Consider the following 522,310-nt stretch of genomic DNA (forward strand, 5'->3'; position numbering starts at 1 on the left):
GAAATGCAGGACGGCTTCCATTGGCCAAGGTAACCTTAATCCACGTGGCTATTGATCGGGCACATTTTTTATTATCATCTCTTTTTTAAAAGTACTTCAAAGAAAGGAAGTAAAATTCCTGTCGCCTTAAGAGTGTGAATCATGAAGAATTTGTGTCACAAAGTTGTATACATTGCGACAGCCCAGGGCTGCTTTGAAAGAGTCCAAGGTCACAAGCGATGTGGAAAACCACCAGGTCAACCCATCAATTTGGAGCTATCACAAATATAGCGAGCCAGGGACCTGCTGAGAACGAACATGTGAGATGGAGAAGAGCTACAGGGGTGACTTGCAAAGACAGAGAAGGGCTGGCATATTAGAGGGCAGTTAGGGCTTTGTAAATAAGAAGTAGCAGAAGATTCATATTGATCTCCTGATGGCACAGGAAATATGTCAGTTTACACTTTCTTACACTGCAGCCACACCCTGCAGTGACTTTTTAGGCAGTTGTCAGCTGCCAAGAAGCGTCAGAACATGTTGATTTCCATGTCTAAAAATTGCTTTGTTTCTTGCCAACTTGGGCACTTACAGCAGCAGTAGCTGAGAAGCACTTGTGGGAACCGCGAGCTCCAGAGTGCCACGCTGAGCAGGAGAGCTTCGTGCACCTCCTTCAGGTGAGGTCGGGGTCTCCAGAAACCAAGCAGGACACCGAGAGGTGCAAATGTAGAAAGTCCTAGTATTTCCAGCAGGCAGAGATGGCCATGGCTGTGGCCTGGGAGCCTGCACGTCATCACGCACGCACCGGAGCTCCAGCCGAGGCACCAAATCTCCACAGGGAGCAGCAAGTGATGCAGCAATATCACACTGCTTAATCCTAGCCCTCCCGAGAGCAGTCTGGCTGGGTCCACCCTCACATCCGGCTCTGTAGCTCCTCTGGCCCCACATGGTGAGGCCATGACCATAATTACTATTTTTGATATGCTTTTGTTTGGTTTTCAGTTTCAAAGCCCGAAAATAATGCGAGGGCCATTTTGCAGCCTGCTGGAGCTGGTAGCGTGAAGGAGAGGCTGCGTGTGACGTTGGAGGGGTCAGTGCCTGCTGCGATGGGTTTGGATGTTTGTGTGAAGCCAGAACTGGTTCAGCCTTGTCCGCGTGGCGCTTTGGCAGTGTCTGTGTTACCAAAACAGCAGCTGGGTTTCATTTCAGGGAGAAGTTGCTGTTTCACTGCAAACGAGAGTCTGGGAACAACCCAACACTTACATATTGGGAGATGATGAGAGGAAAAGGACTTGGGAGCAAGGGTGCTTGACAGTGCGGACATGCGAGAGGCTTCTGCTAGAGGAATTTATTGCAGGAACTCATTGAACCACCCCAAAAAACGCCTTCTGGAAATGCTGGAAGTTCCTAGGCATCTGATCATATGCATCCCATGCTCTTTATGCCTGAAAACGTTTCTCTGTCCAAGTCTGTCTCCTCCCTTTATGTCACGTAACTGACAGTTCTAATGGCTTTTCTTACGTCTCAGGATGATTTTTATTGCTGCTGTGGAGTGGAGCAACACCCATCACAGCTGTTGCATCAGAGCAGTTGCTATTTCTGGTATGAAGTGTATTGGAGCACATAGTGATAGGTATAAAATATGTATAGCTAGATTATCTGTGAACGAATAAATTGTAGAAATGTCTTCTAAATTCTTACTCTTACAATTCTGCAATTACAGAAACTACAGAAATTGCAGAAAATAAACTGCAGATTATATGAAAATATTTTCTGCATCAGAAAGAAAAAAAAAACATGAAAGAAGATATTGATGTGATCTGCTTTAGGCAGTGTTGTGTTTGCAGTTGCATTATATCCATTGAAAGTTCTTTCAGCAATGAGAAAAATAAATGTAGATTTATAACTTAGGAAAACTGGTACAGGAAGGACACCAAGCTCCTCTCATCTTCAAAGAGCTGAGTTTGGATACTGCTTTTAAGAAACACAGATTTTGGTGAGTGTCCTCCCTAGTCTGTCTGTGTCACAAAACACTCTTGGTGTAGCCTGAACAGTCACCCCTCAGAGGGTGACGGTACCACACGTGTGAGCACAGCAGCGCACAGCAAGCACATCCCTGTGAGAGGTGCCTGTGCTACACCTGAGCTCATCTGCTCATAGTCATGTGTTTCCATTTGCCAAAAATGCCTTTCCTTTTAGCGAGGAGGAGGATGGAGGGAAGAAGGAAAATGCCCCTGCTCTGGAGGAGCACAGACCTGGGTGGATCAGAGACCGTACGCTCAGTCTGCCAGTCCTGTGCGTTATTTCTCTGCAGATACTCTGCAGCATCTCAAATGGCTTTAGGCAATGAATCGCACTTCTGTCTGACTGTCAATCTAACAATAGAGGGTTTTTTGGATGGATTTTAAGCACACTGTAAAGCACAAGCCCTCCTCTGAAAGTGGAAATCCTGCATCATTCTAACCCAGGCCAATCACTTGAGAAATCCCTGGGCTGATCTTACTGCCCATCCCTCCTGTGGCTTGAGGACTTTTAATTTTACTTCTTTGAATTGGATGCCGGGAGAGGCTGAACCTCTTGAAGTCCTGATCTTACTTGGAGTTGCAGGTATGTGTAAGCTTTTTTGGTTGGTGTTTTTCTGCCCAACTTGTTTAGCTGTCAACCAACTCTACCTTTTCTTACTTGCAAATACTGTGCCAGATGTAAACAATATTTATGTGGATTGCCTGAATAGTGGTAATTTTCTTTGGGGTGTCTTTTTCTGCATATTGGCCCACTGAAGTTGGGTGGAAGGTGGGTTAGAGGAATAACAGGTATATTTTCACCACCCACCCAAAATGTAGCTCTTAAGCATGTGGCCAAAGACTTGCTGTATAAGGAGATGGAGAGGGAGGTTTTGCCTGAGGGCCAGTCAGGGCTACAACTTTGAACTTCTCTGCAGAACTGCCTTTTACAGGAGCCTCTGCAGCCCGGCGGCTACTGAGATGTGGAAGGTGAATGTCCTCCTTGGTGTCCGCAGTGATGTGTAGCCACATACCTCCCGTGCAGCCAGATCCTCCTTGGTGTGACTTTCAGCCGAGCTTCTCCTCTGAGCATATGTACACCATGGGAACCTGGTTGTTGCCTGCCAGCTTTTGCTTTTTTTTTTTTTTGTCTGAGGTTAGTTTATTATTCTTAAAACATCTTGTTCTCTCTTTCTTGCCTGAAATGATGTCGGCGTTTTTCCTTTTTTTCTTTTAACCTTCGCGTGGAGCTTGTTGTGGTCCTTCCCCCATCACAGTTCTTTAACACATTGTTTGTGCCCGTTGGGTCTAATGAGCAGGTTTCTCTTGCTCGCACAGTCTGCGAAGTCTGAGCTGTAAGAAGTGACCCCTTCTTCAGCTATCAAACACCTTTCCTGAGCGCTATGTTCGCACATTAAAGTGAACCCTTGGATACTTAGAGAACCTTGGAAAAAAAAAAAAAAGTTCTTTTGCTACTGAGAACTAATAGCTGAGCTGTTCTCATCCGTGTGCAGAGGCTTTTGTCTGGTTTCACTTGCTTCTCGTGACCCTGGGCTCCAAATTAAGAGCCCTGCTATTCCGGACCATGTGGAGGAGTTTCTTGCAAGCGTCTGTCAGCCTGCGTGCGGGTCATTTCCAGTCAGACTCCAGAAAATCATTCATTTTCGCAACTGCAGTAGGAAACCACAATCGTTTGAGTATGTCAGATGTTTAATTATAGACTCGTTTCGTGTTGAAGGTAGAATGGTCAGGCCCTTCCTAGAGGGAAGCTGTATTTCATGCAGGCAATGTCTTGCCTGCTCGATGCTGTAGTTCAGGATCAAGGGGAACACGGAGCAGGAGGGCTTTGCTCCAAGCTGCCTGCAAATACACCCTGCTTCAGAAGCAGGAGCAGCTCTGTGCTTGCAATTATTTGTTGAGGTAAAAATAGGCGATGATCCACAGTGGATTTTATTCACATGAAATATTCTGATGAGAGCTATAGAGTATTGTGGAAATCTAAGGAAAAGGGAAGGTGCGGAGCAGTGAGGGAACTTCATACTACAAGAATTCGGTGAACACATATAAGGAAAACAAGCAAATTTTCTCCTTGCTGCCTCTCACTTCTGTCTACGTCTCCTGGTCACCCTCTTTAAGAGACTGTAAGAGACTAGTCACTTGTTATTGGTAAAATGAACTTTTTTTTTCTTTTTTTTTTTTTTTTTTACTTTTTATGAACTTACGTGGTAGTTTATGTCCTTTTTTCTGTTTGTTTGTTTGCTTGTTTCCTCTCTCCTAGCTTTAATTTTAGCCACAATGCAGACAGTGCTCTGTGCTATGTAATCAGCCTTCCAATTTTTGGTGAGTGCAGCAGATATATTCCTTTTAGGGAGTAACTATCAGAGGAACTGCTTTCAAATCTAAGTTTCCTGTGCAATGTAATTATTCCTATTTAAATAAAAGACTCCAGCAGCGCTACTCAGCAGCACCTCTCTATACAAAGCAAGAGTTCCCTCTCAACCCAGTTTTCTTTCTGTTCAGAAAATTATGCAGAATCAAACTGACTTCAGTCAAAGTGACTAACAGCAGTGATCATATTATATTCAACTGAAACCTTATTTTTTTAATATCACAATGAAAGCACTTTATTTTCCCTTATTGTTACTATCACCACAATGGAGAAGCTTCAGAGAGAAACAGCTGTCTCCCCTTAGCCTCTTTCTAAGACGTAGCTGGGTCATGCTTCATGCTGCAGGAGCCTACGCACCCATTTGCAATATGATCAATAGAAAATGGCTTGATGAGATTTGATGTTTGCAGAACCTGAACGTAGTCTGCCCACTGATGGAAACATGTTTCAATGTGAAGTCTAACACACTTACAGCTGTGTGCTGTGGTGTCAGAGACTTTAGAGCCTGTGGTTGGGCTCTTAGAGCAAGATCCGCAGCAGTGAGGCTTTGCAGGGATTAAAAAAATCTCACTGTACCTGCAGGTGCAGCCGAGGCGCTTGACGCGCGCGTTACATGTGCGCCCGTTCTTGTGCCTGTGCTCTGCAGCGGTGACGAGGGGGCTGCTCCGCAGGGGAAACCGTCCAAGGTGGGTGGAGGAGAGCGTGGAGCCTGTCCCGCTGTAATGAGCTCTCTCAGCATCGCCAGACGTCGTCTCTTTGTGACAGTGGGCACGTGGATGGCCTGGCTGGCCATCAGCAAAGTGTGGATCTGTACCAGACGGGTGTGCTTGACTGATCGGGTGTCACGGGTCCTTGTCTTGCGCCTGCTGTTTTGGGACATAACTAATTTAGCCATGTGCAAAGTCATCATGTCTGGAGTGGATGGGTGAAAAATAATAGATGAGGAACTTGACATTTGAAACTGGGGAGCCGCTCTGGCCAAGCAAGCGTCCTCTTGTCAAATGGGACCACCCCAAGTGCAATTACTGCCGTGTAGGCTTATTTTTATCCCAGCCTATAATAATGAGGCGCACGCGGTGGTGACTGGGGAGAAGGAGCCACCTCAGTGTTGGGGACACCCAACTGAGACCCCTGCTGAGTGGGGACCCAGGCAGCTGCCTCCTGTCACCAATGCTCACACTCTCCTCCTGTGATCGAGGTATGTCACCACGCTTGGGTTAGCCAGTAGGGCGCTTTGTAGCTTAGTTTACTCGTTTCTTTGTTTTTCTCTAACTAACCCCTGAAAGTCCTTGGTTTCCTGCGCAATATAAATAAATTGTGTGATATCGCACCCGAGATGGAGTGTGTGTTCCCTTGCTGCCCGGAATCCGCAACACCCTGCTACAAGATCTCCTCAGTTATCCAAATAAAACAGTTTATCCCACTAGCCAGTGCTCGCTGGCCCTCCTTGCTGTTGCAGCAACAACAGCCGGCCTGCACAGCCCGGGCTCCCTCCCTCCTGTCCCCAAACCTCTCCGTGTGGAGAGCAGCAGGTCTGGGGAGCAGGAGGGTGTCGGTGGCGTTTGCGCACATGGAATCTCACAGCCCTGCCCACCCCGAGCTCATGTGGCAATTTCAATGCACGCTGCTGCTGTGGTAACGGCCTGGGCCCTCCGTCCCCACGCTGCAAGGTGCCGTTAAGTAAGTGGCAAAGTTCTCAGAGCCCTGCTGGCTCCCGCACTGCAGAAACAGGGCTAGTGCACAGTTGTTCTGGCGTGGCTGAAGGAACACGGAAACGAGTAACAATAAAAATCTTAGAGGTACTGGGTTTTTTAAAAATCAGTAACAATGTGATTTTTCTTATAGCACTCAGTAACTGGGAGTGCTTGCAGTGGGCAAGCAGCGATGTGAAATGATCTTGCGGTGGCTGCGTCGCAGGAAGCTCTTCACATTGTCATGGTTTCATACATTAAATGAACTTGCATCAGAGGCTCGGGGTGTTTAGCTGCTGCAGTTGCAGTGGCCTCCACAGCTGTCTTGTACAGTGTTCCCGCACAGGTGAAATAACGCTGGACCAAATAACCCGCCAATGTCCTCTCCCCTTCAGTGTCAGCAATAGGAGGACCCCTGTAAGAAGCTGGGGTATGAGAAAGGAAAGCGTGGGGCCTCCACAGTGAGTCTTCTGATTTCTCACTGCAATATCCCTGCTGCATCCAGGAGCTGCCTGGCCTTGGAGCCGTCTCGTTCTGCCATATTCCCTTCTTGCAAAACACTGAGGGACAATAAAGAGAAATGTAGATACCTCTATTCCTGCTGCTCACTCGCAGATCTGGGGGAACAGGAAGGTTTTACAGAGCTGGTTCAACCAGCCAGGCGGCCTGCTGAGCTGCAGGCCCTTCAGAAGCAAGAGGCTGGTTTTAGACCAATAAGTTAAGCAGGTCGGAGACCCAGAGACCAGCGGGCACTAGACATGGACCAAGTGGGAGGCGGCTCGATGAGGCAGGCGCCTGCTCTGTGCGGGCAGCTCCATCGGCTGCGGTGACGGCAGAGGCCATGCTTGGGCTCCCGCTCCTTCGGGAGAGCGGGACCAGGTCTTCATGGAATTCTCCCCACCTTGGATCCTGTATTAACAGTCCCTGGGCTGCTGCTTCACGGGAAGGTTTCTGGACACCTGCCTCTGCTTCCTTCTCTCCCTGGGGTTTCCTCAGTCTCTTCTCATCACATTTCCTGGTATTTCTTCAATCCTCTGCCTTAGGCCCTAAGCCTGCAGCTGCTGCACTAACAAGCCAAGCCCTCCCTCCACACGTCTGTCCTCCTGGAGGCTTGAGACGCAGGGTGATGAGGGTTGGGTTTGCTTTTATGTACTAGGAATGGTCTGAAGGACCCATTCAGAGCACTTGTATCCATTTAGGGGTGAACTTTGCCTTTGTTTTGATGAAAAGAACATAGAGACAAAAAATGTGACAACTCTGCATGTGGGGCCCTGCAGATGGAGCTGGTGGGACGCACAACTGTTGTGTTTTGCCCTCACTGTCCTGCAGTGGGGCTGAAGCCCCCGCGCCGGAGTCGGGTAAGCGCTACAGCGCTGCAGGAGCAGCCTCGGCTTTTCCAGTTTTAGCCTTGGGAGACAGTAACATTATTGTTCCTCCTGCTCTTGCTCCTCCTTTCTCTAACTATTTCAGTGTCCAGATAGGTGATTGCTGACGAATGGTCGACTTGGAGGAAAAAATTGTTACTCTGCAGTCATCCATCCAGCAGCAGGGCTCGTCCTTCACTCTGGACTCAGTGCCCGAAGGCTTGGCCTTGGTCTGTGTGGGCTACAAAGAGACGTCGTTTTTAGAATGGCCCCTCTCTTCATTGTTGTTCTCAACTCCAAGATGAAAATGGCAACACTCAGGAGGGCATCTGGGTGTATTTTGGGTCTCTTCCCTGCTTGCTGCCTCTATATGGTGCTGCATAAAACCGGGAGCAACGCCTAAGGTCGAGGGAGGAGATCCTGCCCCTCTACTCAGCCCTGGTGAGGCCGCATCTGGAGTATTGTGTCCTGTTCTGGGCTCCACAGCACAAGAGGGATGTGGAGCTGCTGGAGAGAGTCCAGCGCAGGGCCACAAGGATGATCTGGGGCCTGGAACATCTGCCCTATGAGGAGAGGCTGAGGGAGCTGGGCCTGTTCAGCCTGGAGAAGAGAAGCCTGAGAGGGGATCTGATCAGTGTCTGTGAGTACCTCAAGGGTGGGAGTGAGGAGGATGGTTCTGGCCTCTTTTCACTGGCAGCCACCAACAGAAGTAGAGGTAATGGCCACAAGCTGAAGCACCAAAAGTTCCACAGGAACTTAAGGAAATTTTTTTTAACAGTGAGGGTGACAGAGCACTGGAACAGGCTGCCCAGAGAGGTTGTGGAGTCTCCTCTGGAGATCTTCAAAACCCGCTTGGATGCAGTCCTGTGCCACGTGCTCTAAATGACCCTGCGTGTGCAGGAGGTTGGACTAGATGACTTCTAGAGGTCCCTTCCATCCTCAAGCATTCTATGATTCTATGATTGTATGATTCTAAGCATTGCGCCAGCATTGGACCAAAGCATCATTTATTCTGACCCTGGCAGTTTGAAGGCACTAGTATTTATACAGTAGCCCCACAAATCCCAGAGGTCATCTCCTCAGGGCACATAAGCCAATGTGCTTTAAGTTATTGCAGTTTAGGCCAATTTATAGCAGCTGAGGCTCTGTCAGAAAGTTTGCAAGGCCATGGAAAACACTGCAGCTAAGACTATTCTTGGTCTTCATTTCCCTTAGGTGGTGTGAAATAGATGTTTGTATCAAGTGAGTCTGTATGACAGTATATCAACATCAGAGGGACAATCCATTTCTTGAGTACTAAAATACAATAGAAAGGAAATAAAGGAGTGCAAAGAGCTGTAAATAGTCCGTTTAAGCAAAGCAGGCCTCTCTGCCTTCAGTTTGAAAATAGGGGGTTTTTTGCCTTAACTATATCATTTTTTTTTCTGTAAGTCTATCTAATTTTAAATATGAGACAATATTTATTTCCTGTTCAAATAGGCAAGAATAAGCCACGTTATAAAAAGTTGTGATCATGACCGGGTTTAAATATAACACAGCAGTGTCGGAGCCTGTGCACATCTGCATACACACGCCCAGAATACATTTAATGTATAGACACACACATTTACATAAAACATGCAAATTGCATTATCACTTCTCAGAATAAGAAACAGATTTTTTCAACATGCTTCTAATGAATTAAAAATAATTTTGCAGTAAGTATAATGAAAAGCTTACTTACATGAGCGTCTTATCAGAAGTCCTTATTTAGACATGCAATGGCTGATCTTCTACCAGGATTTTTTTTCAGTTGTATGGATGCAATTCTTAAACTTCCATGATTCATTTATAACCAAATGGTAGCTTGGATAAAAGAGTACACTTGACAAAGCAACAATGCAAACCTAAGGATTTAACCATAAGTTTAAAAACATTATTTGGCCATGTACACTATTAACTAGTTTTCGTTTTTAATAAATAATAATAGATAATAACAAACAATAACTCCTTGCATCCGAGCTTGCTAAAATCTAGTTTCTTCTGTAATTAAAAATAAAGGCAATACAGATTTATTGTACCAGGACATAATCCAGCAACTGGACACTTCTTAGTGGACTATATATGGAATAGAGAATGATTATTAGCTGTGATGATGATACAAAGCTGGGAAGGACCTGCACATATGTTGGAGGACAAAATCAGAATTCAAAATGGTCTAGGCAAATTGCAAGACAGTAGTATGAAAAATATGTTACAATTCGTTAAAGACAAGTGTTGGAGCCTTGAGACTCTGCATCAAATGGGAGAGGAAGCACGGGGATTGACATGGGGAGTAGCTGGGGGAAATGGTAGGACTCCTGTCCCCTACTGTCCCTGTCAAAACTAATGGATCGTGACGATATGGCCTTGGCAAAGATGACTCACGAAGACACTAGATTAAAAAGGGCCAAGAAATCACATGACAAAGAGAAGTTTTCAGTAAGGTAAATCACAGAATCCCAGAATGGTTAAGGTTGGAAGGCACCTCTAGAGATCATCTAGCCCAACCCCCCTTCTCCAGCAGGGACACCCAGAGCACATGGCACAGGGTGGCATCCAGGCGGGTTTGGAAGATCTCCAGAGAAGGAGACTCCACAGCCTCTCTGGGCAGCCTGTTCCAGGGCTCTGTCACCCTCATAGGAAAGAAGTTCTTCCTCACATGGAGATGGAACTTTCTGTGCTTCATCTTGTACCCATTACCCCTTCTCCTGTTGCTGGCCGCCACTGAGAAGAGTTTGGCCCCATCCTCCCTACATTCTCCCCGCAGTTGATAAGACCCCCCTCTCGATCTTCTCTTCTCCAGGCTAAACAGGCCCAGCTCGCTTAGTCTTTCCTCATACGATAGATGCTCCAGTCCCTTAATCATCTTCGTTGCTCTACGCTAGATCCTGTCTGGAAGCTTCATGTCCCTCTTGTACTGGGGAGCCCAGAACTGCACCCAATACTCCAGGTGCGGCCTCACCAGAGCTGAGCAGAGGGGCAGGATCCCCTCCCTCCACCTGCTGGCAACGCTCCTCCTGATGCAGGCCAGGATCCCATTGGTCCTCTTGGCCACAAGGGCACACTGCTGCCTCATGGTTAACTGTTGTCAACCAGGACTCCCAAAGAGTGAAGAAGCAAGAAGACACCACAAACAAAGCAAGATAATCTTTCTTGCACTGAGGCGTAATACTTGTTATTTAAGTAAACAGAAAAGATTCTGTTTTTTTTTTTTCTTGCATTGCTAAGTAACTAGACAAGAAATCCAAGGGCGATAAGAGCATTGACTTGGAAGATGAAAGGAGAAATAAGAAGAAACTAGCTGACACAGCCTTGAGAAGACAACCAAGGGTCAGGTCCAGCTGATTCATCTCTCATCTAAAAAGCCTGCTACATTTGTCCCAAACCTACTAGGAAATCTTGCTTGAATCTGCTCCCAAAAGTCTGATAAAGCTCATCTCTGTGCAGTGGGACCACATCTCTAAGAAAGTTCCTGAATGAGTTGGGAAAATGGTATTTGAAACTAAAATAATAGTTTGGTGTATTCTAAGTTGCTCCCAAACTATTCTTCAAGAATTTGCTTGCAACCTAATCATCCTTTACTGAAAGGAAATCCAAAGCAAGGCTGAGGCTTGTTCTTTGTGCGAGTTTCCTTAAGGAAATGAACTCTGATTCTTGCTGTATTAACAAATGCTTTTCCCCTGCCTGCACTTCCCAGTTTAATACAGCTCTGAAAATCCGGTAGGAAGTGCTAGTGACAGGGTAGCATTCTCACACAGTACCAAAGGCTTCAAGAAAGGAGTTTAAGAGAGCTTCCTGCTAGAGCTTCACAGCCCTCTCTAGGTCTGTTCCCTTTTTTTTTTTTTTTTTTCTTCCCTTTTTATGACTCTTCTCTCTGTACTTAAAACCTCTGATTTTATCATGGATTTTTGATACCGGGTCTTAAATCACTATTAGATCACCCAAACAGAGCATAAACCTTCTGGCTTCTGTTTAAAACAAACAAACAAATTCATGAGGGTGTAGCAAAAAGAAGCAATAAGGACTAAAAGGCGAATTTAGTATTTGGTGTTAATACCCAAAGCCTCATGCTTTTCAGGCCTTTATTGCTTGTCTTTGAAGGCCAGTAGTTAGCAATGCTTACAGTGATAAATATTATATATAAAACTGGATTCTGAAGCACTGAATTAAACTTCTGGCTCAACTAGTTGGAGGTTCAGTTCAGCAAGTTCCCTGAAGTGGCAACCCTAAAAGAAGAGAGAGTAACTCTACACATGAAGCTTGACTCCTAGCCCACATCCGTACCCAAAATGACCTCATCTGTAGATATTTACATTTACTGAGGGAGGGAGATGGGGTCCCTAACTTGGTCTGGGCACATGTGTCCATCTATTTGTAGCAGGGACACGTGGCCAGCTTGCAGACAAATTGGCTGCAGAGAGTTTTTCAGAAGGGACCTGATCTCCCTTCCCACAAAGCAATTTTCGGCCCCAGCTCAGTCTGCCCTTGAAACCCACCTCCCTTCACTGCCCTTTCAGGGGTCTTGCATTGTTTGCTGTGGATACTCTGCAGAGCAACCGCTTTAACTGCCGGGAATAGATGATGGGGATCCAAACACCCCGAACAAATGTGTCTACTCAAACATGCACCAACTCACGTAAAGCCTGGTTTGAGCGTTTCTGGGAGATGAAGGTGAACTACTACTTTGTGTTAGGAAAATGCATATGTAAGAAATACACATATGAGAAAAAAAATGTGTTTGAAAGCTTAATTTGCACTGAAACTCATAGCAATTTTATAATTTGAGTTCCCAATGTTTTGCTCAAAGTAGCCAACCATGTAAAAACCTGTAATACCTAATATAAGATTTTTATTGACACCTATAAAATCTAATGCCTGTGAAATACAAGGCCCTGATGCTAATACACTACTTGTTAAAAAAGAGGAGTTAAACATTACAAGCCTGATTCAGAAAAATATGGCTATGTGACTTCTGACAGGTATTCTGAGATTTTAGTACCTTAATAAAAAGACTACCATTATCTTAGCTTTCTCTTTAAAATTTGTGATTGATTTTTGAACATCCTAAGGAGAAAGAAAGAGTCAAATGATTCCATTTGACTAATAAATAAATTAATAAATTAGCTGCTCTTAGTTCATTTCACTGTATTTTTAAATCTTGAAAGTTCCCCTGTTTTGAACCTACATCTGAACTACAGTTATTTAACTTCACTGGCAGATCGGTATTTCTTACAACACTTAGATAAGCAGGGGAAGCTTTTCATTAAAATTAGTAACACTACCAAGGTTTCTCATTTTATTTTGTTGTGAAACACTATAATAAATCAGAAGCCCAGCAAAACCCCACTAAAATAATAAAAAACAGGTCACAAGCTCAAGCAGAATATTTTCACCTGCATTTCTTGGTGCTTTGGGTGATCAAATTTACATATATATATATAAGAGGGGCCAGGAGTAATTATTCTTTTTAAATTTAACCAATATCTTCAATTAAACACAATGAACTTTTTATTTGACAAGAATGGAGAACCATTGCACAAAGTAGTTAAAAGATACCGGATAAAAGACACCAGAGCTGCCCATCAGTGAGTGATCCCCTTGCTTTGAGGGGTTAATTTTCAAGGAAAGAGCATTAATGAGATGGTAACAACCAAAAGCAGTGCAGATTTGCAGAGGTACTCACCTAGTCACCCTGTGGAAACAAAAATAAAACAAACAAACAAAAGAACACATAGGGCTGAAGCTTGCATGCTCCTTTCCCATTAGAAAATTCCATTGTGGTTGAGCCTTTGGGGCGCCTGCACCACACAGACTCACAGGACGGTTGAGGCTGGAAGACACCTCTAGAGATCATCCAGTCCAACCCCCCCTGCTCCAGCAGGGACACCTAGAGCACGTGGCACAGGGTGGCATCCAGGCGGGTTTTGATTGTTTAAAAAAGCCCTAGGGATGGGAGCACGGGATCGACGGTGACAGAGCCACGCAGTGAGTGTTTATTGGCAGAGCATTGGTAATTGTGCTCATGCCTGTTGTCCTCTCTGGCTGTAAGGTGCAAGGCACTAATTTGATCAAGTCCTGCCGGGATCCACCCTGGTTTGGTTTTTTTTCACCAAACAAGTTGCTCCCTGGGTGAGCAATAGGTGTGGGATCAAACTGTCTCGAGCTGAGGATGGAACTAACTCCCATTCTTGCCTTGTGGTCCCCAGCAGCTGGCAATTATCAAACAATTACTTCAAAGATGCTTAAGTGAAGGCTATGAGCAGGTGCCTGCAGGCCGGCCCCTGGAGTGCTCTTTTCCCATGTTTGTCCATATGCCCTGACTTCGGGAAGCTTGAAGCAGGGATCAGCTCACCCAGAGCATGCACTGGCCTTCGGAGGCAGCGCAGCCCCTACAGCTGGGCACGAGCCCCAAGCAGCAGGGCCGCCTGAAAACGTGTTTGCATGCCAAGATCAGGTGCAAACATCAATCCCTCGCTGGCCTAGCTGCATCCTGACTTTGGTAACCACCTAATGAACAGCCCTAATGAGACAATGAATGTAACAAGAAATATCAGATGAAACATTAAATATACGCTGGATCCGTCATGCCTGTCCCTTAATGCTGTGCACGGTTCCCGAGGTAATTGCGAGTGGAAGGAGCAGTCTGTGGGATGCCAGGACTGCAGTGCCCGCCTGAACGTAACAATACGACACCAAGCAGAAGGACTCCTGGCCACAGAAAACGAAATTACACCAGAGCAAAGCTTATGGAGATGGCAGGTTCCTTATTCCACTCAGTCTCTCGTGCTTAGCTGCTTGCAGAGGCAGGGCTACAATTTTTTTTCTGCATTTTGCTCCAGTTTAAATGACACTGCACAACTCACAAACCTTGGATTGGGAAGATGCGAGAGGCCTCGTTCCTCTTTCAGGCACATGACCCCTGCATAGCCAGAGGCTGAGGCAGCTAACAAGAAAATTACGCAAGCGCCAGTTGTTTTCAGCATAAAATTCACCATTTATTGAGGAGCTCCGGCCTATGACCACACAGTGCGGTTAGCCACAGGCTGCTGGCGTCTGAAACGTGACAGTCCAGCACAGGAGATGAAAGGCTTGCGAAGGAAGGCCTCTAAATCCGAGGCAGCAGCAGCCTCAGCTGTGTGGTTCAGTGGGACCACCACTCCAGCCTGGGGGAGCCACAGGGGACATCGCGCTGGGGAGGGAACTTGTCCACCCGTCACGCGCAGACCAAGATGCCGCCCTGGAACCTGAGGTGCTTCCTCAGGCCCTGTCCGTGCCAGCCTCGTGAGGAGGGATGTTTCCCTTCCCTGGGAACTCACTGCTCTTTCACTGTTCTCGGCAGAGAACAACCAAGCGCACATAAAAACCCGAGGCCAGAAAAACTGACATCGCCCGCACAGCCCCATGTGCTCCTGTGAGTGAGCACATCTTGTAAATCTTTTAGTGCAGGCACTCATTGCTGAATTGTCATCCTTGGCACTCATCCAGACTTGACAATCCCTTTTCCTGAGGAGTAATGAGCAGGGGGAGATCGCTCTAGTCTCAGGATGCGTAAACAGGGACACCCCATCTCCTCCCCTCCTCGCAGATCACTCAAACCTGTCCTGTACACGACTGCACACCTCCCTCTCCTGAAACACAACATGCTTTATAGTCCCTCAGACACTTCTGCCTTGCCCTAGTCTTACTGGAAGGTGAAAATCCCAGTTGCAGGAGTTATCCTTTAGTTTTCAACGCAGACTTCTAGGCAGTTCAGACACCTGCTCCTCTTTCAAAACCGTTCTCTGCTTTACAAGCCTACTCGTTGACTCTGCCCTCCTTTACTCATTACAGGCAGCCACATCCCTCTGTCGCGTTCGGTTTTGGCAGCTTAATTAAACAAATACTCCCACTGCGCACCTGCGCGTAAGCTCCACTCGTTTCCAAGAACCTCCCCAGCTGCCCCGCCGCACAAGCTCCTCTTTGAAGGGCGACCTCATAGCAGAGCAGGGCCCAGGCTGCGCCCCGGGCCGCAGCACCGGGATTGCAGCACCGGGATTGCAGCACCGGGATTCCGACGCGGGCCCCTCGCTGCCCCGGCGGCGGCGGCCACCCCCATCCGGCCCCAGGGCCCAACGGCCCCAACAGCCGCCCCGGGGCAGCCACTTCCGGCCGCCAGACAGCCGCCCTGCTCCTTCTCTCCCCGCCCCCCCAGGCGCGCCGCGATTGGCTGCTGTGGCGCGGCGCGTCACGGCCACGCTGGCGCTCATTGGCTCCCGCGGAGCGGCTTCGGGGCGGGGCTTGGCCGCTGTCGCCCTGGCGACAAGCCCCGAGGAGACGGGCGGCAGCCGCTGCCGGCATCACGTGGCGCCCTCGCCGCGCTCGCGGATTGGCCGGCGGCTGGGGGGGGGTGGGGGAGGCGCCACGTGACGAGTGGCCCCGCCCCGTCCTCTCCGCCGCTCTTTCTTCCTCCGCGGCGCGGCGCGGCGGGGCGTGTCGCGCGCGCCGATTGGCCGTCGCCGTGGCGACGGGGCGGGCGCGGGCGTGTCGCGGGCGCCGATTGGCGGTCGCCGTGGCGACGGGGCGGGCGGGGGCGGGGCGGCGGCCGCGCCTCGCCCGCGCCGCAGCCCCGGAGCGGCGCCGCCGCCAGGAGCCGCCGCGGCCGGAGCAGCCGCCGCGCGCGCGGGCGGGGGCGGGCGGGGAGCGCGGGGCGGGCGGGCGGCCCCGGCCCATGGCGGGCGGGTGAGCGCGCGAGCGAGCGCGCGGGGCCGCGGGCAGGTGCGGGCGGCGCCGGGCCGGGCCGGGCCGGCCGGCGGGGCGGGCGGGAGGATGCGCGAGTACAAGGTGGTGGTGCTGGGCTCGGGCGGGGTGGGCAAGTCGGCGCTCACGGTGCAGTTCGTGACGGGCACGTTCATCGAGAAGTACGACCCGACCATCGAGGACTTCTACCGCAAGGAGATCGAGGTGGACGCGTCGCCCTCCGTGCTCGAGATCCTCGACACGGCCGGCACGGAGCAGTTCGCCTCCATGCGGGACCTCTACATCAAGAACGGCCAGGGCTTCATCCTCGTCTACAGCCTCGTCAACCAGCAGAGCTTCCAGGACATCCGGCCCATGCGCGACCAGATCATCCGCGTCAAGAGGTGACTTGAGCCGCGGCGCCCGCGGGCCACCCGCATCCGCGGGGCCTCCCCCCCGGCCGGGCCCGGGCGCTGAGGAGGAGCCGATCGCCTCCCTTGGCCCCGCAAGTCTATTTTGCTCGTAGATTTTGGCTTCGAGGGGGTGTCGGGGCAGCGGCCGGGGCTCGGGCCTTGCTGCTGCTGCTGCGTGGGGCCGCGGCGGCGGGGGACACGCGCGGGACGCGGCGCTCCGAGGCGCGGGGCTGCCTACGGGCGAGCGCCCGGCCAGGCCGCCCCGCGCCGGGGGCCGCGGCTGCCGCCGGGGGCTGCTGGAGGTGCGGCCCCCGGCTGGCCGAGGCCTGGGCGCCCCGCGGGGAAGCGCCAGCGGATCGCTGGGCTGGAGCGCGGCCGCGGGCTCCGCGTCTCGGTGCGCACCGGGGCCTGTTGCCGCTATTGCCCCGGCGAGGTCCGCTCGGGTGACGGGAACGGGCTCCTCAGCGGCGCTGAGGCCTGGCCGAGGTGCGTGCTAAAACTAGAGGCGGGTGAGCAGAGGAGGGAGGAGACGGCTCTGGTATTTTTGGAGACTCGCAAGTTTCTTCTAGTAGGTGTTTCTTGTGTCCTAAACTTTCCACAGGGCACTTCTGGCGTAATTAAGTGGAATTTAATATCAAAAATGTACTTACAGTGCCTCTGCAATCCTTATCGATCACAAGTACTGTATTTGAGGCTTTTTTTTAGTAGTTGGACTTTATTCCTTAAGGCTGCTGCTTTCCTGCATTTGATTAGTGATTTTAGTGCAGTCAGTCTGTGAATGCCTAGCTGTGGCTTCTGCACCTTACGTGGTACCTTGTGACGGAGCGTCTGCGTTCGGACCCGAGCGGAGGATACACGACAGCGCATGAAGCAAGAATAGAAAGCGGCTTCTACGTCCATGGTTGTATTGACTCAGCACTGCTGAGCACAGGTCTAAAAGCAACTCTTGTTTTTCCTGTGTTATCTATTATCCGTTTTGTTGCAAGATTTCAACTTCTGGTTTTCAGTGAGGTGCTATGTGGAAGACACATGCACAGTACCTTAATATTAAATTGCACTTATCTAATCTCTAAAACAGCTGAAAGACTGGATTTAGCCAATCCCGAAATCTTTGAGTTGTAGCTGAAAGGGATATGTTGTTGACCTGCAGGATTAAGCAGTGAATTAAAAGTAATTTAGCAACTGCCATAGATATTCCCTAGTCAACTTGTATCTTAAAGGAAAAAAAAAAAAGAGAGAAATTTGAGGGTAATCTGACTCAAAATTAGCCATTTGCAGACAATGTGCGATCCAATGCCCCATTCAATTAACTATTAGAAAGGGTGCAAGCTTAACTGGAGGAATGCATATTTACGGAGATTGTATGTATTTGTACAAGGTAATGAGTTGTAAATAATTGCAATTGACAGTTGCAGAAGTGCGCTTGGTTCATGTTGAGATAAATAACCATAGTGATGTTTACTTAAGGATTTCGCATGAGTTGTACCTGAAATCCACAAGTATGTGTTTTATGTGGACTTGATACAAAGCAGTGAGCGAAAAATCTTCAACTTTCTGCTATACCTGGAAACTGATGGAGGAAGTCTCTGGCCTATTACATAACATATTTGTAGGTAGCACTAATCTTTGCATTTTAGATGTTGCCCTCACTACATTTTTTGTTATGAAAAAATCTCTTACATAATGAGAGAGTGACTACAATTATTCTCCCAAGAAACAGAAAAAAAAATGAAATTCCTTCTTCAGGTGGAGAGATTCAAATGTGAGTCTTCTATTTCCTGGTCCAACCTGTACCCAGGTACAAGGCCAGGGTAAGCTAGGGAGCCCTTTATTCCACCTGGTGAAGTTGAATCACTTTATAGGAATGAATGTAGTGTTTACATGGTGAAAAGAGCCGTATACCATATAGTTTATGGGTGTGTTATGGACCTTTTACTGTGGAGCTAGTGGTTAGGTCACTCTGGTGGGAAGGGGTTCAGATTGTGACTGCCAGTACAGCTTCTGCTCTCATTCACTGGCAATTTAATATTCAAACCCTGGAAACAGGGCCAAAATCCACGTGTCTCAGTCTGTGGAAGACTTTCCTAATGGCAAAACTATAAAGTTGAGTTTCCTTTTGCACTGCGTAGTGAGGGAGCCTTGCAGCCCTTTCAGGCATGGAGCACCACATTAACAAGAACAGCAGAGAATGCCTCTGTAGCCCTTAAGCAGGTAATTAGTGTTCTTTCCTGGGAAATGCCGGTTGAAATGTAAACCATGTTCCTCTTTTACAAGCAAATACAACATTTTGTCTAGATCTTTCTTCAGCAAAGCAGTCCTGTCAGCCCTGAGCGGCTGGATGCACCTCCAAGCAGTTTTCTCAGAAGCACAAATTGAGGAGGAGAAGGAGAGGTTTGAGATGTGCTCCCTGCTCCTTGCTCTAGGCCAAAGATTCCCACAGCTAAGCGTGCCGCCGGCGCAGGCTGCAGGATCATGGTGGTACAAAGGCACAGCTGCTCTTCCTCCTCCTCCAGATGCTGCTGCTCACAGTGGCTTCTGCTCATTCCCCGGGACCTGTAGCTCATGCAGCAGCAGTGGCTTCTCCACTGAACTCTACAGAGGCTTTATAGAGCCTGCAGTAAGCCCTGCTTATCTGGAGCATGTGCTTTAGGATATGGGAGCAGGAGTTTGAGGGCAAGGGATGTGCCCTAGGTGAGTGAAGCCTTGTTTGCTATATGAGGAATGTCAGTAGGAGGAGAGAGGGACAGAGGGGTTGCCTTTACCGTGGGGAGCATCTCCATGCATGTTTAGGTTTGCTGGTGATGGTAGCTAAGAAAGCTTACATTTATGTTACCTTTCTGAACAGTCAAAAGCTTGTGCCTTGTTCCTGCCACATGGTCTTGGCGTGATCTTGGCGGTTCGGCACCCAGGAGCAGCTTCTGGATCCCACTTGTGCCAAGTCTGTTCCCTAAGCCTTGCATCTTCAAATGCTCGAGGACATGAACTTCCAAATGCCAAAAGGTTTTAGTGGTGGGAAGCTGGAGTGTACATAAATGTAGTACTTTTCACATGGTAGCTTCACAGGGCACTTTCTGTGTACAGGAAGGGTGAGGTGCTACTTTGCTGCCTCCGGTGAGAGATTATACAAAATATATTATCTGAGCATTTGTAGGTGCTGCAATTCTGAGACCTTCTTTCCCTCCAAAATGGATTTGCAGACCCAGCAGCAAAGAAACGTCTGTTGTTTATGTGCAGCTATAGCCCACTCTGGTTTCAGAAGAAGCTGAGCTTTCTGAGCAAGCCTTTAGCTGTGAGAATGAGGCTAAACTGGATGAGTGGGCCTGTGCAAGTAAAGGTCTGCAGGGAGGTAAGAACAGAAGCTGTCAAGTGAAACAGATTGCAAGTGATACACCCTGGCTAGTCATGAAGGCTCGGAAAGAAGTAATGAGCGTGCAGATTAGAAAGTACAGTTTTTTATTTATTTATTTTTTATGGAGGGGAGTTAGGTAACTTCTAACACTGATGTATTTGTCCTTTGCATGTTTAGAAAGCTCTCTGAAGAGAATCTGTTGATGTGTATCATATGCTGAGCTTTAATATAAGATCCGGCTTTGTCAGTATCTTCCTCCCATCCTGAAGGCATAGAGGTCTAAGCCTCATTGGTGAAGTATTTTAAGTGCTTGTGCAGCTCCAGTACCATAATTTCACAATCTGCCTTCAACGGTCTTTAACATAGATATTTTTAGCAAGTTCCCATGAAATAGAAAAGGATTATTATTTCTATTCAAGCAGAAAACTAAAGCACAAATAAAGGACTGACAAAGTTAATTGTGTTCCTCACTTGCAAGATCTGCTGTTGACATCTGGCCAGTGCTTTAGAGGCAGGACTGTTCTTGGGCTCTTGAAGCAGTATAGCAAGTTCTCCAAATAGCTCTACACTTGAGAATTCTTTTTCTCAAGTAATAAAAAATGTAAATATAAAGTTTTTGTTAATCTATTGCTTTTTCTCTAGGAAACAAAGGCCAAAAACAGACTTAACTAATCATGACTCTTTGAAAATGTGAATTAAACAATACAGGTGTATAGAGACAGAATATCATGGAAATGTCTCCAAGTCGATGATGCTCTTCATAGAGGTGTTTGCCCTAAAGATGAAAATCTGCCTCCCAGTCAAGGGATTCTGCATGGTAATTCAAAACATACAAGAGACATAATTAGGGAAATTTATTAATTTTGAAATCAGCATCTCGAGTCAAAGATAATTGATGTATTTAGTAACTTAGTGGTGATTAAGTCTGGAAAACTACAGTTGAAATTGCAGAATTGCTCAAATATCTGAGTACGTTGCTTTCCAAGTACTATGAAAACTAAATGCTATTTTATCTAGTGAGTGTTTAGCACATTGGAGTCCTGATCCTAATTAAAACTGGATAATAGGACCATACAAATTACTGTAAACGTAGACTTTTGAGGAGATGGCATAGTTTAATTTGTTCTACAGCTCTTCAGTTCAATAGGTGCTATGTAAACTAGGTTAAATTTACTGATGCTCTGAAATTTTATGGTTTTCTCATTTCACTTCGATTTGGGAAAATATTATCTTTTATCTTTGAGTGCTCTGTCATGCAGGATAAGATGTATTCAGAAACAAACATGGTTCAAACCTGCCAGAAAGAAAAAACTAAACATTCAATGGAAGTGTAACTTGGAGAATACTGTTCCTTCTGAAGTGGTGCATGTGAAAAGTTAACAAATATCTAGGGGCTTTTACATACGTAGTAATGACAGAAAAAGAAGAGACTGGTATTCGTACATTTTTAGCAAGATTTCTTGTGGAAAATTCAGTGTAGTAGATTGACTAGAATACTCTTATTTACCTGGGCAAGGCAGGAAGCAAAATCTTGTTTCCTACATCCTCTGTAGGACTTATTGCAACCTCGTGGCCAAGCTGCCATCCTCTCTCTTGTGCCCTCGTCAGATAAAACTCTGTTTATTGCTCTTTATTGCAAGAGCAGATGAATAAATTCCGTGAAAAACTCATGCCTATTTCTAAGAAAAGAGAGGATGCAGGATGGAGTTCTGGCATGTTTCGTGCAGACATCAGGCATCATGTTAAAATATTTTCCATCTAGTGGCAGACCAGTTCTAGCCTTTCAGTTTGTGGCGAGGGACCCTTGCAGGAGAGAGTTCTCTCAGCTGAGAACTTCACAGCGTTAACAGGAAACAAACGCAAATATTTTAAGTATCTGTAGAGGTGGAAGGAAGTGAAAAATGCAAGTAGCCAATCTGATCGACTTGATCTTGTTTATTACTTTGAAGCCTTCAGCACTGAATATATGCTGATCTCCTAGGTCTTTTGGGTGGGTTCGTATGCAGATCATCTAAAAAGCACCTATAATAAAGTACAAGGTTGTAGGATATAGGACCTTATTGTAAACCTGAAGACTATTTTTTTTAGTGTTTTTATTTTTGTTCTCATGCTTTGAAGTTCTACATAACCAGAAAAATATTGTAGAATTATTTTTATTAGTATTTTTAGTGAATCTACCCTTAAATTTGCGAGCTAATGGACTAATTCTGTCAGACAAAATGCTAGGCTTCTTGATTAGTTTATGGAATTGAAATGCAGACCATCCTCTAGAAATTCTGAGCTATACAAGATTACCTTTTAAAGTTGCATGACTTAATCTTAGACTCAGGTGTTTCAAGGTGCTCAGTGCATTTTTGGAACTTATTCCTTCTAATGTTTTTGCATAGAAGCTTTTAATTAAATGCCGTATTTGCTGAGTTCCCTTGGATTTCTTTTTCCTATCTCAGTTTCTTAAACATCTGAAGTATTCATCTTACTTTGTGTTTTTTTTTTTTTTTTTTTTTTCCCTATGGAAGCCACAAAAAAACAAGTCTTACAAGCAGGGAGTCCTCTAATGGCTTTTTTGGCTATTTTTTCTCCCTACTTAATCCTATAGGTATTTCTTTTGAGATTGGGATTCTCCTCCGCCACTACCCCACTGAGCCAAGGTAACATGACAGTTTGCATGGGCACTGAAAATAGATCTTTTTATCCCCTGCTGGTGTTCTTTGAACTTTCTTTGCAAATGCCAGGTAGGCCAGCTCCTCTTGTATGTGTGTTTAGGTGGATTGTGCTAGTTTAGAGTACAGCACTTTTTTTTTTCCTGATGCCTGTATCGCTTAGTGTCGTCATCTCTTTCCAGGTTTTAATTTTTCCTCTAGCTCATGTTGTTGTAGAGATGTACAAGTAAATATAGATAGCAAAAATTATCATGTAGTAGAACAGTATGCAACAGGGCTTCTTAAATTTGCTTTCAGCCATATAATGTTACTTGATTGTGTCAGAAAAATGCTCCTTGATGTGTTAAAGTCACTCTTATGTTTAGTCTGCAATAACTTTCATAGTTTAGTATAACCGCAGTAGTGCTTGGGGTTGAATATACTCTAACTTGCTCTTGACGGAACTGTTTTGACACAGGTTTTGCAATGAATAATTGAAAATTTTTATCAAATAGTGGTCATAAAGATTTGTTAGCTTTAGCATTCACATGTAGAAAGCAATAGTTCTTAAATATTTTTATAGTCAACACAGTTGGCAGTAACTTGCAACTTAAAATAAAAAGACAATAAATAAACATGAATAAACATGATGAGTAGCTAAGTAGTATGTGAAACAACAGTATGTGAACAGAAACAAATTCTGTTAGTTGCTCATAAATGAAACATTCTGAATAACAGCTTATTGTATTAATACTTTTGCTAGAAGTGTACTCTTTAGACTGAAATTTTAAACGTACATATTCCTTGACAATTGAGAGAGAGGCTTTAGATGAGTGGAAATTGAGGTGTCTGAGAGTATGGCTATGCAAAAAATAAAAATAAAAATAATTAAATCCTTTCCTTTAGTAGCTTCCCCTAAATAATGCAGTTTCAGAATTATGTTCCCCTAAGAGCAGGCGCAGGGTTACTGATGGGTTCCCTTCTGAGATATTGCAAGTGTTGCTCCAAGCTTTTCTGCTGGCAAACCGCGTAGGTGGTTCGCGATGATAACGTTTGGAGAGAGAATAGGGAAGCAATCGGGGCTGCGCTGCTAAATTATCTTAGCATGTAGCGACTTGTACAAAGATTTACGTGATTATTAGGGTAACAAGAACCATAGATGTCTGCTCCTTCAGGTTCTTATTCATTAGGCGTCTGCTTTTCTCGAGGTTTTTCATAGAGACACGGTCTTCCTTTTTTGCTGCAGTAGTGCAAACAGCCTAGGCTGGGCAGTTTACGGTGGTGAGTGCGGCTCAAACACTTTCCTCCCTTCTTCGCTGGGGCTGCATTTGAGCAGCTGTGATTCCTTAAGTCCTAGTCTAGACAGGAGACTTAAAGGTGTGATAGGAGCACGTTATCCTTTCTCAACATTAATGTTATGCAGCCCGCATGGTTAGTTGGTGCTGTATTTCTTAAAAATGGATGAGTAACCAGTATTTTATTCTTGTCTTGGTCAGGCCTAGATGAGGTGAGAGATCTGGTGAAGGACAAAGAAGGAGAAGTATCTTTAGAGTTGATTAGCTTGTGTTTTGAAACATGGCTTGAATCATGTAGACAGAACATTGACTCCTTTTAAAATATAGACGTTATCTTCTGTAAAACGTCAGGCTAATGATGCAGACAACATAATAGTATTTCAAGGTATTAGAATGTAATAGCTTATCATAGCGGTCTGTGGTAAAATAAAACATAATTTTTTACTTTCTGCTATGATTTGGTGGCTTCCCGTTATTGTTCTGGATAACAGGTAGTCACCTTAGCTAAAAGATTAATGGTGTTTGAGATTCTCATGTGAGTATCGACTTGACCACAATTCAATTTGAACTGGAAATGAATTGGATAAGGGCACTGAACTCGCAGTGCTCAGGATGTTAGGAAAAAAGCTTCAGACCTGCATTTCTGATTAGCTGCAAGAAAAGAAAGATCCATTCAAGAAATAACTACATGGATCACTTCTTGCCTGCGTGTGTAACTGATGCGACAAGATAGTTTTGTTTTGGGTAGGAGCAAATTTATGCTCTTTGCCTTCTTACTCCTAATATATTTTACCGTATAGGGAATGAGACTGGACTAATCAACTTCTAATTAGATTTGGTTGTGGTTCCCCCCATTGCAGTAATCTTTAACTGCTGTGCTAAATCTTACTTCAAATGTTTTATAAAGGTGCAAGTAAACTTCTTTTGAAAAAATTATTTTTGTAACACCTGTCTAGTAGTGCATAAATGAAATATTTTCTTAAGAACAGCTTTCCATTTAAAATGTCCGTTTCACGTTCTTAATTCCAGTTTTAAAATGTCAAAACGAGATTCTCTCTCCATCTCACTCGGCCCCGCCACTCTCCGGGGCCTCAAGCAAGAAATGGGTCTTGCAAAAGAGCTTGCTGTTTCTTTTCTGTGACAGTTCTTTAGGAATCTGCTCTGAGGGGGGTAGTCCGGCTGCAGCAAACCAAGGCATCCCTTTGGTTACATATGTAGCGCCTTTCCCCTGGGAGGCAACCCTTCTGCCCTGTTTTAAAACGAATGGGAGTAAAATAGCCATCAATCTGCCAGCATGAAACAGCAATTGATGTGCATCTGAAATACAACGGTCACCTGGACTTAGAGGAGGCTTCTGGTTCCCATTCACTGCATGGGATGTTGATTTTGGATTTTGGCAGAGAATTCTTAACTTAAAGTGGATAGACAGACCTGAGAAATCTGAGTTTCAGTCCTTAATATCTTTCTTTCGGTGACTGTCCACAGTGGCTTGTGCACCTAGCTATTTCTTCTCTCTGGGCTTATGAATTTGAATTCATGTTCATGTTTCCCTTTGCAGTGGCTCATCTTCAACAGGAAGATGGATGGCTGTTTTCTCAACTTTACTTCTAGGCTGCTTAGGGCACTCCTCTGAGAAATACAAATGTGAAAACGCCTGTGGCTATGGAAGGTGCATGGTCCAGGTCTCTACCCTCCTTGACCAGTGTTGCAGTCACTGCACTGTTAGGTAAAATGTCTGAAACAGCCCTGCTGCTGCATCCTTTCAGTCCCATGCCCAAAAGAGATATTGGTTGTGGTTTCTGCTATTTGCATTATTGCCGGTGTAGGTTGCTAAGACTCACGGAAGCGTGTGTAGGGAATTAGGCATCCCTAGGGACTCAGTTGCTTCCATGCCTGATCTGTAAATCCCTAGTAAGCCCAGGAGAGTGTGCAGCTCTGCCTGGGACTCCGCTGTGTGGTTCAGATAGTTTTGCACAGTCGTAGGCAACTAAGTCATTTTAACAAAAACCTTAGGTTGCCAGGGCTTGTCAGCTCTCGTAGTAGAAGCGGATCAGGCGCTCAGCGGTGCCGCGTTATCATGTTCTGCAGAACCATGTGGACCCTCCCCCCAGCGAGGTGTCTGTCCAGGTTTAAGTACACATATTCAGGGCATTCCCGTTCATAGGCATGCCAATGCAAACAGGGAAGGTCATTCTCTTTGGATGTCCCAATGTTCAAGCTCTCCTTTGAAAATCCTATTTCTGCTCTGTGACTTGTCAGCCCCTAAAACTGACAGGGAAAATTCTGGCTTTGACTGTCAGTCCCTAAAGTTGACTTTCCATCAGGTCGTTAAGAATACATTTAGCAGGTCTCTAATGTCTCCCTTCTCTAAAAAGTTCTGTGCACAAATTATATTTTATTGCTGATTATAAAATTATATTTGGAGTAGAATCTCCTTAACTGCACCTTGTGCAAATAGCTGTCTGAAAGATGATAGATTCTCCCCTAGGAAGAAACGTGATATACTAATTTTCATATGCATCTCTTCTGTATCTTCACAAGTCTGGAGATCTCTCCCTTGCCTGCAGCCTCACTTAGCCTGCTCAGAGTCCATAGCTTTTAATGTTATCTCAATATCATCTGTTTTTCCAGTGGTTGTTATGAGTTGGCCAAGTGAGAGATACAATAGACTTCTGCTAGTTGATCCTGGATGGTGTTCCAAAAATTCAGGCATTTCTGCTGTTACGGACTTTCACTCTATTCAAATAGTCCCAAATTCTGTTCAAGTTATGGAAAATTAGGCTGCCTATTTTTGATGCTGGTGAATGTGTGATTACATTATGTTAGAATTAGGTTTAGGGAACTCCGACACGGTTTTGTTTTTAAATGTTGGATCAGATCATAATTTTTCCAAGACTGTTTGAGTATGAAATGTTACATAGTCTTGCCTCAAATCTGACACGATGTAAGTTGTAGTCTCTTCATCTGGGCTTGTCCAGCCTCTGTTGCTTCTTGCTGAAGCGTCTCTTTCACTTTCTAATAACTAAAAATTTCTGATCACTTGACATCTAGCAGCTCTTAGCTGAGCATCTTCTGACCCTTTTATTTCTAGTACTCGCTGTAACTGGCTTTCGTAGCGACCGAATCCAGGTGCTTGTTATTAATCAGATGAGGAATCTGAGGCAGTTTTTAACAAGAAATGCTGTTCATGTTACCACTCCAAGTACTGCTTTTTGTTTCCCTCGAATCTGCCATTATTGTGGAATGAGTTTTGCTGCCACCAGGCCCTGTTCCTCAGCTTTGTTTCTGACCAAGTAACTGAAGGGTTGTTGGGTTTGCTCTGCCTCTGGGTTAGGCTGGTTTCCCAGAGCCCCAGCACGCAAATGCAGTGCTGCTCTCTACCAGCACCAGTCCTTCCAGAGCCGTCTTGGGTGTCTGGGGGATGCATTGATGCGTTTGCGACTGACGCAAGAGGCACCGGCAGTGTCCCCGTGCAGCAGCGTTACTGTTCATTGCATCTTCCTGCCTTGCGTTTTAAGGCAGTTGCATTTGTGATTGCCCAGAATTCAACTCCTGGACAACTGTAATTGTTCGTAGGAGATGCAACACCTACAGACAGCGTGAAACAACAGCTCTGAGGAATAATCCCTCAGTGAGTCCACTGAAGTATAACAGACATGCTTGAAATATGAAATGCTTAAGGATTTTATCACAGGAGGCTCAAGATCAGCATCATGGTAGTGCGATCTGGTGATGGAAAGGTGGTTTCTCCTGAATGCTCCCTCTTTCTACTTCAGTAACTCTCTGCTTAAGCAAATCCACATAATCCAGTTTTTAACCTATCCAAGTTTACAGTGTGGCTGTGCTCTAAAAAGGAAAGGGAAATGCACAGCAAACTGGCATCAGTGTATTTGAATATAGTATATCCAGTTTCCTCTAGACATGAGGAAGGGGGAAGGGGAGTAAAGCACAGGCCATATGTTGCAAGGATTACTACTTGTACATTACCCAAGGCCTAATATAGGCACACTGGGCAAAAAGTTGTGCTTACAAGGTTCTCACCCCTGCAGAGTTACTTACCTTGTAGACTCAACATGGGAATAATAGGATTGTTTTAAATAGTTTAACAGTATTTGTTTCATGGCTTCTCAAGAGCTTGAGCATTTAATGCAATTTGATCTTTATTGCAGGATCTTGAGATTTTCTTGGTTTTCCTATTTTTGACCCTAGAAAATTGTATTTGCCCAAAGTATACAAAAAGGCATCTGCTCCTTGTACAAAAAAAGAATCCACCTCTTAATCAAAATGAGGGCAGTCAAGGAGGATGGGGCAGATTGCCTGTTGAGTTCTCCTGCAGGTGGTTTCTGGTCTGAAATGAAGTGACCGCCATGGTGTTACCTCAGTGTGCCAGAGGGGCAATGGAAAGCTCCATTGGGAATGAAAGTCAGGAAGACACATCTTGCAAGTCCCTTATTGCTCTAAAATTAAGCAGTCGTATTGCTCTGCTCGCCAGGATAATTGGCCCCGTAATTGAAGTCTTCATTCTGCTCCCAGAGATGATCAAAACACCTTAATCTGAAAGACTCTGTCTGTCAGCGAGGAGTGTGGTTAGATTAAAAGGACTGGGAACAGTCTGGCCTTCACACCCCCACACACACCTTCATATTAATTGAAATGGCCTCTCCACATAGGACAACTTAATATGAAAAAATAATTAGCGGGCCGTTTTCAGGAAGTTCTAGCTGCCTGCCGATTAGTGATTCAACACGGAACATCTTCTGGGCAAGGAAGTTGCCATGGGTGTGTGGCACCTTTAAATACAGGCCTTAAAAGAAATCCCTCACCCCCACTTCTTTTAATAATACTTTCTGAGCAGTGTTAATGTTGTTTGAAGGTTAAATATACTCTTGTGTTCATTCTTTCTGTATCTAGACTGTGACAAACAGATGTTTAAATATTGGGGTGATATTTTTTCCAAGAGACATCAGAATTTAGTGTCTGTCACAAACAGTTACTTACTGAAATGCTTCAGCTCTAAAGAGTAAGCTTGCCCAGGCAAAATACAGTTAAAATGTACACGTAAACGTATGTGTAGAAAGGTTTTTCAAACCTCCGGAGTTTGGGGGAAGAAGGAAGGACACACATAAAAAAAGTGGATTTCATCAGGTTCTTAAAATGTGTTCTGTTTACAGTGGTGCAAAATAGCAATGAAATTTCCATGTGCAGACTAAGTCTACACTACTTTCTAAATTAGTTTAGTTAAACCTGTGTAAGTCATTGTTTGATCTCGGTTCAGACGAATTTAAGCATATTCTGAATGTAAGCAACATTATAGAAGGTGTCCACGTGGGAATTTGCGGCGTTTGAAAGAAATTATTTAGGCAGGCCTGTTTTTTGCATTTTGGGCTTTTTTTCTCTCTGTAAAACAGTCCCTTACACGCATAACCTTTTGTTGCCCATTCCGCATCCCAGGCATTATTTTTGCGGCCCGAGAGCACCTTGTCACCCTGGCGGGACCATGGCGGGTGGCAGCAGCCGGCGCGGCCGCGTGTGCCCGGCCCTGGTGGCCCCGCGGCGCCGGCCGCCCGCAGCGAGGAGCCTCCAGGCGTCTGGAGGCAGCGGGGCGGCCCTGGGGAAGGCAGGGTGGCCGCTGCTCCTACAGGGGTAATTCCTTTGGAAAAGGGTGGGTTTTAAAGCCTCGAACCAAACCAAGAGAATGCTTGAGAATTTCTTTGTGTAAAATAAAATGAACAGCTCAAAATAAAGCACAAGTAGTCCAACATCTGAGATGATGAGAATTTTAATTTCTCATTCTAGCCAACTTCATTTTAATAGTTGTTTAAATATTAGTTTTGGTATATACGTATACACATATAAGGAAGAATGAAAAGACTGGATATTAGCATTTTATGTGCTGCTTACCCTCTCTCTACTGTCTCTTTATAAACACTAATTTCTGCCTAGGGGAATTCTGGAAGCTAGAGTAGTTAGATGTTAGTTGCAAGTCTTACAGTGCATTTAGGATGTTGTTTTAGAAGAAACTATTATTTGTGGATGGTTGTTTGTTTGTTCACTTTTTAATACTATAATTGGCACTTGTCCCCTTGGAGGAAGAAGAAAGTTCCTAAGAAAATATTTGTGGTCAATACAGAGGAGAGATTATCAGTAAACCATCGTGTCTTCAAGGCAGTGGGAGGATATTTCATACTTAAAGATGAACCAAAAGCTTAAATATTAATTCAGGATCTGGGGAGTTCTTATTTTTGTGTATTCATCTTTACATATGAAGACAATTTGACTTAAATAAATGCTGTGCTCTTTCTGAATCAGATTGCTTGAGTTATGAGGTTGAATTGCTAAGGATGGAGGTTACTTCAGAAAAGGGCGAGGAAGAAAACGTTCTTGGTCCTCTATTCATCCTAAGCAGTCCAGTGTTCAAATTCTTTAAACTATACTAAAAAGTAATTAAATTGTTCTATAAAATAAGGTCCAGCAGCTTTCCAAAGTCATGGCAGATATTTTTTTTTCTGAGTTTCAAATCAAGTGTTCCAGTGGAAACTCAGCAGGAGAGAAGAGGCTTCCACAGCCGCTAATGAAACAGATTGGGGGTCTTCAGGCTCCCTGTAGTAGTGCAAAAGTTCCCAAACTTCTTCATAGTGACAAATTTTAGTTTGGTAAAAGAGTGTATGAAACCATAGCACTGCTTCTTAAATAGAAGAGAAAATAAAAATGCTATGAATTAAAATTGTCTCCTAATTCGGATCTCTGTAACAATGTTGCCATTCCTTATAGTTTATGTAAAATAGTCTGTATTCTGCATAATTCCCAGAGAGTTGTAACTTAACCGTACTCCTGCAAGGAAAATCTCCTTCAGGGCATTTTATTTTCTGTAAAGTTTTCTTATAAGCCATGTAGGCTATTTTTAATAGCTTGAAGGACGTTAAGCTGTATTTTTCTGTGGTTACTAAGGTAACAAAGAACTGTTTCATACTAGAGACCGATTTTCATGAGTCTGTGCAATATTGTATAAACTCGGGTGTCTATTTACCTTAGTTCCAACAAGTGGCTTGATGAGAGAGCAGAAATTTATGCCAGATTGTTTGTCACTTAATCCCCTCTCTTTTTTAATTTAGATAACCTGAAGCTAGGCCCGCTGCAAAAGGTCAAGTTCTTTAAAAAGTAAATAAATACAAGCAACTCTGGCAATGCGGTCATACCCGTGTGTGGCACTTGGTTACGTAGCTCAGGCAGTGGCAATCCAACTGTCCCGGATGAATTTTGTCATCCGAGCTTGCCTATGTTTTCAGCAGGATGCGTGTAAATAATGCAGAAAATCAGGTGGTCTGACTTACCAGAGTAACAAGGCTGTAACCTCGATATAGAGAAGAAGCTGATATTTTGTGTGGTTTTAATTGGGCAGCATGACATGGTAGTTCCTCTATTCTAATCCCATAGAAGCAGGTGATGCTGCTAAGAAGGTTTTGAATTAATTGTTAGGCCTATTCTTAAAGACCTGTAAAAGTGTAATTTTAATGAGCTGTAGAAAATCCTATTAGAACAGTTTAAATAAGTTTTGTAGTGTTTTTTTTTTCCCTCCTGTGATTATAATTTGGTTAAAGGTCTATAAGATTTTTTTTTTTTTACTTTGAAGACTGAGATAATATACTCTTACAAGAGTATAATCTTCTGGTCCTTCTAAAGGACTTAAGCATTTGACAATTTATGTTTAGCCAAACTTTTTGCTTTGCATATTCACTAATAATTTCCCCTTTGTAAAGTTTAAATAAAACAAGGATAAGGAGATTGAAGTTGTCATTAACTTATGCATTGAGTTTTAGTTAATTCTGTAAAATATTTACTTTATTTTCGTCATGGAAAATACTTTCTAGGCTGTATGTCTACAGTCAGTTGTGTAAGTATGATTGTCAGTTCCTAGACACAGATATAGTTTTGGCATTTTTGTGGCCCCGTTGAAGCATTTTAAGCTTTGGGCTTGAACTAGACGTGGCAGTGACCAGCCTGGTGGAGAGCTCCTGCTCTGATCAGGAGGTTGAACTAGAGACCTCCCAAGGCCTCTTTCTGCCCAAGTGAAGCTTTGCTTCCAAGTCCGACAGGAATTAGAAGGCAAAATGATGATTTAATTTCTAGCCAGACTGTAGGCAAGAAGGATGTTGTAAGTGCTGTGAGAGTGGATAAATCCAGCTACAGGTGTGAACTTTGATACATCTGAATTGGTGCTAACCTGTTTGGTCAGTTCTTCTCTCCCTCCTTGTCAGTGATCCCTTGTTTAGGGTAATCATTAAAATATTGCAGAGTGTTTTATCTAAAAGTTCATGTGTGAAAGGATGTGTTTTTTCTTGTGACAGTGCATGGACTGATAGATAAATGGCAGTGCATGTTAAGGTCACTCTTAATTTTTATTGTACACATCAATTTAATAAATCAAAGATAGAAAAATCTGAATCCATAGATTTGTTGTATGATGTATGAGAGCTTCTTTTGCCTTTATTAGGTGTCAGCTTTTTTATTTCATTGCACTTACGAAGAGATATAGTCAAACCCACATCAGCAGAGCAGTCAGACTATCTGACCTCGTGAAAATTCTGTGCGGAAAAGGAAGGCAGAGAAGAAAACCCTCTTCTCTGCATGTGTTTGAAGATATTGTGAGGCCTTGCAATATCTGTCCAAGCCTGTGCAGTTGTCCTGAGGTAACAATCTTGATTTTTGTCGCCATGCTCATGTTCTTCGCTCTCTGCTGAGACTAGTTAGGATATAGGACTTTCTCTTCCCCTTCACTGTAACTAGATTAAAACTGTTAACAAATTCTTCAGGGGATATTCAGGCTACCTCAACTCAAAGGACGGCAGGCCTTAAGAAGTGTTCATGTGTCATAGGCATCCTGAGGTTAAGGCCAACTACTGTTGGATTTCCAAGTGGGGAGCAGAGATACACGGAGCTTACGGGACTCGTTAGAAATCACACAGGGTGTCTGTGGCTGGGTAAGGAACCGAACCCACTCCTCCCAAATCCCTTGTCAGCGTCTGCCACTTGAATCTTGATGTGCATTCTGCACAGTACTGAAGGATAAAATCCAAGTGATCTTTGTCTCTAAGGTGAAAAAATAGTCATTTTAAAGAATGTCAAGTCATTCTGGCACCCTTAAAATACAAATAAAAAATAGATGGTAGTTTATTTAATTCTGATGTCTTCTATATATTGTTGGTAGGTACTGGAAGCTTTGACATATTCATTACATTCATTTCACTGCAGTGTATATTGTTTATAATGTATTAGTATGGCATATAGTTCAAAAAACTTCTGAGGTCAGAAAGCTCATGCAATCATTAAGAATAATTTCCAATTACAGACCCAAAATTTACACATTGAAATATGCAGCCTAATTTTCAAGAAGTTGTGCTGTGCTTACAGCTAGTAGCAGCAGTTTTTGACAAACCAGATACCCAGCTTCAGATAATCCGGTCTGGAAATTTTGAGCAAAAACTTTGTGGCAAGACAGCTGCACTGTGCCTCACAATGTGTTCATAGTTTTCTTGACAGCTAGATTTCTTTCAAAGCAAGTTGAACGTAGAAGGAGGAGCCAAGCAAAATCGATGCTCTTATGAGAGTGTCAGATTTGCAGAGAGTTTTAACTTTCATGTTGCTTTGGAAGTATTGTGTAAGAAATAAGAATTGGTCATGATGAAAAAGCCAGGTAGCAACACTTGCATTTTTTTATTGAAACTTTTGAGATTATTGTTTCTTAAATGATATCATGGGATTGAAAATTAGAGTGTTTGAGTGCTTAATGTGGCCAGTACTTCAGGATTCAGTCACTTGTTGTGGATGTTCAGTTGTTAAAGACAAGAGGTCAGATTGGCAACCCTGCTGCTAGGTGGGTGGATATTATAAACTACTTAGTCTTTTTAGTGTTTAGAGACTTCGGTTGTAGATGTCGATTGTAATGATAAATAGCAGAGGAAGGGTGTCATACCTAAGGTGAAAGCTGGGCCTCCTGTCTGCTAAGGCTGTCAAGGGATTAAAGTAGGTGAGAACTGCCAATGCTCCTGTCATGGATCCTTGTTGTCATCCCTAGGGATGAGGGTGCTCTTGGCCTGTTGCCTCCTATGCCAGAGTCTCATGTGGATGGAACTGATACTGTCATTGGACATGGTACAAACATGGAGTTTGTACCATGGAGTGGTAGTTCTGCTGACCCGCTGAGGAAAGGCCTCCCTAAGGGCTTGATGATTAGTGGTCATCTTTTCTTTAGGACTGGTTAGATGCTTCAAGTCAATAGTGAATCCTTCTCCCATAGGGCAAGTTGGCAGACCAGCTTGGTCTTTCACTGTGTGCATCAAATAGTATCATCCATCCTTCTTGTTAAGGATTTCTCTTGCACAGGTTCTTGGCTGAAAGCTGCCTAGAAGTAACGTGCTCTGGGTTGAGAATAGTGTGTTGGGTGTTGTTATTCCTTGGTCTTTTGGTTGGAAGACAGCTGTTTCCTCTAATGGTTTATAGGCACCATAACCAGACTGAGCCTGCCAAACAACTTCTGTACAAAACTGGCAATGGGTATGACTTTTGCTAGACCTAAAACCGAAACTGGAAAGTGTAAGCTGACTATAATAACCACAGAACTGAATTTGCTTTAAAGTGTTTAATTCACTTTGAGGTGGTTATTTCCAGAGACTTCCTAGATAGGTTCTGAGCTCTTTTCGAAAGGCATGTGGTCTGGTTGTTATTTATTATACTAATATTATTCTTGAAGTTGTTTTACAATTATTATTTAATTTGATGTCCCATGAGTAAGTGTGCCTCAGTCTACCTATCTGAGTTTTCCTCAAAGGCCAGAAGAAGGAGGTCATGTCAAAGCCTGCAATAAATTGTTAGATCCGCAGTCCTGCAATTAGGCCACAGGCTAGTCTCTATAGCAAAATAATTCATGACTCAGCCATCCGATTGCAGTGGGGCTTCCCATAAGCCAATAAGCTCTTTAACTACTTCTCATTTATAAAAATGATTCAAAACTTTTTAGTTGGGAGTTGTTGCTTAACTAATTAAATCCTTACACAACATAGCTTACAAAACAAAATATTAAATGCAGTTAATTGGTAAACTGTAGTGACATGTTCATGTCATAATAGTGGGATTTTGGTGTTTTATATCTGTTCTGTGTGGATTTACCTGAGAAGCTGGAGAGATTTTCATGTCGTGAAGAGCAAACCACTTGAACTTGACAGAAACCTAGTTGGTTTTTGGATCTCTCTCTCTTTATGTCTATGTATTTTGTGTATATATAAGGGAATAGACATGTCTTTATTGGTGTGCATTTGCAGGACTGTGAGCAAAAAGGTAGAGCTGTGCAGACTTTCAACCGGCCATTAATTTAGTTCATAACATGAAAAAAAAAATTAAATGCGAAAATACAAGAAATAAGGATTTAGACAAAATAAAATGTCCTCTGTGCTTAAATTTCTTAAAGTGAGGTAGTGATCATTTTACAGGCTTTTTATTAATTTTATTTTTATCTTTTATTATTGCTTTGGTTCAAGAATTGCAAGCTACAACAAATGATAAGTTTGTTTCCGCTTGAGGAATCTGTAATTTTACTGCTTCTCTCCCTAATGCCTGAGAGGCCCAGAGTCAGCCTGGAGAACGCCGTGCGTCTCGTCTTAGCCCTCGAGGACAATGTGCTTTTTAGCTGTTGAGGATTTTGCTTTAAACACCAATGAGTTGTTTGAAGGGGATAAGAAAGCCGTGGTAGTTAAACTGGGAATTAATTGTTTTTTTTTCTAGCGAGGAAACTTCCAGTTCAAGTTATGACAGATTTTACTCTAGGCAATTAAAGTATGCAAGTTACATTATTAAATAATGCTTAGTAATATGGTTTATCACTTGTTATATATAATACATATGTATATATTTAACTGTCCATCTTTAGCTGTTTTTGATACTTTATTTCATTCTGCTTAGAATTTTTCATTCTTTGCTAGGATTCTTGCCAGAAATTTTTAGAAGTATTAAGTGAAGAATAATGATTTTTCCTGTGTATCCCATATTGTTTGTATCATTATTGGCCCTCCTGAGGTCTTAAGGCCTTTAATGACTTTCCTTTTTGACATATCAAAAGTCCACAGGAAATACGTTCTGCGAAGAAGCCTGCAACCAAAAGAAAGAACTAAGGGTGGTTTAGAGCTCCTCTTGAAAGTCCTTTTGATGAGTAGGAACAGTTGTCATTGACAACAGGTATAGATGTCTGTCAGTCGTCCCAGTATGTAACAAGTAAAAGCTAGAAATCTTAGTTTCTTTCCATAAACTCCAGCAAGGCTAATCATAAAAATAGTCTTTAAGAATACATGTTCTTAGTTCTTTTTTATTATACAGAAAGTTTGTGCATTTTTGATTGAACATGTTTGACTTTGCTATGAAGCACAGGCAAAAACCAGTTCTTGAAAAGATGCACTCTATCCTGGACATTAGAAAGTAGGAATCCTGGTAATTTTAAGGTCTTCTGCTCTACTCATCCAGTTCATTAATACACTTTTGGCTTTCCTTTTGTTCCCTGGTGTAGGGGTACTCAGCAATCTGTAGCACAGCTTAGGGGAACTGAATCTGTTCATCAGCCTTGGTGTACTTCATTTTTTAAATTCTTACTCTTTCTTATTCTTCATTTTTATTGTTTCCTCTTTTTACTTCATGTCATATTTGTTTTCATTGCCATGCCTGTGTGTTTTCTCTCTTTGAATAAGATTGAAGGTGGAAAAAAATGTGAGCTAAAAATCTCTGAAGATCATTTACATACCATTCATCTAGAGGCTTTCTAAATGTTTAACAAGTTAATTAAGCTGGCATTCAAAGCATACATATTGATCAAAACAGAAGTGTGGGTGTACGTGCCATGCAAGGTAAGGTGAAATGCAGAGACTGTTTATGACCATGTGGCGTGCAAGGCCATGTGGACAGTAGGGCATTAAACATGAAAACCTCTGTATTTATTGGTTTCTTGTGGGTCTGGTGTCCATTTTTTTCGGGCAATCCAAAGGATTCACTGTGATCTGCTTGTTGCAGAAGTTTGTGAAGATGGATGACTTTTTTTAGCATGACTTTGTGCCAGGGTCTTCCATGGGACTATAAAGTCATGCTGCGTCTTCGAGTCGTCGCTGCTCAGCATCCATCGTATCGGAGCCCGAAAAGCTGAGATCATTTGAACAGGCTGAAGCACCTTGTTCTGCGAGCATGCCTACAAACATGTGTAACCAGCCTTGCAAAAGCTTCCTCCTGAAGAGGAGCTGAGAAGTCGAGTCTTGCAGAGCTGCCTTTCAGCGTGTTTATTTCTTTGCCCTGTAATGCCCATTTCCCTGTGCGGTGCAGGGCAGCGGGCAGCAGCCCTCATTTGCTGGTTGCCCTATTGCTTTTCATTCGAGAAGGTTGATGCTGCTCCAAGCCTTTCAGCAGCACTGAGAAAATTAGGTTTTTCTGCTCCAGGGATGAGGGGCTCTGCTCCTTCTAGGTTATGAGGGGACAGGGAGGAGGACTTGGCTGTGCTGCAAGGTGAGGGATCTGCCCAGCTCCCACTTGATGCATCCTCTGATGGCAGGAACTCTCTGGCTCTGATGCAGGTTTTTAGCTTCTCTTCTTTTGTTAATAGACTGATGCAGTCTAAGACACAGCCCACTGTGTCTTAGAAATGTTATTTGTGAGTGGGTTAGATCCCATTTGAAGCTCTTGAAGGCATTTGAATGCCAGGCTTTAATTTTCTGATTATGCAGTTAAGTTTGCATTGCTGCTTGAGAGTTGCAAGGCAGCTCTGGCAGGGTGTGGGGGTGTTTTGGTTTAGTTTGGTGGTTGTTTCTAAGAGGCTGCAACACCTTTTTTTTTTTTTTTTTTTTTTTTCTATTTTGGGTCCCTGAAATTTAACAAGCTAAAAAACCTGTGGGGAAGAGATGTTCTTCTTCCCTTCCAATTTTATGACAAATCTTGTTATTCTGCCACATCTGACAAGTCACCCCTTCCCATCCCTGGCCTGTGCTGCTGCGTGCGACTGGAGCAGTGTGCCAAAATGTGAACAGTGGAAGGCTCCGAACAGCAGTGAAACTTCCAGGAGCAGGAGGCAGAATTAGCCTCCTGCGAGACCAGCAGCAGTGGCAGAGGAGAGTGGTGAGCCTGATGCTCCCCCATGCTCGGGATGCCATCACCCAGGGTCCTGTGTAAGGCAGGAATTGGGAAATAAGGATGGAGAGCCACCTCGATACCTTCTCAACAGTGTTTGTACTCAGCACAGGGCTTTCAGTGTCTGTCACACAGAAAGGTGTCACCAAAGCATGGGAACACATCCTTTTTGGTGAAAGGAAACCAATGATGCCAAGAATAGAGAAACTGAACCTCAAGTCTTCCAGGAGTTTGCTTGGGTTTGGAAGGTCACATAAGCTCCAGCGTGTCGTGTGTGGCTGTACTGGTTCCAGGGTCAGAGCTTGCACAGACTGATACTTCAGCTCTTGCAAAGCCTGTTTTGATGAGGAATCGATGTGCCGCCAGAAGCAGCGAGGTGGGAGGTGCAGCGCAGAGGCCCTGAGAGGCTCTGCGTGAAGGCAACCAGGGGTGGGCATGAAGGCAGCGGTAGTGTCTCACTCAGGGTCCAAAGGGGCACATCCCAGCAGCGTGATTGCTTCTGCAAAGACGTTACTAGTTCAGCTATGGAGCTGTCTGCTGTCGCTAGACCATCGTCTTGGCATTGGAGAACAGAGTGCGCAGGCTCCTGGCATCACTCCGTGCAGCCCTCGTCTTGCGCCCGGCAGCGCCGGTGCTGAACTGCAGCAAATAGGGCCAAGCTGGAGCCAGCTCTGTTCCCACAGCTTGTCGCCTTTTTTCTGCTATTTGAGGTTTATTTGAGCCTCCATTATTCTAGATAATGGTGACTGACTTTTCTATGCAGGCAAAATCTGTATTACCTTTTTATTATTATTGTTATTATTTTATATATAATAAAAGAGCCCTGCAATTACTTGCCTTGTAAAGTTGAGTATTCAAAAATTAGGTAGCGCAGAAATGTGTTTTGCAAGAGCAACCTTTTTTTGCCCTTGGAGGAAGCATTTGATAAAATGATTTAATTAGAGGTTTGGAAGAAACATATCTCATAAAATTGAATGTTAAAAGTGGTTATCGGGTGAATCTGGATTATGAAGTGAAGAAGGCTAGTGACTATAGGATTCATGTCTGATTTTAGGTAGAGAAGGCTTGTAGTGAACTATGCAAAAGCAAGAGGTTAAGGCAGGGGAAAGCAATACAGAAAAGTGGTTCTGTCTGTTCTGCCTTACAGTTCCTAGGTAATACTGTGCAAATAACTAAATTAGCCTTTTCACATGCAGCCCATCATCCCATCAATTCTGTATTTGGTCCCAAAGTATGAAAGTGATGTTTACTCCCCCATGCATTTCCCAAGATGCAGAGTAATCTTTGCAAACAGATCCCCAAAGATATTAAGAAGGCTGCCCAGCCTTCTTAAACCTATTAAAGCATTTAAATATCTCAGTGGAACTGTCTATAAATCTGCAACAGGAGTGCGTGTGGTGGTGCTGGGGGGGCTTCGATATGTTTCTCAGTAAATTGCAGTGATCCTGCAGATTGAGGAGAGAGACAATGATCCTATATTCAAATTTTGGCTCATCCATTACTTCACTGAACACTTCTCAAGTGGTTTACAAAGGGTTTAGGAAAGGTTTATGTTCGGGGCCCTTGGAGAGCAAAGCAAACCAAAGGTGTCCCTGATTCCACCTTGGCAGAGGAGTTCTAGTGCTGTGCAATAAATCCGATAGGGTCCATGCGTTTGAGTAACAAAGGTAAAAAGTATGGAGTTACTGTCTCATCTCGTCAACACTGGCTATTTTATGCAGTCAAAGATTATGCCGTGGTGTGTTTAAATGCAGAAGGGCAGATTTCAAGATGCTTTTGTGTATTTTGGTAATTAATGAGTGGCAACTTGGCTCTTGTAAGAGATCCCAAAGGCTGCTGCTCGTTGTGCTAAGCTATCTATAGGGGAAGAAATGAGAGGAACTGGGTGTGATTATTGACAAGAGCCTTAGACTCTGGAATAAGTGACATTCCCACAGCTATTGCAGGGACCTAACAAAGTCAAGAACTTAAGTTGCACTGCTGTTTTTGATATTGCTCTGGTGGTGTAAGAGTTGCGGAGGCGATTGGAGAAGTTGCCGTCCCCTTGTGAATCAGTGGGAAGTCACCAACCCCAGTTAACGGGATTATGTGGGTTCCTTGCTCCTGCAGAGTCTCTCGACTGCTTAGTGTGACCGTTGCTGGTGTTTACACCCCACTGCCAGATGTTGCACCCGAACAGTGGAGCCACACGCAGCAGCTCCGCTCTGCTGCCCTCCCGCAAGGGAGCATAAAGGCAAAAAGGAGGAGTCTTGAGGGTGGTGACACCTTAAACTGCTGGCACGTGTTGGCTGTGGACGTTGTCTGACCACAGCTTGGTCTTGCTGAAGTGACTTGGCTCAAAACAGAGTGCTAAACTAATAGAAAGTAGGAATTTGGTTTAAATGAACAGGGAGGCATCTTGTTTCTCTTAAATCTCGGTTTGGTTTAAGTGCTAAATTCTTTAATCACTTTTGTTTTGTCCTTATTGCTTTCATAAGAAAATCCATGCAGGAGCGTTTTGGAATTAGGCCCAGTGTTTTCTTCTCTGTTATGGCATATGCGTAAATTTAAAACCTGAGTGAACACTTGTTCAGTTCAGTATCTAGAGAAGGGGTTTATGTATGTGAGGGTGGAAGTAAAAAAGAGAGATGGGCATTTTAATTAAAAAAAAAATAAAATTGGCAAGGATCCCCTCCCTGGGAGGTGCAAAGTGATAAATTCCTTCATAACTTATATAATCTCTTCTACTGTCCAAGTTGATCATGCAGCAGAACTGTGATAGTATTGCCTGGTACTTACAAATTTTGCTTTTCGGCTGGTTTAACTGGCACAGTGATGTGAATGCTACAGGGAGATGCTCTGTATCTTCTATATTAGCTAATACATGTTTTCATGTAACATTTTTGTATATACAGTGGCTGAAGCAGATGCACTTCTTGAAATTTCAAGCTACTTTGGTGACCCTTTAGTTTTCTCCCTTTTGGTTTTCTCCCTTTTCTTGCGTGAGTCCTGTGTATTTTAACCAAACGTGGATCTACCCTTGAAAGGGAGAACGATGCATCTCCCTCATCCCAAGCAGCAAGCGCAGGATGATTTGTCAGAGAGAAAGAATGTAATGTTGGAGGGAGGTTGGGCCTCCATCCTGTTCTTACCCCTAATTGAGATTGCTAGGATACAAATATGACATTCCCAGTTTTTGTAGTGTGGAAGTGTTCCAGACACATTTCCTGGTGGGGGGAGGAGGGGAAAAATCGGAGGAAGAAGCATTCATTCAAACTGTAAGAAAAGGCTGAAAGAGATGTGTAACACACTCCCGGGTGTGAAAAAAATGTTAAAGCACTTTTTAAGGTTATCTGGATGTATCTGTCTCTTGGGTCTGTACTGTTTGCAAATACATGTTTATATTTTGGATATATTTTAAAAGTAGATCATTATTGCTGTTTTCTTTTCTTTCTTTAAATGTAGGTATGAGAAGGTGCCGGTAATCCTCGTTGGTAATAAAGTGGACCTGGAAAGCGAGCGAGAAGTGTCGTCGAACGAGGGCAGAGCCTTAGCCGAAGAGTGGGGCTGCCCCTTCATGGAGACCTCTGCCAAGAGCAAAACGATGGTGGATGAGCTCTTTGCGGAAATCGTCAGACAGATGAACTATGCAGCACAGCCAGACAAAGATGATCCATGCTGTTCTGCATGTAATATACAATAGCATTAAGAATTACCTAACCTGGACCTCATTTGCAGAAATTTTGTAAGGTGGTAAAACTGTCTACTTCACTTCCTGGTCTGTGGGTCACTTGAAGTACATCTGTAGTGAAGTAGCGACATTAACTCAGAGCTGAGCATTGGAAGTCAATCACTGACTCTGAATACAATTGGGTTAAATGACCACATCTCACCCATTTTTCCCCTTGAGCACCTGCAACTTTATGGCACAGCCAACTGATCTACAGGGTCGTTCCCGTTGAGTTCCTTGCGCTGTCACGTGAGACGGCGCCGGCAGCAGCTATTACGCTGAGAAGTCAGAAAACTTCTGGTGACAGGAAGCAGAAGCAGAAGAGAGAGTATCAGTGAAGAGCACTCGCCCCTGGCATGAGCGCCGGAGGAGAGGCAGGTCTCGGAGTGTCCGCTCACCGCGCGTCATGGCCGCTTGTGGCCACGTCTGCTCCGATCTGTTGATTTCACCTGAACTTCTGACAGTGTTAGAGGAAGAGGCTACCAGAGACCTACCTAGTTTGGATTTTTTTCAAAATCGACGCTATTATTTCTACACGTTATCCCACGTCTTGAAATGGAAAACATTGCATCGGCGTATGAAGCGAGACGCAAGAGCTGAGAACGAGTGACGGGTGAAGAAACCAAGTGTGGCATTGGAATGTTTTAAATCTTTTGTTTTGCTGCTCGAAAATGGAGGATTTCTTCAGGTTTTGGTCAGACAAAAAGCCAAACAAACCCTCTGTTTACAAAGCAGGAAGCATCTTTATCACTTTACTGAACCAGGAGGAAGCAACTGTGATGAAAAAAAAATGCTGAGCCTTACTAACAAGGAACACTTTAATAGATTAACTAGTACCATCTTGTAAGGAAAATTAAGCCATGTTGCATCCATATGTTCCCTTCTGCAGAAACCTCGTGGGACAGTATGAACATCCTGCATTTTTAAGTTTGTTAGACAACACTTTTTCTTGCCTTTAAGGGCTACGTTCTCTGGTGTGATCCCTAACTAACCTTTGAAAATCAAGATTGCTATTTCATAGCTTTAATGTTGAAAACATTGTTAATTGAATAACCATGTGAAATCATTCGGTTCAGAGGTAAAGTAGTTACCGTTATAATTCCTTAGGTGAGCGTGGAAATGGTTCTTTAATTGCCTGTCACACTATTCAGAGGTTGCCCGAACTACTGGAGTGTTAAATGGTGGGAGCAAATATTTTATTTTGAGAGGATGCTCGAGCTCTGACTTGCTAGTTTCATAGCAGTGAAGTATTTATCATTTGCATGACTAATGGCACAGAAATACCTATTCTGAAGTCTTACAATCAAAGTATAGAAAAGATTTCAATCAAAGTGTTTAGATTTTAAATGCTGGAGAGATTGCTTTGAGCTGGATTTTTTATAGGTAAGATTGGCCATAAACGTATAAATCACTGAGCCTGTGGTCTAAATGACATCATGCATTTTTATTAGTTTTCAATCTCGTGCAGTAACAGTGTAGTTCCTTGTGTTTAAATGAGTGAACCCAGGGGTTCTGGGGTGTGTGTGTGTGTGCTGAGGGTGTATGTGCGTGTATATGGCCCTTAGAAATGCTGTAATTGGAGTTAGGTTCGAGAGTTTTGCCTCCATCTGCAGAACTTCCTGAAAATGCTCTCATCTCCTACAAAGGAAGCTTGAGTACAAAACACCTTGGCAGATTTTCATACATAAATATTTTTTAACGTTTTAAAACTATTTAGGTGGATAACAACTAAAGAAAAATCACATTAACGGAAGAGAACTGGCCATCTCTGCCCTTACTCCTCCGAAACCTTTCCATAACCGATGTATCGAAGGGCATTAGATGTCACAAACATTAAGCCTTACTAGAGCGTTAGCGCAGTCCTCCTTCCCGCCTGCCTTGCAGCGCTTCTGCTGCTGCAGGGAGCCGTTTGCACCGTTCATTTCTGGCACCCGAACGCCCGCTCCGGGTGCTCCGGGTGCTCCGGCCGCCCTCCCCGAGGCACCTACCTCTCTCCACTGACTCGCAGGGAAGCCTGGGCTCCTCGCTTGGCTCCTCCGAGCCGCGTTTAGCCGGCGAGCCCAAACCAGGGGGTGTGAATGTCGGCTTTCCCCCTCGCCCGCCTGCCCGCGTGGTGCCAGCCACCGCCTGGAAGCAAAATCCGACACATTGAACCAGTTATCTCTTAATTTTTGAAATACCGCGGTTGGGAAAGGGTCATTTGAGCAGTACAACCCATCTGTGGAATAGCTCGTCGGCGTGAGACCCGCTGCACGAGCATGCAGAAGTACCAAATTTAAAACACAGTTTGGAGTACGTGTTAATACACCGTTACTTACAGAAGTCTTTTTTAAAAAATACCCTTACCTCACAGATGGTTCAACAACACCCAACAAAACAGCACGACGTACAATGTGAAGGGCCTAATGTGAACTTAACGATGTAAACCACATGGGCTTTAATAGAGGAAAAATCGCACGGTGACACTCCAAACAGAAAACATTCCTGAAAAGATCGTAGTAGTTTTTACATTTTCCAAAGCTTAGGCCATCTAAGCTCCCACACGATACTGCGGGGTCGGGGGGGAACGGTAGGTGTTGGTTTTTTCGTTGTGTAATTCTGAGGAAGTAGTTATGCACTATTTGTATTTCCACTAATGTGAATATAGTGGAGCTTGAATCAATGACAGTTGCACTTGACAGATTTTTCAAAACGGGAGGCTGGCGGAGGGGTAGCTCCGTGAGGAGCCCTGTAGGAGTCGATGGTCGTGGTTTAATTTGTGCCCTGCTAGGACTACCGATTATAGTATTTGAAAGTTTTTTATAACATGCCTTAAAATATTATGATTTATTCCAAAGACCCACTTTTCCTTTGGCTGTTCTTGTAGAACTTTGTGCTTTTCTACAAAAACAGCATCTCTCCGGTTTCATTGTTTTCTTTCTTTTTTTTTAAGTGTTGCAACTTTTATTCTTTTAAGCTATGATAGTGATAGCAACTGTTTCCTCCTTCCCTTAAAAGACACACAAAACTAGGCAAAACAAGCCAGAATCAGGTCAAGAGTATTAAGCATAATTGCGCTTTTTTTTTTTTTTAACCCTCTTTTCCTCCTTTCTCTTTACCTTTGTCCTTAAGAGCATCAAAAAGATTTTGGTGACTTTTTCTGTTCTGGTTCCAGCCTCTCTCTAACCCCAGTGCTACAGTTGCCATTACTTTTTCTGTGGGAAAACTACTGGTATTTGCTTTCCTGTATAGAATGTTGCCTAAAGATGTCAGCCATTTGGTTGGGGGGTTTTGTGCATGTTTGTTTTTTATTTTATTTTGTTACCAGTGTAGGGTCGACGCACTGGTTAGGCTTTAATTGTGAAACTCCGCGACAAAAGCAAATGTTTGACAACTGCAGGGGGCTTTTATCTGCATTGCTGTGCACCTGTAATTCTTGATCAGGGTTTGAAGAGTGACCAGAGGGGTTTTGGAAGCAGCCTCACCGCTGTCGATGCGTTGATGTGGAGTTTCCCAGAGGTGGATAAGTGTATTTCACAGGTAACTGTTGAGCTCTAATGCAACTGGCAACTTAAAAGGGGGCAACAGTTTGTTTTGTAACAATGTCAGTTGTTTAAACCTTGATGTTTCAAATAAAACAAGAATTGTACATAGAACTCAATGCAAACTCAGCAGTTGTATTTGGAGTTAAATTATTTTAACAAATAAATTTATTTAATGAAACCTCCCTTGGATTTCCTCTATTGTCTGTCTTGATTTGGTCAAAAAAGTTTGCCCAAAGCCAACTAGAGCCATCCAGTAATTTCAAACACCATTTCTGTCAGTTATTTGGAGTTCAGCAAAGTGTCTGCTCCCTAATTGCTCTTCTAGTACAAATTAAATAGCAGTAAGGCAAAAGCAAATGCAGTTTCATTTTACAGATGCGTGTTGTGATTTAAGCTGTAGGCTTGATAAAGAACCATGGCAAATCTTTTTTTTTCTTTTTTTTCTTATAGCAGTAAGAATAGGTATTTGAGGTGTATATCTTGTTATGGCAGGAGAATAGTGTTTACTGCAAAATGAAGTAAAATGTATTAACTTTGTCAGTACAGTATACTGAATATGCAGCAGCACTTTGGTAACATTGAGGTTGCGAAGAGTTAAAATGAGGGTTGTTTGTTGTATCAGCTGGTCAGTGGACCAGGCTTTGCAGGCTTTCATGGGGCACAAAAGGAGTTTGTGTTTGTAACAGTTTCAAATACAATTAGCGTTGCTGAGATTTATAAACGAGCAGTTGAGCTAATGCTAACAGGATTATTCTAGATAATTGGCACTGATCAGCAGTAACGTTTTAATCATGCCAGTATCTGTAAAATGCAGTGTTCTCATTAACGAGGGGCTACCGGTTGATCTCTTGTTTTCATACCGTGTATGCTATAAAAAACAGGAAGCCTGAGGCTTGCTCATCTTACGCACCAAGGTTGACACATGCTGTTAATTTTATGTCTTTGACTTTGCCCATTCATTCCGAAAACCAGTTCCCAGAGGAGCATTTGCTGATGAGTTCTTGCAGTGCCATTAATTTAGCAATATCCTCTTGTGTTGCCCAAGAAGATACCATTACCGGCACAACAGGTGTTTTTTGGGCTGCTTTGAACAGTTTAGGAAAACTCCAGTGCTACGGGTGCTTGTTTTGTGTACTTGTTTTCCAACTACTGAACAGCTGGTGAATTTTGAATATTATAATCTTAAACATCTTCCCTACGCCCATTTTTTCTAGCTGTACTTGCTGACTCTGATAGAAACGCTTTATAACGTGCTAACGCTGGGCTATCTGGCCTGCCAGGGAGCCATCCTCCCGCATCACCATTTTGGTCTCTCCCGCCACTTCACTGGGCGATCACTGGCCTAGATCTTCCTAAGCAAGAGCATCTCCTGCAGTCGAACTGCTGCCGTGCGCGATCTCCCTTCTTGGAACAGCGTCCTTCTCCCGAGTCACGGAACCGCAGAATCACAGAATGGTTGAGACTGGAAGGGGCCTCTAGAGATCATCTAGTCCAACCCCCCAGCCCCAGCAGGGACACCCAGAGCACGTGGCACAGGGTGGCATCCAGGCGGGTTTGGAAGATCTCCAGAGAAGGAGACTCCACAACCTCTCTGGGCAGCCTGTTCCAGGGCTCTGTCACCCTCACAGGAAAGAAGTTCTTCCTCATATGGAGGTGGAACCTCCTGTGTTTTAGTTTGTACCTGTAAGTCCTGGTAGCAAACTTCTTGAAATTATGTTGTTGGCCTCTCTGTCTAGCAACAATATAGTAATCTGCCTGCCAGCTTGATCAGTCTCTATATAAATTTCCAGGCTCCTGGTGTTTCTGTATGGATAAGCTTATTGCTCTACTCAGTCATCTTACTCTACATAATTCCTGTTTTGCTGTGGACCTACAGAAGGCCCTTTTCTGTTTTCCCATGCTAAATGCAGTCTGTAAATTTGTAGACATTTTGAACTGTGGTTTTCTCGTCCTTCTTCACGCTGAGGTCAGCTGCTGCCTTGCGTGAATACAGCTGGATCCAGAGTTTGGTTGTTACTTACTTGGATTTCTTTGGGATTTGCTTGTCTGTCTGTTGTTTGACAGGACAGATTTTTCTTACTTCATTGCACTCAGGATAAAAAGATAGTTCAAAATAGTAGAGTTTGGGTTTTTTTTTTTTATTTTGGGGGCATTTTACCTCAACTCCTCTATGCCCCTGCTTATGTGGGCCTTAATATTTTTAAACTTTGCTTTTGCTTCAAAAGTGACGATAAAAGTTCTATCTCTGTAACTGGGCTATCTAACAGCATTCAGAATTTGATCTGAATTTTTACTACATTTTTGTGCCGATTTGCCTAGCAGAAAGAGCCCAGCTGGGAAGCAGGAGTTGGCCTTGCCCTAGCCCTGTCTCTGAGGCACAAACCGCACCGACTTGCAGACCTGAAATAGTGTGGGAATCACCAAGATACTAGACATTGTTTTCCCAGTGTTTTGGTGGCACAGTGACCGCATGGAAGACAAGCGGGGAACATGCCGGGCTGCTCTGACAAGGAGTGTTTGCAAGGCCAGCAGCCCCACAGTGATCCTGGGGAAGGACATTTTATAAAAGCGAGGCAGTTAACGGGCTGGAGTGGAGAAGAAGGGAGGTGGATCTGGGCAGCAAGGTGAAAATCTGAAATTGAGAGATTACTGAAGAAGAAAGGGGGTATACCAGGAAGGATGATGCACTGGGCGAGTATTATCTAGACTGGGGAAAATGCAGCATTTATCACTAACCAAGGTTAATGGTGTTCCCAAATCAAAACGCATCTTATCTCTGACTTAGGAGGCCAGTTGGAAAAGTGAATCTTAACTGCGGCCTTGTACAAGAAAAACCTTTAGTCCAAAGGAAAGAAGCAAAAAACTGCCTCTTGAAGTGTTGAAAGGAGAAATTCTAAATATTTGGGGGAATTTTTAGTCTTTGTACACTTCGATAACCAAAAGACGTGCATGAAAATACATACATCAACTCCAAATGGTTTAGGCATGGCTCCTCATTGCTCCAGTCATACAACACAGTTGCACCCCACTGCTGAGTTTATAGATTAGATTACAACAGTTTTGCTTATTGAAGAAGCTTCTTTTTGCTATTCGCTATCGATTCTTGCAGGTAGCATAGGTAATAGAACTGAATAAAGGCTATCTGGTGCTTTGTCATTGCAAGGCAGTGTGTGCAGTTATTTATCATTCTCCAAACAATCTAACAGAGCTCAGATTTTCTCAGTGGCACCTATCTGTCTCAAATTTGAGAGGTTTGTTTTTTCTTTTAATATTAAGCTAAATGGATCAGCTGTTTCTCAGGTTTAAAAAGAGGAATATGCATCATTTCGCATGTGCTAAATTCTTGAAAATACTCTGTTAAGATTTGGCACCCTCCTGGTTTGAACTGTAGGGAAATTGCCCTGCAAAACACCTTCTCAGAGCACACAACAACTTGGCCACGATACCACCCATGAGAAGAGGTGGCTTAGCCGGTCTCGGGAGAGCTGAAGTTGACATCCAGGTTCTTCTGATGCTGCTGGATGTGCTTTTGGCCCTTTGCAGTTAATGCATAGTTAAGTCCTGCGTGCAAGGAACGGTCCTCACGTGTGCATGGGATCGTTCAACCTGGGATGGTAACTGCTAAGCCAACCAGTTTCTTCCCATTCTCCTCTCCTCCTCCAGCTTGTTGTGTTCACAACAAGCAAAGCCGAAAGTCTCTCCTGGGCTCTTGATGCTCCTGCTGCTGTCACCAGAAAGCTGATGGACCTCGGAGAGGAAAACTGAGGGGAAAAAACTCAAGGCAGGGTCAGGACAGGCCTTTTACTGGGGCTGAAGAGTCTCTGTAGAGAAGCAGCTGGGGGCCAATAACTATCTATCACCTAGAGAGATATACACACTAGGTCATGGTGGAAGGAGGAGGATGAGACTGTCTAACAGGGAGGATTCCCGATCATAGATTTTAATGTATCTATCCGTCTTGGTCCAAAAATGGCAATCGCAAGCTGACCGTGTATCCTCGATCCTTGAGAAATGGCTTCAGAGGAGGATTTCATTAACACCAGTGGTAGAGGAGTGGTCTGAACACACAGAATCACAGAATCCTTCAGGTTGGTCATCTAGTCCAACCCCCCTGCACACGCAGGGTCACCTAGAGCGCGTGGCACAGGACTGCATCCAAGTGGGCCTTGAAGATCTCCAGAGAAGGAGACTCCACGAGTTCTTTGGCAACCTATTCCAGTGCTCTGTCTCCCTCACTGTGAAGGAATTTTTCCTTAAGTTCCTGTGGAACTTTTGATGCTTCAGTTTGTGGCCATTACCTCTAGTTCTGTCGGTGGCCACCACTGAAAAGAGGCCAGCACCATCCTCTTCACTCCCTCCCTTGAGGTATTTATATACACTGATTAGATCCCCTCTCAACATGAGCATCATAAGCTGCCCGATGGCTCATGACCAACACAGGGACTCTTGAAAAGTTTTCAAAATGTGTTCGCAAGATTTTTGCTTTCAAGTCTTGCTCTCTTTAAACAAATAATAAGTTGACATTTACATTTACATTTACTGTGGGAGCTTTTAATTACAGGAACACACGTAATTAATCCAAAGAGGATGAGATGCTGTAAAGCAAAGCTAATGACACATAAGCGTCCTATTGATTAAAAAGTTGTGGCTGAGACCGCTCAATGCAATCTTCAGTAACACTCTTCTCAAGCTCTCCATAAAGACTCAAAAAGAGCTGTCCCTGGCAGGGTATAGTGAAGCAGGATTTTGCAAAGACCTATGTGCTTCTATCATCAGTCTCTAGCTAAAATGTACAGTTTCCCTGTGTAGCTTTACTGCAAATTTGGGGAAGGCAACCCGCAAAACGAGTGGGATGCACTGTTGAATTTGATTTGACGGTCAGATTTGCCTTCCAATGTGGAGGTAATTCCCATAATTCTGCTTAATTTATTAGGGAAAAAAATATCCTTGCAGAGATGCAAGGCCTTCCAGAAGTACATAAGAAGTAAATCCAGAAGTGGTGCCTCTGAAGGAGGTGGACTTGAGTGCTGTTTCTGGATGGAGATGCTCTGTGTGCCTTTCCTGAGAACTAAGACCATTAAGTGTGGGCGGGCATTTACAGCATGTCTATTTGCTCCCCTTTTGAGCGAGAGGGTGGTGCTATACGTGAACATGCATGATCATTTACTCAGGTTGTTGCTGATCTCTGTTTATAAAGTCTGGTAACCCCTCAGGTGGATATCCTTAATTTAGTAGAGCTAGTGCCCTTCCATTCTCATCTGAGCAGGCTACATCTGAACAACATCCACCCAGAGACAGGTCTTAGGACAGGGAGGAAGGAGCCTCCTACCTCTTCTTCAGATCTAAAGCAAAATCCTCATTTTCTGAGCCACTTGTGGCTGCATGGTCACAAGAAATCTGAAGAGCAGCAGATATTGTTTACTCTGTCCTGGGAGAGTTTCAAAGAATGGTTTGTTCAGAAAAATAAGTTGTCAAGAACTTGCCAGTTCTTGACTGGCAATATTGCCAGCGTGGAGAAGGGATAGTGAGCGGGAAGATTTCTGTAACCAAAGTGCACAGGTTTTCCCCCTAGACAAGCTGCTTCTACCGTTCAGGGAATCCTGTTCTGCCGTTTGGCTTTGCACAGACAGCTTACTTGCCTTAGGGCAAAAGATACTACCTGTGTGGGTTTTGTTTGTTTGTTGGTTTGTTTCTTTACTCTTGTGCTTGCTTTGCACTTGGCTGACACTGTTTGTGAAAATATATGCTGATATTCTGGAATCAGTAGTTCTAAAGTTCAGAAAAACAACAGTAAAAAGCCCGCACTGCCTTGCTTCAGTGGTGGCATGAGGGCTTGGCCGCCAGCAAGCCATGAAAGGCACAGGAGATTGAACAAGCCTTGTGCCAAGGTAGATTTCTTTTCGCTGAATGTCCCTCTAACAGCGTATCTCAGACTCTTCCAAGCATGGAGTATCTCCTGCCTGTATCTGCTCTATTCCCACCTTGTTACCCCAGACACCAGTACAGGCTGGCGACCGACCTTCTGGAGGGCAGCTCTGCAGAGAAAGACCCGGGTGTCATGGTGGACGACAAGCTGACCATGAGGCAGCAGTGTGCTCTTGTAGCCAAGAAGGCCAGTGGGATCCTGGGGTGCATTAAGAAGAGCGTCTCTAGCAGGTCGAGGGAGGTGATCCTGCCCATCTACTCAGCCCTGGTGAGGCCACATGTGGAGTATTGTGTCCAGTTCTGGGCTCCACAGTACAAGAGGGATGTGGAGCTGCTGGAGAGAGTCCAGCGCAGGGCTACAAGGATGATCAGGGGCCTGGAACATCTGCCCTATGAGGAGAGGCTGAGGGAGCTGGGCCTGTTCAGCCTGGAGGAGAGAAGGCTGAGAGGGGATCTAATCAGTGTCTATAAGTACCTCAAGGGAGGCAGTGAGGAGGATGGTGCTGGCCTCTTTTCAGTGGTGGCGACTGACAGAACTAGAGGTAATGGCCACAAACTGAAGCACCAAACATTCCACAAGAACTTAAGGAAAAATTTTTTAACAGTGAGGGTGACAGAGCACTGGAATAGGTTGCCAAAGAACTCGTGGAGTCTCCTTCTCTGGAAATCTTCCAAACCCACTTGGGTGCAGTCCTGTGCCACGTGCTCTAGGTGACCCTGCTTGTGCAAACGGGGTTGGACTAGATGACCTCTAGAGGTCCCTTCCAACCTTAAGCATTCTGTGATTCTGTGATTCTATTACTGTGGCTTTCAGCATACTCAGAGTTGGCGATTCTAATCCGGACCCAACCGCTGAGCTTGAGGGCAGTGCGGGGGCTCTCCCCACGCTTCGCGGAGCAGCCTTGGAGCCCACAGGAATTTTGGGGGCTCCTACAGAAGAGCTGGATTAAGATGGAGTGAAGCTTGGTGAGGATTCTCATTCAGTGCTTGCAGCATAGCAGCATTTGAAATGTGTTGCCAGGAGCAGTGAACTGCCAATGGCTGGAGGAAAAAAATATATATATATATATGTATATATGTACACACATATATATTATATAGGTTTTGAAGTCTGTTATATATATATATCAGAAGTCTGTTAAAATCAAATACCCTGGTAATGTCTGGATGAATGTTTTTAGGAAGGTAATATTTGATCCTCAGTTAAAGTGAACTTAGTTTCTAGCTATGAAGACTGATTTTTTAATTTATTTTTTTCAGATTTCTTTCTTTTGTGCAACTACTGTGAAAAGACTCTGGAAAAATGAGCCTTTCCTTCCTCTCAACTGAATGTCTTGGAGATAAGTCAAGCTCAGGACTCTGAAACTGGGATAGCTCAGATGACTCTTCCTTTCAAACCTTAATGGCAGTATGACACTTCACTGTCTTGGCCTCGCCTGGGTTGCCTTGCCCAAGTTTGGGAATCAGAAATCCTTCTTTTTCTGATTCTTGAGAGACTGTTTATAGATCCATTGTTAACTTATCCAGACACTTATGCCTTTATCCATCATTCTTTCACTTTAATAGTGTAACAATCTCTTGAAGTGAGATTTATTTTAAAAGCCATACATTTCAGACTGCTCTTTGCTGAATTGCACTCCATGTTTGCCTCATGTTTTTAGACACTGAACTGCAAACTTCCGTAAGATGAATGTGTAATATTCTCATTCCATCCTTATGGAAAGCAAGCCTTGGAGACCATGAATTTGCCCAAAGGAGCAGCCCGTGGCATGATGGATCCCCCCAGCTCCAGTCTTGGAATCGAAATAGGTAGAGATGCAGCAGCAATAAAGAAAATAAAAATTAAAATGCAGAAAGTAAAAGAGCTCATAAAAAGTCTTTGTTTTTAGAATCACCTTACTTCTAAGTATATTAACATGTGGACAGTATATAACAGCAAGGGAGGAAATTAACTTTTTTATTATTTTTGTTTGTTTCTTATGAAAGTGCAGAGCTTCAATCTTTCTTCCCTTGTTCAAAAATCATTATGAAAGCACAAGCATCTCTGTGGGTCTTGTACTTATAAAAACAGCCTGCGAAAACATAAACTCTATGCTGATCTTTTTAGTGTTTTCTGTGGATAAAGACACAAAAAGAATTTTAAGTGCTCAGATGGGGAATCTCCTGGAAAGGGTCAGGCTGAGCAGAGCCAGCCATTATGATTCCTGGAAAAACAGAGGTCAGGCTTAACAAAGTGGCTGGAATTATTCAAAAAGGGCTATTGCAAACCCGGGAGGAGGGGCTGAGCGTGTGTTGTGGAGCAGCAGAACAGTACATTGCTGGTGGGAGATGAGACTTTATTTCATTTTTTTTTTGATTTTCGTGTTCTAGCTTGGTGAGTTGGAAAAGAGAAAGCAAGGGGAGAGATGGTCCTTAACACATGCAGATTTGGGTCCTGCACACCAGGTGCAAAGCAGCCAGGACATGAAACACCTTGAGTGTTTCAGGGCTGAGGAAAGTCTAACACGGTCGGTCGTAGATTTTATGTGCCATAGAAAAAAAAAAAAGGCAGAGAAAGCTCAGATTAAAGTTTATAGTATTAGTAACCACTTTTATTGATGGAGAAATTTGCAATTGGAAAGGGGGCCATAGGAGAATTGCTATAGGGCAGGTGCCAGCGTGTGAAGCTTCCCCTGCACAAGCAACAGCAATCAAAAAGTGCTCTAAAGAGGAAAGAAAAGGCAATAGCTGACACATCCCCTCGCCCCCATCCAAACGGACCCATTCTCCAAGCTTCTGGGGGAGGCCCTTAAGAGGTGACTTGGAGTAGTCAGGTCAGGAAAACACGTTTTAGAGCTGCTAAAAATTGGTTTGACAAACCAAGACAAGAGAACACAGCTGCCTTCTAGCAAGCCCATTTTTACCTGAAATGGCCCACAAGCAAAGGCAAGTGCCCTCTCTCCTCTGTGTGTGCTGAGGTGGGATGGGAAGCTCAGCGCTCAACCATGCTCTTCCTCACCGCGAAAGCCATGCCCAGAGGAATGATTGGGCCCCAAATTTCAAGGCAAAAGATGGCAAGGATCTGGGTTTTAGGCGATATTTTTTCCCTTCCATCTCCCATGGTGGGAGAGAGGTGTGGGAGGAAGAGAAGCGGAATCCACAGTGTTGGTGTTGCCTTGTGGCCGTGGAGGTCTGGGGTTAAAACCAACAATTTAAAAACATGGAAAACCAGAAAACAAGCCAACAAAACTGCTGCCTTTGGCTTTCTCCAAGTACTTACAGTGGCAGGTCATTTGAAAGACTTCATCATGGAAAAAGTGGGGAGGGTTTGCTTGTGATGGCTTTCTGGAGACGGTTTTCTGGGGATGTCCCAAGGTGTGCTACCAGCTCAGAGTAGTCCTCGGCCGAGGATAACACATCCATCCTTTCTGCTGTTTTGCTGAGTGGCATTTTCCCAGACTTCCATGAAGAGTTCTTTAGAAAATGAACAAACAAGGAAAAGAAACTCTAAAAACTGGCAGGAGGAAAGCCTTCCCGCTATGCGGTCGCGCGATGTTCTGCGAGAGCCCCATGGCTCCCACCACCCTCTCCCTGCTGCCAAAGCTGCCAGTGCCTCTCGCTTCATGAAGGGGCTTTCTGAAGGCGAAGGATGTCTCTGATCATTGGCGAAAACAGGCGGGGACAGAAGAGGAGAAAAACTAAACTAACTAACTGATTCATTTTCCTACCGCAAGAAGCAAAGAAGAACAGCATGTGCTCAGCTCTTGGGCTGCCCATATTGGGCTGATTAATAGGGTTGCTAATGTCCTGCAGAGCTGTGCAGGACAAAACTTGCTGCTAGCTTGCTGTTATAGAGTTATCTTTGTAAGTCCTGGGCAAGACTGAGGGTCTAAAGTCTTAAAAGTTAGGTCTGATGCTAATTCATGTCACGTTGATCCGGCCATCATGGTGCTTAGTTCATGTGTATTCAGTAATGTGGACTAGGAAGGGCCAATAAACTGCTGGGCTTCACGGCAGCTCTTTTGCACCCCCTCACTGGAGATGCTGTGCCAAGTTATTAGCACATCGTTGCATAACGTTTATCAGAAACAGCGAAGTGAGTCAGGGACAAGACTGAAAAGGATTAAGGACACACAAAGACTTCTGTACATCAGGAGTGAAAAAATTAGTGTTATTCAAGTCAGAGGTGAGACTGTTAAGATGAAATTAAGGAAAGGCAGGGGTAGACAGTGAGCAGGAGCAGACCGAGCAGTCCAGCAATGCACAAGGGGGAAAAGCTCTGGAGATGACACAAATGCAAGGCATGCACATGTGCTGTGTGTTTGTTCTGGGGGGTTTCTTCCATATGATAACTACCGTCAAGAAACTGGTGGTGCTAAGAAATGTAATGCAGTACTTTAGACTATGATTCAATTGAGAAAGTGTGGAGGAAAAAAAGAAAAAAAAAAAAAAAGGTATAAGCCCCCAAATTACTACCCGTTGCTTGTGCCCAGGCATCCCGGTTGCCGTCGACGTGTCCTCCTTATGCCACTTGCCTCCTGCCACTGGGTTTCCCCGAGCACCAACCCTCTGTGCACCAGAGGGTTCAGAGCCAGCCAACTGCCCACGGTGGGTATTTTCCGAGGAGATTGGGACCCTGGAGCACATAGCAATGCCAAGGGAGAAGAGGCATAGGAAAATGGAGGCAAAGTGCTAGATCCCAAAGCCCACCTTGTTGAACAAAATGTGTATTTTTTTCGTTGTAAGAAAGCATCATGCAGCACTCGCCACACGATGGGAAAGGAGGGAAGCCAGCCATGCAGCACACTAGAACTCTGCTGGGCTTTTCCAGGGTGCACATCTCTCATCTAGTGCCATTACAAGCCACGGGAAACTTGCGGACTGGATTTGGCAGGTAGTAACAAGCCTCAGAGCAAGGAACGTAAAATAAAATATTTTTAAAAATCATCTAAACATGTTAAAGCCTTTGCACGCATCAGACTCTCTGCTGTCACGTTCTATAAGAGCTGACAAGAGCAGCAAAATGCATCTAAGCTTTAAAAGCAGCTTCTTGATAAGAGACACTGTGCCAGGCTGGGACTTACTCCAGCGTATGCTGTACGCATACGGCAGCACTGACCTTGTGTGACCAAACAGAGAGATGCATTTGAGTCTTGCATTATAATACTGTGCTCATAAGTGAAAAAGAAATAATTTCACCATCTAGTTACTGTTTGCTTCACCAGCTGTCCCTCAAAGTGCTGCAGTAGATTATCTGAGTAGCTTGATGGCAATTGCTTTGCAGAGCAGTAGTCCATTAGCACACAGGCAGCTGTGATTAACGGCAAGCAAACCTGGGTGTTCCTGGAGGGCAACCTCCCTGGCACTGGCAGCAAACAATCATTTTTGCCCTTTCCTGGTCCTCATGGGCCACCCCTCCAGTGCAATTTTCTCTGGGCTGTTCTCACCGCGCTGTAGCTGTGCCAGAATGATCCAGGTTGTCTCTGGCAGCTGGGATGCCCCCATTTATGAGTGGGCTGTCGGGTCCGCAGGCCAGCCCATGTGAGTCCGAATCCACGCCAAGGTATGTTGCTGGCTTTCTTTTGTCCTTCCTAGGCTTAGTTCATTGTCCATTTGGAAAATTCCAGGCCATGGTTACAGAGCAGAACCGATGGCCTTGGCCGATAACAGCACAGTGAGCGGTATGGCCAACAGTGTGGTCAACAGCATGGTCTACGGATATCAGTACAGATGTTCAACAGATAACCAGGTGGAAAGGCCACAGTAGCGAGATGCTTACAGTGGGAGTCTGTAGTACATTCCCCTTTGCTGACAATGTTCGCTCATGAAGTCACAGGAGGGCTACCACAACCCACCAGTGCAGTGGCTCCAGCGTGGCGCACCCGTGGCTCGTTAGCCCCCAGAGCAAGCCCCTCTGCTGTGGGTTGCACCATCCTGAGACCCTGGCTCGCCTGTGTGGTGCCAGTCTGCAGAACACACTGCTTTTGCTTCCGTGAAGACACTTTTTCATATTCAGTATCTGGGTTTGACTCAACCTCTCCAGCATCCTCCCTGTGGACCCACTTTCTATCTCCTCTCCCATTTCCACTTCCAAAATACTTTTAGAATAAGTAATTTTTCAGGAACAGGAAATCAGGTCTGAATGAAAAATAAAAACAACTCAGTATCACTTCTGCTACTCAAGCGCAACAGGGTGACTTAACTAATGTTCTAACAACTTATGTCACTAAAGAAAAGCCTAATTATTTCCTTCCACTGCTAATTTCAGCTACACATCTTAGAGTTTAAACAGGCAAAATGAGCCACTTTTAATAAGAGAACTTTGCACCATTGGAAAAATGTGCCTGGCAGTCTCCCCAAAATCCTCATCATTTTTATTACAACACTCATGTTTGTTTTCACTTTCCCCTTTGTTAACATTTTAGGCAACTCAAATGAAGCCCTCACCATCAAACGAGCCTTTTAACAGTAATGACATAAATTACATTGTTCTCGAGAGCCTGCAACACCCAGCTATTAAATCTAACTATGTGAGCTTGGCAAATCTTTTCATAAGCAAGGCAGCTGGCTCCTTTCTCCTCTGCCTCCAACCCACCCCCTTTTCGCCTCGTGATGTGCACTTGGAGGGTGATAATGTGCCCAAAACACCTTTGTCTGAGCTGCTCAGCACTGAGCCACATCTTTAAAATACCTAGCGCCTACACCAGGTGCAGAGCTGCCCTTTTGGCATGGCAGGTTGCACCCCAACGGGGTTGCAAACCAGGTGCTCTGTTCACTCCTGGCCCTGGATTTGCTCTCTGCAGTTGTCTGCACTGGACAGGCCGCCCTGGTCAAGCTTGCAGAGGACATCCTTGCGCCTAACCTGTCTCAAAGGGCCCTTTTCTTCTTTCTTCAATCACCATGCCATCAATGGCAATTTTCACGCTGTGCACAGTTATTTAGTGACAATACTCTAATGTAGCCTAAAAGGCTGTTAATTTGCAATCAGCGCTGTCTAATGTACACATGAAAACAGGAACCCGGAACGTGCTGATGGTGTCCTTTCTCTCGGGATGGATGCCTCCCAGAGGTATGTGACTTCAGGCTGCACATGGACCAGCACCACAATCTGGCCAGCACGTGGGCCACTTCTGGCTGTCCTTAACCCAGTGCAGGCTCAGGGCCAAGAATGACCCACCGAGTTCAGGAAATGTGCCCAAGGCCTCAGACCTGTTCCCCATGACCAGCTGGGTGGAGATGGGGCTGGCTGGTACTCACCAGGCACTGGTGGGAGCAGAGAGACTTTTCTTTGAATGAAATTTCTTTTTTTTCTTTTTCTTTTTCTTTTTTTTTTTCTGCAGCCACAGCTGAAATGGAAAGCATAGTACTTAAATGAGATTTGTTAAAAGATAAACAAGGTTAAATGGATTAAGCTGTGGAAGGAAAATTCCTGCACTCAGATCTTTAAGCAAGTAGATGCCTGAGTATCAGCATCAGGGAAAAATGTTCCTGTGAGACTTATTTCAAGGAGCCAGGAAGAAGGAAAACCCATGTGTCACCCTTCATGTCAGCAGGTCATGAACTTAACATTGCCAGATTTTTGCTGAAAGAACAGGCTTTTCCAGGAACAGGACTCTTCTCGGCAGATGGGCTCCACCCAAATAGCAGAGTTACCACTCTGGGGATCAATGGGTGGGATAAGTGCTGGAGACACGAAAGTTTTGATAGAAATAGGAAAAGGGGATTAGGTGAGGCATACAAATTGATAAGAAAAAAATGAAGGAAAAAGAATGAGAAGAGGAACAACAGAGAGAAAATCTTGTTATTGAAAAAAAAAGGCCTTAGTGTGGCCAACAGTGCAGAAGGCAACGGCATTGGGCTGCTACAGGTAGGGACCTGACCCAATCGAGGGAAATAACAGCAGCATTTGCACACTCATTCAGCAAGCTGTTCCACAGGGGAACAGAAGGAAGGACACCAGGATTTTGTATAGATAACAGTGGAAGAGTAGCAATAACAAGAAGAGACAGACCGATATAAAGAACAAGTGAGCAAGCTGTAGAAGACAAACCAACTGGTCATGAGCTTGTGATTGATTCATGGTGGCCCAGACCCAGGGGTGTGAATAAGAGCAACAAGCAGATGCCCTTAGGTACCACAGAGAAAGGGGGAAATGGGCACAAAAAGCTTCCTCCAGTCTTAGCAGCAAATGCAGCTGTCTCCTAAAGGCTCTTGGGAGTAGAGAACAAGAAAAAAAAAAAAAAGAGAGAGAGAGAGAGAGGAAAAAAGGATTATAAAAAAGTCACGCATTTGAGGTCGAACTGTCTCTAGATAATGTGCAAAATAGCAGAACTCAAGCATGGGTAGCCCCTGCAAATAAACAAAAAGAGCAGAGCTCTCTGCAGCTGTCCCATCCTAGAGGAAGTGTTAAACAATGCTAAAATGCTGCATATCACTGAGGTGGGCAAGAAGTGAGATGCCCTGCAGCTAAGACGGGTTTGGATGAAAGCTAGGGCTGCAAAAGCCAGGTTTAAGCTAACGGCTTCCTCTTACCTATCATTTAAAGGACTTGAAAGAGGATGTTACTAAGCACGTTTCCTTAAAGACAAATGAAAAGCTATGCAGAAGTTTGAGTGCTCAAGCTAGAGACATTGTGAGTGGCTGTTGTTAGAGAAGGAAGTATGGCTGAAGGACACGTATGGCTGAAAGGCCACCAGGATGGGAAAGACATAGCACATAGGACAAGGATCTGCAGGGTGGAGTGGCCAGAGTGGCAGTGGCTCCTGGCTCTGTGAGAAGTCATGCTCAGGTGCTGGACATCCAGGGGCTGGACCACAAGCCAGCAACCTGGCAGAGCGATTTGTTTAGGATTTTGTATGTTCCTCTAAGCAAGCAAGCTGAACTGCACCAAAGTCACTTGATTCCTTCTCTTGATTTCCACTTCTAATCAATTATCTATGTGATCCCAACCTTCAGCTTTCTTCTCTGGTCAAAAGGAGTACTGATTTATTTAGGTCTTAGAAAATTGACTTTCTTTCCTCTGCTATTCGGTATGAAGAGTTATCTAGACTGCACAGTCAGAGCCAGGATGACTAATGGAAATGTGTAGATAAATGGAAATTACCCCATCACAAACTGAAGCAAATCTCAGATTTTAATATACTCTGGCTAGAAGGACCAGATAATCTCTATCCCCAATGCTGTGAGAACTGGCCTGTGAAATTGCCATTCTGATAGTAAGGCTTTCTGGTCTATCAAATCAGAGACGGATACCATAACACTGGAATCTTGCAATTGTTAGAAATGGGATGGAGAGAGTGATCCAAATCATTTACATGCTCGTTAAACCAACCACAGCATTTTACAACTCTGTAAAACAAATTCTGAGTGAATGAATAATTGAAGACATGGCATAAAGCGGGGCTAAAATGTAGCATGTGCTGATCAAGAGCTGGCCGCACGACAGTTTTACCGGCTCCAGAGCTCGGTGTCAGTAGATTTGCTGAATAACTAGGTTAGTTGGAAATGTTGCAGCAAATATGTTGCCCATCCTGGACTAGGTGTTAAAGCTGGAGAGTGGAGGTGGCACATGCTTTCCTCCAGTAAAGGCAGTCTGGCTTTGCTACAGACCAGCAGCCAAAGGGACATGAGACACCACCTCACAGAATCACAGAACGGCTGAGGCTGGAAGGGACCTCTAGAGATCATCTAGTCCAACCCTCCTGCTCCAGCAGGGACACCCAGAGCACGTGGCACAGGGTGGCATCCAGGCGGGTTTGGAAGATCTCCAGAGAAGGAGACTCCACAGCCTCTCTGGGCAGCCTGTTCCAGGGCTCTGTCACCCTCACAGGAAATAAGTTCTTCCTCATATGGAGATGGAACTTCCTGTGTTTCAGCCACCTCAGCCATCTTTTCTGTGGTCTCACCCTGCTGCTTTCATACAAACAAATGGCATTCTCATTCTAGCAAATATGGGCTTGAGAAAGCAGCATCCAAGAATGAGTCAACTCATTGAGAAATCTCCTGGGTATTTTAAGCTAGTGTGTCAGAGCAAAGGCACTTTGCAAACTTTCTAAAAAGTCCCAGCTCAAAGAATTCTGGTTTTACACTTTGAAAAGCTTTCCGCTTCGAAAGGGCAAAGCTGCTGAAGCCTGATCCTGCATTTCTAACCAAGGCAGCTGAATACTCTCATGCTTATGAAGGAAGGGCCAAGCCCTGCTCTACAGCCAGAGACCTTTTTTTATTATTATTTTGGTGCTCAGTAACTCAACTGTAAGTAGCTTTGTTGACATACACAGTCTTGGTGTTTGACTCAGTAAAAAAGTCACTTCTCAGTACAGAAATCCAGATTTTTATACACAAGCCTTGCATATGTATAAGCAACACTTTCCTTCCTTTTACCTTACTTTGTAAAGATCTATATTTTTGTGGTCTTTTTAGAGGCCACTGGCAGACTATTTTTAAGGCGGTTTATTGTTTGTAAGATGGAAATTTTGCTTAGCTAGACTATGTTTTCCTGATAAATGCTTCCCATGGTTAGTCGTCTGCTCTGAGAGAGCAATGCCACTGCACAGCCACACAACATCCGTGTGGGCAAGTGTCAGTAGGAGAGATAGAAGGGGAGGATGTGCAATAGCATGACCTACACCCACCCTGCAACATGCAGGTCACCCAGCTCCTGCACGGCCACCAGCTGCCACACAGAGCCCTAAGTGGCATTTCCAGGTTTTTCAACCTTTTAATACTCATCACCCATGATGGTCTGAATGGAAGATTGTCCAGGTGTGACAACTCTTCATCAAAAAAGCCTCACCTGGAAATGGTAATTACAGCCTGAGACTCTCTGTATGTCGCTGCAGCTTTATGGGGCCCGTCCTCCAGGCAGCAACACGTCTCGCTGCACTTTACTGCCAAAACACTTTGGCACTCTTCCAACAAAGAGCAGGCAAAAATGAACTCCAGGATCTTCTAGGGCTAGGCTGGTCAATTATTCCTGAACTCTGAAGCTCCCTCCTAGCCCTGCAGTGATTTTTCAGTGGACAGCATTACTATAGCCTATTGGTATGCAGAGAATTAAGTTTTTAGTCTTGCGTTAATTGTACTAATGAAGACAAGTTAGTGTTAGATCAAGGAAAAAACAACCGAAAAAAAATAGAAAGTATTGCTGCAGCTGTTTTTCCAAACCTCTTTTCTTCTGACCTGAGCCATGACCTCGGAACAAAAAAAAAGCACAGACATCTCCATCCCCATCTCCATAAACACACACAACAATTCCTTGCATAGAGCTGAACGGCCGGAAAAGGGTTCTCTAAGGGACAGCTTTCCCATATAGCCTCATTTCCTTTCCTAGCTCCAGATGTAGCACTTCTCAGAATCACTGCCCTTGTTCTTACAGGCTTTTTGTACTTTTGCTTCTTTAATTAAATAGCAGAACCGTTGTTGTCCTCAAGTGCAAGGAGCTCTAGGGAGCGTGCATGAGCACACAAGAGCTGAGTGCCAAAGCACGGGCGCCGCTCGTCAAGGCGGCTGCAGTTTAAGAACATTTCTATTAGCTCATGGCCTGGAAAAGTCGTCTCTTGGCTACGCACCGGGTCAACACCAGCATCTGAGAGAGTACTGCTGCCCAGCATTTATTTCTCTTGCAACTACAAGAGCAGCTGCAGTTTGAGTTGGGACTTGGCTGAGAACCTGCTGTCCCTTCTTCCTTGCAGATGATGCTCCTGCCACTCTGGTGGCTGCTGTGGGACCTCTTGGGCACAAAACCCAAGGGAATATATTAGGAAGCAAAATCAGGCGAAAGCTATTCCAGTCAGGTATTTTCTCTCTCAGACAATTTTGACAATTCCAAAATGTCCTGTTTGGACATATTATTTTGTTTGTTTGTTTGAGAGGTTTTTTGTTTAGTTTTTGTTTAGTTTAGTTTTTTTTTTTTTTTTTTTTGGAGGGGGGAAATAAAACGTTTTGAAAAGACAGAAATGTTCCATCTTATTTTCTTTTAGTATGGAGATGTGTAGAGAAGAAGACATTTTTCTGATGCGTAATTGCAAAAGAAGCATTCCAAAACTATTTTCCTATGAAAAAGATGCTCGTTTAAAAGGAAAAAAAAAAAGTGGCTGTGTGCACACAAAAAAATATCTAACCAATAGCCCAGCTACTTCCAATACTTTTGCAACAGAGTTATAATCCATTTGTCTTTGGTGGCATAAAACCCAGTTTCATATGCTTTATGTATATATATTTATATATTATATAAAATATAATACATATATAAATGTATATACACACACATACACACATTTGGGCACATCTACTTACCATTACCTACACATATAATGCATGACACTTGGAGTTTTAGGCATAGCAGAGCTGTACCCTAACAAGGCCCATTTCACCAATGGTCAGGATAAACCATAGACATTTAAGCACATGAATATTGTATTTGTATTTTTCCTCACCTCATTAGATACCTATCCTGAATATGGTTTTACAGAGGACAGTGAGAGATGCCAAAGAGATCATCTCCCTTACATCCTTGGACAGAAATACAGATCTTTGAAAGAAAGTAAGTGGAGAGAAAAGAATGATACAGACCACCAGCTCAGACTCTGCATGTTTGAGGCCACTGGCAAATACCCTTAAAGTATTTCACATGCAGATACAGCACCCACTCAGCCCCTGCTGGCTTCTCAGGCGTGTTGTGGAGCCTCCGCATGGGAACCACATCGGACATGGGCTGCACAGGTGGAGAAGGTCCTTCTGGGCGGGTATCGGCACCGCCAGCCGTCGTGGCAAACGCTTAAGGTCCCTTTGCCTTTTCATCCCGCCTGCCTGGCGCCCACTGGGACGTTTGGGTGACGGCTTAATCTCCCTTGAGCAGCCAGCCAGGCGTCCAGAGGCTCCACTACAGGCACTTCATCAGCACATGAAGGAGCCCCGGTCTGCACCTTGACGTAACATGATGCTCCAAAAACCCTTGTCTGTCACCTGGAACGGCTCCTGCCTTCCCAAAGCAGGTAGCTGGTGCTTGCCGAGGCTTCAAAGCAGGACAGCCGAAGGGTCTTTCAGCCTTTCTTTCCTGTTCTTGGAGCATGATCGAAGAGCAGAAAAACAATTTTGTCACTAGGTGACTGGCTCATGGAGAAAGGAAGTCATTAAAATCCTGTAAATTTGCCTGGGTGAGGCAGACAGGACACTCTTATATACCTTTACCCTCTTTTAGATCTTAAAACAATATGTCTGTTGTGTACTTATCCCTAGCTAAGTGGGGGCTCCAAGCATGCCTGAGCATATGTCTTCCTTTCATGCGTCACCAGGTTTGCTGAAAAAGCAAGCAGAATAGGTTTTTAGATAAATGCTAATACAAATATTTCTTGTCTTTTAACTGTGTTTTTTCTTCATGTCTGCTTGATAGTTTAGTTCCTTTTCCCCTCCTATGACTATTTCTTGATGCTCCAGGAAGCTCTTGAATACATGTATTTTCAAACTACTTTTGCTTCATTCTTTTTTATTTCAGGTTATTCTCCCACTGCAAAGTTTGAAAGACAAAAAAGATTAAAGAAATCTCCTCCAAGCTGTGGACTCACTAAATAGTCTTTCGTCCAAAAAACATCCTGCATTTTGAGGAACTTGACTGTCTGGGACCCCCTTGTCAGGTATCAGCTAGAACAGCCAAGCAGTGCAGAGCGAGGCAACCCAGGCTATTTTAGATTGCCTGGGCCCATTACAGACCACTGGAAACTTGTTTTACCCTCCTCAGGGATGTGAGGTCTAAGCCTGTATCCATAAGCCATCTAGAATTCTCAAATATTGCTATATTCTTCTGTTCTCCAGCTTGCACTTGCATTTTGCTAAATGTACAGAAAATCCCCTGGCTTGGGTGAAACTATGTGTTCATGTGCCAGCAGTCGGTTGCAGTGACAGGCAGAGTACCCAAGTGGTTTGAGCCTCCCTTTGTGAAGAAAGGTGACCCAGCACAATAGAAGTAAAGCCCCAGCAACTGTGGTACTAACAACATACACAAAGATATTTGTTTTCATAAACCCAGATGTGGGGCACCAAGAGAAGAAGTGATCTCACCTATTAGAAGCAGATCCTGAAAACAGGTCCAAGATGATGAATGAGGAACTGCAAAGGGGAAGAAATTTCCATAGTGGAAAGGATACTCTGTGAAAGACTGTGCGTATGACTCGAATAAAAGATAGGAAAGATGATCTGGGAAAACCATTAAATATTGCAATGGGGATTTTAAAGCTGGTGTTAAACTGCAAGCTGAGCTGATGAAGCAAAAGAAAAATGTGAATTGTTAAGGAAAACAGAAACTCAAGTGTAATGGAAGAAGAGATTTTTTTGTAAGCCCAACATAGACAGTTTTGCTGAGTACAGACAGAAAAGAGAGCTGGATTTTTCAGCTGTCTTTCCCAAAAGCAATTTCAAGATTAAGCAGCCCTGCCAGAAAGTCCCTGCAGTTGGGCTGGTGCCCACTCTCCAGAGGAGCCTGATTCTTGTGGAGGAGAGGGCCATGTACCCACAGCTCCTCCGTCACCCTGGGGACCTGCAGATAGACCCGTCACTCTGACCTATCAGAAACTTCTGCCCTCCTGCCCTGCCCTCTGGGCAGGAGATCCTGGGGAAAATGCTCCTGCTGAAGGTGTGAATGCATGGCCAAGGCTAGGAGATGCTCACAATGTGTAGGATTTGAGGAGCAGGGCTGACCCTGGGTGCCCGGCACCCGCTTCCCCCCATCTCGACCTGTGTCGGGTGGTGCGACTGTTGGGGGCTGCGCTGTATTTCCCAGCTGCAACATCTCGCTCCTCCTCTGCAATCCCTAACCCTGTGCTGTGTCAGAGAATTCAGATCATACAAAATTGCTGCGCCAAGCAGCAGCACCAAAACCCTGGGCAGGGCAATGCCTGACCGGTGCAGCCAGGATGAGGTCAGGAGCAGGGTCAGCAGGAGAGATGCACATGGAAAGGTGCTGCAGGCTGCAGGATAAGGGAGGAGAAAGACTGAAGGAAGAAGGCAAAGGCTCAGGATTTCTGCCAAGCAGCTGCCTAGATGGTTATAGAAAAACTCCTATTCTTCACGTGTTTCTGTTGTAGGGGACCTGGACACCCATCGCAAGCACGCTGCCAGAAAGCACCGCTGCTACGGCTCGGAAAACTCCCGCTGAGCAAATCCCTTGAAATAAAGATCAAAATCTGTCAGATACCAGCTGTGGGACTGTCCCTATTAACCTGCTGGCAGCCCATGAGCTGAAGAAGGATAACAGGCCAATATTCAGAAGCCTCTGAGCTTTCTGCTATTAAAGAAGCTCTGAAAGAGGACAGCAGTGCCCAACACTGGGAGCTAGAGATGGGTGCCCATGAAAACCCTGGTGAGAGGTGTTGTTTCCACCCATGTCACTGAGGCTACAACAGGGCTGACGTTGTGTGATGTTTCCACAGGGTTTTCTTGGCTGAGGCTAATCCAGGGGGCCACAGGAGCTATTTTGTCTTAACCGGCATGTGCTATCTTATATATAGTAACAAATCTCTTAGTCAGACAACTTCCTCCGTCTGAGTATCTATGCTGCTGAGGCAGCCTAGGAGTAAGCTCAGACCGCGGGCCGCAGTCACGATGGCTGCTGACATGTTAAATCACAGGTCTGTCTAAGATCCCTCCAACTGACCCTCCTGCAAACTAAGCCTGGCCTAATTCTCAGCGATAACTCTCCTCAAGAGGCAGGATGGGCAAGGCTGTGAGAGCCTTGAGCCTCTCCATTCTTCATGAATGCCCAGCACCACCCCAGTGATTTCTGCCCCTCTTCTTCCGTATACTCTCAGGCACCCATGTGCACAACACACACCAAGGTTGGGGCTCCTTTCTGGTGGGCTAAATGCAAACAAGAATAAATTAAAATAAGGATAATCACTGCCTTATCACTAGTGTATCAGAGACACATGGCCAGGTGGCTTTGCTGTGCAAACAAGGACAACTCTGCTGCCACTGGCCATGGGGACAGGTGCCACTCCTTCACTTAGCAGCTTAAACTGAGGAAGTATTTGCAAACTCAGGTAAGGATCTCTGAAAGGATCAGCCTTGTAGACCCATAGAGACAGGAGCATAAGAACCAGAGGCAGCAAGGACTTGGCAGAAGGAAGTGTCTTGGGAAAGGGTCCCCTCTTCCACAAATCCATGGAAAGCAGCTGTTTGCTTGCTTGCTTGCTTCTGTTTGCTTGAGCTTCAGAAATTTCCACACCATCCACATCATTGTTTTGCCTTGAGCTCGCTGAGGCAGCAATAGCCAGGACAGAGCTGCCTCGTGTCCGGTCTTTCTCAGCCTCTGCCCGTTTGGGGTGGGAGGTTGACCTTCCGTGCTTGGGTGCATACCAAAAAATATAGGTATGAAATATCTGAACAGAGACTGCAAGGGTTGCAGACTGAGGACAGACCATTCTGTCTTATGGCACTCAGTTTTAATGTCATTTAAAAAAATATTTGCAGTATTTTAGCGCTCCGGCTCCATTTTACTAGGAAGAATATAAAGGTGTGTATATAGGAAAGAGGAAACAAAGACTCTCTCTCCAGAGCCTTGTACAAATTATGTCCAAAGAGAAGTGGACTGGCATAAAAGCAATTGATTCATATGAGGATGCTTCATTTTTTTCTTTCTTTCTTTCTTTCTTTTTTTTTTTTTCCTGTGGCTAATACATTTGTTGCTCAAGGTTTATTTTTAGCTAAAAGAGAAATCATTGTTATGCCATGGCAACCAGAATGGGGAGGTGAGCTAGAGCAACCCGGTCTGACTAAAATATATCTGAAATCAGCCAAATTCATTAAATACCCTAAAAATAAAGACAATGGCTGTTACCATAACATGATGCTGATGTTTGTGATTTAGAAACACAAACCATTTCAGTTGCAGTATGTTTTTTTCCCCCCTAGTTACTGGCTGTGAAAGGAGGCCTGGCAAAGCAGCGCTCATATTCGTGAATGACCAACGCCGCTGAAGAATTTGCAGAACTGGTGGGATGTTCTGCTGGAAATGCAAGGAAATGGGGCTGTATGGGCTGGGACACAACAGCAGCCTCCCCGCAAGCTCGCTTGAATAACTGGCAGCGCGGAGCAAAAAGGCTGGCATGGGGCATGGGATGGCGGGTCTGGAGCCATGCGGAGAGCGGGGCAGCACCCGTGGGAAGCAGCTATGCCAGCAGGATCTCCCATCCCATGTGCCCCGTGGGTACATCGGCCAGGAGCTGCTGCGTATTCCTCCCTCGTGGAGCTGGCAGAAGGGGAGCAGGGACTGTGCCATGCTCCCAGCTTTGAGGAGAAGTTGTTGTGAGATTGTTTTATGACAGGTCCTGATTGCAGCAATGAGGGGAGAGGCTCCGCTTTGCACTGCCAAGCGTTGCAGAGTACGAGGAGCACAGGGATGACCTTGACTAGCACAGGGTCCTCTTCAGTCCAGGATGGTGGTGATGATGGGTTTACAGTTGGACTTGATGATCTTGAAGGTCTTTTCGAACCATAATGATTCTATGATTCTGTGCTGCAGAGGAGGCAGGGGAAGAGGCAAACTCTTAGGCTGGCAGATGGCACGGGTCACTGCAAAAGCAGCGATAATGCACTTTAGCTTCTTGCTGGTTGTGGAGGCAGCTCAGGGAAATGAGATCAGTGGGGATGTCATATTTGTTCCTCTAGCTATCCTGGGTGTTGGAACTTGCAGGCACACCACAGGTCTACCAGGTTTTCTTGTGTGGAGAAGGTCTCCCAAGTGTTCGTGTGTGCAGAGGAGCATCAGAGCTGCCCTGGATCTGACCAGAGCCCATCCAGCCTGCCTCCAGCAGTGGCCGAGGGATGCTCAGTGTCACAGATGGGAGCAAAATGTGGTGTCTCCTTTGACAAACACCCTACAACTGAGTATTTCAGGTTGCAGATTACAAGTCATCTCTATTCTTTCTGTTTCATGTAATGGAGAAGAAAGGGAATGAAACACCAAGAATGAAACTCCCCCACTGCTGGTGTGACCTACAAGGAGTGCTGAAACAGATGAGCATGGCCAACTCTCAGCTGACATCATCTGGGATTGGGGTTTATCACTCCAAGACCACTTCCACTTTAGTCTGTGGTAGACCTTTGGTAGAGCACAGAATCTCTCTGGCAGAAAGGGATCTCAAGAGGTCCCTAGTCCAACTTCCGGCTCGGAGCAGGGTCACTGCTGAGTTCAGATCTTTGTGCAGTTGGGTACTGGATAGAGCTGCACAACCTCTCAATGCTTAATTACCCTCATAGCTACTTTTTTCCCCCTTATCTCCAATATTCCCATTTCAGTCTAGCTTCAGGCTCTTCCACCACAACATTCTCCAATGGCAAATGCATTTAAATTCTTCCTCTTTATCCCCTCGTCTAATCTACTAATCGAGCTCTGAAAGTTCTCCCTCGTTGGCCCTGGTCCTAGAACGGAACACATTTAGCCAAAATTACAGTAAAGGCTCTGGAATAAAGCCTTCTTTCCCAACAATTCAAAATTTGGCATTGTATAAGTTTTACCACCACGATACTACATGTTCAAATCAGAAAAATACTCAGTGAGTGAAATACTCAGTGAGTGTTACCATGGTTCAGACAATAAATTAGACCATACTTTTTGGTTCTGTTTGCAGCAGACTATCTAGTGATATCTTAAGTTTCTGATAAATTATGGCAGGATCCATGAATAACTTTCTGTTTTTAAAAAGCATCTGACCTGCTCTAGTATGTTTTAAATGACATATGCAACACAATTCTTACATTTTAAATTATGAAATCTTCACATTTCATTAGTTCTAGTTAACACAGAATTAATAAGCTCTATGTATTTTTATTTAAAAATCTAATCCCAAATTCTAAATCAACTTCTTTCAAAATTTGCCTGATAATTAGAGTCCTCTTGACCTGTTCCTCATAAAAGCCGTTTTGCACCTTTTATGCATATTAATTTGGTTGACCCTCTGTTCTGATGTGTATTTAGCTGTTGCCTCGCTTTTGACACCAGCCAGGAAATACTCTTAATGAATATGTTAATAATGATGCACTTACTTACTTAGAGAAGCTGCATTATGCTGTTGGGATATGTGGAGAGCTGAGGCAACTGAGGCAACAAAGTTTTAACATAAGCACTTTGGGAGCTGGTATTATTTGCTCTGCCAGCAACTACAAGCATGACAAGCATTTTATGAAAGAAGACAAAGTCTTTGCCTCAAACTGGTCACAAAGAAAAGCCTTGTTCCTGCAAGTGGCTTTGAGCAGCTCTGAGCTGCAGCGCGGAGTCAGTTGTGGCAGCACCAGTGAAGGGCCCAGCTTTGTGCCTGCAGTTGTTCTATTTTGAGGGCTGGAGATTTAGATGTGAACCTGTGCCTACAGGCCAGGAGAGCCATGTTTGCACCCTCAGCTGTGCTGTAGGCTGACCCCAATCCTACTGCACTCATGACAGGAACCACAGCATGCACTGAACGTGGCCTGGAGTTGACATGCAGGGTCTGAGGATGTGGTGGTCCTCTCAGAATGTAAACACTGATCCAGCTAAGGGTATCCTGTGCTTGGGGTGAAACCATACCTAGAGGGTGTTTCTGACAAGCCTCTCTCAGATGGATTTTCCCTGGGGTTATGAACAGGTGGAGCAGCAGGACTGGGGGGAGACCATCTGCGGTGCCTCCTTCCCATAGAGCTGCTGGCTGGTAGGCCAAGCATGGCATCCGTGCCGGGGTGAGTGGCAAAATTCCACAACCTTCATCATTCCCATCATGTCAAACATGATAAAACCCCACGGTCTTCATCATCTCATCCCACCGAGCGTGCAAGGCTCAAGTGCCTCCTGAGTGTCCATTTTGTGCTTTCTCCCACGGCACATTTGCTCCTCAGACATGACAAGCATCATCTCCTCCATGGATGAGACTCCATCAAACCTGTGGTTGCAAAGCTCCCTCCCCTCACCCAGGGTCTCCGTAGGGCTGCCTCACCCTCTGGCCCCCAAATGTTGGCATCCTGACTCCTGACCGGGCATCAAGGCCTGAATGCTGTGTCTGGGGTTGAGGCTTTGCTCTCCACTTGCTGAGCTCTTGTCACTGTCTGGACTTGCAGATGCTGGGATAAGGAAGATAAGATGTAACAGCGCTTGGTTCACTTGTCAAATTCCTATACGGTAAAGCTAAAATTGATTTTTAATTTTTAATAGGTTGACTCATCACTCGTGGGCATTGCAGACAGTAGTTAAAAACTGCTTTGCACTGGAGTCAGAAAGTCAGAACTAATTAAAGAATATGTCCACAAAAGCACTACTAATAGAGTAAAGGGAAGATCTTAATTAGAAATTTAGGAGGTAGTAACCCTCCTGTTAATAATGCTTAGACGATGTTTGGGAGCAATGCAAAATAAGCAAACAGCTCCTCTCTGCATAACTACAGTCAAAGACAAGAAAAAGCCAAAATAAAAATCCCAGTAGGGTCTGGAGGCTGCCACCCCAGAGCTAAAACAACCTCCTCTATAAAATTGTCCTCAGTTTTGTTCAGCCTTTAGTAACAAACAGCACTGCAGTACTTTTACTTAAATAAAGATCTGTAGAGTAAGGCAACAAGGTGACTTCAAGGACTACAACGCATTAGCAATATTATGCAGAAGATGGGACTCCTTGGTGACCTAACTTTGCTCCTCAAGCAAAGATCCAATCGCATCTTTGATTGTCTGGCAAATGCAGACAGTTAAGACTCGGGAGAAATGTATCTGAAACAAACATTTTAAGCATATAAATGATGATGATGCAGTAAATATGCAATGACCCATGCTGGAAGAATAACTGCGATGAGTAAAATGCAGTGCTTTAAGAAGTGCTTTATTTCCATTCAGAAGAGAAATACTGCCAGGTGTCCATCAACAGCAGGGCACAGCCTGAAACACTTCTAATTGCACGTTAACAAACTTTGACGGTGCCGTAAGTCGGAAGGCACTCTCCCGTAGCCTGCCGTGATTGACATTGATGTGAACAGCTTGCTCCTCTGGATTGCCTTCCTCACTTGTCTGCAAAACATACTGATCCTCCCACCTGCACGCAGGCAGCCACTACGACAGCATCATTTTAGGGTGCAGAACCTGCTGTCATAGCCTGCTGAAACCTCCATTTCTCTCCCCACTCCAACCCCTATATATGACTGCGGTGCTTGGGCTGCAGCCATGCATGTGCTCGGGGCTCGCTCCACTGTCCGTGTCCCAGCATCGAGGCCTCTCGGGGTGCCAGGCACCTTGTAGGATTAACCTTTTGATGCACATTATGTCAGCAGAGACATTGAAAATAACAGTTGACATGTTTCAGCATGATATCTCTCTTGTAAAAGAAGCCCTTTGAATTCCCTCACACCTTTTGTGTTGTGACTGCCAATGCAGAAATTACCTAAATTATCATACTGTTTGAACAAAAACCACTGTGTTGATGTAAAACATAGTGAAACAACTCAAACATATGCTTTCCCTTGGTTTTAGCATCTTACTTGAGGTAAGATGCTATTCCCTTGCAGTTCTAATCCATGAAGCAGCAATAGTTTGAGGTTGAGGTACTTCATGATCTCTGGGCGAGAGTGAGCTATATGAACACAGAATCTTACTAAAACTTTTCTATATCTGGCCATTGATTCCTGAGAGTTTCAAAGCACCCTTTCCTAGGCACTTGTTGCTGCTGGCCATAAAAGTACTATATCAGATACATTAAAAAATGGAAAATTTCAGCAAGGTTGCAGTTCTCACATCTCTGATTTTCATTAGCAAGCGGACTTTAATTCCGTGAATTTTTAAAGTAGTGAACTAAAAAATATAAAATATGGATAATTGCATGCCAGAGCGTGCTAAGAAGTTTACTGTGCAGCTCCACCTGGAGAAATCTCATGAGCTTTGCAGATTCAAAAGCTGCTTCTTTCCCACCCCAAAGCCCACCCTGACAGGGGAGAGCAGATCCCATGCTAGCGTGGAAGCTGGACACTTAGGGCAAAGGAAGGAGGACCAGTGAGATCTAACCAAAATGTGCTCGGGGCTCGCTCCACTGTCCATGTCCCGGCATGGGACCATGCCAACCAAAATGTGGGCACTAGGACTGGGACACATTTGGGAAAAGAAATGCCATCCACCTTGCTGAATGCCCTGGAAGGTCTCTGTGGTCATTGTGAGCCACTATGGCAGGGTATCTCCAGAGGTGAACGCTCTGTGTTTGGCCATGCTAGAGACATACTACTCAGAGAGGGACTGCAGTAAGCTTCATTTTACCATCATTTGGTGTAAAACAAAGGTCGTTTGGCCTTGGGATGTGTCTGGTGGCTGTCTGAGTACATTGGGTTGACTCTCATGTACACCCAGCCCCTCTTGGTGAGGTCCTGTGTCAGGGGGTAGTGGAGAAGAGCTGGGTGCATTTCTGTAGCTTTCTGGGTCATTAAATGCTTTTTGTGCACTTGTGACTCCTCCCTATCTGAAAATAAATAAATAAAAATAAATAAATAAAAAAGATAAGTCTCTCCACACACTATTAATGCTGTTCAGCAGTGACCAAAAAAAAACCCAAGCTACAAGTTTTAAATAACTTTGTATCAGGACTCACTTTTTTTTTTTTTTTTTTAAAAGTAGGGGGAGGCTTCTTGTCACTCTACATCTTTCAAAGCAGAGCTAATGTCGTAATGTATCCATATGTGCTGCATCACTGCCCCCGAACACTGAACGGAAGAAATATTATCTAAATTACAGCCAGGGAAGATCATTTTAAATTGCTGCCCAAAACAATTATTTTGAATCTACCTTGCCATAAAATACAACGTGTTTAATTTGTGTTAAAACCTCTCCATCATGCCCAAAGGTCCCACAGCAAAAATATGACAGACATCAGCAGAGAACCTGGCATCTTATCATTAGGTAAAGGGGAGCGCTGAGAGCAATCTCCTATGCATGTGTCCTTGCTTCATTACCCAAAGGCCTGCAAGAGAAGTGAAGAAAAATCCAGAAGGCTGGTGTTAACCAGCTCAGACACTCAGCAGAATTATCAACTTAGTCTGAAAAAGAAGAGAGTCCAGAAACAGAGCACTGACAGTAATTAACAACTACACTTCATGGGTTTTCAGTCTAATGAAGATGCAAATGAAAAATCAATGGAGGTGGCTTCCAAAAAGGAACATGGCAACAATGTTAGTATCAGAGCTGGCGGAAAGACAGTTCCACACAAATCATCTCGGAGGCTGTGTTCTTATATAAATTTGTGTTACTTCATTTTGCAGCTTTCTTTCTGCAAAGGACTCATTAGTCCTTATGTTGGTAAAACAAATACGAGTTTAATTTTCAAATTAAAAGCATTAAAATAATTGCATCTCCAAAACATCTCCAAATTTAGCTCAAAAATGATAAAAAATTAAATCTCTCAAATGCAAGAAATGCTTCCACATCTTCTGAGGGTCACTTGGTAAATTTGCTCAGAATGAAGCAGTCACACTGCATGAAACTTTAAATGAGGGGGATTAAGCCCTGCAAACCACCAAACTCAGCTGAGGCTGCAATTCAACATTATAAATTGCCAGCTTCATCTCTTTTTAGCTGGAGAAATACAATATACATTTGTCTTTGTTACAAAAGGGTTCTGCAGTTTTGAGATGAATACACTATAGGATGTAACAATGGCTAATCACATCCAGAGGGTGGGGGAAGTCACAACTAGCACTGCACGGTCTTTTCGCCCTGGGGTCATTGTACATGCTCCATTATCTCTTTATGGCACAATCTGGCAGAGTTCTGCTTTATATCGGGTATCACTCCTGAATTATGTCTTGCCTGGAACAAGATTTTGGCAATGAAAAATTCAATTTCGGCCAGACTGAATTATCTGCGAATTCTGGGAAATACTCACTGCTTGAGAGAAAATTCGAGATATGTAACCGCCAGTCGGAAAACCGAGCTGGATGAGGAGGCACCTCAGTGGTCAGGGCATGCTTCTGGAATGTGACTTGACTCATATTTCCTTCCTTCATTTATTTGTGAGCCCATATTAGAACCTCAGACTATCTGCACTCTCCTATAATCTCCACACTTCTGGAGACACATGCCCTATACCAGTGATGCAAGCCAAGCCCATTGCTCTGATTAAAAAAAAAAAAGGTGTTAAGGGAATCACTTTGCGGGGAAGTGAATAGCAGGTTTAGTTTGGTTCAAGAAGTACTTTAAATCTGACCGGAATTCAGAAATATTTTGATGTAGGGTGGATTTTAAATGAAATTTTGCATTTGGTATAGTCACAATATTGTAAAAGCAGTGATGCCCACAGACTCTCCTCTTCTGCCAGAAATTGAATCTGATCTTACATAGCACATTTTGTCTGCTGCTGCCTTCACTGATTAAATTTTTCTGCAACCAAGAAGGTGCATCCATATGCAAGTAAGAGAGAAACATGGCATTATCTTTTCAGGTACTTTGGGTCAAGTGATAACTTGGCTCCCAATAGCTTGGAGGCAAATACACCTGCTATTATCCACTCAGCAGCAGTTCATCTGCCTCAGCTCTCCAGCCATAGAAAAAAACATTGCAATTAAGAGGCCTTGGGAGAGAGGTAAGTGATTGGATACAGACTCAGACAGGCATTTTTCAATATATTTGTTGTTTATGCCAGTATATGGTTCTTGTTTTCATCCCACTCATTTATGAGCGGAGAGTCGAAGTAGCAGAGCTCCATCACCTTCAGCACAGGGGCAAGCAGACACGTTTGGACAACTCCAGTTTATTTCTTGTCTTTTTAAACCGACAACCCCCTACTCCTAAATCTCTGTGGTTTTCTTACCGTACAAATGTCATTTATGGATGGCTAGTCCCTGCAGCAAGCTCAGGACTTGCTATGCATTGCTTGGTGTTCAACACCAGTTTTTCACCTCGTACAAGTGGCGAGGTTGGGTGGTTTCTTGCAGCACAGCCTGAGGAGGACCTGTGGCTCATCCTCCAAGCCAAGTCTGCCACCTCCCTGCTTGTGAGGGCTGGACCACTATTTCACGAGGTTATCTAAAACTGGACAAGCCAAGGAAAAATCTCTTCAAGTTCCCTTTAAACCATGGTTCAAGCATGACAGTTGCACGAGCCAAACAGCAAACAGCAAAAGTTCTAGTTTCACTCTGTTGCATTTCAGTGAACACCCAAGGAATAAAATCAATCTTTCTTTCATTTAACCCTTGTTAATTCATGATGCTCTGTTTCCATAACCACTGAAGGAACTGAACCTTGGAAGACAGTTACCCTGACCCTAGCTCCTCGTCTTATCCAAGCTCAAAACCTCTTCTTCCCTAGGCTGGGATCATCAGGGTTGCTCTGTTTCTGTGCAACGTGCTGATACCTCTCTTTTCACTGCTTTGGGCTAAGCTGTTTCTTCTTATCCTCCAAAATATCTATCAGTAAAAGACCTCTTCTTCCAATCACACAGCTCAGGTTTTGAGGGACATCACAAGGAGGTCTCATTTCGTTTTGTCGCAAGATCCTAGGACTTGCTTTGGAGCCATCACTCGTTTAACAGAGGTGATTGATTAACTGTTTCTTTAGAATGGTCTTTTGTAAATTGTGATATAAATTGTGTTTTTTACTCATACTTTTTCAGGGGTGGTTTTTCCTCAAGCCTCTACACAAGTAGAGAACAAGACCTTCTCATTTGCAATAGCTGGGAATTGCCGGGTGAGGCTTACGACTTTCACTGTATCTACTTAATTTCCGCTTAACTGCTCTGGATTTATTGTTCCCTGCCAGTCCAGAAGGTATTAAAGAAGAAAGTTTTGTTTATCTGGTCTGATTCACTGCATGCATGCCTACCCTGCACATTTGAAGAAGCAAGAGGTAGGTAGAGTCTGACTAAATGGAAGTCCACAATGAAATGCTTGTGTTACTCCTGGCCTTCATTGGGAGTGGGTAGGTCAGATCAGTCGAGAATAAACTAGAGATGGTCTGAAGGAAATTAAACCTGGTGAGTCTATGTAGGTACCCAACAGCAGAGAAAAGTTCTCAACTCACAGTTCTATGAAGTAGAGAAGTTAAGTATAGCTTATCCAGATTAAAGGACTTTTCCTCTGAGAACATGAATTAACAAGCAAGTCATAACTGGTGCTTGTGCTTCTAGAATGTGATTAGCCAGAATTCTCCTCCTTTTAGATTTCTAAAGCCATGAAAGCCATTACCCTGGTGAGATCTACATGCCAGGCCCGGCTGGAAAGTGTTGTGCCCCCACAGCACCCACCTGTGCCCCAACAGTCAAGCATCCTTTCAGGCACAATGTAGAAATAAATCCCACAGAAATGCAAATCCTTTCTGTGGGAAAGATGGGCGGAGAAGTATTACAAAAATACAAATGTTCTGCATTAAAATAAATCCTTGTTCTTGGAAATGCAAATAAAAGAGATTTCATGTTTTTTTGCTCTAATACTGTACAGTAGTAGTTAAAGCTTATTAGGCTGTGGAAGTTTCAAAGTAGCTGTATGATGAGATCACCTTTCTTCAAAGATCCGTGTTTGGGCATGATTTGGTAGGAAGATGCTGCTAGCACTAGATTTTGCCCAGCTCCCACTAAGGTCACTGAGCCGTTGCTGCTAAGTGCACCAGGACTAGGGCAAGCAGGTCTGTTCGCTGTCAACGGTGCAGTGCCTGGTGAAGGTAAGACAGTTTTTATCCATATAACTTGCAGCATGCAGTGCATAATAAGCTTATTGAAAGCAGTCACTACCTAAGATCATTAGCCACTTTCAGACCCGTATTTCAACCACAGTTATGCAACGCACTCAGAAATTGAGCATGATCTTCACTTCTGCCGCAAAAACACACACAGTGATTCAAAAGGAGTGAGGGTCTGCTCTTCCTATCTCTTGTGTGACTGTCAAGAACTTACAATTTAAAAAGATAGGGGAGACAAATGATGAGAGGAAAGAGCAGCAGTCAGGCACAGGAGGATGAAGGATGGGACTCCTGCCACTTTGTTTTGACTCTCTGGAACTTGAACATCTGATCTAAATGACCCTCCCTCAGCATCAACGGGAAGAGACAGGTTATCTCACAGCACCTTTAAAGGACAACTCATCCTGTCTTAGGTGTCTGCTCCAGAGTGAAATAAATCCCCTCTTGGATTTAATAGCTAGGAAAGAGCCTAGCTATTTCTGTTAGCTTAGGAGAGGCTGACATGACTAGCTTAGATTAGAAGACTAACCTTAAGTCTAAAGGTGATGTGAAGTCTGTACCGACTGATTCACACAAGGAAGTCTGTGGCAAAGCGTGGAACTGACCCACTGTGTTCTCCAACTCCATTTAGAGTCTTAATCATGTAATCAATACAGGCAAACAATGCACTAGATTAGCTGAACTTGAAATAATATTTGAGTATCATAAAGCAAAATCGTGCACAGACTGTTACAGTAGCACCAGTGTATAATGACTTCAAATTGATCTATTCAACTGTTTAGAAATTTTATTTGAAAGAACTCACTCCCCGGCAGATTGTTTTTCAGCAAAATATAGCTGCAGCATAAATGTTTATGGTTGTTTTGCACATCTCCAGAAATAAGCTGATAAATGAAAGTCTCGCCCCATGCTTCGTACGCCTTTGTGGAGGCTTGTTCAAAGACAATAGTACCTTGTTAGCAGATAGTTAACCACAAGGGTGTCAGTCTTTGCAGCAGATGGGGGACAGAGCCGAGAAAGACGAGGACTGAGGAACACCTCCCCCTGCCTTGTGTGCGACGTGTCTTGCCAGAAGAAAAGAAACAAAGCCAGACAACCGCGCAGGTGGCCAGATGCTGATTGGTTGTGCGCTTTGCAACACTTGTGTTAAGAAAGTATAAAAAGAAGTCGGTTTGGAAATAAAGTTGTCTCACTCTGCACCCCAGACTGAGTCCGTTTCTTCACAAGGTGCAACAAATGGCGCCCAACGTGGGGCACGAAGACTAGCTGTCTCTCCGGTTGCACCGCCCAGCTGAACTCCCGGGAATCACGCTGAAAGGAAGCGTAAGGATCAAGCTGAAAGGAAGCTTACTTTGTGTGCACACTAAAAGCCTCTTGAAAGGAAAGAGGTAAGCGGCTGGGAACTATGGGTTCATACCTAATGAAGGAACAAAAGGACGATTTAGAAGCTTCTCCTAAAAACTTGAAACCGCAAAGAAAAAAATTAGGTGAAGAAGAGCTGCAAAAGGTTCTTGCATGGGCTTCTAAAGACGATCCTTCGGTGAATAGTAAGAATGTTTTTAATCTGGAAAGATGGGACCAAATTGGGGTCCGACTGTGGGATAGTGCCACGCGCGGTGATAAGGCTGCTGCTAACCTGTTGCCACAATGGCGAGTTGTACTCGAAATATTGAAATCTCATAGTGGGTTGCAGTCGAACATAAATGACGGGATCGGGGCCCCTGCCATCCCCTCCGCGCCTCCTTTACCTCAATCGTGTCCTGATGAGAATCAGAAAAGAAAACGTGCTGCAAAAGCCTTTGCGGTACTGCCACCTGATGAACAGGACGATGATCCTTTTGGTCCGGGTCCTATTGACCCTGGAAAGGAGCCAGACCTATACCCCCCGGATCCTCACGATAAATGGGCCTCAGTAAAACGAGGAGCAAAACAGGCGGGGGATGTGGGCATGCTGAAAGCCTTTCCCGTTATCTGTGCACCAGACCAGAATCCGCGTTGGGAAGGTTTGTCGTATAATCTTATTAAGGACGTGCGACGTACGGTGACAGATCATGGCCTTGGCGCACCATATACCACCCACCTTATACAATCTCTTTGTGATTCTTCGGTTTTTACTCCCCATGATTTTAAAACTTTGTTTCGCCTCATTATGACTGATATGCAATACACGATGTGGGAATCGAAAATGAGAGAGCTTGCTCGAGCTCAGGGGGAGGAAAACCAGCGGCTGTCGAAAAAAGGTCCTTTACGGGCTGTTACTGTGGACGTGCTAATGGGGGAGGGCGATCACAGTGCTACAACAGCACAAGCAGAAATCCCCCCTGAGGGCTTGCAACAAGTTAAGGCACTTGCTCTCCGCGCCCTTAAGGCCGTTCCGGAGAGTGGTAAACAAAGACAACCTTTTGTTAGCATAAGACAAGATGCGAATGAGCCATATATGAAGTTTTTGGATCGGCTTAATGAGGCTCTGGAGAAACAAATTGATAATGAACAAGCACGAAGCTACATTTTTAAGCAACTAGCAGTTGAGAATGCTAACCCTGATTGCCAGAGAGTTTTGCGGCCACTAAAGGATCCTACTATTGATGACATGCTAAAAGCATGTATTAATGTCGGTACCAAACAGTATGAATATTCACTGATGGCCGAAACATTTGCAACAATGTCTATGAAAAGGCCATGTTTTGCTTGTGGCCAATTTGGGCATATTCGTAAATACTGTCCGAAAACACAAGCAAACAAAGGAGCGCCTGGACTATGTCCGCGCTGCCACAAAGGACAACACTATGCTAATCAGTGTCGATCAAAATTTGATAAGGAAGGTCGACCGCTAGCCCCTTCGGGAAACTTCAAGCGGAGCGCGGCAAGGGGTCGCGCCATGACGGCAAATCACCCCTCGGAGTGGCTCCCACCGGGAAGCAGCCGCCGCTTGTGCGCCAGCACAAGCGGCAGCGCCGGGGTGGACCTGGCCACCACAATAGAAGTGCTAATTACTGATACATCAGTTGTGCTAATTCCAACTGGTGTCCACGGCCCCCTGGGGCGAGGAATGGCAGCACTATTGATTGGGCGATTTTCAACAACGAGACAAGGGCTGTTTGTGTTACCTGCAGTTATCAACGCAGATTTCAAAGGAGAAATTAAGATAATGGTATGGACTCCGATACCACCCTGTACTGTGCCAGCAGGAAGCCAAATAGCACAATTAGTATACTTTTTACCACAGACACCAAACGCTGCAAACATTAACCATGGCACAGGCTCTTTTGGGTCCACAGGGCATGAAATTTTCTGGACTCAACAGATAACTATGAATCGCCCGCAGATATCCTGTACGCTACAAGCAGGACTGATAAAATTTAATGTACAAGGAATTTTAGATAGTGGAGCAGATGTTACAGTCATCGCTGCCTCACAATGGCCAAACAGTTTACCCCTAGTTAAGGCACATACATCGCTTTCAGGAATTGGTGGGCAGAGTACTCCAATGCAAAGCAAAAGATTGATAAATATTATTGGCCCAGAAGGAAGAACTGCAAACATTAGGCCATTTATATTGCCTGGATCCATCACCTTGTGGGGGAGAGACTGTTTGAGTCAATGGGGCATGCAGTTAAGCACGGATTTTTCTTAGGGGTCACTATCCAGCAGCAGGTCCCACCCATGATTTGGAAAACGGACAAGCCAGTGTGGGTAGATCAGTGGCCCCTTCCACAAAATAAACTGCTGCAATTACACAAGTTAGTAGATGAACAATTGCAAGCTGGTCATATAGTTCCTACTACAAGCCCCTGGAACACGCCAGTTTTTGTAATTCAAAAGAAAAATAATTCCTGGAGGCTGTTACATGACCTTAGAAAAATCAATGAAGTCATCGAAGATATGGGAGCCTTACAGCCTGGACTCCCTTCTCCAGCAATGTTACCTCAAACATGGACTTTGATAGTAATCGATTTGAAAGACTGTTTCTTTACCATTCCACTTGCACCGCAAGATGCACCTCGGTTTGCATTTTCTGTACCTTCCATCAATGCTATGGAACCGCATAGCAGATACCATTGGAGAGTTCTGCCACAAGGCATGAAAAATAGTCCTACATTATGTCAACAATTTGTGGCAGCAGTTTTAAGCCCAATACGCAAATATTTTGATAATGTCCTCATCTATCACTATATGGACGATATATTGATTGCTGCAGAGCAAAAGGAAACAGCAGAAGAGGCTCTGCATCAGATTACGCGAGCAGCATCAGCTGCAGGATTAAGAATTGCGGAAGATAAAGTACAGGAAAGTCCGCCTTGGCGATATTTAGGATGGAGAATTTCTGATCATCAAATCCGACCACAATCATTGACCTTAAAGACAGACATAAGGACTTTGAATGATCTTCAAAAACTTTTGGGAACTATTAATTGGATCCGTCCCTCCTTAGGAATTTCCACAGAAGAATTACATCCTCTATTTAAGCTCTTAGAAGGAGACACGAGTTTGACATCCTCAAGAAAGCTCACCCCTCCCGCGCGAGCTGCGCTTGGTAAAGTTGTGGACAAATTAACCACTCAGACTGTTCACAGACGAAAGCAGAATTATCCTGTCAGTCTTTTTGTTTTTTATTCTAGCTTCCAACCTTATGGCCTATTAGCACAATGGATACCACAGGACGCATGTCCATTAATAATCTTAGAGTGGGTGTTTCTGCCTCATAATTTTGGCAAAACTGTCACCACCGCTATTGATATGATTGCAATGGTTATTCAAAAAGGAAGAGAGCGTTTGATGTTTCTAGATGGCACAGAGCCTAATATTATTTATTTACCACTTGATACAAAACAATTAACCTTTTTGACTCACCAGTCTTTTGTTTTTCAGTGTGCCTTGGCAGATTATCCAGGACAGATAAGTATTCACTTTCCAGGACATAAAATCATACAGTCTTTCAACTCTCTTTCTCTATTACCTCTTTGCCATTTGAGCCTTACGCCAATACCTGATGCTCTTACAGTATTTACTGACGGCTCGGGTAGGACAGGTCGTGCAGTTGTAGTCTGGAGAAATGATGAAGGGCATTGGGAGAGCGACATACATGTTGTCACAGGTTCACCGCAAATAGTGGAATTATCTGCAGTCATCCGCGTCTTTACGCGATGGCCCTCTGCAGTTAACATTATAACAGACTCTGCCTATGTTGCAGGATTAGTCTCTAGGTTAGAACATTCGTTTTTAAAAGAGGTTTCAAACGAGACCCTCTTTGCGCTTCTTTGGAAGCTTAGATGGCTATTAAACAGAAGGATTTATCCGTACTTTATCCAACATGTACGCTCGCACACCTCACTGCCTGGACCTATTAGCGAAGGTAATGCTCAAGCAGACAGCCTTGCAGGAGCTGTAGTTCTGCCAGATCGCTTTGCACAAGCACGTTTGTCGCATGACTTTTATCACCAAAATGCAAAAGCGTTACGGAGGTCGTTCCAGTTGACTCAGGAACAAGCTAGACAAATCATACAGTCATGCCCAGACTGCCAGCGCATTTTACCAGTACCATCCATCGGTGTAAACCCTCGCGGTCTTTCTGTGCTTGAAATTTGGCAATCAGATGTAACGCATATCCCTGAATTTGGCAGATTTAAATATGTACATGTTTCTGTTGATACCTTCTCATCCTGTATCTATGCTTCTGTACATACAGGTGAGAAGGCCAAGGACGTATGTCGACACTTTATTATGGCCTTTGCAATATTGGGAGTGCCAAAAACTATAAAAACTGACAATGGTCCAGCCTATATAGCGCAAAAAACACAAATATTCTTTCAACAATGGGGAATCCAACACATCACAGGTATCCCCCATTCACCCACAGGCCAAGCTATTATCGAGCGCACACATGGCACCCTTAAAAATATGTTACAAAAACAAAAAAGGGGGAGTGTAGGCTTATCCCCACAGGAACACATAGCGAAAGCTTGCTATGTGTTGAATTTTTTAAATCGCTGGACAGAAGAGGGCCCCCCTATATACCAACATTTTGATTCACAGAGACAACACAAAGTTCAGGATAAAGCCCAGGTTATCATCAAAAACCCACAGACAAATCAGTGGGAAGGGCCTTTTTCTTTAATAACCTGGGGTAGAGGATATGCTTGTGTTTCTACAGGCTCAGGGCCAAGATGGGTACCTGCTCGATGGATTAAGCCTTTTTTAACACAGTCATCACCATCATCCACACCACCGTGACATCATCCACACAGCAGTGGATGCTGTCCCAAGCTAAAACCTACATATGGGTAATTCTGGCCAATCAAATTTGACAGGACATGTTATACTATCTAGTCCAGTAAATCCGTTTGTAACCTGTCTAGTAGGACAGCCTGTTGATGTTTGGCATATTTCGTTTATTGTTAGTGTGCCTGCTTTGTTTCTTGTTATGTGTTTAAGGATAGATCATTTAATTAAGTCATGGCTGTTCAAACAAAAACAAATAAAGAAGGGTGAGATGTGGAGGCTTGTTCAAAGACAATAGTACCTTGTTAGCAGATAGTTAACCACAAGGGTGTCAGTCTTTGCAGCAGATGGGGGACAGAGCCGAGAAAGACGAGGACTGAGGAACACCTCCCCCTGCCTTGTGTGCGACGTGTCTTGCCAGAAGAAAAGAAACAAAGCCAGACAACCGCGCAGGTGGCCAGATGCTGATTGGTTGTGCGCTTTGCAACACTTGTGTTAAGAAAGTATAAAAAGAAGTCGGTTTGGAAATAAAGTTGTCTCACTCTGCACCCCAGACTGAGTCCGTTTCTTCACAAGGTGCAACACGCCTTGACGACCGACTTGGAGGGTGGTGCTAGACATGACTGTGGGCACTGCCGAGGCTGGCAGCCCCGAGGCTGCCAGGTCAGCCTCAGCCAAGGTGAGTGGAAGGGAAAGCCACGGCCATCTGCCGCACAGTTGGTTGACCCGTCTGGAGTTAATCTGTTCTTCAGAGGGCTTGCAAGGAGAGGTGTCAGTGCCCTCCAACCTAACTCCGCTAATTAACTGACATCTTTGCTGATATTAATTGATATCCTTGCTGTTGCCAGAGAGAAACCAGGAGCTGGACAGGACTGCATCTGTCTTCTCTGTCCTCAAACAAGTCGCTTGTGACATGGGCTGAGGTGTGCTAGCAAAAAGGTGAGAAGAAGCCAGGCCCAGCCTCTGCCCAGATGGTGTCTGCTGCATGGCACCACTGAGGACATCAGTGCCAGAAACACAGTGTTTGAAGAGTCCAAAAATTGATACCTCCTGCCGATTTCATTAAAGCCCAGCAATGCAAGGCAACAAGTCTTCAGTGTTATTTCAGGCCCAGGTAAAAGAACTGCCTCACTTTATAGCCACAGAGGAGAGTCAGATATCGCTGTTCTGCATGTCTGCTGCTCGAAAAAAAAAAAAAAAAAAAAAAAAAAGTGCTCCGTTTTGTAGGAATCGGAGCTTGCTTTTAGGAGCTAATGATTCAGACCAACTTGCCCAAGATCACTGAGGACTTCTGAGTAAAAAGAAAAGTCTTTATCACTCTTCAGCAGCCAAGGTAATGTGATGCTGAAGCCTACGATAGGAAACAGGCCATGGCTCCCCTTGGGAAACCTGAGTGCTGGCTGATGTTAAACTCCCTGAAACAACTGAGCAGCTTTCCGTGCAAAGAGCTGCTGCAGAACGAGGCTGTGAGTGAACGCTGTGCAGATACGGCTGTGCTGGTTGTGGCTGCCCACGCAGCCCGTGCTCCCTGAGGTGCCTCAGGTTGAGTGAGATGGGCTGGGCAACCAGCCAGGAGGAGGCAACTTGAGCTTGCATGGAGTGCCTGAAGAAGCTCTTTTGCTGTCCTTTCACTGGCAGAAGCATGAGGGGGAGGTGGTGGCTTCCTGTGGAGAAGTCCTGACATACAGCCAGCTCTGCTGATTGAAAAATGCATGTTCCTCTGTGGGTAGGAGGAGCTGAAGCAGGACGGTCAGGGCAGGTGTCAAGAAGACTGGTCCATTCCACTGCCTTCCCAGCGCCCGTTTCCCCATGCCCAGGCTTTCAGCTCAGCCTCCTCCTGTCCTCTGGCTCCAAAAACCTCACAGGAGCCCAGCCTGCAACCTCTGCATGCAGCACAAAAAATGAGTCAGTCATTAGGGCTTTTAAAGATGACGCAAGCACAGCTGATGCACAGGCACCCAGTGTGTAAGATGGGCAATTGACAGAAAAAAAAATGTAGAAATGAGTGGTGTGCCAAATTTGTGTTTTGTAGCAGAAAAAAAGAAGTCCATTTCAGAGGAGCAAGAAGCTTTTTTTTTTTCCCTTTGGTAGCTGCAGCTCCATAGAAATGTGTTCCACAAATGAACCAGACTGTGTTCTTGCATGGGAAAAAAAGCAAAGATGTTTTTATTTTTGGAAAGATCAGGAGCAACCAAGCATTCAGCTGGGTTCAGCTACTCTATTTCATGTATTTGGTTTTGATGTCTATCCTGAAAAGAGGATTTTAGACAGTGGACTTTCTTCATTGCTCCCCTGAAATTTGGAGCAGGTCAGTCTTCTCTTATTACTGTGTGCACTGGCCAGTAGCTGTCAGTCTTACGGTAACAAAATGAAGATGGGTGATCTCAAATGGTGATTTGGATGCCAAAGAAAAGCACTTCTTAAATTTCATCTATGACTAGATATTGAATCTGACATGCAATGTACTTTGTTCATCTGTTTTCAAGAAGTCTACAGCAATGTTGTATTCTCCATTGTCAGGAAAAATTTTGCGCTTTTTTGCATGTAAAAGGCCCATGGATTATTATGGTTCAAGGTAAGGATTTTCCTCAAAATTCACAGCTAGACTCTCTTACCCAGAGAGAGACACGTTTATCCACGTACACAGTTCTGGAGTCACTCAGTTCATCCTCAGCCTGGGTGCATAGACCTACAAGCTGGTTCTGCCTGTTTTCCTCCCACAAAAATTTGCCTGTTTTAGCACGAAGAGCCTCAGACACAACATTCATGGGCTGAGGAGTCCATGAGAACCAGATGAGGATCTTTCCCCTTATCCCTGCCTGTGGTTGTGGCTGATCCGGTGGCACATTATAGGGCATCATGTGGCAACGCTTGGAAACCCGAGACACTTTCTCCCGGCGTCACCAAGGGGCCTGTGCAGGAAGAGCTGGTGCTCCCCAAAGCACCTCCCTCTGCCCCTGCGCGAGCTCTACATAAGAACCACGCAAACAGCCCATCGCTGGCATGGCTCGGGAGAGAGAAAGTGTCCCGTACACTGAAAACACAACCCCCTTGCAGAAAATATGTGGCAATTCATCTCCCCCTCTCAAAACTCCGCTGTTTACCAGGGCACAAACTGGGATCCATGAACATCCTCGGCATGTTTTCCAGCAGAAGACTATAACTGTTTGCACTATATCTAATACAAGCCTCTCTGCCATGTGGTCCTTGTCTCTTGAATAGCTGGAAAACATTTTAAGAGTTAAAATAGATTAACAATTTCCACAGCTCTTTTCCTCCTTTTACAGCACAGCACCCCCACGAATTTAGATTTTGTAAGTAGATTTAGATTTAGAATTTAGATTTTTGTAAGTAGATTTAGATTTAGAAGTAAAAATTAAACAAGCCGGGAACATTTTATGGACCTCTGACTTACAACATTGGCAGCACATCACTGGAGAGGTCTGCCCTTCCGTTTCAAAAGACCATGGAATCATTAAGCTGAAACAGGCTGAGATGTTCAGCCAGCTGTCAACTATTCGAATTCTATGAAAACTCAAATACAGCTGCAAATTCAACTTTGTTCTGGTCAAGTACAGCAGTCTGGGAATGGCCTCTTTTTCCCTGGGACATGAATAGTGTCAAAATTAATGCTGTTCTATAGCAGTATGGATTAAAAGCTGTTTGACAGTTCTCTGAAAGCATTTGTAAATGGGGAATTATTCAGGAGCAGATTGGTTTCCAAGGAGGTCTTGCAAAGATCAATTCTTGACTTTTTTTTCTACTGAACATTTTAATCAGTGATTTGGAGAAAAAATGGAAACCACAATCAAGAAATTTCAAGGTGGCACAAAATCATTCAGCAGCATAGATACAGGCAACCCACAGGCATTTTAAGAAAGCCAAATACAACGCGGTGAATGTAGAACTTCAGAACATGGGCTGCATTTTCAGGGCCAGAGCTTGGTTCCCCAGGTATGCTGAGACCCTGAAAAAGGCAGGAGGATCATGAAATATCCACATCAGTAGCTGCTCTTTGGCATCTACCACGAGCAACTGTGGTGAGAGGTTGAAGTGGCAAGAGGCTTCTCCAGCAGGAAGGTGCACCCGCTACATCAAACATGACCATCACCAAAATATACTGCCCATTACCTGCATTCACTAGTCCAGAAGGACACTGAAAACATGAGGACAGTTCAGGAGAAAAAGCCACCAAATAAAGAATATGACTGGAAAAACATACCAGTGCAAGTGAAAAGTTCAGGATCTCCAACAGTTTTAACCTGGAGGGGAAAATGTTCCCAGTCTATAACTTACTGACCCAGGGGATAGAAGTCAGAAGACTCTTTATTCAGCAAAGAAAAGCGTAATGACAGTCAGTGGCATGATGTTGAAAATAGAAAACTTTGGATGAAAAATAGGGCACAAATCATTAAGTGTGGGGGTTATCTGTGTCTGCTTAGCTGGTTGGCTCTACAGTACTGGAAATTTTAAGATCAGTTGAATTTTTTTTCTGGAACAAATGCTCTTCCTCCAATTAGTTTGAATAAAACTTGTGATTTGCAATATGCAGACAGTCAGATAGACAGTCACTAGCGGCTCTCCTCTTTATGAGAATAAAACCCCAATTGTTACATGTGCTCAATATGCATTTGAAGAAACACAGAATGTGAGCTGCTGATTTGCAGCTGCTGCAGCAGGGGCTGGCTGGCTGGCTTGCTTAGATACCTAAATTCTGCTCACAGCCTATTTTGGGCACTAGTGCTGTGTTGGCAGCACCTTTTGCAGGGAGACACAGGTCTCATCCTCCCACTCCAGCTGCCTGGAGCTGGATGGAGCAGGACAAGCGTGGCCGAGGTGTCCCCGCAGGGCTTCCTTGTGTCCGCTTGCCAGGGCCCACAGAGACACCCCAGGTTTCGCGCGATTTCACACCAGGACTTGAGAACAACAGGGGTTTGCTTTGTAGTGCATGGCCTTCATGTTCTCCCAAGAGCCGGAATTAATTCCAGCGACATGCATATGGCTTTGAACAGACCAAATAAAAGGTCTGTGAACAGCTCCTGAGCTGGTCTGCTGCAAAGAATGGCAAGCAAAGACACAGGAAAGGATGAGGCACTCACATTTTTGTGGTTAAATCAGTTGGTAATGCTGACATCCAGGAAGCACAACACTGTTTTTCTTTTCTTTTTTTTTTTTTTTAAGTGCTATGTCCTTGGTCGGAAGGAAATGCTACCCCGGAGTGAGACTATAGGAAACATACAATGGCTTTTATTCATACTGACAAACCCAAAACACTCCAGTGCTAACAAATTGAAAGAAAAAACGAAATGAGGAAGCTGATAGATGTGTAAGACACATTGTGAATGACACACTGCTAATAAAACTAATTCCCTCTCTGAACAACTGCGAGGCTCACAAAAGCATCTTTCCTTTCAATAGAAGAGCCTGAATGAACTAAAAAAGTACGTCTCTCATATAACTTTTTTTTTTTGTTTGTGTGAATGAATCATAGGTCTGGCACAGCAAGTTAAAAAAGGGTCTTTTAAATAAAAATTTACAGCGAAGTAACAGCAAAATTTCTCTGTAAAGCATACAATGAGTTCTTTTATAAATCTTTATCTTGCAAATCGAGCAGTATTCTTCCCTCCTGTTTTAATCTCATTTTATTTCCTGTCGAAAGCCAAAAAGCTGGAATTCCAGGGTTGCTTTAATGCATGCCCTGAGTGTTGTGATATTTGCATAACAGTAGCTTTCAGGGGGCCTCTTGTTCACAAACTGCTCTGCTTGCTTGCGCTGGATGGGAGTCGTCATTGGATTTATAGCTAATTTTGATTCTGTTCCATAGGTGCCCGACACCACGGCGCATCTTCCCTCTCATTAATAACCCTATTGAAGGAAACACAACAAATAAAGGGTATGCAGTTGGGCACCAGCGTGCCCAGGATCAGGCTCTCAGTTTCAAGCATTCCTTCAAAGCAATCAATGGAAGGACGAGGTGACAAGGATGCTGCTTGCACCAACTCCCTGCAGTGGCTCTGAACCGTTAATCTGAGTTCCTGGTGGTGAAACATGGTGAAGGCCTGAAGGCAGATGAGGATCTGCTCTGTCATTTGATCCTGTCAATTGTCCAGCAAGACTGAGAACCAACCGCTTGTGCTGAATGTGACTAGCACATTTCTGAAAGTTATATATATGCCTTGTGGACAGGGTGAGCTACTCCTGAACATTAATGATCCTCAGTAGTTATTTTTGACAGTAGATTGATATCTAGTAATGGATAATGACAATCTATTACTTGGGAATTGACACTGAGGAATACCTGTGAATTTCACATTGATTAAATTATAGTATATTTAGAAATAACTAGTGCTTCCGTTATTAATATATTCAAATGAAAAAAATCTCTAAAATATCATGACATTTTTATTCTATGTCAAAAATAAAGATTTCATTTGGCTCAATAGGGAAATTATTTACCTATATAAGAAAAAAAACTATGAATGAACTAACAGCGTGATTGATGAACCATGACGAGAGAGCTTCTATTAACTGAGGAATTCAAGGCAGATATTTTATTTCACAACTGCCATATTAGGATATCTATCAAGTAAGACATTTTAAAATATTAGAGCATTCTGAGTTCATAAATGTCTGTAGGAGAAACCTCCCGAAGCTAAGGGCAAAGCTCACTGACATACCTGCAAACAAGCTACCACCTTTCTGAAATCATCTTGCACTTTGGATGCAGATGTCCTTGTCTGTCTTTCTCTCAGGCTGGGAGCACCAACAGATCCACTGCGGTGCCCTTTTTCTTGAGCAGAACAAGCTGCCTCCATTGCACTAGCAGCAACTTTTCAGAGTCTTGTGCCAAGGTCCATCTCTATTTTCCATACCGAAGATGAAGTGTGATGACAATCCTTAGCAGAAGCCGCAGATGTTGGCACTCCAGGAAGAAAGACACCCTGTCACCTTGCTCGCTGCAGCTTGCCTCTTTACGAGGCACTGAGCATATACTATAAACTCTGCAAAATCTGCCTGCATGCCAGCCTTGGCCATCTTTCACACATCCCTTTGTTTATAACATTCAGCACAAGAGTTGGACTCATATTATGTCCATTCCCCATTAAGCAAATCACACATTATCATGACAAACAACCCCCCTCTGGCCATCATAGTTCCAGCTATTAAGTCTTCACAGAATCACAATCTGAGAAGTCTTCTTCTTCAGTCTATTTATTATTCGGTCACACACATTTGCCTTATGACTACATTTATTTCTTCTATTTTGACATGCAGATACGCAGTATGTGATGATGACTCAGCTGTCATTATCTCCAAAATGGCTTCGTCTTTAAGTATATGGAAGGTTTCAGCATCCATATACAGTTCTCAGTCTGTATTGCACTTTCTTGCAACAACTTTTGCACACTTGTCTTTTCATTTTCTAAGTACATATTTCTTGTATTAAATTTAAGGAAATCTGATAATTCTGAAAATGTTCTAACTTGAAAAAATACTGTTTTAGTGAAGTAAAAATGTTTTTTAAAAAAATGTTTTACATGAGGGCCTGAGGACACCTCTCTCAGCTGTGGTGCCCTCGAGAATGTGAGCTTTTCCTAGCAGGGCTCATGTGCCATGGCTCTTCCTTAGGACTCAGTGGTCCTGTTTGGGAATATAGCAGTGACTGCAAAAGGCCCTGGCCAGAAAGAGAGAGCCTGGCATGTGTAACAACATTTAAAAGGGTATTTGGCAAATGTCGGGGTATTTTGTGCAAAGTATATCAACTCATACATATACATAAACATATTAAAGGATATTTTTAGCAAAAGTGAGATTACTTGTATGTCCTGCTTTAGGAGGATGGGAAGCAGATGGCTGCAGGTCTCAGGCTCAAACTTTCCCCATGTTTCCTGTGCTACTGCTTCACGCCTTCCCCATCCTCACCATCTTTCTCCACTGTCATGCACTGACTGGGCTCATATATTTGTGTTCCGGGTCTGATTCTTAGGAGGAGGAACTTTATCTTTCTTCTGTGTTACTTACGAAGTGCCCCAGTCACAGGAATTTTGTACATAAAAGAATATGCGTGTACTTACAACAGCGAAGAGCAAAATTATAGCAAACATCATTTTTAGACAGCTTTAGAATTTGTCACAATGATTATTGTAGCCTTGAAAAGTATCCTTTTATATTTAAACTTTGTAGTGTGAGCATTAAAAATAAGAATAAGCTCTTAAAATGAATTTTACAGGTTGAGGAGAGGCAGTAAGCATTTCACAGATGTTCCTCTCAGCAGAGCACAAGGAATATGCTGCCAATGGACTGAAACCAAGTGTCCTTCCATGGCATGTCTAAATGGGCACCCATTCTTTGCATTTGATTTACCCAGCATTCTCACTGATTTTTTTTGCATATAAAGGAAAAAAATACATTGGTAAAAAAGTATTCATTCCACTTCAGGAAGCCCTAAGTCCTAGTAAATCTCTGTCAAAAAGAATTGCCTGGACAGACATCATAGAGAAGCACAATCTCTTTCCTTCTCTTTTTCCTTGTATGGCTTCTCTCAGGTGCTCTGCTCTTTTTGCCTGGTCCCTTCCAGAAGCTTTTCTGAATCATGCACAATTTCATTTGACATTTTGAGCCTTCCACTGCATCATTGATCACATACAGAGGAATACAGTAGCCTAGTTTCCGGGCTTGGTCACTACCTCAGCTATTGCTGCAGATTGAATTGAGCATATCTTTGTTTTGATGAATTTGAACTGTATAATCCCATCTCAGATGAAAATGTAGGAAGCAAAGTTTAACAAAATACATCCAGTGATATATTTCACCATTTCAATGGTATTTATATTTTGTCCTCATAACTCACATTTGATTTCTAAAGGCTTTCCAGAAGACTTTCTTGCATATTTCTGTGGGTGTGCAGGAGGGTTTGCATATTTATTTTTATTTTTAGGGGTGTTTTCATGTATAATTATTACTTAAAGTCATTTCCACGGTGTTGGCATTTGTGCTGCAATATAAACTTGGGTTAGCTTTTCTCTGATGTGGACTGATTTATTTCCCTTTCCTCCTTTGATTTATAGTTAAACTGGGGACCATGACAAAAGTTGTTTAGTAGGAAAAAAGCCTCATGCTTTCAGGTAGACATTTATTTCCCTTTTTTTTCTTTAGCTCAGTGACAGCCACTGTTCTTTTTATGAACAACCTGGGTAGATCTTGCTTTAATATTCTGACAGCTTAGTGTAGATCTCAAGGAGCAAGGAAAATGTCATTTGTGGTTTTGGTTTTAATATTTATTTCGGGTATATCAATTAGAAAATCCATAGTTAAAGTCCACAGAGATTTCTTGTGGTTTTACTTTGGAATGCCACCTTAGATTTCCTGAGAAATCTGTAGAGGTTATTTAGTGGCTTGCTGCTATTTATCTTGCAACCAATTTAGTACAAAGTGGCCTAAGGGGAAATAGAGTTGCTATTCTATTTGGCTTAGTCTGAAGTTTGCAGTATTGCAGTCTAGGAATGGTCTATTTTCTGTAATTTTCTCAAGAGTCTACTGAATTCAACATGAATACTTTTCCAACATAAAATCTTGGTATTGAGCTTTCAAAGAAGGCATCAGCCTAACGCTATCCTTCAATACATAATGGATATGGCAAATAACATCGATGCCAGAAGAATTGCTGTACTTACTTCAGCATGCTAATAGTTTGATTTTTTGCTAATTGCTAGAATTAGACCTTTGTTCATGTTGTGCATCTACAGGTGCGAAGGAGCCACAAAGAAGAGGGCATTGTCAGGCCAGTGAATCAAACCTAGTAATGCAGAGGAACAATCTTTCAGTGTCACCATCAAATTCAGCTGTTCACTCTATGAAGCTGAAATCCATGACATAGTTCATTTTTCAGCTGCTGAGCACATTCACATAATGTAGCTCATTCACTATGTTTTGCCTACTTCATGTATGAATATGCATTCACTTGAAAAGCCCATGAATACCCTTAGGTTCACAACACAGATATTGTAGTGTGGTGCATTCAGCTTATCTGCATAGCTCTAGGACCTGCATGGCAGTATGAATTAATCAGAAGTAGAATGGTTTTGCACTTGAAATGATACCAAAATACTATTAAGAAGATTTAGTCAGTTTGTAAAATTCAGGAAAGGAACAGAAAAAGGATTCTATTGCACGGAATCTGAGTTCTAAATTTTCTCCAAACTGCGGCTGAAGAAGAGCCCTCCCTTTCTCTACATCTAGAAAATACACCCCAAATAAATCCTCAGAAATATGTATAGTAATATATATTATTATATTAGAATATTAGAGGAGGTGTTGCAGGTTCTTTCTCTGCATCTGAGGATATAAGGAAGGAAGGGTTGGCAAGTAGAGTGAATATTAGTTACTGCAATAGAAGTATGACATCTGCCTACAAAGGTTACCTTGATACTATTTTCTGTTTCACTTCATCATTGACTTCTAACACGTGTTTATCTCTAGAGTAAAAAGGTGCATACCATCTGAAATGAAATCTTGCAACTCCGTGAGTAAAATGCAAGAAAACTATAATCCTATCCATACTTTGTAACTAGATAGGCCTGCTACTTTTTCAAATCTCTCCTCATGTTGTAATTATCTTTAATCAATGTATTAAATGCTATGAGGGCAGAGTTAGCACTTAACAGACGGAGGAAGCCCTTTTGCATTTTCAGCAGCCAATGCCTCTGCATTTGGTGCAGAGCTGACTGTTTTCAGTTACGCAGAAGTCCCTGTGCTCTGTGCTATGGCCAGGTCAATACCTACTCTGAAGCCAAAAAACTGAAAGGCTCCTTGTGGGAATCTGGAGCTTACTTCTTTCTCCACAACCTGCTGTGCCTGCAGTAGTGGCAAAGCACTGGCTGCCTGGCTCTTCTGCCTCTATCCCTAATGGAGAATAACCAAGACAAGTGCACATAAATTTTCTTGCTAGCAGGCTGCACGAGTCCCTGCTTTCTCTAGGAGGAGAATAGGATTTGCTATCCCGACTTATTACAAGAGTTCTGAGCTGAGCCTCTCTCTTGGGATCAGAATACCTATTTGTCAAAAGGTGACAGTTCTTTAATCAATGGTGTATTATTTTACTTCAACAAGTCTCCATTGTTCTGATGTGGCCAAAGAATGATGTGAAAATCTCTGCAAAAAAATCTAGAAAAAAAAATATAAAAATCAAAAAGTAAAGTAAATTGTGGAAGATAAGGAAACACAATTATGCTCTACTAGCTGCATTTTGAGACCTCTCTTTATTTCATTGCCCTAATGGATGGGAAATATAATTGCAGATGAAGCAGGGACCCCCAAGCATCTAAGAGGTATAAGGTATAGTGTCCTGGACAAGTATTTCTTGGTAACAGAAGTGAACATGTAAATGTATTGTAGCATGACTGTGTGGAGATGTCATGAATCATCCATAACGCCTGAGACACCCTGAAAAATCCCAAGGGACTCGACCAGGTACAGGAATAATCATTTTCAGGCTTGCAAAACAAAAATAAAAATAAAAACTGTGTAGAAGAAAGATTGAAAGTTCATTTTATTTTTTAACAGAAAAAAAAAAATCCTATAACTTTTAATATTTGAATACTCTCTCCCCGTTTACTCCTTTCTCCTGCTGTTTTTCCTGTGATTTTTGTAGCATCTGTCCTAGTTCAATAGTATTTACTATTGAAGTAGATCAGTAGCATGGAGGCCAGCTGTGATACCCTGGGCATCTGACATGTCATTATTGGCCAGATCTCCATTACTTTCCACAGGGTGCAGATGCCAACATTTTGCCACTTAATAAGGTGTCCAAAGATGCCCCAAAGCAATCTGTTGCTGGATCTGCGAGCGGGAATCAGGATGGTGGACTGTGCAGGTCCACTCCTACCGTTTCGCAGAGGCGGCTGCTCTATATAGGAACTTCTGAATAAAAGTATTAAACATGGGGAATCTCAAACGGTTTATCTTGGAAGAGATGATACATATTAAGAATCATGCCTGGGGCTATCTATCTGACAACTTCTGTGGAGAGATTTGACACTTATTCTGTGGGATGGGAGATTTCTTTTGGAACCACAGACAGTGAATGACTCAGGGGAAGATTACGAATATATCCAAAGTACGGAAAAAAGCTCAAGAGTCAGTGACCTCTCCAGTAATGTGGTCTGGAAGTCCCAGAATCCAAGCCCACATGTAGCCTGTAGCTATTTGGATCACAACCATTCAGCTGGATGGAAAGGACAGGAGTCTAAGATACTATATGTACTATGCACGAACTCAGGGAATGTTTTCCTTGTGTTTTCAGCAAGGAGAAAGACATAAAATATGAAGGTAAAGATCACATCAACAGTTAAAATGAGAGAGTCTCAACAACAAGAAAAAACTCAGAGAACTGAAGGTGCTCAAGTCAAAAAGGACAGACGGACTCTAGCCCAACATTCAGAAAAACATGCACGTACAAGGGTCTTCAGGACATTTTCAAGTTTGGATGTGGTGTTATTTGAGTACAGGGTAGTATATGGGGCCCCTATTCCACATTTCCTGTGAAAATGCCTAAACAGTCTGTGATCTGATCTCAGTAAACCTGGTGGATCATTGCTGTGGTCTCAGCAGTGTACAAGGCTTTAGAATGGATTTTAAAGGTGAGAATAATGAAAAGTATGGAGAAAGGTGAAAAATGAGATAAAAACAACACGGGCTTTCCAAAGATAGATTATACCTGCTATCTTTCCTTGATAGGATTGTTTTTTCGGACAAAGAAAATCTATTGTTCTATCTATCTATTGTTTTATAAAGCCTTTGGTACTGTGCAGCACTGGAAATCATCAGTAAAGATGGAATCTGGGTTGGAAACGTAAGACTGAAGAGACCAGATAAGCATAAGATGTGAGCAAACTAGTGAAATGAGAGCTGTGGGCAGGAGCGAGGTTATGAGTAGAGTTATGAGTCAGAGTGTTCTAATGAAATGTGCTAGAGACACTTAGGAGCAAGGTTTTAAATATCACACAGGAAAGCCTGAATGACTGCAAACTCCCATGATGGAAACGGAATGAAATGTAATGGCACAAAAGGCAGGAATCAGGTACATCCACACTAACACCAAAAAGTTCTGCTATTAATGGGGGAGGCTATTATGTAGAAAAGGCAAAAGAAGTAAAAAGAGATGGCAGCATTAGCTGTCCTCCTGATTATGATGAGTTACCAATTTGATGAGACTGCTAAAAAGGCAAATGCAGTCCTTGAACACCGATATGTCTAGCAGAAATGGAGAAGTATTAATGCCACGGCATCACACACCAGTGAGACATTGTTTGTAGGATTGTGTAATAAGTTCAAGAAAGATGAATGTGAGTAGAAAGAAAAGTTCTGGAGAAGCTAAAAGAAATAAAGAGAGTTTATTCTAAGAGGAGTCTTTAAGACCATGGTTTGCTCAGCCTGAGTAAGAGAAGGCTCAGGGCGGATATACAGGAGCAGTGAAGTGAGGCAGAGAGAATAGAAAAAAAATGTATTGACACAGTAACAAGTAGGGCTAAACTGGCAAGGGAAAACATCAAGTTAGCTTCTGAATCTCAAAGGCAGCAAATTTCTACAGCATCTTTCCAATAGGAGATTTAAACTGGACTTTGGTAGGTTATTGGAAAGAACATGCAATATGAGACCTACATAGGTGAAGACTGGACTCAAAGATATTGGAGTTCTCTTTGTCCTATGCACTGAAAATAGTATTTTATTTCAGCTCATGATGCCATGCAGTTGCATACATTCAGTGGGGTTGTGCTGCTCAATCTGCCCTATAAACAATTAAAACAAATCTTCTAAACTCAGAAAAATCGGGCATCGCAAAAATGCTAAGAACAGCATTAGTGCATGTGGTTCTACTGACTAAGAAGTCAGTGGTGGTTTTAGGGGACTTACTAACAGTTAAGCCTTCTATCTGTTGAGCAGGCTGGGAACTTCTCTGTAGATGGGCTGGGCACTTGGAAAGAAATCTCATGAGAGAGATTCACCATGAGATAACAGTCAAGAGATACCGAGCCCATCTCAAGGCATCTTGAGCTGTGATATCACCAGTGATCGTAATAGCAATAAACGGATTTCTCTGCTTACAGAACTGTGAAGAATCAATTTCAAAGGCCAGCATCAAAGCTGGAGTTTAGATGAGTAGCTGCCGCTAGCTGATGAATGACAAGGCAAGCAAGGTAAGGTAGGACAAGGTGGGCAAATCCACTTCGCAGTGTGCTTCAGTCCTTGAGGGATGATATTTTATATGCAGTGTTTGCAGTCAGCTGTGTTTGAGGCTCTGAATATATGTGTGTGTATATATAAATATATATATAGTTCTTCTTTGAAAGCATCTTTGAAAGTTCTTTTATCTTGTTAAATGTGGTGGGTATCCAAACACATATTGGCACTAATGATATCATTCATCTTAATAAGAAAGCAGCTCGATATATGAAGAACTACTTGAATGACTCAGCCAAAAGAATTGAGGGTTGTTGAGGCTGTTTGCAATCACTCTGAGCAGGGAGCTGGCTGCCAGCCCTGCTCCTTCTTCATATCAGCACTTCCTTGCATACTTGCTTGAATGCTATTTGCTGTGTAGATGTTTTCCTCCATCCTTACCCTGAGATACTGGTGACTCTGCAGTATGGCAGGACAAGTAGCAGACCTGCTCAGGCTAGAAACTCTGAAAGGGGACCATGAGGCACTTGATACCAGCCAAGCACGAGAGCATCCAGTGTGTCTGGAGCGGATCCAGTAAAACCACCCCAAATTTTTCTCTCCCAGAGCTAAAGGGAGCCCAGAGCTCCCATAACTTGAGTTCTCTTTGCCAGCGAAAGCTATGGCTGCCACCAGGAACAACCAAACCACTGTGACTAGTGAGGATTAGGGATCTTTCATGCTGCATCCACAGTAGTTCTTAACTATCTCCCCTGCTTGGGTCACTTCCTGGCTGTCTTTCCTCCTTCCTTTCCTATTTATATGCTCTACAGAGAACGAGTTAGAAAATAGTCTGTCTCTGTGGTGTCTTTTCTCTAGAACAAGACAGTGCTGCTTCCTCCTGTGAGGAGCAGGAAAGGTGTGAACCACAGTGCAAAGGCATGAGGCAAAACATAGTAGGGAATCTTTGGGATGTTTATCCATTACTACATAATCAAAGAAATTGAGAAATAAGAGAGAAATCAAGTAGGTGGTCTGCCAGAAAATACATCCTAAAATTGTCTTGTTTTAGGAAACATGGAAAAATATAAAACGTGAAAGAAAAAAATAGTCAAGATCCTAAGAGAAGGAATAATTTCTGGTTCTTTTATGGTTTGCATTCATCAGTACTAACCAACATTGCCTGGTCCTGCATTTTATGATGTTTGGGGAAGCTCCCAGTCACTTCACCTAAGCCAGAGCTTGTCCAGCATTGAATAATATAAAACGCTCAGGCTCTGATTGCTCATCCTATTCTGATATGCAACCGCTTCTCAGGGTATGGTATTGCATACCATACAAGGCCTATAAGACAGCTCCTCGTGTGCTGACAAAAACTAATCTGATAGGTAAGCAAAGTACTGAGTTTCTGCATAGAAAATGTGAGAACAAATCAAGGGGAGAAAAGTAAACTTGAGGGGGAACAAAGGACAGGAAAAGACAGCTGGCGTGTATATTTAGTCCAGAACACTTTAATGTATATAATCACGTCATATAATCCACATGGGACAAATCTTGGAGTGATCATTCAAGGAAAATTCCCACTTACATCACATGCTCTATGCCTGGAAGGTCAAAGGACCACTGTTTTCCCAGAGTTCCCAAGTTTTATATATATGTGCTCTCTCTCTCTAAATATATATATATATGTATAGGATGACGCTTCCCAGGGGATGGCACCTAGAGGTGGTGGGAATGCTTATGCATTTCAGTGACCCTGAACGCTGTGCAAGGGAGGAGGGGGAGGGTTAACTCTTGACGAGGCTGCTCAGGCCTGACTAAGCTAAATAAACCCTCCAATAGGAAACTAAATTACAGAAACATAGGAAAGTAGCCACTCCTTTAAATTAAATAGTAAGTAGGAATGGCAGAGGCTCTGCTCACACAGCAGGACTCAGTTTATTGCATGGAAAAACACATTGGAAAGAAACATTCTGTTAGAATTAAAACCACAAAGAGAGAGATAGTGTGTCCAAGCATCACTTTTCCAGATAATGGGTATTAGTGCATTCTCCAAACTTGGACTGAAACCCATCTTTTTTTCCGACTGTAGTGTATGATGAAGCCTCTGGAATAGGGTTTGTCTTCCTTTTTCCTTCTTTTTGTTGAAACACAAAACTTTGCTATATACACTTGTGTTGAAGCCCCCCACCTTGACACACACACATATATTGGTATGAATTTTGTGTAAAATCCTGATTTGTTAACCATCTCTGGGGGTGTACTTTTATTGTACTATAGCTCTAGCTCTGTAACTCTTCTATTTTCAAACACAGTGCATCTGAGCATGTACAAAAATATGGAAGATCTCTTTATGGAAAGCCATTATGAGAAGTTGATTGATGTCTCCTGAGGCTTTTCATAATCAAAAGCAAACAGCTGAATAGGTTGTGTCATCACACCTCCGAGTCATTCAGGACGAAATCTGTGCCCTAATCTACATTATGAAGCATTACATCAGGAATGCATTTTTGGGGTCCAAATTATTCTCCCTGTATCTTAGAGCCACTATGTGTGTTCTGTATACCCTGTATGTTCTATATGTATTACATACACATATACTCATATGTATAGTAATAAATATAGAAAGATATGATGTAGGGCTTATAAATAAATAGCCCAGAAACATACGCAGGGTTACCAGTCATTGTGTTAATCCTTATGGTTGACTGTGAAGCCCATCAGATGGGTAACCGAGGGCACAGCCATGTTGTTAAGTAATTGAATGATCAACATGTTGTGCCAAGACCAATGGACAAGAAGTAATTTAAGTAACATCTGGCTTGTTTAGGAGTTTGCTGCAGGTTTGCTGGGTAACTCCAGGGAGATGCTCTAAAGAAAACAGCAAAATTGAAAAGCGAGTTGGTGGAAAGGAAAGATCCCCAGTGGTTGGGACATCCCTGTGGAAGGATGAGAATGCTTAAACCCTGGAAAATTGAAACAAAGTGTAAGCTGTCTGTGAGGCTGAGCCTGCGAAGAGGAGCTGCAGAGCAACAGACACTGGAGGAGCTTTAGCAGAAGCTGCGCGACATGCAGCACCCGTGCGACGGAGCCCAGCATAGGGAGACTCCTGCATCGCATGGTCACCCTGTGGGCCCAGGAAATGCTGAGTGCAAAACTGTCCCTGCAGCCAGCCATGGCCACGTCTTCTGGATTAAGATCTAGCCAACCTTCTGCTCCACCCGCAGATGCAACCTTACGCAAAGGTTTGCAAAGGAAGCATCTATGGGCTCATCCTGGGCTTGCGCCAATTCACTATGCAGCCGCACAGTAAAGCTATCATTATCTCTCTTGCAGAGCTCCCCCAGCCTGGGGGGTGAATTGTCTTGGAAAGGTCTGTGGGATGTGGTTCGCTGTCATCGAGATCATATCACTATAAATTACTGTCATATCCTCAGGACAACATGACAAATCCCATAGACTGGCTGAGTCACTATGAAACTCTCCAAGGATTCCATTTTCATTTCCAGGGTTGAATATATAAGGCTTATTATAACAGTGCTGCTCAAAAACTGTGTGTGAGAGGTCTGAGTGAGTGTGCATTTGTTAAGTTAGTAACAAGTGAGAAATCCACTTTTGAGGTACATAACTGTCTAAAATCATTGCTGTGTTTAATAAGGGAGCAGTTGCAGCAAAGACAATTACGCAGAAGTGAGTGTACAGTTAAGTTTAGTAGTCAGTCAGCCAAGCAAATAAGCTCTCAATGTTCGTCATTCAGGGGAAATCCTCTAGTATTAAGGGTCTTGCTGCAAAGCCCGGCACTGTCTCAGATACCTGCACAACCTGAGGTACAACCTGTGCAATCAGTCTGGCCACGCTGCTGCATGTTTCTTCTGCCAGGCTAATTTATAAGCTCTTCCGTACACTTACTTCATAGTACTCTCCCACTCCGAGGACTTAATCAAAGTTGGGAAATAGATTTTGCAACAAAGCAAGGGAAATTATGAATCTTCATTTTACAGGGTGGAAAGTAAAGACAGTCTGTGTCAAGAGTCAAGATTGCTACAGAGGCTCGAGATCAGATCACAGGCTATAGTTTATTCCCTACTTATAAAAATGCAACCAAGTTGCTAGAGGCACATAAAAGGGCATGGAGGGGAGCTAAAACTGAGCATGGATCAAGTGTCACATGTATTTCAAAAGGTGTATAGTGTGTCTTAACTACTGCCACAAAAGCAAGAGAAGATAGATATATATATATATAAAGCTGGCTAATGTTTGCAACAAGCAGCAGAAACAAATTCCCTATCTGAAATACATGCAGTGCTTCTGCCTGGGCATGTGCACATGTGCTGGATGCGCGTGTGTATATTGAGGTGAACATAACATCTCACCCCTTCCCAAAACAGGAGACTTCTGCTTTATATCTTGAAAAATAAGAGCAGACCCTCATCCTCAGAAGCAGCCTAGCTGATGGGAGTGACTTGCTAAAACTCTCGAATAATGAACAATGTTAATTATGGACTTGCCGGGTTTAATGTTTGTTTACAACAGCAAAGATGAGCTCTGCGGGTTCCTGTATGTTTTTGGACGCTTAGCTTTTGTGCTCCCTCCGTTGTGTATAACTGCACCATTGTGTAATGCAGCCTCCTGAGGAGCAGGGGAAATGTATAACGATGGTATTTATTGATGGATCCCACTCAGTTAGTTAAGGGAATAACTTTAAGGGAATAACTGAAGGCAGTTTGCAAAGGCTATGGGTAAACTCTGGACATGTATCAGGGCATATGTCCTGGAGGACTGATAACTTAACCAGGGTCCCTACTGGAGCCAAGCACACAGCATCCCCAAACCATGTGTGGTATCTACCTAAGAGCATGTTACATCTGTAACATACAAACTCAAATCCACTCTCATTCACCCAAAGCTGATAGCTCTGATCAACCTGCCCCTTGCAGCCCAGACAAGGCCTTAAAGGAAGTATCCTGCCCCTCACTCCCTTTTCCAGATGACTCTGGGGCCTTCCTGTGCTCCTCATACAGACTCCATGGGGTTGGTCCAGCTGGCTTTTTCTATCTTTTTAGGAGAGTTTATGGAGTAGATATCCATCCATACGGCTGTTTGGCGATGAGCAAGCCACCAGTAAAACACTCATACACTTGTCCTGTTTACAACCCCTTTTTTTACATCCCTTCCTGTTTAACGCTCCCAGCTGCCAGGTAGTTCTGTTTTTTGGCCTCTCAGCTGTTTTTCAGGACTGTTGCCCAAACTGCTCCTCTTCACAACACCATGGCATCATATCCTGAAGCAATCCTGGTGCAAGGCAGTTTCACATTTGAGGAAGCTTTTTGTTCAACCAGGAAGGATGATTTCTTCCCATCAGCCCTCCAGGCTTTCATCCAGTGATAAACCTGGAATTTTATATTAATTGTTATAATGATGAATCGTCAAGCAGAGGTTCTCAAGGAATGTAAATCAATATGTCTTTGCTAGCTTCAGAGGAGCCATGCTGATTTACTTCAACCAATGATGTATCCCTCACTGTCTTCCACAACAGAACACTTTTCTCAGAAGCAAATTAAATATAGTAGGATTTCAAATGGTTGGGTGACTCCTTGGATTGCATCACTTATTTCTCTATTATTTTACCATTATTTCTGCATTCTCTAAAGCTTTTTGCCCAATTGGGTACGGTCATGATTCAGGCTTGGCAAAAAGTGCTTTAACTTTGACACATAGCACATGCCCTACCTCTGACTTCTGCACTCCCATTAGTCAGGCAGGAAAATTAGCTTTGGAGCTGGTGGTTTCCCACTGACTCTCCCTGAGGAGTCTGGAGATAAGGCTTCCTCTCCCGTTCCACCCACGGGGAAATCGCTAGCACTGCTTCCTTACAAACGTGAATTCCCTCTAACAGGCTGTTCCCAGGCACTCTCTCTCTTCCTGGATATCCTCAGTATCATGGAAATATGACTTTTTTTTCCCCCTGACCCCTTAGTATTCCATTCTCAGATGAGCTTGAGGTTTGCCATGGTATACTAAAATAACATATGCGAGTCCTGGACTCTGGAGACCACTTCGGACTTAATTTTTCTATATCAAGCACATGATTCTTTAATACTTTCTCAACATTTTAAACTGTACATTACCACGGTGTCACCCATTTGGCAGCATGGTCCTGAGAAACACTAAAGAGCTGGGAAACCTATTTGTCCTTAACCAGTTGTTTCTTTTTTGAACGTTGGCACTAAAATTCCAGTCACATGCCAATTTGGGGACATTTTTATTTTTCAAATAAATTAAATACAAAAAAAAAAAAAAAAAAAAAAAAGCCCAAAGCTGCTGGCCTGCAGATCCTAGATGAAAAAGAAGTTTTCATCCTCTAAATGCTTTTCTTATTTTTATTCCATGGTTCTGAGACATCTGTGGTGTTTTTTTTTTTATGCCTAGAGTTGTTTCCTGGCTTCTTCTGCTAAACATTTTCACATCCTCCCCTCCCTGAGCGGAGTTTTCAATCAGTGCTCTGCGGGAAAGCCTTCCTCACCTTCCATGACCTCTGCCTGCCTCCTCCTCAGCTGCTCTCCTGCTCTGTGGGCCTCACCACGCAAGAGGCCAAGGCAGCCTGAATAATTTATATTAGGTTAAGCATTCAAGGAGATACTGAACTAAAAACTCCGCAGGTCTTCATGGAAGAATGAAGGGATTCTTTCACATCTGGGGGTTTTCACTGTTTTAACTATCTGCAAAATAAATGATGTATGGCAGTTTGCCACCATCTCTGTAGCCTTGCACAGGCCCCAAAAGCCCCCTCCCAGCTCCATTGCAAGGGTACCAAATATTTGGTCTTTACAGATATACCTTAAAATGAAGGCATCCTGAATTTCCATGCTTAAATACGTTATTCACACATACCTACAGCTCTAAACAGATTAATAATTAATTGGCAATAGACAGGCAGTAATGATCTGCAGAAAGCTTTGCAGACGTATGTATCCTAAAAAAAAAAAAAAAATCTGCATTTCTGCTCTTCTTTGAAGAGCCGTTGTGTCTGTAGAAGCAGTTGAGAACTATTACCCTATAAAGCCATTAAGATCAAAAGGCTTGTCCAAAGGACACGAGAGAAGCAGGTGACAAGAGAGGAGTGATTCCCCAAGGTCTTGTGTCTCCTGTGACATACCAGAGAGATGACTGTCAACTCATCCCATATTTGTGATACAGGGTTCCTGCTATCTTGCTTGTGCTTGTTGTAGTGTATTATCATGGCCTCTTCTCTGTTGCAGGACATGAATCCATATAAATGTCCTCTAGACAAACCCTATTCACATACCGTGACCCACATGAGGGTTAGGGGGGAATATTTTATTCTGGAAATACCAAAACAAAAACACGAGGTCAGTGAAAGGATAAAGGGATTTTTACACAGTGTAATTATTTGGAGATCTCTTATCTCCCCTGTGCTAGCAAGTGTAAGGCTTGGTCATCTACTCTTCTTTAGAATGAAACTTTCATATCCAGCATTCAGTTGCAGAAGTACAGACAATGAATTAACATGGGAAGAGCTCCTAGCAGCTTCTGCAGTTCTCTGACAGATTTGTACAAACTAGATGTGACATCACCAGCAGCCAGCCACGTCTTGCTCCAATGAACACTGTTATTCATTATTAAGCCAAAGGAGAGTTGCTCAGCAAAGGCTGGAACACTGAAGACTTCTGGCTCATGCTTAGAGGAAGCAAGTGGCCTCCAAATGTGGAGGTCTTGCTCAGATCTGGGCAGCAACAGTGATAAGTCAAAGACAGAAGCAGACACAAGGTCAAAGTTCTTCCTTCAGTTCAGAAAGTTAGGTTTGGGGGAATCATTCCCCAAAGCATAATTACTCTCACCCTGTACCTCATACATGTACAAACTCTGTGCACTAGGCTATGCTCTAAAAGTTTCTTTCGTGATGTTCCCCATTTCCTCCCTCAGAAATTGAGTGGCCATTGTGCTAACCTTCTTCTTTCAATTTCCCAGTGGCATCCTTCAGCTCTGCTCTTAACTTCTGCTTCCTGTCTAACTTTGGATTAGGTAAGAGAAGGCCCAACCTTGGTGTTAGCAGGTAGGTACAGCACTCTTCCATACAAAAGAGGAGGGATGCTCCGCTTGACTCAGTCATCATGTTGGGAAAGATGCTCCCAAAGTCCTTCCTGGGATACTACATGGACTTGCCAGTTGCCTGAGGTGGGGTTCCGGTTTCTAGTCTCACCGTTCAAGTGTCGTGCATCCCAAGGACTTCTGCAGAGTAGCCACTTGGTTTCTGAAACCAAGGACCTCTGTAGTTCCCCAGGGAGTGACAGGGACAAAGAACTGGCTGTACCTAGGCTTGAGGAAGGAAGAATCTCTGGAAGGGCAGGAGAAGTGTCCTAAGAAATGAGATCCCAAAGAGATCCCAAAGGAAGCACAAAGGGGATCCATGAGATTTCTGGACACAGGATCCACAGGGTCCTTTTTGAGGAGGGATAAGCTAGATCCGAGTCGTGACAGGTTAGGTCTTTGACGTAGCGTTCAGCAAAGGAGCACTCTTAAAGGCCAGGGAAGATATCCTGCAGGCTCGCTTTGAGCATGCAAGATGTCATGGGCAGTCTGTCTTGTGGTGCTGTGCACCATCACAGTGACTAATCAAAGCCATTTCATGCCAGCCTTGCTGGAAATAAAGGAAGATCTGGGGAAACAGAGGCCGTAGGAGTTTGTAGGAGTAGTCAAGAAACAAGGGACTACTTTGCATGTGTTCCTGGATGCTCCTAGGTGGTGGAGACTGAAATAAGGCTACTGGGAAGCAGTTTACAGCATCACATGAACGAAAGAACCATTTGGTTTTCCAGAGAGAAATTTGGGCGAGTTATTCCCCAAGGAGCTGGGCCTGTTCAGCCTGGAGAAGAGAAGGTTGAGAGGGGATCTAATCAGTGTCTAAAGTACCTCAAGGGAGGGAGTGCAGAGGACGGTGATGGTCTCTTTTCAGTGGTGGCCACTGATAGGACTAGAGGAAATGGCCGGAAACTGAAACACCAAAAATTCCATAGGAACTTAAGGAAAAATTTCTTAACAGTGAGGGTGACAGAGCACTGGAACAGGCTGCCCAGAGAGGTTGTGGAGTCTCCTTCTCTGGAGATCTTCAAAACCCGTTTGGACGCAGTCCTGTGCCACGTGCTCTAGGTGTCCCTGCGTATGCAGGGGGGTTGGACTAGATGATCTCTAGAGGTCCCTTCCAACCCTGAGCATTCTATGATTCCATGATTCTATGAAGGCTACCACTGAACTGAGTCCAGGCTGGGATTTGGGAAAAAGCCACCGAGTGCAGTGGGGCATGGCAATGCAATGGCAAGGGGTAGCAAGCCACACTCGGACTAGAGGCATTGGGCTGCTGAGGAAGAGGAGAAGGAGTGTCATGTTGTGGAATACTAGGGAGTCAAGGGCAATCCAAGAGACTGCCTCCATGTTAGGAAGCAGATGCTGTGGAGGGTGGCTCATAAATCCCTGGAAAGCCAACCTCAGTGAAAGTTTGGCCTCATTACTAACAGGTTTCTCATGGAGAAAGCGAGACAAGGTGTTCCCAAGGGTTTCAGGCACCCCTGTGTAAGCCTGGGAGAGGTGTTCAGGCAACAAGGGGGGTGTCTAGGTAGAGGGCAGAAGCTAAGGCAGGACAGTTCTCATTCCCCTGGAAAGGAGAGCCCAGCACCTAGCATTAACACAGCTGCATTTTATCCCAAAGGTGCTTCTTTCTGAAAGGGAAAGTTGTGACAAGAGCAGTAGTGCTATTATTCCAAATCTTTACCTTTCCATATTAAAATCATAACTCCTTTCACAGTCTCACCCTTGGTTCCAGCAGGCCATGTGACAAGATATTTTTAACTATGTCCCTATGAAATCTCGAGACTATTATCCAAAAATTTACCTCACATCTGCTTTTCAGCACAGTGGATATTGATGTGCCTGACAGGCAATGGTTCCTTCACACAGGCAAGTGTACTATAAATAATATTTTCAGGAGCAGCAGGACAGCATGTTCTGAGGGGCAAGATGATGGCAAATTGGGTAGCTGTGACACATGGCTCTAAAGCTCACACTGAATTTCGTCATCCAGGTACGTTTAGAGAACAGATTTAAATTTTGAGGCAGAAAAGCAGGTTAAGGAAGTTAATTGGCAGAGAGGGATTGGGTGGCTTACATAAATGACATTGCTCCTCAAGTCATGCTTCCAGCTGGGACCCCACTTGCCCTCCCACTCACGCGCCTGTAGAGCCACGTTCTGGCAACCCCACTCATACCATTGAAGTCTCCCTTTCTAACCTACTTTTCCACCTACCAACCAGATCTCTTAATTATCCCCTTCTCTGTTTCCCTGAGTAAGTCCCAATGACTTAGGATACACCTGCAGGGAGCTTATCCTGCTTTGAGGACTACCCATCCACAAAGATACCTTTCTTGAAAATGATGTACATGGAAGGTATAGTCTTGCACCATAGATCAATAGATCTCTCTCTTTTAGATTAGATTAGAGGGAGAATGACACTTTGATATTGTATGAAAAATAAGTGAGGATAGGCCTTGACAGACCTCAAAAAAAGACTTTTTTTTCATTGTGATACACTGAAAATAAGAAGCTAATGAAGAAACACATAGACTGCCAACATCAAGGCACCAGACCAAGAAATTACCTTTGAAACATCAGACACATCTGATTGAGATTCGCTAATGGCCCCTCCAAAAGAGTAAGGCTAAAGAAATACATATGTAGTGAGTCTTGAAAAGGACATAATAAATAAAAGAATCTGTCCTATCTTATCTAGCCTATATGAGTCATTGCAAAGAATAAAGATAAGTTAAAGGTGGATTTACTCTAGAATAAAACGAACATTGTCAAAAAGCAAAGCCTCTGCCATTCTCCTGGGAGTATGTCATCAAAAACAAACAAGTACTCTGTCCTTATGAGATACCAGCCAACGACTTGGTCTTGATCTAAAGCAACTGACCATTCATATGCACTTTAGCCCACACTAATTGCAAAGTAAAACACATTCACTTAAACCACCAGGAAAGAAAGCAACTTATGACAGAGTTTAAGTGCATCTGTAATTTGGGTGGTAACTGAGAGATGGTAACAGGTCACTAGTTTTTGAGCATGTGGTCACACCTTTTCCTCTCTCCCTGCAAAAACATTTCGCTTAGAAAGTTTCTAACCCTTTATAAACATTAAATACTTGCAAGCTGCCTGCTCAAATTTTTGCAGTTAATTTTTCTCTCTTTCTTCTCTTTCTCTGCCTAAATATTTTCAGGCTCTTGAATGACTGAGACCCACTAAAAAAGACAGACGGTCTTTTGATAATTTCTATTGGAATGTGTCATATGGGATTCCCTCCCATCCTGAACTCTGTGACCCAGTATGAATATGTGCAGATTTCAGAATTCTATTTCAATAATTAAACTGAAATATAGTAAACTAATTTAGTCATTCTCTATTGCAAGGTTACACAGATGGCTCCTAACATTGAAGCAAAATTGAAGACTCTACATGGGCAATGACTTCTAGAACAGAATCGTGTATAAAATATATGAAAAATGTAATCTAGGCTTTTACACCAAACTATATGTAGGGTAGTCTTTCCAAAATAGTTAACTAATTGCATAGATTAGCAGGGTCATCAGGATACTCAAATGCATTATGGTCTATTATTTCAAATGCAATTAAGGGCATTCAATTTAAGAACTAGTTTAAATGGGCTCATTTTACTCCCTTATTTCAATCTAGCTAAGAGTAAATCAGTGAATAAATCAACATATCACTATTAGCTGATTGTTATGGGATTAACAGGAAGCTGATATTACCAAGATGTTCCATATAGATTGGCAGTCTCATGTAATAAACCATGTTCCGACTAAGCTGCTAGTATGCTTTTGCGCTATTTTGTATTTCTGCATGTTTTTATTTGCTTTTAAAAAATGAAAGTGACTAAAGAGGATATGGGATGTAGTTCAAATAAAGCCCTTGCTGTTCTGCACAAGATATTGGTTGGCTTCTTCTTTGCAGTGTTTCTCCTATGCATGACAAACGAGGCTCACTGGCTCTCTTTCTGTATCTTACAGGCTCTGCGGTGCTCAATATATAACTAGAAAGAGTTAATCAGGAAAAAAAAATCTTAAAACCCCAAACACTAACTTCCTGAGCTAGAAAAATGAATGTCCTGCCTGCTAAGAGTAATAACCCTTTTTCTTTTATGTAGATCGGCTCATGGAAGGAGACATGAAGCACTTACCCAGCATGTTCCACATGTGTAAGCATCTGACAGCATGCTGTGGGCAGGCTCTGACCTGTCACATACAATATTGGAAAGCAGCATTCAAGTACAGTCACAGGAATTCCTCTGGAAGTCTTAATATTCACTTCATGCTTTCAAAGCATTTGACATCTCAGCAAAGAGGACTCTCGCCTAGGAGCTGACTGAATTAGCAAGAGTTAGAGCAGCAGAGAGCAATAGTAGTTCTTATGGACTTTTTCCTTCTTCTTCTTCTTCATCTTCTTCTTATGATTCTGCTTCTTTTTCTTCTTCTTCTTCTTTTTCTTTTTTTTTTTCATCTTCCTCCTGAAAGTTGCTACATGAGGCATTTCTATGAAAACAGAATCGGATTGTGCAAAATGGCAAAGGAAATCTTCAGCAAAACTACCAGATGAGCTGCTCAAAAGTCCGCCACTGTTGAGACAATTAGAAGTAATGGATAGACTACTAAATATTAACAGTTTCAGGAAGAGATCACTACATTTATTCGCATAACAAACTGGATGTCAACTGAGACTTTGCAGTAAGAGCATGTTTTATGTCTACAACATTAACAGGGCAAAGGCAAACAGACTTAGTTTTCCTGGACAGAACAGGTTCAGAGCAGAGCAGCAAATGTAAAACTTGCTGACAGATTAGAATGACCAATAAATAAATGACCCTCCAAAGAGAGCCATCCCAAATGAAGGGCCACACACATCTCAGAGTATAAACATGTGCCTTCTAACATCTCTGGAAACATGTGAGTGGAGCCAAACTATCCCCACAAACCAGAATGAATGGGATTTCATGCACAAGGACAGCACTATCTACCCTCCAATAGCATTTTTTTTCACAAAACAGCCAACTTCTACTTCACAGTCTTCATCCTTAGGAAGTATCTACAAATTTCCTTTAAAAAACAGCTCTGGAAACTACCACTCACGACTCAGTTGATCACTAGAAATTGTAGGCTAAGGAAGTTACTGATTTTGCAATACTCCAAGCTTTGGTTAATCTTTCCACAGAACCTTTCCGACAGGGTTATTTCCAAATTTTACATGGATGCAGATGGGCAGCACACCACTGCTGCCAGTCTGAAAAGTGAGCAGCTGTTTCAATTGTATTTTTGACCGACCTAAATTGTGGGGTGAGCAACTGGCCTGGGACTGGGACCTCTGAAGACTCGGACAAGGAAAGCCTAGTTATGGTCCTCGCTTGGGCTCAAGTGTGAGATGGATAAGTTAAACTCTTAGCTCTTCCCAGTGGTAAGCAGACGTGGACACGGCCAGAGGTACAGCTTAAGAGGCTTTGGGAACATCAGAATAAACAACTAAAGCATGTACAGAGTTTAGGCATCTCAAGGTTTACTGATGTTCAGTTCTAACAGTGACTCTGAAGGCCAAGTTAAACTCATGTCCAAGTCACAGAGCCAGTTATTAGCACATTTATCACTTCAAGATGCAAGGGCAGTGACTTGTCATTTATCTAATTTTTTATGTTGTGCAATGCAGAGAAAACGAAGAGGGCTATTTCAACAACATATAAAATGTTCTTAAAGTGAACACTTTCAGAAGAAAAATGATTTTAGGGAAAGGTTTGTGTCTTCGAGTTTGGAAAATAGAATATCAACTGAAATGAAATGATAAAAAAGAATATAAAATGATAAAAATAATAAGATACCAATTGTTTGGTACTACTTCTTCAGATAGTTTATCAGGAGCATAAGCTAGTTGTTGTCTTTCTGAAATGAAATAAAGCCAGCAGTTACTGTCTTTAAAAAATACTATAGGAAAGAGAAAATTAAGGTCAAACATTCAGGGCTTATACTAACAAAATTATCCAAAGTAAATGATACAGTGATATAAATAAACTGGGGAGAGTTGTTCAAACTAAACTGACCAAGTAACTCCCTAGCCTGCTCTCTTCTGCATAATTAACTATCTTATTAACTAGATAATTGATTCGCTGCCTTATTGATTGATTGTTGCATTCACTGTCTGCTTCTGCCTTTTGTTTTGCTGCCAAATCTATCAGTTTAATTGTGCAACTTTTTCTCCTAAGTGATTCATTCCCTAATCAACTCTCTTAATTCACTGACAAGCCGGTTTCTCAGCCGGTTCACCGCTCCACTGAATCGTAAGCCTTCACCTGCCCAATCTTGGCTTGTGTGACAAGCTGGGGGCCCCTCGGGGCTCAGCCTGCAGAGTCTGTTTGATGTTTGGGGCATCTGGAGATCTAATATTTAGAGTATTCTGCACGGCTGATGAAAAACTCCATTTTAAATTGTCAGTGATGCACTTTCTGTGTTCTGATGATAACTGGAGTCACAAGAAGTCACAATAAAGGGCTTGCAAAATGCTAGGGATTCTCTATTCTGATGAATAGCAAATATATTTTAGCCAATACATTTGTCTAAATGACAACTGACCACTGTCATATTGTCCAAGGAGAAAATGCTTTTAAAATCTTAATTCCAGAGGACAAGTAAGTATGCTTACTGCAAGCACAGTGGAGGACACTTCAACCACCTACCCAGCCCATCTAGCTGGCCACCTAACAAGAGCAGGAAAAGCTACTTCAAAGCTAAATCAAGTTCCCTAGGGTCTTGTCCTTCAGTGATGAGTTTCTCCATGGAGGGCAGACCCACAGGCACTCTAGGCTCTTTTCCAGTGCTTGACCGTTCTCAACAGAAAAGCTTTTTTCATATTTCCAGCCAGCATTTTCTTTGATGCAACTCCTGGCTGCCTGTGCCTGTGCCATTTCAACCAAATTTGAGGGGGGCCAAGGATGACTGAATTCCTAAAGGATCTAAGGAAGCCCATAGTCAAGTAAAAGAGAGACCCAAATCTGTTCTCCCACTGGCAGAAAAGCAGGCCAAATTTCCACATTATATATTGTCTGGAGCAGCTGGCAGGCACACAGCTGCAGACTAGCTACAGTGCCTGCTGATTCTTGCCTAGCAGGATTATCGCCGAGACATAAAGGAGAACTCAAATAATTGCAAAGAGACAGGTTAGATGAGAAGGGACACAAGTCTGCAGGAAATTCTGTGAATCAGAGAATGACTTGGCTTTTAAACCCCTGGTATGCTGCAAAAAATCGTTCAGATACATGAAATATTCTCAGTGTTAAAGCTATTGTTTTCAGGGTTTTACAGATGCCAGATTGGAATTATTTGCTTAAAATCAGACATGTGCTTAAAATCAAACTTATGTTGTTTGAAGCTCATAGTAGCGGGTTTTTAAAAATTAATTAAAATGAACTTTAAAATAATTTTTAAAATGCTGTTGCTGATCAAGTGCCCTATCTGAATTTGAAAAAAGTAACTACAGGCAAAAGCACAATTGAGCAGTGCATATGTATCTTTACCTGGATAATATTCTCACTAAGTTTGGTACTTAGCACTAAAGCTAAGCATGCACAAATGGGTATGCATCAGCAGGTACTAACATTTTACCTTTATTTAAAAAAAAAAAAAAAAAATTTACTTGCAAAATTTAACAAGGATGCAGTTTTGCTTTGAAGTGACAAAGAACAAAAAGCTGCTTAGATTCCAATGCACAAAGCCAGTGCAGATCATTTTGTTTCAAAAAGGCTGCCAAGATCCAAACTGAGAATTTGTTTCCTACACTCCTATCTAGTCACCCTCGAGGAGACATCCTGAAGGCACCTGGATGACTTTGGTGAAGCAGCCAGGGCTCCTGGATGAGAGCCTTGGGCACTGCTGACCTTCGCTTCCTGGCCTTCTTGGTGGGAGGAAATGTGTCCCACTGGAGGTTATCTTCCCAGAAACTTGCCTTCCGTTTCTTGTACAAATGTATGGCTTTCTTATAGAACGGATGCTGATAAAACCCTGGCATGGACCTAGGATGTCTCTTTTTACAGCATGTCTGAGCAGGGGATTTCTGAGAGCAAAGTAATTTCTCAATGAAATGTGAAATTCTAAGAGGAAACAGATTGAAAACACGACCATGGATCTTCCACCTTTGAAATTTAAGGTGACAGAGTGTGAATGATTATGTGCACTTCAACTTCCAGAAGGCTTAATCAGTAAATCAAAATTAAATCTTCCACAGATCAGTTTTCCCGCTCTCTCTACGCTCATTCCTTACCCTCCCAGCCTTTTCTGGGCTTTCTGCCTCCACCTCCAGGCTTGCCACCAGCAGGGCTCCCCAAACCCCCTCCTCAGCCTGAGCTTCTTCTCTAGCTCCCTCTACTGACTTCAGCCTTGGGAAGACACCAAATTAAAGCTTTTTGAATTAGCTCAAAAAAAAAAAAAGGATTACATGTGTGAAATAGCCACTTAGTCTCTAGTGACCAAAGTGGACACACTTTCCCACACACTTGCCTTTGGGCACATGTCACCAACTCCTTCCCAGTCCCGTCAGGATCCCCCAGAATGATACTCCTTTCTCTCACCCATGCCCTGATGACCCGGATCCATTAGAGTGTCCGCAGATCCAGCACACCCAGGTGGCATCAGACTCTTCCCTATGATGGTAGTCACCTCTTCTTAAAATGGGCTTGAAAAGGGATTTTTTTTTTTTCACATAGTACCCAGGAGCTGCAAGCCAAGACTTCCATAGGAGCAAGAGCCTCAGGATACATCTTTTGGAGATGGAGATGTCAGCAACCAAATGAATGATTTTGGCCTATGCCAGGCCCAGCTTACAACTCTTTCCATTGCAGAGCCACCAACAGCAGGCATGGAAAATCACACACCTACATTTCTCCTCCAGTTCAGAAATCAGTAAGCTATCCAGAAAATGCATATTTTGTCTCCTTCAATTTATGATCTACATTTTAAGCCTGTGTTTATATCCGCAGCCACATCTCTGCATCTGGGTCTAAGAACATTACCATAAATATGACTTGCACAAATCTCAAGACACCAGGAGCTCAGTACAGAAATCACACAGCAAATGCCATAAAATCCATGATAAAAATAGGAGAACTAGTACAACTGGTTTGGGCTTCTGTGCAGAAATGCTTATGCCACCCTAATTTTTTCTTTCTTAGTCTTCGTTGTTATGTGAGGGATATTTCCACATCCTGGAGAAACACCTGAGATCCAGCCACTTCTACACAATATCTGCCTGGAGGGAACTTGCCTACACCTGCCCTGCATAGGAGGAGACCTTCCCATCCCAGCAAGTCTGTCCCAGCAGGTTCCCAACCCACCTGCCCCCCATCAACAGCAGCCCCCAGTCTGGGGGCACAAGGAAAATACAATGTGGCTCCAGGCTTTATTAATCTGGGCAAAAGGAGTCATGAAAAAGGCATATCTAACCCTTCCGTGAATATGGGCCAGCCACTGCTCAGACAAGATGTTTACAAGCTTCGGCATATTGCAGCCCATGCAACTTTTGCAGAAAATCTGAGTAAATACATATGTAACTAATCTTTCAAGTTCCTTGGGACTGACTAATTACTGGAACAAATAATAATAAAATAAAATTTAAAAAAAAACATGATTTTGGAATCAAGCAATTTTATTTGGTATATTTTGTTTTCCAAACAGAAGAAGTATTGTTTCTCTAAAATTAAGGACAGATTGAATGTTGTGTGAGGTCTAAAGAGGACTGAATGTGAGATCAGCTGTGGTTAGCAAAAGACAGTAATGGGCCTTTCCTTTCCTGACTAAGGCATATGAGACCTTTTATTTTTATTTATTTATTTATCTATCTCTGGCTCTTCACAGATTGTATCTGCATTCAAAAAGAGATGTTTTCATAAGCAAGCTTCTGTGTACAGGGGTGCTTCAGCTGTATTTCAAAAATTAAGTAATCCATCTGAGATCTGCTTTAATGACTAATTTTCCTACCATAGATTTTAAAATACAAAGAGTGGCAGCTAAATTGCAGAACCAAGCTTTCAGTTGCTATGCAACACCACTGTAGCATGTTTCCCCTTCATCTTTTAGCGCTTTTACTCGCGCTCTGTTCTTCATGGATGAAAGTTATGCAATGCTTTCTAGATACTTAACAGCAGATGTATTAAATTTCTAATCTGATATAAACCAGACTGCAATTTTGCACTGAAAAAGTCACATCAATGAATTTAGTAATGTTTTAAATTATAGTCTTTGATAGCAGAGTATCTAGTTTTCAAATTTACATTATGCTGATTTTGCTAGAAGATATGAATCAGTGATAGTCCCTTTTTGCCTATGCCTTCTCTTAAGTGTATGTGGGATTTTGCCAATATTTTGGGGAGGGAAAGGGGAAATATCTCCTCTGAGACCTTGTACACGGCCTGTTGATGTAGTGCTTGGAAGTGAGAGCAGGAGCCTTGCTCGTGAGGAGGCAGAGATCAGTGCAGCACCTCCTGCAATGGTGAGTAGCGGCTGGTCCCCTGTCCCTTCTGGGCTGACCAGAACAGCAATGGCAGCTAAAACCTCTTCACCTGAGCCACCATCCTGATCAGGAGCAATGGATTTGGGTCACTTGCGCCTTGGATTCGCTTTGAAACAGTCAGGTAGACCTAAAGGGCTCCGTATTTTCCGATGAGATTCTGAGTCAGAGTTGTCCCTGCCTTTACACAGATAGAGAATATTTTGGAAAATTTTTCTCTTTTCCTATTTTGGAAAAGGGTAATTTAGCATTATTAGTGAACTGGAACCCCAAATTTAGAGCAGCTTGGATGTGCTAGTACAGCTAGGCTTTCACTCCTGCTTCGGAGCAGGTCTGAATTGGCACAGGCTGGCATTTCTAAGCACAACAGGCACTAGTCATCCATGAAAGCAGTGCTGTCACATACATAAAGATGATTTTCCTTTCTTTTCCCTATATGGGTGAATGCACAGTGTTTCTGAAATCTGTTCTGAAAGCATAAGAATCTAATTCTATAAATTAGCAGAATAGCTTAAATTTCACACAGGGTGAAACTAGTGCTAAATATTGTCTCTTTGCCACGATGCTGAATATTCATAACTTTGTTCTGCTAGTTGGATACTAGAATATTACCCATATTAGACCTTACTAGTGCTTTTATAATAAAATACTTTTTCTAGTAAACCATTTATAAAATTTAAATTATGTTGAGAAATAGCCTATATGTATGCTGCTTATCCACTTGTTTTCTTCAGTCCCTGAAATTTTAGCATATGATTAATTTGTACGAGATCAATGACTCTCTTTTAATACAAATATTAGGTTATGGAAGGCATAAACCTTAATAGCCTAAACCTGTTTTTAAGGGCAATAGCACTTCAGTAAGTCAGCATTTTATAGAGTAGGAATTGTTTTTCCCCCACTGAAAGCTGTGTTCTGTGGCAGAGGAAAGCACCGATGAGTCAAGAAAACAGAACAATTTTCACTGCATCCAGAGTCTTTCAGTGAAAGCTAATGTGTTCCCTGCTTCTCAGAAACAGCATGTAAATCTTCTCCTGAGCAAACTTTTGTACCAACCCTTCTGGCTTTTACAGGCAGCTTCTCTTCCTGCTCCCAGTCGTTGGGTGGCCAAGGCTGGGCCAGCCCCCACCATGGCTCTGGGAGCTTAAGGCCCGGCAGTCCCGTGCAATTCCCCTCCCTGCATTTTGGTTCCTATGGAAAAGAAATATGTGTGGGTCAGAAAGGAGCCCTGCTGAGCCTGGCACCATGTGCAGGGCTGAGTACCCAGCCCTGACTTCAGTCTTGGCCGCGTGCTGATGCTAAAAACCAAGCCAACTGCTTTTAAAGCAATCCACATTAAGCTGGTGTTCTTAGCATTTTGTATCCCTTCTTTCTTTACAACTTCCTATTTTTTGCACCCGTTTTTTTCTTTTTGTAGCAAGGCTTCGTAAAAAATCGTGGCCTTCACCCAGCACGCAGCAAAGATTTTCTTTTGGCGCTGCGTCATTGTTGCTGGCAGATCGATAGTAAACTCTGTGCATTATATATTCTTTATGCAAGTTTGGGAAGAGCAGTCACCGTTCAGCTGATAAAGTCAGTACATCTGCATGTAAAAGATTCGGAGAACCTGACTCCTGCTTGGGCAGATAAAATATAGCAGCTAAACATATTTATTTGACAAATACAGGCCGAGCATAGTACACAGGGGAGAGCATAATACATGGGCTTTTGCTAAGGTGTGCTTTAATTTGACAATAACGGCCCATAAGCAGATATTTTCTCTTGTTCTGGAGAAAATCTTTACCCCTACTCTTTTCTTAATGTTTCTCTGAATTTTAGGATTTGTTCTTGTAACAAACAGCCTAATAGATGGTTCTCAAGTCTTTCAGTCCCTGAAGGGCAGCGCTGGAGGTCTTCACTCACCATCTCACAGAACAGAGATCTTCCCTGCTGCCATTCTCTTCATTCACACAACCTGTGCCCTCTGAGGCTCTGGCAACAGTGGGACATCTCCGGACAAACAAGGTCTTCATCCTTCCTGCACAAGAAAGCAAGGTCAGGTGCTTCCTCTTCCATGTCACTGCCCTGGGGAAGGGCCTCCATCATGAGCAGGGAGGTAAGAGGTACATTGCATTCATGGCTGCAGCTGGCCGTCGCAGTGGGGAGGATGTATAGCAAGGCAGAGCTCCCGAGACAGTTTCATACAGGATGTATATTAGCAATAATGGGCAGTTTTAGGGCAACAGAGGCTATATTAACCCTTAAAAGCAAAATCTGGAGCCCATTTTACAGTGAGCAACCCAATAACTTCAGCCTTACCAAGCTACAGGGCAGTAGGCCAAATTTGACTACTCTTGGCCCCAGTTTTGCTTATCTGCACTTAACCTAGTAAAAAATCATGGTCAAGGCAGGGCCTTAGCTGACTTTTAATCATTCATTCTGTCTGTTAATGTGTTTTCTGCCTGTTTTGGACTGTGCTGACCATCAGTCTCCTAGATGATGCCCAGGCATGGACATATCCTGGAGGGTTTCCACTAGTATGGACACAGTGTGCCATACCATTTCCCCAGCATTTAGGCCCCAGTCTGCTTTGTTCAGGGGTGCAAAGAGAGCCCATTTGCCTACTGCCAGGTTTGCATGGAGCTGTCACACTCGGGAATGCGCAGCTGCCAGCTTCTGCTGTTTCCAGGATGCGGATCTTGACTCACAAGCTGGCGGCGCTCCAGCAATGCACAAAATCTTTCCTTTAAATATAACAATGTGAAGAATTGTTGGGCTTTACTGCATAAAAGGTGGCTTTGTATACGAGTGTGCCCCCCCACCATCAAAAGCAGCAGCAATGTAAAGCAAATTACAGAAAGCTGACGTGCAAAAAATATGTGCAGTAACCTAGCAGTTACAGTGTGCTTCCCATTCGCTGGTGATGCAAAAGCTGTACAAAACATCGCACTGAAGATATTTGGGCATCAGGATGGATGGATGTTTAAATATGCACCTGTGTACTTGCCCATGTGCCAAAGGAAAAGGACCAATCATTCTGGTGGGCATTGTTACACACAGTCCCGTAAGTCCTGCTACATTTCAGCACCTTCTTTCTGCTATTTCTTTCTGGGGGACCCTACAAAGAAGAGGAATGTCTCTCTGCTTAATGTCTAACCAGACCTAGGAAACAAGTATTAGCAGTTTTGCTGAAAATACTGGAAGAGAATCATCTATACATCATTTAAAATAATCATGTCAGCTTAAACAATTATGGTAAGAAATGAGATCGCAGATGTGTCTCCCAACGATGAAGCCAACATCTAAGGTTGGCTAATCAGCTATTGCTCTGGTGAGATTGACGTTGAATAGACAGACAAGTCCATCTTAGCAGTGAATGACAAAAAGGACACGAATATAACAAAATGTGTAGTTTGTAAAGTGTCGTAGTGAACATGGTGAAGGACAAAATGAGAAAGATATGAGGGTACAATACAGAGAAATACAGGATAACAGACAGTATAGAGTCACATGCAAGACTTGTGTTTCTGTAAGTTGTGTAAGTTAGGAAATTATGTCTCCATCTTCTTCTAAGTTTGCACTTAGCAGAGGAGTCAGAGAACGTATTCAGTCACTGCCAAAAGTATCCCAAAACTCTGTGAGTTTGAACAGTATATTGTTTGAATTCTAGTTCAAAGCACCAGTTTTTAAATTTGTTCAAATTAATGGCAAAAGATGAGGGGAAATCAAGATTAAAATGACTAGAATTCCAATTTTATTTTCTAAAATATAGGCAAGTGTAAATTAATTTTCTACCTTGGGCACAAGATTAAACTATGGTATTGCAGTGCTCCTTTTCTTTAGAATTTAAAAATTTCTGCAGGTGATATATATGAAGTAGCTTTCAATGGTGGCACTGTAACTGAGACAACAGAATCATAGAATCATAGAATCATAGAATGCTTAGGGTTGGAAGGGACCTCTAGAGATCATCTAGTCCGACCCCCCTGCATACGCAGGGACACCTAAAGCACGTGGCGCAGGACTGCATCCAAGCGGGTTTTGAAGATCTCCAGAGAAGGAGACTCCACAACCTCTCTGGGCAGCCTGTTCCAGTGCTCTGTCACCCTCACTGTTAAGAAATTTTTCCTTAAGTTCCTATGGAATTTTTGATGTTTCAGTTTCCGGCCATTTCCTCTAGTCCTATCAGTGGCCACCACTGAAAAGAGACCATCCCCGTCCTCTGCACTCCCTCCCTTGAGGTATTTATATACACTGATTAGATCCCCTCTCAGCCTTCTCTTCTCCAGGCTGAACAGGCCCAGCTCCCTCAGCCTCTCCTCATAGGGCAGATGTTCCAGGCCCCTGATCATCCTTGTAGCCCTGCGCTGGACTCTCTCCAGCAGCTCCACATCCCTCTTGTACTGTGGAGCCCAGAACTGGACACAATACTCCAGATGCGGCCTCACCAGGGCTGAGTAGAGGGGCAGGATCACCTCCCTCGACCTGCTGGAGACGCTCTTCTTAATGCAGCCCAGGATCCCATTGGCCTTTTTGGCCACGAGGGCACACTGCTGCCTCATGGTCAACTTGTCGTCCACCATGACACCCAGGTCTTTCTCCGCAGAGCTGCTCTCCACAAGCTCGGTCCCCAGCCTGTACTGGTGTCTGGGGTTATTCCTCCCCAGGTGCAGGACCTTGCACTTGGCCTTGTTGAATTGCATGAGGTTTTTCACCGCCCAGTTGTCCAGTCTGTCCAGGTCCCTCTGGATGGCAGCACAGCCCTCTGGGGTATCGGCTACTCCTCCCAGTTTGGTATCATCAGCAAATCTCTTAACAATATATTTAATGCAGATAGGAGAAAGGAAGAAATTTTGATTTTTCTAGAACAGCTAACAGCACAAAAAGGCCTGAGCAAAACAAGATTTTCCTTTAAAAAAATCTTTTTGGTAACTGCTCTCACTTGTTTATTTTCAGCTATAAATATCAAGATCCAGCACCCAGTGCATGTCTGTCAAGCTATTGTTCCTATGAGCTATATAAATACCTTTTGCAATGTATTACTTATAACTGTGCCTACATATATAACCTCATATGAAATATAGTTAGATATTCAGAATGACAGTAATAATCTGAACTATACCAGTGACAGAGCAGAACACAAACTGGGCATGGGTTTGCAATGCAGTGTTTGGATTCGCATATGCAGAGATCTGTCCTTTTTTGAAGAGGTGCTAATGCCTGGCATTCCGGGAATATTATACTTCACTAGAAAGAAAGCAGTGCTGGGAATTGGAACAAACCACAAAAATCTCACAAATTTACAAGTACGAGCTTTGCCTGGCATATTTTTTCTTCTGCTAATAGACATGTAGCTTTGGATGCATATGGTCTTCTACTGTGGGGCTGAGCGTACAAAACATGCTGTACGGAGGATCCTGACAGCAGGTCCCTTCTGCTTTGCTGAAGGCAGCAGCCTTCTGTCCTGCTCACCAGATAGATACAAGTTTCACCTGTTGGGCTGAGCTTATTTCTGTGGGTCAAAGTAAGAAACGAAAGTGCCATGGCTAGGTCTTCTCAGCTTATCCATCTTATTTTTCAGTAGGAAATCACAACAGTTACTTATCACGAGAGAATTATTACTTAAAATTTGTCAAAAACAAAAGTCTTGACTATTCCACAGTTTTGTTCTGTTCCTGCAGGTCTCTTCCTGAAGCAGAATGGGCACTTTCACTGCATATAATCTCAGCAGTACCCAGGATATCTTGTTCTGGGTTGTAATCGTTGTGTTCTTTTCTATGTGTCCTCTAAGGACAGAGGAAAAATTAAAACCCTGCCTGACGTGGTCAGAAGGGAGAAGGAGCAAGTGCCTCCTAGCACGACCAGAAAGATTCATTCAGCATTTGGTGTGTAGCCCTAATGCAGCCAAGGTGCAGCAGCTGAGGTACAAGAGCAGAGCAGCCCTACTGTGCAACACGATTGCCTGGCACCACTTCAGCTGGTACTACTTTTCGGCACAACGTGGGTGTCCTGCTAGATATCAGGCTGTTCCTGCTCCAGGAGTAGCCAAGAACCTTCATTTCCCAGCAGATATCAGGGCTACTTTCTGCAAAGACAGTGCAAACCCAGTCCCTCCACCACAGGCCAGTAAAGCAACCTCCATAAGGACTGTATTTATGCTGATGCTGCTGCAGAAATGTGCAGAAAGACACTGTCTTCTTAGTAAACAGGCCACTGGGCAGCAACCATATCGGTCTGTTTTTAAGTAATATGATCTAAATATCAGTTAATTCCCAGCTTGAGTTAAGGATGTCAAGCTACCTGCAACTCCTAAATAGTTCAGAGCTTTCAATCTGTCTGCCTTCATGTGGGAATACTGCTAGCATGAGAAGAAACTCAGAATGGGTCATCCCAGGGGACCAGCTGGCAAGGGAGATTGGCCATCAACTCCAAACCATGCTCCCTCATCTTCTGTACCTCAATGCACCTCTTCTGCTCCTTGCCTTTAAGCTCCTGTGCATTTGAACCTCCATCCTAAGTAAAGCGCTGCACAAGGGGAGCGAAACCTGGCTACGCGAGAAGGGACAGTTGGATAATTCCCCATATTTATGTCACTTCCTGAAGAGGAAGGAAACAAACATTGGGCAAGGAGAAGGGAGCTGGAGATGCTGAAGCTATGAGGCCACCTTGTCTCTGTGAGGGTATGAGCAGTGTAGGCTGTAAAATGAAGGCAGTATTTTTCTGCATGGTAAATAGTTGTGCTGCTGGGACTACTGCAGGACACTCCTCAATGGATTATTTTTCAAGCCATCTTCATCTTCTAAAGCCTGACATATTTTATAACACAGCTCCCAGCCTACAGGCTCCCTTTCTGTGTGGCTTACACAGGACAAAACTTTGAGAGCCTCCAGGCTAGACATGGGGCCAAAAACACCTTCTCTGCTACACTGTTTTTCAGAAGAATTTTCCCAACTCACCAAAAGCAAAATCTGTCTTACCCACAAATACTAGGTGGAAGGACATTAATGAGGATGTCCTGATTAATACTCAGCAGTATGGACTAGTGACAAGCAAGCCCCAGGTTTCATTGCAGTATAGTCCAGACTGATTTTTCGCTCCCCAAATGCTACTCCTGCTCTCAACACCTTTCCAAGCCCTCTGGGCTGCTGCTATGCAAATGCCAAGGGATGGAAATGAGAGCTGCCTCACAGAGTGGAGCCATTTGACCTACTATGTCCCAGGTTCTGAACTGCCATAGTTTTTAATTCAGAACTAAGTTGAACTGCTTCATTTTTTATTATCAGCCCTCCTAAAGTAGTGACTTTCCCCTGTGGATATGTGTTCCTTCTACCTCATATTCACAACCTTTAGTCTCCAAAGCTTTTGATGAAATCAGGAACCTATGTTTGAGGAGCAAGATTGTTGATCTCTGTTCTCTCTACCTAAGCTGCTGTCAGTCCTTGACTTATCTATCTGAAAATTAGCTCTGGTATTTCTGTGCTACATGACTATCATGGCCATGTACCCAGAATAGTAAGTTCTGGAGTACCTGATGAGATTAAGCAGATCAAGGCTGAGTTTGTGAATGGTGGTGCTCAGAATTTCCCTTCTTCCCAACACAACAAAATCTAACCGCATTTTGCTCTGAATGGCTGATTAGTCTTCTCCTATTAGGTGCTGTTATTCCTATGCTGAGTACTTTGCTTATTGTATTTGGTCTTATTTATAACAAATTTAAGAGACTGCATCAAATTAGTCTTAAATTCAAAAAAAAAAAAAAAAAAAAAAAAAAAAAACAGCAGTACTAATTAGAGGGTAGTTATCCCAGCTGGTAACCTTTTATCTTTGCTGGATACTTCCATCTACCAGCAAGGCAAAAAAATAGATTACTGCCGTCACTAACATTATAGCAATCAATGTTGCAAGCTGCCAAATGCATTTTTTCCCTCAGATAAAACTTGTTTCTTTTAATGAGAATAAATCTTTCCAAAGCACATTTCTTTCTGATGTGAATAGGTAGTTTGAAACAGAAGCACACACATGCCTATATGACGTCTTTTTAACATCAGACATCCGGGCTCCAAGGAAACCAAGCATGTACATAGTGCACAGAAATACAGAGGATTTTATTTCTTTGTTTTTTATGTGCTATAGAGACATTCTTTTATTTACCTTGTGCTTTTCGACACCTTTTTGAGGTACCTACTAGTGGCAATATGTTCACTCTGGTCCAACTTTAGGGAAAACCATTATACTGCTAGGAGAATTGGTCTCACAGGTGTCTCAAGGGAGGAAAGCTTTTGCCAAGTGTCTCTTCCCATTTGCCACATGTCTCTTCCCATTTGCCACACACCATCCAAATAGGAGAAGGTTAAGAATGGAAAAATGCTGGGGACCTGTTCGGGATGTTCTACAATTCAGGGAGTGCTGCAGGATTTCAGAGCACCCCTGTTCAACCCAGGGCTTCTAGGCCATTGCATTTTGCAGAAAAAGAATGTGCTGCTGCCTTAATCTTCAGAAAAAGAGTCCAGTCCCTATGTGCTCCCCAGGCATGTCCCTCATGAGTGGGATCCTGCAGATAGGCACATGCTGCTGCACTGTGAATGCATTTTATTTGAGCAAGAATATTATATGTTTGGTGTATCTGGATACAGAGTGGCAAGGGATTTCACATTGCAGGAACTGGCAGGCTTTTGCTTTGTTTTCTAGCTTTGTTTTCTGATTCAGGTGAAGAAAAAATCCTGAACTCTTGAATGCTTATGTGGAGCCAAAATTGTTTTCCCTCAGGTTCCACCCATATGAAAATGGGCATTTTTAACCAAGCAACAGGCACAAGCAGGTCAGCCACCCAGAAATGCCCCTTCCAACAAGCAGCTGCCCAGGCTTGAACAAAGGCCTTCTTGGAACTAAAATTCTTATTGATAGAGAAGAACTGAATGTGAATGTAAAATAGGGAGTTTTAAATGAGAAGTCATACTTGAACTTGGCCCTACAGCTCCCCAGCTAAAGGAGGACAGAGATTTGTTAATGTGCAATGCAGATAGCTGCCCAGAGGTTACCTTTAACCATGAGTTTAAAGGAAAAAGCTGTAATGGAATTGAAAGAGGGAAAAGGCAAAAAATCTAGAAAGTGCAGGGTCAGTCATCAGTGAGTCAGGGAAAAAAATAGATCCAAAAAAGTCCAGATCACTTCTATCCAAAGGAGTGAAGGGAAATTAAAAAGGGCATTTTACAAATACCAGGTGAAAGGGGTTTCTCAATAAATCAATGGGGATTCTGAAATGAATCAACAGGGATTCTGAATCAACATTGTGAGGATTCTGAAATGCAGTAATATTAATTTGTATATTGGGTTTGCAATATAGACATATGGCAAAATAGACATCAAATGCCTGGGTTTAAATTATTTATGAATCTCCTCTTCTCCAGGTTCAGCTCGCTTAGTCTTTCCTCATACGATAGATGCTCCAGTCCCTTAATCGTTCTTGTCGCTAGACCCTCTCTAGAAGCTTCACATCCCTCTTGTCCTGGGGAGCTCAGGACTGCCCCCAATACTCCAGGTGCGGCCTCACCAGAGCTGAGCAGAGGGACAGGATCCCCTCCCTCCACCTGCGGGCAATACAGGCCTCATTGCAGGCCAGGATCCCATTGGCCTTCTTGGCCACAAGGGCACATTGCTGACTCATGATTAATTTGTTGTCAACAGGACTCCCAAATCCCTCTCTGTGGAGCTGCTTCCCAGCAGGTCAACCCCTAATCTGTACTGGTGCCTGGGGTTATTCCTCCCCAGGTGGAGGACTCTCCACTTGTCCTTGTTGAACCTCATGAGGTTCTTCTCTGCCCAACTCTCCAACAGTCTAAGTCCCTCTAGGCAGCACAGTCCGCTGGAGTGTCGGCCACTCCTCTCAGTTTTGTCTCATCTGCAAACTTGCTAAGGCTGTGCTCTATCTCCTCATCTGAGTCATTGATGAACAAGTGGAAGAGCACTGAGGGACACCACTGGCCACAGGCCTCCAACTAGATTTGGCCTCGTTTATCACAACTCTCCGAGGTCTGCCATCCAGCCAGTTCTCAATCCACTTCAATGTCCACTGATCTAATCCACACTAACTGAGCTTCCCCATGAGGATGTTTTGGGAAATGGTATCAAAAGCCTTGCTGAAGTCAAGGTAGACAACAACCATGACTCTCCGTTTATCCATCCATCTTCCCATCATAGAAGGCTATCATGTCGGTCAGACACGACTTCCTCTTTGTGAATCCATGCTGACTACTTCTGATCACCTTCTTTTCCTTCACATGGTCTAGGATGAGCTGCTCCATCATCTTTACAGGGACAGAGGTGAGGCTGACCGGCCTGTGGTTTCGCGGCTCCTCCCTCTTGCCCTTTTTGAAGACTGGACTGATGTTGTCTTTCTTCCAGTCCTCCAGCACCTTGCCTGTTCTCCATGACCACTCAAAGATGATGGAGAGTGGTTGAGCAATAACTCTTGCCAGTTCCCTCAGCACTCTTGGGTGCATCGCATCCAGGCGCACAGATTTATGGGTGTCCAGTTTCCCTGAATAATCCCTAACCCAATTCTCCTCAACCAGTGGAAAGTCTTCCTCTCTCCTGATTTTCTCTCTTGTATCCAGGCTCTGTAGTTCATGGGGACTAGCCTTAGCAGTAAAGACTGAAGCAAAGAAGGCATTTAGCAACCGTGCCTTCTCTGCATCCTCCGTCACCAGGGTATTCACTCTGTTCAACAGCAGGCTCACATTTTCCCTTGTCTTCCTCTTGCTGTTGATGTATTTGTAGAAGCCTTTCCTGTTGTTCCTGACATCTCTCACTAACTCTAATTCCAAACGGGCCTTGGCCTTCCTCATTGCTTTCCTGCATCCTCTGACCATGTTCCTATATTCTTCCCATGTGGTCCGACCCTTCTTCCACATTATGTATGCTTGCTTTTTTCTCTTTAAGTTTTCCCAACAACTCCTTGCCTATCCATAAAGGTATCCTGAACTCCTTGCTCAACTTCTTTCTTGTAGGAATGCACCGATCCTGAGCTTGGAGAGAGTGATGTTTGAATATTAGCCAACTCTCCTGGATCCCCTTTCCTTCTAGGACCTTTGCCCGGGGGATTCCTCCAGGGAGCTCCCTGAAGAGGTCAAAGTCAGCTTTCTTAAAGTCCAGGGTTGCAATTCTACTTCTTGTCCAGTTTCTTCCTCGCAGGATCGTGAATTCCAACATCTCGTGGTCGCTGCAGCCAAGACTGCCCTGAACCTTCACGTTTCCCACTAGACCATCTCTGTTTGTTAGCATCAGGTCGAGCAGTGCCCCTTCCCTTGTTGGCTCATCAACCACCTGCATCAAGAAGTTATCTATCTGCAATGTTCTGCAGGAGCCTCCTGGGCTATCTGCTCCTAGCTGTGTGATTATTCCAGCAGACATCAGCATGGTAGAAGCCTCCCATAAGGTCCAGGGCCTGGGATCGTGAGGCTTCTTGCAGCTGCCTGTAGAAGGCCTCATCCATTTCCTCTTCCTGGTCAGAAGGCCTGTAGTAAACTCCCACGACTGTATCGCCTGCCCTTTAATCCTCATCCACAGACTCTCGGCCTGCTCTTCATGCTCCCCTACACAGAGTTCCATACATTCCAGTTGCTTTCTCACGTAAAGAACGATTCTGCCACCTCGCCTTCCTGGCCTGTCCTTCCTGAAAAGTCTAAAGCCATCCATGGCCACATTCCAGTCATGAAAGCTGTCCCACCATGTCTCAGTAACTGCAATGAGATCATGGCTCTGCAACTGCACACACATCTCCAATTCCTCTTGTTTATTCCCCATGCTGTGTGCATTTACACAGAAGCATTTGATTTGGGCTTCCTCTAGAATAGGCCAGCTGTAACTTGACTATATAATTCTTCAGTAGTTCTCATGTTTTGCTGTTTTCCCTCTCCAGGCTTCAGGCATCCTTCACTGGCTTTGGATTTAGGCTAGTGATAGTGGCATGGCAGGCCATCACCTACCTTAACACCTTAACACCTGCTTCCCTGATGATACCTCCCTCCCACCTCAAATCTAGTTTAAAGCTTTCTCAGTGAGTCCTGATAGTTCATGACCTAGGACCCTCTTTCCCCTTTGGGAAAGATGAATCTCATCTGATGCCAGCATGCTTGGTGCCGTGTAAGGCTTCCTATTGCCGAAAACCCAAAGCTGTGGTGATGACACCAGCCATGGAGCCACATGTTGATGGACTGTATCCTCCTGTTTCTTTCCATATTGCTGTCAGCACCAGAGAGAATAGAAGAAAAGTTGACCCACACACCCAAGTTCCTGATCGTCTGACCCAATTCCCTAAAGTCCCGTTTGAACGCCCTCAGGCTACACGTTGTCACTTCCTCTGCTCCCACATGTAGGACCAGGAACAGATAATAATCTGTGGGTCAAACCATGCTGGGAAGTTTTGTGGTGACATCCTCAGTCCAGGCCCCAGGAAGGCAGCAGACTTCCCTTAGAGGAGGATACCTTCTACATATCAGACCCTCTACTCCCTGTGCTAAGGAATCCATGCAATCCACTGCACATATGGGAGAAAAAAACTCTTCCATTTGCTGCAACCCAGTGGGTTGTAACAGACCTTCATCCTCATTTTCTTAAGAAACATGGTCCAGTGAGTGTTTTCTGTGTAAATCACACTCTTCCCTGCATCTACAGCACTGTTTGCAGGACCCCTGTGCCTCAGAGCAGCTCCACTCCAAAGTGAGGTGAGGCCCCCAAAGCCTTAAAGAAGCTCTGTCCATGACACTCCCTCATGCTCAAAGGAGGCATTGCAGGAGCTGGGTCTCCCTCTTCAGCATGTTCTTCAGGAAAGTAAAAGTTTTCCTATCAAAAATCCAGGTAGGAGCAAACATCACTCAGAGATTCCTCTTAGACTTTTCAAAACCCTGAGCACATTGCTGAATGTTGAGTATGCTTGCTTTTTTTCTCCATCTCGCTTCCAGGACTTGTCTGTAATCTCAAGAGTTCTGGGTAAAAAGGCTTTTTTCTTTAACAAGAAAAATATTTAGCAGCTACTACCTCATATTTGACCAATCACCCATGTTATGTAAAACAGCTGCAGCCTTTTCTCCCAACCCTTTTACAATAGTTTTAAGAAGAACAGAAAAGTCCCACTTTTCCCAGGAAGTCTTTGACCTGGTTCTCTGTTCACTTCAGTGGAATATGTCCCCTCTAATAGGGGAGAAAAATGAAGTCTTCTTGTTGGAGTGAACACCTGGGCAAAGTTCAGAAATGGGTGCTACCTCAGAAGAGCAGCAGATTGGGAAGGGACATCATGGTAACAGGGATGCAGTCACTACCTGAGCGTGGTCCTGCTCCTACCTCCAGGAACAACCTCTCCATATGCTGCAAGGGACAAACCGTCTCTGAAACAACCTTTGTATTGCAGTGGAGCCAAAATCATGCAGTAGTTTTGTAAATCTAAAAAAGGAAGTAGAGGGCTACAAAACTAAAATTTTAGAAGTAATTGTATAATTATAAAATAAAACAGACCTCCCTAAGGACTCCAGTCTTTTGATACCAATCAATACCAACACATATACTGCACTTGCACATTGCCTGGGCATCTTGCTGTATTTCTCTGATTAATTTCTTACTATTTTTCTCCTTGATTTTGACAAGTTTCACACAAATAAAATTCAGAAAGACTACTGCACTGAAAAGATACTCACACAGAGATTTATTTTCATAACACAGTGAGCTACAAAGGAGGAGCAGTAAATTATTTAACATGGACAGTAATGCCTGTCTGAGACTTACTTTTGTGAACCGCTTATTGTAGGCAAAATGTTAATTAATTAGGTATTTCAAGGGAATAGGCAGGCCTCCAGGAAGCCCTCAGATTTGTCTGACACTAGCTAAGACTTTAGAAGCCAACATTTGTCATCAGCAACAATCACAAATACATTTTTATAGTGGAGTTTCTTCTGTGCATTAAGTGGATTGTGTTTAATCCCCTGATGACATGCAAAATGGCATTAGTCACTATCACTTATATAATGAATCACAAACACATCATTACAGAGTCAGCCTCCATGAGCACAGGCTCTGGCAATAAAGAACAACATGCCAGTCTAAACAAATGGACACTAACTGCTGTGATAGAGAAGAGGTGGGGGTTTCACCCTCTTTGTTACTGCTCTGCATACAAAAGAGTTTTCTCAAGGCAACTGGAATTCTTCAGGATCTTCTGCCCTTGAAATGCACCCGTAGAAGTTGGTTTTCAAGGCAGATTGTGCCTTTGCCCTGTCACATGCATCATCTCCACTTTGCAAAGCCTCTGCTAGTAGACAGTCCATGGAAGTCCCATGGATGATCTTCCAGACCTTCCAGACCATCTTGTTGGCATAACTTTGTTTCACACATGCCAGCTGCTCTGGCATTTAAGAGCTTTGATCCTAAAGAATTCCTGCCTCAGTATCCCTGGGTGATTTTATCCCAGTGTATGGGAAAAGCAGGCTCCATTTTAACAAGATAAACTTCATAGAAATTAGCACATTCATTAACAGTCTGGCTACTAACAGCACAACAGCCTCCACCCCAATGATACATCAACAGATATAAAATGAGTACAGACAGCTCCCACATTCTTCAGACATACCCAGTGCTCATTACTTTCTGGGCTCACCAGAACACCTCAGAAATAATTTAGTGATTCAATAAACTCATTAACTACTTCCATTTACAATTTAGGATGCTATAATCTGGTCTTGCTGGTTTGCATAAATTAAATCTTTCTGACTCATATCATACCTCTTTCAACCTCAGTCTTTGCTTAAGAGGTTTATATTACTTCCTAATTGTACATACATTTTATATTTTTTTATTTAAAGGCAGATTTTCCTTAAGATAATAAAGTAATTTTAAAGATAAGCAGTACCTTTTCTCATTAATGTGCCAATGTCTCCCTTTTTCCTATTTCTAAGATGTGTTTTTAAAGTAGATTAAAAATTCTTTTCCTTACCTTTCATTACAGCTATTGCTGCTGCCCTTGCACTGTTGCTCACTGTTAGCATTTCTGTGCAAGGCACCTTGCATCAAAGATGGTCTCTGCTCTGAAGGGCTCAAACCTAAGGGCAGACAAAGAAACAAATGGAAGTTAAAATGAGGAAAACAAAAATACAGTCAACATACAAAGCAATTTATTTCACTGTAGCCAGGAGGTTGTTTCTGAAAAGGCATCAGTTTCAAAATTCCTTCATATTCAACAAAATTCTCAAGCACAGGATATATCCCAGAACAAGGTGAGACTTTTATTAAATAGGAATGAACTTATGCTCATGATTGTCTTATCTGCTGAGCTGAGGCTTGGTGCTGTTCAGACTGAAGTCAGTAGGAGAACTGCTCCTGAAATAGAGCTGGATACAGCTCTTGGGAACTTCAGAAAAAAAGAGTTTCCAAATCACAGAATTGAAGATTTGAGGTCTTCACCTAGAGACAGGTGAATCACAACTGCCTTTAAAAGAAAGAAAAAGGACCAAAAAAAAAAAAAGTTTTTCACAATGTTGGAAAGCTAGAAAACTTGACGCGCTCATTAACTGAGGACATGTTTGCCCCAGGCTTGTGTGCTCTGAGTTGACAGTATAGACCTTGCCTATAACATTTAAAGATCAAAAGGCAAAGAACCTAAATGTATTACTTTAAAGACTTCAGGATTTTTAAGCTGCTTTGAAGACTTGGAAGACTTGAATCAAGAAGATGGATGATCTGTGATGGCAGAGTCCTGAGTCACAGATCCCTTCTTCTTTGTGCAAGGCTTTTACAGGGCCGAAGCGTCCATCACATGTCCCCGCCATCTATTCTACTCTGGGCTAGATGACACCATTACACATTTTAAGAAACCTAGATCATGCCTGTTTCTTTCCTTGATCCTTCCTGGATCCATTGAAAATCATGCTTCTTCCAGATCTACAGTGCCAAAATATCCCATGTAAAATGGGATCCTGTAAAATCCCGTAAATTGGACACCTGTGAGGACTTCCTTGTCCTGAGTAGAGAATTATTTCACATATCTTGCAGGCTATGCTCCTGATTAGACATTCTGGTAGGACACTTTCCCTTTAGCAGCATTATATTGTCCCCTAGTATTCAGTTTCCTCTCTCTAGTCAGCCCAAGTCTTCTGTAGAATTGCTAACCTCCATTAGCTCCTTGCCTCCTATGACCTCTGTTACTGAAGTTCTGATAATAGGAAATGCTTGTAGCACACTGATTAATTTGATTTTATTCCATCATTTTATTAAAAATAAGCTTGAATAATATTTAAGCTTTAAGAAATGATTTCATATTTTCTACAGTTCTTATATGACCTTTTTAATTTCTCTGCACAATTTGAATTTAGAAGATTAAATTTGGTGCACAAAGAGCTTTTCTGTCATCAGGAACAAATGCAGTCCTCATGAAGGGTTTATTATTTACCTTTCAGTTGAAATTCTTTGTAAAATGCCAAAGAAACAACAAATTAACATAGAGGTGTGCTTGCTCATATAATAGTCCCAAACAGAAAATGCACATTGTGCTGTAAGAACTATAGAATGTTTTGCCTTGTTTTTTCTTTTCACCTTTTCTTTTTAATACTGAATTTCACTACCCTTGCACTTAGGGTGGAACCAAATCATTAAATGGAGCTTTACATAAGAAGTCTGTGGCAGAGCATGTTACCAGTTCCTGCAAGGAGGCTAAAATGAGCAAACCCCTGTGCGAGTAAAGCAGTCTGACTGGAAGGCCTAATATATAAACAAAAGATGAGCTTTCAGATGCCTCCTCCTGGGCATGTTGATAGTATGTTTACTTTCTGAAATGGGGGCTACCAGCTGTGTAAGATATACACAAAAACAAAGGGTAAGTAGGTTCCGCTGGAAAAGATTAGCAGAGTTTTGCTGAAGTTGGTCAAAAAATCAAATGAATAAGCAGCACAACTTTGAAATATGTCGTGCATGTATCTTTTGTGCTCTCTAGCCCTACAGCAAATAATGAAAAGTAACTCTAGTTATGAGTCATGGTATTTCTTTAACAATGAGAATTTATTTTTGATATCTGCAATGACATTATTTAGTTAGGTACTGTGCAGTCTTTAATCTGCAATGTTTCTGTGTACTCTTTGTACAAATAAAGCTATAGAAATGTACTGAAGGGTATTTAAATCCTTTTATTTTGAGATCTATAAGTCCACATGAGGTGTTCTGCATTAGATATTTTTATATATATATATATATACATATATACGTATATATATTTGTTGAGAGCAGCAGCTAATATTCAGCACAGTGTTGCTTTCTATTCAGTGTTATTTTAGCTGGGCTGACTGAAGGTCAGTGAAGATGAAGGACCTGCTCTTGGTTGCGTTGTACCTCGAATCTATGGCTCAAAAGTTATTGATCTTTTTTTAAGCACTAGTCACAATACCATGAAGCTGCTTCAGGCAGAACATGGAAACATTGGGAGGATCTAAATGGCATCACCAAAGAGGGATGAAACAGCAGGATGCCTATGTATTTGACTCCTCTTAGGCCTCAGAGGATTTGAGTGAGCTGGTTCACATCAGAAAAATGCTAGGGACACAGTCTGGGTCTTTATTATATGGGAGCAAATGATAGAAAGAGTGGAAACTAGGTTACCAAGAAAAAGGAAGAAGTTTTAGTGACATCCACACTTCAATTCATGGAGCACACATTTTCTTTGCAGTACATAGCAACAGTTAACTAATCAGTTAGCCAGCCAGTTTATTTCGTTTGCCACAGACAGGTATCTAAGTCATTCCCTTGTGTGCCTTCTCACCGCTTTTGGCTACCCTAACAGCTTAGTAGACATGCAACAACCACTATTTCACTGCTCATGGTGGTCTGCAGTAGTGATGAAGCCTGCACACCTTCTACCTTCTGCCCTACCAGTGTGCCTCAAACCTGTCCAGATGCAAAATCACATTTAAGTTTAGCTCCAGCATTCACTGTCTCTCCACGGAAGCAAGATCCTGCTGTGCTGTTGCACACATCGTGTTTTTCTTTCAGAGCTCTGGTGAGTTACCGAGTAGTAGGGACTTTGGGACACCAGAATCTTGCTGCAAACATATGGCACTATGCCTTATGCTATTCAATATAGATATATCCCTGGATTACGTTTTCTTTCCTTGACTGGAAACCTTCTGCCATCCAGAAGACTATGCTGGCCTATGTCTATTTTCTGATCTGTGTCTCCTCTTGTCAAATGTTCTTATTATTTAACTGTGCTGTAATCGGTTGTCATCTAGTCATGTGTTTATAGCATATATTTTATACCATTTTAGTGATAAGAAATGATTACTGACACACACACCTTCATTAATTCACTGACTGAGGAGTAATAGTGAATACAACTGTGAAGGTAAAATGACAGAATATATCAGCATTAGGGTGATCAAACAATGCAGGCAAATAGAGTCCATAAACATAAACCTGTTACAACAGCAGTACTTTATGACTTTTGGCAGCCACAAAGTCATCAATAAGATCCTAAAAGCCCCTGTGACATGTGAACTCACTCTCAATAGATATGTTGTCAGAGCAATTTAATTTGCTTTGTGGTGGTGTCACTCTTTGTTGGAGAAGGACCTTTCTCACTCTCAGAGTTCATTAATGGCAGTGTCAAAAACAGTCTTATTGCCATGACAACATTGAAGAAAGTTGGAGGTAGACTACTGGGTAGCAGAGAGCAGATATTTCACGTGGCTGTACTTGGCAGGCATGTTCATACCAACCTAACTGCTACTGTTTCCAAAAAAATATCAAGATGAGTTCAAATTAAATATGCACAACAGCTCCTGAATCTTTGTGAATATCTCTCTGTGCATGAACTTTTTAACATACACTAAATTTTATATTTTTTATCAGAAAAATAGTAAAAACTACTCAAAGAGTTAGATTTAAAAGCCTGCTCAGTTTCATCATTTGTAGATGAAAGTATTTCTAGGATACTTTTTCTTTTTACATATCTGATACTGTCTTTCACAGCAATTATGACCTTGTTTATATTGTTGGGTAGTAGTTATGGTTGCTCTTTTACTTTGCAATTTAGTCACACAATCAACATTTGATAGAGTATTAATGGCAAACACAACTCTGGTTTAATGATTTTTACAGTCTAATTATTTTTTCTGTGACAACAAGATTCCTCCCTATCACTTTGCAATTATTTTCTCTGCTGGACTCATTGACTGTCCTTGGTAATGTAACAGGAAAAAAATAAGTGGGTAAACCCAGACAATTTGTGTCCCAAGCTGAGGAATGAAAGTGAGGAACATACTGTACTACCCAAATTAGATGCGAGCCGATTCCAATTAGCTATATTTGCCTTTATGCATACTGTTGATTTTCCCATATTCTTGTGTTACAAGAAAGTTTAAGTAGATGTTCCCTAGCTCAATTCTATAGATCATCTGCTGTTTTACATTTTGCTAGCATACTTCCACTTCCCCTTGTTTCAGAGGCAAACAGTCTTGTCTTTTAAAACATGATTTCTGCTAAATATTTTCACATGCTTCTGATCATTCCCATCACCCGATGCAGAAGGTGACATAGCTCTTTGTCGCTATTAAGAGACTGAGTAACCAGCCCTACACATGGTCTTCCAGATGGGGTCATATCGCTGCAGATACAAACATGGTCATTTTTTTCTTCGTTTTATATCACTACAGGCTATGATCTTATTTCCTTTTTAACTGTGTCTATACACAGCTGTCCTCTGGCATATTGAGGTCTCTTTCCTGATTTACTAGTGCCAGATCTGTATAAGGTTAATGAGAAAATCATGTTTTGCTCTCTAATTAGTATCATTTTGCATGTGTTGACACTGAGCTTAAGCTGTGATTTTGTTCACCTTTGTTCAGTCTCTGGAGTCCCACACCAAACCTCCTCACTCATGACGCACTCCAAGAATATTATTCAATAGATCAGTACTTAAACTTAAATAGATCTGTTCTTAAACTTTTGCCATGTTGGAAATGGATTAATTTGATTCTTCATTCTCTATTTCTTGGTTTTTGGTTCTAGGCAATACACTGGTTCTCCGAACAGAAACAAGCTGTGTCTTTATAGCTTCCTCTAAAGGAACCATTTTAATCACTATTTAAGACTCAAAAGTTATTTTTTCACACTGCTTTACATCTTTCTTTACTTTATTGACAGACTCAAAGATTTCTGTCAGTATTGGTGAGACAGATTCCCATTGCAGAGATCGGTTGCCTGCCTTTTCCCCTTAGTAGTTCAATTTTAATATCTTTCTTAATACTTCTTTTTCTAGAGGTATAAGATGTGATTACAAAAGCTCTTACTGTAATTTTCAACAGGAGTAGCTTGAGAATATTAGGAAAAAGAAGAGGCAATTCTAGGCTGGTCCTTGGCATCTCCCTGAGATGTTATTCTGGCTTTCTTGGCTGGATTCATCTGCTGACTGCAGGTTGATTAATCAAATTCTTAAAATATTAAATTGCAATGCAGCCCAATTCTGCTAAGGTATCATCAATTCAAACCACAAATTGTAGTCCATAATAGTCCATAACAGACATACAAAATGTTTTCAACATAAAACGTAAAATAAAAAGCAAGGGGAAACTGAAAGGAAACACTATTTATTGAGTGAATATGAGGTCACAAGAACTTAAGTGCTCATGTTTGCTTCTACAAAATTAGCTCCTGATCCATGAAAGCCCTGGGATGGACCAGCCTCCTTCTATTTACCTGCTGTCAAATATCTGCAGGAGACCTGTGGTCCTCACTGACCACAGTAGTTTCTACCCTGACAGTTTCCTGACTTTGCAAGTCAGGAGTATGATTTTCACTAAACATTAATCAGTCTAGCAAGTGATGTTCTAAAAACACTATAAATTGCTCAGCTGGCTCTTCAGCCACGTATACTACTTAGTGAGGTGAGGATGCCAAGCACTGCTATCAAGTGGCAAAGGAGCCAAGCACTAGCTCATGGTGCATCTGCAGAGCAAGGCAGTCGTATGGATCTGTGGTAAAGGTCTGTGGTATATTTGTATAGAGTGGAAAATAAAATATATTTCATTGCAGCCAATTTTTGTAACCATGACCTGTTCAGGGGAAAATATTCTGTGTGATTTGCTTATGCACATATGAATATCTGAGATCAAAGCAAAATAAAAGGCCAGGTACCTAGTAATTAATGCTAAGGCTCTATTAGAGAAAGATTCCAAGTACAGTAATAACACAGTAATAAAAAGAAATCAGCACAAATCCTCTATAGATTGTGTCTTTTAAAATTGAGTTTCCACCTTCAGAACAACTTGCACCCACATTCTGTAGCACTAAGTAAAAGCTTTTAGCATGATTTCACTGCTTGACTAGATTAGTCCCTCTGTGAATGAAGGTGTACCCATGGTTCAAGCACCATGCAGGCTCTAAGCTGCTTACTGCTGCATCGCACACGTTCCCGCTCAGAAAGCACTCATAAAGGCGGGCTGTTGCATCTCTTGAGTGTGGTGCTCTCCCTTCAACCTTTTCCCCACCTCACTGCAGAATGACAACATCACCACATTTTGGAATATTGAGGGCACGAAGATGATAACTTTCTTTATCTTGTCTAACAAACAGCAGTGTTGGAGTGACAAGACTCCTGGCACAAGCCCTCTGCATATTCACTTCTCCATGCAGTGACACATTTAGCTCCGTGTCCTCTGTTTGTTTGTACTGAAACAAAAGATGCAAAGAGAGCAAAAAACATGAAATGTGGAAATGTGATATAGGGATGTATGAATGGGAATGCTTCAACGAGGCAAATGAGTATCAGGCTTTTGTAGATGTCTTATTGGGCTTAGTTTTATAAATGCAAGTCATCTGGCTTGAAAAAGCCTACTGTTACCCTCAATTTACAATGATACTCACTGTAATCATAAGCATGTGGCTCAGGCCTGCAATACTTCATGAATATAACTCTTTTTTCTTTCTGAAAGAATGATCTTAGTTCCAGTGAGTTATCATAGATGGCACCATGTATGAAACATGCTTGAGGCAAGGCAGGCTTCCCTCTTGCCTGGCCAATACACCTACATATCACTGTGTCTTACAATACATGAAAAACTAAATAGGATTCATGCTCTGCGCCTCTTCAGGCAAATGCACACCAACACCAGGTGTTGGTGTCTATGTGTAGGCATCTACATGAGAGCTAGATGTCTACAATCTTGCTATAGTCAGTCAGTACAATTAGGGGAGCTTGCAGTTATTCAGCTAAGAACACAGGTGAACTTAGCATGAGCTGAAGTCCTCATGTTGACTAAGGACTTGACTAAGCTGTCTAAAGATAGTCATCTCGTGCTGTTGAAGGTTCCTGAGGTGTCCTGAGTGGCCTATAAATGCTTTCCTGGAAAGGAATAGATCTTATGTCATTACTCAGCCCAATTCAGATGTCTCAAATACCAAAGGACATCCCCAATGGCACCAGAAATCTATGTGTAGGAAGCTGAATCAAACTCTAGCTCTTGACTGACTATAAAGGACACTGACACTTCTGGCTCACATACAGACACACATATACACAGAAAGCAATTAAATGGAGACGTTTTGATCCGTCTGCTCATGAGAAAGATCTGAGTAGTTTCATTATGTCTGGAAGCATTTAATTATATTAGTTTGACGTTTTTCTTTTTGATAAAATAACTAGCTTCTTAGGTGAGGTTAATGTACTAGATTTAATCTGCTTAAATTTAAGCAATGCATGTAAAATGGAGGTGGTAGGAGAAAATACAGGAACTGCAAGGGCTCTAAAAGGAGATTGGATGCCTATTTGTTGAAAGGGTAAATTTGCATGCTTTTTACATGATCTTTAATTAGCTTTCTTCTTCAGGGTTTCTACTAGTTACTTGCAATAGGCAGAAAGATTGTTAAGATTGTATTTGTCTTGGCTTCTTTTTTTTCTCCTCCCTTGAAAGCTGGAGGCATTGCCTAGCTCTGGAAATGAGAGAACAAGCACATCGGCATAGATAGGGGTATTGGAAATTTCCAACGAGGTGGTTTATGCATCTTGATCACAAGCTAGAACTGATAGGAAGACTGTGGGAGAGGGAGGGATTTGCTCCCCAGGACAAAGTGACGGGACTTCTGAGGAAAAGAGTCATTGCTTTTTTTCTGCACCATGGTCATGGTCCAGTTCCCAGGATCATCTGGGCCTTTATTCCTTAGAAATGATCTCCCATTGAAAGCAGTCCAAGTCACTGGGTCGAGATCCTTCCTTTACACTCTATGTGGCTCTTCACTGAACTTCTGGTGTCTCAGCTTCTATACTAAAATTATTAGGTTCACTTGTGAGGGGAAAAAAAAATGTTTTTCTTACTTGTGGTATCTATTCCGTACAGAAGAGAGAGTCTGCAGACTCTCAAAGATTAAATATCTACTACTAGGTGTGTTATGATGTTAAGGCATTGAAATGATGATTTGAGGGGCCCCCCTAGTCCTCTATCCCTAAGAAGTCCTACAAAACTCTGTGTTAGCAAAGTCTCTGTGTTAGCAGATGCTGAGAATGAGGAACTGTATCATAATAACCACAGAGTCAGGCTTCTCTTCCCAGGAGAAATTGTACAGTTAGTTAAGGGTAGATATTTTCAAAAACTATTAATGAGAATACTTTCTAAAAAATATACTTGTAGGAACATGTTAGGGGGAAGAGTTAGGGGGAACAGATTTTTCAGCACTGGATTGAAAAAAAATGTAGGTTTGCCTCAGGCCAGATTTCCTTCCTGCAAAGGAGTCATCGCAGCATTGCGTTTTCGCTCATTCATGTCCCTGGCAAAGCGTACTGGTGATCCCGGCTAGTGCCTCGTGATCCCTCTGTGGAGTCATGAGGCCGGAACATCCCACGCTTTCCGCTCACAACAACGTCTGTGCCACCAAGTTCAGGAGTCTGAGACTGGCAGGAGAGAAATGCAGTGCCCTTAGCCACTGCCTGCAGCCAAATACATCGAGGTACCTCTCTCGGGCTTGGATGCCTGATCAGCACCATCAGTGGAAGCACAATCGGTGGAAGATGCACGTCTCTGTTGCCTTTATTGCCCAGACATCCATTGCATGTGATGAGAGCTCAGGTTTCTGCTCCATGCAGCCCAGCATTGCCCGAGATGCCCTGGGATAGCCAGGTGAGGCTGGACGGACATAAGCTCAGCCTGTCTGCAGCGGTGGCTGGAGGTGATGTGGGAAGATGACATCCCAAACAGCACCATGTGCATATGAACAATGCAACACACTCATGTGCCCATGTACATTCACCATGGAATATGTTATACTATATTGGCCTAAATCCTACTCTCAATGCCTGCATCATGTGTGGCTTTCACCAAAGCTAGTCTTAAAATGCTTCTTGAGCACAACCATTCTCAGCCTGTTCTTTAAATAAATGGGTGCTTCAGTGCAGCTAGAGTGCAGGGAAGATATAAAAAGAAGAAACAAGGTAGTTAAAAGGTGCTCTGTCCTCCCTGTTTTCTAGATAGGGAGCACTGGGATATTTTTGTCTTCTTCGTCAGCAAGGATCCATATGGATGCACCAGTTGCTTCAAAAATAATTGTCAGCTTTCACCAGCATTCAAATGGGCCCTATTTCAGGCCACAGGCACAGAGCAAACAAAAGGTGCCATCTAGTGTCTCTCAGCAGCATAATAAACCAAAAAAAAAAAAAAAAAAGGGAAATCACTCAACGAGCTTATTTAATATTTGCTTTTTCATTGGCAGGCACAAAACTGATCTTCAAAATGAGTAACCTTTCATTTCAGGGAAATATAAGCAATTCAGGATTCACTTCCTCTCTTTGCCTCTGCACTGTCTTCTTACAAAGTCTATGTCTGAACTTGTTTAGTTCAAGTTAGGAATGCCGAGGAGCTGGACCCATCGGTTCCAGTTAATTAAACAATTTTAAATTACTCTAAAATGATAATGATGAATAATGATGCATATTTCAGGGAGCCAGTGCTTGAAATATAGTTCAGTATCCTGCTACTAACTTTCTGCCCTCAGATGGTTGAAATGAGGCCCAAGAGGATGGGTATCCCATGCGAACTCAAGTCAGCTCTCATCAGGGCAGAGCCTGAGTAAAACAGCTGAAAAAGGCAAAAGAAAATGAAAAAGTCTGCAAAAAATATATATTTCTGCCTTTCCTCCATTCAGGATTAGCTACCATACAACCTCTCTGTCTGCTCTCTATTGTTTGTTGCATAGATTGTGTTCTTAAAGCTAAGTAATCAAGCATTATTCTGTGAGAAACAAATGCTATAAATTATACTGCTATTTTTTTTCCCAGAATTGTTCAGCTTTTTATTTAGACAAAAGCAGAGCTACTGGGAGCCCTTATGTGGTAGTTATAGCTCTTTTGCCAAAAGCAAATTATATATAAAGTATTTTACAACACATTTTACTCTGCAAATCTTTTCCTTGATTACTAGGATATCTATATGTATAATTAGAAGCTGCTTGTTTTGCATGCCTGATTCATTCAGCAATGCCACCATCCAGTGTTCATGATGCTTCACTGACATTGCGGTGATTATAAAACCGTAAGTATTGAACAGGAACATCCCTGATTTATTTCACTAGAGGGCAGAACCTGACAAAATAAAGGTTTGAGAAAAAATGCACTGACAAGCACATTAAAAGGAGGAAAGGGTGAGTCTGCAGAGTATTGAGAGTCACATTTACTTTCCTTATTCACAAGCCTAGTCCCATGGTGGGACTCCTGTGGGCTTAAAACATCATCTGTCTCCTTTCAGGAACCAAGGGTGATACACACATAAGATTCCTGGAAGGGACTTTCCAGATCCTCAAGATGAGTCTCTCAGTTTCACAAGAAAACATGCAACATGCCTTCTTAAGCCAATCCTATTGCAGCTCAAAGGTGGTTACATTTTATTTCACAGGGAAGACTTTGTGGATGATTAAAAACCTTTTTTCTAATTTCCAGTATAATGTGTGTAAGGTCTGAATTTACAGGCTCTTTTGCCTGTTGTTCTTAACTAATTTGTCTTTTCTATTCATTTATAGTGTACTAATATGGATTCTTGGAATAATAAACCTGGAGGAAATTGAATAGGCTTGACCTATTAGCAACTAAAGGCTTTCTGTAATGGCGAGTATAAAAACTATTTCAGTAGCCTATTTCAGTCTCCACTAGAATATAATTTTATATATATATATATATGTGTGCGTGTGTGTGTCTTATCTGCATCTTCCCTCCTGAAAAATTAGGTCCATTTCTTCTTGTCCTATCTACCACAGACATGGAAATATTTATACAAAACCTCATTTTTACAAGCAGCTTTTGAAAGCTGTTACCATGCTTACTTTCTTTTCTCTAGAGTGAGCCATATAAATTATTCCAATCTTTTCTAATAAATCACATTTCAGACAACTACTCCTGGGCTGGTTCTAGTCTTATGAACTGTAACGTCTGAGCTTGGACGCAGTACTGCAACCAAAACCTTACCATGCTGAGTAGCTTGAAAGACCATATCCCTTTTTCCATATACTAATATGACGTTTGAATGTTTGAATCTTGATTTCTTTGGGATCCACTTTAGCTCCTGTATCGATTTCTAAAGAGCTGCTATATAGCTACTCTATCTCAGAGAGTTACTGCAAATTGATCTGCATGCTGTTTTCCACCTAGTTCCTAAGAAAACAAAACACACACACATTAGACAGTTATCTGTTTGAATGGTGCTTTTCCACATTTCATTCCATTTTCTTGGAACCCATGTGCGTTTCTATCTAGTTTGTCCAAAAAGCTGTACAGAGGCTAAGTTCTTCCAAGTGCCATGAAAACAGATGGTTCAGTAGAAGAGAAAGATCTAAATTACAGCCACTATAGAGGGAACTGTTGCAGTGCAAACTCATTTACTTTGTCCAGACCACCAGCAGAAGCTCAGGACTAGCCCTGTTTTGGACTTTCCCTCACCCACCTCAGAGATGGGAACCATGAGGAAGATGCAGCCATATGGCAGTGTGGAGCCCCTAGAAGACTTGGTGAGGGAAAAAGGGATCTGGAAAGGAGGACACAGCGGACAAGAGGAAGAGTGGTTCTATGTCTACCTAACATGCAAGGTGCAAATATAGGAAATAAACTCCCATCTCCACGGGTTGGCTTGTTTTCAAATAATTTCTCCCATGGCCATTTTGCTCAGGTTTCAGCGATCAGCAAATGCAATGTACGTATCCTGTTTCACCAGCCAAATCATTAATAAAAATCCCAAGTCCCCAGGCACCAAGGACAGGCACCTGGTGAAGTTTTGACTGAAGCCTTCCCTGTTGGCAGTATAGCATGGGTAATGCCCCCTGAATATAATCTTTCAAACCAGTTTTGTTCCTACTCTCAGGTTTCTTAAGCAGACTAAGCAAGTAAAGCTTTCTCAATTGCTTCTTAAGAAATCAAAGATTATGGTCCTAATAGCAGTTTGCATTTGTCTTTATGCTGTCATGCTGTCTTTATACAGCATGAGTCATTCAACTGAATTGGATCTGGTCCAGATGAGTTCCTGCAGGAACAGCAACAGGAGCACAGGCTGCTTTATCACCGCTGGAAATTACTTTGCTCAACAGGAACCAAGTATTGAAGAGGTACCACTTGCTGTTCCACTATCTCCCCATCTTCTTAAAATTTTCATACAATAACCTGCATTCAACTACTACAGAAAAGTTTTCTACATTTCTGCCATTTCCAAGTGATGCTTTCACAGCTTACAGGGACTCATAATATGAATTTCTACCTAGTCAATGACCTTGTACTGTTCCACTTTACCTCTTTTTGAATGATGCTTGGGAAGCAGTTTGGGAAGCCAAGTCTGAAAACTCATAAAATGTTAAATAGTCTGATTCTTCTCTGTATCAAGAATGCCTGTTGCTTTTATGTCAACAGCAAGTTCTATTTGCATACTGCAGACATTTACAACGCTAATAACATGGTGGTTAAAACCTCAGCAAATTTCATGGATGATACAAAACTGGGCGGAATGGCAGACTCTCCAGAAAGGTCTGCTGCCATTCAGAGGGCCCTAGACAGGATGGAGAGTTGGGCAGAGAGGAACCTCATGAGGTTCAACAAAGTCAAGTGCAGGATCCTGCACCTGAGGAGGAATAACCCCAGGCACCAGTACGTTTTAGAGATTGACCTGCTGGAAAGCAGCTCTGTGGAGAGGGATTTGGTAGTCCTGGTTGACAAGTTAATCATGAGTCAGCAATGTGCCCTTGTGGCCAAGAAGGCCAATGGGATCCTGGCCTGCATGAGGAGGAATGTTGGCAGCAGGTCAAGGGAGGGGATCCTGCCCCTCTGCTCAGCTCTGATGAGGCCGCACCTGGAGTATTGGGGGCAGTTCTGGGCTCCCCAGTACAAGAGGGACATGGAGCTTCTACAGAGGGTCCAGCGAAGAGTAAAAAGGATGATTAAGGGACTGGAGCATCTATCGTATGAGGAAAGACTAAGCAAGCTGGGCCTGTTTAGCCTAGGGAAGATTGAGAGGGGATCTTATCAATATGTACAAATATCTGAGGGAAGAATGTAGGGAGGATGGGGCCAAACTCTTCTCGGTGGTGGTCAGTGACAGGACAAGGGGTAATGGGTACAAGTTGAAACACAGGAGGTTCCACCTCCATGTGAGGAAGAGCTTCTTTCCTGTGAGGGTGACAGAGCCCTGGAATAGACTGCCCAGAGAGGCTGTGGAGTCTCCTTCTCTGGAGATCTTCCAAACCCAGCTGGATGCCACCCTGGGCCACATGCTCTAGGTGTCCCTGCTGGAGCAGGGGGTTGGACTAGATGATCTCTAGAGGTCCCTTCCAATCTCAACCATTCTGTGATTCTGTGATTCTGAGAACATCTCTTAGGTCTGACCACTTATCTTTAAACACATCCTCTTACCATCCTCTATTTAGCTATCCAGTGTCTAGATTTTTAAAATCATTCCATCAGTTTTAAATAACAATTCTCCATGCACATTGTGACATTTGCTCACTTACCCAGAGGCAGCTGACTTTCACATCACTCTTCACATCATCATCTCACTAGAGTGTATATATTTTTGTTCATATAATTAATAATCATAATAACAGGACTATGCAACCTACTAATAGAGCGATATCCAGGGATCCAGTTATAAAGAAATAATGGGCATTGTCAGAGTACAGTAACTGAGATTTTCATTCCTCCAGATTGCTCTCAGAATTTTTTTTTAGATTAGTAGCCTCTATTCAACACCTCTCTGCTGGAATAAACCCATAAAAGTTTCTCAGTCTTGGATCATGACCACATTTGAAGCCTCCTAAGTATCACCAGTCACTGACCTGCATTAGCGAGTCTGGAGTTAGACTGACCCATGCCAACCTGCGTGTCTCTGCAGCCCACTTCATTTCACATTGTGCAACTTTACTAAATGATTCCGTGAAATAACAAAATGCATTTCTTTTCCCAGGAAGGATTTTTTTTTCCAGCCATATTATAGCTCTGTATTTAATTCAACACTAACCCAACAAGTCTTACATTCAAGCAGTATAACTATACAGTGAAAGCTGAGAAAGTTTATTTTCATGATTTAACACATTATTTAACCTGTTAATGTGGCCTTCACTGTTTCCATTTCTATACTGGCAAAAAGAAGAAATTACTGAAGTACCATTACTACTAGAGCTGAAAAAGCTGGAAATAGCTTGGAATAGCTGAAAAAGTCCAATTTAAGTGTGTTTGGATTAGCATCCAAAATGAACAAGTACAGGTTTTTAGCTTTATTTGTGAGAAGCTGAGTAACACCTATTCACCGTTTTGATTTAGCTCCTGGAAGTCTAGGTTTCTTCCTCCCTCAATGTTTTATTTTACTTCTGAATATTAGATTTGAATGATTGACAGAGAAGTGTATTCATAAATCCATCCTAAAACCCCTCTGTTCTTGGAACAGAAAGGTAAACATTAGGAGAACATGAGTTTTTTCAAGACCTCACTATCATCTCTGACTAAATGATTTTAAAAGCATCTCTCACAATTCAGACTGCATGGGGAATGGGCAAAACAAACCATTTCATTTAATTATGAGACACAAAGATTCTTTTTTATCTCCTAAAAATTGTTGGTCGACCTAACAATCCGTTTTCAAAGACCAAGAATGCACATCTCCACTGTGTTCGCAGAACACACTTTACAATCACTTTTCATCACTTATTATACTTTTCATTCCACATGACAAACAATGCAGAAGAGAAGAGCATTCCCTTACATGCTGCTTTGAAAATAACAGTCAGAAAAGCAGCTACAGGAAAACGGGAAGGACACATGCTGCTACTGTTGTTCCCACTCTAGGATAAATTCTGCATTTGCAGGTATATTTTGCTCTTTGTTAAAATGGAAGTTTCAGGTAGAGGGAAAATACCACTCAGACCCTCTTTCAAGGACTGTGAGGGAAGGTTTGAAGGTTTCTATGCCCCCGTGCCGAGTCGTTCGGCTGCCACAGTGCAGAAGGGTCATGGCAGTCAGCAGAGCTTGGATTCAAGAAAAAAACCAAGAACCACGATGAAAATGAGCTTCCTATAGACCCACCATTAAATCTTCTGCAGAAAGCAGGTCTCAAAGAGGGAAACTACTATTCTATCTCTGAATCACGGCAACCCATGGTACGGCAGTCTTTTCATGAAAAAACTCTGTGCCTTCAGACTCTAGGTCTCAGGAAAGGACATAGAGAAATGATTTGCCCCTAAGGTGCTGCTGAATGAAATGAGTTTCTAGAGGAGCTATTCATGGCTTCTACAGTTCTGCTTTCCTGATGTGGACTGACTTGCTTTTTATTTTTAAAGGACCAACCAGATATTTCAGCCACTGCTCAAATGGGGACTTGAGCAATGTCCTGCTGACACAAAGTAATCAGTCCTTCCAAATAAAGTATTTCTTTTGTTTTTTAATCTTTATTTTTCTTATTTCTCTTTTACTTTGTCTGGTTGGGGACAATTGGAAAATTGACTTATAAATTATCCATTTTTCCTTCTTTTTCTTCTCCTGGTGAAATAGATAGCAATCCTTCAGAAGTGACATCAATATTCACTATAGACAAGCGTGATGTCAAGAAGAATATCACTTCACGAGAAAAATGTTCTGTGGGAAGTGAAGGCATTTAAAGCATCAAAGAGCAGCCTTTCATATTTTTCGTTATTAGAAAAGCTGAAACATCACTACACATCCGAATGATCAGAAGTATTTGTAAACAGAATATAAAGGGCTTAACTCTCTCCTTAGGCTTCTGGAGGGATTATAGATCTCCCTTTTGTTTACTGAACAGCTTGCCTATTAAAATACAAGAAAGCCAATGCCTCCGAGCAAAAACTTAGATGCTCTCCTCAGCTGCACTGACTCTACATCTATCTGCATACACAAATGAGTATTTAGGAATGCTTTGTGTTATCTTTTTTTGAGAGCTGATATCCAAATAGAACTAAAGCTTTAAATATTATGAATAATTGATAGAATCATCCAAGAAAACAAAAGATCGTCCTTTCAAAAAAAGCTGTAAGTTCCATCCTTCCAACATGCTAAATTTTCCTATCACCTCACCACACAAATATTTCAAAGTGAAATGTAAGCGTAATGTTTAAAAAGAAGGAACTGAATTTAATTTTAAAAGGTATCCTTAAAGATGTTGCTTATTTGAGTGGCCCAGTCTGTAATGTCTTGCCAGTGAGTACATCAGGTGGGTGAAATAAACTCTAATCAATGTCTATGTGCTTTATGGCAAAATCACCTGAAGCTATACATCAAAGCATCTGGACCCTTAGAACTCTGGTGCAGTGAATCTGAGATCCTTTTGAGTTTAATGAACAAGAACAGAGGTTACAGCAATGAATAGTGCTATTACAGTCCTCTTTATGTCATTTATCCTTGATATTACTTTCAATTAATGGCATTATATTTAAAAAAAAAATAACTGATGTGCTGCAGAATGCTGCATAGAATACTGAACTCTAGGATGTGAGAATTGGTTAAGTAGTACTTTTAATGCTCTAAAAACTATTGATTCAACATACCTTTAGTTGCTTTCCAACCTAGAGGGGCTCACCTTCAGTAGCATAGTACAATTCTACCACTATAAAAATGCTTAGCAGGGGTGAAGGAAGATAAATATTGCTGGTCAAAGGAATTTTTCTATCACTACAATTACCCCTTATAATGGGATTTGCCAATTTTATCACCCATGATCAGACTCATGGAAGTCTGATGCCTGAAATATTAACAATAAAAGTGTAGCTAATTTTAGAAAAGCATTGCTTTTGCAGCAGTCATGCTCATAGTCCAAATTGCAGAGGGAGAAAGACTTTTAAAAACCTCTGATGTGCAGCCATGGGAATAAGAATGTGCACTAACACTGTGAATGAGGTGACTCCAGTTTGCCAAACTAGATGCAATTATTTTTGTGAACAATTGCCACTTTCTTGCAACTGTTCAAGACTCAGTGCTAGTGAAGGCATTTAAATAACCAAAAATGTTTGCAAAAACAGCATGTAGCAGCACTGACCTCCTGAGAAGGGGGGCGGGGAGGGCTTAATGGAAAGTACAAAAAGCAGCAAGATAAAGGTGTTTTATCTTAATCAGAAGTAACAAGTGGTCGAGAACCCAAGACTACCTGTATAAAGACAATATTCAGACTCCTTGAGGAAGGAAGAAGCAGAGCAGCATAAAAAAGCACTGAGATTCAAGAAAGCGAGCTTCAATATACACAGAAAGTTCATAGCTAAAATCTCACAGGCCACAAATAGACGGTGTGTTTGTTTGTTTGTTTGTTTAAAAAAAAAAAAAGCATTTAATGGCTCTTCAGAAATATCATTAGGATGTAGATATTGGTTTGCAAGTGACATAGTCCCAAGGGAGAGGAAGGATAGAAAGTGCAATGAGAATCCAGTTTGCCTGACTAGAGAGCTTCCTGATGATTTCAAATGCTGGAAGTAAGCACACAGCAGTGGTAAGTAGATCGAATTGGTTAGTTAATCATAACAAATTAGGGGGAAAATCAGAAGCGCCTAGGACAAAAAACAAAGAGGAAATTCAAGGAGATGAGAGATTTCAAAGGTAACAACAAATCTTCCTGTGGGGATGTTAAATAACAGGACAATGACCAAGAAGAATGTTGATCTATTGCTTAATTGAAAAGAAATCTATTGCCAGGTGGCACCAGGAAGGATCTAATTCCTTTCCGCATATATCTGCATGCGTGCACACACACACACACACACACACACGTCAGCTAATGTAGAAAAAAAAAAGCAGTAGCAGAAGGATAAGATCACAGTTTAGAATAGGGAAAAGGTATTTAAAGATTAAATAAGCTAAGTTAAACAAGCTAAGTGTTTTTTTTCAAATCAGAAGGCCTTGTGAATATTATCCTAAGGGATTTCAAAAACTAACAGCAGCCATCTTTGAGAATATTTGGAAGACAGATGGATTACTTTAAAAGGAAGACTGTGGTACTTAGTTTTAAAAGGAGACTGAAAAAAAATAGTAAATATGCAATGATAGCTAGTTGATTTCAGTTTTCTCCCAGAAAAAAATAATGAAACCATTAATCATATACATTTAAGCACCTATAAAACCTATAAAACAAGGAGATAAGTACCAGCCAAGGTCTAGGGCAAATCGTCTTGAACTGACATAGTTTCCTTCCATGTGAAGAGAAGAAACAATCGATGTCACATAACCTTGACTTGAAAAAGAGCTAATGTACATACAAATCTTGTAAGTGAACTACAGACACAGCCATGAAATCACAGAATGGTTGAAGCTGGAAGGGACGTCCCTTGACTGCCTGGCAATGCTCTTCCTAATGCACCGCAGGAGGCTGTTGGGGTTATCGCTCTCTAGTTGCAGGACCCTGCACTTGCCTTTCTTGAACTTTATGAGGTTCCTCTCCACCCACCTCTCCACTTGTCCAGGTCCCTCTGAAGGGCAGCACAGCCCTCCAGCGTACCGGCCGCTCCTGTTAGTTTCGTATCATCAGCAAACTTGCTGAGGGTGCACTCTGTCCTTTCACCCAGGTCACAGATTAATACATTGATTAAAAGTGGGCCCTACATTGATCCCCAGGGACACCACTACCTACAGGCCTCCAGCTAGACTTTGCACCACTGATTCCAGCCCCAAGATCTTCCTTTCAGTTGGTTCTCAGTTCACCTCTGCTCATCTAGCTCGTACTTTCTGAGCTTGTCTATGAGGATGTTATGGGAGACAGAATCAAAAGCCTTGCAGAAATTAATGGAAACAAGATTCACTGCTCTCCCCTCACCTACCTAGTTAGTTATCCTGTTATAGAAGGTCTGCAGTTGGTTAAGCGTGATTTCCACTTGGTGAATCCATGCGGACAGCTCTTGACCACCTTCTCACTCTTCCTTTGCTTGGAGATGGTGCTCCACCACCTCCCCAGGGATGGAGGTAAAGCTGACTGGCTCGTAGTTCTCTCCTTGCCCTTTTTGAAATTAGGATAGGATAAGAGCCCAAGGAATTGGAAAACTATTCAAAACAGAACTATCATGGAATGGAAATGCGTTTCTGCAGGACTGCCCTGGACCTAATACTGTCTAATACTGAGGGATGGATATAAGATTTTTTCTATTAAACTTCCCCAAAATGAGCAGGGACAAATATCAGATTCTGCACCTATGTAGGAACAAATGGTCACATGAAGAAGGGAAGGAATAGGTAACAGGTCTGCACAAAAAGATCTGGAGTTCTAGTGGGTCATGGGCAGAACAGGAGTCAACAATATCATGCTATTGCCAAAAACTGGATATCCCAGTGAAAACATTAAATGACTCATCCTCTCTGTGAGTTCTCTGGTTAATTCTCAGTAGAAGTCGTGTCCTCTTTTCAACTCTATTTTTCAGGAAAAATATTGAAGAAAATCCAGAGGACAGCAATCAGAACAGCAGACATCTAGAAAACATGACCATAAGGGAAGATTGAACAAACTGTGGTTGATTAATCTGGGGAAGAAAATGCGCACCCAGGAGTATTCCAAACTGGAGACAGGACTGTCTACAGGGGATACACGAAAAAAAAGAAAAAGAAAAAAAAAAAAAAGGCCTTTAGGTACAGCAAAGAGGATTAAGTCTGGATATGAGAAAGAAGAAGAAGAAGAAGAAAAAAAGATGATACAGAGGCCTGGAATAAGATGTAGCATGAATGTGGAAGATCAAACTTTTCTGATATTTAACAACAGGCTGTATTACTACTTGTCACTGAATGTTGCTGAAATAGGTGCTGCTGCCCTTGGGCACAGAAACAGGCTACATGACCTTTTGGAGCCTTTCCCAGAGGTGTAATTGTAGGATGATGTGCTTCCGAGATGATGTAGCTAATCAAACAAGCAATTAACATGACTTTATGCTTCTTAATTCTGATCTCCATTTGCACCAGGCTCTTTCTAGAAACCCAACTCTACTAGATTTGCTTTGAAGCCCTAATAGATTTAAGTGAAAGCTGATTCTGCACTGCTATTCTCTACCAATTCTGCAGGAAAATGGTGAGATTGTAGACTCATGCACTAAGGCATCTTGACCTGGAGCTAATGCACATCCGCGATATCCTCAGGGCTGTGCCAACCCCATCCAGGCTGATCTTGCCCAGGGCATCTGGTGAGTCCTGGACACAGGGACTCAAACTGGACATGGCTGAGGACCCAGGCAGCTGTTGGCAGCTCCAGCCAGCTTGGTATCTCACAAGGTCCTTCTAGTGGGAAATTCTCTGTAAGGGCTATTTTAAAGCCAAAAAAACCTGCCACAGACTACAAAAAAAATTTTTTTTTTTTTGGTGCACATGACCTGTCATCTAATGGTGTGATCCTACCATTAACTGTATACATACAAAAAAGTTAAAGTTATTTATATTTAATTTTTAAACTCCTGAGAGCTGATGGCTCAACAAACAAAATATCGATAAATCCAGTGTAAATCCTCCATTCAGTGATTTTTAGGAAGGGCAGCACAAATTCACCTAGACCTTAAAATACACATATTATAATTAAAAATACATAATAAAAAGATTACAGGGTATACATTTTATTGGCCACTAGGTGGGAGTGGAACATAATCTTCCAGCTAATCTTAGGTAGCGCATCAATACAGAAAGTGAAAGTAAGACAAACTAGCTTCTTAGTTGGTTACTTTAGTTACTTTACAAGAACCGTTCCGTCAACAGAGAATTACTTAAGTCATGATAAGGAGGCTATAGCTACAAGTGAGATTGCATTTGCTTTTAATCTTTCCATGAGGATTTTTTAACTCATACTTTGATTCCTTCTCTGAGTGGAACATTTTTGTTTTATCGTTTCATTTAATCAACTTACAAGAACTTTAAAGACAGGCTTACCTCTTTTTATGAAACTTTATGTGTATCCAGCTGATACGAATTTCCAAAGAGGTGGCCTTGAACAGTATAATACTGCTCAGACCGATCACCTATTCATTCAGGGCTTTTGTTTGTTTATTTGTTTGTTTTGTACTGCGAACACTGTATAGCTATACAAATGTATATACAAACTATACACATTTCAGGAGCATTTTTTATAAATGTTGTGATCATGCATTTTTTTTTTAACACAAAGCCCACTCATGTTTCCTCATGACCTATGACATTTAGGATCTACTTTGAAAGTCCCCACATTGTAAAGGAGGAAGAAATTCTAAGACAGACAGAAAGACGGATTGGAAAGAGAGAAAGGGAGAAAAGAGAGAGGTGCAAAGGGAAGGAGAGAGGGAAGAAGGAAGGAAAAATGAATAGAATGAATTCAAAAATCAAATTCCTGAGGGATAAATCTCTCATTCTGGGGGCAGTCGTGGATTGTTTTAAATGTTCAACACTATTAAAAACAATGGTCAAAACGGAGACAAAGGCAGCCTCTCTCGAGAGTCCACCCCTGAGAGAGCCCCTACAGAGCCTTGGCTGTGGGGCAGGTGGGGAAGGATCAGCTTCGCTGCTCACTGAACTACCTTCCCGCTGCCTCTCTCTCCGTTTTCCCTTTAGTGTTTCCTGTCTTTCCAGTGGTGACTTTGCCTTCCTTATCTCGCTCGCTTTGCTCTGTGGAAGCTCTGCATCAGACAACCATCTAGCCTGAGTTCGAGATAGGGCCTGCGGTGAAAATGTTAAAATATCTCCCTTGAGCTCTGCTGACATCTTGCCCCCTCCATGCCATGAGATTAAAAACTGGGGCCAAAAGTGCAGCTAACCCTGAGGAAATCAGGAGACGACAAGCTGTTCAGCATGTCCTCAAGTGATACAGCAAATGCACCCACCAGCTCGGGCTGTTCTTGATGGCATCTCTCAGCTCAGCCGTCAGCCCAAGTGATCTGGGTCAGTCAATCCCCATGCGCCTGCTCAGGAGCCTAAGCTGTGCCGGGACCCTGAAGTCTCAGCACCATTTATCTTCTTCCTCTCAAGTGATGCAGGACTTCCCCCACCTCATCTCATCTCCTTCCCCTTCCCTCTGGCATCACCAGGATCCAGCATCCCCTCCTCTGCTTTATGTTTTAGCCTGAATTTTTTTTTTGTGCTTTCTGCTTGTGGCCATGAGCTAATGTGAAAAAGGGACAGTTCCATAATTAGCAGGTTTTCAGAGCAGAAGCAGCGCTTTGGGGACCTTGTGGCTTCTCTGTGCAGCCACTCTCACAATTATAATGGGTGACTGACACACACAGGCATGTTTGGGGACAGGGAGGACAGTTAGTAGGACAGAGATGACAGCGCACGCAGGCACCGTGTCAGAGGAAGCCTGCTCGTCCAGGAGGCGTTTTACTAAGGGAGGTTAAGTTTCTTCAGTAACAAAACGTACAAGTTTTGCCAGCTTGGAAGGGACAAGCTGCTCAAAGCATTTCATCTCACAGATACTCACTCTTGGCTATTTCCACTAGAAAGCAAATAAAGAATCTGAATGCATAGCTGAAATGCTCTGTTCATGAGCTTCATTTCTGTGCAGTGAGACATCATTCATTTGTAATACTTACCATTTTTTATAAACTTCATTGAGTTTGGTGAGCAATTCCCTTTAAGCATTCAGAGGAAATGATTCAAGTACCATTAAAGGAAGAGTTCAAAGGATTTTTTTAAGATCATAGTTCCAGCCAACAAAGCACTGATACACACTAGTTTGAAAATTATGGGCCTAATTTTATGGCAAGTCTCATGAAGAACAGGCAGAAATTCATATGGAAAGGAAAATTGCAAAATATGTCTGATCAAATTATCTAAATGACAGGAAAAAATATTTTTTCCCTCAAATAGTCACTGCTATAGCTCAAGTGATAAAATAGCTTTTCTCCTGACATTTTGAAATAGTTGTGGAAAGAAAAACTTCAAATACTTATTACTTCAATATATATATATTTGGAAGAGGGGTGCTCCTGGTGACTATTGGTTTTGAGAATTTCAGTTATGACAAAAAATACGTTATAAAAACAAAAAATTAGAGTATACAATAGTTCATCAAATTAGCTCAGTCAAGGACAAGATTTGAACAAAAAGAACATGAGGATATAAATAAATTTGGTGATCATGTCCATTTCACCTTTTTATCAAATAAGAGGTTTTTACAGGTACAAGAGAACACAATGAAAGAAAACTTTCCTGCATATTGAAAAAAATAATGCAAAACTCAGGGGAAATGATCTGAAAGTCAGTCAAAAGGACTTACTAACTTACACATAAATTTGTACTACTTTTTAAGCATCACTGGAGGATAACTATACTTTTTACTTTTAGATTGCAAACAAAATCTATAATCCTGCAATAAGCTGCACCTCTGTGTTCATAGAAATCTGTGACTCCAGCAGGACTCGTGTCCTACAGGGTCAAAACCAGCAAGGGACATAGCACAGTAATTTGGAAATAACAACTTACTTTCAGGAAAAAGATAATACTTTAATAAATGTAAAGCTTTCTAGTATTTCCAGTGGAAAATCTTTAGAAAGTAGAACTCAGTATCGAAGTTTCTCGCAGACTTTACTGATGTTGCAGTTTTACAACATGACAAAATGAGACTAAAGAAAAAATCTTTTTTTAGAATTTGGTATTTGAGAACAATTATAAAACCATAATGAATACTATGAGATATAGCATGCATCATAGACAGAGCAACACCTCTTCCTCTTGCTAATTACTGCACAGGCCCCCCAAAATTTAATAGCAATAGTTTTTAAAGTTGCCAACGAGAAAGCTGCCTTGAGTTAGGTATACTCTTCTAAGTAGAAAAGAGAAACTCCCACAAATCAGAGGCATGAAAGGATGGATCTACATACCCATAAGGTTACAGAACGCAGTAAGAAAGGCAAAAGAAAGAGAAATACAGCTTTTTAAATGTTCTCAGATCAGCTACGACAGTGATAATGCATTGGCAGAACACATTAGATGAGCTGTGCAGATGCATACAAAAGAAGGGACTGAAGCCCGGCCCTGCTCATCCTTGTAGAATCATAGAATCATTAGGTTGGAAGGGACCTCTAGAGATCACCTAGTTCAACCCCCTGCACATGCTCATCTAGAGCACATGGCACATGTGGCACAGGGTGGCATCCAAGCAGGTTTGGAAGATCTCCAGAGAAGGAGACTCCACAACCTCTCTGGGTAGCCTGTTCCAGGGCTCTGTCACCTCACTATCAAGAAATTTTTCCTTAAGTTCCCATGGAACTTTTCGTGCTTCAGTTTGTGACTGTTTCCTCTAGTCCTGTCGGTGGCCTCCACTGAAAAGAGTCCAGCCCCATCCTCCTCACTCTCTCCCTTAAGGTTTTAATATACACTGATCAGGCCCTCTCTCAGCCTTCCCTTCTTCAGGCTGAACAGACCCAGCTCTCTCAGCCTTTCCTCACAGGGTGGATGCTCCAGTCCCCTGATCATCCTCGTATTTCTGCACTGAAGTCTCTCCAGTCGATCCACGTCCCTCTTGCACTGGGGGGAGCACTGGACACAATACTCCAGATGTGGCCTCACCAGGGCTGAGTTGAGGGGCAGGATCGCCTCCCTCGACCTGCTGGAGACGCTCTTCTTAATGCACCCCAGGATCCCATTGGCCTTCTTGGCCACGAGGACACACTGCTGCCTCATGGTCAACTTGTCGTCCACCATGACACCCGGGCCCTTCTGTAGGACCTGCCTATTTGGAGGAAACAGCAAGGGACCATGGCAAGCACAGCCCTCCCAGAACAAAGCTTTGCACTGCTGAGCAGCCAGCTTAGCTGCTGCTGATACAGTCCCATGTTGGTACCTCATGGAATACCCCCTGTTGCTGCCCCTTTCTACCAGGATTTAATAAAGCTTTGGGAGAAGGTGGTGCTTTTTCCATCACTGAAAGGGACCTGTCATCCCTGATATGCGGGAAAGCATCTTTCTCCCCTTTTCCAAAGAAGGAAGTATCTTTATGTCACAAATCCTTTCATCTCACGCAGATACATAGAAAATGTAAGGAAACCAACTGTGGATTTATTAAAGACTGTCCTTCCTCTTGTTCTTTGCCCAGTGGAGCTCTAAACATGGAACCTGCTGGCTTCCATGATGATGCTTCTTGTAGGAAACCTGCCAGGAGAGGCAAGAGACTTCTTGAGAAGCTGCTTAGCTTTTGACCATAATTACTGCATCTCAATCCACAGTGAATCCAGAATGGCCTATTCAGCGAACACCTTTCTAGTTGTTCTAGGAAGTGACACAGCAAACTGCTGTCACCTAGGCAATTTAATTCTGTTAGTTTGATAGAGTCAGCTCTACTGGTTTACCTCTCAAACTGATGCTTGAACAGGCTCCTCTGCAGGATCTCAGAGACAGGCACCAGTGACAGATCTTGCAAGCTATGCCTATACAAAGTCCATATGCTGATTTCTGTAGCACTGATCCTAATCTCTCTACAGGATTTCTAGCAGAGAGACAAGTGCATATGGCTTTGGCAGGTAGGCACCTATCCTCCAGTTGCCTACACAGACCAAGGAACTTCTCTCATACCCTAGTATGGTCAACTAGTCTGTTCAAAACACAGAATAGCCATCAGTTCTCTGGGGCCAGGGTAATACTAGCAAGTATGGAAAAGAGTCTTGCTTGTCTTAGCTTCTGTGGAATACCACAAAGCATCATCTAGATCCATCCCACCCAAATGATGTCCCATATTTTGGAAACCTAGCCATTCGAGGCGTCATCTACGGAAGAGAGAGAGGAAATCCAGGTGATGATGTCAGAGCCAGAAGGGCCCTTGGCTGGTAGCTACTTCTCTTCTTTGAATGAAAAGAGAGCCTACAGCAACCAAGCACAGGTGCCCCATAGGAAGATCTGCGTCAGTAAGTACAGAAACAGATAAAAATGAAGGGAAACAGGATGCACACTGGTTTGATAGTGAGGACAGCTAATTTCCTTTCTCTTAAGAATCAGAATGTTCCAGTTCATTATTAAATTTGTCTTCGTGCATATGTGTTGGTTCAATGACACTGTTTTTTTAACCACATATTGTTGTCCATTTAATTGCAGAGAGATAAGAATTGCTTGTCAGAATTAAAACTTTATTTGAAGCATAATAAAGCAGCAAGCAATGCACACAAGCCAATAAAATCATGCCCAGTGCACTCAAACTGCCAAGTGGGGAGAACTACATGTTATGCTTGGCAAATAAAACTGATATTTTGTTTGGCAAATAAATCAGCCATCATTCAATGCAATACAAAAATTGAATTTGTCCCAATAGATTTATGAAAAATAACAGTCCTCACCCCACTTGGCACCCTGTCACTTCACCACCACCACAACCACTGCCACAAGAGACGCACACATGTATTCTTAATCCCAAAGCAGCATCAATACATCAATATCAGCAGCAATATACATCAATAATCAATTGTTCACTGCAGTTTTCACATGCAGCATGGATATGTGCACTGACTACAGTGTTTTAGTGGAGACTTTCCAGTCTTTGGGTTTCATTCCATATCAAAACATTTACCTCTGGCTTCAGAGGGTTTTCCCCGGGTGACTTGGCTGATCTGGAAAACAGTCCTTGAGGTAAAAGCTCTTCCTCAACAATAAAACATTACACAAGAAAAATCTTTAGTCAAACTTGTTTGGGAAGGTTTTGTGGTGCAGACCACTGACAGCATTGAGCCTCTGCAGGTTTTTGCGTATCCAGGACATTGCAGAATTATTCTGTATGAGCTTCAAAAGCCTACAGTGAAGGCTCAAGGTAGTTAGCTCCCATCAGCCCAGCCATGCACCACAAACCAGCTGGCAGACTGCTGATAATCACAGGCACTCAAGGAAGGTGGTGACATTGCTGGAGGGAAGAGTCAGCCTGCTGTACAGGCTCTGGGTGGCTTTGGCATGGAAATTGATGTCACATTGCACAGACATTTAGAAGAAGGAGATGAATCAGGCCAAGTCGTAGTGCCAAAGCTGCAACAACTGTGTGTGCCACATGTGCAGGAGAAGCAATACTGATGTCCTTCTGAGTCTGATCAACTGAATGTGGGTGGGTGGTGGTTTGAGAGGTCGTGTGTGTTTCTTAGAAGTGGACTAATCCACAAGATAAATCACTGCCAAGCATTATAACGCCTAAAACATCAACAAGCATATGATTTTAGTCGAACAACCACACCTCGCCTGTCACGTCTTCAAAAGAATTAGACAGAGTTTTATCTGGGAAATTGAACCTTTGTCTGTCACAAAAATTCTTGCCAGTTCTAGATTTAGCAGAAAAATAATCTCCTCCTGCTGAATCCTCACTCCTTTCTATATCTAGCTACTTAACAAGTCCTTGAAAAACATACTTCATGAGCAAGCGCTTTAGTGGGACTTGCAGCACATGCAGCACTTGCACTGCAGCATATGGAAACAACTTGGAGAGGTGTTGGAGCACCACTTGGTAGAGGCAAGGCAAAGCTTCTGAGCTTGCCTGGAGAATGTTACATGCAAAGCAGGACTCTGGTGTCAGCAGGCTGGTTTCCTGCCTAACAAAACTGAGGATAAGCAGGTAAAAGTCAGCATAAAATCTAAACATACAAATGTGGGTTACAGTTACCTCAAGATACTGTTGGGGCGATACTTTTTATACTTCAGAACAACCAACTCATTATGCCAAAAATTTCTGCTTCCGATCTGAACACAAAAATTGCCTTATTGAATCTGGCTTAAAATCCTTCTGGCCTAGTATCCGTCTGGAATGGGAATCAACACTGGGTATCTTCTGGGGAGCAATGAGAAAGGAGCACTCATCATTCTCCCTTTTTAAAATCTGAAGATGACTTTGAGTCCAAATGCCTATAGTTTACTATCACTTTTAGACGCTTTGTTACTGCTCCTTGACAGATATTCCAGAGGGGTAGATGCCTGATGGTAGGATAGGGTCTGCTCCCAGTAAGGAGGCACAAGCCATATGCAGAGCAGCAAAGTTCACAGGAGAGAAGGCTGGAGTGAGTCTTTGGACTCCCAGAAGGAATCTTAATACAAGTATAAGTTTTCATCCACCATCCCTGCCACTGAATTTGTCCCAGGCTACTTTATTATCATTTTCTTACTGATCTTCATTGTTATTTAAATGCTCTTGGATGCTCCAGAACAGAATTTTGCCTGAGTGTTTTCCAAAAAAAGACCTTTATTTATGACCATGGCTCCAAAGGAGGCCCGAAATAGGAAGAGTCACAGGAATGAGTCTGCAGTTGTCCCACTTCCCAGTCAAACCACCCACTTTTCAAGCTATGCATGTATTGCCTAGAAATACTGCTAGCATTATAACAACACATCCAGGACCAGAAACTTGGACATCACCAGAAGAAGAAAACAGTCAATATAACATGTCCAGTATCCAAATAACCAAGCACACTAAGCACAGATGTAAAATATCACACATCCATGTTTTCTATAGATTTTCACTTTATAATGCATGATATGCTTAAGGTGTAAAATCTGGGGCAGAGTATGCTGCCAGTCTAATGTGTCATCGATTCCCTTTGAGGATTTTTACATACTTTACATACTAAAATCAGAATTTAAATACACTGTCCTATGAAAATTTCATTAAGTAAACATGAGCTTCCCAGAATGACCTTTTCTTTTACCCATAATGACAGTGTCAAAATCAAACAAGGATTGGTCTGTTAAGGTTAACCACAAGCGTGGTGATTTCTGAAGCCATGTAAACACGAGCGGTGGCTACATTTTGTCACTTCTTATTACTTGCAATATAACTTACCTGAAACACATAAACTACAGGACATGCAGGACCAGCTTTATCTACTGTTTCAAGTATTATTCTTTTTGAAAAACTCTTTCATCAAGCACCTTTCTTTCTTCTTATAGTTAAAAAAAAAAAGAAAAAGCAGCTCTACATGATATAAACATTGATACATCATCCCTTTATAAAGGGTGATAATGTGTAATTTTTTTTTAGTTTGCTTTATCCTTTTCAAAACTCTCCCACAGAAAGAAGACAAGAAAATGGTAAAATGTTTTACCAAACCATCTGAAAAATAGAGCTTTATTTACATATTATATTAAAAATGCTATAACCAATTGCTCACATAACAAGAGAATACTGTTAAAAACACACTCCTGTTGCTGTATAAACAGAGCAGTTTTATTTTGGACTATATTATTAAATAGCAATTGACATGCAAACTAAAAGTTTAGCATCCTGACATTTTAGACTAATCAGACTAAGGCAAAATTAAGAGATATTTGAAATGTTTTTTTTTTCAAAAATTTAGTCATAAATGCTTTCAGGCAAAGTTGGAGAAGTTATCAGAAATAATAAGGGACAGTAACAACTGTTAGCATAGGAAGAACAAATAATGTACATTCCTCCCCAAACAGCATGCTTGATGCAACAATATATTGTTCAAATTCTGATACTGGCTTTTCAGTTTGGATGAAATGACAAATATTGTGCCATATCTTTGACATACAAAAGAATTACAAACCTGAGTTAGGGATGGCATACATGAGATTTATTTGATTAAAAAGAGCTAAAGAAATGTAACAAGTAACTAAGAGAAACAGGAAGAAAAACAGAGTACTTTCTAGACTTGTAAGATAAGTTTGGAATTCAGGGCAATTAAAAATAAATTAAATCCAAACTAGATTAAACTGAAACTCTTTGGAGCTTAGTAGGCTTGCAGACAGTTTCCATCTCTATTTTTAAAAAAATCTTCTTTTAATTAAACGATTTGACCTTCATTCTTCTTCAGGAACAACTTTCAATTTCTAAAGGATAATGAAAAATAAGTGACTGGAACCAACACTACTGCATATTCTATGTCTAACAGATCCTAAGAAAATAGAAGCAAGAATGGAATTTAGTGGGTGGAAGAGAACAGATGATATAACTATGCATATTATAAATGAAAAGCTAATTAGAGCACGATATAATCTATTTTAAATTTTATTGGACTGTACAACTTGACCTGAGATTTTCTGTATCTCTGGTTTTTGTATCTACCTTTTTTTTTTATTTTATCCAGAACCATTCAGTCATCTCCAAGAATGGGACAAAAGTATGTGGATTTTTCTTTTTGTCTTTATGACTTTTTCTTTGAGACATATCTATTTGGAACACTGAAATTTGAGCTGGAGGACAGGTTTATACAATGATACAAAATTAACTGTCCCTGGGAAAAAAAAAAAAAAAAAGTCACACTTTCAAAATATTGGTCAACCTTCAAAAAAAGTCACAATTCACATATGCTCAGTAGAGATTTGCTATGAGCTTTTGGGGTAAATTTCTCGAGGATGCTGATTACACCTCTCCAGGGATACTAGCATATTCAGATACCTCCCTGAAGTGCCTGTACACAAATAGGGAATAAACAGGAAGGAACAGAGCTCTGTGCGCAGTCACAGGGCTGTGATCCCCTTGCAGTGATAGAGACATGGTGGGATAGCTCAGTGACTGGAATATTGCCATGGACCATCTAGGAAGGTGAGGTGGGGAAGGCATCCTTTATGTCAAGGAGCAACAGGAATGTATGGAGTTCTGCCTCGGGGCAGATGATGAGGACGCCAAGAGCTTGCAGGTAAGGATTAAAAGGCAGGCTAATATGAATGACATAGAATTACAGAATCAAAGAATGGCTGAGGTTGGAAGGGACCTCTAGAGATCATCTAGTCCAAACCCCCTGCTCCAGAAGGGACATCTAGAGCACGTGGCACAGGGTGACATCCAGGCAGGTTCATAGAATCATAGAATCATAGAATGCTTAAGGTTGGAGGGGACCTCTAGAGATCATCTAGTACAACCCCCTGCACACACAGGGTCACCTAAAGCACATGGCACAGGACTGCATCCAAGCAGGTTTTGAAGATCTCCAGAGAAGGAGACTCCACAACCTCTCTGGGCAGCCTGTTCCAGTGCTCTGTCACCCTTACTGTTAAAAAAAAAATTCCTTAAGTTCCTGTGGAACTTTTGCTGCTTCAGTTTGTGGCCATTACCTCTAGTTCTGTCAGTGGCCACCACTGAAAAGAGACCAGCAACAGCCTCCTCGCTCCCTCCCTTGAGGTACTTATATACACTGATTAGATCCCCTCTCAGCCTTCTCTTCTTCAGGGTGAACAGGCCCAGCTCCCTCAGCCTCTCCAGGGCTCTGTCACCCTCACAGGAAAGAAGTTCTTCTTCACATGGAGATGGAACTTCCTGTGCTTCAACTTGTACTCATTATCCCTTGTTCTGTCGCTGGCCACCACTGAGAAGTTTGGCCCCATCCTCCCTACATTCTTCCCTCAAGTATTTGTACATGTTGATTAGATCCCCTCTCAATCTTCTCTTCCCCAGGCAAAACAGGCCCAGCTCTCTTAGTCTTTCCTCATAAAGAGAACAGGGCCAGACTCTTCTCAGTGGTGCCCAGTGACAGGACAAGAGGCAAACGGGCACAAACTGAAATACAGGAAGTTTCATCTGAACACGAGGAAGAACTTTTTCCTGTGAGGGTGACTGAGCAATGGAACAGCCTGTACAGAGAGGCTGTGGAGTCTTCTCCCTTAGAGATATTCAAAAACCATGTGGACGGGGCCTTGGGCAACATGCTATAGGTTACCTTATTTGAGAAGGGGATTGGACTAGATGATCTCCCCTTCCAACTTCAACCATTTGTGATTCTGTGATTTTTTGTTTGTTTGTTTTAATAGCCTAGAAAAATATTTCATGCTGCAAAGTCAAGAACTCAGGAAAATACTAAAATAAATGTTACCCGAGCAACATTTTATTTCAGACCTTTTATCCATCTGACAGGAAAGTCGCTTACATAAACAACCTCATATGAATGAGGAAGCTCAAAGGAGTTTTTCCAAAAATATAGCCAAAGGTTTTTTTCTCCTTTAATTTAGCCCGTGTAATACATCATATAATTCTTAGCTGTATAATGCTTGTTTGTAATGCTATTGAATACATTATAGTAATTAGTAATTATCTCTTTTAGCTTTTCCTTTTAAATGCTCTCTTTAGTCCTCTAATTCTAGGTTAGAGTGTTTACTGTGATAAGCACATGCAATTTTCATCAAAGGAAATGGAAATGCTGTATACAGAACTTGTAATCTGTGCTTAGCTTGCTACTTTCCTCTCATCACACTAGGTGATGCTTCTGCAGCAATGATCATCTCTCCACTTAAGGATGCCATGCTCCTCCTACAGCAAAACAAACTTACACGGCTGGTTTCACCACTGTATCACATCACAAAATCACACCTAATTTGCTATCCATATTGTGTGCATACATCTTTCCACCTGCTTACCAAAGATTTTCACTAACTGTTCGAATTTCAGGTCTTCCTTTTTTTATATATTTTTCCAGATAGGATATCTAATAGTTTCTATACAATGAATCACTCTTTCTTGTTTTTCTTAATCTTTTATTAATACTGGTAGTTATAAACTTGCAGTTAATCTCTTCTTAAATCTAAAAATCTGCACACATTCTTGTTGAAAAAAAGTTATCAGTAGAGAAACTTTTAAGAAGGTGTGATAAATGCAACAAGTGATATACACAAAAATAGCAACAGATTTAAGGATTGAATGGATGAAATTTAACATTCAAGACATGTTTTGTGTATCTTAGTAATTTGGAAATTCACTGTGTTATAATTATACACTTACAGAATTAGATTTCCCAATCATAAATCAATTTATCTGCCAAATGAATTGAAGTTCTGCTTCATGCACAAACAATTGCAAATTTGATTCTTGCTGGAAGCTTTATTTTTCCATCAATATAGCAAATTGGGTTGAATTTTGAGTATGTAGCAATCTCTTTTCCCTGAAGCCTAGGAGAGATGGAAAAATTATGCAACAATAATTCAGAATCAGTTTTGGAGAAAAGGAACTACAACTGACTCCTGAATTCTGGCAAGTTAATACAAATACAGCAGCAGTGCACTTTTCATAATTTTTCTTGATTTTTGAAGAATATCTGATGAAATGTCAAACACAAAGTACATTTGACAGCAAGAAGGTTGTTAAGCAGTCTTTACACAGGAGGCAGCTTTCAGCTTCTTCAGTAGGAAGGAGCTCAGAAGGCAATCCCATTCTGCAGTATCTTGTTAGCTTTCTCAAAAAGAAAATCTGTTTACTCTCGTTCTGTGTCGTTACAGAACTCACTATACAGTAACAAGAAAATAATAGTGAGTAACTAATAGAAATGCACAAAAAAAAAGTTTGTGAATCTGTCTCTTCCTGAGCAACTTCACAAGACCACAGAATCACAGAATGGTTGAGGTTGGAAGGGACCTCTAGAGATCATCTAGTCCAACCCCCCTGCTCCAGCAGGGACACCTAGAGCACGTGGCACAGGGTGGCATCCAGGCAGGTTTGGAAGATCTCCAGAGAAGGAGACTCCACAGCCTCTCTGGGCAGCCTGTTCCAGGGCTCTGTCACCCCCACAGGAAAGAAGTTCTTCCTCACCTGGAGATGGATGCTTTAAGCACAGAAGCTTGCCAAAAAAAATAAATATGTAATCAAACCTGCCAACACTCACTCATTCAGAATTTTATTCGACCATATTGTATTAATTTTAAAGTTGTCAAGTTTCTCCCTCTAGGTGTAAAGGACAATTATGTATATATTGTGAGACATTGACAAAAATCTCACTGCTCCCCATTCGCTGGAGACCCTCAATTTGCGATTCAGGGAATAGTATTTCAGCTGTCTAATAACCTACTCAATGTGGGCAATTTGGAGTACTTCTTTTCATGATTTTTTCTTGTTTCCTTTCCATGCCAAGAAAAGCATCAGCCATAGAACTGCATCCAAAGCACCAGAATGTGGTCCCAATATTTTACTATCGTCTGTGCTAAGACAAGTAGGATCAGAAAGTTTCTTTAACCTGGTCAAAGCTTCTGTGATAAGGAGCTGTTCAGATTAACTTCTCAAGCTGATACTTTCTGCCAGCTGCACTAATAAGAGCAACAGTGTCACTGAAGTTACCTGTTGTTATGAAGAGAATCCTTCAATAATAAATGAATTCCATGATATATAATTCAATTGTAAGAACTGAATTCTATGAATGACTAATTAATTGTTTGTTTTTGGCACAAGGTGATCACCAGAGTCTTTATTTTGACCTCTTAGAGAATAATTACTTCTCATCTTACCATCCCCTGCCATTATCCAGTTAAATTCGACATCCAATTTTATATTTACACTTTAATACCTTACCTACTTTTTTCAGCACAAACTCCATGTGTTTTGCATTCTTCCAAAACTCTGCATTGCCAATGCATCAAAGCATGCAGCCCTATAAACACTTGAGTCATAGTCTGGGAAAGGTGACATCTGAATTAGTCAGATCAGATGACCTTGTCTTAAAATCAAAAGTCTACATTCATGCTGAATTTGCCTTCTACTTCTCAAGTGGGATTTGCAGTGAAGTTCAGCAGATAGTAGTACTTGGTACAATTCTTGTTCATCAGTAAATTACCCATCATGGTTATGATACACCAGGCACAATGGCATTGCAGGATTTTCTGTAACCCATACAAAATCCTTGTCTTCCTGTTTTTCCCCTGTTATCTTTCTTATGTACAATGATAAATGGAGAAAAAAATGTCCCACTAGTAGCTTATCTCTGCTTATCTCCCAGTCCAATGCACTTCAGTCCATACTGCCTGACATAGCCTTACTAATGTAAGGCTAACCTAAACTATTTTATTGGTTATATCTGGTTGATCAGAAAATACTCCCTGACATCTACAGAAATCCATGAGAGTTTTGCTTTTTGGATGAAGCTAAATTCCCACTGACTGATGTCCTTTAAGAGAGGTTTGACTTTCAGTGAGTAGATCTGGCAGGGGAGAAGTGTGAGACACTTCTTCCCAATGATATACAATGTTCATAGCTTCTTCGTAGGTACAATAGCTTTTTAAACTTCTAGTATGTAGGATCTGCAGTTCAACCTCCCTGCGAAGTTTCCTTATCTTGCAATTTAGCTTAGTAATCATTCCAATGACCTCAGAAGATTCCCACCCAAGAATTTTGGATCTCAGTAGTAGCTGATGGCAATTCTCCAGGCTCACAGAATACGCACCACTCTCATTCTCCTCTGAGCTCTTGGGTAGGCCCTATTGTATCACCTCCAACAACCCAGCTCTGCTTTCCTACATAGAAAAGCAGCAGGATGACACAAATCAGGACAGCATGGAGTATCTTATAATAGTCAAAGAGCAAAAAGAACAACTCTGTCAGCACCCTTTTTAGTGTGCCATGTGTCTGCCAGATAGCCTGAAGCATTACACTGAACTTTTCCAGCAAGTCAGTTAGTGATAGGGACTGAAGTCCTTTACATTATCTCTGTAACTCTAAAAAAAACCACCTCCATAAAAATAATGACACATTTTTTCTGACACTGGCAAGGCTGGTTTAGCACTGACAACAGCATGACTAGCATATGCAGTACCGAAAAAGCCAAGCCAATTACCATCTTTCTCCCATACCCCATGCTTTGGACATGGCACCTGAGCGAATCCATCGTGAGCTTTGATAACAAGTAAGAGATGAAGAAAGTATTTGTGAAATCTGTAGTCTACTACCAATACTCATTACAGATAGGGTTACAACCCTTTACCTTACCCTGAACTTTGGCCAGAACAATTATGAGACATCATGTCCTATTTGTAGATAGCTTGTTCTGCCAAGACAGTTTTGGCCACCCACCCACTGGAACATAGCTTGCCACTGACATCAACTTACTCTATTGCATATCCTTTTGCTGTAAATGTGTATGAATGCACTTTTCTAACTCCTCTTCAGCCCTCCAGGCTATCATGGTGGCATTTGTTGTAGAAGATCTGTGTCCGCCCATATCATCCATCCACAAAGGCTCTAAATGTTTGGTAGATTTCTGCATATGACAGAGGTAACTTTTTAAGGACTCTGGATGTAGCTGGCCTGCAACTCTGCTTGGAAACTAGGTTTGGATTTAGGATTCATTAAGGCTTATTTTCTTGCATGCTCTTCTCACAAACATAGCTCCCCTCCCTTCAACTTATTCTTTGCTCTGAAGGCTGTAATACACACATGCCAACCCCCTCACAAGCAAGTCAGTATCAGCAAGTATTATACAGGAGTCTTGAAACTCTTTTCCTCAGATTGTTATCCCATATGCCCTATGACTGATCCAAACTTCACAGCACTCTTCAGATATAATAAAATCATTGACTGCATTGCCTCCCATCTTCCCCTTCCACTAATCAGCAGAGTTTAAAAGATACTTCCATAAAGATTTAAATTTCTGTCTCAAGAGTTTTAAAATGTCAGCAAAGATGCTTTGGATAAAGTATAATTCAATACGCCTCTTTGGGTCTAGACTGCTAGCAGTGGTCTAGATAGCCTCCTTCTTTGGAGAACAAAATGAGCATTGTGCCTACTTAATGACATCTTCCTTCTTTTCAAAACATACGGAACAGTTTTTAGCACTCTGCATTCCTCTCTCTGTAATTGAGACAGACTGCAGAAGCTGGGCAATGTCCAGCAGCACAAACGTTGCTGCCAACTCTTTTGTTTCTGTGTCTCTCTGAGCTCTTGTTCCTCAGGTACTCATTCAAACCACTTTTGGTGCTGACCCCTGCTTCTTCAGCACTGGAAACTTTAGTTTCTGACTGCTCCCCACATTTCAGCTTTAAACCTGTCCTGTGTTATAATGGAGCACCTGAGTCGGCATGCTCTCAGATTAGGTTGCATTAGTGACATTTTCCATTCACTTTACCCAATATTTTACTGCCTTTTTTTTTTTTTTAACCTAAGCAATGTTTTCAGTCTGCTTTCACCAAACTCTGTTAATATTTTAAACTGAGTATCACTGATCGGCTGGGTTTACAGGCAGTCAGGTTCTCCTTACCCTTGTGGAGATGTTCTTTTCTACACTGGGGATAGAACAAAGTATTCAAATGCACCCTACAGCATCCTGCTACCTGGCTTTAATGATCATCACACACACTGGGATGGACACGCACAGCACCAGATCTTCTTGCTGGGCTTCTCCTCCCAAGTTGCACGGGGCAGTTTCTACCTTCCCTTTTTAAGGGAGCTCTAACTCATTCTGATGTCCAGCCCTCGCAAAGACAATCGAGCAGCTGGTGCTTACCTCTTAGGCAAAGCACCATTTTCACTTGCCTGGCTGTTTCTCAAGGATTTAGATAGTTTTTAGGTACAACCCACTCCTCATACCTATGGAGAGGGGAAAAACACAGAACCGACAAGACAAAACAACCTTCCACGTTGTGCATTTTACATTTACTCACCAAGCCCTCTCAGATACAGCATTCCTTGCTAACAAAGATATCTGTTGAAATCCAGATTAAGAGAACTTAACATGAAAGCAAATATATGTATTTATTTACATATGGAAAGCAGGCAGCAGGATTACTAAGTTTATAAAAAACAGAGATGATAGGCAAGAGAAACATACTTATCTCAAGATCAAATCCTAAAGGCCCTTCATAGTCTATGACAAGCTGTAAATACCTAATACGCACAGTTAGGATCTGAGGATATTTACAGAAGAGTTATTCATATGAGAAACTAGGCGTGCTTTTATAATTCACTTTTTACAATTTTATAATGACTATTGGTCCTTCTGAGCTTTCATTCAGCTTATTCCCTAGCTTTGCCCACAATTCTTTCTTAATTCAGTCATGAAGATGTCTCTATCTTTTTCCCACCAGCTCGCTGGCTGCTTTGAAAGTGCTCATCTCCCTGGGGCATAGCCCAGCTGCAGTGGTATCCAGATGGTACCAGATTCAGCTAGCGACTGCTCCGCTGCTTGGCTAAGCCCCAAACAGCTCATTAGTCCACCACGAAGCAGAAAGCCTTTTACTAGTAAATTAGGCAATATTCAAATCCTCTAATGGTACAGATTATGAACTTACATTCCACACAGACATAGGCCTCGCTAATTATGTTTCATTCAATCACATAATGGGGATCAATGAATGGAGCATATTATTTACTCTGGTTTGAGATCAGACACAACCTGGGTCAAAACATCTCATGAAAAAACATAAAGGAGTGTAACTCTTCTATCTTTGGGGGACACTGCGGCTCATTTGAAACAGACCTACATGACAGTCTATACAGATGAATAGAAAGTAGACTATATATTGGATCCTACATCCTTATGCCTTTGATTCGTATTTGCATCTGCAGTGCAAATAGATCAGTGAAAATTCCTACTGTATACATATTCTGCAACTGTGCAACTGTACAGTGGGAATAATGGTTCCTGTCATATTGTATGAACACATGGTTCAAAGAATTACTGTTAATAAACTGTGGCTTAGCAGGTGAAATCTGGTTAAGCTACTGCCTGCAATGTCTTTACCTAAGCTAACTACCTACCAAGAGTGCTGAGGTTGCTCTCGATCATCTTTGAAAGGACATCGTGATCAGGAGGGGTGCTGGAGGACTGGAAGAAAGCAAATGTCTCTCCAGGCATCAAAAAGTGGCAAGGAGGAAGACCAGGGAACTAGAGGCCAACCCTGGGAAGCTGATGGAGCAGCTCGTACTGGCACCACCTTGAAGCACAGGATGGGAAAGAAGGTGGTCAAGAGTAGTCAGCATGAATTCACCAAGGGGAAATCACACTCAGCCAACCTCAGCCCTCTATAATGGAACAACTGGCAGGCAGGCTGGCTGGAGAGCATGGCTGTCTACTGTGACTTTAGCAGTGTTTTCCACATGCTTTCCCATAACATCCTCATAGGTAAGCTCAGAAAGTGCAGGCCAGATAAGTGGTTAGTGAGGCAGACTGAAAACTGGCTCTACTGCCAGGCTCAGATGGTTGTGATCAGTGGTGCAAAGCCCAGCCGGAAGCCAATCACTAGTGCTGTCACCAGTGGGGGACTCGTGGGTCGGCTACTGCTTAATCTCCTCCTTAATGACCTGGATGATGGGACTAAAGCCACCCTCAGCAGGTGTGCAGGTAACACAACACTAGGAGTGACTGAGGCATCGGAGGATGGTGCAGCCTTTCAGAAGGACCTGAACAGGCTGAAACTGCTGGACAGCAGCTTCATGAAGTTCAAAAAGGCAGGTAAAATGTCCTGCCACTGGGAAAAAAAAAATAACCCAGGTCAAGCTGGGGCCTGGGCAGCTGTGCAAAGGAAGGACCTGGGGTCTTGGTGGACAAGTTCAGCATGAGCCAGCAATGTCCTTTTGGGTTCAAGAAGGCCAACGGCATCTTGGGCGGCATTAGGAAGAGCACTGCGAGCACGTCGAGTAAAATAGTCCTTCCCCTCTACTCAGCTCTGGTGATGCCACATCTGGAGTGCTGGGTCCAGTGTGGGGCTCCCTGGTGCCAGAGAGATATGGAGGTCTTGGAGCAAGTCCAGTGAAGAGCTACTAAAATGAGATGAAGGGACTAGAGCATCTGTCATATGAGAAAAGGCTGAGATGGGACTCTTCAGCCTGGAGAAGATTTAAGACATCTTACCATATTATTGGAACAGAAAAACAAAGGTGGAACTAGGCTCTGAAAGGCAACGGGCACAAATTTTAAACACTGGAAAGTCCTTCTTAGTGTAAGAAAGAAACACTTCCTCACTGCGAGGGTGGTTGAACGTTGGAATAGGTTGCTCAGGCCGTGCAGTTTCCATCATTTGAGATATTCAAAAACCAGGCGGACACTTCGACACAGTGAGCTGCAGAGGGGTTAGACCAGATAATCTCCAGAGGTTCCTTCCAGTTCAACTATTCTTTGAGTGTGCAATTCTTAAATTCTGCAAGATACCCAGATTTTTCTCAAGTGAAATGTCTTTATTCTTGTATTTTAGGGACATGGCTTTATTCAGACTAATTGCCATTTCTGACAAAAACATAGACATGGATATACACAGATGTTCTTGCAGTTATAAAATCTCAATCAGAGCTAGGAAGAAATGCATTGTTCTGTTATATTATGTCACTGATTCTGGGCATCATCCTACGTATTCTTGCTGGGGAACTTCAGTGATTTAGGAATCGCTGCCCCTTAGCTGACAAAATTCAATGGCAAAAGCGTGTAATTCAGCCTTGATTTTGAGGATACACATATGCAGAGAAGCACTCAATCTTTCCATGCAAAGTACAGCACGGTGGGGTTGCAGCGGGCAGACAGGCAGGCCCCAACATCCCCCTCAGCATCACACAGAAGCACTTCTCATCCTCCACAACCCAGACAAAGCCCAAGAACGAGTCACATCAGATCACGGATGCCAGCAGACGTCATGCTCCCCTTTCCCATTGCCATGCAGGGCGGGAAAGCGCAAGATGAGCAATTGCCTCCGAAGGGGCTACACCCTCCCCAATTTCTCTCCAGGGATGAGCGCAGGGCCGTGCGGTGGCTCGCAGGGCGCTGAACCGTGTGAACCCAGACCCGGTCCCAGACCGGGACCCCTTCCCGCGGGCGCCCACCACCTCCTTTCCCGCGCGCGCCACCCGCCGCCACGCGGGCGCGCGCCGGGGGGCGTGGCCGCGGCGCGTCACTGGGCGCGGAGGGGCGGCACCTCGCGGTCTCCCGCGCTTTCCCTCCCGCGCCCCTCCCCCGCGCGCGCTCCGCTCCGTGTCGCGGCGCCGCCCCGCTCGTCCCTTGCCGCCCCACTGCGCTCCGGCCAATCCCGCGGAGACTGTCAGAGGGCGCCGCCAATGAGAGCCGCGCTCTCGGCGTTAGCCCGCCTCCGCCGCGGAGGCGGACCAATCACAAAAGAGCAGGGAGGCTTCCATTCAGAGGCGGCCTTCGGGTCTCTCCGCTTCGCCTCCCTCGCCATACACACGACGTGAGTCATTATGACGGCACAACGGGCGCCGGCCAATAGAAGGGCGAGGCTCCGCGCGTCCGAGCCAATGGGAGGCGCCGCCAGCGCAGCGGCCGCGGCCGGCGAGGCGGCGGCGGGGGGGGAGGGGGAGGGCGGCGGGCGCGGAGTGCCGGCTCCGCCTCCATTTCCCTCGCTCGCAGCGAGGCCGGCTCTCCCCCGCCCTCCTTCTCCTCCTCCTTCTCCTCCTCCTCCTTCTCCGCCGCCCCTTCCCCGCCCGGCCGGCCTCGCTCTCTTTCCCTTTCGCAGCAATGGCGGCGGCGGCGGCGACGGCGGCGGAGCAGGAGCAGCAGCAGTTCTACCTTCTCCTGGGCAACCTGCTGAGCCCGGACAACGCGGTCCGCAAGCAGGCCGAGGTAACGGCCCGCGCCGCCGCCTGTCACCCTGCCCGCCGGCGGCGCGCAGGGAAGGGGGCAGGGAGGCGGCGGGGCCGCCGAGCCCCACGTGTGAGCGGTGGCGCCGCCGGCGCGGCCCGTTGCGACCGTTTATCCCCCCGGCCCCGCGCGCACGCGTCGGCGCCGGGCTGAGCGGGCCCGTGTCCTCCCGCTCCTCCGCGGGGCTGGGGGGGTCCGCGGGGCGCCCCCTCCGCGCTCTCGTCACGCGGGGCAGACGCCGCGCTGCGAGGCGCCGCGCTCCCGCGCGCTCCTTAGGAACGGGGATCAGAACCAAAAAAAAAAAAAACTTTTTTTTTTCCTCCCTTCCTACCCCTTTCTACCCATCCTTCCCCCAACCCCCGCCCGTGGCGGGCGCCTCTTTGTGGTGCCTCGGCGCCGCTGCCGCCCGCCAGGCCGGCGGCCATTGCGCGGCGCGGCCCGCGGGCCCGGGCGGCCGCTGGGGGCCGCCGGGCTCCCCCCGCGCCCCGCGCTGCCCCCCGGTCCGGCGCCCGCCGGGCACGTACGGGAGAAAATTCTCGCGGGCTTTCGTTGCCGTGACAGTGCCGGGCAGCTCGGGCCGCCCGGTTTTGTGCAAAAACGCGGCTTCCTGCGTAAATTGTGCGAATCTGAGGTTGGCTTCTGCGTGCGTCAGGTGTATTGGGAGCGTTTTCCTGGCACGGGGTCCTTCAGGTTGGAGGGGAGCTCGGGGATTTCCTGCTGGAAGCAGAGCCAGTGCTGAGGTCAAAGCAGGTTGTTGGGGGCTTCCTCCGGTCGGATGCTGGAAACCTCTGAGGATGGAGCCTGCGCAGCCCCTATGGACACCCTGTTTTCCCACCAGGCATCGAGGGGGTCCTTCCTACATCCAGTGTGAGCCGTCTCCTCGTGCCTGCGGCCTCGCGTTGTCCCCCCGTGCACCACTGTGAGGAGCCCAGCTTGGTGGCAGAGTGATGTGCTGGTACCCAGCCAAACACATCCCTGTCCCCACAGCGTGGATGGGTTTGGGTTAAACTGCTCCAGAATTGGTGTGTTTGCTGGAGCAGGGCTTTCTCTGGACAAAGGGGAGGTGTCTTTGGTCTTCAGAATATCTACTTGGCAAAAATTGCACAGGAGTCTTGCAATATCTGACCTCAAACATCTGTATGGCTCCATCTTTGTAGTATGCTTACTGCTGGAAGGCAATATTCAATGCTCCAGGGATTCCAGTAACTGATAAAGAAAAGGCTTGAATAGCAGAATAGCAAGTTTTGATTTTTCTCCCCCCTCAGTGAAAAACAGTGAGTGATAAATAGATGGGCTGGGAGCTGAAGGAAACAAACTGTTTCTGCTAGGTCTGTTCACTGAATGTAGGATGGGGATATGTGTGAAAGACTAGACTTGAGATGGAGATGAGAAGTCACTTTTTTTTTTTTCCTTTTTTTTTTCTTTTTTTGTGGTCTAGAACTTGGGGAAGGCTTAAAAAAGCTTTAGGAATGTAGAGAATCTGATTGCTCAGAAGCCTTTTTATTTAAATATTTGTGTACATATATATATATATATTTGTGGATTTTATATATACTAGCACATATATATAGTACGAGACTACTGGCACATACACGGATATATACATATGTATATACATATATGTACATATATATATATATATGTATATATCCGTGTATGTGCCAGTACTCTCGTAACTGATTCTGACCGGCTTGCTGAAATCTGGTTAGTTCATTCATCTCTTATTAAAAGTTACTGAACTGGAATGTTGTCCATTGGCTACAGTTCAAACCCTGTGTTTCTCCTAGTTGTATCTCTGTCTTTAGATGGATATAATCACTTTTGTTTGCTGTGTTTTGCTGAGTTTATGCTTATTTTTTATTTGTTTGCTCACTGGCTTTCGGACAGAGTAGATGCATATGTTCTAGAAAGTTAGCCGTAGCCCATAGGAAGGTCTTGCCTACCAGTGTAGTAGCTGCTATTGAGAAGTTCTTGTTTATGATTTAGGAACCTGCCTAAAAGATGTGCAGTGACAACGCAGTGGTTTGCAGGATTAGGGCAGCTCCTGCTTCTGGCCGTGCTTTCTTCTTGCCTACCCGGCACCAATGCCCTGGTGCACTCCAACCTCCTCAGAGCCTAATGTACTGAACTGGCAGAATCACCCCACAGAAAAACTAGACAGCTTGCAGCCATCTCCAGTGGGGTAAAGGAGCTCCAAGAGGATTTCTTGATTATTAGAATCCATATGAAAGAGTTACAGGGATTCACCTGCCCCTGATGAGAGCATAGCTTCAGACCTGAGTTTAGGAAATCTTCTTTTTTTTCTGGACTTTTCTCTAAATTATACTTGTAAATAGTAAAGCAACATAGATGAATTAATGGAAATGGTTAGCTTGTGTTGACTTTCCATTATGAGGCCAAACCTCATTTAATTATTCAAACTTCATGGCACGACCGGATTAAACACAGGGCTTCACAGGGCGTCAGTAATTGTGATTGTGTGTTAGCATCTAGAGAGAGTGCCAAGTGAGAAGTGAGGCCTGCTAGGAAATAGGTAAAGGAAGGGGAAGAACACGAATGTCTTGTATTAAATGTGAGATGAAGAAACCGTACTTCACAAAAATAGCTTGTATAATGTCAAGGTGCTTTACGATTGACTATAAGGAACTTGGTGGAGTCCTTAGTAAGAGCTGGTCCCAGTGCAAAGTAATCGGACAGGGAGCTGAGGGAGATGAACCTGGACAGTGTGTGTTGGATTTATACACTGAGCTTGGGAGGGAAGAAGGAATGTTTGGAAAGGGTCAAGTGATTTATCTCAAGGATAAATTTGTTCATGCAAAATAATTCTTCCAGAATTAATAGGTAGAGATTTTCTTTCTTTTTCTGAATACTGGTGTGGTTACTTTTTAGCATATAATTCTCCTGCTTCAAACTGCATAGACTGAGTTTATTCAAAATAGTTTCTCTCCTCTGAAATTGTTTGAAGATGCTCATATATACTGCTTTTTGATGATAAAAGTTATCTTGTGTTCTTGGTCTAACTAGCAATCTAGCTAAAAGAAGTCACAGTGCGTGTGAACTGTGTGCTAGAAGACAGTCTAACCACACCTTTCACAAAACCTTACTCTTTATTGAGAGGATTTTCCAAGAGGGGATACAAAATGGTCTTGCTTTCTGACAAGGGATGCTTTAAGAAAAATACAATTAAAAATTTTGTAAAGTTAGAAGTAGGCAATACAGTATGTAAACAAAAGTTAAGTAGGAGTTTAAAAATGAAAAATATTTATTCAAAATAATTGAGTTGTGTAAGTGACTGCTGGATGACTTTGTAAAAGCCAAAAATAAGTATTGATTCAAAAAAAAAAAAAAAAAGCTGATCAAATGTATGGGCTATAGATTTGTCAGTGATAATTAATCTATTTGTCATAGTTCGGTCTCAAGTCTCTGAAGTTTTTAATGCTTTGGTGCCCTAGAAGCGAGGGTGGGTTCCCAGGGGAGAATGTGTTCCGCATGTGTTGTACTTCTTAGCTCATCTCGTAAGTGTCCAGGAGTAATACCGCAGTAATGCACATGTGGAAGGTCTTGCTGTGTAATTAATTCATGGATTTAAAATTGATCAGAAGTTTTCATAGGTGTAAATGGTTTTGTAACGCTCTTTTCATTTAACTGCATGGATGCTGAAATTAGACTATTTAAAAAGAGAAAGTATTTTACATTAGTGCTTAACATGCTTTTTAGTAATTACTTTCAATAACATGCTCTTTTGTTTTGTTTTTAATGTAGGAGACGTATGAAAATATTCCAGGTCAATCTAAAATCACGTTCCTCCTACAAGCAATCAGGAATACTGCTGCTGCCGAGGAGGTAGGTCTCAAGAATCTTCTAAGTCTGCAGATTTTCAAGGAAACTTGGAGGCAGTTAGTGCCCATCATTTTGGGAGAAATGAATGAATTTCTCCCAATGAATGAGCATCTTAATGTGTACATGCAGAGAGGCCACTTGTCTATTCTTTTTTGTGTGTGTGTGTGTCGAGTTCACTTGAACAAACTTGCAGGATATTTAATTTCAAAAGCAGTCTTTCATAAGTGACTGCTTAGATCTGCATTGTTTTCTAGTTGAATACTTTTAGTGAATGAATTCTTTGCTTGAAGTGTATAATTAGTACCTGAGTGTTACTGTGATGTTCCTTGAAGTAACAGTTAGGAAATGCCTTCCATTTGGGATTCTCGTGCCTAAATGCGTTAAACTTTGCTCCTGTCTGGAACTTCTTGTGCCTTTTAAATCGGAACTAAAGTTTCTAAAAGATTGATACGTTTTAATCTAATTACTTCCAATGTGACTATAGGGACTGGGAAGATGTCCTAGGAGTTGTTTTCTGTGGTTCAAAGGTGGTTTTGTTTTGTCTTGTTTGTGGGAGGTTATGTTCATCAAATCACCTAGCTGTGTTGTGGAATGACTGGATAGCAGTTCCAGCAGCACATAAAAAATGTGCCTGTGGCAGTATAGAAATGGTACCATTTGGATATTCCTCAGTTTGTGTAAAGGCTTGTACACGCTAGTGATTCAGCAATAGGATTTCTTGGTAAGATTCAATCTTGTTTTGGATTTACAGTTCTCTGAAATATGTGATGTTTTGAAAGTTTCATAGTCAAAGCGTTTGCTTTTCAAATTTGGAGCTCTACTGGACAAAGAAGGATGTAGCATTAAGATTTTCTGAAGGATATCATAAGGAGCAAATAACAGCATTGCTTCTCTGAACAGAGTGCATTCAGATTAGAGGTAGACAATATTTGTGCTTTTTGATACTTAGTTTCAGTCTAATATCCGTGTTCACCTACGTACAGAACTATGTTCTTCTGACAGAATCCTTCAATGCTATGGTGGTAACTGGTTGCATAAGAACTGAGGGTTAGTCGTTCCTCCTGTCCCTCTGAATCTAGCGATAGAAAGCTGAAGAACACTCTCCCCTGTATTTAAATTTGCCACAAAAAAGATTTTTTTTGGTGTCCCTTTTCCTTAAGAAGGGAATGTTGTGCCTCATCTAGCATGAATATACTTCTGTTTTGTTTAGAACACATCTGATAAAGTCTGAGCTGACAATTGACAAAGTCATGCTTACCTTTTTCATGCTTTTATTGATTTTTTTTTTTCTTTAAACTGCCTTTATACCAATAAAGCAAATAGCCCAGAATCTAAAATTTTTTAAAACTCTCTGGATAACTTGGACCACAATTTACTCAGTTGCACTGAAACTTCTCAGCTGTACAAGTTACTCTTTCAAAAGTTGCTAAAGAGTAGCATTTGTAGAATACTTTGCCACTCTTATTTCCAGCAGTGGGCAATTCAAAGAAAGGCTTAAATAGTTGCCTGCAACTTAAGACTACAAAACCCCTGAATGAAAAAAATCCGCAGCCATCCTCTCTTTGCCAAAAATTCAGCAAATACCCCACAGCCCGGTTGCAGAGACATCACTAAGCCTGATCTGAGTGCTTTGTGTAAAAGTGCAGGGAAGCACTCTGTGCTTGCTGACAGTGATCCTGCTCTGAACAGCTAGGCATTCCCTAGCTGTGTGTGTTTTCTGTAGATGCAGAGCGGCGCGTGCGTCACCCCTGGCTAGGGCTTGGGGCCTGGTGTGTGTCCTGTGAGCACATGTAGTGCGCGGGCCCCACGGAGCGTGGGCTGCAGGAAGAGGTGCTGGAACCACCTGCTTTCCCAGTCGCTTTCCCAGGTTTTGGCCAGGTGGAGTTCAGCCTGAGGCCTAGCTGTCCCTTCGCCCCCTCCCTTGGAAGGAACCGGGTTGCAGAGGTGGCTGGTGAAAATCTCCCACTCTGTTTGCTGGAGCTGTGCTGGAGGATGCGGGATCTTGGACAGCAGTGGAGAGGAATCCTGACTGCAACACAGTCATTTAAGAAGTCTGGCTGTGTAATTTAGGTTTCCTCATAACCAAATGAACACACTGTTGAAATAATCACCTCTTCCCTCTGTTTTTGCTTCATACTTTCCTGATGGAAGAGTGACACAGGTCCTAGAGAAGTGTCCTCCCTTAGCAGTTAGGATGCTTTTCTGCTAGAGGAGATGTGAGTTTGTGTACCTCAGGCTAAGGAGGGAATTGAACCCAGGTTTCCCACTTCCTGGGCAAGTACTTTGTTATGTAATTAGGGCTCCACTTTTTCCTCTGTAACTGCATTTTAAGGAGGTGGCCTGAAAGTTGATACATATTCAAGGTTTATATGGTGATGTTTATGCTCAGGGTAGGGTTTGGGCTCAGTCCTGTTGGCTTACAGACTGTAAGGCTTTGCAGTCCTGATTAACAGCTTAAAAATCTTAGTTATGCATATTCTTTTTTTTTTCTTTCCCCTTACTGATTAACTCTTGATTAGCAGTTTTCAATTTTTTTTTCTTACAATTGAGTAATTTCAAGCACTATGAAATATTAGAACAAACACTGGACAAGCTGGATTTCTGCCGTCCTTGCAACCTACTTAGGAGGTTTCTCTGACCTTTCCCTTTTTTCTCTCCTTATTACCACCCCATGGGGTTACATGTCTGTCTCAATCTGAAAAATGCTGCTCTGCTCTTGCAGCTCCCCATCCCACATTGGAAGGGTAACCCATAAACTTCTTTTTATGGTGGGTACCTTGAGCACTATGTGCTTTGAATTCCATGGGGGACTGGTTCCTCAGCTGATCATGTGCAAGCCCATCTTTGAGCAGCTCCTAAATACTGATCACCTCCACCCATGCGTGCTTTTCTTCTCAAGAGCCCAAAAGGATCAGGGAAATGAAGGTAAGAATTACTTCATAGTGCTTCTCAAAATAGGTTTATTATTATTAGAAGTTTAGGTAATCCTTATGTTTCTCAGCAGTTTGAATGGTGGTGTAGAACATAGCTGTCCCAGATCTATGTTCATAATTACTCTGCTTCTTGCTCAACAAGTTGCTTTGCTTCCTGCGCCTTTGTCTTGCCATTGGTATTTTTTTAAAAGTACTTTAAAAGTATTTAAAATTCTGTTAATAGAAAGAAACACATTTAAAAATTGAGAGTTGTGACTATTTACTTTTTATGCTACTACCCTCGATATTCCCATTGTTATAATGTGCAAACCTTGGTAATTTAGATACACAAAAAATGCAGTTCTAGGAGCGAATTCTGTGTGTTTTTTTTTTTTGTTATTGTTGTGTGTTTTGCTTTTTATTTTCTTTTTGGTTGATAGATAGAGGTTCTCCTTTCAGAGTGTGTGATTTTTTTGTATTCTTTCTGTTCCTATCAAAATCTATAGCTGATAAGTTGCAAGATTTTAAAATATTTGTTCAAATTTGTGTCTTGTAATACCTTATATAAAGGAGCCTTTTGGTGTGCATTACTTGCTTCCTTAATGCAGAAGAAACAGAGTCCCATGGTGACCATTAATCCAGCTGTGTTCATCATAATTAATTTGACAATAGGAATTTTCTTCTGTAGATAGATAATTGCTGAGGTAAATTTGCTACTGATGTGAGAAGCAGTTGCTTCTATTGACTCCTTTAGGTATTTGAATTTGCTTTAGGGAATTATGGCTTTTTTTCTAACTTAGCAATAACAGCAGGAGCCAATTCATTTATTCTCAGTCTTGTGTTCTGTATATCCTGTGGCTTGTGTCTTACTTTGCAATCGCGCAGTGTTTGTTAGTTTTCTAATATTTTAAATTCTAATATTTCTGAATTCTGGAGAGGTGGGAATTCTTATCTTTGAGACGAGATGTTTTAAGAAAACAAACTCTACTCCCTATCTGTCCACCTATTAATATTCCGGTAAGGGAACAAATATAATGTGAGCTTGGTCATTATCAGAATTTGGAGAATATGCGCAGAAATATTATGATGCCCCAAGCTTGGAAAAACATCGAATCAGAGTTGATGCCTTGTTTAATCCCAGCAGATGCACTCACCAGCTCGAGCCTCTGCTAGGGAAAATCACCCTAATAATGAATAGAAATTTAATCTTTAGCAATTTTGGTGCCTCCAAGGAGGGGAGAAGGAGGTATTGTAATATTGCAGTAGTCCTGTTAAAGAACTTTGGCCACCCTGTTAGTGGGATTCTCAGGATAGTGGGGAAAGAATCTTTCTCTGTATTACCTTGTATTTCCTAGTAGTGCTTTTTGCTTGAAGAATGTGCCTTGTGCTGGGAGCAGCAGCATAGGTGGGTGCTGCCATCCTGTTTATTCACCTCTGACTTCCTTAGCTCTTCTAAATCTGCATATCTGGTGGCTTCAGTCTACACAGTCTGCTAAGGAGAAGAGAGGGGATGAGGAAGCCTGTGGTGTAAAGCCCAAGTCTAGTCCTTCCTTTTTGCTGGTGTAGAGACACTGTGTGCAGGATTTATAGCCACAGTGAAAGCAGCCTGGTGGATTGGGGCAAAGCACAGTGGAGCCTGCAGAGCAGCAAGCACAGCCCCTTGTGGGATGTTTTATCAAAACCTGATTTTCACAGGGCCCTCATGAACATGTGGCGCTGCTGCAACGTCAGGATCTCTTGTCTTTGAATTATGCTGTAGTAATGTCACTGAGGGAGGTCTTCTGGGAGGTGGACAGCATTGGCTCTGCTGCTTGTTGAGAATATTTGTGAACGTCATCGTAAATGAAACTATTTTTCATCTGAGTACACGTTAAACTGAGGCTGTCTTAGGAAAAAATGAGTATGTGTTGCATTGGAGTTCAAGTAGAAGTGTTTTATTTAAATTTTGAAGCTAGTATATTTTTGTGAGTGCATGCACATTTTGCTATGCATATTAAACTTCAAAAGTTTGGGAGTTATTTTTAGTTACTGTTTGCCTTTCTGGAACCACTGGTTTGTGAACAACCTACTTTCTCAATTTATTCAGTGTGCTTGATGTATCGTTTTGCATTTACTGCAGGTTTTTTTTTTCATTTTGAGTTACTGTGCTGCACTTTTTGCTTCTGCTATATATATAATTATAAATAATAGAAATAAGTCATATTCTCATAAATTGCTGCTTGCAAGCAGCAGTTCAAGCAAGGGACCATAGAAGACTAATATTTAGTATTTAAGGTTCCTATATCCAACTTAGATTTAAAGGAAAAACACTTCTTCGTGCCTCTTCAACAGGCTGAAAGTTATATGCTTGTTGTCTTCATTTAAATTTGCACTACAGGTGTGGAGCTGCTTTTTTTTGTTGTTGTTGTTTTTGTTTTTTGGCTTCTTTTTTTTTTTCCTCTCCCCAAAATGTTGTTATGTTCCAAATTCTTAGAGTTAAATGTGGCTGTGTGTTGAGAATGGGAATAAGGGTTTAATAGAACACAAGGATTTACCATGTAACTGGCAAAGTTACAAAGACTTTTTTTTTTTCATTATGTCACTCAGATTGTAGGTAACTTAGTAGGTCCTTTTAAAAATAGCAGAAAAGTGTTTTAAACATTTTTCAGTAATGTGACTACATCCTTAACTACTTGCAAAATACTGTATGCAAGATTCAGGAAAAAAAAAACATAAAACCTCAATGAATTCATGGTTATTTTGTTGAATATTTTAATAGTTGTGATTTTAAAGAAACACCAACTTCAACATATGTTTCTGACAGTGTTTTTACCTGCTATCAAAACTGACGTATTATTTGACGTGTTCATTCACTTACCAAAAAAATCTACTCAGTAAAATTGTGACATTTGGAAGCGTGATGTCAGTCATCTGTCATATTCATAAGAGCACAACTGTTCTTTTTTCAGTGCAATTTAGAGGTAGGCGTTACAGAATAGAGAAAAATACTTGAAGCCACAAACGCACAGGAACCCACCAAGCCTGGGTGCCAAGCGCCTGGTGCTTTTAGTTGATTTGGTTGTTGAAGAATCGAGTGGTTTATAGTACACTAATTATCTGTAGAAATAGGAATTCTGTCTTGTTTTTCTTGCAGTTTTCTGTCTAAACACTTTAACATGTGTTTTATTCAACAGGCCAGACAAATGGCAGCCGTCCTTCTACGACGTCTTCTGTCTTCTGCTTTTGAAGAAGTTTATCCAGCTCTCTCACCTGATGACCAGACCTCTATCAAAACTGGGCTGCTGTTGATTATTCAGTTGGAAACACAGTCCAGTATGAGGAAAAAAATCTGTGACATTGTTGCTGAGCTGGCAAGGAACTTAATAGGTACTTTATATGTGCTGATATTGTGACACAAAGCTTATGTATTGGTAATAGTTGTATTTTTATCCCTTACTCTCTAGTCTTTTCTAGTCTGTTTCTATATATATGATCTATTAACTGCTCTCAGCCATCAAGCATAAAATGAAATTTGGTCTTTGTTTACATTATCCTTGGTCAGATAAGATTCTTAAACATTTGTTTTTTAAAATGTTTGATTTCAGGTGAGATTGTATAAAATTTTTAGAAATTCAATTCGATTTAGTTTCTAGTAAATGTTATGCTGAATGTCCATATCAGTTACTACTTTGAACACTTATGTGACTGAAAATAGTGATTTTAAATTAATGATTTGCTTATCAGTGCCCTTCTGTTTACGTCGGGCATGTTTTGTACCGTGGCCTGGAAACATCTTCAGATTAGTTGCTTGGAAATTTAAGAAACAGGGATGACAGACTGCCCTGCATAATTAAGATCTAACTACCTTAAAGTTTGCTCATCCTAAACATTTTTTTCTATTTCATCTAGATGAAGATGGCAACAACCAGTGGCCAGAGGTTCTGAAGTTCTTATTTGACTCTGTCAGTTCTCAGAACGTGGGGTTGCGGGAAGCTGCTCTACATATTTTCTGGTAAGCTTTGCCATGTTTCCATGGGTTGGCCAAATCATCGGTAAAAATGTAAGAAACTTGGTCACAGCTTACTTAGGTAATCACTTATTTCATCTAATTGGTTGTGTTGTGGTTTACTTGATCGCACCTGTGTGATTCCTGCCTGTAGCTAACGCAATGGAGTGCATACTTAAGGTTAAAATAATGTGAATTTATATTCATGTTTTGATCTTATCCTTAGGAATTTTCCTGGGATTTTTGGGAATCAGCAGCAACATTACTTGGAGGTCATTAAACGAATGTTGGTTCAGTGTATGCAAGATCAAGAGCATCCATCAGTAAGACCTTTTTTTTTTTTTTTTTTTTTTTTTTTTTTCTCCTCTCTCTCTCTTTCTTTTTCCTTGTGAGGAGACAAACAATGCAGTAGTCTCAAACAAAGATTGCAACATAGATACTAGCCAAAGAATTGTGTATTGCCTGGAACCTGGAACTGAGGGAGTTTGGACTCTGCCTGCTGCAGAATAAAAGGGCCAAAACCTTTCTGTGGTCCCCAGGCTAAGCAATACTGGCTTACATCTGCACTGCTTAGGTGCCTCTTCCCAAGCAGTTTTCCCAGGAGAAATCTAGCAGCAGGGGCCCAAAGCAGAGCTGGGGTGTTAGCCAGCAATGTGGGAGTCAGGAGCTGCACACTTAAGCTTGCTTTTTATCCCTCTCATTTAACGTTATAGATATGTTCTGTATGTCCCCAAAGTCTGTCCCCCACAGTAGTCCCAACTACTGTGTATGCCTGCTTGGCTGTATAGACATGTAGCAGGTCTCACTTTTCTAAAAGACTTCAGGATCATTGGTTCCTGCAGAGAATTGTGTTTTGAAAATATTTTGTTCTGGAAAACACTGAGCAAGAATAGGAAGCCTCCCCTGGTGTTTTGTGGGTTCAGTTTGCTGCTCCTCCAGGGTTTGCCTTTTTTAACCTGTGAAAGTCACCTAGGTAACATTTTTGGAAGTACCGCAAGGTCTTACTTTTAAAGAAGCGTGTTTAAAATGCTTAGATCACACTTTTGAGTAGCGAGGCTTTGTCACTTGCAGGCACATTTGAAATGGAAATAAAAAACTAAGGATACAGTACCTTTTCCTGCTTAAAACTGGGTAATTCTCACTGCTTCAGAAGAATAATGTGGTGTTTTTGGAGGGTATCATAGAGGATATAGATAAAGGGGTAATGAAGGCCCTTTGTATCTTAGTTCGAAGCCAGATGGAAAAGCCTACGTTAAAACCGATTGTTATATCTATGGAAAAGGAAAAAGATCATCCAAAGTATAGTGTCATAATGAGGCTGGTATTAAAAGAGGACAAATGCATGTTTCTGAATACCTGATTTTCCCTTCTGCCTTTCTTCTAGATCAAGACACTGTCAGCTAGAGCTGCAGCTGCATTTGTGCTTGCTAATGAGCACAATCTTCCCCTCCTTAAACATTTTGCGGACTTGCTACCTGGAATCTTACAGGTAAGAAACCAAAGAGGTAACCTTAATGGGCCATTATCATCTGCACTGGCTGTATGTGAGCATAAATTTCTGATTTGTAAAGTTGTGTAGCACGTGAATTTTTGCCAAGACAAAATAACTCTGTATTGGTTTTTCTAACATCCATCACCAAAAAGATGTGATGGAAGCAATAATGAGGAGTTTTGTGGACTAAGAATGCACTGCTAATTGACAGGATTTGGAGGAAAATAGTTCAGTGCTGATGAATTTATGCACTGTTACCTGGTACACTAGTTAGTATTCTTTGTAAGGTATTTGACTCAAAATCACACAGCTGTTTTAATTAACACTGAAATATACTTTAAACTAGTCTAACCTGAGGTTTCATATAGTTATCAATAACTGGGAAATTCTTTGGCCCATGCTATGCAGTATCTCTGATTTATTTAAATGAAGGTGTAGATTTATTTTTGACAGAGACCACTGACTGAACCTTAGTCTGGACCAAATGATTTTGATAAATTATGTACTTGGAAACAAAAGGTCTTGTTATGCTTTCATATAACCTCTGAAGCTGCATTACATTCTTGTCAAGAGGGCTGGAGTTGGGCAGAAGTTGGAGTTTACTACAAGGTGGTTAACTTTCTTGGGGAAGCCTGTTTTAAACCAAATCAGAGGCAGACACTATTTGAGCTGTGAGGACTGCTCTTTCACAGTGCAAGTTCTTTTCTGCAATAAGAAAAAGTAGGAATAGTTTGTGAAAGTACCTGTGGAAATAGTCACAGTGAATCTTAGCAATTTGGAATTGGATAATATACTTTAGGTTAAAGAGAAAGCTACTGCCTCAGCACAGCTGGTTCTTGCTGGTGGTGTAGGCTGTAAGCCTTGTCTGCGGGTGCTGTGCTGCAAGCTGAAGAAAGCCTGTGCCAAGTTTACTGGCTTCTGCAATTGATGGAAATCCACTTGACTTGACTTAGGAGAACGGAGAGGAATTTTATAGTATCATGAACTAGGTTTGGAGATGTGTACTAGTTTGTATAGGATGTGGATCTTGATGTTTTATTTCATCTTCAGTGGTTTTCATCTGTGACTTTGGCAATGAAAATGGTATTGTTCAAAAAATGGTAACTTATTGAGAGGACTTTGGCTGCTGAATAGTGTCTGAGTAGGAGTGAGGCAGGATGTGGGGTGGGCATGCCATTTGTCTTGATGCTCAGCAATTAAATAGTGTGCTGTTTTTAGACTTCAGACTAACAGCCCACCTTTAAATGTGTGATACAAGTCTCAAAGCTACTATTATAGGCTGTAAAAGCATATGCTAAACACTGCATTATTGCATTTGGCTTGTATTTTCAAGCTTTATTTTGGAACTGTAGAGTACAGAATTGTGTTATAAAATCTGTCTCAAAATATTTATTGCAGGAAGGACTAGATTATCTGGCTGTGGTAATACAAGCTGGATATGTAGATCTGAGTTTATAAATAGGAGGTGGGATATGTTAGAATAGTGAGTGACCTTTGGAGTCAGTTGGATACTTTTTGTTGTTGCTGTTGAAGTTCTATTTGTTGTTGTATTAGAGAGCTTAAAACAATCTAAAATTAAAGTTCTGACTTAACAATTCCGTCTTTGCAGTTAAACGTCTATAATGGTTGTGGTCGTAGTTGTACTTTCAGAATTCCTAGTAGAATTCTTGCATCCGGGACATTTAACTTGCTGTAAAGGTAAAACTGCTTCAACTGACCTGTTATTGCCTGTGTTCCCTGCTGCTGAAAACTGCCACTGCCTCTTGAGGCTCCCTGTGCCTTTGGAACCTATTGCTTCAAAAACAAAGACTAAAAATAGCAATGAACTTGCTTTAACACGCTGTCAAGTTGTAGTCAGTATAAAACACAGAATTTAAAATAAACTTCCAGTAAATATCACGTTGGCTAGAGGAAGAATGATAACAATTATAAAGAAGATTTTAACAAAGATACAAGAGAGCCTCTCAGTTCTTACATTAAACGGTGCTTCTCTTCTAGAAGTGGAAGTGTGGGTTAATTGAGTGGCATTATGAGAAGTGATGGATTCAAGATTAAAGTCTTAAAACTTTACAGTTAGTAGCTAGCAACTAGTACTTCACTTTTTAAAACATTTCTATATTAGAATATGAGATATTTTGCTAGTAAAATTTCCTTTCAAAACCCCAAAGGTGTTTTTAAAGATCTTTTTATTTCCTATTTGGGGTTTTCCTGTCCTACTTCTAGAAGAATTTTAACATCACTGAGTAACTTTGTGGTGTTGCGGTACTAGAATATCAATCTGGTAAGTTAAAAATAAGTTTTAAATTACATTTCAGAATGTGGCTAAGGGTCAGAAAAGGTGTTTATAAGATCTTGATTTTTCCTGTGTCCTGTGACTAAAACTGAAAAATCTGTTTTAGTTCAGTGGTTATCTGGAAAAAAATGGGGATTATGAAAACTTGATGTTCTTGGTTTGGTAAGCTTAGGCCATTCAAAGCTGTAATCACATAACACTGTGAAAGCAGTTAGGAGTTTTATTTCTTTTTGACAGATTTATTTTGAGTTGTTCTTTATTGAAAGTGCTTTTTGAAGCTGTACTTGTCAAAAAATAGTATCGTGTGTTTGTGTGTGTGTGTTAGCACCTCTGATTTGTGACCTTATTTTTTAGTTTTGGTGATGTGGGTTAAGTTTAAATATTGGTCAAAATTGGAGGTGTGCAGCAGTATAAACATAAAACTTATTTCCAGAAAGCTTGCTTAATTTTTGATCCTTTGTTTTATCACTTTATAATTCCATTCATAGCATTATTTGCTTTCTTTTTATTTAGTCTTATCTTCGTCTTATGTCTTTTATAGGCTGTAAACGATTCCTGTTACCAAAATGATGACTCTGTCCTGAAGTCCCTTGTAGAAATTGCTGATACTGTTCCCAAGTATTTACGACCACATTTAGAGCCTACCTTGCAACTAAGTCTCAAGGTAAACATAGGAGTTTAATTGCAGCTTTGTCTTTTATCTTTTTCTTCTTGAAACTTTTGTTGTAACCATTTTGCTCTAATCTTCTGGATTAGCTGTGTGCAGATGCCAGTCTCAGTAACATGCAGCGTCAATTGGCACTTGAAGTAATTGTGACCTTGTCAGAAACTGCTGCTGCTATGCTGAGGAGACACACAAACATTGTTGCACAAGCCAGTAAGTACTGTGCTCATTTTCTTTCCTTAAGTATTTTGCTTTCCTTTACAGTGTTAAACTGATTTTGCAGGTGTTAAGTAGCAAAACCATGCCTGAGTTTGTATTTGCTGGTGCTGGCAGCTCTTAGCAACATCCTGATTTCCATTTTCTTACGGAGAAGGCCTTTTCTCGTGACTTTTCGTAAATTAATCTGTGCTTATGCAGCCACAGCAATTTGCATAAAATGGCAGTGTACTCCTCAGTAGGTGTTTCCAAGGAAAATACTAGTTTCATGCTTTTCTGCTGGTTTTGGAAATTTGGCCTGTAAAGAAAGGCTGGTGCATTGAGTGCTGAAGTCCTACGTTTAAAGTTTGGTATGTAGGCCAGATACTCTGTGGTGCTGGCAACTCGGAGGACTGAAGGAATTCAGCACGCATGTTGAGCCTCAATGTTGAGTTAAAGCTGCGAGTTAAGAAATGAGACACTTAAATAAGACTAACTAGCCTAAGTATTTATATAAAATGTAGACTGTAGATCCTTTGAGGAGGCTTCTTTAATCATGCAGTATCCTTTAAGATATTAAAAAGTAGCTTCATCTTCTGGACAATCCCAGCAGCAGTGCTTTTAAATGGCATATACTCTTATAATTCTGTGTGTTTTATCCCTTTTTAAGGACTGGTCATGGCACTGACCCAGCAGTGTGGCCTGCTCTTAGGAAGGATTCCCTTCCCTCTTGCCCCCCAGTCACACTTGTGCTTGTCTAGATATGTGTGTTATTATGTGGGAAACAAAGACAACGTTGCATGTTTGAGGGACTGAGGGGGAATGAAATGCCTTTGGTTTGCAACCCACCTTAAAATCACTTGTAATATTAAACAATCACTAAGGTAGAAGAAGATAATTTTGCAGAGTTCTTAAAGCAATTATATTTGGAGAAAAATACAAAGGTAGACCGAGAGGATACCTTCTGTCTTGTTTTTGTGCTTATGTTTAAAAGCTTTTCTTAAAAAAATCACTTTAGTTTTCATAGCTGGAATTGAGTCTTAAGCAAAAACATCATCTAAGGTTGATTTGCGAAACCTGGTGCTGACTTAGAAGTGAGTCTGTGTCTTGTGTACCTCTCCCCGGAAATGCACTTGGACTCAGGCTTCCCTCCTTGAGCTCAATATTTAAGATACCAAAGGGTTTACTGTTCTGTCTGGAACAGTTCTGGCTGCTTCTTAGCTCTGTCTCCAGAAAATGGCTGGTCCTGACACATTCAGACAGTAAACGGGGCTTAGCAGCCTGTCTCTAGCTTGACTATAACCAAGTATAAATGTTGTTGCCAGTGAAACCCCGGAGACTTTTTGGAACAATGTCAAAAGTTGAACACACAATTCTTCCTAAACAATGCTTCTTTGAAAAACTGGTGTTATTGACAACGAAGTCGATATTAATCATAAAGAAGAAAACGTTTAGAAGATTGTGGGTTCTAGATGTGATCGTAGCCAGGTAGCTTTGAGTGGCCGTTTCCAGCTCTACCTGTTGGTAGTAATGGATGCAATGCTGTTTTTGGTGCCGTGTAGCATTTGTGGCAGATTATAGTAGATCTGCTGTCTTTTGATTGGGTTATAATGTGTTACATGTATGCTTATTGTGTTTGAAAAGAGCTTCTGGGCAGTATATTTTTTACTTTTGAGGAAACTATTTTCAATGACAAGTGTGTAGTACTCGGACATCTGGGTATCGCACTCAAGACTTCGTAGTGTCCATGAAGTTATCCCAGTATGTATACAAAAGCACTTTTAAGCTTGCTGCAGCCATGGCATAATTTATAGCTGAAGAAACATGGCCATACCAAGCAATTCATGCTGTCAGTGAGTAGTAGTTTCTTACATCATCAGCTAATGAGGAGTTTATCACCTGTCTAGGAGAATGGAGATGTTGAGTTTACTTAGGATTGTGCCTCTGTGTAGATCATAGTAACACGTATGATGACTTCTTACCTAATCAGTTGCAATAAACCCGAGCAGCAGCACGAGCTGCCGTGTGCCCACCAGTTTGAGCTGGGTTTCTGAAAGCTTAACTGCAATGCTTGGTTTCAGAGTGTGCTCTAGACTGTCCTAAAAAAGTTCTTAAAGCTCAAGGACTGAGTATTTGACTGAAAATTTGTTTGTAGGGCGAAGTGAGGCTTTTTGCATGGGTGATCTTAACCTCAAGAGAATGGTCTGAGCAGTTAGGGTGGTGAGAAGTAGGGACCGCTTCACCGCACCTCTGCTCCGTGCGGAAAGTGCAAGGAATGCTTTTCACTTTTTGGCTTCTGAAATGCACAGTAGTGGGCACTTACCTGGTCATAAAGTAGACAACAGTACCAAATGACTGCACCTGTGTTTGCTTTGTGAACAAGTCAGAAAACTGGATGTTATTTATTGTATGGTGCTTGGATAATGTGATAAAGTTTGTAAAGAAAGATTTATATCGAGAAGAGCAAACCTCTGGTCTGCAGAGGTAGAAGTAGAAAACTGATGGATTGTGTGCAAGGGGCTGGGTATATCAAGTTATGAGTCTATTACATTGTTTTGGGGACTACCTCAAATTCTAAACTACTACTTTTTCTAAAACTAAGACTTTATGCCAAGTGGTGAATTTTACTGTTAAATGACTGTGATCGTGTTAGTGAAACTGAGCAGCAAGCGTTATTCCTCCATAGTGGGTATGTTCTCTTTATCAATATATATTCCAAGGATGATGTCAGAGCCTCAGAGAAATAGATGAAGTGCTTCTGACTTCTTAAAATATATTTACTGCTTTAATTTTCATGCACGTTACAGACTTTATAAATGGAACTCAACTCTCAAATCTCATTGTCTTAAAAAAAATATATATATTTTAATATGAGTCTTGGTGAGAAAATACCAGGGTGTTTTTTTTTGTTATTAGGTTGTTTTTTAATGTATTTGAATATTCAGGAAATACTCTCCTGAATAACCATGCTGAACTATTGTATGATACCCATCTGTCAATTTGTGTCAGATAGACGTAGCTGTCTATTATTGGAAGATGTTTTTTATTTTGTTGTTTATTTTTGAAGGAAGAACTACTTGCAACTTAGGCTTGTTATTTGAGAATATGTTGTAAGAAAGTAACTGTTTTTTTTTTTTTTCCCCCCAGTTCCTCAAATGTTAGCGATGATGGTTGATTTAGAAGAAGATGAAGACTGGGCAAATGCAGATGAGCTTGAAGATGATGATTTTGACAGGTAATTGAAACTAGCTTGTTCACTATTCTGTAAAGACTGTCTGACAGTTTGTAACAGCAGGATGCAACCAATTGCTTTTTTGACTCTATCTTAACTCATCTAATCTTACTCCCCCAGTTGAGCAATATTCTTATCTCTTCCTAGACCATAGGGGTGACAATTAAAATCATAATATGAATTGACACTATAAGCAGCAGAAAACTAATTTAAGTGGCTTAGAATTACAAGTAACTATACCTGCATTCAAGTACAGTTCATATGTGGGTTATTTGCGTACTGTTCAACTCTGCTTAGCTCTTTCAGGATTCATGTATTGCTGTAATTCTACATTCAAGCTGCATATCTGATTGCCTGTTTCCTTTTTCCTTTTTCAAGTTTTCAAACTTTTATTCCTTCTGTAACTTGTTACTCTGTTCATAAGTCATTACTCCTAGCCTTCTAAGTATGGGGCATATCCTGGTGTAGCTAGAACCCAGGCTGAAGGATATATTGACCTGCTCAGTCATCTCCAACCAGTCTTTACTAGGTCTGTGCCCTTGTGGTGGCCTGGAAGGACATCAGAATGCACAGTGGAATTGATCACTGGTCATCTAACTGAAAACTGTACATTAGGCTATTATTTTAAATCTGCTAGTATGGCTACAGGTAGCTTTTCCTGTTGATCCCGAGGTGAGAAACATCTATTAAAGATGCCTAGTCCTGTTGTTTTGTTCATCTCTGCCTGCTTTGTAGCTTGCCCCGGCTTTTCCCTGGAATGATAGCAGTTTGTGTGCTTTTGTCCAAGTACGGATAGAATGAAACATGAAATAATGTAGTAGTTATCCCCACACTTCTGCAAAGACACTGGTGTTCATTTACCAATTTTGACACTTTTGTCAGGTCTAGAGTCTCCAAGACTCAGGTAGTTGTAACTAGTAGTTCAGAATAGTTTGTCACAGAGTACACTAAAATTTTACCAAATGCGTGAAAGAGAAGAGAATCCTGAAGGAGGAATACTGAGGAGAAGAACTTTTTATTGATGCTTCTTTACTAATGACTGATCAAATCAAGTTACTAACTGTGCAACTTTCTTCTCTGAAACAGTCTCCCAAACTTGGTCCTGTGCACTTCTATATGCATTTGTCTTGAAATATTTCCTGTTCAGTCTTGCCAATCCTTTCCCTCCCCTCAGTATTTAAACGTACAGTTTCATTTGAAATCTTTGTAGGAAGACAGGCTATAGAAAATGTCTTAATTTGCCACTGAGTTATATAGAGAGACTTCTCCTAGGTACCAGGCATGCAGAGCCACTTTGAATAGGAATTTATGGAGGAGCCTGTTTAGTCTGTTTGTTTGGGAATATTTGTTGTTGTTATTGTTGTTCCTCTTGCTAACTGAATTCAAAGAAACTCTTTCTGACTCCTTCTTTCTCATGATGCAGTGGGACTTTTTGACCTGTTTTCTTTCCTCACCTTTTTTTTTCCACATGGGTAGAACTGTTGGCCCCACTGTATTAAGGTTTGTTAGGTTTGACTCTGTCCAGCTAAATTTCAAGGGGAAATAGCATATAATCTTTAAGCTAAGAGGAAAAAAAGTTAAATGCTACTAGTCTTTCAGGGTGTGGAAACTTATTCAGATGACTTGTTTTTGGCAACTTAGTATGTCCTCAGTATCATCCTCATGAGGCCTGCAAATTTGTCCTTTTTGTCAGTGTAAAAAATTTTGTTCTTTTAAATGCAAGTTAGTTGACTGTGGTTTTCCATGTGAAGTTTTTTGGTTTTGTTTTGGGGTTTCTGTGTGTGTGTGTGTGTGTGTGTGTGTGTGTGAGAGCAGGGGGTAGAAATTGCAGGTAGGGTGAGCAAAGACCAGAAAACAGGTTCTGCTCAACAAACTAGGCCTAAGGGAGAAACTTTGCTTCTCTGGCCCTGTGAATAATTGGAGGAATTGAGGCTCAAACGCAAATACTAAGTAGCAGTTATTTTCTGGCGACTGAGCTCGTGGTCATAGTTTATTTTTTTGGCAGGGGCGTCCATGTTGTTGTTTGTTCCCCCCGCCTGCAGTGCCGGTTACCTCACGGTGCCAACTTGTCCTTGTGCTGGCGTCTCCGTAGCTGTGGAGGAAGCTTGGGATTTTGTGCAGTCCCAGAAGCAGGGCGATGCTTACTGCGGCCTGGTTAGGGTGTGCTTGCTCTGACCAAAGGGGATGTGAGTCAGCCCCCACACAAAAATCAGAATGTTTTAGTGTTTCCAGTTTCTAGTCTGACTTCATAGAGCAGGAAGAGATTAACCCAACTTCCTCTTCCCTTGGCAAAGGCAAGAAAATGTTGCAAGGAGGTATGTCATCACTCTCATAGGATCATTATTTCCTCGAGTTGTTTGTATGAGTTAATGGTGAAAGCAAAGAGCTCAAGGAATTCGTGAGAGAGCTGCTGTTATTTTTGTACATTTGCTGCAATGAAAATGTTCAGCACTCATGCTCCGTTTTCATGCTGTTGATGGTTCTGTTTGATTAAGCTGCATCTCTGAAGAAAAATACAACATTGTGGGTATCTTTGTCCACCTTTGTGAATTTCTAGACGGCTTATGGTTTGTTATGAGACTTGGGGATTCGGGCAGGCTAGTTTGAAGACCTCTGTATTTCTGACAGTGGCTGGTGCTTGTTTTTTATTTATTTATTTTCTGTCAGCAAGGGTGTTCAGGATGCACTGTAATAACTTTAAGTCATTACTCTGATCATATCCAGACTGTAACAGCAGTTAGCTGTGTCCTGGAAACTTTTTTCCCCCCTTTTCTGAACAATTCTATTGGGTGGAGCAAATCACTTTGCACAGATAATGTTTGGCTGCTCTCGGTTCTGGAACTGGCTGCAAGTCACAGATTGCTCACCTAGATTGGATGTTTTCTGCCTGAGTCACTGGCAAGAAATGCATGACAATAGAGTACTGGTACTGCAGCTTCACACATGCACACAAAGAAACACTTCTTAAATGCTAAAGCTTGTGTTCTGCTGGTTCCCTTGGTTTTTAGCAATTCCAAACTGGGCCATGTGGCTTCTCACGACTTTTATACAAAATATGCTGGCCAGAATTATTGCTTAATTGATAGCAATTTAAATTTATTGCTTTCTAAATACATGCAGTTATTGTAAAATTCTTCCCATAATTTCAGTCCTAGACTCAAGTTCCTCAGATATTAGGCTTAAGCATTTATTATTTGTAGCCCATTGAATAAATGCGATGTGAGTGTAAATGAACATTTTGTAACTGAAGCATTCCTGATATAAGTGTGTATTTTAGATTGGGCATGCTCTATTTACTTATGGAGAATCATATATATTCAGATGGTAAAAGTTTGAAGGAACATAACTGCAAGGGAGGCACCTTTGTGCCCTGTTGAACTGTTTGATTTATTGTGGATATCAAACCATTGATATTTTTATAACTGTTATTTAGCAATGCAGTTGCTGGTGAGAGTGCATTGGACAGGATGGCATGTGGCCTTGGAGGAAAACTTGTTTTACCCATGATTAAGGAACATATTATGCAAATGCTTCAGAACCGTAAGTAGTCATAAATTCTTACCATTCTAACCTTTCCAAAAATGTTCATAACTTGTAAAGCTTCCTGTAAAGTTTTTTTTTTCTTTTTTTTTTCTTTTTTTTAACACTTCCTCTTTTGAATTCAGTAACAAGAACTGGAAATGCTGTAGACTTGGAAATTCAGACCTTTTGGACAGAAGTCCATCAAACTTGCATGCAATGTATTTTTTCTACACACCATGGACAACTAAACGAAGATGTCAAACTGCAGTCTTTAACCTTGCTGTCTGTGAATTAAATGTGAACAAGAGAAGACGTTCTCTTCCTTTAGAGCATTCTCTCTAAATCTGTGTACTGTGCTGCACAGTACATTAAGCGTGCCTAAGCTGCTGCTCTTTAAGCTATAGCTCAGATTTTTTTTTCCCCTTTAGAAAAGCCCCTTTTATAGTGAAGCATTAATACCTTACAGCCCATCCAGGAGAACTTGTTTCTGGTGGAATTTAATGCATCCCAGAGCAGTGGAACTCGCTGGTGGGCTGGCTGTGGTTTTGGTATGCTGATTCTAGTGTTTGGCTTGCAAGCACATTCCATATATTCTTATCAGTTGCTCTGAATTCTTCATTTTTCAAATATCTGTAATTGCTTAAATATTCAGATAACCACTGTGCATTGGTTGCATGCACTTTCCAGTGACCTGTGCTTGCAGCCTTCAAAATAGAAGATAACACAGAACTTCTGAGTTCTTTTCTTACCTTAACAGTTTAAAACACAGTTTGAGAAAGGCTGCTATATTAGATATGGGATATAGGGTACTTAGATATGGAATATAGGGTACTCAAAGAAGGTACCAGCTGCAAAGCTTAAACATTTATTAAGTTTACTGGAGGCTCATTAATCTGACTTGTCGGTACTTACATCTTCAAGGTTAGGAAATATCTGGTTCTGTTGTACCTGTAGAAGGGAGTTAAGGCCTGTAAGACCTGTCTCTTTTAGAGGGATGAAATCACACTGGTGATGAGTCTGTTTCCTCTGGTGCTAGGAATTCTGTTCTGATAATGTTCAGAGGAGGAAAGTAAAGTGGGAGTGGGGAATCGTTATCCTGATGTTTCATTTGTTTGCTTCATTTAATTAAAATGCAATTCTCAAGCATTGTCCTAGATGCATATTTGTCTCAACAGTTCAGAACTTTCTTCTAGGTCTGGATCAACTAACCAGATTTGGTTACGTGCACCATTGCAGTTATGCATAAGGAAAAGTATCTTAAAAAAATAAATAAATAAATTGCTTAATCAATTCTCCTTCCCCCTTACTTTCCATCCCAAAGCAGGTGATTTGTGTGTCTCGTGGTATGTAGTTTCCAAAATTATGATTGCTCTTGTTGTCTCCTGCAGCTGACTGGAAGTACCGGCACGCGGGCTTGATGGCCCTCTCAGCCATTGGGGAAGGTTGCCACCAACAGATGGAAGGAATTCTGAATGAGATAGTTAATTTTGTTTTGCTGTTCCTTCAGGATCCTGTGAGTCTAATTCAGATAATTATATCAAAATGTTTTTGCTTCTGCTGTTTTGACTGCTTGTTAATTCTTTGAGGGGATTGTTTTTTTCAGCATCCGAGGGTAAGATACGCTGCTTGTAATGCAATTGGACAGATGGCAACAGACTTTGCACCTGGTTTCCAAAAGAAATTTCATGAGAAGGCAAGTTGTAGATCAACAGGAAAAAAAGTGATTATGCCATGTTCCACTCAGAAATTTGCCTCTTTATCTGAAAACAAGTTTTCCTGTTGCAGGTGATAGCAGCTCTTCTGCAGACCATGGAAGACCAAGGCAACCAGCGTGTCCAAGCCCACGCGGCTGCTGCACTCATAAACTTCACTGAAGATTGTCCCAAGTCGCTGCTTATTCCATATTTGGATAACCTAGTGAAGCATCTTCATTCCACTATGGTGATAAAGTTGCAAGAGGTATAGTATACTGAATGAGTCACTTTGTGGAGGGTAGTTTGTCACATACCTGAAGTCTCTGTAGCTGAACATAACATTTGAAATAAACCAGTAGACATATCTGCTGACATTCTTATCAGCTGATAAGAATCAAAACACACAGAATTTTAGGTGTGGCTTGCTTAAAATATAACTTGTGGTTTAGAAATATAATCCTTTCTTCTTATTTTTTCCCTCTCCAAGTTGATACAGAAAGGTACTAAGCTAGTTTTGGAGCAAGTTGTGACTTCAATTGCATCAGTTGCAGATACAGCAGAGGAGAAGTTTGTTCCCTACTATGACTTATTTATGCCCTCTTTAAAACACATTGTTGAGAATGCTGTTCAAAAGGAACTCAGGCTTCTACGAGGAAAAACTATCGAATGCATCAGCCTAATTGGTCTCGCTGTTGGTAAAGAAAAGGTAAGCTGGTGTCGTTGAACCTTTGAACTGCCTAAATATGTTTTAAAATACCCTTGTGTTCGTTTTGAGGTATTGTTGCGTTCATCTGTTAAACACCTAGGGTTGGATGGCTGTCGAAAGTGAAGCTGACTTTTTATTTCTACTTTTGTTTCCTTTCCCAAAAGAAATAGTGGAAAGTCTCATTCAGGCAGTGTCAGAATAGAGACTAAAATGTGCATAGCTAAAAGGATGCTTAACATTAACATAGCTTTTAGAAGCAGAAAACTAAGATGATTTGAATGTGCTTCTGGTAGCATTGCCATATTTTTTGTTATGAAGTTTGATATATTTAACAACAACTTTCCTTGTTGTTATGTTGGTTAAAATGCACATCTGTAAAAAGGCTGAGGAACAACTGTAATGGACTATATAGGAGCTTTACAGCTCCTAACAAGTTTGAATTGTCTGTAGTCTTTAATTTTACTGAGTCCTGAAGACAGGAAAATTAGCATTTTAAATCAAATGGCATGATGTACATATTAGGAAAACAGTACTAGTAAAATAATTTCTGTCCTTTCCCTTGGCTTAGAAGAATGTCTGCCAAGCAGACTTAGCCATTTATGTAACTAAATTTAAAACCTATTATTAAGTGGAAGTAATCTCTGATAATTTTTGCTTGGAGGACTGCTAGAAATCCTTTTAGTGTCCATTCTTAGAAGTGGATTATAGTATTTAGCACAAGGAAGGGAGTTGAAAGCTGGTAGGTATGTAAGATCATGGGGGCACCTGACATGACCTAAAGTACTACTAGCTTATGGATAGTGTGCTCGTGTTGTTGGCTTATCCCACTATCACAGAGAAGTCAAAATAGTAGGGAGGGTACTTGGGGAAGTTAGAATTGTAAGATTCTTTTTGTGAACATTAATCCTCATGTAGAGCTTTTCTAATAGTTGTCCATTTGCTTTCTCGTGTGTGAATAAAAGTATGGTGGCTTAAGTGCATGATGACTTCGTGGTGCAGCCAAGAGAAGAACTTGTGTTTTCACTTTCATCTTCATTTCAAAGCACTTCCAACTCCAGCTTGTGCTTTGAGTGTGTTGGGTACTAATGATCACTTAACCTGTTTGGTTCTGAGTCCTGGAAAAGGACTAATTTGAAGTCAAATTTGACTTGAAAAACACTTATGGTTGTTTCCTATTTCTAGTTTATGCAGGATGCCTCGGATGTCATGCAGCTGCTGTTGAAGACACAGACTGACTTCAGTGATCTAGAAGATGATGATCCACAGGTAGATTAAAAAGTATCTCTTTATAGCAACGTCACTTGGCTAGTATTTAACGTACTCTTTATACTTGTGACATTTCGAAGAAATGTAATTACACTATTAAAGCAACTGTTCACCCCGTCTTACAAAAACTAAGACTTGGTGCCCTAGGTATGTCCTAGAATCTGCTTAGTAAATCTCATAATTACCAGATATTTCTTCAGAGCGGTGCATCTGGTCTGCCTTGCAGGGTCTGTATTTGCTGAGGAAGTTTTAGCGTGTGTGCAGTCATTCCTCTTCTATTAGTAACTACTTTATTTGACATTGTATGGTCTATTCATTTGCTGTCACCTTTTATAAATAGTTCCACGAGTTTTATTAGATGGCTCTTCTAATAAGTGGACAGTTCTTTTGACATGGTCCTCTGAAAACACAATAGAATGGTGTCTCTCAGTTTTTGGGAATGGAGCTCATTTAAATTAAGGAAATTCTGTATTTCTTATTGAAGTTTTACTTTTCAAGACAGTCATGATTGCACTGCAAGTACATCCTTTATTATTACCCTTTTTATGTATATAGAAACTTTTATAAGATATACTGTCAGTGCATGGCTACTTGCAACTGTTTTGGAGATGTTTGGAAGATGCATTTTTATATATCTTGCATGTTAAACTAGCTTTTTTCCTCCTTGAAATGTTTTATGCACCGTTGACAAATTCTGGAAAAAAATAGTCCTATTGTATAATGTTTTTCTCTTACACTTTCCTTTTAAACAATCATGAAAATAAAATATGAATCATAAAGTCTGACTGCAATCTTGTTTGTAGATTTCTTACATGATCTCGGCATGGGCCAGAATGTGTAAAATCCTTGGAAAGGAATTTCAGCAGTACCTTCCTGTTGTCATGGGACCTCTGATGAAGACAGCTTCCATTAAGCCTGAAGTAGCTCTTTTAGACAGTAAGTTTAAGATAATCTTTTCTTTGAAAAGATACTGAAATAAAAGGTTCTGTAGCATTTTTAGAATTCTTTTGCTTTGTGTAACAGCACAAGATATGGAGAATATGAGCGATGATGATGGCTGGGAATTTGTAAACTTGGGAGATCAGCAAAGTTTCGGAATTAAAACTGCAGGCCTTGAGGAAAAAGCAACTGCGTGCCAGATGCTGGTGAGTAATAGAACAGTCTTAGTGATCCACTTTATTGCTGGACTAGCAAATTTGAAGCCAAAATGTGTAATAAAAGTACTTGTTATGGTATCAAATTAAGCCTGTGTTTCTTAGGGTGAAACACTACTTGGATTTTGGGCTGTTTACTATGCTGTTTACTTGATTAAACATTTCTTTGTACTTGGGGCTTGAGTTTTTAAGATGAGCAGATGTTTTTCGCTTACTTCAATAGAACTCTTAAAGAATTGGCAAAGTAAAGAATAAACAGTTTATTTTTGAAAAAAAAAATGAGGTTTCTGAATTTGATTTTTAAAAAGAAAAAGAAAAAATATGGATTAATAGCAAGAACTCATGTTGCTATCTGGGTCTCTGTAAAGTACCTTAAGTACCCACCTTAATGTGTGGGTAAACACATTATTGCATATCTTCTTTCAAAAACAAACTCACTCAACCTTTTAACCATCTCTTTGCTCAGCTTTCCCCAATTGGTTTTTCCATAATTTTAGAATATTAGTAATAATATTTTCACTCAGCGCTGGCACTGCTGTGTTTTGGTTTCAGGTTTGCTATGCAAAGGAGCTAAAAGAAGGATTTGTGGAATACACAGAGCAAGTAGTAAAGCTGATGGTTCCCTTATTGAAGTTCTATTTCCATGATGATATCCTTTTCATGAATTCTGTTGTGAAAATGGAAATGTAGTTTGGAAGAACCAAAAGGTTGTGCATATTCTTCTCCTACATACATTGCAAGTGTGAGGCAGCAGTTTTAGATGGTGTGTTACAGGTTTTTTTTCCGAGAACCTCTTTTTACACACAGCATTTTAAGTAATGAATCCAGTCTCTCCCCCACCTTCCCCAGTTTCTCTTTAAAAGTAAGGTTGTCTGAGGTGTTGAAAGCAAACAATACAGAAAGTATAGTTTGTGTCAGTGAAGCAAGCAAGACTTTGGAAAACTGGGCTGTCGTGGCCTGAGACAGGTAACAACATTTAAATAGCAAACAGTTCAGTTTTGCTATGATCTTGATGTGCGTCTAATGGGGAAACCAAATGCAGAAGAGCGTGGTAACATAACAGTTTGGGTAGGAAAATAGTAAGTTTGCAGTAGTAATTATTGTTTGAGTTCTAAGCACTCCGTGCTGGCCATGCTCATGCGCTTTCCTTAACGCCCCAACGTGTGCGGGTGGCAGCGGCGGAGTCGATGCCCCTGCTCCTGGAGTGCGCGCGAGTGCGCGGGCCCGAGTACCTCACGCAGATGTGGCACTTCATGTGCGACGCGCTCATCAAGGCCATCGGCACGGAGCCCGACTCGGACGTGCTCTCAGAAATCATGCACTCGTTTGCAAAGGTAACCGAGTTTCTCTTAGAAACGTTGGGGTGCTGCTGTTGGTAGCTTTTTGCAGTGAGAAAGAAAACTCGTGTTGTTTTAAATGACTAGCAGAAATGCAGAGGCACCGCTGAATGTGTTCTGGTTATGGTTTGCATGTGGGAGTGTATGTAGCTTGACTATAAACATTGCCATAGCTGACTGAAACTTAGCCTTACACTGGCATTTTGATTCTTGCTTAAAAAATAGAAGTGAGTTAGCCTAAAATGAATACCAAATTTCTCCTAATTTTAACTACAAGATACCAACTCATGTGGCTGAAATGAACATGGGTATTATGCCTTATTTCTTTAATTGGAGAATTGATTGCAATATAAATGTTCTGTTAATTCTTTTTTCTGCTGATGATCACTTAAAGCAAAACTTGTATCAATACATCTACTGCATGTTTTAGTTCCACTGTGACTGCATGTTTACTTCATACTGAAAAAATATCTTTGCTTCACTAGTGCATTGAAGTAATGGGAGATGGATGCCTCAACAACGAACACTTTGAAGAACTTGGAGGGATATTGAAAGGAAAACTAGAAGAGCACTTTAAAAATCAAGAATTAAGACAAGGTAAGTTATCCTGAATTCATGTTAGTGTGTGATAGAGGGAATTCTTAAAGCAGAACATGCCTGTAGCATCCTGGCACTTTTACAACCTGAACTCTGCAGTTTTCTTAAAGCAGCAGTGTTGTCCTACCTGTATGCACTTCCCTGTCCTTGCGGTGTGTTTACTTCTATTGCTGGTTTCTCATGCTGTTTTATATGCTCTGTCTGAAATATGTTTTTTTTCTGTTTCTCTGTGAAAGCTCTTTAAAGCTTATTTAAGGACTAGAAACCCTTGTTGCATCTTCAGATATTATGTTCCTCTTTCAGCATCCTTTTTGCCCTTCCCAGGCTTCTCGCATACTTGCAGCAGTATTAAAATGGTTTAATACTTGTTCTTTAATTTAGTGAAAAGACAAGATGAAGACTATGATGAACAAGTTGAAGAGTCATTACAAGATGAAGTAAGTTGATCTAGGAATTTTTTTTTCTGCTACAGAGTATCAGGACAGAAATAAATAACACAAATATGACACACTGCAGAAAGCATAGCACATATTCTCAGAATTATTTTTAGCAGGGAAAGTGTACTGTTGGTATATTTCTTCAAAACTTCCGGTGGGAATTATCCCTTTGGGTCACACTTGCATGTCTGAAATTGGAATATGCAAAAGGAATCCTTGTCCAGTGTGTTGAAAGTAGTTGCTCGGAATGTAGCTTTTCATTTTCTTCCTCCTCAAACAAGATAAACCTTTTCTTTTTTCTTTTTTTCTTAAGCAATCTGCTGGTGAGTTCTTTATCAACAGTGCCTGTAATGCTATTGGCATTCAAAGTTCGTCTTGCAGGCTTGTTTCTTATACGCTTTTGTAGGCTGGGGTTGCTTTTTAGTTTTGATCATGCTCCTAATGCCTGGGCTCCGACACGTTAGGTCAGGAGCCTGTCTCAAAAAAGACCTAAAAATTAGTGCTGGAGAAGGACAGCAGGATGAATAGCTGTGCAAAATGTGCTTCCTTCCGAGAGGGTCCCAACATGACATGCCTGCTCAGATGCTGATCCTACCTCCTAATTTGAGGTAGAGATGACTGAAGAGGGGATACAATTGTTCTATTGAATCTTCCCTGTTATGGGGAACATAATTAGAAATGGTAATTCACTACTGCTTATAAGAAATGGACGCTACCCAGTAAAAATTAGTAGGAAGTATTTGTACTACATGATGCATAAAAAAAATAGTGAAGTTTATGTACATGAGTTTAACCTGTTCTTGGACTCCAGATTGCATCCGAGCGGGTCATGCATCCCTATGTAAATATTTCCTTAAATAAGAATATAGTTCTTATGCCCCTTTTAGGAATATTGGCCAACGTTCAGAAGTGTTAAATTCTGGTGTCTGCATACTCCTTGTGGTCAAGTGATAGTAAATATCAAGTGATATTAATATATCAAGTGAAATATTGTATGTGTATATATAGCTACATAGCAGTATAGTAATATATATATAAATATCAAGTGAATAAATACCAAGTGATAATAAAACTCAAATCTTGCTCAAAAGCCTCTTCTGATTTTCTGTTTTGGGAATGAACAAAATGGACAGCAGAAACTGTTCAATGTTCTTGCTTCCAAATGGCCTCTCTTACTGTTTGTAATCCTTTTAATGTATTTTTTTTGCATTGGTAAGACATTAAAAAATTAGCAAAAAAGAGTAGTTCCACAGCAGCTATATCTATGCTCTGCATAGTTTCAAAGGATTTCTTTAAATGCTTTTACTCACATTTGATCTCATTGATTTTACTAAGTTACCAGGCATGGCACTGCTTTAAGTAGTTGTTGAACTGGCTGTTAGCAGGAATTGCATACGAAGCCAGATGGGCAACCTGGTTTAATGCAGCAGCATTGTGGGGACTTCTGTTTGTTTTCTGCTTTCATTTGCCTGTGTTTTCCAGAGGTATTGCTCAAATTATACCTTGGCAGTGCAGCAATTGTCTAAACTGGAAGAATTTAAATTTTCTGTGATGGTACTGTGCCCTTCGTGTTAGAAATATGTTCTAGCTTCTCACTGGAGAAGTTTTCTTCTCAACACAAGCAGGTCCAGGGAACAACTTTCTTTCTTCATTTGCAAATATAATCTGTTGGTAGCTGAATCTGAGCTAGAGATCTTTGCTTCCCCAGCTTAACGCATCAGTGTAAATGTGTCAAGTTAATGCATCAAAGTAAACGCTGAAGCTGAGGGATAGAGGGAAACAATATTCCTTATTTTTTTTTGCCACAGCCTTCTGTCACAAAGGCAGTTTAGTTATTTACTTTTCAATAAAGGCTTGTTACAGTATTTGTATGCTCCAGGAAAGGGTCTTCTGTCTTCTATAAAGGGATCCTTGGAACAGTGCTTAACAGAACAAAAAGTGTCCTCGAACAAACCTTTTAGTCCATGATTGAGCACTCTAAATAGCAAGCAACTTCAGACATAATACCGAGAGTTGAAAAACAGTGAATTTAAGATGTTTTTAAATTTGGCTTTTTAAAAAAAGATCTTAAGAGCTTTATTTCATTAATTTAGAGATTTTGGCATTTCATATGACTCCGGTTATTTTAAAGGCTGTTTGTCTCAATGTGAGTTTCATTCTTTTCCCATCAGGATGATAGTGACGTTTATATTTTGACTAAAGTGTCAGACATTTTGCACTCGATATTCAGCAGTTACAAGGAGAAGGTGTTACCATGGTTTGAAAGGCTATTACCACTAATTGTCAACCTAATTGTAAGTACTTTGGATTGTTTTCATTTGACTTTGATTTGTTCTGATATGTGATAGGGCTTCCCTGCTGTATCCTCAGAGAACTTGGTAGACAAAATGTAGCAATCACTGCTTCCCTAAAAAGAGGCATTTCAAAGCTTTTATTGTGGGTCTGGTGTGCATTGTGCAGGCTGTTACCTGATGCTTTTTGAGCATCTGCAGTGCTGTCCTCATTGTGCCTGTTGTGTTACAAAATCATCAGAATCATTGATACAATAAAACAACAATTTTGAGAAATTTAGTTTGCCTTAGGAGTGTTTGGGCCTCTCTAAAGGAGATTTCAAAAAGAGGACCCAGAAATGTTTGACAGATTAGTGGGAATAACTGTATGGAATGGGTAACTGAGCATAACGTAGATGTAAGAGATTTAGCCTAAAGCCCATACCCCCTTAGTGACATTTGGTATTTGCCCTGATTTTATTTTGTTTATTGTACTGCTGCTAGTATAATTGTAAAAACTGTCTGTAAGACTAAATTTAATCTGTGGAGAACTAGCTAACAATTCTAGACTACTGCTACACTGAACTTGTTGTGCTGGTAGAATCAGTGACTGTTTGAAAAGAGCGGATGTCAGCTGGCTTACATGTTATCTGTTTCTGATGCAGTGTCCACATAGGCCGTGGCCAGATAGGCAGTGGGGCTTATGCATTTTTGATGACATTGTAGAGCACTGCAGTCCCTCCTCATTCAAATACGCCGAGTACTTCCTGAGGCCCATGCTGCAGTCGGTCTGCGACACCAGCCCGGAGGTGAGGCAGGCGGCCGCCTACGGCGTGGGAGTCATGGCCCAGTTTGGCGGCGACAGCTACCGCCCCTTCTGCACAGGTACGTGCGCGCGCGCCGAGGGACCCTCCCGACGGGGCTCTGGTCGCGAGCGATGCCGCGTGCTCGTCGGCAATGACGTAGGCTGCCCGGACCTGGCGCTTCCGTAATGGCGGTGCGAGCAGCCCCAGCTTGTGTGGACGTGTGGAGAGCTCTGGGAAGGAACCTGCTTCCCAGGGAGGCCCAGCTCCCTTCACCCTCCATGCACAGCGCGAGCAAGTGGTTCTCGGGGACCCACGTTGGTGCTGTTCTGTAGTGCCTACCGGCCCCATAAAACTATCTGTTTCCAACTCTGGCTTAATCATGTTTTTCCATAGCTGCTGAACTCTTCAAAAACCAAATTAAGTAAAGTAAATGTGTTGCTATGTACTACTTAACTGCAAAGCTGCTACTTGCTCATCAGAATGTAGTGGGGTGAGATCTCACACTTCACTATAAAATGTGCTTTCTGTACGACTTCAGAACCTTCCAGCTTTGCTGCTGTAGAAGTTTTACAGTCCTAGGATTTTAGATTATATTTTAACAAAAGATTACAGGAACCATTTCATTTTTTCCCACTTCTAGAGTGCTTCTGAAATCACCATGGATGCTAGTAACTAAAAGCACGATGCTAACCTTCATTAAAACTGTGTGTGTGTGTGTGTGTATGTATGGTTGCCTGCATGACCTTAAAAATTGCTTTCAATCTAGAGAAAAAACAGGTGTTTTTCTTAGGGTTTAGATGGTCAAAGTAGAAACAGCTACCAGGTGGGGTGATCAGGTGAAGTGATTCCCATGAGTCTTCCCTAGTGCAAACAGGATGTGTCTGTGTATGTACATTATATATAACGTGTGTACAAGTAAGGGATATACAGCAGGCATACACACCACAGGCATGTATTGCAGTCTGAATTTGTGAAAGTTACTACATTCCTGCTTTTTATCACCCATGTTTATCGACCTTGTGAGGTTACAATGCTAATGTCTTTCTACGTTTTTTTTTTTTTTTTTTACTATAAATTACAATGTATTTTATACTACAGATTGCATAATTTCAATGGAGAGATACATGAAGGGTTTTTCTTCACTGTATTTATCAAGCAAACCCAAACTTCAGTAGCAGACACTTTCTTGTGTTGCCTTGCAAAGCTGTATCTATCTGTGCGTTTCATATGATAACCACTAGGGTTTCATATGATGATTGTTCAAACCTAAAAGCTACAAAATTTGGGGGCATATGGATTACTGGAATTCTGGTGCTTAGGTTATAAAAAAAAAAAACAAATTATGTTTATTAAAGACAGTTAATGAATTAGTGTTTTCATGTGCAGTTTGTGGTGCTAATGTAACTTTGTTGCACATTAAATTCTCGTTTTGTCTTGTTTGCAATTAGAGGCACTTCCATTGCTGGTGCGAGTTATTCAGTCCCCAGATGCCAAAACCAAAGAGAATGTGAACGCCACAGAGAACTGCATTTCAGCTGTAGGAAAGATCATGAAGTTCAAGCCCGACTGTGTAAACGTTGAGGAAGTCCTGCCACACTGGTTATCATGGCTTCCCCTTCATGAAGATAAAGAGGAGGCTGTTCATGCTTTCAATTATCTGTGTGATTTAATTGAGAGGTAAGGTGAAGCAGAACACATATTAATGCAGAAAATAAGCCTCTTTGCAGGATGGTGTTTTCTTTTCCCATGCATTAATCTTCCAAATTTGAGGAACTTTCAGGGTAATCTGCATGTGCTGTAGAGGGGATAATTTGCCACAGCAATACTGACCTGTGTACAGTGTTACTGCTGTTTATAAGCAGCTGCTGTTCTCACCCTGGACGGCTTCAAAAATTTACCTGTGGCTTTGTGCTTGTGGTGGGAAAGGATCAGCCAGGAGCTTGGAAAGGAAAATTGAGGAAGCCTTTTGCGACGCTGCTTGCGTTGCTTGTACCGGCAGTGCCCTGAGCGCAGCGGGCAGCAGCTTCCCGGCCCTGCCAGGCTGCAGGGGACGGCACTGCGGGGAGATGACGTTTCCCACCGGGTCCCTGGTTGCCAGCACTCCTCTGCTGCAGCACCTGGCTGCAAAGAGCTGTTTCCTCGTGGTGTCAGCGGTGTGCTGGTGGGACTGTGCAAGCAGGGGTGCTCTCTAAAGCCAGTAACACAACCTCCTGTCCCCTGCAGCCCGTGGGGAGAGAGAAAAGTCAGTTGTTTTAGGCAAGGTGTCTTTGTCACACTCTTTACAGTTCTGTCTGCGTGGAACTTGGTAATTCTGCGTACAGGTACAGAATTTCTTTTAGGTAAAGTATAGTCTGATAAAATACTTGGCTGGCTAGCTATTAATGGCCAGGGAAATGCTCTTCCAGCAGGCAGGCAAGCTACAGATACTTATGGATGAAAGTTGCCCATGAAACTTGGATGTAAATAAGCAAGTTTGAGAATAAAATGTTGAAAACCCACTCAGTCTACATGTAAAATACTTGCTTTGTTTGGGTTAAACAATTGTTTATTTGAAATATGTGTTCTGATTGTAACAGCAACAACCCAGTTATCCTCGGGCCCAACAACTCCAATCTTCCCAGAATATTCGGTATAATTGCGGATGGTGAGATTCATGAAGCCATCAAGCATGAAGACCCCTGCACCAAGAGGTTGGCTAACGTTGTTCGCCAAGTGCAGGTAAACACACGCTCAGCAGCTGCCGAGGGAACTGCGGGAAGTAGCTGAATTGTTACAGCACTTCTGAGCCTTTTTTTCCTTTTTAAAAAAAGGATGCTTCGGTGAATGGTCTATCTCTTGCAGATGCTTGGATGCATATTGAACAATTACTGATGCAACTTGGCGATATTTCAATTTGAATAAAGCCTGTCTCTCTTGATAAACTTCTCAAAAGCTGATGAATTGATAAGGTTGGAGTTTGGCTTATAGGGTTTGAAGCAGCAGCCGTTCAATCACTGTCCGTTTGGCTTGGCATGTTGCCCCAAAACTCAAGTTCGAGTGCTACAAATCCGTTATTTTTGGAAATGATTCGTTTGGATTAGAGTGACAGCCTGCAAGATGTGTTATGTCTAGTACAAAATGACATTATTGTTAAAGCTCTTTAAGAAAAGGCATAAAAGGAAATAGAACCAAGCAAAATCTCAAAGCAAAACATTTTTAGAAGAGGCTGGTTTAGATTCTGGTTGACAGATAGAAATTTGCTGCTGTTTCTTTCTATAGTTAAAATCTAGTTATGAACCATTTGTTAATCTATGCTTTTATCTTTGTTCAGTATCTTAAAAGCTCAGAGAGTTGCGTTTGACCAATACAATGGCCCTATGTAAGTCTGCAGATGAGCTGTAGATGGAGAAAAAGATCTTGTTTTTGCCAGGGAGGATGTGTGGATGACCAAAGTGATACTCTTGCCTTAGTTAATTTACTGTCATGCTATGGGGCAATCTTAAAGGTCTATTATTATTTTTATGGAATTTTAGCTTTTCCTAATTGGTCTTAAATCTCTCCACACAAAATAATATGACTTCAGTGAAGCCCTGTTAGTCTATCAGGGAAGGTACTTGGGAGGATACATAGTCACCAGCAGTTTTCTGGAATCTGGGAAGAAGCAGCGGAACACAAGGAGAGACTGTTGTTTTGCAGTGATCTGAGTAAGCTGTTCCACTGCCAGCATCTCTCCTGAGTAACAGCATGGCCGCAGCTGGAATTAAATATGAACTTCCTCTTTTCTTCATCCTTAAGTATTCCTGGAGCAGAAACAGCATTTCAGAGGCAGTTCCAGTTTAAATACTGGAATTCTTTAATTCTGCAGTATTCCATTATCAATTGATCATCAAAATGCCTAAGCTCATTAAAAAGTTTATGCAATTCTCATTAGAATTGTGATGCCTTTTTTCATTGATTTAATTATCCTTAAAAATTAGTGTGAGAAGAGTTACAAGCATTATAATTAAGCTGAAGAGAGAATATATCAAATTTAAGTAAAGCAAACAATATTTTAGAATGGATTCGAGGTACACACCAATCACACAGGCCAGTGGAATGACTTAAAGCCAGGTATGTGTAGTACTTTTCTATCACTGTCATTCTAAGGCAAGATGCCAATTATTCCCTAATTCTGTTGCATACACAGAATTTGTGTTATTTATTTGTTTATTCTTTTCACTTTTCAGTATATTTTGGTAGTATTAGAACCAGTCTCTTTGATGATGGCTTTAAAAGGTAGCATCTCAGCAGAGGGCCGTGGTCACCCAGATGAGGTGGTGTGAGGGAAGGAGTAGGATAGATTTTGCATTTCCCAAGATAAATGCTATGTGCACGTTTGTCTCTTTGGGTGGTAATTCACCATTCTTCTCACTGAATGAAGAGTTAAATTTATTCCGAGTTGACCCACAGGGTTATGGAGAGTTGTGAGAAACTTCAGTTACTTTGGTTCAGTCTAACCAAAGCTTGCTTGCATTTAACATTTTAGGGCATCTCTAACTGAACCTGTGTGGGGTCTTGTGTAACTTGAAGCCTTAAGTCTCTTCTCTCGGAAATGAGCCTAGGTCTACTAGGCTTTGTAAAAACCTACTGGGCTTTGTCAAACCTGGGGATTTAGTATGTGCTGTAGAAGCTTGTCAGCCTGCGTAAACACGACTTCTCGCTTGTTTTCCAGACCTCTGGAGGCCTGTGGACAGAATGCATATCACAGCTCAATGCAGACCAACAGGCAGCCATACAGGAGCTCCTGAACTCTGCTTGAAGGGCCTTAATTATCATCTGCAAGAAAACTAACTCCAAATAAACGTTTACCCTATTGTTTAGGTTTCTTTGTTTCTTTCTTGAGTAAAGCAGAGCTGGAGTGCGCGGAGGCCGCTGTTCTGCCCACTCCAGGCAGTGGCAGCAGGAAGAAGCGTGCTCCCTTCTCTCAGAAGGGTGTTTAAATCGGTTTCTATCCCACAACACTGAAGAAGTTTCCTGTAGACCCTACAGTAGCACTGAAGAATATTTTTCTAACGGTATAAGCCATCCGTATGATGGCGAAAGGGAAACAAGTTGAATTTTTCTCATTAGACGTAATAAATTAAGAAACAGCTTTAAGAGCTTGTATTCAGCAGTAGATGTATGTTATAACAGATTAAAAAAAAACCTCTACATCTAGTGTTAATTGTATTAATTGGAGTGTGAATCTTTGTAGGGTAGAAAGTGTCCTTCTGCCCAGCAAGTTAGTAGATCAAAAGATGAATAACTGAAGACAAAAACATCAAGCATGAAGACCTCATTGATCGCACTTTCAGATTCCCCAAAACAACTTGTACAGTGACTCAATGAGGAAAGCTGTCCAGCTTCCAGCCCTTGAATGTGAAGTCTCTTTGGCATGTCTGACAGTATCTCATTCACTCCTCAATAAATGACATTGAAACACAAGAAGCTTGTGTAGAAGTTCAGTGATGTGTGGTTCTTTTAATTTCTTCTTGTAAAAAGATGCAAGTAACAAACTAGACAAGTCCTCATTTTTTTATTTGGAACTTTGTGTGTTGTTGTCTGTTACAGATTTTGTGCATTTCTGTTTCTTGACTTTCTCACAATCTTTTCACCCAAGTGTGTACAACTGAAATTCAAAGGCATTCCTCTTACAAGAGTGAATTTACATATCTTGACTTAGAACTGCTTTATAATATTCTGATGTGTTTGCATTTCATAACTTAATGTAGTCTTGCTCCAGCTGCAAGTGTGCAACGCCAGATAACATTATAGCAGTATGTGTTTTGTTAAAAAACAGATATAACTGACAGCTTGACGTGAGAAAATCAAAACTGTTCCAGGTATAAGTGCGTATTTGAGGATAGGGTGGGAGGATTGTGATCATTCAACAGCAATACACTAGAAATACACACTTCTCCTTTTAACAAAGTATCTGATTTCTCACAAATTTCTGTGAATTTTTTCACAGTGGTATTACTTTGAAGATGTTAATGTAAGCATTGACTTTGAAGAAGAATTTACTAAAGAACTGAAACCACAGGCAATTACAGTCTTGAAACAGGATTTTTTTTTTGAAAGAGGGTTTTCTTTTTTCTTTATAACAAGAAAAAAACAGAACTTTCCACACAAATTCTTCAACTGCAAAATAATTGAAACTGTGTTTTTAAAATCTGTTTAAAACAAAAGAAAATTAGTTATATTAAAGTGCAAAACTATGTCCGATAACATAACTAAATGTCTTAATCATATGTAATAACAATACCCGTTTAGAGGCAGATGAACTCATCTGCAAGACAAAGCATCTATTGCTGCAGCTCTCGCTTGGTTAAACATTTGCTATCTTGAATGTGCCCAAGTTTGAAATTCGTGCAAAATGATTTTCTAAGGATTAGATATCAGCACTGTGAGAGAATGAGTAAGTCAGGTCAACTCCTCAAGCACAGATACTCAACTACAATAATAGGTTATTTTCTCTGCTTGCCCTTTCCTGTGTTTTTGAAGTTCTTTTATTTCTAGTATCCCCTTTGGTATCTCTGGGGAGGCGGCAGTGGCTCCAGCACAAGCGAGCAGCCTGGGCTTTGCAGCCCCCCATGCAGACCTTGGGCTTCTCCTCTCCCCGTGAAGGAGACCAGCCGGGAGCAGGAGGCCCCGGGGAGGGCAGCCTTGCACACTTGCTCCCACCTTGCCAACTATCCTTTTGTCAGGAAAAGGGCTTTGAATTAGTCAGTAGAGTGGACAGGTCCATTTTGCTGAGTACCTGGATTCGTGCCTTGCTGTCTTTTCTGAGCTTGTCATGGTTAATTCCAAAGTTTCTGTAGCATTCCTTTCTGATCACACAAACTTTTAAAGACTCTAGACACTGTCTCCATCTATTTCAGTTGTCTGAATCAGTGATTTTAGCTGCTCAAGTCCCTTACTTGATGCTTATGGGAGCAGTAGGCTGTTGAAGCTTTAAAGCACTCACAGTCTTCCCCCATGCTGCAGTACTGATACCCAAACAGCAGATCTTGTGCCCAAGTAATGGTAGCCACAACTCCGCAAAGCTGAGAGGCCGTCCTTGGGAAGGGCGCTGAAGGGCTCTATGTGCAGAGCTAGTGACTCCTGCTGCGGAAGGATGACTGTTTTCCACACAGTTTTCTTCAATTTATGGCTCTAGATCATGCAAAACATCTAGCCATTGCATTAAGGGATCATAAGAACACTTGTAATGTAAAGAGTTCTGCAAGGAACAGCAGCCATCTCCTTTGTCAGCACCTACCCTGGGTGTCCTGGCAAAAGCGCTCAAAAGCCGTATTCAGTTACAAAACCTGGAATCCTCCCACAGGCGCTAAAACAATCCCGTATTTTAGTTTTATTAGCTTATTTAACCATGAGGTGGTGATTGGCTCTCCTTAGTGTCCTTGTCAAAAGCGGCCGAGGGCTGCTCCCGTTTAAACTCCCGTCCGCTCGCGTTGCTCTGGCCGCGGAGCTGCGCGCGCTGCGCTTGCAGTGCCAGCGTGCTTACAAAGAGCGCTGCTGCAGGTAGGTGCCCACTCACCTCTGCCCGGCTTCGTAGAGCAGAGAGATGAGCTGAGATCCTGTGCAAGAAAATGACCTATGGGGCTGGCTCCGTGTTTTATCCCAGGCTTCGTGTGCAGCTCTGTCGTCGCCTGTGCAGACGTCCAAGTCCTGCGGAGAGCAAGGGCTGGACTCTGCAGTAGAGATCAGCTGTATTGCTGTGCCAAACGTTGTGGGCTGTTCTCTACATATCTACATCTTTTAGCCTCGTGTGGAGTACATGCATGAGAATTAGGTGTGCTGATGAACACATTAGATGTTTTCGTGATGAAATAAAGAATTAAGGAAGGTGACTTTCCTCGTGACTGTGTGTCTGCATGTATGTATTGGGCGTGCATCTGCATAGGCTCTCCAGTTAGAACTTTATTTTTGCCTCAGTGGGATCCATAAGGGTGCATCTTCCAGATACAATGCTGGTGCTATTAAAAATAATAAAAAAGTCAAGTATTCCTCACACTGTATTTTTTCAACACTTGGTTTGAAGCATTTTGCTAATCACCTTTGGGCAGCAAGATCAGTCTTTGTTATGTTGTCATTGTTATGTTGTCATTCACTCTTTATTTTATTTATTTGCTACTTATATAAAGTTCAGTGACTTGCTTGGGGCATGAAGGTCCCTTATTTGAAGAAAGGCATTTTTTTTTTTAGCTCCAGGAAAGCAGTAAACAAGATGTAAACTTCTATCTAGTAGAGATCCTATTCCCTTCTTTTGATCATCACGAAATTATTTGCATTGCTTCCAAGAAGAACATCTTTCAGGACAGTTTAGCATCTACTGAGACTTCAAAGCTCTGGAATCAGTATGGCATAAGATGTATGAGATTCATCTTCCCTGATATCAGATACCTATGGCGAAGTTGGTACACAAATAGCTGTCTGCACCTTCAGCCACTCCTGCTAGTTCTGTGTCACCTGCACGCTTGCTGAGGGGACATTCTGTCCCTCTGTCCCTCCATCCAGGCCACCGGGGAGTGCGTGGAACAAGACCAGACCCACCATTGACCCTGGGGGACACTACAGCCCTCCAACTAGACTTTGAACCACTGACCACAACCCTCTGAGCTTGGCTGCTCAGCCAGCTGGGGAAGCCAGGGAAGCCTCAATGACTTGACTTAAAGTTGTGCAGTCACAGATGCCAAGCTGCAGGTCTCCATCCTGCCAGAATGGATGGATTAGGAGTGATTTTCTGCCTCCCAGCACTTCGTGTAAGGGGCTTCATGCTTTCTGGCAGGGCACCAGCACCACACCAAAGCACCACCGTGTTGCAGGACCGTTCGGCTGCCCTCGTGCAGAGGAGAAGGGCACAGCTGGGGAAAGACAACACATAACACTAATAAACGTGTAGCGTAGTCAGGCTCATCAAAAACTAGCAGTAATTAAGAGCCAGTTTTCCCCTAGCTGATGCTAGCCCCACAGGTCACAGTTCAGACTCCTACACAGGAGGGGAGCAGTGTTGTGCGCACAGATGGAGGTGCTGAATCCCTTAACTCACCACACACAGTTGCATTATGAAACAGCCGCGGATAACAAAATATTGAGAGACATGTTTAGGGTGGTTATTTATCATGATAATTACTTGTATATAAATTATCATGCAAAAATTGTCTGCTCAGGAGTTGACATTTCTGAAAAAAGGTTTTAAAGAAATTGACAAAATCGATAAAAAACAACAGCATAGCTTAAAGGCTATGGGCCCTTAAGCTATGGCTTAAAGGCTACACCAGTTCAGTGCTTCAAGTAAAGCCGCTTGTGGCCAGTAGATGGAGATGATACAATTGCCATTAAAATAGAACGCGTTCAGGTTAGAGAAGCTTCTTTACTTTTCAATAGTCCCTGGATTCTTTCCATTCAGAATAGAACGGCAATACTAAAAGTCTGAAGGAGAGACTTTTTTCTTAGGAGTTGCTAAATAAGAACACTTTGTACTACAGATGTAAAACTGTAACTTTTATTTACTGACAAATTGCATGTAGAGGGCAGCTAGTTTGTCCTAAGAACTGCTTACTGCAGCCACAGCGGAAGAAAATCAGAGTGCTGCAATATTTTAACTGAGTCTTCTCTCTAGTCCCATTTCTCCCATCATCAAAAAGTCTGAATCAAATATATGTTGGTCCATAAAAACAGCCTCACTGTAGAATGAAACGGTTATATTAGCTCCCTCCTTGCCACTGTTAAGGCAGACACTACATCTCCTCATCCATAGGGGAGGAGGAAATGAATTTCATTCTAGGTTGCCTGTCAATCTCTGGCAGCAAGTGAAAAGGAACTGGGACGAGGCAGATGAGCTCCTGAGGCTCTAAATTACCATCAAAAAGTGCAGACGCCTGTCCTTAAAGTGAACAAAAGCTTAAGGCTGACATGGTTGGGAGGCAGGATAGAGATAAGAAAATGCATTTAAAACTGAAAGACGCAAATGGGTAATGGGAAAGAAAATGGATCTAAAATCAAGAAGATTAAGTCTCTTGTTTGACCCTATACCTATTAAATAAAATCTTTTTCACAGAATATTTTTACCCTGAAAAAAGTCATACCAAATGGCCTAGACCAAAACACCAGATTCCTGGGAATCAGTCTTATCCTCTCACCAGTTTTATGGCTGAATACAAAAAAAGAGGCTTAAGTAGTTGACCACTGCACCACTTTTTTTTCCTAAAGTGAACATTTAATAAAGTTTTATAGGTCCTAATATAAGTGAAGCAGATTTGTCCTGGCTCATTTTTCAATAATCTTGTCTGTCGTTTTTGATCTGATGGAATTGGTGTCCCTTATCAGACCCATGGAATCGATCCTTTGTTTTCAGAGGTGTGTTTTGAGCTTGCTTTTCCCTTTTTTAATGCAGCTGGCAACATTTTTTACTTATGAAAAGGGTGCTGAAAACTCAAACAATTTAAAAATGAACTTCATAGCAAGAAATATCTGGCTTCATGCCTCAATTGTGAGACTTGGACACTTAAAAGATTTTCTCTTTTAAGAAAAGACGAACAGGGAGCTGTTTGCTTTTTCTCCTAATACAAAAGTAAATGGGAATCCAATAAAGTATTTCACAGGACGTGTGAAACCATCAGGAAGTCCTTTTCCACACGCTGCCGTTAAGGCACAAAACTCATTGCTGATGGACATTCCTGGAAGCCAAAAAAGCAGCAGAGCAATTCCTTGTGGATAGGATTATTAAAGGTTATTGAACATAGTGCTCCTGGTGAAGCATTTTGCTCAAGAAGTCTATCAATCTGGTGGTCAGAAGCTGGGAGAATATGCGAGGAAAAGGATCACCCTATATTTGCCCTGTTTCTTGTGTCCTTTCCCTCAAAGTCCTTTTCTCTATTTCCCATTAGACACACAATTCTTTGATTAGACTTACATTCATCATCCTTCCAGACTTCATTACACCACCCTCAGGACACCATTCCTGTTGTTCCCTTTTATCCACGTAGTTTGCTTACACAGATCAGAGTCTCTTGAGACATAGGTTATCTTTTAAATGTTGTTGCAGTGCTTCGTGAGACAGACTTGTTCACTTAGGTTGTATAAGACCAACGAGAATAAGAATATTTTATATAAAACATATCTCATCATTGCTAATATTCATGCAGGCACTAGCTCTGTGGCCACTGAAAGAAAAAAATACCTTCTCATCCTGACAGTGCTGAGCATCACATGGATTCTACTCAAAAAGCAAAGGAGAAATAGCTAATCCTATGAAGCATATTCCAACTTTCTATTCTTTGTCTGCACTGTTTTCAAGGTTTTTCAGGTTGGAAAATCTTAATGCTTACTTTTAGTAAATAACTTACTTTCCACCGCACTTTGATCTTTTGTGTAATGCATGTGCAAGGCACTCTGGCTTTCCCTAGTAGAAGATTAAACTATTTTAATATACTGTAGTTTCATGAGAACTGCACCTCCTTTGTTACTGGTCTGTCTCTTTAGGAGGAGACACTGGAGCAGGGATTCAGATTTCCTCTCCCGTGCCGGAGGGAGATACAGCATCATCCACAAATGCAGTAGCCAGTGTCGCCAGCAACTACAGAGAGACTGTGGATGGAACAAACTAAAGAGACAGCGATGAAGCAATTAGAAGTATCAAAGAATGCATTTCAGAATTCAAAAGCACGAGATCATAGGCATCTTCGCATGAAGAACTGGATAAATTTAGTATAACTCTTATTAAAAATCCTGGCGCATTAAAACATTTCCTGGGAACTGCCTAAGACTGCCCTACTTGAGTGCAGTGAACTTCATCCAGTTATCTATTAAACTCATGTTCACTTTAAAATCTAATATTTAATAAATAGCATTATTTTTCTTTTGTTCTGCTTGTTTTCCTGAAAATAACAAATACTTATCACAGAAAATGAAAAGATTTTTAGAAGACAAACGTATCCTAAAGAATACTCACAATTCAGAAATCACAGCTTTCTGTGCGTATTTGCCAGAGTAAACAGGCAATATCATATTTGGAATAATTATGAGGTGGAAAATGCACAACAAAAGGAAAGACTATGGAACACTATCATACTAAAGCCATACCAAAAAAGCATGTATGTGTATATATGGTATGCAGCCTACTAACTGAGGAAACACAAAACAAGTGCTCATAGCAATAGGCTAGGGATTTGTTTTCCTCTTAAATATCAAAGAAAAATTATCTAAGTGGAAGCATTGAGTGAATTCTGGAAATGTTTGTATGAATGTATTAGGAGAGGAAACTGGACATGGGAAAAAATCATACCATCTTCACCTGTACCTTGTGTCTGAGAAAACTGAAAGACTCACCTCATCTGCAAATAAAAACTGTTTCCTGGACATCCTTCAGCATCAGAATCTAGAAAATCTGATACGCTTCATCATTCACAGTTAAAAATAACAGGAAAAGTCCAAGTTGCTATGGACATACAACAGGTGAAATAGGATCTTTGGACAGACTAGCTAACATATGAAAAAGAGGATCTACAACTCATCATCGACAGGCTGATAAGAACTGATAGGAGAAAAATTGTAGACTAAAGCTAAAGATCCATAAGGAAACTCTTTTTTTTTTTTCCCCTGAATTTGAAGGTAGGCTAAAATAGAAGGTACACTATGAAGAAATTTGTGTCATGTGTAAAACGGGAATGCTTCCTATTTCTCTCAATTCTGCTTTTTAGAAATGTTCTTGTGTCTTCATCCACTGGAATTTTAATTCTGGAAAAAAAAATAATTGCAGTGGATGGGAGATAAAAGCAGGAAAATAAATGCTTTTCAACTCTCTAACTGCTTGATTATTTGAATTATTAAACATAAATTATGCAGATCTTGCTAAGCTATCCACAGTGAAATATTATTCCTGTAAATTATTGAATACCCTCCACTTTTTGAAAAGAAAGTTTCACAATTCCCTTTTGAAGAGGAATTTCATCAACTGTATTAAGGCCAAGTGGATAGATTTGCTTCTCTTCACTCTGATAGCGTATGAGAAACAAATAAATTATCTGGCCTCTGGTCGAGCCTCCAGGAGAACTGCATGATTTCAGGGACTGCACTCTGAGGCAGCAAGATTGCACACTGAACTGATGCTCGTCTTGACAGCTTGTACAGTTGCTCCCTCCAGCCAGACTTATACAATCTAAAAATTAAAAAAAATGTAAAAAAAAAAAAAAAAAAAAGGCAATGTGTAAAAGGTTATGTTGTCTATTGGAACTACCCGCTTCGAAAAATAAACTGCCTATCACCCAATATGAAGTTAGAAAGGACCCAGGAGATGCCTTGCCAAAAGTAACAGCAAAAATACCAGTTTGGGGAGGGGATGCCAAGAGGGCTGCTGCTTTCATGGGAATCCTATGGACTTATTTCAAATAATAGTTTTTTTTCTTCCCTAAAAGTAGCACTGAAAGATTAAAGTGGTGGTTTGGTGGAGGCTATTTTTTTCAAGATACATTCAGTGGGAGATTCTTGGCTTTCACTCCCATCAAACACATTGTACTATGTATGACAGACCTGAGCGTAGCTCTTCTGTATTATTATTTTTATTTGCTCCTCAACAACTGCAAATATTTTCTCCTTCTGTTGATGCTTCTCTTCCTTCATCAAATGATGCATTGCTTCTAATGGGAATGCTGACAAAGAAGGAAACTAATTTCTCCCAATGCCCAGTGTTCTTTTTCCCTTCATTATGGAGAAAAGGTAAAAGTGGATTGTAGGAGAGGAAGCTCAGATATGAATAGTTGGGGGATTACTGATTTTTTTACAGTCTCCGTATTTTTCCTTAGTTTTAAATTCATTGACATTTCTAATATCTGTAATTTGAAAAAAAAAAGTAGCTAACTCAACTTCCTTGTTTTATATGTTTTACTTCCATTGTAATAATTGACATTTTTGTCCATTAATGAATGCTTCCCAAACATCAATGTAATTTAAAAAAAAAGAATTTTAAAAAAAAAAGTCTTTTCTTGGATGTGCCACAGGGAGCACGAGAGCATGAAGCAAGTATAAGCTGATGCAGTCTACACAGTTTTGAAGAATCCAAATTGTTCACTAATTTCAAGTGAACCTTTTAACTCGAAAGCTTTGGGTGTAATTCATCTAACAACTATTTCACCGGTGATAATCTTAGTACAAATATACAGCTAACAATAACTGCATTAATCTCAAAATAGATATATCAGAACAAAAGAAAAATAGTATTATTTTATTGAATAGCAGGTTTCAAAATGAACATGAGCCTAACAGATAACAGGCTTGAATTCACTGCACTCCAGTAGGTCAGGCTTAGACAGAATAGTTCCCAGGAAATGTTTTAATGATAATATAGTGTAGGTATTTTCCCTAGACTTTTTCCCTACAAAAACCATGATCTGTTTGAAATAAAAAAGCGCTTAATATCATAATCTAACAATATGAACCGATTAAAAGACATTAAAGTAATACAAAAAAAATCTCTTGTTTTCCTGTTACATTAGAGACTTTTTCAATTTATTTTTATCCATCTCTCTCTAATATATTACAGTCACAAGCATGTATACAGACGTGTGTATGTATGTGTATGTATGCATATTACATAAATATATATAACAGATATAAAACGAGACATAAAAAAGTTCATAGCACTCAAGAATTTCTATAAAGGGAGCTTTTGCATATCACATTAGACAAGATCATCTCTCTCTCTTCAGCATTAATGCAATGCAACACCATCTACATTAAGGGTCATGATATCCACACTGTGTTTTCCAGTGTATCTGAATCCAGAGTTCTCTGCATGGAGAACTTGCTCGTACTTTTGCAGTTGAACTATCAAAGATACAGGAGTTTACAAGGGTTAGCATAAAGACACATGACAGCATCTAAAACTGACTAATCCAATGCCTCGGGTTTGCAAGATTGAGCCCCAAACTGCATTTACAAAGGACACACTGGTAATTTCAGCACAAAAGTATTTGCTGAAAGGGTCTTTGAAACAAAATTTCAGGCTCCCGGGAAAACATCCGTGGAATGTTTTATGAAAAAAAATACTAGACAAAATATGTAGCTGAAATCACAGATTTCTATTAAGGCAGCATTTCAGCTTCTCTCTTTAATGAAACAGAAAATATTTGAACTCAACATATCTTTAATGTAATTTACAAAAGAGGCATAGATTTCAGTGCCAGAAGGACCATTTAAGGCTCTGGTTTGACCTTAGTGTAAACCGGACCATAGAATGCAATGCACATAGTTGGGTTTTGAGCCCACTCAGTTAGTTTGATGAAGCACAGATGGGCAAGCAAGGTATCAGAAGGCAGGTGAAAAAGTGAATTTACAGGTACTCCACCAGAAGTGCCTGTGGTTCATACACACCTTGCAGAGCCTTACTGTAAATAGGAAGAAGCTTCAGTGAAAAAAAAAATGACCACAAACCATCACAGAATAAAAGTATATTCTATAAAGGGACGGTTTTCCAAAGATCGGTATTTGCATCCACACCAGCTGATGCTGTTTCTTTCCTAACAGGGAAGAGACAGAAGGCACAGAGAGGCAATCTCTTAAGAGAGCAGAACATTTTAACATATTTTTCTCCTTTCTTTTCCTTCCCTGGGGTTGTCCCTTCTCAGGAAAGGCAGAAGGGAACAACGATGGTCCTGCTTTTGCTGAAACTCAGTGGGTGTAGACAAAGCTTATCTTTCCTTCTGTCGGAAACACGCACAAAGTAGAGCCATTTTTCAAATTTCAGACACTTTTCAAAAACAAATATTGTCTCTCTCAGATTCTGATGTTTATTTGATCTCCCAGCAAACTCCACATGTCATTCAACAGTGAAAATTGTGACCCTCTGTATTACAGGAGTCTACCAGCAACAGTGAACGCTCTTCTTAGCGTTCGCATCAGAAGGGTGCAAGTTGATGTCATGTATAACTTCCAAGAGAGAAATCCTTTTCAGAGAAAAACTGCTGCTTTGTACGGGAGGTTAAGGGGAGCTAATGGGAATGGATGGAGGAAAGTTGATTTTATGACTGATTGGATAAATGCCATGCAGGACAGACCGCAAAGTCTGTTTAGATGTCAGTTCCTTGTTGTGCTTGACATTTTCAAAAGATCCATAACTATCACAAACCTGGGTCAAATAAATAAGGCACACACCAGCACATAAAAACATATGGTTCCTGGAGAAAAGAACAACATGTTGCCATCTTTGTTGTTCCAGTGAGGAGCCCACTCTGGACAATACTTCACTGTGCATTTCTGCAGCACAGTAATAAATGTGCAGTAGCTGCAGGGCAGTCCGTTACTCTTGATAGTATTGAAAAAAGTTTCAAGGTCACTCCAACTTGGAAGGCACTGAAGATGATCTCACTCGCCTGATGCGGATCACAACAACTCTTTGTTAGGTGTGAATGAAGCATTAGCAATGTGGAAGTGCACATAAAATGGCCAGGAAATTCCAAGTGCTACTGTTGACCCTTGCCATGCTGTTCTTACCCTGACTGCACCTTAATTAGCAGCTAAAGCTCTTGACAGAAGTGTCTGGAAACAGGTAGATTTTTTTTTACCTTAGGGTTTTTTAATTATATATCCAGTCCATATTGTTGGAACATGAACGTTAAACTTTCATTTTTATAGATAGGTTGTGAATTTGGTAGGGAAAAAGCCTGGGGGAAATGGCAGCGGTTATGTCTTATCAAACCCTGACAGCTCAGGATGATTCCCAGCCTCTCGGGCAGCAATCTGTGCACTTTTTGGCCAAAGAATGAAGTTCCCCACTCGATCTCACAGAGCTGGCTGGCACTTGCATGGAGGGACCTGTAGTGAGGTGTTTGTGCATAGAGGCATTACCATCAACGGCAGAGGAATTTGTCTCTTGGGATTAAGCAAGGGCAAGGCCTAGGGGAGAAAATATTTATAGCGTTCATATGCCTTTTCTCTTCCCTCCAGGGATGAAAAAGCAGTGATAGATGCTGGGCTCCTCAAACAGTCTATAAATACTAGGTGCTTGGGAAGGACGTGTGGGTCCCAGTTGCTCTCCAAACATGTTCCCTGCTGGGAAAACTTTAAACACATGAAGTTGTTCCTCCGTATAGCTCAAACACGTGCACTGCCCATGCATCTTCCACAGCTGCGTGAGGTAGAGCTTAGAAAAAGGCCTACGGAGACACACACCTGAACGCCAAAGCGATCAGCTACGCGGCTCCCATGCGTGTCCAGGAGCTTTTGCGCTGAGGCCGCCGGCCTTTGCTGAGGAAACGGGCAGCGCCTGTGGAAAGGGCGTCCTCCCGGCCCCCGCTTTGACCCGGTGCTCCCATCTCCCAGCCTGGGACTTCCTCGGGAGGGCTGTGGAGGCTGCCAGGGTTTGCGCAGGTTTCGGGCTGCGCTCCGGGCCCGGGGGCCGCCCCGGCCCCGCCGGTCGCGCCCGCGGCGCCCAGGGCCCCGCGCGGGCCAACGGCCGCCGCTGGGGGGGGCTCGCGGCCGCCTCCCGCCGCCCGCGGCTCCCCCTCCGGAGGGGGCAGGGTTAGGGGAGGCGCAGCCCTGCGGAGCGGCCGCCAGTTCCCGCTCGCCCGGTGCGCGGGCGGCTGCAGCCTCCGCTCCGCGCCGCCTTCCTCCTCCTCCTCACTCTTCCCCCCGTGCAGCGCCGGCCATGGCGCCCCTGCTCCTGCGAGCTCCTCGCTGTCCTCCCCGCTCTGCCGCCGCCCTCTCCTCGTCCTCCTCCCCGCGGAGCTTTTAATGGCTCGGAGCCCCGGCGGCCGAGCCCGAGTGCCCGCGCAGCAGCCGCAGCCAGGAGCGCCCGCGGGAGCCCGCGCAGCGCCAGCCCCGCGCACGGTAAGGGCGAACAAAGGGGCCGGGCCGGGCGGCGCGGGCGCGGGGCAGCGGCAGCAGCGGCAGCAGCGGCCACCGCCGCCCCCTCCGCCCGCGCTGACAGCCGCGCTGCGCCGCGCGCCGGGCACCAGCCCCGCGTAATCCCCTTAGCGCCGTAATCGGCGCGGAGCCGAGCGGCGCCCTCCTGGCCGCCCTGGCCGCGGGGACAGCGCGCTCCGGACAGCGGGCGGCGGCCGCCGCACAACTTGGTGCCTTTTGTTCGGCACCGAGCCGGGGCGCTGGGCGCCCGCCGCGCCTCCCCGCGCTGCCTCCGCGCGGAGCCGAGCCCGGGCTGGCCGAGGGGGCGCGAGGCGAGGAAGGAGGGAGGGAGGCGGCCCCTGCCTCCACGAGTGCCGCGGGCCGCCGGGGCGGCGCGTTCGTAACGGCCGCAACGGCTTCAACGGCCACCCGCGCCCTTGCCGCCTTCGCGCCTCGGCCGGCGCGGCCCGGGGCCTCGTGCCCTCGACGCCTCCGCTGTGCCCGAGCTGGGAAATAAGGAACAAGCACCAAGTAAGGGTGCCCGCTCGCGAAACGGGGCGCCTGCCGGCTCATCGCCGTGACCGCGGCCGTAAGGCGTTATCGGGAGGGGAAAGCTTTTGATTAAGCAACTTTCTGTTCCCAGAGGCGGAGTTGGCGTGTAGTAGGCCTTATCTTTTGTGCTTCTGTGCTTTTTTTATTTTTACTACATGCAAACTTTTTTTTTTATTATTTTGTTTAAGTTGCTGGATTTGCTTGATTGCTGGCACCAAATAAATGAAATGCGTGGAAATATCTTTTTTTTTAGTCACAGGACGTTGGACAGGGTTTCCTTCAAAGAGATTCTGTCCCTGGAGAGCGCAAAGATGATTGCTCTACAGGAACAGTATCACTCAGCTGTTTTGTTATTTGTGTCTCCTAGATACTTTGACTCTTGCTCCTTGTATTGCTTCCAATATATATTTACAGTAAGCAGTTGATACTGGCACCGAGCCAACAGAAATAAAATTCTTGAGAAATGCAGCTGAGAACAGCACCAAACATTCCTCTGAATCTCCGTATCTCTTTGGAGCACTTAGGGCAGGCCTGTGTCGGGATTCTGGTGTCTCGCTGATTTGTGGGTTGGAGTCTTGCAGAAGTGGTCCTGCATACCAAGAAAGTACAAAATCCTCTTAGCTACGCCTCACGTGTCCGACCTGCCAGCAGCCTGAAGCCCATAACTGATTGACACAAAGTGAACTGTGCCCGCTGCGCTGCATGCCGGGGCTTGTAGTTGGTCCCTTCCCTTAAAACATCCCCAATTGAGGACTGAGCTGTGGCCAGGGGAAAGCTGCTCTTCCCATTTTACGTTCATCTTCCCACTGTACCCTGGCCTGCTATATCAGAAGTGCTCTGCCCCCAGCAAACTGATTACTCTGGGACTTTGCTTTTTAATTCAAAACTTAGCTTTCATCATGGTTGCTCTCTAAGATCGGATACGTTTCTTTCTTTCCTTCATAAATAGCAAAGACTAGGGAATATGCATAACACGTTGAATTATGACTGCTATTTTTTAGCATTTAGACATTGCTACCTGCGCAAATGTATCGTTCCTTGCCCCCTCTCCGACTTGAGTTTAAAGAAAGAGTTGGTATTGCTGGTCTTGGTAAGAGGCTGAATGTCTTTAATGCCTGGATTTCAGTTTGGAAATCTCTTCCTTTCTACTCATTACAGCTCATTACTCATGGTTTAATCAATATCTTAAAACAAGCTACTTGTAACCAAGCTTTGTGAAAGAAAATTGTGGATGATAAATGGCCAAAGGGGAAACGCCTTTTAAAAGTGATTATTTAAAAAAGGAAAAGAAAATATGTAACTTTAGGAGATGGAGTTTGCTCTCTGAATTTTCATGCTAGCTTTGGGGTTTCTGTAGAAATAAAGATTTGTAGAACTGTTCAGTAAACTTTCCTGTTGATTTCAGATGAATTTGGTTTTGGGAGAAAAAGAAAAAAGAACTTTCACTTAAACAAAAAGCTAATTTTCGCCATGTATGAACTTTAAAAAGACCAAAAAGCCTTGACACTGATAAACATGAGGCTATTAATCCTGGCAACCTTTTAGATTTTGCATGTTCCGTAACAGAGCTGTGCAAAACAACTCAATCCTCTCACTCAAAATATCTTTGTATTAAGTCAGTGATTTTTCTCTTGGGCATAGATAGTTCAGATGTTGAAAGAGTGATTAGCCACCCTCCCAAAAATGTGGATTTCTGAAAGGGATTGACTGCTGCAGTAAGTCTGAAACTGGGACCCATCAGCGCACAGGGCTGGGGTAGATGGTCCACGGGACTTACTGTTTTCCTGATGTATTCAGTAAGAAGTTGGCAGGCGGACTGAGGAGCTTGGGGCTGACGCTGGGCTGAAGACTTGTGCGCAAGCTGCCAGCTATTTTCATGTCTTCAGATTTTCCAGGAGGGAAGGAGCTCAGCAAGCCGGACCGAGGATTGCGTGTTCGCTGCTCAGTAATGATCGTCTGTCCTGGCCTGCCGTAACTGACAGCGTTGCTGCTGGTTATTAAGACTGGAATTTGAAGTGTAGCTCGGTGCTCTGACCTAATCCTCCCCCTTGCTTCTCTGGGAGAAATTCAGATCTCTATCTTGCTGACTCTTGTGTGATCCAGAACTTAGCTGCAATGGAACTGACTCATCTTTTAAAACTCGAATTAATAATAGGAAGTATTTTTGCAATTGTAGGGTTGGTTTCCAAAACATGATTAAATACATAGAGTTTGAGTTAATATTTTCTGCAGTAAATCCAAGTATTGCTAAACTTCTTGGTTACGTTCTAGTGCAGAAGCGGTATATCTGCATCCTACCTTTTATGCTGTGCTGTGATGTTACTGACAGAGATTAAGATTAGTATTGTTTTGTTTTCTGGTTTGATTTTTTTTTGATTCATGTCTTTTTATGGTGCTTGACTATGCCACAGCAAAAACATTCTTACTTTTAGAAAAGCATGATAAAAATGCTGTTTATTGAGCTTATGTCTACCCACTTGTCTTGCTTGCTCTGTTTCTTCTTTTAGAACTGGGCATGTTTATATTAAAATGGCCTTTCTAGGCTTAATTTTCCAGGCTTGAAAGGTTACGGTTGGGAGGGCTCATGTGCACGTGTACATTTCTGGTTGGTAGGTGCTGAGTAGACTGAAGTTTAGAGTTTATGGACGGGCTGCTGAATTAGTGGAAGTGAACGGGCAGCTTGCTTTCATGGTTGTAAAGGCACAGACGACTAATTACAGAGGTATAAAAGGTCACCAGGCTCAGTCAGTTTTGAATTTAAGTAAAATGTCAGTAGATTTGGCCCGCAGGAAAGTGGATGAATTAGGCAATTGATTTGGTCTGTATCAGATGTCACTGCTATCTTGCTTGCGATCATAGGGGATCCTTAGCATTGTCTGTGATGAAATAAAGTTGATTAAATGTTCTGTAAAATGAAAACACGATGTGCTTGTTTGGGGAATTCAGGCACAGGATATAAAACTTTTTTTTTTTTTTACATCTGGAATCAGAAATGGGGGAAATTGTTCCAACTTCTAGATACCAAAAGGGCTTAAAGGGAAGAAGAATGGTGCCTGTTAGTTGATATCCAAATAAAATGAAGTCCTGTGTGTGAAATTCATGGAGTTTGAACAGTACCTAAGCCCACTGAAAGGTGGGAGATGCCGTCTCCGAGGCAGTGTTGCTGGTTCTCATGTGGACGCTGTCTTGCCTTTGTGGTGCTCTGCTGCTTGCCGCTGAAAATCTTCCTTTGGGCTGTTAGAGTACCTGGAATGTCTGCTAGGAAAGAGGCTGATGACAAGATGAATTACTGATTGGGTTTCCAGTTTGTGAGCCGTATGTGGGAGTTGGTGGTTGGCTTCCCCCTCCCTCCCTGTGGGGCTGCCGCTCCTGCTGGTCAGTGCTGGCCCTCATGCGTGTTGGTGACCGCAGCACTGCTTCCCTGCTCCCGGGCACTAACAGTGCTGGAGGCTGCATCCCCTTAATCAAAGGCCCTTCCCTTGGGTCACCTGTGCTGCGGGCACAAGGCAAGAAGAGACTTGTCAGTTGGTTCAAGTGGCAGGCGCAGCGCCAGGCTGGTGACTGGAGAGCACTGAGGGGCTCTGCCTGCTCGCTAACCTGTGTACGTTTAATTGGCGCTCCCTGCGCTGCATCACGCAATTTGCTGCAGCTGATTCTCCTCTCTCAAGTAATTTTTTGTGTGTGTGTGCCTGGATGAAGCAGTTGAACCACAGATACAGTGTGTGAGTTCCTTCTGCTCCCCTCTGAATGTTACTTTTGGGTGTCCCCAGGGTTCAGTCTCCTCCAGTACCAAAGGTGTTCGGCTGGGGCCTCCGCTAGCACAGGCAGGGAGCTCGTTACTCTTTTACATCTCTCCTTATCAGCTTTCCCATGAAAGGCCCTACCGCTTCACTTGCACATGTGAGAATAATTAGGCTTCCTGTTTGCCTGGCTGGCGTGGCGCTGATGTGGGCCTAAAAGCTGGGGGGAGGGCAGGGCTGACGTGTTTGAAATGGCAGGTATGTCCCTGGGAGGTTTCCTTTCTCCCTCAGGAGCTGGGCTGAAATCACAGGCTGGCGCATAAAGGGGCGGGAGGGCTGAGCAAACTCTTGCGCCTGAATACAGAGAAGTTCTCCCTTACGTTAGTAAGTTAAAACAACTGCTGAAAATAAACAGCCCTAGGAGGAGAAGAGAGGACGTGGCGCTATCGCCTGTCTGGTGGAACGGGCCTTCCCATCATTGAGAGGCCCTGGGAACACAGCAGGTATGTGATAAACCTAGAGCAATTCCCTGGCCATCCTGCCCTTCCTACGATTCGGAGGAGAGGGGCATCTTTGCGGGGAGAAAGGGCTTTTTCTGCCCTTCCATTCCCTTCCTTCCTTTCTCTTCCAGCCTGCTCCAAATTATCCTGTAGTTTGCTGCGGCTTACTATCAAGTAAAAGGAATTAAATTTGTTTTTTAGTTAATTCTTTTCAGTCTTACAATTGCAATAACAATGATTACAACTGAGAAAGATCTGGCCAGCTCTTCTGGATAATAGTGATGTCCTTTCTGGATTAAAGGAAAGTGTGATCTGTTTAGTTTGTCCTGGATGAGGTTGTTTGCTTGAACATCAAGGCTGGAAATAGTTTAGAGGGTAAAGATCTTGTCAAAGTAAGAATCTGCAGAAGTTGGTGCAGGTCTTCTCAGAATGAGAGTTTTCCAGGGAGTGATTAGTATTCAGGCCCTTAACAGTATGAAAAAATACTAAACGGAGAAAGTGGGAAGAAAAAGGAGAAAAATCAGTTGCTGTACTTTGTAGAGATTTAAGAATGTGCATACCCTGATACACCAAGTAATCTCAGTGCATTATAGATGTTAAAATTTGAGAACCTATTCCAGAAAAGGCTCCTCACAAGCAATTTGCAGTCTCTTTACTTGAAGACCTCGGCTGATATCTTATCTCCACTGAAATTCCTCCTGAAAATCTCTGTTTGGTGTTATATCTAAAAGGCTCGAAACCATTAATGTTTACCTTTAAATATATTAAATATTCTTTTTGTTGTTGTTGTTGTTGCTTTCAGCCAGAGATACTGGTACATGCATTTAGAAGATTACAGCAGCACAATCTTACAGTTAACCTATGTTATTCATTAGTCTCTTTTTTTTTTTTATAGCTTAGCTACATTAACTGGAGTACTGAGTAAAAACTGTAAATGGAGTAAAAACTGTTGAATGTTTTGGTACAAAAAGCCACTTTTTCCCATATGTCTCTTGAAATATTGAGCATAATTTTCAATACTATGAAAAATGCTGGAAACTGTGAAAAAAGCCCCATAAAACAAGCAGAAGAGACAGGAGGCCTATAGAATACAGTCACTAAAAAGGGAACCTGGAGAGAGCAGAAAATATTCTAACAGTGCCTCAACAGAAAAGGCAAACAGGTGGTGTGATAGTACAGCAGTGGGGAGAACAGACGAGGACTCTGCCATTTGAATATAAAAAGAGGTTTTAAGGTACTGTAAGTGAGCGCTGTCCGCTATTTGGCGTTTATCAATAATACCTGAATTTGAAAGCAAGTCACAAACTGAACAGTTCCAAGGTATTTGGTCAGTTTGTCTAAAATGATCAAGTCAGAGCAAACTTTGAAGAACAGAATTTCAGAGTGTGCTTGTAGGAGAGGAGAAGTTGCCGATGGTAATTTCACAGGGCAGGTTTGTGGTAGAGCGAGCTGTGGAGCAGCTGGCTTTTTGCAGAGGAGAGGCGGAGGTGAGCAGTGTCACACTGAAGGAAAATAGTTGTTACTGAAGCAAAACTGTTGTTCTCCAAACGTGAGCATGTTTGTGCAGTAGCTCTTAGTGGGGAGGAACCAAACCTAGCAATAATGAAGCCTTTTCCGGAAAGCCAAATCTTTATGTGAAGCCTCAGCCACGCCATAGCAAATTCCCAAGCCTATGGTGAAGGGCTTTGCACAGTTTTGGAGGGCTGTTTTATCCAAGAATGAAATACAAAACTGATGGTGCAAGAGATGCATGTCTGTGTCAAATTTAACTCCTGTTGTTCAATCTTTCAGGTGCAAATCGATGCCATTTTCTTAGTTCAGGATCTGAAATTGTCCATCGGACAATATCTTGAAGTTATTCTCTCTTACTTTGTGGGCAGTGGCTACTCGAGTGGACATCCTGCTGTAGCTGATCTGCTCTGGGCAGGTACATTGGAGTAGAGGATCTCCAGGACTCCTGTCCAGCCTCAAATACAAATTCTTTGATTCCATATAACTGCATACTAAGGCACCATATAAATTATTGGAGCAGTCTGGAGCAGTCTGGAGCTTCAAAGGTTATCCGAAGCAATGCAGAAGCAAATGACGCTTGATGGTGGCTCTGTGTTTGAGAAAACCAAGCATGGGGAAGCCATGCCTGCCTCTCTCAATGAAGAGAAAGGTACATGATGGAAGAGAGCTAGGAATTAATGATGGCACACTGCAAGTGCTAGGCTGAAAAAGTAGATCTCTGTTTTATGGTGGAGGAGTGTGTGTGTTCATACATGCGATGGGATAGGAGCCTAGAAACTTTTTTTTTTTTTTCCCTTTTAGAAGCAAGCTGTGGACGCTTTTCTTTTTTCTTTTTTTTTTTTTAATATATATCAATATTATCTAAAACAGTTCAGTTAGATATCTGAAAGAATTAGCAGTGAACACAGTGCTGCTTTTAATCCTGTTCTTGCTGTTTTGGCTCCCCAGCTGTCTGCTAGTAAGATTTCATTAGACAGTAAAGAAAACTACAAAATTTTTCTTCCAAGCATGAATAATGTTTGAAAATACCTTTTTTTCTGTTTTAGGATTTTATGTCTATGATTTAATATAATAACACAGGATCTATAATAAGCAGATAATAGTATGTGGACAAAGAATAATTCAATTAAAGCTAAAGTAGTTAACTGTAGAGATGGTGAACTGTTTGAGTATGTGCCACAATGGGTGGGATATAAGCAACAGAACTACCCACTTTTCTCTCCCACTGTCACATTAAAAACATATCAGGGAGAGCTACGCATACCCCTTGACATTTGGATTTGGATTCTTTGCAAAACTGAGTGTCCTATTGAGGATACTTGTAGTTGCAGGATTAGATGATATCTGTCCTTCAAGAAGCCTTGAAGATTTTTCATTTTAGCATCATCATAATTCAATAGAAGAGATCTTTAAAGTGTATGACCTACTTCTCTGCCAAATGAAAAGGTTCACCCCCAAACCAAGCCAGGTACTTTTCACTTAAAAACACCCTGGGTTTGGTGCTGAAGCTTGGATGTATGCTGTCAAAGGTAAATGATAAATCTGAAAACTGTTTACAGGAAAATATTAAATGTTTCTAGAAACTTTAAGCTTTCTGACTTCAATGGCTCTAGGCTAATCTTGGGATACAGTGAATTTTAGAAAATGTGGTTTGAGTACAATTTCAGCTTGGTGCAGAAAATTTGATTTGGAGATGAGGAAGAGAGAGCTAATCAGAATTATAGTTCTGGCCAATGCTAGTGAATTGAGTGTGACAAAATTAATGCCTGAAAATTAATTGTAAAACCAACAGGATGATATATAATAAGACCTGAGAGATTATTTGAAAATCTACAAGTAACTCCAGGATTTTCCTAGGGAAGAATTCCCAGGAGCGGGTTAAGGCCATCTGCTTTGATTTTCCTGTAGACTATTTGAATTGCAGTAGGCAACCTTAGTACACGGGTCTGCATGTGTTTCCTTTTGCAGTCAAAGGGCCATTTGGCTCAACTTGGAAAGGGCTGAAATGCCTGAGAGTTGGATTATAATTCATCAGTTAGGATAACATTCCCTTAAGTCCTTTGGAAGTGTCTGCCTTTTGTGAAAGAAAATACTTTGTAGCAATTTATGATTTGTATGTGCCTGTGTTGCTTAATGATCAAATTGCTTCTACACACTAGGTTGCTTGTTTAGGGCAAATCCTGGAATAACTCTTTTTTTTTTTTGTTAGACATCCGAACTAAAATTAATTGGAATTATGTCAGGAAGAAAAGCTCCTTTAGTTAGTTTTTGAATGTGTTTAAGGAAAGTTTCACTTCAGTATTGCTCCAGCAAGGCCCACCTTATTTACTTATGTTTTCTTCCTCTGTGAAGGGGACAATGAAGACTCAAATCATTTGGAAGTGATTGCAAAGCGATCATCAGCATGGTTTTGTTTAATTTATAGCATGGTTTTGTCTAATTTATAGTGTTTATTTAGTCTTCTCCTATTGAAGAGATTTCATCCAATTCCTTACCCTGCTGGGAGCTGCAAAAGGGGAATAGCAGTGATTGGGGTCCTTGTTTTAAGGACTCTGCTTCATGTAGATACATGTTTTCCATGTTTGGGAAAGGAGAAAAAAAAATACTGGATTAGGTGAGGAGTTTCTTCTTTAAGTAGGCGTATGTACAAGGGTTCCCTCTAAACTGAGAGCTTTCAGTATAGTCAAAACATCATGAGAAGGGAGTGCTGCTTTTAGATTGATATTTTTAGATATGTGAAATGTGCCATTTGAATGTTAATGGGGTGGAAGAGTTGTGTTATTAACGTGTCCGTTGTCTTTTGGTACGGACAGGATAGAAGCTGTGGAAGTCCATGGCTAGCAGTCCTGGCCAGGACTCCTCCTAGCTTGCTCTCTCCTAGCTCCTCTCGTTGCTCCTCTCGTTGCTCTCTCCTAGCTTTAATGACAGTTTGCAAGTGAAGAATGCATCCACCAATGCTATAGCCATTTATAAGCCAAGACTGAGGAAGCGTATTTAATCACTAGATATTAATGAAGACTTTGTTTCATAAAATAAAGGACAAAGAATTCTAAAGAACACAGCTGGCAATCGGAATCATTTCTTTAATTAATATGTGATGCTGTATTTGAGGTTTTCAGGTATTGTGAATTGGTATTCTTCAAATCTGATACTCCTTATTTGTACTACTTTTACTTGTTTTTCCTTCTTGATTTCTATGTAGGCTTTCCATTTCTCAAACTTTTTATTTATTAATTTATTAATACACTCCCTATCTGCAACAGTCTTCTGTAGTATTTATCCATGGTATCTGTGTTTCTCTTTTCTCACCCTACTGCTAAGGTTAATCTGATTCTATTTTATCTATGCTTTGCAAAGATTCAGTAAGTTTACGGAAAAATAATATAGGTAGTATGAAGACCTGAAACTAATTTGTTCATATATACCTTTATTGAAACTGTAAGTTTGTCAGTTTTGAATTTTGTAGTTTTTTAAGTTTCATTTTCTGTTGGTTCCTACAGATTTCTTGACAGTGGCTTTGGAGCCTTTTCTGTGGTTTTGATGGCCCAATAAAACTAAATTCATTTTTGCATGATGCCTTCAAACATTGCAACAGATCTTGTGCGTGATTGTGCATGATTTAGAAAGATTGAAAACAGCAACTGGATAGTAATCCTGATAAGACTTGTTGGAAGCTTTTTCCCTTATCCCTTATGGCAGAATACAGTTGGCTAAAGAATTTTTTTATAATCATTGTAAAGTGACGGTATAGAAAATTTAAATGCCATTTTAAATTTAAATTTTAAGTACTGTGTATGCTTTTGGGTTCTCTATCATAGGAGTTAGAGGGGGGAAATTCTTTGGTAAATATGTGCATTGCCTTACCATGAAATAGTTATCAGATTATCAAGAGAATCTAGCTGTTGATGTTTCAGACTTTTTATTTCCATATCAGTTATTTTTCCCTTAAGAGAAAGCCATGTCTTTTTTCCATGGATTTACAAGTCAATGCATTTTCTATCTCTTAACAGATACTTTGAAGAATAAATGTGGCTTTTTAATGGGCAAGAATTATATTGTGACAGTATTACCTGTCCAAATCCGTCTTCAGTGATTTGCAGAATGAAGTTCCCATCTCTTGCTCCCATTGCCTGCCCAGCCAGATACTCAGTGAGGGACTGAAGAGCAAGGTTTAGGTAACTGCAGGCCTGCGCCTGTGTTTATAGGAGCCTTGGCAATTCTCCCTAATTTTCTTTTGTGTATCCATAGCATGGTTCCAGGGTACACCCTATAAGGACTGGTGTTTTTGTTCAGACTGCTTTCGGATGTCACAAATACCACTGCTGCCATTTAAAAAAAAAAAATAGGGCTACTTCGTCATTCAGGATCTTAACTCACAGCCATTACGGCTGTGCAAAACCATCCTGATTCTTGCTAAATCTCGAAGCCCGGCTCCCGCGCTGCTCTGCTGCCATGGGCTCCCCTGGAAGCCTCTCCGGTGCTCTGGTCACCGAGCCCCGGCACGGCTGTTGAGCAGGGGAGGAGGACTCACTGCCCTACACTTTGTCTTCCTTTTAATTGTCTTTTCAGGAAGATCTTGTCTAGTCCAGTTACTGATCCGTTAGCTCCACTCACTGGTCTGCTTTGCTTCTGAATTTTGATATTTCTTTTCTACCTACAATAATCTGTGTTTTATCAAGTATTCTGCGCGTTTGTTTTCTTGAACCGTAATTGCTTATTGTACTCATTACTTTTTACACTAAGTTAAGCTAGTTCCTGATTAATAACCTCAGGTTTTGTTTTTGTTACCATGTTCTTTAGTCACTTTAGCTGTGTCAATAAAATCCATAATGACCTATTTTGACTAACATGTCTTTACATTAGAGCTGAAGGGTAAGAGAAGTGTATTTTGTGTTTTTTTGGTTATGCTAGAGACAAAAAAGGGGAAAAGCCTGATGGTGCACAGTAAAAGTTTGTTAAGCTGTGAAAGCCTTAAAGCTTTCACTTTGTTTTTGTAGAATGGCCAGTAATAAGGGCCTCATTTATGTACTTCTGATCCCTCAAAAGCCTCCAAGCAAACTACATGAATTCAGCGAGGTGCCTCCATGCCTTACATCTCTTTAATGGGGCTCTCTGCCCCTTGGCACTACGTGTTCCTTACTGACCCAGACAGCCGCTGTATTTTTTTTCTTTTTTTTCTTTCAATGTAACATTGTAACTTTGAAGGCTGCTCACTGAACGAACCTTTCAAGAGAGCAGCCTAAATAATAACTTGTTTTTGCAGCACACGCAGAAAGCTGGAGTCGCTTTGCACGCTGAGGGTTGCGGTAACACGCTGTTTGGTTTTCCTTAAAGCAATATTGTCCTTGGCTGTTCTGCTGGTCTTTTATGCTTAAAGTTTTTTTTTTTTTTTTTTTTTTCTTTCTTTTAGAGGTGGGCAGGGGTTTTTAAAATGAACAGTCATACCTGTATAACACTTGACCTTCAGCACAGCTGATAGCAGGAGCCTGGGGTCTGCTCAGTCCCTGGGATGCTGCCGCTGACCTTGCTGCCTTGGCTCTGTGCGGCACCCAGGGAGATCTCACTCAGGCAGAGGGGAGACAAGGACTGCCAGGCGAGGGCATGAGTAGACAGGTTTATATTTGGGATTCATTTCAGTATAGATAGAATGTGTGTGAGCAGCTCATTCTACTTGTGAACGTCTGTGTAACACTGGCCCGCTTGCTCATTTTGCAGGGCTTGCTTACACTTCTCCTGAGTGTGGTTGTAGTTGGTCAGTTAAAACTTGCAGTTGCTGCCATCATTGTGGCTCCATTTTGATGTCATTTTTTAAGTACTTGGAAAAATTATCATAAATTGTCCCTGTAAAACCTTCCTCTTGATTTCTACAGAAGTGTCACTTTCTTCAGGCAGAAATATTCCTTGCTGTATTTCTTGAAGGGGCAGGAGGGAAGAAATGCGTCCATGCCCCTCTTTAGGTAAACAAGCTCTCTTCCAACCCATCCTCTTGGTGTCTTATTCCCGGATAAATTATCTGTCTGACCGAGGCCTCGTTTGGACATTGAACCGGAACGTTCTTTAGCTGCGGATGACCTCGCACTCAGAACACAGAGAGGAATGGAGTGGTGCTTCCACCCCTGCAGCTTTCAAACAGGATCAGGGGCAGAGACCTGGAAACCCTTACCATTTATTTTCACAGCGAGGGGAAACATCCCTCTTCCCAGAGCGTCCCAGTGTTGTTCTGGGCTATTTTCTTTCCCTCGTGGCTCAGGACTCCCCTGTTGGTGAAGGGAAGCGTTGGTTTGTGGGCCTATCCTGCAAACGGGGCGTGCTGAGGCGGTGCAGGGACACCGTCACCGCGGCCCAGGCTGCCTCTGTGCCCTGCGCCCTGGGAGCCCCGGGAACCTGTCGAGATATAGCTGGAACCAGGCCTGGTTGAAGCACACCAGGCCTGGTTCCAGCTATAAGAAATCGGGGGAAAAAAAACTAAAGAACAAAAAACCAGAACTTCTTTGGATGTGTTTTCTTTAAATAACCATGAGAAGGAAGATCCTGAATGCTGACAGCAGTCTCCTAATATTTCACCAGGGTTTTCCGTAAAATTGTTTCAGTATGGAAGCAATGACTTGGAAACATTAACTTAAAACTCACTCAGTGAGAGGACTGTAATGTTTAACAGAGGGGCTGTGAACAGCGAGCAGGTTGGCGCTAGGGTGCATTTAAAAACTAATTAAAAAGGCCTTTCAAAAGCTTCCCGTTAAGAATAAAGCTGGTAAACTAAATTTAAATTTAAACCATAATAACTTCTTCTGGCACGATGTTACCTCTTTACCTGTTAGTGCCATTTAAGTAAAACACTTCTCAAGTTAATAGGTCAAAAGATGCACCTTTTGTGTTTTTGTGCACAGTCTTTTAAATATGCAGCACAACTGGAAGGAGCTACCTATCAAAGTTTTTAGATATCTATTTTACTGTGTTTACACTGGATTGAGTTCTACTTCTTGATGTTTTTCCAAGTGTAATTATTTTCATATTCTGAGATGCAGAGATTAATATTTGATAATATATTTATTTTCAGTTTAGCTACCGGAGGCAGAGAGAATTTATTTTTATGAATAAACTCAGGATTGAAAAGCCACTTGGGAGCTCAGAAAATAGGAAAGCTGTTTATTTTATTTTTTTCCCTTCATCCCCTTTTAATCTACAAAATCAGGGCAGAGGGTAGAGGAGAAAATTAGGATTAGATGCTTTAAAGCTTGAAGCACACAAAAAACTCTAGGTGTCTTAATTGTGAGCATCATGTAAATTAGCTATCTCACTGGCTTAGTGCTTTTTAGATCAGATAACTAATAGAATTTCTCCATATTTTAATAAATCTAGCTGTTCGGAAATAAAAAAAATAATTATGGTAATTGAATCTTAATATTTCCTTTGCATAATAATTCACTGTTTTAAATAGTATTTTGTTTTGTGATACCTATGAAAAAAGTTTATCTGATGTGTTTTTTAAAGTTGCTTTTACCGGAGACACCTTAGTGCTTTAAGTTCAGGTCCTTCCAAATGTTATGTGCTGAAAGCAAAATCAGCATCTCAGTATAAACAAATGAATCAACTACTGTTTTCTTCTGCAAAAAGTCTAAAAGCAATAAATGCAAATAGTCTGTAGGATTACTTAGAAGTGTGTCTATATAAAGTGTAACCTGCTGGTTATGCAGAAGAGGTAGCAAATTAAGTGCAAGGACCATATTCAGTGAGGAAATGAATTTTTAGAGTATGTATTGGCTGGCAGAAATCAACTTCTGGAGGAAAATAACAAAAACAATTTTAGAGCAAGGTTTTGTGTTGCCTAGCATGTTTGCTTTTCAATCATGACTTAAATCAATCCATTTGATAACTTTTTTTTTTTTCCATTTGGACCAAAATATCTGTTGAAAATCTTTAAAAATATGCTAATAGCCCTAATCTGCGCAGATCCACATTTCACCTAGTCTGAGCTTCAGACACGCTTTACATATTCCTGTGCTTGAGAGAATATGACCCCATTATTACCCGCAGACTGCGTCGTGCATGGCTTGTTGCCTATTCACATGAGATTTCTGCCCTCTACCCATGTGAACTTGAATTTCCTGCCATTTCACAAGTTGAGGGAGAATAAAATAACCTACAAGCAGATCCTTCCAGGCACAATTCCTGGAAACTGTATGCTGTTGTGGGCATGTTTATTTTTCACTGGTCCCCTTGCTGTGATAACCTCTACTTTCTTGAGGAAGGGAGCAGACAGTTTATTTAAAAACCTGTTAGAGCAAAACCCCCTCAACATAAGGAGCCAGAGATCCCTTCCTACCTCTGACCTCTGGTTTTCCTTTGCAGACATTAGGAAAGCTTTTTATGCAAGTCTGACCTGGAGTCTAGAGCTACACGATCCAGTAATTTTACAGAGAGTTCAGCAAAGCAAGGCTCAAAACAAGCTCGATCTCATATATCCTCAAACAAATGGAAAAGCTAAACTTGAAACTTCCTTATCGGTGTGGTAGGGAGCTGAATCTCGTCTTCAGTGGTGGTGGATTTTGGGTTGTTTTATTTTCTGGAGGTGTTTTTTGCCTTTAGCTTTTAGTGAAGTCAGAGGATACAGCAACGCTCTTGGTGATCTGAGGAGTTGTAGGGGTCTGCTGAGCTCCTGTCGTAGTGTAAAGTCTACAGTGCTTCCTCTTTCTGTGTTTCGGTCTAGAAGGGTTTATCATATTGGTGGCAGTGGTTCCCAGAGTATTTATTCCTCTTTGGTTTATGGTAGTCACAGACCCTCCCAAAGATAACTGAAAAGACAGTCACCTTCTGTTTGGGCTAGATGAAGGAGAGAGGAAATACCCTTCTGTTCAGGCGACACACTAGTGAAAGTGTTTTTGATGTTGTTTTTGTTGTTGTTTTTAGTTAACATGAGTCTTGAAGAACCTGGAAGCTTGCGCTGAACAGTTAGTGCATTGACAGTCATTGGCTTCCCTGTCTGACTCCTTGACTCCGAATCCTGGGCAGCAAAAAGAAGCATATTAAAAATCACATCATCTTATGGTAATAAGCTTTCCATTAGATACCAGAAGGGTTTAGTAAACTCTGCTGAATAAGGTTCCTTGCTACAGCAGTTTGACTTGTAAAGTGAACCTGAATCCAGAACAGTCTTGGTGGTTGCGGACACCTGGCAGATCCGCTCTCCGTAGCAGGTAACAGTTCAGAGGAGCAAAGTCCAGAGGCTGTTTTTAGAAACAAACTGGTGGTGGGAGGGGGCAGTATTGCCCCAAATAACCCCCCTGTATGTGGTTAATTAAAAACGTGTCAAGAATATGCTGATACTGGACAAAGTGTCAACTGTTATGGCAGGGTTTCCTGCTGGGCGCTTCACAGAAGGCAGTGACGCTTGGTGCAGCCTTGTTGCCATTCCTGTGTAGGGCTTGTTTGGAAAACACCATGATTGTACACTGCTGAAAATGCAAGCGTGAGAGGAATTTCACGGGCTGAAAAAAAAACAGCCAAATATATCTTAACTTTAACTTCAAAGGGTCTGTGACACAGGAAGTTGTTAAGGCTGATCTTGACAATATGTTTAGTACAAAGGGGATAAATAGTGTTGAAAGCACAGGAGCATGGAAAAGATAAGTACTGAGTTGTTTGCTGGTCAGGGAGAGGAAAAATAAAAAGGGGAGGGAGCTGATCTTCATTTTTTGAGATGATTTTCACATCTCTCTCATTTGGGCTAAGCATATGACAATACTAACGAAGTCTGCTTTTTCCTAAATCTCTTGAACCTGCTATAAAAGTACCTGATGGTGGATTTCATGGCTGAATCAGTGTCGCTCGGGGTATTTTGTGGAAAGTTCAGGTCAGAACTTGTAATGGCTACTCCCTGTAATTTCCTGTTCACAGAATCCCAGAATGGTTGAGGTTGGAAGGTACCTCTAGAGATCATCTAGTCCAACCCCCCTGCTCCAGCAGGGACACCTAGAGCACGTGGCACAGGGTGGCATCCAGGTGGGTTTGGAAGATCTCCAGAGAAGGAGCCTGCACAGCCTCTCTGGGCAGCCTGTTCCAGGGCTCTGTCACCCTCACAGGAAAGAAGTTCTTCATCACATGGAGATGATTTATCTTGAATAGGTTAGTTAAATGGACCCAGCTATTAAATGATCTAGAGTCATAAGTTTTTCTCTGGCTCTAGCACTGTTAAGTTACAGAATAATACTGATGTTTGTATAGTTCTTGGACACGTGCTTCAGTTTGTCTTCTAGAAAACAAAGTAACAGCGCTTAAAAGTGGTCTCAGAATTAGTGGGAGCTTGGAGGAATGCAAAGAGATAAAGATGTCAAGAATTAGAACAGGACTGCAGCCCTAGGTGCTTCCACAGTTTTGCAGAAATTACAGATGTTGTGGGGACATGGAGCTCTTGCAGAAGACAGGGCAGCAGTTACATGATTTTGATGCCGTGGATGGATTTACAGTTTGCTGAGATAAATGATGCTGTTTTGAACTCAAAGCAGGGAAGTGTGAGTCACTGCATCAGTCATCTTAGTATTGAGATTTGTGGGATAACCCTGAGCTGAGACAACTAACCCTGAGAATGTGATTAAATAAGAACCGACAGACTTGCTGCCATCTGATGCTAGTATCTCAGAGAAGAGTTGACCTCTTCACAGCACAAGACGATTTGGAGACTGAGGTTTGTTATTTAACTGGCATATCAACATACATGATATGTATTCCATATCATATTATGAGTTGCTGTTACTGTTAAGATTGGCTCTGGAGGGAAAATGTGGGTAACTCTTCCAGTGCAAGCCCCTTGCAGGAGCCCGTGGGACTGACGGTGGCTCTTATGCAGAGAAGTTCATGTGGGATGAACAGTGGAGAGGTGGGATGGAGGATGCAGTTCATCTCCAGGCTCCTTGGCTTTCAGTGACTTGTGCAGAACAGGAAAGCCACCACCTACTGCAGAAGTTACAGGGAGACTTAAAATAGCAGCTGAGCCCAGTGTGGTGTTAGGTCAGGTTGGTTTATTGGTTTTGGTGAAGCTTTGCTGCCTGTGTGCAGAGTACAACTGGAAGCTGCAGGAGATGGGATGTGAAACCAGTGAGTGCCTGGAGCAGGCTGCAGTCTGCAGAGAGATACCAAGCTGGAGGAGCAGAGGCTTCTTTGTGATGGAGTCTCTATGTTTCAGGGGAGAGGGGCGCTTTGTGTTTCAGCTCTATTATCAGTGTCACCTGGGAGAAAGAATATGTCGAAGATCTACCTATTTTCTAGGAACTTGAGCTAAAAATGGATTATACTGGAAAAGACAAACTCGTATCTCTCTCCAAGCTAACTTGGCATTTCGGAAAGAGAACCAAAGTTGATATACTTGCTCTAAGGCATTTTAAACACCTTTTTTTTTAACAACAGGTAAGAAATCCAACAGATTACCTGCCAGATACAAAATGTAATTGTATTTATAATGTGGTAAGGCTGTGCGAGTGCGTATGTATTTCACCTTTATAAGTGACTGCATAAATCTGTTATTGCCTCATAAATCCCATAAAGAGGCCATTTTGGGGACATCTTTCAGATTTGTAGCTTGCCTTCCAGCCATTTTAGGAAATTTGGGGAGGAGAGCTGCGTGACTCATTGGGGACTCAAAGGCCAGACAAGCGTTAACGCTCTCTGTAGTGCCTCCTTAGCTGGTAATTTCCAAATCCCCGCTGGAATTTAGGATTTTTTTTGTGACTAAGGTGGCTGCTTTTTTCTTCCTCCCTCTTCCTCCTCTCCATGTATGTGCTACTGCTTTTCAGGCTGTGCTGCTTCTCAGGTCGCTTTCAAACTCGCTTGCACAGTGCCGTTATTGAACTCAGCCACCTAAAATGAATGAGAACAGAGTAGATGGAGATGAAGATCAAAAGTTTGGGCTTCCCCATGTTGCACATCTTGCTCCGGTGCCCTGGAGTTGGTACACAAAATTTGCCCTCATGATTTAGGCCAGAGAAGAGTTTTAGCCAAGCATCCTGCATCCAGAGGTAGGACCAGTAGTAATACCTGGGGAGAAAAATTTATAGTAAAAATAGGGATCTGTGCCAGCTCCTGGCAATCTGAAGTTTGAGGACCTTGAAGGTTGAGGACCTTGAGCAAGCAAGTCATGTCTGCATCTTTGTTTAGTAGCCTTTGTTGGACTTCCTTTTATGAAAACATTTAATCATATCTGAAACTTTTCAATTTTTGCCTCCATAACATCCTGCGATGCTTAGTTCTGTCGTTAATTGTAGTATGGAAAAAGAACCTCCTTTTCTTTCTCTTTTTAAGCAAGCCGCCTAGTGTGCTCATTTTATTTCTAACTCATGTGTTTTCCAGAATAACTTGCTTTCTCTGTAATATTGTTCCTGGGTTTGCGTCTCAACTTGTCTGTCTCCTCTCCTAATCTGAAGAGCTCCTGTGTGTTTAATTCTCCTCAAGTTAAAGCTGCTCCAGACCCATCATTGTTGTCACCCTTCTTTGAACCTTTTCTGACTGTATTTGATCCTTCTCGGAGGAAGCTGGCTCAGGGCTGCATTCAGAGGCTGCGCATGGTGGTTTCTGTTGTGTGGGATATCCCTGACCTGCTCATCCCTGAGGTGCTGCCTGGCACTGAGCTTTGAAATCTGTGTTTCCCTCTCTTCCAATATCTTCAGTGACTCCAGCGTTTCTGGGATTATCGCTGGCCGTGTTGGCTGTTGCTCTTTGTGTTGTGTGTGTAGATATGTGACATACTTCATTTGCTGTTTCCTTACTCAGTACTGGGATATCTGTCTGCAGCTCTTCACAGTCAGTTCTTTCTGTCCCAAATTCTGTATCACCAGCAAACTATCACCTTGCCACTTGCTCCCTTTTCCAGATAAGCAATGAATATATTGAGTGGCACAAATCCAAAAGCAGATCCGTCATGAGAACAGGGCATTTATTCCTGTGCTTTGGTTCTTCTCATCTAACCAATTGTTAATCCATAAGAGGACTCTCCATCTTACCCTGTGACAGTTTAATTTCTTTAAAAACTTGTGGTGAGGCACACTGTCAAAGGTTTGCTAGAGATCCAAGTACACTATATCGTACGTGTCACCCTTACTCATATGTGTCACTGCAGGTTTGTGAGGCATGACTTTTACAACAGCCGTGATGGCACTTCATCAGTGTATCATATTTATTTCCATACCTACTAATTCTACTAATTTCTGACTTTTTTTTTTCTTTTTTCCAGGGGAAGCCTGTAGCTACTAGTCTCTAGTTTCCTAGAGGCCTTGCCTGGAACCTGGCCGCATATTCTCTGCTTTTCATGCCTCTATCATAAAGCTGGTCTTAGAGAAGTGAGGCAGTGCCGTTCAGTGTGTTTGTATGTTCCTTTAGCTGCAGGTCAGGAAGCCGTGGCAATGACAGCATGGCCAAATAATACCATATATTATTTGTTTTTTATTGCACAGGTTGTTCATGTGGAAGATGTATTTGCAAGTAGATGTGCTCAGTGCTTTTTGCTCAGCACATTTCAATTTCAGTGAAACTAAATGCTTATAGATACGGTCTTTCAAGGTTTCGCATAGCTAATGGGTTTCCATAGTATATTATTATAAAACCTCTTCTTTTGGGTTATATTTGTAGCAAGCAAGACTTTGATACAGGTATTCAATTATAAAATCATTCATAAAATATAGAATCAGAATATAGGGAAGGTGCCTGTTATTCTGCAGAGTTAATGTGCACTTTAATCCTGAAGCAATTGAAGATTTGGTGTTTCTTACTTGTTATTTTCCATTAAAAAAAACTTAATGCTATAATCTCTGAATATCCAAGGTGATACTAGCAGTGCTGTGTTTTCCCTTTCTTAGCCATTGCATCTTCCCTTTTCTGCTTGCTTTGTGTATGCAGAGTTTTTCTAAATTCTACTGCAGTTTGTGCTTTCCTTCCCTGCCTTGTTTTTCTTAATTGCCTCTTGCACTGTGCAGGAGCCCGGCCTTGGCTTCCTCGCTGTGTGAGATTCGCACAGCCGTTTTTATTGAGCTTCTCCCCTTTTCCGTGGCATCTGGATCCGCTCCCCTCCTCCGAATCCGGGGAGGCAGCGTGGAGCGGCGTTGCTTAGTGATGCTGCCGGCTGCTGCCGTGCTCAGCCAAAGGGAGAGGCCACCTCTCCTCTGCGGGCCGACCGCAGGCAAACCCCGTGCTCTCTAGTGCTCGCTGCCTCCTCGCCTTTCTCACTTGAAGTTTATTTTTCTTTTAATCTTACTAAGTGTTTTTTTTTGTTTGTTTGGTTGTTTTTTTTTACACCTTATAGGTGTTCCTTCCATCCTTTTCATGATACGTGCAAACACAAAAATACCTGTTGCGTGCGTAGTCAAAATCTGCTTGGGATGTTGATCTATAAAGAGCCTGTTACCTAATTAACTGTCTTGAGATAGTTATGTTCTCAGCCTTCCTCTTCTCCATACCAAGCAGAGCTTGGGAAAGCGGAACTTGGCTGCATAGGGTCCATTTCAGCAGCACAGGCTGGCAGCCAGGCTAGTGTGCCCAGTGAAGGATTTTGAACCAAGATGAATTTGACACCTCCTACCATGTGAGAACGTAGCATGAATTGTTTCAGTACCAGATGTAGAGGTATTAATGGGAATTATTGGCCTTTCAACAAAATGAAGCTGTTTTCCAAATGAAGCTTTCTTCCAAATGAAGCTGTTGGTGTTTCTCACTGAAATCTCTAAATCTTCAGCAGGGGCTAGATTTTAGCCCCAGTTAAATGATGAAGGAGCTGAAGTGTGTTCCTTTTGTTTTATTGCTGTATTGCTTGCTCCAAAGCCAGCGGAGTGTGCATGGAAGAAGCCCTGTTGGTTTCCTTCTCCCCCTCTTACCTTGTTCCTAGCAAGAAATCTTATTATTAAGAAAAATTCTCTAGAAAAAAAAAATGCATGTAAGTCAGTGATCTCTCTCTAAACTGAGTGGAATATCTACAAGGTAACTTCTCTCGCTCCTCACGCAATGAAGAACAGCATATTTAAGTCTTTGGGTGGATAAATGTCAAGGTGGTGTTTCCCCCTTCTAAATCAGCCAGAATACAAACCCAAGTCTTTACTCACGATCCTAGCAGGGGACGGAGAGGCTGTTTCTCTGTGACGCCTCCCAAAGTTGTGGATTTTTACATTACTTTCATGGCTGTTACAGAGAATATAGCTGTATATCCGATATAGCAAATTGATAAGGCATTGGAGGGGATTTTTTCCTTGCCTTGTTTAGCGAGGTCCGTGCCTCCCTGTAGTGCACAAGTCCACCATGCTTTCCCAGCAAGTGTTGGCATTGAAGGGCTAGCAGGCTCCTCACATGCGCTGTATGCAGCCAAGCAAGGTAACTGGGTGGATGATGACAGCCTGTAGGTGCCTGGTGTCCCTCCTCATGGTGCTGACAAGCCACTCGAGCCCGGCTCCACGGCTGTCCCCGTGGGACGGGATGACAGCGTGCTGAGGGGGAGCTCATGTCTTCCAACGGCTCCCACCCAGCGCAATCAGTAGCGCTGCTTTTGCTGGCCAGCAAACAGGCTTTCAGGAACCTTGTGTTGCTTCGCTCCTGCCTTGGGCCGTTAAATTGGTTGTACCCACTCGTTTATCATTGTCTATAAGGAAGCAAAACACAGAGCTGCTGAGGGGATTTGCAGCAGGTTCATTGCCATGGTTTCACACAGCATTATAGCCTAAAAATAGATGCAGGAAAGAATATTCTCTTCCCTTCCTTCCCTCCCTCCCCCCAGCTCTCTATAACTAGCTGGAATTTCCTTTTTAGGATTGTGCATGTTTTGTTGTTACGGATTTGCTGACTGACAGGTCGAGTCAATTTGTTTGATGTTGTGTTGGAAGGAGGGAAGTTGGTGGTGGCACTGGGGAGCGACGCTTGCGGCCGCGCTGCTGTCTGCTGCCCCTCGCCCTCAAGCAGCCTCTCCGGGGCCTGTGGTCCGGCCCCTGGGCAGCCTGGGCTATCACAGCCTTGGCTAGCTGGCCTCAAGCTTGCTCCAAAGTGGCATCCCTGCCTCTTGACCGCAGCTGAGCGCCTCTCCATGTGTCAGGAAAGCGCTGACTTGCGCTTCGTATAGCCGCTTCCAATGCGTGCTGAGCTATTCCTAGCTTTGGGCTGAGTGGTTGTGGGTGCTGTTGTTGTTACTGTTGGCCTCCCCTCCTTCCCGGCCTTCAGCAGAGGTGGTGACTGTTTCTGTTAGCGGGAGCCCGGGTGCTTTTAGCTGTCTCCCTGACAGGAAGGGCACGGGGTGGGATCGCACCCATGCCTTGGATTTCCTGCATTGCTTCCTGGTGAGCCCATGGGCCAAAAATGAAGAGGAGAGATACCGTGGTACAGGGCCCGCATGCAATATGCAGTTCCTGAGCTTCGCTGGATGCCTGTTTAGGTAGGAGAGCAAGTAAACAGCCCTGCAGCAGACACAGCAACTTCCTCTACCTTTTGGTGACAGGTTTTGGAGCGAAGGGAAAGGGCTCTGGGTCAGAAAGTCCTGTGTGGTCCCTTAGCAGACTCAGTTCAGCTGATGAGTTTTCATGACCAAGCCTTGGCTTTGCCCAGTAGAAGCTCCCCTAAGTTTATTGGTTTGTTGCGTTGCTTCTTGCGGTGGGCTTTCTCTTTCTTCCTGCTGCTGCTTTTGTGCGGGCCCTGATCTTTGCTAATGGAGAAGGGCTGCTTGGTGCCAGGCTACGAATGCTTTGAGGAATGGTTGCAGAATATTGCTACTTCTTTTACTATTTGGTTATTTACTGAGGGTAGATACTTTGAATATGCCTGTGTTTCTGAACTGATTGGAGCTGTGGCTTGTTTCATATGCCACGTTGGTTAAACTCCCCTTTCTTAGGAAGAAGATGGTACAAGATCGATAGGACAGGGATTCTTCTGCTTACTGGATGGTATAAAAGCAGCGAAGACAACTCAGGGCTGGACTGCTATTGTGAAGTCGTGTTTTTAAACCTAATGCAGAAGTGTGCATGAACGCAGGCATAGAAGAAGGGCCACATAGAGCCTGGTGCTGAAATTTTTGATATTCTGTTATGAAGTCACTGTGCTGTTTGCCTGCCTTACTGCTCTTGGTACCTGCCACACGTGCCTGCGCTTTCCCCCACCTCTGTGTGTCATTCTGCAGTATTTACGGGCCTGACTTGGGCAGCCAGAGCAGGAGAAAAGCAGCCCCCGAGTAGAGGCGAGTAAAGCGACCTCAGCCTTGCAGGGAGGCAGAGCCAGCTGGGTCTCTGCTGTGGGGCAGGGGCACCGGGGTGGCCAGGCAGCTGGTTTGTGGCTCTGAAGGGCTCTTCTGTTCCCCTTGAAGCAGAGGTGAGTTTCCTGCCCTTTCAACACTTCCATTTCCACAAAGTGCAGGGCTCCCTGGCTAAAGGGAGTACCAGGGTAGAGATACGGGGGTATGGACGTGCTATCTGAGCATTCAGTGATTCTTGTCTTCCCAAAGTGACCTTGGGCATGCCTGCAACGCGTGGAGGAGAGGAGAGCTGCCTTCTGTGCTCGGCTCCCTCCAGCCAGCCCAGGCTGCAGGGGCACTGACCACGCCAGTGACACTGGGAAAAAATACTGGAAAAACCTGGCTGACTCCAGAGGGGAGAAGTTTCCTTGCCGGGTAGGTAGTCTCATGTTTTTAAAGTGGATGCCCCTTCTTTTTTTGTAGTGATTTGGACCCCTGGGAATAGTCTGTGCATGAACTGACATAAAATAAACCTACCTGCATAACATGTCAGCACACAGTACGTAACTACTTCTTTCCCCACTTCCATCTATTCACTGCTTGCGTTTCAAACGCTGACATTTTAGTAAAACCTTGCAACCTATGCAAGTAAACCCTTGCATTTGTGTTTGCTCCTACCGCCTGCTTGCTCGCAGGAGCACCTCACTGCTCCCTTGTACTTTCTGCCTCTGAAGGCTCTCCTGAGTGCCCGCTCCTGCAGTGTGCCCCGAGCATCCTCTGGATGCACCTCCGCCATGAAAAGATGCAGAGACTGGGGCGTGTGTGTGAGGGAACAGCTAGGAGAGGAGCTACCAGGCTGTACTCCTGCAGCACTGGGGAAGTTGGAGGTGAGGCCATGCTGATACCAAGGGTTTATTTATTTATTTATTTATTTATAATAAAGCTATATGCTACTTCTTCCATCTAGATGAGGAAGGACTGTTTAAAGGTAATCATGTCACCCTCTCAGTCCTTGTAGAAATCACAGTGTTCATATTCAGGAAGTATGAATATCAAAGATACTGTTATCTGAACTCCCAAGGAAATGTCAGTCATATTTGCTTTCACGTTCCTGCAAGAAGTCACAGCACCTTAATACTTCAAATGTAATTGCAGATGAGATACTCTTTCAAGAACTTGATTAATGTTGCAAAGTGAAAGTCCAAGGTTAAAAGCCATAAGTCTCCCTTTTGTCACGACACAATCTTTAATTACTCTGCTGCATTTCTTTGACAGTGATGCCCTGTTTTGTAGGGGAGGTTGGTGTCTGTGAGAGAAGTCTCACATCTCACCTTTCATAGATGGTGGAAGAAGAGGCTGAAATGGCTTTGTGCTCCTATGGAGCTGTGTTCAGCTCTGGGCAGGTCTCCCTGTGTTATTGGGAACTGACTTAAACTTTCATAAAATGGTTCAACTCTTTAGTTAAATCTTAGGAACCACTAGCTGGTTAACAGAAAGCTCCAAAACATAACCCACAGTGAAAGGTTCTGTAATCGAGAAAGCTGCTGAATGTGAAATTCTTTAGGTGTTGTCAGGCCCTAAGAACCCCAGTGTGGGAATACAGAATTGTTAGATTTTATTTGCACTTTGGTCTGTTTGACCTAGATCAATAAATGGATTTAGGCTGCAAGATCCCGCGGGGTTAATATCACCTATCTTCGAGAACTGAGGTTTGTATCTGTAATTCCCCATGTATGAAGTAAGGATAATATCATTCCTTTTCCTCTCACAAGGGTACTGTGAAATTAAAGGCCGTACGATTTGAGAGACTAAATCTGTAGATAAAGCGCAGAAACGTTGCTGTTAATTCTGTCTTAACAGGCAGTTAGGAGCAGTCTGTGGTTAATAAGCCTTAATGATAGAAGAAAGAGGGAGAAATAAATATTCAGTATTTGCCCCTTAATTGTCTGTTTTGCCCTGCGCAGCAAATGAAGTGGAGAGCCTTTTTGGCAGAGCCAAGAAGGGAAGTTGGAGATGAGTAAAGACAGCAAGGAGGATTTTTTTTTTTAAAGTTTGATTATATGCTTTAATTGAAACAATTCCTAAATCTTAACTCTTCTCTGAAAGTTTCTGCCTATTAAAAAAACAGGGGCGGGGGGAAAATCCATTCTGTTTAAAAAAAGAAACCTCCTGAAGCAGCTGCAAGTTTTACGGCCTTGCTCGGGATCTCTGGCCCTCGAGAGGCCGATGTAGCGGGGCAGGAGTCGAGGCGCTCGCAGTGCGGTGCCACGGGCTCTTTGACCCAGTTAATCCGCAGCTCGGGAAGGAAGTGGCCCGAGTCCTGTGTCCCGAGATCAATGTTTCTCTTTGCCCTTTCCCTGACCAGGCCGCCTCCATCCTTCGGGGCCCGCCGGTGCGTCCTGGGCTTCCGTTGGCCTTTAGCTGCGGCTTCTCCGTCCGCGCTCCCATCAGAGGTGCCCTTGACTTGTCTTTCCCATTTTTGTCCGTTTTTCTACCGAGCCTCCGCCGCGCGGTGGCCTGAGCAGCCCCATCTCCCCTTTCCTGCCTCCTTTTGGGTGCAGGCTCCTGCTGCCTGGCTCACGGCCCCGTCTGTTTCTTTCTGTGCCTCGTGCTTTGGGCTGCAGTCCCGAGCAGCTCCCCGGGAGCTGGCGCAGGGCCTTGGTGCGCTCCGGCTTCCCCTTCCTCGCTGCCGGCCGCCCGCGGCGGAGCCGGCCCCCACTGCTCTGCTTCCAGCCTGGAGCGGCTCCAGCACCTGGACGTGCTCCGCGTGGGGCAGCCGGGGAGGGACAGGAGTCCAGCGCTCCTCTTGTGGGGCCGGAGCAGCCTCATCCGCGCTCGCTGCCACTGTGTGGGGAAGCATGGGAGGTTTGAGCATGCCAGGGAGGGGAGACAGGCGGGAAAGTCAGGTTATTTATGGGATACAGCCTGTATTTAGCTTATCCAAAGTTACACTTGAGCATTGGGAGCCAAGGAAGGAGTGCACGTCCCCTAAAAGTGAAGAGCAGTCTAATACCCCATCTTCCTGTTACCGTAGTGCAGCAGGGCTCTGCCCTGCTATTTTACAGCACTTGCGCCCAGCGGTGCTGGAAGCCTTTCCTTTGGTGGGAGTGCCAGCCGCGGCTTTTAAGGTAGCTCTCGCTTTAAGGTCCTGCCTTGTTCACTGTGTCCCTCGCATTGATCATTCATTGGCAACTTCTGCATCCCGGTATCTTAATTAAAAAAAAAAAGAATCTGAACCTTGTGCGCATTAATCCTAGCTGGATTGTGCAGGCTGTTTCTGCTTTCTCAGGGTTACTTCAGATGATATTTTAAAAGCGAAATGGTGCAAACTGATAAGCAGCTGTGCCAGTATTTCTGCTTTCTGTTTCTTGTGAGCACTGCAAAGAAGAAAAGAGCGCAAGAGAACCGATGCTTTTCATTGTTGTCTTTAGTAGTCAAATGTACCGATTCCACAGATAATGTTTTTTCTTCTCTCCTCTCCCTCCACCCCCCATCTGTGTGAGTGAGTAATTAGTTTTGAAATGCACCAGAATCCAGTAGGATGTAATCTCCCCTGAAACAGGCCTGTTGATTAAAGCCACGGCGGTGTGGTTGAACAAGCCAGGTTGCATCTATTCCTCTAGATACAATGTGTAAAACTAGCAATTGCTGGAATAATTTGTGCCAGTTTTCACTGTGAAATGGATTGTAGTGCGAAAAAGAGTTTATGTTGCAGGCACAGCAGCAGCTAGTAGGGCTTTTCTAGTATAAAAGTTCATGTAAGAAAACTGCCCTTGACTGGGGAGAAAAAAGTATGGTCTGTCCTAAAGCAGCATGTAAAATTCTCGTATTTTAGCCAGGTACAAAATGAGGAGTTTTTCAGTATGCCTTGATCTCTGTCTCAGAACATCTCTGGCTGTTTTGGAAGTTTTTATAATTTTTAGAATTATTTTTGAAGGAAAGTGAAGGCATGTTTTGTGCACGCCTTTCTGGGATGTTATGCCATCACACCTCATGACCAGGCACCGGCATGCCACTGAATCTATTAAGTTGTTTGCAGTAAACAGATATATTTTTTTTTTCTTTTTTGCCTGAAGGTATGCAAGCAGATCTGACTGGCAACTGTGTCATCAAGCAGGATATTTTAAAAATTTTCAAATATATGCAATTATATTGAGCAGTGTTACAGACTCACGTTTTGGGGACAGGTATTTAAATGTTTAAAGCCTGCTAGGTCTTACTGTTCTGTTTGTTTATTTATTTTTTATTTTTTTAAAATGTTTTTATGGTTGTCTGTAAACTGGGCATGCAATTTTGACCATAACCATGTTTTCCCTGGTAGCAGTCTGCGTGCTGTGTATACACAAGATGGTTTTGTGGCAGCTTGATCCCAAGCTCTGGGCAAAGAGGGTAAGAGTTGAGGCCATCACAGCTTCAGGTCTACATGGTTTGACTTTAGGCTCAGGTTTTAGGCTCTTGCTGCTGTAGGAGCCTTCCTTCCTAAGGGTCTGCGCGCTTGCGGAAGGGAGAAGCCTCTCCGAAGGGCGGCTGGGCACCCCCATTAGGCTCTGGATGCCCTTTGGAAGAGCACTGTGAATACCCCCTCTATATACCAGTAACTGGTTCATGGTAATAATATGACCCTCCAACAAGTTATTTCTCCCAAACAGAGCTGTATCAGTTTTCCCCAAGCTCTGAACAGTAGTATTAATGTAGTGAGTTATTCATTCTTTTGGCATGTTTTTATTTCACGGAAAAACATCTACGTTGTACTTCAGACTGGATATGAGTTGCTGGAAGCCTTTCAGATTTCTGTTAAATCTGTAAGGAAATCAGCTTACTTTCTTATACTATAAGCACATTCTGCTTGGCTTTCACAGGAGGTGCTGCATGGGTGAATGAGCCCAGAGCGTTCCAGCTGGCGCAACAGCTTTATTTATGCAGAGCAATGGCATGAAAGGGTTTTGGAAAATACTTTTAATGGCTTCGGGAGTGATTTATACTAATGTTGAACCACAAAACTCCTCCAAGTTCTTGCCCACCTTCGCTGTGGTTTCAAGTAGCAAGGCATGGGCTCTGGGGATGACCCAGTCGGTCAAGAAACTCTGTTCTAACGGGAAAAAGTAGAGGTTTTCTTAAGGTGTCTTTGTCTGGTCCTAGGGTTTACCATGTGGCCATAAAGCTTCAACAGTCTTTCTGTCCATCATGCAAAAAAACGTTTCTGCACACATGGTGAGGCTTTTATATCTCAATTTTAAAATGCTTTAGGTCTTTCTGAAATGATAACATGTACTTTATCATTTTGACAACTCATTTTACTGGCAGTAAAGGATTGATTGAGTTACCTCAGCATGTATTTCATTATCCCTTTCTTCTTTTTTTGTGTGTATTTCTCTTTTTTCTGGGGACTTTTTTAGTTGCATTTTGTCAGTTGTGAAACATGTTAAAATTTTACCTTCTCTTTCTATATATGCTTCCGTATGACAGAATCAGCACAAAATAGGATGTGCAAAAGGATAAGTGGTTTAAATGAAATAGAATGTAAGCACATGATACCAGTCACTTCTTGCATCTTCTTCCTAATTGTAATTTCTTATGCTTGCAGTTGAACTATAGGCAGGAAGTGACTTGACCACAGATTGAGGGTGGGGGAGGGGGGGAACCCTCAGAAGCAGCTTGTGATTTTCATAGTAAAATGAGAATTTCTTTCCCCTCTGTAAGATAATGCAGAAACTCCATAGGAAAAAAAAATGTAGGTTGTTTGATGGGTAAGTGAAGTAGCAGGGAAGTGTTTTCAAAGGAGCTCAGTCACTGTTGAACTCCATATCCAAGTCATAAACACATACATGCTAATTAAGTGGTGATACAGTAAATACAAAGCAACTGGTCAATATTAAATTCAAATTTTAGTAAAACAAGTATTTGTGCAGAAATATCCTTTTCTGTGCTATTGAAGGATTCGGGACTCCAAGAGCTTGATTGCAGCTCCCTGTTTTGCTCAGTCTGTCCAGGACTCCCAAGGGAAAATGAAGTTCATGTAACACTGTTGCTGGGAGGGAGTCACAAACTGAGAGATAGGATCCAAAAATCCCCCGTGACCAAGGAGAAGGACATTATCTGGCTTTCCAGGAGTAACCGGAATTACCTGTTGGTGCAGTGCCTTCTCTTTGACTGCTTTGAAAGCTAAGGAAAAACTTTAAGAATATGACTGTGTCAGTTTGAATGCAATATTGGCATTCCTGGTTCAAGGAAATTGCATGGGACATGCCACAGAAGTATATAATGCAGAATGAGTCACACAGACAAGTCCCTCGAGCTCAGGAAATGGTATCAGTTGGTCTCAAGAATAAACTGAATAAAGAACTTTCCAAGGGTTTCCTTGGCAGGGGGAAGTATATAAATACAAAGTTTCTAATTATTCACCTACAATATATATAATGGCTGTGCTTGCTTTGTGCGAGATTCAAGGAAGAAAAACAACTGTTTCTGGTCCATAAAAATGTCTAATAAAAGATTGATTTGCTACATGCTGTGTTTTCCTGACAGTCTGACAATCCTGTTTAATATAATTGGCAGTCATCAAAAGTAATTTTAGTTTTGGTTTTCATTCTTTTTTTTAAAAAAAAAAAAAAAGACTGCAAAAGCACACAGCAAGCTGTTTGTTGTGGCATTTGCTGGTAGACCTGCTGAGTAAGGTGAGGAGAAGATGGGGCACGTTGCATTTGGGAAGGGTGGGACACTCTCTGATGACATCTGGGAGGTGATTCGAAATTGGGACAGCACCAACAGAAATGCAGATAGATTCAGGCCTTGTATGTAATGAAGATAAATGAGCTCAGGCTGGAAGCTGAATGGCTCTGGAGGGACAGGTGGTTATGGTTCTGGACTCTTTGCCTTACAGAAAGGCTTAGTAGAGGTGCAGTGTGTGTGCTACCTGCATGCGTGCTCATTAATCTGTATTCCAGATTATCAGTATGCAGAAAGTTTGGATTTACTTGTAAAGTTATGTGCCCACTTAAGTCTCTGAATTTCAGGTTGGTTTCATAGTTTTGAATTCAAAGTGATATTTTGTATTCAAAATGTCTGTGGTACATTTGATGTTATCATATAAGTATAGTGGATTGCTCTACATATCTGAGCACTTAGTCCATCTTCTCGAATATGCCATAAAAAGCCAAGGGATAAGACTGCCTCTGACTGAGATGGGCAGCTTTGTGGCCAATATTTACTTCATGATAGAGGATGTATTTTCTTCTACTGTGAATACTCTGTCTTACCAGAGGACATCTCTTTATTGCTGCAAACTTTAGATGTAGTCTGCAGAGTGCTAGGTATAGGCTGCAGAGTACAAAAATGCTGCTCCGTTAGCCTAATGAAACACTTCTGGATATGTCAGGTTTCTAATGTATGTTTTCATTGTTAGGACCCTGTGTGGAACGGCATGTGATGTCTCAAAATGATGTGAAGCATGAACTTTTTGGTAATGAGACAGCTGTTTGTGGGTTTTTTTTTTAGTACCTTAAGAAAATCAGACCTCGTAGATAAAGTTTCCTGAGAAATTCTCAAAATTCTCCCAGGAGGAACTGCAAAACACATAACATACAACATGTGCCATAACAACACAACGACCTCAAAGCACTCGTTCTCAAAAAAAAGTTTTCTCTGCTCTAGACTTCCCATTCCTACAAAACACACTTGCTTTTCATTTTCAGAAATGGTAAATTTAGTCAAGATTTGGTATTTCAGCACAGATGCCCCACTCGATGAGTGGCGACTTCAGCTCGGGAAATGAATTTTGGTTATTGTCGTTTGCCAGGATCATAGCTGACTTCATCTCTGAGCAAGGGTTGGGGATGGCTTGTTTGGTTTGCACTGATTTGTCTTAACTCATTTTAAAAATTACATTTTTTAAGCAGAAATAGTGTTGATGATGTTTCTATGAACAGCTCTAATATTTTTAATCGCTCTATTTTCTTGGTCTGGTTCTGCCATGGAATTGCAGGAACTAGGTGGGACAAAAGCCTGAGCGCTGCTCACCCTCCCTCCACTCCCAATGGCTTCGGGCTGTGCTTGGGTTCACTCCTATTGCTGCTCTTCTCTTGGTTTCCTTTTTGTTTTGTTTTTGCCTTTTTCAGGAAACCTGCTCTTTTATTTCATGGTCAGTCTGGTAGAACAAGGAAAGCCCAGCCTTGTTGACCATTTATCCCGCAAGTACAGAATTTTCCCTTATTTGAAGGCACTGCAATTCTGTTAGGTGCTTTTGGTAGAGCCATGCATTGAACCGTATTTTGCTGTTATCCAGCCGAGAGGGAAGAAGAAAGACAAAGAATCGGCACATCGTGTGAAAACATGGTCCCTGTCCATAAACCGGACTGTGGATTTGGCCTTTGAGGCTGGTGCAGTCTTACGTCTTGCAGCTGGGTTTGCTCAAGCTTCTCTCAGCCATCCAAACTGAAATTGTGTATATCGCCATGTCTTTCCTCACAACTAATTTATTCTGATTCCTTAAACTTATTCCCACTTGTTGAATTTTCTTTTTTCTCTCCGCTCCCCTCCCCCATGATGGCGCTTCAAACTGAAACGTGTACTTTCCAGGTGTGTTATCAGACTCATATTCACTATAATCCTCTCAGTGGTCCAAGAGCTTCGCAAAAAGTTGGGAGTTAGAAGTACACGCTAGTAATTTGCCAGAATTGTCCCTCTTGTGTTCTCTTTCCTGCTCCATGTTTAACCTTTGGAAGATCTGAATCAATTCCCCCCCCCCAGTCCTCTGATGCCTTCATAGCTCTTGCTGTTTATAAACTATGGAGTCGATGTGGGTTTTTCCATCTGGTTTTACACTGACTCCATTAACCTCTCCCAACTGTTTCCCTGGCACAAAATGGCGCCGGGCTGGTGTCTGGGAGGCCTCGGCTTCGTTTGCAGCTCAGACACTGCTCTGCTCAGTGACGTTAAGGCCGGTCACAGCATCCCCCCATGCCCTAGCTTCCCCTGCCTGTCGACAGAGAAGAGGGGACGCCGCTTCCTTCTCCGCAGCGCTCCGAAAATGCGCGAAGGGCCTCGTCCCTGTGCGCTGCTCTCCCCAGCAGCAGCGTTCCAGCGGCACTTTGCGTGAGGTGTTTGACCCTCGTTACCTGGTGTATAAAAAACAGAGTAGCTCACAGGTTAGAGGTGCATCTCTTCCAAAATATGTTCTGCCTACCTTCTCTGCCTTTTTTTTTTTTTTTCTCCTCCCTCAGCCTCAATATTTCTAAGTTTTTTTGTAACCTTTCTCCTTCTCTTGCCTGCCTGTCAAACAGATGTGCTTGTGCTCCTGGGTCCCAGTTGATTGTTTCTTCTTCCTGCCAAAGAAGAAGACGTGGAAACCTCTGTTTGCCTGGTGATTTCTACTGCTGTAAAATGCCCTCATTCAGTGGCTGTTTTGAGTGCTGAGGAGGAAGGCGGGATTACACTGGACCAGATCTTGGCCTTCGTCCAGCTATCGCATGAGTCCATACAAAGCTGGCAGTTCTGAGTTAAACACACAGTATCTGCTTAAAAAAAATTGTTAACATCTCATTAGGAGACAAGTACATTTACTGGCTATGGCTTTTATAGTTTATGAAACAGTTTTGGCCCTGTTTGGGATTGTGCCAGCTCAGATGAGTGCTTTATTTAGCAACACCTGGCTTCCCCCTTGGGCTCTTTGCTTCCACTTACTTTGTGCCCCCATCTGAGATGTGGCAACAAGGGTGGCTCCTGCTTCTTCTCCATTAATCACCTCCCCAAATCCTCAACCTCTTATTTCCAGGAGCGTGGTTTTACGTTTCTCCAATTTTTTTCCCACCTTGATGAGCCTCCTCCTCCCTGCGATGGACACTAGTTCCTTAATCCTCCCAGTTTTGCTTAATCCATGTTCTGTGCACTCTGCAGCCTCCCTTCTTGGTCTTTGAAGTCAGAGCAATTTGGAGAAGGGCTTGCAGCTTGGCTAATGTTCGGCTTTATTTAGCGAGCGTAATTGTGGTAATTCTTAAGGCTGCTTTTGGATGAAAGCAAAATAAATATGTTGTGCTGATTTGACGGAAGTGGCATAGTGAGCCTAGTGTTGTGCAGGAAAAAAAAAAGTTCAGTAGAGCATGCTAATACTTTGAGATAGGTAGATTAAAAGGAGGAGAGGTTTGCTTTTAATTTGGTAAGTGGCCGATGCACGTGGTCACAGTAGCCAGTATTTATTAGAGCTCTGCTTCCAAGATGAAGTTTGCACATGTAACTGATAGGGTCAGTACATATATTAGAAGAGTTTCTATATTACTGGCTGTTGATAATAATAGAAAGATCTCTCAGCTTTCTGCGTGGCCGGGCTTGTACTTTTCATCCATATTTTTTGACTCCTAATTTTGGGCCTTTTTTTTCTTGTTTCACTAAGTAAGTCAATTGGTCTGCCTGTATGTGTGTGGGTCACTAGATGCCCTAGTCAGATGAACGGTTGCAGAGAGGCTTTTTAGTATTTCCTTATGTTGATTACTTTAATGCTGTCACTTGAACTGTGCTGGGTCGATTCTTACACTTAGGATTTGATAAATAGAACTGACTACTTCTTCATCTATTTTAAATGCATTTGCCTAGTCATAAACTGCTGTAGTAATAAAGCTTTTGGAGAGGTCCTTTCTTCAGTATTGGTGTGTGTGCAATACATGGTGGCTTTAGGAGAGCCCATAAAAGAGCTTTTGACCTAACAAGGATATGGATCAGAATCTTTGTGTGCAACAGCATTTCCAGACTTAGAACACATGCTATTTTCTTTTTTTTAATGTGCATTTGTACTTTTCATGCAGGAAAATTGGAGTTATTTCTAAATAGTCTTGATAGAGCTTCTTCTCTTTCCTTCTTGGAGCAGCTGCCTCCTACTGCAGCTTTGCTGTTGACATTTCTTGTCTCCTAAAAAGGCTTTAATTTAATTAATTAATTTTAGGGGTTGAATCAATGCAATTGATTCCTTTTACATTTTGGATTACAGTGCCAATTGCTTAGTAATTATGAAATGGATTTGCCTCTTTTTAATATTTATCTTGCACTTGGGTAACTCTCATCAGGTATCTTTCTAGCCCTAGTGGGTAAGATATTACAGTTTAATTACAAAGATTCAAAAATTGACAGCTTGAGGCTGGCTTCATTGGCTGTGTCAATTATATTGTTGTTGTTTTCTTAGAGCAAGTACTGCTTTTAAAGTTTGTACTCCGAGCCACTTTCTGTGTTTAGTAGAAAATCAGTGGGGACAGATTAGTTAAAGAATGGGAGAGTAATTTGTAATAAATAGCGCGCTGTGTGTATTCTGCTGGAGACAATATTGTTTTCATTCCATCCTTGGTGGGGAGGGACTTGGTATCTTATTGCATGGTGCCATAGAGCTGGTAATTAATTTTACCAATGCATGGGCTAGGTTGTCCTCTCTGTGTTTACCACGGCTTCCCGATATTTTTAGCCTTGGAGTTAAAACCAGGCTGTGACTGGCACTACTCTGCCTGCACATCTGCCCAGCCAGATAGTTATGTTTCCATTATGTTTCCATGCGTTCCCTGCATGTTTTTTTAATGGTCATTGATCAGCCTATAAAAGTCATGGGGAGCGGAAATGCACTTACCGAGGAAGACAAATAGACAGCAGCAGCAGGTTTTATCAGAAATGCAGCTAGAGTGTCGAAAGGTTGAGGGGGGGAAAAGTGAAATAAAATTCTAGTGTTGATGTGTAACATCTCACAAGTAAAACTAGCGATCCTGGAACTCAGTGAAGTTCAAAACTGTGGCTTATAATAAAAAATCACTCCGAATCACTCCTGTAGCTCTACTCCTTTTTCAGAGTAGAATATTTCTTTAGCAGAAATACAGTTTATCAACTCTAAGCATATATGCTCAATTCTCATGTCCAAAAAATCGTATTTATAAGTGACATGGTTTTCTTTGCCCTTATTCCTTTCTCTAGATATAAGAAACACATTTCTCTAAACATGGGTGAAACGGAGCAGAGACCAACAGCAGGATCCCGGTTAGGAGCACAGGAAAATGCTGGAATCAGTACCTTGGAGCATGGACAAAAGCCACCTATGACACCTCCGGGAAAACTCGTCTCCATCAAAATCCAGATGCTGGATGATACGCAAGAAACTTTTGACATCCCGGTAAGTACAAGAAGGCTTGGGGGGCTGAAGATTTTCCAGGGATTTCTAGAAGTTGATGATTTCAAACCAGTTCTGGTTTTATTGCAAATTTGTGATTCTTTGCTGGCCAGTGAATTCATGTTGTGAAGAAAATGATTGTTGCATCAATCGGCATTAAATAAGTGGTGGCGCAATAGAATGATATTGAACACTGGTAGAGAATTGTAAAAATTGTAAATTGCAGTTCTTGTTTCTGTTTGAATAGCTTCAAAGGAAGTCAAAAGGGTATTTTGTGTCTTTTTCTCTCCAAAATATTGTATCAGTGGCTTATTCCACTTTCTAAACAGTTTATGTATTTTTTTCTTGGTGCTGTTTTCCCCTTGATCCAGTAAACCCCAGCTCTACAGGGATTTTTTTCCCCTTGGCAAGACCTTAGAAGGTTGACTTGAAATCATCAAAGTTTTTGCTAATTTGTATCACTCTTACAGCCACCAATTGCTCACACACGCGCTGAGTGCAAGGAAGGAATCAAAGCAATCCCAGTTAAAGTTTCTCTGTACGCTCGGTGCCCGTTGAAATTAATGTTGGTTTGTGCTCGCCAAGGAAGGGAATAGAATTACTGCTGCTTTTGTGTGCATGATCAAAAGATTTAGTCTGGATTAGTTTTGGTTTGAAGACCAACTCTCTTTTATACTATCTAAGAGCTGGTAACCACTAATGATTTTAACATGGCGTCCTAAAGTAATTAACACTTAAGGGGCTGGAAGGGTGTTGCTGTTATGGAAATGTACTGGAACGTATGTTTTTCAAAGTTCTCAGGGTTCAGTGAATAGGAAACTGGAAACTCGAGTTCAAATTTCATCCTTTGTTACTAGCATTTTATGTAGCCATGGCAACCACCATGCCTTCTTTGGCTCAGTTTTCCCTTCTGCAAAATGGGGATTTACCAACGAGGTAAATGGATCTTCTATGTGTAATGCTCCGTGAAAGTCCTTATAGTTTGTGATAAAATGTTGTCTGGGTATTAAAAATTCTGATTAGGAAAAAAGCAAACTTACTAACAAGTTAATTTTTTACCTGTTTGCAAGTTTTTGTGCTTTCCATGCTGCACTTTGTTTTCCAACTAGTCCTATGTGTTCAGCTTCAGAACTTCACGTATTGTCAAGGACTGAGACAGGTATTTGCAAACTGAATTGTCATAAAGTAAAACGCTCATGTAACTGAGGTCTATGATACTTCATGTGTAACTAATATAACTGACAGTGCTCAGATGTCCATTGAGGCCCAAGAAAGCTGAGTTTAAATCATTAGATGTTAATTAAATACATGCTTCTTATCATATGTAGCACAAATATCCTTATTATCCCACAGATGACATTTTCTTTTCTTGAATGCTGCTTCACCATCCTAAAACTCTTTGGAAATGAGGGGCTTCATCTTTAACAAACACAAGGGATTATTTTGACATCCGGATCCTTCTGGGAAGTTGTTCGGAAACGAACACGAGTAGCAGATGAATGCAGTACACCATTATAACTCCATCCTTGCTCCTGGCAGCTTGAGAAAAGCGCGTTTTGTTCCAACTTCAGCATTAGATTGTTAGTCTGTTAGTCTGTGTTCTTTAGCCTTTAGCGATATTTGGAAAAGACCTGGGCTTCAACACCTTTCTGTTTAGATCACTTTAATAAGAATGCTTTATGAGGCTTTCATTTCATAATTACATCTATTCCAGCAGAGTCCAGTTGGTTTTAAAATTGGATTTTTTGGTGTATTTTGTAGGACTCTTAGATGGTAGAGTCTCTTAAATTATATGTAGTCAAACGGAACTATACACATCATTTTTGGTTTCCTTTTAAAGGCATAAATTTTACAAAACTGTAAAACTTCTATTACATCTAAACTGGATTGTTTATTCAAGTTGGAAAACCCATATTCCCATTTACAAGCTTGCTGTTTTTAGCCAGATTGTTGCAGTATACACAGAAAAAGAAACTGACACCATTTCAACAAAATATTTTGGGCAGCAAGTGTGGATGTGGGCAGAGGATGTGAAACATATATGCCTAAGCACATCTGTGGACTTATTTTTGGTGGAGAATTAAGAGCGTTTTACACCAGTAAATGTCTGATCTACTCTTTCCAAAACTGCAGCTCCTGATTGTCATGTTTATGAAAATAATATTCCAAATATGAAATAAGTATAAAATAAGAAAATATTGTGTTTCTGACAGTTTCAGGATTTTGCTGGTCATCTTTTTCCCTATTGGCATAAGGGCCAGATTTTAAGCTGATTTATTACTGCAAATTCTGTGATATTCTTTTATAGGAAGGTAAGAAATTGTAAGTTATGTCAATTTATTATTTGCTCTTGAGTTCCATGTAAAAACAAAGCAAAAAAAAAAATACTGGTGTTCTCCCCTCCTGAATTTTGGTAAAGAAATAAAACAAACGTGACTGACTGTCTAGTTCGCCCTTTTGTTCTAGATTCAGCCCAACTATCAGTTAAAACTGCAAAGGGATCTTTGCATGTGGTGTTTTCCTTGACTGCTTTTAAATCATCTTCCAGGAGAGAAGACTCAACAGGCCTGCAGTGGGGCAACCCCCTTCCTCTTATCCTGTGCAAATGGTCTGGTTTTATTAGAACAGAATCCTTCAGATTTTGGAGTCTTCTCTGTACACTGTAAAAGAGCAGAAAAGTGTGACCTACTTCCATCCCAACCGCAGTGCTTCTGTTCTTTGGGCTCCTATTTAAAAGTAAATTAACTTTAACGTCATTTGTTCTTCTAGAAGAAGGTTGCTCTTTACTGACCAACTTGTGGTGCTAGTGTTTTGGAGTTACATAATAACATTCCCAGCTCATTAAATTAGCTTCTCACAAGCAAAAGAAAGAAAAAAGAAAAAATCCACATAGCTTCATGTAGACCCATAAGTGACATTTTTTAGCCAAAGAAAACATTAAGTCTATGGAGTAAACTTGTATGGGAGACTTGAAAAACAGAAGCCCAGAATGAAGCCTTTCATTTTTGCAGATGCAATATTGCAAAAGAAAGGCTGCATAAAAAAGCTTTCATATTCAGCTCGCTGTTAACAAGCCAATATTTCATTGCAGAATGTGCAAAAATTCCAATGTTCCAAAAAGCCAATAAAAGCCTGAATCCATAACCCTGGCTCCTTAATACGCATCTCGTTTGGATTGCCAGCCCGGTTAGCTAGCTGCATGTTTTGTTCCAAGCAAATGCAGATATCTAGGGGGGAGCCTAGGCACTGTTTCTTTCAGAAAAGATTACTAAAACATTATTGTGATGACCTGTTAAAGTTCAATATTTCAATTACCATAAATGGGTAATGATTCAGGGACTCAGACCATGGCTGAGATGATGCCTGTCCCTGACCATATCCCCACTCTGTGGATTGCTGATCCTGATTTGATTGGAATGACACTGCTGAGACTATATAGAAGATCAGAGTTGTGGTTTTTTTTTTTTTTTTTTTTTTTTTTTAAAGGCATCTGCGGTGAGATGAAATTATGTTAAAGGAGGCAAGGATTCTTCTTTTGCTTAGGATCTGGTCTCTTTAATTAAAAACAAATACTCTTTATGGTTTCTGGATAAAAATATTTGCTGCCTTTTTGTGGCTGTCTTTTGGAGAAACCAAACACACTTGTCTGCCAGATTACTCAAGTTTATTAAACATCTGTTTTCTGTCTTATGTAAACTTTCTTTCTCTCCAAGTGCCTTCAAGCTTTGTTGAAATATGCAGGATTGGAAAATGTCATCCGCTTTGAGGGATTAACACCTGGTTTCTTAAGCAACGGGAGTCTCTTAATAGAAAGCAGGGTGAGGGTATAATCCATAGTAAACAATGGTTGTAAACATCTTGTTTCAATTTGCTTTTCTCTCAGAAGAGGAAGACTTCCTCATCTTTAGCTTATCTAAGAGTAAAGAACAAATGGTCTTGGTATGCAAGTATTTTTATTCCCTATGAGCTCAGATGCAGTGAAGCTGAGGAGAATTTTGGTACCTAATGTTCAAACTCTCCAGAAAATAAAAAGGGACCTCATAATCCTGTTTTGGCTATTTCTTAGAGCTAATGTGTTGCATTGTTTTTTTCTTTTTTTGTTTATTTGTTTCTGTAATTGTCCTGTTGATTCATATTCCCTGTCAGAGGGAGATACCTCCTGGTGAGAGCAGCTGCAAACTTCAGACCAATAGAATTATTAAGAAAAAAAATAATATCAAAAAGCCTGAGCACGTAAAAGCAAAGGTCATATAGGCAGCATGTGCATGCTAGCCTGGGGGTATGAAAGGAAATCTGATCCTTGACATTTATAACTATATTGACAGAGCTTTAAGTGTAGATCAGACCTTTGGCAAGGTCCCAGAAATAGCTTCTTAGCAGTGCAACATGAAATCACAAATAAAACCCTATCAGCAAATGGTGTCATTTCTTTACACCAATAAGATCAATTGTCTGGACTTTTGTACTCATGGCTAAGAGCTTCATTGGGTGCTGTTTAAAGCATATATGTCGATGCCCTTAGGTTATTTGATAAGGCTTAAGCCTTATCAAATCCTTCCTTAACAAGGTGCTGAAGAATGGACAGGGTTCTTCAGAAGGGTGTAAATTGGGGCTTCATCAAGGCCGAAGGTGAGATTTCTACACACCGTATTCCTCCCAGGTTACCTATCCCTGTGTCCACCTTGCACATGCCCTGTTATTCTACCGAGTACAAAATTTTCTAGCTATGCTTTTTTTTCGTTGTTACATAGAAAACGTTTTCTGTGGCATTTATGGATTATAGTAATTGCTTTATGCTAAGTATTCACCCCTCTCATCAATGTGTATTATATGTATTATAGCCACATATTATAACCATTTAATTTCTCAATGAATAAGGCATTTCTTTTTTAAGGCATTAGTAAGGCAACACAGAACCGTAAAGCAGTGTTTTATGCCTTCTTCACCAGCTTCAGCTGTTATATGAATTGCACTTGCTTCCAGCGTAGAAAATGAGCAGCAGGTCAAATGTCAGTTACTCATCAGTCTGAGGCTTTCTTCTTTTCTCATGCCTTAAATTATTTGGCTATCACTGACAGGCTATTTCCAGTGAACATGAAACATTTAAATGTTGCCTAATTGTCACTCTGACACTGCTGGATCTTCTGAAATTACAAGAAGAGAAGCTTTTTTTTTAATAGTTCAGAAACCCAAGAGTTAAGTTCCCACCAGGAGACTCTCAGTAGATATGCAGTAAACTTGTTTGTTTATTCTTGTTAAGACAGCATTAGAATGTCCTTATTGAAAGGTAGGAGATTTTATTTATTGGTGTGAATAAATTGCAGGTTTATGATTTCAAAACGGAAGGAAACATAATCACAATCAGGCTTTTGTAGCCTCACCCAGCTGCCTGTGTAAACTGCCAATTGATTTTCTTTTTTTTCTTTTTTTTTTTTTTTTAATTAAAGTATTTTGTAGAACCAACTTGCAGGATATGTACTTGTAACTGCTAGCAGATTCAGTCCATCTTCAGCCCGGACTGATGCATTTGAAGATAACTTAGAAATGGATGCAACTTTCTTGAATGAGTTAAACATACTTTATAATCGGGGAATAGTTCAGGTAATGCCTCTTTCGCCCTCTGAGTTGAGCTGAGTAGCCCATCGATGTGCCAGTGTGTCACAGAGTGCGGCGCTGCTGCAGGAGAGAGCGGCCCCGAACGAAGAGGCCACGTTGGAAGCATTGCTTGGGACTATTGACCCGCTTTAGTGGGAAAGTAGCATCTGAATGTTGGTAGTCACCTCTGTTCTTGGTAAGTTGGTGTTTCACAGTGCTGGCGAGGAGCTGTATGGGAGCAAGGTGCTCCCCTGTGTGTAGAGGTGGCAGCTGTCCAGGAGCAGTGGGACACGTGTGTCGCCTTTGCTCTTTCTCCCCTTCAAAACGTATGCGTGTATGAGGAGAGAATTAGTGACAAAAATGGAGATTGATGGAGCCAAGCCTACGTTTCCTGTTGCAAGGAGAGTGGGAAGGGTGGTCAGCTCCTCTCTTTCCTTGGACCAGCTTCCTCAGAACTGCTGATTTTCGCCTTCTTTCCTTTCTTCCTTCCCCCAAGAGTGAGATTCATCTAGTTTTAAAATCTTTAAAACCGGAAGAGATGTCAGAACCTTGACTAATCACTCTGAGTTTCCTTTATAGTAACTGGTGAAGATGTGGCTGAAGATTCAGGCTGTTCATCACGCCTGTCTCGAGCATGTATTTTAGGATGAGATTAATTGCTCTTTGGAGATGCTTGTATAGTCCTGTTAAGGGAGCACAGGGCAATAGCTTAGACTTCATTTGTCATCGAGGCACCTAACTTGAGGCACAGGAATTCCTTTGTTCCCTTTAAGCTCCCAAACATGGGAAGTGATACGCGAGTCCCCCCTGCACCCTGTAGCTGGCCCCCTGTGCTGTCTGGCTCAGATGTGCTCGAGTGGGGAAATTGCACTGGTGGGAGTTGCTTCTTTTCTCCCTCCTAATTGCAACAGGGCAGCTGTGAGAGAAAACACCTTTTGGAGGAAAGGTGCCCAGCAGTGCTGTACTGCTGTACACGCTGTGGTTTGCTCAAGTGCAGCCTTTGCCAGCTTAGGGTGGTCAAGCTTTAGTTACTTTCCTTAAGCACAATGTGAAAATGGGTTGTGTCTTGTGGCTGTATAATTTGGAAGGGCATAATGAATGAGCAAGATAACCTTTCAGCAAAAAAAAAAAAAAAAAAAAAAAAAAAAAGCTGCCTTCCTCCATCAGAGGTGCAACTGCCTATGAGGTGCTTCAAGTGTGTGGTATGTCTACAGGTAGAAGAACTGCAGTGTAAGCATGATGGTTTTCCACGAGCACAAGCCTGTGTCAACCTCACATGTGCTGAGTCTCACTCTGCTTTGCCCAGGGTTTAGTGCAAGAGCATAAAGATTAGAAAACTTGGGCTCACATGGCTGGCAAGCACCATTGGTTTGATGGTATCGCACAGAGTGACCAACGGCTATTCAGAGCACCATGAATTTTGGTAATTTAAATTTCAGGTAAAAGTCTATCTCCCTCTATCTTGTTCTCCCATCTGTTTGATAGATGAAGGAAGCTTTATTGTGGAATCTGTTTGCAATTGCTTCCCTCTGCTATTTTGTGTGCAATGGAAAGCCATCCATGTGCACAAAGGTTTAAGCAATATGGGGTAAAAGAAAGGCAAAATTTTGCTAACTGTCCCTTCATTTCCCATTCAGTTCATTCTCAGGGAATATGGTTATGTGTTAACAGTTTATGCCTGCTAATAACACAGCCAGTTGGAATGGCCATCTCTTCAGGTGTCTCTGTCTACTATTTGTCCCTTGCTTTGACTTTTTGCTTGAGGTACCTGCTTTCTCTTTTTGAATTGGGTTCATTCACCTCATACATCGCCGGTCATCATCTGTGCTCTTTTTTTTTTTTTTAACCTCAAACCTTAAGTTTTCAAAAAAAAAAAAAAAAGGGGGGGGGGGGGAAGAAAAATGACAGCTAGGATGAAGTCATGAAGGTGATATCCCTCTGCCTAATATTGGTGCAACCTGGAGGGGCTCGGTCGGGCCCCAGAAGACGCAGCAGTGGATGCCTACGTGCCCACACTGCAGTGCCTTGGCACGGCTGTGGGTAATGCATGCGGGCACGATTAACTGTTGTCTGCAACGTGATTTATGCATTGGCAAGGAAAACGGACGGAAATGCCTGCCAAGCTCTTTGTATGGATTTGAATGCAGCTAATGTGTTAAAATATTTTTTGGATAACTGTGTCAAATTGTGAATAAAACGTGATGCATCTGGCATACATCAAGCTCCAGATAACTCCGTCAACAGCAGAAGTGGATTTCAGCACCCTCCGTGCTTGCCCCCTCCCCCAAGAGGAGCCTTTGACTGATAGAAATTGCACAAACATAATGCTGCCGGAATATAAATAGCAAATGGTGAGTTGTGACTTAGTGCCAATTTCCTCTCTGATGGTCTGTTGGCTGATGCAAATATTCATGCAGAGCACAGCAGCGGGCAGCTTTTCTCCTCGCTTCTTTCAGTGTTACCTTCTCATCTAGTTTTCTGATTGATCCTGGAGATGCTTCTTCTCTTCAGCTTGCCTGGCTTTTGTAATTCTGGTCGTGTTCTCCGGTCGTAACATCTTCATGCGGTTCACACTGAATTCACTTTGTGGTAATTTCAGCTTAGAAGATGGTGGATGATATCCCTGTGTAGGCATTGCTCAGTATGCAGGGGCTGGTTCTCCATGCGTTAAGGGGAACATCTTTTGTTCTTGAAGGCTCTTCACTTTTCAGTGCTTCATTGCCTGGTGCAGATGCTCAGTTTAATTCCCTTCTGTTAACTAACTTCCATCTTCTCAGTTCTTTCTTTTCTTAGAAAACACCCTTTTTTGACTCTTGTAAGTACATACTTCATACAGTTCTTCATAATGTGTTGTTGCAGAGATCTCTTTTTAGTCTCTTTACAATCAGCTCTGACAAAAACAGCCTATATTGGATTTGAAATAACTATATGTTAGGAGAACAACTTCCCTTTCCGCTTATTGACATGGATGAACCAGAGCCTCAGTCAGGCATAAATATGCAGTAACTGGAGTTCTGGAAATAAGCTGGGTTACATACAATAACACCTGAGACAACATGATCCAAGAGACTCCTCAGGGAGTGTTGCCTGTTGTAACTAATCTCAGATATCACAATTTTGAATTGAAAGAGAATTGAAATGGGAGGGATTTGACTTCTGTATGGCAAAAATACAATGTCATTATTTTAACAGTCTATGAAAGAAAATTCTTACTGGAATTATAAAAGAAACTTTTCACATAGTTCCTGTTCTAGCATTGGATTTGTAGTCCAGCCAAAACCAAGCGCAGCAAAGCGTTTCACATTCTTAAATGTTATGGAATAATTTAGAAACACTTCTGCACCCCCAAAAATAAGTGCTGGAAGCTAGCATAGGAAAATGCATTTCATGAAGCACTTGAGCACTCACTCCTATAGACCCACAGAGTGATAAGGGTCTTTTGAGCTAATCTGGTTCAGCCATTCACTCAAGGCACGGCCAGCTACAAGCGGGTTACTCTAGATCCATAAGAAGGCACTTCAGAAATACTAGCTGTAAGGATTCGGGACAAGAGTGCTTATGGTTTTTGTGGTTTGGGGATATATATATATATATATATATATGTATGTATGTGTGTATATATATATATATATGTATGTATATATTTTTTGTCTTGAGAGGTTTGGTTGAAGTTCAGAGTTATCAGTTGAAGATCCATCACTTTTAACTATGTGTCTGGCAACTGAGGTAAAAGGCTTCAGGTTTCTGCTTGGCAAAGAAGTGTTTGCCACCACATCTGTGTACTGAGAAAAAAAAGTAGGTAGTAGTTATTTAATAGTTATTTAATAAATATGAGACACGTTGTAAGCTTACTTATACTCTACATCTAATGTTTGTCAAACTTTCAGATTTTCTTTTTAATTTTTTACTTTGTGTCAAAGACTGACTTTGTCTGTGTATGATTGGAAAGACACTGGATTCTTCTAAAATAGAAGAGCATGGGGGGCGGGAAATAGGCACCTTGTCAGAATTGCTGATGACGTCACACTGTGTTTTACTTAATGATTCTGTTGGTCTGGAAGAGCCAGGTAGAAACATGAGGCCTGCAGGAGCTTTGTGAAGAGCAGAGATGTCACAGCTGCAGCTGAAGTAAACAAACCAAACCAAGCCCGGAAACTCCAGTGCAGTACTTGTGGATTCACACTGTATAGGGAACAGCAAGGTTTTTCATCTTTTTATATAAGGTCAAACTGGATTGCTCCTGTTAGACCAAAGCAGAACCTAAGTGTTGCCATTTCTTTTAATGTCTGTTCTGTGAAATAAATATATTTGAACAGGTACAAGCCTTTCAGTGTAAAGGTCAGTTCTCTGCAGATCATTTTGGATCCATACAGCGTGCTTTTCCTTACAGGGAAGAGTGCATGTGCCCAAGTAACAGAGCTGAGGAATGACACAAGGTTATTGATGAAGCAGTGGCTGAGGAGATGATTTTGGAAGGATCAGTTAATACTGTTACTGCCAGTTGCATTGAAATGGCTTGTTTTCCATACAGGTATAGCTGGTTCAAACAGGAGTGACAGTGAGGGGGACAAATTTCAAAGCCTGAGGTGCAGATGGGGGATGGGGATGTAGATGTGAAAGCGTTGATCATTTCCCCTCAAATATTTTGTAATTAAGCAAATAGATAATTTATTTGAACTTGTAAAAATATTTTTTAAAAAAAAAATATTAGAGTTAGGATAGAGAAAAGTTGGAAGATAGGAAAATGATGTTAGATCTGTTCACGTGCCTAATACAGAAAAGGCTTCCTGCAGCCACCTTGGTAATATTTTACTGAGAGTTAACTGAAAGCCAACTCCTTCAGCATGCTAGGAAAGTTCATTACTTTCTAGCCACTATCTGTGAATGAACTATTTGAAAAAAAGTGTTTTTGAAAGTAATAGAAAACAAGAAAATAAAACATGTTTTTAAATTTGTAATTTTGGAGGCCATATAATATTTTGAATTTATCATAAATGGACAGTGACACTAAAGTTGCACAAATGGATTAAATAAAATTAACAGAAACTCATAAGCACTTTTGAATCAGTTGATATGTTTACATGGGTAGTATTAAAATTTCTATTCCAAATGACAGAGAGCTTGTATCAGGAGATGCTTATTTTGGGAATACCTGGCTAATCTGCTGGGAATTATGAATATAATAGTTACAATAATTTTTTCCTTTGCCTTGGGTTTCAGGCTGCAGTCACGGAGTAGACCTGCACTGGTAGCCAAGGGGACCAGGGAGAGAGGTGCAGCACTGCGTCTGTGGGTGTTTTCCATGCCACTTAGCTAGAGATCCCACTAACAACCGTGTTTTAGGCTGTTCCAGCGAAGCCTCTTGAGATAAATCTGACTTAGCGAGCAGCCCTGAGCTTCAGTACCTGCCTTTTTGGCCGTTGGGAAGGGGGCTGCTCCCTCATCCTCTTCTGTTTATGACTACGCACTGAAAATGTGGCAACTCTTTTAGCCTGGCAGATGGCAAACATGAACTTTATTTTCTTTTTACGTTTTTACACATCCTGCCCCCCATAAAGTTATCTCAAAAAAAATCCATAAATATCCTGCTGAGTCAGACTGGTCCATCTGACCCAGTATTTGTTGCCCATGTTAGCAACATGAGCTGGCCTCTCTGCTATTCCCTCATCATCCTGCAGCATCCAAAAATGCCATAGTAGAGGTGCCGGAGGTACCGTGTGACATTCACATGCGAGTCTGTTGTCCGTGACTCTCTCCAATCCCTTTTGAACGTGCTGGTGCTCTCTGCCTTGGGAGTCTTCTGTGGCTGCAAGTGCCAGCAGTTGGTTGCTAGATGAGTAGAGCAACAGCCTCTTTTACCTGCTCTAAAACAGAGTCATTAGTGTAAAGAGTTGTTTCCTCTATTGATGTTTTGTATGGCTTGAGCTTTTGAAAGCACGTCACCAAGAAAAAGGTCAAGTTAATGTTACTGGGGACGATGATGTTGTGGTGAATAATAGTCTTGGTTGTTGACTCAGTAGCAAAGCGGCACATGAAGAGGGGTCTGTTTGTGGAAAGACAAGTCTGCTTCGGTGACAGATCAAATGCAGGCCCAAGTGATGGAGGGAAAGAAGAGGAAGAGAGGCATTTGAAGGTGCAGAGGTATAGGATGCGAATATATGAGCCAGAAAATTGAGAGGCTTACACGTAGTCTATAGATAATGAAGTAGCTCACAGAAAATCGTGCAGAACTGTTAAATTAATCATACTTAATTTGAGCTAAAAGCTTTTTCTCAGATAATACTAAGGCACAGTTGCATACAGATTGGTGAAGTTGTGTGTGCAGCCATAGCATAACATTCTGTTCCTTCTTCTCCATGTTGCATGCAATGACAGAATGAGACTGGTCTCTATTTTTGGCAATTTTAACATAAGCATCAAGAACATAAACATTATTTATTTACCTTGTAAGTAATATACTGAATATGAATTGTAATATTTTCTAATATATTATAATGAATGATTCAATTAAAAATTCGTGAAATAAGCAAATTGGCACAAGCAGTTACAGAGGTCCCAAAATAAAAGACACTTGAACAGTAAACCTAAAGCTAAAGTGATGGAGGGCACCTTAAGCAAGCTGCATGCTTTTAAGCATTTCAAGCTCCATAAGTTCAAGAAAAAAAAGAATAGAAAAGGAAGATTAATGCTCTGAGTTCTCAGAATGGGGAAAGGATTTTTTACTCCTCTGGGCACAGTGTGATGGAACAAGTGAAGGAGCAGGCTTGTCCGGTGACTTTGCTTCTGTTCGTTGCACCTTTCTGCTGCCCTAGGCATTGAGCTTGGCGTCTCCCGAAGCCCAGCCCCCAGGGAGGCGCAGGGAAGAGCTGCCTTGGGATCCTGGCCATTGCTCTCATGGTTAGGTTGCTCTCGTGGTGAGATCGCTGACCTTTGCAGAGGAGAGGAAGGAAGGCCCTGCCTGGCTCGGCTGCCTTCTCCAGAAGGACAGGAGAAGAGAGCAGCTGGAGTAAGTAAGGTTCCCAGCATCCGGCTGAAATTACCATGGCAGAAGTTTCGGTCCGGACCAAATCTGAGAGACGTGGCAACAATAAAACCAAGAATTGACAATGCTAGTCCTGCTTCTATGCTTTCATTTTCAGTTTCTCCATAATGCAGTATTTGAGATAATGACATTGAAAGGCAACGTTTTTGTTCAAAAACAAAAATGGATTTTTTTTTCTTTTTAAGAATGGAGGCATTTTCACCTTTGCTACATTAAAAGCTTTTACTGAGCCAAGCTCAAGCTAAGTATGATGCGAAGTCAATAAAACTTGCAAGTAGCTCCAAGGTTTTTCAGGCTTGCATGAACTGCATGCCTTTGTCCTGATGGAGAGTGTTTAGCTTGAAGGTTAAGATGAATTAGGTGACTTTTGATTGCCCAAAGAATGACGGGTCTGTTATTATCCTTGGTCCTGTGCTTTTGCATATGGTTCTTTCATCCATTTAGGCAGTGCCAGTAAAGAGAGAGAACTGTTTGAAGAAGGCACTACAGAGCACTCTGTCTCTCATCCAGCAACAGCTGAATACTTTATGGGAGTATATTAAGTCTTTGACAGGAGAAGGTAGCCAGCTGGCTGCTGCAGCAGGATGTTCTTATTCTCCCTCGCAACCCAAAAGGAGAAGTTGGCAGGATGCCTGCTGAGCTCGCTGTGGAAGAGGAAAGGCACAGAACTCCTACAGTATTTTAACTAGGTGGGCTATTAACCAAAAAAAGGGGGAAAAGAAAAAAAAGGATATTCACACAAAACCTGGCACATATTTTAAGTCTTCTCTGGCCACCAACTGGACAGCGGTAAAGGGCAAACTTTTCCACAAGTAATTGCCACCCAAAGGCCTGAGTGGTTTGAGATCACTTAGCATTTGCTTGCCCAAATGTTGCCAACAAGGAGAATTGCTAACCCAGGATTTGTCTCGCTTGACTTGGCCTGCAGAGTGATGGTGCCTCACTATTTAAAACAGGGATGTGACAGCTCTACAAAATCTGGAGTCTGGAGATGGTTTTATTGCCCTTTTTTCTCCTAGTGGTTGCCCTTCAGGCCAAGATGGCAGTGTAGGTTACCAGGAAAATTGAAAAGGATGCACATTGCAGTTGGCAGGTTCAGAAAAGAGACTGCCCAAGAACTGTGCTCAGCATTTCATTATGCCATAGTTTAAAAAAATGTTAGCTACTATCTAGTAAATCTTTCATTAAAAAACAAAAACAAACAAGCTGGTAAAAACATCTGTAAGGTATGAGAGCGTCGTGATAAATGAGGCCGAATCTAGTTGGAGGCCTGCGGCCAGCAGTGTCCCTCAGGGGTCAGTACTGGGCCTGGTGCTCTTGTTCGTCAGTGACGTGGACGAGGGCACAGAGTGCACCCTGAGCAAGTTTGCAGATGACACCAAACTGGGAGGAGTGGCCAACACTCCCAAGGGCTGTGCTGCCATTCAGAGGGACCTAGACAGGATGGAGGGTTGGGCAGAGAGGAACCTCATGAGGTTCAACAGTGACAAGTCCAGGGTCCTGCACCTGAGGAGGAATAATCCCAGGCACTAGTACAGATTAGGGGCTGACCTGCTCGAAAGCAGCTCTACAGAGAGGGATTTGGGAGTCCTGGTTGACAAGTTAACCATGAGGCAGCAACGTGCCCTCGTGGCCCAGAAGGCCAATGGGATCCTGGCCTGCATGAGGCCTGCATTGCCCGCAAGTGGAGGGAGGGGATCCTGCCCCTCTGCTCCGCTCTGGTGAGGCCGCACCTGGAGTATTGGGGGCAGTTCTGGGCTCCCCAGGACAAGAGGGACATGAAGCTTCTAGAGAGGGTCCAGTGTAGAGCAACGAAGATGATTAAGGGACTGGAGCATCTATCGTACGAGGAAAGACTAAGCGAGCTGGGCCTGTTTAGCCTGGAGAAGAGAAGATTGAGAGGGGATCTTATCAATATGTACAAATACCTGAGAGGAGAATGTAGGGAGGATGGGGCCAGGCTCCTCTTGGTGGTGGCCAGTGACAGGACAAGGGGTAATGGGTACAAGTTAAAACACAGGGGGTTCCACCTCCATGTGAGGAAGAACTTCTCTCCTGTGAGGGTGACAGAGCCCTGGAACAGGCTGCCCAGAGAAGCTGTGGAGTCTCCTTCTCTGGAGATCTTCCAAATTGCCTGGATGCCACCCTGTGTCACGTGCTCTAGGTGTCCCTGCTGGAGCAGGGGGGTTGGATGAGATGGTCTTTAAAGGTCCCTTCCAACCTCAACCATTCTGTGTGATTTTCGTTCCTCAAGCAATTAGCTCAGACATAGGTATGTATTTTGGTGGTGGGTGTACAAACACACTCCAGGCATTGGAGCCAGGCATTGAACTCCAGGCATTTAAATGAAACGGACCCTTAGGTTTTTGCCAGTATTATTTTGCAGCCCATTCTGCCCTGCGAGGCTTCACTGAACAAACTGGCCCTTGAGCCACTGTGTGGATGCACTGTGTTAGCACTCCAGGAGAAGATGCTCACAGAGGCTCAAAGGACAGGCGAGATCTGGGCTCTGTGTTTACAGATGCTCTTCGATGACCTCTGCTTTATTTTGGAATGGATCATCTCCTGCATTCTTCAGAAGTACTGAAAAGCATTAAAGATAAAGGCATCAAAGATAAATTCAGAGTCCCATATGGATTTTTGATGCTGGATTTTTTTTGTGTGCTCCAAAAGTATTTGAAACATACATTTCCTAAGGGTTCAGCCATAATTTTATTATCCAAAGTATTTGTAAACTCTACGAATACATAGTCATACTAAGCCTCCATGTGCAAGACCCAGTACACAGTGATGAAGGAGACTGAATATCCATGTGGTCTGGACTGAATCAGTGTTTTATTGCTGTGCATGGACTTCCTTTTGCTCCCTCCCCCTTTTTTTTTTTCTTTTGTTTTAATGATCTCTTGTGAAGGCTTGGGAAGAAACCTGATTGCTGGTTTCAGTTTACCTGCCTACCTCTCCCAAAGTGACAGAATTAAAATAAGCTCTGATATTTGTATGCTAATTTGCAGTGAATTAAATGCACTGATTAAAAACAACACTCCTGACCCCTAAATGAACTGGTTAAGGCTGTGGTTTAGCATTACAAACTGTTGTAATGGAGGCTGTTTTTTAGCCCTATCTTAGTGTCTGCTTATCCTCTTCACAAAATCAAAGTTTATTCTGGCACAGGTTGATGCAAATAACCAGTCTCTCCCAAAACAGCAAAACTATTCAGAGGTGGGTGAAATCTGTCATTCCGTAAGCTTTGTTAGCAGTCATACTGTCAACAGTTGAGAATATGGGAATGCTCTGTGTGAGCAATATAGATGTGACAACACAAATTGAGACCTTCAAGGTACCTTTTCCTTTGGTCAAGCCTATGATATCTTCCTCGCAGATGTATTCAAGCTGCTTGCAGAGTTGTTTGAGCTCCTAGTCCAATTCTGTGGGCAAAGGATGAATGGGTTGAGGGGAGGGCTGGAAATTTATGGTGCTTTTTCCGTTGCTCCGAAGAGAGGGAAAGAACACAGCTCAAGTTTCTCTTTGCAATTAGAAGGAATTTCAGCGCTTGTTTTCAGACTCCCAACTGCTTGAGGCTTCAAAGCCATGGATGTGTGAAGGAGGGGAGGGGGGATACGCAGCAGCGCTAATCTTCTGTTAGCATAAACCTGAGGGTGGAAACCCCCAGCTGTAGGAAAACATTTGTAGTAGCAGAGGGGACATTCAAAACATGCGTTGTGTTCGCTCAGAAGCAGGTCATGAAGCATAAGGACCCTGCTATCCTTAGCAACACCGTTAGCAGGTTTGGATTCAATATTCACTTTTTGAATCTACAGTTCCTTTTTGATTTTGCTTCCAGGAAAACTAAGTATTATCTTACAGTGTCTATGGGCAGTTTTTCTCACTGAGAAATCTGCAGGCAATGCATGATAAGGAAAACATTTTGAAGAAAAGCAGATATGGGGGGAGATAATTTTTCTTTTTATACCTGCAATTTCACTTGGAGGAAGAACACAGGGAGCTTTAATTGCTTATTTTTACTTTAATTGCTTATTTTTTCTCTGATCCAAGGACCGAGAATGCCTCTATGTGCCTTCCTCCCATTTTTTTGCTATGTGTGTTGTCAGACTTCTGATGTCTCCAGCTGAAAAAGGAAATTAAGCTCAAATCCCAATTCCGTCTGTTCTTTTGTATCGCAGCACTTTCTCACAACAGGGCAGCTACTTGAAACTGAGGAGGAATGCATTACCAGTTTGTCTCCAGCTCGTGCTAGCCACATGGGAAAACCTCAAAAGCGGAGATAAAATCTTGGCCTTAGTTTGTTTTGTATTTTTTTTCTTTTACATGTGGGAAGAAGCATTATCAGACTTAAAGAAATACTTTACTGGGTATGGGAACTAAAATTATTTGCTTCTGAGAGGGAGGTAGTTGTGCTGTAGCCTTTTGTGATAAATTTATATTTGTGAGTTGGTTTAAAGGGTTATGTTTAATGTGTGAAATAAACATGGCTGTTACTAAAATGTCGTATTTCGCTTGTACAGTTTAATAATCTATTCAAATTACACATCACTGAGCAGTAAGAGCTTTTTATCTTATATTAATAAAAGATTAATATTGTATTAATACACTATATAAAGAGAGGGTGAAAGAGCACATGAGTATTAGCATGTAATATTGCATTAACCTAAGTGTAGCCATTCTGTGGTGTCACAGAGTTAGGATGATGCCTGTAGACTAAACTCCATCATGGAAATGTGTGGGGAAGCAAGAGAAAACACAGCTATCTAGGAAGCAGCTCTCCCCTCTTCCCCCCAAAGCCTTGTCTGTGTTTAACACCAATCCCTTATGTTGAGCAGGTATCCGGCGATGCTGTTGGGAGGAACTGGGAGACCGCCTTTCTCTTTGCATCTCTAATGAGCAAAATAACATTATGAATGGTCCCCTTGGCAATGCTCCTGTTTTTAACTTGTGGGTAAATTAATTTGCAGAATGTTTTTCAATTTAATTACCTCCATCTACCTGCTTTCTTTACATGCGCCCATTATAGCTACGCCTGACTCCGCATAGCAGAGCTGCTCTGTGCCGGTGCCTGCTGCACTGTGCCTCCTCCCAAACTTTTTCCTACAGAGAGAGTGAGGGTTGTGTCGTGGGAAAACCTGTTCATTCAACCTGTCTCATGGAAATACAGAGAGAGCAATATCCTTAGCTGGAAGAGAAATCCCTGAATGCATTTGATTACTTTTATTGCTCTAGACTTCGGGCCAGAGGCCTCAGCAGCGGGGAGTGCAGTCCAATGCATGGAGAGTTGAGGGAAGGGAGCTCATCTGAAAACCTGCCAGATGTAGAAGATAATTATTTAGGTAAACAAAGATAGTGGGATCCTTTTCAGGAAGCTTTCAAAGACACCCATCAGTAAATGTGTGAAAGCCTGTGACACTTCAGGCAGTTCCTGTGTTGGACTGGATGGACTGGATGCCATGCATGTGTTGCACAACAACATGGGATTACCTACAGGAGAGAATTCTTCACAGATTTACAGGTATTAGAGGTGTCACTTTTTTAGAAATAAAAATTTTAAGTGGTGAAACCTTTGAAGAATATATCATAGAAATCATAGAAATCACAGAATTCTTAAGGTTGGAAGGGACCTCTAGAGATCATCTAGTCCAACCCCCCTGCACACGCAGGGTCACCTAGAGCACGTGGCACAGGACTGCATCCAAGCGGATTTTGAAAATCTCCATCATGCCAAAAAAAAAAAAAAGTGGACTAGGAAAGGAATTTTTTTTACAGGACTAGATGTAAGACTCTGGAGAAATTAATAAATTCACTTTCATTTTGCATCTTTAAACTGCTTGGAAGTAAGGCTGATGACTGAACTGGCATAGCTTTCAGTTCTCTGAGTGTTATAAGAGGTGTATTTTACAAAGTATGTTCTAACACTTAGGAGTTAACATTGAAAATAATTCTTTGCATTTTGGAGTTATTAATTATACACATATGTATAATTTATACATTAAACACCTGCAACACCCTGACAAGTGGTGTTGGGCACAGTGGACAGGAATATAAAATTCCTGCGTAGTTTTCAGATTCATAAATTATGTTCTGCTTTTGCCTTTGTTCATGATTTGCAAAAGGAAAGAGATAGGGAGATGTGACTGCTGGAGTCACACTAAGTTGGTACCAGAGCTGTGAAAAATAAGTGGTTCCTGGGGGTTTACCTGAGTGTAATAACCCCCCGAATAACCATTTTCTCTAATTCGAGAAAATTAGGGAATTTTCTAGCACAGTTCCTTACCAAAGATTAAGCACTGGTGTTCACTTCTAACAGTGAAAGTTGTTGGAAGTGTCAGTGTAGTCCCATGGAAGGAGGCCTCATAATGTGCAAAATCATCTGGTATAAAACATGTTTAGGCCTGGTTAGGACTTTGTTCCCTATAGCACTGCTAAGCTTGGGTTTATCTCATGTGCCCTTTGTTTGGGATGCTTTTATTCAATAAACAGTCTCTGATTAATCATAACATTTACTCAGACCCACTGTTTAATATGCCTTTCTGTTATTTTTTTCCCGGCTAGCAAGAACATAAGGCCATGCAAATGCCCCTTTGCTGCAAAAATCCTGTTCCAGGAACCCAAAGCAAACCAGCTCAAAGATTTTTGTCACAAACACTCTGAATAACTGTTTTAGTAAGTCAAAAATGCAGGATTACTAACTCCATTGATTATTTTTGTCCCATTAACCTTGAACTACTAAAACAGCCAGTTGTTGCTCTTTTTGATGCAAGCAGAAACATAGCGGGCATCAGCGACTAATGGGCTAATTTGCCTTCCCTGTCGCTAGTCAGATTTTTCTGTTCTACTTTGGTACCTGATGACATTTACAGACCTAAATTCTTGGGTGGCAGGTGCACTGTGACTGTCAAAAATATGAAATGGAGATCATACTTGAATGCTCTAGAAAGGGAACCAAAAATGCAAGCCCCAGACAAATTATCCGTATAATTTGATACTATTAGCAGCTGTTGCCAGTTTATGGCAGACAAGGTTTTCAAAGTTGCACGTTAATAAACCATTCTGTATCCGTCTACCTCATTAGTTTGCTGTTTAAAATACTAAAATCAAATATCGTTCTTTTGGGATATCTTTTTCCTAGTGTGGTATAAAATACTCGGATTGCTTATGAGTTTTTTCGAAGTGTACAAAAATATGTTCTAAACACTGAGATGTATACATGCTTTTTCATATTAGGGGGACATGGAAGTCATTCTTTTTTCATTACAACCCCCCTTTTTTGTGCAACTGGATCATCTGTTATTTAAGCATTTCTATCTGGAAATGTTCTGCTGGATTAAGCTCCCAATGAAATGACATTTATTTCATTTTTAAGTGAGAGGGAAATACAGCCGTAAACAGGAATCTTCAGCTTTGTGGGTCTTGTTCCCCGCTCCAGTCCCTGCCAAACCATTGGTTTCCCACCATGTTTCTGTTTTTCGAGTATCCATCAGTTACAATTTCATGAGTTCTCACTGCTGGCAGTAACACACATGTTTTCATTTACTGCATTATGGATATTCTCTAGACAACCCGTCTGTTGAAAAGAAATTAATCCCAGCAGTGAACTGAGATACTGAATTCTCAGCAGTTTATGAATTCGTGCTTTCATGTTGAGTCTATTTATATCTGGATTGAATTAATTTGAATATGTAACCAGGTGGTTGTGGTTACATCTTTTATTATCTATTCTATGTGAAAAAGCTAGCAGAATGCAACTGTGGGATGGAAAAAGTCAGTAAATGCAATTGGGAAATACAACATTATATGGTTGAAAATTCGATTTCTGGTTTTCTCATTTTTGTTTATAATTTCAGGTATGGCCAGGGTCAATATATGTAGAATATATGTAATATGTTACATATGTAATATGTAGCATATGTAACATATTACATATATTCTACATATATTCTAGAATATGTAGAAACCAGAATAGCCAAAGCAAGGCATATTAGGCACAACTTTTAGATCTGACTCACAATAAAATTTCACTGAAGATAAAGCAAGTTAGGAGAGCAGTAGCAAAGAGTAAGTTATGCTTTCTTATTTTTTAATTGTCCTCTGGTCCCATCTTAGCAGCAGTAGAAAGTCGGGAATTACCCTGACAACATTTGCCCATTACCCTGGGCAACCTATTTTGAAGGAGAAGAGAGACATTGTAAGGTAACTTGCAAAACCTGTTTCATCCAAAGCTGCAAATTCAATGTCAGCAGGGTTGTGCTTTTTATCTGCTGGTTCTCTTCTCTGAATATTTGAAGCTGATGGCTCAGGGAAGAGATGGACTTAGTGCTCAAGTGCATTTTACATTGAGTGAAGAAAGTAGAAAGATTTAAGTTTGTTTCTGCTAGCTGTTAAGCACTTTAAAAGTACCTAATCAATTTTCTTCAAATTGGATTGCTCCTTTTAAGAGCAAATTAGCTTAAAATGCAATTTCTGTCTTCAACGTTCTTCTTTACTGTATTTTACTAAGATGGGTGATAAAGAGAAAGGTTAAAAGATTTTAAGATCTAAACCCTCAGGGTTTTTTTTGTGCAATTTGGCAGAATTGCGTAGCGAAAACTGGAGAAACTCGCAAGCTTTGAATATTGTGAATGAAAGTAAAAACTCAGTTGGTAAACACTTTGGCCTTCTATAAAGTCCCAGTTCTCCCTGTTGCTGTGGCGTTAGTGGTAACTGTGGTGCTTGGCCATTCCTGCTGGGCCACAGAGACTGAAGAGCTTTTCCCACGCGGAGATGGTGGGAGCGACTCCTGAGATATCCCCTTCTGCGCCCCAAGACGTCCCCATCAGAGGTTGCTCTCGGAGGACACCGCGGAGCTCCTTTCTAACACCAAGCAGTGGCTGTGTCAGTTCCCCTTTGTGGGACAAGACGGAATGCTGGCTGAAACGCTGCTCTCTTCTCTAGCGTTTGCGCTCACACTGATTTTCACACAGAATCCCAGAATGGTCAAGGTTGGAAGGGACCTCTAGAGATCATCTAGTCCAACCCCCCTGCTCCAGCACCTAGAGCACGTGGCACAGGGTGGCATCCAGGTGGGTTTGAAAGATCTCCAGAGAAGGAGACTCCACAGCCTCTCTGGGCAGCCTGTGCCAGGGCTCTGTCACCCTCACAGGAAAGAAGTTCTTCCTCACATGGAGATGGAACTTTCTATGTTTTGACCTGTACCCATTACCCCTTGTCTTCCCTCCTGAGGGGAATTTGTCATTTATGATGAATTGCTTCTAGCTATAGCCTTGAAATGTAGGCTGCCTTTCCGTAGATGACAAGTTGCCTAGAATCAGAAGTTTCTAAAGTGTTTAAATAAATAGCTGCGTAGTTTGTTTGCAGAGAAGCATGTGGACACTGGATTTAAATAAATGCAGCTAGTTTAGCTTTTTTAGAAGTAAGAATTGTGCATAGCTGGAGGATTTGCAATCTGTTTTAGAAAGAGTTCTGTTGGTTTCTTTTTCTGTCTATTGATTTAGCAAATTCTTTTTATCTAATGGCTAATATATGCACGAGGAATATCTCTAATCCCTTGTGTCTGAGGGGCAGAATCTCTTTTCATATGTGTTTCCCAGATCAGTCTCAGTCAAGATATTCTCTTCTATCTTGAGTCAATATACAAATAAGAGGAGAACTCGTGCAGTTTTATTTTGCAGGTGATAAAGTGAAAGGAAGCTATAGGATGGTTTTGATGTTAAAACACTAGGATGACTTTTTTCCCTGCTATGTATACAGCATAGTAGATATGTGGTGGATAAAGCTGCACAAGAGAGTTTGAGAGTCCGCCCGCTAGACTGTGATCTCTCAGGAAACTTGTGATTTTTGTTTGATCTAGAGGACCTTATAGTGTATTCTGGCTTTTCTTTTGCAAGTGGCTGTATTCGAATGCAATCTGAGTTTTTGATAGTTATTTATCTATTCCTGGTTGTTCCTTCCTTGAATTAAGTAATTCCCCAGGGAACAGCTGGGGCATGGTGCAGTGTTCTCTTACAATGTGCATAAACACATTAAACAGTAATGTATTTTGAAGAAACTAATTTTATTATCAATAACTCCTGATTTTTCAGAAAGTACCTTTCCATACCTTGTGGCAGTGGAGAGCGGCGCAAACCTTGGCATCCCTCCCTTCAGCCCATGAGCTGCAAAAAAAACTGCAAAACCCTCCCTGGCTAAAATCTGAACTAAAAGTTTGGCAAAGTTGTACACCATCCTAAGGGCTTCTGTACCATCTTCTCATTCTGCTCTAATATTTAGTGCAATACCTTCTCAGTTTAAATAAATAAAGAAATCCTCAGTAATTCCAGAGGTCCTCTTTGAATTCTCTGGTTTCTGTGGGAATGTCAGTAGGATCTATCTCCAGATTCTGCATGAGAGAGTGTGTGTAGGGCAGGCTAAACTGCTGCCTGGAAATACAGTACAATATAGAACGTGCACAGAGCAAAATCAGGTTATTCGGGGTGGCCAGTTCTGATTTTCTCCCAACTAATCAAGTGTGTGCTTGGGGAGCGGGAGCAGGGGGAGAGTGTCGTGTAGTAGTTTTATAGCTTTCAATTGCAGACACAATTCTGTAAATATAGAAATCAAGCATAAATATTCTGTTACAGAGATCTGTGAAAACCTTATTCTTTTAGTTTTCTAGCTAAGACTAGAATGGCAAGACAGGGAAAAAATGCGTGTTCATGAAGCTGATGAATGACCCTAAGCAGCTCTGGAAAAAAAGGCATTAATTGCTTGCACACCAATTAAAAGATAAACGGCCTACTTTTTATTAGCTGAGTGTAATAGTGTCTCTTATCAGCAAATTAAATATCAAGACAGAAAGAGAGCATTTCTTAAATTTTTTCAGCGGCTATTACATAAACATTTCAATACACCTATTGAGAAGACAACAAATTAGTGAGTGGAGCAGCTCTAAATCCTCTTGTTAGTGCTGTTATTGGCATCGGCTTTTTTTTCCCTGTGTTACCACTGTGCCTTAGAAGAGCTTCTAGCTTTGAAAAATGTTTAGCAGATGGACCACGTGAGTAAAAAAGCACTCAACGTGGTGTAACAAAAGCTCTGTTCTTTTCAAGGCACTGCTGCGTTGTGCTTCTCTCTCAAAGTTAAAATCTCACACTGCTAGTGCTGTCAGCAAGGTCTTTTTTTTTCCTGCCAAATCAATCAAATCATGTGTCCTTTAAAAAGAAAAATCAATTTAGCCCATTAATTAGCTGAACTCGTCATAGTGCCTGAAGGCCAGAATCCTCATTTCCCCTAAGATTTGCTTTAAAAACACAAACTCAAATGCAGCACTCACATCTTGTCATCCAGAAGGACAGGATGTGTAATCTTTATCTGATACAAACCCCTGCTCTAATTAGATATTATTGTGATTTTTGTTATTTTCTGTCACACGTTATGTACAGACCCTTCAGGAAGCTGATGTTTGCTGGTGTTTGGGCAAAAAGTTAGGACATCAAGCTACAAAAATGTTGCACCTGCTTATTTATTTTTTTCCCATTGCTACGTGAATTTTAAATTTCTCAGCCTTTTAAAAATATATGAAATCTAGATTACCAGCTTGTAAGTAAATTAGAAAGAAAGAGTTGTTGTTATATGAAAATGAGTATGTTGTATCTGCATATTCTTAGTTACTAATTCTCTTCCACAGCTGTTAAAAAGCTCTGTGAAGAGAGTAACGTTTATAGTGAAGTTCTCCTTCTTTACGAGCATAGCCACTTGGTGCCAGTAATAATCAAATGTATTGCAATGGACATTTGGAGGAATTTGTCTTCTGAAGCCACTAAATGGTACGTTTAGTGTGATCTGAATGGCCTTCGAGAATAGGGGCAGTAAATTCACCTCCAAGTCAAAGCTCTCCACAGAAAATACCAGCTAACACTAGTCGAGTATCTTATACTCCACGAAGCAGAAGGAATCCAATTACTATTCAGCAAGACAATGTAAAGGCTTGTGTGTCTCCGGTTTCACCACCAGCAGAGCTCAGCGAAGGCAGCTCCCGTGGAGAGGCCTGCCAAGCTTCCAGGGAGCTCGGCGTGTTAACCACCATGTTGGTAACGTCAGCAACTCCATAGCACAGTGGATTTCTTGGTTGCTGAGCCTGCCAGCTACATGCTGTAGGAAAGGAAACTTGGGCATCGTTGCACCAGGGCACACTGCAACGGGCGCATCCAGGGCACAGGTTTTGGGTGTGCTGGTAGCTGCTCACAGCTGACAGCTTCTAAAACTTGCACGTGAACCGAGCGGGGTTGACCCAAGTCACGCGATGGGCTTGGCAAAGTAGAAGGATCCAATTGGAAAACAAAAAAACAGCGCCTAAATGCTTGTATCAGCTGAGCCACCCTATTTTTCTTCTGACCCTAGCATGAACGTAGGTTGAATGAGTAGGACCCTAGTATGACCCTAGTATGAATGTGTAGGACGTGTGTAGGACTCCCCTCTCTAAAGATTAATTTTGAAAAGTCGGCACTGATCCAGGTTAGTTTTTGATCAGAAGGGATATATGATTAAAGTAGTAGATTCTTGCTGAAGACGCTCCGCCAGGGTAGCTTTTCATCACTTTCTCTTGTCGTACTCTTAGAAGGATTCAGTGCCTTGATTTGCTCTTCAACATGTCTGTCCTGAGCAGTGTGGTTGTTCTAATTGTTTATTTTTTAGGGGTTCACCTGGCTTGCCATGCCTAAAAATAAGAAAGAAAAAAAGGAAACCCTAACCACTTTTTTATCCTTAAGTGTGTGTTAATCACTCAGATACTTTCCTCTAAGGAAATTCAGCCTTGAGCATCGTTTAAGGAAAACTCATAACTCAGCAGTTGCTCTGACCAGGCAGATGCCAGCAGGATTCTGCATAGCCACTCGCAGAGCAGGCTGTGGGATTGGGACTTAAGATTCATTAAAACCGTTCAAATATTAAAATCACATGTAGCAGGAAATGGGGAAAAAAATGGAAACCACAATAATTAAAAAAATGTGGGGGTTTTGTTTCTTTTTAGCTTACAAGTAAAGAAAAGCATTTACAGAAATATTCTCAGACTTGCCAAGCCAAAGAGTTTAACATCCAGTTGGAAAGACTTAGAAATTGTGTTGGTAGTTCTTATGTACATATTTTTTTTTTAATTCTTCAAGCTTTTAAACTTTCCCTGACCTTCCAGGCAATGAGAGCTATGAACTGAAGGATCCAACTTGCAGGTCATGTGGAATATTCCCATGAAGATTCTCCACCTTCCTCAAGTGCCTTCCCTACCTTTCCACAAGTCTCAGGAGTCTCTCTCATCCTTTTCTCTCCTGCCTGTTGCAGAGAATTCCAAAGGAGTTGCTACTGGGCTGACTTTCTCCCTCCCACATTGGGTGTGGAGTAGTGCATGGACTTGGGCAAAATTCAGAATTGGGTCCACTTTGGAATTTACTGACATGGGCAAGATTTTGTAGTTATACAGTAATAGCTCACACTGGTATCTCTTAGACAAGTAAAGCGCAAACAATCCTGTTCTCACAATCTTTTTTTTTTTTTTTTTAACTTTGGTCCCTTCTTAGGCAATGCAAACTAGAGCAGACATCGTACAGTTCTACTTAAAAGGAGTATCTGTACTGGGTAATGATCTGTGATAGTATAAATTAAAAGCTTGTACCACCTATTGTTGCACTTTCATGACATTTTCCTGTAACACTACTACTTTAATTTGCTTTTTGCTGCATCAGGCTTTTTAAAATATGCACAATGCTTTTCATTAAGGGTGTTTGCCTGGCCCTGAGTCTGCTTCTGAATGTTTTTCAACAAAAGTCATTCATGAAATCGCAGAGATTGTCATTCGCCTTTCCTAGTTTCCAGTAAACACAGTGTAAATACTGGGGCTTCACTAAGGTTTAAGCTAAGTAATTAAGTAATGCTTAAGCTAAGTTTAAGCATTTTGCCTTTTTATGGTTTGGTAGCTCAATTGTGTGTTGGGGTTGTGAGCTAGAAAACACGTTTTATTTTCCCTGTTAACTTTCTCTAAGTTACACTGGTCTGTAGCAGAGGTCTTTCTTTGAAATTTATGAATGGAGGACACCCATTTTGGAAAAAAAGGTTTACTGTACTGTTTCATAAGCACTAGTTAATGTATCCTTGCATTACCTGAGTGGTATGAGAGGTTGTTATTCTTCACATTTTACTGATGGAGAACCACATGAGAATACTGACCTGGAAGCACAAGCTCTCTGTTCACCTCTTGACTCAGCTCATTTTTCCCAGTAAAATTGTTATCATCGACACCAGGCTAAGGTTAGGAGGGAGAGGTGCACTCTAGGAAGACTCTGTGCAGCATTTAAAACAAAAAGCAAAACACCCTCAAAATCCAAAGTAATTCAGAGAAGGGAATGTTCAGTTCTGAGGTCCTTCTCCCAAGATTTTGCCTTAAATAGTCATTGAATAAGGTCCCAAATGTGAATAAATGCTTCTAATTGGGAGAAGTCAGCTATTGTGATTTTATTGTCTTTGGATAAGTGAGAAAAACCTTTGTCTGATTTCCTACACATTGAGATGGACTGTTCTTGAGCTTAAAGAAGATCCCCCTTGATTTTCTTTAGAAGAAATCAAGATCTCCTCTGAGCTCAAGAACTCAAATCCATCCCAACAAGCAAGAAATTAAGCAAAGACAGCAGGAGGCTGCAGCGGGGAACAAGAAGTGCCTGGCTAAACTCTAACATAAAAAAGGAAGGTGGAAGTTGGAAACAGGAGCAGGTGACTCAGGAGGAATAGAGAGAGACGATCCAAATGTGCAGGGATGTGGTGAGGACAGCTGAGGCCCCTCTGGAGTTGAATCAGGTGAAGGCTGCAGAGGGCAACAGGAATGACTTCTGGAGTGGGCCGGCAGCAAAAGTAAGGCTAGAGGAAATGCAGGTCTGCTGCTGAATGGGGCAGGGACCCTGGTCACAGTGGACACAGGAGGGCCAAGCTGTTGAATGCCGCCTTCCCCTCAGGCTTTACTGGTAAGACTTGCCTTGAGGAATCCCAGGCACTGCAGACCAGGAAGAAAAGCTGTAGCAAGGAAGAAAGATTGTCTTAGAGAATACTTAAACTGGACATAGAGAGGTCCACGGCTCCTGGTGAGATGCACCTGTGGTGCTGAGGAAGCTGGAAGATCTCCTTGTAGACTCAGTTGTGTTCAGTGTATTCCAGACAGTCACCTGTATGAAGGGACAGAGCCCACCTTCAGCAAGTTTGCAGACAGTACAAAACGGGGTGGTTAGCAAAGTTCTGCCCCTGGGGAGAAATAACCCTCCACACCAGGACTGACCTGCTGGAAAGCAGCTCTGAGGAGAAGGACCTGGGGTTTCTGATGGACAAGCTGATCATGAGCCACCAGTGTTCTATTGAAATAAATAGTTTCTTTTTCTTAAAAGGGTGGTCAACCAGTGAAACAGGTTACGTAGGGAGGCTGTGGAGTCTGTATCCTGGAAAGAGAAATTCAAAGCTCTGACAGAACACAGGACCCCAAGGAACCTGGCCAAATTTTGAAATTGCATCAACTTGGATCTAGATTAAGTCTTGCTTTGAGTGGGAGAGCAGTGGGGCCTGTAATTCTTCTGAAATTCCATGATTATAGCAGGAATGTTATGAACAGAACATCTTTCACCAAAAGAGCCCTGAGGGAAAACACAGGCAATTGTCTTTCATGTTTGTGTGCTGCAGCATAAACTAAATCAAAACATGTTTCTGTGGCTTATAGTTCAATAAAGATTTTCCCACATGCTGAAGTTATTTAGGCTAAATGTTTACTCCAGTGCCATCTTCAATGTCACACACTTTCTTTGCTGAGCTCTGTTTATAAGTTGTGGTAGTTACTGTTCCAGGTTCCTTTTTTTTTCAATAGAAAAATCATCTCTTCTTTTTCCCTGTAAATTGTTCTCTTTGGGGGAAAAAAAAGTCGGTATTATAGTTCTCCAGGAGACAACTGTTTGTATTATTATTATTACAGTATTTTTTTTTATTAGGTGTATTAAAGTGCTTTCTTTGGTAAAGATGTTATAAACTGAATTCTTCTCAATTTTTGTTGTGGCTGAACTTTAATGTGAGAATAAAGCAGAATTATGAAATTTCCTGTCATGCTGTTTTTGGCTACTTCTTTTTTTTTTTTTTCCTTAGCGTAGTTAAAGAGTTGGTCCTGGTTTTACCAACCAACCTCTGAAATTTATTTTCAGATAGTAAGTCCACATTCGGTTGACTTGAGTCTGAAAAAAAAAAAAAGAGAAAAAGAGAAAAGGCTTATTTATTCTCAGGAAATTCTACTTTTAATACTTCATAGAAGTCCCTTCAGTCCTATTTAATGTTGTTCTCTGAATCTATCAAGTCTGAGATAATAACAGTATGTATTCCTTGGGTTCTGTCGTCACTCTTGGTTAACGAGATATTGGAGTTTTACAAATTAAAATTTTGCTGGAAAGCACTGCATTTGTTTAGCAAGAAATGAGATGTAGTGTATTTTAATCACAAAAACTGCAGATCACAAAAACTTAACCAGTCTAGGACAGGATACGGGTATCATGGATTTGTGTTTGTCTGTATGAAGGCTGGATGTGAGGAGATCAGGAAAAAAGAAGTATTTTACATCCTGTTTTGTACTGATCATGGTAGAAAGTTAGAATTATTACTATTTCATTGAACTTGTACCAGTATGTTTATTATTTTCCTTTTAAATGAAAAAAAAAAATCTGAGAGAAGTGTCGATAGGATTTGCCAGGACCTTGCATGGGCTTTCTGTAGTTTATTCTTGGGATAAAAGGAAGAAGAGGAGAAAAGAAAGTGTTGGCAAAGGTGCATTATAGAAGTGCTTTGTCTGAAATAATCCTGCTTTAGGAGATGAAATAAAAAAGCTTTTTGGCACTAATTTGGTTTAGAAGTACTAGTTTGCTATGAGACATCACCAAAACTCAGAGATTAACTGATGGATCAGATAAACTGATTTGCCATCTGTGAAAAGTATTGGTTTCATATAAAATCAACCTCATACATAACTCTTTGAAGGATCTGGGCCAAAAAATTGTCATGGTTGAAGCCAGTAAGTTCCAGCATTTTGCGCTGAAAGAAATTTGGAAACGTTTTGCAAACCTAGGAGGTAAGTGGTGATAATAACAAAGAGTGTGTCTGCTTTTCCTTACGCGGAATTGAAGGCTGTTTTTTCTCTACCCATCATGACAAGGTAATGATCTGTGGAATGAGCAGGAGATATGCTAAATTTCCCTGCTCAGTCATGTCTTTTATTGCATCCTACCTGTTCATCCACATTGATGTTACTCCAGACAGTAACCTGTTCTGGTTGTAGTGCTTGCTTGTAAGTGAATTGGTGCTCTTCTATTAATATATGAAAATATTGTTTTATTTTGACCCTCTGAGACACCATTTTCTTAGGCGTTACTTTAAGGACCAACACCTTTTAACATTCCAGTTGGTATTTATGTTAATTTGAGTTCAATTTGTTCCCTGAGTTTCTGAGATCAGCTATATTTAGCCTGGTTTCCCGAGGAACTGAGGCTTGTGTGATGGCTGTATCTATCCATCTGTCCTCCACGGCGCTTTCTGAGGCTGATGATCAACTTTAACCAGATTTGGTGCAGTGGCGTCTCAGTGATATTAAATTCTGTTTAGTTTCATTTCATTTCATTGGGTTACTCAAGGAGGAGAGACACAAATTAATACCCCAACTAAGCTCTACAGCGACGTTTTGAATATTTTGGCGGGTAACCAGTCGAACCAGTCAGAGCTCAGCACTTCTTCCCACTCAACAGGTAGTGACATCCAGTTACTGTGGATGGGGGGATTGGAAGTATTTGGGAGAAGGTTGCAAAACAAGGGGCTGTGGATTGTCGTAGCTTGGGGGATGTGTAGAGATTATTAAGAAGGACTCGCTGTTACTGTAGTGAGAAAAAAATGTGTGAGGATGCAATGTGGATTCTATAGGAAGTTAGTTTTAATGCTCAGAAAACTGCTTGCCTTAAACAAGGGACACTGTGAATTGAACTCTTAACAGATGAAGTCTCTGTTTTTTGGAAAGTTAAAGTATGTGTAGCTTTTTCTTGGTTTTGGAGGAGGGTTCTTGGACACAGCAGAGAGTCTATCATAAGGGGAATATCCACCTGCAAAACAAATGATTTCAACATCCTTGAGAAACAAATTGTCCTTTCCTTCATCCTCATCCCTATATAAACAATATTAGGATATATTTCTTTCAGGGAAACTGGATACAGGCGATGAGTTGAGATTCAGAATTCCTGTTACGAATGTTAATGTGATTGTGGGGGAAAAAAAGTTCATAGCTGAGCTCTTAAAGTCAGCTCTGAAAGATACCATGCCTAGTGATGGTTTAGGGGAAAAAATAAAAGCAGCCCACTGCTTCCTAGCTAAGGTTGTGCTGATAGAGTCTACTCTCAGAAGATAATTCTCTGGTTGGAATGAATGAACTTGAGCTATTCATGTACTGAAGTAAAGCAGAGACTGTAGCTTTTGAAAAGGATTTTGACTTGCATGATTTTCTTCGGTTTTAAGCACTTGTAGAGAGGCTTAGTGTCCAGATAATTGCTAGCTGTAATTCAGGTAGGTTAGAATATTTGTTCTTCAGTCCCCAAAAGCTAAAACCGTGGTCCAACAAATTAAAAAAAAAAACACTTTGTAAAGACCCTATACTGTTTTTAGGCTCTTCCCTTGGTTCCAGGAACTGAGTGGATCTTGTAAACTTTTAGGAGCCAGGTGGAAGAGTCTGAAATGCTTGTGATCATAAAAACATTCACGATCTGGAGGTTCTGGAAAAGGAAGCTGTGGTCCTGTGAAGATCATGGAAAGAACAGTATTGTGCATGGAACTGTCAGCAGGTGGTCGTGCATTGCCAGGCAATGATGCACAAGAAGAGTTAAGTGATGTCATCAGCGTTATGGCACTAAGAGATTTGATTAAATAATATTCTTAATGAAGTCAATAACACAGTTACATAGTGACCATCCTCTACGTAAAAACAGATGAGTTTCACAGGCTTTTAGGAGAGGATTAACACTAAGAATGGTCTTATAGCCTCTATAATTGTTCTCATTAAAAAGCATAGAACTTGAATTTTGTCGAAATGCCTGTTACTGCTGGTAGTCTTTTTCATAAGCTGTGTTTCCAGCAAGATCTCTTCTGCTTTAAATCTCCAAAAGTCTTCCTTGGACTTTGCACTGACTACTAGTTATGTTAATGCCTATAAAGCAGAAACACGGAGGTTGCAGTGACCTTCTCGGTCTCCTTCTGTATAAAACACGTATGCGTGTAGCTGTCTCGTTAGAGAGAAACTCGCAGAGAAATCTGCACTGCAGGTAGGTGCCGTGCGTTTCAGCACGGTGTGGTAATTAACTGTACAGAAGACATTACTCGAGAGGCAAAATCAAATGGACATTTTGGTTACAGCAAACAAGGAAAGCAACACAACTCCAGTTTTCAGTTTCTCTCCTTCAAAGCTGATTAACTGTCAATTTTCAGAATCCAAACCAACCCCCCTGATTATAAGCCTTAAGGCGGCCTGTGTATCCATTAAACTTGAAGAAGGGCAGGATAATTTGTAACGGAAACTTAGAGATCATGCACTAGTCAGCTGGAATGCAGAAAATTAGGTCATGTTTTTTGACCTGAAGCTGATTCTGCATTGCCCTGGTATGTCACTTAAATACATTAGTAAAACTCATTGCATATATAGTTTCAAGCTTTTAAAATTCTCTTAATTCTTCTATTTTATTACTTACTGTTGCAGTTGCACTTGGTATATTTATCCTATATGAACTCTTTGCATACCTAATGTATGAACACAGATTCTGTGGAATATTAACAAATCCATCTATAGTACAGATCTGTCTACAGACTGTAGCTTGCTTTTGTGAGCTTTCTTTTGGAGAAAAAACTTTTCATTTTGGTAGTGACGTTGCAGTGAGAGTGATGTCCTGATGTGCCCGGAGTTGCTTCCTGTTCTCTCGTGCCAGCAAAGCTGTTTCTGCAGTGAAGTGGCTCTGATGTCAGCCAGGCCAGTAACAACCTTGTCTTTTGCCAGGCTGTTTTTTTTTTTTTTTTTTTTTCAGCCAAATCAGTTGCCTGAATAGGCTCCCTAGCCTGAGAATTTCTGCCACTTACACTAATCTGAAATACTGACACGAAGGAGGAGGTAGTGACAGGGGTCTCCAAGAGCCTGGGAGGCCTCTCTTGGTTTCTGGTGCTCAAGATGCCGAGCTGTGCCCTGCCGTTGTGCACCCTGATCTCCTGAGCAAGCTGGCACAGCAACGTGGCCCCGCTGAGAGGTCTCTCCTCCCAGTTTCCTTTTTGTCTTCTCCAGGGCAGCATTAAATTTCCCTTTTGCTGGGTCTGGGATTTGCTATTTAGCTTCTTGGTGGTGGAGAGCTACGGGGCAGACAGCAAGAGGTGAAAGGGGAGAGATGTGGGGTAGGACAGGGAGCTTGGTGGGCAGCACTCTGGCCCGCTAGAAGAACATCTGCAGCTGTCGGTTTGTGCACATCCATGTCAGATGCACTTGTGCTCCACCAATGTGACATTCTCTGTGAGGGAGATGATACCTTAGGTTGAAGGGGGGAGGGTTGCTTTCGCCATGTGCGATTTGCAGAATATTTTCCTTACTAACATGTATTAAAAAATGACATGTTAATAATAGAATTTCTCTAGCCATTTAGATGTGAAAACTCGATTACCTGAAACTTTTATTTAAGATGTACATTTGAGAGTTATATTTATTAAAATATCAAATTGCCTCTGGTCCAAATTTATTTTTAAGGGAAAAGTAATATACTTTAAATATTTGTATTTATTCTGCTGTTTTTCTTACATAGAAGCTAACAAAAACATTTTTCACATTTTTCAGATAAATATTGCTGCAAGAGGAAAAACCACTTATGTGCAAATACATTGGCAACTCCATGCAATAATAGATGCGTACTGACTTGCAAGTGTTCAGGGAGAAAATGATATTTAAAAAATGAGAAACAAGTGCTAGATACATATTGATATTAGCAGAACATTTGCCACAAAGCTCAGTGCCATGTTAGAATCCTATACAGGCCGTAAATACCAGCCACTAATACAGAAATGAGCAAAAACAAGGATTACAGGAGTGAAAGCTTAGCAGATTTAGCGCAGTGTTTCACTAATTAATCTTTAAGCAGGCCATCGTCACTCTTCCTTACAAGCCCCAGGATTGGGGATGTATCAAACCCATTGTATCACATTTCTTTGGACACACTCACTGGAAATGTAACTTGACATAAAATGTGTATTTAAGGGCCACAGCTACTTTCAAATCTTCAGAAAATCTGACGTAAACTGGACATGTTCATCAAATGTACGCGACATGTCTCACAAGCCCTTTTCATTCTTTCATCTCTGCAGCACAAGGTAAACAAGTTTTGAAGCTATCCAAAGTCACCACTTATATTTAATGCCGTTATTTCAGATCTTTACCAGTGCATTCTGGGCTTAAAAAAAAACAAAAAAAGGTAAAGTGAAAACTCGGCTGACAAATTTCATGGTATTCTTAGTAATTCAGTACTCGCTGCAACAGGAGGATAAAGAATAAAATATTTCCGCTGTTTTTCTTTAACAGATAATTTTTGACCATATGTGCAGCTATGCATATTAAGACAGTTTTAATCAAAATTAAAATTTAATTAAAGTAGTTAAGGAAGCTGAGAAGAAATCTGTGTTTTCCCAGACCCCAAGCTCAGCAATTGTAGCTGGCGAGGAGGCGACTGAAGATTTTGCTTGTCAGTGCCCTGCCTCTGATGTGACCCTGCCGAGAAGTGGATTGACTGTTGATAGGATTTGCCACACTGGATCACGCTTTCGGCTGTGTGCGGCTTTTCTAGCCTGTTACAGGCAGGCAGTCTGGACACAAAGGCTATATTGAAATATAGGTTAGGTTATATATAGTACAACGCTTAAGAATAGCCTAGGTTTCATGAGAAGTACAGGCAGAAAGTATCTTTTTTTTATTGTTACCTCTGCAACAAGGATCTCTTCGCTTAGGATTTCCTGTTGGGATGTTTCACAAGGGATTTCCAAGCGCGTCTGAAAATTAACAGAAGCAGCAACATAAATTCAAAGGCTGAGTTACCCACATTTTAAGTGTCTGAAGTTGATTCCAAATACATACATTTTAAGTGATCTTTGTATTGGAGAGTAGAAGAGGCAGATGGGAGAAAATAATAGCACATTCAGTCATTATCTGGAAAAAAAATGTGGTTCCTTAATTCTTTCTGCCATGGAGAATATAAATTGCTAGTTACTGCTTTAAAAGACAGAAAGCATTCAGAGTCTTTCAAGTTATTTTTGGATTTGCTTTCAAAAAAAAAAATCCAGGAGCTGGCACTTCTTACAGAGAGTTTGGAGATGATAAAAACATTAAATGATAAAAAAGTACCTTAAATTATTCGTCAGTTTCATCCAGTTTAATAATTTAAAAGATATCAGTATGGCAAAGTCAGAATTAGCAGCGCAGTGGGGAGAACAGATTGATTTAGTAACTGCCATGAGGTCTTGAACTGGAACCTTTTATTTCCCAGCCACGTTGGCAGCATTTCGGCAGCTGAGCTCGCTGGGGTGGTGAGGAGACGTTGCTTACGTGGGACAGCCGTGCCACACGTAGCGCTTCTCCGTTTTCTGCTCGCGCATCCGCTGGCCCCCCATGTCTTCTGTCTCCCTGATATAGATATTCAGTGAGCAAACGGGAAGGTGCCTGTTCAAAGAGTGTTCAGAAGTGATTTGATGGTGATTGATCTTGTCGAAGCTCAGGACAAAAGGCAAAACTTCACACCATACAGGAACAAATAGAGGCCGTATCTGCCCCAGTAGTGGAAACCGGTGATTTGGTCTTGGTGTTGCCCATGGCTGCTGCCACATGGAAGAGCTGTTGGCCACATGCTGGGCTGTGTTGTGGTCCCCCAGCTGCACAGAAGGGCTGACCCTATAGCTTTTGCTCCATAAGGACCTACATCTGGGTGGAAAAAAGTTCAAGCAATGATTATGACAAATAAAAGGTTTTCTCTGAGGTTTCTCTTAAACACACAGCACATCTGAAGAATGAGAGGTTTGGTGTGTTAGGTAAGAAGCAGCTACCTAGCAGGCCAAACCCTGTGTCATGTGCTTATAGGGGCACCATGGCCCTTGCAAGAGCTAATGAGGTAATTAGATAATTGGCTTCCAGGCCTTGCTTCTGCTGCCCTTGGTCGTGGAAAGAGAGGCAGAGTTGGCCTCTTGCCTCTCGGGATGTGAAGCCAACATAAGAAGAGAGAGAACATGGAAGGCGCAGGGTTATGAAAAAGGAAGAGTTGCACACTATGTCCCCCAAACTCTTTGATTGCACAGCATTACAGTTTTGTTTGTGTATGGCTGATTTTCCTGGGGCAAGCTGTTCTCAGAGAGGGAGCATGCAAAGGTAGTATTTCTCTCCCAGAAAAAGAGAAAAAAGTTCTCTTATCTGAATGCTTGTCTTAGTATGAGTTCCTCTTGCTGGTGAGCTTCGGGGAACCAGGTGTTAGACATACATTGGAGAACAATTAAGTCAACAGTAACTTCTTTCTGAACGCACTGGCATCAATGTCCCTTAAATTTTAGAGACTGGACAGAAAAAAAAACTAGGTTAAAGGAATTTCTGTTACCTGTTTGCCAACCATTTTTTTTTGCCAAAGCTCATAGGCTTGCTTTGGTCGTGCTCTCCCATTTTGTCAATTCCTGTCTCATTTACCAGCTTTTACTCTGTTCCATTCAAAACCTCCTATCCATAATGCACTCTCTCTGCAGGGCCTTTGTGCCATCTGGCTCTGTTTGCTTAAAGAGAATCTTCGCATGACATGAAAATGGACAATTTGATCCATTTTCCTTAAATTCTTTCTAGTTTTTGGACGAGTTTTAAATTTTGAGCGCTTCCAAGAGAGTGTTTCCCATGGTGGCAATGCAGCAAGATGTTAGCAAGTGCAAACTGACAACTGAATGCGAAGCACCACTGAGGCCAACAGGGCTGAGTTGTTGGAGCAAAGAGATGACCACAGTACTCCAAGACAAAGCTCCTTGGGTTGCCATGATAATTCTTCTAGCAAGTGAAGCTGGTTGAATAGATCTACCAGCTGCAAACACAGCAAATAAAGCACAGCACGTGCCCACAGGGTTGGATGGTTTCAAGGAGGGAGACAAAATTTGCTTTAACACTCTATTATTAACACTGTACGAATGTATTAGAGCAAAGCTTCTTTCTGTAAAACACAGAAAAACTTCAGGAATATGCTCACAGCTTCTGCCTTGTGATGAAATGATATATACATATGGGAAAATCACAATTGTCAAAATCTGCAGACTGTCCTAGATGTGTGTCTGCAGATATGTACTTGCCTCAGATCATTAAAGAAAACCACACACACACATTTTTTATAGTAGTTCTTTGTTATTTCAGGTGACTGAGTTTTTAGAGCCCTTTGGGGTGCCCTCAGTCCATCGCGGCTCTAAGCAAGAGCTTCCTTTTCAAATCCTGGGTGGTATCTTGAAGTTTCTGGCTCCTTTTAGCTCCTCTCCCCCACCCCAGATTCCTCCAGCTACTGCCAGGAATGACCTCAGCAATTTTTTGGGCAGGTTCTGCTGCTGATGGGCTGCTTTTTCTCCAGCTTTATCATTACCTCCCGCTCACATCTAAACCCTTGATTATTTAGATTCGCCTCGTGGCTGCCTGTCTGCCTTGTGGCTGGGCCTTTCAGCTCAGGGATTCCTCAGAGAGCTCGGCTCACTGTGAGTGAGATATATTGCACACTTTACAGGAGGCCTTTTTCTCTTGTCGGCACATCGTGTGTTATAGCTCTTCAGGGATCAAACTACAATAGTTAAATATTACAGCGATGATTTACAGCATCCCGAGGTAACGTATAGATCATTTAATAGTGTTCGAATGCCTGATGTTTACAAGCCTGAGAGGTATTTCTCTTTACAAATCCATTAGGTAAAAGGTATTTTAAAATTAAAGCCCCAGTTGGATTCTTTAAACCTCTATAGGTGCATACCCACTGCTGGATGAGCATCATTTGTTTTTCAGTGTTTTTGCACATACTGAAGCCTCTCTGAAGAGCTGCATGAAAAGATGATACTTTGTTCTGATCTGTAGTTGGAGCATTTCAAGAAGCATTTTCTGCATGAAATGAAGGTTCATTGTGCATCAATAAAGGGGAAAAAAGGAGCATTCTTTTAGCCTGTTAATCCTTTAGACAAGAAAGAACATTTATTTCAGTCCAAGAGTATAAGATCTAGTCGGAGAATGATGCAAGTTTTGTTATTGTTTCTCTGTGGAAAGACCTGAGGAAAAAATACTATAGTAGATGCTTGACAGTGAGATCCTTTTTCCATAGAGCAGAAGTGAGCCAAAGCCTAAAGGAAAAATGATATTTTCTTGAAAGTTTTTTTTTTTTTGATGGTTAATAACAGAAATTTCTTTCTAAACAAGAAAAAAAATATTAAACTTCCAATAGCAGGTTGTAGTAGGCAGGAGTGTGACTTGTAGTTAAATGTGATGGCATGTTTAAAAAAATACCGTGAAACTGCAGAATTATTTTCTCTCAGGCACAACAAAACTAAATTTACCAGTAATGTGAACAAAAATCTCAAACACCCTACTAAAGCAAACCTAGCATTGACCTCAGTGAGAATTTTGCCTATATGTAAAGATATAGCAGCATTTAAATTTGCTCCAGGAAGGATTAATTCCCACTTAGAAGCAAATTTAAGGCTTGTGGAGGAGAGTTTGGAAAGACAGATATATAAATAATAGCCTCCCGGTCTGGAATTTCCGGTTGGTTTATGGCCAGCTGGAGCAATGAATGTCTTGAGGCAGGACGAGTCTCTCTCATCATTAACTGTCAGGAAAGTTTGTCCATGAAGTCGTTGTTAAGCAAGCAAAGGTCTTGAACGGTTGAAAATCGACTGTGCATGGGTACAGTCTGTTTATGCTCTGTTTATTTGTAATTAGTCATTAAAAATGGCTATCCTTAACAAGAAGGAAGCGTGTGTCATCTACAGTGTTTCCTGACATATCTAAGACCTGTTTTACCCTGTAATTTAATAGTTACTTAGTGCAATATAAACACCACCGATCTTTTTAAATGCTGGTGTGCTATAGATATGGATGTCTTTAAATACATTTACCCATGTTAATAGCTCCATATGATTGATGGCTTCTGGTGGATTCTGGTAGAATAAGGATGTCCATGAACTCTTAAACAAAGAGTCTTCCCTCTTGGCCAGGCCCAGCCTGGCCCCACCAGCAGTAGCCCTGAGCCCACGTGGTGCCATGACACCGTGACACTAATAGGCCACCCTAAAGCTGATGCACGGTTGGAGTAGGAGAAATTGAGGTCCTCAATGAAAACGAAGCTGTTTGCTGTTGTCACACTGGGCTGTCAGTGCTGGGAGCTCCACTCAGGTCCTCTCAGACTACTCAGTCTCTGAGTTAGTGTCTGGTTTTCTCCTGCTCTGCCGCTGTTTCATCTTCCCTCTGACCTTCAGGAAAAAACAGTTGTATTTCTCCTCTGCTACTCACCTCCCCCTCATCCCTTAAATGGGAACTCATTCACTGGCTTTCCATCTCTAGCAGAGCGTAAGACATTTAAGAGACTCAGTTACCAAGGATGTGCTGCAGTAAATATAGAGATCATTGATACCAGTGTTGAACTTTGGTGAGTGGAAAACCTGCACTTTGTGCACATGCAGGGAAATTCATGTTATGTGAATCCCAGATAAAGCTACAATTAAAAGGAGATCAGTGACGTCCATGAGCACTGCTGTCTGCTGCTAATCAACACTGCTATTTTAGAAAAGCTGTGATTGTGCTAATTCGACAAGCTACTTCCTACATGGCAAGACATCCATGTCGCTTTATTTCATGAACCACCTATTAATGTTATTTACTCAATTATTTATTGCCAAATATCCATGGATTCTCTGTAGCAAAAAATAAAGAATGCATTGCAATATTTTGTGCAAATACTGTGGAGTGACATAACCCAGAGCAAATAGTGAAAATAAGGTGTGATGGGTAACCATCTGAGCACGAGCCTTTCTGTCTTCCTCGTTGTTTAGAGTATGGGAATACGAAAAATGAACATTTTGGCTGCAAATACGTGCTAACGCAATAAGCTGCCTTGAAAAAGGCCCTCTGTCTGCCTCCCTGCAGGGCATAATGCGTGCCTAAGATCCCTAAATAAGGGATGCACCCTTGGTTACCCATTGAGTTTTATGAGGTATATTTGGTCTGCTGTTGGAGTTGATGTGTTACAGGGATCACTGCATTATGTGGGGCCATAGCTCCCCCTCCCATAGTCACCCGCACTAATCTTCATATCCCCACAGGAGCAACATCCCTTGGGCAGCATGCTCCGTTTTCCAGGTTTCTTTAGCTTAGGCTGCTCCTTCAATCCCGTCTCTCCTTTCACCTCTGCAGTTCCAGCCCTGTCCCTTGTTCTGGTGTCAGCCTCGATGTGGCACAGGGCACTTTTGCCAGGATTGCACAGAACTTTGAGACGCTTTTCCATGGCCTATTTGCTATTACTTATACATCACAGCTGCTGAGGCATGGGATAAGCAGCAATTATTTTTTCGCTTATACTTGGGTATTAAGTTTTTGCAAAGTTGTTTTTGGATAAAGTTAGGTTTGTTTCAAAGATACCGTATGCTTTTTCAAAGTACAAATGAAAAACAGGAGGTCACAAGTCTTTTCCAGTGTTCTGTCTTCGAAGGGAGGCAGTTTTCCTATCCCTTCAGTTTCCGAGTAGAAAGATGGGTAGTAGAGGAACAGCAGATAGTGGGCAGCAGCCTCAGCGATGCTCATATGCCTGTTTGCATTGCAACTGAGGGTGCTTCAGGCTTGCAACATACTTGACATTAATAAACAAAACGCTCCCTTTTTTGAACATCTGAGGATGTCAACAACCAGGGCTCTGCGAGCATGGCCGGATGCAGAAGTGTCCAGCATTTCTTTCTCTCTCTCCCAAAAGCTTGCTGCATGTTTGGAGTGGAAATGCGGCCGTTTCAGAAGCTGCCAAGCTGGCTCTGCAAACGTAGCGACTGTTCCAGTTCTAACTTCTTCCTGTATCTTTGTCTCCCAGCCCCTTTTCTCACAGCAAGCCGGCCACACAGGGGATGTCTGCGCCGGTGGCGTCCCTTTGCGGGGGGACACCCTGTCCTTTGGTGAGGCAAATCGCGAGGCCGTGGGGTTATTTTGGGCCCAACAATGGCTGCTCACGTTGCCAATCTGATAGCAGCCGTCCTGCCTCTTGGAGATCGCTATCAGTTTTGTGCTTCGTGTGCTGTCAGTCTTCTGCACGCTGAAAAGCAAGAGCTGTTTATATAAAGAAACAAAGCGGGGCTTGGTTCCTGCTGGGAACTTGTCAACTTAACTTGCTGCGTGTCCCGTGTCTTCCCTGTGTCTCGCGGGGGCCGTGCTGCACCACATCTCATGAAGAGGAAGCCGCAAGTTGACCACCTGCACCTCGGAGCCTCTCCGGGCGGCCCTTCTGCCACCAAAATCCCACTGCTTTTGTGGGAAGTCCCTTCCTCCTGAGGCTGCTCTGCGTTGCCTGCTCGTGAGAACAAAAGTCTCAGAAATCGCACTGGTACAATCAAAATCCCACAGACCCAATAGTGTGCAGATAGTCTCGCTTAGGATACCTCAACCTGGGAGCAAGAGGTGTACCCAGGGACTGTTGCTGCTTGCGCTGCAGCAGCCGCTGGCTTCCAAACAGCGAGCAGGAACTCTCTCATGCTTCTGCACCATCTTTTAGTCATTAGAGGCCAATCTGACAGATGCTGTAAATGGCAAAATGGAAGCTGTCTGCTGTCTCCAGGCTTGCCTTCAATTGCGGTAGTCAGATTGCAGTGCGGCAGGCCTTGAAAATCTCCTTTTCAAATAGGTTCTGTTCAACTGCTTAGCACGTACCCTCTAGTCTTACTGCACAGTGATGCACTGACAGCTGTAGACTTTTATAGGGTACATGGGAGCATGTTGCCAATATGAAACTGGGGTACCTGTTCACTGACACAGGTCTAATAATCTGAAGTCTCAAATATTCCTTCACCTCTTCAACACAGAGGAAATTAAATCTGAAAGTCTTTACATTTTACTGTTAAAAGACAGTAAAGGTCTACTGTGAATTTCCTCAAGAAGAAAAAGGCAGCCAGCCCTTTCTTTCATTTTCATATACCTGAACTTCATTATTTCAATATCTCAGCACATTCCTTCTTTGACAAAAGACTGCAGGACCGAGCTTTTCAGAATCTCAATTTGAAAGTCTGCTGCAGCATCAAGGTGGGATGTGATGAAATCAAGACAAAGAGCAGCTTTAGCTCACGCTACCTTTTCTTTTTTTTTTTCTTCCTTTTCTTTGGGATTCTGTGTGGATCCGGCAGCACTTAATATTTGGTGCAGTCTATGCCTCATCCCTGTGCTCCAGGAATAAATTATAAAGGATTCCTTAACCTTCAAATTGCAATTGATCTCACAACAGTCTGTGGTTTTTCATTATTTTGCTCAGTATAGTTAAGAAGGTTTGTAGGAGAGGTGGATTTACTATAATGGCGGCTAAGTAGTTTAACTTAATCCTGAATAAACAAACAGATGCTCTCACCAAGGACCTGGCATCTGGGGCTGTCAACATGTATTACCGCAAGGCTTGGAAGAGATAAAATTGTCATTAGCCTTCACAGAAAGACCACAGATAAATTTCAGGAAAAATTGTACTTTAGATCGTAAACTAGCCCCTGCAAGGAACAAGTTTAGATGTTTAGATGCACGTACTGGTGACAGCACAAACAAAATGCTGCTTTCTTCAGCCGATTTGTGCTTCCCAGCTTGTATCCTAATGTGGTTGTGGTTCTTCCCCGAGGGCTAGTGCTGAGGTACGTGTGTGTTTACAGCCGTACAGCGTGTGCATTTACAGCCGTGGGGCTGCCGTGGGTTTATACCCCAACGTTTTGGCTACTGCTTTCTGCTGGCTTCTTGTAAGACGGCTCCGTTCAGGCCGCTGAGCCACCCAGTAGCTCCTGCGGCCTGGTCGGGTGCCGGGAGCGGCCTGGGCCGCGCGGCGCGGGCGGCCGGCGCCGCCGCTGCTCTATCACGGCCACCACACGGAGGAACCGGCTCGAGGGCAAGGCAGGCTTGCGGGCCGCCAGCTTTAAACCTCCTTCTGTCAAAAACCTTCTGTTTCTGTCAAAAGCCTTACCTCCGCAATTACGCACCTGAAATAACATTTCTGCTGGAGCCTTTTCGTGTAGCGTAATAACGTGTGGGTTTTCTTTTCCCTGTGATCGCTGCCCTCTTCGGTTGTTTCAGTGAGCTTCAAAACGCAGGTTTCATGACAAAGAAGAGTATGTTGGCAAAATTTCTGTAAGTATTTGAAAATGAATTTGTAATAAAAGTAATTGGTTTAAAATTGATCCTTAAGTGGAAACACACACACTTCAGCCCCAGCAATACCCGGGTTTTGGTGAGCGGACTAACATTCTGGACTTGAGAGTGATGCTGCTATTCCTGTGAGAGAGAAAACCTTTTCTGAAATAATTTCCTTTGCTTGAACCCACTGATTTTTTACAGTAAAATCAGTATTTTGAGGACTTTGCTAGGGACGCTTGAGCAGAGGAAGCGACTGCTGCTGCCTGTCCCATGCGTCCCGCAGTCTGCATCAGAGGGCTGCCATGTGTGTGTTACACACACGTGCCAAATATATTCTCCATGAAACCTAATGCCTTCCCAGGATCTCAGCTCCTATCACTACCTGTCCTTCCCTAAAAAGGTACATATAAATACATCTCAGAGTGGTGCTGTTCTCCTGAGAGGTCAGAGTCATGTGTAATTTATACAGCTTGTGACTTTGAATTAAATTCCCTAATGAAACATTAACTGAATAGGTTGTGGAAGGCTCAAGTTATCCAGAAGAACAGAAAGAGGACTTTATGATCAAGCTTATCACAAACAAATGTTTTATTTCAAATTTCTCCACCAAAACTGGGTCTTGTTTGTGAGAGCGTATCCATAACAGGAGTCTGTGTATACAAAAGTAGATTCAATTCAGAAAATGTCTCATTATATCAGTGAAATCGGGTCTTGATTTCCTATTTAATTTAGCTAAAAATTTGTTTCTGAATAATTTCTTTCAAAGAATGACCTTACAACACAGATTATGCATTGAGCAGGGCAGAACAATTTGGACAAAACAACCCTAAGTGCATTAGGAAACTGGATTTTCCTCCCGACCTCTTCTGAAACCTCTCGAGTTTGCATCGCTTTTGTTTCCTTCATGCTCACATTTGGCAGTACCTTATGTCAGAGGTAGCTGAATTAAAATCAATAGGCTAGATTATGTCTTGGGGACTTGACCCACGGTTATTGTGGCATGTTGCTGAGCAACCTCTTAAGAGTCGCAGGGAATGAAGTGCGCTTACGGAGCCTGGAGTTTACCAGGGCTTTTTCTTTTCTTTTTTTTTTTAAAAAAAAGGGATTTAGTAATTTGTTGCCAGTAAACTGCTTCTCCTTAGCTTTCTCCAGTGCTTGCTCAGTTCTGAATGTCACTTGTTCCTCCTTGGAGGGGAGGTAGAGGGAGGCTTATCAACCTGTCCTCCAGGTGCTTGTCTTCCAGCACCAAGGAGAAAGGAGTTACTTCCAACTCTTTCCAAGAAATCCAGTATATCCACATAAGTCTTGAAAGGACTGTGTTGCTCTTTGATTGTAAAAAAAGCATATTACAATCTAGATCAACCTTTCAATAAAAAAAACCTTTTTTTGTGGCTATCAACCTTTCAGTTTCAGCAACTTATTTGCATGAAGTTCATATTCTGTGGTTCTTTGTACTGGAAGGCAAGTCAGTTCTTTCAAGGCCAGACTTACTGCTGAGCTTTGTGAGTGAAATAATTATTTTCAGAATAAAGTGACTTTTATTTCAGATTAGTGTGTCTGCAGGCAGAGTGGAGCTATTCCAAAATAGTTTATTTTGCTGTTCCTGTTCCCATCAACTCTCCATATACCGAAGGCATCAGCTTTAGCATTCTTCAGGAACTGTGCCACGTCTTTTAAACTGTGCTCCCGTTTGTCAAGGGAACAGTTTGTAGAACAAACCACCGCCGTTATTAGACATATAGAGTTACGGGACAGAAGTTAGAGGCATTTGTCCACAGGGACAAATCTGTGTTATAAATAGCTTCCAGCAAAATCTTTTCATTTCCACAAATAGTAAGCAAAGATTTTTTTAGGCTTTCTTCCTGGACTGAACTGCTAGGCAGAGAAACAGTTTGGCAGTAGGGTCTTAAAATTTTTTAAATAACGTTGCAGCAAGCCTGTGATATATCCTGTTAATACATGGGGAGAAAACCAAACCTCTTTGTAATATGACTGTTATGACTTTTTAATGTAAATTATGTCAGTTAGGACCTATAAGCAGTGGCTGCTGTGAAGCTGCTTTTTTCATTCAACTGATGTTCAGATTTTCATATGTCTTGTCTTTGCGTTAGCTGTACAAGCTTGCAAGAGGTTTGTGGCTTGTGAGAGTAAGCTTTTTAAACAGCTGCTTTGATGACAGGTATGAAATTTGCACCTACAAAAGGTGAAATGCCCCCTTTGATGTCTTCTTTGTGAGAAGAGGTGCCCTTAAACTGCTCCAGATGAGATTTTGTAGCATGGGGTCGCTGAGAAGCCACGTTCACGTGCGGTGCAGCTCGTGCACGTCCTACGCGAGCCGCTTCTTGGAAGGAGTAGAAACGACCTGTGAGCCTTTCCCGCGAGAAGGGTTTGTACGTGCAAGCAGGATTTCAGTGGGGTTTTTGTTTACTGGTATTAGAAATAAGTGAAGAAATTAATGCTCAGGTTTTTGTATATCCAGAACTTGGGAAAAGAGAAACTGGGGGAAAAAAACAAATCAGGAAGACGAAGAAAAGGCTATTATATTTGATCAAATTGATCGCCTTGGCAGAAAGGGACCATGAAAGCACAAATAGTAGAAATTAACCATAAGCTCCATTGAGGGAGGACTTGGATTTCATGGCCCCGCACAAGCCGCTGGAAGCTCCGCACGTGGTGACGGATGTTCCCTGCTCCAAGGTGCCGCCGAAGGAGCCCTGTGATTTCCGTCCCCGCGAATGGAGGGCTGCCGTGATTCTGCTCAGCAGCTGCCCGTCGTTAATCATTATGGGCTCTTATCACATCTGGGTTTGGGAAGCTGTAAATGATCAAACCGGCTTTATCTTCAGCTTTGCCTACCAGCTGGTCAGCTGTCCTGACTGTTGCACAGAAAATGTGGAGCGGCTGGCCTGGTGTTTCACAGCACCCTGCTGTCTCCTTCCTTGGAATCTGCTATAGGACTTAAGCAGGGAGACTAGTATATGCCTTTTTAAATAGGTGTAGTATGAAACAGTGCTTCTATCTGTGTAGTGGGAGAAGCGGAAAAAAATGACAGTTCATTGCTCATTTTGAAAATCTGTTTACTCAGTCAATCCTAGTATTAGTATACTTAAGACAAATAGCTAAAGAAAAATCTGCTTATAGGTTCTCAATAGGCTCTTTTTACTGCTTTGCTGCTTCTGTGCAAAGTTACCCTCACCATTACAGCCTTTAACAAACCAAAACATAATACAACCTCGTGGAGAACTGTGGTTGATAGTGAGATGAACAGAAGTCTCAAGTGTGATGCTTCCTTCATGGCACCTAGTGAACTCTGGATATAGCTCCATGGAAATGCAGACAGGTGTTGCATGGTGTGAAATATCACTGGAAGAGTAAAGTACCACAGGAATATTGTGGCCTGTTTTGATGTGCAGCATTGAAGAAGATACACAGTTCACAAAAGAACTGCAAGAATGAACAGAGGGTGGAGAAAAGAAGTTCTCTGTGGAAAACTGGCAGCCATCCAGGAGATGAGTCTTAAAGCAACTACTCTACAGCAAGGAAAGAGCAAAAAATAAGGATTTTATAGACCTGAGGAAAGAACCTGGTGTCTGATGCTAGTCCAGCTATCCATCCCAATTTCCCCTTATACTTTTTAGAAACCTGTTCCATTCATTCCAAAACTTTTTCCAAACAGTGTCTATCTTACTAGGAGTTCGCAATTACATCTATAAATTGTCTCCCAACTCTGCCTGGCAGAACTCCTCTGGGTTCTCTGGCTTCTGCAAGCTTAAAATAATTAATTGGTTTCTTGATTCCAAGACTTCAGTCAAGCTGAAATTCCATGATTTCTGATACCACCAGATACTGAAGTGTGAATCCATCTGCTCACTATGCAGAGGAGACATAAAGGAAAGTACTAAGGTAAAAGCTTGGCAGCTGAAGAGTACTGGCAGCTGAAGCTTCCTTGGTGGTATTTCCTCTCATGTTCATTCTTCTGTGTGTGGTGGTCCTTTCTACCAGCACTTAATTGTCAGCCTTTGAACATTTCAGAGAAAATAAACTGGAGAAGCAAACTAAGTCAAAATCCAGTACTTTTTCTAGAATCAGAATGCTGTAAAAGTAATCAAATTTGCACAATTTACAGATTGGTACAGATTTACAGCCCTGTTGATGGGAAGCAGATGGTAATTGCCCCTCTGAAGCCTGGTTTTGGCTGTTGGTTTTAGAGCCCTTTCTCAGTAGCCATTTTTTTTTCCCATGACCTTTCATTGGGAGGATCAGAAAACAATTTATTGTATTGCTTTTCCCTCCTCACCATATAAAATGCAGATCAGCATAGTGTCAAATCACACCTTGCTGTGCATTTTATAGTATTGTTGCAGGTTTTAAAGGCCCTTGCAACTTGTTTACCAAAGAATTTGCATAAAGTAGTAAGGGCACTTAAATTTAAGTGGGAATGGAAACATGTGTGTTGCTGCAGTCGTTACAGATTTCTTTCCTTCTGATTCAAGTAATCTCCAAATTGCTTGTCATTAAAGTGCAGATACATTTTTGTTTTGTTTAACATTTTCTGTGTTGCCAGGGAGATAGAGGGAAGGTGTGTTTTATTGGTGCCTATCCTGTGATTTTGCAAAAGAAGCATTTTTATGAGTTAATATATTTTTCTTGCACTGTCTGAGATGTAAATATGTTAGGGTAACTGTACAAAGGTCCAAGTTAAAAACACCTCTGAAGCAGACTGTGGTGCCTGGGCTCTAATGCACTATTTTTAAAGCTGTGGTCAAGGAGGATTTCAAGGGCATGTTCCCTCTCATCATTCATAAGTCCTTCTGAATCTGCACATGTTAAATATACAGGAAAAATTGTACTCCAAAAAAATTACAGATACCTCATAATCTTGCATTACTTCTTGTATGGGGTGTGCCCCTTAATCTAGCAACGTTTTAGGAATACTCCCTTCTTTTTTAATTTGTTAGATTATTCTTCAGTAATGTGTTTTAAACTGCTCCTCTATTTTAATGCAAATTAACTTTCCCAATATAGACAAGTTTTATCCATATTTTTTTTTAAGTCGCATGAAATTCTGACATGAATGACACAATATATTACGCTACTTGTAATATTAAATGCAGAACTAAATACAGTAATTTAGTTATCTCTGGTAATTCTCGGTAAGGTAATCAGACATAATGAGTAAAGTCTGTAACTTTAGGACATAATAAATTTTAAAATTATTATGGACCATAGTTATAATACACTGGGTAAGATGTAACTATAATTTTGCCATGAAGGTTTGCTGATGTGCGGTGTTTTGTTTTTAAGTGTGTTTGCTTCTATTCTGTAATTTTCCCTTTGTCTTTTTTACTCATTGGAAATATCACCCTTGTATATGAATTTACTCACTGAACCCTCAGCCCAAATGGCAGAGATTAGCTATGGCTTGGGAAAGACAGAGGAGAAAGAATACCAAAGAATCTACTATTTTCATTCTCCGTGGTGTGAATTCTGATGATGTAGGATGTCTGTTACTGTTCAATACTTTTTGTGTTGCTGTGAGGATAGTCATCTTGTTATGAACAAGAACGTATTGGTGCTGCATCCTGCAGGGTTATGTAGCCTGCCTAGGCATGGGAGTGTGAGCAGCAGCATTACTGTGGCAGCAGGAACTCCATATAACCGGATTTGTCCTCCTCAGCACAGCACATCAGCCCACACTTCTGTGTTCATAGTGCTACATCTCTTCAGGTATCCGAGTTAGCCTGGGTAGATGTAACATTGACATGACAGTTTCTAGAACCTGCAATAGCTAAAATCCCAACCAAACAGGAAAACAAAAAGGGAATTAACTCCAGGTGCAAGTTTACCAGTTCATGCCTAAGAGGTCCCTAACCCTGAGAGAGTTAGTGGAGTTCTCACCCTTTTAGCTCATGGAATAAGCTGTATTAACTTCTCTTGAGCTTTCTAAGAACAGGCCATCCTTTATCTCAAATGTTGTATGTGGTACTGGTAGCTCAGCCAGGTAGGAACCTCTTTGCTCTTTCGGTACTGGCATGATTTTGATGTTAACAGATCTAGATAGATATATAGGTTAGTCCCCCATGAGAACCAGGCCTGCAAACAGGAGGCTTCTTCCTTTTGGCTGAAGGAGGCCTTGTCCGCTCCGTCCTGGTCTTGTGGTAGCAGACACCCCCAGCAGCTCTGCCCACGTCAGCCTGCCCACTGGCGCCGACCGGGAGCTCTCGACTGCCTCACTGTCTGTCCCTAGGCAAAGCTCTGTGTGTTTTGGCCCTCTTAAATACAGGGCTACTTGTCCTCCTTGCCGTCTTGGCTGCCTGTAGTACTGCAAGCACTGCCATCGTGTGAGCAATCCCTTCGTGTTTTTATGTGACCTCAGTGGGACTGTAGCCCCATTGCATGCAGACCCCCAACCCCTCCTGTCTGCTCCCCATGCTGTGTGCGCTGGCATCTCGGCACCCCCTCCTGCTGATTCCCCAGAAAGGGCATGTAATGAAAGAACTACCTCTGTCCCAGAGCTAGTTCCTTATTTATGAGTGTACACGCGGGGTGATTCCACTTCCTGCCCATTTTGTTGGTTAAATCCCTTCTGTTTACATCACCCCAGACCATTTGCTTGCTAATCCCATCCACTTGCCTCCTTACTTGACTGTTGATCACTCTCTCCTTCCCCTGTCATTCCCAGATTAAAACTCTCCATCCATGCCAGGTTGCCCAGCCTGTTGGCAAAGATGCTTCTGACCCTCTTCTTCAAGTGCATCCTGTCCCTTCCCGGCAGTTGTTCGTTCTCCATGAGGTTTTCATAGTCACTGAAACTGAAACCCTGTTGCTGGTACCAGCTGTTCAACCAATTGCTGGCTTGCAGGATCAGTTTAGTCCTCCTCAGGCCTTTCCCCCTCACCAGCAGGATGGAGAAAGCCACCTGGGCCCCCATGCCATGATCCCATGCCATACTGTCACAGCTGATCCTTTCCAGGTCTCCCATGATAGTATCCTTGGTGCCCACATGGAAGAGCAGCCAAGGGGAATAGTCCAAGGGCTGGACAAGGCTTGGCAAGGATCTGTACCTCTCACTGCCTTCACTGACAAGTGATTCTTGTATTGCTCCATTTCTCTGTGAATTTTGGAATTTCAAATTAGGACATCTTGTTTTGGAACTTTGAGTTGCTCTCATTTCACAGCATCCTCCTGGTGCTTCACTTGAACCTTCTTTGTAGAAGATGTTTCTGCAATACAGACCAGCTTTCCAGGATGAATTTGAGATTTTTTTTTTTCCTTTCTCAATGCACTGTTGGGATCTCCTTTGGCTATTTGTTCTCTGTCCCTGCAACAGTTGCAATGGAAGATAGAGGCACGAGATTCTCATTTTCACAACTATGCAGCAATGTCGCTGCCTAGGGCCATGCTGTGGAAAGCTTAGCACATCCTTTGGCAGTGCTTGGGTTCTTGCATTGTTACAGCAGAGAGAAAGTGGAAGCTTTGGCCTGGTGTTTAAATATAGCACAAATATTCAGAAGGACTTTTCCCTTCTCATGCCCTCCTACCCCCAAGCAATGCTCTGCGGTGGTGTCACTTTCCAGATGTTCTTGCAAGAAGCAGGAAGGAATCACTGAGGTTTGCCCAATGAGAGATAATTTGTGGGGTTTTTCCACCAGCTCTGCCAGGATACCTGAAGTGCGAGGTCACAACACCCTTGCCACATCTTGAACCTTGCGATGAGGGAGAGAGTACAAATATCCCGCCAGTTACAGAATTATTGATATCACTAGTTTGCTCTGTAAGCGTTTTTTTTTTGCGTGTTTTCCATGTGAAAAATCACAGCTGGCATGTAGATAAAGACTAGAAAGTAGCAGAAGTAATGGGAAATCTGTAGACTCTGCACAGGCCAATTTACATTCTGAGTTTGCAGCTGAATTTTAATTTGCAGCTAAATATAAATATGAAAATTCAGTTATGCCAGACCTAAGCCTTTACAGCATGAATCCAAACCTCGCAGTTCAGCGTGGGGCTGCGAACGTGGCAAGTTGTCCTGCTGTCTCTGAGGTCTTCGAAGGAGCGAGTGGAATACAACGATGGGAGCAGAACAAATCCCTTCATAGTCAACGTGTTGTTGAGTTCCCCTTTTGACGAATTCTCTCTTTGAAAAGCTGGAGCCCTTTCCTTTTGAACCGATAGCATACCTTGACTGTCAGGAAAAGGCTTCTGAAGTAAAGCTCCCGCTGCCTGGTTTGTTCCTGCTTGTCGTTTGGAGTGGTGTAACAGAATTGCTGACCTGCACCGTGCTGGCTCTTTCCTTCTGCTGTCTCGTGAACTTGCAGAGAGGCCGTATTGCTGCTTCGCTCCTCTGAGTTTCGCTCTGAAGGTACCTGCTTGCCAAGGTCATTGAAGAAGCGGTAATGCAGCAGTATTAGGATATGAGTGCATACACAACAGTCTCATATTTTTGCCACCATTTATAGTGCAGAAAAGTGTGCCAAGCACGTCCCAAAACAGATAAAGCCATGAAAAAATCTGCAGTCTAATTTTAACCATAGTGTTAAAGGCTGTCCTATTAGAACAGGTAGGAATTTTTCAGAGTTGCTGAAAAATGGCTATACACTTACAGTGGCTTGTGCCTGGTGCAGTGTAGATTTGAGCTTATTAAAAAATAAAAATATGTCTTTGACCTATTTCAGTGTGTGTTATGGTAAGGCTAGGCCTTCTAGAGTCTTAGACAAGGTAGGTACTGCCTACATGAAGAGTGAAAATGGTAAAGCAGGATTTGAAAACAAATGGGACATTGCAGCTGGAATTAATAATGGACCCTTGTCATGTCAATAATGACCCAGTGTAAAAAGGTACATAATTTATGTCTAACCCACAAGGATTTTAACAGGGAAAATTCGTAGTTTCTAAAAGGCTGTCAGGATTTCATTTTGTGTGAGTGCGTTGTAAACATGGAGAAGGCTCACCGTGCCACCCCAGTGTGTAGTCCAGAATGCCTCTCCTGAAAATGAAGAATTCTGCACATGAATTAAGCATTGTTTTTCCTTCTGTCTTTTCCGAAGTTTAGTATTTTCCAGGTGAAGTTAGGTGGCAACATAAGTCAGCTGAATGTTGCGCATTTGGATCCTGATAGATGCTATGCACCATTAATTTCCATTGACTCCAAAGCGGGGCAGAGAGAACACAGGATCTTTCAAATTCAGGCCTTTTAATTGCAAATTAACATAGTGCTTTTGATGTTGAATGCTTAGGGATACACTTTCTTTACAGAGTTGGTAATTACTTGATTCATTAAAAGTAGTGCTGTGTTGTTGTGAATGCAAGCCTTCCTTGTAAACACACTGCTGAACTTCCCAGCTGTAGAGCATGTGGTATATCAAACACCAGCTTATTTTACACTCAACGTACATATATATATATATATATATATATAAAACATTGGTCACATAAGCTAATAATCTGATGGTTTCAAAAAGGCCTCCCCCTCTTATGTAAATGATATTTGGCAAAATGACTCTAATGCCACAATATATATATTTCACATCCTGTAAAACAAGAATTCCCATTGATCTGATTTTTTTCTAGAGTGAAATTGTGAAATGTCTGTAGATTTGGAAGATGATGCTGAGATGCCATCTTCCCATAGGTTTCTGATAAACTTGAATCTCTGCTCCCCTCTAGCTGCTGTTCTGTCCACGCTTCCATATTAGTGCAAGAGAGGACCAGCAGGACATCCAGTTTTCCTCTTCCCTCCTGCGTGCCAGGTCCTGCTCCCCATAAAAATGTCTTGCCACCTGCAGTGCCTGCTCTTACTTTGGGCATGCAGCCATCAGCGTTCAATGGATGCAACCCCCAACTGGCTCATGTCTGATGGCAGCAGTAGCACTGCTGCTGGGATTTTTGTTATTCCAAACTGCAGCAGGCGTCTGAGCACTGAACTTCTCTCCAGCTCTTGCATATGGCATTGCATTGGCATTTGGTAGTCTGAATAGCCAGAGAAGTATTTTTGCTGCTATAACTTAGTATTGAAAAAAGTGCTAAGTTCTGCAGAAATTAGTGTATTAAGTCCACTCACATAGCAGGCAAAGCCTCCCAGTCGTCACTGGTGAGCTGAATTTCCATGTGCTTCATATGGTTATTAACAGGAGTGCCAGGATGATCTGCAACAGTTAAAACCGATCATGCAAACCTTGTTCAGCATTACATATTTGTGGTAGTACAGGTAATCTCGCTTTGCTGGTATTTAGATCATTTCTACTCTGCTGCACATTTACAAGGGATTTTTACCATTCCTTGTGTTGTTTTAAGTGAAAGGCAGAACCTTCATTTGAGTTCAGTCATTGGATCAGTTCATACAGTTGGTCTGTTGATTTATTTCCTGCTAGTTCAGTTGCTTGCTTTGGTTTCTGTCACAAACAAAATGTGCTTAGAATAAATCTAATGCTCCTTCTATGAAAGACTAATATGTGACTGTAGATTTATAACAGTGAAGTAGGCTATAGCTTAATAACACTGTGAAAGTTGCACTGCAGTAAGTAAGCTCATCAATTTGAATCAAAATTTATGGGCTGGTCCTGGATTACTGCTACTAAAAATTGTTCAAAGAACAAGTGAACGCTCTAAAGGTTGATAATAATGTGCAGGTCCATTCATCAGTTGGTCATTAACTGGAATACGGTTCGTATTGCTACTATCCATAAGTGCTGCAGTCACCGGGTGTGTTTAAATACCAGACAAATTGCTCTTTTTGAATTTGCACTCTTGGTGGACAATTCAAGACATGATGTGTACATGGTGCACATTTTAAGCATCATCCAAATATTCTCTTCTCACATATTTGGTCCCTCTGGACTAATGATAATGCAGTATGAGAAAATCCATACTCTCTTTCATGTTGACATTTGACTCAAGGTCTTCCTCTGCTCTGTAGTTGCTTAAAGCGTTCCAAACTGACTTTGGTGTTGTTCAGCATCACAACCTCATGCTTATGACTTTGTCCCAGAGGTCAGACTGGTAAGTGCAGCTGCTAAGTCGTTCAGTTTTAAGGCATTTTCCTCGCTGCCAGTGTGCTGTTACAATTACATTTGCAAGACCGATTTTTTGACCTTTCGGAGATGCACGTTTGCAAATACAGACACACCAGTTAGCGAGCGCACCCAGGGGAGGTAAAGGAGCCTGAAATGCCTCCTGTACTGCAGAACGAATGGAGACCGGGGTGAACAGGTAAAACCACCTGCTGTTCTAGGGCCTGGAAAGCAGCCCCGCTGGCTCTGCGTAGTTTCGGTCCCGCTTCCCCAGTTGGGTGGGCCGGCTCCGCTCTGGTGAGCGCGAGGGCTGCTGGAATGGGCCGGCTCCCCGGGAGACCTGCGGCCTGGCGGAGCTGAAATTGCTGGCGAGTGAGTCACGCGTTCGAATAGCTGGCGTTTTTAACCAAGTCGCAGCCCTGGGGTTTGGAGAGCTGTAGGTTTACAGCCTGTGGGGGTGCTCCTCTGCAGGAAGAGCGTGTAGGAAAGGTGTTTTCTGCTTGAGCCCTAAGCCTGAGGGAATGGCACATGTGCAGTGTTACAAAAACTGTGTCCAGTGGCAGTTGTGCTGATGCTCCCAGCCTTCTGCTGCAAGAACAACCCCACCAAGGTCACCCCTTGCCCTCCTCCAGCTGAAGCATTTGGGCTAATTCAGAAGAACCTCTTCCTCCTCCAGATCCTGCCTATGAAAAGTGAACCATCTGTATTTAAAGATCAGATTTGTATGTTCAGTAGGTTGGTTGGGTCTTTTGGGGGACTATAAGAGATTCGGTGCTGGAGGGATAACAGGGCACATTCATTGCCATGAATATGGATATGTAGCCACATTCAGAGTGGGACGGATCAAATACTTCTACATCCTCAGTGAAAGATTTCTCCTTTGACCTCTACTGCAAGCATCCTAGGAAATTAAACCAAGGCAACTCTGCTGTTTTCTTTCTTTGCTAGCCGTTGACTTCTGGCCAGAGCAAAAGGCAAATGAACCCTTCTTTTGTTTTGTTTTATATTTACCTGAAGTGGACTTGCAGGTAAGTGTTTGCTGGAGTGCTCAGAGCTTGGGAGAACAGGACTGAGCCAAGGAAAACATTCCCCTCATAGCATAACTGCTTCATATGAAGGCCATGGAAGGAAAGAGCTGCACTGCCCTTTGCAAAAGGCCCAGCTTCAGTAGGCAGGCATTTTTTTTCAGTGTTTTCTGAATGTTTTCAACATTATATCTCCTTTTTTGATATTTTTCGTCCTTCCCCCCTCATCACAGCTGCTTTTATTTCTTCTGGAGGAAAGAGAAGAAGCTGCCTGCCTCCTTCACTTTTATTTTGAAATTGTTTCCCTTCCTCTTGCTCACCTGCCAGCTCTCATAATTTGTAAGAGGTTGCGAGTATAATTACAATGGAACATTTTTTGATGAGAGGCTCTTGTTCGTTGTGTTCAAACTACACAGAGTAAATAACTACTTAAATACTATACCTTTGTGACATGGTCGGCAAATCATGTTTTACACTGAGATGTTTCCTTTGCATCTCTTGGATACCTTAGCTCCTGGGTAAGAAAAAATTTCTGTATTTTCAGTGGTGTTTTACTTAGTCCAGTGTTAACATCTTGTCCTTCCTGGATTTCTCACTAGCAAATCAAGTTGCGGTCTTTAGATAGGCTGTTATTTGACACTTGGAGCTTTATCTTCCTTTCTATTTGTGTAGCTTTGTACATTTAAACCCAACTCTAATGCAGAGAAATGCTGTCCTACATCAGCTTCAGCAAACATTACTAAAAGATGCTATTTCACGTTCTGTTCAGCTCCTTTTCAGTCAGTATGGCTCATGGACTGAACTTGGCTCTTCAAAAGGCCAAGCACTTTTTGGAGTTTATATAAATGAGACCTCTGCATCTTCTCGTAGAGAAGTTCTGGTTTTGGGGAGGGGAAAATTTTATTTATTCCCAAATTCTCCTTCCTTCTCCCTTGGTGCTAGAGAAGTTTACATGTGGTAAACAGGTAAAGTTGCCCACTCCGCCATTACGGAAGTTATTGTCACTTGTCATTATTCAAAAAGAACCAGTGTATTGGTGTTTGCATTTATTTGTGTTTTTTCACATGCTACTAAGTTTGAATTGCTTCTTCAATTCAGGATAATTATATTTTCAGCTTCCTGTTTGGGTCTTTTCTTCTTTTGGTCAAAATCTTTAGGGTATAAAATAAATGCACTGGAATTTCCATTCCTGTACAGATGATCCTCTAAAAGACACCTACTTTTCCAGTCAGTCTGGAGAAATCTCTGGCTCAGTGCTTGCCTAACAGCCTGTAGATTATTTTTTTTCATGCTGAGATAAGACTTTTAAAATACAGTGCTTTTATCCTGTGTTGATGATTTGCAGCATTATCTCCTTATAAGCGTCCAACTTGTTTCTCCCTTTTTTTGTTCTTTTTAATGTCATTTATGTGCTAAACTACCTTTATCTCTTTCATTGAAACCTTTATTTTGCAGCTTATAATGCAAAGTCAGAACCTGTATCTTTGGACTGTCTAGGTAATCATTTAATATTGAAATATGCCGTGGGATGTAGCCTTTGTTTTTTTTTTTTAGTCATTTATGAACTTTCATTTACATTTGCAGGCTTGTTGGCTAGCTATAGGAGGGAGAATGGCCTTTGGTGGGGGACTGCTACTTGCAATCACATATTATTATATGGCCTCTGTAAACGTAGAGGAAGAAGGAAATTTTGTTTCCTAAAGTGTTGATATTTTTGGGAACTGGCTTCCAGTGGAAATGGTGAGCTAGGTGAGTGCTGTGGTAAACTTCTCTCTGCTGTGACCCAGTGGCTGCTGTGGCCCCTGTAGATAGACCAAGGAGCGGATCTGAGCACCTGGTGCAGCATTGGAGATGCCCCTGGTTTGCGCAGTGCTGCTGAGCTCAGCATCAAAGGTCATCGTGATCTCTCTGTTCAGCATTTAAAGCTGTGGTGCAACCTTGTACACGTACATGTGGATCCAAGTACATGTCCGCATAGAAGGCCAGAAGTTTTAGATTACTGCTCTTCTCCGCTTTCTGAACCCTTGAAAAATCCCCAGTTCTGTTGTTAAGCTGACAAATAAGGACAAGTCTCTTTTTCCCTTCCCTACCATTTACGGGTAGCTAATAGTAATTGCATGTTGAATTACTGATAGTAAAATTCGCAACAGCTGAATAAAGTTGAAGAGAAGCTGCTCTGATTTTTTTCATTCCAAAGAAAAGTGAGCACCGCTTTGAAGTTGGAGTTTGGAGTAGAATCTGTATTTATTAACAGGATTACAAGCTGTCATCTGGATGTAGTCGCTACCCTACCTCCATTAAACACTAAGCAGAGGGAGGGTTATAAGATACCAATTCAGCTGTTACACAGACACTAATCAGATACTGCCCAGGCTAAGTGTGCATAGACTGCTGTTATAAATCTTCCTCGGAAATCCTTTCAACTGGATGGTGAGCTTAATTTTGTTTTATGGTGCTTCTTCTGGCCAGTCTTTAACTGTTTATGGATTTGCTGAAACTTCTTCCATTGCAGATGTTCTCACAGAAATGAAACAGTTTGCCTCATTGTCCTGAGAAGCAATGGGCTTGAGAGAAAGCCAAACTTGTGTCTTTTTCATGCAGTTTTTACTGAATTCCTTCCTCTTGTTCCAATTGTTCCTTTTGAGCATCCCAGTGCAGAATAGTAGTACAGCAGTTCAGTACAGCATGAACATGTGTAACTGAGGAACAAACAAGTGTTTCATATTCAGTGACAAATTCTGTGAATCTTCTTATTTTATGCTAAAGCAAGATTTGAAGGCTTTTAAAAAGAGAATTTCAGAATATTTCTCATGAAATGTGATTACCATTAGGGAACACATTCTAATAAATGATAGTCAACACCTATATCCCTTAGGGAGCCCTTACTGTAGACAGTGTGACACCTTAATCTCTACCTGCTTTGCAAGATGTTGAAGTACTTATGTGAGTAGAATACCTTATTTGACATAGTCTTTCATTCACCTAAGAGCATGTGGGAGGAAGGACTTTGGCAATGTTTTTGTCCTGTCAACAGGTTTTTCCCTTTTGGCAATTCACATCATGGACCCTTCCCAGTTCGCTTTTGTAGATCCGCAACTTGTTCAAAAGGCATATAAAAAATCTTCTGAACGTTCTTTTTCTCCTCTCCTTGCTTTACAGTGCAGTATATAAAGTATATAAAGAAATTCTGTCTTGTGCAGCACTAAGGTTATTTGTATTGTGCTAGCGAAAAAAGCTTGCAGGAGCCCCTTAGAGGAAGCTGCATTTCCTATATAGCCACTTCAGCCACAGTGCTCCTAGTTTGAAGACCCTAGCAAAAAAGAATTTATGCAACTGCTGCAACTAATATAAACTGCTGTATTATGCTGTTCTGTTCCCATCATCTGCTAGCACAAGGCTGGTGAGGAAGCACCTCCAAGGTTGCTGCAGAGAGGCAGGGGTGCAGCAGCCCATGTAGCTCACCTCGAGAAGTGATTTGGCCTCCTTGCTGTGTGTTCCCACTCTCTTTTTCAGGTTTGTCTTTGAGAGAAGAACATTTGACATTTCTAATTACTGTTTCCGAGATAGCCCAGAGCTAAAGTGTGTGTTTGAAAGCCCTGAATGGATCGATGCTGAACATAGAGCTGATTTATCTGATAAACTCGTATTTAGGTCAGGCCTCCTTGGGGCAGTCTGTGGTGAGCAGCCTGCTAGGTCCTGTTGCAGCGGTAACACAGACCTGTTCCCTGAACAGAGCAAGCCCAGCTGCCACAGCTGGCCTACTTAAAGATTATTTCATGTTTTTTAATGGATGTGTCATCAGGGAGTCTTTTTAAGGATAGGTAGCTCTCCAACCAAATCCATGCTTTTCTCTTACTAAGTAAGACAGGGAGTACCTGTTGCACGTGGTTAGTTGCCTTTTGCTCATTTGCCGGCCCCACAGGGATGCCCTGAGCGAGAGCGGGGAGGCCGGGGTGACTCCCGCACCTTGTCCGTAGCGGCAGCATCCGCCACGCGCGCCCTCGCGCCGTCCCGCTTGGGCGACGCCGCCTTTCCAGCAGGCCGAGGCGGCCGCAGGCGGCCTCCTGCTCGCGCGCGGAGCGGCCGTTACGCTGCCCGGCGAGGCAAAGCCTTGGAGCGCCTTCGCGAGTAGGTGTCGCTTTTCCGAGCAGTGTTTTTCCTTTCTGTGCTTTATGAAAGTAAAGAAAGAGCCGTCACCCCCTCCACAGCCTTTTCTTGGCAGGGACTGTCTGACTTGGCTATTGTTTGTTTTATGGGGTGTTTCGGCCTCCTAGTTTTCCTTTGTGCCGGCTGTTTCCACACTGCTCGGGGGGGGGGTTGGTGGGGGAGCGTGGGGATTATGGAGAGTGAGGATTCATAATGTCGTGTTATGCAGTGCCGTGTGCCAAGTACAGGTGAGAAAGCGCTGTGCGTGCCTGATAACAGTGTTTTTAAATGCTTTTGTGAAAGGTGGGGAGCGATAAAATGGCTACAGTGTAAAATGTGGGCAGGTCCGAAGCACCATGCTGCACAATATTGCTGCTGTGCCGCTGCTCTGCAGCGCCTGAGCCCGGCCGGCTTCCTGAAACAGGGGCCATCAAACTCGAACACAGTGGAAAGGTGTCGTAGCTCTCTGTCCACACAGGAAGCCCAGTCAACTGCTAGCAGAAACAATATTTTTTATAATTTATATATACATATACACTTTTTTTTTTAAGTCCAGAGGCTCTGTTCAGATTGAACTGTATTGCGAATTTGCAAGGCTGGTGCAGTTAATGTTGGATACGCCGTAATCCTAACACCGAATTTCCTGTGTGGCTCTTCCCAGCCTGCTGACCTGCCTCTGTCTGGCGTTGTATGAGGAAGAACGATGTGGGGAGGTCTAGAAAAGTTTATCCGCAACCAACGGTTGGGGAGGATTAGGGAAGAAATTCTCTTCTGCCTTAACCACAGAATAACATCACATCCTTTTTTCCAAATGTAAGATCCTACCCAAAGTGGACGAGAGAAGCATCTGTTTACAGGTTAAGAAAGTGAAAACCAGTCTGGGGAGGATGGTGTAGGAAAGAGTCCAATATGCCATATTTATTGCTCTTGTGTCCTTTGGAAGCCAGTGGGGTGCAGCTAAGTTGGTGAGAATGCCCTTCCTTCAACACTGAGCCGTTGGGGAGCCTGGGAAGACTGAGCACTGGGGCAGAGACACCTCTGAGCAGGTATTTGCTGGGCATAGACTGTGAAAGATAGTGCCTCTGTACTCTGTTCAAGGACGTGGTATTGCCTTACTCCAAAAAACGGAAAATAAACTTGAGAAGTGGGAAAAGTCACACTTCTTTCACCTCTTGAAGATTTTTAGATTGCATACAGATTGTGGATTGTGCTTTTAATCTTTCCCATGTAAGTTAGAGAGCTAAAATCTCTACTTTTTTTTTTTTTTTAATGAAATATCCATGTATTAAAATACATGATTCCAGATTCTGGAGTTTTAAGAAAATTGCCAGGACATGTGTTTAAAATTATGAGTTGGCAGGGTGGGAGACAGCTTGCCAGAGGAGATCCCAGTAGGGATTCCTTTAAGTGAGAAGGAAAGACTTCTTTCCTCTGTTACTCTCTTGGATAAATGTGAATGTATTACCCCCACTCTGTTAGCCAACCTCCTATTTTTTTCCCAAGCGCTGCCAGGATTCTGTAAGGAAGAGGCTGTATTGTGATTCCCTTTGCCTGGGTGTGAATGTGTTGGGAAAAGCTAGGAGGAGAAGGCTGAATGTTTCATTTCACTGCCAGATGCTGTGTGGTACCACTTGGTGGATGATGTTGGCTTTCTGTAGAGCGCTCCTAACCTGCCTAACTCTACCTCAGAGAGTAGGAGAAGGCACCTGACGGTCTAGGGAGACTTTGGATGAATTGGTGGTAGACCACTGGTACATCTGTCATGAACCTGAAAGGAGGAATCCATGAGGGCAACAGCAGCAGCAGTTCTGAAATGATTGGGGTTGCGCAGTCTGCTTTTACTTCTCTCTTGTATGATATTCTTGTCCATCAGAAGCTGCAGTCTGTTGGTTCTGAGTACCAAGTAAGCCCGAGTACTGCTTCAGGGCCTCATGGACCTTCACCCCGTGTTTTCCCCTAATCTGCCTGTTGCTACCTTCTCCTTCCCCTTCCTGCCACCCATGCCATTCAGGAACACGTAAGGTAAATATCCTGCCTGGCAGCTCCTGCCTTAGTAGGAGTAGTGATTAGATTGCCTCCGGTATCTACCCTTTTGCTACCTGGCCCGTGTGGGTAGTTGCTATGTGAGTGCATATATAAGCATGTTGGGGAGAGATGGGGAGTGCTGCCTGATCAATCAACAGTGGACACCATCTTTTGGGGAACGTGCAGAAAGGGGTAGAAAATGGGAAGTAGGAGGGACTGTGTGGCACATTGGAAAGGAGGTGGCAGCGGAGGAGGAAAGGAGTGACAGAGAATATAAAACTGTGCAGAAATATGTTACTGAGTTGGAAGGAAGGTGTGTAGTAAAGTAGGAGGAAAAGAAGATGCAACAAAATCAAGGGTTTTTCATTTTAAAGCCTAAGTAAACTGCAGTTTAGTGAATTGCAAGAGCTTCAGGATAGGAAAAGCAATGGCAATAGTGCTCTGTATCTTTAATACCTATCTCGTAGGTATTATATGCATCCAAAAAAGGAAAATCTGTGAAACCTTGTTTTATGGTTAATAAACACATTTCCCGGAGATGCTGATTAGGAATGTTAAATTAACAGCCTCAGAAATTAAGTTGTTCACTACCTTCAAGTATAAAGGTTTTTTGTGGTTCTTGAATAATTCAGTAACTTTTATGAGCTTTACCAAGCAATAGCTGGTGTGACAAAGTTAAGTTCTTTATCATCTCCTTTCATCTCGGCCTACTCGCTGTTGTGAAAAGTGTAACTTGTGAATCTGCGGCACTAAGTATCGCTTGTTTATTTAACAGGGATGGCGCTCAGCAGGGCTAGAGAGGGAAATTCTTCCCTTCCGCTTCAGCAAAGGGCAGTGCAAAGGTCTGGACTGTTGCAGAAGACGTCTCTGGTAGTGCCAAGGGCCGAGGAAAATGCTGGTTTACCAATTTTATAACTTCGCTGGACCACCTTGCAGGAAATAAGAAAGCAGTGGGTGCACAGCTGGTACATGTATATGTTATTTTGTGTGTTTAGGGAGCAGATGTGCTCCAAGAAATGTGATCTGGAGAGAAGAAGTAGCTGCCCTAGGTTGGGAAGTAGGAGTGGTCTTGGCAGCTGTCCCCAAATGACTTGAATTAAATAAATAAGTGAAGTAGTAAAGTAGTAGTAGCTGCTAGGCTGCAAGAGGGGCCAATAGATAGATGAAAGCACAGAGAGATAAAGTGCTTTGAGCAGATGTAAGACATTTGCTTTTCTTTTTGTCCCTGGAGCTTACCTGAGAAAGTCTTGTCTGATTTAGCTTGTGCGAAGTGCGAGTCAAAAATGCCGGCTATGAATGACATATGACAATAATGACATTTTCATTATTTTAATCTGATTTTTCTATTACTATTGTATAAGTTTAAAAACAATCCTCCAAACAGTTTTAAGCTATTAAAGACAATTTCCTAAAGTCCAACTCTCTCTTCCCCGTGCCAAAGAAGGATAACATTTCTCTAGTGAGTCGTGGTAAAACCAGGGTGCAAGTTATTACTGAGGGAACCAGGATTCTGGCAATGCAACCTTAAAATGAAGAAATTAGTGCATTTTGATGCATTTTTCAATTATCACAGGGGAAAAAGTAAAAATTCTGAGTTTTATATTTGGTGCATCAGTTAGAATTCTTTTGCTTTTAGGGGTAGATTACAAGGAAGTGAGTTCATGTGACTTTGTAGAATGTTTAATTTATTTTCCCATATGAAAAAGAAGGAAAGATTTTTTGCGTCCCTAATGCGCTTTTCACAAAATTGATGTGAAATATTTATGTGGGTTTTCATTTGCCTTTCAGAATACCAAAAACTTTGAGGTTCAAGATTAATTTGATCTTAAAAAGATCAATATTATTTGATACCAATAAAAATTAATATAAGGTATTTCTTACAGCGTCCAATTCAGTCCTTAGTATGGTGGGAATCAATGGATGCTTAAAAGGGAAAGAAAAACATGTTCATCATGGACAAGCATAAAGTACTTTCCCCACATTAAATCCATGGGGGTTCTCGTGAGGTCGGAGGAGCAAGATATGAGCAGCAGGGAGGAAAAACAACTGAGCTTGTTGCTTCGTTGTTCGCAGCTCTGAAAATCAGAGCTTGCTAGTGCAAATTTAAGGGCTTGGTGCCCAAAGAGTTATGAAAACGTGGCACTCTGCTGGTGTCCCTCCTCCTGTAATTGTAGAATAGGGATGACAAAGCTGCTCTGATGCAGGGCTTTTGCTCCGTGTGTGTTGTAATTTTCATTGTGGAATAATAGAAGTGCAAGCAAATAGCCCATGGCTTGTGTTGCTGCACAGTAGGAACTGAAGGTGCAGTCCTTGGGTCCAGTAAGTTGTATCCAGATCAACTCAGTTTGCACTGATGAAGATTTTGCAGATTTTTTTCCTCCTTCTTTTGAATGGGGAGGGAAGGGAGGAAAGGTGACTTGTAAACCCAGTTGAGGGGAGGGTCTTAATAGCAAACATCTGTATTTTTGTGAAGTGCTGCATAATACTGCAGAAATCTTATAAATTTTCATGACCGTATGTGCAATTGATTTTTGAATGATAGAAAGCTGTTGAGTAATCCTTCACACGCAACCACAGGCTGATTGAGGGGCCAGGAAAGATACAAACGCTCAGAAACCTCTTTTCAGATGAATGAACTTACTAAAATCTCACTTGCAGAGGATGCAGGTAGGAGTCCTATTGTACATAAATTGTACTAGTCAGAAGGCAGGGAAGATGTTTGGCGCACTGGGATCACCGAAGAGGAGCTCCATCTCTCCTAGAAAATCTCTCATCCAGTGACAGCCTTGCCAAGGAGCTGGAGCCCAAATGATGGCTCCATGGAGCAGGAGAGAAGTGGCGCGAAAAGGATGTGTTGGAAAGTTGGACATGCTGAGTGTGAGACTTGCAAGGCCTGTATCTTGCTTATATTCAAATGTGTTGGTATTGAAGGAATGTAGATGTGTATTTCCACCAAATAAAAGATCTTCTTGGAGATTGTTCCCTACTCCAAAAGGCAGGGCAAGTTTTGTGTGTGCACCAGTTGTATACCTGTGCATATAGCTGCTATATATAACTTTAACTCCAAATACCAGTCTACGAAGGACTAGGACGGACTAGGAAGGACTCTCTTCTTGGCTCTTAGGTGGAAGGTCCACTGGAAAAGAAATTAGTATAACATGTTTAAAAGGGCCAGATTTATTAGTCCCAAGAAATCTTCCTTGTTACAGTCAGAAGCTACATCCAGCAAACATTTTATCATGTGGAAAGGCTTCAGTCTTCAAATTTGAACATGATCCTGTCAAAGAGATAGGAGCGTTTTCCTCGCGACAGGTTGTTTCTTTGCATTATTTCTTCGTATTGGATTAATCACCAGGCAATCGCCAATTGATGTGTCCGCATGTCTCTGAGTCAGAGGCAACCCTAACTGAGAGGTAAACCAAGTTTTGCTAAGCAAGAGCACGGATGGCTGAATTCTGCCCAAAGATCACTAACATTCCTGCAGGTTAACTGAGGACGGGATAAAATCGATCAGAAGAAAAATATCGTAATTCCTGTTCTTAAATATCCTCGTGAGGAGCAGAAGGGAGGTGGAGGTCAGCATGAAGGTGAGCCCTGAAGAGGGCTTGTTCTGAAGAGGCTTCTCCGAAATGTGCTGTCTTGCAGGAAAGCCACCACCAGGACCTTGAGCAAGCCTAGGCACTCGTGGGGTCAGCAACCTCAGAGCCGGGAGATGCTCTCGCAGGGAGAACTTCTCATCTCTCGTCTGAAGTGCAGCCAGGGCAGCTTTGGCCTTCTGCTCGGCTGCTGATAAGGAGATTCTCATTGCTCTGCCCTCTGTGTTCATTGCTTAAGGAAGTTTTCAACTTTCACCCTTTTCTCGTGTTAAGGGTGATTTTGGGGTGAGTGTCATGCAGGGATTGCACTCCTGCAGGGGCTCAGGTAGCTGGCGCCTGGAACAGTGGGAATAACACGCCAACAAACTGCAGTCCCTTTGGGGAATTAATAACACTGCCAGCTTCTCCGGAATTGAGGTGACTTCTAATGGGATGCAGCAGTTGCAAGAGAGAGAGCTGGAAAAGTTGTGCTCTCCTGGAGGATTTTCAGTGTCTCTGATTTGCCTCCTTGCCTGGGTGTGTGCAAATCAGAGCTTCAGAATAATTTCAGTGTGTGCTCCTTTTGACTGCCAAAATATCTGATGCTGCAGCAGGCGGCATGGTCAGAGACCTAAGTAACACATGAGTTTCAGTCTACAAGAAACTGAAGTCTTTAAGTCCTTCCAGAAGGCAATATAGGAGTCGAAGGGAAAATGATCATATGATAATTATTTCTACTCTGTTTGCTGTCTTAAGCTTTAAATCAATCCATTGGATATTCTCTTTTGGGTGGGGGTGTATGCATATTTGTGTAAAATTCTGGCATGGAGCTTTCATAATTTTTTTTAATACATCTTAAATAGTTGCATAAACATTTCCAAAAGGATGTACCAGCTGCTAAATTGAGCCCTCAAGCATAAGCACGTTGTAGGACTAAATTTGCAACCTTATTCTAGGCTCTCACACTAATCCATTATACCATGAATTAGACTTCTTCATAACATTATACAGCATTGTTGCTGGGATAGTTCTCACTTCAGACTGGCTATCCTCATCTTGATTTTAAATCCTTTCTCAGTTGCACATTAACAACTGAACCTTTATTGTTCAATACTTACAAGACTTACTAAGGTGGGGAGGAGCACTTGAAATTCTTTGCCCGAATAACTACCATTGAAACTTTCCTGAAGAACATCTACCTAGCATAAAACTTGCTTGGAGGTCACTGCTTCATGATCTTGTAGCATTTAGCTTGTTTGCCAAGCACTGACTACTTAAAATAAACCATCCAAATAAACCCAGGAGCACATGTAGAATTTAAGCTCTATATCATTATACCTGTTAATTCTGCTTTTGCTTGCAAGCATCACCGTATCCAAAGTGAATCCAAATCGTAATGCTAACACTTGCTTCTTTCTGTCTGTCTCCAACCTTTTTCAGGAGTGAACTCCACCTTGAGCAGACTCTGCCTGGAGTTGTCGTCTTCAGGTCTTGTTGCCAAAGCCTTTTAAGGCCTAAAAGATATTCCTAATGCCTTACCCTGTTGTGGGTAAGGCATTTCTTAACGAGGTTTGGGTATCCCAAGCTCCAGCAGAGCTTGAAATGTGGGCCCTCTCGTGGCAGATGGCAAGAGAGCCCAGTGCTCAGTGACAGGGCAGTCTTGTACCCATCTCGAGTCCCTCAAGCATCGGGACTTGCTCTGAATGGCTTCATTAGAAGTATACAGATTTAAATGAGGGCAAAGAGAAGCTTTTATGGAAGAACCTTTTTGGGTGGCTGCTTTCAGGGAATTTACATATAGAAAAACAGAGTTCAGGAGAAGGAGATATAGAATAAGTAGCTTTGCATGCTGTAAAGAGCAGGGTGGCCAATGGTGAATCAGATACTCCTTGAAATGGATTTAACCCATTGCTTTTTAACTGTGGTTCTATCTTTTCAAAATGAGTAGGCATGCTTCAAAAAGCCATTGCACATATTTAAAAATTCACAGTGCATCAGTATGCTGCTGGATACTGGATTTGGTGGAGGGAAAGCTAATTCACAGTATTATCCAGCTTCTATGACAGGCTGAAGAGCACTACCACAGTATTATGATTATAGGTAAGCAAACAAAGAAAAATTAAAAGGCTGTTATTGCAACTTTAACAAGCAATGCTTAACCATTTTTTTAATTTTAAAGGAAAAATATTCCTAGCCTATGAAAAAAAAATCTATTTATACTACTATCCATTAAACGTAATGCTAGTACATTAATTTTTAAACTGTTTCCATCCACAGCATAGCTCAAAACTACTGTACTCTTAAAATATGAATGTGAGATGCATGAATTACTCACTGTAAAAGTTGTTGACATTAATTATAGATTAAGAAGTACTTGAAGATGGTAGCAGATTTTTCTTCTAGCTGTACTGGAGTTTGCTTTTCAAATTGAAGAGAGAACAGATAGGATTATGGTTGTGTAATTTTTCTTCCAACCTTGCATTCAGAAACCTCATTAAAAAAATATATGAAAAGAGATTTGAGTTCTCATCTCCTGGACTGCAGGCATAACACTCTAGTGCAGCTGTAGAGATGTGCTCAAGTAGGAGGGTTTATGTTATGGCAAAGTTATTTCTGAGTAATTTATAAACAAAATCACGGCCCTTGGGATAATATAAAACTCTTACTCATAGAGCAGTTGTTTTGTTACCAGTAAAATATTTAACCTTTTCATGCAAATTCAAGGTCAGGCAACTGCTTCCAAGGTACAAAGCAGCAATTCTGCTGTAGCAGTGGCAGTGCTTTAGGGAAACCGTGGGCTCACAAGGCTTGCATGAGAGCCGCCTTTCACCTGGCTCATGCATAAGCAGTAAACAGCCAGCATCAACTAGCAGGAATTTTAAAAATAACCATGTTTTCTGTTTTTGTAATTATCTTCTATAAAACAGAGGCACAATCAGAACAAATCTGTAGTCTTTCTAGTTTAAGAACTGTTTGTTCTGTTTCGCTGTTTGTTATTGATTCTTTCGGTGATGGTTTTGCATCACAGGTTCATTGTGAAGCTTTGGCTTTGCTGCTGGTCCTTGAGCACCTGGAAGGGGATTCACATTTGGACTTAATGATCTACAGTTGGACTCAATGATCTTGAAGGTCTTTTCCAACCATAATGATTCTGTGACTCTGTGATTCCGTTAGCAACTTAGAGTTCCCCATCTGAACTACCCTGGCCAGCAATGTGTCCTTCATTGTGCTTAGTGGGGACCCTGAACACAGCCAGCGGAAAGAAGAGAGTTTCAGGTGCTCATCTATTTTTGTTCTTGTTATAGTTTGTGTTTCCTATTTCCTTTCTCCGGCCCAAAGGAAATCAGGATAAGAAGAGCCGGTTTTCCAACTCACTTCTGAAAATGCTTCCATCAGTCACGAGCTCTCATCCCTGCTCCAGAAGTAACGAACATGTTTTGGTGTTAAATCTGAATTTATTATGAAGTGTAGATGGTGTTGGGATGGAGAAGTAAATACCAAACCCCAGGTGTATGCGTGGATGGAGTGTATATGTGAATGGGTTTAGAGGTTGATATTTGCTGCCTCCTGAGTCATCTTGCCTGTTAACGTAAGGTAGGATGGCAGTGAAAAAGGTTGTGTATGACTTGGCATCTCTTAGAAAAGAAAACGAGAGTATGGTGATTGCTTATTGTTTTGCTGCTGACGCAAACTGAAGTGTTATCTTTTATGTATTCCAATCATGAAAGGGTGTGGTTTTTTTTTCCCATTGGGCTGTTTAAAATTTATCATAGGTTGCTGAAATATATTCCATAGCTTTCTCTTTTGGAGTATATATGTTCCTGTTTGGGGTATCAGTATCCCAACTGCGCTTTATATGTACAAGCCTTCTCACTGGGCAGTAGAGGGGTGTTCACCCACTGTAGTACAAGTCAGAGAGTCCTTCACACTCATCAAATGCAATAGGTTTTGCACCTCTGTACTGTGTGAAATACAAAAATAGGCAATTGTCTGTCACCGTGGACACGCACATGAGACAGAGAGTGAATTTTAAAGCAATCTCTCTCTGTAAATATTGCAGGACTTGAAGTAGTCCATGTAGTAGAGTCTATAGCAAAGATTTAGCTTTTATGTTTTTGTTTGTTTGTTATATATATATATATATGTATATCTTTCTATATCCATATATATCTGCAGTTTGCTCATGCTGTCAATGAAAGGTGGTGGAAGTTCTTCCTGATGTAGTCCAAGCTACGGAGAGATTCCCATTTCTGTGACGGGTCTTGTCAAAGGAAGCAGATGGTATAAAGAGACAGGGGAGTCAAGTTATTTTCCCTAGAAAAATACCGGGGAAGTTCAGAAACAAACGAAAAATCAGAAAAATACTCATTACTTCTACCTTGTCCCAATACTTGTGACTTAGGCTGTCTTGAGGCTCTCAGGAATCTGTGGAGAAAAATATAAAATAACTCTTAAATTGTAAAAAAAAAATATATTTTTAATATTACCATAGTACCTTGCTATCATTTATGTACAAATATGCAGAATGACTGTGAGTGGGTCACACTTCAAAGCTAAGTTATCTCTCTAAACCTGAGATGAAAAAACAGTCCTAAGTTTGAGAAGTGCATGAAATTAGCTGAAGAAGTTCTATGAATCCATTATCAAGGCTAGGTCCATCATCTGCATTATTTATGAATATAATTTTACAGTATTTTTCTTACTGCCTCTGTTGATACTTTTTTTTTCACTGAGAAATGACCAGCTTTGAGGGGAGGAGGAGAAGGAACTTCAGCTGGAAGTGAATCAGCTCCAAACCAAGGGAGAAGATCTCAAAACTTTGTGGCCGGGATAATGGACTAGGAGAGAGTTACTTGAGCAAGCGAGGTCTGTGGTTGAAGCTCCCTGTTGTTTGCTGCTCAAAAGCAGCAGCAGCAAGAAAGAGGTTCAAGAAGTCTCATATGGTTGAATTGAGCATCCATGCTCTTCCATTTTTAGGCATCCTAATGCTTTTGTGTACTGGGTTTTGGACTCCTTTACACTTTACTCTGCTTCTTTGAATTGTCAACCTAAGCATTCAGAAATCATGAATCAGCCTCCCTCTCCCTCCAGTGGCTTAGAAACCATCAGATTTTAAGAAATAACAGATGTTTTCTCTTTTTTATTTGCCTTCTGGTTTTTGAGCTTGCAGAGTTCATATTTTAAAGTGCTTCTTCTTGAACCCCAGGCTAACACTTTATTTTTTCACTGTTTAAATTTAAAACAGATTCTTCCAGCAGCCTTAGTCATGGGAGCTTTAAGAAGAAAAATTCCAAGCTCAAGAGAAAATCATGAGTTGGCCTTGCTTGGATTGCTTGGTTCCTTTATGTTGTCTTTGGAAATGGAGGATAAGACTTGATCTTCTGGGTTGTTGAATATAGCCTTTTCTTATTGCAAGCAGCCATGTTACGTAATTTAACTCCCCAGTTTATTTTGACTTCATCTTAATGATGGTGCTGTTTATGCCCTGTATATTCCTATGGAAAACTCTTCCAAAGCCTCACTGATCAACCAGTTATGAAGTTCTAATTTCTAGCCTAAACATGGTCATAGTCCAGTTGGTACCCAGGACTGTGTAAACATCCTGCTTTAGTTGATCTGAGCGTATTACGCTGCCTGGTTTTGCTGTCGTTCCTGATCGCCTTGCTTTTTGGATGTGGTCAACCTCATCTTCAGCACTGCATGCCATGGGAAGGATTGCTTGAAGGAAGTACAGCCCCCAGCTGTGTCTGCCTTGCACAGCCACGGTGGCCTCTCCTCTCTTAGCCATCTACCTGTGCTGACTTCTGACCTTTCTCGCTTGGCCTGTTTAGATGCATTTTCAGCTACAATTCAGGCTACTTTTTTTCTCACTCTCCTGTTCTACATTCCTGTTGTTTGTCTGCTTCTCTACCCACCTGCCCCTGAAATTTCCTTCCTTGTGAAGGATGTAGATTCCTGTACAGAATTCATATCTTTTGATGAGAGCAAATCTTAGGGATTTTGTACTTTTGAATGTAATGCTCAAATGTTGACTCGTTCGCTTACAGTGTAAGTCATGGGACACTGTCCCCAGGAAAAAGTCTGTTGATAGAAGCATATATGTGCTTTTGATCATCACTTCCTCCTAAAGGTTAAGTAGAAGCTAATGAGCAAGTGATTTAACAGCAGTACGAGAAAAATATGGAGAAGGTACATCACCTTCCAGGTGGTGTATTCTAGCCTAGCATATAACTAGTTTAACATGTGGACATATGGTGACATATGGAAAGTTAGAGTGGAAGTGATATAAACGTTCTGGCAGAATGGACAATCACTTTAGACTGTCACAGCTAATTCTAGATTATTTTTACCTCACATTTAAGTCTTAGTTTAAGAACACACCTTTCAGACTTGAATACTAAAAGAAAATTAAGTGGACATTTGGAGACTTTCAGTGTTGATTTGAGTACTGTTTGTGCTAAAGATCTGCACTTGAGCCACCTAAGAGATTTCATTTGAAATTCCTGTCAAGATCTTAGGTTCTTATTTAACGCAATGGCTGTGGACATACATAGCGAAACGCTCTCCATCCATGTGCGCGTCAAGACCCAAGCTTCAGCTTGGAATGGTGGAATAAAGAAGGCTGGGAACGTGCAGCTCGTGCAGCTCCTTCAGGCTCTCCTGGGTGGCAGCGGTCAGGTCTTAATGAGTCTTATGCAAATAATTCCTCATATAAATGAATGTTATTGTATGCCTACTAGTCAGGCGTATTTTGACTACACATAAGTTATCACATAACAATCCACAGTACCACATTTTCTGGAACTGATTTGCTGAGTTTTTGGGAAAAAAAAATAAAACTTAGACTATAATAAAAGTTATTTTTAGAATGTCTGGATAATTATCACTAAACACAGAAACTATGACATGCAATCAGAGGTGCTGGATTTTCACAGCGGTTGTGGAAGATTACTGCTGCCTTTATCAAAAACATGTTCATTTGAGATATTTCATTCTTATCAGGTGCCAAATTTTGAATTATGACTTTTAAGAATTTGTTCTACTGGGGCAGTTGGAAGAAGGCTGCATCTCCTTTGGGCTGCACTTATAGGATAGTAAGAACAGTGTGAACATACTGTTCAAGCAGGTGCATATGTATATATGTATTCATTCTTTTTTTTTTATCAGGAATTTCTTTGGAAAAAGACTTGCTGCTGCGAAGATAGAGTGGCATGCTAGGTAACATCAAAAAGAAAAGTGTTTCCTTAATGTAGGTTAACAATATCAATCAACTTGTGAGCAGCAGTTTGATGGGAGCACTCTAGTAATGTGGAGACTAGTGGGTGTAATACCCCGATGCCATCCAGGCAGGCTGTACCCAGCCCAACTTGCACACACAAGTGTGAAACCAACCTCGTTGACCCCACCGTGCTGGTGGGACATGGGCTGATGTTTCAACAGGTGTCCCGACAAATCTCACATATCACCATTATGGTTAAGGACAAAATGACCTCTTGCCTGGGTGACCGTAAACTGCCTGTTTAAAAACCAGCCGTGCAATCACCAGCACAATCATTGGCAAGTAAAAAAAAAAAAAAAAAAAAAAAAAAAAAAGGTAAACCAGACTGCCCTGTAGTTTATGAAGAGCCTGTTATTAAGCATGAGGTGCTGACTGCTTGGGAGAAGCAGGACTTGCAAAGTAATTTGGACACAGTAATGCTCTTGACTTAGGAGACGCTTTGAAGACATTCAGAGTTTCTGATTCAAGCTGCCTGATTGTAAGGGACCCAAATCTCCAGTGCTGTGTTTTTAAGTGGGAAGTGAAGCTCCTCATGTAAGTAGAGCACGGTAGTAAGTATCGAAAGGGCACTTCGAGGGTAAAATCTTGTTCCAAGTTTTCAGTCAGTCTTTGTATAAGCAATTGGTACTCTGAAAATACAGTATTTAGTGTTGTAGCAGTGGTTCATCATTCCATATGAGTAGTTTCCCTCACTTCCATACAAAGGCCAATGGAAATAATAGTGTGTCATGAATGCAGATTATCACACTGATAGATGTAACTGCAGGATCAACAGATCAACAGGTATTCTAATATCTGTTGAAAATCACAGTGATATTTTTCTTTCCAAATCATCATTTGTGATATCCTAGAAAGTATTTTTTATTATATTATTAGACAATTATTTTAAGAATATTTGAAGATTAGAGGTGAAACTTCATTAAGGGCATATTACTATAGGATTTAGGTATTCATTCCAGATTTATTGTCCACATTAAGCATCTTCAGACACTCTCAACAAAGGAAAGCCTTATTTTTTCAATTTCATTTATTTATTTATACTTCATGGCCGCCTGTGATGCTAGGAACAGCGATTTACAGTGTAATGTTTAAAATCTATTTGGAATAATCAGAGACTCCCTCACCTCTGCACCCTCATGTAATACTTGGCTACCAATCACTGCACAAAACGTCTTAAACATAATGCACAGAAACAGATTTCACAAACAACTTAGCATCAGTTTGAAAGGTTTGTGTATTTTTTATGATTTTCCCCCTTTTTCTACACAAGATTGGCTGTCTAGAGAAGTATATTATTGCTAGAAATAACAGTAAGCAGATTTTTGCCTTTGGCTAATACAGTCATTAAAATGTGGCTATAAATCGTCCCTTTTATAACTGCATGCATTGTATGTGCCATGTGTGTTTCTCAGGCTGTTACCCAAGTGGTGAAGGAAAAAGCCATTCACATGTCTATTTTTAACATAATTATATACATATGTAGATATATCATGGTTCTTAAAAAGTACTTTTTTTTTCCAAATCACTAATTTATTGGTGTTTTATACTGGATTTGGTGGGTGACTGTATCAGTTATTTAAATGTTTCTTTTAATTGATAATACCAGTTCTCATAACTAGAAAGACACGGGTATTAGACAGGCATGTTGTTCCGTTATTTGGCATCAGTTTCAAGACCTTATGCAGCAGCCTACACAGAAAGCACCATTATTTGGATTTTCCACATTTGGGCTTCTTTACTGTTCCTGGAGATCCTTGCCAAGCAATTTTCTGCTAGCAAAAAAAAAAAAAAAAAAAAAAAAAATTACCCATAGGGCCAGTTGTGCTCTGTGAAACGGTGAGCACCATCCAAGCTGGCCGGCCTTGCGAGCGGCCGAGCTCGTTGCCTCTTGTCTGCAGTGACTGCGAGGGGCACCAGGTGCCCTACCGGCTGGGTCTGTGGAGTCCAATTCTGAGCTTCTTGCAGTGGTGTCGGCCTCCAATTGCCTTACGGCCACCATTGCTGCCCTAGAAGAAGATAGAAGTCTTTCTTTCATTTGACTAGAGTAGCCTGCATGAATCTTGTAGTGGTGATTCTGTGGTTTCTTCTTGTCCACATTATAGATGCTTATTAGAAAACTGTTCAGTGTTAGTGTTTTATGTGACAAATTTAGTGGACCATTTTTATTATAGGATAATATTTTTACTGTTATTTTTGCTACACAGAAATATTTGCGTTTTGCTGATAGTCCTGATTTACAAGTGCAATGCATTCAGAAAATAGAAGGTTTTGCTGTAGCTATTGGGACCTGTCCCTTTGTCACAGTTACACACTCGCAATGCCGCCTTCTTTATTTCTACCTCATGTTTGCTGAGTTCTCCTGAACCCTTGGGGGATTATTATCTTGCTTAAAATAAATACGCATTAAAAAAAAAGAAAAAAGCGTGTCAGACCTTAATTTTAGCTTGCTGAAGTTTTAGAGGAAGATTAATCTCTCCTCATTTTGGTTGTTTGAAAGTTGAGCCTCTGAACCAAAGGCTCCCTCGATTGCTAGTGCGATGAGAGGTGCCCCTTTTGGGCAACTCATCCCATGTGTGTGACACATTTATCTTGAGATGGGCTGAATTGTTTTCTTGTCGTACTTTTCTCTTGTTTCTCTACAGAGAGACAGCCTGGGTGTTCAGTTTAGACTAAACATATAACTTGGAGGCAGCTTTAGGTAGGTGAATTTATTTCCACTGTAACCTTTGATGTAGCCTTGTAGTGGAGGCAGTCACCCCACGGCTCAACCATGAGAAAAAAATGTTGCTTTTAATATACTTGCAACAGTCAAAAATACGTGCAGGAACATTTGGAGACATTATTGCGGGCAGTTATGGGGAGTGAAATGGATTTTAATAGTGTCTTATCTTTGTAGTAATTACGAGGAGAGGAAGAGTGTCTTGCTTTTATTAAAGAAGTGCAATTGATGGGGCAAGTTCCTGTCTCCACCATCCTCAAGATGAATAACATTTACAAAACTTGCTCTGTGAAATTTTTCTGTTCAGTATTGGATCCACATGTGATGTCAGAGAAGTGACCTCAATAGATCTTTTGATTTCTCAAACTTCTAAAATTACTCAGTGGAATGCTGACCCTAATAATAAATCTCCAGCAAGAGCATCTATCCACATATATTCAGCATCACTCACAAATAAACGAAAGCCCTTCCTTAAATATTTGATTTAATGTCAGGATCTCCTGAAATAGCTGGTGGTGAGAGCAGTCTGTGGGATATGAATTATACTTTTTTTACTGGGAAATGTTTGTCTTTAGTCGTTCATGAATTGAGTCTTCAGGAGGCTTTATAAAATTCCTGATGATATGGGCTGTGCATAATATCTTTCGTGTAAGCACTATCTGGTCCCTAACAGCACTGTAGACAAAATCGTTCATGAATGTTAATAATAACAAGAAGTGAGCATGCCACCAAGTTAAAGATAGCATAAACCAGTGGGAAAACAGAAGTAGCAATGAGGCAAAGGCCTAATTCTTGGAGTTTCCTCCGTTTTTCTCTGGAAATACCCTTTCTTTCCATTTACTGTAAAGGAAATCCAGGACAACTGGACGCTTCATTGCCTACAGTTAAAGAGAGAAGGAATCTCAATGAGGAAAACTTCGATCTTACTAAATAGCTTGGGAACAGGTCTGTATCTGCCAGTTAGTGCATAACTGGAGGTGAATAACGCCCTGCTTCAGTGCTGGGGAACGTTGTGACTTTTTATTCAAGCAGGAAGGGTCTGTCATCCGGAGGGAACAAAAACAGTTTCTGACAGTGCTGATGGCAGTTCTCCTTTTCCTGGCTTTGATTGTTTGCAGCGACAGTCACAATGTGTTGGATGGAGTGAGTTATCTGGTGGGTGCTGGTCTGCAGCCTTGGGTCGCGCCCTGCGTTTGAGCCGCTCCTCATCGCGCTCTGGGCCGCAGAGGGGCTCTGGGGGCAGCCTGTGGCTTTGGGAACATGACAGCGCTCGAGCACAGCAGGAGGAATTTGGCTGAGGGCGTTTGCCCACGTCCTCATCGGCCTAGTGCTCCCCGAGGAAAAGGCTGTGGCCAGCTACAAGTGTCCCACAGGCAAGATCTAATTACTAAACCCATCTTTGAATGTGCCCATCCATGGACTCAGTTGCTGTATGATACTGTCATTGAGCAAACCTAGCTTTGCTCTTAGAGCCAACGGACTTTGCTGTAGGTTCCTGTAATACCTCTCTGTGCCTCTTCTAGGCCCGGCGCCAGGAGAGGTGGAGAGGTGTAAACTCCAGTGATGACAGACCTCTGAGCTAGCTCATCTTGGCACTTCCTCAGCCCGGTTTTAGACTTGTCTCATTACTACAGGATATCAAAACTTATTTTCCTTTTTCCGTCTGTGTATGAACTCTGGGTGGCTGGGAGGTGAAATGCGGGATCTGTGCAGCTGCTGTCTGGTCACAGCTGTTCGGTCTCCCAGGAGCATGACAGCCAGCATCGTCCGCACCCTCAGTGCGTTCTCTGCAGGAGCCTCCCATTGGGATTCAGCAGTCGGTGCCTTTTTTTCAGCTTGTATGAGAATATTGAGCAATATTAATGAGCCAGGAAGGATTAAATGCCAGTGATGTGCCAGCAACACGTCGCTCCACAAAGCTTTCACATCTCGCAAAGCCCGTGCCGTTTTCCTGGCCAAAGCCGTGTTTGATGTGTGGGAATAGACTGGGTGTCTCAAACTTGTGATACTGAGTAATTTTATCCATCAAAATACTAAATATTTGTAATCTAAAGAAGCAAGAACTGATAACAGTGTCTCCTTAATGTCCCATCAGAGCAGTTCCTGTTTTAGTGAGGTGAAATTCTTTGTCAAGCATGAGGAGACATTGTGATTAAAGATGAGTAAAAATTAATTTTAAAACATAAGATAAATATAACATAAGATAAATATAATATGTTTTATAAGATAAAACACAAGTAAATATAACCGAGTTTAGTGTTAAAGGATGCTGAAAGAAGCATGCAAGCAGTAATAATAGTTAAATGCCATTGTGGTCTCTTCAATATGGTGAAAGTTTTTTTCCCTATGGAGAGTTACCTGAGACATCATAGGGATGCTCTTCTCCATGACTATTAGACTGAGGAAAGATGATTTCTGAAGTTGGCAGCAAGGCAGTGTTTCAGTGGAGATGACTAAAATGTGCATATACCTGGCACCGAATTGCAGCATTAGAAAGTCCATGAGTAACACAATTTATAAATAGGTGAGGATGGAGGATATTAGCTAAGTCTCATAGGAGGGACAAAATGATTTGTATCAGTTTGGAAAAAGAAGAATCTGAAGTGCACTTCTGATGAGCCTTTTAATAAGATGGCCAGTGTTAAATTCTAAGCTTCATTCTGCTGGCTTTTTCCTCAGATATATGTGGTATTTCCAGCAATTAACATTTGCCAGGAATGGCTGCTGACACCTGAAGTTTATGACAAGGCTTCCACATCCTGCTAAACCCATGGCTAGGAAGAATTGATCTCATCACCGGTGCCGTGCTTTGGCAAACCCGGTCTTGCTGGGGCACTGGCAGAAACAGCGCTTGGATATGCTGCTTCGTGGGGGGCTGCTGGATTTTCCGCCTCGGTGTGAAACCGAGAACGTGCAGCTGCTCTCAGAGAAGCAGTGCGGGATGTTACCGAGTGTGAGCTGGTAGCTGCAGCCGTCCTGGGGTCGCCTGGCCCCCATCTCTGTGCACCCTCAGCCGGCAGAGCGTTCCCTTTGCTGCAGTTAAATCCCCCTCTGCTTTAGGCTGGAGAAGTTTCAGAGCCCAGCTAAGCAGGGAGGGAGAACTCTCTGCTTTTATTTTGGTCTTTTTATCTGAAATTAGGTCTGTCTTAGGTCTTTAGTTTCTTCATCAGGAGCTGAAGCTCTGCTTTATTTAAATCTAACGCCCTCTATGTTGTAAAGGTTCATTTGTCCTTATTTTTTTTCATAAAATCATAGAATCATAGAATGCTTAAGGTTGGAAGGCACCTCTAGAGGTCATCTAGTCCAACTCCCCTGCACACACAGGGTCACCTAGAGCACGTGGCACAGGACTGCATCCAAGTGGGTTTGGAAGATCTCCAGAGAAGGAGACTCCACAACCTCTCTGGGCAGCCTGTTCCAGTGCTCTGTCACCCTCACTGTTACAAAATTTTTCCTTAAGTTCATGTGGAACTTTTGATGCTTCAGTTTCCGGCCGTTTCCTCTAGTTCTGTTGGTAGCCACCAATGAAAAGAGGCCAGCACCATCCTCCTCACTCCCTCCCTTGAGGTACTTATAGACACTGATTAGATCCCCTCTCAGCCTTCTCTTCTGCAGGCTGAACAGGCCCAGCTCCCTCAGCCTCTCCTCATAGGGCAGATGTTCCAGGCCCCTGATCATCCTTGTGGCCCTGCGCTGGACTCTCTCCAGCAGCTCCACATCCCTCTTGTACTGTGAAGCCCAGAACTGGACACAATACTCCAGATGTGGCCTCACCAGGGCTGAGTAGAGGGGCAGGATCACCTCCCTCGACCTGCTGGAGACGCTCTTCTTAATGCACCCCAGGGTCCCATTGGCCTTCTTGGCCACGAGGGCACACTGCTGCCTCATGGTCAACTTATCATCCACCATGACACCCAGGTCTTTCTCTGCAGAGCTGCTCTCCAGAAAGTCAGTCCCCAGCCTGTACTGGTGTCTGGGGTTATTCCTCCCCAAGTGCAGGACCTTGCACTTGGCCTTGTTGAATTTCATAAGGTTTTTCACCGCCCAGTTGTCCAGTCTGTCCAGGTCCCTCTGGATGGCAGCGCAGCCCTCTGAGGTATCAGCTACTCCTCCCAGTTTCGTGTCATCAGCAAACTTGCTGAGGGAGCACTCTGTGCCTTCATCCAGGTCATTGATGAATAAATTGAACAGGACTAGACCAAGGACTGACCCGTGGGGGACACCGCTAGCTAGCTCGGAGCTCTGCCATCCAGCCAATTCCTAATCCACCTCACTGTGCACTCATCTATCTCACACTTCTGGAGCTTGGCCAGGAGGATGTTGTGAGGGACAGTGTCAAAAGCCTTGGTGAAGTCGAGATAGACGACATCCACCACTCTCCCCTCATCTATCCAGCTGGTCATTCTATCATAGAAGGCTATCAAGTTAGGCAAGCATGATTTCCCCTTGGTGAATCCATGCTGACTACTCTTGAGCACCTTCTTGTCCTCCATGTGCCTGCAGACAACGGCCAGTATGAGCCGTTCCATTACTTTTCCAGTGACAAAGGTGAGGCTCACTGGCCTGTAGTTGCCTGGGTCCTCCTTCTTGCCTCTTTGAAGACTGGTGGGACATTGGCCTTCTTCCAGTCTTCCGGCACCTCCCCCGTTCTCCAGGATCTTTCAAAGATGATGGAGAGCGGCTTAGCTATGACCTCTGCCAGCTCCCGCAGCACTCTGGGGTGCATCCCATCAGGGCCCATGGATTTGTGGGTATCGAGTTTCCTTAGGTGCTCTCTGACCCAATCTTCCTCTACCCAGGGCAAGTCTTCCTCTCCACCAGCTTCTTCTCTTGTCCCTAGGGCCTGAGACTCTAAAGGGCTGCCCTTGCTAAACACCGAAGCAAAGAAGGCATTCAGCAACTCTGCTTTTTCTGTGTTATTCATAACCAGGGTGCCCATCCTGTTCACCAGCAGACCCAGATTTTCCCTGATCTTCCTTTTGCTGTTCATATATTTGAAGTTTTTCTTGTTATTTTTAACGTCCCTTGCCAGATTGTGTTCCAACCGCGCCTTAGCTTTCCTTGTCACATCTCTGCATTCCCTCACTACGTTCCTGTATTTCTCCCAGGGGGCCTGTCCTTTTTTCCACATTCTGTATACCGCTGCCTTCTGCTTGAGCATTGCCACAAGCTCCCGGCTCATCCACGCGGGTCTCCTGCCCGCTTTGCCTGACTTCTTACACACAGGGATGCACTGTTGTTGGGTGTGGAGGAAGTGCCGCTTGAAAACTAACCAGCTCTCTTGGGCCCCCCTGCCTTCTAGAGCTCTAGCCCATGGGATTCTTCCGAGGAGGTCTCTGAAGAGGCTAAAGTTGGCCCTCCTGAAGTCCATTGCTGCAAGGCTACTTACAGCCCTGCCTTCTCCTTGTTGGATCTTGAACTCCACCAACTCATGGTCACTGCATCTGAGCCTTTTCAAAACTTAAATACTGTGAAGGACATATTTTCACATACAATTGTTTGTCAGTAAAACATGAGTACGGATTTATTCTACCTGTAGTTACTCTGGCTTACAAAATACTAGAGAAAAAGGGGGCCGTGTCCCAGATGATTCAGGTTTTACTCTGACTGAATCATAGTCTAAGAGAGCCTGTTTCCCCTCAGTTGATTACATGGGAATCTAAGAAATTACCCTTCCACCTTAGGCACCTCCATTAAGTTCTTAGAGTTAGGTAGGATTAATTTAGATATATCTTAAAAAAAAAAAAGGGGGGGGGGCATAGGATGAAGAAATTTGTTCCTGACAAATTGCTTAAACCCTGGCAGACAACAAGTCGATGGCAATTTTAATTTATATGCTCAAATGGCATCTCAATATTAATCACTTGTAGAATCCAATTATCTTGTTATGTTGTAAATAAGATACTCATATAGACCAGGAATCCAGTAATTACCTGAATGTTAATGTTGAATACAACAAATCAGTAAACATCAATTTAAGATTTATGCTGTCTTTAATCACTAATTTGATCATTTGAACTTTAATCACTGAGAAACAGGAGTTAGATAACTAAGCCTTTTCCAAGTGTACACATTTTTCTTAAATGAATTTAAACCATATTTCTGGAGGAATTCGACCTAAAGCTGCAAATATGGTCAAAAAGGTCGATCGTGCCAGCCTGGTGTTTGACTTTGGACAGCACATCCCTGAGGAGCTCCCTGACTGTCCTTGCCGGGATTGCCTGTTTCCTGTTAAGTCCGTTGTTGCTGCCCAAGCTCCTCGCTATCAAAGTGGTATCTGATACTATGCTGCTGTATTCGGGTGTTAAGTAAAAACAGTTTAGTTAGTTGTTCACCTTTGTAAATCTGCTATGCCTGAAAATTTGTTTTAAATATTTTCTCCAAAGCCCAAATCATAATAGCTAAGTCTGCACAATGCATGTCATTAAACAGAGCATAAAATAAAACAATATAGCACGTTAGAACCAAATAGAAACGATAAAAGTTTTGTTTCGGGGACCGTGCTAATGCACTTGCGCTAATATGGTGTTATTTTCCTTTGGTGTTTGAGGTTTCTAGCTGAGTGAGAGAAAGCAGATATCTTGGGAATCTCCTTAGCTTGAATATTTTTAAGGATAAATAAGCAGTGATGCAGAAGCCTGTAAGATATTTTCCTCTGAAGTATTGCATGTTAATTGCATGCTGTCAAGACACAGGTAATCCTGCAAAGTGCACACAGATGTGAGGTGTGCGTACACACATGCAAAAGACCATTTTGGAAGTAAGATGAATACTGAAGGTCTCAAGCTCCTCTTAGGTAAGGGGAAAACCTTTTTATAGTCTGAAGGTCTGTGAGATGCCTCCTCCTCAGTTCAGAGCATATGCTATTAGCAGACAAAATCATACACAGCCTAGCACTCAGTCCTATTGGCCTTTCCTTCACTCCTGCAGATGGAAAGGCAAACTCCCTTTTTCTCTGCTTTGCCAGGAGCTCGTGAGAAATTCTCTGCTCTGTATGTTCTGTTTAGCCATTTAATGCTAGCTTCAATCCATGGGTCAGTCCCAGCAACTCTGGGTCTTGAAGTGCCTGGAGGTGAAGTCCCTGTTCTTCACACAGTCACAGGCACCACTCCTCTATCTGCACTTCCTTGCAGACACTACAATTATTTGATATTTGCTAACGTAGCCGACCAAGAGGCCTTCACAATCCAGAGGTAATTCCATCTTTCACAGACCTGGGATGACTTATGTGTCGATTTTTTTTCAAAAGGTTTCCTGTGTAGCCATATTAAAAATAAATGAGGGTTGTTATTTTTTATCTTCCCATGAAAATGTGAGTTATTAAGAGCTGCCACTGAAACCTCTTGGTAGAAGAAATCATTACTGTAACACCTCCACTTAACAGTCTTTCTTGTCTGATTTATTTTACACCAAATTGACACTGCAGAGAGAGTTGTCACTTGTTTCCCGTCTCCGATGTATTAGAAAGGAGCTTCTTCTGTATATTTAGAAGACAGATACCCAGTGTATTCATTCTTGAGGTCTGTTTCAAGCTGCTTTGAGAAACATTGAATATCTTTCCCATACATCCATAATACAAAAGCTTCCAAGCTGTTTGAGGCTATAAAGTTGGTGGCAGATCCTGCATGAGCAGACAAGAAATTCTTGTATGTGGAGAACTTGACTGTCAAACTCCTACCTTAAAAATATGACTTGAGACTTAAAGATTTAATAGCTTTTGAGGCTTGCATTTTGTGCTTAGGAGGCTTTGCTTCCACAAAAGCATTTTGTTGATATGAATTTTACTCTTGAGGAATGAAATTGGCACCATCTCTTTCACGTTCACACGCAGGATTACTGCGCATCCAATCTGGTTTAACTGTGGGATGCTTCCCTTTGCCAGTCCAAAGAATTTTGTGAGCCAGCTTAGTCCCAGGCTGATCCTACAAAAACTCTTTAATTGTTTTAATTTCATGCAGGATTAGCTCTGGCTCACACCGTAGCTGTCAGGGTGAGCGGGAGCCGTGGCTGAGGGCAGGAGCAGAGCGGTCTCAGGGTGCCATGTGAATACGCTACACGCAGGCTGAGGGCTACGTCTGAGGGTGCAGTTTCAAGATAGCAGTGCAGTGGTAGCAAGCTCTGTATCCTATTGATAAAATGCCTTCTCCTTCCCCTATCAATCAAAGTAAAAAAGAAAAGTACATACAATTTTGAATGGTGAAGCTCTTGCTTCACGTGGGGATGGATGCAGGAATCATGAGAAGCTTTGCTATGTAGCGTTTGGTTTTACTGTAGCATTAGGATTAATGCCTTGCCTGAGTGTTACCTGTTTTTTTTTTTTTTTTCATTTTTGTGGGCCTAAGAGTTCTTGCATTTGTATAATTTCTGTGGCTTAATTAAAGGGTTTTACTGGCATAATAGCTAAAATAAAATACATTCAAATAAAAGTAAATAACCATTTTGCATTCCCAGTCTGGTTTTGTAGTTCATAACTCTCAGGATAGTTATAACTGTGCAAATACGCAATGTTTTCATTGCGTGTAAGGGTTCTGTTTTCACATTTGATGACTTCAGCATTGTTTATTCTTTATTCCAGTAAAGCATTTGCTTTTAGCTAAAGAAAATGCACATGCAAAGAAAATAGACCAGAGGAGAAAGTGGCCTGCATAATAGAATGATGTTATTTTCTTCTCAAACTCTAATTGACATTGAAAAAAAGAAATCCCAAGGAGATGGTTAGAGGATTTTTCCTTGAAACACAGAGAAGTGGAAAAGTGGGAGGCAGTGGCAGTTTGCAGAGCTTGGGGTTTCCATTCCCAATTACACGCTGGCTGCCGCGTTGCTGAATTACGCGGAAAGTGCTGAATGGGGCCATTATATTCCTCCTCAAAAGTTGTGGGCTATGAAATACAATCCGAGGTATTTTTAATGAGTGCTCTGAACCTCCATTTCAGCTCCTCCAAAGAAACAAGGAGAGCAGTATGCTGCTAAATAGTGCTGAGGCTGGGGGGTTAAACTCATTCAGCCTTTTGCTCATGGGAGGGAAAATAGTATCAACATTTACTTGACAGGTATGTATTTACTTCCAAAGTTGAGTAAAACAGCTTTCCATGCAGCAAACTCTGAAAAATGAGGTTGTAGCAGCCTCACATCAAGCTTTCCTCTGGTTTCTGAAAACAAGTGCTGTGGGGTGGCGCAATGTGGTGTTGCATGTTGCTCTTGAGGTGCTCTTCCAGAGAGCTGCCACTGTTGGACACCCACCAAGGGTCTTGCCGCTAGCGTTGTTGACTTTGGGCATCTTCCTCCACTCTTAGTGTGAACCTGCTCTTAGAAAAGCACACAAGTTGGTTGTTACCTTCCCTTTTTTCCTTTGTGCCAATTCACGAATCAGTTTGCTCCAAGGTCTGAAGTTCATGACGAGCTGGCTCTCATTCTTCCAAGTCATCCCTGTTCGACATCAAGGCTGTGTAGCTGGGATACAGCACATTAGTGACACTCTTTTGAGAGGAAAATAGTCTCTTCCTAAAGGGAATGTTTGCCTTGCTAGCAGGATAAAGAACCACTACAAGATGCTCTTTAGTTTTGCTAATAAAACTAGGCAGATGTGACTCAATATTTGCAGGAGCTACCTTCAGGCAGTAAAATAACATATTTTAGTAACGCTTCTCATTGTCTTTTTAATGTCTGGTTGTTCTCATCCTCACTGTGACTTCAAAATAATGTTGAAGAATTTTGCTTTAGAAACAGTGGCTCTGGCAAGAGTCTTGGGAGACTCGAGAGCCATGAAATTCTACAACTTTAAGCAGCTGCTTAAAAGACTACTTCAGCTATTACTGACTCCCACTTCTCAGAGTCTTAAGGTAGCCAGCAGTAGCAGCTGTTCTACAAGAACCAAGACTTAGGGCTTTTCAGGAGGTAAATTAGCCTGTGCAGAGGCCCCTTGCTGCAATTTGTTTGGGTGTTTTGGTTTTTTGATACTGAAATTCACATTCACATTTCATGTGAAGATGTGTGTTATCTCCATCAAGACAATTTCCAAGAGTCTCAACCACGCAAAAATGACATCTTCAGCTGAGTTCATTAGCTGAGGGGATCAGAGCTATCCTTTTAAGCTGATCAGGTGATTTTGAGGAGCAAGTGTGTCATGTATATATGGTTTTTGAATCAGTACAAAGTCAAGGCAAAGTTGGTTGTATTTTTCTGAGAGCTAGATGTCAACTAGTTAAAGTGCTGTAGTGCAGTAAAAGCAACCAGAGAACCATGAAACTAATCATGAAGCGTTTTATTACTGCTTTTCACGGCGAATAGTGTTTGGTAATAAACAGATACATATTAAGAGCACAGTGACCAAAGGCTGAGTGTTTTTGGTGTACAGTACTAGTGGACTAGAAGTGCCAGATTTCCATGGGCATTGCTGACAATGGGTCGAACCTGCCAAACAAATTGTTCCATGGCATTTTGTCCCATGACTTTCATGACTTCCCCTGATTTTTGTCCCCCATGACTTCTTGGGGAAGATGTTCCCCAGGCCTCTCTTTCTTTGGTAGGCTCTTCTTCACGAAGGAGTTCACTAGTTTTGTGGTGGTTTTTGCTGTCTCTGCATCAGTTAGAGATTACAGTAATTCAAGAGACAGAAATAGAAGCAGTACTGATATCAGTTTGCATTTGTAAGAACTGCTAAAAAAAAAATCAGATCATATGTGAAGATGATTGGTTAGTTCATGGCAAGAAAGGCTCAGTGCTGAAGCCAGACCATCTCTTCTCTTTTCTATTTCCCCCCTGGATAGAGAAGTGCCATATAAGTGTGGGCTGTACTTGCCCATTAAGTCACAAAGCTGTGATTTTATGTGCCGAAGAAGAAGAGACCAAGCGGAGCCTCCAGTTCCAATAGCTTTAGTGAGCTGTAATTATGTAGATCTACAGCTACTTGAGGAATTACTAGAGCTGAATTTTATATGCCTGACTCTGCTGTAAGAAAAAGTTTAATCAAGCGCTACTGGAAATAGCCTCATCATACAATTTTACATTAGATTTGCTAGATCATCTTTTCTTTTTTGTTCCATGCTATTTAACTATTAAAGAGGATTATTTAGAAGCAAAAATAGTCTTTTCATGATAAGCATTCATTTTTTCACCTGAACTTTGTAGGTGGCTATTTCTGGTAAAGTTGCTTTGGGAGAGCAGAAGAGAGTTTAAAATCTAGTTGGAAAATTATTCTGCTCTTGCCTTTTTTAGGAAATATTTTGACAGAAGCCAGTTTATGACAAGCAGAAAAGCAGGAGCATGACTGCAATGGCAAAGCTGTCTATGTTCGAAAGGAGAAAATTACATGTTTCTTTAGGAGCAGGCGCTAAAAAATGCAAGCGAATGAAATAGTTATTAAAAATACTTCCCCATATATTTTTACTTTGGAAAATGTTCGTTATGTTGACTTTTTTTATTTAGCTAATAATCATAGCGCTAAAACTAGTACAGTTTACTGCTAGTGTGTTTTTTTTAAGGGCAAGTATTTGACATAAAACACACCTGAAGCAAAAATCACTGCATCTTACAGTCATACTGTTTAAAACAAAACAAAAAGACCTGCCACCAACAGTAGTGCTTCAGAGACTGAGATGGGGAGAACTGGCTGCAAAGGGAAAATAGGTTACGTGGTGAGTGTGAAGTAGGAAAGCAATGTACTAAAATCTAAAAATAAAAAATACTATAATAGTCTCATTGTACACCAATGGCAGATGATCGATTGCCTTTTTTAATGTGGAATAAGAAGCCCACTGCTCAGTCTCATCTCTGAAGTTATTTTTATACTATTTGCTTATCATGAACCCATTTTGGTTTTCGTATATATATACACACTAACAACTTTGTATAACTGAGAAAATTCATGCTGCTAAGTGTGTGGGGTTGTTACATTTGGCGATGATTATGACTGCATATGGCTTAAGAAATAGTCGTGAAAATGCTGGGTGAAGTTTTTGCTATCAATTCAGTAGTTAAACTGAAGTACAAAAGTAATTTGGAGGTTACATTGATCTGAAATATTAGAGCTTTTTAGACGATTTCTAGTGAAAGAACATTTTTTTAAATTGCTTTGTATTTTAATATTGGTAAAATGTAACATACAAGTGTTTTTATTAATATTTAGCTTGACCTAAATTGTGGCATTTCATTTTTGAGCATTCAAAACACGATAGGAGTAGGGGATTAAGAAAATAAATGTCTGTCTTTATATTACGGTGAGTGTCAATAATGAGTATACCTTTGTCTTTCAGATGAAAATAAAAGAATTATTTTCTCTTGATCAGTTGTTACTAATGCCCTAGGAATTGAAACAAACAACATTAAAAAAATACACAAACATACACAAAATACCTTTTTTTCTGGTCCATTTGCAACAATTTTGAAGGAGTAAAAGAGAATAGTCCATGCTTCCACATGAAACTCTTACCTTGGCAAAGCCCCCTTACATTTTTCAGATGTTCCCAAGAGAGTGTTTATTTTACTTCTTTGCAATCTGACATCGTGGTTCAGTAACATTAAAAAAATAGTAACAAAAAAAAAAACTTTCAATGAGAGGTCTGTTCACTCTGAGTTCAGATTAGCTGGGCAGGACTGGTAAAATGGCTGTTTGATCCTAAGCAGATACATATGCATGAGTGTGTATGTATGTGTGTGTGTGTATATATATATATATATATATATGTATACACTCACACACACATAAATATATATATATAATAGAATAAATATAGATGAATTTGAGAGGAGAAAAAAATGTGTCCAAACTTCCTTCTTATAAAGTCTTGGAAAATTTTCAGATGCTATACATTTTCTTTAAAAGTTTTGTTATTACAGTCTGTGCCAAAGAATGATCTGAACAAGTATATAGAGGAATATATTTTTTAGTATTTGGAAGTCTCCTGAAAGTTAAAGAATTGTTCAATCTATTAAAGTATTCATCGCTGGCAGATGCATAAATAACTTACTGTTTTGGATTTTGGTGGGAGTAGAGGGAAGAGGAATTGAGTAATACTGAAATAATGAGCAGTAATATTGAAATAATGTGTTGGATGCACAATGCATGATGCAGGCTGCTTCGACTCAGTACCTTCATCGCTTGCAGCTAAATGTGGTTATGCACATTATTCATAATTTAGGACTTACCGGCCTGCCATTCCCTGAAAATGTGAAGTGTCTTTTAAGATGTAATATCACAGAGCTAAATGAAAGGCCAACTCAAAGTACATTAAGCAATAAGGCTGTGTAGCTAGAAATCAGTAAGCTTGTTTTCACTGCAATAAAATTGTAATGTTATTTTGGTGCGGCTGGAAACTACCTCAGGAGAGGAATGGGAATGCCCTGCTACCCACATGGCTGGGAATCACCTCATCTAAAATTAACCTTATAAAAAGGAGGTGTGGGGACTCCCTTCCAGCAAGGCATCCACACAGCTTATAGGGAGGTACAGACCTTGCCACCAACGGTCATCCTGGGTGACTTCCTTGTGACTTGCGTACCTCGTCCTCCTCACTGGGGCTCCTGCAGGTCAGCCCTGGTCGTTTTTGGTGTGGGCACTTGTTCCATGAGGCTTCTGCGCAGCAAGAGGTGCCCTCACAGCTTGGCTCATGCTCGCCACGTTGGACCTATGGATAACCACCAGATGTCTCGGTCCCATGCTCTTGTGTTTGACCCTACAGGTGACCATCTTGGCCTTTGCTTGGTCTAGCCGAGTGCTGCCCGGCGCTTGGCATCTGAGACATGACAACAGGCCTTGGTGGCTGGAGAACACGTTGTCCCATAGGCCCTGTAAACGTGGTCAAACCCGACCCTGCTGTTGGGTACAGATGAGGTCATGGCTTGGCGTGCTCATTCCTGAATGCGTCCTCTGTCCGTTCGTGTTTACTGCGACCTGAGTGACTCCTCGTTTGCTTCCATGTTCAGTGGTCTGAGAATTTAATTTATTGTGTTTAAGTTTTTTTGTAAAGATATCATGCAACTGCAGTGAATTAGCATCTCTGTAAGATGGGCCAATTCCTGTATTTTTGAACATTACGCTTCTAGTTCTACCAGAGTAAGGGTGTCACCAGGCTCTACATCTCAGCAGCGCTTGTACACACAGTGTTTCCTCTTGAACAAACTGTCAGGTTTTATTTTGTGTTAGACAGATCAAAGCTAAGAAGAGTTTAGCATAATAATCTTATTTACAGCTACTTGAGTAAGAAACATTTCATGTTACAAGGGAATGCTCCAGAGAAAATGCCAAGCGGCATAAATGCTATCACACTGCCATACCGTTGTCTAAATGCGTATTAAAAATGAATTTTATGAAAACACTCATCAGCTTTTAATCAGCTGCTTTTCTTCTTGGTATGAGCTGAGTCACATTTGCTCTCCTTAGCTAACCTCGTGCTACATGGTGGTGCAGAGCGGCTCCCCATCTTCTCTCCCTGTCGATCAAAAACCTCCATGTTGCCTGATGGACCTTCTTTGCTGAGAGACTGGTACAAAGTTTCATCTCTGTCTGCCAGGAGTTCATCAGATACTTTAGTAAGACGTGTGCATGTGCTTTAACCCAAGTGATCTGAAAAGCAGCTTTTCCTTTTCACTGGTTATGCATGTGGATGGAAGCAATGACCTTGGACACGAACAGGTCTTCTGCTCTGCAGCAGCCTTGGCCAAACTTGTCTGGACACTGGGGCATTGGACTGACATTATCAAATCTAAATCACTTGCACATGTATTTCTGAAAACTAGTGTAGTTACTATCTAATGTTCCTTTAATAGTATTCAATTGTCCATAATAAAATACACTTAGTGGGAAGTCGTTTCATTAAGAGACGATGGCTGTTGCGATGGATGAGCTGAGCAGTGTTAGAAAGGCCCTGCCATAACTAGCAAAAGAGGTGTGACTACCAGCATGGGCTGGGCATTGGTCCACGGGAGGGATTGCAGTTTGGTGAAGCTAAGGAACACAAAGTGAGTGTACTCAAATATATTTACACTTCAGATTTATTTCATGTGGTGTTACGTCCGATCAAAAGTACTCTGTCTAGAAAAAAATAATCTTCTTTTCCTTGCCCTCTGCGTACCCTCTTATTTGACTCTCTGAGATGATTTCTTTTTAGTTTCTGTGAGGTACGTCCTGACAAATGCTTCAAAAAATCAGTCCTATCGGCTTGTTCTTGGTCTGTTTTCTGACAGTATTTGCAAGACTGTTGTTTGCCGTAGCTAATATTAACAACAGTTAATAAAATCACGCCAGTGAACTTTGTTTCCTGGTGGCATAGATCTGCTCAAGTGAGTAAGTTGGGCAAAAACCTGCTCAGCAAGTTCCTGCAGAGGTGAAGTTGACTTTTCCCTTCCAACTTCATTTTCCAAGCGAGCGAAGGGTTTGGTCATTGTGCCCTCCATCTCTGAGGCGACTGAGGCGACTGAGGCCCACGGTGGTGGCATCTGCACTGCCCTTAGGAAAATGTCATCTTCTTCATTCCCCTCATGTCAGCCTAGCTGCTGGGCATTTCCTTTTCCCCATATATATTGCACAGGGTTGGATGAGCTTCCCTTGAAAAGGTGCTTCGTGCTCAGGATCGTGGCTCAAAACCCAGCTTACTCTACATGAAGAATTTGGGAACTTGGTCTGCCACCATGATACAGAGACCAGACAAACCTGACAAACCTGGGGGGACTGGAGGCCAGGTGAACCACTGCCTGCAGCAAATAGCCTGCTAGCCAAGGGCACTTGCCAGAGATGAGAAGCCTGGGCTTGGGTTTGCTGCGCAGTTTCAGCCCACTTGCTGACTTCAGCTGCTAATGGATTTCTTTTGTTCTATTATTGCTCTTTTTTTTTTTTTGCTTTACTAATTATTTACCTGGTGAAAAGGTAGGTTGAGTGCAAGGTCACTTGTCCGGGCTGTGAGCAGGAATTTGGATGTGGGTTTCAGCTAACTGCGGAGTTTGGGCTGCCTAATAGGTCGTTATTTATTCTGAAGTGAGCCAAAATGGCTTTTTTCAGGAAGTCTATTGAGTTAAAATAGGTGGGTCTCTGCCAGGAACAAAAATATTTGCTTGCTGTCTTACACTTAAAAAGTGGGGTTTTTTTTTTGCCAAAGAATCACTGGTTAGCCATAATTCTCAGTATCTGCTGTCAGCATGGATTTAATCGATGTGCTGCTCAGAAGTATCCTGGCAATGAGCGAAGCTGTTGCCTCTGAGAGCTGTAACATTTTGCAAAAACATCTGGTCTTTGTAGAAGAGAGGTTTCTATAGTGAGAGTGGAAATGTTTCCCCTTGACTCCTTGGGACTGGTGGGCAACTCAGAATAGCATGTGCAAGCCTGGAGCTGCCCAGCATAAGCCCATGTGAAACCAGGACCTGGACCTTGGGCATCGGTGCCCAGCAGACAAGCCAGAGCCATGCGCTGTGTGGGGCAGGTCTGTGGTATTGTGACCATCTTGGTCTTGCCTGTGTCTGAAGTGCATTGGCCAAGAAGGCCAAGGGGATCCTGGCCTGCATCAGGAGGAGCGTTGCTAACAGGTAGAGCAGGGATATCCTGCCCCTCTCCTCAGCTCTGGTGAGGCCGCACCTGGAGTATTGGGTGCAGTTCTGGGCTCCCCAGTACAAGAGGGACGTGGAGCTTCTAGAGAGGGTCCAGCATAGAGCAACAAAGATGATTAAGGGACTGGAGCATCTATCGTATGAGGAAAGACTAAGCAAGCTGGGCCTGTTCAGCCTAGAGAAGACTGAGAGGGGATCTGATCAACATACACAAATACCTAAGGGGAGAATCTCTTGGTGGTGGATTGGGCTAGGGGTGGAGGGAGGTTGGACTAGATGATCTCAAGGGGTGCCTTCCAACCTCAACCATTCTGTGATTGTGTGATTCAGTGTCATCCAGGGAAGGATGATTATCCTCCTGCGGTGGTGGCCTGGGGGATCTGGCTGGAGAATCCACTGAATTTGAAATGGTTTTGACAGTGTTTTTTGCTGGACAATATTTTGGTCTAGTTACTTGTTCTGCCACTTATTACGAGCATTTGTGTTTTTCTGCAGTGAGTAACCTTAGGTTTTGGTCTCTTCTTTACAGCAAAGAGCTCCAGGGAAAGTTTTGCATGATGCTGTCTGCAACCACCTGAATCTTGTTGAAGGCGACTACTTTGGCCTTGAGTTTCCTGATCACAAAAAGATGATGGTATGTAAAAGGGTTCATTTTCAACTGCTTTTCACTTACATGCACAAGGTTTTCTTCCCTCCTCTCCTTCCTTTAAAAGTATAATTAAGTCTGAATCCCCAAGAAAATAAAACCTTTTTTTTTTAAAAAAAGTGCTCATTCCTGCCAGAGTCAAAGAAATGTTTTTAAAACCTGATTACTCCTTTCAGGTTTCATCCATGTTGAAATACCAGGTAATTCGGATGTGAGAGGGAAAACAGTTTGTCTCCAGTCAGTTGTACCAGAAAAGCCGAAGGCTGGTTTGACGCAGAGTGGATTTGCAATCTTTAACAGCTCGCTTAATTTGGAGTGGGAAGATAGTGAAATCTTTCTCTGTAGACAGGGCAAGTTGCAATAACTGTGACACAATTCCACGAAAAATATTTTGGGACAACAAGACATAAAAGATATAATGAGGGTAGTAGAAAGAGGAAAACAAAATGATGAAAGCACTGTCTGTAGAGCTGGGTGTAGCAGGCAGGTGTGCAGGTCCTGACCCAGCGCGCTTTCCGAGCAGGTGCCTGCAGCATGCACACACTGCATTAACAGTTCTGGGGTAGAAACAGGCTCATGTGAGGTAGTGACCTCTCGCTTCCTTTTCTGAGGTTTATTTCACTTTAGATTTACTGTGTGACCTTCTGGCATGTGTGCTAGCTACCTGGATTGCTAGGCCAGTGCATTCTTGTACATACCGAATTTCTTGCCTGGTCAGTGAGTTCTGCACCAGTATCCTTGCTGATCTAAAGGAGATGACTTTGAACAGTAATTAAGAAGGAAAAAAAACCAAGATGAATCTTTGTGTCTATATAAAATTTCTATAAGGAACAGTATTTCTTAACTGAAGACAAAAGAGGTTTTATTCACTACTGCATAATCTGTTGTCATGGTAGTAGTGTTCACATAGTCTTGGATCAACTATAATTAAAAAGAATGGTGGAAAAACAGTCTTCAGTCTTTTAGAAAGTGATCACTTCAGTTTGCTCCTGGATTTACATGAAACGCAGTTTACTAGAAGTAAGCACAGTTTCCTCTTCTGCTGTATATCCTCGGTTAACTCTTGTTCCTGTACAGTGCTATCACACCAGGGTCCCCGTTAACACAGACAAACTGACATTACAGACAAATCCTAGCGTCTTGTGCCTATACAAGCTCCAGAACAGGAGAGCAGGTCATCTGGTCTGACCATCTCCACTTCACAGGTCATCACATTTCAGCTAAGTGACCCTCTGTTTTGCTCAGCACCCTGAGGGAAAGGAACAGGTTTTGGTCTTGTGGAAACAAAAAGTGGTTTATTTGCTCGAGGCAGAAGCAGGGGAGAGACTGAGATCCTGCCAGCACCAGAGGCCCTTGCAGCGGCCAAAATTTGACCGGGTGGAACTACATCCAGACATTCCCAGTGGGGGAACCAGGGCTCTTGGATGAAGAGGAGGGCAGAAAAAACTATCATCTGCTATTGCCAGTTTGCCCTGAAAGAAACCTCCTCCACACATCGGAGAGGGTACCCCATCTGCCCTTCCCTTGGGGTAGCACCAGTTGAGCGGGTGCACATGCCAGTTGACAGGTGTCTGCAGGCTGCTCTCGCCTTTGCTTCCAGGAAAGGAGGAGGTGCCCAGATCTGGCCCCCATCTGGCCAGCTGTGTCCCAAGAGCGGTGCACATCAGTGGGAGGGATGCTGTCTCCTAAAAACTCCCTAAAAATAGGTTGCAGGAGCTCTGAAGTGCAAGATTTGATTGCGAATCACAGTTTCGGTGTGGAGTAGCACACCAATGTGAGCCATATTTACACTTAAGCTGTAACAGCAGTTTATATAATGCAGGGGAGATAAATGTTCCTGTGGGATTTAAAACTTTCTGAGCTTCTTGCTGGCTGTAATGCAGAACATGAGCATTGGGCATACTAGAGAATTTGCAGTTAATTGTGCATCTAAGAAATAAAACATACACACGTATTTTACTTTGTATGATTTGAACGGGATGAGTTGCTGCTCTTCCAGCATAGTGAGGTAAAAGGAAAAAATGATAAATATTTGGAATGTATTTGTTTGAATGTTATCATACATGCATGAAGCCCTGTATGATAACATGCTGTTAGCAGTTCAGCTGTGTTTATTTCAGCACTCAAGGCTCCAGACCTGCTCTTGGACATACTGGCAGTAGTATGCTGGGATGCCTGGCAGTCACAGATGTGCCAGGGGGCTGCATTTGTAACAGAGAAGACGTGGAGGGTCTAAGTGCTGCACCTGCTGCTCCGGCAAGGGGAAGTGAGGCAAGGTGCTCAGGCCCAGGGTTTTACAAAGTGTCACCACGCTTGATGGCTGCCCAGATTTCCCTGCTGCTGGAATCCAGTCACTGTCACAGAACATCTGACTTTGCTTACAAATTAAGTAATCAAACCTTTTTAGTCCCAGAGAAAACTGAGGTTGTGAATCCAAATTTGAATCCTCACATTATTTCTAATTTCCAATTTATAAACCATCCTCAGAATCACTCTGTATAGACTGACAGTGGGAGTTGCAAGGTGTTTAAGTTTCAATTGCTTAGGTTTGATGACAGTGATGAAACTTTTATTATTCTCCACACTCCTCCTTCTTCCCCACACACATTCAGCATGTACATTAGTCGTATCCAGCAGTCTGGTAAAGGATGTTGTAACTTGCTTGCAAGAGAAAGCAGAGAAAGGAACAGTACACAATATGCTTATGCTATATGCTATATCCCCCAGGGAGAGAGAGAGGATAAGTCTTTGTTCAATCAAATAAAATTTATGTCCCACATTCTTGTAAACTGGCTGTTTCATATTCAGGATATTTTTTCTCCCCTAAACTTGGCAAAGCTGCTGACCATCAGAGCAGATTACGTACATGCCAACTTTCTGAAACAAAACAGTTTAAAAGTACTGAATTGCCAAAAAGTGTCAGAGCCAATTTAACCAGTGATAAACACCATTTGCCTATTCTTGGATAACAAAGCTCCTTCAAAAAAATCACTTTCAGAGGCTGAGAAACTTAAAACAATTCCATTGAGAAATGTTAACAAGTTTAAAAGCGCAGGAATGTGAGGTCTGGGCTAACTGGAGGCGCTGTTAAGGTACCTCACTGATATGGGAACTAGGAAAATAGCGATCAACATTACAGCAGTTATAACAGAAAAAGATGCCTGTTTCCATCTGGCGTCTTGGATGGTTTTGTAAAATGGAGATTTTGAGTGTGTTTCAGTCTCCATATAATCTAAAACTATTCAAGGTCAGAAATGTATTAATTTATATACGTATATGTGTGTATAAAAGAATGTATACATATATACATATATATTTATCTTCCAGGAGAAAGACTTGATTAATTTGTTTTTTAATGGTTTTAACCTTCGTGAAGGTTGTAGGATGTTCCTCTCCAAATTCTAAATGTCTCCAAGGAAGGCTCCATGCAGTGCAGTGAGATAACAAAATACAAATCCTGGGTTTAGTTATCAGCTGAGCAGTGTGAGCTGTCACACTCCTTCAATCCCCATAGGTTGTTTGGCTTTTATCTCCCTCAGCTTCCTGTAAGCTGTGTGAGAAGGAGTGGTGATTTATCCAGACCCTTCCAGCTAAGACTACTGAATGGGGCTGTAGGCTCTGGTCGTGGTATTTCCATCTATCGCTTCCCTTTTGAAAGCTGGAGGAAAGACCCACACAACTTCCTTAAAAAATAGTGTGTTAAAAAAAGAGATGAAAATAAAGCATTTGCAGAAGTTACACTGTACCCAGTGTACTTAGGAAAGCCTAGATTTACAGAAGAGAGAAAATGTGCTGTTGAGGAGTAAGCTTTCTTACTCGCTTTGAGCTGGGCCTGCCTCATGCTCTTGACCACCAAGCACATGGTCCTCTCTGCAGGCAGCAGTGCCAAGAATCCTGATCTCCTTGGGCTGATGTGGACATCTCCACATTGACATTGAAGCCTCTCCAGGGGACTCCTGTGGGGACCCCAAAACCAGGAGACTGTCGTCGTCTTCTCATTTCTCTATTTGCCCAGCATTCCCAGTGCAAAGGCAAATATCAACCCCTTCCAGTTGCTTTTCTGTAGGTTAGTGCAGGCGCTGCTGTTGGCGCTGGCTCAGGCCTCCCTGGTGGGAGCATCCTGATCATATTCTCAAAGGCCACAATGGCAGCGTAGGATGTCTCTTAATTTCTGGTTTCAGTTTCCTTTCTGCAAATCGACTGGTTACTGGCCCAGCTTTCTGTGGTTGCTGCTCTCTGAGATAAATGAGATTTTGTCCTTGCCGAATGCTGTTTCCCCGATTCTCTAAGTTTTTGCTGTTTCAAAAGCTGTGCCTCAGTGATAGCTTATTAAGCATAAAGACCATACTGGAGAAATTAAATAAGTAAATGAATAACCAAACCAAAGCTTTGTTTAGAGATAATAACACCACTTTCTTTTGGTTTTAGGTGTGGCTCGATCTTTTGAAGCCTGTTATGAAACAGATTAGAAGTAAGTACTTCCTTGCCGTCATTCTTTCTATCCATCTGAGAATAGCTGAATAAATGAGGACTCTGTCAACTGGTATCATTATCATCTTCTCACTTTTCTTTACTGAATTGTATTTGGGTTGTTTTTTATCTCAGTTCTATACTTGAAAGCTGTACTGTGTGTGCTGTCAAATTACGTTGCAGCAACAAATTCTACAAAGCACGTAGACATCAATCACATCTGGTAGTGGGTTTTGGAAGGCTTAGTCAGTCACTAGAAGCATGGACTTGAGGCAGGGATATCAACAGAAGGAGCACATTTGCGGAGGAAGAAAAAGCATGCAACAAAAGAAATACGCATTGCTGAAAGGTAGCAGTAATCACGAAAGAAGAAAAAAGAACCAGAAAAAGAAATTATTAATGGGAAGAAACCAGCCAGTATGCTACAGCTGCCTGGGGCGTTGCCACAGAACTTGGAGCTGTCTTAGACCAGGAGGAGAAAAGTTGGGTTAAAGAAACCAGGGCTTGTCACGGTGCGTGGCTGGAGAGAAAAGGGAACTGTAAATATTCAGCACCCTTGGGAGGAGGAGAAATGAACAGGAAGAGTTTTGATGATTATTTATTTCTTTAGCAAAGTAGTTCATTTATGGACATATGCTCTGGAGATTAGATATTCATGGGCACCTCTCCAGAGCACGTGTCAGATATAAACAGATATATATCAGTTACAGTAGATTCTGTGGAAACGCTCCCTCTGACAAGAGAGAAGTACATTGTTACTTTTGTCATTGACCATATTTGTAGGAGTCCAAACAATTGTGCTGCTATTAAGATAGAAATATTTTTATAGTGGACTAGAAAAAAATAGTCTATTTCAGTACCCTCCCATTCCTTTTCAGAAGTAAGCATCACAGACCCAGGTATTACATTTTAGTGGATCACCTCATGCAGTAACTAAAAACAGACTTGGTTTTGGCAGCATATCCTTCCAGGAAGCCACTGTTCTCTTATTATTCGTAAATGTAGTGTGCCATTTTTGACACCATCAAAAATATTAATGCAAGATGAAGGATAGCATATATCCATGCACTGGATATTCCACCAATCATCCATTGTATATCATTCTGTATAATAAAATATGCCTGGCGTGTTACAAATATGGACTAATTTCCTTTGACATTTCCCTAGGACCGAAGCACATTGTTGTAAAATTTGTGGTAAAATTCTTCCCACCTGACCACGCTCAGCTGCAGGAAGAACTGACAAGGTTAGTAGTTGCGTAATTGGATTCTTTTAATCTCCAGCAGACAGCAAGGAGAACGTGGGATTTGAGGTGACCGACTGACAGTCAGCGTCTCTCTCTCAGTACTAACTTGGTGCTTTTTGCACAGCCTTTGAATGCACCTGGAAAATGGGAGCATAAGACTCTGTTGCACTCTGTGCTAAGAGGTTCTACAGTGCACAGGAGGGCATGGCTATGGAGGAGCTTTGGGAGGATATGGATATGGATATGGAGGACCTCTGGGAGAGCTTTGGCCTCCTCGAGAGAAGACCATTCAGAGTCCTCCAAGCCCCTTTGGCAATAGTGTTGAGGGGTCCTGGACTGAACTGTGTGTTGGTGCCCTAGAGGTCCCGCTTGCCGAGGGACATGTGTGACCTTCTCAGCCAGTTCTGGGAGAGCATTTTCACCGGGATTGACCCCACATGTGGGCACCCTTTTCACAGAGCTAACGCAAATGCCGAAAGCTTGCGTGGGTGGGAGTGTGACTTCTGAGATGGAGAAACGCAAAGGTTTGACTGGAAATGAAAAGTAAAAGAAAAATAGAGATGAGCATACATGTATGCAGAGAGAGTGCCTTGAAGGTGTGTCTGTTTTCAGTACTCTTAAAAAAACTTGCTTTAAACTCTAAATTTCCTACTATAGGCACAGATAAAGGAATCATAATTCTGTATGAGTGAACAGGTATTTCAGACACCTATTAAAAAGTTCTTCCTCACTAGCAGATACTTTTTCATTCAAAAGCATTTTATTTCCTTGCAGTATTTTTTGCTGAAACTTTTCAGCTGTTTCTGGTCTATAATCTTTATCTTTTGTAACTACTTTTTCTTTTCTTCTGTTCTGATTTACCATTTTAACTATTCTTTCAGTTTTTACTTTTGATCCTCCCATAGGCTGAAGTCCGCTTCTACAAAGAGCTCTTGTAGCTATAGAATGTGCTTTACAAAGAATACCCCTTCATAAGGTTTCTTCAAAAAAAAAGTGTTCTGCATTTATCTCTGTCTTGTTTTATTTTGGTGGTAGAACAATGGAATGGGAAAAAATGATTGGTGTTGACTACTGACCTTGATGTAGGAAAAATGAATATTTACTTGAAAGAGTGAGGAAAAATAATAAAGGCCCGAATGAAAGCTCATTATGTTACTAATGAAAAAATCCTGTTTCTGAGTAGGTATTCCCCATATCAGTTGCTTAGTATATGCACTGTAAATTGATTTTAGGGGCATATTTCTACACCTGGAGACATCTCTTTGAATCTTAATGATTTTTTTTTTGTTAGGTTTTTAAACGTATACACTAGGGACCTTGAATGTATAAGTACACAGCAGTCTGTGGGATATGAAAGCATATCCACTGGGAAGAGCTTCATCACTTGGAGAAACAGTTAACACATCATTCTGGTGCTTTGCCTTCCTGCTAGGGTGAATTCTGTATGACAGAGGGATCTGTATCTTGGCGTATCACCTGATTTCTAGACAAGATTGAGAAAAAGAAGACACTGCGCAAGTTTGAAAAGAACATTTATTTAAATTTGATATATTATTTCATGTACAGTGTGTGTTGGGTCCTCACCTCAGTTACCCACATAATTTGTAGAAGTCAAGTCAAACCAACATGATTTGTGTGCATGCTTTTGTATCAGCATGATAAGGATTTGCGTTTCTGTGCTTTCAGATGAGGTGATAGTTTCCTTCCTTCTGAGTAAAGCATGCTGAGTAGAGCATGTAGGTGAAATCTTCTCATGAGAAAATCCCATCTATGTTATTTGGAATAAACTTCTGACTGTGAATATCTTCATATTGAAATCAGAGCAGAACTACTGACTCAATGGAAAGAAGGCAGTTTTCTTCTGGTAAATTCAGTGCTGATCTTTTGATGGTACTCTTAACCTCCAAGATGTGGCCATCCTCATTGTCAAATGGTCCACAGCTACAAAAAAAAAAAAAAAAAAAAAAAAGAAGTTACAGTTTTTCACATCTGTAGAATAAACATGTACAAAGGCAGCATTAACCAGTTGCCTGGTTTAAATCTCTCCAGGTGTAGTAATGAAATACTTACAGTGGGCTTGCTCAGTGTGTTTCAAAGAAGTGAAGAACGTGGCAACCTTGCAGCTCTTCCTGAGCTCCTGTGGTTCAGCTGTGTAGCAGCTGTACCACTGACATTGTCCTGCCCAAGGTATGTTGCATGCCAAGGACTGGGCAAGTGCTTATAACCAGATCAAACACAGCATGTTTGACCTGATATACCAGCAAGAGATGCTCTGTGGACACATATCATGTGTCTGATGCATGGTGCTTTTATTGTCTTTTGTAGTGTAAGGCTGCAGGGTCCAGAAAATGGAGGCTGATTGAGTGATATGTTTGCAGAAGAAAGACTTTCTCACAAAAAAAACAGCAGTCACTGGAAGGCTGATTAATGTGTCTAACCAATACAGGTTACCTTTCTCCTATAGTTAACATTTATCTCCAGGAAAGCTGATCTTAGGAACGTAATGCTGAGTGGGACTAGGCTATTTTGATTCCTGTTGAAGCTAGTAGAAATTTAGATGCTGAGGTAATGCTGTAAACCTGTGGTGCCTCTGCACTTCTGTTTCTTGTCTACAAGTGCCTGTAAAACTGTCCCATGTGGCTGAGATGGTTTGGAAATGAATATGGTCAAAATGGTTCGCATGCCGGTAAGGACCAAACAGGATCAAAGCTGGCTAGAGATGGTCAGTCAAGATCTTGTTTCCCATTTCCAGGTGGATGCCAAGGTGGAAGTGTCAAGCTCTGCTTGCGTTCTGCAAGGCCCAGGTGCTAACTCGAGTCTTGCCGGTAACAGCAGCTCTGTTATCTAGTGCTGCTCACTGGAGTGTTGCTGAACACGTAATAGCTGTCACGTTGCTGCCACTTCATATCCCTTCCAGATCGCATTGCTCTGTGTCATAGAGAGAGAGGAAGAGAGAAAAAGAGGGAAAGAGCTTGCTTTTGCAAAGCAGCCACCATGTAAGACTGAAATGGCTGTAACACAGTATCTATTATGTTTTACTTCACCTCTGAGCCTAGAAAAATCAGATCATTTCCCTAGATTCCACAACGTGAAAAGAACCTGTTGCCAAAAGCTGAGTCAGAGTTAAAATACTTTCCTTCCTTTTCTCGTGCTTTGTATAACTCTTTTGTTCACTTTGGTTTCACAGGTACCTATTTGCATTGCAAGTGAAGCAGGACCTGGCACAGGGAAGGCTAACGTGTAATGATACCAGCACTGCCCTCCTAATCTCACACATTGTACAGTGTAAGTTCCCTTCTTTCCGGGAGGAGAAATGGGATGATTGGTTGGACATGCTTTGCCAGGTTATCTGTTAATGGCTGCTATGGGAGGAGGGTCAAGCCATATGAGCAATTTATTACATTTCTGTAGAACAGCATTAATGTGCAGGTAACCTATTTTTTCCGATAAAGAGCTCCTGAACACGAGACTGGCATTTTTAAAGCACTGCATCTGATGGTCTGACAGGACTCTAAAAAGCAGCTTTTGCAGGTGGCCGCAAACAGGTTGAATTCTTCTCTTGAGTTTTATTATTTATATTTATCATTGTATCATGTCAGCAGAGCATTCAAATTCCTGGAGATCTGTATAGTGCTTAGAGAATGTAGTAAATAAACATGCCTGGAATGCCAGATTAAATCAAAGTCCTAAGAAGAAACCACTAGGGAAGAAAAAAAAAACTTTTGTTTTTTCTTTTTTTTTAGTCTGAAAGAATGCACAGTGAAACTTTTCATAGAATCATACAGCTTTTTTTCATCATCTCAAAGCTTCTTCCATCTTTCAAATCACTTGAAAGGTGATATATGCTTTCCATTTCAAGAAATTACAGTTAGTAGTATTGAGAATAACAGTAGGAAGAACCACTTAGTATGTGTAAGCCTTGATGGAAATCCTGATCATAATCCGCTAGCTTTGAATGGCCATTGCACAATCCAGTATTGCGTTTTCCACTGAAGTGCTGCATGATGTAGATGGCTGTCAGCAAAGACATTCAGAAAGACTTCAGTGATCAATAGGTAATTCTCATGGTGTTTTGTCAGAGCCTGTTCAGGTGTTTGGATAGTTCTTGTCAATCACTGATGAAAACGAAAGGCGGATATTGCATGATTTTCTATTTGCCATGGTCAGTGACCAGTGTTACTGAGGAGCAATCAGATGTTGTACAGCAGCCTCTCTGGAATTCTGTATCCCTCATATCCTTTTCCAGCAGAATGTTTTTGCAGCAACGACCTTTTTTTCTTTTAATAAGAAAATCCTTGGCTACTTTGTTCTGTCTTTCAGTTTTTCCTGCTTCTGTGTTCAGCACATCAGCTGTTATTTCTCTTTTCTGCCATCTTTTCATCTCTGTGTTAGTTTAGATTCATTGAGTATCCTGTGTTGAAATGCAAACTGGGAGTTCTCTTCATTTAGGATATTGTTTCATCCTCTCTTGAGCTCTGCAGTTCTGCATACAATATTTTCCTTATTAGGTCCTAGTTCATGTCTTACTTATCTCGTATTGATTACTCGGTTAAATCCTTCACTGAGCCATCTGCAGCCCTGGGCTGAACCGCTCAGTGGGCAACTCGCTTTTCTAAAGCAGCAGTGTAAGAGGATAAAGTCCCAGGATGTCCATTCACCTTTGTGAGCTTCCCCTTTTGTCTCCTTCCCTCCTTTCTGCCCTTTCCCTCCTCACAGTCAAACACGAATTTAACTCCATGCTTTTCACAGTTCTTCCATTATACACTTGGCCATTCCCTGCAACATACAGTGCAAGCAGGCTTTCTCTACAAACGTGGGCTACAGCATATCTAATTTCATTTTGAAGTCTGAAAGAAAGGGCAAATCAACACCAATGCTCTTACGCTGTTGAGATATATTATGTTGTTGAGTTATGTAATTGTTCTCAATTGTGGTGAATGAGTGTGATGATTTTGAACTGTTTTTAGATTTTTGTGCTCTCTTTCCCAATTTTGAGCTTGAGGTGTAGAGCGATTTTCAACTGTGATTTCAAGAATCAACTAGTATTCTCCTTCTGGAGAGTAAAGGAAGACGGTTTCTGTACTGGAAAACTCAGCTTTTCCGTCTCAGCAGAAGGAGAGAGGTCAGAGAATGGTTACTCAGAGAGGAGCAGAATTCACAGCATCTAAGCTGTGGTTTTGGGCAGAGGGTTCTGTGTCTTGTGCACCTGCCCTGCTGCTCCCCTCGTCAGCTCCTGGCTGCAACCTGGGCATTTCTTGGATGTTCATAATATTGCCATCGTGCCCTCCCTCCCTGCTTTTTTGTGTCTGTTTCTGACAACCTTTGTTGGACCTGCTATTTGCTGGAACTCTGTGATTGCCTCATTTATTTATCTATCTTGTGTCTCGTAAAGATTTTTCTGTGAAATTTGGCTCCAATAAGAGCATATAGCTGTAGCCTACCCACGTGGTTTTCTTTTGTATTTATTTTCTCTTTAGCTTATAATTCAGGAGCTAAAAAATATTACACATTTGCCTGCAACAAAAATAAAGCTTGACAGCTGATAGCAGTGATGTTATCCAAGTGGAAAGATGGAGAAGGGAGGAGGGTAGGTATTGTGTCTTATCAGTGCTGTGCCTGCCAGCACTTTCCATGAGGGCTATCTGATTCCAGAAGCCTTTACATTATGGATACAAGCTTATGCTGATGTTATAGACTGTTATTTAAATAAAATTAAAATACTACAGCAAAGAGATTTTTGTTAAATTAGCATGTATATTACAGAATGGGTTATATATATGAAAGCTTCTATTTAAAAATACCTTTTGGCAAGTGTTAAAAGTGCAAGATTACTTTGGTACAGTGAATGGTGTGGAAAGTGAACGTGTAGAGTAAGAAGATGGACTGATAAAAGGAAAAGAGCTGAAATATAAAGCATTAGATGTAGCAGAAGTACTAATGCAGGCAGAAAACGTAGAGAGTGGTGTGATGTGCGTGCAGAATAAGAGAGAAGAGATTATTGGTGGAAGTCAAATCTTTGACTACAGCACACAAGAAGATTTTAAAGAAGACTTATATGAGAGGCTGGTGGTATTCAAGATAAAAATCCCTCTCTTTCTAGAGACACTGCTATTAGAAAGGAATTTAAGAGGAAAAAGGAAAGCTAGAGAGGGTAGAAGGAGAAACTGCTGAGAACAGGGTCAGAGAGAACAACTTCAGAAGTGGTTTGAAAGTCAAAAGGACAGCCTTGCTAATGGATTGGGAGTCCACAGATGCAAAGAACATTATAAAATTATGTGGGGAAGTAAGTTTTCTGTAGTCTTAGTCTTCTGTAGTCTAGCCCTACATAAGGGGGATTTAATTACATCTGTGTACAAGGATATACAAGCTATGACACATTTAGTGTTCTTAGGAGTGTGTTTCATAAGACATGAACAATATTCCTTAAGACCTACTGTTCTCATGTTTTAGACAGAGATGATTGTTACAGCTTTCTTTGACAGGAAAGACTGAGGGAGCTAGGCCTGTTCAGCCTGGAGAAGGCTGAGAGGGGACCTGGTCAGTGTCTATAAGTACCTCAAGGGAGGGAGTGAGGAGGATGGTGCTGGCCTCTTTTCACTGGTGGCCACCAACAGAACTAGAGGTAATGGCCAGAAACTGAAGCACCAAAAGTCCCACAGGTGCTTAAGGAAAAATTTCTTGACAGTGAGGGTGCCAGAGCACTGGAACAGGCTGCCCAGAGAGGTTGTGGAGTCTCCTTCTCTGGAGATCTTCAAATCCTGCTTGGATGCAGTCCTGTGCCACGTGCTCTAGGGGACCCTGCGTGTGCAGGGGAGTTGGACTAGATGATCCCTAGAGGTCCCTTCCAACCTTAAGCATTCTATGACAGGTGAACGCTACATCTGTAGAAAACTCTATGCACATTTTCAAGAGTCAGTACCCAACTAGCATCACTTAAGACATTGCAAGCCTAGGCAGGCTTGTGGCTTCATTAAAAAAGGGAAACAATCTTTCATTGGAGTTAGGACTAAAAATGGACCCCAAAGATTTGTGATGGTGGGGGCAAGTAGAATTGGGGTGGTGGAGCTGCTTTTGAGATGGGGAAAATGAGGACCTTTCTGCAAAGGAGAATTCTCAAATGTTCATTAATAAGAAAGTCTGTTGTTGAATGTCAGAAGGGATTATTCAGAGCATATTGGCTGATTCCCACCCCCTCCCTCATCCCATCTTGATTTTCAGTCATTTTTCCAACCTTGACTTCTACAGCCTTCTGGGCATCAAGAATAGTTGTGTGGCTGCAGCCAATTTGGGTTGAAAGGTCTTTCATCAGTGCTTGCGGTCCTCATCTTGCACACCTGTACGAGATGCTCTCCCCTCCACATCTGGAGCTGGACAAAAGTCTTTCACAAATCACCTGCAGTGTCCTAAACATCTACTTACACCCTTCTTTCTTTCTAAACCAGCTCATTTTGGGCAGAAATGGATTAAAGGATCTTTTATATGGGACAGCTAGGGTGGTGGTACCCTGTGGTAAGATTGAAGCAAGGATCTGAGCCTGGCACCCTCAGTCAACTGCAGAACAGTGTGTAGCCTAGATCTAGCTTGAGGGATCTGCGTTTTAGTTTCATTGATGTTTATAAGGTAGCAGCCTTGAGGTATTATTCCTGTTATTCCAGCAGGTCTGCAGGCAGAGGGCTGGTATGTTGTTCTGTTTAAAAAATAAAATATTAGCAAGATTTTCAGAAATACTCAAGAACACTAGGCAAAAAGATAGTAATGTGGTACCTACACATCGATTGTCCCCTCTCCCTGCAAAAGGCAGTCTTACTGAATGGGCTGAGAAATGGAAGGTGGGTGTAACACACTCTTACACACACTTTATTGAATAACTGCAGCAGATGGGCACAGCTTTGAGGGGGAGGGAGACAGAATCTTCCTCGTATTGCTGCAAAATTAAAGGAAGACAAATGAGATGGCAGACGTGCATGTGTTGAAACAGGCAAAACACAGCCCACCCTCTTCCGATTTGTCATGGGAGATGATGTGTGGGACTTGGGCCTGGGGAAGAAGTTCGTGCTTGCCTCTCTTGGGAAGTGCAGCTGGGCACCACCATGGGGCGAAGGCTCAGTGGGCTGTGCTGGAGTAGTGCTCTCCTTCTCCTGGTCACCTCCTTTATTCCCCAACATGGGGCAAGGCTGTGATGGCTTTATTGGCTAAACAAACATGTGGCGGTAATGTACGTGGTTGTGGAGGTTGGAGGGAATCCTCGGGCTGCTTCTCGCGTCTATGCCAGTTGTTTGCCTAGATGAGAAGGGAGGAACGTGTGGAAATCACAATAACGGGAGTGTGAGTCATGAAACTATGGCACAACTTATGGCAGCGTGCTGGTCTCTCTGCTCTCATCCCTGCTACCTGCACTTTCTGGTGCATATCCAATTCACTGCTTTAATATTTTTTTTCTTTAATTTTTTGTAGCTGAGATTGGAGATTTTGATGAAACCATAGATCGTGAACATTTAGCAAAGAACAAGTATATACCTCAGCAAGAAGCACTAGAAGACAAAATCATGGAATTTCACCGTAATCACATGTAAGAGTTTTTTCTTTTTTTTCTCCTTCTTATTGATCTTCTTTCCCTTCAGTAAATTCTGCCTGTGCATGCATGCTAGATTGTAAGTACAGAAGTTTTAGCCTCTGAGTTTCCAGAAAGTTACGACTCAAAGAAAAAAAAATCCAGCCTATGAGTTTCCTGAAGGTTACGGCTGTCTTTCTCCCGTCATCATAACAAGATGTTTAAAGAGCAATTGATTTTGATATTCATTCAGGCATGCAATTATTTTACAGTCTATTTCATACAAAATGCTTCACTGCCAATTTTGTACATGCAGATATGATTGCAGATGATGACTCTGATCAGGCACTTGTGACAATAGACTCTTTGATTTCAAGGACATAAAATGTTGCATTTTCACCTTTTCATGCTGTGCTTAGGGGTAGGTGAAGAAGGATTTTAATGATAATTTTTAGGGAAAGCACAGAGCGCATGCAGAATTAAGGATTTGGGGAATAGGATTCAAGATCATGTCGCCAATTGGTGACTTGATGTCTTAAGTCCTGGAAAAGAGCTTAGTGGTAGAAAAATTAAGAATAAGGCATAGGAAAGTATATTTCTGCTTTTGAAAACTTCAAGACTTGAAGACTTCAAGTTTGAACTGAAGAGTTGGAGATGGGTGGTTGGGAGTTTATAGCAGTAATAATCAGAATTTGTGCATAATTTAGTCAAGAAATTTAGTGCTTATAGGTTCACTGCATTTATATTAAGGCTGTTATGTCTTCAGTTTTACTTTTTTAAAAATCATATTCGCTTTTACAATGAACAACATTCTTATAAACCTTTATTTTTATGAATTTTTAAGAAATATCAGGTGGTATTCCAATGGAAATAGATTTATATATAGAGTGGCATCTGTTAAAGAAAACGATTCAAGATCTGTTTGTCTAAGGTGTCTCAGAAGTGGAGTGGGGAATATTTCTAATAGCCTGTAAAAGCTGTAGGTTCTTTGATATTGGCTTGCACTGAGTTGAAATTGTTTTTCCAGCAGATATAAATATAGGGGCGTGGAACAACCAAGACGGTATGGTACCACTGACAGGTTTTAGCCTCTGTGATGATGTGTCTCTTTATTCTTTAGAGGATCCGTTGATCTCTGTGAAAAAGGTGTGAAGAATTTGTGTTTTCTTCTGTGATTTCATTTTCAAGGGGACAGACACCAGCAGAGTCTGACTTCCAGCTTTTGGAGATCGCCCGTCGGCTGGAGATGTATGGAATACGCCTGCATCCAGCCAAGGACAGGGAAGGGACAAAAATCAACCTGGCTGTTGCCAACACAGGCATTCTGGTGTTTCAGGTTAGAGCTGCTCTGATTATGGCTGTGTGCTTTATTATATATATCTCTTATATCTCTCACAACAGTAAGAATTGCGACACCCCAGCCATGTCTCCAAGAATTTGGCTGGAAAAGTCCAGGAAATTCTATCATTTTTTTCCAACAAGCCAACAGTAGCCTTACTACTTTTATAGTTGCATTATGCCCTTCACTTCCAGGGGTGTTTGCCTTACTCACACTTACAGGCTGGACGTTGTTACCGTTATAAAACACCTATTTATTTTAACCGCTTAGTTAAAATATAATGATGAGTGTTTCCAGCTTAAATACTGCTTCAAAGATGCAACCAAATGTCTCTATAGTAAATCTACAAAATTGAAGCATGAGGACTTGAAGCATGAGAACATCAGGACGTTGTTAGAAGTACACACATCTCGAATGATTGTATGTGTAGGCCCTTCCCCAACTCCCTCTGCAGTATTTTACGACAGCCGAATTTACGAGTTTCAAAACCTTGTAAATTAGGACGTTGCCTTACAGCTGAAAGCAGATACCCACCCAAAACAGCAAGGGCCTCACTGGGTCCCAGCAGACAGCTGGGATGCCTCTGAAGAGATGTAGCTGCCAGCTGAGGCCCAAGGCCTGATTTGTAAAGCTCTACAGCTCAGTCACCTCCTCTTGTTCACAGCCCTAATTTATTTCAGGCAGCTTTCTGGAGGACTTGCAAAAAAGCTTGGAAATTTTGCTGGATCAAGCTCCAAGACTGAACACTGTGATGGGATCTCTCAGGTTTTGGCCTTCTGTTTTGACTCTAGCAATTGGAGCTCAGTAGCAGTCTTAGGGGTTTGTTTCCATAGGACGTGTATGTCCACCTTTTTTATTGTGGATATAACTGAGAGAAACTACTATAGAAAGTCTTGTAAGAGCAGCATCAAGGAAAATGAAAGTTTTCTCACAGATGGCATTAGCATTGCCCACACAGACTTTTTTAAACCCAGCCATTTATTTAGGAATTGGCAGTAGTGCCGCTGAATTCTTCAGGGGAGGGTAATTATGAAATTCATAGACAGCAGGGACTGACTTACCAGGGATAATCACACTGTTGGTACTCCTACGTCCTTCTGGTGATGAAGCCCAAATCAATATGCACTTGTGCATGCAGCCATGCTGTAGTAGCTCTTCTTTGAAATGTCTGTGACGTGCTGCGGGCATGTTTGTGTTGAACTCTATTGAATAAGCTCAAGGGTCAGTGGGTTAAATGATGCCATGCCTGGAAGTCAGATAGCATTTTGGAGAGAATTTCTCAGGCGTGTTGTTTACTTCAGAAGTTTTTGACTCTTCAGGCAAACCTTAAGTAATTTATTTCTTTTTTTTTTTTCAATTCTGTTGCTCGCTATGAAAGATGAGGTTTTACAGTTGCTGGGGTTTTTTTTCATTTAGCTGATATTTAAAGGGATGTTCATTAGGTAGATAGGTAGATAGGAAAGAAATCTGTCCCATCACCGTGAGGTGACCATGTTGGTTGTCTGGATTCCCTGCGTTCTCTGTGCCTGGTAGAGAGAGGAGGCACCTCTGGGAGGTGATGTAGTCCACCGAAAATCTGAGTGTCCCTTTGGAGATGCTGCTCTGTCGGCTATATAGGAAGCCTGGGAGCTTAGTGCTCCCAGCTGCATGTCATGCTCTCTTGGAAGCTTCTGCACCATGCAAGGAAAGGAGAATTTTTTGCCTGCATATTGGAACAAGGTAGGGTTGTCTGGCAAAGGCTGGGCCTCTCTCTTCTGTGCAGTGATGCTGGATTAGATACCTTTGTGTCAAATCGCTGTACTTATAACACTAAATATCTGCCTTCAGTCATACCTCCAGATCCTTAAGGTTAAAATGTGTTTGCCATGTCAGAGTAAGAATGATAAGAAATATCATAATGGCAAGTGAAGTGAACAGATAATTAATGCATTACAAGCTTTCCTTAGTGGTTTAGATTTCTCCATTCATATCTGGAGTGCTTAAAGTCTTCTGGCTTTGTCCTCTGTAGGGTCACACCAAGATCAATGCTTTCAACTGGGCTAAAGTTCGAAAGCTGAGCTTCAAGAGGAAACGCTTTCTTATCAAGCTACGGCCTGATGTGAATGTAAGTCCTTGGTAGAAATTGGTTAATACGGAGGAGAGGTTGTTTGGTAAATGTTTACTCACAGATAAAATATGTATTTTTATAATCTCAAGAAGATTTTTTTAATTAATTGCTTAGGTTCTCAGTTGGCTTGTTAATTCATGTATCAAACGGGCGACTCAGATGAGCAATCCTAGCAATGGAGATGTAAGCTGAATGTCACAAAGTCTTCTTGTGACTGCTTTCCTGGTTCTTAAGCTGTTGTTTGCAAACTACCTCAAAATATTAAGCCCCCCTTAACATATTAATGTCTCTGGTTTATGTCTGTCGTACTTGACAATGAAAGGAAGTTGAAGCTATAGCTCAGATATTGCCTGGCAGATCAGTGATGTCTCAAAGAGAGAAGGAAAGAGCCTGCTAAGCGTGGAAGCCAATGGATCAGGAGAACATATTTTTTGTAGCATGGCTCTGGTTTTATCAGTAAATCTTTGTAATGTGTGTTGCTTGCTTGTTAACATTGCAAATACTTTCTCATGTTCCAGAGTTCCTTCCAGGATACCCTGGAGTTCCTTATGGCCAGTCGAGATTTCTGCAAGTCTTTCTGGAAGATCTGTGTGGAACATCATGCCTTCTTCAGGCTTTTTGAGGAGCCGAAACCAAAGCCTAAACCTGTTCTTTTTTCTAGAGGTTCATCATTTAGGTTCAGGTGAGATCTGCTTTCTTCGGTTCACTTTTCAAAGTTGCAGTTTGCCCCTTTATATTTTCTGTTGATTTTCTCATCCCAAATAATACAGAAAAGACTATGGAGAAAAAAAAAAAAAAGAATTTTGTAGTGGCCATTGCAAAGCAACTTTCTGGAGGTGGGGTATGAGGTATATTGGTTCCAGCTGTTTTCAGATAGCAAAATCCACCCGTGGGCTAAAACAATGCTAACTTGCAACTCTGACGCTCTCCAGCTCCCCTGTGTTTAGGGAGAAGTCTTTTCTCTCACTGCATTTTCATTCTGTGGCCCTGTGGTAAACCCAGCCCTATGCAATTAAGAGCAGTGTCTTCTCTTTATGTTGAGACTTTTATGCCTGTAAAAGATTTATGTGAGAAGGCCACCTATGTTTGGACAAAATCTGCTTGGGAAATTGTGTATGTCAGGAAGGGAAAAGAAAATCCTTTTATGCTCTTTTTTTTTGGCGGGGGGGGAGATGAACAGCAGATATGCTCTTTGCTGAAATAAAGCATCTCTACACTAAGTGCAATTCTTGATATACAAACATAATTTAGTTTAGCATAGGCCTTAATAAACACGTATGACGTATGATAACATCTAGTGTTCAAGTGGTTTTACAGGGTGTATTGGTTCAGATTTTCCAAAGCCTGAATCTTCTTGGATTATATGCAAACTCAAAAACTCTAGTAGTTTGATGCAAGTATTTAGTAGATATGGCCATCCAAGAGGTCTGCCAGCTTTCTCTTTCCCTCTTGTAAAGTTAATATGCAAGGACCTATGTTTTGGCTAAACTGTAGTGTAATTAAGTCACTGATAGAGACATAGTAATAGAAAAATATAGGGGCATTCAACTTACCTTCTGATTTGGAGAACAGATTTTGACCACATCACGCATTTGCTGTGATCTGTGCTGAGTAGTTTGGAAACCTTTTCCAAGCCTCACGGTAATTCTTAGGCAGAAGCCTATAATGAATGGAAAGGATTTGGTTCTCTGTTCAACATTCTTGGTTTGCTTTACTGCTTTCAATTCCTTTTTAGAGTTTATCTTTACACAGTAGAAAGTGATGGGCTTTCTGACAACTTTTAGGCCTATAGGAGAAAGGGAGGGAGCGATTTCCAGCCTAAATCTCTGCAGAAAAATGTATGTACCTTTAGTTGGTGTCTTTAATATTAGCAGCTGAGCCATGAAACGCATTTCAGCTACTTTCCCCTTAGTTGCCGGTTTTAGTGAAACTGGGTAAGTCTGATACTTGATTCTAAAAAGGATTCAGGAATGGTTTTTGTTCATGGGAGGAAAATTTAACCCTAGTTTCTCTTATGGTGTAACCCCCTATAAAGGGTACATGGTGGAATTCAGATGGTTCTGAAATGGCACCAAAAGGTATCTCCATGGCAAAAAAAATCTTTCTGTCCATGCAGAAAGATTTTTTGAAAAATGGGTTTCTGTCATGGTCAACTTCCTTTAGAGGTTGCATGAATTGCAGCTGAGAGTGAGAAATATTTTTCTGGTTGCTGTGACTCCATAGGACATAGCCTATAAACGATGGATTGTTAGTCTGCCCAGCAGGGACTCTCAAAAAGTTGCAGACCACGTACATGGCTACGATGACTAGGCGATATACTATATTAAATGTGACAGACTCATTTTTTTTCAGACTGATAGCTTAACTGTGTTTTTCTTCTAGTGGCCGGACTCAGAAGCAAGTCCTTGACTATGTTAAAGAAGGAGGGCACAAAAAAGTACAGTTTGAAAGGTGAGAGAAAGCTAAATGAGCTAATCTGATATGTTTTCCTTAAAGAAGAGTGGTCTTTTCCAGTCAGTTATATTCTAAAAGCTTGGCACAAGTCTCAGCAAGAATACCGTTTTTGCTGGTTTGGCAGTTCATCACTAATATAATATCCCCTTTGTCCTAAATATTTTGACAGAAGTTGGCAGGACCTATATTTTACCTAAAATCAATAGTCTTCAATGTGTTTTTCTGCAGTGAGCACCCTACCATTGCAGGTAACTTACTCCCATATTGACTTGCACCCTCTTCAGTTGGATGAAATTAATCTATGTGGACAGAAATGAATGTAAATCCTTTTTAAGTAAACATGTTCGCCTGAGAATAAAAGGGAAATAACAGAAAAAGGCATAGTCAACCTCAAGAGGGAGATCTGCAGGGAAGGCTTCCAATTTAACTTGCTAGAGGAAGTTTTGTCCAAACTCATCTTGCTCATGGTCAGCTGAAAGTTATGGCAAAGCGTACAAAAGACCCTGACAACAGTTTATGCTTATGACTCATGTTCTGCTTCAGTGCTCTTCCCTTTTCTTGCAATAGCATCTCTGCAATGTGCACTACATTCAGATTTTACAAAAAAAAAAAAAAAAAAAAAAGTTCTATGAAAGCTACTATTGGGAACTTTAGCTTTTCAAGGAGACATTTCTCTTGCTGCCTGTTGATGAAAAACCTGAGATGTCTTCTTACTGCAATTTTCTGTTTTTCCCTCAGGAAGCACAGCAAGATTCATTCCATCAGGAGTCTGACTGCACAGCCTTCAGAACAGCATTCAGAGGTGCCAAAACAAGTCAGTGATGTGATGAAACCCTGGTTGATGCCTTTTAAGCATTTCTTGATAGATTACTCTCAACCGATTGGTGTTTTGAAAACTGGGAAGCACAGATTTTTCTGCTCACTTTCCATTTAAATGGGAGCTCAGGAGCCCTGGGTATAAGAAGTTTTAGCTTCTGCAAGTGGAGCAGGTTCATTTCTGTTACAGAAAACAAGATGCTTCCAGATGACAAGCACCAAAAGTGAGCTTGTCTGAATCAAACTAATGACCATCTAAAATAATGCAATTCACGGTCTTAATATTGGGGTCCAGGTTGTCACTGGTGGTTATGTTGGAGGAAGAGTCCTCAGCAGAGGACTCAGTAGATGAGTATCCTGCTTCACATGTCTTTTAGCATTTTGTAACTTCCAAGACAAGCCCAGGAGGTGAAAGTAAAGTTGTTAGACAGATGTGGCATTTCTGTTTGCTGAAAAACAAGCCAGGAATGACTGCAGTGGCTGAATGCTGGGCTGTTCAGAAGCCTGCAGAGGGCCCTTTGGGCTTTTTGAGTGTATACAAAGAGGCTGTGCAGTATTTATCTATCTCGTATGTTTTATCTTTCTTGTCCCTTCGGCTACTCAGAGGAATGCAAACAGGTTGATACTCAGTGGTGATGGCAGTGCTGGGGCACGGAACCATCTCAAATACCCCTTTTTACATACCACTGCATGCTACCTCCCTTATCTTCCTTTTGCTTAGTTTATGTTTTTTTTCCCCCATTATCTGTTCTTCGAGATCAGAGACCTGGGTTTCTGTCATTTAATTTATTTTGAGGCTTGGATTACTTACTACCTCTGGTTTCAAGAGATACCTATGTTGCTGCAATATGCAGTGCAAAATGGTGGTGTGTAATTACACATAGCCTTTTCCCTCTGGCTCCCTTCCCTTCCACCTTGCCTCTCTCCCATCCCTCCCTCCCGTGTTGTCTCCCCTTTGCCTTCCCTTCTTTATCTTTCCAGAGCTCTAGCTTTGCCTTTGGAGACGACAGTGATGCCACAGCAGTGCAGAGTTGCCGGCAAGGAAAGGAATTGAAAGCTTCAACAGAAGACACTGGACAACACAGGAGCCCTTCCTTGAAGAAGAGCCCAAAGGAAAGCAGAAAGGTGGATGGAGCAGTGGTGTCAACAGTGGAGGAAGAAGAGGAGACTACTAAGGACAAGATGCAGCAGAACAGACCTCAGTCACAGCAACCAAGCACAGGTCCAGCTTCCAGGGCTGCTCATGGCAGCAGCACCTCCATTCCTTTCATTGACTGCAGTGATGTAGATAGCGAGTATGATCTTCTCAGAGGACAAATAACCCGGTCATATTCCCAAACAAATGACAATTATGAGGGTGATTTGACCAGTGGTGCCTATATTCACTATAGAGATGAAAATCGTAATAGAAATAGGTATAGGGATTCCTCAGCCTCCATAAAGTCTTCCCAGTATCTCTCTGAAGAGTACCTTGATGATAACACAGCTAATCTCTCCTTCTACGCTGGGGGAAGCCCCAGGATGCCAAGGCACAGCTCGCTGGTTGATGAACTGTTTAGAGAGCCAGGGAGCCGTAGCCCGCTGGCCACTCCATTGCCTCCCAGCAGCAAAGGGTCCAGTCCTACCATGAGCCTCAGCAGAACTGGCTCTCAGGGTTATGTCTCGGAAAACGGGCATGACTACAAGGTGAGGACTGGGGAGGAGGACAGCTATGCCAGTAGTGGCCATGACTATGGCAGATATTCTCCGGGTTCTCAGCGGCCTCATGTTCAGAAAATCCCAAATCGTTGCAATAAGTCGGGGACAGACCCGTTTATCCTGAGCCAGATATCCTCAACCCCCGGGCAGGAGTACAGGTCAGAGAGACAATGTAAAGGAGGCAGTATGACTAAAATGTCTTCTCCAGAAGGCAAAATGATGGCCAATGGTCTGCCAGGTGGGGGACAATCCAAGCAGAGCCCAGTCATCCAGTCATTGCATGCCAGTGGTGTGATGGATCACATGGCTGCAATCCAGATGATGGAGGGCTCCACCAGCAGTGGGACAGAATCCAGCGATTCCGACTCGGAAATCATTAACCCTTTCACTCACCCTCTGGTGTTCGGAAATCCCATTGTGCTGAGTTCCTCTCCCATGCCTAGAAATAAGTACTCCTTTGGAAGCCTTCAGCTTGAGGAGGAGGTAGAGGAGGATGTGTCTGTTGGCCTCAGTGATGAGGACGGTATGCAGGTCTTCAGCTGCTAGGCACTGGGGGAGTATGAGATCAGTGAAAACTATGACTGCTCATTAGACCAATTGCATTTTCCGGGGCTGGTGGAAAGTGACTGGACTGTAAAAACGAAGAGGATGGGCTATTCCAAACGTTGTCATCCTCTTGGCCAGCCAAAGGAAAGGGCTACTAGAAGTACAATAATTAGGATGAGCCTCAGTGAAGCTTTACAGTTGTTTATCCCCTCTGAAGACTAGGAGAGGGGTGGAAATCATGACTGATTTAGTTACTTTTGTAGTATGTTATGGTTAGGTAGGATTTTATACACTCAACTTTTTTTTTTTTTTTGTATTACATCATTTTTAGGTATGTACCGTAGCTTCTTTGACACTTGACTGGTTATTTTGACAAAACAAAAACAAAATGAACTAGGTACTTTGTGCTCTTTTGTGAGTCTAGTACATTTTTTTTCTCTCCCGTACAAGGAGAGATGTTCACGAGTGCCTCAAAAAGTTAAGGGAAAAAAAAGGTATGGCCAAATGTAGACAGCTTGTTATTCAAGACCAGGGCTTGCAGAAACCCTTAACAATGCTGGCAAATCTTTTCATAGCAAGAATGTCTTTGGTCTGCTCATTTTCCTAATCCATTTTATAATCTAACTTCATAAAGATTTACCCAGTGATAGTATTGGCTTTTTATGTAGCGGATTCAACAGGCCAATTTTGGTAAGGGAGGTTTTGAAACTCTAAATTTTGCTCAGGCAAGACAGAGAAGATGAAAGATGAAATTCACGTGAAATAAAATGTAGACTGAAACCATTCTAATTGAGAGTGGTGTGAGTATGATTTGCAAGGCAATGCTCTCTCTCTTTTGTCAGTGTGGTATGAAGATTAATTCCGAGAGGATTGGTTTGCCTTTTTTCCCCCTCGTTTGTTCAGTGGTATTATTCCCAGAGATATCAAAGTTCCGTTGTGGGTGACTTTTGGTGGGGGCTTTGGATGTGGTCGCTGTTTGACTTTTTTCTTTTTCTTTGATCATGAAAAATCTTTATCTATATAGGATCCAATTAGTCTGTCATAGGCTATTCTTTTTAATAATGCCACCTCATAAATTTTTCATCTCCAAAGAGAGACAAAGGACTATGTAGCTAACTCTCATCTAGGCTGATTGTGTTGAGTACTGTGCATAGAGTAACTAGATTTTGGCACAGGTACTGAAAGATAGGCTAATTATATGAAAATCTCATTTTCGCATTCTAAAAATATAGGGGAACTAAGGCTATATCCTAATAAAATCTGATTCCAGTTTCTCTGAGTCGATTAAGAATATGCAGAGAAAAGGTCTCCTGTATGGTGTCCTGCAGTAATTACAGCTGAGAGACAAGATGTGCTCTTTACCACTGGCCTTATTTTTATATGTTTTATAAAAAATCAAGATTTTTAAGTGATGAACAACAGCATTGAATGAACAGCAGGTCACTTGCAGTGACCTGTACCGTGCAGTAATGATGAATCCACTCACATGAATTTTGATGAAGTCCAGTTAGAGGACTTTGTAAATTGAGACAATATAAAATTTTCAAGATTGTTTTTACAAAAATAAAAAAGCAAAAAGTCCTTTTAATTTTTCTAATGCCTTGGTCTATGCACACTTTAACGGAGTTTAATCTGAATGAAGGATATTTAAAAAGAGACCTATAGTAGTCTAAGCATGTTTTGTTATATACTTTATTTTTTTTCACTAAAATATATCTTTGTGTAAATATAAGTTTTAATCTGATCACCTATGTTAGTGTGTTGAGTTTCCTTAAAGATTAGATACCTCATCTTTAAACAGGAATGATTATAAGGCACTTCTTTTGATGGTGATATTTTGGTGACAGGGAACACTGTCCTATGTTCCTGTAGTTAAAAGCATGAATCTAGAAACAGGGAAATGGATAATGAAGAATAAAGCTTGCTTGTATGTAATTTTAAAAGAAGGTGGTTTGTGTTTGGGGCTTAGAATAGCTGTAAAATAATTGCCTTGAACATCTGAATATTTAAGATGAAATATAGGTAGTTGAAGCCTGCACTAGCAGATACTGTGAGCATGGGGAGTGTATGCATGAGTCTCCTGGGGTTTTTTTTGCTGACTGCATAGCAGAAATACCAGTAGTTATATTATATAGTAAAGTAATAGAAGTCGGGACACATGCATTAATTGCGTTGTTAGCTGGTAGAATTAGAGCTCAAGGAATGGACTTTCAACAAAAGGATTCTTGTTTCTGGTCTTGTTTCTACTGCTTAAGAAAAGTGAATAGATTTCAGATTGTTTGGATTTAAGTGAATAGGAAACTTGTAGGTGATGTTTGCTATTTTACATCCTTTCAAATACTGTTTTATTGGCCTGCTTTTTCTTCTCTCACATGCCTGCAAAGATAATGAAATTATTATTTTACAAGAACAGATCTGCTGGTAGTTGGAGTTAGCTTAGTTGCTAATAGTGTCTCAATATCTTCTTTGAATATTATCTTCAAAAAATGGAAAAAGAATTTTTCTCCAACTATTTGCTGTCATCTGGCATTTTTTTCCCAATTTTATATGTTTAAGTGTTTGTAGTTTTAACGCATGTGGAGTTCTTCCAGTTTGAAGAAAAAATGTTTGTAAATTACATGAAAGGCAGTTAATTTAGAGTGAATCATTTTGCAGCACTCTTGTGCCACTGACGTTCAGTTTAATATCATTAGACAAGCATTTAATTAAAAACAGTCTGTGGGCCAAATTCCTCCACCAGACATGTGGTTCATATCTGGGGGCTTGCCAGAAATGGTAGTGAGAGAGCAGTTTTAAATTGACATTTTCACATAGGATCAGGTCCCTCAGAATTAATTGGGGAATTTGTTTCTGTGGGAGAAATACAGACAGACCTTAGAGGGAAGAGTGGAAACCTTTGGGGTGAGACTATGGATGAGGTGGGGGAATTCGTGTTATTCTAGTTCACAAAACACACACGAGAAGAGGAGCCTGTCAGTTTACGTTAATCACTGCAGGCATTGATTAATCTGCATCCCCTGGTTAATGTGCATGGTACAAGCATACATGGGTCTCAACTGTAGCAGAAGAATTTATAGCCCTGGTAAAAGATTTTGTTCTTCCCCCCAGTTTTAAGCTTTCTGCAGCTAACCGGCAGCTCAAATGTACTGTGTCAGTTGGGATCTTCTTCTGTAGTTTCTTTTTATATTAGCCTTTCCTAGAATCTGGTTGGTGAAATTTGGGAATCAATGGCTAGGTGAAGGAATTTGAATAGTGATGAGAAGGAAGCAAGGATAGGATCTTGCAGGCATGGAGTTGAGAATAACCAATACTTGAATCTCCTAGGCTGCACCTTCAAGTTTATCTAGTCATTATGTCCTAGCAAGTAAGTATTCCTTGTGCATGACAGAGAGGGATGCTCTCTCTGGATGATTTATGCCTAATGCTGCCATTTTCCCAGGATACCTCTTATTAGACCTGCCTAACATGTCCCATCCCACTAACTATTGTAGTGTGCTCTAAATATAAATTATATCAAAGAAAAATATCAGAGAAATTTCTATATGTGAATAGAAGTCAATATGTAACTGAAAATACATAGATTTGCTGTATTTGCGTGTAGCCTAGGTGAGCTATGTAGAGCTGGGATCAATTACAAAGTAGATAGAACATAATGAGAGTTGCATGTTCATAAGCTGAAAAATTAAATCAATCTACCAGTTTATTTCAATATCAAAGGGCATGCAAAATTAGACAATTTTCTCATCAGAGCAACATCTCCAGTACTGAACATAATCACCAGAACCAGTGAAGGGTGAAAAAAACCTGTTTTGTGAGTTAGTTCACGGAAAGAAACAGGCTGATTAACACTGTAGCCACAAGACTCTTTTCTTGCCCTGAATGTTTCTGTTTGCACAGATGTTTTTGGAGTACCTCTTGCAGCTGTATTCATTCTGAAGCAGTAGGATTCGTGACAGAAGTTCCTGCCTGGCATCTCTATCCATACATGCAATTACTTGATGGTGACCAGAGAAAGTCAAATGGAAAATGGGGTGGACAGATGTAAAACCTGTGTATTGCTCCTTTTCTTCACTAAGGAGAATAGGTGCTTTAAAATCTGTCTTCTTCTGCCTCATGTCAAGCACAAAGAAAACAAAGAAAAGAATGGAAAATATTTTAAATGCACCAAAAATGTCTCACCTTATTTATTCCATTTCTTTCACCATTGAGTGCTTCCCAGTGTCTCCCTGTGAGTTTAAAACCCCCATGGTTTCTCAGGGCACTGGGAGTGCAGGAATTGTATCAGTTAATCAAACTGATGAAACAGTCCTGATCCTGAATATTGAAAACCCATGATTGAGGTCTCATCAAAATAATCTCTATGCAAGAAATACGAATTGTGGCTATTTCCGTGCCAGTTCTTCAAGAGAAGGAAGGATGTCTGACCTGTGAATTGATTCAAACACCATGTTTGTGTAACTCGGCTCTCATTTGTCATAATGGGGCAGTCGACTGTTATCAGAGGTGACATTAGAATGAAATTTTAATTGCAGCAATTTAACTTTAAATGGTGAAAACAATTTTTTTAGTCCTCCTTAATGTTCATCTCTCACTGTGATTTCCTAAGGCAGCTTCCAGACACTTTTAGCACATTTCTTTCCCCCTGATTTCGGGGATCCGTCCTGCTCTCCATAGCAAATAGGAAAAACTCTAGATATATGAGAGAAATAAAATCTTCTAGGATGTTTTTAATACATGTATGCTTTCCTTTGTTAGCAGCTGACAAGCAGACAAGACAAGCAGTAGAAGAGCTCCTCTTCTGTGAGAAACACAACTGCTTGTTGGTGTCTCCTACTTGATCATGATGATTTGGGGATTTCTGATTGTAAGTGGCTGACACTTAGCAATTACCGTCAGGAGGTCCCAAAGATTTAACTGATGTATAGCTTTTCTCAAATGTGGAAAACAGAATTGACTTTGGCTTCCATCAGGGTACATTAGGAAAATAAACTTTGCCTATGCTGTCAGGAAGGAGAAGGAAGGAACTTTAAATCGTAGGAAATTAAAATTAGCAAAGTCTTTCCTATTATATTTCAGTAGTTACTGTGTTTGTAATACCGTGCTTGTAATACTTGCTTGTTACTGTAATATGCCTAGGCAAGGGCACATACCTTATTGCTGAAGGAAACAACTTGCGTGCAACATAGGGATCCTGAACAAAGGCATCTGCTGCATTCTTCCTTACAGTTAGGCTGCATGGTACCACTGGTTCTTGAAAACGCAAAATTTCTGCCTAAACTCAAAGACATGATGTAAACAAAGGGCCTCCTTTAGGTGACATATGTAGCATTTATTTAAAATACTTCCTCTTCTGTTCTGGGTTCTCTAAAGAGCAAGTAGGATAAGCAAGGTGCTTTGTCTCATGTCGTTTGTTATTAAAAGCAGTGAGCACTTTCTTTTAAATGTTATGAAGACTGGAAAACCCCTGTGCCTAGCTGAGCTGGGTATTCACAGGCATGTTTTCCACAAGTGTGGTTGTAAATAATGGTAATGTTATTACAGTGAAAGAAGTAAAAATATTAGGATCATAAATCTGCATGGCATTATCCTAAATAGTTAGTTTGCTCCAGAAAGGTTAGAGTTTTAAGGTGTATTTTTTCCTGATTCTATATACTTACATACATATATATATATATATATATATTCTTTTTGGGCCCTGAAAACCAGCTTCTGCTGGTAAAATATAACTCTAAAGCTGGTGATAATGTGGCTGGCATTGACTGAACTTGGAAGGTACAAGGAAGATGAATGCTTTCTGAACTGAGAGCTCTCTGGCTTGTTAAAATTAGATTAGATGCTTCTTCTAAAATGCTGAAAATCTTGTCTTGAGAGGAAAAGAGTTGTCTTTTTGCCTTTGTTGGTTTATGGCAAGATCAGAGGTAGGTCTTTCTGTTTAGTTCGGTGAATGTCAGAGCTCCCACCTGTTGCTTTGCCATGAGGCACATATTATCTTTGATTAGCTGAATTCCTCATTTTTCCCCTTTCCTGCTACGAAATTCAACTGAGCCCACTAACAAAAGCTCATAAGCTTGGCAGTGTATCACCTATCCAGCCCTTTCCTGATTTCTGTGTGTGCACATATGTAGAAGTTTTTAGAAGAAATCCTAATAGTCAAAATTTATTTTTTAAAATCAGAAATGCTGGGGACTTCATTCTCATTTTTGTCATTTGTTTAATACCGCTCAAAGAGAAACATTTTTTTGTTTCATTGTATGCACTGTTTTGTCAGCATGTACCTCTCTGGGAGAAAAAGCCTTTTCAATGTTCTGTCTTTATCCTCAAAGCATGGTGTATCTTCTGTTCCTTGCATTGTTTGGAGCGCTGTCTTAATGTCCTTTTACTGCAGAAATACCTATTTGTATGAGGGATACCTAATTCCTCTTATTGCAGTGATCCTGTCTCTGAGAGCTCTCCTCACCTCCGCATTGGGGAAAACACAAACACACAGCCCGGGTTGTGAGTTGCCTCCACCATGCTGTGCTGAGGAGCTGAACAGTGAAGGGAGGGTGGGAAAAGCTCTGGTTTCCCGGGGCATTTGGGCTCCGTTGAGCGCAATTGGTTTGCCCTTCATTTCCTGAGTGAAGGCTGCACTCAAGCGAGTCGGGCTGCTGTAGCTTGTGAGCGGGATCACTGCGGTCTCGGGGAGATGTCTTGGTGAAATGGACAGTATCTGTGGCCCGAGCTTACATGCGGGCTCAATGCTCCACGCTGTATTTTCAGATCTATTGTGTTGCCATGTCACAGTCACTTAAAAAGCAACCAAAACAAACCAAAGCAATCCTAACCCTGTGTACAGCGCAGGGAAATTCCGCTATCGCCTGTTCCATTTCTGTCTGGAAAGATCAAGACTAGACAAAAGAGTGATGCCCAGTGACCCTGTATCCTTCCCGGTCTGCAATGTTCATTCTTTGTGCTTAAAACCCGAGGATAGCCTGATGTAGGCCAACAGCAGCTACTGTCCAGTTCACCCTCACCGCTGTCTAATACTGCAGGATGCCAATAAAGCATGGACCTTTACCAACTGCAAAGGTTGCTGGCTACTAAACCAACACCAAGCTTGATGACTTTATGAGCATGTCAAGCCATTTAACTGTGTATGCATGGAATTAATTTTTTTATTATTTTTATTTTTTTCTGTACTGAAGGCTTTTACTCATTCTAACTGGTATTTTGCTGTGAAACTGTCACTGGTTTAATTGTTCTGTCCAAATGCTGGCTGACGCTTTGTCCTGAAGATGAGGAAATTGGTTCGTTGGAAAGGTGCACCATTCTCCCAAATCCTTTACTGCCAGCCCTGCCATGGGCACACGTTTTGAAGCTGTGAAGTCAAAGGAAACTTTTCTCCCTGTGATGTGCCTCTTCGTCCAGGCAGGGTTACTGGTTATGTACAACATCGGATCTCTTCCTGAGATGTTTCTCCTTCCTTTTCCTCATCACATTAATGATTGCTGCTTTCAAGGATGTTTGTACATGTATTTCTGATTGATGCATAACTGCTTGTCAAGATCTTTCATCCTAACAACTGCATCCAGCAGTCCAGCTTGCTTTGTTTAATGGAGAAGAAAAGGGCAGCCTGGTGAATTGGTCCCCCTCAAGCTTTCATGGAAGTCGGTGGGGGGTTTGTTATTGTGTTCCAGGGAAGCAGAAGGGAATCTGCATCCAACATCTTTGCTAGTTCAGCAGCACTGCTGTGCCTGGTTCACAGCTGAGGAGATAGAAGAGGCACCCTTACTAAACTCTTTTCCAATTCTTCGATTGTCTGAAAAGTACTGAAAACTGCTGACATGGTGTTATTTGTCCCCTGTGTCGTTCTGTATTATGGTTCTGACCAAGCCTTTTGAGTAGAGTTTAGAGGTACGCAACCCATGTGACCATGGAAAAGAGAGCCAGATGTTAGTCTGTGGCTACAACAGCGGCAGCTCTGTCAGGTGTTCCCTTATGAGAAGAGCATTCACAAGTGGTGTTCTCGTTAATGCAAGGGACACAGGGCCAATAGTTTGGGTTTCACCTACCAAAGTGGAGCGTAGAAAACACTTATCTTCTCTTTAAGCAGAATAAATGGGATCTGCATCTCTGTAATACTTGACAAAAATTCCACTGACTTAAGTAGCTGTGGAGCAGGCCCAAGAGGGAGTACGCCAGGAATCCTGCAATGCTCCAGGTATTGAGAAAGGCACTTTCTGACTTAACACCTTTTACTTTCTAACAATAAAACTGTAAACCTGGAGAACAAAATAACCCTTAACAGTTGAGTTTGTGTGAGGCCTTTAGGTTTTCTGGCAAATTTTTGAATTTCAGCCTCTTTCAATTACTGTTGATGTTTCTATCCCAGGAGCATCTTGGCACCGCTGTGCTCTTCCTTGCTGTTTAGCCACAGTGCGTAGGGATGGGAACTCCAGTTCACTGGTAGTGGATGAAGAACACTAAATGGCATGAGCTTGTTACTCATCAGTTTCAGGAGAAGGGGTAAAAAGAGGATTTTTTTTTCAAGCTATGTTGAGTCCCCTTTACCGTCACAAAGAGGAGAGCTCTTCTGCACTAGGGTGAAGCCTCTGTGTGAGGGATTTCAGTAGGCTGTCTACATAGTCTAAACAAACTGGTAGAGTGCTATGTAGCCTGCCTATGATTTGGGTTGGCCTCTGGGAGGGACTTTCTTCATGAACTGACGCATTGCAATTACGAGCACTGTTTTATTCCCTGGTGCTGAACATATTTTAAAGCCATTTTGCTCACCCAGGCCAAGCTTGCCCCTGTAGGCATCAAGCTCAGCACCAATGCCCTGCAATGTGCTGCCATGCCTGGGCATTCTCATTATCAAGTTACTCTCTAAGACATGATGTAGGTTTTGACAGAAGTATATCTGTTAAGCATTTGATTTTAACCAATGACTTAATGTTGCACATGGGAAGCACATGGGAAGTGTAAGTCAATGTGGGCTGACACTTCTGAAGCTAGGACAATAGCCCATAGTTTCATGCTTTGTGACTGTCTGAAACCCCATAGTTTTTTCTTAATTTTGTTTCTTTTTTTCAAATTAACTTTTAATAAGTGTTAACTTTTGCTGTCACCTTCCTTACTGCAGCAGCATTTTTTCCCAATATCATAATGGTAGGCTAGCTCAAAGCAACAAAATGGGTGTTTTGGCATTGATGGGCTAATCCTACATACTGTGATAATTTATAGAAAGCCAGGTGCAATCCCATTATTTGTCACTGTCATCAATGATTATTTGTTTCTCTTCTTAAATCCAACTTCAGAAAAAGAATTGAAGCACATACTTAATTCCTGCCCCTTCCCCCACAGATATTTTATTCTGTGCTTGAACAATCCTTTGGTAAGCATCTTTTAGCTGCCCTCTCCATGTGTATAGATAACTCCCTTATGTTTGAAAGATAGGCCCCCACTTAGAGTCTGAATGGGAATTAGCTAGAATATGAGCCAGGACCACTGCTTTCACCAGCCGCAAACCCTTTCAGCCTCCCGTGTGCCATGCAGCACCACTTGACATCTAACAACTGACATGTTAATAGTTTGCTGTCAATCAAAGAATCCTTTAGGGTAAAATGTGAGCAATTTCAGGAGCTTGTAAATAAAGTTGTTCTTCTCCCTTCTGCTCCTCTTCATATTCTGCAGTATGTAGTTGATGTGTAGAGTCTATATTTGGCAAGAGGTCAGAGAAAATCTTGTCTGGTTAATGTAGGTTACTTGTTCCTCACCACCATGTAAAGGATAAAGTCACATTGCAATGCTTGTCATGGCCCATCAGCATGATGCATGTCCTGGTTGATTGGCGATGGTGGAGAGAAGACCTCCAGCTTTCATTTCTTCATGACCTATTGAATTTCTCACAGCAGAACAAGTCCCTTTTCCCACCTTAATCAGAACGACATCCCATGTGTCTTTATGGCTGTGTTGGTTGTAATTAGGCCCCAAAATCTGCTAATCAGCTGAAAGCATCTTGAGGCACTTTTGCAATATTGCCACTTTCTTATATCTAGCTTTAATTTTCGGTTGTTCAGCACATTGTTATTCCCATGGGGTTTCTAGTAGTCTTAACTGAGCTCTCGCTTCTAGGTGTGGTGGTTGGATTTGTTTGCTGCTCATTTCCACACTGATACCCAAATGTAGCATTTTAACTTGCTGCAAAATAAATTTGAGAATGTCAGTGATGTATTGGTGTGCAAGTCTTTAAGTGATGGGTTGTATCTTAAAAGCTGTGAGCCGCCAGGCAAATATTTTAATGACGGTACTTTTCCCAAGTCTTGTCTTCCAAGTGTAGATTAGAAAGTCTTTTTAATTCGTTGTCCATTTGATATTTTGTAGTTTGAAATTCTCAAGGTGTACTGAGAAAAAAATCGCGTACTTCAGAAGTTAGATCTAGGTTTGTAAATAGGTGGATAGATATGTCAACTTATATCTATCTGTCACAGATAGGTGCTATGTAACTTCTAGAATATCATGCCTGTGAACTTCTCACAGAGGTGCAAACCACTTACTTGCTGTCGTATGACAGGCATAGTGCCAGAATTTCTTTGTTTCCACGTTTGAGGTAACATCACTTTTCTTATGTCTTTTGTAATGCAGAGTGTAGTACTTTTAACTTTTCAACCTTGCTATTAACCTGTTTCACTATTTCTCAATGACGAATTCCTTTTCTTTTGAAAACACTGTATACAGTTGTGTGCTAGTGTCAATAAAATTGACATTTGTGTAACAAGCTGTGGCATTTTCTCAAATTTCACTGAACATTGATTTAGTGTGAAACTGTTGGTAAATCCGTTCTTGCTAGCTGTAATAATACAGAACTTCCAAGACAAATACTGCTTCGACTTTGATTTATAATAGGCTACATAACTGTCATGATTACGTAAACTAATAACTGTATTGTTTTTTCTTTCTCTTTCAAAGCAATGATATATAAACATGGACTGGTTTGGAATTGGAAAACATTCATGTTCTAGCAATAAATCTGAGTTCTTCCAGAAAATAAATAGGTTTTACTGCTGGCCTAATTATATTTATTGGTGCCTCTGTTTACTGGAGTGTCTCAGCTATGTTGCAGTTACAGGAACACTTAACTAATATAATCTAGAGAGGATATAAACACATCGTAGTAATATGTATTTGACCTTAAGTATATATGGTGATGTATGTGTTTTACATTTAGTCCTAGACAGCCTATTAGCTGTGGCAACTAGGAGCTCGTTATGTTTTTTTTGTTGTTGTTGGATTTTAAGGTATGATGCCAAAACAAAACAGACTGTAAATATTTTTCCATATGAAAGATCCAATTTCTAGTTTTAAAAAAAGGCTTAGATTTTCATAGATTTTCATAGATTTGGAGGAGGGGACAATTGGGAGGACATTTTGGCAAACTCTTTCCTTTGTGCAGTCAGTAGTTTGGCTGCCTCCCGAGAGACAAAATGCTGATTTCAGTATTATTTAATGTAGTGTATATGAATCCATGGAAGTGTAATTAATTGTCCTTTTTTTAAATTCAGAGTTAAATGGGGCTTTATATTTGTGATAATCTAAAATTGTCATGCTTTCTGCATTAAAAATACTGCTTTTTTATGTAAATGTAATGCTAGCATTTCCATCCCAAACAATCAGAGGAGCATGGAGAGACCTACAAGGTATAATATGCATACTTCTGTTGTGTGTAGAAATTGGGGAAATAGTAGTTTTCTCCCTTCATGTTAGAGATGACTGTTGTTACTTAGGAGCAAGACTGCCGTAGAAAGTTTATGTTTCTTTTTCTGTAACCTTTCACAAGATATATTTGTTCTAATGTGTATCCTGTAGTTCCCAATGAAGTATTTAAGCTGATTTGAGTCTTCAGCCATGTACTTTGCTAGAAAGAATGGTGCTCCTAGCGTGGCACCATTACAATGCATTTATTGTAGTGTACACGGCTTTTAAAATTGAGGAAACTATTATGTTTCTTAGATTCGATTACAATGTTGAAAAATTTGGCATGAATTTGGTGTTTAGAAGTAAATCTTTGCAGCACAGTCATTTATGGCTTCACACCTCATAGAGACACTCACTCCAGCCAGTTTCATCAGCTAAAAAACTGCTTCAGTCCCTTAGTTAGTGCAAGTGGATGCATCTCCTCTGATTTAGAGTCCATCCGGACTAGTTTGAGGACCCTGATGACTGTATCTTACAGTGTAGTTTCCCATGCTGCAATTCAAGATTGTAACTTTTGGTATCCTCTGGAGAAAATGTGCCCTAACTGGATTTTCTGTCTCTTCATTTCTTTAGCAGGCTCTCTGACTGGCAGCCCTCACCTTTCAGAGCTTTCCATCAATTCCCAAGGAGGACCATCCGTGGCAAATATGTCCTTATCTCCAAACTTGAGCCCTGATGCCAAGCAGGCATCTCCCCTGATCAGCCCTTTGCTGAATGACCCATCATGCATCAGGACTGATGATGAGGAAGAGGTCAAAAGAAAGGTAAAACAGATGGTCTTGGCTCTCTTCTCCACGTTGTGTGGTGATTGCAGCTGTTTGTCAAGCGATTAATATCTAGACCCCTGCTGCTTCCTCACTGTAGGTCCACACAAATACCTTGAATGGAGTCACTTGGTGTCTGCCAACCGCTCTCATATAGTGGCCAAGAGTGTCCGTGAGCTCCGGTGGCAGAACTCATGCAGTTCAGAGTGGGTCAGGCCAGAAGTATGAATTTGCTGTAGCTGAGAGCTCAAAGGCCTAAATTCATCCTATTGAACATAGAGGCAGGAGCCAGGGCCCCCAGTGCCTCTCCCTAAGCAGTAGAGAGAAACTGAGTAGCTCCATGTCTCCAAAGTTACTGTGGAAAAAAAAATCTTGGCCAGTCTTTTTGGCTGCAGCTTCTAGAGCTTGTTTTGACATGGTTTCTATTTATAAATCTAGCATGTTTTTAAGGAGATGGACTAAGTAACTTGCTTTAACAAAACCCTCAAATCCAATACATTACTGGATGGAGAATTTCCAGGTGACAAGGGATTAAAGAGACAACTTGAGCCTTGTGCAGGAGTGTCCAACCCTTGCTCTCCAGGCAATCTCTGCTGGGAGCAGCTCTTGCACATGGTTGTGGGTGTAGAAAATGCTTCCTCTGAGCCACAACCCTCAACATTCAGCTGTAAATACTTGGCTCAGCCCCATCACTGCAGCACAGCCACAGGGGAGCATCAAATTCAAAACTGTTTCTCAAAGACAGAAGTGACTGTGAGCCAAGGTGTCCTGGGCTTGGGCTGGCTCACCCCTCCTGCAGCAGCCCAGCAGCCTCCCTCACTGGCTGCCTGCTGTGCTGCAGGGCAAGAGGGGCTTCCTCCTGTGCTGGGGTTGCCTGCTTTCCTGAGGTGGGAGCACGTGAGAAAAAAAAGAAGGAAGGGTAGGAAAGGAAGGGGAGAAGTTTGGGGTTCCTCCTTCCCCACTATCCCTAGTGAGCTGTTACATGGGAGGAACTGGGGAAGAAAAACCAAGGGTCAGTTAACAGACTTGAAGTTCTCTGTGCCAGTCCAAGTAAGAGCAGCCCAGTGGTGTCTGTGGCTCACACCAGTGATAGTGGCTCCCATGGGGGTGCACACTGAAATGCTCCCACATTCTCTCCTCGCACGACTATCCAGTGCATCCTCTGCACTGATGACCTTGAGGGAGGAAACAGGGAAGCAAAAGGTCTGTGGCTGTTTTGCTGCTCTTTTGTGCTTCCTGAACAACACCAAGACCAAGATGATTGGGATCTTTGGGCTGTTTGGAATTAAGAGGTTAAAACTACTAATGACTTTGCTTCTTGGATAACAAAAATAGATTGTTATCCTGACCCACTGCTAGGTCGTCCAGCTGCCCTGGCAAAAACTTCTGTGTTTATCTTTCTTGAGAGTATTTTGCTGTAGGACTTTACCCCACCAATGGAACTTTTAAGAATCACACACTAATTGGTGCAACATTTTTTCAAGTTTGATGAAATGGTTACCTGGCAAGGGTTAATGGCAGTTGTTAATGGCAAGGAATTTCTTTCTGATCTTCAGAATATGCCGTGCTCCAGAAGCATAGAGCAAGCCTAAAGGAACATCAGCACCCCAGAGTTATGGAAATAACCTTAGCTGAAAGGAATCTCTCAAGAATTCATAGAAAGTGCTTGCTGTCTTCTGTTTGCAGGGAAAGATTGTTCTCGGGGCTTAGGTTCATTAAAGCATGAGTCACCATAACCACAAGCAAGGGTCACTAACTTGTAGCTATCTTGTGATTGCTGTCTGCATTTTTTTCTGCAGAAGGCAGCTCCAGAAAAGCAGGTGAAAACCTAACGTGTTTGAATTTGCAGAGATTCCCAACTGAGAAGGCTTACTTCATTGCTAAAGAAGTCGCAACCACAGAACGCACATACCTGAAGGACCTTGAAGTCATCACGTCGGTATGTTTACTTGAGCATTATTCATGAAACGTGGTGCCCTAGTCAGCAGTAGCATTTCATCTGCTCCATTTAACATCCGAGTGTGCCATGCAGCTTCTTTATATTCATATTCTGCACTTAAGGATTCTCTGCAGTGCACAGGAGTACAACTCTAGGGAGGGAGGAACACAAGAATCAGAAAGCAGAAATTTGCACTGTGGTTAGCGATGTGCACTACAAAACTATTTCAGGTTGAAGAACTTGAAACACGGTTCAGTTATTTTTTCTTCTCTCTCTTGCTTTGTGGTTGCAATTATTAAAAATGCCTGTGGGTTTTCAATGATTTCTCTTAAAACTGAAGTAGCTCCCTAGAGGAGCTATGAATATTTTTCCTGGCTCAAATGTTCTCCAACATGAAATACTGTCATAGGACCTATTTGAATGGTTCTGCTTAATGTAGTAAGTTAAACTCTTAAGGAACTCATTATCTTATAGTATCTCCCTACCTGTTCAGAGTATGATGGTTGTTAAAATCACCAAGACAGGTCTGTGTTTTCTTTTTCTAGGCAGCAACAATCCATTTTGATTTTTAAGCGTAATGTGTGCAAGACTTGGCCTTAAACAATATTTGTCTGTAAGAGGGTACTGGATCCAAGATCTTTTATTGTGTTTCAGCAATGCTGATAGTTCCAGACTTCCCAACTCTTTAATTGCTCTTTAGTAAATGAAACATTGCCAGGGTTGTGCATTTAGGGTGCATTGCCTCCTCCTGCATTGAGCAGTATGATAAGGAGCCATGATGCAGGAAAGAGCCTATTATAGCAGCCAGTAAGAGACACCTTCTCCTCACCCCCTGTTTTGTTCCAGGAGGCCACATGGCAGATGCAGTTGGTCTGGGCAAAAAGATAGCTGTGGCTTCATTGCTTCCTATCTCAGACTCTCTGGGGAACCAGGCAATAAAAAAAGAGATCAACCTATGTGGGACAGTAGCCATTGCTGCAAACCTAGCAGCAAATAACCAGTGCCTTTGGAGATGGTGGAAAGAGCAAGCCTTGTCCATGGAATATCAGACTTGGTAGATCCTCATCTACCTTCGCTTTGCTCAGTGCAGAAGTGGGGGAGAGGGAGACTTGGTTTGGGTATCTGTTTATGTTTATGTCTGAGCCAACTCCAGCTGATGCAGATGATGCAGCAACTAAGACTGCTGAAATGTATACATGCTTCCAACAGCCTTCCAGGAACTGCTGGAAGTCAACCACAGGTAGCTGGAATGCCTTGGGACGATGAGGAGTGAGAAGTGTTATCATGTTGAAAATAGTAGTCCATGCCGCTTCGGCAAGCCCCATAGCCTGATTGACCCAAATGTCTATGAGAGTGAAGTTAAGAGTGGACCAAAGCTCACTCCAGGCACCTCTGGTATTCTGAATAGTGTTTGGTATTGACTCTTTTAACCCTGAGACTAGCATCTTGACTTGGAAGTGCAATATGCTGTGCTTCTACTTTACAAATTGCATGGTGTTCTTTGATCCCATGATGTTCTTTGTCCACACACAGCAACATGGGCTTCAGTATTTACTGTACCAGCTCTTGCCAAGGGGATTTCAGACAGCAGTAGGCAATGAAAATGCAGAAAATATTTTTTATTTCAACTGAAACCCTGTATTTTCTTCTTACACCTGCAATACTTGCAAATTCAGGCAGAACTGACCAACCAGTTTGGTCTTGAAAAGAATTTTCAGGATTTTATTAACAGTGATAGTGAGGAAGGGAGTTTCTTTTATAGCCAAGCAAGGCTTGATCTTTGATAAGAGCACCAGTTCAGCACGGACTGTCAAGAGGAGCCTGAGTTATATTCTTAGCGCCAGCTAAACAGGTCCTTCCTGGGTTAGGTGTATATGTGTTAGGCATGTATGTGTTTCTTGCATGCCCTTGATAACTTTGCTTTTTTTTCCCCCATTTGTAGTGGTTTCAGAGTGCAGTGAATAAAGAGGATTGCATGTCCGATACACTGAAGAATCTAATTTTCTCCAACTTTGAACCTTTGCACAAATTTCATGCTGGTTTTCTCAAGGAAATTGAGCAAAGACTTGCTCTGTGGTAAGACTGTTTTATGCTACTTATCAGTGTTATTTCCGGCAGCTTAGCACTTTAACATTCCCTTTTTTCTAAGTCTTTGTACCCTGTGATTTGACTGTTGTGACTCATTTGTGCAGGTCGCAGGTGCTGGTTATTAACAGGCTGCGTGTACTGACTCATGCCTTGTACGTGTTTACTTGATGAAGTCTATTGCTCAGGTTTCTCAGCCAGGTACAGACCTATGTAAATGAGACCATAATACTGGATAAAGCTTCCTCTTGCCAAATGTCACTAGTCCTGCATGGCAGCTCTTCTGAAAAACGTGCTGCAAGGCTTGTGGGTGATAAAAGAGGGAGACAAAGGTCCCAATCGTGTTTCTGTCAAACAGGGGTGTACTGGCAGGAATTTGAGAGAGCAATTGCCCATTCAACAGCAGCATGGCTTTGACGTTCTCAGGGTGCACCGTGTGCTCTGCAAACTGGCAGAGTGTTAGAAGGAGATGTTGGTCTTGAAAAAAATCTAGCCATAGCTTAGTAGTGACGGTGAAACAGGACAGTTTTGTGAAGTAACTGAGATGAGTAATTCTTCCCTGGCAGGACTCAGTGTGTTTGGCCAGTGCTATCTGAGCCAAGGCAGCGCGCAGGAGCCCTCTCCTCCCCCTGACTCGACCCATCTGGACTGGGCTGCCCTGCTCTGTGCAGGCATTTACTGGAGGTTTGTCTTCAGTGGGGGCAGCCAGAGCTTTTCTTTCTTAATTAGAAAAGAGTGGCAATGGAAAATCACATGAAAGCAGAGGTTGTGTACCCCTGCAGGCAGTCCTGCTGAATGCTAATCAGTTTAATGCCTGCTTAACCAATTAATCAAAACAAAAGCAGAGCATAATCTAAGAGTGTGAATTTAGCTCTTGTGATGTGATGAGCAAGGTCTTTGGATGAGAGCACAACACTGGGCAGACTAGTGTTATCTAAGCTCAACATTGTATTGGTGCCTTCATCTCCAGGATCCTTACTATCTCTTAATCATGTCTGGGCAGAGAGCTGCAGCTAATGTCCATCTGTGTGGCATTTTTCTGATGGGTGAAATATGTTTTGTGCAAGACTAATGTAATCGCACCAAATGGTTCACCAAGTCTGGCTTGTGTGTGATTATTCAGTGTAATGCTTGAAAGTCAGAAGTTTATATAGTGCCCAGTAGTGATTTCCAGGAGGCGCTTAAATATCAATTTCCCTTTTTGTATTCCCTTTTTGTATTCCCCTTTTGGGAAGGGGAATACAATTCCCTTCAAGGGAAGTTGATAGCAAAGCAACTGATAAAACTAAACACATCTGACTTGAACTGAGTTTCCCATCAAAGGGCCTAATGTAAAGCATATGTATGTAAGGAGAGGAACATGGAAAGGAGGGTGGTACCAAATCAGTACTGCCCAGACTACTCACTTGCATTGATACCTTTGTTACAGGGGTCTGTAAGCAATAGGACACTATTTGGACCAGAAATTGCCCCCCTGCTTTCACACACTGCCAGTGTAGCATGTGGTTTCTGAGTCCTCCCAGGCTGATGCAACTTGGCAGTGAATGCTCTGGTCCATATTCTGTGAGCACTCCAGTACCTCACCTTTAGATGAACTCTCGCCTGCACTGGAACATGCCCTGTGGGCAAATACCAAAAAGAGGGAGGGAGGTGGTTTTATCCAGCACGTATTTGGCAGTTTGTCCTCTGTCTCATCCTCCTCTGAGCCCAGTGTGTGCATGCTTCACATGGAAAGAAGGCTTTAAAAACTTGAAAAAGCAAAATGTTTTCAGCTGACTTTGCAACTGTGTATGGCACAGACAACATGAGGCCATTCCCTAGTCACTTGAAAGATCTTGGTTGTGTCCAGCATGGTGCAAGGAATTCAGATGCAGAGCAGCAATAGCTCCCATCAGTGAAGAGATGAACAGTGCTAAGAGGGAGCTGATGAATGATGAGGTCTGGCAGATGCCGTGCAAGTCTAGCACATCCATATTTCTTCAGAAGAAGAGACCTTAGAAGGCAGATCTGGTGGCTTTTAGAAGCAATTAGAGCATGCAGAGAAGGTTTTTCTTTTGAATGCCATAAAAGGCTCAGAAACCACAAATAAGCCTTCATGTGCATTTAAGGGACAAAATGTTACAGCCTGTTGGGAGCCTCAGTTGCTGTGAGGTCCCCAAGCACAAGCACTGAAGTGATGGTGAGATATCTGGGGAATTCTGCTGGAGTCACTGGGAAAAGAACTCGTAACAAATATTTAGGCTGCTGAGTTTCTATATTTTTCTTTTGTTCCTCCTTTTCGATGAGGGTCTTTTAGAGCTCAGGAAGCCTTTTGTTTTCCATCTTTTCCTTGCATTCCGAGGCTATGATTTGACAGAGCTGCAAGCCTGACGTTAAGGCTCCCACTACCACATTAAAACTACAATAGCTTTGTGATACAAAATGTTAAGCTACCATGAAATTACTCTTCAAATTTCTTCAAATTTGCTCAGAAATGTTTTGATGGGGGTCCAAGTGGGCACAAAGTTCTGGCTTTGTGGGATCAGCTCTTGCCCGCTCTGCCCCGGTTGGCACGAAGCCGCTGTGAGTTCTGCAGCGTCTGCTCTGGTTGATTGGACAGAAATGCAGTCACGTTGTTGCCCCTGTTCTGGATCCGGATTGCACCCACCCCAGAGCGTGGGTTTGCCTAATGTGGTACCAGTGCTGTACTTGGGGTTTGTTTTTACAGCTCTGGCACATGGGAGTATGCAAAGTCGGAAGGGCAGTGGATTAGCTTGCAGGTCATTTCAAGGTGTTATTTTTGAGGGGTAGGTGTTTTTATGTTATGCCACAGATGCCGAGATGAATTGCAAGCAGTAAACTGTATCCTATAGAGATTACGGTTTAATTAAGTGGTGACTGACAAAAATACACGGTCCCTCAATGTATCGAAAAACAAGCTGGGGGCAGCGTGGTGAGGAATAATAGATCTTCAGCTCTGTGGGCAAGGTCACTTAGTCCAAAGTATGTCCAAATTGTCATGCTTGTATCTATGTCTCTGACCCTGGGCAGTTTTAAGCCAGTGGGTTTTAATTCTTTCCGCCAGCCCAACACAGAGCTCTGCAGGGTCTAGAGGCAGCCCAGGAGGCCGCGTAGCTCCTCGAGAGCCCGGCTGACACCGAGCTCGGTCACACTGCTGCAGTCAGATGCTGGCAGAATTCAAGCCAGCTCATTTAAATCTGAATTTCCTATGTCAGCTCTTTTAATTTGCCAGGCAGGACAGAGGGAAGGTGGAAAGCTCATCCCGAGAGGTGAGCGTGCTGCTCTGCCTTCCTCCAAGGGCTGCGAGTGCTATGGAAAAAAAGGACCTCGTGGACTTCGTCAGGCTGCTGAAACCCCCTGGTTACTCCATTGTGTTATGGGAACTTGCCCAAGAGCATAAAATCCCCAGAGGGAATAATCTGCTTTCCCCTAGGGGGTAAAATGCTGAGTTAATTATTAACTTAAAGTGCAGGTCAGCCTCCTTGGGGTGCATAGGCTGTGGGTCTAAGGTTTATTCCAGACCCTCGTGTTGGGTGTTGGAAGCTCCTGCAGGAAGCCGGCTCTTCTGGATCTTGGATCACATTGAAGCAAAATGTGAAGCCTTGCAAAATTGCTGGGAAGAGAGCAAGGCCAAGGGGGGGTCACTCTTAACAACTGAGAGACGTGTCTGTGCTTTTAATTTATTGAAACTCTATAGATGTTCTGTATTTGGCTCAAAGAAGCTCAGATTGTGTGCAGCATTAAAAGCATTTCTGGCTTGCTCACACGCTTCTGAGCTCTTTGAACCTGCCTTCAGAGGCAGGGTGTTTGCTATTGAATATCCAAAGGGCTGGTAACCTTTTGACCCAATTTTAGATTCTGACAGGTCCGATTTGTTTCTTTATACAATACACTCGTTTTTCTCCTTCCTATTGCATTTCCTCAGAGCAGCAGCTCTCTGTGTCTAGCACAGATTGAGAAATGTTTCTAACAAGACATGAATTGATGCTGACACCAATAACCAACTGCAGCCTATGAGAACTTGCTGCATTTTTCACAGCCACAGTTTATTTCTGGCCAGAAAACCACAGATTCCCAGTGTGTTTACTGTGCAGCATCAGAAAGTTGGTCTCAGGCAACCTTCATCAGTCCAGCTTCAGTATTCCTGTTGCCACCCATGCTCCTGGGAGCAAGTGGTAAATGCTGCACATGAAGTCCTGTGGTTGAGGGAGATGAAGGAATGACCTTTGCTGAGTAGGGACAGACGGACCTGGGGCTTTGCCCTCTTGCCCAACAGCGGAGGAGGCAGGAGAAAGAGCAAGAGTTGGGAGAGGGAACAGCACCGGGTTAGCAAGGACCAGGAAAAGTCTGTCGGGCACCTGTGGATACTCCAACTCATCCATGTTGTTCCTTGGCAAGGTTTTGGATGCTCTGAGACCCGCAGTTCCCAGCCCTTTTGCTATTCAGTGTGCTACTCAGCACTGAGCTTTTGTCTGAGCTAGCAGAATGACTTCCAACTGGCTTCTCTTTCCCAAAGCCTGGGAGATTTTATGGTCAGGAGGAAGAGGTGTTGGCAGTACAGCCACAGCATGACGTGCTCCATTAGCACCTGGCCAGCTGAATTTGAGAAGCTGTTTGGGTTTTGATCCTCCATCTAGGTAAGATGTTTAATAGGCTATTCATTCAGACCATAAGCACTGTTTCCCAGCCAAAAACCTGAGCTCATCTTCCCTCACCTCTTTAGGTGTTCGTGTTACAGGCTTCCAAACTGGCTCCTGTAAATTCTGACAGGAGAAGGCAAATGGAGAGCCATAAATTTCCTCCTTGCTAGATCGCTAAGTGCTGCAGAGAGTAATGGTAGCCAGAATAGCCATTTCTACCCTGAGAAGCCCTCTTAGGAAGTGTGAATCTGTGTTCTGGGCCTTATCCATGTGCTAGAAAGAAAAAACATTACATGCTCTTAAGAAATGTGGGCAGATTTATCTTCTCCCAGGGAAGGCAGTAATCTGACTCCTTGTTTGAAGGCACTTCTGAGGAAAGCTGCTACTCAGTGCTACCAGATGTGGCTGAGAAATGTGTTGCTGTTAATTTGCAAAAAAAAGCTCTTAGATCTTAACATATGAAAGGAGGAGGCTTAGCCAGGATTTGAAGAAGCCAGTTTGGAAACCTGTAATAAAAAACATGGAGAGAGGTGTAGAAAAATGAGCTAAATGTGAATTTACTAAGCATTTTTGTTTAAGAAATAGTACTTGTGATCAGACAGAAAAGCCTAATAAGCAGTTTACATAAATGCAGTAGCAAAACCTCCTGCCTTCTCAAATATGAGTATTAACCATCCAGCTGGTTTGTGTTTGTTTGGAGGCTTGGGGTTTTTGTTGTTATTTTTTTTACGAGCCATAATTTATTTCTTTCAGACCATAATTTCAAAGGTGCCTTTGAGCACAGTTAAAGAAATGAGATATGTATTTTGTAGCTAACTCACTTTTGAAAGGAAAGTTTGTATTACCCAAGTCACTCTTGGGTACATCTGGGGATCAGAGATGTGCTACACCCAAATGGCTCTGATGTGATGAGAAAGGAGTAGCTAGTCCAGGATCCACTGGTCAGACCCAGTGTCCTGTGACATTCATCTCCTCAGTGAGATGTGCCCAGGATTCCCTGTGAGGAGCTACCGCTACAGAATAAGTACAAGTGATGTTGTGTTTTCAGTATGTCTTCTGGATATGGCTTTACTTGCTTGGATCTCTTATTTTTAAAAGCATTACCACCACAGATTTGATGCGGGTTGGGTTTCTTGCACAGGAGACAAGAATTCCCAGGAACAAGTCTTGAAATGTGTGTGCCCCCCACTAAGGTTTGGATGAACTCTGGAAACTCCAAGGGCTTTAGCAGTGCTGTTTTATTCTGCTCTGAGGCCGAGTGTTGACCGAAATGGGCAGGGTGCTGAGTGGTGCTTTGTAGTGTATCTATCTGAGAGAAGGAGACTCTCCTTTTCCAGTTGCAAAATAATCTTTTTTTTTTTTTTTAAAGGCAGCATTAATGGGGGGTTTTAGGGTATTTTTTAGTATTAGAATTTCAGTTAATAGCACTTCAGAAAAAGTCAAAAGTGTGTAAGAAGTGCCTAAAGACAAGCCACAGTGTCCAGGAGGGAGACACTGTTCTGTAGCATGTAACAGAAGGTCACACAGTGCAAGTATCATTCTTCCCAGGGCTGCATTTGAGATTTTCACATTAAGCTGGAAAAAAAAAAACTGCACTGAGATGCTTTTTCTTCCTTCTCTGTCTCCCCACTAGCCCCATCAGATTTTTGTTCTTTCCACTAGCGTTTTTGAATGCCTGATGGCCTTGGATTTCCTTTCATTCATTCTCCATGATGTACGCAGAGGAGCTTGCACAGTCCAAAAACCCAGGCTAGCTGCTTGCATAGTCTCTGTAAGTCAAGCTTGTGGCAGTTTTAACATTATATGAGGTAGCATCAACCTCATATATATTTATATTATGTGTATATATGTGTATATGCGTGTGTGTTTTGTATATATTCATACCATCAACTTATACCTGAGTTCCTGATCAGGTGTAAAAGGCCGTCTCCTCCTCTTTGCTTACAGTTGCACACGTGCATCATGGTTAAAGAGGGCAGGACTGTTTGTAGGAAATGGGGAATGAGAATATTTACAGAATAACAGATGGCTCTTCAGCACCATTTTCAGTGGCCGTAGACCTCCTGCTCAATGTTGGTTAAAGGCACATTATCAGTAGTGGGAAAAACAGCTCCTACATCTTCTATAGAGCTGGGGGGGTCATAAATCAATTCCTCATGAACACCTCTAAGAAGCGAGTCCCCATATTTTCAGCTCTCTCTCTTGTCACTGGCAAATAGATGCTGTGTTTGAACAGTGACCCATGAAAACCAGGAGCAGGAAGAACCATTTCTTGTTGTGCACCAATGCACGACAAATGGGAGACTTCTTTCCCCTCAGGAGGCCGAGTGCTTTTGCTTGGAGTGTGAACCATGGGGAGAGCCTTCTGCTTCGTGCGTCTGTGTTTCCAGCTGCTGGAGCCCGGAGGTGCCATTTGATGGGCTGGGAGTTGTTTGGTATCTCCTGTAGTGTGGGGTGCCCTTTCCAAAGGGGTTCTTTTCTTGTGGTTTGCTGGGATTTGTGTGGTGAGGAGCTGGGGAAGTAGAGCATGGAGGTTGGTGGGAGACCACAGGGCTGGAGCAGAGGGAGGCTTAGGAGGGAGGTGTGAAACTGTCCTGTCCTTGTGCTGCCATCCCCATGCCTGGCATCGGCTGCCCCTGCCCCTCTGGTGTACACAGGTGCCTGTGCACCATCCCTAGGGAGAACATCACTTCTGCTTCGAGGGGCAGCAATTTCATGGGAAAAAAGCACCAAAGCAGGGACAAGGGTTGGACGAAGGAACAACACTGGGCTCTCCTATTTCCATGTTTTCTCGGACTCTCACTTCTTGGAGCGGGTTCGCTGGCCTCAAGCCCAGGTTGTCCCCACTGGCCCCATGCGATGGCTCTGCCGTGACTCAGCCCCCAGCTCTGCAGGCAGCGCCTGGAGAGACGCTGTCACCTTGGGGGAACTCACTTCCCTCCCTCTCTGTCTCCTCTGGCAAGACAGGACGAAGCTTGAGAGCCCTGAAACAGAAGCTGAAGGAGCCTTGGGGCAGCTCGTGGCCGCAGCTCCCCGGGAGAAGCACCGATGGGGCATCACGCGTGGCCATGGCACCACGCTCAGGACGGGGTGGGCAGGCAGCTTTTAGGGAATAAGGACCGGGCTGTTCACCCCACAGCTGCACTAAGTATTAGCTGAAGTAGCTAGCTAGCACACAGGAGTATGGCTTGGCAAAGAGCACTCCAGCCAAACTGTATGTAACCTTGAGATCAGAAAAGCAATTTTCTAACTTAAAAATAGCAGTCGGTAAAGATGTCCTTAACGTTTGCCTTGGCAGTAAACCAAAATGGTGCCGAACGGCTGAAATCCTCTAGATTAAATCACATGCAGACGCATTAAAAGAGATCCCGACAACACCAGGGAGCTGGAGAATAACCTGGGAAGCCAGAAGTCCCCTCGAGCTCGCTGCCAAATGCCGTGTTGTTCCTGGCAGTGGTGCCTTTTCCCTGGCTTTGGTGTTTCTGGGAATGTGTGCAACAGCGCGACCCGTCCTGGGGCCGTCGCGGCAGCCACGCAGGTGGAGGGCGACTTCCACTTGCTGCCACTGTGGTGCCCCCACCCTGCACTTCACCTGGTTGTGGGTTTTAGTTGGGAGCACTTCGATACTCGTCCCTTTGAGCAAAGCGTTAGTGGTGGAAAATCTCATTTACAGCCTCGGAGGGGGTCTGGGTGTGGAAGGAAAGGAGACGGGGAAGGGACAGGGAGGGGACAACATGAGAGGACACGTGACGACCAGCAGAAACCTCCTGCAGAGAGAGACAAGTTGGACTTCTGCCCTGCGAGTGTTTGGGGTCTCTAGACCTGTCCTGTCGATGTGTGCCTCTCTCGTCCCTTGCAATACAGAGCATTTCTTAGGTGTGCTTTAACTAAATGCAACAAAGGGCAGTGCTTATTTTATGCAGTGCTTTTGCAAAACGGGTGCTGCTAATCAGAGCTACTATTGCCACAGCCCAGCCTCCCGGCCTGGTGTAACCTTTGGTTTCAGGAAAACATAAACAGCCTTGTTGAGAACTGTTTTTCGTGCTTAAATAGGCGTGTGAGGCCCTGGGAGACTTAGCACAACAGGGCCTAATGAAAGACAGGCTACAAAACCGGGGATCTGCTCAGACGAACATGCAGCCATCCCCTGTTTGTCAGCAGAGTCCCCCTTTCCTTGCAGGGAGCTGTGACCATGCAGCGCTCCTAAGCGGGGCCCCTTTTCCCAGGTAGGAAGCAAGTAGAGAGATTATGCAGTGTGAACAGTTTATCTTTGCAAAACAAAAATATGTCCGAATACGCATCTATGCATGTAAAAATGTATAGATTAAAAAAAAAAAAAAGTCAGTGTGTCTGACCAGCGTAACATATATTCCTAGCAGCTGCCTCTTCTGTGATTTGATGAGTGCGAAACCTCTCTGCCTTAAATTGCTTTTACTAAGGAATGCAGAGATTTACCATCTGGTTGTCCATTAATTCCTTCACAGCAGATCAGATTTTCTTGAAAGAGGGAGCTACTACCAAGGGGTGAAAAGCAGTCCACGCGTTAGCAGCAAGGCCAAACAGAGGCCCTCTTCTTCGAGGGCTCCTTCGGGGCCGGCTGCGTTTCTGCGCCCTGCCAAGCTGGCGCGTTTCCCCGGCCCAGTGGCAGCTGCTCCCCCGGGACCGGATCTGCCTCCCAGGGCTCAGCTCTGGGTATTGATCTGAATTTTGAGAATTGAGGACAGCCCATAAAAAGCCACACTGCAGGAAATTTGGATGTAATATTAGAGGCTGGAAGAGGGAGGGAAAGGAGGAGCAGTGATACTCACATCATTCTCCCTAGAGATGTTCCTTTCAAAATCCAACTAAATTAGAAGAGATCTCTAGCAGTTAGGATCTTGCAGTCTTATTTTTTGCCTCCTGTGTTTTCTAAAAGATGTATTTGGATTCACTGGACATATGGTATCTCTTTCTTCGGAAGATCTTCCTCATCCAAGTGCGGTTGCTCCCAGGTGGAGCCCCCACCCAAGCACAACTGGCAGGATGGGAGAGAGCATTTTGCATTTCTAACACCAGAAGTGACACAGTGAAAGAAGGTTTCCTGCCAATATGTAACACTTACAGGTCGAACACAGATGCTGGATTTATTGCTACTACCCCTGGCAAGAGCAGAAGTGTTTTTAGAGGGGGAGCACCTCGCATCCTGCTCCAGGGTGCAATCCTTAACCGAATTGTCCATCATTTGTGAGAGCGTTTTAACGTCTTGCTTTTTTTCAAACCGTTTCCAGCCTTCTCTCATGTCCTTAAAAATGCTAGCAATCTTCTGCAAAAATCTAACCCATCTCTTAGGTGCCTGCCCTTTGCATTGCGAGGAGCACAAGCCAGGCTGGTGAAGAACGTGCTGCCCTACGTGGGAATTAAAACGTCCATCAGGAAGATTCCCCACGTGCTCCTGAGCTAAGGAGCACAGGGGCTTCGGCTCTTGAACAAAATGAGCTGCTGAGCTTCTTTCTGTGCTTGTAAGTGATTATGTGCTTGTACTGCCTGACTGAAGTGTCTGATATTTCTGTTGCTGACAGGGAAGGCCGCTCTAATGCTCACATTAAAGGAGATTACCAAAGAATCGGGGATGTTATGCTAAAGAACATTCAGAGCATGAAGGTAGGAATGATCCTGTAACTACTAAGCTTTGACATGGATTAGTATTAGTGTGTCATATGATGGTGTCTTTTGTGATGGTTTTTGTCCACTGTAATCAAAGTCCATACTACAGAATTCCTGTGATGAATTTTGAGAGTTAGGGGAACACTTTGATTTGCAAATTGCTGATTTTAAATTATCCAGCCCCTTTTCCTGATTCTTCTCTCTGCATATAGGAGTAGTATGCATGCAATTTCAGGAGCATTTCGCTTCCAATTTGTTAATCTTCCAGTTAGGGGAAGTTCCAGATGTGTGTGTCCGAAGGGATTGCTCAACGGCAGAGTGTGGCTGCATGCAGAGATAACTGTCAAGATATTGCATGAGCAGTGACTGCGGTCTGGGTAGTGAGCGGATCTAGAAAACCTTTATTTGCACAAAGTTGAATGGAAGACTTTTGGAATAAATGGTGATAGTTACTCTTGGAACAAGCAGCACGGATCACAGGCACGAGAGCCTGTGGAAACACTACAAACTTTTAACTGTAAAAGTACCTGTACCAGTAACTGTACCAGTAGCACAGGGCTAACCCTATTAGTGTGTCTATGCATCCAGTCCTATTAAGATGCCTGTGTGGCATGCTTTCTTTAGCGATCCATTTGGGAATTATCCAAAAGTCTTGGTTGCCCATGTGGAGTTCATCATTGTTTAGGTGTCTGACACAAGATGGCACAGCATCTTTTTTCATGTGCATCTCAAAGTGCTTTTGCAAATCTCAGCTATATCTTTCCTTGGTGATTTGCCACTTCTGCATCCTGTGCTTAAGCAGCCTCGAATCTCTGGCTGGAGGGAAGGGCTGTTTAGGAAGGGCTCTCCTGAGATGGCAGTGAGCGTTAAGCTTATCTTTCAGAGAGATGGATAGAGAGGTTAAGTAACATGCCAGTGATTATACAATAAATTTGAAAAACAGAATGTCAAAATCTTGACTTACTATCTCCAACAAAAACACAACTTTGTCACCAACCAAGTGCCCTCACCCCTTCCGCAGTGCACTTGGCAGGAGCTGCTTTCTCCTCTCCAGGCACATTTCAGATGTATTGGAAAAAATGCAAGGGGCACTTTTCTACCTCCCTGCCTGTCCTCAAGAAAAACACGATGTTTCACAAATTGTTTTTGGAGTCCCTGTAAACTTCTCACAGTTTGTGCTTCTGCTCTGAGCACTTTGCAACATTAAGTTGTTTCTTCTTCAGTGTGTGTGGGCCCTTCTGTGGCAATGCTGTAGGGCAGGGTTTTGTGCTCAGACCTGTTTATGTACTTTCACCTTTGCCTTTCCCTTTCCCATTAGAGGATTTTGTGCCATTTGCTTTCAGAGGTGCCACTGCTTGTAACTACAGGGATGCAGAGGAGAGAAACAAAACCCAGTTTGACTTCAGGAAGAAGTTAGTTAAAACTCAACCTTGTCATGGGACTTTTTAAAGGACCAGATGCTCCTAGTTTACTTAGCACAGGAAAGAAGTTAAGAGCAAAAGGTTTGTGGGCAACCTCAGCAATAGCCCAGAGGGTCCCCTTTGGCTTTGCTTCTTTGCCTGTTGTCAGAGATAGAGGCTTGCAGAGTGAACACGTGTACAGAGGAAGCCGCCTGCTTGTAGGGAAGTTATGTTTCTGCCAAGGAAACAATCATAGGAGAGAGGGAGTTCATTGGAAATCTGTCAAAGAGCACATGAGCTTTAGATTAAGCTAGATTGCTTTCTGAAGTCCATTCAATATAAACACTCGGTTCCTTTTTGTTGCTTATTAATATTCCACCCAGCAGAGAGAAACTTTCCTTGGCTGCCCAGAGAAGCTCTGGGCACCCTGCAGGAGCAGTTTGCTTTGCACAAAGCAAATGCGAAGCTCCTCAGGCCCCCAGTCCTGGTGGGTTGTTTTAGATCAGCCCTGTGATGCCTGTGATGCAGTGACCAAGATGAAGATGCACTTTCTTGCAGAGCTCGCTCACTTGTGGGTGTCTAACAGCTCCCCCATGCCGGGGAGCTTTGCAGAGACCCAGGGCACATCAGCAGATGTCACCCAGGACAGAGAATGCTGCTGTAGCCCTTTCTGCTGGACCTCTCCTGTGTTTTTGTGTCTGTTCAGTTTCCCAGGAGATGCCACTTCTCTTTAAGCAGAGGGAAACAGAAGCTGGAAGCCCCCCTGCTTGCATCTCAGCTGTCCCAAAGCCCAGGCACCTAAATCCCTTCATCCTTCTAGAATATACCATTTTGTTTCTCAGCTCTGCGTCTGTGTAGTCTAGTCCTCCCTGTGGTGCCCACTTGTGAGTTGTGTCCATGTGATCTCCTCAACACTGGGTGTCTTGCCTGGTGCTGGCCCGTTCGTTTCGGTTTCTCACGTCCCTTTGCTTTCCAGGCAGCGGGGAGGACCGTGGGGGTGTGCCTCAGAGTAACAGCACTTTCCTTGCTTTTGAGCAAACACCAGAGCCCCTGATTGCACAGCAATTTTGTTTGCCAAATCCCAGCTGCTGTGGCAGCCCTGCAGAGCAGGTTTGGGGTGAACGATGTCGAGTCCCGTCTCGCGGTGTTTGCTGACAGCTCTGCCATGTGCTTCCCTCCTCGGTGCCCCCAGCAACTGACGGTTCACCTGCGGAAGCACGACGAGGTCCTGGTGGAGCTGGAGAGCAGCATCAGGGGCTCGCGCAAGCTGGAGACCTTCTGCAGGGATTTTGAGCTGCAGAAAGTCTGCTACCTGCCCCTCAACACCTTCCTGCTGCGGCCTCTGCACAGGCTCATGCACTACAAGCAGATCATGGAGAGGCTCTGCAAGCACTACCCGCCCAACCACATAGACTTCAGGGATTCGAGAGGTGAGAGCAGCGCCGCGCGTTCCCGGAGCTGGGAAGCAGCGTCCGGACCTGCTACAGATACACGTGCCGCTGGGAGAGCACATGGGTTTTGATTCTTTAAGCTTGCATTAAAAAGAGGATTAAGTTGCAAAATCAAGCACTCAGAAGTCCAGAAGTGGTAGGATTGAGGTTGCTCTTGTATATACATTATGCCACAGTCTGGACAAGTACTTGGAAGAGGAATATGATGAGGGTTATTAAATCCACAGAAATGACATCCAGTTGAGGAAGTCCCTGGAACTGAAAATAGATGAGAGGGAGCACAGGGGATGTATCATATGTGATTTTCTTGTTCTTAACTTTCCTTAGGCTTCCCCTAGGAGCAACAAAGTATCAGCCCAGGTGAGCCATTGATCAGACCTGGAATAGCTGTTTTTATTATGTCTTTAAGGAGAGTATTATTTTTCCAGACACACAGCTTGTTCTATTACCATTTTCATACTTTGTTTTAGGAGCTCAAAGCTGCCAGCGGGTGTTTCTCAAACACACAGAGCTTTTCCTCCCGGGGTCTGAGCTCGCCGCTTGCCGCCTCTTTCTGGTGTCTTGGCTCCCTTCTTGCTGGCTCCTGCCACCCGCCCCCGTCACAAGCAATACAGTGCAGACCCCAGGGGACCCCAGGCAGGGGCAGTGCCCAGCACTGCGGCCCCCGGCGGTGGCTTTAGCTCCCACCAGGTAGATGCCTCATTCCCTGCAGAGCCAGGAGGGTGCAGCACCTCCGAGCACAGGGCAGCCTGGCCTGCGTCGAGAGGAAATGCTGCAACAGTCTGTGGCACTGAGGGACTTGCGTGGCAAAAATGTTTGCCTAAGTGTAGTTACTGCCCACATCACCTCCGGGAGTGTAGAGCAAGCAGCTCCTTCGTTTCATTTCACCGGGGCTGTGTGCCGAGGAGAGTGCACCAGCTGCCACGGTCTGGGCCCTGTTCCCTCCTTAAGAAACGGGCACAAACAGAGGATGCAGGGGTGAGACTTAGAGAGCTCGAGAAGGAAAGTGCAAGCCAGGGACCTCATCACTCTGGGATCGTGGTCTCTTACCGAGGTGTTTGGGGGATATTTCTGAAAGGTTTGGGTGCAAAATAGGGAGATGAGGATGTGAATCCCATGAGTGCTGCAGAACACAGGTCTCCACTTACCAGGGGGATAAACAGTAAGGAGGAACCACTGTTACTTCTTCACATGCCCTTCTTTTTGTCTCTTTTTATTTATTTTTTCCTAATGCAAATGACTATAACTTCCTTTCTAGTACCCAAATCAGTCATATGGGGAGTCTGGCCCATTCAGAGTTTGCCAGTTCCATCAGATGACTGTATCAAGGGCCTTAGCTGAAAGGAGTCTGTAGACCCTCAAGAGGTCAAGGTTTCCCAAGGGCCTCCCTCTTGCAACTTTTTAATGAGCATTTTCTGGTTTTGCTTTTCTAGCTGCTTTGGCTGAGATTTCTGAAATGGTGGCTCAGCTCCACGGCAATATGATAAAGATGGAGAACTTTCAAAAGCTGCATGAACTCAAGAAGGACCTGATAGGCATAGACAATCTGGTGATCCCAGGAAGGGTAAGTCACAAAACAGTGATGAAGGCCTGATAGCGTTTTAAAGCATTAGGCACAGCTTAGAGGTCTGATTCTCAAGAGCAGCTGTGGAGCTGCCTTTCCTCGTGTGAGCCTTTCACGGAAAACTATCAAAGGAAGGCGAATGTAGCAATGCCATAGAAAGCAGCTGCCTTTAAAGTGAGAAGACACAATCATCTTTATCTTTTTTACTGATTTTATCTTTATTAGGTTTATTTTATGTGCAGATTTTGATGTTTGCAAGTAATTTCAACCATCTATTGGAAGAGAGGCAGTAAAACTGTAACAGCTTTAGGAGCTCAAGCAGTTACACATTTCCTCACTTCTTGCAGCCCTTAATCTTTTGTTTTTATGCTGAATACTAGAGCATATCAGCTGAAAGGAAAGTAAGACATTTGTGCTGGAAGACCCTCAGCCCTTTCACGATGCATGGCTTTGAAGCACATGGCCCTGGGGACAAGCAGTCTCTTTAGTCTCCATGTAACATTGTGCAATAATTTTTGAGACAATGTTGCCTTAAGTAAATACTTTTAATTGTGTTATAAAAAATACAGACAGCTTCTTTTGCTTGCCGTCATCTTTCTTCCTAAAGTGCATGTTATTTCAGAATATGTGATCCTCGGTGTAGTGTTTGTTGCCTTTCCTGCTTTCTGTTTGCAAACCTAAGAGCTGTCCCTGTGGAGTCAATCCCTCCCACCTCCCTTCCCTTGTGTACATCCTACGAAAAAGCTTGCGGCAGCTGGAATGCCATGGAAATGCACTGCATGACTGGGAAACAGTGTGGAAGAGGAGATGAGTTTTGTGCTTACATTGGTGCCTGATCCCTCCTTGCAGCCCAGCACCCTCCTGCAGGAAAGCTGGACCATCACTCAGCAGCACTGCAGCCTCATGTCTCCTACTTGATGTATTTTAATTCATGTGAGGATGCTGACATTTAGAAAAGGCATTTTGACACGGTGTGCCGCAGGGAGGGTGGCACACAACACTGCAGTGCCCAGTGCTCTGGGGGCTTTCTTGTCACAGGGTCCGGCTGTTGTCCCTCCAACCATCTGGAAGGGTCTCCGTGGCCTCCTGGCCAGGGGTGCTGCGTTCCCGTAACGCGAATGACAAACATGTCTTTAACGTGAATTTTCCAAAAGACCATCAAATGGTTGATGCCTTACAATATCTGTAAGTGAAAGTTATGAATGGAAAGCAGTTATCCTATAAAGTGAGATTATCACAGAATCACAGAACGATTATGCTGGTAAGTAAAATCTTACATGAGTATTTAGTGAAGAAAATAAATAAAAAGACTTTTAGTGACTGATTATCAAGTCATTGTATGCCCACATAATCATATATATTTTTTTCGTAATATGAAGCGTAATCATTTTCGCAGAAGCTATATAATATGTTTGTTTCACATGTTTCCTACAGGAGTTCATTAGGCTGGGCAGTCTTAGTAAGTTGTCTGGAAAAGGTTTACAGCAACGGATGTTCTTCCTGGTAAGCAAGAAGACAGTTTTCCTGTATCTAAGGAAGTGTAAATAATAATAATAATAATAATAATAATACCTGCTTGACAGGCACACTATTGAATTGTGCCTGAATTTTGAATAGCAGCAAATATTTTTAAATCGTCTTCTTTAAATCTGACTATTAGGAACAGCTTATGTTTCTGTCTCTTGGTGACTGCCTCTTACAAAAATCCAACTATTTTTATGCCTGCTGCTGTGAATACTGTGATAAAGCAATGCCGCTAGCAAGGCTGTCTCAAAGAAACGTGGAGTCAGTGCAGAACAAGAAGCGGCACCCGGGTTAGTCATCACGGCCAGAAAGGATGATAAATCGTAACTCGTGGTGATACCAAAGATAATCTGCCCAGTGCTGTCAGGACCTATTCCACACGTAACTTCATCCCTGAGCCTTGCAGCCTCCCTGCTGTGGCTGCCTTGTGGCTGCCTTGCTGCTCTCATAAATATGGCAAATATTTTCTTGCATACCCCAATTCTTGTTACCAGATGATACCTCAACGTTATACCTGTATATAAAACATTGTAAAAAACAAGATTACACTCTCAAGTCATCAAGCAGCAGTCTCGGTTTGTGCCAGTCGCTCACACTGGCAGAGGAGTCTTTTGTCCATCTTAAGCAGCACAGTCTTTTTGGAGATAAAAATCCGGGCTCTACTTGCTATGACTTGGAATACGTATGCAATCATTGGCAAAATTAAATCCCCCTCTAGTGGTGGATCCACAAAACTTCATGATTTGTTGCCCTGAAGGCGCAGAAGTCCACGGCGAGAGCTCTGCTTCACATCCTAGATTGATCTTCTTGTTGATGCAGTTGTCTTATTTGAGAAAAATATCCCTTGGCCCAGCTGGCCCTGTTAAGAAATGCTGTATGATGGCACACAGCAAAATGCAGCTGCTCATTCAGGATGTTTTTGATGACTGCTGTCACGTGCAGGATGCCCCATATTTAGTATTCTGATTGTTTGTCTGTTCATACATGCCACCGTAATTCTAATGTTCATTCTTGCTTTTCAGTTTAACGATATTTTGCTCTATACCAGTAGAGGCCTGACAGCATCAAATCAGTTCAAAGTCCATGGGCATCTGCCGCTCTATGACATGACAGTAAGTACAAAAGCACAAACTTAAGGGATTCGTATTTAAATGGCCTTTTAAAGCCTCATCATAATTACTTGATTAATTCCTGCTGGACTGCAAAGCACTAGAAAAAAAACGTTGTTCCTGATCAGCTTCGTGCCTCTCAGAGAAGTTGGGGTTGTGATTAGCTGAGCACAAATACCTGCTGGGTCTGAGCTGGGTTTGGCAGCTCTTCTAGGAACCATCCACACCAAGGTAATCACGTCGCAAAAGTGGAAAAAAATAATATTTGAGGAAAGCTTCTTCCATAGTCTTCATAATGCAAATTTCACCTAAGATGGGATTTTTATTTTTAAACCATGATTCTTGCAAGAATTTTATAAATTCAAACATGAGGCTTACAAGTAATCCATCACCAATTGCTTATAGAAACAATGTGCTGGGCAGATAATCAGCAGGGACAAATTTATCTCTGCAAGAAAAAAAAAGTTTCATAGTGTTTCCATCCATATAGCTTAAAAACATAGTGGGAAAGTGGCAGCAGTGTGTCAGTCTGAGCCCTCTCCTGCACTTCTCCTGGAAAAGTGACAATTCAAGCAACTAGTTACTAGTGTTTCTTTTTGCTCTATGATTTAGAAAAGCACTTTTCTAGTTTCAAAACACTCACCTATCCTCCGTTATTTTCATTGCAACCTTTCATGGTTTTGTATCTGATTTTCCCAAGACTGAGTTAGCTAATGACCAGCACAGAACTGAATTTCTCTTAACACCTGTGAGGCTTCAAGTTCCAGCTATTGATTCTAGGAATCTACCCAATTATTATTGTCCATTTGGCACGGGCTTTTTCACAACAGTCTATGTTACGCTGAGCTGTTTAGAGCGCTCCTACCCTTTAATGTATCATTTTGTGTTATGAAACACCCTGCTAATAAAACCTGGCTGTAGTTTCCTCCTTTGACACAAAGCAGTGCCTGGAGTCTAAGGGGTTACTGCAGAACTCACAGTTTTTCCAACTTTCAGGCCACTGTTTTTGCTCCTTGGTGTTACTTTTGCAAGCGTTTCTTTAACCTTGGTTTTCCCCGATGGCAAGAGCCTGTGGATCTTGTTCCTGTCACTGCTTTGACCTACGAAACACGTGCCTGCTGCCAGCCAACTCACCTGGACTTTTCTCTCTCAGATAGAAGAAAGCGAGGAGGAATGGGGGGTTCCTCACTGCCTGACACTGCGGGGGCAACACCAGTCCATCATCGTGGCCGCAAGGTAACTCCATGAGCCACCTTAACGCAGCCCAAGTGGGATTGCAAGGGATGTTCCTCCAAGGTGTTCGGAGCGGGACGGGCAGCGGGGCACATCAATTTCCTTTCAATCAGCTCCTAAAAACCATTTGGAAGACATTTTTCTGTGTAAGCCTCTTGCAGAAAGAGAGAAAAAATGTGAATGAAACAAAGTGGTAGCTGTGAGTCATAACCAAAGCTATTAAAAAACAAAAACCTAGCATCTCATATTCATATTTACTTAAATAAATTAGAAAGTAAGTTCAACTCTTGACAGTTTCTTAGCACTTGCTTTCATCCCATGAAAGTGTGTAAAACCTGGGTTTTCATTGCCAGCACCCGTGCCGAGATGGACAAGTGGACCGAGGACATTCAGATGGCCATCGACCTGGCCGAGAAGAGCAGCGGCCCCGCACCCGAGCTGCTGGCCAGCAGCCCCCCTGACAGCAGTAAGTGGGTGCTGGACAGAGGTTCCTCCCTGGCTCTGGTAGGGTTGGTGATTCCGTATGAGCAGAGTGGTGAAATATGCTGGCCACAAGTCACACTAACACATTTGAAGTTGATGAGTGTGTGTGTGTGTGTGTGTGTGTGTGTGTGTGTGTGTGTATTTATTTTAATGTGATTGCTGATGTTAACAGTGAGTATGACTTAAGCGTCATGATTTCAGGAAGCAGGTTTTACAAGCTCATTTTGGGCATTGCCTGTCCTTAGGGGATATTAAAAGCACCAATACAGCTTGTAGCTGGTCTTTTATTCAGAAACTTGCAGAACCACATAAGAAAAAAATTAAGCTACTTTAACATGGGCACAAAATTATTTCTGAAATAAGTGAAACTATTAGTTCTGAAACCAGTTCACAGGATGGTGAAGAGAGTTAGTTTGTTTAATTTTTCCAGTTGTACATGTTGCTGCATAGAGGAAGCAAGCTGCTTTTTCCCTGCATTTCGTAGAGTCTCCTGATGAGCCCCCTGTAGACCAGGAATCTGAGGACGACCTCAGCGCCTCGCGCACCTCCCTGGAGCGGCAGGCCCCGCAGCGGGGCAACACCACGGTGCACGTCTGCTGGCACCGGAACACCAGCGTCTCCATGGTCGACTTCAGCATTGCCGTGGAGGTATCTGCCTCAGGACCGCCTGAACTGCAGCTCTGGGGGCTCCTGTGAATCACAATTTCCTTTTTGCTCTTCCTTTATAAGTACTAGATCCTGTTACTTTCCTTCTGGGGAAGTTTTAGGTGCTCTGATTCACCTGGCTCCTCGGGTGATGGCTTAAGCCACCAGTCGGGGCACAAATTTTCACTCCCTAGGTGCAACTGTTAAAAAAAAAAAAAGAAAGAAAAAACAGATTGAGCATTAATTTTCATGGAAGTAATTTCTCTGAGCAATGCTGAGTTGTTAAAACTTCAGGCAGGTCAAACTGCCTTAATTCCTTCTTTAGTAAAGGCATTAAGGCGGTGCTAGAGCTGAAAGGAGATTGTCCTTAGCTGCTGCAGTCTCAGTTGTGGTTACGTCTTTTACTGACTGCCTTTCTTTACCACCCTTCTTTTTCTGGAACCTTGTCTCCTTGCTCAGCCTCATCTGCTTTTCCTTTGTTTGCATTTCCCACAACAAAAGAGACACCTTGTTTTTCTGCCCCCATCACAGCTAAGCCGATTCCATACCCATTTTTAAAATTCTGTGTTTCACAGACATTGACTTTTCAAAGATTAAAATGAAAGACCCCGAGTTCATTGAGGGTTTTAGGGTGCACTTAGGTGGGCTTCCTTCCCCCACGAATGACTCCAGGGTGACTCCGAATGCTTTTTCACTGTATCCTCATAAAGCAGAAACTTCTGCTCAAGGAGAGCTTGAAGTTCAGCCGGCTGCGCTCCGGGGGCAGCCCTGGGACAGGAGGTCTCTCCGGCTCCGGGTGGGCTCTGAGCGTGGCCCTGCGTGGGCAGGTGGCACTGCAGCCACTGGAGCTGGCAAACAGAATGATTCTGCCCTGGAAAATGCCTCCTGCCTCATCCCGATCGCAGGCAGGTGGGTTTTCTGCTTGCTTATACCCCTGTGTCCTGCAGAGGAGGAGGAGTTCAGCAGGGAATAAACTCTCACACTTTGCGAGCAGAGCAAGGAAGACCAGACAACGCTGAGTCTGTGGAAGGACCCTGAGCGCTGCAGGGCAGGGTGCTCCCACCGTTCTGGGGGTGCCTCTTCAGCTTCATTTTATTCAGCATTATTCCGTTTATTTTCTCTGTGTCTCTCCCTCCTCTCTGTCTCTCCCGTGGTAGAAGAGCCTCCCTCTATCAGTGACTGTTCCTCCCTACCTGCTGGACTGCTCAGTGACCAGCGGCCCGTTTCCATTTCCTATGTCTGCTGGTCCCGAGTGCAAAGCCTGTCCTTTTCTGATATGCTCCAGAGTGACGAGGTAACAGGGAATTCAGGAGAGCACCCGTAGCCCAGGCCAGCCCCTGGCAGGCCAGAGAGGGGGATCATGCACAGCAAAGGCACCACTGTACATGCGAGGCGCAGTGACGCCAGCCCTTAGCCTAGGGGGGCTGATCTGTGGGAAGTTGCATCTTCACCACCTTTAAATACCCTCCGCCATTCCATAAAATTTCCAAAATCCTGCTAAGACTAAGGTTAACAGTCCTTGCTTGTAAAATCTTTGAAAAGTTACCATGTTAATTCACTGGGTGCTGAGAGCTCAATCTCTAGCTGCAATTGTAAAATACACCATGATTTTTCTTTACATCACATATTCTTGTCAAGTTTTATGTTTCCATTAGTATATTTAATAATTGCACAACAGACAAGCCCGCTAAAGAAGGACAGATATTTCTGATTCTAAGCTTACTACAAAATTAGTGGAATTAATGTTAAATAAGTAGAAATGCAGACATTCCTCTATGTGGGGCTTGGCTACTTTCCACCTTCTTATATACCTTTATAATGCACGTTTCACTGTTTTATTTGGCTGTTTTTTGACTTATTTCAGAACCAGCTGTCTGGAAATCTCCTAAGAAAGTTCAAAAACAGTAACGGGTGGCAGAAGCTTTGGGTGGTATTCACCAACTTCTGCATGTTCTTCTATAAATCGCATCAGGTAACCCTCTGTGCAAGTCAGTGTGGCTGGATAGGTGTTTTGTATTTTCCATGGCTCGGTAGAGAGGGAAAGCTGGGTGTGGATGCTCTAGGCAAGATAAAGAGGGCACCCAGTCAACATGACCACTGTTGGGCTGTGGAATTGGGGCTGGCTCTTGTTGTCCTCGTCAAGGGGATGAAACTTTAAAGAGTCGCCATATATATTCCTAAAAACACAGTAGTTATCACGGCCAGAGGTCCAACAAAAACGGTTACTTGTGAGTACTTAATCTGAAGAAACATCATCCCAGGGAAGCGGTTTCTTTTTCCTGTCCAGGGTCTGCTGGGCTTTTGCATTTTGTAAGCCCAAGGCAGTCCCATTGCCAGGTTGTGCTTTCCTTACTGTGGGACTCCTTAGTGCTGGAGTTTCTGCACTGACAGGAGAATCAAGTGCCTTGTAGGCTATTCTGTGCCAAGGGGCTGAAGCCCCTTTTTGATTTGTGCCTCCGTGCTGTGTCAGCCAGAGCGGTGCGAGCGCCGCCTGCGAGCGGGGAGGGACGCGCATGGCGCTCGGCGCGTGCCAAGCGGAGCCACGTGGGTTGTCAGCGGGAAAGCCAAGGATTCCAGACTCCCTTCTGATCAGGAACCGCTGGCAGGATCAGCCTGCAGTGGATGAGAAGGAAGCCGGCAGCTGGGCAAGCTGTTTAAGAACACTGAGCATCCCATTGCTACTATAAAGTAAAGCCTGTGATGGTTTCCCACGCAAACTTGGAAACAGCAAGAGCAGCCTTAAATGGGGTGGAGCTGTAGCTGTCTCCCACTTTACTTCACTGCTGTCTGTCCTTGAGGGCGTTTGAACTCATAGCGTTTTTCACCATTTATTTTCAGGACAATCATCCTTTAGCCAGCCTTCCTTTGCTGGGATATTCACTTACCATTCCTTCCGAATCTGAAAACATTCACAAAGATTACGTGTTCAAGCTGCATTTCAAATCCCACGTGTACTATTTCAGGGCTGAAAGTGAATACACATTTGAAAGGTAAGCCAGTTTTCTGTGAGATCTTTTTATTTTAATTCCTGGATTTTTTTCAGGCAAGGTTGGTAGATGCTGTCGTTGGCAGTTCATTAAATTGCTTCAATAATACAGGCAAGTAGTTTGGCACAGCTAGAGAAAGAGTCCTTTAAATTTTTAAAAGAAATTTTACACCTTATGATGCCAGAAGCAAGTGGGTTGTTTTGATAACCCCAGCAGCTGTAATACAGTCACTGCAGCAGAGCAGTGATTCCTTACAGGCAGGAATTATCAGCTGAAAACTGACCAAGCTGGCAGTACAGGGGGCTTGACGCAGCACTTCCTAGGATTTGATACATAATCAGACTGGAAAACATTTCAGTAGCTGTATGGAACAAGTTCATTTCCTCTAATACAACTGGGGATCTTGTAAAAATACTAAGATATTTTACTTATCTAGTGAAATCCACGCTGAAAGAATCTCCTAGTTTTTCCATAGCAGCTGCTGTTCTTTCTATGTCTTTCTGACACTTCAGCCTTTCTACATAACCCACTGAATTCCAAATATATGAAGAGCCAAGAAATAGGAATTACTTCTCCTTGCCCCAGACAAGTTGGAGCTTGTTCATACCAGGCATTAAGGTTTTATATATATATATATAAATATATATATATATATATATATAAATATATATATATATACACCATAAAACCATATATATACATATATATGTGTATATAGCATTAACATGACAAAAAATAATGGCCTCTCATACTAAAGAAAGCTTTTGTAAAGTCGTGACAGACTTTCCACAATAAGGAAAATGGTGGAGGAGAGGTAATTAAATAATTAGGTAGAATTGGAAAAATTCAAAAGTTCTCCTTCAGTTCTGTAAAAGCAAATGGTAATCACAGCTAAATCACATTGCAGGGATTACAATTCAGAGTGGTTGCCCACTGCTTGTCACAGAATCACAGAATGGTTGAGGTTGGAAGGCACCTCTAGAGATCACCTAGTCCAACCCCCCTGCTCCAGCAGGGACACCCAGAGCACGTGGCACAGGGTGGCATCCAGGCGGGTTTGGAAGATCTCCAGATTATCCTTTGGTCTATCTGAAAAAAGAGACTTGGTACTTGCAGAACAAGTAAAACTGCTACTGAGTTCAGGCATTTTGGGTCCCGGTTCTTCTCGGAACCTCCCGTTCACTGGTGTAGTCAGTGGTCAGTTGGTGCTAGAGCCTCTCACCTCAGGAGGGACTTGGGCATAAAACAGTAGTGAAGATCGTCTTGCAGCGCTGAAAATAAAATTTTTGTACCGCTTGAAAGAGGAATCTTTCCAGAAAGCTTTCCATAGCCACGGATCCTAATTTTGCTGTGGTCTCTCCTGTCGCAGATGGATGGAAGTGATCCGAAGTGCCACCAGCTCTGCCTCACGCACCCGTGCCCTGAGCCACAGGGAGCCTCACGCCTATTGACAGCGACACAGGCGCCGTGGGCATCGCCCAACGCTGCCCGTTTTCTAGAGGACATTTTAAACTCTTTTCTCCCTCCAACTTTAGTAAAACCTAACGTTTGTTTTAAAAAAGAAAAAGGAAAAAAAAAAGCAGCAACAAAGTATGGTTTTGCAGAAACCTTCACGACTCCCTCAGCAAAACTGTTTAGGTTTTTCCATATGGTCAAAATAGCTTATCAGCATCCCAGTGGCTGCCGTTAGTTTCAAGTCTTGTATTTTGTCATTCTGTGCTGTTTTTAGCTTGTGCCAGTATTAAAATATTGTCCTTATTAGAGTGCCAAATGCCAAAAGACGTTTTGTTGCCTCAAAGATTGCACCTAAAAAACTCAACAGAGTCACAACCTGAGAACTTTCTCCTGTGAGGCAAACATTATTTCTTCTCTTTTCATAAAAATATATTATTTTTTTTACCATGTTAATCTGTAGACTGCTGGATTTTTAAATGTAGATGGACTTCCACAGTATAGAATATAATTATATATACAGTCTAACAGGAATGAGATAACTTTCAGATTTCTTTTTTTTCCAGTCTTTCTACATTTAATCAATGAGGAATTGCTAATTTTCTATCTTTAACGAAAAACAGTTTACAGCTCAATCTCATTTCCCTTTAGGGTTACATATACATGTGGTATAAATAAACTCTAGGATTCTTATCTAACCATTTTTTGGTGCAAGTTGACCAAATTGTTCATCTGTTGGCTTTGAAAAGTGAGTACTACTTGCGAGATGAAACTTTTTTTTTTTTTTAATGATCCAGTGCAATATTATTCGGGCTGTTAATGTACTGTGAATGGTATGTACAAGGAGAAATTAAAGGCTGTGGTGACGTTCTGCTGTTTGTTTTACAAACTTGAAAGAAACCCTGTATGCTACACGAACTGCAGCGCTTCGTGATTGATTTGTGGAGTGTTCTGGTAACTGGTGTGGACTCCAGCACTATAAAGTGATGGTACTGCTCAACCGCCAAGTTCTCATCCTGCCTACACGTCCTCGTGCCGCTTTGGTTTTGTTGTTGGAATTTGAGTTTCCTTCTCCCCTGGTGCTCAGTAGTCAGACAGCTACAGCTCTAGTCATCAGTGGAAACACCTGTTTCGTGTCCCTGCCTGTGGTTTTGTCCAACACCAGTTTTTGGATAAGCTGTTGACCCCCTCAGAAGATTGTCAACAGTAGGTCTACCACGATAAGACACTTTTCCTTAGTGTTAAGAAAGACTTCGCCACGATGATGATGTAAAACCTCCTTTAGCAAAGGCTGAACATGCTAGAAACGCCTCTGTCACCCTTGAGGGCCTTTGAGGAAACAGTGCTAGGGAGACAAAACTGAGACAATTCCCCCCGCTCCAATTTTATTTTGTGTAGTATCTATCTGATTTGTTAATTGCTTACCCTTATGCAATGTATAAAATGGCTTCTATCTTTGCTCACAACAAAAGGGAATAAAATACCTCACAATACTCTCACACGTGCGGCTGGTTCCCGGCAGCAGAGCTTTCTTTTTGTCCCTTCCCTCCCCTCCTCCTCCCTGAAAAGCTCAGGGGAATTCGGGCTCCCGGCAGTACCAGGGTTGGAGCTGGGAAGTTTCTCAGGGCCGCGCATACGTTTGTGTGTGCAGACTGTCACTGCCAGGGATAGGATGGGCTCTTTATCCTGGGAAATACGGATCCCCGCAGCCGACGGGGACCCAAACAAGCATTGTGGCTTGCTTCCTTCTGCTTTGTGTAAATCTACGAATCCCCAGGGAAGTAAAATTTGGAGTTGCTCTTTTCCTTGGAGATTTTTACCACTGCTGTGATGCACCAGGCAGCAGGGATGCAGCTGTGAGCTCTGGAGTGAAGATAACTCAGCTTAGATCAACAGCAACTCAGAAACAGCCTGGGGAAACAAGGCTAGCGACTGGGGCTATTACCAACTGCAGTAAGGGCATCGTTAATGCGCAGAAGAATCACCACTGATCTGTAAAACAGGCACTCAAGCTCACAATCACCATTTGCAGCATCAATGCAATAGGGGAACCCAAAGCTACCATTGACTTATGAGCACAGTTTTGAGGGAAGGCAGGGGAAACGAGACAACTGCTGGTTTCTGCAGAGGCATTTTACATGTGGGAAGAGTTGGCTCTGTTGGAGCTCAGGGAAAAATGGACAACACATAGATATGTATTATGTTTGATCACAAAAGCCTTTGCTTTTTAAATGCCTGCATGCAAACTACAGCTAGATCCCTACTGCTACCATTTACAGGGTGGAACTGTAACAGCGATCATATAAATTCCTCAAAGAAAGAATATTGAGGGATATGTAATTCAGCTAAAATATGAAATTTTTATTTTATTTATCCAGCAATATTTTAGATTGCTGGAGCTTGTGGGATACAGTCTTCATTACCTCTGAGTGCTTTTATTTGAATTTACATTCCTTGGACCAGATAACAGCTTTTCCAGGTATGTTTTGTTTCCACATACAGTGAGCTTGGAAAGCGGTTTTTCTGTAGTCTGGGGCCAAGATCAAGGTGTTGTTCTTTCTACCAGGCCAGCACAGACCTAGTTTGACAGCACAGACAGTTTGACAGTTTGATGTAACTTTATGGTAGCTCTCTGATTCTTTGCTCAGATTTTTTTGTCCTTTTTAAGACGCTTAAAATAAGATTCTTTCCTTCTTTAGTAGTGGGAACTTTTTAAAATTATTGTTATTAAACAGCCTTACTGACCCTAGAACCTTTTTTGGTCCTAGTTTTTGGTTTAGTTTGGTTTACCCAAAATTAAAATAATGGTATCAGTCTCTTTCCAGTCCTGTCTTAGAGCTTTCTAGTACATTGCAAGTTTTATTCGCACACGTAGCTCCGAGTCACTTGGTAACATCACCTAGCTGGAGGGGCCCAGCCACTTTTATCATTCCCAGCTGCACAGGTCAGGCTGCACCACGCTCTGTTCCAGCATTGGAGGGAAACCTGGTCACTTCGAGGGATTTGGTTTTCTGGGTATTACCACGACTCATTACTGCTGGCTTCAACATACAGATGTTTCACGGGGCTGGCAGAGGAGGAATCGCAGAGCAGTTTGTAGTAACTGCCATTGAGAAACCGGAACGTTTTCTTTCTGGGACAAACTGATACACAGCAGGAGAAAATAACCTCAACGTTCTCTGCTGAGACACTGCTGCCCTGGTCAGAGTGAGAGTTTTCTCTAGTATGAACGTGGGCATTGCAGACAGACGGACCCTAACAGACCGAGACACCCACCGGCACGATCCCTTCAGGGGTCCCTTCTGCCAGCAGCTCTTCTCACTGATCACACAGATGGCAACATTTCATTTGACTTTTCCTTCTTTATTTCTAGGTCATGTAGTTTACACGGAGTTTATTACGTTGGTGTAGAGTGACAAAAGTAGAACTTCAGTACAAGTTTATGAACAGGCAGCAATGTTACAGAACACAAGGGCCACGCGCGGGCTGTCCTCTGCCACCCCTGCATTCACCCATTGCGTGTGCTCAGGGCAGCCCCCAGCACTCCTGCAACGCAGTCACACAGAGCAAGCCTGCAGATTTGTGCTATACGTTAAGCTCCTCCTGGCGAATTACAAAAATAATTGATGATTGTTCTGATCCTTGCGTTACATCTGTGCTTATTAACACTTGTGGTATTTCCCTGGGGTGACATTTCTGAAGGCAAACACATGTTTTCTTAAAAGGAAGGCTAAAATGCAAAACCGTTACAAACAGTACCCTATGTCTAAAAAAAAAAAAAAAAAAAAAAAAAAGCCACATAAGAGTGCGAGCTGGCGCAGACATTCGGAGCCGCGTCGAGAGCGCAGCCGGGCGCGCGCGCTGTGTGGACACGCGGGGACGGGAGCCCTGGCTCTGCGGCCGGGGGCATCCCCTCCCCTTGCCTCCTCCCGCCGCCCCGGGGGTCGCTCACCCCGATGGCCCTGGCATCCTCCCCAGCAACTGCTTCCCTCCTTCCACGGCCCCACAGGCGGCCCCGGGATCCCGGGCACTCACAATTAGCTGCTCTGCTCCTTCAGCAGCGGCGCCCGGCGCCCACGGCCATGCCGCAGGCTGCGCTGAACTGGCCATCCACTACTAAAGTGCAACTGCAAGGAAAATTAAGTTAAAAAAATAGAGTACACGTCTCTCAATACAAAAAGCAAGCCTTCAGCTCAAGTGACTGGTTTTGTTGTTTGTTTTCCTTCTTGAAACAGAAAGTGAGTTTATTCACTGCTTAATCTTCAACTCCCTGGCCAGTAAGCAGTTCCACCAACTCAAATGTTTGCATAAGGAGGGATAACGTGTCACTTAGTATATTCAAGACTGAGTGAGGCTAAATTACCTGCACAGAAAAACCCTCAGTGCAACATTTCAACAGCAATATTTCAGCATGAGACAACCTCTTAAAAATATCAAAACACTTATTTTTCCTTCAGAAACTGACATGCTTCTTCCCAATGAAGCTGCTTTTCTGTTACCAATATAGATCTTATTTCTAAAGCATCAATACTTTTCAATAGCAAATGATTGTAATTTTACATTCAAGAAACAGCACTCTTTTTCAGTGAATATTACTTTAAGATAATCTATACTTAAATAATCTATATGTTACATATAAAAATACACATCTCTACCATAAATGAGATTTTGTCTTTTTCTCAACATCCTCAGCCTTTCAGCCATTGGCCCTGCAGCAGGTTTTACTCCCTCTGAGCTCCTAAACCATGGGACACATCCACCCAGCAAACTCTGTTACAATCATCCACTCAAATGGAGAAGTGCCTTCCCCACAGACACTCCCGGAACACACCTACAATACAAACCAAAAGAAAAAAAAAAAAAAAGACAATACATTTTATATTTTGAATGATTGTTCATGAGCAGCGTGCCTTAGAACTTCACATCATTTTCTGCTGGGGAAAATCCTGAATTCCCAGTTCCACAGCCACCTGTAGGTTAAATGCACACACACCTGTTTACCTCCCTGTGCTGTAGGAGCTCACCCTCGCTGAATGCTAACGCTGACATCTGGCAACTGCCACTGCACTGTATTCACGTGCACAGGCTCCCATGAGCAGAGCTGAACTTGCTTCCCTGAGGGCAGACCTGTCTGTCACGTTTTAAAAGCATATAAAAACCTGCCTGTTAAGATATTATTAATCAAGAACAAGAAGCCAATGCTCAGTAAATGCATCGCTCACATTTCCTTTAAATTCCCTTAGCCATGAAGGAAGGCTGTTAGAAGCCAAAGGCAATGCCTGCAGGACGGTGCACCTCTACCCAGGTTCAACCTGGGCAGAAGTTTCGTAGCTCTGCTAGCAAAACAGGGCCCTTCTGCGCTGTTAATTATTAAATTAATAATAATTGCATCATTAAAATTACATTATTATAATGCTTGCATGAATAATTAATTTAATAATTAAGGCTCTTAACACGCACATACCTGACTGAGCGGTGTTCAGAGAACTTGGGTCTTCGTGCACAAGACTATGTAGATATGCCCGTACTTACTTTAACTCCTACGTTTCCAAATTCATTTCCTAATTTTCATTCTTTAAAAAAGATACCTCACTGTCACAAAACCACAGAACCAAAAATTTCTTCACTAAAACAAGGCAAAACCGCTCCTGCTTGGCCACCACAAGGACAGGCACCTGAATATGGCCTTGGTGAAACAACCCGAATCAACCTCCAGAGCAACACTGTGAAAAGGCACCACCGCGCCAGCTGGGCAGGTCCGGATGTCACCATTTCCGAGGAATTTAAAGCCTTGTTCAGCTCTCCAGATGCAGCCACAGGAACACTGGAAATTTCAGCCTCAATTCCCAAAGCAGCTTCTCTGAGGGGACAAGCTGCAGGGCACAGAACACAACACACGGGCTCAGCTCCACCATCCTTCTGCCTAAATTCTCTCTCTCCCAGTAAACAGCTGCATAGACTGAGATGGCAGGACCAAACACGGACTATACGGATCATTTTTCTATTACTTTGCAAGTAATTCAATTTAATGCTAAAGAAACAGGCAAAATGAAGAAACATTTGCCATTTTCTCAAAACCAGCAGCTTCAGGATATACTTCAGAATAACTGCTGGTAGTAAAAATTGGTGTGTGTGAACATTCAAATACGGTTAGGCGGAAAAAAAAAAAAAAAGACAGTGTCTGAATTTCACTGCAGGCTTCACAAAGATCTACTGCCAAAACAGAGCAATGCACATGGCTGAGATTTTGCATTGGCACAATTTAAAACAACCACGTGAGAGCGCTCATTCTTTTGGAGAAACGATCATATCAATCTAAAGCTGGGAGACAAGATGTGTTAAATTTAAAACAACAAAAGTTTGCCATAATGAGAAATTCCCACTCAGAATACAGATAAAAAAGAAGGAATATTGGAGGAACAGAAGCAAATTGTCTATTTGCTGAGGTACAAACAGAAGGTTCCATAATACAGGATTATCTCTCTCTCTCTCAATGGCAAATTCTTCATATACAAAAATCAAACCCAAATTCACTTCTCACATAATTCAAAATTTACATGTAATAAACGCAAGGCAATACTCAGTTATGGCCTGTCAAATATTTACCCCACTAACAGTATCTACAGAAGCACTTGACCATTTTGTACACAGTGATTCCTTATGCACGTTGAAAGGCTTTCCGTTAAAAAAGACATTATATACAGATCTGTACACAACTCCAGCAGAACAGACTCCAGCCCCCAGCGGAATTCTTAAAGCAAGATACCTGAGGTTTCTCAATACCTTCTGTTTCCCTAGCACAAACCTAAATATACATTTGAGATTTTACAAAAAGACACCTCCCTGGAATATGTGCATTACCTTTTTCTTTTTCTTAAAAAAAAAAAGAAAATAAAAATAAAAAAACCACAGCTATATCTACTCAAGGAGCTGAAAAAGACTTCTTCCATCTGAGATCCCGTTTTTGCTCTTGCACACGGGGAAATGTCCTTCCACCCACGAACATCCCAGTGACCCAGGGGCAGAACAACATCGGGGGACTTTTTCAGTGCAGACACCAGGGGATCTCCGTTGTCTTAGGATCTAAGTCAGAGCGGCTGCTTCAGTAGGATGAAGTGCTTCCTCCAGGTAGGGAATACCTGGAGAGGAGATAAAATGGTTAGTTATGTCACCTCCAGAACACGGTCATACAACAAGCAGAAACGAGAGGTCATTCCATTACACTGTGATGCATTTCCTGGTCTAAACAGATTTTTAATAATTGTGTAAAAAGAGAAGCATGCTTTTTAAGCCTATTAATCTTTCAAAAAAGCTTTGTAAAATACCAGAGATCAGAATTAGAAGGTGAATGGATTCACACAGCTTATTGGGCTAGATCTTTTGAGAGTCCCAATTAATATATTCATACAAAGGGGAAGGGGAGGAGCACGTTTCAAATGACTACAAGAGGAATAAAATCATGGTAGAAAAATGTAATCAGAAAGTCATTGACTATATTTTACCAATCAAAAGGAGAGACTATTGCAAGTGAATACAATAATTTAGTAGGATGACAGACCACATTTGTAAAAGTTGTCCTAGAAGACTGTAATTTTAATACAGATTTGAGTAAATTCAACAATATTAGAGGTATCTTGAAATATGAGGAAATGGTGACATTGCAACTCCATTGCACTCCCACTTGAGAGGAATGTCCATCTAAGGAAAATTAACTGCAAATAAATTTAACATACACAAAACCTAAAAAACATACATATGGATGTATGGCATAGTATATGTGTGTGTTTGTATATATACATCTGTATCAACCTTTCAGCAGCACTCAGATTCACACCACCAGACAACATAACTGTCCATTCCAGAATGGGATTTGCTTTTATAAGTCATTAATAATTGCTGGTAGCAAGTACATAGCCACGGTCAACTTAATTAGCCAAATATAAAAAAGCAAAAAAATCTAGATACATTAGAAAGAAAGAAGGGATGTTGCTCTATTCTGCAAGGAGTATGTGGAGGCTTCCAGACACCACAACTGCTATTATTTAATGACAGCAGCAAAGCTATAGACTGGGTAACTTAGAAGATGGTAGTGATGCCTGCTGTTCCCAAGCACTAGCAATCACCATTAACAGGCACCCTTTTTTCCCACCACCCCTCCAAGCACTGAGCAATAAAGATGGGTAGACACTATTGATGAAGGAGGTTTTCTCCTTCATCAGGGAGAAGTTTAAGTGAGAGTTAAGTGAAGTTTAAGTTTAAGTTACTCTTCTTTTAGAGAAGAAGACTGCAAGGTATCAAAGAAAATGTGCTTGAGCCCCCCCCCCCAAAACTGCAAACAAAATCTTTCTCCTCTAAGTAGAAACTAATTCTTTCAGTATAACACTGGCCAAATAAAAAATAAATAAATAAATTTTTCAGTTTTCTTTAAGGCTCAGTGAAATAGATTGATCACCTCTGAAGCCTCTGCACCAGGTGTGACACCATGCTATCTGTAATGCCTGGACAAGCCTCTTCAGCTAAATAAATAGCCTTTCGCAATTCTTCTATGGAATCTAAGTTGCCACCACACACCTCACTTTTCTCTTTCAACTAAAAGAAAAAAAGAAACACACAGAGATACATTACTGAGATATTCATAAACATTTTCATAAACGATATAATGTAAAATCTTGCTACAAAGTGCCTGCTAGTGTTGGCAATGTCAGAACTTGACTTCTGTCACACCCTCACATCTTGAAGACTTTTTTCCCCCCCGGGTCAGTCTTTGCAGTAGTCAGCAAGACATCACTCAGCTTTACAAGCTTTCAGTCACTTACTCCTCCTTTCAGTGCTACAAGTGTTCCATCAGAAGTGGCACAGAAGGGGAGTCTCAGGTCTGAACCAAACAGCGGGCACCAGTCTCAGACTCCTCTCCCACAGAAGGAAGGTTTTAACAAGCAAGTGCCTAAGAATTTCTGTAGCCTCTGCTCTAGCTAGGTACTGTGAAGATGGAAGTAAATGACAATCTTCATGAGGACTGCAATGAAAAATGTTCATGCTGCTGCAGCAGTACTAGGGGCACCGTACACCCACTGGGGACGGCAAGCAACAATAAAAAGTAAGAATGGGAAGCAAGAAAAACAAAGCCTAAGATGGTGCCTAGTGAGCGATGCCATGAGAAGGAAGAACGCAGAAGTATCTCCAGAAGACATGTGATAGAGAGCATGGAAGAAAAGACCGGCAAAAATAAAAGGATAAAAACACAGAGTGCACTGGGAAAGCCAGTGGGTACATAACCTGTAACATGCGTGATGCGGGCAAGGGAAACCAAAGGGGATGGAGAGCCACCAGAAAAGCATTTGGGATGGAAGGGATTTTCTGAAAGGGAGACAAGCAAGTCATAACACACTAACTGCAATGGAAAACATCAAAATCCGCATTTCAAATGTTTCTCCATTTCACACAGAATGAAAGGCCCACTTAATATACAGAATTTGAATAACCTCATACAGAGAGTTTAACCTTTAAATATGTTTAACTGCTTTACTGCACTCAGTATGTTTATGGAGCAGCAGGCAAAACTGATGGAAATACTTTGAAGCAGGGCTTCATTCATCAGGATGAAATTAGGACAACATCCTTTTACTAGAACAAAATTGCTCTAGCTTTATTTCTGTAAGAGTTAAAATGATTGAAAGCATTATTTAAATAAAAATCCTCAACACCAAAGCTAGGGTGAAAGGGGAATTTTTGTTTCTTAAATAGAATTCTATCAACATTTTAAAACAATCACAGCTTCATAAATGTCTGTTTTCTCTTTCATGTGACTTTTTCTTCAATAGACTTCAATAATGTATTTGGAAAAGTAAGCATAAAACAGTAAAAAATTCAGAATGGGTATACAATAAAGTTTTCAAAATGGAAATTAGAAATTTTTTTGTTGGGCAAGTCTGCAGTCACATGTTTGTGAAGAAATGAAGAACTTAAGAGATTTGTAACAATAAAATGACAAGTAAAAGGACAAAATAACATTAAAAATATTATTTCAATCCAAACATTTACACTCCTTTATTTTTCATATGCATTGCTTTAGGCTAGCATGATTGATGCATGTCACTACCACGCATAACCATCATTAGAGGCAAACCCCAGATTTCAAGAGAAATGCATGAAAGAAAAGGGTGCAGCTAGAGGAGTAACACATCAAGTTTCAGATGGGTTGAAGAAACCTTGGCCGACTTATTTTAGGGTTTTTTCTTTTTTTTTGAGACATAAATTCTAGAATTAATTAGCCTTAATGCAACAACTTACCTCTGCAAACAAAGGGGATATAACTGTAGAAAGGCACTGAGACAGAGGCCTCTTTAGGATATCCTTTTCCTTTAAGAAAAAAAAAAATCCAATCAGTTTTATTCTCGATAAAATTGTCTTCACTGCATTCTGTTTCTAATTACAGGGAAAACATAGTTCAAACAAACTATACTTTATGAAAAATGTGTTTAATACATATAGATAGATAAATAATGTAAAACGTTTGCAACAAGCTGACCCAAAACCTGCCTTAATGTTCGAGGCTTCAGCATGCAATCCTCCTAAATTCCTTGGCACACTTCCAACCATGCAGATGCTGAAATTTCCTAGGCACCTCCCACAATGCTACAAAACTTTTCTTACCCACTCTCAGTTCTGATCAAAACACACATCAAGACCTTCCCCAACAAGGGTAGCTCCACCAGCCCCAACACAAGGGTCGCAGAACATCTGCTGAAGAAACAACTAAGTATCTTTCCCCTACCCACCCCAGCTAAATAATCTCCCACTTTTTTGGGGGGGGGGGGGGCTCAAGCACATTTTCTTTGATACCTTGCAGTCTTCTTCTCTAAAAGAAGAGTAACACATGCGCTCCCTAAAGGCCCAGTGCAAAATTAACTAATAAAAACCACAACATAGCCTTCTCCCACTGTCCTGGCAACAGCACAGAACCATAGAATGCTTAAGGTTGGAAGGGACCTCTAGAGATCATCTAGTCCAACCCCTCTGCACACGCAGGGTCACCTAGAGCACATGGCACAGGACTGCGTCCAAGTGGCATGCATGCATTTCACAAATAAAAAAAAAATGTCTACTTAAATTTTGAGACTGAAATACTTACCCAGAACACAAAAACTTTGGAGTAGGACAATGGTGAGACATACAGTTTAGCAAAAGTTCAAAAAACTTTCACAGTTTAAATGCTTTTAAAGTGATATACGAAATAAGATTCATGACCCCACTAAAATACTAAAGCAAGAATTATCTCTTTGCTTAATAAACACTTCAACTACCTTATTTCTTTGCAGTTTCAAAGCCTGGGCTGCTCCATTCTCTAGATGCTTGGGATCCTTTTCTCTGATTGTAAAGATCCAGTCTCCAGAATCGCTCCCTCCTGAAGCCTGGCCATCTGGCTCACTTAGGGGTTTACAAAAAAAAAAAAAAAAAAAAAAAGGAAGAAAGAAAGAAAGAAAGAAAGAAAAGAGCACCCACAGCTTATTTTCAATATATTTCAATACGTAGACTGAACATAAAGACGAATTATTATCAGTGACTAAGTTTCACAGGAGATGTGTTGCAGCCTCGAAATTAGCGTTTCCTTAGTTCAACCAAGGCTACTTGTCTACCTGAAAAGCAGTAGCTCAACAGCAACGCAAGTAGGTGGAACAAGAGATGTGCTAGAAGAAGTACATACGGATCCGAGTCGTCGGAGCTGGAGTCATCGTGACTTTGCTCAGACTTCCACCTCTTGTGCCTGTCGATAAGCTCCGTCAAGTAGGAGGTTTTCTTGGCGTTTCGTAAAATGAATTTGTGTTTTAAGAGCTCTTTTGCAGTCGGTCTCTTAAAAGAAAGGATTTTTTAAAAATGCATTTGAAAGTGTTAAAATGACTCCTGGTTGTATCACTATAAAGAGATGATTAAAGCAAACAAAGTACTACTGTCACAGATTTGGCTTTGACACTGTGCATCTTAAAACACATCCAACTATCTACAAAAAGGTTAAGATGCTAATGACTATCTTCCATCATAGAAGGAAAGCTGAAAGGTACATTTTCTACACAGAGACTAAAATATAAGCTTTGCAAAAGTGTTAAAACAGCATATTAGTTTCCTTTGATGATCAGCTGAACTCAACTGAACTACAGCTTCTGGTATCACTTGGGACAGAATTTTCAAATATCCCATATGGCTTTATTGGAACAATATTAGAATTGATGTCTCTGTCAAAGCTTTCTGTCAGTAATTTTATCTTTGTATGTCTTACTGACCTAGATATTACAACTGCTAACAAAATAAAAACATAGTTAACAAGAAAAATCATCTCTCATTTACACCAATTTTATACTAAAGTCCTCCACAGCCAAAATATTTTCAAGTTAAAAATAAGCTAAAGATAATAAGGGTAAAAAAAAAACAGAATCACATATTTGCAGGCATGTAAAAAAAAAAAAAAAAAAAAGGGGCACATAAAACCCTACCACCTGAATTCTTAGATACATTTTTAAATAAAGCAGCTGATTTTTCAAAGTGTGTTTTTAAAGTACGCAGACTTGAGAAAAACCATAACACATTGAAGCGGTTCTGTTAAATCACAGAATCACATGGAAACCCAGAACGGTTAAGGTTGGAATGAACCTCTAGAGATCATCTAGTCCAACCCCCCTGCTCCAGCAGGGACACCTAGAGCACGTGGCACAGGGTTCAACTAAATAGTGGAGATTTCCCCTCTAAGCCCCTTGTAAAGGAGTTTTTCATAGAGAATTTGTGTAAACCAGACACATTTTTTAGAAGAAAATGAGAAACAGCTGCAACTCACAAAGCTTGGGTCCTTGTTCAAGCAGGCCTCCACAAATTCTTTGAGAGATTTACTGAAGTTCCCTTCCAGCGTTGGCGGATTGTTCTTAGGGATGAGGAACAAAGCCTTCATCGGATGTAATTCCGAATGAGGTGGCTCTCCTTTGGCAAGTTCTATGGCCGTTATGCCTAGCGACCAGATATCTGCCTGTAACAAATGATAGCTCAGAGGTTAGGTCAGAAAGAGAAAGGAAACAATGTTCCTTGTAAAGTTAGATTTTCACCTTTAGTATTTATCATTTTCATGAAATCAAGTACGATTATATTGTAGCCAAAAATGTTTACAATAGAAATCAAAGCATTGCAATAATAGCTCTTGCAGAACCAGCTCATGAGTTATGTTGATAATACAGTGTAGGCCATGGTCAGGAAGACCCTCGGCTACCAAGATGTTAAAGTGTTTCTGTATTAGCAAGAGTTTAAGCCTTGTAACAATCACCAGCCATTTTAGATCTCTGCAACTATCCTCTTTTCCATATTAGTTTTCTGCCATAACTCAGAGTTTGTTTACCCTTACACAACTGTACAGTTTTAGCAGTCCACATGAAGATATCAATCCAAAAAAAGACAAGGAATTTAATAGATAGCATGAGGCATGAAGAGCAACACAATAAGGGAGGAAAGGAGTAGATAAGTCGTACCAAAGGCAGTATTGAGAGAGCATTGCAGCCCCTGGGAGAAAACCCATCAGCACTGAGGGTAAGTAGCAGGATTGGCCTGAGGGAGCAACAGAAGCCAGTAACAGCAGTTACATGATGGAGACTGCTTGCCCTTCACTGGAAGTGTGCTATAAAAAGAACACTCCTCAAGCATAACCAGCTTATGGAAAGAAAATCAGGTTAGCATCAAATTCATGTTTTCTCACTCTTGCATTAGTCCCTGATAAAACAAAAAGGACATTATCAAGTGGCTGTTGGCCAACAGTAACAAAGCTATCTGTACAGACATCCTAGTGCTCTTTCAGAATGTCAGAGGCTCACAGACACAAAAATATATCCCTAGCTCATTCAAATTTTGAGCTCTGGTATCGATCAAGTGTCTAAGAACTCTTTATGTTCCCATGACTTTGTGGTATGAAGAAGCCAGAATGAAGCACTGTCCTTCCACTCCACGCCCCAAAAATAAATAGACTGTCCCAAACTCCCAAACAAACAAACAAAAAAGCATTAGTCAACATTAGGAATTTGGAATCTTTGTAGCTTCTAAGAGACTCAACAAGGCCCTTTCAGATGACCACCACAGAGGAAGGTATCAAATAGGGAAGGAGTAATACCACAAATGATGTAACCACAATCAAAATTGGTGAGTTCCTTGTTTGGATGAGGGTGGAAAGATCTTATCTCATAGGGTTGCAGCCTATTGCCCCACACATCATGAATGATAGCACATTTTCACACCAACCAAATCTATGTTCTTAACAGTGCTGCTGACTATTTTTGTGAGAGCTGTTGTTTCAAAGAAAACAAAAATTAGGAGGCAGATTAGCTTCTGACATCTGGATGGGCTTAGCATGCAAAAAAAAAAAAAGAGGAAGTCTGCATACAAATCAGGAGCTTTGTGCCATGCCAGCAGCTTTACATACTATGCATCATATAAATGGACACCTGTCTGAACCCAGCTACATTCTGAAGATCAGCTTGTGTAACTCGAGTTTGAACAAAAACATTTTTAAATAAAAGTAAATAAAGGAAGACGCTTTGGCTAATGCCTTGAAATATGAAATTCTCTTACCTTTGAATCGTATGCTGATCGCTTTATTACTTCAGGTGCCATCCAAAACGGTGTTCCTACAAAGGTATTTCTCTTTATTTGCGTATCTGTTAGCTGTCCTGCTACTCCAAAATCTGCTAGTTTTACTTCTCCTTGCTCAGACAGCAATACATTAGCAGCTAGAATAAAAGAAAACAGCTGAAATTGACAGCTTTGACACTTCAAGGTTCTTCATTTTTACCCCATGAGCTATTCTAAGATCTATTACAATACACATTTAAAATGATTTACCTTTAATATCTCTGTGGATTTTCTTTTCTGAATGCAAGTAATCAAGTCCTTTGAGTATCTCCCTCAGTATTGTGGCAATCTGGATTTCATCAAGCGAGCCAGGTTCTAACTAGGAGATAGAAAAACCTGTGTGTTTATAAACATGCACACATGGGCACACACATAAAATTTGAAGATTATGAAACCGCAAAGAAACTGCCAAATATTTGTGAACAAATAAATGAAATAAAATGGAAAAAAAACCCAAACCACTCAACTGTCTTTAAGTCTCGCTCAGAAGCTAATCTCATGAAATCGTAGGATTTGTCCTACTGGTCAGTCTTACTAATAACTTTTCAACCTACCAGCCAATTGTAATAAACCAATTGGACAGATTTCTTAAGTTCCTAAAGACTTCCCTAAAACTGATGGCTGTATAAAAAGGATATCCGAAATCATCACACAGTTTGTTCTTCTTTCTCCTAGCCTTTCACATACAAATTTATCTATTTTTATTGAACAGTGTGAGAGGGTGCAAGAGAGAGAATTCAATTCAACAGCTCAGTACTGTAATTATCTTCCTCCCAAATAATAGATGCAAGCCTATTTTGTGTTATTATATTTTGTCTGCAGCCTAAGGAGCAAGACCTACCTCAAAATTTTGCTGCTGCCTTAGTTTCTCTTTATTTTAAAAATTAATTTCCCTCCCTAGGCCACACCTCAAAACTTCCAGTTTGCAACTGGAGAACATGAGATACAGCCCAAAATACACGGCTCTATATTACATGTCTGATGAATGAGACACAAAAAATGCTTCATTTATCTAAAACACCTTAAGAAGCTTGTGAAAAGCTCTTATAGATATCTCTTAAAAGCATGAAACAGTGCGAGATTATGACTTTCCAACCACATCTTTAAATATATGCACAATCTTTGAAAAGTATCTATTTTATAATCTAATGATTTATATTGTACTGAACCAATAAGTGTAATTCTGAAGGTTGTATACAGATCCAAATTCCAGTATCTGAAGAGGAAACTAAAGCACTTCAAGTAACAAAATCATACATGCTATTACTACATGGGATTTTGTGAAGCTCCCCAAACCACTACTCAAAATGTTAGCTTAATAGAAGCATTGAATACTACAAAAGTTTCCCCCACACGCACACACACAAAACCCAAACACTGAAGCTATAAATCTGCAGATTGTTAGAATAAAAGGTTTGGAGCAACTCAATTCTTATGAGAAGAGACAGTGGGGACAGAGGAACTTGGAGCTCTCCATCTGATATAAATCCTAAAGAGTGAGTGTGCCACTAAGCCTAAAATACCTCTGAAGCTTCGTTCACTTCTCAGATTTCAGGGATAATCACATCAGAAAATCCTCAGGAAAGAAATACTCAGCTAATAGGCAGGAATAGTATGTACACAGGAACATTGCTTTATAAATGCAACAAACAGGCAGACATACAAATTCTGCCTGACTCTGATAACCTAAGAGCCTGCTAGGCTGCAGGTGCCAAATTTTAGTTGTGTAATTAAAAGATTAAAAAAAAAAAAAAAAACTTGACAGCATCTATTTTATTCTCGGTCTCCTCTTTTACATATTCTCAAAGCCAAGAGAGTAATTAAATAATAATAAAGTTGCCAAAGCAAACAAATATTTTCTAATTGCTCTCCTGTCAAAAAACAAAACAAACTATTGTGTGAACCAGTGAACTTGCTTTTTAAGCAGATCTTTAATAGGACCGCTGACTGCCATGATACAGCCATACAAGTCCTCCTTACAGGATGCAAAAACAGCAGTATAAATAAGTCTGAAAAGATCATCAGATATATTTATACATAAGTATATCAATTACAATTAAAAGATGGCAGCCCAGGAACCCTGATAAAGCATTTACTACTCTCCTGTCTCTAATGAAGAATCTCTCCATACAGGCCTCTCTAATTGCACTCTTTCTTCGGATGCTTATTATTTGCCTCAGCAAATAATATATGCAAACAGCATATATTACTACAAAGATTTCCACTTTCAACCACCACATTAAACATGCATTTTCAGTCCTGAGACAGTAGAAAAAGAAAACAAAACCCCCCCAAAAAGAGAAAAACACCGCACACCCACAAGATTGTGGTTTCAAGTTGTTCTTTTTATTTTTTAATAAACAATCCTTTAATAAAAGGAATATCAGACATCCAGTCAATGAAACTGTAACCTGCTTTGATAAATATCCTTTTGAATTACAATTCAAAAGGGAATAATTTCATTACATCATCCAGTGTAACTGTATTTTTCAATAAACAGTCTTTCAAATACTCTGAAATACAACTCTATGCTTTGTTAAGCAGATCACCTTAGATTAGATATCAAAATTTTTGGTAGAAGAGAAGAATAGATATGATTCACTAAATATACAAGATTAAAAAAATCTTGTATACATAATAAAATGTTTTTGTTTATATATATATATAAAACTTTCAAAGAAAGCTGTTTTAACATCAGCTAAAACTGTGTCTCAATCTCCATTTAAACTTTAGTGAGGAATCCAATAGGGAAACTTCTGGCTTGACTTTTGGGGTAGAATTGGATGGGGGTGGAAGGTGAAGTTTTAAAATGAATTCACCAGAAGTAATTGCACTAGTAGAAATAAGATAAAGAAAACACTAATTATTTTCAACCTCTAGTGTTCTCTGGTTGACAGAATATCTGTGCTGTAAGATGAAAGTGTTTATATTTTGTTTCCAATATTATGTTGCTTACTTCCATTCCATCTGCACAAATGATCAGACTTGGCTTATGGAAAAATAACATTTTTACAGCAATGACAAAGTCTTATTTTCTCCTGCCCTACGAATATCCAAATTAAAACAAAAGCTTTTCTATCTTAGCCATCTAATTGCTTTCTTAGCCATCTGATTGCTTTGCTTTCTCACTTCAAGTAACAATTTTACACTTGCAAAATGATAACTTTTTATATTATTTCAACGAACAGCATCACTAGGCAGATGACACATTACAGTTTCTGTAATGTTATAACAAAATAAAAGAGGAAAATAATTATGTGGTCTAAAGTAAAAAAATTTACTTACAAGATCAAGGGCAGAGCCTCCACCGAGATATTCCATTATTATCCATAGCTTTGTATCCTGGAAGACAAAGCAACAACAACAACAAAAAATGTATTAAGGAAAAAAAGAAGCAACTCTTTATTAAGTTATAACGAGCCTTGTTTCATCCTTTTTGCTGAAAAATGTATCAATGGTTTTGAAACACTACCAATGTTTAGCTGTACCCCCAAAAGACCTTCAAAAGTAAGATATGATACTATTTTTAGTCCCATCTGATGAAGAATAAATTTAACCTGTCACAGGCTGTAAACTTTCTTGAGAACGCAGTTGTGCTAATTGTTATCTTAATTTAACAAGTGGGAAGCGACATCACATTTATCAGAGTATAACAACAGCACAACCACTAGAAGTCAATTACTGCAATAACTGACGCATACTCTTAATATCATATTCAAACTCGGTTCATGGTGCCTTTTCTGTGTACCGATACTAATACTGCTAGAATACAGAGAGCATCTGGAATACAGATACTGCTATCACCCAGAAATCCAGAAAATTTTCTTCAATATCAGCTAAACAACTATTCCGAGGCTCTGATTTCACCAGGATAACAACTCCCCAAGCCACCTCCCAACCTTCCTGTTCCTATGAAGTTCCTCTGTTGTTAGTACATAATGCAAATGTATCTGCTGGGACAAAAAACAAGACGGTGGTCACACAGTGCAAGCGGAGAACAAACATACTAATAAACTCTGATATAGACATCCAAAAGAACAAAGTACTAATTACATTACATAAAATATGCTTCCTCTCATTAATATAAATGTCTTGTTTTCATTTTCTCTAATGTCAAGCTTTAATAAGCTTGACACCCATCCAGATTGAATTTCATTTAAAATGGATTGTTGAAATCACAGAGTCGTTTCATTCTCTTGAAAGATGGATCAGAAACAGCTAAGCTATGGGTTAACGAAAAATACTGGAACGTTTTCTTTGTAATGTTTGTTCCTTTGATATATGGTATAGAATGCTGGACAATTATGTTCCAGAAAGATGAAACAAGTGAGAAAGATATAGAATAAAAGATTATTTAAGATGGCTATAGCAATTTGTTAGTTTTGCCAAGTAAAATGAAGTTTGGGAAGAGTTCCAATTCCTTGAAATACCTCACAGCATTTAAACAACCACTGTCCATACATTTATAAAAGCTTAAAGATATTAAGCCAATATCTTTCCAGGGGAAAGCTTGCTGTATTACAGAATATGCAATACAGTATGCACAGGATATTATAGTAAGGAGGACTCAATAATTTGTTTCTGCTGTTTGCCGTGCCTCATTCCCAACTACACTGTGAGAAGCAGTTAAGTCCACCTTTCCCTTGCAGGAAAACCCTTGAGACATGAATTAAAACAAAGCCATATATCTAGGAGATAGATATTCAAGTGAAACTGCTGCACAAACCATATCATTTTGTTATGGTTATCACATTATATTATGGTTTATTAGTTTTAACTCCATGCACCACTCACAAGAACTCAGGAATAAAAGCATAATATCTCTTATAAAGCCAGGAGCATATAAATAAAAAGAAGATGAATTGACTTTAACCTGCAAAATAAAAGTTCATGTAAGCACAGCAAATGACAGCCAGGGCAAGTAAGACTCTCTGAATCTTCACCTAGAAAGTTGTCTACCAAGAGAGTGAGGGAGAGCAACAAGTGCATGTGCAAGAATGAGCAAGCGGCTGCAGAATGTAACTTTCTAAAAACAACATAAAGAACCTGAATATTCTAGCCCTTAGTAATCCCTTTGGCCCTTGTTATAGCTGTGGTTATATCTGCACCTGTCCTCTGTTCTCAGAGGCACCTTTGATAAGCCAAAGCACACAGCCCTCCACTCTCCATTTTCACAGGTTGGCCTCATTTGCAGGTAAGACTCCAGTTCCTTCACCACCCACTCTTCCTCATATACACATCAGAAATGGGCATACCTGTTCTTCAGGAGTCAACTAAGGGCATTTGACAAACACAGTCTGTTAAAAATATTTTGAGAAGCACAACACAGCTTTTACAGATAAATAAATAAATAAATAAAAGTCTACATTACAATCTTTGTAAAGCACTTTCATAATGGTTAACCCCTGCAGACACCACAAATACTCAAAGAACTATTTCGTGTTTTAAGAGAATACTATATAATCACAAAAAAGTTATTTTTTTGTTAAAGTTCTCCCACATTTGACCTTTTGGTTAAAGGAGCCAAGCCCAGTAAGTTTCAGAACCAATGTGCTTTTCAAGTCACTTCTTCCAAGTCATTTCATTTTCAGAAATGTTCCTGAGTTCAGCCAAAGGAAAAAAAAAAAAAAAAAAGCACCGAGAACACCTTTTAAACCTCTTCTACAGCAGCATGAAGCGTTCTGTGTACTGTGAAGTATTGAGTACCTACAGAACTGAATGATAACTTTAGCACTAACATGTCAACTTTATCAATCAAGTTTTCTCAGTCTTTGCTCCTGAAACTTTCACAAGCAACTGTTTGGGGCCACATTTCTGAGTTTACAATAAAACAGACACGCATGTGGAAACTTAGTAGTAAGACATATTAAAATGAATCTAAAAATCTGTAAAGTTCAAAAATGCAATTAGGACATTTGCATAACCATACCGTACCCCTGAGTGAAGCAAAGCAACAGCCATATGTCATGACTCTGACAGCTTTATATGAATAGCCCTCGATTCAACTAAACATATCTTAAATGCTCCTCTCCTCCCACCAAAAGATTACAATCTCCACCCCCCCCCACACACACACACAAATTGAGCTTTCATCATTCATGTGAAATATCTGAACTGATAGAAAAATATAATATTATAGAAATCCTTTCTGCCACTTTAACTAAGCCCTGCTGGAACTGATATTCCTGGCTTTCTTATTTAAAATCAGCATTCATTGCTTAATAAGAAAATACAAAGTAACGCTTCTGATGAGATTTCATGAAGCAATTTGTTAAAATTTAGTTCACTTTTAGAACCAATAACCCATATTCACTTACTTTATGCTGCTTGGCAACAGCACAAGATAACTAAAGCATTACTGGCAACTAAGCTTGGCATCAGCAGAGCAGTGCACCTCCTTCTTTCACTCCAGAAGTACTACATTATCGTCAGTGACTAAACTGAAAGAGCATTTACACAGGACACTTTCAATTAAAAAAAACAACCCACACTTGTATACTGACTCAGCCACCATCAGGTGCTCTACTTTTAAGATGTGCAATTAGAGCAGATTTCTTCTTTTAAGCATCAGTCACAACAGATCACTAAGATTTCTTCCAAATACAGTGGGACCATGGCGAAGCTTCAATCCAAATTTAGGATTATTACTCCACTATAAACATAAAACAGCACATGGAACATTCCCTTTTTCACCATAGGTACACGGGGGTTTTCTTTGATGCCCTTAGACTTGGCAAAGGGACAGCACTGCAATCTGAAAGGGCAGTTATTCTGCCCTTTCTGGAGACCAACCGTCTCCAAATTCCACGGAAAATCTGTCTTCACAAACTTGTAACTTATGCCAAAGGGCACGGATCAAAAGCAATCACAGCCTAGAAGTTACATCATTGAAATAATATAATGTATTTGTTAATGACAGTAAGAACTAGCCTAAACTGGTCTATAGAGTAGTAGAAAAAAACTAAAGTATTGCAAAGCCACTGTACCAACCTAGAACCTTCTCAACTATTTGGACACTGATTCTTAAATGCCTGACTTCAAAGACATGATTCAGAGATAAAGAATTTCTCCTCCCTTACTTTAAGCAAACCTGTTTCCAAAGGAAAGCTCTTGGAGGTCACTATATTTTACACTTGCATTTTTTATTACGTCTGAAGTCCGCACTGTCCTGTAGAGCCAGCAGGTGGCACAAGGACATAACGCCAGAGCCTTCCCAAAAAGCAGACGAAAGAGTCAATCAAACAGAACTGCATCCTGAGGAACAAGTTCTCCCTTTTCTCACAAGCACCAGGTTCAGTCAGCTACTCTTTGTGCAGTAGTGATCTCTGAACATGCAGCTGCACCGGGAGAGGCTGCCTTGTTGTACCGGATGAGAGAGGTTGCTGCTAGCCCTTAGGTCCTTGTCGTTAACAATCAACTCACAAAGGACATAAAAGAGCTTATATGCAGATAAAAGATACAGTGATCAGTCAGAAAATATATGTATATTGTGGGATGCCATAAATGAAACAATTGAGACAGTGACAGGAAATGGTACTTGTCTTTGTGGCCATTTTGCTCCCCCTAGCAGAGGCCAAACCATCTCAGAATGTCGTCAGCTAAATGTCGTCAGCTCTCTCAAACCTGAAAATAAGCATCAGGAATTATCAAAATCTCCCTATCTACACTGATACTTTCAGGGTGTTTTCCCAAGAGCTTATTTGATAAAAAATATTAAGTACTCTGACACATATAATAAAATTATTGTTTTCAGCTATCAGAGGGAAGGCACCCTCAACTTGGCATGCTGATACTAGATCCTTGAAACTCATAGGATCTGTGAACTTCCGAGTTGCTAGCGGACTATTCATCTTCTAGATCCATAGATGAGTACAAGAGCAGACCTCCGTTTGACCAAAGTCTTCTTACTAATCGAACAGTGTAGACATAGGTCTATTCAGCAGATGCATAGTTTCACTACATGCTGATCTTTTTCATGACCACAAATCTTGTCACTTCTTGCCTAGTTTTAAGCACTACACATCTACGTTACTGGCTCAATTTAAAAATCTAATCCAAGCTGAAACCAATGCTGCTATATGTAAAAAGTACAAAATAAATAGCATGCTACCACCTGCTTTCATGCCATTCTTTCCACTCTGCAGTCCTTGGACAAGAAAGCTAAGCAATGGCCTATGAACTTCAAACAGCCTACCCAAATGCCACTCAATGTCATTTAACAACTCTTTAGATAGATTAAAGGGATGGGACAGGATAAAATTGCACAATAAGTTATTTACATTGTAGTTTCTCCCGAGTTTGAGCAACAACTCTATTAGTATAGGTTCTAAATAATCGAATTCTTCTTGTTACAAATGGGCAGACTGATTCTACCGCTCCGTATCTAGCTCCCATGACCAGCTGTCGCACAAAGAACAGTTATGCTTTTATAAGCTTTTAGAAGAGTCTCCACAGAAGACAAACCAGACAAAAAGCTTTCAGTGCCAAATCACACCACCCTTCTAAGAAAGTAGAGCTTTCTGCTTCTAAATGATAAAGCAGCATTTTGCTTTTAAATACAATGACAGTAAGAACTACTATTTCTTCTTGCATACCTGACCAACACAAAGTTCTTCAGCCTCATTACAGAAAATGAAGAATGTTCCCGTCATTCCACCCTTCCTAGGAGGTCATATTAAGCTCCATCGTTTGGTTAATCTGTCACTGCCATTTTTTTGACAAGCTATTCATCTTGTTAATGTGTTTTCATCTATTTCCACCTACTACTACAATATAAGCTTCTATAGTCTGGTGAATCAGCTTATAAGGAGAGAAGCTATTTGTAAATGTCATTACAGATTTATTTTAAAAAGAAAATCTATGGGAAGTTTCTGTGAAGGGCAGATGGCCTGGAAAGATAACTGTTGGCATTCAAGAACAAGGGAAACTATTTAATGAAAGCTCAAGGCTATAGGCACCCAGGTTGCCTTAGCTACCACAAAGAAGTCCTCCCTCCTCCTTCTGGGTGCAACTGTTGGTCCATGTTTTGGATCAGGATCTTCAAGTTCCAAGGCTCCTAGAAAGGTGAGGAATAACTGAAACATCAACAGCTATAATAAATTAGCTAAATTTAACCTTGGAAATTAATATCTTGCTGTGGAGTTTTTGAGGTATATAAAGACCAAAAGCAGCTGTTAAGAAATACAGATTAAAATAATCTATTCATCAAGAAAGTATGAGCCAAAAATTAGCTATGTCAAAGCAGAACATCTAGCAGACTATTAAAGGCTGCAGTTCAGACTGATTTGCTTCTTAAATCAAGAAAATGAATTTTATTATCAAATTGAAAGTGTAGGAGAAAGGGAGACTGCGACACCATATGGTCATCGACAAGACTCGTTTATTGAACATTCAGTGTGCACTCTTATACACAACTTAATTAGGTTCATGCATATTGCAAGGCTTGAGCTCAGGATAGGTTAGCTCTTATTTGCGTCAACTCTTTGCCTCCTTATCTGACTCTCCGCAAGATCTCCTTATCTCTTAGTCAGCAGTCCTTCCACCCTTTCAGCTAGGCCTGGCGCCCTTCTGCCCTTTCATCTAGGTCTGGCGCCCTTCTGCCCTTATCTGGCTTGCTCACAGCATGACCACTGGCCTTCAGGAATCCCACAATTCCCCCTTCTTGTTTTTGAGCAAGCCAGGATTCTTGATCGTTCACCCAAAATATGTCTTTGATCGCCTTGTCTACCGTCTGTCTCAGACACTTAATCAGGCAGGGAAGGACAACCAAAATGCATAAGAAAATCAGTAGAATCATCAAACCCGTTTTGATCAGCGATTGTAGCCAACCAAACCTTCTTTACAGCATTCTCAATCGTATTGGATACACATTTCAATAAGCAAGGCACAACTAGTAGAATGCAACATAGGATCAACAACACCATCCCAACACTTAATACCTAACACCGGTGCATCGAGTTGATCTGCTGTTCCACAAAGCCAACAACTCTTGATTTGGTTATAATTAACAATCTGCCTAAAAAGCATAACATATCCATTAGCGCTAAAAGCAGCATTAACCCCTATAATAGCGTTAAAAGCAATACTACCTCCTAAAAGCTACAACATACAGCTAATAACAACATTAACACTTCTTCCTCCCATGTTTTCCTTCTGCAGGCTCACACTTTCCACAGCTAGGGTACTGGTTGCTTGCCTGCTACATCTGATCTAGGCGCGTTTGCTTCCAGCCAAGGTCTCACCCATTTCGCTGGCACCCATCTGGTTCCAATATCTATAAATCAAAAAATTTTAAAAAATTCCCAATTCTCCCCCTCTTTTTTTTTTTTTTGTTTTTGTTTTTGTTTTTGTTTTGTTTTGTAGCCAGTATTTCAGCTTTTGGTTCTTCATTCTTCCGGTATCAAACTGGTTCCTGTTTGCCTTTGTTTTGTGCAGCTGCATCAACTTCTTTATCTCAAGGAAACTCTGTCCTTTGTCTTACTTAAGCCCTCCGTATCAGCTCTGCCTGGCTATGTCCTTTTTCCATTAACCAGGTTTGAACAATGCTCTCTACACTTCCCCCGTTTTCTTTTTGGGCTACTAAGCTTGTATTCCACTCTTGATTAACTATTCGCGTAAGCATGTTTTTGCAAGCATTTAAAGATACATGGTACAAGAAGCAAAATTGCAATAAACACAATCCCTATGGTAATTAAGTGTTGCACAATTGATGTTAGCCATGGGCCCAAACCGAGACCTTTTATCCAGTTGTCAAGGCCGAATCCTGTATCGTGCTGTAAATGTGTAGTCAATTCATGCAATTGTTCCAATTGCTTATGTATGGAATTTGAATGATCAGAAAGGTTCATACAGCACATTCCCTCTAGTTCCTCGCAACCATGACCGTGTGCTAATAATAGGACTTAATCAGTCCTCTCTGCTGATATATATTATACAATAAAGATCTAAAGACTACACATACAAACAGCAAAAACATAGTTTCTGTCGAGTGGCACGACCTCACGTAGCTGTGCACTTCACTAGTGAGTTCCACTGTCTCAATTGCCAAAGCCGATCCTTGTCGCCAATTAGGTGCGAATGGGCTTGGGATTTGGCAATAATCACCCAAAACAATGTGGCTACTGCGAGCCTCTATTCAGGTGAAAGCATCTTTAATAAGCAATGTATGAATAACTACTCTTGAGGTAATACTTGTCGGCAGGATACTGAGACTGAACATCTTCTCGAGTTGGCAGATTAGAGGGTTGCTGACAGGCTCCTAACTCGGCGGGCGTCCCCGCGGAGACAACGTGGATCTCAGTATTAGGAGTCTCACCCCGCCTCTCTCTGCACTGTCTGTTTAAGCCCGGTGCATCCTGCCACGTAGGGCCAGTACGTGCCAGCAGGCAGACCAGGGGGCGGACAAACTCCGCCTTCAGTCACATAACCTTCCCTCCTGGGTGCGCAAATGCGCATATCAGTAAGTGGTCCCAGCCGTCAGTCTGAGGGTCCTGCCTTTCTCATCTTCCTCTTGGGTGTTTGACCTTCAAACTAGTTTAGTGGATGTTTGCAGTTCCCGGGCAGGCAAACATCTTCTTTCTCAAGATCCCATTATGACTCTACAGACCATACAAATTTCCTCCTTTCAACCATACCTCGTGTCAGCATCATTATACAAAGGACACAACACATAATAAAGACGAACATAGCAAACAGAAATAATAGCCCTAATAACGGTTTCTGTCCTCACTTAAAGCATTACAATTCTTCAACCCCCACTTTAAAAGACAGATCAAATTCCCCTGCACCTCCCCCCTGGCTGTTGTCAAGCCCTCAGCAACGTCAGTCTCCTTGATCTCATTCGCCTTCTCTTCCCCGGCCCCCTTCTCTAATTTTTCAAGGCGATTCAACAAGTCCTGGACCCAGCCGGGCTGTTCCTCAGGCTCGACAGGGGGTCCGGAAGTGGGGGCGCAGATGGTGCAGGTGCTACAGGTGCAGGTTGGGGGGTTTTGGCGATGGATCTCCAAACACCAGCGGTTGTCGGTGGCGTGGCGGTCCCGGTCCTGAAGCGCTCGCAAAGGCTGCCGTGACTCCGGCGGCCACTTTGCTTTTTGTTTTCACATCGGATTTGAATACTAGGTGGGGCTCGGCTTTGAACCCATTCTCTCTGCACCAGATCAAAAGCTTGCAGAGGGCCTGTTCATCAGTAGCTTGCTCCAGGGATTGCACGAGCCTATTCACCAAATTTCCGTAGGACTTCCACAATCCCTGCTTCACCATGGTCTTATCATCATCTAACATTGCATCCCATAGCTTATCACCCAGTTTTCGCCACTCTGATAACTCATGCACTGTATGTGGGACAATAAAGCAACCTTTCGCATACCCCCAGGCTAATAATCCCGGTAATTCTTTCTTTAAGTCAATTCCCTGTACGTTACATTGTTGTAAGGTACGGGTAAATAATTCATACGCCACTTGCCTATCCATTCCTGACGTCAGCGCGCTGTTGCAGCTCTCCAGGCTCCGGTGGCGCGTATGGCCCGAAACCATCTATATGATCTTCGGGGGTGCCGTCCTTCCAGCGTTTGCTTGGCGGATTTGCACCGTCCTGGCTGCAGAGGACCCAACTCCTACTTTCTCCACCGTGGTGCGTCCTTCTCCCGATTTCTTTTCTGTCCGAGAGAGGATTGCCCTTCGTTGCATCACGTCGGGGTCACCATTTGTAGGAGAAAGGGAGACTGCGACACCATATGGTCATCGACAAGACTCGTTTATTGAACATTCAGTGTGCACTCTTATACACAACTTAATTAGGTTCATGCATATTGCAAGGCTTGAGCTCAGGATAGGTTAGCTCTTATTTGCGTCAACTCTTTGCCTCCTTATCTGACTCTCCGCAAGATCTCCTTATCTCTTAGTCAGCAGTCCTTCCACCCTTTCAGCTAGGCCTGGCGCCCTTCTGCCCTTTCATCTAGGTCTGGCGCCCTTCTGCCCTTATCTGGCTTGCTCACAGCATGACCACTGGCCTTCAGGAATCCCACATGAAAGGCTTCAAAGAAAAAGAACACCACTTTGAAAAGCTCCCTCCAGGAAAAAATTACACAGAAATAACTAGATTTACCATCAAAAAGAATTCTCCAAGTATTTCAAGAACCCCAGAGCCTCCAAATAACATCTCCCACATACAGCCAGCACTCCCAATGTATGTTTATGACAGATATTTCATTAAAGACTAGTAAGCAGACTTTAAATTCTGAGCCTTGACCCTTTCTTTGCTGAATCCCTAGAAGAGTATGCATAAACTTATTTTTAAAGCCTTTCAGTGATACTAGAAAGCAGCTCAAATGAAGTAAATAAAGAGCCTTGATTTCCTTCTCACCTACTCACTGAAGAGGGCAACCTCTTTCTAAAAATAAACTATGTCTGTGATTCTCTTTAGCTTGTCTTACAGAAACAGAAAGAACCTGGCAATCAGTTTCATCATGGTACTCCTGCTTATTTGGCAGATTCAATAACTCTTGTTATTCAATTACCTCTTGTAGAGGTAAGTACCAGAATAATCCCCTGAAAGAGATCTGCAGATCTGTGAACATTTCCTTCTTTGAATTTGAATATCTGCTCAGCTTTTGTGGAAAAAAAAAAATGTGAAAAAATAGAGAAGGGGCTATAGACAAAGTATCTCCTGGAAAGTTAAATACTAAGAAAAGATTAAAAAAATCAAAAATTTATACCTGAGCAATGCCTGATATATATATAGATAGATTATATATATATGAAACTATACTTGAAATTTAGAAGCGAGATAAAAAAATAAAATTTTCCAATGAAAATATGAGAGCTGACAACAATAACAGAAGTCTCAACATTAAAAAAAAAACCCTACTGAAAACAGACAAGCAAAAAACAAGCTAATTTGACAATGTGGTAAGGAAGGCCACTTTTTTTTTTTAAAACAAAATCTGGAAGGTCTATAAGTTGTTGAAAACATCCGCAGGTAAACCTACATTCACATAGCTTTGGAAAAGAACTAGGTGTCACGCTTATAGGACAACCTTCCTCCTAACTACCTTAATCTATTCAGAATTCAATCTATAGATCTTTTATATTTATATAGTAGAGCCCAATAAGAAAGTTAGAAGGCCATTATCAAAAGTACTTGACATAGCTAGAAAGCTTTTTTAGGTTAGGAAAAAAAATGTTAAACTAATAAATAATATACTTTTTTTTGTGACACAGTTGTTGTTAATCGGGTACCTGCAACCACAGGAGTTAGTAACAGAGATAGCTTAACTGGTTGCAGTGCCCAATACACTCTCCAAATCCACATCCCTAATAGAAAGCTGTTCAGGAAACAGAACTCAGGCTCATTAAGTCGTCTACTCTAATCCCAAATATTCTCACAAAAAATAAAATAAATTTCCTCTTGTTTCTGGCCCTTCTTTTAGTGTGATTCACGAAATGCTAGAATAAGAACAAGAAAAATAGAGCTAAGCATTGCTATGAGTTATCTGCCTGCAAGGAGAGGAAAAAAAAAAAAAAGGCTAAAAAGGCTAATGTGGGATCTCTGTGTCTGAATTTTTAACATCTTGTTACACTTAGCACATCTGTTTCTTTTAAATTGAGTTTTCCATTTATACATACATACATACATATATATATATATATATATATATATATATATATATGTATTCCATGGGCATTTAGAAGATATAAACAACTGTATTACACCTCAGTATCATCTGAGAAGAAAAAAAAAATCCTGAAGGAAATATTTCCCTCCAGAAGAATGAAATGCAGTATTTTGTTTCTGTAGCATCTTTGTGAGATAATGCTTTCTAGAAATCTAAACACACACAAAGAATTGGGTGGAAAACATCTATGTATTAACAAATTATTCAGCCATCCCTTTAAGATTATAGAGAGCAAGCGGAGTGTTTTCCCTAACTTTATTCCTAAGGATCATCAAGTCAGAAAGTACAAGTTTTGATTCTGATCTGAAACATAAAAAACAAGGAGAGCAGAGGAGCACGTGTCCAAGTACAAGCTCAGGAAGAAAGATTCTTCTTCCTTTGTACTGAGGGCAAAGCAAATGGACAAGGGCTATAGCAGCAATGCCATAAATATTAGTGGCACTGCAACCAGCTGAGGAGGCCTCAAGGACTTCTCAAAAGACTTTCACAAAGGAGCAACAAACACAAACCTTGAGGAAAGGGCTGTGCTCTGCTGAAGAATATTACCACACCGGGGGGCAGGACGGATGAGAAGCAGTCTGTCTGGGGAGCGTTTCTGAGGCGCTTACCTCCTTTGAAGTCTCCTGGCGGCAGGATGAATGCTAGCTGTCCTCGGGCTGCCATCCCTTTGGGGGGAGGGAGGTACAGGTGAGCCCAAAGGTTCTCTTCTAAACACAAGTCCTTATTGCAAGCTGGCCAAAAGGTCCCTGCAATCAAAGAAATCAGTGTGGTTTTGCATGTGGCGCATTTAGGTCCTTTTGTTAAGGTTTGTCAGCCATCTAACATGTTCAACCACAGAGGGGAGAAAAAAAAAAATAGAAAAAGAGACCTGCTGGGCAGCCAATGCAGAAGAGAGACTAAAGAAAGAAATGCTCACTCCATTTTGGACACTATGCACTCCACGAAAGAGACAGGCAACATGATTTTTCAGACTAAAGCCGGATGCCCTCAGCGTACAGTATTAGACTTGCATGCGTGTGTATGTGTGTGTATATATATATTTATGTATATATAAAGGTGCCTTTTTAATCACTTCATTTTCCAACACTATGAAGTTCCTGCATTCTTCAGATCAAGGAAACAGATCACTTTTTCATTTCTATACATACATACTAGTCAAACCAAGACAGTGGGTCACTATTTGGCAATTACTTCTTGCAACTGCCACAGCAGTAAGCAACTGAACCTTAAATGCATCCTTTCAGCAGTAAACTACTAGTAAAACAATTTGCTTACTTCTAGTAAAATAACTCGCACTGCTACTTGCTTTGCAAAGCTAAAGATCTGTTACAGCCGATAGAGACTCCTCTTGCAGGGCATCTAGCAGACTTCCATGTTTGGATGTCAGCACGCAGAAACACGACTTCCATATTTTCCTTATTCTGACTCAGCTCTACTACTGTCCAACATTCTCAGCCTTTTTGGCACATTTCCTGGGCACATGCCTTTCCATCACAGAGCTGAATCTGAGTTGTCATGGGCCTAGGCACATCATGTTAAACACAAGATTTCTTAGAGCTCCAAATTCTTCTTGGTTTACAACCCTTCTCTCCCAGTGTATCTTACAGTAGAATCACCCAGACACATATTTCTTGTATTGGCTGCAAAACTGGTTCCTAGTTAGGGAACACCAGAAACCTGCAGAACCATTAGAGAACTGCATGCATTTAACTTCCTAAAGGCCTGGCTAAGCACTTCTTTGGAACATTGCAAGTGTGCATGAGTCCACAGTCTTTCCCCTCCCATCCACATTTATCTAACTTTCCTTGGCCTTCTGAAAAAAAAAATGAGAGAGAGGGGAGGAAGGTGGTAAAAAGCCCTGACCCTTATAAACATTCCTCTTTTACAAGGTAAGTCTTTACTACCTAAAAACTGACAAAACTCATTCCTCTCTTCCTTGTTCACCAGACAAATAACTGTTCGGTAGCCAAGCCTATCCAGGCCCTATTTTATTGGGGGAAAAAAAGTGACTGCAATCTCCCAGAAAAATCTATTTAAAGGTATGTTCAAAGATTAACATGTGATTTACATATAGTTATATGCCAAATCTCAGCATTTTTCTATTCACCAAGAAGGCAATACACAACACTGAACACCTCCATAATCCAAGTTTTACATGGCAGTGAATTTCAGTAAGACACAGTTATTAATAAATTCCCCAAAGCCCCAAATAAGAAATCAGAATTGAAGCACATCAGCATGATTTTACAGAATTCATTCTTCCAGATGAATTGCATTACAAAAGTAGCAAAAGTTAAAAGGTAGTTTCTTGTAAACTCTCTTTTTATTGGATGAATAAGTTTTCTATCTGGGAAAAAAAAATGCCATCCAATAAATACTGGCATTAGTATTTCTTTCTCCTCACCCTATCAAAATATCATCCTGTGTGCACCTACAGTTGCTAAATTTATTTCACTGGAGCAGCTTATGTTAATAAAACTTCAAAGTTTTCTGAATTATTCCTTCCTAGATCAGACACCAAACTACCCATATAAAAACACAAGAACTCCTTCCTCTCACTGTCCAGAAAACAACTGCACTAATGTTTATATCTCTTTCTGTTTATAGCACAGCAAGTCAGATGAGAATTCAGGCATAATTGCATATACTTCTCACGAATTTATTTCTTTGCACAAATTGCAAGGCACTCATTAGTTCAATCTCCTTTACCACTTGTGTATACAGCTCTAAGGTCTTTTTGCCTTCCCTATCTCCAGTTTGAGAGTTTTCATTTCCTCTTTTCACTTTATGTTTCACAGTTACACTGTTACATCCCACTACACTTACACGGAACATTCATAGGTCAGTCTCCTTTCTATAAAACCTGTCCTGCTGAAATAGAAAATACCAGCTCTAGAATCACTCCAGGCTTTCAGCATACACCTACACCAAGCTCATCACTCCAACTCCTGCAAACACATCGTTTTGCTGTAAGTCCCCTTAGTATTTTCTACTTTCCATTTTCCACCACACAACTCCTGTCTTAATAGCTAATAACATCTATAAACACCTTCTAGTCATGCCCATTTTGCTTCCCTCACCTTGTTTTTCTTTTTGAAGTTACTGTTTCAAGAAACTGTTCAAGAAATAGAAGAGGGAAAAAATCTAAGCATCTCCAACCACTAGCTAATCTTAACTTCTATGCAATTGCTTAAAAAATTAGTAGCATAATAATAAAAGAAGATGGAAAGAGAAACAAACCTTCACAGCTTAAAAACACTGACTCCTGAACACACAAAATGCAATGGCTTATAACTGAGACAGTACTAAAGCCTATTTCCAGTGGAACTTGTTTTCTTTTGATGTCTCCTAGTTTAGAGTCCCTAACCAACTTTCAAAGTAACAGCTTCTAAGAGTTGTACATTCAGCTATTTTAATAAGCTTCTTAGTTATCTATAACATGCCATCAGATAATATTCTGGGTGCATAAAGCATGTGACTTCTCTGCTTAAACAAACATTTCCGCTGAGATTGTACAAAGAAGTAGTAGGATTTATCTGATCCAGAGAACTGTATAAATGCCTTGATATTTCAAAATTATAAAAGAAAATTAACTGAGCAGTTAAACTAATATAACACCAAAGATACAACACACACATAATAACTACCTAAGATAAACGGCAAGATTTTGATGGTGATGTATAATGAGCAACATTTTCAACCAAAACAGTGAATGTTTTAGAGGTTCTCCCTAAGAGCAGATCAATAAATGAATAGTTGGGCTGTAGGCTGTATTCTTGCTAGCTGCAATATCTTGACACACACATATATCCCTCCTTGTTCCAGAAGCCCTCTTTGCACAACCACTACATGGGAAACCAGACCGTGGACCTGATCTACCTGAAGCAGGACACAAACACACACGTGTGATCAGCAGCAGCACTGGCTTCCTAAAATAAAGCTCATAAGTGGCGATTCAGCAGCACGCTCCCATAAAAACTCACAGCAAACGGAACCAGCAGTGCAGGATGCCGTGTTCTCCTGTCCCCTCACCTTGCACAAAAGCAGTCAATCTCCTGCCAGCTGAACCACCTCTCTGAAGACTCAAAAAGCCCCTACTCCTAGGGCAGGGAAGTGAAGGAGACAGGCAAGTGCAGAGCAGAGCTGCACTTCCTCTTTCAGTAGCAGCTGATTAAAGCTGCACCTCCAAACACTCCTTTCTCACGTATTTCAAAGACCAGCAGCAAACCAATATAGCAGGTAAGACGCAAGACACCAAAGGACACTTAATACTTTTACAAAGCAGTGCTGTGTCATTGGGATCTGTGTGGCAAGATGAAATACAAGGCTTTGTTTTCACAGGTAATGCAGCTGTTACCAAGAAGCCTTGTCCTGCTGTCCCCCAACTCCCAGTCACCGGGCCATCCCCTTCCACCTCTCCTTTTGCACTGGACCCCCGGCAGTGCTGAAGCCACAGATATGAACTGGCCAATCGGCCCAAGCTTGGGGTCTGTCCTTCCAAAGGCTGGGTTTTTTTGGAAGGAAGGAGAAAGATGCTGATGGACTAGTTTTCCCCATGAAACAAGTCATATTGCAGCCTGCAGGGCCAGTGCATGAGAAGTAGCAGAAACACAGAAACAGGGTGTGGAGCAAGACTGCCCATTTCAGCGGCAGCTACTTTCTAGATCAGCTGAAAGGCAGTTATCACCATATGTGAAATTATGCACAGGAATATTTCATAGCATACAGAAGCCTGTAATTTTAATACCACAAACTAGCTTTTAGGGCATCATCATAAAAACCGCAAACATATTTCTTCTAAAAAAAGGTGGATGTTTTACATTGCTTTAAATGTAGAGAGTTCCAGATCAAAACGACATGGCAAGGTTAAGTACCTAAATGTTGGCTAATACAAAATACAGTTAACAGAAACTCATTTCTCTGAGATGTATTACTGATGCCCCCCAAAAATCAGTATGTTCATATAGAAAGAACTATTTACGAAGAGCTACAGTTCAGAATCGATTACATTCATACATAAGAAAAGTCCTGAACTCACTACCTTTCACTACATAGATTTTTCCACACTCAGATAGAAAGATAATATAATGCAGATTCTGGAAAAAAAAATTTCTAGAGTCACAATGAAAACAGTTGTCTTTGAATGAAGACAAGGCAAATGGGACTCCTTTCTCACTAAAGAGCACAGCTACAGGCAAACGTTCAAGAAGCAAAGAGCGCATGCAACAAAGGTTCAATAACTACCTCTCAAATAAGGGACCAACTAATTTTTACTATGAAAACAGGAAAAACATCCATGCTAGAGAGAGCTCATAGGTTCCTTCATAGTCTCTTGCCTTGATCTAAGCTTTCAGTTTATTTTTTAAATCAAATAGATACAGTCTAACTGGATCCAAGAGCCTAAATGAACCACTACACAAACGCTTTCACCACCTCTTCCACATGCTCCAGCCCGACGTTAGCTCACAGGAGCTGTGGACAGCGAAGAGAGGCATCGTTCTGCTCCTCTACGCCAGTGCTGGTGAGCAGGCGCAGACACTCAGAAAAGTTGAAATAAACCAATTAAATGCATGAAGCTAAAGGACATTAACTCAAAGCACGTTGAAGCCACATGTAAATGCCTGCATTCAAAATTAAATAACTAATATCATTTTAGCAGATAACCAAAATATCCACACACACCTGAGCTTTAACATGACATAATACCCAGCACACCTGAGCTTTAGCATGAAAGCTTAAACAACTTTAAATTCAGTAAATAATGATGTTAAAAAAAAAAAACTTCAATGACATAAAACCCACCTAAAGTAAGCTATTCCAATATTTATGCTACCTTCATTAAAAAAAAAAAAAAAAGTTTTATTACCAGTTGAAATCTGCTTAGCCTAACCTTTCAGCCATTATATCTTACCTTATCCTGACCTATTGGGTTAAAAAGATCATTGAATTATTAGCACTTAAAAAAGGAAAAGGAAAAATTTTATATATGTATCAAGTCACTGGCTAACTTCTCTTGTCCCAGAAGCTCTTCACGGACTTCGTGCCATTTTCAGCCAGGCTGAACTGGCCTTGCTGCTGCCTTCTGCACCAGGCCCTGGCCAATACAGGCCTCCGGTTCAGCTCGTAACCTAAGATAAACTACAAATTACTTTCAGAATCACTGCTTTTTTAAATCACTACTTCTAGATTCCAATTGCCTAAACTCACTCTATGGAGCCCAGGTAATCAAACTTCATAGAAGTAGGATGTTTTATTTCATAAGGGTATGTTGTGTCACCCATAAAAAATTGATTAAAAATTATTTTTTATTTATTTGCAATATATAGAAACACCAGCATGGCTTAAAGTAATGGGTGTATTATGTCCTGAAAACAGAAATAACTGATACACACATAAATACCAAAAGGCAAGTGAGCAGCATCTGTCCTTCAGGAACCTAGGGTCAGCTCTTTTCAAAAATTACTTTTACCTTAAAATACTTTTACATAATGGGAAATTGTCTAGGAGAAAGGGCGTGTGAAATGACGTCCTCATTGGGTCAAGATGTTCAAACAGATCAAGAGATGATATCTGAAAAGCACAAAGTGCTTTTTGCTGAAAAGCACAAAGAAAAATACAGCTGAGAAATGAAGAACCATGGGATTATACTTCTTTTAAAAATGCATGTTACAGACCTAGTTTCAATAGTGGTTTTGTATCACTGGTATCTGGTTATACTGAACACTGAGAATATATTGTGATCATTCGCCCTATCTTTACATCTATCTGTATATTTAGACATCTAAGACAGTGAATTAAAAACATGTATCCTTTTTTCTTTATACATACACACATTATCCTTAGGTTTATATATATATATAAAAATCTCATCTTACATATTACAGAGACATACACACACACACACAGATATAAAAGCCTGAGCTTAATTTAAATCTTATGCTTCATCTATTTAAAGATAAAAGAAAACAGGAAATAAATTATCTTCTATATGTTTTTAAAAACAACTCAAGACCAAAAGAAATACCAGAATATTATAGGGTTATGACAAAGCAGTGATGAAATTTCTTATTAAAAATACAGGAAAAGTATCAGAGAGGCATTACCATTTGGGAATTACAACAAATTCCAAAAAAAAAAAAAAAAACACTTGACCAATAAAGAAGAAAAGAAGCAACTTTAGAAAAAATTAAACTAATCTCAAGAGGGGAAAAGCCGAATAATATGCATAAAAATGAGCGGACAGACTCCCATAGATTTTTTTTTTTTTTTTTTTTGTAACAAAAGATTGCATAGCAATACTTTTAAAGAGGTATAGTGGGCAAAGTTCAGAAGAGAGAGTAGACAACTTCAGAAAATTTAATAAAAATACAAACCAAAAAGAAGCACAAGGAATTTCTATGCTATCACAAAGGAAGCAATGAATATCGTCACTTAAAATCTGAGTAAGGCAACAGAACCAGAGAGTCTAAGTAAGTGAGTTTTGTAAGATATTTATAAGAGTATAAATGAGTTTATAAGAGATGTTATTCTTCTCTCTGTGGAGCATTCCATCACATTGAGGAGCAGTGGGGTGCTCCTCACACACTCCAGCTTCTTTGGGAAACACGGATACAGGTTTTTGACAGGCCATGGCAGATGAGGAAGGGTATTCCCTTGAGCTATACGCGTCCACGTAAACATTGCCACTGATACGTGCTTCAAGAGTAACACTCTACTGATGTCCTACCAGACACAGAAACTCTTTGTCCTAGTAAAAGGGGAACATAAAAACCACTGCAATTTTAAAAGGTGGCTCTAGAAAGTAGTTGACTACTTGAATTTCTGTTTTGTATAAAGGCTTCCTCAAATTAATTCATAACCAAAGTAACAATCTGAATTAGTGCCCACTGCTGCTTATTGCTCCACTCAACCAAACTCCGACCATGGCGCTGGCACATAAGCCTCAAATAACAAATGACAGTCTAGAGGGAATGGATTTCTCTATGCAGGCTCACACTACTTCTCATACTTCTCATACTACTTTTGCATGGAAAGTGAGTTTTGTAATACTTCACACATATTGCTTAGTGCCTGGATTTAAAAATAATTGAGACAGGCAAGCACATTTCCAAAAAGATAAAGTTGGAATATTTGAAATATTAAAAAAAAGAGTAAGAAAACTCAGCATGGCAAAATTGAATATAGTACTCTGATAGAAAGTAGGTAAAAATAGTTAAAATGCAAATTTCTAGGACAAAAATAATTACCATAAACTCAATGTAAATTAACCTTCCACGTATACTCAAGAGTGGACACCACAACCTTGACAAACTCTTCTCACAAACCACATCCGAAGAAAAGGGGAGGCCTCAGGCAAGGCCAGCAGTATCACACACCCCTTATAAAACTTCACACAGCAAATTCCTCAACACACTAGGCAAGTAGGATCATGCAGCTCAACTGGGGCAAGTCTGGCACGGGATAGACCCAGAGCAGAACAAGAAGGATTTCTCAGAGACAGATGATTCACATTAAAAAAAAAATTCTAGGTGTTTAGATATTCAGTCTACCTCAAGATTCTTTAAAAATGTATGAGGTGAGACACTGCCTATCAACCACTTTTGAGAATACAGAATGAATCTTAAAATCTGTCAAACATTTTAAAAGACATCAGGACAGGTCTTCTGTTACCACACAAACTTTTTTTTTTTTTTTTCCTGGAAAAGGACAGGAATATTAATCAAAGTCCCAGATGGGGTAGAAATTCTTTTTGAGCACCTTGGAACTTGTTATAAGAAAATAAAATTCGGAAGAACTCACAAACCTACTCCCTCCTGATTGATATGATATAGGAATACTCAGGAGAAAAGGAAAGAGTAAAGGAAAGAGTAAAGGAAATTATTTGTCTGCCATGCATGAGTTACAGAAAATCAATTTAAGAATTCTCTACAAATGGTACCTCTTTCCAGCCAAGATCCAGCAGGTACATGGTCAGCATTGCACCATGTTGCACGGGTTTTGGAGAACGAGATTCCTGTTTCTGAAGGGTGGCAGATGCTTCAAACTCCCAATCTTCCCAATAAAGGCTGTCACTACAACTGTTGTGGTGGCTGGCAAAACACTCGAAGATCTTACAGTTTGTCTACTTACTCACTTTCAAGTAGTTCATTTGGTGAGAAAAAAATAATTGTTTTCTTGTTGTGACTAGTGCTAAACCATACAAACATGTAAGAAATAATGTCTTCTGATTGCTCATAATGTGGAAGATTAGCATACAGAACATTCCTGGTGACGGAGGGAGTCAGATGACGATGAGACTCTTAGAACTACAAATACCTGTCCTGGCTTGCAAACCCAGCACAGTTCTACAGCAAGTAAGCTTAGATTCTTTCTTAGCCTATTCCTTTAAATGTTAATACGTTCCTTCTTAAATATATCTCTAAGTTATTACACAGCATTAGTATCCAATAAGAGAACTAAACCTTACTTTAAAAGGTTACAACAACACATACTGTTTCATCTACAAAGTTTTGGCATTTCAATATCGCATAATTCCAGCACATTAATTTTTAACTGTACAAATTAAGACTGTTCTTCAAAAGTTCTCTAACACTCAATCAAAAGTGCCTTGAAATAGAAGATACATACTTATAGAGCAGTGAAGTAATGAAAAAAATGACTAGCTGTACATTTAGAAAAAGTTAAATGCTCCTCCTGTAGCTATCAGTAACTAAGCCTTAGCTAGCCATTGTGCAGTCTGTTAGAAAATGACTACATCAAGCTGCAAAATTCACAATAAAATTCACACTACTGCACTTGACAGGAGGATCCTGAAAGCCTGCCTCAAAGCAACAGGCACCAATATCACCTCTGACACATCCAGCGTTCACATTAGACCCACTGCAGCCACTCAGCCCTAGGATCTCCTCTCTCTCACTCGGCAAACAGTTGTCACTGCTGCCTGCAGAAAACTTTGATAACAGATTTTTTTTTAAAGCCTCTTTACTATTATGTACTTTAAGAACAATTAGGTAGCATTTCCATCAAACTCCTAACTATTTTTTCTGTATTCTATTTCTCTTATTCTTTAAGAGAGAAGGCAGCCCCAAGGATAGAAATTCTGCTTTTGCTTTCTCTATATGCCATGCTTCACATACGTACCAACCTAGATCAAGAAGTTTCAAGAAGAAATACAGAGATAAAAAGTCTACTGAATTACTACGTTAAGCAGCTCCTGATGCTTTATAGATATATGCTACACTTAGGACTTCTGTACAGTACTGGTACCAGGATATTTGGTCTGAAACAATCCACAGCTGTCCATATAGATTGGTGCAAAGCATAGAAAGGAAAGGACAAAGCGTCCCTTCAGTTATGCATCTCCTGGAGTCAGGGAAAATTTCCCTTTTTAGGGGAATCAAATGGAAATCTCAGAAATCCAGAGATAAAAAAGGGCAGAAACAGTCCTTTCAGCAAAAACATGAAGGTTCTAGCAAAGTAGAATTTTCTAGACAGGGAAAAGCAGTTGAAAAATCAATTTTGAAGTATATTCTGCCTACTCATAACTTCAAAACCTTTCAAGAGAACAATCTCTTATCTCTGACTTGCCATCTGACTGTCATAAAAGAAAACTATCCAGATGGGAATCGAGTCTGACCAAATAATGTAGTACCAAAAGCTTCCAAATGGTTTCACTGCCTTATAGAAGGTAGTCTCTATATTCAGCCAATTCAAAACCACACCCACACCTTTATTTGGCACAATTATAACAGAAGCCTGAAATAAGTTAATACTGGTAGAGGAGAGGGGACTTGTTGAATAGACCCAAAAGGCAGTTACTGGAAACCCCTTCCACTAGCTTACCTTATGGCTAACATGTTTTCTAGCCTTTACAGATAAATTAACTTTTTAGTTTTAACTTTTAAACTGCTTAGAGCAAGACTAGGTCCAGTCTCCCTAAAAAAGGGCTTAAAAATTACTACTAATTCAAATGCTGACAAAATTTTTCAAACTTAGCAAAAGAGCTGATATTAGTTGTCTGACAGTTCAGACGTTTTCTGAAAATAATTAGCAATTAATGAGATGCTTCCTTTTATTATCAGGAGAATCTAAATTATTACTGAGAGCTTAGCAAACTGGCGTTATCCAAATTACTTTCTTTTTGTACAGAAAGAGCAAAAGACACACTCCATTTTCTTCCATTAACTTCTGTCCATTACTTCTTTTTTCTTCAAATAAATTCTGAACCATAAATTTGCCAATGAAAACAGATATAGTAAGCGGATGACTTGGAAAAAAATTACTTATAAAAATCAAACCACCATCAGCTATAAGCATCTTACCTTTAAATAGGATCCATAATATTTTGTTACATGTGGACTGTCACACTGACTCAGCACTGTGATTTCCTGTTGAATGTCTTCTATTTCATCTTCTGCTTCTTCCAGATCAATAATTTTTATAGCAACCACTTTCTGAGTCCGATTGTCAATTCCTTTAAAAACTTCACCAAAAGAGCCCTTACCAATTTTCTCCAGTTTTGTAAATAGTTCTTCTGGATCTGCCTTTAGGGTCTGTTAAAAACATAAGAGAAAAGTTATTCAGAATTTGTAACATTAAAATGAAATGCAACATTTTTAAAGACAGAGAATACTTCATATTTTGCACCATCCTGCCTATCTAACTACTCTAACTACTCTTTTTTTCCACCTCTGTAATTAATATGTTCTTCCTACACACTTTACATTCACATACTGCAACGTTTACCTTTTCCTGTATTTTAAAGTGACAATTTATCATGGTCCCTGCAAGAGGGATTTATATCACTCTTAGTACATAAACAATGAGTTGCACTGTGTACCTGTTTAGTCTAATAGCAAGGAATCTTTACAGTTAATAATAATAATAAAAAAGCATATAAACTACATTCTCACACTCTTTCCCTTCAGAAGTTAAAAACACCCCTAAAAAATTGTTTCTGCTTAGGAGGATGAAATCCATGCACAAAAACATATTGCTTGTGCAGAAGAAAGCTCATACAAGAAAGAAGTGTTGTCTAAATAAGTATAAACCTTGTTTATACTACTTAGCCAAACTTTGTAGAAACATAAATGGGGAAAAGAAAATTTGCAAGTTACCATAGATGAGCATCCAGCCAACGATTTCTCTTTAGTAATTAAATTTAGCTTACAAAGCACCTCTCACCTATACTTATGTCTATTCCGGCTCTACCATCTCAAATGTTCCATAATTAATCACCACAGTCCCAAGATATTTTTGGCAAATATTTTAGAAGAAACTTTAAATAACTTGCCTAAAGCTACAAAGCACATGTATTTCACAGGTGAATTGGAATTTCTGCCACATGACAACAAAATCATGATCACCCATGAAGGGGCAAAGGCCCGAAGAAGTTAGTGGATTTATCTCCAGACTCAGATAGTCACAAGCTATCTTATCTGGCCTTTGAAATATCAGAGTACACTGCTACTCCTAATACTTCAAAGCAAGCTGCAAGAGATCACAGTTTTCAGATGTCATTCCAAGAATAGACTTCTAGTGACACCAGTCCTAACAAAAACACTCTTCTAAGCATACTGTAAGATTTCACAGCCACAAGAGGTTCCTCCTGATTTACATCTTACTAAATATCTTCTATTCAAAATCAATTCCAGAAAATAAAATGAATGACATGAAGTTCCATCAATCTTTTGCCATTACAGAGAACCGCCAAGCAATCGACAGACCCAATTACCTTTCACCAAAACAAGTCCCTCCTCTAACAATAATATAACCAGAATTATATAGTATACACACAGTGTTATAATCTGAGATGATGTGGCTGCAAAAAGCTGCTGGGGATGCTTTATCTATCCACACAGGCCCTCTAGATCCATTCCCTAGCCACAGCAACCTCAGCACTGCATCATGACAAAGGTATCTGGGTAAATCACACACTGATCCCAATCACAGCTGCCTGAAAAAATCTGTGTTCCACCTCCAGAGAGACTAAAAAAGACAGCACTGCTCAGAAGTACAGTGTGCCACAAATGTTCATATGAACACAAAGTAGAAGAGCAAGAAGGCTACTTGCCAGCAGCATTTTAAATCTGTGGGCCCTATGTACTCATTCCCTCAATCCCTGAAACACTGTTGCTTTTTACAAAGTATCAAGCACTCCTGATAGTATGAGACTGGGGAGGTTATAAACAACTGTAGCTGACTTATTTTACAGACATTTTGTGTAATAATTCCAGAAAGCAGAGAAAACTGTTCCTGAATGTCCTGGGAAGCAGGAGGGGAGGAGAAGGGAAAAAAAAAAAAAAAAAAAAAGGAAAAAGAAAAAGAAGAAAAAGTGTTCCTATATAATTTTTTAATCAACACTTCATAGCAGCTTTGCAAAAGGACTCGTTCAATAATACCTGGTCTTAATATTACTCTTTTCCTTCCCAAATCAGAACATTTGTAAAATCAATTAATAGTTTAAAAATTTACGATTCCTGAACTTTCTTCTGAGCAAAAAGATATAGTAGCTGCTTACAAGAGAGCTCTGCTGCCTTCTGAGAAGGGCAAAATTCCCAAGAAATGCGTGTTTGAAGCGAGTACCTTAAACTTCGGGAAACCTGTGTTTCTGGAAAAATACCAGTGTCTCTAAATGCCCTATCTGCCCTATTTCAGAAATGGACAGTTCAGGCATCCAGATTCCCAGTGCAAACTCAGTTACATGAGTGACTGATTCCTGTCTGTTTTTCCAAGATAATACTTGAAAAGCATTCTCCCCAGTTATTGTCTTGTTTTTGTAAGGACTTCCAACAGAGTCCAAATAAATAGCTCCATAAATATTCTTTCTATATGGCTGTATAGAACACAAGCAAAATTTTTGAGGGATTCTGTGTTTTGCTGACTCCATGCATTTTTTTGTACTAAGCATATGGTATTTTCCAGCTAATATTAAAATTAAGAGGACTGATACAAGAGAACTGTAACTAGGTAGTGTGAATGCAGCTGGCAGCTGCAGAAGAGCAACATCTGCTGCAAAAGGACAATGCTGAGCAGGATGCTCAAGTTTGTGTATTCACCAATAAGGGGATTCCCCCACAGTCTGGCTGAAGAGCAGGACAAAGGGACGGGGGAGACTGAGCGGAGCCATGAGTGAGTGGGGCAAAAGAGCATCTGCCAGGAGCTGAGGGCCTTTACAAAGGAGGGAAATAAGGGAATTCCCTCACATTCTTCAGCAAGGGGGACAAAGGAGTCAGGTGAGAACAGATGGAGGGAAGCAGGGAGTTTGGTATAGGCGGGCCAAGAAGGCTGTAACTTCTGAGCACCTTGGCCAACGGGGAAAAGGAGAGGGCGTCCCTCGGTTGGGAAATTAGGATAAAAGGGGGGCTGCGTCCCCCAGCAATTTGAGAGACCCCACAGGGATATGCCCCGTGGACTCTCCCTTTATTCGAATAAAGTTTTAGGACTCCTCTGTCTCCTTTTTGGACATTCAGTTCTTGACAGCAAGATTTTCTGCACAATGCCAATCACTTTGGAGTAGATTCATAAGGTGCTAGATGCTTTGTTACAAAACACATATCACAAAAATCATTAAAAAAACACACACAGAGAAACAAATTCTGAAATCTCTTTCTACTTCTCTGCATTTCCAATTAATGAACTCCCATCCTATTGCAAAGGTCCTTCACAGTGATTCCTACATCAGACACCTTGCATTTGGTGCTATTTTTGGTGATTCAAATCCTCAAGGTCATGTAGTTCTTCAGTAATGGCCTAACACGCTTGCGTATAAGGGGTGTGTTTAAATTTTGCGTCACTGGCAAATTTTAACAGCATGCATTGACTCTTCTTGTGTGAAGGTTACTCTCCAAACATCAGCAGTCAAGAACAATCCTGGAGAAAACAGCAGCATCATCCACTCTGACATCATCCCTGCCGTAGACAGTGCTATACATGGCTGGCTTATTTTTATGAATCTCTAATTCTTATCTGAATTGGTTTCCCCAATAGCTCAGCAGATAAAGATAGCAAAATCCAAACAAGTCAGATTAAATAAACACTTCTCACTTTACTCATCCTGATCTAGCGCATGACTTTAAATCAGTCTTTTTCTCCATCTCTATCTAGTTCTTATTTCTATTCTCTGCTCATGAAGGGTTATTCATCTCATTAGCTTTAAAAAGCTAGTTTTTTTTTCTACCGTTTCTTTCTCTTTTACTACAGGAATCGCAAGCTACCTCCACGTTCAAGTCCTTGAGCTCATTAGCACTACGATTTTACTCAAGATCTCCGATTTCTCTGTCTGTTCTTCTGAAATAAGCAATCATAATTCCAGGCCTCCTTTTTCATATAGTTCCATTTTACCAAATTAGCTTCCAATCTGTCAGCTCAAAACTGCTATAACTAGCTCTTTTATGATATCCTCACTCTCTATTCAGATCAAGCCCAAAATGCTACAATTTCTAGCAGATTCAGAGATTCCTAGTGAATATGAAATACCACAGGGTGAATTGGCTTGTGGTTGGCTATGGTTACAGGTGTCTGCTACCATTCTCAGGAGTCAGCATGGTGGGTTCAAAACATACTATTCTTCACACATATGCACACAAGCCTGGATGCACACTTCCACAGGATGCTGCTGACTATGCACTCTATGAATTTCCTAGGGACTGGAGAAACGAAGGGAAAAAAAACGTAAGAATAAAAAAGAGCAATTAAGGTAATCTTTTTTTGACTCCTGAAATACTTAAGATTTATCACAAGGTATGATATTTCCATTATGTATTTCCACAAGTGCTCTATTCTCACATTTTTCCTTAGACATCCAGCAATGACCACCACCAAAGACAAAACATTGGACTAGATGGGCCTATGATCTAACCTGTCTGACATAAGTTGATATGTTTTAGATTATTTGTGGCCAGAGTAGAACTTCAAAATCAAACTAAATTAATTTCTTGAATTTCATTACCACGCACCCTTCTTCTCTAAACAGTTATAACCAATAAACCATACTAGGATGGCTAACTAGAAGCTTAATAGTTTACATTATTTATAATAGCAAAGTCAATGCATTTTATAGTGCAAGATTAAAAACTCTCAGAATCAGGGCAGAAGATTAAGGCCACCATTTTCCTTGCGTCTTCTTTGCCCTGGTAACTGCCAGGCATCACACTTCCACATTCCAAAACTGAGATTTCTTCCAGTGGATAGAAGCAAAGGATGAAACAAAAAGCAACAACAACAAAAGCACACAAACAAGAGCGCTTCTGACACCACCACCGATCTTTACAGGTCTTTTCACTGTTGATGTATATGATGATTATCAGGTGTTACATTCACAAAACAAACATCAGCCTTCTACAGCCTTCTACAAAAACTTCACTACAAAAGCTTCACTACAAAAACAAGCTTCAGATGATTACAGCAGATACGCTGACTCTATCGCATATATCCATCATATCTATTATACAGAAAGGTGCATCAGCTTCTTACCCAAGCTTTTGGGCTACTTGCACCACATAACAAAAAAAAAATCTGTATATCCATTTAAAATAGAAAGAGGGTACACAACAGCAGGAGGAGGTGGTGAGCAATAGCTGTGGACGGCTTCCTCCTGCAGGGGATGGATACCACACCAAGAATTATTTTTATTGGCAAAGAATCAAATGGAATAAGAAAGGAAATAAAATCAACCTAGTTTTACAGTAAGAAAATGGAGAAAAAAAGTTCCTAGAAAAGAAAAAAAAAAACACAATATTTATTCAGATTGTGTCCAATGAGAATTTAATTCACAGAATTCTTTTAAATTCAAAGCAACGCTATAGATTGAAACTGTAAATAGAGTTAATGAGAAATACTGTTTTTTTAGTAACTAACTCACTGTTTACAACTCCCCAGGCTACATTCTCTTCTAATTCAGCAAGGCTTATGCGTTGGTACACCCAGCAGTCAAACATGCTTTGTTCCAATTTTTACTTCAAGTAGAACATCTTAAACTTTCAGTACTCAATCTGTTCTTAGTAAAGACTAGTTTAGCTGAAACAGGTTGTCGATTAGCCTCCTCTTACAAACTGATAGGAAGAAAGAACAGATAATATGTTAGCAATTCCACACAAGAACAAAGGCGACACAGCACAACCATTTTTTCTTTCTGTTAGGACCAAGCAGTATTTAACATCAATAAGAATAAAAGAACATGACTTTTTTGTAGTTATGTTCAACCACACAGCAAATACAGGGCACAAACACATGAATTTCTTTCAAAAGCAGACACTTGCTGCACACTGCTCCTTTATTTTAAATTATACAACGACCAGACAGCACAAATCTTGCGAACAAGTTGATACAAGCCATTTTCTCAAGTACCAAGAGGTATTCAGGCCTAAAAGCCACTCCAATATAAACAGCTAGCATCTTTGATGGCACCGTTCTTCATGCAGCACTATTTTTGGAGCAACACTAAAAAGGCTTTCCTACATCATCATTAACAACCTCTCAAAAAGAAAGATTTTGAACCCATTCATCTCAGCACAGACACATATTAAGCAGCCTTAATTTTTCCTTTTCAGAGCTAGCTGCACAAGCAGTAGCATTAGCAATACATTTTAAAAACAGTTAAAAGGCACCAAATCAGTCCATTTAGATCTCTGACAGAGCCTGAGCTAACAAAGTGAAATAGCAAAAGGAAAATAAAAACATATGCTTAAATAAGAATTTCAGAACGTTAGGAACAACCTCTTCTAGGGAAGCAAAGGCCCAGTTTTCGCTCCCTGGACCTTCCTTTCCTCTGATAAAATACACAGCACAACTTCCTGTAATTGGTGAGAAACTGAAATATGACAGAGAGAATGCAAAAGACAAATTGTTTGGTTTTACTCGATTGTATCAAGCTCTACCTACGTTCTCCAAGAGCTGGCCATTAACCTAAAAGGACAAAACATTAGGTACTTGAACTTATAGCCTGGAATTTCTACATAAACATGAACAAAAGAAATGAACAATATATAGGAACCACAAAAAAATGCTGACAATTAGCAGATTTAAGATATTTAATGGAGTAGCTAATTATTAAAGCAAGTAAGCACTAATCAATTTTAAATTGAAAAACAAATCTTTAACATTTGAATCAAAGGGAATCAACTTCCACTTTTATTTATTCATAATCATAAAAATGCAGTTTAGCTAGGATAGCCACCTTATACACATCACAGAGAGCAGCCACCAACTTAATTAAGGGTGCTAAGACTAATATGAAAGAATTTGTTCTAACAAGGCATAAGACTAAGATACAGTTAATTCACTGGTAATGAAGCAAAGATGAGGGAAAAAAAAAAAAAAAAAAGAAGAACATATATTCCACATTCCTCATTTTCTCCCTTCGATGCTATAATTACTCATTCAGGACATACACTGCCATAACCAAGTTGTTCTTTCCAAGGAAGAAATGCCACCAGTGGAAAAACATAATAAATTAACTTTCATAATAAGGAATTAACATGGATCTTCAAAATGTTTCAAAATCTGCAGTGAACTAACACCAATTTTGGGCCTTAAGGCCCTACGGAAGTCACAATTTAAAGCTACAATATTTTGTATTTCGAAAGCTACTTGATGCACAGTATTAAGAGTTCAATATCAAAATTAACAGTAAATCAACCAAGGCCTGTTTTTTATGAGTCTTCAGAAAGAACACATCCCAATTAAACAAATTTCTAAATAGCTTCTCAAGCCCTTCATTTTTTGTAAACATAAGGTAGCTGAAAATTTTCATTACCTGTAACTGATTTCTACTTCCTTCCATCCATCATAACTTAAAAAAAAATTACACAGTGGCAAAAATTGAAAGTAAATTTTAGATTCCAAAACAGGAACAACAACTGAGGAAAAGAATACCAAATAGTACTTCTTGGAAAAATATCTTGCATTCATTCCCACTTCCTAAAAAGATCAATCATCTACAAATACTTTAAAAAAACACACCTTTAATATGCTAAGTTATACCTTATTCCCAGAAAGTAGTGACTCTGCCCAATTTCCCAACACTAGGATGAATGGCCAAATAAAAAACAGTAATGAGAAGCATTTAGATATGATGTTGCATTAACACCAATTGCAGAAAAGGGAGGGGGGGCAATGTGTTTTAGAATCTACAGCACTCCCAGAATTAAAGGGGAGATCCTCAATTCATCTTCCTTTGACAACAAAATGCAATTTTTTTTAAGAACCTGCCTAACAACACTACTAAAAACAGAATATGAGTACCATTATTCCCAGCACTTTCCTGTTTCAAGCATCAGCTTCTATACAGTTACATGGTAGAAGGTTATTAATTTTATACTAATATAAATAACACATTAGAACAGTGTGATGCCTGTGCAATGTAAAATTTAATTATTCTCAGCTCTGCTCTTGTTCACTAAGAGGGAATGATTCCATATAAAGATACTTCCAGTAAGTGAAGTACGCAGGCTATCCCAACACAAAGAGACTGTTTATTCAATACATCTCTTCAAGAGTAAACCACATTTGTTTGATTTTAGACCTAGGCATCCTAAACATATGAGCTTGGCTTTAGATAATATTCCAAAGCTTTAAAACACACTTTAAGAAAAGCAAACAGATTTTACTGGCAACAACTGACTTGAGAATGCCATCACCACCTTTTACTAATGATGGCACAAAGCTCAATTAGTCAAAAAACCCACATGTATCTGCTTAAGAGTTGTCAACTTTGTCAAAATAAAATCGCTACATTCATAGTTAAATTTCTCTGACCCCCCCCCCCCCAAAAAAAAAAAAAAAAAAAAGAATACGGAATCTGAAGGCCATCATAAAGATAGCCTTTCTCTATAGTGAAAGGGAAAACATTTTAATGATGGGTTATAAAAATCCCGGAATAACATTGTTCTGGGACTGTTCTCACGGAACGTACAGTTATTTTTTTTTCTTTTTATGGGAAGAAGAATTAAAAATATTTATAGAAGTTTTCCTTCCACATCTAAAATTCAACGTATTAAAGTGACGCTTCCCTATGTATCTTCTCAGTTATTAACAATCAGACCCATACATAGGCTTAGAATAATTAACAGATCCCCTAATCAACATATGTTCACAGATGAAATCTCAGCCCTCAATTTGAAGGGTTCACAAATAAAATTGGTATGGGTGCACCAATATAATCAAAACCTATGATCACTTTTATCCACACACAAGTACACTTAATTAAGCAGGTCTCCACCAACGCAGGTAGGCATACCAAAACAAAAGTAACCTCTGGATCAAATCATTACGAGGTGTAGAAGCATGAAGCAGAAGACAAAAAGCATGAAAACGATTTAAATAAATTTTCAAATGTAGCCAATCTCCTATCTCAGAAATGCAAAATGCACCACTGTGTAAAATCCACTGCCAAATGCTTGTATACCACTCATAGCACATTGCATAGTAAACACATTTACTTCACCGGCGTTTCTTTTTGTCTCTCCAGGAACAATGATGAGGGCTTATTAAAAAATGACTTAGTGAAAAGTTAAGCTGCGACCCTGTCACATCTGACTAGCCAGACTGGTCTATGAGGATACCTAAAAAATACACCTGTCACAAGCCACCTCTGCTTACCTGCAGAGAAAGCCCACCTGACAGAAACCCTTTCTACCCACTCAGAGGCTGCCAAAAATACCAGTGAGACAAGAGAGAATGGCCAATGCCGACATTCTTCATGTGGTAACTGACAGACTAATACTGGAACAGACATCCAAAAGCTCATCCTTCCAAATCAAGAGCAACCTTTCCTACTTCATGGATCACTAGAAAAACTCCTATATAAATGGTAAAATTAAATGTCAGCCTGGGAAGTATGCATAAAATGGACAGCTCCAAAACACACGGCTGAAAGGATCCAACACAGATTCAGACAGAGGATTCACTGTTGCCCTTCTTGCAAAAGACGTCCTAATAAATCCTTCAGCTATTCACCTGGTGATAAGGTAATCCAAAAAAACTTACTGATCAAGAGCTCCCTAAAGCCAGGGCAGTCTGTATAACAGAGATAGTTACCAGTTATTCTGGACATAACAGAAAAGAGCCTACAAAGGCTAGGGGGGAAAAAAAGGAAGTCTAAAGATAAGGAAAGCAGAAGTGCTACAGCTCTCCTTTTTAACTGCAGTCTCTGAAACAACACCACTAAGGTTTAATAACATTATCAAAATTGAAGCTTTACCCTGAAAAAATGACTTCTTTGGAAGTTAGATAAATCACACCACCACAAAATCACTCACAGAAGTGTATCCTGAGGAAATCAACTCTAAAACATCCACAGATGCATAACAGCAAGATCTGGGGGGAGTGAGAGAAACAAAGAGTCAGTATCCACATATTTAGTAGAACCTGCTATAGTTGATTTACCTATATGAGCAGTTTCAGCGTTGGTAAAAGCTGACTTGCTCTCAACAAAAATTCCAGACATGAGCTGCAGAGTCCTGACATAATGTTTTACCTGCAGAGCCAGAAGATGCCAACTCTCTTTTCACAAAGATGAAAACTCTTTTGCCCTCACACCCAAGGACTAAGCCTGTAATAGACAAGAGAATCCCAACATCTTCCCTGGATATTTTAGAAGAGATCAGCCACAACTTCAAAAGTCCAAGTAGCTACCAAATACAGTGCTCAAAGTTACTGAACAGTATACATTTAACTGTAAGTTAAACAGTAACTACAAACTTTCAAAAAAAAGAATCAGGAAGAATTAATCTACACGTGTTACAGATGAATCAAATGAGAGGTAGCAGAGTCTACTAGTAACTTTGAATCAACAACCCAATGATTGTGAAAGAGTAACACACACAGCTCACACACAAGACAGTTGCAACCATTGCTTATTATAACATATTCTCCTTACAAGGAAGACAGTAACATTTGTAATATTCAAGAACAAAGAAACAGACACACGAGATCAGAATAAAAGTCCACCTAGGCCAGGGCACTGTCTCCAACAGTGACCAAAAGCAAATAGCTAGGGAACAGAGTAAGAACAAGCAAATAAATAGCAGTCCTTCCCAAAATACTCTTCCTGTAAGCTTACAGTTCAGACATTTCCTAAGCCGAAAACAGTGCCTTTTCACTTAACAGCGCTCAGTGGATTTCTTTTCCATTAACTTGTTCTGTTGCAATCTAAGAAGCGCCTTAGGAACTTTACAAAGCTGACATATGGGCATACCTGAAAACACAAGCAAACCCTTCAAGAAAATATTTTATCTGAAAAGTGTAGGGTTTGGGGCATTTATCTTTCTTCTCTCTAATGGAGAGAAACAGGGAAAGAAAGGAACACAGAAGAATCACTTCCAGCCCGTAGTTCTGCAGTCCATCACTATCAGTGCTCATTATGCCATAGAAGCACATTTGAAAATCTGCTTCACCTGTATTACCCAAGCACCTATCATATCTAGACCCTACCTATCTGTGGTAGCTTATTGCCTAAACAGAGCTAACTACCAAAAGGGAGAACCTCTGGTGGCTTTTCTCACTTCTCTGATAGCTAAAGTTGATGGAGCCATTTATCTTTCCTCAAAAGGAATTTAAAGTAGTTTTCCTATAACCATAATACACAGCTCATATTTAAGGTATACACACTTTTACTCACACAGCTGGGTAAAAATGCCCAACTGTTTCTCTAGTTCTAAAACTTCAGGAAAAGTGCAAACCAATAAAATATGGTTTAATCCAAAATCTTTTTAAGCTGGGGAAAAGGAGGGACAAGACATTTAATCCCTACTAATTTTAGCATTTTGTGCTGAAGATTACATTGAAACTGGCTGGCAGCTTGATGTACTACAGTTGTGTGTTCTGTAGCTTCCCTAAGTTTTCCTCTGCCACTCTGTGTTTCCTGAGCTTTTTGGTCCAATACATCCTCATAAGCTTCAAAATATATTACAGGTCACCAAGTACTTGTACCATAAACATCACACATTTCAGATGAACAAGCATTTTTCACAGATTAGTGAAGTGCAAGATGGAAGACAACACACGCCAACACATGTTCAGTGTAGTAAAGGTACACTCTCGTGCCACACGCTCCAACTCCTTTCTACACATACAAAACCATTAAAACAAGGACAGAATATGCTTTGAGTCCAAACTCATTTGCATGGATAAAAATTTAGGTCAAAACCCAACTCTGTTTCAAGTCAGGCTGAAACATGCCCATTTCACAGCAGACTGAATCTCAGGTTTTGACAATCTTCCAAAATCATCCTACATCTCCTCCACAGTTTTTCATTCCTTTGGTTTACTTTATATCTACTTACTTTTTATGCACTACCCTTTAAGCACTGATCAGAGGTCTTGTTCAGAGTGAAATCCATCATTCCTCCGTTCTGTTTATGCACTACTCTGCCCAGGTCAAACAGCATAACAAAAAATTTTGTCCGCACATGTGATGTTCTGGGATGCAAGAAGTTACTCGTGTTTATACTAGGATACAGATTGTCCTCTTACATAAGTACAGAAAAAAAATATCAGAGAAAGTTGTATAACTTGTCACTGCTTCAGCATTTGTTACAAAACCTGGTAGGTGGTGAGGAGGGATCACAGAAAGAAAAAGATAGTCCCGTGATTTAGGCAATGTAAAGTATACTACAGATAAACAAGCCCTATTTTGCTACATAATGAAAAGTCGCAAACCATTAACTTCGCTTTAAGAAAATGTGACAAATTATATGTACCTTACTGTACACAGTTTGAACACCTATCTAGTTTAAGAGAATCACATACTGAGAACCAAACACTATGAAATTGCTATTTTGCTAATTGCTATCCCCTCTTACTCTGGGAGACGTTGTGAACGGGGCAAGAAAATTAGCAAGTAGTTTTCAAATTACTGGTCTTCAATTTTAGGCATCTACCTATCCATGTGTAAAGATTTTTCTTTTTTGGGGGGGGTTGGGGAGCAGGAAGGGGAGAAGGTGTTCACGTAGCTGTTAATGTTCATAAACACTCAATAACTCACAATAATCAGGAAAACAAATCGTAAGGTTTCCATGTACCAAAAAAAATATTTTAAGCAAATCCTCCTAACAAAGAAATGAATCTCTTTCCATTTAGTACAGCAAATAGTACTATAAATTCAATAATACACCAAGAAATCACAGGCCTTTTGAGAAATCATGCAACCACATATGTAAGCACTGCACACAAACTTCACTCTATTCCCCAGTATCTCCAGATCCAACTTTTTAAATCCAAAAATATTACAGAACCTATTTGTTAAAAAAAAAAATGTTATTGGTTCTGAAATATTTCAAAGACTTAAAAAAAAAAAAAAAAAAGGCAACATTAACCTAACCCTACCCATAGCAACAAACTGCTACTTCTCTGCCTTGGAGATCAGTAAACTGCTGTGTTTGGAAGCTGAACGCTCAACACAGTGAAAAACGCACACACTTGGAAGTTCATAGTGAGGGCCTAGTGACATCCAGTACCACATGCCTGCACATAGGCATAACCATTCAGCACATTACTGACATTTCTCAGGAAACTCATTTTTATTGTTGCTTCTATGATTCAAACTTTAGAGCATTTAAACAGTTTATTTTCCATTTAACTTCTTCCTTGAAAAGGAGAAGCATAACTTTCAAAATATAGTAAGGGGTGAACTTAAGGATACTGCAGATGAATCACTTTGCAGTGTAGAGAACTCTCCAGGGTACATGGAAGAGGAGAGTGCGAGTACAAAGGACTTGAGGAAGAAAAAGACATTATGCAGATATACATCACTTCAAGCCCACTATTACTGGTCCATCTTTCCCTCGACTTGTGGGAAATGGAATAGTTATTTTGAGTAACACACAAATGTAGCATTTTAAATTGAAATCCTCAGGCTAGGCAAGGACAGAAGATTCATCAATTAGGATTTGATTCATGGGGACACAATCCCAAGTAAACAACATTTAAACCAAATAAAGCACGATATCTGCTAGAAGATAATTTGAGGAGAACTATATGTCCCCTTCACAAGCGTTTATTTGAGGCACTGGGAGTGCATGGGGTGGTGTCCAATAATAGGTGGAAAACCATTACAACAACATGCAAATACCAATGACCTTAGAGTTCTTCTGGATGTAGCTTTTGTTATTCGATTTAGGTTGGTTTTTTTTGTTTGTTTGTTTTGCTTTTTTTTTAAAAAAAAAAAAAAAAAAAAAAAAGGATAAAAGACAGCACAGCCACCAGAAAACCACATCAGCTATTAAAAACGGGCAGTTAGGGCACCCGAACGGCAGACCCCGCCGTTTGACAGCCACGGCAGAGCAAGGCGGAGGCGGCCCGGTCCCACAGCCCCACGGCGATGGGCACCGCAGCGGGCGCTGAAGGTCAGCGCCTCCGGGCCCGGCCTTCCCGGCAGGGCTTCCCCGGGGTAACGGCGCTGAAAACGGTCCGGGCGGGCAAGCCGCGCTTCAGGAACGGGCCCCCCTCGCACCCGCGGCCCCTGCACGACATTCCCGCTGCTGCCGCCCCGCCGGGCCGCGCGCGGCGACGCGGGATGAGGCAGGGCTGGCGCCGCAGCCCGCGCGGCAGGGAGGAAGCGCTGCCCGTGTGCGCGGGGCGGGCGCGCGGCGCCTCGCCTCGCCTCACCTGCATGCCCGGCAGGCCTATCTGCACGGGGGAGCGAGCCATGGCGGCGGCCGGGCGCGCAGCCGCGTCTCCTCAGGCGGCTCCCGCGGCGGAGCTCATCACGCGCGCTCTCCTCCTCCTCCTCCCGCTGCTGTCCCTTGCCCCGGGCGGGCGGTGGGAAAGGGGCTGTCCCAAGGCCGGCCCTGCCGGCCCCGTCACGGTCGCGCCGCGCGCAGCGGCCGTTACCGGCCGCGCGGAGCCGCCGCGCGATGACAAACGCGGGCGGGTAACGGCAGCGCCCCGCCCCCGCGACGCGCCTACCTGCGCGCGCCCCCAACGGCGCCAACGGCCCCAACGGCCGCGCCGGGGCGCTCCCCGCCCGCAGGAGGGGAGCGGGGCGGTGGCCCCGGCGGGCAGAGCCCCGCGGCGGTTTGGGGCCGTTCCGGGAAAGGCCGCCGCGGTGCCGGGGGCGCTGGTCTTGGCTTCCTGTCGGGAGCGGCACGCGCGCCCGAGCGGGATGGGGGTCGCGGGGCTGCCGCGCGGCGCCCGGCGGAGAGGAACGAGCCGGGGGCCGCGGGAAGCGCCGGAGCCCTAGGAACGCGCGAATAGTGACTGCGTTTCCCGCGTTCGGAGCGTTTAACCTGGGGCTCCAGCGTTAGAGCATACCTTTTGCCATAAGATTATTTTTTATTTCAAAATCCAGTAAGATTTTTCTTTCACCATTTCACATATTTCACAAGCGCATAGGCATATCTGAGCCTTTTTCCTTTTCCTATTAATGTATATATCAGTAATGTAACTGACGTAGCTCTAGCCACATCTCGAAATGAGGCAGTGCCAGATTTACTGTTCCCTGTACGGCTCTAACTCTGCCCTATTCTGCCCTGTCTTTGCGATCCCCGTTTCACCTGCTGCCTTACTTGACTTTTCTGGGCCTGCACATTCAGTGCAGAGTGAAAATACAAAGGAGATGATAGAACTTCCATCTTTTGTATTAAGCATATATATAAAGCCATTTTTTTTTACCCATGAATTACACAAAACAAACAAAAACATCTTCTAGCTAGTTCAAAGCAACTTTCCCCATTGCAGATCCTAGCCCAGGGCCAATGTGAAATCATTTAAACTACTTTAAGCATCTTTCTCATTCAATGAATGAAGATTATGTTTGGGGTATTTGGGGTGGTGCGTTGTTGTTGTTGGGTTTTTTGGCCTCCAAGTTTTCAGCTTCTAAAGTTCCTGGTTCTGCATTGCATATTCTACAAAAGGCAACGCCTGACAAAAGATTGTTTGAGCCAGTGGAAGAAGCTCCACGGGCAGATTTGCTTGTTATGGAAACAAAGGAAACATGGAAACAGAGGAGCAGATCCGAAATACAAAACAGATACCAGCCTAAGCTCAGTTCTGATGAACTAAGAACAGTGTATTAGAATGCCTAATTTCTGCCAACCTCTACTGTGTCTTATGTGCTGGCACTACTACAGTTTCTCCTCTGAACACAGAGAAATTGTAACCAAACTAGTTTGAAATGTAATCTTAAAATGACGGTTTTTTTCTGTTTTTTTTTTTTTTTTTTTTTTTTTTTTTTTTTTGTAAATGCTGTTTTTTTTAACTTACTCTCAGCTTCTTCCTCACAGAGTAAATAACGGAAGCCTTTCCATTTTTATCTCCTCTCAACCCTTTCTGAGAACAAATAAATCCAGTATATTCCAAAATGCTGCTCTTGTAGAAATCTTTGTTTAAAATAGGACTGCATGTTACAAGAGCCTGCCATTCTAGTACAATGACAAAGACTTTGAAAATAAACAATTCTTATTAGTTTGATAGCTTCTTGTTGCTGTATATTTTTGAAGCCAGATATTTCCAAAGTGCAGAAATTCCGTCAACTTATTTTATGCACTGACTTACAATATCTGGTTCACTTTCAACTTAAAATATACATCAAATATTCAGAGATTTTGTGCTTTGCTGATTGTAAAAGAAAAAGAATTACAAAAGAAGAGAATAGTTACATCATTTTAAGAGCAATGACCAATTTCTTTTATAAATTACCTATAAAGAACATTTTTTCCTTACTGACCAAGACTAAAATTTCTTCTCAAATGACTGATGTAAGACTACTGATATTATCTAACAAGAACAATGCATCAAAAATGCATCCTTTAAATTTTGTAATATATAATATAAATAAATCAATATTCATATTTTGAAATAAATACATGCTTCAGGGAAAAAAGCAGTGAAGATTGTGATACATAGGACATCTGTCTATATAACATAATGCATGATAAATGTTCTAGTGATTAAGGAATCTCTATGCAGATAAATGGATAGTGCCAGGCACAAATTTACGCAGTGAAGAGAAGAGAAGGAGAGGGCTGAATCAGTAGTCCCACTCCCTGCAGTAAGGTCGTGGCTCTGGGATTATGGAGATGCCCCAGCAAACAGGGTGAAGTTTGTTCATCCCGTGCTGCAGCGGTTGTATCACGTCACCATAATCACCAGCCATCCTTGATTTGAAGGTTGTGGAACAGTTAATCAAAACCCACTACCAGATTATTCATTGCTAAATCGTGGTGGAAGTTTTTTTTTTAGTTTCTTTATCATCTTTATCAATGATCTTCATTTTTTCCTGTTTTCTGTCTCCTACATTGCTGATCAATTTCTGCAGTAAGTTAACCTTTTTAACAACCTGTATAAAAATATATACCCTGTTAATAGATCAGCATACTTGGTACTCATAATGAAATTTTCAGTATTTTCTTTTTAAAGCTCTATTTTGAATGCTTTTATTTTCAGTGTATGGCACTTGACTGCATCAGGTAAATACAAAGCAGGTTTAACAGGGTTCTTCACAAACAATCCTTAGAGAATCCAGATGGTCAATGGCTAAAAGGGTAAATCCATACATGGATCTACAGCTGATGATAGACAAGAAAGAAAAAATAAATATATTTTACACTGGGAGTGCTGGTACCAGTAGACTGTTACAGGAATCCAGCTTGGCCCAATCTTTCTTAACATATTCGGGAATGATCTAAAAAAGAGATTGGCAGAAATGACAAAATAATATCCCATTGCCAAATATCATGAGCTAAAAACTAAAATGAAGTGCAAAGCATTACAGAAGAATCTCTGAGTGGCTGACTATATGCTAGCAGATGGTAATTCTGCATTGAAGAGCATAAAGGGGAAAAATTCACGGGAAAACAATTTAACTATACATGCTGCAGTTATTAAGCAGTCAAGATTTCAAAAGTCCAAAGATGAAACAATACTGGGAATTATTAGGAAAGGAATAAAGAGTAAGGGAAACAACATTGTCATGCCTCTCTATAAATCAAATCCATGCTGCTCCTTTGGACCATACTATTCCTTCAATTTCTGAAATGATGCATAGAAAAAGGTACCAGAAAGGGAAGAAAAACATGATCAAAGATTCAGAAAAGCTCTACAGGTAGAGGTTAGATACGCTATCACTCCTCAGCTTAGAAAAGAGTCTTCTCCTGAAAGGAATTGAGTTCTGTAACCTCCTAAGTAGCCTGAAGCTGGACTAGAAAGCAGCTGTGCATTTTTTTTCTCATAGCAAGAGATATCGGTCAGAAGTTTTAAGATAGAGAAAAGCAAGTAACAATACAAATACAGTGGAATTCACTGCCAAAAGCTATAGAGGAGTCCAAAAAATAGAAATAGTTTCATAAGAAATTAGACAAATTCATGAAGAATTGTTCCTACAACAGCAACATATTAGCAATAACTTGGTTCTAGCTTCCCAGTGTCCGTCTGTATTTAAATAAAGAATTAATTTTTAATAAATTTGCTTACTAGTAGAGAAAAATAATCAGGAAGACTCCAGCAAGCCCACTAGGGAGTATAGAAAAGAAAGAGAGAAAGAGGCTTTAGGCTTTGCTTACACTGTCTGAACAGCTAGATTGTCAGATGAGACGATCCATGCAGCTGGACGGGTCCCTTCCCTTCTCATGTAAGTTTTATAATGACATCAGCAGCAGAATTTCTATGAATAAAAATAAAATAAGTTGTCAGAATCTGGTCTTTGAACTGAGTTGAGAACAGGATCAGACCCTTATGCTATTGAAATTAGAGAATAGTTATAGGTGAACTGGCACATTACCATTTAGAAGGGACTTTTAAAAAGTTAAAATAGAAAGTACTTTTTTGCAAGCTAAAGGTTTATTTACTGCAATTCAGAGACAAAACTACTCAGCCATTATTGAATTAGAGCATGGGGAGAGATGGAAGACCTTTATTCAGATTCTTACCTGCAGTTAGTTAAATAGGACATGGTTCAGTGATAAAGTATTGATAGGAACTTCTTCCCAGCAAGGCTGGATATAAGATCTGATAATAAGTGATGAAAAAGTGGAAACTGCAGCTGGTTTGTGTTTCATTCTTGTCTTTAGTTCTTGCTGTAGAGTGGATTTTCTTTGGCCTGAAAAGATAGATAATCGTAATTGAAAGATGCTCCATTATAGTGTATATAGTTATAATAATGGTCAAACTAAGACTTCAAGAATTTGTATTAATTTGCATTCCAAGTTCTCTTGTGCTCTCCCTTCCAAAATCTTCTTTGTAAATAAAAATAAGAGAGCCTTGGAGCCTATTGCAAATGACATCAAAATGCAGCAATGCTAAAGTACTGAAGACCTCTGTCCTAAGCACCAGTGTGGTCGCAGACTGTCCTTTCATAGCCCTGCCCTCAGTACCTACTAGCAGGACTGTTAGTCCTGCTGTGTTGGACCTCTTTTTCTCTTGATTCCTTTGGTGGTTAAAATAACACAGATGAGGCAGAAAGACAACAGTCAGCCAGCTAGAAACATTTTTGGCAGGGAATAAATGCATGGGTTGCACGTTAGCTCTGTGCTGAGGTGTCTGCAGCCTTCCCATCACCTCGGGGTCGGGCCGCCGGGCTCGGGGCCAGCTTGGCCACAGATGCTGGGGGCCAGAGCAGGCCAAGGAGGGGTGCAAGGAGGTGTGTGAGGGCCTTGGCTCAGGAGCTGCTGCTGAAGCATCGTGTACGTTCCAGCCGGAGCTGTACTGCTGTCATACTAGAGCCTGGCAGCAGAAAAGATACCTGAAAGACTCATGGTCCTGGGGAGCTGCTTTCTGTACCAACAGCATCCAGAGGCCGGCTAGTGGTAACTCCGAGCAGCCCTGAGCCTCTTGGGAGACAGACTAAGTAACAGCATCCCCATACCAGGCTCCTCCTCATCCTTCCCCTGCAGCTCAGCAAAGCATAGAGCAAAGACGTAATCCCCAGAGTCTGCCCCACAGTGTCTTTCTTCTTTTACTTCATATATGAAACACTGGCTATCCAGCCATCTCCATTTGTCTCTCCAGTCTTCAAAAAGGGCAAGAAGGAGGAAGCTACAGGCCAGTCGGTCTCACCTTCATCCCCACTGAAATGTGATGGAGCAGCTCATCCTGGTTATCATCTCCAAGCATGTGGAGGAACAAGAAGGTGATAAGGAACAGTCAGCATGGATTCACCAAGGAGAAGTCATGCTTAACCAAGCTGACAGCCTTCTGTGATGGAATGACTGGCTGGGTAGAGGAGTTGTGGATGTTGTCCACCTAGACTTCAGCAAGGCTTTTGACACTGTGTCCCATAACACCCTCGTAGACAAGCTCAGGGAGGTATGCATTAGATGAGTGGACTTTAAAGCAGATTAAGACAGCTGAATGGCAGAGCTCAGAGTGTTGTGATCAGTTGTGCAGTCTAGTTGGAGGCCTGTAGCTAGTGCTGTCCCCAAGGGGTCAGTTCTGGGTCCAATCCAGTTCAATTTATTCACCAGTGACGCGCAGGTAGGGACAGAGTGCACCCTCAGCAAGTGGGCAGATGATACAAAACTGGCAGGAGTGGCTGTGCTACCTGTCAGAGGCACCTGGACAGGAGACGTGGGCAGAGAGGAACCTCATGAAGTTCAACAAAGACAAGTGCAAGGTCCTGCACCTAGTGAGGAATAACCCCAGGCGTGAGTAGAGGCTGGAGGGTGGCCTGTAGGAAAACAGCTCTGCAGAGAAGGACCTGGACATCCTGAGGGACTACAGACTGACCATGAGCAAGCAATGTGTCCTTGTGGTCTCTGGGGCTATATTAGGAGGAGTGTGGCCAGCAGGTTGAGGGAGGTGATTCCCCCACTCTGCTCAGCCCCGATGAGGCCACATTTTCAGTACTGTGTCCAGTTCTGGGCTCCCCAGTACAAGAGAGAGGTAGAAGTACTGGAGAGAGTCAGTGTAGGGCTGTGAAGATGGTCAGGGGACCGGGACATCTCTTGTGTGAAGAGAAACTGAGAGAGCTAGGCCTCTTTAACCTAGAGAAGAGAAGGCTGAGAGAACACTTATCAATTTATATGAATATTCGAAGGGAGGATGTCAAGGGGATGGGGCCCTTTAAGTGGTGGTCAGCAACGGAACAGGAGTCAACAGCCACAAACTGAAGCACAGGAAGTTCCGCCTGAACACGAGGAAGAACTTCTTTAGTGTGAGGGTGACAGAGCACTGGAACAGGCTGCCCAGAGAGGTTGTGAAGTCTCCTTCTCTGGAGATCTTCAAAGCCCTCTTGGATGCCACCCTGTGCCACGTGCTCTAGGTGACCCTGCGTGTGCAGGGGGGTTGGACTAGATGATCTCTAGAGGTCCCTTCCAACCCTAAGCATTCTATGATTCTATGATCCTATGCAATATGCTCTAGGTGACCTTGCTTGTGCAGGGGGTTTGGACTAGATGAACTCCAAAGGTCCCTTCCAATCTCAACAGTACTGCAGTGTTCATTCAAGTTTTGATACAACAGTCTGTCTATTTGGAAAAAGACTTTGTTTATTACTGAGGTACAGTGTGCAGCTAAACCAATGATATTTTTTAAAGGCTCATGAATGCCAGTTAAAAAAAAAAGATCTGTTATGAATGTTTTTTTCCTCTGAAAAGATCAAGAGTTTGATTTATTTGTATAAAACAAGCTATTCTACATGTATTTCACTCCCTGAAGTGCTGTGGTTTCGTATAAAATTGCAGGTTCTTGGGTTTCTTATTAATAGATGAAAATTCACTTTCTCATAGTATTGAGAATCATAATGGATGAGCAAAGATGAAACAAGAAATGGAAGGAACGTTACATTTGCATGTCGTATGTCCTTCATTAATAATGAGCAGAATGTAAGTGCCTGAAAGTATTTCTATATTCCAGGCAAATAACTGAAATTAGATGAGGACCTAGGGCTCATTAAGGAACATGAGGTGATCATACTGTACTATGCTCCTTCCTCCAAAGAGCTTTATTTCACTAAAACCTGGTTCTTGCACACCTTTTTTTTTTTTTTTTTTTTTTGTAGGTTTGCAAGGAACACAGCCTCTTATCACACAAACAACACACACACACAAACAGAAGAAAATATACCTTCTATATCTTCTTCTCACATTTTATAATGAAGACATCAGTTCTTAACTCAGACTAATATCTATGTACCCAACAGACTACCAAAATCTCCAAACCAAATAGATCCATTAAGGATGACCCTGTAATTGTGATGAGATGCTCTAACCTATAGCTATGTCCCTAGACAACATATTTCATTGCAGATCTAAAGTGTTTGCTTGCAGGCTAGGGTTGTCCCTGCAGAACAAGTTGCACTCTATCATCTTATTGGTAACTGGGAAGTCGATTTGAATTGCACCACCTTCATTCAAGAATTGTCACGTTTTAGCCCTGTATTTTTATTGGGATACATAAGCAGCTGTATGTAAAATGTTAACAAAAGTTTATTGCATTCATCCTTTGCACATGGAAATGCATGGGTGGCTACAGGTTGCAATTATGAGTCTGGGATGTTATTAATCAGTGCAAATCATTACAAAGTGTTGGTCTTTTTGCAGGTTCATGCTATGCTCAATGCATCTACCAACTTTATCTACTAAAGCGCTGAAGCGGCTCTCCCTTTCTCCCTGCCCCAGCTCCTTCCCTTGCATTAGCAATCACGTGCCAGCCTGGTTATTTGGAGCAGTTCTTGGATCCCCCAGGAAATGCATCCACTCTCTGCTGGGTAAGGTTCTGGGCCATCACACAGCCTCTGAACTGCAGCAGTGGGACCATGGGCAACTGGCAGAGCTCTATCACACAGCCTGTGGTTAGCTCAGATGGGCCATAGAGTATAGCTTCTCTGGGATGTCCTGAGTGAGTGCTCGCTCCATCTCCTTGATACCACAGAATCCATCTTCTCAGCTCGCACCAGTGAATGGTCCTATTAGTGGTTTAAGCCCAGAGCTGTGTATCTAAGGCTGTCAGTCTTTCAGAAGTGTGGTACAAAAAACAGCCAAGGGATCTGTTGCAGCCAAGCACAGATGAGCAGAGGCTCTTGGTGTTGAGGAAGAGCAATATTCCCAGCCCCAGGAATTTAAAACACAGGAGTGAAAACCCAGAAATCATCCCCAAACTGAGAGTTTGATGTTTCAAGAGTGTTTCCTCTGGGAAAATAAATTGCCATTTTTAGGCTGTTTCCCAACATTTGAACCTACCACTCTCCCCACAGCGTGTGTGCGTGGGACAGTTGCCAGCTGTAATTGCTCCAGCAAACTTCTACCTCCTCTTGCTGACCTCCTTTCAGTTGCAAGCATCTTCTGCAACCTCCCACTTGCCCTGGACCTTTGCCAAGGTCTCAAAGCTGGGCCGGGCTCCTTTGCCTTCTGCAGTTGCCAACTCAGTCGCTGCCAACCTCTTCCAGGAGAGCCAGCTTCCCAGGGACAGTGGCGGATTTAACCCATCTCTTTTACCTGCACCCATAGTGGATACCTAGCTGAATAACCTGAAGTGGGTATTTATTGTGTGAAGTGCAGGTTTTGCTGCACCACATGAACCCCGTCGTTTCTGTGTGCTCAGAAGTAAAAAGTTGCAGGGGGAGACGAGGGCTGCACGCCTGTGCTAATGTTGCCTGTTCGTGCAGTGGAGGTGCAGAGCTGCAGAGGCTTCCCCTCCCCCTAGGACCAGCAGGACTTACCTCAGCACTGCAACTACTTCCAAAAGTGGCCAGAGGGAAAGCCCAAACAAAACATCCATACAGGCTTACATTTATTTTCTGCTACCAAGAGTTACCTATACTGACTCTGTATCTTCTGAACCCATCAAGAAATACAGAGATGACCCTGCTAAATGCCTCATGCACAGACTGACTTGGGCTGAATGCAAATTTCTGCTCTATATAGTGTGCAGAACTCACCACATGGTTTTCCTGGATCAGGTTCCAGTTTCTTATTTTAATACTGCGACTGCATCTCCTTGCAGTTCTGTCCATTCTGCTTCTTGCAACCCCAATGACATTGTCCTTCTGAACTCCATATCCAAGCCATGGCTTTCTCTTCTCTTCTCCTGAGAAGAGGACCAGGGCTTGAAGTGCTTGACCTGCCCAAACCGGTCACGGTGAACTGGTGGTGTTGCGTGCATGCAGCGGCTCAGGCAAAGCACACTGATAACAGCGGAAAGATTCTCATCAGCTTTACTGAACTCATCATCTGCTTTTTGTGTCTGATTCTGTGTCTGCTTTTTGTGTCTGATTTAAAAAAATCGTTGTGAAACGATCTTAGTGGGTTTTCTTGCCTGGATCAGACCCAGCGGTACCTCACCCTGTTCAGCAACTCTTGGGTATTTTTCTGCCATCTGGTGGTTAAAAGTGATACTCAGATCCATGCCAGAAGAGATCTGATGTGGCATGGACCTGATCTGACATTAGATAAATCACAGGCTGATCAACAATGTCAGTGTTTGGTTTTGCAGAGATAGGAAGAGTTTTAGGAAAGCTTTGCTTGGGCAAGGAGAGTTACATAATGGTAGGTAAATGTTAAATATTTCTCTTAGTATCACCTAGACTCTGTAATCACAGACATGAGCTACATTGCACAAACACCGAACAAGCTGCCCAGTCCGGATAAAGCAAATAAATCTCTTGTATTCCAAGGGCTGCCTCAGGACAGCTCAGAGATGGCTCAGGGCTTGTCTAATTTCTCCTAGTTGGCCCAAGCTCTTTGAGCCAGAAATAGCTGGCACAGAGCAGCACCTCAGAGCTGTGTCCCACAAATGGGTTAGGATAGACAGCAAATTCATCAGCTTTGTGCTGCACATAGAGTCATTCAGTGGTGGGGCAGCCATTTGCTCTGGACCTGTTCAGTGGCAAAATGGTGAATCACACTTACATGCATACAATAAAAGTGCCCAAACAGCAAAAACAATACAAAAAAGCAGTGTGGGCTCCTGTAGCTCAAACAGTATTGTCATCTCTGAGTGGACAGTTTGGTCCCAGCCAGGAAGAGGAGAGGATCTACACCACTAACTTCTGGCTTGCTGCAGGGTTCAAGAACCTAATCATTAATCTCACATCCCTATGTCCCGTATCACAGCAGAGGTGCAAGATGCCAGTGTAGAAGCGTGTTATCCTCTCTCTCTCTCCACTCACTTCCATGCTCGGTTTCTCATGTGTCCCCCTCTTCTGCATTTGGTGCTCATCCAGACCTTGCCAACATGGGATGTTGACAGTTCTAGCCTTGGTAGACTCATGGAGCAGAGCTGTCTCCCTGTTCCCATCCCACATTTGGGAACAGATTTCAGTACAAATGTGCTCAGTATCATCAGTTTGGTTATGTGTTTATCAACCTGATCTAAGGCACCGTGTTGGAATAAAGTACCAGCCTGAAGGAGCTGCACTGATTTAATTAACCTTTATTTGACGCATCTTTGTAAGGTACGACCTTTAGGAAATAGGACTCTCATTAAAGTAGAAGACATTTCCAATTTTTACTACCAGGAAAACACAACAGGGCTCCGGAAGCACTGATTTAAAAACCGTAAGATTATCAGAATCAAATAAAATGTTTTTCTCAACTGTAAGGGATGAATATTTAGTTTGGAGTGAAAAGCCCTTTATGGTCTATGGTGGAAAGAAGCTCTGCCAGCAACATAAATTTCAGTCAGCTAAATCCAAAGGGAGGAGGACAAACACAGATTTCACACAAGCAGACGGCTGAGACGTCATCTTAATCCCATGAGGGTTTTATGTGCCACTAAAAGCAGAAGATCAAATGAGGGGTTGCAACAGTGAATAGACAGTCAGTGTATTGCCCTGCTCCGTTTATCTCCTAGCTCCCACATCTTTTTTTTTTCTTTTTATAGCTACACTGCGTCCTCAGCTCCATTTTTTTTCCTCCACACACACACCTCTCCAAAATACAGCAATGTTGCTACCCAAAGGAGAGCCACTTTCACCCCAGAAGCCTCCTTACAGCTACTTTAGAAGCTCTTAGGGCCATTTCGGCATTCATTGCACATCATCTTTTTTCTTCCCGCATTTCTGCTGCCAAAAGCAGATTATTTGCTTAGGTTCTGCACTAATTAGGATTCCTTTGAGAGGTATCCAGTGGCAGCTGTAGCACTGCTTAAGGAAGTCAAATCGACGTTTGATATGTAAGTACAAAGCAAACAGTACCAACTAGTTGCTGCAATCTGTACAAGTTGACAAAAAGCTTTGCTTCTGCGGCTCGTTGAAAACGACCCTTTACAGAGGGTCGCCGGTGATTTGGCTATGCCTAGTTGAGCTGCTACCCACGGCAGCGGCTATGAAGGTTACAAAGTTAAGAGCAGAACCAGTTTGTGCCCCCTGACCCACCTCTCCTCCCAAAAAGAGTGCGCCATCTCCTTAGGCTACATGATGGAAGGCTCATCTTTTACATGAAGGAGCACCAGGACACAGGAGCAGGCAGGGGCACCCAAAAATGTACTCGGAGACACAAGCCCTGGTCCTGGCTTCCCAGCACTGGCCTAGCCGAGCATCACCCAAAGGCTGGGGGGCACCAGCACCACGAGGCGGGGGAGAGGCTCCCCCATCACCTCACAGACCGAGCGGGATTGCTGCTGGGGGCGGGACAGGCCTCACAGGGGTGCAGGGAAGAGCATGGCAGGATTGTACAAGGCTTTTAATGGGATGTTTGGAGGAGGAACCGAGAGCAGGCAGCCGGAGGGAACACAATGGTTTGGAGAGGAACAAATGTGGGACAACAGAAGAATAAGGGGATAAAAGGAGTGCTTGTGTATAAAAAAGCCGCTGGTTAGCCCCTGGTCTGGTCCTGCCCCACATGCAATCAGCTCAGTCTGTCCTGTTTTATTATACCCCGTTTAAAGTAGTTATTTTCTTCTATTCTGCACATGCGTGTGTGTACATGGAGGTCTAGGTGAGAGACACTGCAGTGGGATCCAAAAACGAGAGGACCGCATAGCACCTCAGCGGGAGAGGCTGCACCATGTACATAGTCTTTGGCTGTGCAGGTCTGGGCGACCTGCAAAGACTCCTGTGGACAGAAGAGGTTTAGGAGTGGGCCAGGCTGGGATTGGTCTTTTAGGCCTTAGTTTTGTGGCCATTCATCTGGCATCTACAGAGGATGGAGGCAAGAAATATCAGAAGTCCCGTTGAAGGCCAGAAGTGACCTAAACTTATTGTCACATACGTCATACCCTCCCTTTCTTCTCTTAAAGAAAAGCCGCTACTTCCTGTATTTTGTTACGGTGAATTTTATTGCTGTTGCTATTGCACTTATTCATATTAATGGACACATAAAATATTACGTGATGCTCTGCGTGTCCTGATTCTTGCCACGTGGAACACAGACAGCATTCTGAGCGGGGAGATCCTGGAGTTTTGCTCCCGCTGTCCAGAAGGAAGCGCAAATGGATTTTCAAAGCACGTGACCTGCACCTTTCAAGTAACAGTGGGACTACAGGGGTCATGCAGACAGCTTGGCTTCAATTACTATTTACTGGCAACTCTGCCTCTTTCATGATAAAAAAAAATGAAATACATTATAAAAATACATCTTTTCACAGGGTTTAACAGTGCTGAGTGCAATTTCAGTACTTTAACGCTTTGGTATTTAAGCTTGAGGTCCATTTTAAGAGTGCAAACTCTGCTGCAGTTTCTTCAGGGCACCATGTTCTGTACAAGACAGACTAATCTTTTCCCTTTGCTTCCCAAGAGAGGCTGCATTTTAAGTTAGAAAGTTAGAACAGTTTCTCTTAATCTCTCCCAATAGAGAGTTTATCCAGACATCATTGCCGATACCCCATTTCCTCTTACTGCAAAGCCAGTTAATGGGATACCATAGTTTACAACACTCCTTGAATACACATTTTACATCCGAGAGACAGCTTCAGCTTCATTTTCAGGGTCTTTATCCTTTTTGGCTTGTTTCTTCTCATCCTCATCAAGCTGGGCTTCAATCTCATTTGGATCAATGTAAGTATAAAAATAAGCCATAACAGCAAAAATAACGCAAACCACCAACAGCAAGGCAGCAAAGAGCACATATTCTGCCCACTAAAAAAAAAAGAAAAAAAGAAAAAAGAGTTAGTTCAAATGTGGAACTGTGAGCACACTCAAATACTGTATAACTTAAACATGGACTAAGTATGAGATTGAAAAGCAAGAAAAGTCCTGTGAATGCTGAAGAGTTTTACAGGGCTCTTGTCCCAGAAGTCGGGGAGCAGTACTGAAAGATGAAAGAGGAACCTCAACTCCTCCTTCCAGAGTAAGATGATAACCTCATTTTAAAGCAGGCTGGCAGTGATCCTTCTTCTGCGAATGCAGTGGCAAAGGCTTTTTTTTATTGTCAGCAAAGCTGAGCATACGGTGAGACTAGAAACTCTAGTTTCAGAGTGCTCTGTCCACCTGAAAAGGTTTAACTGCTCTGTTTTATGCTCTTGATGATTAATCTTGCAGGTGTCAGGAACTCCAGTCCTATTTCAAAGATGGGCTCTTTTGTCTCTCAAGTAGCATATCTCTTGATTCAATAAGAAGTGTCACAAATAGTCTAAGGAAATCTTTCCAAGTCTTATTGATCGGGAGAACCATGGTTTTCATGGCTGAGGTGTGAGGTTTGAAATCAGAGGAGACAGCAGATAAAGAAGGGACTGGCAAGGCTGAGGTACACGGGTGAAGCTTCACTGGTGGGAAAAGCTTTAGCAAGGCTTTACCCCTGTGTGTCTAGGCTGAGCTCCTGGATTTTGAGCATTCCCACACCACAGGAAACAATTTATTGTAGAGATGCCAGAAACTACTGCTTGCAAGAGAAGCCACCAGATCAAGCAAGAGTCAGGAATGACAAGCAATAGACAAAGGGGTAGGAACTCTTGTTGAAGAAGCATTTGCTAGCGTTGCTTAATTTCCTTTTCTTTTCTTTTTTTTTTGAAGAGGGGACACAGACATGCAGGGAAGAAGTCCAGCCACATCTTTAGAAGAAGCTCCAAGTGTCAAGTTCCCCATCCGTTGTCACAACATTCAGCACTGGTTTCATCCTTACAGTTCATTCAGATTCATAAGCTTATTTATGTGCTCCAATGGAGCTGTTCAGTCTAACTTAAACTCTACAAACTGCCTGGTTCTAGCTAATGCTTTAATCTCTCACATGTACTAGCTACAAATACAAATCCCACTGTATCAGCAGATGCTCAGCAGCTGCGATTCTGAGGTTGATCAGTGAGGACTCTCCTCTGCCTGCTAGCGCAGTGGAGCTCGCTAGCCTGCTCGTGGCCCATACCCTTACCTGCTCGCTGAGTTTGGATGCTCCAGCCACAATTAGGACAATTATGTTACCAACAGCCACCGTTAGCAGCCATCCTGCTTGCAGCACTGACTTCATATTAGATGGGGCCTATGGAAAGAAGGTACTTTGTGTTTCCAGTGGTAGCTAAACAGTGTTTACATTGTGCAGCTGATATGCACAATGAACTAACATGCACATTTTACATCTCACAGTACACACTAAAGGGAGAAATCTGAGTGCACCATAGTGGGGTAAACTGTGTCTTCTAATGATCCAGCCATTCCTGTATGTAGAATCAGGAGTTAAAGGAAAAGACACACACAACTAATGAGACAACCTGAAAAGTCAGAGGAAAAAGGTACTAAAAGTACATAATTAAATTTCTGCAAAAGATCACATGGGAAGAAAAATGAATTAAACTAGTGCAATCTCAATATGGAGATAAAGTGAATAAGTACTAGCACCTTCCATATATTGACCCTCCCATTTGTTTTTACAGCAGTAGTATGGTTCCACTTATTTTCAGTGGAAAGACACTTGTGTGAGAAGGTGACTTGGGGACTGCTGGTCAAGTCTGCAGATGGTTCCGTGTAAGTCACCATGGCTCCTCAGAAGACACCAACAATGCCAGCGAACAAGGCCAAATTGTGCCAGCCTACAGTCCTGCTCGGGGGCTGTAAAGAGCATTGTGGTTCAAAGCAGCAACATGGAATCATCACACAAAACCACAGAATAAACCACAGAAAACAGTTTCATTCATTCATGCTCTTAATGCAACAAGAGCTTCGAAGAGCAAAGCCTACCTGTGAGTATGAAAACTCCAGTCCAGTGACAGAGAAAACTACTTCAGCACATGTAAGAATAAAATACTGGGGGATTTGCCAAGCCATGTGGACTGTGTTGGGCGGAATATCTTCAACATATGTTGTGTTTAATAAGTTTCCAGAACACTGTAGCAATGATCGTTAAAATGGCACATTAGAAAGTGATAAAAATTCTGTACTCTAAAGGTATTCTAAGCAGGTTTATATCATTTATATAATCATATATACACATAAAACAATGCTAGGAAAGTAAAAAATTATCAATATTTTATATTATCACAACATACTGAGTTATAAAGTACCGATGACTTAGTAGCAGAATTCATACCAATCCTTAATGTCTAGAAGGGCTAAAGATTTAAAGCCATCAGTCATGAGGTCTTACACTATATCATTATCATAAGCCATGATTATTTGTATAACTAATGAAGTTTTTGTTTTCAGACAATTTTATAGATATGAGAGAATTTTCATGTATCTTATCAAGGGCAAGAGGGATAGTTGCACAACAGCCAAATTGTTCTTTTAATCAAAGAAAATATCACGTGAAAGTAATTCTGCACTTTCAACAGCACTGGCAACTCACCCCATTAATTACAATTGTATAGGCACTGCCAAATCCAAACGTCTTTGAGGAAACTTCACAAGAAAATGAGGTTGTATTCGCAGTAATTTTTTTACTGAAAAAAAAAAAAAGGTTTAGCCTACAGGTATAAAGCATGTGTGTGCATTATATAAAACTACAAATGCAATGCCGTCTTCCCAAGGACAAGTATGTGTATATGTCTAAGTGTTGGAATTAAAATACAGAAATGCTTACCTTCCTCTTGAAAAGGCTTCATAATTACTGGCAGACAGAGAAGGCAGGGATCCAAAGTGAGTGCCAGCCATACTGACATTGACTGGCTGATCCATATTGTTTAGAAATCTTTAAAATACAACAACGGTAATACATATTTTGCTTAGTATTTCATAAAATATTAGAAGTCAATCCTGTATTCTTTATATCATATACTGGCAGCCCAACAGGTACTAAATCATTCTGGTTTGGTTTTATCAGCTGGCAGCTAGACAGCACAGTGAAATACGCACGTCCAAGGTTTGGCTAGTTTAAACCAAAGGTAGATAAACTAGACAGGCCAGATGGATCATGCCCTGGAAGTCCCTGCTCCCCTACACATGCAGATGAGGTGTTTGGCAGCTGGAGATTTCCTGCTGTAGAGAAGGGTCCACCCCAGGGGCAAACTGAAGAGACTTTGTCACACCACTGGGAGATGTAGGAGGGAAAAAATAAAAACAAACCCCACAACTTTTACCTGATGAGATTATTTCCTTCTTCTGGTTTTGATGTGATATTGTCATGCAGCTGGTGGAAGAGACAATCACACAGACATTTTGATGGCATCAGTGAACAATTTAGGCGTGCAATATTATATACAATGAGAAAAAATAGAGGCTTCAGAACAGGCCTCCAGACCTCCTTTTAGATTTTTGTTAGGACATGTTTGTTAGAAAATGCTATAAGAAAACCACAGTGACTGTTTCACTAAGGCTTAACTTAAATATTAACATTTTCACAGCAGCCTGACTTGTTCTCTCCCCTCTCCAGTCTCACCAGTATGGTTTTCTTCAGGTGAAAAAGCACACCCAGGGGAAAATAGCAGAAAACAAAACAAAATAAAATCTACCCTGAATTACTCCTCTCAGCTTCACACAGTCTGTGTTTGGACAAGACAGCGGATAAGAGACTGACAAATTACTAGGACTTAAACAAACTTACCCATTCAGTTACAATGGTTGTTCCAACATTCTTAACAGCAAGAGTCTGACGTTTACCATCTAGTAAGTCCATCCCTGCATTTGTAGCTTGATTTCCAAACATTACAGATACACTGCTTAACTCAGAAGTCTTAAATACCATATAGTCCGACTAAAGGAAAAAAAAAAAAAAAAAAAAAAAAGAAGTGAATTTCCATGAAACTGCAAGCTTGGCTACACCTTTAAGAGAATCTCATTATTTCTGAGGTACCAGAGATCACATGCCTCTTTGTTTCCATTTTTGCTATAATTTAAACATCAAACATTAATTTCTTGCATCAATACCCAATTATTTCCTTCCTTTACATGAATTTCAAAATAGCATGAGCTTCTTGCAAGCATTATGGGAAGAGCTGTTACTTTTCCCTGTGTGCATGTGCATTTATGGCAGCAGATTCACCAGAGTTATCGCCACTGCAGAGCAAAGTTCTGTCTCATTACCAGGACAGCACTAGGACAGACTAGGAGGCAACATTTTACTAATGGCAATGCTTTCCAAGGGATGCAATCCCAAATTGCAGGTTTGTGGCTTCAGCATGACAGAAATGACTGTTACTAGGGTATTTAAAATATCCTAAATACATTTCATTAGAATAAAGTATAATATACTTATTAAAGCATTAATAAGTATATTAATGAAGTATTAAAGAACCCGCACCAGCTCTTTGTGAAACATAGTATGTTATATAAGCACAGAAAAACCTCCCTGCTCAAGTATGTGATTACTTACAATAAGAACAGTGATTTACTAGAGCTGAATGTGAATGTAATTTTCTTCGCATTAAACGGTGTTCTTGGTGTTAAAAAAGTAGCTTTTTTTTGCAAAATGATATTCTTTTTAGTTTTTTGAAAATAATCTAAGTTTTTTAAAAAGCTTTTTTGAAAAAAATCCCTTTTCCCTAAGACATACAAGTATTATGCAAAATATTGAACTAGTTGCTATTTCTTCATTCATTCTGCATTTTCAGTAATAATTCCCACCACAGCAGGACAGAAACATTTTAAAAACACAGGGCAGGGGAGAACTGTGGGGAACGCTGCATTGTTAGTTAGGAACACCTTTGACTTGCTTCCCGGGGATTTTCTGACTGGCTTTTCCCGCCTCTGTTACTTACTGCCTCATGAGGTTCTACAGTCACATTCATAAGTCCGGGTTGAAACTCAACTGCTGCATTAGCAGAGCCTAGATTTATTACTTTGATTTGGGCTTGCCCAGCTGTAGGGAACACAGGAAGAGTTTTCTGTTGGAGAGAAAAAGTGAAATCAGTGCTGTAAGTCCATGGAAAAGGAAGCTTAGCACTTGCTGATGAGTTGCAATTAGTAGTGACAGGGATGCCAGGGTTTTAGTCTCTAGTACCATGGGCTGCCTTCCTGCTTTCTTATGCGCAGGACCATGTCCATGGCCAGATAGGGTTCCTCTTTGGTCCCCTCCCATGGCACACTATCACCATCAGGGTCGTCCTGAAATTCAGGGCATGGTCTTTTTCCCAAATCCTACAGCAATCTGGGTTTCTGTTTGTTTCTTTCTTCCTTTTTAACATGTTTGGATTCCCATTTTCCCAGCACTGGTGGTGCTGAATGGGGTGCCAGCGTGTATGGGCGCCACTCAGTGCCTTTCAGCCTCAAGAGGGACAGCTGAATATGAGCTTTGTTTCACTGCTGACTCAGATCAAGGGGAGAATTCCCCCTTCCTAACCCAAGCTACGTAAGAGTTCAGCATCTTGTCTCTATGGCAAATGAAGACTGACAGGCACCTCCGGATGGCAATTTAGATCTTTGGATGCAATGGACCACTCCCCTAGACAAATAATTTAGACTAATGATACATAAGATGTTTTGCAGAATAGTGTTCATAGTCAATAGTTTTATTACACTGATCACATTGCATTGCAAGATGCTTTGATAGTCTCCCTCACTCTACTTCTCTGCATCCACATGCTTGGTTTATAATTCACAAGTCTTTTACACATGTTGTTGGGCTCATTTCCACATAAAAGAGAACCTACATATTAATACCACTATTTACTTGCATGGGGTTGGACTTACATCTATTTGCACTTGCACAAGGGTGGCAGCAACAAAAGCCAGAGATGCAAGGAACATGCCAACAGTGATCTTCCGCAGCGGCCTAGCACAGCAATGAAGCACACACCAGTTTCAGGACAAATATTAATTCAGAGCTTCACCTCTTGAGTTTTCCTTAACCTTAACCTGACCAGAGCTAACGCTATCACCATCGAAAGGCCTGATGCTGTTACAGAAGGTATTTTGCAAGGCTAGTAGCTCTCAGTGTTAATTCATGTTAAAAACTCTTGGGAAATCTAAATTGCCTGCAACATTGTAACCTGTTAACTAGCATTTGCTGGGCTCCCTCCTAAGGTTAACCATTGTCTAAACAGAATTATTATTGGGTTTGCCTATTTGCAAACAAACCAGTATGGTTGTTAGCCTCAAGACAATAAAAAGGATGTCCTATACAAAAGGATAGCAAGTTTTTATGTCCATATTGCTATGTTTGGATAGAAATAAAACTGAGCTGAAAGACACCTACTGACCCTAGTAAGGGTCTAACTTACTGAAAAATAAAAAGGTAAAAAAAAAAATCCCTGTTTTTAAGTATAGTAAAGATACCACTAATGTGTGCCTCCTCTGTTGAAATCAGTAAGTACATAAACTTACGTAAAATTGATCCCGCATTTCTTAATTAAAGGATAAATCACAGCATCTACAACTGGGACCATGACAATAATCAGGATCGGATTCACAGTCTGTGAATGGAACATAAGAGGAAAAAAAAGAATTTTTCAAGGTCCTTTTTTTATGAAGAGAAATATAAATATATATATACACATATATATATATATACACACACAAGTGTGCACACACACACATATATTTATACATATATATATTACATTTTAATTCATGTTAAAGACATATATACATAGTATCCCTGGGGAGTACTTAATATCAGACAGAAGATTACTATACCTGCATTTGGTCAGGCTGAATCTGAATAGCTCCCTGATGAAAAACAAAGATAAATAACTTTTAGTATTATGACAACAACTAAAATTGATATGAAAAGTAAATGTTTACTAAGAAAAACAATAAAAGTAACCTACAAAATTCCCATCCATGGTTGTGGCTTGCAGTGTCCATCTTGACCCCTTAACAAAAGAAAGAAAGTTAAATGCCACAATAAAAAACTTATAAAACAATTCAAGTGGAAATTCAGAGGGAAAGGGTTGGGAAAGAGATGCAAAATAATAAAAAAATCTAGAAGGCGTATTCTCTTACTCTACCATGTAAACATTTAAACAAAACAATTTTTATGGCACATTTTATTTACTGATTTTATGAAATAAGAGTGGAAAAGGATGTTTAACATCCCTAATTCTTCAAAACACTGATACTCTGAGCAGCATATCACATTTGGCAGCCAAAAGAAGCCTTAAAAAGAGTTTTAAAAATACTGAGTTTACTTTAAAAAGCTTTAAAATACTGTGCCATCCATTTTCATGCACTGAATAACATATTTGATGAAAGTTTTTTTTTTCTTGGTTAAACAATTATGCTAAAGACAAATTTGAACTTTCAAAAGCCGTGAGTAGCACAAATTTGTTTGGCAGCAACATTCTGTGTTAACACTGACCCAGAATAATGCGTTATAAGTGGCCTAAAGTATTTACCTGCTGGTCAAAGAGCGCCCAGAACATGGGGAGAGGAATGTACAGGAAAAGCACCTTCAGCACCATCTTAGTCTGAGCAATAAGCCGCTTCTGTAACGAGCAGGGATCACAAAAGGAATCAATCAGACACTACTTGCAGCACAGCCACAGGTGAAGACACAAGATCTGAGTTCCAGTTGTCTGCTTCTTCCTGAACTTGGGGCGGGGGGGACTAGTGCTGGCTTATGTGAAGAGCCCAAGGTCTGCTCATGGGTGCAGGAAGGGCTGTTGGCGAAAGGCGACATTTGTAACAGAGAAGTGTGTTTCCTGGCAGATAGGCTCAGCTGGCAGTGTGACATCTAGTTCTACAGCTTGCACTGCTTTGTTTTTATTAATGCATTTTGGCAAAAATCATTTTTGGAGGCATCTGAACAATGGGCCATGGAGCCAATGAGCCATATCTCATATGTGAAACATGTATGTAGCCAAAAGGGAAAAATAAAGAAGACAAAGCTTTGTGCTGCATTTGTGCTGCTGCTGACGATAGGGCACAGCATGTAGGAGGCACAAGGGCACAGGACCCGCCTGAGGACCAAGGGATGCAGAGAGCCATGGAAAGCTCTCTTTCGTGGAGCTAACTGGAGAGAGTCCAGCGCAGGGCTACAAAGATGATGAGGGGCCTGGACCACCTACCCTATGAGGAAAGGCTGAGAGAGCTGGGCCTGTTCAGCCTGGAGAAGAGAACCCCTTGACAGGGGATCTAATCAGTGTCTATAAGTACCTCAAGGGAGGGAGTGACGAGGATGGGGCCGGCCTCTTTTCAGAGGGGGCCACCGACAGGGCTAGAGGAAATGGCCACAAACTAAAACACTAAAAGTTTCACAGGAACTTAAGGAAAAAATTCTTGACAGTGAATGTGACAGCCTTGGAACAGGCTGCCCAGGGAGGTTGTGGAATCTCCTTCTCTGGAGATCTTCAAAACCCGCTTGGACGCAGTCCTGTGCCACGTGCTCTAGGTGACTCTGCGTGTGCAGGGGGGTTGGACTAGATGACCTCTAGAGGTCCCTTCCAACCTGACGGATTCTGTGATTCTATGATAGGAGCCTGAACTCAGTACTGTGGCCAGGGAGACACAGTGTTTTTTCACTCAAGCCCAGCTGCTTGAGCTCAGTTCTGCAGTTTGATCCCGAGACAAATGTTATGGCCTAAGGGCTAGCCGTGACCTTCAGCACCATGCCTGTTGTTCACTCCTGCAGTCATATTAAAACAGCACGTTTTTGTTTGAAGTTTGTTCTGAAGCTGGTTTGCTGAGATAAAGACCATAAAAATCCAGAGATAACACTTGCCATTTTACTAACTCTAAAACTAATAGGTACCTGTACTTGTCCCACAAGGGAAATAATAAACTTTTTTTCTTTATTACGAACTCCTGAATTCCCCCCTGCAGCCTGCAATCCAAGTATTGACTTCTACATAGGTTTGCTTTCCCCCACTGGAGTTACGATAGCAGCCTGCAACCCAAGGGAGCAGTTATGCTTGGCCAGATCATTACCTGCTAAATGGTCAAGACAGTTGAAACAACACTCAAGAATTATTTAGCTAGAGCTTGGAGCATGGACCAGGGCACAGCAAGCAGAAATTGGGGCTTAAGAAATGTCGGTGCAGGAGCCCTCGCAGGTAATACTCACATCGTACTTCTCGCTCGCCCAGTCTAGCCAGTGCTCTCTCTTGGGGAATTCCTTGCTGCGATGCCGAAACCTGTTTTTGATGGCAAACTGAGGAGATACCATTAGGGTTGGTATTTGTAACACACAGGTATTAGCAATTCCATAAGCCACTTGGTCGGCATGAATAATGCACACCAGATTCCTGTCCTTGGAGGGTGCTCAAGGCGACTGACTTCTGCAACTGCTCTAAGCACTTAAAGGAATATTGTGTCATGCACCTCATACTGTAGAATTAGGATAAAACAGCTCAGAGATAGTCTCTCTCGGTATGAGATGCTCTTAGGAACTTGCTGAAGACTTGGCAGCTTAAGGCTAACTTCCATGTATAACAATAAATAGAAGAACGTCAGCAATTTGTCAGAGCTGGATAGGTGCAAGGATCATTATTTTGGAAGCTGTGTTTTGTAGAAATTCCTCATTCCTTGAAACTGAATGCATAGGTTCCTTCTGAATACATCCCTTCTGAAGAGTTTGCAGACTTTCTGCATGGAATAACCTGCAAGCCTGATGTTCCAGGCTGAACAAAACTGGGCTCTAGGGATAGCGCTCTAAGCAGTGGCCAAAATCACATTTCGAGATTTGTTTTTGACAATGCTTAGAGGATAAGGAATGGTCTGGAGATCTGCATGGAGAATGGAGAAGTGCATTTAATGCAAAAAATACCCTGACCTTAGAATTAAGAGGCACTCTTGGGGAAATGCAGCACTTTTCAGGCAGATGTAGCTCCCTTCCTTGCAAGCTTGCACCCCTGTGTGACCCCACTAGCTTCCCTAACGAAGTGGGGGGCAATGTACCTCTGCATTGTAAACAACCTATTCTCTATTAAGCAATGATTTTTTGACGATAAAAGATACTAATAGCTCTGTTCTTAAAACTTAGCTTAAACTCATGTCAACCCAAGATTCTCTTATAGGGCTCCATTAAGGAACACAAACGAGGAAGGAATGATTCCTAGAAGCTTTTTTAAACATCATTGTGACATCTTGCCTTGTTTCCTTGGTGTATAAGCTATGATAAACACAAACATATATCTTAATACAAGGGCAATCTACAGATCTGGAGGTGTGAGTAAGAAGTCTGCTATAAGAGAAGGCCAAAAAGCTTCAGCAGAAATTCTGAAAGTGAGAACAGACTTCTGGTGTCTGTGGGTATAACTAAACAGGCTTGCAAATTCTGGCCAAGCTTTTCAGAAAGACAAATATTACTTACTGCAATGCATTTGGAAACTTCAACCATTATATTGCCTTGAGGCTGAACTTTCTTGTACATTCCGCTTCCAATTATGAACACAACTGCAATGAGGAAAACAACTGGGGTTAATTGAAAATAATGACAGAAGTTTTCATATGCAAACCATATTAAAGGGTTGCCTCAGGATGGAAATAAACTTTCTAAGGAAGGGTGAATGTGCTTGTTGGCATATTATTATGCAATAAAAGAAATCAAAATAATATTACCAGATTACTACTAGTTTTTCAAGGAAAAGAACGAAGTCTGGAGCCATGTAAGCAAGTGGCCTGTCTTTAGCAAACAAGAGTTTGAGTTATGGTCCAAACACGGCCCACTTTGGACCTTAGCTTTGGCCTTCTGCCCTGCGTTAGAGCAGCTTTAAGGATTTCTTCTCAAGAGCCCAGGACAGCGCAGCTCTCCTCACGCAGGGGCACGCAGGGCTAGGCCTGAACAGCAGGACTGGGGACATTTCTGCAGCTCCTCCATCCGGACACACCACCGGCCTCACCCTTGAGCTCGCGGCACGCGACACGGGCCAGCCCCCACGGCAGCCACCGGCCTGGTGGGCACGAGAGGGGCCTGGGAGGGCTCCCAGCTGGCACCACGAGGCAGACGGTGGTGCCACCCAGCCACGCTCTTTGGGAGAAGCCCAAAGGCTGCTTCTAACAGCAACACTTTTTGGGTTTTTTTTTTCCTCATCTTTGTACTGCAGCTGAAGAGCTCAGTGAGGAATTTGCAGTGCACTACTGAAAATGCAGGAAAATGCTAAGCACTTACATACTGTTATGGTATATGAATTACTTTTCACCAGTCCAAGGGCAATTACTCTACCCTTGGTTATGGGTTAATTTTGAAAACCACTCTTTCCCAGTCTTCTTTACTGCCTTCAAAACATCTTTAATTTATACAGTCCAGTGGTCCAAGCAACTGGGCAGCATTGATACTAAAGCCAATTACAGAACATACAGGGGTTCACAGTTTATCCATGGCCCCTCCTCCCTCTCCAAAAACAAAATAAAATCAAGGGTGAATTTACCAAGAAGCTAAATGGGCTCAGTGTGCTGTCTTCCAACACCTTTTTGCCAATCCCTTTGCTTTCTAATTCTGGGGAAGACTGAATCCTCAAACAGACCATCCTGTCACCACAGGTTAGGTGAGCATTTACAGAGATCTAGACAGACTTGACCAGGGGCAAGGCAGGGGATGAACTAGGCAGGGGATGAACTAGGTGTCCTTGAGGTCCTTCCAAAACCATTGCAAGAAAGAAAAGCTGTGCCCAGACCAGGACACCCTAAGCAGAGTAAATAAGGGTATGTAGCTTTCTCAAGCACAACAGCAAATCCAAGCAAAGATCATGCATGGGCACTTCTTGGTAGGTGTTAATGCTACAGCACATCCACATGGTACCCAGGAGGTCCCACTGTCAGCCTCCGTGTTTCTAAGTGAATGTTGTATTTCGCTATTACAGGCTGGAGGAGGTGGGTCTGGGTCACACTTTCCCCACATCAATTCTGCAGTCTTGTGCAAAAATCATTAAGAGAACTGCCATCAACTGAGAAAATTACAGAGTGGAAAATGCTGTATGCAGCTATTATTTTTCCAGGAATACAGTTATGACCTGTGACACCAAGGTATCAATTTAAAAAAAAAAAACACCACCAACAACAACAACAAAAAATTTTTTGTAAAAGCACTAGAAATTTAGGTTAATCCCAAAATAAAATAAAAACTTCTCAACTCAGTAACTGCAGATAAAAAAAATCAGGTATTGGTAGAGTCAGATACCTGAGAGATCTCCACTACTTTCTCATTCTTGAATCATTATCTTCTAATCACTTCTGTATCCATGAAGCAGTAAGATGAAAACAGTTCAACTTACTCAGTGACACAGCCATGAGGGCAGCAGGAACTCCAAAGGCTAGTGGGTAACATCGCTGTTTGCTATGAATGCCACATTCTTGACCTGCAGAACATAAAGTAACCTTGCATAAAAGTCCAGGTGAGCATGGCCACTATTTCACATATTTTACTTCACTGCATTCTTTACAAGAAAAAAAAAACGTTATTTTTGGACATTATGAATAGAATGGATCAATAGCATCAAAAATTATTTACATTATTAAGAAAGGGAATTATGTGGTTTTGTAGGTGAATATTGAGGAATAAGAAGAATTCTACTAGAGGAATAAGAAGAATTCTACTAGAAGGGTCAAATGCAACTTTTCAGAGGAAAAGGGATCTAGACTCTCAAAGTTTCAGGGGCAAGTTACATAACTTATACCTCTGTTTATGAACAAGTGTGATAATTCAATAACACTCAAATACGCCCTCATTGGTCAGTGATGAGTCTTTGTAAACTTCACACACATTCTGAAATACTGCTCAACGTATGGACTCATGATCCTCAAATTTGGTGACTAAAAGGGAGAAGTAACCATAAACTAAATAAAATGTATTACCTCTTTTCACAATACACCTTCTAAAAGAAGAGTTACAAAACCTGATTAGAATAAAATATTAGCTTGCAGCTAATTAATTTGTCTTGATTCTGTTGTATTATTCAAGCCCTACAGAAAGCAATGTTATCACTTTCCACTACTGAAATTGTCAGCACAAACTATTTTCCCAAGCTGGTTTCCATCTTGCCTCAGCATGGAAGCATGTTGCTGCCTTTGCTGATATCCTGGAAGGATAGAATTTGCATGAAGCAAATATCTAAAATACATTGATATAGCCTGTTCCATCCAGCTACTGTCAAAATACCTAAAGGCCATAATTTTACTCCAGTGTTTTAGGATCATTTCAGATGTCTCATATAGTTTTCTTGTGCCATATTTCTGCCTAAAGCAAGTTTAATTCCACAGAGGTAGAAGAGTCATGGCCTCAGCACATCTCCTCAGGAGTGGAAGTACTAGACCTCTAAGGCAAATGACATCTCAAACTGGCTCTTTTGATAGAATCTCACTCCAGAGAAGCTGGATGAGACACAAGAGAACTTGAAGACTAACTTGCCATGCAATTGTGTGAAATAAAGGACTGTAGCCCAACACTCATCCTTTGCTGTTTACCATTTCATAGACAAGTATGTAGACTTACCTCTGAGAATGGGGGTGACTATAGTGGATATAAGACTTCCAGCATTAATAGACAAATAAAAGATAGAGAAGAACCTAGTTCTTTGTTTTTCCTGTAGTGAAAACAAAAAGGCTTTTTAGAAAGGCTTAACGTGAGCCACGTTCATCAGTCTAGATCAAGCCACCAGCAATTCACCTTGTGCAGTTTCAGATACAAACAGTTATCTAGTTCCTTTTTTCAGGTATTCAGGAAGCACTGCATCCATGTACATATGTAGATATGTATATCATTAGAGTATAACAATAATCAAACATAAAAATATGCACGATGGAAAAATGAGCACCAAAATCTGAAAAACATTGTTACCTGATCTTCGTTAAACTGATCTCCACCAAATGCTGACACACAAGGTTTGATGCCACCAGTACCAAGCGCAATGAGGATCAGGCCAATAACAGTCAGGACACTGGGACAAAGAAGGAAAAAAAAAACACTCAATTTCTTTAGATGAAAGAACTGCCCAAGCTAATAGCAGAAGCATTAAACAACAGACAAGCGTTAACATCAGCGGGTGTCATCAGCCTGATTTCTCATAAGAGAAAGCCAAGAAAGATCTGCCACTTCAAGACCAAAATTTACCCAAATTTAATTAATCACAGATATCAGGATGAGAGAACTGAGGCCAGAGCTGCACGGAAGTGTCTGTGGCCTGGCAGACTGTAGGATCATAACTCAGTGGGAGCAAATGAAAGAAACTGGTGCTTGTTAATCTGCTTCACACAGGTGAAGTCAGCATGGCCTAAGTTCTTCACACACTGAGATGTCTTAGGAGGATAACAGGAAAGAAAAGAAGCTCTTTAGAAGTAATCAAGAACACATATGAACAAGATTACACATCTCTTGAACTACCATTCAAGCGCAATGTATAAACTCAAGTTGGCCTAAGACAGACTTTCTAAAGGTGCGTAAGCACCAGGGGTGACAGTTTTCCTAAAGACAGCCATAATTCAGGCAGCATAAATTTAAGGTCCCTCCCTTCATCAGATTGCTTGCACAAGCAACACATGCACAAAACAACTCACACATGCACTGCAATGTGATCCGGAGTGCCATCCCGGTTGGAATCAGTCAGGTCATTTATGGAGCTTATAGCCATGACCGCCTGCCCAATTGTATAGACAATGGACAGGGAAATAATAGTCCTGTTACGAAAGAAGGAGATACAAAACATTTACATACAGTTCGGTTTAATAAAGGAGGATAAACATGAGATCTGGACTCACAACTTTTCATGAGCTACTGTAAAAATCTGTATGTGCACCTCTGCCAAAACACTACTTCTATTATGTTTATTTGGTTTAAGGAAAAATTTGAGTGTCTTGTTTAATTAACCAAGGCAAATATGAGGAAAAAAAGGTCCATCTTCAGACATCAATGCGTCATTGGAGATACTGAAATCGCTGATGTAAAAGTGTATTTTGGATTTTACTTTTTCTTTTTTTTTTTCAGTTTTAAAGCATGGCATCCAAACAAGTGAACGAACTGGTATCCAGGCATGTTCATACATAACAGGACAACCTGCAAGATATTAAACTATTTGCAATGAGCTTGCACTGATCAGACCAGTTGCACAGAGCATACTTGACAGTGATTGCATATCTGGTCTCCCAGGGTCTGTCAACACAGCAGGAAATGATCGTGCAGCCCGTAGCCAACCTTGACTTCAGAGCCAGCTTCATCTCTAATCTCTGGGAGACCTTTGACAAGTCAGCTAACATTCCTGACTCATATCCCTCAATAAAAATCTTTTTATAGTGCCTTTTCTGGCAAAGTAAATACTATTAGAAGCACAACATCAGTAAAGGAGACTGGGCTCAGGCTGTTGGAAATAATTTGTTACATTTGAAAGCACTTCATCCAGCGCTACTTTTCTCAGCACACAGAGACGAAATTCAGAATACATCATTTAAAACAAACAGTTGCACCTCAGTAAAGCTTTCCACTGAGCTGTCAAATCAATACTGAAATTAATTACAGAATATTTTAGAATATATTCTAAAAGTCTCCTTTAATACCACATAGAACAGTTATTTCACCAATTTACCACCTGCGATAGGTAAAGATGCAAACAAATGTAATTATAACCTCCAGCTTCTATTTGTTTTCACAGCTCCTCCACACCTTACAAGCGATATTTTGTGCAGATGAGAGGAAAACATACAGCCTGCCCGGAAAGCAGGCTAATGCAATTAGCTGTCTAACAGAACTGTAGTATTTCTTAACTTGCCGTGAAGTTTCAGTTCTGAGCTAAATCAATTAAAACCTCAATAGGAAGTGTAAAAAAGCCCACCCGATTCTGCAGTAGCCAACACCAGCTCGAGGTGCTTGCTCCAAATCCTTTCCTACAGCAATAGCTCAAGTACTGTTGAGCTCAGCTGCACTTTCCCGTTCTTGCTTTATTTATTTTTACTTCCCTGAGTAAGCACTCACTTAAACTTCCCCAGCCAAGAGTCTGCAATGAGCGCTCCAAGGATCGGTGTCAAGTAGCACAGAGCCACGAATGTGTGGTAGATGGCTGTAGACAAGTTGTCATCCCAGTGCAGGAAGTATTTGAAATACAAAACGAGCACAGCTGCAGGATGGAGGAGACAACATCAGGTTAGGAGGCAGAATCAGGGCTGGGTGAGCAACAGCAGAGGCGAGAGGAGAGGCGAGAGGTGGGACGTACCTCGCATGCCATAGTAGGAGAACCGCTCGCAGAACTCATTGATGACGATGAAGAAGATGCTGATGGGGTAGCCGATAAAGGTTGGCTGGAGGCAAGGGTGAGAGTGTGAGTTCAGATAGAGCCATGCAACATGCAGGTATAATAACAGTGCTAAGGTGACCCGCAACTTGAGCAAGCTCGGTATGGAGGTTACAGGGGAGTGCAGGTACTCGGCAGTCTGCAAGTTGTATGGACTGCTCTGACCTCAGTCAAGCACCAATTTTCGCTTTCCCCTCATGGTCTTCAGAGCTCTACTGACTTTCATCTGCCCTTTGCAAGAGATCTTTAGCAACACTATGTTTGAGGCTTGGGTATCTGAAGTTTAAGGTCCCAGCAGAGTAATCTCATCAGGCACCCAAAAAGATGCCAAAAACCAACATTACTGAACAACAACAACAAACCCAGTCTCGCCCTCAGTCTCATCCCCACAATGTACCATAATTAGAAGTCCAGGGCTATAGTTAGATATCTCTGATCAGGACAGGTAAAGCATTTTATTAAAATAGGTTCCTAAGGAAAGCTCCCCATCCTGACAAATACTCTAGTAGATTTTGGCATAATTAGTGAAAAAAAGGAAGTTTGATTTCTTACCACCTATTTTTTTAAATGAATGAAAATATAGCATTTCTATCAAAACGACTGGAATGCAAATTGAATATAATCCTCCAGGTTTACCTTTATGGGTTTTACTTTGCAAGTTACAAAATCAATATTTTAAATAAGCCTCAGAACCTGTGCTGGGTCACCTCCATATCAGTGACTCACCTAGACTTTTAAGATCAGTCATTCCTACAATACTTTTTAAAAAATATACACATAGAAGGAGTACAAAATATTTCATTATGCAAACTTACAGATGCACATGGTTCTAAATAATTTCTAAGGAAAATCTAGATAACCATGGTTTTACTTGGACATCAGAGTGCAAATTATTTCCTGTAGGTGCTATGGAGTCTTACAAGGACTTGAGAGTTCAGAAATCATCATGATGTGGTATCAAAAAACCAAGTAGATCTTTAAACTTTATTGCTTTTGTGCTTTGGGTTAAACAAAAGTGCAATGAACAGTAACAAAAAGCAAGGTGTATTTTAAGGATTGGTATGGAGGGGCGTTAAAACATTTCAGAGGTAAAACAGTTATGAAAATTAAAAGAAATGTGAACAAGAAAAAAATGGAGTCTTGTTTGCCTTCATGTTATGAAGGTTCAGGAATCAGACCAATCTCTATCTCAAGAAAATTTCATCAGTCCAAAGGAAACAAGCCTTATGCAGGAAACCTTGCCTGACGAGTAAATCAGAAAGCTCACATCACCAGAAGAGACTCTGGGCAGAGCCTTAATGAACAACGTTGCCACTAGCCCACCTGCAGGTTTAAAGGAGGACCTTCCCAGAGGACTTGCCTATCAGTAAAATGACAAGATTTGAATCCAGGTTATTGACAAAAAGAGGCTCCACGGGTCAGTCACTGAAGTCTAAGTGTATGAAAGCCTGTGTGCTACAACAAGCAAGAGAAATGAAAACAAGGCAGTGACCAGAGCATTGCTGACTTAGCCTGACTCAGCCAGGAGGAGGACCATGCAGCACTAATCATGGTTATCAGCTACACCAAACAAGTAACACGTGTCTTGTTTGTGCTTGGCTAGATGAACTTCACTGAGAGAACCTCACTTTGGACAAGGACGAGGCCCAGGAGGGACTCATCTAGCTTTAGAGCAATAAAAGTTAGAAGCCTAAGCAGGTTTTTGTCACCCTTGATTTTTCATGCCCTTCTCCCTGGGCAGAAAGGGGCAACTCCAAAGAAAGCCCAACCACATATATCCCAAAGTTATCCCAGAAATTATTCATCTGCAGATACTCAGAGCTCTGGATGACTAGCCCACACTTGGACTTGACTTTTGGTAGAGCAGGGCGCATACAGATGAACGCCACACGGCCCTACTCGCACACTGTCCTGATGCCACGTGGAAACATTTGGGCCACCACGCTGCAAATGGGACAAGAGGTCCTGCAGGGCGAGATTGGGAAGAAAGAGGATAGCAGGAAAAGGTCAGAAGAGGGATCTGAGCACTCCTGCGGAGGGGGTGGACCACGGTGCACGAGGAGGGCTAATGAAAAGACTGGGATTTTGGCAGTTGAGGGGCCAGGCCCTAAAGAGCAACCCCCACCACGCGGCTGGTTTCTGCGCACGGAAGGAGAGGCTGTCCCTATGGGAAGCAGGCAAAGCCTGACCCACATCTGTCCATCTTTGCAGCAAAGGGACAGGCCAACCCTAGGGAAGGTGGCATCCGTCCCCCCGGGCATTTAGCAAAGCCTCACTAGAACTTTTCTGTCCTTCTCGGCGTTCTCCAGCCTCCCCAGTTTTATGCTGCCACAACACAACAACTTGTTGTATAAGCGGGTGCTGCAGCCAGTGATGCAACATGTTTCCGTAGAGGCTGTGTTTTTGTTTTGAGACACAAGTGCTTACAAGCGTTCCAGAGATGCCCTCCTGGATTTTTACCTGCTGTCCCTAGCTCGCAGCAGTGATTTGCATCATGTCACACTGAGCACTGTGCCATGCAAACCTTCCTGCCACCACAAACCAGCAGGACAAAGCCAGAAGGTGCCCCACAAGGAAACGGGCATCTTCAGTTTATTTTTCCAAGATAATACTAACAAGAAGAGAATGCATAGTTATATCTTGATAATGTACAACCTACATACTGTTCTTCTTTTGAACTATATTGTTCTCTTAATCCTCAGCTGCACTTTACATGTGCATGCACACATCTACTGCAACATTTTCCATTGAGATCCACCTCGGCCAAAAAGCACTAGAGCCACCACTGAAGAGGCAACCTGCAAGTAACATTTTTGATCCTCTCTGCAAAATCCCCCCACCTAGAGGATCCCAGTCCCGGGTCCAACAGAGCCCAGCTGTGCAACCTTGGCTCAGGCTGCCGAGGAAGCCGCTGAGCTGCGAGAAAGCTGTGGGAAAGTCCATGGAGTAAAACCTCACAAGATAAGAAAGGCAAAACTGCAAACAGAGATAGGATTGCTGAGACAGCAGTCATTGCTCGTCCAAAGACTGAAGAGGAAAAACACTAGAATGAAAGGTAAATAAATAAAAGCCCTGAAGGAGAGTTGGTGCATGACGGCAGCTCAGCAACACAACGGCCCGCTCTGGGGATCCCTCTTCTCCCGACTGACCCCTGCCTGTCCAGCAAAGGCTCTTCAGGCATCTTATTGGGGTGATCAGTGCCCTAGTGCTTAGCTGGGATCCAGATCTTTTGCATGCTCGCTAATTTATACTTTTAAGCAGTGTATATATATACATATATATATGCATATATATATATATTTTTGTGCCAGTTAAGGATACCCAAAGAGAATGACAATAGCTTTTTAAAATAGGAAAGAAAAAAAGAAGGGGGGGGAAAAATAAGAAAGAAACATAAAACTTACCACTGATTTGACTTTACTCTTGCTGTTGGCTCCTGGGGGATACAAAAAAAAAAAGACAAGTTAATGGAAACTACTAAGTGACATTTCTTTAGAACCACCACAAAACATTTTTAAAAGTTCAAAATGCCAGTCATGAAAGGCAAACGTGGCAGTGTTCAGGAAGCCACATAGGTGTTCAGGATGAGTAAGTTTTCAGTCTTAAATGAGTACTTCCTATAGTGCAAGGAAATCAGCAGAAAAACTTCATTTCATTTTGCTTTTTGGGCTCTGGGTACGCTCACATGCATGCCCACGAAAAAGCAAAAAAGGGATTATTGCAGGAGAAAGTATCACATCCTATTAAGATGGCTCAAAACACATCACTAGGGTCGGTCTACTGCCCACAAGAGACACATCCTGTTTCAACTCCATCTCTGGGACGTGGCCTTGGAGACTGGGGCAAGGAACAGAGTCCAGATGCCTGCAGGGTGGGTCTCAAAGGGAGGGCTCCGAAGGCAGCCGCTCTGCACGGCTCAGGCTTAGAGAGGACGGAGCACACGGCCCGACGGAGCGATGCACACCAGCGTGCACTTAGCGTGGAGGAAGGCACGAGGGCACCCGAATCCGCTGGCGGCTGCTGCGGGCAGCTTCACTCCCCGGCGTTATCTCGAAGGCCAGCCGTGCTGGGGGCCGGGGCAGAGTTTGCCTTCTGGCTGAGCTTGCAGCCTTTCAGGTAAAGGCCATGTGCCCATATAGCGGATGACAGCATCTCCTATAAAACTGCATGGGCAAGTTCATTATCTTTAAGATAAGGCCAAGTACAAGGCGTGAACTTTGAAATCCCTGCTTCCCGCTGAAGGGTGCTCACAACAGATCGTTATAAGAAAAAAATAGATCTGCTAACAGTATTGTTTAGTCCATAGGTCGGAATAGATACAAATAGCTGACAGCAACTCTGCCTTTTAGTTCAACAGGTACCAAGGAAAGTCACTGAAAATTAATTAATGCCTTTTTTCTTTACAGACATGGACACCTGAATCCTTACAATAAATGCTGGGGTAAAATACAAAAATATAGACATAAATATGCTCAAAAGTCAAGAATATGCTTTCTTTAAGGAAAACCAAATAATTTAAGTGCTAAGACTCCAACTTCAGGTCACATACTCATAACCAAATTGTTCACTGTCCCTCATGCAACTCATGCCAGCAGACATACCGGCATTTCCTGAACATACACATCACATCATTGCCATTTTTTCATAGCATTACCTAGAAGAACTATGTTATAGTTCTGTTTCTGGTATTTTTCCATGCACCAGAAATTCAGAACATAACAAATCGATTTTGAAGCTGTGAGTTCAGTCATCACAAGGATGCCCAACTTCCACCCTTCAAAAAGATCTAATGGTGCAGTTTTTTTCTCTGCAAGAGGGAAGTGCAAAGTGCATCCAACCACCTGCCACTGCCTCCTCTGCCCTCAGCCTTTGACCTCATCCCTACGCAGGACTTGGGCAGCATCCGGTACCGGGGAGCTGTGGGACCATCCTGGAGCTCCTTCTCAGAGCAGAGGATCTGGGCACCTGTCTCTGGCATCGCATGCCCAACCTGCTGAGCGCCACCTCACATGCTCCCAATGGAGAAGGCAGCTTGAGGAAGTGACCTGCTGTTGCAGACCGCCTTCACCCACCACAAATTCTGTATTCCGGACCAGGCTCCTGCTGGCCGCTGCCCCTTGGTGCCTGCTGTACATCACCCAGCACATATGGGGAACACCACGCTGAGCATTGCACTCCTGGTTGTCAGCTAAGCCTTGGAAAACTGACGAATCCAAGTGGACTGTTTTTTTCTTTCCTTGCTCGCGAGTGAAAGCATCCAGCTCTGTAAAAAAAGCTTGTGGAGTAGATGTCGTTGTCACTTGCTTTCAAATGGAGGGCATTGAGTGTTGACTTCAGTGTTTTCAAAGGATGAATAACTATTTCTAGACCCTTTTGAGTTCCTATCACTATGCTCCTTTTTCTGCTTGGGTCAGGGAATTCCTGATGGTTTAAAACGCAGCATTTCAACAGGGGAAGCTGAAGTATCCACCCAGCTCCACCGCCTGGCAGCTTCAGGGCTAGGTGATGCAGAATGGACTTCCAAAAGCACAAAGCAGTGAGCATCTCCCCAGTTTCAGGAAGGTGGAAAAGCAACATTTCAAGTAATGGGTTTTGTTAGCGGCATGCCAGAGCAAGTGCCTCTCCAGGGCAATCCTCAGCACCTTTCATTTCCCCTCCGCCTCCCCCCAGAAAAATGAACTGCAGAACGGATTCATTCAGCCCAGGCGAGCCCGGCTCCTTCCCTCCTCTGCACGAGCGTTTCCGTAACTTCACCTGCGTAGGTCATGGGACGCGTGTGGCCAGGCTGCCTCTGCGCACGCTGAGGCCGCCGGGGAATGCTGCGGTGCTGCTCGGCCCGGGGCCTCCTGCGCCCGGAGAGCGCTGCCTGCGCGAGGATGCTGCTCCAGGAGCACCTGCTGCAGGTTTCACTCTTCTAGAAACACCTGGCGAGCCTCAAAGCAAGTCCGTAGCACAGTGAAGCTGATGCTACACAAGCAGACACTGCTGTACTGGGGGCTTCTCCTCTCTGCAGGGCCACCACGGTCTCCTGCTGGCATCGCTGCCGGTTGCCTGAGCGTATTTGCTTATCATGGCCGCGCTTGCTCCCGTGCCCCTCCGGGGTGAAGCAAGGATGAGGCCTCTCCGTCACAGGAGGGCTGGTGGGAAGAGGCACCTCGGGCGCCGCAGGGCTACGGGGCTGAGGGACAGACCCCGGAGCTGTTTGCGCTTCCATTGGAGACAGGAGCGAAGCCCTGGAGATCAGCAGGCCAAACGAGCGCTGCCCTTATCTGAGCCTTTCAGCTGCGTTTCCACTTACTAAAATCACCGCCGCTAGGTCAGCCCTAGGCACACTCCTTGCTCGGGACGGTGCTAGGGGAAAACAAATGGGCTTACTGAAGGGCTATGAGGAGGCACCGTGTGTCTAACGTGCATGGGGATATTGAGCCGTGGGTCCCCTCAAGTTCAGGGTAAACCTTCCCTCTCTGGGGCTCGGAACCTCCATGAAGGCTAGCAAGAGAGCTTAAGCTGTGGCATCACCCACTGCTCCTTCCCTGGGTCAGGGAAAGAGGCCAGGGTGGTGGTGGACACCAGGATGGTGGCGGACGCCAGAAGAGATGCCATGGGAATGGGGTGAAGCATGGGCAGCCCATGGGAGGGCTCCGAGGGTCCCGTTGGGCACCTCATGCTCCCCAGCCCCTTATTCTTTGCCTGCCTGTCCCCATGCTGGGGGCAGCTCTGCTCCTCCTCTGCAGGATGGTTGCTCCGGGGAGCATCTCCTGGTGCCCACCACCGTCCTGGCGCCCACCACCGTCCCCTCACAGCCTGCCCACTTTGTGCCCGGGCCCCCGGCCCCCCTGGCCCCCGGCCCCAGCACGTACCCATGGGGCCGGCGTGGTCCTGGCCGGGCGCGGGTCCGGCGGAGAGAGGCGAGGGCGGGAAGGAGGCAGGGAGGGCGCGCCGGGGCCGCCCGGCTTTAAGGGAGGCCCCGTCGGTGCCGCCGCCCGCCCACGGGGCCGGGCCGGGCCGCGCAGGAGGGAGGTGGAGGGCGAGAAGCGACGGGACGGGACGGGAGGGGAGAGGGGAAGGGAGGCGGCGAGGGGGAGAGAGGGAGAGGTACTAAGGGGCAGCGAATCGAGAGGCAGCGAATGGGGGGCGAAAAGGGGGGAGTCTGGGCAGCAGCCCCCTGGACAGAAGGTGGGTGCCGGGGGGTGGCACCTGCTGTGCTGGGGGGGTGATGGTGGTGGTGGTGGAGGAAGAGATGGAGGAAGAGGAGGTGGTGGGAGGAAGAAGGCAGTGGGAGGAAAAAGGAGGTGGGCAGGGTGAAGGTGAGGGAGGAGGCGGATGTGATGGAGGTGGAGGAGATGTAGGTCATGGAGGAAGTGGGAGTGATGGGGAAATGGAGGTGGTGGAAGAGGAAAAAGTGGTAGAGGAGGTGGAGGTGAGGGTGGAGGTGATGGTGAGGTCTGGTGGAAGAGGAAGAAGGTGGTGGAGGAGAGACGAAGGAGGTAGAAGGGATTGAGGAGGTTAAGGAGGTGGAGGTGGTGGTAGTGATGAAGATGGTGGAGGCAGTGGTTGAGGAGGTGGGGAGGTGATGGAGGAATTGTTTTTGGCAGTGGTCACCCTGCTGGCAATGTGGTAGGAGCCAGGGGGGAGGGCAGGTGCATCTGGACAGCATTGAAGCGGGAATGTTAAAAATTAAGTGAACTGAGCTTTTGTTGTTGTTGTTGTTTTTTGCATCTGGGATGGAACATGATGGTGACGTGTGGCCCCGCACACTGGGACCTGGGCCACAGGACCTCACGGCTGCGAGGTCGTTGCTGGAGCTCAGCTGTTGCTGCTCCCAGTGGCACAGCCCTGGTCTCCCCAGGCTTACTGGGGCTGGACAGTCACCCTCCATCCCTGCTGTTCTTCCCCAGCCTCGATTTCTAAAGCTTAACTCCGAAAGTAGAAGACACAGGCATAAAATTGAACACTGTGATGCCAACCCATCAAATGGTCCCTTCGACACCACTCCTGTTCCTTCGGGATGGACAGCACTACTCAAAATAAATGAGCAGACCTCTCCTTAACGGATGGCAACCTGTTTTCCAGGTGGGAAGACGGAGAGGGTTTCCGATATGGAAAGCACTAGTTTGGCTGCTGGTGGCAGCTGACCTGCAGCTCCCATGAAACAGGGCACCTGTCAGCCTGTTCTCTCATCACAGTGATCAGTTAGCTAATAGGAAAGTCGTGGGGATGTGGATGAGCATAAAAGTACGTCCTGATATGCCTTTCACTCTGAGTTATAACAACGCACACACCTTGCTTTGTTTATTAATACGTGACATTAGTACATGAGAAGTTTAGCGTGAGGAGAGCTGCTTATGAGCCAGGCAAACACAAGGAGTAGTTTGGAGGAGCTGCTTTTTTCGAATTCTACAGTTGGAATCTCCCTAAAATGCCAAAAGAGAAACTTCTGAAGGAGATGTGAAATCCTTCTTCCAGCTCTGCTGATGTTATGTGGCACTGGCCTGAGGTTTATGCAATCCGTTTGGTGGCCTCTCCTACCGCCCGCACTTAATAATTATCTGGCTGCCAAACAGGTTGAATTCTTACTAGGAAGAGATGAAACGAGCATTGCAATTTACTGCTGTCTGTAGTACCTACAGCCGAACGTCAAAGGAGGCTGCTCCGACCTGTGATGCGGAGCTGCACCTGAACCAGGATTTCTTCTAGCTGGGTTTACGTGGGGCTGATCTGGGAGCTCGACCCTCATGTTAATGACTCATGCTCTTGAGTCCTGCAATTAATGAGCAAATTCTTAAGGTAAAGAATAAGTGTGTGGTTGTAGCTATATTTGTAGCATCTTGCTTTGTAACTCCTCTCCAGAGCGTGAGTGTTTCCACAGCCACGTTTGCTGCAAGTGAAAATCTGTGATCACTGGCAGCTTATTTGTGTACAGGACTAATTGAATTGAAATTGAAATGAAGTTGCTGTCATTTTTAAGCTGTTGAAGCATGAAATTGGAAATGTTATTTTTTTTTTTAAGAACATCGGGTTTGGCCTCTTCCTCTTGCACATATAGAGTGGTAATGGACAGCACTTTCAGTTTGCTACTAAACTAGGTAAACACCTTAGATACCCACACACCCTTATTATATATACACACACACACACCCCCTTATATACATATATATATATATATATATATATGCAATTTGTGGGAAAAGCAAACAAACAAACAAAAAATAGGTCTTCGATGCTTTTTTTCCTAAGGGAAAACAAAAAAGATGAAGTGGAAATTAGAGGTTTTTTTTTTTCCTAGTGATTTCAGTTAAATGGATTGCTTGGATCACATTGGCTTGTGCTCAGTTATCTTTCAATATTCAAGGTCTCACTTAAATGAAAAAAAGAAAAACAAGAAGCATTACATCTCCTAACAATAACAGCAAAGAATTCACTCCGCTGAGGACAAATATTTTAATTCGGCTCAGGGAAAGAAAGAGATAAGGGTCCTCCCAGTTGCTTCACAGGTACTTATGAGGTGAAATGGGTTCTGTTTTCACTTAGGCTGGTGCAGATATGTTGAGCTCTATGCAATATTTTGTAGTGCTACCAGTCAGAGGAGTAGAATTTGTATGTGAGGGATCTGAGTTTTTAAACTCAACTCATTTCATAACAGTAGTATCTCACAAAGTGCAGTAGTACTGTTATAAACAGACTTTCAAGGAGTGAAGATGAAGATATAATCCCACTTTCTTCTACAAAACTCTGAACTTTGAGAAAGCGCAATGCATTGTTGAAATATAGATAGAACGACTCGGGCAACATAATATAAATAATTAAGAATGAACTGCACTTGATGCTTAGAAAGCACAGTATCTGTCTTCCGTAGACTCTAGGTTAAAATTACAAATTATTCTCTTTAAGGTCATATCCTAGCATAGACTGTTCAGCTCTATGGGTGGGAATTTTAATTGATGGGTATCTTGGTGTCCTTAATTAAATGCCTGGAAATATGGCTCAGTTAAAATCCTTAGAGAAGTTGGTAAAATGGTTTTCACGTCTCATCTGTAGGAAGGACACTAACATTTCAAAGAAGCTGGTGAGGTAAACTCCATAAAATGTTGATAGCAACTAGTAAATATTGAAGGTCTAGCAATTTGATTTAGCAATAAAATACACTGAAGGAAATGAATACAAATGAATATCTCTCTTTGGAATACTTATTTTTAAAATATCTTGGTATTTATATGTGACAGTGTTTTAAACTGGAAACATAAGGAAAAGCAGAAGCAGTTGCAAGTGGGTAGCTCATCATGGGATAGCCAATGCTGTGCTGTAAAACTGAAAATTGGAGTAGATACTGCATTAATTCCCATATAAACAAAGACAAAGGGATTTCATTCTCAGTCTGTGGTTTCTATGGCTTTTGTGATGGTAGCAGCCAAACACCGGTTGCTTGTGAATACATCCTCCCAAGAAAAGTGTATGTCCACCTTCCAGGTTGGGACGTGCCCCATCTAACGTACCTGAGGCGTCTTACTAAAGCAACGAATGTTCAAAGAGCAAGAAAAAATAATTCGTCTGCTGTGCCCCTTCTCACAGCACTGCGTCTCATTTTGTTTCTCGAAGCCGAGCTTCTTGATGACAACTTTTTGCCAGTAGAGCAACTAAATGGTTGGGCTGGACTGCAGGTGGTTGGGCCAATACTGCAGTGCTCGATGGGGCCTCCCCAAATCAATCTGCATCAGGTCAGCTGTATTTAACTAAACAGAAACCAGCTAGGCACAGCTTTGCACGTCTGTAAATAACGCTAGGTTCAGCTCCGTTAGAGTTAGTTTACATGCAGTGATAAACTTTGGCCCAAAGAAGTATGGATTTAATACTTCAGAAATGCAGAAAACCAAACGAGGGACACATGCATGGCAGTAAAGATTTCCCACCCCATGGTCTTGCCAGCCCAGCTCGGCAGCATTTGACAGGTATTTCCCCTTGGAATACGGAAAGTAGTTTGTTCCTCCTAGACCAGAAAGGATCTGCTGGCTTTGCTGGCAGGTCTGCCTAAATCCACCATGAATGTGTGAGTTCAGGGTGGAGAGGGAAGCAGGGAAGCGGGAACTAGAGCTGACAATTTTGTATACAGATAAAGTAACTAAAGTAAATTTTATTTACCTGGAGTTGCCCTGGATCCACGCCAAAAAACCTTTAGCTCCTTTAGCAGTGCCCTTTGGCAACAAGCAAAGTCAACACAGAAAATGTTGACATAATAAGTTAATGGTATACGATGCATTTTAAAATCACTTCTGCCACAAACTGTTTTCTTATTTTTGTTGAAAACAGTACTCAAGGTTAATAACCCAGAATTTATAGAGCTTTATTTCCAGTTTATTTGCTCTGTTCCCTCACAGTCTTTATTGTCTCCTCCATGCAGCCAGGTATACTCTCCTGTATCTGGATTGCCAGTTAAGTGCAAGAAGCTCCACACAGGCATCCAGCAAAAGCAGCTACAATCCACCTGGAACAAGGTATCCCCACTGAACTGGGATTTACACTTTCCAGTTCCTCTTTAATCCCTCTTTAACAGTGGGAGAGCTCCATGTACATCATGACCACAGCTTTGCTGTTTTATTTCTTTCACAATGAGGCCCAGCTTTCCCCTTTGGGAATCGGCAGAGGAACTTTGGGAACAGCCTGAGTTTATGAGGGAACTCTGGTTCTAGAGGTGCAGATGTTTATGGAAACCAGTGTTAACTGACGATTGCAAGGAGGCGTTGAAGAAGAAAAATCAGTTTTGGCCTTGGAGGTGTGACCATCCCTTGGAGCCTTGAAATGCCTTTGGGACTGTGGCCTTCAGCGCTAACCTCTGCACCGCACACTGCGATCAACACGTGCAGGAGCGAACGCGGGCGATGCCTGCATGGGGCTGGGAGAAGAGAAACACGCGTGGTAATCCCGGTTTTGGTGCTGACTCGCTGTTAGGACTTATGTAATCAGCCTCTGAGACCAGGAGGTTCTCTTCTGCAAAATCAGGGCACTCCCGACAACTATGTGGGGTAGACAGGTATGAGCATTAGCTAAGTATTAAGGCCAGCTGGGGAGGGAAGTAGGGCAGAACAAGGAGTTCCTGGTTCAAAGCCCTTCTTCTACAGAGGAACAAGTACATTTGAAGCCTATTATCATATTTAAGAAAAATGATAAAACAAATCAACAAATTAATGTTTTGTTGTGTTTGAAAACTTTTTTTTTTTTTGAATTACAGACCTCTTTCTTTTCTCATTTTTAGATGTAAATTTGCCTAAGGCACAGTATCATCCTCTTCCATCCAGTATATTGCAAGTTTGGTGAATGCTGCTCGAAGAACAGTAAAACCACTGAGCCATCTCATCATGGCTTGTTTCTTCCACACTGATATTTTTCTTCTGAAACTTTGGACTCATCTTGTGAGCCCTGACATTTTCAAACTAACTTTTACGCATTTCATTGCATTCTGCCTTCTGAAGTTTCATCTTCAGTATGTTTGCAAACCAGCTGTACTTAAGAGGCACACTAGAATCTCAGCAGTGCAGTAGCTTCTACTGTTGGCTGAATTGTCTTTTAAACTTATGCAACCAGTCTTACAGGATGAATCATGTGTTGACTGCAAACACAAGTTAAAGTGTCACCTCTTGACCAATCTGTGTTTTGACTTGACATGTAAAAGGCTTGTGTTAAACTGACCTAGTATTTAGGAACTGATGTGTGATTCGTTTTAGATTTGTGGAGGTATTTGAATTCTTGTTTAGAAGTGATGCACACATTGCAAAATACTTTTATATGTATACATATATATATATACACACACACTTCCTATCAGATTGTGTGTTCATATTCACGGGGAAAGTGTATCATGACACTGGAAGTGATTTTCAGGGTGGGAGGAGACAGTCCTGCTACATAAAACATATCTGATTTTAAGATAACATCAACAGCCAAAGTGGAAATAACATATTTTGAGCTCCGGTAATATCACAAGATGTTGTTTTCTAGAGATGCATGTTCTGGTGTTGAAAATCCGCAATAAGAGATTAAGAACTGGGACCTTCTAGTTGTTGCAGCCTTGCTGGAAGTTTGCAATTATTTATAACTACGATTTATACAGACATTCATATTTTTACCACAGGATAACAAACTTGCTTCTTTCCATTACCTACAGCTCTACTACTACCTCAGATTTATATAAAAACTTCAGCAACAATATAGCAGAAATCAATAGCTGATTTAATACTAGTGGACTAATTTATCTGGCTACTCTGTTGTTAAGGTGATATAAAGTCTGTTTTTTTGTATTTAATTTTGGAAATCTTAATAATTTTCATTGCTACACAAGAGTCCAAGGGTCTAGGGCTCAGCTGGATGAATTCCTTCCATTTCCAATCCACTTTGTTTGGAGGAGCCTGGAGCAGAGGTGGAGGGAAGGAAAGTGCACTGGAGGAAAGGGGGCTACACGTGCTGGGAGAGCGAAGTTTCATGGTGGGAGTGCTGCATAGAGGGCCACTGGGGCCTGAGGAGAGGGGCAGGATTGTGCCCTGCTAGCAATTACTTGGATAAGGGTTGAGGGGAGAAAGAGAGAAGCCCTTGGTGCTCCTCACAGCCTCCTTGAAATTTGTTTGAATCTGTTCGAAGGTTCTTCATCAAGCTTTGAGCACCTCCGTAGTCCCTCCTAGTTCTCTTCCCCCTGCAGAGCCCTTGGAAGCTTCTCCAAGTCTCCTTTGACCCTTTTGCTTCCCCTTTCTGCCCCCTCAGGCTCTCACTTGTGCCCATACTCTACCCACTAGCTACTGTTAGGAAACTAAGTTTTGTGTGGCAGCCAGACCCACCTGAGATGGATTCAATGGCTAAATATGGATTTTGCCATGAAGCAACTTGAGCGTGACCCACACACTGAGGAATCTGATGGTTTCATCTCTTCACTTTGCTCTCTCTTCTCATAGCACTTCTAACCTCCTCTATCATCTGGTGTCTTTATTTCTTGTCCAAAATAAAACAAAAATAAAAAAAGGAAAATATTAATATTGGCCTATATAGTTATCATCTTATTTGATATTCCCTTGGGTAGTTAATTTCCAGTAGACTTTGCAATACAGTTTAATTACTTTGTCCCTTCAGTTTCTAAAAAAGGGATGTCTCCTCACCTTCCTGTCTTTCGAAAGCCTAGGATTTGCTATTCCTTGGATTTGTTTGCTATTTTGCCAAAGCTTGATCTGTTTTCTCCTTAAGAGACATTTAAAAAAAAAAAAAAAGAACACCAGCAGCAGTTCATATCTTTTAAAGGCTTCTGAGTAAAATACAGTCAATACAAATATAAGATTACAATATAACAGTAAGCCACCTAAAATTATGTAGTGTATTTACACATAATATTTCATAAAGCTGAACTCCAGCACATAAATAAGCTCCTCCTGCATATCAGCATAATGTGTTGCTAGGCTGCTCAGTCCTTCCCTGAGCTTAACTGAGTTTTCCAAGAAATAGGTGGTGCTCATGTGAGAGGAACTACAGTGATACGTTTGAAGCAAGGTGCATATTTCCATTCAAAAATTAGATTATATGGAGTTACCTAGACCCGACATGAAGACAAGGAAATAGCTTAGGAGGAAATCAGTAAGAACTTTATCAGAAAGCGTAATGCTTCTTCTAAAGATGAAACAAATTGCATTGATTTTAGGTAGGGTTTTCCTTAGCCACTTTTATTTTTCTTGGGGACCACTCGCAGCCAGCTGTGGGAAGGGCCCTTGCCTGAACTTCTGCAGTTCGGGCTGCCAGAATAACCTATCAACAAGTGCATGGTGTCCCAGGAGGAAGGAAATGCACCCACTGGCACAAAACACCCAACCGGGCTCAAGTCCAGGCTTCAATCCTAGCTGTGCTGCCGGTTTCTTGCGTGCTCCTCGCACATATTCTCACTGCAGTGCCCCTTTACCCGTCTATAAAAGGAGGATAACGCACCTTCCTGGGACACTGAGGACAAACTTCCCCTTACGCTAGGAAAATCCACACGTATCTATCAAGAGGCGAGGGGGCAGCACATCCCAAGCACACACACACACACACAAATCCCTTGAACAGAAATGGGTGGGAATCAATCTGTATGATCACAAGTTAATTGAGACTTACCTCTCCAAAATTACAGAAACTTTAGATATAACAAGAACTAGTACTTGGTCCACTGTCATCTGATTCAGTAATGGAGTTAAATTTACGTATTTCTGCTAGAAAGCAGCTCTTCATTGCTATAGGTGGTTTTGCATATTACCTTTCTTTTTACAGATATAGCATGGATCAGAATTGCTTTCTTTACCACAGTTCTGTTAGTAATACCCATACTGCTTTGCTTAAGTTAAAAAAACAACTTTGTTAAAGCAGAAAATATCTAGCTGTATCTTCTCCTTGAGAAACAGCAGTAGCTTCAGGAGGGTGTATATATGGAACAGGGCTGTACTTTGTGCCCTCATTTCTTATCAAATCAGTTACCTATTTATTCTCATTTCCCCAAGTATAAACTCTGCCTGATATTATTGGTGTCTCCAACAGTTTAGTTCATCTTCCTGTAGAAAAAGATTAATCTTGTTCTTCTTTTTGACAACAGTTTCTAAAAATGGTTCAGCAAATGTGGTCAAAGGACAAGGTATCATCTTCTTACTCCTGCATCCACTCAGTTACAGTTCCTGGAGACACTTAGCAATTCCGGTTTGCTCTGGATCCTACTAATGCCACTTCCTTTCCTCTCTCTTATCAGATAACACTTGCTCCAAATCAGACTTCCTAGTTATGTTAATTTTGCTAGTATTCACCCTGACTTTTCATTTACACTTCACTTAGGAACAGCCGATGCTGGATATACGTTTGAGACTTGAAATGGTCACACTGGTAACCCTTGACTGTCTCTGGAGCCTTGCAAAACCTTCAAGAAATTGCACTGAGCTGACATCAAAGATTTTTCACAGAGCAAACAGAGAAATCCAGTATCTTTTGATAGCTTGTTCAGGGACATATGCTGACACATGAAGATCCCAAGTGATGACCCACCTTGCTGTGCATTAATGGAGAGGAAGGTAGATCTCTGGGCCAAGCTCTACCATACTCCAGTGCAGGACTGAGAACATGCCTAGGAGAGCACAGAGCCTGTAGTGCCTACGTGCACATATGTATACTCGTGTCTGGCTCACCTTAAACATTCTCGTATGACAAGGAACGACAGTCAAGATGCTCTATGTGATGCTATTTTCCAAGTTTGAACGCCAACATTCAAGCTAGGGAAGAACAGCTGACCACAGCAAAGGACTTCAGGCATATGCAGAGAATAAAAACATTCTGGGGCCAGAACAAGGCCACTAGACCTGAAAAGAATGGAGACCTGTGCAGGTTGAATGGTCAGAGACTGGGCCTTGCAGATGGAACAGCGAGGACAAACACACACACAAAAAAATCTATCTAAAGGAATATCTAAATATCTAAACGAAGACTTTATGTAAAAGAAATTATGGAAAAGACAGGAGAAGGATTGAACCAGCATCAGTTAATATCTCGGAAGATAAACAGTTGAAAACTAATCAGCACAAAAGGAAGGCAAAGTTGAAGGGCTAGTCCTGGTAGGAGGATATAGTCCATCTGAAGTATCGTTTTTCTTCTCACCATCCCACAGGCATTCTTCCTTTCCGTGGTTGTGCAACGTGGCCACATATTATGAAACCCTTGCCACATTCTGCTTAAAGGCATCTGCTTAAACTACATTTTGTATCAGGGTGAAGTCAGAGCCATGGTAAGAATAATTTTAAAAATAATTTGGGATAAAGAGGTGCTATTTACAGCAATGTTTACTATTTTTGCATTTTATGGTAGTAATTGGATACGATGGACAGAAGAAATGGAAATGATAAAGGCAGTCTTTTTTTTTTTTTTTTAATGAGGGGTCCAGATCTTGCTAGTTAAGAAGTTCTCAGGAATCAACATTTCAATAACAGAGAAAATAAGCAACATGAGGAGGATGTCTGACACTGGTTAAACCGAAGCTTTTTACCCTCTTCTCTTATGTTGCTGGTGAATACCATTTTAAATAAAAAACATACATGAACACAGAAATAGTTTAATCTGATGATGTTGCAAGGTACATCAGCTGCTGCTAGATACATGAAATGAAAGAAGGTTCTAGTGCAAATTGTGCATATAAATTGCAAACACCGCATACACAAAAGGAAAGGCAAACTTAGTGCTGTTGCTGTTGGCAAAACTAGTTGCTGAGTCTAGTTGGAGACTTGTGCCAGTGTTGTCCTTCAGGGGTCAGTACTGGACTCAGTGCTCTTCAACTTGTTCATCCATGACTTGGATGAGGGCACAGAGTGCTCCCTCAGCAAGTTTGCAAATGAAACCAAACTGGGAGGAGTGGCCGACATTCCAGAGGGCTGTGCTGCCATTCAGAGAGACCTAGACAGGATGGAGAGCTGAGCAGAGGGGAACCTCATGAGGTTCAACAAGGACAAGTGCAGGGTCCTGCACCTGGGGAGGAATAACCCCAAGCACCAGAACAGATTAGGGGCTGACCTGCTGGACAGCAGCTCCACGGAGAGGGATTGGGAGTCCTGGTTGTCAGCAATGTAACCATGAGTCAGCAATGTGCCCTTCTGGCCAAGAAGGCCAATCGGATCCTGACTTACATGAGGAGGAGTGTTGCCAGCAGGTGGAGGGAGGGGATCCTGCCCCTCTGGTCAGCTCTGGTGAGGCCGCACCTGGAGTATTGGGGGCAGTTCTGGGCTCCCAGGACAAGAGGGACATGAAGCTTCCAGACAGGATCTAGTGTAGAGCAACAAAGATGATTAAGGGACTGGAGCATCTATCGTATGAGGAAAGACTAAGCGAGCTGGGCCTGTTTAGTCTGCAGAAGAGAAGATTGAGAGGGGATCTTATCAACATGTACAATACCTGCGGGGAGAATGTAGGGAGGATGGGGCCAAACTCTTCTTGGTGGCGGCCAGCAACAGGACAAGGGGTAATGAGTACAAGTTGAAGCACAGGAAGTTCCATCTCCATATGAGGAAGAACTTCTTTCCTGTGAGGGTGACAGAGCCCTGGAACAGGCTGCCCAGAGAGGCTGTGGAGTCTCCTTCTGTGGAGATCTTCCAAACCCACCTGGATGCCACCCTGTGCCACATGCTCTAGGTGTCCCTGCTGGAGCAGGCGGGTTGGACTAGATGATCTCTAGAGGCCCCTTCCAACCTCAAACATTCTGGGATTTTGTGAAGACTTTGTAAGCAGAACAGCACATCCTGATATAAAAAGAGGGAGATCAGGATCATGTCTTGGTTCACATGTAGTTATACAGTTAGTTAGGAAAACACATAGTCCAGCAATGTGTATTAATGTCTTAATTAAAAGGAATTGAAATAATATGTATACACATCACAAGGAGAAAAGAAGATTAAGAAAAGGGCAGATGAAACAAAAGTTGAAGTAAAATACATTATATCAGATATTTAATTTCTTGATCAATAACTCTGTTGGAAGTTAACCATATAAAGGTGAGTTACAATTTGGTAAAAAAAAAAAAAAAAAAGAAAAGAAAAAAGAAAGAAAATGAAGGACCATAGCTAAAGAAGCAACTCCTTTATTTAAAGAGCACAACTAAGCATATAGAGGATTTATTTAAAGAGCACAACTAAATATATAGAGGATTTTTAAAAATATCATTATTCAGTTATATGTGACATTTCAGTTTTCAACAGAGCAACGGCAGAGGTGAACTAAGAAATGGGAAAACTAATGGAAGAAAGTGCCAGAACTAAGTCTGGAGCTGTTCTCAGTAGATCATAAAATTACTATATGAAATGACAAATTAGGCACAGCACAAGATATATGACATGAGAAGTGGGATTTGGGAATTCTGGTTCTCAGACTTTAAGCTCAGGACCTTGTTTTCTTTTAACCAGATAAGAACCCACTTCTCTTCCTGGGTGGGACCAGTGGCTCACTTCCTTGTAGAGGCTGGTTAAGTACCAATCAAAACTGAGATAAAGTAACTTTGTCACTGCTACCTGGAAGCTGCAGACTGGCTGAAGGGCCCTTAAACAACGATCCCAGCCATTTCTTTACTTGCAAGAATTTCAGGCAATCTCTTCAAACACAAGAAATGTGGCAGAATTGCCTGTTCATTGCTTCATTAGCTTCTGTCATGGCCAATAACTGGCTGAAATCTGGTAGCTAAAGGTTTTTTAATAAGTAACAACAGTCTGCCCTGAATTAAGACCCAATTGACAGTAAGGCTGGTACTTTTTGAAATTACTGTGTGAGCACTCCTAGACACTGAAAGCATTTTTTTTTTCAGAATAGTTCTATAAAATAGCTACGAAACTGCCTAGGCTACTATTAAATTAATTGGCTAAAAAGGGCCTAATAATTTCATAGCATTTATCACGATTTAGCTGCAGAATTTAGACCTAAAGGAAACCATTAGCTCTCAGCTATTGCACATAGCCTGCCTTAACATGACAGGTAACTCTGAAATATAGAAGCAAGTAAATGATATCTTACTGTACAGAATATCTGACAAAAGACGTCAAGACCTTCAGAACTCAGCACAATCAAAGGTAGTTCCATGTCATTGTTAAAGGAGATAAAAAGTCTTTTCTGAATTTCTAATCAGAAGCTTCCTGGTTTCAGCTTCCAATTGCTGTTATGTCTTCCTCAGGCGCAATGAAAAAGCCATGCAGCATCCAGTGTGCTCTTTTGTGTCAGGTCCCTTTCAGTTTTCTATTTAGTCAAAACATTGTCTCCCAGATCTCACTGACTCACAGATGGCTGAGGTTGGAAGGCACCTCTAGAGTTCATCTGTTCTCCCCAGATGCTCTAGTCATCAACCTCTCTGCTTTTCAATATCTCCAAGGACTGAGAGCCCCACAACCTCTCTGGGCAACCTGTTTCAGTGCTCAGTCTACCTCACAGTGAAAAAAAAATTGTTTTTTCCTTGTGTTCAGATGGACCTTCCTGTGTTTCACTTGAGCTCACTGCCTCTCATCCTGTCACGGGGCACCACTGAAAAGAGCCTCACTCAAACTTCTCTACACTTCTTTAGGTATTTATACACATTAAGCTGCCCCCAAGCCCTCTCCAAGCTGAGCAGTCCCAGCTCTCTCAGCCTTTCCTTTTATGATAGATGACCCAGTCCCTTCAGCATCTTGGCAGCTGGACTGGAGCTTCAGCAGCTCCCTCTCTCTCGCACTGCAGAGCGCAGCATTGGATCCAGCCCTACAGGAGTGTCTCAGCAGTGCTGAGCAGAGAAAAAGGATCACTGTCCTGTCCTCATGAGGAGGCAAGGCTCCTCATGACACAACCCAGGATATAACTGGCCTTCCTGGAGACAAGGGCACACTACCAGGTCATGGTCAGCCAGCTGCTCACTAGGACTCTAAGGCCTTTCTCCATAGAACTGCTCTCCAGGGGGTCAACCCCTAATCTGTACTGGTGCCTGGGGTTATTCCTCCCTAGGTGCAGGTCACTTGCCTTTGTTGAACTTCAGGAGGTCCCTCTCCACCCCTCTCTCCAGACTGGCACAGAATCACAGAATCAGTGAGGTTAGGGGGGGTCCTCTGCTGATAATCTAGTCCAACTCGCCTGCTCCAGCAGGATCGCCTAGAGCATGTTGCCCAGGATCCTGTCCAGATGACTCTTGAATCTCTCTTAAGGACAGAGATATCTCTGGGCAACCTTTTCAAGTGCTCAGTCACTCTCCTAGCAAAGACATTTTTCCTTAAGTTCAGACAGAACTTCATGTGTTTAAGTTTGTGCCCATTGCCTCTTGATCTATCCTTCAGCACTACTGAGAAGAGCTTGGCCCCATCCTCTTAATGCCTTCCCTTCAGATACTATACACATTGATAACACTCCCCTCAAGTCTTTTCTTCTTTCAGCTGAACAGTTACAGCCTGCTAAAAGATGCTCCGGTCCATTAATCATCTTAGCGGCCCTTTGCTGAACTTGCTCGAGTAGCAGTGTATGTCTCTTGTCTTCCCTGTCAAGGTCCCTCTGAAGGGCGGCACAGCCCCTGGTGGTATCAGTCACTCCTCCCAGCTTTGCTGAGGTTGCACCTTCTCCCTTCACGCAGGGTGCTGCAAGGTGAACAGGGCTGGACCCAGCACTGACCACAGTTACAGGCCTCCAAGTAGACTTTGCACCACTGAGCACTGAGCTCGGCTGTTCAGCAAGTTTTCAACCCATCCCACTGCTCATCTCACATCACAGAAACATTCTCCATCTCTCAAAAACTTTTTTTTGTGACTTTTATATGAATTTCACAACTCTTTTTAAAACTTTAGCCTCAGAACTGCACAAGATTTTCACAGTGGGCTTCACAAGTGCTGTGGGCAGGAAGCAAATAATGCACTTGATTTATATCCACTTGTTGCACTACTCTCTTACCTCAAAATTATTTTAAGCAAGCTGTACATTCATAAAAAGCTTTAAATCTTTTCCAGTGTTAGTGTTTTCTAAGAGATAACTTGTTCATACATTTGTCATCGTCTCTTGTTCCTAGAAGTATGACTCAGTATACTAGTATTGGTCACTTACAATGGTTAGAGGGCCTGGTTTGGAGCTGGTCAAGTCTCAGAGCAGTCTCTTATGTTTGTTTTCATACATTTTAAATTGTCATTGCCCTTAGCTGTTTGTTTTGTTTCTATACTACCAATGAAATTGTTTTATAGTAGCAAGACCTTGTGCAATTCGGATTCATCTAGAAAGCATCTCCACTTGATTTCCATTAACGGTCTCTAGCAGTTGCCAGACTGTACCTTAACAGCTGGACACACGCTCTGTGATCATGGTCTGCTTGGGCTATCGTGTGACACTGCACTGAGCTGTAACAGAAACATTAGGATGGGTCTGAATGAAGCGTGAATGAAAATAACTGTGGGAAAACTGGAGGAAAAAAGAAAAAAAAAAGGGAAGAACAGCATGTATTGATAAGGAAGGACATGATTAACTGCAATCAACCTTGTAAACGCCAAGGAATGTGTTGTTCACATCAAGACCAGAAGGCCTGAGCTGATAAGGCCGCAATATGATGACTTGTCAGCAGAAGACCTGCCCCTGATAACAGGAGGATGGCAGGAAGGTTATAGCACGTGCCATTCCTGTCCCTTTTTGCAGGAAGACAGACTGCAGCCATGAATACACCCACATGAGGAATCACAGACAACGTGTGGCTTTCGGAGGATGAAGCAAGCAGATTAAGGGTAAAGATCACATTGTAATAACTGAAAAACATAAATATCTGTCTGAAAGTCTGCCGTTGCCAGGAAAGAACCCGAGTGACATGACAATAACTTAATCTTTCATGTGAAACCCAAGACAAATCCTAGGCAGCCTAGCCAGACCGTTGGGACACACTCACCTTGGGGCTTGTCAGCATGTGGGTGTCTATGAGAGAGCAAACGCGAGTGACTGAGATCCATTTTGTATAAAACAAAAAGTCCTCTTTCCTTCTGATCTTGCACATTAA

The 522,310-nt window shown here is 42.2% G+C and overlaps 5 protein-coding genes across 8 annotated transcripts; 3 read left to right on the forward strand and 2 right to left on the reverse strand.

Annotated features, from left to right (window-relative positions):
- Positions 1-16,219: 16,219 nt before the first annotated feature.
- Positions 16,220-41,878, forward strand: RAP2A (RAP2A, member of RAS oncogene family). Its single transcript, XM_088523311.1, has 2 exons — positions 16,220-16,563; positions 41,448-41,878. The coding sequence occupies exons 1-2, from the start codon at positions 16,250-16,252 to the stop codon at positions 41,683-41,685; spliced, it is 552 nt and encodes a 183-aa protein (XP_088379437.1). The 5' UTR covers positions 16,220-16,249; the 3' UTR covers positions 41,686-41,878.
- A 131,369-nt stretch (positions 41,879-173,247) lies between these two features.
- Positions 173,248-211,259, forward strand: IPO5 (importin 5). The gene is made up of 26 exons (XM_088523312.1): positions 173,248-173,394; positions 177,175-177,255; positions 183,338-183,530; positions 184,053-184,155; positions 184,376-184,472; positions 185,534-185,638; positions 188,476-188,598; positions 188,691-188,811; positions 191,941-192,028; positions 195,459-195,565; positions 196,936-197,060; positions 197,151-197,240; positions 197,333-197,506; positions 197,729-197,947; positions 199,130-199,213; positions 200,017-200,149; positions 200,237-200,358; positions 200,920-201,016; positions 201,529-201,701; positions 202,190-202,301; positions 202,683-202,738; positions 204,910-205,032; positions 205,674-205,893; positions 207,263-207,491; positions 208,391-208,532; positions 210,505-211,259. The coding sequence occupies exons 1-26, from the start codon at positions 173,290-173,292 to the stop codon at positions 210,589-210,591; spliced, it is 3,309 nt and encodes a 1,102-aa protein (XP_088379438.1). The 5' UTR covers positions 173,248-173,289; the 3' UTR covers positions 210,592-211,259.
- Positions 211,260-223,560: 12,301 nt separating this feature from the next.
- FARP1 (FERM, ARH/RhoGEF and pleckstrin domain protein 1) lies at positions 223,561-415,374 on the forward strand. 4 transcript variants are annotated; one of them, XM_088523313.1, is made up of 27 exons: positions 223,561-223,637; positions 259,073-259,268; positions 351,176-351,280; positions 355,721-355,763; positions 356,930-357,008; positions 360,196-360,293; positions 365,463-365,577; positions 366,748-366,895; positions 368,907-369,002; positions 369,524-369,687; positions 371,388-371,456; positions 372,198-372,273; positions 373,257-373,497; positions 386,826-387,016; positions 388,866-388,955; positions 390,898-391,031; positions 401,239-401,320; positions 403,916-404,153; positions 405,608-405,738; positions 407,173-407,241; positions 408,285-408,374; positions 409,525-409,607; positions 409,958-410,070; positions 410,572-410,735; positions 412,597-412,704; positions 413,571-413,722; positions 415,089-415,374. In XM_088523313.1, exons 2-27 carry the CDS (start codon positions 259,098-259,100, stop codon positions 415,168-415,170), a joined length of 3,132 nt encoding a protein of 1,043 aa, XP_088379439.1. In that variant the 5' UTR covers positions 223,561-223,637; positions 259,073-259,097; the 3' UTR covers positions 415,171-415,374. The 4 variants fall into 4 exon arrangements, with proteins under 4 accessions (XP_088379439.1, XP_088379440.1, XP_088379441.1 ...); XM_088523314.1 differs by having other exon boundaries at positions 386,829-387,016; XM_088523315.1 differs by having other exon boundaries at positions 372,198-372,261.
- A 6,837-nt stretch (positions 415,375-422,211) lies between these two features.
- STK24 (serine/threonine kinase 24) lies at positions 422,212-470,212 on the reverse strand. Its single transcript, XM_088523342.1, has 11 exons — positions 470,104-470,212; positions 455,820-456,050; positions 433,112-433,168; positions 430,037-430,145; positions 429,767-429,924; positions 427,998-428,183; positions 426,876-427,021; positions 426,475-426,598; positions 425,462-425,530; positions 423,624-423,760; positions 422,212-422,310 (listed from the first exon to the last, which is right to left on the reverse strand). The coding sequence occupies exons 1-11, from the start codon at positions 470,143-470,145 to the stop codon at positions 422,274-422,276; spliced, it is 1,296 nt and encodes a 431-aa protein (XP_088379468.1). The 5' UTR covers positions 470,146-470,212; the 3' UTR covers positions 422,212-422,273.
- Positions 470,213-482,627: 12,415 nt separating this feature from the next.
- Positions 482,628-504,799, reverse strand: SLC15A1 (solute carrier family 15 member 1). Its single transcript, XM_088523344.1, is given in 23 exon segments — positions 482,628-483,445; positions 484,671-484,778; positions 485,474-485,620; positions 486,081-486,174; positions 486,303-486,422; positions 486,811-486,860; positions 487,275-487,424; positions 488,428-488,553; positions 489,359-489,440; positions 489,992-490,080; positions 490,304-490,336; positions 490,438-490,482; positions 491,005-491,094; positions 492,672-492,758; positions 493,920-494,002; positions 495,820-495,903; positions 497,037-497,127; positions 497,382-497,481; positions 498,098-498,217; positions 499,506-499,647; positions 499,744-499,828; positions 503,226-503,257; positions 504,667-504,799. Coding segments are annotated over 23 exon segments (2,277 nt in total). The 3' UTR covers positions 482,628-483,259.
- Between the last annotated feature and the right edge of the window lie 17,511 nt (positions 504,800-522,310).

Source organism: Tinamus guttatus, unplaced genomic scaffold (genome assembly GCF_059628265.1).
Source record: "Tinamus guttatus ecotype Peru unplaced genomic scaffold, ASM5962826v1 Tinamus_guttatus_pri_ptg000180l, whole genome shotgun sequence".
Classification (NCBI taxonomy): domain Eukaryota; kingdom Metazoa; phylum Chordata; class Aves; order Tinamiformes; family Tinamidae; genus Tinamus; species Tinamus guttatus.

Coding starts and splice junctions, on each gene's coding strand:
- IPO5 (XM_088523312.1), top strand. CDS start 173,290: ATGGCGGCGGCGGCGGCGACGGCGGCGGAGCAGGAGCAGCAGCAGTTC. Junction 177,256..183,337: donor ATACTGCTGCTGCCGAGGAG/GTAGGTCTCAAG, acceptor TTTATTCAACAG/GCCAGACAAATGGCAGCCGT. Junction 185,639..188,475: donor TGCTACCTGGAATCTTACAG/GTAAGAAACCAA, acceptor TGTCTTTTATAG/GCTGTAAACGATTCCTGTTA.
- STK24 (XM_088523342.1), bottom strand. CDS start 470,145: ATGGCTCGCTCCCCCGTGCAGATAGGCCTGCCGGGCATGCAG. Junction 429,925..430,036: donor AATCCACAGAGATATTAAAG/GTAAATCATTTT, acceptor CTTTTATTCTAG/CTGCTAATGTATTGCTGTCT. Junction 427,022..427,997: donor TGAACAAGGACCCAAGCTTT/GTGAGTTGCAGC, acceptor CTTTCTTTTAAG/AGACCGACTGCAAAAGAGCT.
- FARP1 (XM_088523313.1), top strand. CDS start 259,098: ATGGGTGAAACGGAGCAGAGACCAACAGCAGGATCCCGGTTAGGAGCA. Junction 373,498..386,825: donor GTCACAGCAACCAAGCACAG/GTCCAGCTTCCA, acceptor TCATTTCTTTAG/CAGGCTCTCTGACTGGCAGC. Junction 408,375..409,524: donor TGCCGCTCTATGACATGACA/GTAAGTACAAAA, acceptor TTTCTCTCTCAG/ATAGAAGAAAGCGAGGAGGA.
- RAP2A (XM_088523311.1), top strand. CDS start 16,250: ATGCGCGAGTACAAGGTGGTGGTGCTGGGCTCGGGCGGGGTGGGCAAG. Junction 16,564..41,447: donor CAGATCATCCGCGTCAAGAG/GTGACTTGAGCC, acceptor CTTTAAATGTAG/GTATGAGAAGGTGCCGGTAA.